Source organism: Agelaius phoeniceus, chromosome 8 (genome assembly GCF_051311805.1).
Source record: "Agelaius phoeniceus isolate bAgePho1 chromosome 8, bAgePho1.hap1, whole genome shotgun sequence".
Classification (NCBI taxonomy): domain Eukaryota; kingdom Metazoa; phylum Chordata; class Aves; order Passeriformes; family Icteridae; genus Agelaius; species Agelaius phoeniceus.
Window position 1 is genome coordinate 12,222,711 of NC_135272.1, and position 576,716 is coordinate 12,799,426.

General features: G+C 39.6%; 2 protein-coding genes across 19 annotated transcripts; one reads left to right on the forward strand and one right to left on the reverse strand.

Moving 5' to 3' along the window:
• Positions 1-14,424: 14,424 nt before the first annotated feature.
• LOC143694628 (uncharacterized) lies at positions 14,425-47,547 on the reverse strand. 16 transcript variants are annotated; one of them, XR_013183208.1, is made up of 7 exons: positions 45,119-45,825; positions 44,092-44,176; positions 43,828-43,967; positions 43,583-43,749; positions 38,593-38,639; positions 37,823-37,918; positions 30,163-37,536 (listed from the first exon to the last, which is right to left on the reverse strand). XR_013183208.1 is itself a non-coding variant. In XM_077182032.1 (5 exons), the coding sequence occupies exons 1-4, from the start codon at positions 45,759-45,761 to the stop codon at positions 43,619-43,621; spliced, it is 999 nt and encodes a 332-aa protein (XP_077038147.1). In that variant the 5' UTR covers positions 45,762-45,825; the 3' UTR covers positions 30,163-38,639; positions 43,583-43,618. The 16 variants fall into 16 exon arrangements, 7 of the variants coding, with proteins under 7 accessions (XP_077038151.1, XP_077038147.1, XP_077038149.1 ...); XR_013183207.1 differs by having other exon boundaries at positions 30,163-37,918; XR_013183206.1 differs by having other exon boundaries at positions 37,823-38,639.
• On the forward strand, positions 46,117-249,649 carry BRINP3 (BMP/retinoic acid inducible neural specific 3). 3 transcript variants are annotated; one of them, XM_054638251.2, is made up of 8 exons: positions 46,117-46,252; positions 64,409-64,694; positions 156,143-156,333; positions 165,373-165,563; positions 183,673-183,778; positions 186,198-186,434; positions 208,842-209,064; positions 248,269-249,649. In XM_054638251.2, the coding sequence occupies exons 2-8, from the start codon at positions 64,459-64,461 to the stop codon at positions 249,383-249,385; spliced, it is 2,301 nt and encodes a 766-aa protein (XP_054494226.2). In that variant the 5' UTR covers positions 46,117-46,252; positions 64,409-64,458; the 3' UTR covers positions 249,386-249,649. The 3 variants fall into 3 exon arrangements, with proteins under 3 accessions (XP_054494226.2, XP_077038145.1, XP_077038144.1); XM_077182029.1 differs by lacking the exon at positions 46,117-46,252 and adding an exon at positions 49,281-49,412; XM_077182030.1 differs by lacking the exon at positions 64,409-64,694 and having other exon boundaries at positions 46,120-46,252.
• Positions 249,650-576,716: the final 327,067 nt, after the last annotated feature.

A 576,716-nucleotide genomic window follows, 5' to 3' on the forward strand; every position in this document is an offset into this window, starting at 1 on the left:
CACTGGATTGACTGTTGCATCCTGAGCTCAGCCTGTTGATCTGGAGTACTGGCAGAGAAGGTGGATCATTTTCCTGCTGCCTGCTGCCCTGGTGTTTCTCCTCAAATCTTATTTCAAAACAAGCACTGACCTGCAGATTCACATGCAATCAGTAATTTCTATGACACCGGATGCTCAATCATATATAATTACTAAATTGCAAACTGTTAGGGAGGATTGTTCATTCTTACTTTTTTTTTCCTCCCTCCCCGTCTTCTTTGTCCTTCTTCCCCCTTGTTCCTGAGAGTGATATTGATAAAATAAAAAGCAAATAAGATTCAGAAAACAGTGAAATTGTTTCTTCTGTCAGGTATTTAGACCAGAAAACTCACACAAGTGGCTGTCTCCCAGGGAAAGGATGATTTGCAGATTAACACTACTCATGCAATATTTTTAATCTCTTTGCCTGCCACAGAGGAAGCAGAATTACAAGATTATGTTGCAGTAAATTTTCTTTCAATTAAGAAAGAGTGAAGCTTGAGTTCTGAAGTATTCAAATCTATCACTTGGATCCCTAAGAAAGAGAACTTTTACACTTACATGTCATTAGTCAATCAGCAGAAAGATACAGAATCAATGTATTAGGAGCTCAGTTCTCCGCTCATTTAAATCATCTGGAGTATCAGCTTCTTACACATCCCAGTGAATTCCTGCTGTAGAGCAGTGAAGTGTGCAAGAAAAAATCAAGAGGTTCTAAGCATACACATAGTGAAATTTCCATATAATTTCCCATGTTTTGCTTGCACATAGATTTGTTGCAAAAGAACACAACTGGAACAATGTTCTGTCCTTAGCAAGATGCTCTAGTGTGGCATTCACGTTCTCTGAAGAAATCCCTTCACCCAGGATTTTTCTCCTGGGAAGCTGAGAAGAGTCAGGGAAAAGGAAAACAATTCTTGTCTCATTTGCTTCTCCTGTGTTGTGCTTGTCTGGAATGTGTTTGGAGATTGTTTACCCACAGGTGATTGTTCCATTGGATTCTGCTGTGAGTTGTTTTGACAATCAGGGCCAAGCTGTGTCGAGACTCTGTAAAGAGTCACAAGTTTTCATTATTATCTTTTTAGCATTGAGTAATTTTTCTGTATTCTTTAGTATAGTATAGTTTAGCATTCTTTAATATAATATGGTATTATAAAGTAATAAATGAGCCTTCTGAGAACATGGAGTCAGATTCATCATTCCTGCCTTCGCTGGGGCATTCCCTGCAGTCAATACTCTAGATGGGCACGCTGAGTAGAGGGGGTGGGCAGCATCCTGAAAAGGTCCCTTCTCACCTCAAACTTTGCTTCATGGATGTATGCACACCAGTACATCACCTAGGGAATCAGAGCTAGTGGGACAGAAATGCTGAAGATACTGACAAACCAACTGCAAAAGCAAGGATTCTAGCAGATGGATGATTATTATCAATACACACAGCCAAGGACTGGCTCCTGCTTAGCAGTTACCTGCTTAAACAATGGGTGATAACAGGTTGCTCTGCAAAAGCAACGGGGATGATGTTATTGGCCAGTCAGCACACTTTGCATCTTCCTGGTTTTATTCCTTGCAGATGACTTCCTGAATCCCATTTGTGCAGTTTGATCTCCTGCAGGTACTTATTATTTACACGTTTGTGGTTGGATGTGTTACAAAGCACTTGATGACATAAATGTTAGCAAATCACGATGCACTGTTGTTGTTAAACTGCATTCTTGGGTTTTATTTTGTTGTCTTTGGGGTTTTTTTTCCCCTGTAGGAAAATGATAAGTTCCTTTGTACTCCCCATGATTTGAATAAACACCCTGTAAATCTTTGAGGTTGCAGATGCAAACAATGAAGGCCCAGACTTTGCTTCCATCACTATATCCAAAGGTGTATCGTTAACTGGGTATTAAATGTGTTAAATTTATAGCCTACAGTATTCAAGTACAAGTAGAAATCAATTATTGTTTCCTATTAAAGTAGGAGTTATGGGCTATTAAACAATGTCTCAAATGGACCAAGGTTATTACTGGGAAAAAAAAATTAATGGGAAACATTCTAACTCAATACACTCATGAGCTCTCACAGCAAGACCCTTAATTGTTAGTGCTTCAAAATGATGTAGCATTACTGATCAATACAGAGGTAAGAATGGCCATCAGGTTTTATCAGACCTCTGTGTCATGAAAACTAATGAAGTTTATGGAAAAGTGACACATGTGCTTGCAGACAAGTGAAAATAAATGAATTTGCTGCACAATTATGTGCAAGTAAGTGGCAAGTCCCTGATGATATGATACTTTCATGGCACAGCTCAGCACAATGCACTTCATATGGGATTCTAGTGCTCTCCAAAAACTGATGGAGGTTTCTGAGAAAAAGCAGAATTTAAAAATGAAGATAGTTATTTAGTACATTATCAAATCTCTAGCCAGTCATTCAAATGACAGCTAATTTAAATAAACTTTTCGGTGAGACTTGGTAATAAAAACATTGCTAATATTCAAATATAATAAATACACTACACTTACTTTATCCACTAAACAGAATTTTTGAAATAATTTCATGTTAATAAAAGTGTACCAATGCTGCAATTATTCTTTCAGTTTTGATCCAAATCCCACAAGAGGCAGTCAAAAATCTCCCAATGCCTTAGATGGAACAGGATCAGGCTCTTCTGTTTTTAAATTTACTTTTGCCTGGGAAAGAGCACTGATATCTATTAAGTGATGGAAAAATGAGTAACTACTGGCTAATTTTAATATATAAAACCTTTATCTATGTAAAATACTGCATAATACAGTTTATTAATGGGTAATTGCAAGGAAATAAGAAAAAGGCAAAATTTCCTTGCAAAATGACAAATTGAACCATATTCAAAGATGTCTTTATTTATTTATACATTAAATGCTGTCTGTATTAAATGTGTTGTTGAAAGATTTCACTCTACTGTGGAGTAAAACACTTCTTTTACATTCTTCCCATGAATCAGTGGAAGGTGGAATTCAGAAAACCACATAACCTTTGAGTTCAAAAGCAAACAAAAACATTGTGTTGTTTTAGTGTGCAAAGGAGAAGAAATTAGAAAAAAAAGTAATTAAATGAATAAGGATGAGATAGTCCTCTTTTAACCTGTAACCCCCAATATTCTAATACTGGTAAAAGGTAGCCTTGGAAAGATTTGCCTTAAGTTATCAGAAAATTCTTCATCCCAAAGTTCAATTTTTAACTTAAAGGAGGGACAAATGAGGATGCAGAAAGCCCATCCCCATCACTCTACCAAAACAGGGTGGGCTACACAGGCTCTCATTGCACTGACACTCCTCCTTTTTCACTCCTCCTGTCTCCTTTCCCCAAAATCTTCTATCCCAAATGATGTCATCTAAAGGACTCTTCCATTGCAGATGGGCACTGCAAAGCCACTGTGAAATTACTTCCTTAATTTTACCAGGTCTCTAATATTTTAAAATTAGATGCTCCTATAATTATATATGCTTACATAGTTATGCAATTTTATGAGTACATAATTATAGTGTAATTGTCCCCTCTTTTAAGATTTCTCCTTACTCAAGAGAAAAGGGATTTAGGAAACTAGATTTTCAGAGCAATTTAAAGAAATTAGATGTTAACTCTTTCAAATCAAATAAATGGTGCCTGACAGGAGACCTGGGGGATCCTTCAGTCACACACTCCACATATATACTTATATGGGACCATTCCAACAACACTGGTCAAATGCTTAAAATTTATTTTCCCTTTGTAGTTGCAAAGATTATGAGAGACAAGGAGGAAACACTGGTGCTTCATGATGTGGAAAAATTGTAAGCACATTGACTGTTTTTTCTACAGGGATGGCAACGATTCTGTCTCATATGTTCAGCAAAAAAAGAAAGTTAAATCCATTTGGTGGTGAAATAATTCTGAACAAAATAAAAATTCAGGCAACCCTATTAAATATTTCAGGCTGAACTAGTCCTTCCCTTATTATTTTGAGGTCTCTGTAGGCTGAGCAGTTCAATGCCAAACGTGCAGGGCAGCCCAGTCTTCCTTCCTCACCAATTTCCACTTCTGAAGAAAGAAATGAGCTCTCATGCAGATCTCTTTTACTTGATTTTTCCCACTTAGGAAGCTCCATCCTGCTGGCACTAATTACTCCTGTCACTGGGTTCTCTAAGCCACTGACAGATTTTAACACCAAGTGCAATCCTACTTAGGACAGACTGGGAAAGGAACTTTCTTTAGAGAGAGGGAGCTGTCTCTTTCCAAAAAAACACAAGACTGATCAAGCAAAACATTCAAAAAAAAATTCTGAAGATGCCTTCTCCTTTATTCTTCATTTTTTGAAATGTTTCTATAATATACCATGTGCAGATAAAACATCAATCCCCCTGCAGAAACCTAGGGAGATAACCTGCAAACATCCTCCCAAAGCTTTTTTATTGGAAATATAAAATGTCAAGAGACATTAGAAATCACTGTGGAAAACCCATGTTTTTAGATATTGATTATTCAACAGAACAAGGATCTGGGAGCTAATGACTCAGACTTGCTTCTAGCAGGGGATTGACCAGTAGAGCTACCAGACTAAACTGGCCTATGATTTTATGATTCTGCATTTAAAGAGTGTAATTTAGTGACAGACAACTTGATTTGCTTATTGTAGCCCTTCAGGCCTAGGGAAAGAGCTTAAAAAGTTTAGGAGCATCTTGATTTTCTGGAGGGGCCCATGTGTGGGAGGAATGTGCCCCACCTCTGGCTGTGGCTGATGGGAGCCAGGTCACAAGGGGACAGCAGACTTTGAGAGTTCCTGAGGAAGACAAGGAGAGTCAGAGCTGATTTCTGAGGCAAATTTAATCTGACTTAGGCAATCAAGGGAAATGTTTAAAAAAAAAAAAAGGAGCGACACTTCGTTGCTTTCTCTACCTTCCCACTGCCTTGGTTTTTAATTTCAATAAAAATATCTTAGTATTTGACTCTTTGTGTCATGCTAGGAAGTTACATGACATGGAGGTGTCTGAACAAAAGGAAATACACTCAGAAGAGACTTGACTTTATTATTTCATAGTGTATTTGGTCTTTGTGACTGGAGTGGTTTTGTTGATTCAGGGTTTGTGACAGTCACACACAGAACAGTTGTGATTCCATTTGTTCTATGAAGAGAACTATTGCTTCATCAGGAACCACAGGAATATATCAGGAATACAGGAACCAAACAGAATGGTTTGGGTTGGAAGAGACCTCAAAGCCCATCCAGTGCCACCCCCTGCCATGGGCAGGGACACCTTTGTGGTGGTTTGACAGGAAATGTGTTTTTTGGGATGCTGTGTTTTTGGCCAATGGATATTCAGACTTTAATATTGGCATCTAACCTGGCCACTGGGACATGGACACGCCTCTGAGAACACGGGGCCAAAAGCAGAGCTCTCCCCTGGGAGGGTCTCTCTTGGGTTTCCGGCGGGAAAGAGTTCGGGTCTCTCCCCCGGCCCAGCTGCTGGCTGGGCAGGGGGAGGGGAAAAGCCATGTGGCCGAGAGAGGTAGGCCTGAGCCCCGGGGTGGAAGGGTGGAAGAGAGAAAGAGAGAGAGAGACACCGGGAGCCATCGGGCAGCCCCCCCTGAGAGACACAGAGAGAGAGAGAGAAAGAGAGAGAGAGAGAGCCGCTGCCTGAGACTGTGACCTTGAAGCTTGATAAACATGGGCCTGTGCCGGCAGCACGGCTGGGACGGAGAAGAGGGGGGGGTGTTCAGCCGGCTGCTTGTAGGAGCTTTTAACCCCTTTTTGGAAAATGAGAACTTCACAGAACATTGACCTTTTCTAGAAGATAGAGTGGAAGATGAAAAAGGAAATGGGCCAGTGTGAGAGAGGTCTGGGCAAGTGAGAGATAGTAGAAGAATAGAGAAGAATCCTAGTGGGAAGAGATGACGGAGTAGCTTTTGCTGGACTCTTTTTGTATAGCCATGGACAGAACCAAGAGGGTTCAGTGTTGTGTTGATGCCCCTCGGCCCCAGGGGGTGAAAAATATGGGGGGGACAGGTGTCCCAAAGGAGAGATTGTGGGGACAGGTGTCCCAAAGGAGAGACTGTGCCTTTTTTGGATCGGGACAGAGCATCCTTAAAAGAAAGTAGGAGCCTGCTTTGCTTATTCCTGGTCACATCTCACAGCAGAAACCAGGGAGAAGGTATCTTCATGGGGGCACTGGCATTGTGCCAGTGTTAAACCATGACAACCTTCCACCAGCCCAGGTTGCTCCAAGCCCCATCCAGCCTGGCCTTGGACACTGCCAGGGGTGGTGCATCCACAGCCTCCAGGGCACCAGTGGATGACCCTGCAGTAATTCTCCTGTTATTTAAAAAGTGACAATCAGTTAAATTCTGTTGAGAGCAGCAATTAAAGCAGGGGAGTCAAATTTGTCCAATTTGGGGAAAGACTCATTTACAAGCCCCTAAACACCCACTACACATAAGCTGGCCCTGGATGCATGCCAGGCTGAGTCCCTGCTGAAACCACCTGGGATCAAATACCCCAAACCCTATTCCATTTTATATCCTACATAGACCAGACCATCAGATGTCACAGAGCTGTCATAATGCAGGGAAATCATGCTCCTTTCTACCAGCTGAGTTTATTTCTTAGTAAAAATGCAAGATGCAAAGTGCACGAATATTGTTGTGCATAAAGAGATCAGACAGGGATTACAGAAAAAAGATAGGAATTGCATACTGGTATACAAGAATCTCCTCATGTCCTGTCCTCATCTGACCTCATTTAATCTCAAGTTAAGTAAATAATCCAATGCTGTATTATATTTTGAAATCACCCTGCATAATACTTCAAGTTTTCTTACCTAAAAGTGCTGCTGTGCTGGCAGAATAGTTCCAAAGCAATAGTCCAAAGTTTCCAAAGCAATAGTCCAAAATTTCCAAAGCAATAGTTTTAGTCAAGTGTAATCCATCTTTTAAGATGTGCAAGGCCTTCACTGTCTCTGTGCCTTGAGAATGTCCAACAGCATGCTCTAATCTTGATAACCTGCTAATTGGATGCCACCAGCATCTGGTGTCTGTGTATATCTTGTCCTTGCTGGAAGGAACTGGTGTTTTCACACACATAAACTCTCATTCAATGTGTCTTCGTGCCAGTTTTAATATTTGTAACTCAAATCTTAACTGTGCAGGCACGTGCAGAATTGTTTTGTGCCAGTCTGGTACAGAGCTACCACACCAACAAGTTGATTTATGGTGCAAAGCACATAGAGGAAAAGAAGTGTGAACAACACAGATAGAACATTTTACAGCTATTAACAGGGTGCATTTACACAGATGAGTGAAGACTGTTGCATGTTCCCCCTGACTTAAGATTCCTATCATATGATAGAAGGCTTCCAATCTTTAAGAGGCAGTAATCTGAATTTCATCAGAAATGTTCTATTTTAATGCTGAATATTTAGCTTGATTTTAGACTCTTGAAATGAATGCATTTGCTGAGGGTTTTTAACAATCACTAAAATTCATTGAGGGTAACACACAGCACTGACTCCTTATAAGAAAAAGGCCACATTTCATGTTTTTATGAGACATGAAATTCAAGATGATCTGATCAGAAACTGTTTTGGTTTTTGCCTGCTGAGGATCTGAATTGTGATTGATAGAATAATTCTTTGGTTAGAAATGTGCAGATTTATCAGTCCATATATCCTGACTTACACAGCAATTGCAAAAGCAGAATTTCAATTCTTGCAGCCACATTTCCTAGGTCTCTGCACCTCCAGCAGTGCTGTGAGTGGGTATAGAATGTCTGGGTCCTGACCATGCCCCTCCCAGCTACTGCAGAAATTAACCTTGTCCTGGCCAGAACCAGGACACAAAGAATTTTTTAAAATTATCCATTACTATAAAATAAACTAGAAAATGCAATTTTATGAAAATAGCACAATACTGCTGTAATGTGATGGTGAAATGTGATGATTTTCTGGTTAGGGTTGGGTTTTTTTCAATGAAAAATGAAATTTTCACAATGTTTTCTCAGAACAAAATCTGGAGCTCAGATTGCTTGTTTTCCAGAACTCATTATAGTAGGATATCCACGTATTCTTTAATATATATTCTTTAGTATATATATTCTTTATATATTTATATATTCTTTTTTTATTCTTTTATGATTTATATATTTTTAAATATATGTAATATATATTGTTTAATTTCAGAATGCATTTCACTAGTTCTTGGACCTATTTAAATGAGGATGATATTGCCTCATATTGCCTCAAAACAAACATAGAGAACAAGGGGAAAACTACATCAAACAACACACTCAGATTAAAATGGGTACATGTGCATGGAGCTTTTCTAGGTTTTCAATTTCTGTTTAGCCTGCTTCAGGAGCACAAAGATGGAAAGCAAGTTATTCTTGCATGTTTAAAGCCAGATTTTAGATTTAACTCGAGTCTTTTGATATCTGGAACGAGAAAGGAGCAAGGCAAGTGGTGAAATATTAGTTAGTGACACAGCATTTTAAAACAAACAATGTGAACTTCATTAAAAAAAGAAAAGCTTCCCCACAGCTAATATTAATATCATTTTCATGACTGGAAAGAAAAGATCCTGTTTTGCATCTTTTCAGAAAATTATTTTAGCTCTTCAAGACATCCATCCATCCATCCATCCATCCATCCATCCATCCATCCATCCATCCATCCATCCCAGGCAGTTTCTGCCTAGTCCTGCGTGACTGTCAGCTAATTTTTGCACCATGGACCAAAGTAAAAACCATTACTATTATCTTAAAGTAAGTGTAGAATATTTATTAGATTTGAATATTACCAATGCTTTTATTACTGAGTCAAACTTTTAACAGAAAATTATATTTAAATCTGAACAGAAAATTTAATTTAAATCTGAATCAGCTTTCATCTGAACAGTCTTGGATTAGAAAACATTGTAAATATTCACCCTAAAATAAATATTTTTCTGTCTAGAAAGAGTTCACATAACGGTCGCTTATTTTTCTTTAAAACAAAGCAAACCACACACCAAAGTACTTCTTCAGGCTGGGAATTAATCCACCTGACCTACACACAAAAAATAATGTTGAGTACCTGACAATTCCCAATGGCTGATGAAGGAGGCAAATTTTTAAGGGACTTTTTAAGAAGGCATAGGGTGACAGGATAAAGGGGAATGGCTTTGGATTGGGGGATTGTAGGGTTAGATGGGATATTGGGAAGGAATTGTTCCCTGTGGCTGCCCCTGGATCCCTGGCAATGTCCAAGGATCACTGGAAAGGGCTTGGAGCAAGCTGGGCCAGTGGAAGGTGTCCCTGCCATGGCAGGGGTGGCATGGATGGGCTTTGAGGTCCCTTCCAACCCAAAAGGGTCTGGCACTCCATGATTCCATGATTAATAAGTGTAAAAATGACACTGGGACTCCATGATTCCATGATTGATAAGTGTAAAAATGACACTTGGGACTATATTGTGTATATGCTTCATTTGTTTAAATAAGAAATATTTCCCTAGGTGTGTGACCTGCTGTTGGCTGATCTGGGTATCGTGAGGAGGAAGGAAGGAGGAGCAAGGAGAGAGTTATGGACAAGAATGGGAAATAAACACCAAAATCATGTGCATAGGAAAAGGGCAACTGCCTAAATCCTACTTGTGTCATGCAAGGATCCAAGATCTCTGAAAAACACCTCAGAGATAAGCATTTCTCCAGCCTAAGGCACTCAATTTAAGTGAAAGCACTTCCAAAAATATATTATTTACAGCATAAAATCTCTTGAAATCGACTTTCATGAAGTTGGTAATCTCCACTGAATTTTAAATTATTCTTAAAAATTGCCTGCCTAATTTATCCTTTTCATCTCTGGATTCCCAGGCTGGAGAGAAACTCCGCATTTCTCAATAACTTTGAATAAAAAATGTTTAAAAAATGAGATTTTTTTTTAGATATCTTTGGAATCTTTTTCATCCTAATTAGTTATGAAAATCAGTGCACATAATTTCTTAGTCTGCAGGAAAAATATTTTTGGCAAGAAATGCTGTGGTGTGTCTGTGAGAAGGAGGATTTCCTTTTTATATTTTTCAATGGTTAAACCAGAATAAATCACTGAAATGGACACCTGCAGCTAAATATGAAATATTAATTCAATGCAGTAATAAATACAATCTTGTTCTCAGTGGCCCTAATTAGAAATAAACCTCAACAATCTTCTATCACCATTTCTTATGCTTCACTAATATGATTCATTTGAAAAAAACAGTCTATTTTCATAAAAAAAAAAAAAACAACTGAAGCAATTCTGGTCTCTATTTACCTACTTCTGAAGCAAAAAAAAAGTAGACCCAGCACAGAATATATAACCTCTGTTATTTATCCATTTTAAATTAACATAGAGGATCTGCTCCTGGTGGTAATCAAAGAATTCATGGGAAAACAAGGAAACAAAAGGCAAATCTGCTGATTGCTCAGTGTGCTAAAGTGAGCTTGGTTTAGTTTTTTGTCTCCTTCCCTTTTCCCTTCATTCTGCAGGTAAATTACAGCAACCCCCACCCTGAAGAAGTTTAGAAGAGGCAGACCTGTTCCCAGAAGAACAAGTGGGCTCCTTCTTAATGGCCCTAAAATCTCTCTTTTTGCTCTTGAACTCATCCTCCCGTGCTCCCTGCTCTGAAAAGGCAGGAAATTGTTAATCCTGCTTTTACCCAGGTCTCCCAGGGGCTCAGATGATGGAAAACATCATCTGATCATGTTTTCCATCATCTGAGGAATGATTGTGGAACACGTGGAGCTGAATCCAGGCAAACAGAAAATCATCCTACAATGTGTGTTTTTAATGGGAGTTCTGAATGTGTGTTTGGTGGGTGTTTTAATGGTAATATGTTTCTTAATGATGAACAAAAATGCAAAAAATTATTTAGACAGAGCTGACTTGAATTAAAGAGCCCATGGCTTTACATTTAAGTGGTTTATTCTTCTCTAGATGTAGATACATGGAACAAAATCCAGGGAGCATCCTTGCAGCCCATTGTTTATGCAAAAAAATTCTGCAAGCTTCCAGAGGTAAAAGTATCTGGGGATAGTTTAGTTTCTGTCTTCAGGGCCATGATGGTTCAGCAGAATCCCCTGGTCCAGATAATTAATTTTTTCTGACATACTTTCTCATCCTGTCCTTGAACCACAGGGCTCTGAGAGAGGATATGTTTAGATGGGATATTAGGAAAGAAATTCTTCCCTGTGAGGGTGGTGAGGCCCTGGCACAGGGTGCCCAGAGAAGGTTCCCTGGATCCCTGGGAGTGTCCAAGGCCAGGCTGGATGGGGCTTGGAGCAACCTGAGATAATGGAAGGTGTCCTTGCCCATGATGAGGAATGGGACTGGTTGATCATTAAGGTCCCTTCCAAGTCTAACAGTCTGGAATTCCATGATTCTCTGATCTGTCATGACCACAAGCTCAGTCAGTCTTGTGAAGGAGCCAGAGACACAGACATAGCCAACATCTGGGCAGGAATTGATTGCCAAGTCCTAAGGAATTCATTTTGTAAGTCCAATGGTGAAATTCACATTTGTGTCATAGTTGCCAGCATGGTGTAGCTTGATATGTTGTGTCTGTGTCTACACTCAAGTGTGAAGTAATAAAAAACATCACAAGTCATAGTTAGTAAATAAATAAGTTGAATTGTATATCCTGACAGAAAGAATGGGGCCATTTCTGGCCTGTAGAAGAGTCCAATCAAACTCACTTTCTGCACTGGAAGAAAAAGAAAATGTGGATTTTTGAAATGTTTTTCTCTAAAAGTAGTTCAGTGGTAAATCCTTCAAACCGATTTTGGGGAATTTGGGTGTATTGTCATCAGTCCTTCAGAATGAGGAAATGAAATCAGAGACAGGAATAATGTACGTATAAAATCAGAAGTAATAAGATATAAAGAAAATGATCCCTCACTGAGCTTTCTGGGATGCTACCAGGATGGAATTGGTGACCATGCCAGCCACATAGGCAGACATGATATGAGCCTTAGGGAATGACACAAGAAAAGATTGCTCTGGTTATGTATTTTAACTCAAGTCAGGATCAAAATTGTTTATGGATTTTTATTTGAACAACAGGTAATGAAATGGCAATCCCAGAGCTATACATTCATAATCAACAGCAGCAATATGACACCTAAATGGCATTACTACACACTCAACAGCTGTTAATAAAACCTTATAAATTTCTAGAACCCTTTAATACCTTTTTGCAAAATGTTCTGAGCACGCACTCCCACAGGGAGTCGTTCACACACTCCCGCAGATCCACCCCCACACCGTGTGTGCTGCCATCACACATCCCCTCTCCTGGCTCTGGGCTCTCCTGCCTGCACACCCTCCCTGGCAGGGAGGTGGTCCAGCTCTGATGGCAGAACCCAGGAAATTCCTCTGGCTGCCCTGGAGGGCTTGAGCCCCTGCCTGGGGGGGCTCAGAGACCTTGGCACAGAGCCCAAGACCCCTGTGCCTTTGATCTTGACCCATAGAAAAATAATTACCAACCTTTATACAAAGAATTACAGGTCAAAAGAGTTTAAGTAGAATGATAGTTTGTCATGGGGTGAAAAATAGATTTTTGAGGTTTTTAGAATGGGGGCTTGAGGTCCCAAATGGAGGAATTTGGGCGTGCCCTGTCCTTCTTCCTTCTTCTTCCTAGCCTCCATCTTCTGGGTGATGTTGGCGTTTTTGGATTGGTTTAGAGTAGAAGCTACTGTCTAACATAGATGATAGATATTGGGAAGTTATTGTAAATAGTGTACACGTAGCTTTTAGTATAAAAGATAACGCTGCCCCAAGGTTGGGCAGTGTGCCTCAACCCGACCTGCCAGACAGACCTTGGTGGGTTGGAGAAAGAATTTTATAGATAAGAAACAATAAACAAGTTTGAGAACAAGAACAGGAGAGTTCTGACTCCTTCTTTGACTGCTGGGATGGGAAAAGAGACTTGTACATATCTCAGAGTCACTCTGTCCAGCAGAGATTCCAAGATTCAGTGTCCTCCTGCTGCTCCTCACACCCATGCAGACACCAACACCCTGGAGAGCCAGGGGTGCCCAGCCAGGCTGGGGCCCTGTGCCCTTCCCAGTCTGCTTTGTGAGGCATAAACACTGAACTGGGAGTGTGGTGGGGTTTGAGGGTCCCCAGGACGAGGTGAGAAATGAGAATCTTGACTCCATGTTTCAGAAGGCTGATTTATTATTTTATGATATTATATTAAAAATGCTATACTAAAACTATACTAAAGAAAGGAGACATCAGAAATCCAGAAAGGAATGATAATAAAAAACACCTGTGACTGAGCACAGTCCTGACACAGCTGGACCATGACTGGTCACCAAGTAAAAACAACCACATGGAACCAATCTAAGATGCACCTGTTGGTGAGCAACCTCCAAACCACATTCCAAGCATCAGATAATTATTGATTACATTTCTTTTCTGAGGCTTCTCAGGTGAAAAATCCTGGCAAAGGTATTTTGCAGAAAATATGTCAGTGACATGGAAGGGTCTTAGAAAGGTGACTCCTGGTGTGTCAAACCCAGGCTTTCTGCTGTCTGTCTTCTTCTCAATCCCTGCATCATATCTTTCCCATCCTTAATTTTATGCCTTTTCAAGCTGACTCCTTCTTTCATCCAAAGTCTCTTGATCATGCTCTGCATAGATCCTAATTTGGCTGATCATCACCATAAGGAAACCTTGTTATTTTTAATTTGCTCTTGACCATAACCATCAGTGTTCGGGCTCAGAGGAGAGAGTTTTGGGTATTCTGGCCACAGCCTGTTGTATTCACACCCCTTGAGTTCCTCAGAGGTGGGCTGGGTGTTTGTGGCAAGGCCTTGATGCAGAGGGGCTCTTAGGGGTGGCTTCTGGGAGAAAATGCCAGAAGCTCCCTCAAGCTCAACACAGTTCCAGGCAGCTCTGGGATCACTCTACAGCCATGCCTGAGTGGAAGAAGTTGTTGATCCCCACCTACCCTTGGCAGAACCTCCACAGCTGTCATCTGGAGAGGAGGATGAAGAGGAACAAGACTTCTGGCAGGATTGTGAGCAAGGCTGGAGCAGCTTCTCCTGCAGGATTAACCCTGTGGAAGGCCCCCATGCTGGAGCAGTTTGTGAAGAGCTGCAGCCCATGGGAAGAACTCAGTCTGGAGAAATTAATGAAGGGTGGTCTCCCATGGGTACAATGCCACACTGGAGCAGGGGAAGCACCTGCTGAGGAAGGAGCAGCAGAAAAACCATGGATGCACAGGCCACTATTCCTGTCCAACCCCTTTTCCTGCCCCTGTTCTGCTCAGCTTTAGGAGCTATACAAACTGTGAGTGAAGCTGAGCTCAGGAAGAAAGAAAGATAGGAAAAAGTTTGGTTTAAGTTTGTTATTTCTCATTATCCTACTCCCTTGTTATTTGGTAATAAATGAATTCTCCAGAGCTGTCTATCTTGTCCAGGCTGGTGATGTGTGAGGGATATTTTTGTCCTTACCTCGCCCACCAGCCTTTAATCATTGTTTCTCTCCACTGTCACACTGAGAAAGGGGGAATGATAAAGCATCTTGGTGGGCACCAGATATCCAGCCAAGGTCAGTCCAGCTCATGCAGATGACTAAAAACTGGAAAACAGAGACATAAAGAAAAAGTAGAGATTTTATTAAAGACCTTTTTAACTTCACAAAAATGAATGGGAACATCTTTTCAAAATGTTATTCACCTGAATGAAGAGAGCTCAGAGTTCTTGGTCTGGCAGAGCTCGATCAACTTCCCTTTATTTCTGTGGTTTATCTTGTTATTTCTGGCACCCTCCTACAGCCATTAAGTCAAATCTGATGTTGCAGGTGGGTTGTGCTACCATGGTGCTACCTGGTGTTATTTCTGCATGTAGATATCGTGATATGACTTTAACAAATGCGGCACAGATACCCTACTCACAATTTTTCTTTCACCTGGCATTCTGCCTTACTGATGGAGGATTCATTTGTGGCCTTTTATGAGTTCTACTTTTCTCTCATATCTCCCACATCACCAGTGAATCTCCAAAGTTTTGAAATAATTCTTCCTTAGGTGTATTAACTCAACATATTCCAAGATAATTTTTGTTGTGTTACCCTTTCCTGGCTCCCAATATTGCTACATTCCTCTGCATTCTGTTTCCTTGTCCTTAGTTTTGTTTGCATGTGAGTGACCAAGGACCACAGGGTTCACTTAGCAGAGTTCACAGGTGCAGGTGGCATCTTCATCTTCATCAAGGTGTGTGCCTTCCCAAAATCTCTTCTGAACTTAGGCCTAGATTAATACTGCTGTGTCTTTAACCCATCTAACTCAATCTAGTTCTTTATCAGCTGTTTTGCTTTCTCTTGTGGTATGTAGTTGATATATGAAATTTTCATGTGTTCAAGAAAACATATATTCTGCTTTTCAGTTACAAATCAACTAATTTGCTAGAGAAAAACAACTTCTTACATGTGAACCACTTTCCTTACACCAAACTCTTAAATCAATGCTATTGTCTGACCAAGGCTAAGTAAAACTGACATAATTTTTCACTATTCCTGGTACTGGAAAGCTTTTTATTCAGTGGGGAAATTCTAACTAAGGAAAAGGCAATACAACACTTCTCTGTGAGTTCATCCAACAACTCTGAACAGTCTGTCTCTAGAAAATGAAAAGGCACCAGAAGACAGGAGCTCTCCTAACTGGGTGATTACAGTAGAGTGTGTAGGCAAACACTTTCTGTGCCAGCAAAGGCTGGGATTTTGTGGCTGTGCTCTGAGAAGAAACTCCAGTGAGATAACAGATGAGATGGCAGCAGGTGTAGGAGTTCCCATGAATAAAACAGAAGCAGCAGCAATAGAGGAAGGAGCTGAGCAGCTGGGCTTAGGTACTCCATGTTGTCATTCTCTCACTGCAAGATTGATTCCATGGATGTCTCACTGAAATTATTTTAGCTGGCTAGTTGGATTTTCCCCTAGTTTTGGCTGATAAGTGATTTTCCTTCCTCGAGATGTGTTTTGAGTTTATCATGGTAAATTTAGGAAAATGGTTAAGTAAAGTCTTTACAAAAATCAGCAAGTTACTCAAGAGAAAATATAAAGTTATATTCCTCTTCCTTTGGAGCTGCTCGAAGTACTGTGGTACAAATCTTCTGTGTGTACTGTGCATTTTTCTTTTCTTCTGTACTTCCCATTCATTCCTTTTTGTTCCTGGATGCCTTCACAGAAGGCTACAAAGGACCTTTATTGGGTTAATTCTCTTTATCATCTAAACATGTTATATAAAAACAACTTCTCTGCAGGAGAGCCTGGTTGGTAACATGGTAGAGTTTGCCATTTATGTTTTGTGCATTGTAAACTCTTGTCAGCAAATTGGATGCTAATAGAAGCACAGGAGAATCCTGTGTGTGGCTGAATTTCTAACAAAGGCAAACCCAACCAGTGGGCTACACTTAACTGGTTTAGTAACTGAAAACCAAATTTACTGTTTTGCTACAAACACAGATGCTGGTGCTTCATCATGAGTACCTTTTACCCAGGGGTGAGAGAGAGGGGGATTCTTGTGAGTAGCAGCAGATGGCACTTCTGCCTGTTTTAAAGCAGTCTCATTAAGAGATGCCACTGAGAAAAACTGCACGGACTTCATTATTTTTTGGATAATGTGTAAATTTGGAGAGCATTATCAGCAGATTTAGTCATGCTGTGAGAAAAAAATAAGTATGTTCCGTGGTTATTTCCAAAATAAGGTGTCTCCTTTGCTCAATTCTCATGCCATAAAAAAGCTACAAAAGAAAGACAAGCCACTCTGGACTTCTTTATGGAATTACATAAAGTTATATTGCAAATTTCATGCATAACTTTTCTTAACTGCAAAGAGGCCTGTAAAAGTTTGAAAATATAAACTGTTATGAAATATCATGTTTTTCTCCTCTGAGAAAGAAAAAAAAAAGACAAAATTTTAATTCCAAATTAAATGAAGAATTTTCAATCCAAATTTCAGCTCAGAACAGTATTACTGTTTTTATTGTTCTTATCAGCCACCTGCCATGTAGTCAGTCCATAAAAACATGCAAAGACTAGTCCAGGGAATGTGCTGAGGCTGTAAGAATTTGTTGTTCCTGTTTCCTGTCTTGCATAAGTAGCTAAGCAAAGAACTGAGCGCTTACTAATACCTGACTAAAAGCTCCTTATTTCCTCATGGAGCAGCAAATGGCTGCCCCAGCTAGAGCAGGTCAGGTGGGTAATGTATATCTGCATGTACTTCAGACATGGAGAGCAGCACAGGCAGCTCTGTCAGGGATATAAACAAGCATTTTATGTTCCATTAGTACCCTGGATTTTATTCTCACTTTCTCCAAGAGAAGCAGGCTTTGATACCATACCTGCGCTGAGTTATAGCCCATTACACTGAGAAACCCGAGAAATAAATTTGCAGGCATTCACACATCCCTCAAAGCACTCAGCTCTGAGGTGCTTCACTCAGCATCACCTTCCCTGCAGAATGCACTCAGTGACAAGTCTGCTGGAGCCCAGGAGAGATCCAAGGTGCACACAGAGAGGAAAAGGGAGAGCTGAGGTCTTTGTGTCACTGTTAAGGGCATGGACCAGGCTCTGCTCTGTGGGGCCCAGCAATAGCACAATGAGGGGAACAGGCAGGAATTGATGTGTAGGGGGATAGAACATAGAGTGTAATCTTATCCCCTGAAGAGTTGCAGCTGAGCCAATTACTAAGGGCTAGGAGCAGGCCTGATGTTAACAGGCCACACCTGTAGCCAATAAGAAGCGTGTTATAAAAGAGAGAACATAGAATGTAATCTTACCCCCTAAAGAGTTGCAGCTGAACCAATTACTAAAGATTAGGAGCAGGCCTGACTTTAACAGGCCACAGCTGTAGCCAATAAGAAGAGTGTTACAAAAGAGTGGATTGGTTGGTTGAGGGGAACTGGAGTCAGTTGGTTACTGTGAGGATGAGTCAGTGCCTAGAGGAGCTGCATACAAGAAACATCAAGGAGGTATGGAACTCTAGCAATATGGAACCCTTGCACTCTAATGATAACATTTATGCTCAGGAAGTTTCCCCTGGACATGAGGAAGAACTTTCCAGTGCTGGGAGAGAGCACTGAAAGAGACCAGGCAGGGGGTGGAGTGTTCCTCACTGGGGATATTCCAGAACTATCTGGATAATCCTGTGCTCTGGGGTGGCCTTGCTGGAGCAGAAAGCTGGGATCAGATGAGCACTGTGGGCCTTTCCAGCCTTGTTTGTTGTGTGATTATACAGACAATGAGACCTTCCAGCCTCGTGCTTGAGGGCCCTTTCATGGGCTGTTCTTTCAGCCCCCAGCAGCAGAGCACCTGCACATGAGCTGGAGCTGGGAATCCCTGAGCATGTATTTTCACTTACTGCTGACCACCTCATCTTTGACATGTCTATGTTTTCATCCCTTCAAGTGGGGCAGATTTTTTTTTTTTTTTAACAGTAGTAAGAAAAGTAGTTAGCTCTGTAGCAGCAGGAATTTGTAGGAGTATTATAGAACACCAGAATCACAGAATTACAGAACAGTCTGAGCTGGAAGGGGGTCAAAAGCATCATTCAGTTGAACCCCTGTCCCTGCCCAGACACCCCAACAATCCCAGCCTGTACATCCCTGGGAGCTTTGTCCAAACCCTCCTGGAGCTCTGGCAGCCTTGGGGCTGTGCCCATGCCCTGGGGAGCCTGGGCAGTGCCAGCACCCTCTGGGGAAGAACCTTTTCTTGAACCTTTTCTAGGGGAAGAACCTTTTCTTGATATCAGCCCAAACCCAGCAGAGAGGAGATCAGTGTTTCCTCCTCCTCTTCCTCTCATGAGGATAATTTATTATTATTGAAGAGAATTGATTCTTGAATTATTGGATTGTTGAAGAACTCAGTGAGGTCTGACCTCAATCTCTTCTCCAGGCTGAACAGGTCAAGTGCCCTCAGCCCCTCCCTAGCAGTCTCCCCCTCCAGCCCCTTCCCCATCCTCTTAGCTACCTTAAATCTTCAGAAAAAAGAAACTCAGGAAATTAGGTGCCACAGAAAAGCAAAAAGTTTTCATTTGAAACATTCACATGAAAAAAAAAAGGCTTTTAGTCCACACAGAAATCTGAGAATTCTAACAAACCTAAACAGAGGAGGTGCAAGAAACGAGGACCTAATGGATAAGGTAATAAATGAAAAAAGAGAACCAAAGTTCTCACAAATGGAAAGGATAATAGCCTTTAAAAGAACTTAAGAAGACATAATATCCATTTCCTCACAGCCACTTTTATCTGTAAGAGAAACAAATCATAAGTTACATAATTTGGCAAAGAAATTTCAATCCTAAGTATTTTTCTTCTAGACAGGAAAACTATGAAGAATCTTTATGGCTCTCTTTTATTTGCTTACTAATGTCAGTGACTTTTAAAGTCTTCTTGGAGGAAGTAAAAAAAAAAAAGTATATTGTTCTTTTACTGCTACATGTGTCCTTTTATATCCCTTTTTGGGCAAAGAAAACTAATAAAGTTTAACAGCTTGCAGATCAAATATGAGATATTGGAATCCAGCCTTAAAGATGATATTTATTTCCAGCATTCCCAGGCCTATCAGTATACAAGGAGGAAAATGCAATTTGACATTTCTGCATTTGAATAGCCTTCATGGTTAATTAGGTTACCAGTATCACTGGCAGGGCTTAATATTGTCCCTCAGGAGTAGATCTTTTACCACACTGTGTACAAATGATAACCTTGAGTATCTATTTTATCTTCTTCATCAGTACTCTGCCATGTTCTGCTGCTCTACAAAAATAAAATGTGCTTAAAAGAACAAAGAGAGCAGTAGCTGCAGTTTTATCCAGATGTAATTTATGCTAGCTGTCTGACATACTGAGAGCAACTGGAAATTTAGAGATTTCTGAGTTAATCTCAGCTAATTCTGGACTTCTAGAGATGCCGGATCTTCTACTGAAATTTTACACAGATGCTTTTTCTGTTCTGTCTCTGACTCTCTCATAGTATCAGTATCCAGAGAAAGAATCAATCCTGAAAGTTATATCAGAATTCCATTTTGTCTGTCCAACCTGCAGCATGTACATTAATAAAGTCATGTTTTTCTTCCTCCATAACTTTGCTAAGACAGTAGACTTCAAGCCACAACAAGAGCATTTTCTCATTTCTAAATCTACAAATTTATTTTAGTGTTGTCTAAAACCTGCACCCTGACGAGACTGCACTTGGAATTTCTTTAGAAATTAGAAAGTGTAAGTATTTTACCACAAGTCCTCTCCTACACAGAAACCCACCAGAAATCAGAAGCTTCATATCAAAATAAGATGAAAAGTCTCTCAATATGGGGCAGCAAAAGACACAAAAGGCTAATGCTGTTTCCCTTTCTCCTGTAACTGCAGAATTCACGCGGCTGTGGTGATGTCCACGAGTGAAAATGGACATCCCTTCTCCAAGATTCTCCAAACCACTCACCTGCCACCTGGAGAGGACAGCTGGAGGCAAGAGAGTGGAGAGGGTGGGCTGGGAGCAGTGATGAGGTAAGAAAAGGAATGCTAGCAGCACCAATAGTAATTCAAGAGAGCAAAAGAAATGAGTCACCCAGAAAATGTCCCTGAGAACAGACAGTGCCAGATGGCTCCCTCAGCCTTGGTTTCTCCACCAGGAGGAATCCCCACTCCCCAGCAGAGACTCCCCCTTTCCCCCACACCTGGAAATGATGGGGGCCAGTACAGAATAACCTCAGGGTCTTTTCCCTGCCCCTCCTGGCAAAAAATTAACCCTGTCCAGACCAGAACCAGGCTAGGACTTTTCAAATATGATGGAGAGGACTGTTAGAAATTACAGCTTATGTTTGTAATTGAGTTGAAGAGTCATAGATTGTCTTAGTGTCCATGAATGAATTTAATTGGGCATAGAAATAGATCTCTAGCTGCAGCTGAATTTCTCTGCAGACAACTAGTAAAATAAATCATTGTTTTCTACTACATAGAATCCTCATATACTCTTTACCTATTTTTTTTTAAAAATTCAGAAAGAGCTTTAAATATAGTTTGGTCATCAGAGAATCTAATTATTTTTCTTGTCATGTTCTCGAATTATTTTCTGTTACTGATGGAAGGATTGTGTTTTTTCCTTCTAGCTTTAAAAGTATAAGTCCTACAAAAGATTTTCAGTAAAGATTATAACTGTATTCCTTTTTCCATTTTAATTGTGTTTAACTGTGCTGTTCAACTCAGGAAAGTAAGCAGGACAAGACACAGGATGTCAAAATGTTATATTTTCTAAATACAATTTTTAGGTTTTCATTAAAATTCCAGAAAAGTGGTATATTGCAAAGCACAGCAACATACAACAGCTTTTGGGTGTCAGAGTACCTTATTTCAGATTTAATAGTACTGAGGAAAGTTAGCATAAAATTCATATGAGCAAATTCGGTCCCAAGCTTTGTGTCTTCACTTAAGTTATGCTTGTGAGGACCTAATTACTTTTTCTGCTGAGCCATCCCAAACACTTTCCTGGACTTTTTGTTCTTGAAGAAGTTGCTAAGCACTTTTTTTCCTTCACCAACCTCTTCATCCCCTTCAGGAAGGGCCAAGGCCATTAAAATTTGATCCATTAATTTTTTACAGTAAGTTAATTGATGGGATATTAAGACTACAAAAGTGGGCAATTGCTCTCTACTTCCTCTTCTTATCCTCCAGTTGTCATTGCTTGAGAAATGAGATGCCTGAAAGTGGAACTGCCTGTTTCAAACCAAGCCCAGAGAATGGCAGGGGATCCCCTTTGCTTTAATCCAGCCTGACACTAATCAGACCTAACCCTCCTTCTGAATGCTGCATGGGAACACAGATGGAAGATTTTTCCAAGCTTGGATGTTTATCTGGAGCTGGTCACCACAGCTTTGGCAAAGAAACATTATTTTCTATTGATTTAGGTAGAAACATAATTCCACTTTTAAAGTGAAGAGAAAGTTTATATGCATAGTGCAATAACTGAGGGTTCAATTTTGATCAATGAGTAGAGCAAATCATGACAATTCCTAGTCTGTGTTTCTCCCCTACCCTATTAGCATGCATTGACATCTACTGATGCATAAATAGATTCACTTATTAGAAGGTTATTTTATGGTCTTATGGCATACATTTCATTTTTGTAGCAGATGGTGCTTTTTGTTGCTGATCACATTTGTTTTCTGGTAGGAAGTGCAACACTATTGACATAAACCCAAATTTAATATGTGAAAATAAAATCAATTCCTGCATTCTGCATAGAGATGTTAAAGTTCCCAGGAGACCTGGCTTTGTCTGACAAGGTACAAACTCAAATAGTCTTTTTTTATTTTACAGTTATATTGCCTAAAATGTTTAATTATGGCTTTCATTTTAAAATCTGTACTTTCCATTTCCCCACAATGCCTTTGTACAGGTGAGCTGTCAGACAGAACAACTTTGGTGTTGCAAAACACCAAAACCACTTTGGGTGTTCCACATTTTCCTTCAAATCTTCCCCCCACCCAATTAAAAGGTGTTTTTATTCTATAAACCCAATAAGGAGTCAAACTTTCATGGACAGCATCCCGTTCCAAAGGCTTCCCTGTGTTCCAGCCAGTGTTTTTCTGTGGACTGTGCCTGCATTTAGGCATTTAAGCTCACACACTAGAAGAAGGGATAAATCAAAACTTTACAAAAACCAGAAGAGAACAATTTACATTCCAGGACAAGTCCAGAGAGTACCAATTTACCTATGAAAAATGAAATCAGGTGACAAAACTCCCTGGTGCCTCCCAGCTGTAGTGGGTTAAACTCCCTGCTGCTGAGGTTGAGTTTTGCAGGGGGGTCCTGCCCTGTGACCCCCGAGGGGATGAGCAGGTGGAACAGCCCTAGGGAAGGGACCTGGGGATGCTGTGGATAAAGCATTGCTGACATGAGTCAGCAATGCAAGCTCTCACAATCCAGAAAGCCAAAAGTGTTTCCTGGGCTGATGCCCCAGTGTGGTTAGAGGGAAAAGAGGGAATTCTGCCCTGTGCTCAGGTGAGACCCCACCTGCAGAGCTGCTCCAGCCCTGGGCCCAGCCTGGTGAGGATGTGGAGATACTGAAGGGACCAGGATGGGCAGAGGGATGGAGCAGCTCTGCTGGGAGGAAAGGCTGGGATTGTTCACATGGAGAAGAGAGGACTCTGGGGAGACCTTATTGAAGGAGGTTTTTGGGAAGATGGGGACAGATCTTTGAAGCCCTTCTGGCTTTAAACCAAAGATGGGTAGATTCAGGAGAGATATCAGGAAGAAATTTGTACAGTGAAGAGCTGGAAGAGATTGCCCAGAGCAGCTGTGGCTGCTCCATCCTTGGACATGCCCAAGGCCAGGCTGGACAGGGCTTGGAGCACCCTGGGCCAGTGGAAGGTGTCCCTGCCCATGGTACTGGATGGACTTTAACCATTCTATGAGTCAGAGGGGCAGCTGTTATGTAAAGAAAAGGGAAAGTTCTCCCTTCTGCTTCCCTCATCCAGAACCTTCTTTTGTCCCCACAAAACCCTCAAACAGCCCCACAAAGCTGTATTCCAGCTCTGCCAGAGGAATGCACTGGGCCATTGCTTCTCCTCAAAGTGTTTATTATGACTAAAAGCAGAAAGCTTTTATCTCATCCTTTTTCCTTAGCCTCTGCTCTGCTAGTTGCTGATCTTGGATTAGAAATTTTAACACCTGAGGAGAAAGCTAACAAAGTAGTCCATTTGGGAATCAATTCTTCTTAAAAGGGAGGCCAGGTGTCCACCTGTTTGCCTCTCAGAATCTCTAATACCTCTGGGCTCTCCTTAAAACAAAAGAAAAAGTATTCTTTCTTCACCACTTTTACACTGTCCTGTACACAGATGCTTTTTCCCCTCCTCTTCAGTCAGCTGTTCAGAGCCTCACCACTGTTTTAAAGTTCTGCCTGAAGAGTATTCTTATCCTTCAATTTTCCACTTTTTTCTTACCCTTGGGATATTTGTCCTTTCATAGGCCTCTGCCTGGTAGAGAAAAGTGGTCTCTGTATAATGAAAATGCTTTGCTTTGGGACTATCTCAGTGCCATAAATCTGTGCACAGACATTTCAGGTGAACTCTCCTTTTATATCCTATTGCACAAAGTCCAGCTATTCTTCTCCATCTCCACCATCTCCTCCAATAAGTTTTACTGTAAGGGTATCTCCTAAAGCAGGTCCTAAATTTTTTGTTAGGGATGGGGTTTGCTGTTGAACTCCAGATTTTATCATGTGTATTTTCCGCTAAAAGCTAAATCAATTCCATTGCAGAAAACACTTTTTGAACTTATTAGCATAGATAGGTTATCTGCAAGATGGGATGATAAAATTATTTATTTCCTAAAGTTCTTTATGGCACAACCTGCCTATGGTCAGTAGCTAAGTGCTCCTTGGAGTTGATGCACAACCTTTTTTGCTCTGCAACATTCATCTATCTACTAATTCTATCCAAATTACTGCAAGTTGCTGACTTCCACCATCATTTAAGCTCTTATATCTTTGTTTTTCAATTAGCTGTTATTGTATAAAATACCTTATCTTACACTGGCATCTGTCTTTCCTTTTTAGGGCAGTTTTGAAGCTGTATTTTTATCCAAGGTCTCAGTTTCCTTTGTGGGTACTAGCAGAGCCTGGTTTCTCATTCCTTATGAGGCATTTCCTTATTTCCAATGCAAGTCTAAGAACATTTTTTTTAATATTTTCCTTTATGTAATGTACTGAAAAGAAAATGAGGCTTTGCTCTAGTTCTATATGGATCTACCTTTCAATTGATATATCTCACTTCTAGAGCCATAATAGATGCCAAAATGTCATTTACCTTCTTGCTGCTACCAGACATTGTGCACATAGCTGATGTATCATCCTTAATCAATCCCAGCTCTTGTTACTGCTCACTTTTGTAGGTTTATATTTTTATTTGTGCTGTAAAATTTGCATCCTGTAGTTCTGGTCTCCATCTCCATTTTTCCTGTCAGGGGGAAGAGCCACACCCCATTGGATCACTCTGGAATTCAGGACCATGGCCTAGGGATGCTTTGCAGGATAATTATTTCCTTGCAGCTGTTTCTGCACTTCTGTCATATTCCCATTCTTTCCTCCCCTCTTTTTTTTTCATTCAGGGAAATCCAGTGAGTCTCTCCAGCTGATGCCTTGGAATTCAAATGGCTAGAGATGTTTTGGAATCTATTCTCCATCCAGTGATGTAAAATACAGAATTTATAGCTCAAATAAGGCCTCATTTGGCCAAGTAGTGCCAGGGGCCAGAAGTCCATGATATATTTACCAGCCCAAAAAGTAGTCAGCAGGATTTGCTGGGACAAGCAGCCCCTCTGGAGTGCCTGTGTGGAGCACTCTGTGTCCTGGGTGGTTTGATGTTAAATTTCTGCACCCAGGAGCTGTCACAATATCTGTGTTCCCCTCCTCACAACATATTTCTTAATAGAAGGATGTAAATTATTCATTTAAATAACTCTGAACTTTAGCTCCCTGAATCATGTTTAGGACCTTTGAGCAGCCACCATGGCAGAATTTTCCTTTTTGTTCCTAAAAATTTCCAAAATTCCAGGTCCCAAACCCTCTTGCTTATTCCTCTGATTAAAGGGGTAGGCAGGAAGCAGCTCAAGCACAAAAAAAAGGGGAAGCAAGTGAATCTTCCTGTTTAAATCGCAGCTGATTAATTTAATTTGTATGTCCCTTGCCAAAGCACCACAACCAGCAATCTTCACTTCCTCTTGAGTCCCCGAGCACCAGCACCAGCAGAAATCTTCATTTCCACTTGAGTTCCGACAGAACAAAACAAACCATTTAGGAACAGCATGTGGATTGGTGAGCTGTCAGGTCACAATGAGTGTTTTGTTTGCAAAACATCCATTTAGAACCTCATTACCCCAAATGAGCTCCACCTGCACTCCATTATAGCAGCTTCATTCTTTTGTTTTTTAAAGCGGAGCAAAATTTCATCTTGTCTAGAATCAAGTCTGGGAAACTGAAAGCAATGGTGTTGGATGAGCCAGTTTAAATTAAGGTTTAGCTGGGTGGATGAAGCATGTAACAGGAGTAAAAATGTAAAAATGATGCTGTACATGAAATACTGCATCATTATATGTAATAGGGTCAGAGGCACTTCTGCTGTCAAGCTTCTTCTGACCTTGCTCAGCTCTTATGCTGCAGAGATTTTTGTAAGCTCAATGTATTATTCAATGTTTTGCCAGGAAACAGAAATACTTTGTCTCTTTTGTTTCATGAGAAACTGATTAATTTCCTTTGATTTGTTAAAAAAACCCCTGAGGACAGTGAAAGGGGTCACTGAAAATAAAGACAGGAACCCCAAGGGGTGAGCATAGCTCCCTCTTTGAGCAAGTCATATTTATCCTAGAAGTTTCAAAAGACAGAAAGTTGATATTTTCAATTTGAACCAACAGTTGTTTAGCAAGTGCTGTAAACTTTCCTCTTACTCCACCTCATTTTCCAAACACTTGCAGAGCTGTTTAAGAGGCTGAAGCATTTTCACTTGTGCCTTGTCCTCCCTCTAGATGCTTTCCAACCAGATTTTCTTCCAGTCAGCTCTTCAGACCCTCACCACTGTTCTAATGTTCTGCCTGGAGAGTGTTCTTGTCTTTCCATTTTCCACTTTTTTCTTACCCTTGGGATGTTTTTCCTTTCCCTAGGCCTACTGCAGTGTTTTAGTCCTTTGTTGAAAGGTTCAGGGCAGTACCTACACCCTGCTAGGCTGAAGTGTTATTTTTCTGGAGGGTTTTTCAGTGCCTTATCATGTTTTCTTCCAAATCTTAAAAAAAAAAAAAATTGATATAGTTTCATATATTTGAGAGTCACCAGGCCCTGGTGACTCTCCAGCTGCCAAATTATTAATTATTCTCTGATCATAAAGTCATACAGAAACATCTCCCAGATCATTCTCTCTGCTAGTTTAGTCAGAGACAGTACATTCCCAGTTAAGCATTTCAGTCTTGGATAAATAAACATTATATAGGAGCCAGCATCACCATCAGGACACAGGATTCCTGTGCATCTCTACTTGACTGTAATCAAATCTGAAGGGCTTGTGTAAGCCAAGGGAAGTGACTGCTCCCAGAGACCCTGCACAGGCTCTGGCTAGTCAGCTTAATAACTACTTTTGATTATTAGTAAGAATATTTGAATTGCTTTCTTTAAATGTGCAGTCATACCCAATTTTTAGAGTCTTCCAGCACAGAAGAAATGAAAATTTTTTCATCCAAATGCAGCTTTCCCTTTCCTAATAAGATTTTTTGCCCTGAACTGTCTGTATCACATATATTACATATGCAAAAATTCATTAGTACAGGTTAGCTTTAAACCTGCCAGTCAATGCAAATTATATTAAATGATATGTGGTGGTTTATATATTTGAATTATTGCCACCACCAAATGAAAAAATATGCTACTTCAAAGCAGAGAGAGGACCCATGGCATAGAATAATAGAAAAAGAGCCAAAGGGTTTATTAAATTTGACACCTAATCTTTCCATCAAGCTTATAAAAATGCTGCTGTTCTGCAGTAGTGACCTAGAGCATTACAGCAGCACTGCTGCAAGATGTAGAGTTCTCAGCCACTGCTGTAAAAATGCTGTTTTAATAAAAATGGTGGGCAGGTGGCTCTTATTTATTTTGCCATCCAGCCACATCTCTGCTGTGGACCATCCTGAAAAGCTGCTGCACTTCAGGAGGTGAAGCACTGTCAAAAATCTGGGGTGGCTACAATTGAAATTAGAGGGAACTTCACCTGAAAGCAAGAGGTTAATTCTGTGGTGTTAAAAATTTTGGTACTTCTTTAGCATCTTAACAGTAAAAGGTACAATCCCACAATATGCCACTGCTGTAAAAATGCTGTTTTAATAAAAATGGTGAGCAGGTGGAGCTCTTATTTATCATCTCTGCCTCCTGGACCATCCTGAAAGGCTGCTGCAATCCAGGATGTGAAGCACTGCCATAAATTTTGGGGGATGGCTACAATTGTAATTAGAGGCCACACTTCACCTGAAAGCAAGAGGTTAATCCTGTGGTGTTAAGAATTTTGATACTTATTTAGCATTTTAACAGTAAAAGGTACAATCCCACATGTGATGGTATTTGCAGGGGTCCCAGGACGAGGGAAGAGATGAGAATCTTGACTCCATGTTTCAGAAGGCTGATTTATTATTTTATGATATAGATTATATTAAAAGAAAATGATAGATTAAAACTATACTAAGAGAATAGAAGAAAGGATTTCATCAGAAGGCCAGCAAAGGAAAGAATGGAATGATAATAAAATCTTGTGACTGAGCACAGCCTTGACAACACAGGTGGCTGTCATTGGTCATCAAGTAAAAACAACTCACATGGACCAATCCCAGATGCACCTGTTGCATTCCACAGCAGCAGATAATCATTGCTTGCATTTCATTTCTGAGGCCTCTCAGCTGCTCAGGAGAAAAACCCTAGCAAAAGGATTTTTCATAAAATGTGTCTGTGACACCCACAATATGCCACTGCTGTAAAAATGTGTTTGAATAAAAATGGTGAGCAGGTGGCTCTTATTTATTTTGCCATCCAGCCACATCTCTGTCTTGGACCATCCTGAAAGGCTGCTGCACTTCAGGATGTGAAGCACTGCCATAGATCTGGGGGGGTGGCTACAATTGTAATTAGAGGGCACACTTCACCTGAAAGCAAGAGGTTAATCCTGTGGTGAATTTTGGTACTTCTTTAGCATCTTAACAGTAAAAGGTAGAATCCCACATGTGGTGGTATTTGCAGAGGTCCTGGGACGAGGGAAGAGATGAGAATCTTGACTCCATGTTTCAGAAGGCTGATTTATTATTTTATGATATATATTATATTTTTAAAATGATATATTAAAAGTATACTAAAAGAATAGAAGAAAGGATTTAATCAGAAGGCCAGCAAAGAATGGAATGATAATAGAATCTTGTGACTGAGCACAGCCTTGACACAGGTGGCTGTCATTGGTCATCAAGTAAAAACAACTCACATGGACCAATCCCAGATGCACCTGTTGCATTCCACAGCAGCAGATAACCATTGCTTGCATTTCATTTCTGAGGCCTCTCAGCTGCTCAGGAGAAAAACCCTAGCAAAAGGATTTTTCGTAAAATGTGTCTGTGACACCCACAATATGCCACTGCTGTAAAAATGTGTTTGAATAAAAATGGTGAGCAGGTGGCTCTTATTTATTTTGCCATCCAGCCACACCTCTGTCTTGGACCATCCTGAAAGGCTGCTGCACTTCAGGAGGTGAAGCACTGCCATAGATCTGGGAGGATGGCTACAATTGTAATTAGAGGCCACACTTCACCTGAAAGGAAGAGGTTAATCCTGTGGTGTTAAGAATTTTGGTGCTTCTTTAGCATCTTAACAGTAAAAGGTAGAATCCCACAATATGCCAAGGTCATGGAGCCTTGTCAGAAAGCTGTTGCACAAAGACCCCAGCAATGACTTCTGGGTTTAGTCACAATAATCTTGGAACTGTGCAATAGTTCGAGCTTTGTGCTCGTTACACTCATTAGTAATACAATGGAAATTGTTGTTTAAAAAGAACATTGTAGTGCTTCCTGTTGTCTTTAGCACTAGGCCTGCCCTCCTAATGCTCCTCTGTAGCCCAAGGGTGGCAGCTTTGGCCCTCTTCAAGGTTTTGGGAAGGGGGGATTAACCATGTGCAATTAGCACCTTAGGCATTTCCTGGGAATGTTGTGAGGTGAGGAAGGATTTGTTCTCAGTCTTGGAGTCTGCCTGAGACTTTTACTAATAATAGTTTTTGGGTTTTTTTACTAGGAATTGTAAAACTCATCCACCTTGGGTGACCAGCTGGTAAATAGGGTTGTCAGGTCTCAGTGTTCTTCCCTACAAGAAGTTGATTTTTCCCTATGGTGCTCAGCACAATGGTCATGTGCTAATCTAAACATTTTGGTGAATGTCAATTAGGGTGTCTTTCAAGATTTTAATTTCAGTACCTAAAGTGGGCCAGGTGCTTAGTTGCTTTAATCCATCTACTTCTGACAAAATCAATTATTCTGATACAATACCAATGTGGGATTTTATCCACTACAATTTTATCAACCTGTGGTCAGCAAAAAAAAACCCAACTGTTTTTGCTGAGGATGGAGATAAGACATTTATTTCAAAGGCTTTCTATTTTTAACTGTGGCTCTCTTGTTTTCTTCCCTCTTCATGGATGAATTTTGCGAGATGCTGGATCTGGCAGCTGAAATGACAAATTTCTGCAACAATGTCTGTTAATTTTTTTAGATAGCTGAATGTATAAAATAGTGTATGTAAGTACACAGATAAGAGATATAGTGAGTTTGATTGCTACGCTTTTCCAATTTCTTTTTGTTTTCTTTTTCTACAGTTCCTTTAGTATGTATGTGCTATATATTAATTTTCAAACTCTTTAACAATTACTGCATGACCTTAAAGTTAACATCTAATAGAGGATCTTTTTACCTATGTTCCTTACCAAACTCTTCATTAGAATTGACAATTTGGACTCTGCATAATTTCTTTTCATAAATTTGGGGTTTAAAATAAATAAACAGCTGTTTTTCCCATGGAATGGTTGATGACAGAGACATGAGTTTATGTGACCTTGTACTGATTTAAAAGGTCTCCCTGGTAGTAGCTGTGTTCTTTTTCTCTGCTATAAGGTCATGACACAAATATATTGGAGGTTTTTACCCTATTAATGCTCAAGCAACTACCACGAAAGGAGAACTGTGTTAATACATAGTGGTGTGTGACAAATTTTTAATTGTAGTGCCAAGGAGAATTTGTATCTCTTGTGTTTCTAAATTTTCCTCTGAAGAACTAGATGACAAATTGATTTGTAGTGTTCTTATTCTGTTTAAATAGGTGTTAACAGGCATATATTAATGCATAAATACATCAGATCAGAAGGGAAATCTGAGTAGTTACACCTTTGCTGAAGATGGGACAAGACACCCATTGAGATGAAACTATTATTGTTTGTGGCTCTTTTATTTCTCTTATTTTATAAGTATTTCCTAGGAGATATCAAGAAACAATAGATTTGGGAGAAAATAGTGAAGGATATATGTGGTTTTCAAGATCAGGTTTCTCTGAACAGCCTGTGCTGATTGTGCCTCCCAGGACTGGAATTTCTGATGGTCAGGTGCTCTCAGTTTGTGCCATTTTCACTGACACTTAGATACAATAAATAGGAGCCCTAAGTGTTGGGTTTTTTTTCTCCAGCTAAATAAAATAAGGGAATTGAATTTGAATCCAAACCAGGAGTGGGCTTTTAAAGTGCATCTGGTCATCAACATCAATTATTGCACTTTGCTTCTCACCATTGAGCAATCCTGGAGCTCCCAAACTGGAATCTTTACTAATAAAATCCAACTAAGAGACTGACTGTAAGTGTTAGCAGGAAGGCAGGCCACAGTTTTCATCTCTCTAATGTAACTTCATCTCTTTACCTGAAAAAATCATGATGAGATTTCCACATCCTTAACACTTTTGCTGTACAGATCCCCTCTGGCTATGCTCCACCTTTTGGGAATATAGGACTTTCCAATGCTTAGTGGGCATATTGTAATATCCCAAAAATCCTGTTTACGTGAAATGTGAAAAATGTAAATTATTACTAAGACAGTTCTAAAAGCCTCAAAGACAGGATTCTTACTGGGGAGGAAATATGCTGAAATAAAGGCACAATTTCCCATTTTGTGTAGCCAGGGTATACCAAAGAAGACAGTCAACTGCATGGTTCTCTGTTGGTCTCCTCTCTTTTGAAGCCTTTATTTTTTGGCAGCATTGAGGGGTTTTACAAAAAGGGAATGGAAGTTACTCTTCAGCCTGAAATTAAAACAATATTAATTACTACCTTCAAGAACTGCCCAACTCTCCAAACTTCTGTGATTTGCATAGAAAGGGAAAATATTAGATTTTTGTGGACCTTCTTGTCTCAAAAAATCCCACTTGGAGAGAAGCTTGGAGTGCTTTTTCAGCCTGTCACTGTGCAGGTGGTGTCACTAGGATTGCAGAATAGAGGCAAATGATCAAAGCCAATAAACTCCTAGGCAATATTCTGCTGTAGCTCTCTCATCAGGGAGAGCTGATGAAGCTGCCACACAAAGAAGTGGGGGGACCTCTTCTCCCTTGGCTTTGGATTTAGTTCATTGCCTGCATTGAAAACTTATGAGAGGTGCTTGCCAGAGTTTGGGTTTTTTTACCCTAGTGATGTTTTTAAAATATTCTAGAGCAGACTCTCTTCACATACTACAGGCTCTCTGTTTACATAGAGATTTTGGCTACACCTCAGAAAAAAGCACTCAGGTGCATTTTTTTATCAGTTTCTCTTCAAGAAAGCATATGAGCACCTGAGCAAAGGCAAAGCCATCAATTTTATAAGAAGAATTAGGTAAATGTGAAATCTGAACTGAGCAAAGGTATCTCTTCATGGAGAGATGAGTTTATCAGGAAAGTCAATCCCCTTCTGCTTTACTCTTCCTTTTCCTCCAAAGAAAAGGTGTAGACAAAGCTGCCCATCAGCAATGTTGGTGATGCCCCTGTGAATATGTGTTTAAGAAAGGGGGAAAAAAATTCTGGACAGGCAGAGGAGTGAGGGAAAAGATGATGAGAAACAGCCCAGCAGACATGGAGGTCAGTGGAGAAAAAGGGAGAGGAGGTGTTCCAGGGGGCTGAGATGACATCCCTTGTGGAGAAAACAACAGTGGAGCAGGGGAAAAGTGTGAGGAGGAAGGAGCAGCAGAAAGGAGCTGTTAGGGACTGACCACAATCCTCAGAGAGGTCACAGCATCCCCCTGGGCTGCTCAGCAATGGCGGGGAGGTAGAGGGGCTGAGAATGGTGGAGTGAGGTAAAATGGGAAAAAGCAGGAGGAGAAGGTGCTGTTTTCATTTTCTGTCTTTCTTTCTGATTTATCAACTCTGTTTTTAACTGGTAATAAATTAATTTTTCCCAAGCTTAGTATGATTGGTCCATGAGAGTAACTCATAGGTGGGCTCCCTGTCCTTACCTCAACCCATCCAGCTTTTTAATCTGATTTTATTTTCTTCTCCTGTTGAGGGGATGTCCCTTCTGAGGGGCAGTACTGATCTCTATGACAGGGACAGGACTCAGGGAATGGCTGGAGCTGTGCCAGGGCAGAGTCAAGCTGGATCTCAGGGAAAGGTTCTTCCCCAGAGGGTGCTGGCACTGCCCAGGCTCCCCAGGGCATGGGCACAGCCCCAAGGCTGCCAGAGCTCCAGGAGGGTTTGGACAAAGCTCCCAGGGATGCACAGGGTGGGACTGTTGGGCAGGGCCAGGAACTGGCCTGGGTCATCCTGGTGGGTCCCTTCCCACTCAGGAGATTCTGTGAGTGGAAGTGGCAGGGTGAACATCTGGAACTTGGCCAAAGTCAACCCAGCCCTGGTATAAATTATTTCAGTGACAGGAGGCACATGGAGCAATTTCTGTGTGGTTTGTGTGTAATTACTGCCAGCTGCAGTACTGAAGGGTTAGGTCATTGTGAATGTAGGTAGAGATCTTACCTTTATGATGATGGATTACCAAAAGATATTTCAGAGATTTTTTTTCTCAAGCTAGTTACAAATTAAGTTTAATATTTGTTGGGACCAGGGAGAGCTGGTCTCCAGGAAAAGTTTTTTGTGACCAAAAAAGATTGTGTTTAATGCTGGCCAGAGACATCAATCATCATAGTGAAGTGTGTTCTGGGAGAAGAGTCTTTGAAGTGGACCATATTTGAGTAGGATGAGAAGAATTTTGGGTGCAGAAGTAGATTTTCATGGGGAAGCTGGCAGAATCAATCTGCATGTCCTTTAGCTAACTTGAATGAAAAATCCTGTAGAAAACTTGTTAGGATAATGATTTTCATTTTCCAGCACTGCAAGATGTTGCAGGTGATGATGCAGTAATCACTGAGCAATAAACACATTCAGAAACAGCATCACTTAAAATTACTTCATTGTTCCAACTGCTGATTTGCAAATGGAAAATACTCCCAGTACTGTTATAAACAAACTCACTGGCAGGCTTGTGCAGAAGAGTTCTTTGCCACTTGCCAACTTTACAGCCCTACAGGAAGAGAGATTGACTAATCCACTGTAGTGCACCACAATTACCTGTGACAAGCATAAAACGTTACTTTATTTATGAGTGTTGTGGTTTAACCTCAGCCAGCAACTAAGAACCACTCAGCTGCTCCCTCATCCCCAACCCCTCCAGTGGGACACGGAGAAGAGTTGGAGAAAAGTAAAACCCATGGGTTAAGAACAGTTTAATAACGGAAAGAAATTAAATAATAATATAAGGAAAATCCTTTACTTAGGGTAAGGGTTGCTGAGCAACAACCAAACCCTCAGTGTGTGATTCACATTGTTCTCATTCTAAAGACAAAACACAGCACTCTACCAGCTACTAAGAAGAAAATTAACTCTATCACAGCTGAAACCAGGATAATTAAATACTTATTAATTAAAAAGTTGCATGTGATACCTTGCTGACCATCTACATGCAAACACGACCTCAATGAAATCCAAAAAAAAAAAAAAAAAAGTCAGGAAGACATTTATCTTGTATTTCTATAGAAAGAGTTAACATTAAAAAACCACCAACGTCTGGTGGCCATCAGCCCATATTGCTAAGTTATTTTTTTCACAGACTTCTAGAAGTGAAGGGGACTTTTTATTTTAAGAATTCTGCAGTTTGGGAGAAGTAGAAGATTTGAGTTCGTTGTGCTTTTTTTTTTTAATTATTATTATTATTTTTCAATTTAATGGCAGGTTTATCTTAAGTACAGTTAAACAGAAATCCTTGAATGTATTTACAATTGAAGTTGATTTCAAGTTGGCAGTGAAATGCCTGGTAAAATCTGTCAGAAATTGGCCAATAGAACATGAACATAAGGAATTTTTTTCTAACCTAGAGTTATATTTTTGGTTATCAGGCTTAATTCAGCAATCTGCAAGGCTCAGTTCAGAGAATCTGATTCAGCAACAAGTGTCTGTCTACCCTAGGTAGTTCTATAAAAGAAATCTTAAGAAACCCAAATATTCATTGACAACTGAGACTATTGGCTAATATTCTGAATAAAAATGTGTGTATTTCGAATTGCTTCTAACTTGCAATCAAATCAGGAAAAGTTTTACAGTCTTATTTTGCTGATATTGTGAAAAATACATATTTCCATATTACCTTGGATTTTCAAGTGTTTTAAAGAGCGTTTTTTAAAAATAGAAAACATAAAGTAATGTCTTAGTTACAGACAGGTGTGGGTAGAAGTAATCCCTGTCTGGTGGCATTCCATGGAGCAGCAGGATCTCCTCTCCTCTCACTGTGCTCTCGTGATGCTACAAGGCAGCATTGGAACCCTGCAGGGGCCGTGTGAGCAAACTCATAATGAGCCAAAAGTCCTTAACCAAAAAATCCCTGCCTCAGCAGGGCCAGAGCATAAAAGGCAAGCATAAGGCAGTGTGGTGGAGGGTTAAGGCAGTGATAGGATCCTCCAGTGATGCTTATTGTCCTGGGTTATAAGATATGTGTGTGTTCTATTCCCATCTGTCACAGGTGGGGCAGCTCTCCTCTGTTCATTGGGCAGTTTTCTTTATCTCTCACACAGCCAATCCTCCCTCCAGGAGATCTCTGCTGTTCCTGGGCCATTAATTATTAATTATCTTCTGTCCATGGCCAGTGAGTGTCCCTGCATGGCTGATCCAATCCCATCATCCCATGGGGAGATGCTCCGCCCAGGGGAGGAGCCAAGCATTCCTACCTGGATCCAATCTGAGCTTTGGCACAGCCCAGCAGCCTTTGCCCAGTGCATTCCCAGAGGAGCAGCTTCTGCTGCCCTGCATTGCCAGAGGGAGCCCAGGCCCATCTCCAGCAGCCCTGGAGCTGCAGAGGAAAACTCCCCCCTTGTGCAGGATCCCTGCTCCAGCAGAGCCACAGCTGGCACTGCAGGAGGGCTGAGCCCCCATGGGATGGGGCTGTGCCACCCCCTGACACACAGGGGACAGGGACTGCTCTTACTCTGGCAGTGCTGGTTTGTACTACTGCATTTTTTATTTTATTTCTTTATTTATCTTCTTTCTACTCCCATATCTTTGCCTAAGAGCCCCTAAATTTCAAAATTATAATAATTTGGAGGAAAGGGGTTTACATTTTCCTTTTCAGGGGAGGCTCCTGCCTTTCTTAAGCAAACACCTATCTTTTCAAACCAAGACACTTATAGACAGACTTCTTAGCAAAACTGCAGCAAATGGGGACAGCTGGGCCTCCCTGCTTCTGTGAAAGGCCAATTTTTGTGTGTGTTCAGCCATGGGCAGAGTAGCAGAAGATGTACAAACTGTGCTCAGTTATCAAGGAAATAAATGACCAAAGAAAAGGGCAAACACAAAAAAAATCAGAACTCACCAAGTAGAGGAACATGGTGGTGGTTGACAGCTACTCAGAGAATGCAACACTGCAGCAAACCTCAGCTTAATAATATTAGTACTTTTTGTACTCCCACCTTCTCAAGGGTTTGTTCTTATTTTCTATGTGTTACTACATATGTTAGGAACATGGGAAACTATTTATTTAACAGACATTGAGATTAGTGAACAAGGAAAGCTGCATGGAGATGCAGTATTTTAAGGACAAGAAAATTCTGCACCAAAACCTCCACAAATGCTAGGGCAGAACAACTTCTCAATCTCCCAAGCTGGTTCTGGAGCCTGTGCAGAGTGAACTACCTTGGCTAACAACTCACCCAGCTGCTTCTTCACTCCTCCTCCCACCCCAAAGCAGGATGGGAGAGGAGAACAGGAAAGGCTAAAGCGAGAAAAACTCATGGATTGAGACAAAAAGGGTTCAATGACTGTAAAAAACCACCCCTAGACAATAACAACAAGGCTAAACCAGAACCCCCAGCTGATGCCAAGGCAACCCCTGACCACCTCCCACTGTCAGACTGGTGCCAAGCCAGGCTGTGAGCAGCGGCTGCTTTGGAAAATTGGTGATGTCTGCTTTTGTTAGGAGTCACTTGTTTTGAAGATGTGGCACTAGAGCAGTTTTTTTGTACTTCACTGATCTTTTTTTCCTCCTACTGTGAAAGGAAAATTAATTTCTGAAAATTCTTTTTTTTTTTTGTTGTTGTTGTAGAACAAGATAAATAGCCTTACCCTTGGTTTTCTTATTTTAATGATACAGAAAAATTGGGGTTTTTTACTAATTCACAAATCAGAGAAACTGCAAATATTTTCTTCATTTATTTGTAGCAGCAATTTTTTTTTTTTTGTTTGTTTGCTATTTATGCAAGTCTTTGCATTAAAAACACAAGAGTGCTGACTCTTGAATTTGGGAAAAGAATCAGGCTAGGGTTATTTCTAAAGAGTAGAAAATGATTGGAGCACTAACTGTAAGGTAGAGTTGTAGGGTACAAGCTGTTAAACCATAGCAGCTACAACTGGATTAATACACATACCATCTTCTAGCTCCAAGCTCAGCTCAATTGCCTAAAAAGAGCAAATGCCAACATATATGCTCACCATATAATATTTACATAATGTCAATTATATGCTGACAATTATGTAATTATATATATAATTATACATATATATTATATTATATATATTACATATCTATTTTATATATTATATGTTATATATAATTTTATATATAATATATATTATGTAGAACATATCTATTATATATAATACATTATATTTTATATATATATATATTAGATATTTTATATGTATATATAATATACCAATTATAGAATTATATGCAATTAATTACCCAATAACTTCCAATTTGAGAAGACCTTCCATTTCCTTCAGGCAGCCCAAGTAGTGCTCAGTGAGAATGTTCCCCTAGCGTTGCTTTGTTGTTGTCCTGTAGGGTTTTTTTACTGTTATTTAAAGTCTACAACTAATAGGGACATTGAGATTATCCCATGTTAATACACTTTGGCAGTGTTACTTTTCTTGTCTTTATCTAATAAAAAAACCAAGCAAGAGAATGGATGTCTGGTTTCTTAATGTCCTCTAGGAACAAGACAGTGTTCTGCCGTGTCAGAGTTATGCCAAAAAGTGAATGTTATTTCTAGGGTTGAGCAAAATCAACACAGCTAACTTGAAATCGAGCTTCTGTCTTTTTTGAACCAGGTTCTGAGATTTCATTTACTTTCTCTCCAACCTCATTTGAAGAAATGCAACTGAAACACGGCTCTGGTAAAGGCATTTTGCAACACTTCAAAAGAATAAATTCCTGCTGCCATGTGGTTCAGCAAAACACATGCTAAAGACATGAAGCCATCCTCATGTGCTGAAGTTTTCAATGTATGCTCACAAGCATGAGTGCTTCACAAAGTCCATGTGGGCTTTTGCTCTACTCCTCTGACAAATGGAGAACGTAATCAAATAAATGATGGAAGAGGAAGTTTTGGTTTTTTTACTGCTTCCTTTCCATTGTGACTGAGAAGAGAAGCTGATATCTCTCTACTCTCACCCCCCAGCAGTTGGGGGAAATGTCAGAAGGGTGATGGCTGCTGCTGACAAGACACATACCTGTTGTGTGCCACAAGGACTCAACCCAGACTGCTGCCAGACAAGAACTGTGAAAAGCAAAAAAAATAATAATACACAATTTTACACACATATCACTTATTTTTCATATTGTTATGTTTGGGTTGGAAATTAGGTAAATGGAGTTCATCCATACAAATTCTTCATGCTTTCTCTATCTCATTAACTCCATAGCCTAGGCAAATGAGAAATGCTTGTAAAATTGCTGTATTTTAAGTGCAGGCTAGAGACTGGAAAGGCATGGAACAGAATGTTCAAGAAACTGTATTGTTCTTGTTCAGTGTCATTAGTGGCCATGTAGTTTGATTCTTATGAGTTAATGACACATAATAACAAAGGTTATTTTCAAAACTTACTACAAATCTTTTGCTCAGCTCATTTCTGTGGAAGATAACCAGATTTATTGAGATAATGCAGCAGATGTTATTCAGGGAATGACTATCAAATGGAACCAATATCTGTAAAATAATCTATTTTCTAAATGCAAGTTGCATTCTCTACAAGTTTTTCTTCACAGCACAGCCACTTTGCAAAACTCTGCCCTTCTATTGTGCAATTTCTTGACTCTGCAAAGCATCATCTGAACTTCACTTGACTCCACCACCCTTCCAAACACTCATTTTTTTCTGAATGTGGGTCTTGTTCTGCTACACGTGTTACAGAAAATTCATTGAGGGGACTTCTATTAATTTCAGCTATTTTTCTGTCCCACACCATTAATTAAAATGCATTTCAGGTCCAAACTGAATAGGAAGAGGCTTTTTGTGTTAATAGCTTGCCAGGCCTGGAAGGGACTCCTTTCTGACTACACAGAGGTAACACAGCACCAATGGTAAGATTTTTTTCTAGCTCTGTGTGTCAACACGGAGGTCACACGGGGCTAAAACCCAACAGGAGGTGCATGACTCCTTTATTTAAACACAAGCACACTAAAATTACACCTCAATTCCTCTACAAATCTGCAGAGGTCAGTGCTTCTCACACTGCTTGTAAAATCAGTGCTTTTGGCAGAGTAGCCTCCATTCTCTCTCCATCATATCAACCAAAGAAATACAGATTATACTACTTTCATAGACCTTCTCAGTAACTGAATATATTTTTCTAAAGAAAAACAGGCATTTGATGCACAGGAATCTCCTCCACAACACTTCAGCATGATTCCAAATGCATCTCCCTCTTTACCTTTTTCTCTGCAAACACTTCTTGAAATTAACAGAGACTTTTGTGTGATTTTGTAAAAGTCCAGTTAGGTGGAAGAAATACCTGAATACATCAGAGGATATTTTAAAAATGGCAAACCCATATTTTTCCCTGCATGGCTATTGGTCATTGAAACATTGGCAAGATATGCCTGAACTCAAAAAAAATAGTAACAGAGTCAGGAATGTATTGCAGCACATTGCTGTTGTCATTGTCCCATGGATTTGAAGACAACTCATTTCCTGCTGACCTTTTCAGCTTTAATATCAAGGTTGGGAGCACTTTAAAGTGCTGATTTTCCCTCTCACACTGTGTGACAGCAGACATCCTTTGCCTTCCATCCCTTAAGAATTAACAAGTGTAAACCAAGCCTGTCCCAGGACAGCCATAAAGAGAACCTCACATCTCCCTGCCTGGCACAGATGACAGCAGCTGGGAAGGTTCAACAGAATAAATCTTAAAGCTTAATCTTTCAAGAGCAGGGCTCAGGAAGCTGGCAGGCCCTGCAGAAGTTTGTGCCTCCACATCTCAGGTGCTTTTCTGTCTCTCCTAGACAAATGTGTCTGGCCATATCTGCTGAGTTCAGCTTACAGGTCTTGCAATTAACACCTTCTAGGAGAGAAATACCACCTCTTCAAAGAGGTTATTCTCTCTAGAAAAACTGGTGCTTCAATGACAGCAAGAGCCTGAAAAAAACGCAGCCTTTAAGTTTGTCCCCAGCTGCCAAAAGGATGGGGCAAGTGAATAAGCAAACATGTTTTATATCTTTGATATTTTGGGGAAAAAATGAAAAAAATATATACAGTATTGGTTCATTTTTCTGTAGGTGAAATGTTGGGAGATCCCAAAAAAAAAAAATCTCCTCTCTATTGTGTTTGTGTCCTCCCCAGATAATGGCAGGAAGGAATGAATGATGAATCTGACTCCATGTTCTCAAAGGCTAATTTATTATTTATATTAAAGAATGCTAGACTAAACTATACTAAAGAATACAGAAAGGATACTTACTGAATGCTAAAAAGATAATAATGAAAACTCCTGACTCTTTCCAGAGTCTTGACACAGCTTGGCCCTGATTGGCCAAAGAGTGAAAACAACTCACACCAAAAACCAATGGAACAATCACCTGTGGATAAACAATGTACAAACACATTCCAAAGGAGCAAAACACAGGAGAAGTAAATCAAATAATTATTGTTTTCCTTTTTCTTTGAGGCTTTTCAGCTTTCCAGGAGAAAAATCCTGGGTGAAAGGATTTTTCAGAAAATATGAATGTGACACCTCTGCACAAAAGGGAATTTCGTGTGCTCTCAAGCAAAGAGAAAACCTTAAGATTTTATTCTCTACTTCCCATCAGCTAGCAAGGTCTGGTCTCTTCCTGGGAAGCAGGAGACTTCAGCACATGGAGCTGCTGCTCTGGAAGGTAAATGTTGAAAATAACACATCCTCCTCCCCAGTCCTCTACCCACACTTATCTTCTGTGTCTGAATGCTCTGGAATGTCCATTTGGTCAGTCTGGGGCAGCTGGCCTGGCTGTGCCCTCTCCCTGCCCCTCCATGGCAGGGAATGTTGAGAGCCAGGAGCTGTGCCAGCCCTGCCCAGCAGCAGCCAAAGCTGCTGTGCTATCTGCTCCTTCCAGCTGCCAGGGCAGAGCACAGCACTGAGGGATGCTCTGGGAGCAAGAACCCAGCCTGTTAGGAGTAGAGAAGCTGCCCATTGTTTTTAAAAGGTTGCAGAGTTCACAGGTTGGGCTAGTTGCTGCCAGGGTGGAGTTCTAACTGTTTGTTGTTGTAATCACCTGTCGTTGATGTTAAGAATTCCCCCTTTTGTCGAGTGACACCCTGCTGCTTCCTGGAGGGTGGCACCCAGACCATGAAGAGGAGGGGACATCGGAGTTGGCATGCAAATGACCTCAGAACCAGCATGCAACAGGAGAAGCCCCTCACCAAATGTAGCCAAAAACCCCTAAAAAAAACGAGCCAACACAAAATTGACAAATCAAAGTGATGTCTAGATGTGAGGAACAGAATCCAGTATCTGCCAAGACCCTTTTTACTCCTCACCCTAACCAAGAGATGTCGGCTAGAGGAGCGCAAATGTTAAACAAACAGGTTGGGGAATGTCCTGGTGCCCTTGTGAGGATGGAACCCCAAGCTCTGCCCACAGAGCAGTGGACCAAGCTGCACTTTTCCTCCTCCTCTGGGTCACTCTTGGGAGTCACTCCTGGGAACAGCAGGACCCAATCGCTTTTAATAAAGGCATTAAAAAGGAGAAAGGTCTCCTGCCCGTGTTTATTTCACAGCCCAGCCAGACCCACTGCACCAGAGGAGCAGAAGCATCTCCTCTGTGACCAGGTGTCTCTGAGATATTGGAAATATGGCCCATTTGTTTGTGTAATGAGCAGCTACAGGGCTTGTTTAGGTATGCAGGGCAATTAATGGGTGCAAACAGGAGCTAGAAATGAAACTCATGAATATGTGAAGCATTGCTTCCCAAGCAAAATATGAATGCTGGACACAGGCAATTAAGCACTCCCTCTGTTTTCTGGATAAATATGCAAATTTGACATTCAAATCAGACTTCTAAAAAAAATTTTCACCCAAGTTAAAGCACTAAGAACATAAGCAGTCCAAAGCTTAAATCTTTTTGCTCCAACTTTAATTGCTTGCCATAATTTCTGTTAAGGGCAAGGCACTTTAGTAGGTTATCATTCTGCTCCTCCCAACTGTTTCAAAAGTCAAGTGAGGTTTCCCCTGACACATCACATAGTGGATGGAATTTTTAGATGGAGAATTTACAGCAGAGTAGCATGCAGGGAATTCATTAAAGCTGGGAGAAGGAAGTCACTGCAAGAAGGTGACAGTATTGTTTGCATAATAGGTTTGCCTGTTGCAAACTAAGACTAGCTACTGAGCTGCCTTAATAAATTACATTTTTCAGTAGTTAAAGAGAAGCACTTAGCAGGTTCTGAAAGGAAGAGGACCAAAAGGTTGATCATATGAAGTAGGAAAAAGAAATGTTATGGGGTAAGCTGTTAAAATGTGTTTACCAACGCTGCTGTCAAATGCAGATTTACAGGACAAAAGACTCTAATGACCTCTAATTCAGGGCCACAAGGCCTTTGGGAAGAGAGAATTTGATGGGCCACTCCTCCCTCACAAGATTCTGCTGCAGACAGGGTCCCAGTCTGGATTTAGCATTTTTGGTGGGGATCTAAGTTTTTGTCTCATTTAAGTACAGTTTCTTCCATTGTTTGTGACTTCAGTACTCTGCCCTAAGATGAGATTTTATAATATTATATTTTAAGGCCATAGATTATTAACACCACTGAACAAAAGGCATCATAATCCTCTACAACCCTTTAACCCTGCTTCAGAATGATTATAAGGGCTCAAGTCAAACTGTGGTGGCAATTTAGTCTTGGAGTTGACCACAGGGAAAGATCTGTGTTGGAATTCCAAAGTAACTTTTTTAACCTTTTGGTAATGGACGTAATCTTTTCTGAGCAGCCTGTTCTAGTGGAATGGGTAAAGGGGCTGGAATTAGATAATCTTTAAGGTCCTTTCCCATAATTCTATGATTCTAAGAAGTGAATAATATCGGAATATTCTTATTAAAGTGGAAAAGACACAGAAGAGTTGATGCTACCTGAGGAAACCAAGCTGTCCTGCTCTGCAGGTGAAAGAAGGTGGCAGGGAGGGCAAAAGAGCACAGTGAAGTAAAGACCAGCCTGTCCACTGCACCTCTGGATGCCGTGGAATAGAAACTCCACCTTAGTGAGAGGTGTCTGAGCCAGGCACTAATGAAGTCAATCTCCTTCATTGGGAGGCTGAGCTTGGTCAGACTCAAAATCCTCCTTGGCCGATTTTAAGCTCCCTTTGGTGAGAAGGAGCTGCAAAGCAAGTTCAGCCTGGGACATCACTCGAGAGAAGGAAGAACCTGAAGGAAAGAGCAGAAAGGCATTAGCAGGGCAGCAAATCTCTTTTTGCACATCGTGGGGGTCCCTGTGTCACGCACAAGCGATGGGAAGGTCCGATGGACACTGCAGTACCGAACTCTGCCGTGCCGGTGCTGCTGCCCACGGGCTCCCTGGCGCTGTTGATCCATCCCAGGCACACACTGCGTCTGTCCTTTGTTTTCTGCCAGATTTTATCGGTCTTAGAAAACGGACAGTGCCCTCACTGAATGCCTCGAATCCCAAATCCATTTGACAGTCACCGCAAGCTTGATGTGCAGCGGTCTTTGTTAAGGAAAGCACAATATTTACATAAACAGGCTGACCTTTTAAACCTCATTTTGTCAGGAGGAGCTGAAGGAGAGCAGATAAGGGCAGAGAAGGGGGCAGAGGAGCCTTTGCTACCTGTTGCTGTAAGAGAAATCATATCCTGAGGCAAATGCACCTTTTGTTTTTATAACTGCATAAAGTATCCTATCTGTATCTACATATTTAACAGCCGCTACACTTGAAATGTACACCGAGTGCTTTTCTCTACAAATCGTATCATCCTTCCTTCACTCCTTTTCTTACATCCTCGCTAAAGAAAAAAAAAAAAAAATCAGCAAAGCCCCAAGCAGCGTAAATCACTGCTAAGATCAGCTCACTCCACGATTCTTTAGCATAAGAATGATGAGCTATGCTGACAGGAACAAACCAATGCGATGCCAGAGGAATCTTGGGTTCCTGCGGCTTCCGACTTTTCCCCAGCAGATTCTGCAAACATAAACCTGCCAGGCTGGCAAACAGAACACGAATACTCCACACTGGTGCTTACAGAGACAATGGAAAGAAGACAAAAAGCTTCTTAATAAAAACCTAGAAATTGCCATCTCATTTCAAGACCGCACACAGCACAGCAGATGAGTGCTGGTGTAACTCTCCATATTGCCTGGCACATACATCACATAATCTCATGGTTACTGCGCTCATTGATCCTGCCGAGCGTGAGCTGCACCCGTCCTCTGCAGGGATGCCAGAGCTCCGTGCGCGCTGCTCCTGACACGGGCTGCCTTTCACCTGAGCCGTGCTCAGCTCTCAGCCCGACTATACCCAGGGAAAAGCATTTTTATTAGCCACGAACGCGTGTCTGTTCACAGCACGCGTGTAGAAGAGGGACCACGAGGGGGGGGGAGGACATACATCAAGCTCCATAAATGCTGGACCCCACACACCTCAAAATCCCGCACGCATTCCGGAGCCGCTATGCGAGGAAAAACGGTGATTTTTCCACCGAGCCAGGTCATTGTTTCCATGCCGAGAGCCTGGAAGCATCGAGAAGCGGGGGAAATGGAGGGGAGATGCTCCGCTTACCCGGGGCAGGAGAGGGACTCGTGTGATGAGCAGGGGAATTTCCGCCCATCCCCTCTCCCCGCAGCAGGGTCGCTCCCAAAATCCGCTCGGGCATCTCCGCATCCCTTCCGTGCCGCGGGGTCCGAGCGAGAGCGGCGCCGGCCGGGGAGCAGGGCTGCGGAAAATATGAAATAAAAAGATGAGAAACAAAGGGTTGGCCGAGGGTGGCGGCCAGGTATGTTCTTACCCGGCCGGGATCGCCGCCGTGGCTCGCTGGGCTGCGGGCGCAGGAGGAGGAGGAGGCGGAGGAGGAAGAGGAGGAGGAGGAGAGGCTGGTGCTGCGCCACCCGCAGCCTGCAGGAGCTGCCCCCGAGCCGAGCCCTGCTCCCAGGAGCTGCCCCCGAGCCGAGCCCGGGTCCCAGGAGCTGCCCCCGAGCCGAGCCCTGCTCCCAGCAGCTGCCCCCGAGCTGAGCCCTGTCCCCGCCGTGCCCCGGCCCCGGGAGCTGTCCCCGAGCCGAGCGCTGTCCCCGCCGTGCCCCGGGAGCTGCCCCAGTCCCCAGCTCGGTCCCGAGGGGAGAGGGGAGCGTCCCCCCCCGGCCGCGGCTGCCGGGATGAGCCCCCGGCGCTCTCCGACACTCCCGGCTGGTTCCAGCCTCTCCATCATCGGTGCGGTCTCGTCTGGGCTCCACCTGCGTGGGCAAAGCCCCTCTCCTCCTCCTACCTGCGGCTGAGATCCCACAATTTGTTATTCTTTCCTCGAGAATCGCTTCCATCACCACCAAAAAAAAAAAAAAAAAACCAAAAAAAAAACCAACCAAAAAAAAAAAAAACCAACCCCACATCTACCCCAGCGAATCCCATCCCTCTTCGCAACTCCTCTTGCTATTCGGGTTTGCTTCCCTCTCTCCTCCTCCTTCTCCCCTCCCTCTTTCCCCCCGTTTCGGGTTTGGAGCCTCTCTCTGCCCTGCACACACACACACAGACAGGCACGCACGGTGTAAATGGGTTGTCACACACGCAGAACCGCTGCTGGTTCCCAAAGTCCCCCCAGCCTGCTCAGCCTTCCTCTAGCTTGAAGCCGCAGATCATGGACTATATGCTCGGAGCCGGGATGCGTTTTATTCACAGCCGCTTCGCCTCCTGCAATTTCACCCGGTGAGTAGGTTTGATTTCGCGTTCAGGTGGCGTGCTTCCAACAGGAAGGACGCTAAAAACAGCAGGGAGAAATAAAAAGAAAAGATACATTAAAAAAAAAAAAAAAAAGTTTTGCTTCCCCTTGTTCCCCGACGGGCTGGCTCCACTTTCTAAACTCGGAGGAATTAGGAAGCACCAGTTTTTTGCTCACGTTCATTCCCAGCCACCGCGCTCGGCGCTGATTGCAGCGCGCACCGCAGCACCGCTTCCAGAGCCACCGTTCCGCTGCTTATTCATCACATTTTATTCATGTTTCCATCAGGCACGGTACCTGCTCCATCCCCCGGTTAACCCCTGCAGACGTGGGCGCTGGAAGGGCTCAGTGTGCCGAGGGAAGGACAGGACGGGATTGCTGCTGGCTGAGACAGCCGGGAGCATCCTGGGGAATGTCTGCGAACCTGCGGGGGGAGAGCAGCTGGAAAAGTTCGCTGCTCTCCCCCATCCCCTGAAGAACTCGCACAGGATTGGGGGTGGGGAAGGATTCTCCAGAAGGGATGGGAGAGGATTTCCAGACCTCCAGCCCTGTCGCATGTGCTGGGAGGGGGCAGTGGCCAGGCGGGGAGGGGGCCGGGGCAGCAGCGGGGTCGGCGGCCAGGGCTTCTGTCCTGCTGCTGCCAGGGCTTCTGTCCAGCCTCTGCAGCCGCTCGCTCCTCGCTCTTTCCTCACTTCTCAATCCCATCGCACCTGATTTCATCTATCACTATTTTTGGGCATACCTGTATTTTTTGCTGGCCAAAAATTGGTTCCCGAGGAGCGCAGGGAAACGTACGCCCATCTATACATGTACCTGAGGCAGAGGTAGATGACAGAGCTCCTGAATCAAGTAGGGGCTTCTTTGAAAGAACAAGAGAGGAGAAGCAAGGGAAATAAACACATTACATTAAAAAAAAAAAAAAAAAGGACAAGTGCCCTCAGAGTGCTATTTGTGTTTGATACTTCCAGGATTTCAGTGTCTCTAATTAGCGGCAGAGATCCTCCCACGGTCAATAGCAGAAGGCAGGGGAAACATGCTGTGTCTGACTGGGCTCCGTGTAACTCTGGCATTTGGGTGCAGGATAAGTGTGTGTGTCTGTGTGTGTGTCTGTGTGTGAGCGGTCATGTCTCCAAAGCAGAACCTGCAGAGATCACCAGGAAGGTGCTCAAGGCTTGCAGGCAGGTAGAGAGATGCCAGGGAGAAATAACAAGATCCGAATTTATTGCCTGGTGGCATGCAGAAGACGGGCACGACCAATTCAATGCCACAGTGTGCTCCCCCCTTGTTCTTCCCTCCACCCTTTCCCTCCCCGCCCTGCTGCCTCCCCCTTCGGCCGCCAGATTGCTGGCTGCTGTCTGGAAAGGAGTAGTGAGAAAGCCCTTCAAGCATGGGATCCAAAACCCACCCTTCCACCAGCTCGAAGCCCCCATGCCTACTTAGCTCCTTCCAGCTCAGCATCCTTCTCCCGGAGGCTCCAGCAGGTTTTTCCCATTCCTGCTGACTTGCCCCTCTGCCCCCACCTCCTCCCCTTGCCTAGGACCTTTCCATGACTGAGGTGATGAACCAAATCCCAGACATTTCCCCTGAATTACCCGCCTCTGGCGCTGCTGCTGCCGGGATCCTCCAGCTCCAGGCTGCTCAGGAAAGTTTCCGTGCAGTCATACCCCCCTTCCGTCCCTAGGTAGGGAGTGCGTTTCAAAACCTCCACCTGATTTTCAATCTTCCCCCACTCCCCAGCCCCCCCAAACCTTTAATAAAGAAAAAATCCCCAAAACAAACCAGCAAGTCCTGAGGGATTTCTGCTCTAGTGGGAATAGCTCAGCCAGTGAGCATCACCTTGGCGTGCTGCTTAAATGTTACCGCTCTGCAGAAGAGATTTATGTGCCCATCAGCAGAATATTTCCCGGGTTTAAGAGCACTCGATTTTCCCTCTGCTGACGGGGATGGGAGACGGTCAGGCACAGGACGAGGGCAGTGGAGTTGTTTAGCTCACAGGCACTATGACGGGTGGCAGTAAAACGGTGTCTGGCCACCAGAAGTGACACGGGTTGGACCGGCTGGCATTTCTATACTCAGCGGAAGGCGAGGGGACGCACATCAACCCCTTTGCATACAGCACCAAATAAATCAATGCAAGTAACATGGGCTTAATGGGCGATTGCAACAAGCGACAGTCAGGCGTGGTAAATAGAGAATATTCCCACTACCCTTGATCTCCAGCATTCCGCACCCCCAGCCCAGGGATCTCTCCTCACACGGGGCTGCATGACTCAGAAAAACCACAGGAATAATGGGCAGCAGCCGGGCGGGTTTTGCTTTGCCGTAGTTGGTTCCTTTGCTTTTTGTACAATACATTGGCGGTGTGGAAATCCCTCCCGAGCCCCGCGGCCCATTCCTGACAGAACGCTCCCAAGCATCTCTCTTCCCTGCATTTAGATGCCCAGACTCCCTGCCTGCCCGTGTCTGGCTTCACTGCCAAGGATTACCTCCATCTCCCCTGAAGCTGCGTGGGTCTGGGACTCCCTTTTGGCCGGGAGTTCGTGTCCCCGTTTCCCATACCGGCGGTGGCAGACGGACACCCAGGGAGGTGGCCCTGGCACAGGGAACACCTCTAAGCGTCCAGCCTGCCTCCTCATCCTCCCGGGCTTCATCTGCCCCGCTCCCCCGCGTGTCCTGGGGCAGGTCCCGGGGGAAGGAAGGGCTGGGGGGGTGACACGGCGGAGGTCGGGCAGCAGGAGGGGATGCTCCGGCTCCGGAGCCGGGGGTGGCAGCGCCTGTCCCGGCTGCGGGACCCCCGGCTCGCCCCTCCTCATCCTCAGCAGCCGAAGGCAGCTCGTTTTGTGGGGAAAAGAGAAAAACACCCCCCTGTGCAGGGAGCGGTGCCGCCAGCCCGTGCGGCAGAGGGAGCAGAGGCTTCACCGCAAAGGGTTAACGCGGGGCTGCGGGGTGCTCCAGGCTGGAGTCCTGTGTGCGCCTCTGAGATGCACCAGCCAATCCTGGAGACAGCAGCGTGAACTAGATGTAGCATGCTGTAAGGAGGGAGGTGAAGAAAATAGGGTGTAAACTGTCAGCGCACACCGCGAGGCGGACCCGCTTCTTGGGCTGCGATTTCTTAGAGACTTAGAGAGCACCATGCATTTAAAAAAGGTAAGGGCTTTGTTACCCACAGCCTGTATCGTGATTCACTGCCGGATTCAAGTGCGTTTTCCGTGTGGCTTTCATGTAGTGATAAATTGTGTAGCGCAGAGTGAGGAGAAAGTGGAATGTGGCATGATTTACTGCTCGGGAGCCGTTTGGAAAGGCTACGTCAGCTTCGAGTTGTAATGGTTTCATGTAGGGATTGAGCAAGTGAATGCATGTGAAGTGAAGTGAATTCATGACTGGCAGAAAAATGGAATGCATGTGATAAGAGAAGGATGTTATGCTGTAGCAGCAAAATCAGTTATGGATCCATATGAAATGAAGGCTAGTGGGAGATAGACCTGATTTTGAGAAAATGTAGAGTAATTCAGATTCATGTATCTGACAAGCATGTCTGTCAGATAAAACCAAAAATAACTTCATTCCTAGAGAAAAAAAACCCCATGTTTATTAAATACAAGATCACAAAAGAATGCTATAAAAAAAGAGTGAAGTCAGAAGCTTACAGAGTCTGTATGTGCAGAGATGAGTGACTCTGACACATTAAGTGTACAGAGATAAAGCTCGAGTGGCCCTGCTAACATTTACAGGATATAAGAAATAACTTCAGAGGAGCAATCCTTTTAGATATCAGACTTCACAGACTGCTGTCATTGCTCAACCCCATCCCTACAAGGAGTTACTCATTTTAAATAGGTGCTCTATCAGCTTTACCACAGGACCAGCTTTGGGAACAGAAACATTTGACTGCATCTCTTCCTCTCTGTATCTAAGCATAGCAACAGACCCTCAGTCTCAGATGCTCTTGCAGTGCTAATCAGCAGAGTTCCATCCAGAAACTACCTACAAATTCTTGCCTCCGAGCATTTTTCTCTCTAAGACGTGTATAATTTAAGCAGGGGAGGAATAAAAAAAAAGATCTGTGATATTTTCTGTAAGCTGATCCACCTCCAGCGAGAGCAAACCTCCCCAACAGATGCTGAGTTCACAGGAGTTGTGTTTGGGGTGCCTGTTCATGAAATGCTGAAACCCTGTGAGTGAAAACGAGAACTAAGAAACATGAAAACAAGCAGCTGAATGTTTTTACAGAGCTCAGTGCAGGAGGCAGCATTTGTACAACAAGCCAACAAAACAACTTGAGAATATTCAAGTGATGCAATCCTGCTGTCTTATCCTTTCCTATTTTTTCTACTCCTCTCTGAATGCCTTTGTGAAGAATTAATTACAGAAGTCAATTCATTGTTTACACCAACGTGTCCAAAAATTTACTTTTTATTCACATAGATTGCAGTGACTTGTCACTCCTCTCAGTCCCAGACAATGATTTATGGGACTCAAATATTTTTACTTCATTTGTATTAATTCAAAATCATATCTGATTGGGATCAGTCTAAGTAATGTCTTGCTTGAGATGCAACACCCGCTGAAAACAATAGGAAGATCTTTCTACCAGCAAGCTTGCTTCTTCAGCAGTTTTTGAAAATCTAAATGGAAAATTGGATGATCAAACTACCTAGGTTTTCCTTAGAAGGAAAGAGTGGTGGCAGCTATTAGGTGATGGTTTCTGGAAACATTGTTTTCTAGCTCTCAGGCATACCTAGTGCAGCTCTTTCTTAATCATCCCAAAGCTTCACCTCTCCTCAAAACCAGAAGTAGGCATTGTTTTACTCTCCTGAAACACTAGTAACCTCATATGGGAGCAAAATCAGCAGAAATGCACTCTGACAAACAAAGTGTTTTGAGAAAGGTGTTCTTTGAGAAAGGTTGGACTGAAGCCACTGTCCTGTTAGAGCTGCAGGTAGTGCTACAGCCAGTCATTTCATGGGGAAGTAATCTAACTTCTTCCTAATCTCATCCTATATCAGCATAACAGAACATTAGAAAAAAAATTTGCAACTGCGTTCTCTTCATATCATTGTTTTTCTTTTGCTCAGTATATGTGTGTTCAGTGAGGGCCTGATCTTGGACAATTCAAGGAGATCAGAACCATCCCTATTAACTTGAATAGAAGCAAGATCAATTTCCAAAACAATATTTTGGAACCCAAAAGAACTACAGATTTAGAAGGGGAAAAATGTGAGCATCATGAAGTTACGTGCTGCGTACTGAGCAGTGGGAGGTTTTGCATATCTTGAGTCAAATATTATTAAAATAATAAAGAACTAAGAATTTGTGACCTGATCTTACATTGATCTAGGCCTCAGTACTTTTTCATCATTGATAAATCAACATTTTCTGTATGAAGCTGAGGAAGCCCCACTGAGCTGCAGGTAATCAGCACCTTGTGACTGGAGTCATCACCCTGCTGAAAACTGTAGTGTGAATAAATTTGGTCTTCCAGCTTTGAAGTTACTAATTTATATGTACCACAGTTTGTGTGCATACACAAATATGGTTTATACCTAGACATAAATATGCATGATATGCACTACACAACCCTCCACACCCATGGGCTGTATAATCACTTTTTTGCCCTTGCTCATACCATGGCAATGATGATTTAGCTCAGTCTCTTTCCTGTCTCCCACTGAAAGTCTTCACCTGCTCCGTGTGCCACAAAATAATGTGCTGAGGAGAGGCTAGAAGGACACTCTGCCACACCAGATCTTTTCAACTTTAACTAATGAGCCTCTCACAAAGGCCACAGATTTTGTTCCACCTTCAGAAGAAGATTGACCAAGCAATATATATTGCTAGCTAAATTAACACCATTAAACTGTAGTGGTTTCTCTTATAATGAGGTGAGATCGTAAGGCTTGTGTGTCAGATACCTTTACTGTAACAGTTACATTAATGGGGAGAAATTCTGCTGATTTGCAGTAACACCTTCATTGCCACATCCACCAGCACTGATTAATGAGAAAAGTGGTTTCTAAGGCACTTATTATACATTGGCAAGTAAAGGATGTAAATCTGGGGAGTCAGAGCACTGCTCTATACCCTTAATCCCATATTGTTCATGACTCCTGAGAATTCTGTAGGGCTAATTTAGCTCTTTCAGTACTTGTAAATCTACTAGAAATAACAAAAGCACCTGGTTAATTGAACATGGACAACCACACTGGAGTCAAGTGGGATTGTTAAAATCCATTATAAATGCTACTTCTTAGTATTACCTTTTTGTTTCTTTATTTGAAATCTGTTTCTGAGGAGGCTTACCATCACTGGTGAATAACACTGCTAAATGTGGCAGCCCAAGTGTATATTTTTATTTCATCTAAAACATTATTGGTCCCTGTTTATTAACAATTTGTTGGGCAGAGAGAGCACGTATATGTTCCAACAATTTTAATATTGAATAATTCTGTATGGTTTGTACTTAATGAGCCACCCTAAAGGTTAAAACTGCTGTAGTTGAGGGCAGAGATGACACCCACCTCTTTTCCTCCAGAACATGTAGCTGCTCAGCATTCCTTGGATGAATCCCCTTATTCCTTTAGGTCTGTACCAACATTTCTAAGGAAGGTGCTTGTTTAGGTAAAGCAGCACTGTTTATGCAGGTCAAGACTCATCCTGCTGCCAGTCTCTGGAGACTGTGGATTTATTTCACAGAGAGCCATTAGCTGGTGATGTTCTCTTTTTAAGTCACTGCTCCTGTGGGATGTGAATCTGACTCATTGGCTTAAAAAGTAAAAGCTTTAGTAACTACCTAAGTAGCCTTTAAGCTCTCTGTTAGCTTGAGTTTATTAGATTGATTCGCATTAGTTGAAGACATGGTAGTGGCTTTTTTTTTTTATTAAAGTACTCTTATTTATAAACCAGCTTAACTTCTTCATGCTTGCTTGTCTTGGCCAGGCAAAGTCTAGAGCATTTTCTCTGTCTTTCTGGAAAAAAATAGGCTATAATGAAGAAAACTGATGATCCTCATACTCAGAGAGACTGCAGTGATCTTTAATTCCTCATAAACAGATGAGGTATTCAGCACTGTGCTGGTACTACTGAAAGTTTAAAGCTCCTCAACATTAGCTTAACAAATTTCTACTAAACAAGAATGTGTTTTTCTATGAGCTACAACAAGAAATAGTGACAATTTCATACTTAGGCAGTTTCAGCCTGGGTCATATCTAAATTAAAACAATGGAGAGATTGCAATTCCTGATGCAAACTCAGACTTTCACTCCTTGCAGCATGATGTTCAGAAGAAACACATCTTTTAGCAGACAGACTTTTTTCCCTCTCTCTAATTTTGCAATTCCTTCTAATCTTGTCAAAAATCAAGTCTTTGGGCTAGATCTATTTAAGCTTTATTTATTTATTTAAGCTTTTAGTCTTGTCAAAAATCTAGCTTTGGTGCTAGATTTATGTGAGATAGCAGGCTGCCCAGTACACATAACATAATTATTACTTGTACAATCAAGCTTTATCCATCCTGAGCTGCAATTAGCCCCAGACTGGTTTGCTGGAGCTTGAATCTTTGCTCAGTCAGCCATAAAGTCCCTACTCTTGCTATAAAAAATTAATAGCTATAACATGAACATTTAAGAGGATCTGGCTACTGCCCATGCAGTGGCTACAGGCTTGGAATGCTGCAGCAAAGGGACTGTGGAAAAATCCTGCAACAGTTTTCAGTAGCATCAGCTCTGGAAAATGGTCTCTTGAAGCTTCTGTGAGTCCTGCCTTGGGAGCTGGCACAACAAGTGGTGTAAATTTGTTGGTTTTTTCCTGTTAGAATAAACAGGTTGAAGATGAGGAACCTGAAAGGAGCTTTAACCATCCATTTATATCAGCTTAACACCATGTATGCCATCTGTGAAATCAGCTGTAAAATATGGAGCACTTTTGTCTGAAAGACATAATAAAAGGGCAAAATAAAAACATTACCACTCTATTAGATATCATTTTTAAAGGAATAAAATATATAAAATAATCCATTCTTCTTGCAAGGCATCCAGAGAAGTGCATTGAAAGAAAAATGTCATGCCATTAGATCTTTATGGATGTTATTCTTAACTACTCATCTAAGTTGTAACTACTAATTTTCACATGGAGAATAGAATCAGGAACAGTGTAAATCCTTGACCAGATACAGCCTTAGCTAAAATTAGAGGGCTCTGTCCAAGCCTGAGCCAGAGCCTCTAAACTGACAAAGCCATGCTTAGAAATAAAAGAACCCCCAACCACATTAGTTGTGGATTAGGTCAGATAATATCTGAGGGAATGGAAGTACATGAATTAGGTTGGATTTTGTGAATATGTCCCCATTGTAACCAGTACAGTACCTTGCTATTTTGGCTCTCTTCTTAAGTCCAGGGAACAGCTATACGCCATTATTTTTTCCCTTCATTATTGTACAAACAATATTAGCACTCCAATAACTTCAAAGAAACTTCTATTTTTGCCTGAGACTGACAAATCCTTTCCTCTCCATCCTTTTTCTGAGCATTTCTTGCAAAATTTCCAGGAACAGAAATTTTAAGCAGCAACAAAAATAGTCAGCCACTCTGTTCATGGAAAAATCATGACTTTTATTTTATAACATTTTTGCCATCCAATAATTTGAAAGCATTCTCTAAGCATTTCTTGTTTAGGCTTCTTAATAGAAACAGTCATTAAGAAAGGTTATATTGGCAAGGTTTGTACAGCACAATCAAAGTTGTACTTTGAGGTAGCTCAGCTCCAAGTGCTCTCCTTCCTCTCTGTAACCTGAATCTTCTTCAGCTCCACAATCTGTTGGCGAGCAAAGTTTCCTCCCACTCCATCCCATTTTAGCCCTTCTGTACTACTAATCAGTTATATTTGGATTTTTCCTCAGGCTTGAAAGCCTCTGGAAGCAAAGCTTTAGTGTACAGTGTGTAAATAGCTGCTTGCTCCTGCTCTAGATGGTGGCAGCTGTAAGAGCCCTGGGTATTGGATTTGCTGGGAATGCCCTGATGAAGGCAGGAATGATGAATCTGACTCCATGTTTTCAGAAGGCTAATTTATTATTTTATTATACTATATTATATTAAAGAATACCATATTATACTATACTAAAGAATATAGAATAGATACTTGCTAAAATGCTAAAAAGATAATAATGAAAACTCATGACTCTCTCCAGAGTCCTGACACAGCTTGGCCCTGATTGGCCAAAGAGTGAAAACAACTCACAGCAGAATCCAATGGAACAATCACCTGTGGGTAAACAATCTCCAAACACATTCCACAGGTGAGCACAACACAGGAGAAGCAAATGAGATAAGAATTGTTTTCCTTTTCTCTGAGGCTTCTCAGCTCCTCAGGAGAAAAATCCTGGGCAAAGGGATTTTTTCAGAGAATGTGAATGCCACACCCGAGTTTAAAAACCGGTACCAGGATGGATTAAAAGAGGAAAGGGCTGTTTGTTACTCCAGAATGGTTTACTGGATACACCTAATTTACATGTGTCTCAGTCTCTTTGTATCCTACTGACACTTAGCTGTCAAATTGGATCAGAAAACTTGTCTGGGGACTGAGAGTTTTGAGTGAAAAGGAGATATGCTGCTGGAACTAGTATGTCATGACTTTTCAATAGTCATTTGTTACTTAATTTCAGGGGGTAGTTTTTACAAATCCTGAGAACCAGCTCAACTGCCATTAAAACACACTCAATGAGATTATCAGAGTGGAGAATGCTGGATGATCAGAAATTAGGCATTCATTAAAAAAAAAAAAAAATCCAAGATGCAATCAAGACTTCTAATATATGTCCCCTGTGGGGATTTTCTTCAAACTTGAAAGCTCCAGTACGCAAAACTGTATGTCACACCAATACATGTCAGTCTGTGCCTGAGGAAATGCTGGACCAGAACCTCTCCCAAAGCTGGTTTTTTTTTTTTTTTTTTCTGTAGAGCCACTCCCAAACTTATTCCAAGAGAGCTTGCTCTGTTTCCCTTCTAACAGTTTTCCTACCATCAGATGCTTTAGCTGAAAATCTTTGGACAATTTGGGAGAATGTTTGGCACAACTTGTGCAATAAAGAGTGGCTTAAGACTGAAATGCCATGCAGAGTTTTCATGTAGAGGGATTTTGCACATAGGATAGTCCATGTGCACTTGGGGACTTGCAAAGGTTAAGGTTTCATTCCTACAAACTTCAACCCCTATGGATTTTTATGATTGCAGAAGTGCAGTCATCCAGCCTGGAGCATATTTCGAGCTCGAAGCAGAAGGTTTTCTGTGTCTCCTTGGCATCCTGGGTGTTAGCCAGAAACCCAGGGCTTCCAGAAATCAGCTTCATTTCAGCTCCTTGTGTGACTGGTACCTGTTGTCTATCAAGAATTTAGGTGCTAGCCCCCATTTAAAGATGAGGAACTGGGACACAACGAGGACTTGAGAAGATTTTACAAGATCATGTAGTGAAAGGAAAATGGAGAGTGCCTTTAAAGTGAAAGAGAGTAGATTTAGGATTTAGATTGGACATTGAGAAGAAATTCTTCCCTGTGAGGGTGGGGAGACCCTGGCTCAGGGTGTCCAGGGAAGCTGTGGCTGCTCCTGGATCCCTGGAATCCTAAGGCCAGGTTGGATGGGGCTTGGAGCAACCTGGGACAGTGGAAGGTGTCCCTGCCATGGCAGGGGTGGCACTGGGTGATCTTTAAGGCCCCTTCCAACCCAAATCATTCTGTGTCTCTATGATTTCTCCCTTTCAGTTATTCACCTACACAGTCTCACGAGCACCACACAAGCTGGGACTGGAGGTCCTGGAGCCCCTGGTCAGCCTGAGGTGGGTGGAGGACCCAGATAAGGCTGTTCAAGGCTATTGAGGCCTTTCTGTGTTCTCAGAGCCTTGACAGGTAATATCTTCCCCTGAACGAGCTCCTTGTAGAAACAGATCCACTCATTAAGGCAGAAAGACTGCAATGGCATTTTGGGGATGCTGCTTGACATCATCAGCTAAAACACATAAGGATCCATTTGCACAGGAGGATGAACTTAGATTAACAGATTTAAACAGCGCCTGAGGGATTTTATACATCATGATTTGGGCAGCAAAGGAAAAAATCAGGTCTTTTACAAATATCAGACATTGAAGCAATTACCTTGGCACGCCTGGCAGCCAGCAGATACTCATGGGCTGAGGAGGCTGGCACTTGCTGCACTGGGAAGGGACAAAAAGCACATGGGGACATCAGCTGAAGGCTCTCAGGCACTAGCAGGAGTGAAATTCTGCAGGGACAGAGCAAATACCAAGGCAGGCTCTGTGGGAAAGGGCTGTAACACTCAGCAACCAGCAACACTCCAGACAGAGCTGAGCGCAGCTGCAGAGGTTGGGCTGACAATAAATTCTCTCTTTCCGTGGATGCATTTGATGTTTTCTCCCCTTCATTTGTTTAAAAAAACTTAAAAATCAGACACCTTATTTGTTCTTTATTTTGGCTGTTGAGGACATAGTTACAGGTCTCCCTTTTGAGAGGGGAGAAGAAAGCTGAAATCTGGCAGTGGGTGAAGCTCTGTTTAAATAAAGGAAAGGTGCTGATTTTGGGGTGCATGTAGTCAAAACTGCTACCAGGAACTGATATGAACACTTATTCTTAAGCCTGGAATGTAAAACTCTTCTAAGCTTGTTAGACATAGAATTAATTTCTCCTTTCAGATTTTTTTCCAGCTCAGAATGAGGGCCAGAGAACAATCTGTGATTCAATCCCCCTCTGGAAAACCATGTTGACAATATGACTTGTCTACATGGGTGCCTTCTAATTGTTCTGTAGTGTCACACACTGTCCCCTGCAGCTGATGAGGTCTGATCTGAAGGCAGGGAGGCCTCACCATTCTCCACCCTGGTCCTTCTGAGCAACCTGGGCCACTGGGCATTGGGAGGAGCTGAGCTTTGAGATCCCTTCCAACCCAAAGCTCTGTGACCCTGTGATTCAGTGATCCCAATGTCCCCAAAGCCTGTTCTTTGTCTCTGTTCTGGGTCTCTTGCTCCTGCCCCAGACATCTGGGGGGACTTCAAGCAGAGCTCACCTCTGTCCAACAGCTGGCTGTGACCACAGGACCGAGCAGCCCACCTCAGTTCACAAGTCCTTTTTCTGCCCTTCAGGAAATTCAGCTTGGGAGATGTTTTTTCTGTGGATATGAGTATCTTCCTATGGAGAACAGAATCTGTGTGGTGGCTAAGCTCAGAGCAGAGCACAACTGAGATACTTTTTGCTCCCTTCTCTAGCTGATACTGATAGTACACCAGCATTAATCCCACAATTAGAAAGCTCCCAAAAATGTTTTGATAATTTTCAGCTAACAAACTAACATAAAGTCAGACACCAAATTTGCAAAGAAGAAAGTCTAAATCATTTAGCTATGCCTGTGCTAATCAGCCAAGAAACCAGTAGTCCTAAAACATAAGTAGCTATCCCACCTCATGAGATAAAAGAATTGTGAAAAGCAATAAAAGACAGTAGTATCTGCTCCCCATATTTTAAGCACCTGCTGAAAAATACCCTAAAAAGGCATACACTCACACCAAATAACTGTAAAAATCTTGCTTATAGTCTCTATATTTCAAAATCAAAAATCTTTTGCCAAGCAATTGTATCAGTAAAGCTTTCCTGTTTCATCTTCCCCAACAGATTTGAGTATCTTCCTTTGGAGAACAGAACCTGTGTGGTGGCTAAACCCAGAGCAGAGCACAGCTGAGATACTTTTTGCCCTCCTCTCTAGCCCTTTCTGCCCTTTTCTCCCATAGCACACCTTCAGCTTCACAGCTGGGCTGTGTGAGAATGCCATGGGCAGGTGCCTCCTCAGGTCTCATTCACTTAAAACTGTTAGCATGAGAAAAAATGGCTTCTTGAAGGAAGAATAAGAATCCCTGATGATAACACAGGAGGTCCTGTGGTGCTTTGCAAAGGTGGGCAATGTGAGCATCACACTTCAGACAGGGAAGTGAAAGCAGAGACACATGAAGTGATAAACCCAAGGACTTACAGCAGATAAGAGCAATCTCTGAGACACAGACTATTGCTTTATTCTTTATGTAAAATGTCTTTCCATTTTTCAGTGTCAAAACACCTTTGAAAAAAAAGGTTTGGACTTATCTTGCCTTCTCTGAATTTCACTGTTTCCCATCCACCTGCAGTAAATAAAATGTTGCTTCTTGCTGTCGATTCAAAGTTGTAGCATTCCTGAGAATTTTGTGTAATACCTAGAAAACAAAAGGTTTGCTCCATTCCTGTTTTCCATGATGTGCAATCTAAAAGAAATATGAAGGGTACTCTGCTACACCATGTATTGCACTTGATCAAAAGCAGTAACTTTGAAATCCCTAAGGCTTGTAAGTAATGGTGGGATGGAGTACCAAAACCCTCATAAATGGTAAAATTATGACCTTTCTGAAATCCAACTGCCTACAAACAGAATTGGATGTATTCCCCACCATCTGTTATCATATTTTTTCTTTGTATGTTTATTTTTAAAGGATATCCAAGTAGTATTTAATATTTTGATTAGTTCAAGGAAAGCCAAGCTTTGTGTTTTGCATAAAAAAAGCACCATCTTAGATGTGTTAATTTTCTAAATGTTATAGGAAGTTATTTTTTACTCTCCTTTGAAAGGACATATCTGAGAAAAACAGTCTTAAATTTTTATTGCATCATTATGGGAAGTTATAGCCAGGAGAATCCCACTTTGGCACAGAGGATTCTCAATTTTCCATGGAGAGCTGCGTTGTATCAGCATTTTCTTGTAAATTGAGTGAACATAAAACCCAAAGGATTTCAGAGAGACCCTGGTCTTCTGCATTTCCACTGACAGAAGGGGATCTCAGACCAAGGTCTCAGATACATCTTGCAGATTCCAGGGTAGAGAGAAATATTGAAAAAAACCCCAAACCTGATCCTATAAAAAAATGTCCATACATTTGTACAGTTGTTTTATTTTGATCCTTGAGAACTGCAGGTAGATGTGGCCCAAAAAAGTTACTGGTGATGCTTAACATCAACTTTATTGACTCTTACATAAAAGGCTGCTCCACTAGTGAACCAGTAATGACCAATTTAGTAGCTATATCTTTAGTGTAAGTTAACAAATCTGTATTAAACTTGACTCTCACCTCTTGGGAAGTAAAAGGTTACATGCACTGAGGTAACCATAGATTAGTTGGTTTTTTTCCCCTCATAAAATTTTCCACAATTTCCATTTTAGAAAGGATTTGAATTTACTGATTTTTTTCTTTTCTTGAGCATTGCTGTGCACACATCTGGGCTGGCTCTATATTATTCTGTGTATCTTCGTATACGTGGTTCATTAATTAATGCTCTGTAAGCAAGAAAGCTCAACCCACAAATCAAGCAGACACTTCAATCTGCACTATCTTAGCTCAGTGTCTTAGAGAGTTCATAAAATACCATATGTAATTATATACAACTTGAATATTTCTTTAAAATTACCTAAAAAAGACTGAGTTTGGTGGGGCTTGCCCTACAATATGATGGCAACAAAATGACCACAGACGTCCTGTTCTCTTGTTCACAGCTGAAGCTTGATGAAATTTGTCCCAGTGGCCAAAATGTTTGCATTGCACTTGCCAGCTCTACACCTGCACATGATGTAAATACATGGATTTTGCCAGTCTCCAGAACTTTCATATGTTCAAGAGAATTAGGTCTTAGCTATGGTATTCCCAAATTCCTGCTGCACTAATGCCAGGGAGGAGACAATAGATTTCTAACAAAGAAGAACTCAGCCTATCTTGAACTCACCTTAACCTCAGAATTTAGAAGGACCAAAAGCTTAGCAGCATTTACAACTGGTAGCTGGGTGAAACCATGGGGATAACAGAAAATAAATGTGCAGAGCATCCATACCTATGAATTGTCCTTTAAGCCAGCGCTTCAAAGAGACCATTGTTGACATGGCAGTTTTTATCACAGAATAAATATTGCATTATTTGCTCTCTGTATAATGTCTTCTCTACTTGAAAATCTCCCAGCTCTGTTACTTAACAGGTGCTTTTATTTGCCATGTCCCCCACCCTTTATCTACCACAAATTTAATACAGATTGTTCTTCCCTGGAGTTCCATTGTGGCTTTGTAACTGCAAACTTTGTGTGTTCCATATGCCTGCAACAGTCTTTATAAAATGTTTTCAGGGTATTTGCATTAATTAGAGAATTTGAATATTCAAAATTTTTAGATATTTCTCATACTGTAAGCCTTGCAAAAATCCTTTGGCTAGAATTTTCTAAATTATCTTTTAATAGAAAACACGCATTTAGATCCCTCAAACAGCTTAACCCCTCCCTTAGCAGTCATTTTTTCAGGCTTCTGGTCCTTGTTTGTTAAATTCTCCTTCTCAGGGGTGTTATGAGGATTAATGCAATGCAGAATGATTTTGCAATGGCTGGACAACAGACACAAGTGCATAAATACCAGTTACAGATGCACACATGATTTTTCTCTCCTTATTTCTCTCCTGTATATTTATGCTCCTTTGGAATATACCTCCATAGGTATTTAAAACAAGGAGATCTTTAAACCAAGATTATTTTCTTCTGTACCTGCACAGGTTCTCTGCAGGTGTTTTGCCAGTGGTTAATTTATGACACACCATGAGGTGCAGCATTAAGCCAAAAATAAACTCCTGGCTCTTCCACTGTTCCTTTCCAAGTGTTGTTTTAGTCTAGTGTTAGGAGGATGCTACATATACACAGTAATTAATTTTCCAATCCTAATATTATAATTTTGAATTCAAAAGGGACTCAATTAGTCATCATTACAGTTTAACAGCCTGAAACACTTTAGTGTTAATAAGTAACTGAAAAAGTAAACTCCTATCTCTTCTCATTTAATCAAGTATGGGAATTTTTCAATAGAAAAGTTAGAAATTTTAATACAGCAGTAGGTATAAAATTGAAATTCTCATGACACTCACTTTTTGTAGCTTCATATAATGTCAAAAAATTATGCCCAGCATCTTCCCTGTCTATGCTAAGGATGATGGAAGGAAATGAATATGCTGTGCAATATATTTTTTTCCCTGACTAATGATAAGAGACAAAAGCATTTGTGGATTTTCACTCTGTTGTGATGCAAAGGCTGGTCTGGGTGTCTGAAAGTGACTGGAATGTTTTCTTTATTTATACTGATCTACTTTTAACAGGAAATGGCAACCAAATGATCCTCATGGCTTTTATGGGCCAGTAGAGCAATCTATTACATTTTAGTTTTGCTTCAAATCTGTGCAGACTTTCTCATACAGTGGGAGCAAGGTTATGCAGTGTTGTAACCTCAAATACATTAATTTGAAGGGGGAAAAAGCCACCACCAGTCTAGGAGTATGACACTCCAATATGCAGACTCTTTTTGCATGGAAGTGATGGCTTGGGAGCATAAATAAAAGTTTGAGAGGTCTCTGTTGTAGACTCCTGGAATTTAATTTCAAAAGGATTTATAAAATTAATGCAATCTGTGTTTTATGGTCAGAAACAACTGCATGGCTGTAACTGTTTATGGTTATAATTCAGTGTCTCCGTACATGCTCAGCATGAAATATGAGCAGGGTCTTTCTTTATACATTTATTGTTTGCAGAATCATGTCCAAATCATGTTACAAACAATTACACCACATAAAGCCTGAGTATTTATCTGGTTGTATAGACAGATTATTATATTCTTAGGCTGTAAATTCCTGTTGGCTCACAAGAACCTCTGTGCTCTCCTGGAGGCAGTCAGCTTCCTGCAGGCTCTTGAGAATATTAATATCTCACATATATGCACAGAGCATATTTATTCAGTGACACAATTCTCATTATAATGGATGGGGGTGCTGAGTGTTCAATTGCAGGACTGTTCTGTTGGAAATATCCATCTTTTAGGGTTCACTTACAGACCAAATTACTGATAGGAAGGAAAAAATTCCTACCAAGTTTCAAAAGCATAGCAAAGGTGAAAATGTCATGATGAGTGCTGATTTGAGTGAATGTGAATCCAGCATTTTATTTAAACTCATCAGCTAGCAAAATTAAAGCTCTCACATTCATGTATTTTAATTCATTCTGTGCTGTTTCAACTTAGACTGAAAACTGGAACTGATTGCTTCAATATATTTAGGAATCTGCATGCCCTTTGTCATCTCTGAAAACCTCATGGTCTTGCATAGATGTTTTAATGAAATCTCTGCAGGATATTAGAAACACTAGCCCATTCCACAGGCATGGGTCTGAGGTACAGAGGGAAGCTGTGGCTTGTCTTCACTGAGTTCCTACATGATGCAATCAATACTTGATCTGTGACAGGGCACACAAAAAAAAATTGTTCAGGCACCATTTAAAAAGTGTTTTTAGGCTGATCCACTGAGCTGGAGCAATTTGGACTGAAAGTAAAATGCTGCTGTTAGGGAAAGCCAAAATTTCAGCATCTGGAGTTGGTGTAAGTCACTTGAGCTCATCACTGTGGGCAGCTCCAGAGCTCTTGGTCAGGGCAGTGACTCTGTCCAGTGATGCTGCTTTGGACAGAGGAACTGGCTCTGTTAACCACACTTTGCAGTGAAGACAAACCACAATGCAATTTCCCCAAGGACATTAAAAGAGAAAGCAGCCTGGGTCTTCTGAATCTCACCTGTTTTCTGTCCAATGTGTGAACTGTGAGCTTATGTACAGACATTGCTGAATGATTTTTGTCCTACTGTACATCATGATTATGTACAGACATTGCTGAATGATTTTTGTACTACTGTACATCATGATTATGTACAGACATTGCTGAATGATTTTTGTACTGCTGCTAACAGACTAAGAATCTGATGTTGCGTATTTTTCATTAATGACTAGCATGAATGGGAAAAAAACCCCAACAATCCCTCCCCTGATGATTTGTGAAGGTTTCCCTTCAACAGTAAATATTATCACTGATGATGTTAATGAAGACATTAGTTTCACAGCATTTGAAGTACTGAAACACTCCACTGTTAACTAGCCTAGTGGGGTTTATGCTAATGTAAAATATAATAAAGTAGAGGCCACTATCTCTTTAAGCTGAAAGAAAGGAAACTTGTTTCTACTTCCAAGGGATGCCTAGTGTGTGCTTATCTAATTGACTGTGTATTTTGTCTAGGTGTTGAGGGAAAGCTAAGAGAATGAAGGCTCTAAGTCCCCAGTGGAAGCATGATATGGCGATGCAGTGCTGGTGCTGAATTGTTCTCTCTGATGGCTCTATGGGAGTGGATAGCACTGAGTCTTCATTGCTGGGTTTTAGCAGTTGCTGCTGTCTCGGATCAGCATGCCACAAGCCCCTTCGACTGGCTCCTCTCTGATAAGGGACCCTTCCATCGCTCACAGGAATACACTGATTTTGTGGACAGAAGCCGACAGGGATTTAGCACAAGATACAAGATTTACAGGTATGAAGCAAAGGGAAAGCAATGACACAGATGCCGTCCTTAGAAGTTGTAAATTATCAATAAGGGTTTCGTTTAAGGGAAAGGTTCAGTTGTGGGAACGAATCCATGGACACCAAATTCATTGCTGAAATATATGCAAGGCCGCTGTGTATTATGGGAATGCTGCTTGTGTTGTTTCTGTTTTGTTTAAAGACCTTTTGATAATTGATTATGTTGCTCTGAAAAACTTTGTTGTTTACTACCTACCTCTACTGTGTCCTAGTGATATGGTCAAAAATGTGCTAGGGATTCAAACACCACCTTTGGTTGCAGAGGGATCACCTTTGATCATGCATCAATTGCTTTCTGTGTGGCTCATCAAGACTTAAGCTGAGGTTTTAAGAATGAAATTGTGGCTCTCCATATACTGCTGACAGGACAGACCTCATGGTACAAAGGAGGGCATTTCAAAAGTGACTCAGAAATGTTTAATGTTAGTTTATGCTATTTAACGTTTATCTATGCCATTGCTTTGAAAAGGGGTGTTTGCTTCTCTGAGGAATCGAGTGATAAGAGCCACTGTGAATTTTAACAAAGGTTGCAGGTAGTTTGGTCCATCAAAAATCTCAGCATTTGGCTGGCCCAAAGCAAAGAAAAATAAAAGGGAAGACTTCAAAAGTATAGGTCTGCTTGAGGATTTGGGCTTTGCTGTGGAATTGCTTCAATGAAATGTTTGTAACCTGTAAGTCTCTGTTTCGAAACAGCACTGGTGAAATATCTCCTCAATCATGTGCAATGGGTGTGTAACTCAGTAGCATCCAATATTATCAAGGACATGGGCAGGAAAAGGGGAGATCAGTCTTATATGAGTGACCTAATGGCAAATAGATTAAAGGACAAATGAGAGACCAGGAGAGATTAAAGACTGAGAAAATAGATCTATAAGCAGGGAGACTTTTTACTTCAAAATGTGATGGATTCCTCCCAACAGCCAAAAGCACAAAAGCAAGTGGGGCAGCAGGGCAATACAGGGCAGATTTTCAGCTCCCCTAATAACTGTCCATCCTACAAGCACAACCCATACTGGTCTGGGAAGACACACACTGATTTCCCTGAAAAGGACAGAGGAGATTGTGCAAATTTCACACCTATTTTGGGCTCTTCTTCCCTAGTCCTTTAGAAGAAGGTAAGAGTGCTAAATGCCTATATGTATATTATATTTAGTTCAGAGTTCAGTAGCCTGTGACAGAAGTGCTGGCTTCAGCGTGTAAAGATTTTATTTTTAAGGAGTTGGCTTTATTTTCCTTTCCCAAATACATGCAGTAGAGGGCAGTCTGTCGCAGGTCAATTTTGCAGTGGGCTCCTTTGCGATCTACAGAGAAATTAAACCCATTTTGAAAATAAAGTGTGATTTGGAAATATGCTTGATGAAGTGGCTTGTCTTAACAGAACAGCATTGCCCAATATTTACTGCATTTTAAAAGCCAGCTGTCAGGACCAATAATGTAAAGCCAATAATGCAGAGACTGAGGCAGCATATTTTATTCCCATTATTCTGTATTAGTCAAAACTGAACCAAAATTATCTTGCTAAAACATGAAAGATGGAATTGTATTTCATTTGAGCTCTTACAATCAGGTCCTTGAGAATTTTCCTCCTCTCAGCCATCATTACAGCAACATTGTTAAGTTTCACAGATCTGTAATCACCCTGCTAATATTTATTTGGGTTTGTGTAGAGGTTTCAATTGACTTTAATTTACACAATCCCACAGAAAATGTTTCTCAGCTTTAGTTCCATTCTCTGCCTATTCCAGGAAGTCAAAAGAGCCACAAGCTGTACTTTTTTTGATTCAACCCTCCAAAAACAAATCTTATTGTAAAGTTTCCTTGTAAAATATGGTCCCATTAGAGAGTAGTGCAGAACACCGTGACCTTGTTAGAAGCCACACACTGTAAATTTAATCCCTGTTGCTTTTCTATGAGCTTTCCCAGGCTGTAGGACTTGGAGCCTAATTGTGTGTTCATTCCCTCACCTGTCTTTTACCTAATGGAAAGGATCCCTCAGGGACAGGTCCTTATTTGAAGGGAGAGGTAAGGAGGAGGAGAGCCCCTGCCTGCAGGGACTCAGCTGAATTAACCAGGGAGAAAGGTGCTGAGAGAGCCCCTCCACTCCCTGAGCTCTTCAGCCCTTGAACCACACACCTGACACCTGAAATTTAAAGGTTAAAGATGAAGGAAAGTCTTCTTCCTTCATTTTAAATCCATGCCAGCTCAAAATCTGTGTGGTGAAGGATGAGTGAGATGTGTAGGGCGAGGGACTCCAGGGGATTGTGTCCCATCTGAACCCTTCCTGGCAGGATGCTGCTAGCACAGTGGGGTCAGAGAGAAAATGACTGAGGACCCCTTTTCTTTTTGAATGGCACAAAATGTGGCCAGAGGCTGCAGGCTACCTAAAGGAATGCCTCTCTTCTGAAAGGAGCTGGCTCCAGAAGAACCAACAGGGCTCTGAGCAGTAGCAGCTCACCTCCTGTGTCTCCAGGCTGACACAAGAGATGACCAACTGCATCTCTCTGCCAAAAGCCATCGAGTCCTGCTGCCCATGGGAGCCAGCTTGGGAAGAGCAACCTCACACTGGGATTGTTTGTCCACAACCAGCAGAAATGAAACGGCCTTAATAAAAATAACAGAAAGCCAGCAGTGAGTTGCACATATTCCATGTCATAGTTCAAGGTGTGTAGCAGGAGATTTCAGCATGAGACTGCTGTCTGATTTTTGCTTTCCAACAGTGGAACAATTATTCAGTGACTTGAATGATATTTTCATTTCCCCTCCATTTGCAGTCTCAGGAGAGGCAGTAATGATGTGGAAAAAAATTAAATCTTGATGGAATCTGTAATATCACAAGATTTTATTTCATTGCCTCATTAAAAACATTCTCTATTTTAATCAAAAACATATTAAAAAAAGCAGAGAATACATGTTATTCTTCTCTTGATTATATCAAGTAATTCATTTTTCTGTAAATATCAAAGTTACAGGTGCAAAGGCCTTTGTCATGTACCATTGTTTGACACTGGTTTAAATGGGGTCAAGGTCATGCACTGCAGGCCTATGAAAGATACAGAATGATTAAAATCAGATAATAGGACAGAGAAATTGCAAAAGCACCCAGTAGAGAGAATAACACAGAATATTAAAATGGAATTTACTTGAAGGATACATCGTCATTATTTTTCAGCTATTGAGTAAAACAATGTTGTGCTAATTCTTTTATTTCTGTCACTTGCATGGCAGGAGACAGACTGATTTTAAAGTTTAATTTCACATATGGCAATTGTTTTTAATGATTCTCAGTAGGCTTACTTTTTTTCAGTTCTTGTTTTACATAACCTGTTTGCATTTAAAATTCATGCAGTCAAACTTTTAGGCTAAAATAAGAAAATTGATCACTCAATTTTCTGTTTTCATGGAATCACAGACTGGTTTGTGTTGGAGGGGACCTTAAAGATCATTCAGGGACACCTTCACAAACCCAGGGTGCTCCAAGTCCTGTTCAACCTGGCCTTGGACATTTCCAGGGATCCAGGGGCAGCCTCAGCTTGCACCCTCACAGGGAAAAATATCCAATCTAAATTTACCCTTTTTCAGCTTAAAGCCAAGCTCCCTGTTTGCATGCCAATAAGGCAAAAAGCAACTGCTTTGTATCCACACCCTGTGGTCACTGTAAACAAGTGTTCATCTGACCATGAATCTGTTATAAATAATTGTTGGGATGAAGCCAAAGATTTGCACCAAGGAACACACTGATTAACTGAGCCCAATTTCTAATAGGAGGTCTTAACTTCAGCATATTTTTTTTTAAACAGAAAAGTTATAATTTTTCTTATCTCCATGTCTGGCTTTTGTAGCATCAAACAATCATGTGATAAAACCAACTAGTGCATCAATTGTGAGAATGTACCAGCAGAAAAATCATCTGCTACCCATGTTTTATTCTATACATTAAGGTTCAGTTATGTTCATGGGCAAACAAGGTGGCTCTCTCCAAGGCCAGGAGTATTCAGTGTTACAGGACAAGGTTGAAAGAGACAAATAAATACGAAATAAGTTTTAATCTGGTATTGCAGAACCCTAAATAATATACAACTGGTGTTATCAACATTGTTACAAGTTGGAAATTGTGGGCTGGTTGTGTTGGTGATGTGATTATTATGGCAGTGCTCTATTCCCTCTAATGCTTCAAAGAAAATACCCTCCTGCAGGAAATTTAACAATTGCCACAGTTTTTGGTGCTATTCTTCATCACTGATCTATGAAGAAAACCACCAAGAAAGCACCTGGATGGCTGCTGAAAACCTCTAAAGTCATGGGAATGCTGTGTCAATATTTCATGGAAGGTGGCTCCTGCAGTTAGCATCCAAAAGTATTTTGGCAAGGAAAACCAAGTTTATAGTTTGTTATTTAATACACAAAAGGAGTGTTGTGCCTCTTATGTAAATCAGCTACCCAGACAAAGGAATTTAAATCCAAACAGAATGAGACAGAGAGGTTACCAGGATGGAAAGAGTGATTGTGAAATTATGCAAAGAACTTACATTGTATCAGAAGAGGTAATTTCTACAGAGATAGGGAAGTATTCAACCTATCAAATAAGGTCTTGAGGAAATCTCCTCAGGGATACTATGGAGTTTTGTTGAAGCAAAATTATTTAAAACCTGAAACAGATGTGAAAAATCAGGGGAAGAAAGAGCCTCACTCTTTGTTTTAAGGTGGAATTACTTGACAATATTTAGTGGGGGAGAAAAAGAGAGTTGAAAGAGGATACAATTCCTGCCAACAGAATACATATTATAAAGTAAGATGAGCTATCTAAACCAAAAGCCATCTCTGCCCCAAAACCAAATTGGTATAAACCGGCTATGAATAAATTTAGGTTGGTTCTTTAGAAAAGGTTCCTAATCATTGAAGAAATTCTGGGACATACAAAGTTACAGAACCTTCCCAATCATACAAATAGGAGGAAAGGGGTTTATGATGTGGTGCAGGTAAAAGTGGATGAAGTTTTAGTGACCATTGACATCCTTTGGGGAAACTACACCTAACATGTGCCCAGTACTACTCTGCAAAAGGTAAAAAAGGAATCTCTTGAAGCAGTGAGCTGCCCTTGGCAGCCTGGTATTCATGTAGCTTGAGAAGATTCCCTTAGAGGTTGTTTTAAAAGTGATTGTGTTCATGAACAGCTACAAAAATAGAAGCATTTGAAAATAATGCTATCAAGTTAAAGATAAGAACACACTGGGTTCCTCTCCTTTGTTCTGAATCCTCTGAACCCATAGGGCAAAGTGAGCAAGACTCAAGACTGTAACAGGACACTCACTAATATGTTTCAACTCCTGTGTGTGAACCTAAGTAGGGGCAAGATTAGTTGGTTTTGTCATTTTTTTACTCCCTATCAAAATATTTTAGCCCACAGTTCTCACTAGACTTGACACATGTGACAGACAGTGTTGATAAAATCCATGGGGCTTCAGTTGTGCAGGTGCACAATATGCCCTGAATCACAATTTTCACTCCAGTTACAGTCTGGAATAACATTTCCTTGTGCTCTTCCTGAGGGTGATTTGAACTGATTAATCTGGAATTTTAAAGTGTGGAGAAGAACTAACAAAGGTCTTTCAAAAGTGGGTTTCAATACATGCGTTTTAATTGGAATAACAGAAATCTCTGCCTTTTCCAGCAATTGGCTCTATCAGTAAATAGCTTCTGGTCTGTGTTGTAATTGGCTCCTTTAGGGAATATTCCATTCAACTTGGTGTATAAAATGTACAGAAATCAGATGAATCATCATTCCCAGAATGTTTGCAGAAGGCTAGGTTGGGGAATGCACTAAATCCTCTTTATAATTTTCAGGAGCTCACAGGCTGGTAAGAGGGAAGAGCTTGATGAGAGGTTTTGGATTGTGAGTTGATACATTCCCACTAGAGAAATAATATTTGTAGCCCAGCATATTTTTAAGAATGGATGTGAAAAACATCAATGAGTTTAATTTTGGATTGTGATGCAACAGCCTCTCTTATTCTAGTTAGCTAGAAAAACATGGCACCAGTTAGATAACTAGGTGTGGTGAAACTGCTTGAATAAGCACATACCTGAGCAAAATTAAAACTTTGGTTGACCATATTTCCAGGTCTAGAAATACCTGGATAATGTCCTCCAAAATAATTGAGTTTCCATCCCTTTGTTCCAAATGCAAATCCCTTTCATAGCAAAGCATTTTTGGTTTAATTTTAGAGCCTAAAAACATACCAGGTCATGATACTTTACAATTGGCAATTCCTGTTATCAATATTATATAATATCAATATTATATTAGTTTCTTGATTCAGGGGGATTCTCTGGAGGATATGTGCTTGTGAAAAGGTGGAAATAAAAGAAGAGAAAATTTAAACTGAGAAGCCACGCATACATGACAGAAAAGTTAAGAACACGTTTTCAGATTAATTATAACCAGAGTCTAGTTTAGTTTAGCCAGAATATTAAAGGATTGACAAGTCTCTAGACTGAAGGTTCACAAAGGTGAAGGAGGGTTTGGCTATCTCCAGTATCACTGGGACAATCAGGGGACTCCTAAGATGGATATCAGAGACATGAAAGGTGCAGAAAATAAAGACTGGACACTTGTTTAGGTCTGTGCTCACAATCCTAGTTGTGTAAGGGGTCTGCCATGCATGGATCAATGATATTTCCATGGGCAATAATGAAAGAGCCTGGGATCTTGTGGGTTCTTGTGTTCCAGGAAAAGAGCAGACAGAAGTAAGGGCTCAGAGATGGACAGGAATGTAGGGGGATAGAATATAAGAAAATAAAGGTAGTATAGAAAGTAATCTTACCCCTAAGGAGTTTCAGCTGGGTCAATTAGCAAAGATTAGGAGCAGGCCTGACTTTCACAGGCCACAGCTGTACCCAATGAGAAGAAGAGAGCTATAAAAGAGTGGGGTGGGTGGGTGAGAGGGGAACTGGAGTCAGTGGCTGCTTTGGGAAGAAGAAAGAGTCAGAGCTCTGAGGAGATGCCCATGAGAAACACCAAGGAGGTATGGAACTTTTGTGATAAGGAGATAATAATATGGAACCTTTGCAATATAATGACAATACAGGAAGGCAGGCAGTTCTGATTCCCAAAATGATCCTGTTTTTCCAGCTCTCTGATATCTATGAGCCAGCATGGCAGAGAAGTCATGTGCCCTTAGTAAGGGAAAGTACTTTTTACTCAGGAACAAAGGAGAAATCAAGTTCATTTTTGAGACTCCTCCACAATACCAGCCCACATTTGAAGGTCTTGGAAAAAAGGCCCCATCCCTGGAAGTGTCCTAGGTCAGGTTGGACAGGGTTTGGAGCAGCCTGGGATTGTGGAAGGTGTCCCTGCCCATGGCAGGGGGTGGAATAAGATGGGCTTTAAGATGCCCTCCAACCCAAACCATTTTGTGAGTCTGAAAAGCATGACAGCCCCTGGAGGCACAGTGTATTTTTAAGTGATTCTGGCTTCCTACAGCATCTGGAGAACATTCAGTTATTTATCAAGAGAGTTATTGAGAGTCATTCAGTTATTTATCAGGAGTGTTATTGAGAGTCATTCAGTTATTGAACACGTTATTGATCAGAGAGTCCAATTCTACAGAACCCAAAGACCTCAAGGGTGTTTTGCCAGGGACCAGACTCAGACCTACCCCATAACCCCTCACTCCACTCATTATCAGCCTCCTGGGTTTCAGAAAAAGGGTGGAGTTCCTCTTGGTGAGCTGGAGCAGCACTGGGCAGGGTGCTGGGGAGCAGTGCTGGCTGTGCCAGCAGGATTAGCAGTGTTCTCAGGAGTCAGCTTGACAAGAACATGAGCGTGTTTCAGCTTGGCAACAAAGGAGACTATTGATGCCAAGATTGCCTTCTGTATATCTTTTTTTTCATAATGCACTGCAGGAGTCTGTGTTTTGACAATCTCTCTTTGTATTTCTCCCCATTTGTTCTGTGTATTTAAGCAAAGATCCTAAAGAAACTCAAATGGCAAGGAGAAGAGCAAATCTTACTTTTTGTAAACATTATTATAATCTATTTCTAGAATATACTCTCTTTCAAAATCTAATATTTAAGGATAATTATTAGATCAAACCTCCTACTGATCTGTTTCCCAAGAACAAAGAACATTTATTTAGAGAATATGATGTGTCATCATTTGAGTTAGTGAGTTCATGAATCATTTAAGTTGCCCTAAAAAAATTAGTATAATAGAGGCTGTAACTTAATGGTTTCATGCAATCACTGAAGTAGTGTAAAAGCTGTTTAACACTAATAACAGATAGATACATTCTTCAGTCAGCAGGGTAGTCTGACAGGATTTTGCACATGAGATCAGGTCATTTTCATTAATTCTTTGAAGACATTTTGTTAGTTTGGTCTTTGTTCTTTCGTTGCCCTTCCTTTTCATTTTTGTTTCAGTATCCCTGCTGGTACTATCAGTGATGTTCAAGATGTAGAGGATATCAAACCCTGATTACTTTCATAAAGGAGAAAACAATTACCAAGATTTCTTTTAATTACTGAAGAAAAAAGGATTTTTAAATTTTTTTTATTACTTGAATCAAATTCTCTTTGCTTTTGTTTGAACCCCCATGTTGCTGTTTTTTCTTAATGCTAGGGCAGTAGCTGTCTACAAACTGAATGGCTTTTAGGTTTTTCTTTTTGACTATATATTAAGTCGATATGGGTGGCACTTTGTACCTTATGCAGAGAAAAATGACTGAGTAGCACAGAAACCTTCTCTGTATAAAAAGCCAGTGATATTGATTGGGGTGTGTGATTCTTTGTATAGAAGGGCATTTGTGCCTTTTCCATGCAGGAAAAAGAACAACTGACACCAACTGACACCACACTGAATGTGCTCACTCAAGAATCTTTGTCATTTTCTTCTACTATCATTAAGTTAAGGTTGTGGCCAATATCTCTGAATCCAAATCTTACTTGTCTTCTAGCTCGGATTGATTGATTCTACAGGTTTTCACAGTCATTATGCTGGTTGTGAATTTTATTTTATTTTTTGTAGCTACAGGTTCATTCCAGCAGAGACCCTTGTGAAGAAAAGCAATACTTCAAAATAATGTCTTGTTGCTCGATTCTGCCTAGAATCCCAATATGATTGTTATGGATAACAGTGTTCTTAAGGTCATTAATGGCTCTGTATCTCAATTCATCTTCTGATACTCTCAATTTCTACTTTATTTATGTAGCTTGAGAAGAGAAGATATTGTTACTGACCAGACAATTTGATATATACAGAGCTCTGAAAAATACACATGCGGAGCCCACCAGCAATTTAGAAGTTGTGTATGCAGGTCTCACATGCATCCATTCTATCCAAGAGATAGAAACTGGCTTTGAGGAGTGAATGCTAATTTCTTGAGGGAAAAGCACATATAGAGGTTTTGACTTATATGAGTAACATAATTTAAAATCAAAACAGAAGAGACACTGCCAAATATTCAGAATAAAAGCAGAATATGGGTACTGGGGAAATGTAATTGATTGATCTAAACTAAATATTTGTGTTTCAGCTAATTCTGAACTAGATCCTTACAGTTCTTGAACTACAGCTAATATAGATTGGATTGGATGCTTTACTAGGAGCTCAAATACAATATCATCTTTTCTTCCTGATATATATATATATATATGCTCTAATAATAGAAATTAAACAAAGACATTGGTTTAAGTCACATCAAATTTTATTTTACTTAGCTACATCTTTAGCTATTTACAAAAAATACTGGCTACTACTACTACTGATGATGATGATGAAGGCTAAACCTTAGCATAAGCAATCTGATAACCTGCAATAACAAACAGAATGTGGCCTTTTGTCTGCATTTCATGTATTTCCCCATGCAAAATAAGTGTTAAAAATAATTAATAAGTAAGTTCAAGTCATTCAAACAGAATACATAGGATTCAAGCAAACGAGCAAGAGACTGATTATTTTCATAGATGCTTCAGTTTCAAGGCTCTCAGGAATCTCAGGCCTCCCTTGAAGTGGAGAAGCAGGTGGGCTCACAGCCCTGCAGGGTAATTAGTCAAGAGCCTGCTAGCCAAGAGTGTATTGAAGATGAAGGCTGGAAGCACGTGCCTGCACATAACAGGAAGAAAGCTCCTCTTCCTCCTCCTCACCTCCTCAGAATTTGGCAAGCAGGGCTGGCACCTCCTGCACCAGGCATGAGGCTCTGGAACTAGAAGGCCAGACAACTGATGAGGTGGGCAAAAGTCCTTCTGTCATTGTGGGGCCTCCTAAAACACCACCACCTGTACCCTAAAAACACCTGGATGAACTTTTGGAGCTTTTTGGAACTGGTGCTGTGGGAGCCAGCTTGGAAAGATGCCCTCCTGGATCTGCTGCTTGTTTGCAGCTGGGATTTTGTGAGCAGAGTAGAGGATGGGGCTGTCTTGGCCACAGCAAGCATGGAGTTGTTGAGTTTAAAAATCTCTGGTGGCAGGAGGAAAAATGCCAGCAAAACTTCAGCTCTGGCCATGAGGAGAGCAACCTCAGGCTGATCAGGGGACTAGTGAGCAAGGTCCCCTGGCAAAATGTTTTAAAGGTGCTGGAGCCCATTAGCACTGGTCAGTTTTGCTGGTCAGCAATTCCCAAATACTGGAAATCAGATGAGGCAGAAGACCTGCTTGGCTGAACAGGGATCTTCTCTTGGAAATAAGGCTAAAAAGGAAGGTGTGGAAGCAGTCAGATGATGTGGGGAGAATACAGAGATGCTGCTTCCCATTGTGGGGAGAAAATTTGTGCAGCCAAAGCTCAGCTGAAGTTGAGGCTGCTGGAACTGTGGAGGAAAATTAAAAGAGTTTTTTCAAATACAGTAATGGCAAATGGCAGAGTAAAAATACCTTTGGCACATGCCAGGATGAGGATGGTCACCTCACAAACTGAGACAGAGATATGGTGGAGATGTTTAATGCCTTCTTTCCCTCTGTCTTCATCATGGGTGATGGATCCACAGAGTTTCACTGCTGTGAGTTGGAGAACCCTGTCCATGAGAATGATCAACTCCCTGTCTGTCCTGAACTTGTAAGGGACCTCTTGCTCCAGTTGGATCCCTACAAATCTATGGGGCCTGGTGGGCTTCATCCAAGAATCCTCAAAGAGCTGCTGATGTCATTGCAACATCTCTCATGATGATTTTTGAGCAGTCTTGGGAATCCAGAGAGGTCCCAGCTGCCTGAAATCTGGTAAGTGTTCTGCTGATATTCAAGAAGGACAAGAAGGAGGACCCTGGAAACTACAGGTCTGCCAGCCTCCCTTCAGGGCCTGGTAAAATTATGGAGAAGGTTATTCTGGGAGGTATTGAAAAACCAGTTAATGGGGGACAACAGAGTCATTGGTCACAGCCAGCATGGCTTCATGAGGGGAAAGTCCTGCTTATCAAACCTGTTTTCCTTTAATAACACAGTGACCCACCTAGCTGATCAAGGGAAGCCTGTTGATGTAACCTTTTTGGATTTCAGTAAAGCTCTCCAGACTGTCTCTTTAAGGATTCTTCTGGACAAAATGTCCATCCCACAGCTGGATAAACTTACCATGAAATGGGTGAGCATCTGGCTCACAGATTGGGCACAAAAGATTATAGTGACTGGGATGACATCAGACTGACAACCTGCCACTAGTGGGGTTCCACAGGCCTCCATCCTCAGCCCTGTGCTCTCCATTAATCACCTGGACATAGGACTGGAAAGGATACTCAACAGATGATACAACACTTGGAGGAGCTGTTTGAGTCCCTCAGAAAGGCACTGCAGAAAGTCCTCAACAAATTAGAGAGAGGGGCAATCACTAAACATATGGAAAAGGAAGGTGCTGCCCCTGGGACAGGGCAACCTTGGTTCTGTGTATGGAGTGGGGAATCAGAGGCTGGAGAGCAGGTTGGGAAGAGCCCTGGGGATCCTGGTCCATGGCCAGGTGGATCTGAGTCAGCAGAGGAGGGGCATCCCTGTCCTGGGGCACCAGGCCCAGCAAAGGGCATTGTCCCACTCTGCTCTTGGGTGGCCTCACCTCGAGTGCTGGGGGCAGTTTTGGGTGCCACAAAGTAAGAAAGACACTGAATTGTTAGAGAGCATCCAAAGGAGGGCTTTCCTTGAGGGGAAGCCTTATGAGGATCACTGAGGGCAGTTGGTCTGTTCACCTGGAGGAGACTGAGGGAGGCCTCCTGCAGCTACAACTTCCTTGTGAGGGGAAGAGGAGAGATGGACACTGATCCTTGTCTCTCATGGCTAGGGACAAGACTCATGGGAGTGGCCTGAAGGTGTGTCAGGGGAGGTTTAGGTTGGATATTAGGGAATAGTTCTTCCCTCTAGAGAGTGATGGGCACTGAACAGTCTCCTCAGCAAATGGGTGCAGCCCCAAAGCTGCCAGGGCACCAGGAACATTTGGACAACTTTCTCAGGGACAGGATGGAATTGTTGGAATGTCCTGTGCAGGGCCCAGAGCTGGACTCAAAGATCCTTGTGGGTCCCTTCCAAACTGGCAGATTCTGTGTTTCTGTAATGATGTTTTTGATAGCAAATCACCAGGCCTGATAAATTAGAATAAGTGTGGGAAAGTGTGTAGACTGTGGTGTTTGTTAATCTACTGATGTCTAGAGCCCAAATATTGGTGATTATTGTGAGAATGAAGCAGTGTGAATATGAATTCATGTGTTTTTTATATATTCATGAGTATATATTTCTGTACACAAATATGTATGCATGTGCATCTATGTGAATGTAGAGATATGTGGATATATATATGCATAAACATAAAGATAGATATAGATGAGTAAATAAATTAGTTTAATGATTCACCATTTTGCAGGGAGAAGAATAGTGTTGTTTAGAAAGAAAAGCTTATATTCTCTGCAGTCTGGTGTCTGAATAGGAGCCTTTGGCCAATTAATGAAGTTTGCTATGGACATTTGCTCATGAATCAGACATCCAGAAAATCTTTGTAACCCTGGTAATGCCAAAGATCTTTCCTGATTAGCTCCTTGTATTAAAATGCCTATGGCAGAAACATTCTGTCACATCTTGCTGCATTTCCTCATGCTTTTGGTCAACTCTAGATTATGCCTTAAACTTATCCATTACATTTTAGCTGTGGCTGTAATACAAGACTTCTGAGAATCTGTAACTGAAACACATGACCATGAAACTTCTTTTTCCTTTTCATTACCATGAAACCTATATTTCAAACAGGGGATACCATGACTTTGCTCCATATTTTTTATCTGTCTTTGTATATGATTCTGGATATAGGTAATGAAATTAGCCTTGAAAAAGTACAGAAAAAATTAGGTATGTATGTGACTACAAAAGCTCTTCATTTAAATCTCAGCTTTCCATAGATTCCTTCTGTGGTAATGTCATGGGAAATTCATACACTACAGATTTTCCACCTGTACCTTCATTTCTAGGTCTACCATGTGCTCATGTGTTGATGGTGCTAAGAGCCTTCAATATATGTTTGATAAATATTAGAGGTGGTGCACAACTCCAAACTTTCAAAGAATCTGAAAGGAGGACTAGGACTGCTTTGTTCCTTAGATACCTTTGCCTTTACACTTTTTGTTTTAAAAAAAAAGCATGTTGTTTTTGTTGTTTTGTTTCAGGCCTTGTGTGGTGTCTGGAAGATATTTTTATTGTATTTGCCTTTAAAATTTGATATTCCTTTAAGTAGAACTATTTCTAGTGTGGTTGACTTCAAAGGCACGTTTGTTTATTTAAGATTCTGCCTGATGAAGTAATGGTTATATCTATTTTTACTGCTGACTCCTTGGCCTGGGTGAGCACAAATGTGTGCTTGTTTACACGTTCTGAAGTAGCAGCTCTGTGTGACTTGGGTATGTGTTTCCTTGGCACCCAAAACATGAAGGAGTCTTAGAAATCAATGTAATACGTCAAACTCCCTGACACTTTTTCTTTCAGAGACAAAAACAATCAAAACCACTAAATAAACAAGCAAACTGTTCAATTTTTTTTAAAGTGATGGCCATATTTTCCCATTCTATGAGATTGGTAAAATGTGAATCACTTAAAAAGGAATTTTAACCATAGTAATTCATTGGAATATAGAGATAATTAACAAGAACTTTTAAACTTAAAAAGTTGCAAAGTAGGACATTAAATTGAAAGAAAAGTTCAGTCTTAGCAAAATGATCTGGAAGGTGCCCTTCAACATATAACTCAGAATCAAAACAATCCCTATGTTTTCTGCTTGCTGATTTAAATTATCCTGCCACAAGGTTTGGTAATCCCTCTTAGTCAATGCTGAAAAGCAAGAAAGGAGTGAAATGAATGAGTTCACATTACAAATGCCCCAGGCAAAGACACTTGTGTTATTTGCCCTTTGGCTGTAACCAGGTCTTGAAAATCAGGAATCATTCTATCTCTGTAATAACATTATGCAAAAACGACATGACCTGTGAATTAGTCTTGTGGGGTATTAAACTCTCTGTCTCAGATGAAGTAATCCACTTCTAGTTAAAGCAGGGGGGCTGAACTGACAAACTACAGAAATTTCTGGGTCTAGACTAGCATGAAATGGTATGTTGATCTTCATTGTAAGTTGACAGGCATACAGAGGGAAATATATAAAAGTATAAATGTGTCCACTGTGGGCTTGATGCTGAGACTAATCCAGCAAAAGGATTAGGATTTGGGATTTATTTAACTCCTTTCTAATATAAAGAGTGATGATGTTTTTCTCACTGATAGCAAATGGTGGAGTTTGGAACAGTACTATGGAGATTTAATTCCCGTGCTGTGAAATGAGGAACAGTCATGCTCCTCACAGGCAGAAGGCAGAAGCCTTCACAACCAGGGTGTTCAAGGACTGTACATTTACTTTCTATAAACTCAGCTATTACTAAATGCAGTAGAAAAATGTTGGGTCTCAGGTTTCTGTGGTTGAAATGGTTCCCAAGGTATTAGAGAGTCTTTTTTCCAAGCTCCACAACCAAAACAGAAGTCAAGATTTGTTGGTTCGGCTTTTCAAGGTTGTTGATTTTTTCTTATCTATGACATTTTTTCTCTGACCTGCTGAGACCTGTCCAGCAGGTCAGGTTGGGGCACACTGACTGCCCTTGGGGTGGTGTTAGCTTTTCATACTAAGAACAGCATGTACTTTATTTACAATAATTTTCCAGTACCTATCACCTATGTTAGACAGTCTGTCTCTACTCTAAACCAATCCAGAAGTGTCACCATCACAGCACAGGATGGAGGAGAAGGAGAAGAAGGACAGGACATGCCCAGATTCCTCCATCCTGCCTCTTGAACCCTCGTTCTAAATCCCCAAAATTCTCCTTTTTCACCCTGTGACAAATTAACCATCTATCTACTCAAACTCTTGTGGCTTGTAAATCTTCACACAAAGTTGGTAATCTTTTCCATGGGCTAAAATCAAAGGCCTAGGTGTTTTTGACTCCATGCCAAAGTCTCTGAGCCCCCTGCCAGGGTCTCGAGCCATCCAGGACAGTCAGAGGAATGTCTACGGTCCTGACAGTGCTGGAGAGTAGGAAGGCCCTGCAGAGAGACCCAAGCAGGCTGGATTGATGGCCCAACACCAGTGGTGTGAGGGTCAACAAAGCCAAGTGCCAGATGCCAGCACTTTGTGCACCATAACCCCCTGCAGCTCCAGGCTGGGGCAGAGTGACTGAAAGTCCCCATTGGGAAAGGCCCTGGGGGTGTTGGGGACAGAACTTAAAAATGAGCCCAGGTGTGCCCAGGTGGAGCAGAGGCCCAATGACCCCTGGGCTGTGCCAGGCCTGGTGTGGGCACAGGCCCAGGGCAGTGGCTGTGCCCTGTGCTGGCACTGCTGAGGGACCTCGAGTGCTGTGTCCAGTTCTGGCCCTCAGGGCCAGAGAGACCTTGAGGGGCTGCAGCGTGTCCAGGGAAGGGAACGGGGCTGGGGAAGGGGCTGGAGCACCAGGAGGGGCTGAGGGAGCTGGGAAAGGGGCTCAGCCTGGAGCAAAGGAGGCTCAGGGGGCCCTTGTGGCTCTGCACAGCTCCTGACAGGAGGGGACAGCCGGGGGGGTCGGGCTCTGCTCCCAGGAACAGGGACAGGAGGAGAGGGAACGGCCTCAGGCTGGGCCAGGGCAGGCTCAGGGTGGATATTAGGGACAATGTCTCTCCTGAAATGGCAGTCAGGCCCTGGCAAGGGCTGATCAAGGCAATAGTGGAGTCCCCATACCTGGAGGTGCTCACAGGGTGTAGATGTGGCACTTGAGGACATGGTTTAGAGGTGAACATGGTGCTGAGTTGATGATTGGACTGGACAGCCTGAGAAGTCTTTTCCACCATTAGCATGGTGGTTTCTCTTGGGCATTTCCAGGTCAGTTGAACACCTTTTTCATACCAAATAAAATTTTAAAGCATCATTTTCATAGAAGTAATTTAGATAATTGTTTACTAAAAAGAAATACAACTTTGAGAATATGTGTGAATATGTGTGTGCAGATTTTGGAACCAACCTTGAGCTAGAGAGGATATTAGACACACACAGTGTGCTCCCTCTGAAGCAGTTTGTAGTAATTTCTGTTTTCAGCCATTTTAAAAATACTGATAAGCTTAAATGAAGAAATTAAATTTCTGGAAGAAAACAATTGTCCATTATAAACACCTCCTTTTTGTCATTTTTCCCTAATGCTCATTTTTTCCTAGTGCTCATGTCATGCTGTGTAAGTTTTGTGAGGGTGGTGGTATTTGTGAAAGGATTAGGTTTATTCTGTATCTCTTTCCACTCTGGTGCCAGGTATATTTGGTGGTACAAGATGACTTTTTAAATTTCAAATCTGGCAAAGCACAGAGTAACGTATTGCTTGCTATCTGTAAAGCAAATGGAGTTTACCTTTACCATTTTACTGCAGTGCTTGTTCCTACTTTTCTTTTTTAATTATGTTTTATTTTAGTTTTTCCCTGTGTTATGGCGATCCCACAGCTGCAGTTTGCAATGGGAAAAGTGGTTGAATATTACAGGATGTTCTGCTTTTGCTGAACTGGAGAAGTTAGTCAGATGTGTCAGATGAATAGCATAAATCCTGATTTTCCAGTTATGTATTTAACTGGTCTTGTAGGATGGGTGCTACTCAAGTGTGAAATATTCTTGTATATCACTGCTAAAGCACATGGCATTTTACATTTGCACATGCTTTGGTTTCATGGTAAAGTACTAATAAAGGTAGGGGAACAAAGCTGGCTCTGGTTTTTGTATTAGTCACTAATAGAAAGTGGCCCATGTAATTTCTCCTATATGCAAAGACACCTCTTGCTGTCAATATAGACACAATTCACCAATCAGCAGCAATAAAAGCTCTTTAATTGCATATTTTTGTCGCAAATATTTCGAAGTAAGCATGTCCAAAGTATAAAAAGCATAATTAAAATCTATAATTCAGCTATCTGGGTCCATTGATAGAAATACAGCCACATTTTAAATGAGCTTTAACAGTTTAATAGCTCTGTGCTTCAAAGAAAAGTAGATTAATACAAATAGCCTGTAAGGAAAGATAAAGGTTCAGATCTCAGCAATCTGTAAAACTTTGCATTTCTATGGAATCCAATTTCAGGCTGCACAAATAAAGTTAAGAGGATGAGTAAACTTACTGCATAGCATATTTTGTTATCCTAACCATTGTTGCTCATTGAATTAAATTTCATCATTCTGCTGAAGTTCCATTTTCGCTTCATATTCCTCATGATACAGATATGTTCTGTCTTTGATGTTCTCTAAATGTCATTGAGGCTAATGCCATATCAATTAAATATGCTGTTTGAGTACTATTTTTTTTCCCCACTAGTCAATCACTGACATTTTCTATACAGCTTAGCATTAGCATTCAGAAACAGATTTTCAAAAGAACCTCAGATTTTCAAAAGACTTCAGACCCCGGTGTGACATTTGTTTATTTAGGTACCTAAGGAGGGTAATTACTGTGCTGAAGAAGATGGTTTACCAGTTTCACATTAACTAGGATGGTTCCACTGTCATTAGTGGAAAATTGTGTGAATAGTTGACTTGTTTAACAAGATTTTACCTCCTGGTTTGGTTTAGTAGGTTCAGATCCTGATTGCAAAAACTTTGGGACAGAGACTGAGAGGAACAAAATGAATAATGATGTGAGGTTGTAACAATAAAAGAAAAAAATCTCAGTCTGACAGGAGGAATCCTTGAGGATTTTGTGAATTAGAGGAGTTTAATACATGGGACTGAATTACTTACAAGAGGTGGCAAAGTACTGTGGATTTGATGATTAGGGAGTAGGAAAGGAGTTTGCAGAGCAACAGCATTGATACAGGGCAGTGAAATTCTGAGGCTCTTAAAAAGAAGTCAGGGAAAATTTACAGGTGATTAGTTCAGATAATAGATCAAATTGAATTCAAAAGGTTTCTTGCTGTATTGTTTTGCATAATATGCAGTGTATTTGTTCAAGTTAATTTTATATAGTTTATGTCCTCCTGCCTAAAGTAAATTTTGCCACCTGGTTGTGGCACTGGATGACACCGTATCTCTCACCTAAACCCAAATGATTTTCTTGTATAATTTACTAAAGTGTTACTTTCTCTGTTGCCATTAACCAACCTTTGCTATAGAATTGGGAGATCCCATTCCCCTCCCACCCTTCCTAGGCCTCTGAACCCTTGGTGCTGGCTTCTGACAGTGGCACTGGCAGTGATGCACTTGGCTTACTTGCAAAGAGATTTCTTCACCCCATGTCAGATGTGGAGGAAAGCAGAATTCCTATTCATTCTGGCTTCTAATGGCAAGCCCTACCTTTGAGCAGCTGGAATTGCAACTTACCTGTTCTTCAAATATATAAACTTATAATAAGTTTATATCTCTAGGTTTTGTTATTATATTACGTACTACCTATTATAGGTATTACAGTTTGTACTTATTTGATTTAAAAAACCCCAATCCAACAACAAAAGCACTTCAGTTGTGTGGTGATGTGTTTATTTCCTTTCTTTTGGGAGATGCTCTTTTTCTCAAAAATTCTGGACCGGTCAAGAAATATTTTGGAGAGGAGATAAACATTTTGGCTGAAATTTTACTGTTATCTACTTACCCAACCTGTGTTTCCTTTACTTCCATTTTATAGGTGGATCTCATTAAAAATTTCTTCACTGGAAGGGTTGTAAAGCATTGGAACAGGCTGCCCAGGGAAGTGGTGGAGTCACCATCCATGGAAGTGTTCAAAAAACATTAGACGTGGCACTTAGAGACTTGGTTTAGTGTTGGGCCTGTCAGTGTTATCCTAATGGTTGGACTCGATTTTAGAGGACTTTTCCAACCTTAATTCTCCCATGATTCTACAATTCTATATTTTAGAAGCTGTGCTCTGTAATGCATCCCATTCCAAGGGAGCAGGGAGCATTCTGCATTAACAGTGCAGCAGAACAAAGGCAGGAAAAAATAATTCACCTCTTTCTACTTTTATTTTACTTTCTATTTTTTAGATGAAATCACCATGTGGAAAACAGGGATTAAACCCAAGAAAAATGATAGCTAAAAGACAGTGTAACAATCTTTCCTATGTTAGTGAATGTGTGCTCAGATGGGGATTGTTTAGGCTTTGAGTTTTACCAGATGGGTTCTGGAGCTGGACTCAGCTGTGTTAGCTGTAGAGGGGACTGTGGGTAGCCTGATTGGAGGTCTCACAGTAAAATTCCCTCATATGGTGTATTTTTCTTCTTCTGATTGGCTGTAATTGTCACTAAAAAGTCAATGTCTGTTCTTATGCTGAGTGAAAATGAGCTGGGCTCTTTCTTACTTGGATACTCATTTGTAAATTAGATTAGAGATGAATTTGCAGCACAGCTAAATAACTGGGTGCAAAGATGGCAAATTTGTGGGTTCCTGACATTGGGGCATGAGCAGATCCAAGGAAAACTGTCCTCCTCTGCACAGGATGTGTCTCATAAGGCCAATGTGGGCCATAAAGAACGTGCTCTGCCAACAAGCCATGCCTCATTAGCTGAGACCAATCTTAAAAGATCGATCTTGAGCTTTCTTAAACTGAATTTGGCAGGTCTGATCTTTTGGGAAGAGCAGAGGTGTCCCAGACTTCTGCTAAGAAAGTGTGAGGACAAACAATAGGTTTGTTTGATTTGTGTGAGATTGGTGCTGTGCTGGGGACTAACCAAGTCAAACAGAAATGCTGGTCAATTCAATCAAGCCTTAGAGGTGCAAATTTAGTTTTTCAAGATAAATTTTATCTTGAAAAGATATTTTTTCAGTGTCTTTTAGTGCTTTTTCACTGTTTATTTGACACACTTATATGGTTTTCTCTGTGAGAAGCATACTGACAGCTTCCTAATCACAATGTCCTATAATGTTATGAAATTAGTTTGGTAGTTTGAATGTGTACATGTGTGTGTATCTGCATATACATACATACAATTTTCCATCATTCTCCCTTCACAGGATGCTTTAGGTGGGCTTTGAGAGCATCCTGCCTTCATATTTACTGTTACTGTCTCCTTGGGAGAATGTAAGCAAGTTCTGGACTTCTCTGAAATTGGCTGAATACCTGAAATATTCCTGAATACCCTTTGCAGTAATCATCTATGCAAGTATTAACATCATGTTTGTGTGTGCAGAGGGATTTGAAGAGAACCAATTTTGAGGGATGTTTTACATGAATTTGGACTAATGGCTTCATGCAATCACTATGATAACATAACAGCCAGGTGAAATGTGGGAACCCTGGTTGCTCAGAATTTTAGACTTTCTGTGCTGACAGACACTGATCCCCAAGAGAACGCTGCATTTGACCTGAGGCTGTGGAGAAGGCTTCCAAAATGGAATGATAATTTGGGATTATAATTGAATGATAATTGGGATTATGGGTGTGTAGTTTGAATAGAAGTGTGTAATATCACATGGTGGAAGACTTAAGAGTTTAAGGTTTTAGAATATAGTAATATATAAAAAGCAAGATGGAGGTTTTAGGGCTGTGGCTGGTCCTTCCTCTTCACCACCTTCTTCATCTTCTTCTTCAAGGGTTTGGGTGGTTTTGTGTAATTGGATAAAAAAGTCCACTGCAGGGCACAGGTGGCTGGTTATTGGGTTAAAAGTAAAAAATAATTTAGGTATCATTTCTTAATTGGGCAGTTTATCCTTAAAAGGCCTTGTACAGGGAGAGACATGACTCCATTTTTAGTGTGTTAGAGTGAAGTGCTGTAGAACTCATGGTTTGTGAGACTGTAACATAGATAAGAACTCATAAATATCTGAGTCCAAACAATGAAATGTGAGTTTACTCATCTGTTTCATCTGTTTGCTTCAATAGAGACATGTAGAATGGAAATATATGGAGTCATATTAGAAGCTGGAGCTCAGATGTTCCCCTTATCTAGAGAGTGCACGATCAACCTGTGGATATTTGCATGTTCATCTGTTCTCAACCTCCAAAACTGATTTGAAAATTGTAGTGGGTCATTAGCCAGAGTAAAGAACTCTTCAGCATTAATTCATAAATACTCTCAGGTACTCTAAAGTATTTCCTCCAAAAAACTGAAGTCAAAAATTGGGCTGATGTCAGAGCTTTGTTGAACTGCTTTGGGTACTGTCAGGACTGACATTTTCTTTGGAAATCTGGAAAACAGAATCAGCTCCCTGACTGCCATCTCTCCCTTTATGGAATAGGCTAAAATGCTGGGGATGATCTAATTCAGAATGTCAAATATTCAGTGCTGGTAATTCCAACGGTTATAGAGCTTTCCTCCATGTCTTTCTGTCATTTAAAAAGAAAGTAATACTGACAAAATGCTGAAATAAATGTATTAATATTTCTATTTACTTTGTAAGGTTAACTTCAAGTAAAGTTGAGCCTGATAACACACAGTGAGAAATAGTTGCAGAAAATCCCAGAGAAACCAAGTTTATTGAAATTTCTTTCTTTCTTCAAACAGTCAAGCTGATGAATGCCAAACACTGCATTATGCAATGGTTTTAGTGCTACCTGAAAGGAAAGGGAATATCACTATATAGCCACAACTTCAGAAGTGATACTGCTGTAACCTGCTATCCTCCCCCAAATCCCTAGATATAGATTCTTCCCTGTCACCATCTGGATGCAGCTTCCTGGAGGTTTTTCTAAAACACACTTTCACCTAACAGTTGAATTTAAATATAGCCTCTCTGTTGCAGGCTGGAGGGTTAAGTGTCATTTCAGTGTAACAGTCAGCATATGGTGCCTGGCGCAGGAAGAAAGAAAATTGAAGTCGAAGCCAAGCTGTCAGGAAGCTGCTGCATGTCTCTAAGATAAACTGCAGAGTTTCTGCAGTGCTTCGGGGCTCCTTTCTGATATTTATATCTGTATTTGACACTTTTGGAGTGGTCACAAGGTGTCCTTGGAGGGCAAAGAAAAAATTAATCAAAATTTCTGGTGTGCTGGCATATGTAATTAAAAAGCGGTAGAGACGATTGCTGCAATTAGTGAGCAGCTCTTTTCAACTGCAAACCTGGATGAAGAGAGAGTGTTTTGAGCAGAGGGACTCCTCTGAGCAAGGCTCATAGGTGTGCTTGCCCATCTGGCCTCCAGATTTCACAAACCTCTTAGGAACAACAGGTGAAAGGCCAGGTTAGACCCAAGGCAGCCTTTGGGTTTTCCAGCTATTTTCCCTTCTAAGGCAATCTTTTTCCCTATTTGCTTCTTATCACTTTGGTTGACTTAAGAAAACTGGCTTTTAGTGGAGAGAGTAAATCCAACAGAGGGAATGCTGCTCTTGTAAGGGAAAGAGAATTGCCAGGCTTTACTGAATCATTACAGCTTCCCTACAATTTATCTCTTGTGTAGACTGGATGGAAGAGGTTGCCCAGAAATTCTGGGGCAGCTGCCTCATCCCTGGAAGTGTCCAAGGCCAGGTTGGATGGGGCTTGAAGAAATATGGTCTAGTGGGAGGGGCAGGGGGTGGAACTGGATGAGCTTTGAGGCGCCTTCCAATTGAAACCATTCTCTTCATGAGATTTAATTCTGGAACCACATGAAAATTTTCTCAAAGAATGGTCTAAGAAACTGATCACCTTGGTTGGCATCAATGGGAAAATCACGGAGTGAGACCTCTAGGAGCACATTTTGGGAATGAGATGGCCACATCCAGAGGCTGACAACAATGTGGGGTGACCAAGGTTAAATCAAGTGTGACCCACCTGATCACCCTGAGGGCACTGACTGCCCTATACCTCCACTGTAGTGAGGCTTTGGACAGGCTCACAATGTGCTTGAGTTCAGCTTTTGATGTTGCAGCCCAGATTGGGAGGACAATCACATAGACAGCAAACACAGCTGGACTGCTTTCAGATGGTCTGGGGTGAGGGGCCTCATCCTGTCCTCCCATAAACTGAAACAACAGTGGTTCAGATCACATGTGGGGAGGAACTTTTTCTCCATGAAGACAGTTAAAAACTGGAGAGGTTGCCCAAAGTGACAGTGCAGTCTCCATTTTTGTCTGATTTCATCAGGAGGTTGGACCAGTGACCTTCTGAGGTCCCTTAAGCCTGTGGTTCTGTGACCCTTATAACATTGCTGAGCTAGTGAGATGGCACTGATTGCCACTACCAGTGTTCAGAGAATATTCTTCTCTCAAATATCAGCTTTTCAGTAGACTGAAAACCTCAGCTGTTCCTTGTGTGGGCTCCCCTCCAGACTCTTCACCATCTCCATGTCCCTCCATGCACTCTCTAACAGCTCAAGATCTCTCTTGCAGTGTTTGATGATTGCAGTGCAGTGCTGTGATGGCAGCTGCATTCAGGGAGGACACTGAGGGTGAGGTGAGCACACTGAATCCTTCAGAAAGATCCATGCCACTGTTTTCAACAGAAAACACTTTCCATTTTGGGTAAACATAGAGGAACTTCTCCCCTAACCTCTCCCAAACCACAGTGAACACCACTTCTGTCTTTACAAAAACACAGCTTTTCATGAAAGAGGGAAAAATGAAACTGTGAGGAAGACACACAATCTGTCTATACTTCTAACTGATGAAAAGCATTTTCCTGTTGAAAAGAGTTTAAAAGTCCTTGTCCAGCTGCATTGTTCATTTCTTGCAGAGAAAGGATTCTCCACTGTATTATCTTCAGGATATTCCATTGTGTTTTCTTTATGTATGGCTCAAACATATCTGCTTTATAAGATGAAAAAATAGTCAGTGGTATATGTATGTATTCTGGGAGATTTACTCTGTGGGTTTAAAAGAGTAGGCTCAGGTCTTTCTGCATTAAGTTCTAGAAAAATGCTGATTTATACAGCTCATTAAGGGTCTCAGAGCTAACTTCTAACTGAGAAAATATGGGTGACTAAGCTTATATACCTTTGTTTGAAATAGATTCAGAGTCCAGGGCTTAGAGTGCTTTTTGCAACTGAGAAAACTTCTGCCCAAATCCCTTTTTCCTTATAGATTCATTGTGTGACCATGCACAAATCCTTTAGCCTGCTTTGCCACAGATAAAACCAATTTCCTGCCTCACAGGAATCTGTCAGAAGGAATAAATGTAAATGTGCCCAGGTACTGTGGCAAGGGTAGGGGGTGTGGAAATTAACTGAGCACCACTTTTGCTCAATCTGAACTTGTTTGACCTTTCTCATTTAAAATTTAACTTTGTGTATAGGTTTAAGGGGATTGTTTCCTGCATGTGTGTATGTGTCTTCTCATCTGAATCATCTAGAAATGAAAAACATAGTAGGAGGCAGTAATTGTGATTATAAATTGAGCTTATGATGAACAAGTTGCACTTTTGTTAGCACAGAGGGATGAATTTCTCTTTTTCAAAACCATAATCTTGCATGATTTAATCCTTGGTTTTACAGCACTGTTGGGATTTTCAGTGTACTTGCAGTGTGTGGTAGGTGTGATTTCTACTCAAGGTGTTCTTTGCTCTTTGTAGAAGGAAAATCAAAGTGATGGATGAAAGATTTAAGGACAAATTGTCCAATCTTTTCACCCACCAAAAAGCAGGACATGGTTTCCATGTGATGGCTTTGTGAGATGTGAGCTGCAGATGTGTTTCTAAAACAGCTCCACACAGATCTCTTGATCAAGCCCTTGGAGCAGACCGTGGTGAAGTACAGGGTCAGAAGGCAAGAAAAGCCTGATTCAAGTTTTCTCTGGACTAAAAGGGAGAAGAAGGAAGGTTTATCTCAAAAACTGGAAGCTTAAAGGAACAAAGGATACTATGGATTGTCCAATAAATACTAGTTTTCAATGTCACCTGGCCACAGAAGAATTTGTAGGCATTTTTTGGACTCCATCACTATATTCAATGCCTTTTAGCTGCAAATAAGATTTAGATTCAGAGTGCTTAATTTATGGTTGGATGTACTTCAAGAGAGAGCCAGCTGTTCAGCCATGGTTCCTGGGATACCATCATTCACTCAAGGGAGAAGGAGGAATCTTTAATCCACAAATTGTGGGGCACCACTCATTGCCCTGCACTGTGCTGGGTCAGATCAGATGCATTCCACAGTCCTCTTGACCTTAAACCACTTGGATATAAGAATCTCTGGAACAGTGGTGCTCCTTGCCCACAGATCATCATCACCCTGTCACTAGAAATGAGGGGACAGTCTGTGCAATGAGAGCAGCTGCTGCACCTTCCACATCCTACCACAGAGCATCTTAATGCTGCATTTACTTTCCCTCCACTATTTACACTGCATTCCTCATTGAAAGCACCACACAGGGATTATTTGTTTCTCACTTTCCCCCATGAATCATTTAAGACAACTGGGGGTTGTCATCATGGGTTTTTTTGTTTTTTTTTGGTGTGGGAGTCAACAAATATGTATAAAGCACTACAAGCAAGACAAATTTTAACAAAGCAAGACAAATTTTAACAATTCACATCCAGTTCTTTCACTGTGGTCCCTTTTGAAAATCTGCTTGTTTGACCCAGAGAAGGTGATGACAACTGTAATAAAGTCACTCCAGGAAAGTTTCTCTCATTGATCTGCTTGGACAAACACCAAGGATCAAGATTTTGCAGCGTGAGCTCTTAACAATCTTGGGGACAGTGAAAGGGAAAAAATGTGAATAAGAGGTAAGACACAAATATCTTCAGGAAGGTGGAGACGATTGGCAAGTGGCTTTTGTAATCACCGTCAAAATTTGACATTTCTTCAGCAAACCTAGTAAATGTGAAGAAATGGATCTGGGGAAGAAATATTCTCCCATGTTAAAAATAGACTTCAAATACTAGAGTGAGCAGATTAAATATAAAACTGTTTGTGAATGAAAAATCCATTGAGGGATTATTCAGTTCAGCTGAAGGTCTTTATTGCATTTTTAAAGTGTTGAATTTTGACATTTTCACCTCATTACTCACCCCATTTTCCGGATGATTTAGGAATATGCTGAACAAGAGAGATCCATGTGGGACACAATAATCTTCTCCCTTGTGCACAACCCATCATTTTTTCTCCTTATATTTGTTTCCTGTCTTTTAGCAATCCACTAGAGGATCTTCTCTCTTGTCCCATTGCACCACAGCTTCTTTAGGAGATTTTGGCTAGGAAACTTCTTTAATGCCTTTAGAAAGCTGAGTGCTCTAAGATGAAAGTGAAGCTGTTTCTGTTTGGATAGAGGCAGGAACACCCTCCCCCTGGTAATCCCCTCCAGAAGAGCTGTAATGGGACCAAGCACAGCCAGTGTCACTACAGCAAAATCATCAAAGCCTGCCCATTTTTCCCTCCGTACTGCAGTGGTATCCTGGGACAAATCCTGCCACAGGCAGAGCAACTATTTGTGCCTCACCAGAGATATTTTGCCTAGCACTCCCTTGTGCTGTTGATCAGACCCTGTTCCTATTTTCCCAGTGCCTTCCATCGCAGCTCACACCCTAAGCAGCAATAAACCTTCATCCCCTGAACCCACACAACCCAAATTCCTGGGTTTAAATCCTGACCCACACCGAGGAGCCAGAGCTAGGTGAACACGTGTCCTCACAGCCCCCTCTGATCACATCTGTCTCATTTAATTTGTAGCTGTATAAGATTTAACCTGTAAATGAAAAGTGCAAATTGAATTTCTACTGTTACTCAGTAGGCAGGCCAGGTTGCCTGTGGGCTTGGTAGCAGATGTGCAGTAAAAGAGGCCTCAGTACCTTTCCAGTGCCATTTATGGCGCACAGAAATCCACATGACCCTTGGAATACTGACTGTGGTACCAACTGTGAACAGAGAAAGAAATCAAAAATGCTTATGTGCAAGGTGGGGTGTTTTCCCCAGGAAATTTCCTGCTAGTAGTCTTGGATAATACAAAGAAACTACACTGAACAACTACAGTGAACAACCTAAATATTTTCATGTGCCCCTTGATCCTGGTTAAAAGCTGGTATATGGGTTTTCCGCAACACGGTGAAAAAATTGCATTATGACAGTTTATACAGGCTGAGTTATTCTCATGTTTTTATGTGATAGATTTAGAAATCTGTTTTTAAAATGAGTCAACTAAAGCCCAATTTTGATGCGAAATTTATCCTGGAGTGGTCATGCATTTTTTCCAAAGCAAAGCCTTTGCTTGTGTTATATCAAAATGTCAGTTAGTTTTTATTTTGCATGTTATTCTCAGTCAGAATATCATTCATGTGGTACACAATGATCTCACTGGATAGAAATGTGTTCCATCTCCTGGATTTGTAAATGAAAGCTGTAGTTTGGCACAAGCTGTGCCAAAACTTGTTTTGTTGCTGTCTTGTGCCTTTTTCTGCCTCCAAGGGGGTAATTGTGGCATTTAGTTTTGTATTTCAGATATTTTAGAGGCAGGAGAGGAGAGAAGGGTAAAGAAGAGTTAAGTAAGTGTGACCCAGCAATTTGTTGGGAAATTAATATTTAATCTGAAAAGCAGCAGTGCTCTCCCAAGTTGAAGAATGTGATATGTCCACTGGGAGGGGCCTTTTGATATTTTCTGTTATCTGTTAGCTTGCCAAAACTGATTAAATTATTATCTTGAAGCGTTCAAGGTCACATTGGATGGGACCCCAACAAGCTGGGCTGGTGGAAGATGTCCCTGCCCATGGCAGGGGTGGAACTGGATGGTCTTTAAGGTCTCTTCCACCCCAAACCATGCTGCTGAGAATCTGCATTGTGATTCTGTATAATAATATGTTTTCTTAGCTCTGGAGCACAGAATCAATGACCAAAAACATAAGGAAGACAGGAAAATGAACAGGGAAAATGCTGCATGATCTTCCCACGCACATCAAGGCGCAGCTCCACCTGTCCATCAGCTTTCTGTCCTTCTTGCTTCAGTGGGGAAGCAGTGCCAAATTCATGGGGTCATTCCACATGCTTCTAGTGTGAGTCACAGAATCCTCTTGCAGAATCATAGAATCCTCTTGCAGAATCATAGAATGGTTTGGGTTGGAAGGGACCTTGAGCCCATCCTGTTCTAACCCCCTTATACCTTCCACTAGACCAACCCATCACACTTTATCTTTTATTTTAGGGACTGCTTAGGCAATGTTCACGTTTTATTTCATTGCTGTCTCAGAAGTGTTTTCCAACTATGCTTGGCAATACATTTCTTTAATAAAATCCAATTTAAAAGTTGTTACAAACAGGTTATAAATCATTCTTTTTCTTTGATCTGCAAGAACTTGCTTACTTCTTGCTCTAAGCCTCATCCTTGAACACTTCCAGGATTCCAAGTCCTTCACTAAAAACAGAAGGCAGGATATCTAAAAGTACAAGAGACAATGCACAACTAGATCCATGGAATATGCTGTGACAAGCTAGTAGAAGGAGAAATACGTATGTGAATATTTCTATGAGAAACCATGACAGCTGTTTTCTTGGCAAGTCTGTGAATGTTCACATTCTGATTTTTGAGCTGATAACCAACGGGGCAATGAAGAAATTTGCTTCCATGGTAAAGCACTGCACAATTAAACCTTCTCAGCTGAGTGCTGAGTGCCTTCAGCTTCCAGGGAAGCTGAGTACCTCACAGGCTTGCATTCCCTGCCAGATGCTTTGTAGATGTTAATCCACCCATCTGTGAACCATCCACTCTACCCCAGCTGGAGGTGGGATACAGAAAACACAGGGAAAATAGCCTGTTAAACCACGGCCATTTCCTATACTTGCACTGAAATGTGTGGCAGGACAGATCAAGGAAATGCATTTGAGGGAGAAACATGTAATTAATTTCTTTTTTTTTTTTTCTCCTCATATTAATATTATAAATTTACTGTCTATTTATTGATTTTATTTAGCTCGTTTAGAACTTTTGAAAGTGCCAGACTACTTAAAAAATCATTCTAAATCATCAAACGAGCAAGCTTGGCAACACATGCAGACTCTGCCCTCTAGATCCAGTTGCTGTGTTTCAAGGGCATTGCTGAGAGAGGTGCTGTGGGGAATGGGAGAAGAGAGCACAAGAGAAGAGTATAAAGTCAACTTCAATTCCTAAAAGGCTTTTTGCCCTGCTAAGAATCCCAGCCAGATGTAATCCAGGGCTCTTACTGAAAAACAGAAACCAAAGAGTCAGAAACAAAAAAGGATTTTATTTCTTAGCCAGCTTGTGTTGGGTTTCAAGTTGCAGCCTGGGTTTAAAGTTTAGCTCCAGCAGGAGAAAAGCAAATCAAGGGTCTGATCAGCTGCCAGTATTCAGTGGAATATTTCACAGATAAAATATTTTGATTTTGAATCATCATCAGCTTCCAACCTTTGATAAGTATTGAACTTCACTCAGACTACCTTAGGACACATCAGCAGGTATGTTAAAGGAGCCCATGACCTGGGAGGAATTAATATATCACTAAAGCATGTGACTGTCACTGTTCAACTGGTAATATATATATTTTCTGCAGAAACCAGCTTTTAAGATATTTTTCATCTTTCCTTTTACTCTCTCTTTTCCTCTAAAGCTTTAGAATTTGATATCTGTCCTCCTCTAGCTAAACTTAATATTTTATCTGAGTGTTGAGATGAAAATATGCAGATTTGAAATAGAAGAAAAGCTGTTTACAGGCGTTAGATTTCCCTTGCTTTCCAATCTGTGCTGCAAAAAGCAATGAAGCTTACTCAAAGTATAAAACACCATTTGCCTTGGACATCTCACCTCCATTTAAAATAGTTTTGCACCTGTCAATGAGGTCATGATTTAAAGCATATTCAAATTGCCTTTTACAGAGGACTGTCACAGCTCACTAATAATTGTCCCTAGTCAAGCAAGGAAATTCATAGGATGTTTTCCTTTTTTTTTTTTCCAGTGGAAATTGAGAAATGGTGTAATAGGTTATATACCTTAATGTCTCTAAGTCTTGCAGCTCATCACCACTGTAAATAAATTCATTGTTTTCCCATTACTTTTCCATTCCGTTTATTGCCCCTTCCGAGAATTATATTATATTATATTATATTATATTATATTATATTATATTATATTATATTATATTATATTATATTATATTATATTATATTATATTATATTATATTATATTATATTATATTATATTATATTATATTATATTATATTATATTCACACATATGCCTCTAGGAGTTTGTTGAATTCTTATCAGATACCAGGTGAAGTTGCTGCTCTACCCTTTCTATCTGAGAGCTCTTAGCCAGGCCCTTTGGAAGACTGCAGGAGGGAAACGTTCCTAGAATGTTCACATGTGGGACACAGTGAAGAGAAAGAGGAGCCTTAGCCCTGAGCAGAGCCATACCTTAAGAATCTCATTGCTTTGGTTTCCTTTCAAACAATGTTGGGCTAAAGGAAAGATCTCTCATCTTGCAGAACTGACCCCAGTGGGAAGGGAAGAAAAGTGGCGTACAACCTTGTTGCATAAAAAATCGGTCTCAAAAGTGAAAACAAGTTCTGTGTGTTTTTGATAGGCTGGAGAGCCTTTGGGTAATTATCAGTATCTTTCCATGAAAAATGGAAATAAACAAACTGATGAATAAGGGCATTTGCAGTAGAGGAATTGGAATGGCTTTAAATTTCTTATCTTCATAGCAGATGATTCCTTTTCTTTACTCTAAACATGCATACTTTTTTTTAAATTTAATCTGACCAGGTCTTTTTCCTTTTTCTAGCCCCTGGTAAACACAACTGTGAGCCTATAAAATCCCTCTCTCTTTATCTGTTATGGGGATGCAGCCGCAGTTTGCAGCAGCTCCACACATTTTCAAGTCAGTAAAAGTGACACTAGTTCTAATGTAATAAGCTTAGAAACTGCATTTATTTAAGCAGCTAATGACTCTTGCTACAGTAAGTTTTCATTAGCTTGTTTTTTATTTTCTTTCTGTTTTCAAGTCCCCTCTATTGTGTAAAGAATGATGAAGCTTGGTACCATGGCAGAGGCTTTTGATTTGCTTGCAAGCAGCAGCAGCTCTTTGAATGGCCTTGAGCTGCACTAGGAAAGGTTTAGATTAGCTGTTAGGGGGAAAAAAATATCACAGAAAGGGTTGTAAGGCATGAAAGGTTTTTTCCAACTTTAGTGAGTCCTTCTGGAGGGGGCTGACAGCTGGGCTGTGAGTTAAGAGTTTGGGCTAGCAGGGGAAGAAATTGAAAAGGGGAGAAATTGAAACAGGAAGGAAGGAAGGGGCGGAGGGAAGGAAGAAGGAAGGAAGGGGCGGAGGGAAGGAAGGAAGGAAGGAAGTGGAGGAAGGAAGGGGCGGAGGGAAGGGGTGGAAGGAAGGAGGGAGGGAAGGAAGGAAGGAAGATAGGAAGATTTGCAGTTAGAGAAACAAAACTAATACGTGCCTTCAGGATTTTTGTGAATGCTTTCCAAACCTGTTCGTGCAGATTCCTCTGTACCAATAAATAGGATCAACTGTTTATTGTGACCAATGATTTAATTGCAGGCCTTGTCAAAAAACATGCTTGGTTAAGGAAGGTATAAAAGAGGAGAAGAAGCAGCAATAAAAAAAGGCTTTTGATACATTGCTAGGTGTGTAATTTCTGTCCATCTCCTCTATGACAATTCCTTGCCTCTATGATTGCATGAATGGCCAATTCTCTGAATCTTCTGCACCATATTCCCTTTTCCAAAATCCCATGAGTATGTCTGAGGTTAGCCAGGCACATCCAACATTAAGAACCTCTCACATCCATGTAAAGGCACTTGTTTTGCTGTTCCTTGGGAGATGATGTCAGCCTGCAATATTCAAGGACTTTACCCACTGAAGCATAACCCTTCTCCTCATGTAAATATTATTACACTGCAAATAATATTTTGTTTTATTCTTTGTTACTTAAATTGCTTTAGCTGGGGTAATTACACGTGCTTCAGGTGTCTTATGCAGAGGCTGTTTTTGTGACTCTCCTTTTCAGTCATCTCCTTAGACCTGACATGGCCTAACACCTTCCCTACTATCTGGGTAGCTCTGGTTTGAGGGCTTGTTCATCACCAGTAATTGAAGCAAGGAAATTAAATCCAATAAATATATAAATAGAAAGATGTGTAACCACAGTAATAATCTGTATGAGATGTAGAATTTAGCTGACTGTAGCTCAGCTGCCTCTAAATCAGCCTTAGCAGAACATTTAACCAGCTTTTCCTATGTACACTGCAACAAGTCTCAACAATTATATAATGATTTTATTTTCTAGGCAGGTAGAACTTTAGTTGCTGCTCTTCTATATAAAATCTTGTGTGTTTCAGGGCATCCTGACAGTTCAAAGCAGGGCATTCTTCATTAAATGCTCTCTACTTTGGAAGTGTCCTCCAAGCCACTTGGATTTTGTGCATTTCTCTGTGCCTTTGTGGGATTAGATTGCAGGATAGAAATATGTCAGATTGGACTTTTAAAAGTATTTCTTTAGCTTTCAGGTGTCAAAGCAGATATTTGTTTAGGAAATAGGTAATGAACAGTGGACATAATAAAAAGTCAAAGCCTGTTTTCAGCAAGTATGGCCAGGGACCATATAAATACTGCTAGAAAATGCAATGTGAGCTGCACTGCAAGGTCTCACTTCCAGTTTTAGCCATACTGTGTTTTCTCATTAAAACAAGGAGCAAGAAGTAGGTTGTGAATCAGCGGCAGCGTTTCCTAAATTGACCTCGCCTTTGGTGCCAGTAATAGAACTGGGTCTTTATGAGTGTTCATGCCTCTTAACATGCCCAGCTGGGCCATGTCTTTATAGGCACTTATGCTATTTGCATCACAGTGGCAGGACAGATGAAAAAAGTCCTGGGGCCATGCAGCTGCCATTTCTTTAAAGTACCACCACTCCAGCACGTTTAAGGCTTTAAACAAAATGTGTTTTAATGGGTTCCCTCTGTGTTCAGACTAAAAAAAAATATATATATATATAAGCTGACATGCTGGACTTGAGTGCAAAAGACTCCAGTGTACCTGCTGGGATGGAAGAATCTGGAATATAAGAGATGAAGGAAACATTTGAGCACCTGGGCTGTCCCAGCTGTCCAGTGTGGACAACCCACTCCTTCCACTATCAGCAGGGAGGATTCTCCTAGGAATGCAGAGGAAGAACTTACTGCTTTTCTTGGTGAGAAAATGCTGTTCTAGGGGCTCTGAAGAGAACTGATATATGAGACACCAGGAATTGAAAATAATTCAGCAAGTCATTCAATGTGGGTCTATGAATAAAGCTACCAATAAGCCACATTGCAGAAGATGGGGTAAAAATCAGTAGCACTAATAGTAATGCTGTAATAGTTGTCAACTCTACAGATATTTCTTATAATTGAGAGAGAAAAAAGTGTTTCAATAGTTGGAAAAGATCTATCTATAGAAATAATCACACATGACTGGAAGAGATACAACCCATAATCTGTCTGTCTTGGCCAAAGGGTTCCTTTAACACTGCTTGACCCAAAAGGCACAGAAATGTTAAAGGAAAGGGATGGGAGCCCCAAAGCCTGACTCCCTTTCCATTCATGAAGTTTATTTTCCCTTCAGCTCTACACTGAGAAGCTGCTTTTTGGTTCTTTGCCTGTGACTGACTGGGCTGCCATGAACTGAAACATTTTCATATTTCATTTCAGCAGTAGTTTCACTCCAGTGGTGGATGAAGTGATTCAGCTTCAGGGCCTATATACACCTCAAAGTTATTCTGAGACCTTAATGCTATTTTGTATTTTAAAAGCCACTACACAAATGAATTTTTTTTTCCATATTAATCAAAGTCAAAATATTTGCTTATTTTAGTTACTTTATTCTCAGTTGAGAAAACACAAATAGTGCAAATTTTAAATAGTATCCTTCCTGAACCAAAAACATGGTGTCTTTATCAAGATGTTCTGTTTTTCTTGTTGGCTCTTTTCCTCACATTTCAATGTACCATCCCATAATAACAGCATCACTGTCTGTGTTAGTTATTAAATTAGCTTGAGCCAAGACCAGGCAATAAGTAAAGGATGGTTCCTTCTGCCTCTAGTAACTAGATAATTAAAAAAAATGCTGCTTATGTTAAGAAATAATAAAAATTATTTTACCTTATAGTATAGATTAATTGAAAAAATAATACATAAGAAGGTTATAAGTTTAAATTGTACCTTGTACAGAATGGGAAAAGAAGTCTTTTGATATTTCATATTAACAGAGCAGAAGAAGTTTTGGTTTTTCTTTTCCTTTTATTACCAACACAGATATCAAAGTCCGTAGATCCAAGAAGTATCTTGGGTGTCACTATAGCATTTCCAGTGTGTGCAGCACATCTCACAATTCAGGTTAAAGAGGAGCACAGGAAGCAAGAAGTGCATGCATGGCACCCAATAATCTGTTCTGAAACCTGGGCTGTGCTTGTGACAGTATTTTGGACTAGTCACCTTCCTGAGGGGATTCTCAGAATTAATTTTTGGGATCCTAAAATATTTCAGTTAACATGGGATTTGTCTTTAGGCAAATGAGTAACTTTGGCTTATTGGCTAAAATTATTTTGATGAGACTGAATTGAAATATTGAAGAAATATGCAGAGCAATGTCCTTTATTAAAATAAAGTTGTGTATAGGTTTTGTAAGTTCAGTCTTGCAATCTTGTTTTATTTTAAGAAGATAATGCCTATATATCTGTGCATGTGGATTTTAATTTAAAACTGATTTTTATTTACTTGCATTGAAAAAAAGATAGGAAACACATCTTTTTTCCTCTCCCCAATTCCAGTAAAATCACCAGATATTATATTGGACAGTGTAAATGACATTGTATTCTGCTGTAGGACGAGTTGTAGCTGTGACAGAACCATATGATTGCAGGGACAGCTGTTTATAATGGAAATTTCTGTAGGTATGAGGAGGTTACAGAAAAGATTCAATATACAGCTAAAATATACAATCCAAAATGTGTTGCAGGTAGTATAAAACAAAGAGATTGCTGAAGACTGGAGGATAGGGATGTGAAATGCAAAGCCTGGGAGGGCTGTTTCATGTTTTTTTTTAATTTAGTTGCATTATGTATTTAATTTCTTCATCCTCTGTTAGAACTTTGTTATTTTTATGGTTTAGTCTCTCTCCCTTTAGTAACTAATGGGTGATATTAGAGAAATGGAGTATTTAAAAAGAAAAAGCATAGGTTTAATATTATTTTAAATGTGCAGATAAAACAATTTGTTTAGTGACAATAGAAGTTCAAAGGATGCTTGTTTTGGTGTTTGTTGTTATACTGATTTTCTCACTTGGAAAGAGAATTACCATTTAGAAAAAACCATGAAAAAAGTCAGCAAAAGTCGATGTTATTGAAAATTATATTTTAATTATACTCTCTTTAATGAAGCAATTTTCATTTTCAGAAAAGTAATGACCTTCTTTGAAAAATAATCTTTGCTATCCAATATCAACAATATTGCAAAGCAAGTTTTGCATGTGTGATAACTTTTGGAGCTACATCTTTGGATACAAATGTCTTTCCACAGTTTGCATGACCTTAATAACAAACTTCTGAAATATAAAGATATTCTGAAACCATAGCAGATACCTTCCTATACCTTCCTATACATACATATAATGTATATATAGGAATTATACATTATACAGCATGAAATGAAGCCTGAAATTTATCCATAGTGGAGACACCTCCTTGTTTTGGTGCTGAAAAGCTTTGACAATTATCTGGGTTACACCTTTGGAAGTGAAGAGCCTGTGCTGGTATTGTTTGGACTAATTACTGTAATATATTTAGATTTAGGTTAGATATCTTAGAAATCTTTGCTTATGAGGGTGGGCAGGCCCTGGCACAGGGTGCCCTGAGCAGCTGTGGCTGCCCCTGGATCCCTGGAAGTGTCCAAGGCCAGGCTGGATGGGGTTTGGAGCAACCTGGGGTTGTGGAAATGCCCATGGTTGACCTTAGAATGACTCTAAAATGACCTTAAGATCCCTTCCAACCCAAACCAGTCTGGGGTTCTGCAGCCAGCTGGGACAGTGGGAGGTGTCCCTGCCATGGCAGGGGTGGCACTGGATGGGCTTTGAGGTCCTCCCAACCCAAACCATTTTGTGGCTCTGTGGTTCTGTATTTCTGTTCATGGCCCTTCAGGTGCAGTAGAACACACCAAAAATGGAAATATGTTTGGGAATGCAGTGTGGTTTTGGGGGAAGAAGGGTGTGAGGTGGTGCCACACCAGTTCCTCTGGTGCCAGAAGTCTGAATCCTGCTCAGTCTTTGCTGCCCCATCACAGAGCCAGGCCTATGTGGTGGAAAGCTGTGAAAAGAGGTGCTCTGTGGCAGGAACCCTCCTGTCCCAAGCTGTTAGCTCATCTCTGCATTCAGGTGACTTTGGTGGACTCACTAGGGCTGGGCTCAGCCTCTGGAACCTGCATTGCAGCAGCACCTGAAAGCCTCTTGTGTGTGCAGGGTTTTGCAGGGAACAGAATAAATTCAGAAATGCTTCTACCAGTAAAACCTTCAGTGATTAATATTCTTTCCTTCTAGAATGTTTATTCTTCTAAAATGCTGTGCCTTGGACAGGGAGAGCCAACTGATTAATTCTGGAAGGTTTTCTTCCCTCTTGTTTCTGGATTGCTGTCTGAAGGTGGAAACACAAACTGTACAGGGGTGCTCATTAATGCAGAAATCCTTCTTAAATGCATTTAAATTGTCCATGACACACACAGAGTACTTACCATCCCATATACAGTGACAAGGCTTTATTTCTGTACTTTGTGATTGGCTCTATTAAACCCCAACATTTCTTGACTAATTTTTTATATTTGGAAACAGAGAACTTTCTTATAAACTTCTCTGCATAGTGGTTGGTTACAAATTTGTTTGGTCTTCCTTTAGATTTACACTGATATGTCAAGCACGGTTTGGATATTTTCTTTAAAGATTGTAAATTCTAAATATTAATTATGAGTTAATTCTAAATTTTTTATCATTATTTTTGAGATAGATTCAAATGTTTGTTTTTACTAGAGTCTGCCATGTTTTATTTTGAAGGTCCAGAGTCCTTACAGCTATATCATGATTCTAGTCAAGGAAAATTAAAACTGATGTTGTTTTTTGAAAGATTATTATTAAATAAATTTCTTAACATGAGCTAGGAGTCAGTGAATTGATAACTGTTAACTGTACTGGTAAAATTCAAGTCAGAAAGTGACAGATAGAAAACAATGCATAAATTAATTTTTAATTTCTCTCTTACCTTTTCCAGTTGCTTTGACTTTTGTATATTTTAAAAGTTGGAGGGCTTGATATTATTTATTAATTTCTTAAATCTTTAGCTGGTCATTAGGAGCAGGAGTTTGGTCCCTTGGGGTTGTTCAGAGGAAGAAGAGATCAACAGAGCTCAGTCTCAGGCAGGCTTGGGCTCAGGCTCCTGCTGAAAGATATCATTAATTTTCAGGATGAATTGGAACATTGCAGGGATTCTGGCTTTTTTTGGCAAGTGCAACTAACATCCCTTTCTAAATCTGAACAATATCACAGTGTGTGCTTGCACAGGCTGGGCTGACAGGGTATTCTTAATGGTGAAATAATGAACAATGAAAAGTCATCCTGTAGCAGACTGTCAGGACAGGAGGAAATGGCCTTAAGTTGTGTCAAAGGAGGTTTAGATCAGATATGAGATACAATTTCCTCACAGAGAGGATAGTCAGGCTTTGTCATGGGCTGCCCAGGGCAGGGCTGCCTTGAAGGGTTCAAAAATTGTGAGTTTGTGACACTTGAGGCCATGGTTTAGTGGTGAACGTGGTGGTGGTGCTGGCTTGATTTTCCAACTTTAACAATTCTGCAATTCTGTGAAAGAGAAGAATTTAGCTACTTTTCAGGGTTTCAAGCAGCACCCAATCTACTTGTATCATAAAGTGATGAAAGGGGTGATTTTCAGCAAGCTGACATTAGTCTCATGTAATTTATATCCATTTTCTGTTTCTGCAAATGCTTTGCCTGTGCTCCAGAAAACAAAGGAGCAGGCAGCACTGATGGCAGGGTCTTATTTCAAGAGCAGGTCCTGTGCTAGCTCCTTATCACTTTTTAAGATAATCTCTGTTTTGATAAATGAATAAACACTAAAGTGTTTATCCTCAGTAGGTAACTTCCATCTGTTTGAGGGAGGCATTGCAGGTTTACCATGTCTCTCTTTTCTGTACTATTTCCAGCACTTACCACGAGCAGTTTTAATTATTTGTAGCAATATATGTTCTCTGGACATTTACTGCTGTTAAACAATTTTTAGAGGACATTCCTATAGTTTTTCTTCCAGCCTGCATGAACAGTAAATATCCTTAGCAGAGCTGAAGTTCTCTCAACCCCTTTTTCCCCTAAATATCTTTTTTTTCCTAGAGCAGCTGATCTGCTCTCACAACATCATTATTTTTATAAATTCAGCTCATAGGTGTCTAGTTCCAAACACTGCAAGGGTTGTGTTGATCACTCTCTGTTGCAAATAATTATTCTGTTTTATGGACTCATTTAGAAAGGATTTCTTGCTCTATATACACTTTTCATCTGATATAATTTAAATTATTGTGATGATGTCTCTGGTCTCCTCGAGAGCCAGATTTGATACATCTGAAATACAGTGAGTTGCTTAGGCATGGCCCACTGAATGATTTTACACACTCATATGTAAAGTGTATAATATAATATAATAAATATAATATAATAAATATAATAAAATAAAAATAAATATAATATAATAATATATAATAATATATAATAATATATAATATAATTATATAATCCCCAGCCTTGGTGGTTTTCACCACCCAGCTGAATGAAGTTTTGTGCAATCTGCTCTGGCCTCAGAGTTGCTCCTGCTTTGGGCAGGAGTTGGACAGCAGATGTCCTGAGATTCCTGTGTTCCTACTGACACAACCAGCACCTGTTCAGAACAAAATGTTGTGGATTTGGTTTTGGTTTTGTTTTTGTTTTTTTCAGGAAAAAAAAAAAATGAAGCCACTAATGCTCTGCAAGAGTTACACACTCGAGTAATTTAATTATTTTCTCTCTCTCTTTGTTTTTTTTTTGGTAGGAATATTTTTTCCCCCAGTTTTTGTAGAGTGCATATCAGGGGCTTCATTCATGGATAGCCCATCAGTGCCAGTCATACCTGTAAAGGAAGGTGTGATGAATTTAGCATTAAGCTTTCTTTACAAATGTGGTGGCAAATGTGTAATGTCTTGATGACCTCCCCTTAGGTTTTCATACACATAATTGTTCCCAAGTCTTGCAAAATCCTCCCATTCAAAAAATTTTATATTGCACAGAGAAATGTAAATTTACCTTATGGCAAAAATAAAAAAAATGATTGTGAAAATCAGTGTAAAGCCAGTGTAGCCATGTGCTGGACCTGTGTTTGCTCAGAGGTTGTGTCCTCAGCAGGGGTCTCAGAGAATTCTCTGAACAGGGAGTTCAGGATCTCTTCTTCTGTAACTTCTCCACCCACCACTGGTCATTTGGAAGTAGGATTCAGAATTAATGTGTAAAATACTTTCTGCTTTACAAGATCCGTGAGTTTTGTGTTGTGGTAATCAATTTTTCCCCCCCTTTAATAGAATTTATCTTTCAGATTTATGTCTTTTACTTTATGCTCATTATTTTGGCCGTATCCTTTTTTCATCTGAGATTCTGAGTGTCTGTTTGTTCATTCTCTCTCCATTCCCATCTCAGGAGTGGTGTGAAGGGTCTGAGCACATGGCACCAGTGTGGTGCCCCACTCTCAGAATCCCTGCTTTGGAATGGTGCCATTACATGATATTTATCTGCATGAAATTTAAAGGAATCTATCTTTAGTAAAACACCTTTGCAGCTGTGACACTGCCATTACAAGGTTTTCATCAAAAGGAAACACATCTCTGGGGAAAATTGCTGGTTCTCAAGTGTCTCTCCCATCCTCAGGGCTCAAAGCAAGCCCAGTGTGGAGTTTTGGGTCACAAAGCAAGCTCCACAGGTGATGATTTGCTTCCCAGTACGTGGTTTGATTAGACTGCTTCAGTTTTGTGTTTGATTGATTCTTTTCACAACTGCAGTAGGGAGGGAAACTTCAATTTATTTACACCTAGCTGAAAGAAAAGTGGAACTCAGATTTAAGGTATGAAAGGTCTGAACTTGAAAAAAGTCACGGTTCCAGTGCCTGGCCACCCTTTGGGGGAAGGACTTTTCCCAAAATCCACCTAAACCTCCCCTGACACAGCTCCAAGCTGTTGTGCAGAGTTTTAAAGTTTTCCATTTGGGTATTTTTTCCAGCATACGTTCCCCATTTCAATGGTTTCAGAGTTGTGATGTTATAAAAATTAGATTATGACAAAATCCAACCATTCAGTGTCACATGAGACATGAATCACAGGATCATTAAGGTTGGAAAAGAGCTCTAAGATCATCAAGTCCAACCTTTGGCTGATCACCAGAGTCATGCTATGAGATAGATTAAATAAAACCCAATAAGAGACAGATAAAAGATTGTAAAGATCTTGGATAGCAAAGCTGATTAGGTTTTCACATAACAAAAATACACCAAATGAAGTAATGTATTTAATTTAATGAAAGTGAGGCTACAACCATTAGGAGACTGGGCTCATAGTTTTGAGCTGATCTTTGCTTCTTAATATGCTTCTATAGTTGTCATGACAGAGGCTTTACCCACCATCCCCTGCTCAGCTGCAGCAGGTAAATACTGTTTTATTTGTTTTATTACCCCTTAAATTAAAAAATTGTAAATTTGGATCTGTATTTTACCAAAGCTGATTTCATATTCAGGACTTTTTTTACTAGCGGTCAAATTTATGCACTTTCTACTTTCCAAGGATTTAAATATAATGAGTTTTAGAATCTCTTATTATAAACACAGCAAATTATTCACAGGATAATGGATGGAGAGTGATGAATTACCAGAACATAAATCTGTAGCATTCACTCATGGTGGGAAATAACAGAGGAATGGCAAGGCTGATTTATTACTTGCTGGTGTATCTATTCCTGTTTGTGAGTGCTAAAATTAGAGTACGTAGAAAAATTTAATTAAAGTTATTAAAATGAGAAAACTATTTTCTGTTTTCTATTCCATAGCTGTAGAAGTTTTTCATTTGCTCATAAATTTAGGGGTAAGTGTAACATTCATCAAAGTGTAAAGAACAATGTTAGACATAGAGCTTATTGTAAATCTCATATTTCATCAACAGAAAGGATAATATGTGTCAGAGAGTGCAAGAACTCTGGGCTTTAGAAAGCCTAGCATAGAAAGAAACCATATTTCATAGCTATCTGAAATCCTCATACAGACAAAACACATTAAATCCATTTGAATGTTAAAGTAGTACATATAGTATTGGCATGATGATTTTATTTCATTTGAGCCATGACTCTTCAGTACATCGGAGAAGTCTCCTTGTGATAAATTTCAGAACCTCTCTCTCTACTGTGTTCTAAATTCTCCCAAAAAGCAAGAAAAACCAGCAGTATTTACTGGGAAGGAAAAATATGTCCTTTATTTGATGCTCCAGCATGATCCACATCTAGAGGAGGAAAGATACTTACAACAAAATCTTTCCAATTCTACCAAAACCACTTTTCTATCAAAGAGATCATGGGGGAAAAAATGAGTTAAGAAATGGCTTTCTCCTTTCTTGATGGGCTTTTATTCTCTGACACTGTATTTTATTGATTTCTAACCTTCAAGCAATTTGAATGAGTTTTGCAGGGAACTGATACAGAATCTCTCTGGAAACAGCAACGAGTTTTACCCAGGGAAGAGAAATATAGTTGGCAATTAGATCAGTTTCCCAAGTCTGAAGTAAAAGCCAGCCCAGGTAAGGTTTAGCTTCTCAGACAGTGCCCAGCTCTGATTGGTTATCCAGAGTCAAACTTCAGCCCAGACTTAGGGAATATTTTGCCACTTCAAGAATTTTCAGCTCTACTTAAGAGCCAGAGCTTTTGTTCTCAGAGAGGGAATTTTTCTGCTGAGCCAAGAACATAAAGCAGAGTTTAAATTCAGAGCATTCTTAGGGCTGCCTGTACTCCTGGAAGGATTTATTAGCTTGTAGTACCAGCAGATATTTAGCCAGACTGCACTGGCACAGTTCCATGGGGAAATGCAGCCCATGGACAGTCTGCAGAGGGGGAAAAGTCACAAAAAGCTTGACAAATCCAGGCAAGATCAGTGAGCTGAACAGATGAAACAAGATCCTAACCAGTGATCAAATGGCTGTGTGAGCTCCTAGCTAAAGGAAGGCACTTGAACAATTTCCTGGGAATGTGTGTTCCCGTGGTGTCTGCTCCTTTACAGCTCATGAGAGATCAAGGTGGTTTCCTTAAAGATGTCATTTGAGCAGAGCAGAAGGGGAGCATTTCAATCCATCTGATAACGTCCCTTGAATCAATATACTCTGTTTTTTTCCTTCTTCTCTCCTTTCAGATATTTCCTATAGTTTAACCTTCTAAAAAGTCTTTTGCTCTACACCAGAGGCTCTCCTTGTGCTCAGGGAAGAGAAAATTCTTCAGGGTGGGGTAAGGAGGAATAGCTCACATTGGCAGCCAAAAGGAAAAGGGTGAGAAAATCATGTGGGTCAACAATAGTAGAAAAAATACATGGAAAGCATTTTGATTGACCCACAGCATTTCTCATCTGATGAAGTGAGGGTTTTGCACAGACAGCAGAACTGTGAGAGCTGCCAAAAAACTTTCACATATGTTGAGAAGGAACATTGACCTGTGCAGAGAAAGCATATGGATACTTTTATATATAAAAATATGTATATTTAAGTAATAAAACAGGAAGTTGGAAAAAGACACATTCATCATCCCTGTTTCTTAGATGGCTGCAATGAAGCACAAAGGTCACATAAAAACTCTCAGGGGATTAAAATACTAAGCTATCATAGGCCATATATTGAACTTTTACTACCCTGCTACCTTTTCTTCAATTCCATGAGGATATTTAGAGCCTTTAAAGCAGTGGCAGGAACACACACTGGACAGGGAATTCCATGAACCTCTCCAAGTAAGATGCACATCCCTGTTTTAAATGGTGCACTCTGCCTTGCAGGCAATCACCTGACTTCAATATGTTCATTTGAGGAGTATGCAAACAGCCTATTTAAATTCACAAAATGCTCTCTAGTTTTTGCAGGCCATAAAAGCAGTTTTATTTAAGGATAGTTTTGCATCATTGCTTGCTTGGAATAATTCTTACCTGAATATTTGGGCGCTTCTACATCATTATTTGCTTGAGGAAAATGGTTAGTTTAGAGCAGTAGGATAACAGAAATGGAAATAAACTTGTGTATGTAGGAATGCTGACCAAGCTTTAGCTCAGTAAGAATACCTAAATTAAATTCAGGCAGTGCAAGTTGCACACAAATGGTTCATTACCAATACAGAGATTAAGAATTCTTTTTTCTTCTTTCCACAAGAAGAATTAAAAAAGTCTGAGCTAAAATAACAACAAAATCAGCAATCCAAGCCCTTAGATAAGTTAGAGTTGAGTGAGTCCACACAAATCTGCAATTGAAGATGAAGGACAGAAATATTTTTTTTTTTTTGTGTCATTTCTGTTTCATCAGATTTGCCATTTTCCAAGGATAGTGAGGGATGGGCATGCTCTCATAATAGTTCTGAATTAAACACCTGAAAAGGCAAGCAGAAAATGAGTCACACTGCTTTGTAAGATAACTGGAGCTTAAATGGTGAATTCACACAGTCATAAAATAATCTGGGATAAAATATTCATACACAGCCCTTTGGGACAAAAGTTACCATAAAAACAAAATTATTGATGCATCCAAATTTCCAAACCACTAATGATACCTTCAAGAACAACACAGAAAAGCTGTAATTTTCACAGAAATCTTCCTAAAATTAATAATAATTTTCATTTCAGAACAGCTTGTATTTTAGTATTGGCCTATTAAAAAATTTGCAAAATAAACCAGTTTTAGACAAGCCACTGTTTGGTTTAACTTCCTGTTAGAGGTCATGATCAGGGCTGTAGTAATTCAGAAGTAAATCATGAGTTTCCAGAGGGTATGGTGACTTGGAAGTGTTCTTTGCTCTAGCATTAATATGCAAATAAAAATATTTGTGAAAATGTGGTAGTAGAGAACTCCAAGGGCATTGCCAGGGTGTACAGACCAGCAGTTAGAAAAGCAAAAATCTCAGCTCAACCTGGCATTGGATGTTAAAAAACTACAAGAAAAAGTCCATCAAGTATTGAAACAATAGGAAGAAACAGAGGAAAAATACAAGCCCACAGTTCAACAGCAGAAATGTGACCAGCAAAGCTGAAAACATGGAGGATCTCAGCACATCCCTCACCTGTCCTCACCAGCACTGTTGGACCCCAGTTTTTGGGAACACCAATGCAGGTCCATGCAAGCAGACCCAGCACCAGTGAAGGAAGAGTTGTGTGTGAGCCATTGAGGGACTTGACCCTTGCAAATCCTGAGGATGTCAAAAGAGTTGGCTGGTGTAATTGTGAGGCTGCACCCCACGGTCTTTGAGGAGTTGTGGAGGTCAGGGGACATCCCAGAACGAAGTTAATGTCACCCCATCTACAAGAAGGGCTTAAAGGAGGATTGAGGAAATTACACATCCATCAGTCTTGCTTTGTGCCCTGGGGAAGTTAAGGAAAACCCTCACAGGTCAAGACAAGTCAGTTTACTCACAAAAAAGCCAAAGGTTGTGCATGCAAGCAATGAAATAATAAGATTTTATTCTCTATCAGCAACACACATCCATAATTCTTCTTTTTTTCTGTGTACCGCCCCAGAAATTTCTGCTAAGAGCTAGATTCTGATACCCAAGCTCATCAAGATTAATTAATATATATTTCATAGGTATCTCACCTACAAATACATGTGTTATTGAAATCAAAACTTTACTGAGACAAGTAGTGTAAGTGTTATATATTTGATGGCAGTGAAAAAAAAAGCATCAGGAAGTGTCTACCAGCTTTCTAGACTAACTTAAGCCTGTGATATCAACACTGTTTTTATCACATATCCTAACACAACCCCATAAAAGCTATAACAAAGAAAATTAACTCCATGCCAGCCAAACTCAGTACTGAGAGAGACATGTGTCTCTTAAAATCATGAAAGAGCTATGGCAAACTTGTATTTTCTCTTTGAAATGGATGGTTTATGAAGACCATCTGATTCAAAATATGTGTATATGAACCAGCATCTGTTTTTGCATTAAACAGACACACATTGAGTGTGCTCATGGTTGCATAAGGCTTCAGGAGAAGTGAGGAAGATCAATACATGGATTTGTGTGGGAAAACTGGCCTGGTTTGAAATACAAGCAAGCTGAAGGTATTGACAACGTATAAAAAGTAAATATGATATAGACTGGACACCATTTGCTTTCCAAGAGTGAACTTCCTAGAATCTATATGGATTCCAGACTTGCTCAAATTACATTCATTTGGAGTTGTTTTCTCTCTGGAAAGGAAACATTTGATTTTAGGTGCATTCTTCAGCATTTTAGGATTGGCTTTAGAAGACCACTGTCCTCTTGCAGGGTTTAACTCAGCCCCTGATGGGGGCCAGGGTGTAGCAGTGGGACCTTGGGGATGCTCAGCTGTAGCTGCTGGGGTCAGCTGATGAAGTAGGTTTAGTTTTGATTGCCATTGTCATCCTCTGGACAGGGAAAGAAACAGTGCTGGAATATTCTGCTGAATTATCTGGAGTCTGCTTGTTCTCAGAAGTGATTCACACCGGGGTTTTTATAATCCCTTCACAGATTTTACTTGTGGGAGAAAAAGCTCTTCAGTGAGACAATGATGATAAACGTTCTCCTAGATAGTTTTGTCTTATTCTCCAAATTTGCTTTTAGCAATGCACCTGATTCCAGCAGAGCCAGGCTTCTAACTGAGGCTGGGGCCATGAAAACTTGATTATGTTGCACTTTTTGGTACAACCAACTCTTCTCTCTTGCCCTGGGGGCTGATGGGTGCTGCTCGTGTGTCTGAAATAACTAATCATGCTTTGGAAAATCATTGGCAATGAGTTCCTAATTAATGACTGACCCAGCTATAACTTAGGAAACATGTAAAATTGGACATATCTTGAAAGCTGCTGGTGATGTCACAAGGCTGGGTACATCAATATGTTGGTGCCACCAGGATTTATATTGTTTGTGCCAGAGGGACATTTCCAGATTGAAAATAGTCCAAATGGTAATGAATTGAAGGCAGCAGGTTTCATTCATTCCAAGAAGAAAAAAAAAAAAAAAAAACAAACCTGTTGTTTTTCTATTTCTCTAGAGTCTCATATTGTTGTTATCAGATTTGTAAAGTCCATACCTCTTTGGTGTATTCTCATGGCTGCAACTCTTCACTGACTCCTTCTGCTGCATGCTGTTCTCTCTCAGGTCAGGGCTCCTCCAAGGCTCTCCCTGACTGGCCAACCCACCCCCTTTTATCCCAGTCATCTTCATTGGTCACAGCTGCAGCCCAATTAAGGACATGGCCGCTGCAGCCCATCAAGGGCAACCAGGACCTCTGGGGCAAAGCCTCTATACAGATATTCAAATACAATACATTTCCTCTACTATAGTAACCGATGGGATGGACAAGGATTACTTTCATGAAATAATCCTTTCTTGGTTTCTTTGCTAGAGAAAACTTGCCTGAAAGCTTGAGAAACAGATAAAGTTCAAGGCTCTTGCCGGTTTTTGATTGTACTTATTAGTGAATAACTTTTTAGTAGGTTTTGTGACTGTGCTCAGACACAGAGCTGGTGTGTGCTTTACCGGTGACAATCTAGTAAAGATTTACACTGCTGCAAGCTCAGAACACAATTATTGCAATCATTTTTTGCTGGATTACTGGTGAGGTTGGTCCACTGAGGCAGAGTAAGTTCCAAAGACAGTGATATAATTCCGTGCATTTTTACAGGTAATTCAGCCCAGTTTGTGTGCTTCAGGGCTGGCAACCATCAGTTTAAACTGCTGGTTTTGATTGTGAGAACTATGGGAGGTTTTGTTCAGGAAATTCCATGTCTTTACCTCGTGTTCCTGTATCAACAACTGACCACACATGATACAAAGTGTGTGCTTTGTGAGCTCACCATTTTGGAAATAGATGTACGTTGAAATCCAAAAGAATTAATCTTGCTCTGCTTCTAAAAAGTACCCACCATGATTTTCCAACTTACCACCTTATTAATTTTATAGTCTCTTTGGGTTTTTTTTCTGATTTCCTTACAGTTTTGATGATTTTAGAGAGTGACGCTTAAAAATAATATTGTGTTTGTTGTTATTCAGCATCTCAAGTACAAGTTCCTTATTAAGAGGGAGAAATATTAGTTCAGGTATGCATAGAGATGTGGCTGTTTTGTATTCTTGTTCAAGCTTTGAAGGTGAGGCTTTAACAACAAGTTCTTCTGAAAAGCAAAGTAAAATCCTGTAAAAGCAACAGGGTTTTCAAGAATAGCATATCTTTCTCCATTAAAGCATGTCAAGTCTTATCTCAAGTGTATTTCTGAGTTTGCCACTTTCCATTCTTGTTCTAGTGTCACTGAATTAACCTTCTGTACACAGTATGATCTCAGAATCAAAAAGTTGTTAAGACCTTGAAGGTAAAACTCTAAAGATGTCATATGTCTTCAGAGAATTACTTGTCTGAATGAAGCTGTCTTCCTTTCTTTCTTTCAAAGAGAGGGATAAGTACATTGTAAAAATACTGAGCTTCCTAGTTGTGAATCCTGTCATTGTTCCATGCAGAAACCAGCTGATCAGCTGTCCTGGAAAATAGGTTGTTCTCACATCAGCAGAAGCCTCCTGTTTCAGGCTGAGTCTAGATTCTCTGACACTTAGAGTTACCTTCACTACTACTAGTCTTGTTCTTATGTTTTTTGCCTTGTGAAGAGGTAAAAAAATGAAGAATTAGCCCCCAAAATTGTCTTTGTGCCCTCTTGCATTGTCTCTGCAGCTGCTGCTACTACCCCAACTTAAGTAGTCTTAAGGAATGCCTGGCTAAACCTCTGAACACTTTAAATCTAAGTGTTCTGTTGATGATAGAAATGCAAAGTGTGCCCATTACTGCAGCTTCTCTCAGTCTTTAATGCAGGCAGCCTTGTATTACTCTGGCAAATAGGGTACTGCTAGGAAGGACTTACAAAGGGACTATCATACCTGATATATAGGAAATTGTTTATTGCTAAAACTAGCTAAAACCCCCCAAAATAAAAAGACAAAATAACTCCATCTCATCAGGCAACAAAGAATGTAGAGGGCCTGGTTCTTGAGATGGTTGAGGAAACACAGATAAATCACTTTTTTTTTTTCTTTTAAATTAACATTTGAAGTTTGCTTTGGCAGGAACTCTTTGACAGAATTGACAACTTCGGAATTTCATCACTTTGATTTCTATCACTTTTTCATTCCAATTTCCCTTCCACTGTGAAACAGGAATTCCAACACCAAGTGCCACTAATGTGATGGGTCACTAAGTCCCAAAAACTGGGCTGAACAAAAGTTATTCTAAAGCTTTGGTTTTTCAAGTCTGGGGCTAAATATTTCCATTCACTTGCTCAGAAGAGAGGGAAAAGAGGAGAGGAACTCTGGCAGAAAAGAGAAGATCCCTGACAGGAACCAACTCTATGGAAGGCTGCACAGAGGCAAATAATTTGAAAATTTTCCCCCTTGCATTAATATTTTCTTCACAGTTTTTCCTGGAGATCATAGATTTCGAAATCTGATGCAAGGCTATTGAAATAAAGAAAAATGTATGTAATAATTCTCTGTAAATTGTCAGCTAGGAAGAAAATTTCTGCCTACATGAAAAAGGGACAAACAGTAACTAATTCCTTAAGTCCCATTATTCACAAGGACTGGAGGGTAGTGAAAACACGAATTTAGAACAAGTTTCCTTTGAAAGGACATTTCAATACCCAAGTTTGATGTTGCTGCTACACTATGATTAAGTATCAGCTGTGTAGAATTAAAAGCCTATCAAAAGGTGTCAGAAGTGCTGTCATGTCTCCTGGGGAATGGATGTCTTACAGTTTTGGGCCTTTTCTGAGCAGATGTCTAACAAAGTGATCCCAATATTGACTGCTCCAGCTAATGAAATATTTGCAGAGCTCTGAATCAGAAAGGAAGGATTACAGGTTTTCATGCCCTGTGATGTGCTCAGGTGATGACACATGCAGCAGCAACCTCTCTTTCTCTGTATTTTGTCATCCTTGAATTCCTACAGTGAGTCAATAGCATTTATCACATCTTTTTCTTGACCTGGGCACCTCTATTCCAGTATTTGGTCTGTCTCCAAAACACACAACTCACTTCTTGCAGCTGAAGGTTACTTTTGTAAAAAATCAATTTATATGTTGAGATATTGTGTCCATAATAAAGGTTGGTCACAGGAATGGGAAAAATTCAACTGAGGATTAAAGCTGGCTAAAGCACGATCCATATTCCTGAGAAATGATATTGTTGAGCATTCCCTTGCAGTCCAAAGAAAAATCTGTAATGCTGGGCATTCCCACACCTGTGGGCACAGCACGGAAATTTGGCAGGAAGGTGAAAGGTGCAGCTGAGCCTTAGGGGTGGGTTCAGAGCAGGGTCAGGCCACAGTGTCTCCCACAGCTCCTTTTCCAACACACACAAGCCCAGGGCTGCACTCAGCTGAGGGGCTTTGAGCAGTGGCTCCTTGCCAGTTTATTCTGCTTAACTAAATTCTTTCACAGCTGACTTTCTTCTCCTGCCAGAAATGGTAGAAGGGAATTGAAACAGAATAGAAAAGAAGCTGATCCCGAATATTGTGGTTTATTTTATTATTGTGGTTGATTGAGATAGACAGAAAGCTTCAGTTTGGTTTCATTCTCCCTACAGCACACACCCGCCCCACACCCCCAGTCCAAAACACTTTTTTATTATTTCCAAGTGATGCACATCATAATTATCAGTTTGTTTGTTAGAGACTTGACCCAGTTGAGTTGAAAAGCTGTTTTCACTTACACAGACAAGCAGCACCACCCTGGAATGCTTATGGAAAAATCTGGTGTATAGAAATGTTCCCACTGTAAACATTTTTCTACAAGAAACAACTAGATCCAAACTGTAGGCTTCCAAAAGATAAAACAGGACCTCAGCTCTTTCAATGTAGTTGTTGTAAATATGTGTGGCTACTTTTTGATGCAGGACTACAACCACATTTACAGGAATCTTCATTATATAGTTTAATGTGCATGGTGGGGCTCAGATGAAGGTAGCACTTGAGCACCTTGGAGGTCTTTTCTGGCCTTAATGATTCTATGAAGTATGGCAATGAAGCAGGTATTTCTTGGGGTCAAAAATTAAAATATGGTGGCAGTACTTTTACTGCTATTTCATGGAATATTTCTTCCCTCCTGCGAGGTGCAGCATTACTGAGTGTGCATTTTCAAAATGCAGAAGTCATGAACATGGACTGAGCTGCTGCTTTTGACAGGATAAAAGCATTTCACCTTTAAATTCATTTAAAATTGATCACCATGTGCCTAAGAGCACGTAGATACAAATCCATAGTTTAAGATACAAGCAGACAGCGTTCCTCCAAAGGGAGAATTCCATAAGTTCAAAGCTTTGTCCAGCTGGCTGAACCAAGAACAGCTTTCTTTTCCTCATTGCTGTGTGCCATGTTTTATTCCAGTCACACTTGCACAGAACTTTCACAGTATTCCCTTGTTGTCTGAGATAATTTACTTTCAGCTTGATCTTGAGTAACTGGCCTGAGCTGGTTCTGTTCATCTGTGAAACAGGAGGTGTTACACCAGTGCTGAAAGTGCTCATGGAATGCAAGCACTGTGGAAATACCACCAGAAATATGCATGCATGAGAGTATCAGCACTCTAATTTTCAGCTGCTGAAGAATCCCACGTGAGCTTTTCAGGTTTTTGGAGCAAGAGGAAGTTCTGCTTGCTTCCTAGCAAATTCCCAGGTGGGTACAAATGAGACAGGGTTATATTATATTGCAGAATACATCAATTGTCACTATTTTACAGTGAAGGAAAATTAAAATTGTAGCTGTTCAGCATAGCCTATGTGGAATTGGCTGGTGACATAGCTTTGTGGTCTCCTTGCTTAAGGCAGTAGGACTCTGCCCAGTGTGTTGTTTGTTAAATCAAGTGTTTAGTTTTGATTTTCTTTTTGCTAATCTTTAAGCACAAACATGTACTTTATTTATCTCAAGGGGTACCATGAAAATTCCCCAACAGTCCTTTTAATTTAATGTGATAAGAGAGGAGTGAAAAGACAGGCTTTTATGATGCCAAATTTCTGCTATGGATTTTGTCCTTTTTCTTTTCTTTTCCCCTAGTAACTGAGAGAGAGAAGGTTTAGTTTAAATATTAGGAAAAAATCCTTCCCTGTGAGGGTGGGCAGGCCCTGGCACAGGGTGCCCAGAGCAGCTGTGGCTGCCCCTGGATCCCTGGAAGTGTCCAAGGCCAGTTTGGACAGGGTTTGGAGCAGCATGGGACAGTGAAAGGTGTCCCTGCCATGGCAGGGGTGGAACTGGATGGGCTTTGAGGTCCTTCCCATCCCAAACCCTTCTGTGATTCTATGAAACCACTCCTATTAATTAAATTCCATTCCTTCCTTCCTGACTGCCCACATCTCAGCTTATTATATTTCTCATTACAAAAATTTGTTACCTCTTCTTCTCTTGTCCTTCTTTCTCATTTTAATCTGCTTTGGGTCTTATCATCAGAGCCTTCATCTCCAGTGGCTCGTCTTAGATTGGGGCTTTCTTTGAACTTTGCTTCTGCCTTTGTTTCTCATAACAGAAGATTTGGGGTCACATTCATGAAAATGTTCCTGGCAGTGGGGGGGCAAAAAGCCGATCTTCATTAGGAAGAGAAACTGGAACTTATTTTTTTAATTCATGGAGAGAGGTTTGATACAGTTCTATGTAATCTGTGTTGGAAAAGAGGGAAATGAGCCCCTGCTGTTTTGATAGAGTTATATCCAAACTGAAGTTCAAAAGGAAGAAAAAACTTCCTGCAACTAAAGTAAGAGAGTTTCATGTGTAAAACAACTTTCAGTGACGCAATTGGAAATAAATTCTACCTATTAAAAATAAACCAAAGAAACAGCCCTTATTTGTTTTCCCAGAACTTTCAAATCCTGAACCAGATATTTCATTGTGGAATCCTAGTGGAAGCTCTTGAATGGGAGAGGGAGGGATAAGAGGTTGAGAGGCCCTGCAGTCAGGTTTCCAATTAATCCTAATAAAATTTGTTTTGGAACTGGTTGCATTCCTTGGATGATCCTTGTGCACTACCAGGTGGTTTTCAGAGAACATTTAGCAGAGTGGAGTCTGGTCCTGCTGGTGCAGTTTGCAAATATTGTTCTGATGATGGAACCACAAACTTGAGTAGCAGTGTGCTGATAGCAAACCCCGACCCACACATCAGGGAGCAGAAACCTCACCTGCATCCCTGCCCAATCTCTGTATTTTTGGGAATGTGCAGTTTGCAAAGAGAGAGCCCAACTTTACTCCTCAGACAACACAGAGCTTAAAAAAAAAAAAACCCTTCCCCTTCTGCCCACTTAGATGTAAATCTCAGCCATAACCTGGCCTTGCTTGGTGTAAGAATGGGGCTGTTCCACAGCTGATTTTCTTCTAAACCTTTCCACTGAGTGGATCCCTACAGGTACATTTTAGAAGGTGCTGCCAAGGGAAATGGCCTCAGCAATCATCCCAGATGATTGATGGGATGTTCAAATCCAACACATCTCATTCACATTATGCCTTGATGCAGATCTGTCTAAGCAGAGTGTGTGCAAGCAAATTCATTCACATGCACTGTAATAAGGCTTCATATCCCTCCAGGAGCTTTGAAAATATGAGGGATATTTATCCCATTTTTATTCATTGATCCATCCATTCTGGAAGCAAAAGATATTATATTTCATGGCTTCAGCCACAAGGACCTCCAGCCTTGATGAGGAATTTTCTGAACCACTGACTCTAATTTCCATATTCTGGGGAGAACAGTAGAATGCATTAGATTAATATCTGAACTTAGTAAAGAATTTGATATCATAGTTCACGAGAATTATTCATGAAAATAATCTATCTTGGCTTGACTATGATCCTTTGGAGGAATTAATACTTTAAAATGCTTAAACGTGATTGTCTACGAGGATGTAGCTGACCTAGGGAGCAATCATATCAACCTCAGCCCACAGAATAAAAATAAAAATAATGTCATTTATGTAGTCCCTTATCCTACTCAAGGGAGGAAGTTTAGAGTCAGTAAAGTGTTTGAAAAGTGCTTTGCTATAAGTGACTGGGATATTTTGGCTGACATTCTGCTTTTCCATGGTATCCATTTTAGGCTTCCTTGCATATAAATACACCCTGGCTTATTTTCCCTAAGAGGCCTCTGGGTGCATTTCACCAATTAAAAGAATATTTTATAAACCATTAACGATACTCTACCAACAACTGGCAGCACTTACTCAAAGCCCAGCTAAATTAAAGCTGCAGTGGTGCCACCAGGGAGGAGCAAACCCCACCCACACCTTTTAATAAGATTTTGTTCCTTCACTACCATTTAGAGAAAGAGACACCAGCAGATGCCATTCTGATGGGCACTGAGAAGTGCTGGGGTGAAATACAAATGCCATGGAAGTGTCAGATGGTTCATTTCTGTAGAGCAGAAAGAAGCAGGAATAGACTTAGATACTCAATTTACTCTGACCTTGAAGTACAAAGGTTATAACCATTGAGGATGATTTATTTTAACCTAGTTGCTAGCTTTTAGGTTCTCTAGCTTTTGTCCATAGTGATGGAGAGAAAGGCATTCACAGCCACAAATTTAATAATTTTCAGGACCTTTTGTTTGCCAAGAATTTCCTATTCCCAGAGTCACCTTTTCCCAAAATTCCCTATAGCCCATGTACAAGCTGGAGAATTCTGAACTTGAAACTTAAAATTTAGGCTGAGTGTGAATTTGCCTTTTCCTGGGGCAGTGGAGTTTGATGCTTTCCAGGCTGCTTTAGTGATTGAGATAAATTTTGTGCAGCTTGTGCCTTGAAAATGATAGGAACTATCAATTTAATGAGTAGTTGCACTTGCCAAAGTGCTTTGCTCAATCTTTTTTGTGCGTGTGCCATGATCAAGTACAGCATCAGGGCCACTAAACTGTATCTTTATACTTTAATTGCATGCGCACGTATGTGATTGACTAAAAAATTGATAAATTGGACCTCACAGAAAACAAATAGCTTTAAAAAAAATGCTCTAGATCAGATTTTCTGTTTGTTGCCTTATTTCCCCTGCAGCAAAACTCTGTGCAACCCTGACAGCAAGGATACAAGGTCAGTGGAGATGCTGACATTTAATGCCTGTAGTAAACATTTCAGCATACAGAAAGCAATTATTTACAGCTTAAGCAGTGAGAAATTACAAAGCTTCTCTTTAGACCTTGTGGCTTCTTGGCTGGTATTTGCAGAGGTGATGTATACACACAAGGATTTCTTTACTGCTGTATTTTCTTTACTGTATTGTCTCTAGATGTTATTGTGCTGAGCTTTCTGAAGGCTAATAGCTCACAGAACACAATAAAAAGTGGTTATTTAGCAACACTTCCATGGGTATAATACTTTTCTTCTTTACCCTCTAATGCACCTTTTTAATAACTTCCAGCTGAAAATACTGCCCTTATTTCCTAAGAGCTCTTCGCCTTCAGTAAATCACCAGCAGGTATTGTTGTTTTTACAAACCTCCTCACAAAAACAGCCTGTAAAATATTATTATTTCAAGTAGCAATTCACAGCAACAGAGCAGTTCCTTGTACAGAGCAGGAGAAGTCATGTATTAGAATGCAAACTTCCTATTCTTTTAAATAGTAAGGGTTTTTTAAAAGCTTATAGAGTTTTTGTGGTTTTTTTTTTTCTGTCAGTGGTGTGTATGTATATATAATATATATAATATTTTATAATACCTGCTGTGTTATTTGTCTTTCACAATTAGAAATTATAATGCACTTCAGAAATAAATTCTTTATAAAATCTGAGTGTAAAAATAATTTTCTATACAAAACCAAATTATTATTGTTTATTATGCATTGCTATTATTGTGTATTTAAACTTGTGGTATCAAGGCAGGTAATAGAGATGAGTAAAATGTGAATTTAAAACTGTAGCAGACTGTACAAGGAAAAAGACACAAATAAATGACAACAGAAACAAAAAGTTGAGCACAGCAGGGATATTTTGTGGTTACATTGTCTGAGAACCAGGCAGCTTGATACAGGTTGTTAAAATACAAGAAAACAGGAATTAGGGGAACTAAAATTTTTTCTAGGTAAGAATCTATAAAAAACAGGAAGGATTAAGAAAGCCAGGAAATTTGTGGGTCTCTTCAACACTCCATGTTAAATTCTCATTCTAAATTTGGGGATTTTTTAGTGTTGTGGCTGTTGGACCTTTGCTGGCCACTCTCTCCTCCACAGGACGTGAGAATGAGATGAAAAAGCTGATGGGTAAACATACAGACACCATATACCAACTACCAGGCTAAATAAGGAAAATTAATTTAGTTAATTGCCAATGAAAATAGAGTAGAAAAGTGAAAACCAGAGAGAAGAACTCTGAGACAGTTTTCTGAGAATATTTTACTTTCTAAAAAAAAAAGAGTTAATAATTCTTGTGTGTGGTCTGCTCCATTCCTTTTTACTTTTCTCTCTGTCAAACTACTCCACCATCCAAAAATAAAAACAACCCTCCAACAGTTTCTTTCTTTACAGCTCTTGAAAATTCTTGAGTAACCACAGTTGTTGGCCTTTCCCTTTGGGGAAACATAAGAGTTATCACCCTTCAGCTTAAAGCAAGAACATCTGGAAGTCCAGAAAAAGCTGAACTGCCCTTGGTGGCCGTACTTGGAATCAGCCTTGGCTTCCCTAGGGTGGGTGCCCCAAATGGCCAACTTGGGCCTTCAGTTAGCACAAGAGGTGCACAAGACAGGCAATTTAGACAAGGAGATAAAATATGGGAGCTCATGTAAGGATTTTGTGAGCAACTTTTAGTCCAGGTGCCTGGCTCAGTGATGCTCGTGTAGCTTGCAATGCACCCTGCTCATCCAGGAGTTATGAGCTTCTTCTTCATATTTATTTGTATGTAGAGCTATCAATTTCTGATCTTATTTCTTGCTTGTGGGGTGCATTTTCTCCCTGTGCATTCTTATTCATGCAGGCTTTCATTTGATCCTGCTAGAAGATTCTTTCCTCTTTTTCATGCGCTCAAAAATTGTCGCCACGGCAGTTTCCGTGGTCGCGGAATTATGCAGCTGCTTAACACTGCTGTCTTTCCTGTTGTGCTTGTTCTCCTTCTGTAATCCCAGGGACAGGAATTATGGCACTGGAGCCTCTTAAATCAGCAGGGTTAACACAAGCACCCTTTGTACTCCCTGCAGTCAGAGACCCAAAGGCAAAGGGTGCCCTGGAGCTGGGCGTGCTCCTGCCTTGTGGGGCTGCACCTCTGCATCTGATGGACAGAACCCACCCTTCATCCTGCATTTGGAGCTTCTTGGAAGTGCAGCATTTTCAACTGCCACCTAAAAAACCCAACCAACAAACTGAGCAAATTATTTCCACTGCATTTAATTATGCATAAGCCTTCCTAGAAAGTTGTCTTAAAACGCATGCAGCGTGACCTAAGGATTGCTTTTCATTTTCTTGCTGTTGTGGACACTTTACTGTGCCATCCTCCATTCAGCTGGCTGAAAAAAATGGAAATAATGCTTTCAGATAAATAAAGGTGCAATTTCACCCTCCACCCCTTTCCTCCTGCCCTTGCTTTTCTCCTTTTGGGAAGCTGATTTCATCTGTCAAGGTCATGCACTGGGAAGTGCAAAATGCAGGTGCTGGGTGCTGTCCAGGAGTCTGGAAACATTTATTTGTAGCACAAACAAATTGTTCATTTAGTCCTCAGACTGTTGAGCTCTCTGGCTCCTGACATTTTCAAATGACAATAGTAAAAATGAGTGTGGAGAGTGGAGTTGTAGCTGCTGGTTTATGTACTGCTTGACCAGGGGTTAATGAACCTTTTCTACATCGTGAGGTTACAAAGCAAAGCAAGGAAAGGGCTTGTGGGGGTGGAAAAACCCTGAATAACATCAACATCCCAAATAAATACCTGAAGTAGGATTGGTTCTATCTTCTGAGCTGAATTTGATAGCACACTTCCTCCAGTGTTAGGAGAAGGGTGAGGCACACCCAAAACAGGATTAAAGGACACTGAGAAAAGGCAAATTTGAGCAGTACTTGCTTCAACTTTCCTGTAGTAAACCTAAAAGAAAACCTTTGAGAAAAATCCATGCCCAGTCCCAGTCTTATATAAAAATCTACAGCATTAAGAATTAAAAAAAAAATTACTAGGATGAGGAAAGGAAGAAAAGACCCTGGGAGAAAGATTCTCCACTAGTTGCCATACTGATTTCCTTTTTACCCCATGTAACCAACACCATGAGCTTCAGAGCTCGTAGTGCACCAGTGACACAGATACCTCCTGTAGACCAAAAGTGGTTTCAGGAGATTGAAATCAATTTGGAACTGAAAAAAGTGTGTTAATGCTAAACAGTTGACTGTCAGGATACATTCAGGGTCAATATTAGCAATGCAATGGATAAACAGCAGTAATAAATAAATAAGTAGTAAAAGTACATCCCTAATTTCCTGGTACTCTTCTACAACTGATCCAAGGAGCTTTAATCTGGCACAAACAGACAGAAATATGCTCCTGTCCCTCAGCAAAAAGTGAAATAGCACCTAGAGAAAGGAATGAGTTCTTGGGAGGAAAGTACAGCCAAAGTGATAAATAATAACATTGTGATTGCTGCATCTTGAGAATAAAAATAAGCCCCTGTAATAAAAAACATATTCAAGAGAGAAAATCAGAAGCCAGGTTTTAGGAGTTTATCCTGAATTTTTATATTAAAAAAAATCTTAAAATAAAAAATATCTAAAACTTCAAGGAAAAATTGAGCAAATGAAAGGGGAACTCTGCAGGGTTATTTGTGTGAAGAGGCAGAGAAATAGCATTATTTAAATCATCCTTTAAATTATTTAAATCATCCTTTAATATCAGATTTACAAGGGTGTGGGGGTGGTTCCACTTTAAAAACAATGGTAAAATAATGCATTTATAGACAAATTTTGTATTGTGGCTGTGGTAAGCACAGATCAATCAAAGCTTACATGTCCTTTTGGTGGACATATAGAAAAAAATAGTCCCTACTACTCAAACAGCAAAAAAAACCCAAAATAAAAACCTTTTCTTAACCTATATCTGTTTGATCCTTGCTTTTAATCTCCTCAGATTTTTTTTCAGTTTATAAAACGTGTTGCACCTTGCACACAGGTGACTGAGCAATTATTTGTATGTCTAAGCTCCCATAAAGCTTGTAAAAGGACTGAAAAATAAATATTTATGCACCTAGGGAAATGCAGTGGTAATCAGAGAAAAGTGACTTTATAGGCAGTCTTCATGGGTTGTAAAGGGATTTCAGTGTTTTACTCTAAAAAGCAGAGATAAATGATGATCTTTTCTAAGTATCACAAAACATATGTTTTTAGTTTCTTTATGAACAATCCCCTGAAAAATATCAGGTGGTGCCATTTTCCTACATTGTCATTAACACTGTAAATGATGGAAGTGGTTTCTTAAGGGAGACACTGAGCCTTTTTGCCAAGGAAATCCCAATCTGTTGAAATTCTGTAGGAATATTGGGCTTTGGGATGCCGGGGAGGTCCCCTTCCTCCTTGGTGACCACCCTGCTGGCTCAGCACCTATTCCAGGGCTGCAGGAGCACTTGCACAGCTGGGCACAAAACCTCCCAGAATTCTATTTAAGCCCCTTCCCACCCATTCCCCATGCTGGTTTTACCCCAGTTACATATTCTCTCCTTCTCTGTCTTGGCCTCCCCCTAAATAAATCACTTGTCCCTGGTTTCTTTCTCCCCACAGAAGTCATTTTTCCTGTATCAGCACACAAATTTAGAATGTTTGACAGCATTTCCAGGGTAATCCCAGCATTGCTGACACAGTTCCCTGGGTGCTGCTGGCCTTTCAGACTGTCACCACAAAAAGTCCCCAGTGCTCCCTTCCAAATATTTCTAAAAAGTGCCTTTCTCTCCCCTAAATCCCATTAAACTCCTGGAAATCTGGCTATTCCTGACAGTGGTGTCTGTAATTTTATTTTCTTATCACTGTGCTCTTTGTTACATCCATCAATTTCTCATGTCTTTCCTGTTGGTTTCCCAAGGTCTGTTCTCCTCTCAGGTCAGGGATTAGTCCTTTACCTGTGTGCCCAATTCTCTAGACTCTCTGAAAACCTCAAGTTAAAAGAGCCATAAAATCAAAAGAAAAATTGAAACTTGAAATTATTATTAAAATTTAGTCTTCTTTTTCCTTTATTGTGTAGTATTACACTTACCAAAATATTTAGTAAGTCTAATTTGATAATAAAGTTACCTGAAAATGCTTTGGTTAGTCCAGTTTGATTTTCATCCTTGTTATTTCCTCATGCTTTACAAAACCTCAGAACAAAGTGCTACACCAGGAGGCTGGGAAAAACATGTCTCCTCAGGATATAACCCAAAAGTTACCAAAAACATTAATTAATCCAGTAAAATATTTGCCATATTATGTATGGAGCATATATGTAATTGCCATCATATGCAATCCATACATGACAAACTGATTTAAAAATGGAAAAAGCCCTCCACGTGTGCTCTATATCCCAGCTGACACAGCAGTAATATCAAAGTACATTGTGAGACCCTGCAGCTAAATGTAATATTCCAGTGGTTCTACAAAAGCCACACACTTTGGCACAGCAGAGAAAACTGGACACAAGGCTCTCCAAACTTTGTTCTATCACATCAATGCCAAAGAGCCAATGACCTCAACATGACCAAAAACCTGATCAAAAAGTCTCAAATGTGCCAGCTGCAGCTTCACAGGCACTGCACAATCAATAATTTGAAACCCACACATCTAACCTTCAAGATGAACCCAGTCTTTGAGCTTCTTGACACTGAATTCCCACAAGGACAGTGCTGGATTAATGAGCACTCCATGCCTCGTGCCTTGTCACCTCCCAGCAGCAGTGGCTGTGCCATTAGCTTGCAAAACGTTCCCTGCCATGGCAGCAATCTATAGATGCTGTCCTTTGACCTCACAGAAACCTGTGTGTGCTGATCATCCCATCAGCAGCGGGTGCTGAGCCAGGAGTTTGATGCAGTCACGTCCATCCTGCAGGGAGAGGCATCCCCTCACCTTGGTGCGCACTGCCAGGATGCACATCAGTCTCCCTTGGGCTTCCTTGATGGGGAGTAATTATTTATTAATTTTTTATGTAGCAATTATTTATTATTTTTTATTAATAAATAATACTCGACATCAAGGAGTATTATAAATAATACTCCTTGATGTGGGGTATTATTTATTAATAAAAATTAATGCAGTGCAGCTATACTGCTCCTCATAACCAGGATGGTGCTTTTAAAAGGTGCCCAATACTGCAAAATCTCTGTTTGCACAGCCCCAGGAGCCAATAAAGGCTGCTCACAGTCATTTACAGCTTTTTTTTTTTTTTGTATTATTGAGTTGAAATATAGAGTCACAGAATCATATAATCACAGGTGTTAAAGTGTCTCTGAGACACCCCACAGACCCAGCATGGGAGGGTTTGCAGTGAGCTCCGTTGTATTTGCTGGGCAGGAATGATGACTCTGACTCCATGTTCTCAGAAGGCTAATTTATTACTTATATTATATTATATTATATTATATTATATTATATTATATTATATTATATTATATTATATTATATTATATTATATTATATCATATCATGCTAAATAATACAGAAAGAATACTTACACAATGCTAAAAAGATAATAATGAAAACTCGTGATTCTCTCCAGAGTCCCGACACAGCTTGGCCCTGATTGGCCAAAGAGCTAAAAAACTAAAAAACCCACACCATAATCCAATGGAACAATCATCCATGGGTAAACAATCTCCAAGCACATTCCACATGTGAGCACAACACAAGAGAAGCAAATGAGATCAGAATTGGTTTCCTTTTCTCTGAAGCTTCTCAGCTTCCCAGGAGAAAAACTCCTGGGCAAAGGGATTTTTTTCAGAGAATGTGAATGTGACAGAGCCCCTAACCAGGAACTTCACAAATCCCTGCTATGTGGGTGAACACTGGAAATATTCAACCTCCACAGAAGGTTTTGCCTTGAATTTTCCCCAGCATGCTAGGGGAATATTGGTCTCCTGTTTGGAATATTGGAATATTGGTCTCTTGTTTTCTTAGGCTATCAGATCAACAGGCAGGAGCTGCCCTGAAAAAACCTTGGGATTTGGCTGGTGTCCCTCTGGGGCCCTGCACCTTGATGCACAAACAGCAAGAAAAGTCTCACAAGAGCTGCTTTTAACACTATTTCAACAAATAAAAGCTGTTGGACTCAACACCATAGAAAGGAGGTCTGGATTTTTGAAAAGCTCCAAATGTGGGTTCTGCTCAGGTGCCTTGAGCCTGGCAGCAAGCTCAGCAGGAATGAAATGCCAAATCCCTAATGTGAGAAATATGTGGTTACCATGTGAATGCTGTCCAGATGGTGCCCATCCCTCTACCTGTGCTTTAGCCAATTTGTGTCTGTGTATACAGCTTTGACAGCTATTAAGGTCTCTTAGTTTTAACACAGGTTTTGGAATGTATTTAATTCTCATACTAAGAGCCCCAAATTGCTGATGTGGGATGGAGTCCAAAATGCACTGAACTAAGCAGGGAAAAAAAAAAAATTCACAGCCTGACTACATCTTGGAGCTAGTAATTAGTGACTGAAACTTTTCTACAGCTGGCATCACACTCTTTAATAAACATAGCAGAGTGTTGAAAGGGAAGACATGGACAGAACTGCATTGCCATGTGTGTGATTCCTCTCCATTTATTGTCTTTGCTTGTTGGGACTAAACATGATTGAATGTGAGGTGGAAGGGATTCTGGTAGGAAAGCCTGGTTCAGACAGCTCATCACAGCAGGCAGTTGAACATCAATATACTGTGTAAATAAACACCTTTTTAAATGGAAAACAACCACATTTCCAGTCTTTCTGTACTCCAGGGCCTCAGCTGACAGGCAGCACTTTTGCTTCCTTGATGTGGAATAATTAATGCAGTGCAGCTATACTGCTCCTCATAACCAGGATGGTGCTTTTAAAAGGTGCCCAATACTGCAAAATCTCTGTTTGCACAGCCCCAGGAGCCAATAAAGGCTGCTCACAGTCATTTAAAACTTTTTTTTTTTTGTATTATTGAGTTGAAATATAGAGTCACAGAATCATATAATCACAGACTGGTTTGGATGGGAAGGGACTTTAAAGCCCAGCCAGTGCCACCTCCTGCCATGGGCAGGGTCACCTTCTACTACTTCACAGGGAAGAATTTCTTCCTTGGAGCCTTCCCTTGTCCAAGCTGAACAGCCCAAACTCATCCTGTCTCCATAGCAGAAGTGCTCCAACCTCTCCTATATTTTTTTAAATAAAATAACATGAATTGTTTTATTTTTAAATGCTTGTGCACAGCACATCCTGATTCAAAGTATTACAGTGTATTGCAGGCTAACAGGCAAAGCTCCCCAGATTTCTTGGCCAAGTGGTGTAAATCAGTTCTCTGAGTCACTGGGTGAGCTGGCACTTGGAGGACTTTGGGTCTCTCAGGCCAGGCCAGGCTTGGTGTAGTTTTCTGTATAAAATCCATTTCAATTAAAAGCCTTGCTGACAGTAGCAGCATTATTCAATCTGGGAAGAGTCATTCCACGCTGATAAAATTGGATTTCTTTGTCGCAGTCTTTCAGACTCTATCCCCACAATGTGTAGCAATTTTGCACAGAGAAAAAAAAAAAAAAAAAAGAAAAAAAAAAGTGATTTAATCCACAGCAGTTATTGCAATTACAAACAGTGTTCACAAAACTGAAGAGAATTCATAATTCTCCAAAGCATCACAGAGCCATTCAGCCACAGCACAGCTGGGGAAGGGAGTGCTTAAGAAGCTGAACAAAATAACTGATTGGGGTGATCACAGTGGCAGTGGTTCAATGCTGCCACCCAGCAGAAATCACCCACTCCACCCCTTGGGGCTGGCTGGGAAATCACAGCACAAATCACTCAGCTCTCCCTGGGGAGGCCCAGGAGCTGGCAGGGGAGAGTCTGAGAGGAGATGCTGAGATATTGCAGCCCATGTGTCCTCTGGAGCATGGGACTGTGAAAATGGCACCCAAGTCTGTGCCAGAGCTAAAGGAATGCAGCTGGGAGAGTGGCAGATTTGGGCATTTGACTAAATCTTGTAGCTGTTTGTGGCCATTCCTGGAACACTGACCTCATCACTGTATGTACTCTGCAATAGCACAGAATCATGGAATGGTTTGGGTTGGGAGGGACCCCAAAACCCATCCAGTGCCACCCCTGCCATGGCAGGGACACCTTCCACTGTCCCAGGGTGCTCCAAGCCCCATCCAGCCTGGCCTGGGGCACTGCCAGGGATCCAGGGGCAGCCACAGCTTCTCTGGGCACCCTGTGCCAGGGCCTGCCCACCCTCACAGGGAAGATTTTTTTCCTAATATCCAGCCTAAAACCCCCTCTCCCAGCTCAAAGCCATTCCCTCTTGTCCTGTCACTCCAAGCCCTTGCCCAAAGCTCTCCTTGGAAGGATTCAAGAGCTTTACCCCAAAATCCAAGCTGCACAATGACAACTCTCCCAGCCTTTTCTCTTGGGAGAGGTGTTCCATCATTTCACAACCATTTCACACCCTTGCTAGCAGGGTTAGTTTTACCCCTGTGCATGAAGAACCTCCTTTGCTTCAAGGAAATCAGAATCAAAACACTCTTCTAAGCACAAAATAAGCATTCACTGGGGCTTCTCTTACCTAACTGGTCCTTAGGAGGGCAAGGTGAGAGCAAGCAGGTCCTGCTGATGCAGGACAACAAACTCTGTGGGATGAGTTACCTTATAAATTCCATTTTTGATGAATTTTTCAGTCCTTCCATACGTGAAACAGTAAGCAGGAGATGTGAGGAAATGTATACCTCTGAGATATACATTTAAATATATATAATAAATATATATTTATATATATAATTATAAATATATAAATATAAATATAAATATATTATATAAATATATTATATATTATATATTATATATTATATATAATATATTATATATTATATTATATATATTATATATTATATTATATATATTATATATTATATATTATATAATATATATATAAATGAATGAATATATATTAAAATATAACCTCTGAGAATACCAATTGTATGCTGCTTTCTAAAGCAAGCCATTGAAACACCATGAGGATTAGTATGCAACGTGCAGAAGATGTTGAAGAGGAAGAGATCTGCTTATTAATTATTAGAATTATATTAATAAATATTCTAGGAAGTTATGTGTATAAATATAAATCTGTGTTTTTATTTCATAGGATTATTTCTCTTTCACTCATAACCTTATCTGGAAAGGAAAACTGACAGAATAGAAAAGGAAAAGACTAATTAGATGGGGAAAAAATGAATTGTAAAAAAAAAATGCAATGCATCCAAACAGTGAGCTCCTGTAATTTCTAAGCCTTCATTAGCAAGCTCCTCAGCTCACCTCTTCTCCTTGCTACTCCCACAAGTTCAGTTTAAGCTTTTTCAGAGTAGCAGAAGTTATTCAAGCTCTGATTGATCGGCAACAAACATAAAAACAGGTCAGAACCTTGAGTACCTCTGAACCATACACTTCACATAAGCACAACAGTGCTACCAAAAATAAAATTTTTTGGGATCATAGCAGACATCTAAAGGATTTCTGTTTCTCTGAAGAGTTACAGAGACTCGAGCTCTTATTCCAAATGTTTTAAACATCTGAAGGACTCTGACAGCAGCCATTCTTCTATAAAATAAAAACCTGCACAGGAACGATGCTGGGATGATTTTCCCCTTTGTTATGGCTGTGCCACAGCCCTGGCTGAACATGAGCTGTGCATGCATGTGCACACACAGCATCTGTGTCACACAGCAGGCTTTCATCTCTCAACACAAGTACTTGAAAGTGCTTTTCTGAACACTTTTGCTACTTTGAGTCTTTTTTGGCTTATTTTGTTAGCAATTTTTTTAGCTTAAATTTGTTAGCATTGGTATTGAGTGTAGTGAGGCTAGAAACCTCCCTTCTCTTGGATATAGGAGGGATTAGGATCTGATGGATTCAGCTGTCTGGTTTGATCAGGGTTTCCACACTGAAGTTGAGCTGTTTGGGTTCAATGTCACAAAAGCACCAGTTCTGTTTTTCCCCAGAGACATTGTGGAAACCTCAGAGTTACAAGTAAAATACCCCCCCAACAGCTCACCAAACATGCTCTCCAAACATGCAGGGCATATTTGTGGTCTCTAACCTTAGAACACACTTTCGCTGTTTTCATTTTTAGTTTTCAAATCAACATTAGCAATGGTGGAATTATCAGATGCTCTTCCCAGCCATAGTGGTGTGGAGAAGAAGGAAAGAAAGGAGAATGAGAGAAAAAAAGCCTTTTAGTAAGAGTGATTTAATTAACTCTGTCCTCCATCACTATCTATGACTATAATATGTGTATGTACACTCCATGTGCATAATTCTAGGAGTGAAAGTCAAATTGAAGTCTGTTGACATTGGCACTTTAGCCATCCTAACTTTTATGATCTATGCAGGGCATATTTGTGTTCTCTAACCTTAGACCACACTTTTCCTCTTTCATTTTTAGTTTTCAAATCAACATTAGCAAGGGTGGATTTATCAGATTCTCTTCCCAGCCAACGTGGTGTTAAGAAGAAGGAAAGAAAGGAGAATGAGAGAAAAAAACCCTTTTTGGAAAGATTTATTTAATTAACTCTGTCCTCCATCACTCTCTATGACTATAATATGTGTATGTACACTCCATGTGCATAATTCTAGGAGTGAAAAATTGAAGTCTGTTGACAGTGGCACTTTCACCATCCTAAAGGTGACATAAAGGAAAAAATAAGCCCCTGCTAGGAGGGGTTTTCAGACAGGTACAGGACACCTGGGTCCACATCTGTGTCTGCCAGTGGTTCCCTGAATAGTCATGGTCACTTCCCTTATTAGCATCTCACCTTTAATAAAAAGTGAGGTGCTGGTGTCACAAATCCTAAATTGATTTGCTAAATAAAAATAGAAGCAGTTAAGGATGTGGGAGGAAGGTCAGGATTGATGCTCACATTTGTGCTGAGCGTTTGTCTCATTCAATCCTCACTGATTTCTTAGGAACTGGTATCTGGTATAACATTCCCAAAAAACACAGGTTGAACTTGTTAGCACCTCAACACTGCAGAAGGAGAGTGATGTAATTATAAGAACATAATTTTTATGAAAGAATATATCCCACCTGATGTATCCTGCATCATTTCAAAAGCACCAGCTTTTCTGCTTCAGTGTGTCAGCATTTCCATTGAAACCCTCATTTTAATGGGAATGCTGCTCATCTGCAAAAAGTGTATTCTAAGCAGAAAAAGGGAACTTCCAGGATCAAATATGAGCACACCACCACTTAAAGAAGTGTTAATGATTTTAAAGTGAGTCACTTGTCTCTTTTTGAAACACAACCATCCACAATTTTAATTTTTGAAGATTTGTTAAATCTTGGCTGGAATTCCAGACGGTCCATAAACCTCTTTTTGGAGAAATATCTGCTAGCAGGGGAAGGAATGGGCTTGGGGAAAAAGATTTATTTGACCTGTTCGATGTTGTTAAAACAAATCAGGAAATAGTGACAGTCTGAAAATGCAGGATTTCTGGGGGGGGTGCGAAAAATCCCCAAAATACAACCTAGTAAAAAGAATGAAGATAATTGGCTCTGATCCTAAGAGGCTACTGGGAATTTCCAAGCAGGTCCCAGGGGATATAAGAACACTGATCTTCAAAGGAAGTGCACACAGGGCTGTTACAAATTATGTAAGGTCTGATAAGGAAGTTACACGGTCTGATAAGGCAATTATCTGGAAAAATACCGTCCTTAAATCCAAAGCAATCCAGAAAGGCACTCACAGGCAGAGTTGGCAGTGTGCTTTGGCCCATCTCCATGTGCTCCTAAGCAGGATGGGAGGAGGAGAGGGGGCTTGGGTCTGATTCTGGCATGCAGGACTGTATAGACAGCACAGATTAATTCATTGCACCATCACCTCATGATTTCCAGTGTGTGGCTGCCCTAGAAAATGTGAATATTACAGTTGTACATGATGGCCTTAGCTCTGAACTCTCACATATTTGAGTGCTGGAGAGTCATGGTGGCACGGAAGGCCAGAGGAGTTCAGAGCTGAGGCAGCATCTCCAGCTGCACCTTGGTGTCCCTGGGTCTGTGTGATCCTGACCTCTGAGGCCTCCATCCCTGGCCATGAAGCCAAGAATCACCTCCTGCACTGAATGCAAATGCTTCAGACCCATCCCAGCTTGCTTCTCAGCACCAGCTTGCTCATTCCTTAGGTATGCACTTCCAAAATATATTTTCCCTTTGCTACAGCCACCCAAGAACAAGGGCTATGATTGCAAATTTAGTGGTTTCTTTAGCAGGAACTTTTCTCTAAAATGTACCCGTTAAGCATCTTTCCTGTGATTTGTAGCAGCTGTTGTGTCTCCATGCCAGCTGATGGGGAAACGGGGGAAGGACAATCTCAAAGTCATCTCTGAGCTCTGCAATATCTTATGAAGAAAAGCTCGTGATTATAATGAGAAAAGTAATTCCTCACCATGAAAGCTGACTGAGAGCAAATGGAGAAAAGTAGGACTTTCAAGTAAAGAAAACCTGAGTAGAATTATCACCCTACATGAAAAAGGTGGAATTGCTTTGGAGATGAGACCTTCCTCTTGCCTCCTGAGATCAGCTCCTGGGAAGGGCTGAGAATTGGCTATTGTGAGTAATCTTTGTGCCAGTGCTTGTGGGGTGATAAAAGGCACGAGGATTTAAAGCAAATTTCCTTGCTTGATAAATCCAAGCCTTTTACCTGAGGAGAACAGATAATTTTTGTCAGAAGCATGTGTGTAATTGCCTCAGTGCTGAGCCAGGTGGGAACTGAGGCAATAACACTCGAGCAAGAAACTCTTCAATGCCTCCATGAATGCACAAGTTATTTCAGAAATGCAATAAATAAAACTCAAGTTCTCTGCCAAACCAGAAGTAGGGTGACAAGACAGACAAAGAGAGCAAAACAAACCTGGGGGAGGACGAGCTCACATTGAAGCAATGACACAGTTGCTGCACATGCAGCAATCTCAGCACATTCTCAGCTGTGTCGCCGTTGTTATCCCAGACAATGCATTTAAGTATTTGCTGCAATGCTATTTGGGAGATGATAATGAAATAGCAGGCAAATGTACATGAAAGAAGATGGAAATATCTTGTGCCTCCTCACAGGGAAGCTGTCAAGCATAGAAACAGGGGAATGGCACTGGGAGCACTTGGAGGAAGGCGAATGCTCTCTGCTGCTTTCTGCTGTAAATTGGGCACTGGGGAGAGAGGACAGAAGTTCCACTGAAGTGTAACAGAGGGTAACGTTTGCCACCATGTGTCACCCCTGCACTCAGGGAATGCAGGGGGATGAACTGCAAGAGGCACCAGTTTCAGAAATTTATCTGCAGCCACTTTCTCCCGCAGAGCAAAATAATAATAAATAAGAAAAGGTTGAAGGCAAACAATGATGTCTCTCTCATTTCAGCTTCAAACAAACCTAGTTGTGTATATTCCTCTTCGCTGCTCTCTGTAACCTCTGCACAAGGTCTGGAAGACTGAGTAAATTTAAAATATTTTTGTGGACAGATCTACTGACAAAGGACAGGGTTTGAATTTCTAATTTCAATAACAGACAGGAAGATAATTGGTCATATCAGATACCTACTGAAAGAATTGCCTACACCAATGGATTTTTGCTACATGAAAGTCATCCTGAATTTTTTATTCACTCCCTAAGTTGAATTTACAGAACAATGAAATGGATGTGCACACAGAACATGCAGGCAATGTAATTGTGATTTGAGGTGGCCACAATCGAGTGAACATCACCATGGCCTGCAAGTTACCTCAGCTTTGCAATTTGGGGTTAATGTGATTGATGCATTTAGACTAATGGCAGTTTGAAGGGTTTTCTTTTTCTCCTTCTCAATGTCAAAATATGTCCAGTATAATTTTACCCATTTTACATGAAATTGGATGTGCCTCTCCTTTACCATTTGGAAGTTGTTGGGCATCTTTACCTCAGAAATTTCGAGTCAACAACTTAGTAAGTCCTTCCCTCAAAACAAAACTCTTGTGATGCTCTGTGTATATAAAAATTGGTTGCTCCATACAAAATGGAAATAAGCAAAGGCAACTTTTTCTGGCTGGTAAATTTTCTCATTCTCGGGGAGTTCCAGAGGACGGTTTGACCAAACCCTTTTTACTTTTATCTACTTACGGTACTGCTTAAGAAGAGGTGTGAGTAGCACTGAGAAATCCTTCCAACCACCCACAGTTCAGATTACAATGAAGGAACATCCAGATTAACTGGCAGTGACCTTTCTGAGTCAACATCCCTGCACTTTGAAATCCGAGCATTTCTAGTTCTGCCTTTTTGCCTTTGATTCTGACCTGCTACAGCTGGAACTAAATATAGATGTGAAAGGTAAAACCCATGATCACTGCACTTCAAATGTGCCTTTCAACTTGCTTGCTAGGGGCCTTACAAATTGTGTCATACACCAGTAGTCAGTGGGCAATAATCACCTCTCCTGGGATTAATTTGTGATAAGGACACTTTCATTTGGGAATGTCTTTTATTTAACACCATCACCCTTCTTTTTGAGAGACAATTTCCTATCATTCACATATCTTGTAGATGCATATTTTATCACTTTATGGTACAATGTTTGTAAAATACTATATTATTAGAATTATATAGACAGAAAAATATTGTACTTTCACCTATCAGTACTTATTTTACTTATTAATAGCATAAATTTCATCTGCAACTCACTGTGGTGTATAATTTTATATAATAAACCTGGCTAATAAAAAGTACTGGGACACTGCTAAAATATAAATAACAAAGAAGAACAAACTGTATCTGAAACCAACAAGGCTGACGTATCCAGAGGGTAATTAAAAAGTCATTAGTTAAAGTCATCTGAGGTTTTGGTTGATAAAGTAAAAATTTAACATTTGTGTACTGAAAATTGATTAACAAACGGATACACAATTTTCATCACAGAAAATCAAGCTGTTGGTTAAAATAGAATTTCTTGTGTACTTCAGATTATAAAAAAGATCATCTACTATACTCTAACAGGGAAAACTGGAGGCACATCCAGTAATGAATGGGGTATGGCTTTGGCTCTTGTCCAGTTATCCATAAATTCTCATGGATCAACAGCAATAGACAAGTGAGCCAAACCCAATGAAGCTAATTTTAGCTGGCTGAAACCAGCACCATCTGGACTTCTGGCCTTGGTAACTTTCTATTGATCCAATCCTTCCGGAATGATTGGATGCCAAATGCATAAGGAAGCTTTCCAGGTTCATGGAATGCAATGGGAAGATTCTGGTATCTCCTTTGAGGGTTTCAGATGCTGTAACTTTATTTTTTGGGTTTTTTTTTTTTGATTGAACCTTATTTTTCATGTATAGCAAGCAAACATTGCACAATTCCAGAAAATAAGTATGTCAATTCAAATTGTTTTCTGTCTGAAGCCACAGAAACAGTTTGAAGTGGACAGATGAGCACGTTTCCCATGTGGTTCAGCTCATCTATACATCTGCTTGCTTATCCCACTTATGTTAATCCAATCAGAGGAGATTCATGCAGTGATCCCAATTAACTGGCACTCTGGGTGTGGTGTCAAGTAGATACAATGAATTATCCCCAGTATAAAATACAAGGGAAGTAGTCTCTCTGCATTCAAACACCGAATAAACTACACAAATAATCTGCTCCCGGACATGCTGTGAACAAAAAGAATTCAAATTGATCAGACATTGATTGTGAATAATTTACTCAAACACATAGTTTTAAATCAGTTTCAAGAGCAGAGGGCTAAAATAACCAGTTTAAATTTTTGTGACTTGTGGATTTATTTTCTGTCTCTTCATTTACTTCAGTGGGCTTTGTATTGAGCTCTCACAGAGCAGGCTTACGTTAGCTGCCACAAAGCTTAGTGTCCACTTTACCATTTTTAATAATGGTAATTATAGTGCTAGCATTTGATATGAAAAATAATTTGCATCCACTAACTTATTTTCTCTGTTAAAATCTCTAAATATAGTAAACATGATGCTCTAACCCCTCGAAACTTTTAGCTTTTCTGACAGGCCTTGGTTTTAATTTACTTACAGGGCAGTAGGATTGTCAGCAGAGCTCACTAATGGCATTATTTTTCCTGAGTGAAGGTATTTTAGGGTTTCATTAAATTACATCTCTTACACATGCTACATAACCTCCAAATATAGATATACACTTATTTAGACCTACTACAAATTAATAAATAGGTCCTTTTAGATATTTTTTTTTTTAGTGACTGTCCATTCAGGATGAGAACATTTCAGCTGCTGGTTTTTCATCAGTATCAGAGGGGCTGGAATCCTAAGGCTCAAAATCTTCTTGCACAAGATCAGTGTCCTGAGTATGTTTATTAGACACTTGATAAACCCAGAAAGTTGCTTTTCTTTGATGTTGGCATAAACACCAACTTCTGCCTTATTATTGAGGACATCTCCCAGGGCGAGGCCTCCAGTGGCTCATGGAAATTTGCATAACTCCACCAGGTGCAGAACAAACGTTCCTCACTCCTCATTCCCCTGCCACTTCTGAACTATTCATTGTTTACCTCATTAGTTGTGCCTCCAAACTTGTATTTAGAAGAATACTGCTTTATTGGAGCTGTTGAGAGGATTTTGAAGGCTCATCCCTGTAAAGATGCCTTGGGGACAAATTAGATATTCAAATGTCTGGGTATAGATTAAAACAAAGGTGAGCATTTACAATTTTTTAAACCTATTTTTGATTGTCTTTAATCAATTAAGTCAGAAGCCAGGTGGGAGATGGAAAGGTGAAAGAGAATTACTGACACTTTGCATATTTACTCCTTACTGAAGCAGATGCTGAATTTAGAAGACCAGATTCTACCTAAAATTAAAACTACTCTATCTTTAATTTTAATAGTTCTCTTTGGCACATTTTCAATGCTTAGAATTTCCAGAGGGGTGACTTTCTATAGAATGCTTCTACTCTTTGATTTATCTTGATTAAGGTAAGATATGGCCAAACCAGTCCCCCTCAGGTAATAGCAAGTTTATTGTTGTATGATCCTTTGCATAGGTCTGCCATGCTTCCAATTCTTCCATTACTTCTGTTTGTGTTATATAGAAAGAGAAATTAAAAGCTAACTCTTCCATCCATCCATCCATCCATCCATCCATCCATCCATCCATCCATCCATCCATCCATCCATCCATCCCCACCTGCACCTTCCCAGAAATATCCAAGGCATGTGTAAGTGCTGTGTCCTACTTTCCTGTGAAACTAAATATACTTGAACCTTGTCAATTTTGGTCATTAGCACATTTTGGAGTAGTCATTAAAACGTGGCTTAGATCATCCTCTGGTGCCATGGTTATTACTTTGCTAAGAAATTGTGCTGGCAGGGCCATATTCCTGTCTTGATTTCAGAGTGCAGTTCAGAGGCTCAAGAACATCTGCACAGAGATACAGATAATTACCACTGGAACACACCAAGGGGAAGAGAAAAAATGCCTTTTAGGGGCTGCAGTGATTGCTTGGAGCTAGGGGGGCTCCATTGCTGCATGGAAGTGAAATAAGGTCCATTAAAACCACAAGGGACAAGGAACCTCTACGCTACACAGATCAAAGGGTGTCTCCATTAAAATTGTTTTTGCAGAAAGAATGTAATGCTGGAAAACCTGTGGTGGTGCTCCAGCAGGGGTCCCAGGATGAGGGAAGAGATGAGAATCTTGACTCCATGTTTCAGAAGGCTGATTTATTATTTTATGATATATACTATATTAAAAGAAAATGATATGTTAAAACTATGCTAAAGAATAGAAGAAAGGATTTCATCAGAAGGCTAGCAAGGAAAGGAATGGAATGATAATAAAATCTTGTGACTGACCAGAGTCCCAACACAGCTGGAGCTGTGATTGGCCATCAAGTAGAAACAACTCACAGGGACCAATCCCAGATGCAGCTGTTGCATTCCACAGCAGCAGATAATCATTGTTTTTCTTTTCCTGTGAGGCCTCTCAGCTTCTCAGGAGAAAAAATCCTGGCAAAAGGATTTTCAGAAAGTATGTCTGTGACAGAAAACCCATTTAACATCCCCTCCCATCATGCTTTCAATAATGTTTTACAGATACAGGTATTATGACTCCCATAAATATCTCAATACTTATCTTTTTCCAGCTGGGAAAACTGAGGCTGGAAGGGGCTGTTCTCTGTGTTTAAACAAGTGCAATTGTCAATGGACATATGAGACTCTTAAAACACATTTTGTTCTTAAAATCCCTAAAGCTGCTTCCCAAACAACATAAGGTCAGGTACATACTTATTACTCACCTAGTTTGTATCTTGGAACATCTGCTAGAAAAAAGAAAATATTTATTCTGAGGTAGGTTTAGCTCCCCATAAAAATGAGATCAGAGCTCAAACAGAGATGCTAGCTCTTGTCCACTACACAAAACCATTTGCATTCCAGTTGTTGGCTAAACAAATACAGTAGAAAAAATTATTTTGATTAAAAAAGCCTGAAGATTATTTAAGGTGAATAGAATCTTAAAATAGCATTTTAAGATTCTATCCACTTTCCCAAGATGTTATCATCAAAGGCAGGGTGTTGCTGGAATCTTCTGGAGGTTTCAGATTTCCTCTTGTAATCCTTGTAAATGTTTAATGGGAGATGTGTGGTGGGAATCCTGCTAGGGATCACAGCACTCCCAAAATGACAGCAGAGCTCCAGGAAGGCTCTTCCCCTCACCTGGGGGCTGCTGCTGCCTATCCATTCCCCACTTGTGCTCTCTCCTGGCAGCACATTCCAGCTGTGCCAGTGTCCCCCCTGGAAGAGCTGCTTGTGACCATCCCTCAGCTCAGGCACAGCTGAGAACGTCACAAAATGCAGTTTAAAACAGAGCCATGGAAAGCCTGCAAATGCTGTTTCCTGATAAACAGCTCTCCAGTTTGAAAGAGACATTTTTTCCTTCTCTTTTGCTTCCCTCTGAGGACATCAGCTTCTAAAGAGTCACCTGTTCTCAGCTCGTTCACCCGAAATAATCCTCTATAAGGATTAATCCTTATGGGTTTTATAATAAGGCTTTATTTTCAGGAGTTGCATGATTGCTATGAGCTGCCAGGGAGCACTTTAGTCTGCAGCAGTGATGTAAACAAAATTAGCACTTTGCATGGTCCAGCAGTCACTGAACAATGCAGTAGAAGATGCAACAACCTAATGCAAGTAAGAGCTGAAGGAGAAAAACACTCACTGTTTCCATTACAAAATTAACTTTTGTTTTGTGAGGTTTCCTTCAAATCCCACAGAAATACCTGTTGGCTGTCATGGGCAGGATTGACTGCTCCTCTTCCAGCAGCCTCAAACACAAGGAATCCCATGGTTTCAGGGATGAGTAGCAATTTCTCTACAGGCACTGCAGTTTGTATGGATATCCGTAATTTCTTCCCCTCCTCTTCTTGGGTGTGAGATGCAATGATAAATCAGGACCTTAATAAACTGAAATGGTTCAAATAAGCCTAGAACTTAATAGTAATAAGAAGTTATACATATCTGTGCTTTTTCTTATTTTTAATCCCATGAAGATAAAATTTTACATTATAAAACTTTCAATTGCCCAACTTCTCTGTAATTAAGGTGACATCTCCTTGGTGTCTCTGAGTCAAAATGTGTCAGCTTTAGAAAGATACCAGCCTAAATAAAATTAGAATTGATTACAAGATAATCTTGAAACAATTTTAAAATCACTGAAACAAAACATTTTATCTAAGCACGGTAAATCCACTGAAATGCTGAAACAGGCAGCTTCTACTGCATATTTGACATTTTCAGGGAAAATAACATTCTTGACTACAGCTCCTCTCTGGCATTTCAGAATAATTCCCCTTGCATCCTGTGCCATCCACGACATGACTGATCCTTTATGAAACATAGCAATTATAATCAGCACTTAATAATTTCTTTTATTTCATATTCTTGTATCAACTTGTAGCAAACCCGCCTTGCATAAAATATAATTAAACCCAATTCTTTTGCTGACAGTCCCTTATTTTGCTATGTTCCTCTACTTTTCAGGAGCTATTGAGTTGAGAGAGCACAATAACTGTGAATATTATTAATTTGTGGATTGAGACTCACAGACCAAGAGTTTCCTATGCTAAAGCATGTACAGGCACTGGGACACAGCTCTTGTTCAGCCTTCTTTGCCCCAAATAAAGTTTGTTTTTCCTACATGAGCAATTGTTCACCTCCTGTTTCTGAATAACATTCCCTGTGTTATTGGGAGTCTTGTGTTCTCCAAGAAGATCCAACTGTGCAACCTTTCCTACTAAGGAATTTCTTATACCTTTTTTATCTGCTTGTTATTTTGAAAATGATTTAAACCGTTATTTTATTTTATCATTTATTTTATATTTTATTTTATTTTTTCTTTCATTATATTTTAATTTTATTTCTTTGGGGGCTATGATTGGGATCTTAGCAGCCCTCTGGAAAGTGATGTAGCTAATTTTTTTATTGTCACACATAAAACCTTCTTGTTTTATGTTAGAACTTTTAGAGATTGCAGATTTGGATTTCCAAAAATAATTAGGTGGACTTTTTGGAAATGTGCAACTTGTGTATGTAGAATGCTGCAAAAATTCCCCTAGAAAACCAAAATTTGCATGGTGAATATTTTATATTTTTATGTTATTTTTGCATAAGAGAAGTTTTACTTAACTATTAACCAGAAAATAGATTAAAAATTACAGTGCAAGTGGAAAGTATTTGATTTATAACAACTTTTAACTTTTCTTTCATTCAGTAAATTAATTTTAATGTGACACGGATATAAGATGTGGAGGATATTTTTCTCCTGCAATTTCCTTCAATTTCAAAAATTTCATTAGTTAACACAAGATGCAGCAATACCACATAGAACAGCTTACAACAAAATCAACCATTTTAATAACAAAAAAGGCTCGGGTTGCTGCAACTCTTTTTATTTCGTTTCAAGGAAAAATCAGAGAGGAAATGAAATCACCTGCTGTCCCAATTAGCATTTAAATAGTCCCTATTTGGCAGCGAATTTCGTGTGCTTATTTAAGTTAAAGAGGTGAAGAAAGAGTTTGTTCTTATCTGTGCAGCTGTTGCTGGGTCAAGTTTTCTCTTGAAAGGGTGCAGGGATTCATGGCTGTGTCAGAATTGTTGGATCCAAGACCGCTTCCTAATTCTTCATATCAAGGGCATTTTTGCTGTTAGCCAGATTCAGGGCAGAATATCCCTGTGTTTTCCTTTTGCTTTAATTTCCGTAAGGAAAAAATTAAAAAAAAAAAAGAAAAAAAGAAAAAAAGGGTCAGGATTGCTCCCAGAGAAGCAGCAGTGTGTGTATATATATATATATATATATATTTATATGTATATATATATATATGCATATATATATATACATATAAATATATATGCATATATATACATATAAATATATATGCATATATATATACATATAAATATATATGCATATATATATATATAAATATATATAAAACAGGGCTCTATGTAACCTGCCTCACTTCCAAGAGTAGATGTCACTTGTGGGAGAGGAAGAATTATAGAATTATCACTATTCTGAGGTTGATGCCTAAAGAGGCTGACCTGGAAGAGAGGCTAGACAGAGTTAAAGAATAAAGTAGGGATTTATTAACCTTGGGCAGCACAAGAGCCTGGCTGTGGCTACACCCAAGATGGATGACTGGTCACAAGTTTATAAGTTTGGTTTTTTTTTTTAATAAAATTTTTAAATTTTATAAGCTTATATATTTTTAAATCTTTTGTAAGTTTTGGTCCATTTCCATATTGGGGTTGGTTGTCCAATTACAGCTCCAGGTTATGAAGTTCCATCCCCCAGTTTGCTCTCCTCAATTTGCTGCTGTTTGTACTTTTTGGGCCTGAAGCTGCAGTGGTGTCCTTGGTTCTGGGGCTGGAAAAGGATGGTTTTGTCTGACTAAACAGTGAAGAGAACTTGCTGACACTTTATATGAAGTCCAGAGTTACACACTAATGTAAAATCTGGAAAATATGAAAGCTCAAACTTAAGACATCAAGGTGACCCCATGGCAAGGGGAGTCCAGCCTCAACCCCACACCAGTGTCAGGTTTAGGATGAGCAGAAAGCAGAGTGATGAAGAGGATGAAGTTCCATTCTGTGTGTCTGAGCAGTTTGAAGCTTATGACAAAGTGTTTGAGCTCCTGCCAGAAAATCAGAAGGAGAGATATTCCTCAAATTTGAGATAATTGAGATATCAAAATCAAGATATTCCTCAAATCATAGGAATATTTACCTCTGCCTGACAGAGATGGTGTGGGGGCATGAGGAGGTTGTGGCTTTGTGGCTTTGTGTGTGTGTGTGAACTACTTCTTCCAAGAAAAGTATAGCAAGGAGTCTGATGTCAGGGAGATTTCTGTTCCTGTGCTGTTTGGATAGTCACTAAATTTCTGCTCTTTGACCTGATGTCACCTGGTCCTAGGTTCAGCACATGTGGCACAGCAGCTCTCTGACCTGAAGCACATCCAGAGTCAGCACGGGCTGTGCCACCCTTGGTCCAGCTCAGAGCATGTCAATGTCCCCACACACAGTGGTGGCTGTGGGCTTCTCACTCATACAGGTTAGGAAAATTAACCCACAAACAGCAGAGGTTTATGTCCAAAAAGGAGACAGAGGAGTCCTTTCTGGCTTTTTTGGAATAAAGGGAGAGGCCGTGGGACATTCTCCTGGGATCTCTCAAATCAATGTCTAATTTCATTTATCAGCAAACCTGAAGTTTATTTGTAAAAGCAAATCTCTTTTTCCATTCATCAATCAGTGGAATCCTCCCCATTGTTTCTTTTATCTCCCAGTGCTGGTTTTATCTCCCAGCAGCCCCACAGCTTGTTTGTAAAGACAAATCCACTAGTCCTCTCATGCAGGGCAACTCAAGGCACCAGCAGCACAAAGTGAGCATTTCTCTCTGTAAAAGGAAATTTTCAACCATCCTGCCTCTTTTTCCCATTGCTTACATGCAGTGAGACAGGAAGAGCAGACCCTGGTGTTAGGCAGTTTCTGCCTTGTTTTCAGTGAGACTGTTTATGAATATGCTGATTAGCTTGCTCCTGCAATATTTTGATATATTTCCCCCAGAAAGTGAAGTTTGGGGTCCTTTCTCTCTGGTCACTCCCAAGTATCAGATGGCAAAAATGCCTGTTTTGTTGCACCTTAAACTGTGTTCAAGCTGGCAGTTCAAAGAGCAAGATCTCATAACTGTTCAAATCAGCAGATTTGTCTTGTGCACTGCCATTGCCCATAAGTAAAAATGACCTCATTTATTCTCACACCTTTCATTTAATGGAACATATTCTTATTACTCTTAAAGTACTGGACTATATTTAACACTTAATCTCCATTCAGGGAGAGCAAGACACACTGCAGAGGTACACTGGGTGTTTTTTCCTGGCAGCATTGCAGAGCTGGTGAGTGCTACAACCAAACAAAAATCGTCTTGGCTGAGACATTAAGAGCAAATGTCAAATTTATTCTGGCCAAAACTGCATCCCTGGTAATTGCTCAGCATTGTTCCTTACCCCAAAAAATTGGAGAATAAACATCATCACGTCTGTTGGGCATATGGATTGGGAAATCAGTTAGTCTTGGGCTCATTTCTAGATCTGTAGAACCATGTTGCATTCTGTTTCTTCCTAAGCAAGCTTCCTAGGAAAAACCTGCAATGCTCATGTAGGCCTTCATAATCCTGAGCCTGAGGCACAACAGCAGCCAGGACAATGTGGTCCAAAGCACAGTTGCTATACTGTGACAAATAATCTGAAATTATTGTCTAATCAACCTCAAACTGAAACATACCTAGGAGATAAGCAATAGTCTTTATGCTAATTTTAGTTAAATTATTATGCCTCTTCTTAATTTCAACCAGCCTGCATATCTTATACTGCTCACAAATATGTTAACACTCATTTTCCATAAAAAAAAATGAAGAGAAAGGCAGAGTAGCCCTGCCCATAGCTAAAAGTTTGGGAGGATATGTCATGTACTGCTCCTCTTGGCTGGAAAAGATGTCCCTGGTCTGCAGTTCTTGTCCCAGCCTCTGCTGGGTGCCCAAAGTCTCAGTCCTCCCCCTCTGTGTCAGGACTTGTGGTTTTATAACTAAAATCTACAGTGTAAATGATAATTACATGCCATTATTAATACTATTTCATCTCCCTCTAGTGTTTATATCCCATTTGAAATTTTCCAAAATCACCTTTATTTTTCTCTCTAAGACCTCTCCTACAAAGGTGCCGGGAGTGATAATGAAAAGAATTCAGAGGCAGAGAAATTTTATAGTAATGCATTTTCAATACATATATTTTACAATGGTAAATATGTACAGCTTCATTCCATTTACAGCTTCTTTAAAAAGCTCATACTTGGACTCTGTAGAGGGGTTAAGTAATTTTCTCAGAATTTTTAATGTAGGTTAAGCTTCAGAATATGTCTAGTTGCATACAGAATGGTAACTCTCTAATGGATGTATTGCAGTTTACATCAGCAGCTGATGTACACAGTTTTGTATGATTCCCAGAGACCTGAAGGGGTTTTTTTCCTGTTTGTTTCACCACCTTGTGTAATATCCACATCCCTACCACTCAGGAAGGACTGCAAGATGGGCCAGAGGGCCTACCCAGGCCGGGGCTCTGTGAACCTCATGGATTCCACAAGTGCAGTGCAAGGTCCTGCACCTGGCTTAGGGCAATCCCAAATTCCCAACAGAGAGGGACTGAGAGCAGCCCTGGAGAAGGACTTGGAGGTGCTGGCTGAGGAAAAACTCCCTGTGAGCTGGCCCTGAGTGCTCCCAGCCCAGAACCAACAGAGCCAGGGCTCATCCAGAGCACTGTGAGCACCAGGGCAAGGAAGGGGATTCTCTGCTCTTGTGAAACCCCCTCTGGAGCCCTGTGGCCAGTCCTGAAGTCCTCAGCATAGAAAAGGACATGGAAATGTTGGAATGAGTCCAGAGGAGCCCTGAAGGGCTCTGGAGCTCCTCCCCCTTGGAGCCAGGCTGGCAGAGCTGGGAATGTTCAGCCTGGAGCAGAGGAGGTTGTGTGGAGACCTCACAGAACCTTCCAGGGTCTGCAGGGGCTGCAGGGAACTGGGGAGGGACAACTCATCAGGAACTGGAGGGACAGGGCAAGGGGGAATGGATTCAAACTGACAGAGGGCAAGTTTAGATTTGATATTAAGAAGAAATCCTTTCCTGAGGATGGGTGAGGGTGGGCAGGCCCTGGCACAGGGTGCCCAGAGCAGCTGTGGCTGCCCCTGGATCCCTGGCAGTGCCCAAGGCCAGGCTGGATGGGGCTGGAGCAGCCTGGGACAGTGGAAGGTGTCCCTGCCATGGCAGGGGTGGCACTGGATGGGCTGTGAGGCCCCTTCCAGCCCAAACCATTCCATGATTCTGTGATTCTATAAAGTAAGATAAATACAGGCTTTGTTCTTTCACAGAACACATTTAACACTTCACTGTTCCAGTTGCAGAAATTAATAACTGAACTCCCATCCGATGCTTTGATTCAGTTAAGAGCATTAGGAAGCTCTGTGGTTATAATCTGGAATTATATTGACAATTTTCTTGCCCTGATTCTCTGTTTAGCTCACCAGTGCAATTCCATTGCTTCTTTAGAGATAGCTGCAATTTAGTCCACTGGAAAAAAGAAGAACACCAAGACCATTTTTAATAAACTAACGTGTCAAATTTAGTTTGGAATTAATACAAATAGTTTTTCCTTAAAGAGAAGCATCCTTTGCTGTGGTAGAAACATTTTCATATGCTGAATAAGAATTCTTGACTTAATTTTTTTGTGTGCACGTAGAGATCTGAGCATTTCCTGCTACCAGTGAAACAACACTTGCATAGGAAGAGAACATTTAGATGCAAAGAAGATCATCTGCACATTCCCCCAAGAGCTAAGCCAAAACAAACAAATAAAACACCAAAGTATTTCCAGGAAATATTTGGGTTTACCTCCTACTCCTTTCAACAATTTGAATTGCTACAGACAACAATAGTGCAGATGTTATATTTCACAATATCAAGACAGCATTTATGCATGTGTTTGTGAGATTTACACTTGTGTGAAGCCAGAATCATCCCAGAGGGTTGGTAGAAACAACTGCCTTTATAAATTCAAGTGCAGGTTAAGTAACTGTCATCCATCAGTGCTGTAAATAGCACTGCTGGCATCAAACTGGAGACAAAAAGCCTCCACTTTGAAGGATAAACTTATAAATTAAATAGAAAATGAGCCAAATAATGCACACTGCATAAGGTTAAGTTTATACAACATTCTTTCTGGAAAAGGAACAATTCTGGATTTTATATACAGCTTCATAAATAAGGCTTTGGATCAGTATTTCTTTGAGAAAATATTAGAGACTATATATCTTTGTTTGAAGCCAACAATTGAGGTACCTTTTCCCTCTTGCAGGCAGTCAGGAGTAACATCAGCTTTTGTTTTGGATAGAAGGCAATTTGGTCTCTGTGGCACCAGGCACAAGCCCATCCTGAGCATCAGTAACATCTCAAAAACAAGCAGGCAAACATCTTCCAAAGGCTTTAAGGACCCATATTCCCTGCCACACTGTCCAGGTCATAAAGCTTTTTTTTATTTGGCTCTGGGTACGGGGTAGAAGGAGGTCATGGCTGCTCACAGCACTGCCAGAATTCTGAGCCTGGCTGGGCCTCATTTTTCAAATGAGAGCTAAGGTGAGCAAGAGCACTCCCTTGGAACTTTAAATCATTTATCACGGTGTGGGTTTGTCTGTAGGCCTCTCCATTGCCCAGTACCGCAGATCAATTTGAAGTTCTGAAACAGAAGTTGTAAAAATGGTAATAAAAGGCATTTCAAAGACTTTGAGACTATGAGTTGTATCACATAATGATGAAGAATTTTAGCAGTTTGTGTTTCCCCTGTGATTCATCTACGAGTATCCATCAACACTGAATCTATGAATCCTCTGCTCTGTTTTATTTTCTCCAGCAGATCTTTATGCTGATTCATTCTTCATAAACTGTATTTTCATGTGTTGATTTATGCACTAAAACACTTCCACAGATTCAAATTCCTTCCTTATCTCTACAAGAAACATGGTTCAATTCTTTTTGTTTTCAGTCAGGACAAAAAAAGACTGAAGAAGAACATGATTTTCATGCTGATTTTGAAGCAGGATAAGGTGTAGCCAAATCCCCAAAGTCCAGCCCCAATGAGAGTTCCAGAGACTTTTGACTTTCATTTTCTTAGGATCCATAATTATTTTTTTCCCTGTACAATTAACTACAGGGACAGGACCATAATATCAATTGGCTCTTAAGCTTAGGCAAAACCAGATTTTTGCTTCTCTTTCTAATAACTCTTCTCCTTATTGTGTCAAAAAACTCTTTCCCAGGGCAGTCTTCTCCATTTCAAAGGTTAACTGCTGTTTTAGCTATAGATACCTTCTTCTCTGAAAGTGAAACTCTCTTTTACCCCATTTAAAAAGTATAAATCCATGTCTTTTCCTCACATTGAATTTCAGGCAATATTGGCTTGCATAACAGCCACAAATAAAATGAAAAATAAAAAAAGCAAGAATTTTCCAGTCAGAGGAATTTTTTGGATTTCATTTGTCTTCTGCCAGTCTAAACAAGTGCACCATTTTATCAAATCTGTTACCTGTTTAGATAATAAATGATTCCTATGAGCAGATGTGAACTGGGAAAGAAGGATGCTTTGAGCTTGCCAGTACAAGGTGTTGGAAACTCTCTTGATATTGCCAAGGGGAGAAGGAACAGTGTTCCAATCCCTCTAGGACACATGACAAACCATGAAATCAATACTTTTTGCAGGAAAAAAAAGAAATATATAAGTGAGAAGAGATTATTGTAATTCTTTGGATGGACAACTACTTTTGTCTCCAAATATGTCACCACCTTACCTGCAGGCTGTAAACCCGAGTTGTCATTTTAATTTTGACAGGATCCCAGGCTGGCTGGGGCTGGAAGGGGGCTCTGGAGGTCACCCAGGCCAAGCCCTGCAGGGTCACACCCAGGCAGCTTTGGGGTGTCTGCAGACAAGGAGAATCCACAGCCCCTCTGGGCAGCCTGAAAAGAAGATTTTCCTCGTATTTGTGGAACTTTCTTTGTTTCAGTTCATGCTCATTTCCCCTTGTCCTGTCTCTGGGCACCACTGAAGGGTCTGGCCCCATCCTCTTGGCATTGACCTCTGAGTAGAGGGCACTTCCATGCTTAAAAAGCACCAGTGTAAAATGTACTGGTTTTGCTCAACAGATCTCCCCTTTGGACTAAATCCAGATTTCTAATTATTGGGAGAGACTTTCACTTCTGGATCTGGCCCCTTGTGTATATCCACACATTGCATGCACTTACAAGCACCTACAGGGCACAGCACATCTAAGAAAATGAACCCAGAGATAGCAAAGAGGTGCAAAATCTGTTTCCTGCTTACTCAGCCTGTAGGAAACACCTCCCAAGCATCCCACTTATTTTCCATTTCTGATGTAGCAGGTGGGTTTTGCTGGGAATTCTCCCTTTCCCCTCTGCTCCCTGACATGCAGAGCTCATGAATGATTTACTTGTAATTTGACCCTTGTCTTACAAGCCTGTGCAAAGTGGTGACATCTTACGGGATAATTCACCAGTTCCTCACTCTTAGATGGTTCATACAAACACATTTCAGTTCTGAAGTGTTTTCACTCCTCCTGTACTTGCTGTTTATCCTTTGTGTCATTTGCAACATGTTCTTGGAAAGTGCATTTCTGCTTTATTCTGTGCTGCTTGGTGATTGAGCTGCCTCTGAGGCAGGAGGTAAATTAGATTTAGTCATTAGGAGATACAAAATATCTTTGAAAGAATATAGGTCCAGCTAAATACGTGGATGGTGAGCTCCAGAATGAATGTTCACAAAGGTGTTGGGAAGTTAATCACAAACTCTGGGTACGAGGCAAACAACACCACAGGACGTGGCAAAGAAATAATTCCCCCTTGGATTTCATCAGAGGAGGAAATTTTTCAGTACAGATGTCACAGAGGCTAAATATCAATGAGACATGCACAAAGGGAAAGCCACATCCCTCCCTCTTGTGCCCCTTCTGATGCTCGTGACAGGTGAGAAGTTGGGAATCATTGATGTCCCAGAAGCTGACTCAGTAATCTGACAATTAGGAGTCATAAAAAAGAAATATATCTGAGTACATTCTAGGTGTAATGTATGTACTTTTTTATTAAAATTCATTAATACATGTGCACGTATTTCATATGCATAATGCAAGAAGATAGTGAAGCTGATACTGATGGATTCTTGTTCTGGAAGTAGAATTTTAAATGCTAGGAAGCTGATAAGGCAAAAAAAGCATAGAAAGGAAAAAAATTATTAGGATAAAAAGATATTAGGATGAAAAGAAATCCTACTGATAGGGCTTATTCACTGCAAGGTAAAAGCAATAATATGGAAAAAAAACGCATATGATCAGTAAACCTTTCTGTTCTGACCTTGGCAAAATGTCAGACAATTACAAGCATAAAGTTGATGTAGAAATACTTTCCATTTCATCGAGGGCAAATATGTTTAAAAGGAGCTTATTATTTCCTGAATGGGTTTTTTTTCTGATCACCACATGTAGATAATTGAAAATGTTAAGGGACAGAGATGAGCTGTGTTCTGTACTATCTGCTTCTTTTCCTCTAGGGAGGTTGTTCTGTTTACTTTGCTCATATTGCAGTGTTTTTCTTCTACTGTCATGTCTCTATACAAAGGTGGAGATTTTCAGGAGGCTGCTCAGCCACAATGGAACTAATTCCCTTCTTTTTCACCTTGGGTTGAAAAATCAACCATAAAAAGCATTTAGTAAAGATTTTGGCAGATTGTCCATTGTTTAACTGATTGTAATAAGCATTAAAAGTTCTATGACCTGTGCTGGTAAGGAGAATTTTTTCACTTGCCAATCTGTGAATAACACAGTCTTGGATATTACCTGATTCTAGATCTGTCCACATCTGGGTAAATCCTCTCTTTAAAAGCTATTTTTTTTTTTTTTCATAGCAAATATTTTATCTACTTCCTGTTTTGGAACTGCTAGCAGGTAGAAGCTTAATATAAAATGAAACTGCCTTCATCTCATCTTAGCCTTATTCAAACCATGGCCTCAAGCATTAGAAATCCTGAGGCTTTTAAAGAAGGTGGGAGGAGAAAAACACCATCTATTCCCTCCATGATCTGTTCTGCCACCAGCAGAACTTGCAGCTGCATGGGAAAACATTGGATTCAGGCTGCCACTGTCATTGCAGCCCCTTCAAAGCTGTCAGGTTCTCACCATCCAAGAGTGAAGGTGCCTCATTTAGAAGACATTAAGAGAAAGGAACATAGAAGAGTTCTTTTGTATTAGAAATACGTTCATTTTCCAAGAGTGTTCTCCACATTATGCCACAATATTATTCAATAGCATTTATGCTTACCAGTAGTAATATTGATTTATAAAACACAACAAATTGCTTCAAATGAGGCCTAACATTGTTAATTTTGCCTGGGCTCTGTTTTGTGAGTGGTTGACCTTAGGTAGTTGGGAAGGATCCATCACACTCACAGTAAATCTCTTGACAGGCTGATTCAGTCACTGCAGTGGAAGAGATTATATTCCCATTTCAAATCTCCTCACACTACCATTTAGAGTTCAATGGCAATTTAAAAAATTTCCTTTATCTAGTTGTTTTATAGAGAGCTGTCCATAGCTCCCCATGCCATAAGATTTAAAATGTATTGAAATGAATACAGTGATAGAAGCAAGTCTATAATTAATGTACACATTTGGAAAAAAAGCTATGGCCTGAAACTCAAAAGAGACATTGACAGCCCTAGGATTCCTTTCAAATCCACTTGCAATTTAAGCTTTTTTGAAGAGAAAAACTTGTCCAAAACTTGTATGATGTTTAGCTAACAGGTCTTTCCTGTCAGAACACTAATGGTTTCCTGAGATTAAACAGCTCTCTCAATGTCATTAATAAAAGAAATCGTGTTGAAATGGCAACTGCATTTTAAAGTATGCTTCTTCTCATCCCATGTTGACTCTGGCCATTCTTCGTGGCAGCTCCCTGGAGCAGCCAGGGATCAGATTTGGGGCAGCACATGCAAATCCATGGCTCTGATATCTGGGAAGATGGAGAGAATGCTGCCCATGGCCTGGGGCACTGCTTATGATAATAACATGATTCCATTATAGGCTTCATCCCAGGAGCCAGCCTGACTGATTTCCCCTCTCTTGTGCAAGCCTGGGAACTCTGAGCCATCATCCCTCTCCTCAACAGGGTTTGCCTGGAGCACTGGAGAGCTCCATGCACTGAATCACTCTGGGCATAGATGGGCAGCACATCCACCTGCCATTCTCTCCTTGAGAACACCACGGAAGCTGCTGGGCTGGGCTCTTACAGAGCAGAAAAAGAGGATGAGTGGGAAAGGACAAGCTTCTCATAGCCCCAGTGCTGGTTCTCAGTGGAAAATCAGTTTTCTTGAGCTGCAGCCAGCACTGAGGCCGTGCTGTTCCATGGGAGGTGTTCTCCTGATGGATGGAACTCAGTGGCTCTGGAAAGCAGCATTTTCTCTGCTCAGAGCAAGATCATTAACTCTGAAATCCTCAGGCTTTTAAAGGAGGTGGGAGGAGAAAAACACCATATATTCTCTCAATGAGCTGTTCTGCCAGCAGCAGGATTTGCAGCTGCATGGGAAAACATTGGATTCAGGCTGCCACTGTCATTGCAGACTCAAAGCAGTCATGTTCTCACCATCCAAGAGTAAAGGTGCCCTGCTATTCCATGGGAGGTGTTCTCCAGATGGATGGAACTCAGTGGCTCTGGAAAGCAGCATTTTCTCTGCTCAGAGCAAGATTACGAACTCCATCAGACCTGCTGGTGTGCCTTTGGCAATGGGCAGGAGCTGGATTTTTGAAGGGGAATAATGCACACTGGGCAAAAACCAAAATGTTTGGGGCTGGAGAGTTTGCGTTAGAGAGACTGTGAGACAAACAGGTAAAGAAAGGGGTGACAAGAGAGGGTTGCAAAGTGAAATTAAGATTAAAATCAGAAATTCTATATGGACATATATAGATAGACATATTTATATGTCATATGAAAAGGAAGATAGGGATATGATTTTACTCAGAGTGACATTGCTAAAATGGAAATCAGCTCTAATTTTAGGAGCTACTAGTGACCCAGAAAACATTTGTGAAAACCTCCTCACTCAATGTGCTAGAAATAGTGCACCATAACCCCTCACCCTGAACTTCATCCCAGCTTTTACCCTGCTCCTACACTTTACTCCCATAAACCCAGCTCCTTCTGAAGTCTGAAATATTTCCTCAGCTCTGGAAGCTGCTCATCACTTCTCTCTAGTCCAAATCCAAGTATCCCTGCTCCTGCAGACGGGCAGACACTTTTAGTGTCCTGCATCCCTATTTTATCTTCTTCTTGTCCCTCCCAGAGAGTTTAGGTCTTCATCTCTCCATATTCCAAAATACTTCATTTAAGAAAGACCTCAGCAAAATGCTGTTTTCTGAAATCTCTAAAAGCTTCAGCTCTGTCTGGGGCACAATTATAAAACTGTCATCTTTTTAAAAGGGCTCCATCTTCCATATTCTACTCCCCCAGATTCCTCAGCAGTGAATTGCAAAGGATGATTACTTGCTGCACTAATAAATGTTCCCATTGATACATTCTGAACCAAAAAAGAACTTAAGACAAAACTTTTACAAAAGCATTTGCCTACTTCCTCTCTAAACCTACAGCTAAAAAAAAAATAAAATATCCTTCTGCAGCAAAAACTGTGGAAGGAACTCAAAATTGTTTAAGCCGAGCAAGTTTCTCTCAGTGCCAGAATAACCCAGTCCCTGGATTCAGTAAATAAAGGATATGCAGTAGGTCAGGGCAACCTCAACTTGGAAATTCATCTGAATTTGTCCTGGATGTGGCCATTGATTCCAGTTTAGCTCTTCCAAGAAAGGATTTGCTGCTTGTGGAGAGGGACTGTGAGATGTAATTTCTGAGCCCACTGTTGACAGAGAGACACCAAGGATGGCAGTGGGCTCAGCCCAAGGTTAAGAGGGGATTCAGAAAAGAGCTGTAATTACTTGCACAGAATGTATGTAATATTTAGAAAATTTTTCAGTTGCCCAGCATGCATTAAGAGCTCTAAAAATTGGACACTGGAATTGGCAATGTTCAAACAGAAAACAGAATGTACCCTCTGTAGCTGAATGCCACAACAGATTGCAGAGGATTTCTGAGAAATCTTCAGAATTTAAGGCAAGATGAGATGTTTTTCTGGGGGACAGTTTCTTCCCAGCCCCAAAGGTGTGACAGCAAGAGGCATTTGGTGAGGTTCACTAAAAAGGGGGCAGGTTGAGGGGATTAGGGTGGTCTTTTCTGTCCTTAAATACTCACACTGAAAATCAGATCAAGGACTGTCTTTTATAAGAATTGCATCTTTTCTGTTTATATTGTGTTTGAACCTCAGCTCATATAGAGAGCTTAGAACAAAAGGTTTCCTCAAGGCATAAAATAAATATTTTACAACATAAAACTTGTAATATTCCCTTGGTGTCAAAGCAAGTCTGTCTTGCTGGTCTGTTCAGGAGCTACAGTTAACCAATATTTTCTGATGTATTCAAATGAAAAATATGACCAGAAAGCTGAGGATTTAAACAACAAAAATATGGAATATTTTTTTGGAAATTGTTTTATTTTTTGGTGGTTTGGTTTGTTTTTCACTTGAAAATTACATTTACAGTGCAGGGTAATTCACTGTTTTTAGTGTCTGCATTAATGTGATCAATATACACAATGAGGATTTTTTCACTTTACAGGCAAAAAATATTTGTGTGTTTTCATTTTTTCATTTCTCTCTACTCATATACAGTAACTGCAAATAAAAATTATAGGTTTCCTAGTTTCCTAAAAGGAAAGGAAAGTTGTGGGAGAAAACTTCAAAACCTGACAACTAAGATGGAAAATCCCCTATCAGAAAGCAATTCTCAAATACCAATTTAGCACACTGCTGATGTGTAGAGTCTTTAAGAACTATGGGGTCTCGTTTAACCTCATGCCCTTGACTGGTAAATCACATTAAATTTCAGTTATGTTACAGAACTCTCTTCCTACCATCACTCTTCACATTTGCTTTTGATTAAAAGATGGCATCTGCCAGAATGTGTCTGAGAGGAAAAGCAGTTTGGATCTGGGAGAGAAAGAGGAGGATGCTGGAGAGCAGAAGGGCTACACAAAAATGTATTTATCTGGGTTCTACTAATAACTGTGGACTTAAAAGTACTAAAAAAATCCCACTGTTGAGTATGTGTTACACAGCCCTGGTCATTCAGCTGCTGGCTGCCCTTGGTTTCTGGCATCCCTCAAATATTCTTTTTTTTTTTTTTTCTTTTGCTGCATCTTTGATTCCTGCTGCTGTGTTAATTTTGTACCTGGGTGTTTCTCTCTCTCTTTACTTGGGACCTTCAGCAGGATCCTGCAAGGTTGCTAAGCTCTCTGCTTTTCCACAATCTTGTCTTAAGAGGAATCCCAATTGATGTGGCTGTGCAAAAGACTCAACAAAGTGGTGGCTGAGTCCTCAGGTGCCTTGCACTTAATTCCCAGAGTCTGTAACCAAAACTGCTATTTCTGTATCTGGGAGAAGCCAAGTTGCTGCCAAGGCTGCCTGTCCTGTCTAGATTTGAGGACAATGAGTCCTTCTCACTAATAGCTCTATCTGGTATCTTAATTGGCAAGTAAATTAATAAAAGATGTGTTTATTGCTGTGCAATGAGCTTGTTTGTTTTCTCTGCTGTCATTGATTTACTTTGGACGGGGGAAGGAGGCAAGTCTTTGAATTCACTTGTATCCCTCTTACAATTGAAACATCATCACTTTTTAGGAATCAGTCTTTCTGTCTATTTTCTCAAAATGGAGGCCAGAAGTATAGGAAACTGGAATTATCACAGTAAGGTCAAATGTGGTGTGACAGTGTTTCTTTAGGTTATCCAATTTATGTACCTAAGTGACTTAGCATCAAAAGGCAAAGAAGATGGGGTCTTTCTTGTTATGATTTTAAAATTTACCTTCTTCTAACAAAAATACTTGTTGCATCAGCTCCGTAATTGGGGAAATCATTGCTTTAATTTCAGTTTCTAACAAACTGGGTTGTTTTAGAGCTATATTCACATCGGAGGCTGCAGAAAACCAACGGGAGCAGCAGCAACCTAAGTGGCTTCGTTCTTATTTATTTCTTTCTTGTTATGATTTTAAAATTTACCTTGTTCTAACAAAAATGCCTTTTTCATCTGGTCCATAATTGGGTAAATCATTGCTTTAATTTCAGTTTCTACCAAACTGGGTTGTTTTAGAGCTATATTCACATCAGAGGCCACACAAAACCAATGGGAGCAGCAGCAACCGAAGTGGCTTCGTTCTTATTTATTTCTTCCCCAACAATTATTTTATTATGGAGTACTTTCCCTACTTCTAATAAATAACCCTCGTTGCTTGTCCTGTCTATAACACATGACAGAGTATCACTGTCAAGGCCCATTGTAATTCCCAGCGAGTCGCCCCCAGCTACCCAGCAGAGCAGAGTCGTTTGCAAATGAAGGACATTTGTCTGAATGACACATTTCTGAATGAGAACTGCTTTGTTTTTGCAGAGAGTTTGGCCGCTGGAAAGTAAACAATCTTGCTGTGGAAAGAAGAAATTTCCTTGGCTCCCCACTGCCACTGGCCCCCGAGTTCTTCCGTAACATAAGGCTGCTGGGACGGCGCCCGACCCTTCAGCAGATCACAGAAAACCTGATCAAGAAATATGGGACACATTTCCTGCTCTCAGCTACCCTGGGAGGTAGGGTTAATTTCTTGGGAATGTTGGGGGTGAGCTTGGTGGGAGTAGACAAAAAGTGCTGGTCACATCTGTTCCTCCTCCGAGCGGCCAGGATGGGCAATGTTCTCTGTGGAAGCGGATTTTGTCCACTCTTGGGACTCCTCTTTATTGGTGCTGGGTGTAGAATTTTGTGCACAAAAAGAGAAGAAATCCAGTTGCTAAGATGGATACTTGAGCTCCATTTAGCCCCATGTCTTTTGGGGGTCTTTCTCTGCACTGAGGTAATTAGGAAGAGTGATTTTTTTTTCTGTAAGTGGTCCTTGTAACAATTAACATAATAACAGCTTACAGAAATATCTGGGTCCATTGCAGTCCTGCAGAAATGGAGCCAGAAAACCAGTGGCAAGTATTTCCAACAAATCTTTTAATTTATGAGACTTTTAAACTACTTTGTCCATTGGAAAATCCCTATATTGTCACGTTGCCCTTTTTAGAATTAGTCTTCACTTAACCAGTGGGACTGCATTTTCAAAATGGGATGATGAGGCTTTGCCATGTCATTCCCATTAACTTAATGGAATCTGCATCTTTCAGTCCCCCCAGACTAATCTGGAAAGGGTAGCCCCATGGATAATTGGGATCCAGTCACCAGATGGATTGAAGAAATCCAGTGAAGAGGCCTAATGTTCAAAGGAGAGCATAAATTGTTCCGAATGAAAGATAATTACTACCTGTGATTACCCATCCAGGCATTACACAATGAACTGACATTTTAGAAATGCAGCTCTATCCCATCGTGGGTGATAATATTAAAGATAATTCTGGTGATTGAGTGTCCTTCCAGCAGGACAGGCTTGTTGAAATCCTTTATTCACCTGAGGAATGGTTCTTTTTAATACATTTCATAAATGAATCCTAGCCATTTGTAAAGGAAATGAGAGCCCTCCTAGTCTCTCTTGGCTGATAGCTGAGATCTGTAACAACCCAAATGGCTCACAGAGGCTTCCTTTTAGAGGAGACCATCCTAGAAACAAGAGGAATTTCTGTCTTGCTCCAGTTATTTTTAAAAATAAAGAGCTAATTTCTATCACTATTTTGGGAACTAGTACCTCTGCAGCATTACCATTAGAATTTGGAGAACAATTTTTGTGTGTTGACCACCAACTTGTAACAAAAATCCCTGAATTTATTTTAATTACTTTGAATATTTTTCCATGCAAATATACACATTTTATAAATGACTGATTTCTTGAGTATAGAACACATGGCACATTTGAACAGGAAAACTAAATGCTGAAGAGAAAGAAAATGTTCCTGAAAATATAAAGCATAAGGACTAAAGGTTTGGCTGCAGCATGCATCCCACTTCAAGGATTATCCAATGGTAAAAATTATTTTTCAGTATTGCTACCTATCTGCTAATTATTACCTAATGTAAATAGCAGTAGCTCCTCAGCCACGTGATGAAATTCATTGCCAAGGTGAAACTGGATCTTGCAGCTCTAGGAAAGCATTCTGACATCCCCACAGCTGATCTTTACATTCAAAGCAGTGGCATCACACTGATCACCACAGAGCCACGGAGCTGACAACCTTCAGGAGGTCTGGATCTAAGGAAAACTAAACCTTAATGGTCTTTCCTTTGAGGACATTTGAAAATTCTAGCTTAGACCTTCAATATTCTCCCCACAGCCTCAGGATTTGCTGCAGGGGAGCTGAGCTAGGGCACCACTTTGTCACCTCAGAAAGGCTCTAAAATGCAGTAGCTGCCCCAGCCTTGCCCAGATTTTCACTCAGAGGGAGACAGTGTTGACTTCTGGGCTCTGTCACTGCTTAATGAAGTCAAAGGGAGTTTTCATATTAACTTGGGGTTTGATTTAGGTCCCTAGTCTCAATTTTTAGGCATGATTTGAGGCACACCTGCTGCCTTCCATTATCACTGGATGGGTGCTGAATACTTTGAAAAATTGGTTCAATTACAATAATTACAGGGAATTAGTAATTTCTAAGAAAGCTTTCATGAGGTAGCTAATAAACCCATACTTTCCTGGATGTGTTAGTTCTCATTTTCAGCCTGGATTGAATGGGGATTCCCACAGATGCTGGTCCACATTTGATTAACACATAATTAGATTTTTTTATTATTTTAATAATGTATTAGTATTTTCCCTTTAATTACAAGTTGGTTTTTATTGTGAAAGCTTGTCACTTATGTAGCTTGTTAAAAGCAGAAGACCAAACGGAGTGTGCACAGTACTTTTATTTAATGAATCCCCAATCATCTGTATTCATGGACAGAAAGGAAAGCTTGGCAAATGAACGATGCTGTGATAAGATTTGTGTGCCTCTGTGACCATTTGGTTTCGATAAAGATCCCTTTTTGAGCATAAAGGGAACTCTTGCACATGGTTGTTTGTGAAACATTCCCTAGTCTTTATTCACAAACACAGAAATACACTCCTCAAGGGCATCCAGAAATGAGAACCAAGGGAAAAAAGTTCTATATTTCTTGCTGCCACAAGATAATGTGGAAAGTGACATTTCTCACTGCTTTTATTTCTTATGGAAATTTTATCTCCTTGTGCCATAAGCCCAAAGTCCATAACGAGTGTCATGATCGAAGGACCTTGTGTGACCCAGTGGTCTGAGCACTCACTATGACTTTCCCTCCTTTTTCCATTTATACTTTTTTGTTTTGCCTTTATACTTTCCTCTTCTGCCTGTCCACAGCATCGTGCAATGATGGTGCAGTTTGCTGGAACTACACTTTAAAGGATTGCAAAAAAGCAGATGTGGGCTTTGGAGCTGGAGGATGTTGGGAAGCCTGGGGTACCGCTGTGGGATGGATTTAAGAGGACAAAACTGAATCACTCCCGCTTTAAAGACATTCCTTAAATGCTGTTCCTGCAGAAAAGGCCATTTAGCAAAGCAATAGAGTTGGTGATGAGGATAATTAGCACACCTCAATGATAGGCTCTTGTTCCAGGCATTTGGGTGAAGTGAGGCTGATTTGGGTGCTTTGCAAGATGAAGACAGCAGGTTTTGCAAGGAAGTGCTCCTTGCACCTGGAAATTGCTCTGAACAAACCAATTTTTTAGGACAATCCCAAAGCTTCTTGTGAAACCAGAACCTCGTTAGGCAACTGCCTAAGTGGTCACCTGAAACGTTCCAGGGCGATTTATTTTTACTGCTATTGTCAGTCATCTTTGCTCAAGGTGTTCATTACCAGACCATCAATCCATTCAGCTCTCCGGGTCAGGAAATAGCCCTTGATGTTGTTGAAGGCTCGGTGAATCGGCAGGAAAAGAGGTAATTTTGTCTTTAAAACAGACAGTCTTAACAGGAGTGGGCAGATCAGCTCGACCCCAGCCTCTCTGCACTGATTACAGCCCTGCGAGAGCGATGGTTGCACCTTTACTTTTCTTTACTTTTCTCTGCCCCTCATTAATATTCCCCTGGAGCTGCGAATTATTCTGCCTGCAGAGACGGGGGAAATTGTCAGGTGGTGTAAAACAGTGAATCTCAATGGGTTCTGAAGGATTTATTAGCACTTGCACTAACTGCTGATACGACCTTTGCTTTCCATAGCACTCTCTCAAGGTAAGGTGCAAACTATTGGCAAATAAGGGAAGGAGGGCACAGCCTCAAATGACTGATGTGAGAAAGAAACTTGAAAATTTTGCATCTGATTTGCATACACCAGTCACACCCCCCATCTGGGTATGTAAATTCCCCAGAATTTAAGATTATGGAAGCTAAGGGGAGGGAAAAAAAAAACCAAACCACAAAACACATTAACTTTCTTTCCTCTCCCGTTTACTTAATGAAGAAAAAATTTAAATCCTTAAACAGATGGTCTGTATAGAATTAACGTGCACTGTTATTCACTTGAACCATTGGAAATGATGCCACATCTGGCCTGACATTAATTTATATAGTTTCTGAGCCTGTGCATTTCCATCAGCATCTGCTTTAGTTTGGGAAAATGACCTGATAAAACCCTAATGGTACCTTTGGTGATCCAGACAGGAATAGATTTTCCACTAGCTGGTAGTAGCTGGTGTATTTATTTAGGTGTGGTTATTTAGGTAGTAGCTGAGGTGTTTTATTTCATCAGAAACCTTTGAGGAGTTCATAGGCCAAAGACCTTTAGTCCTGTGTAAGGTACATTTGTGTGTATGAACAGAGGGCTCTGAGTAGGCATCTGTGGGTTATGCTAGGCTATGGCTACCTTGGAGTGCTGTCCTTTATTTCCTGTTTCCTCTCTTTCTGACATCAAGTCAAGGGAACTGCTTGGATCACTGCCTTTTCCTACCACTTCCCAGTCTGCAGATGAAAATATGAAACACCAAGGCCTATAATCCCTTTATTATTCCAAAGATGTGGGTATAGGCAAAGCCTCCCAATGACTGAGGCAGAAAATAGCACTAACTATTTAAATCATATGAATATGTACTGTTATGTATAACAAAATATATTTACTCCTTCAATAGATGGTTATATTTAGTTACAGTTGTTACAGCATTATTCTAATTCCACCATGTTGATGGAGATTTACATTTTTAATTTAAATAATTAATAATTTAAATAATTAATAATTTAAATAATTCCTGAATATAATCATTTAAATAATTCCTGAATATGTATTTAAGATGAAGGCATAATTAATTTCTAATTTCTGAATGCCATTGTTATTTAGGACTCTTACACCTAAATGGTCATGGACAGGTTGTATATCTGGGTAAATTTCTATATAGTTATTTTATTTTATTTTATTTTGTTTTGTTTTGTTTTGTTTTGTTTTATTTTATTTTGTTTTATTTTATTTTACTTTATTTTGTTTTATTTTATTTTATTTTATTTTATTTTATTTTATTTTATTTTATTTTATTTTATTTTATTTTAACAGCTTGTGGTTTTGGGACCTAGTAGAATTTATAAATATATGTCATGGACAATATGTTCCTATAAACTTAACAAGAATTAAAAATTAAAGTTAAGTTACAAGCTTGCATATTCCAGGGCAGGTGAGGAGAGGACTGGCCACTGTGGCAGGGTCAGTGAAGAGCATAAAGAGCATCAGTCCCCAGCCCCTGCAGTGACAATCTGTCAGGGACAGCCCCCACATGGCAGTAAAACACCCCTGTAGTGACTGAGAGCTTCTTGAACCACCCAGCTGGGACATGTGGAATTGTTTTGTGAGCACGACTGAGTGTTTCCATGCTACTTCCTTTAAACGTGAGAAAGTGAAGTTTAGTGTCTCTCGGATTTTGGGATGGAGAGCAAATGCAGCTTTCAGAGCTTGTGAAAAGCACAGCTGGGAGGATTTGATGCTGAATAATCATGTTTTATAAATGTTCACTGTCATTACTCCTTTTCAATCCTTAAAATTCATAACCTTGTTTTCTAAATCACGCTTGTTTTTAGCTGATGCTTGGATGTCTTCTTAGCCTGTTTTTATGGTGGCAGACAGTAACAAGTGAAAAACAAGATTCCTCCATGTTTTCAATGTGACACAAGAGTCTCTTTTGGCATGGGTCTAATTGTCTCCAAATGAACTTAAAACTCAAATTGTCATCCCTAAATCTATGTTAGCTCAGTGTTACTTCCCAAACCCTGGAGCTCTGGGTGCTGAAGGGAGCCCTTTCACAGCTCTGCAGGGACAGGGGTGCCTAAACACCAGTCTAGGGAGGAATCCAGTTTTTCTAGAAAAGCTCAATCAGCTCTGACAGATGGAAAACTCTGTGAAAAGTCATTTGGGCAGTAAATATTCTTGAATATAGTAATTTAAATAATTCCTGAATATGTTTTTAAGACGATGGCACCTGCTGGTAGCGCAGTGCCTGGAAATGCCAGTGATGAGCCAGGATGTGTGATACAGACATCTCTTGTGTGAGATGCCATGAAAGCATTCAAAGTCATTTCAGTCTGGTTACAAAGAATGAAAACCCAAATATATCTGTCAGGGTGTGGGGATGATGCCTTGAGAAGGCTGGCCTAGAGCAGAGGCTGGACAGAGCTAAAGAATAAAACAGGGATTTATCAAAAGGCCTCAATGGATGCACCTTGGGCAGCACAAGAGCCCAGCCAGGGCTGCACCCAAGATGAACCAAAATGGCCCCAAAATGCACAACTGGTCACAGGGTCTCTCACTTTTATAAGTTCTGCTCCATTTGCATATTGGAGTTCATTGTCCAGTTACAGCTTTAGGTTATGAAGTCCCATCCTTGTTTTCCTCTCTTCAGCCCACGTTGTTTGTGCTCTTGGGGCTGAGATTTGGATCATTTGTCCTTGGTCCCCAGCTAGGGAAGGAATTGTTTTGTTTCCCTGCTCTGTGAAGCTACTATCCCTTGATATGAAGCTCAGAACTACACACTTAAGCAGGTCAGACTCTGAAAAATAGAAAAGCTGAAACATGAGGCCTCAGGGACAGAGCCTGCAGGGCTGGGGGTGCCAGGGGATCCTGCCAGAACACACCCAGCAGCCACTGCCATAGAAAGTGCAGGGTCAAGCAGGACAAGGCAAATAGGATGATGTGGTAACTCTGACATGGTCCAAACATTCCTTTCCTGAGATGTTCTAATCAAAGTAAAGCATCACAACACACAGCCCTGTCCTTTTCCAAGGCTTGTTTGTTTTTGAAATGGGAGATTTTGTTGCAGTTCTGCTGTCTGCTCCTAGAGAGCAGGGAACAGGAAAATGCCTGAGATTTTTTTAATGTGAACAAAACAAGCTCTGATTAAGCAATAATATAATTTGGAATAATGAAACACAAGGATCTAAAAAATATATTTTTTAATCTTTCCCAGAGATTTTCTGCAGCTTTAAGTCCTTATTTCTTTGCCTTTACAATTCATTATATTTTCAATGGAAAGGTGGTTGACCTTGCAAAAGCCACTTCAATCTAAATAAACTACCTCAGATCTCTGGAAAAGGGGAAAACGTGGAGAGAAAGCTCCCAGGAAAATTTTGCACACAATCTGTGCATCCTGAACTGGTTGCTGGCACAATATTCACCCTGTGAGTTCTGCTGTTGTCTTCTCTGATACCACAGAACCATGGCATGGTCTGGGCTGGGAACATCCTTGGACTGAGTTGCTCCAAGCCTCATCCAACCTGGCCTTGGACACTGCCAGGGATCCAGGGGCAGCCACAGCTTCTCTGGGCACCCTGTGCCAGGGCCTGCCCACCCTCACAGGGAGAAATTCCTTCCTAAAATCAGTTCTAAACCATGTCTTTGCAGCTCCACAAACAGTTGCACAAAGCCCATGACCCCTGGCTCAAACCTCAGCCCACTCCATTGCTTCTGATCCCAGAAACATCTTTCCTCCTGGCTGGAGTCACATGGCAGGTTGTGACAAATCAGGTTTTATTGCATGGGCATAGTTGAATGCCAGCAAAGCTGGAACCCAGAGCAGGTCCTGATGGCAGATTTCTCTCAGGGGATTAGAGGTCATTAGAGTTTGCTGTGCTTTCCCAGTTCCCTCCTCGCTGCAGTTGTGAACCTTTGTCCACATATTACAGCAGAAAGATTAAATAATTGGGTGGGGAAATCCTGGTACTTGAGGAGGCTGTGCTAATTTCTGGTTCTTTGGAGCTTCAGGCAATTAATCCCTGCATTGATGACTTCATGCACAAAATAATGACCCATTAGGAAACTGTAGGAGGAGAAGCATAAATGTAGTGGTGGAAACTGAGGTAAGCTCCAGCTGGAACAGCCACCTGTCCCTCCCAGGACAAAAGGAATATTCCAGACAAGCCCTGCAAGCCTAATTAGATAAAAAGCTCCTGTATAATGCAAGTTTTGCCTATATAAGGTCTGAAGGGCTTGTCTGTCCTCTGAATTTCTGAGAGACTGGGAAACACATAGTGTGCATTGGGGAGCAAGGAGTGTGCTCCTGGTAACTAAAGACAAATGTTGTGAGGCAGAATTTGCCAGCAGAGGTGATCTCCTGCACAGAGGCACACATTCCTCACTTAGCATTGCTCACCGCCAAGATTAGCTCCCTTTGAAGATGATGTCATGTTTTCAGCCTAGATTTTTATCCTACGGCTATTACTTTTTGGCACATAATCCCATCTGAAGTTGGCATCCTCTGCACGGGCACGGTGCCACAGCAGCAGATGGGTGAGCAGTGAAAGTAGCACAAGTGGCAAGTCAGACCTTAGCAGGGTAACTTCCTTTCCAGGAACTAGGAAAAGGCACTCAGTGGAGTTGTTCAGCACCTAAAATCCAGGTATAATGACATTATTAATCAATTGTTGAGCGAAATGCTGAAGGATGCAGGTAACCAAACACACGCTCAGAGAGTGAGGAAATTTACTTCTGTCCAATTTATTTTGGACATAAATTGCACAGAAGAAAATACTGGGTCCAGAAATTACTTTTCCAATTTGTTTTGTGATGTAAAGAGTTTTGCCTAAACACTTTACTAAATGAATGAATTCTTGCTTAACCTGAAACACAAAAGAATATATCCATGAACTAGATGGTAAACATGGAAAATTTGACAGTATCAGTAGGTGTGTTCTGAAAATGTTCCTAAGAACTCACTCAATTAAGCAAGTCAGATTTTTGGGTTTCAATAATCTTACAGAAATTAAAATTTCTGAATTCAACAGTATTTATCCACGTCTCTGCAAAGAGATAGAAAGTGATCATCCTACACAAGATGCCAGAGCTTCTATTTTCTTTTGGAAAAACACCAACTTTCTGGAACCCTCACATTTTTCAGTTACAAAAATTTGCTTCAAAGCAACTGTTCTATCAGATTTCAAGCACTGCTGAATTGATTAGAAAGCACATGGCTGCTCATAACAAGGTGTAACAAGGTGCCTTTCTTCTAAAATCAGCTCTGAGAGAAGGAAACAAGCAAACATCTCAAGTATTACAGTGTTTACATTTTCTTTTATGCCAACACAGAACGCTACAGAAAGACTGCATTAAGTGACCTTGGAAATAAACATATTTTGTATGTTCTTCAAGTTGAATGTTTACAGAATCTCTCTGTTCTGTTGCACGTTGCTGATGCCTGCTGGGGCTTCTCTCTCCCTGCCCAGGAGAGGAGTCGCTCACAATTTTTGTGGACAAACGGAAGCTGAGCAAGAGGTCAGAAGGGAGCGACCCCAGTGCCAACAGCTCTGTGGTGACCCTGGAGACCCTGCACCAGCTGGCAGCCTCCTACTTCATCGACAGGGACAGCACCCTGCGCCGGCTGCACCACATCCAGATCGCCTCCACCGCCATCAAGGTAGGGACAGCGGCGCCCTGAGGGTTTCTGAAAAATCCTCTCTGCACGGGGTTTTCTCCTGGGAAGCTGAGAGGCCTCAGGAAAGAATGAAAATAAGAATTATCTGACTGTTGGGAATGTGGTTTGGAGGTTGTATACCAACAGGTGCATCTTTGACTGGTTCCATGGGAGTTGTTTTTAATTAATGACCAATCACAGCCAGCTGCGTTGGACTCTGAGGAATCAGTCAGCAGCTTTCATTATCATTCTTTTCTAGTCTTCCTGATGTATCCTTTCTTTTTCTTTAGTATAATTTTAGTATATCATTTCTTTTAATTTAATATCATAAAATAATAAATCAGCCTTCTGAGAACATGGGGACAAATTCTCATCTCTCACCTCGTCCTGGGACCCTCACAAACACCACCACAGGACAGCTCCAGGGCAAACCTCCAGGGGACATCCCAGCTTCACCAGCTCCTCAGGAAGTGTGGCTTGATTGGTAGCTGTTAGCAGAATAATCAGTTTTATTCTCTTTTTTTGCCCACATCAAAGGGTTCGATTTATTAGGAAGGTGCTAGCATGGAAGAGGTTCTAAAGATGTGCTAGAGATATTAGTGATGAATAATTGGTACAGAAGTGTTTATAGAAGGGTTTAGTCATTGGGACAACCTCATGAACATATGTGATCAGTAACTCCATTTACAGACAGATTTATATTTCTCATACATCTTTCTTTTTCTTGTTTTATTTATGTATTTATTTATTTATTTTAGATATAGTTATTTTACTACTGTGCTTGAATTCCTTTTCTTTTAAAATGACCTTTGGAAGAGTTTGGAGCTCTTGGCTCTAGAGTTTTATGGAGATGTATAATTTTCTGTTAGGAATGAGTTTTAGCACAGTTTGTCAGTGAAAGCACCCTCTGTGCTGACTGCTGCAGCTCTCTCCTAGCACTGGAGGATGTTTGGCCAAGATCAGTGTCCCAGGCAGGACACAAAGCAACAACATCCTCCTGAGGAGATCTCTAGTCTTATGTGACTCATTTGAAATATCCTCTTCCAGTTTATTTCCAGCTTTGAAGGGCAAACAAAATTGTAACTTGCAGTTGAATGTGCAGTAATTATGAAGCTCTTGATGCAAGATGTGATTTAGGATCCTTTCTGCTCGTTGGAGCTTTCCACTGGAGACCAAGATCTTCATTAAAGACACCTGAAACCAGATCCAATTCCCAACTGCCTTAGCTGTTACTCAAACAAATATAAATTTACTTCCTTGGAAGTGCCTTTACTGGGAGAAGGATACAACCAGAATTTGTGGCTCCAGGGCACATGTTCAGTTTGGCTGCTGGTTCCTGGAGGATATTCCCAAAGTCCCATCCCTCCTGGAATGGTGCCATGGCAGCTCAGCCCAGCCCAGCTCAGGGCTGGTCATGTCCTGGTGCCAGAGTTGAGCTGAGAGTGCAGCAGAACCATCCCAGGTTTGGTTGAGGCTGCCCATCTCATCACCTGGTCCTGGAGGAAGGACTGGATTGGGAGCTTGGGGCAAGGTGGGATTGGAGTCTTCTCCCAGGTAGCTACTGATGGACAAATGGAAATGGCCTCAGCTTGTTCCAGGGTAGGTTCAGAATGGATTTTAGGAACATTTCCTTCCCTTAAAACGTGGTGAGGCATTGGAAGGGGCTCTCTAGGGCACTGGTGGAGTCCCCATCCTTGGAGGTGCTCAAGAAGTGAGTGGTTGAGATGTGGATTAATTGACAGATTGGTTTGAAGGTTGATGTTCTTGGAGGTCTTTTCAACCTTAATGGTTGAATTTTCTGATCCTTGCTGCAGACCATGGTATCACCCATCCCTCAGATGTGACTTACCTTTATAACCTGATTTTATTATGTACATGTGCAGCAACCCTTAAAAGCAGGCCCCCTCCACATGCAAAAATTCCTTCTGTGTGAAGATAATTGGTGGCTGCAACCAGTGGTAGCTCAAGTGACAAAACACAGAAATGTAGAGACAAAACACTGCATGAAAGAAATCTGCCCTTTCTGGCCACTGAAATATTTTTAGGAAAATTTGTGTCACAATGCAAAATTCAACCCTGCCCACCTACAATTTACAGAGTAACCTTCTGCGTGTCCCAGGATTTCTACAACCACTACAAATGAAAGATTTCTCTCCAGCCTGCTGCTGAGGTGGATGCAAACCAAGTGTTAGTCCACCAGCAAATCTGATTTGGTTAATTGGCAGCAGGAGCCTCCAGGAAATGGTTCTATCATCAGATACAACAGTGCTGATAAATGAAACCCTGGCTTCTCCCACCGCTTTCATTGAGAGGCTGGGAACATTTGCATGACAAATTTCTACTGTCAGAACACTTAATTGAACAAAAAACCTGTTCCTGTTGAAATGCAGGAGCACAAAAACAGCCAAGGAAGGTTTTTTTTTTTTTTGTTTTTGTTTTTGTTCTATATGCTCAGGTTTTTGAAAGACTGCTGTTTTTAAATTGGAAAACCATCAAGTAAAGTTTTAGATCCAGGCTGTAAGTAGCACATTTGAAGATTATTCATTAATCTTCAATCAGATATATGCTGACATCTGAGTTAGAGTACTTCATTGAGTTCTCTGTACTACATACAGATCTCTGTCCCAGCCTAAGGGCTGGTTTGGGAGAAGTGACACCCTGAAGGACCTGGGGACCAGGGTGACCATCAGAGCCTGCCCTGCTGTGCTGCTGCAGGGAGGAGTGACCCCAGTTCTTGTTACACCACAGGCTCCTGAGCAGCTTTTAGAGTCCCAGTGTCACCAAAACTGCAGGAAAAACAAAAACTCTCCAGCATGACTTTTAGTGTTGGAGAATTAAGGCATTGCTTTATTTTGGAGAATTAAGGCATTACTTTATTCTGGACAGGATGTTGTCCTGGCCAGGATGTGGAACAGAAATAATTTCATCCATGTGTTGCAGAGTAAACCATTCCATCACACATGGCTCTTTACTAGACTTTTCACATACTTATACAGGCAAAACCCAGAGAAATTCATTGGTTTGATGTTCATTGGTCCCAAATTACACAATTCTCAATATTTGGGTTCCTGTGGGTGTTGATCCTTTCGCCTTCAATGCTAATTAGATGCTCATGTGCTGCTCCCAGGCTGCAGATGTTAAACCATCAGGACTTGCCCAGGCTAATGAGTTTTTTGAAAAGAAACTTAAATTCCTTTCCCCTGGGCAACCCCTGGACCAAAGTTAGTTAAAAATTTTAAAAGTTGTATCATTTCCAACACCAGCACTTCCCCTGTCTGGTGTACTCACCACAGCTCTCCTCAAAACCTTCCTCTTTTGGATGGATTTGCCAAAGGAGTCCAAGGAAAGGTCTCACAGCTTGGCATAACTCCATTTTACCAGCATCAAAGAAATCCAAGATAAAGGTATTGCAACAGGTTGACAAATCCCTAAAGTTCTGAAGTAATATTAGAGGTTTTCCCAGCAATCATTTTTGATTGCTGACTAGTTAGCAACAACATCAACAACAACAAATCATGTTCAGGACCTAGATAGTATTTGATACTGTCATTTTTATTCATTTTGGGTGGCTTTTTCATATGCGGTATTCTGGACTCTACCAAACTAACAAGAGTTGTTTATATTTTAGGAAGAGAGAGCTGAGAGTATCAAAAATGTTCCATATAACTCATGGTCTTACTAGGAAGAACATAACCACCCTGTTGGGAATGCATATCTGAATAAACCAGCCAAACAAAAATATGATATGGAACAGAAAAGACTGAAACCACAAATCAGAAGCCCTGACATTTGCAGTCAAATCAGAGCACTCTGGTGCACAAATGAAATCTGCCACTCAAGTTCCTGGAATTTGGGCCTTCTAAATGAACAGGAATAATTTTCTTTGCTATTTGACTTATTGTTTGTCACATTTCCTGTGATGATGGGCAGACTGAAAGTGCAGCGGGAGTTAGGAAAAAATAGCACAACCCCTTGCACACCTACATGTTTTCTGATTCTAGTGCTCAGAGACTGCTCTCTTGATGGCTGGGACACCTCTAAAATATTATTTGAGAAGGGAGATTACAAATACAAATACAATTTCTTTCCTCCAAAACCACACAACCCCCCCCACAAACAAAGCCAATATGTGATCCTTCTTTTTTCCCCAGATTGGTATAAGCATCCCTTTTCAGATTAGATCACATCACTCTCACACCTCTTTTTTTTTCTATTTCTATGAAAAAAAATTGCATATTTTCTCCTAAAAAAAAGAGATGATTTTTATCCACATGTGATGTATCTTCTAAACAAATGACTACATTAATTCTGTGTCCTTTCTTGTAATTTTTTGTTTCTCCTGCTACCCGTGACATAATTATCCTTAAAAGTAGGATTGAGGCTGCTGCTGATGTAGGCTTTGCATTAATCATGTGGACAATCCCCTGAATATTCCACATTAAAAGAGTTAACATTATCCCATGGCAACATTTTCTGAGTGGAAATCAAAATGTCCATGGGAAGAGCCCATAGCTCGTATCAATATTTAATATATTTCAAAGTCCCTGACACATACATTCTTTCAATATGATTTTAGCACATGCATTTCAGTGCAAGTGCTAAGGCTCATGTGCTAAATCAACAGTTTGGAGCCTCCAGGGCCTCTCTGGAAGCTCACCAGGTGCCTGAGGGCTGTGTCTCATTTGCATAACATTTACATGAACATACAGCCTGTTGTGTTTGAAATATGACACGTCCAACATCACTTCCTTGGCACGCTCATTTTGGAGGCATTTTCCTACCAAAACCTCTCTTCAGCTGCATGGATGGCTGCTGGTTCTCCTTATTAACAACCTGTTAGGGTGATGGGGCTCTTGTCTAATAAAACCCTGCCCAGCTGTGGGAGTAGAATGCAAATAAAGGCAGCAGAATGCAGATGATAAAGGCAGCAAAATACAGATGAAGGGGTTGTTTTACAGATGATAAAGGCAGCATTTTTCCCCATGTCCTGTCAGTGCCTGCTGGCAGAATGGCCCTGCTGAGCTGGCTGGGGTGCTGTGGCCACGTTCCTACCAGCACATTAGAGATGTTTGTGGTTGTGGGTGGGTGGCAGAGGGCTGTGCCACCAACATCTGGATTTCTGTACATCTGGGTTTCACCCTGCTTCCTGGGCCCCAGCTCTCAGATGACCCCAATTCCAGTTTGCTGCAAGCTGTAATTCCAGCACTGTCCCTAACAAACTTCTGCAATGAGTCTAAACAGTTGTGCAGAACTTAAACATAAAAGCATAAAAACATGAAGACATAAAAACCTAAAAACCACCTTGGCTGCACGGTAAATTAAATATTACTGAATAGTCTCAGTGCATTCTGCAAAATTATAAACACAGTTATGTTATAGCATTGCCATTAATGAAGTGAGGCTGTCCCATAGGTGTCTCTTGGAGGATACTGTCTTCCATCCCAGAACACAACTCCTCCTGTGGGAGCTGGGCCAGGTGAGTACAGCAGAGGTGTTATTGTAGAGTCCAAACAGTTCTGGAACAGCCACAGTGCAACAAAGGAACAGGAGGCAACAGAAGAACAGATGCATAAATTGAATTTTCCACCAGCTATTTACAGCTATTTACAGCCCATTTATTCCATCTGAGTGAGAAAGAATAAACATCCTTGAGAACGTGCCCTGTAATTCCAATTAAATTTTATTGTGCAATTTGCTTTTTACTTTCCCCAAACCACTTTTTTTTTTCTTTGCTATGAGAGATTTAAGCATTTGGTTTTATCTGAGAAGTTTAGATTACAAAGAACAGGGCTCTGTTGTGGTGGTAACTATCTCTGATTGTCTATAATTAACCCGTGAATGACTCATGGTGGGCTGTTAGAGAGGAAACTTAAGTGTAATGAAATTAATTTCTCCCCCAAAACTCAGACTGAAATACAGACTTTTTTTCAGTTTTCTTTTTTTTTTTTGGTCTGAAAAAGCTTGCTTGGTTCAATTTTTTTTTTCCTTTATATCTCCTATTTGCATCTGTTTTTCTGTGAACTCAAGTAATTGCCGTAATCGAAAGTAGAAATGGTGGAGTACTATAAAGCCTTTAGCTTTTGTCAGATTTCTGGCAAATTCTAAATCTCAACAGGTTGCACAGTTTTGTATAAACAGCCAATTTTTGGGAAGCATTTGAAATCCAGTTCTCGAACCCTTCTTGCCCTCACTTTATCCATTCAGTTTGTGGGTAGAATTTAACACTGTACAGCTGTCAAACCTTGTAAAGGACCAAACACTGGAAAAAAAAATTGCCCAGCAACAGCTCTAAAGTATAAAATCACAGTTGGAAACATTGTTTTGGAAAGTCCTGTGATAGCAGGTTTTTATTGATTTCATTAAAGAAATGAAATATAAGTTTCACCAGACACTCATTAGAGATGTGTCTTAGTGTCTGTTTGAAAAGCCAGGTGTCTGCTAAGGAAGGCAGGAGCCTCCCCTGAAATGGAAAATGTAAACCCCCTCCCTCCAAATTGTTATGATTTTGAAATTAAAGGGCTCTCAGGCAAAGATATGGGAGTAGGAATAACAGCTCTTTATTAGGGAAAAAATAAAAATAAGATAAAAATGCAGGAATACAAAGAAACACTGCCAGAGTGAGAGCAGTCCCTGTCCCCTGTGTGTCAGGGGGTGGCACAGCCCCATCCCATGGGGGCTCAGCCCTCCTGCAGTGCCAGCTGTGGCTCTGCTGGAGCAGGGATCCTGCACAAGGGGGGAGTTTTCCTCTGCAGCTCCAGGGCTGCTGGAGATGGGCCTGGGCTCCCTCTGGCCATGCAGGGCAGCAGAAGCTGCTCCTCTGGCAATGCACTGGGCAAAGGCTGCTGTGCTGTCCCAAACCCCAGATTGGATCCAGGTAGGAATGCTTGGCTCCTCCCCTGGGCGGAGCATCTCCCCATGGGATGCTGGGATTGGATCAGCCATGCAGGGACACTCAGTGGCCATGGACAGAAGATAATTAATAATTAATGGCCCATCAACAGAAGATAATTAATAAATAATGGCCCATGAACAGAAGAGATCTCCTGGAGGGAGGATTGGCTGTGGAAGAGATAAAGAAAACTGCCCAATGAACAGAGGAGAACTGCCCCAGCTCTGACAGATGGGGATAGAACACACCCCCAATCCATCCTAAAACCCCGAGCAGCCTCCAGTAGCAGCTGCACTCTGTCACCTTTGCAGCAGAGTGTGCAGAGGAGTCACAAGTGCAGGGAGCTAGAACATCTCCAGCTCGTTGGCAATGCAGCATGAGATGTTTCAGAACAATAAAACAGCACATTATAGAGATGCTTGGATAAGCATTTTGGAAAGATTTTGGGTAACTATTCTCCACTTAGTAAAAAAACCCCAAACAACAGAATAGGATAGAATAGATTACATGATAGAACAAAACAAATTGAAAGGCTCTTCTATTAGTTATGAGTTTAGTCAAGCGAGAAGAGTAAAAAAAACCCAAGGAGATGAAGACTGCCAAACCCTGAGCAGGCTATAAATATACAAATGGAAAGGAGAAACCTTAACAGCACTCACACAACACTTGCCATCACAGTTGTCAAAAACCTATAAACGATTCACACTACAGTTCCTTAAATGTTCCATACTCTCCCTCTTTTTTTTCCCCCTCCTTAAAAAAGTGAAACTAAAGTAAATAAACCCAGAAGATGGAGAAGGGTTTTAGTATTGAGAGCTCCACAGTGAACGTATTGAACAGTGCAGTTGGACAGAGCATTCCAGCAGGAATTTGGAGCTTTGTACAGATCTCAATTTGATCTTTATTCTGTCTGGCTTGTGTATGGGTTGGGAAACTTCAGCACTCTGCCTGTCCTCCACCCTCTAATTGGCAGCTACTGCTTGCCAGCAGGTCAGAGAATGTCAAGCAAGGACTGTAAAATTCACAGAACATTTCCCTGCCTCTGAGCTCTCAGAAACAGGAGAGAGCATGTATCAACAGCTTGTATGAGCACAGAGGTCAGATTAGGAAGAATATCTCAGACCAATAGAGACTCTGCATCAGAGCAAATCAGCTTAGAGAATAATAAAAGGCTGTGGTAAGTTTTCAGTATTCATATTATTTTTCTGAGAGAATTTTTTGGCTATAATACATTTTTGCATGTTTTGTTATTATGGTTTATGATTCAATCTGCAATCATCCCCTTTGATCTATTCATTTAGTGTGAAAAATTACCCCTTGTGTGGGAATCCTTCACAGCTAACTGGCACTGAGAGTTATATCATTGCTGTCTTCTGCACTTCACTGTTATTTTTACCTTGTAAACCTTCTCACAGAGCTCCAGCAGAATTTGCATGTCTGACAGCAAAACTATAATTTAATCTCTTACAAGATAATGCACATAACGCCTCTACATGCTGAAGCAGAGCTGGGTTTAAGAAAGGTTCCATTATTCATCCAGGAGATTTTCTACACTATGGAGTGATCATTATTTTCAGGTCTTTAATGCCTGAAAGGTTGAAAGCTGCTCTGCAGGCTTTGTAGCAGAATCCAGTGAGCAAAATAAAAAAAATGGTTTTAATTTTTCATGGCGAGGTTCTGACCTTGTGCAAGGAATAAACAGCAGTGAGTCAAGGAAGTTTCTGCTCATTCATGTAGGTATCACTGAGATCAGGGTTTCCACAAGCCAGCCTCAACTACCATCTTCCCAATTTATCAAACTGTCTTCATCATCTCTCCCTGATAGCCCAATTTAACCCTTTAATTCCCAGGGAATAGCTACTGCATTTCATGGGCTTTGTGTATTCTTCCTTTGATTTTTATTGAAAGTAATATAAAAACAGATAATAAAAAGGTCCTTTTGTGTCATGCTTATAGTAGTTCATAGTTTTCCAACGTTTATAATAATTCCACCAAATGGAGGTTATGGGTGTCTCCCAAATAATACGTAAATTTACAAGGAAATTTAATTTTATCTTCTCCAAGTGTATCTAGAGTCTGGCAAATGAAAAATCATTCCATTGCAAACAGCTAAATAACTATTTAGTGCAATACAACACCATGTTTTTTCTTCATCTTTTCATGAAATTCTTATTGTGCAAAATTTTAGGTGATGATAAAACCTTGATGATAATAGAGAAAATGGTTTGAAGATGACCATTAAAATATTTTTCCTGTCATGTTTTAGTCTACTTAAGTAGAGTTTGTTCTCACTCCAATTCCCTGTTTGAAACACAGCATTCACAAGAATACTGAGCTCATAATGAAATAAATAGCTCGTGTTCCTTCAGGCGTAAAAAATAAAATGTGTTGGTCTGCTTTTCTTACTGTGGTATTGGTTTACACTGGGGAGGATCTGTCCTTCCTTGATATCCCAGACTGACAAGGCTGTAGTGTGTGACCTGAGACTTCTACCCTGATACCACTGAGCAATGGCTTAGAAATAACTGTGCAGACATACAAGATAAACATTCTGCTAGCAAAAGCCCATAAAGGAAATATACAGAGGCATATATGACTTTAATCCAGATATTTACATGTGCAGGACCTTTAACTGAGAAAGCAGCTCTTGTCAAAAGGCTTTTAACCTACAGTACTGGGAAAGGAGCTGGATATCCAGGAATGTCCTACCTCACATGGCCATCTGCATAGAAACACAGCAAAACCTGCAGGTGGTGGAGCTGCTTTCAGTTCTGAGCAGAATAAAATCCTTTCACTTCCCCAGGGCTCCAGAGTCCTGATAATAACTGCTGCTTTCTTTTCATAGGGTTCCTCTTTTCCCTTCTGAACTTCCCTCCTTCCCTAGATTCTTGTGCTCATAGGAACTCTGGCTCTCTCTTTTTCTGTTTTTTTTTTTGATGGAAGAAATGCATCTGCCCTTATGATACATCATTCTTTGCCCTTGCCATTGGCTCATCTGCGTGAGGACAAGAAAAGAATGAATAAAACCCTTTGGATAAGATCCTATATTCTATATTCTAAATATTTTTCCCTACCCATAGTATGACACATTCATGTATGTTTTAATGAACAGGTCTTGGTATTTGATAGGTCTTTCTGTTCCCATGGATCAGGATGATGTGAAGGATTTTCCAGCTGGGCTCAGCAGTCAGTCTGGGTAACATTACCCTCAGAGCCTAATTCTAAGAGCAGCCTTCTGTACATTAAAACATCTCTTCTAGTTCTGTTCATGAAATAACAATATTGAGAGTCACTAGGTTCTCTGACAGAACTTTCCATATGAATGAAGCAGCCATATGAAATGAAGTTTAAAGCTTCGGTATTAAGTTGCTTTTCTTCTCTAACACAAATTTAGCAAAGCTAAATTCTATTTAGCTTGAACAACTGATAGGGATTTAATGATTAATTTATAGATCAGTTGTAGCTGCCTGGCCTGTAGTAGGTCTGCAAAGATGCAGGAAAACACTCTAAAAACCAAGTTGCATTAAAACAAGAGTTCAGCAAAACTCTAAATTGAGAGTTGGCCACACCAATGAGACAGAAAGGGCAAATGTGTTGCAATCATTTACCAGAGGGAATAAATGGGTGGGAAGTAATGAGGATATAACCTAAAAATAAATCCCTGCACACATCTCTGTGAGCCAGGCAGACACCCCTGTTATGGACACTAATGTGATTCCTTGTGAGAGCTTGGGATGACAACCCCAGGAGGGGGAGTTTGATGGCAAAATCAAATGGACATGAGAAATGTCCTGCTGCATTTGTGACTGCCAGGGAGGGCCAGGGTGTGCTGGGGTGCCACGGGCAGCGCAAATAACTCAGGAGTTTCTGGGCAGCAAATCTAACACCTGCAAACACACTAAATTAGTTAGAGATATTGCTGAGAAGAATATTGCAGCCAAGTTTTAGAATTGCATGGAAATGTATAATCAAATGTAAATTTTCTTAAATTTTCTCTATGGAAAATTAAATTCTTAATTAACCTGCCCTTATCATTTTGATTTTAAAGCTTCGAGACTTTAAATGCCTTTCATGCTCTTTTCAGGACCTAATGTTAACCCATCACATTTTTTCTTTGGCACAAGTTTGGGGTTTTTTAAAATTTTATTTTTCTCTTAAAAATAGTATATACATGATTTTAAAAACTGATCACATTAAAGGTATAATGTTGCCAAATGATACAAAGAGAATTTTTATATTTACTAAGAGGATCTTTATATTTCCAAGAAGATCTTTTTCCTGACACCTCAAAAAGAAAAGAAACATTTTAACTTTTAATCCTGATTTAGGAAGGACTATATTTTTTTATTCATACTTTCCCAACATAAAAAAAAAAAAAATCAATTCACCTGCAGTGTTATTATGACTAATAATATCTGTGAGTCTCATAAATAGGCAAATCATTCATCACACAGAAAAATCTCTGTGGCCTCAGCACTGCCTGTTGGAACTGGTCCATGAAGATACAAATCCTGTACCCAAAACTCTTGGGAAATCCTTGCATGGGATTTTGCAGTTGGGTTAAATGTAAGAACACATTTAACCTGTACAGTATGAGCCCTCAGAATTCTTTGGAGCTTTTTGTCCTCTCTATAGTAATGCAATTATGTTTGGAAAAGGATGTTAAGTTGGGAAATGTGTTTTTCTTAAGTAGACATCTTGGCTTTTGCTTTCTGCAGATACCTTGAGATTTTTATGAACTTGAAATATTATTTTAATTTGTATCTGCGCTGTTCTCTCTGTTTCTAATTTTAGCTTTTAAAGCAAATATATAGATTTCATTTGCTGTTTGTTGCTCAGCTGTCTCTTTAGGCAATAAAAGCTGAGAAAAAAAATAATATTAGTGTTAATTTAAGTAAGATATGGGCAAGCAGAAGTAGCTAAATGGAGACTGAAACAAAATCCTCTGTTTTTATTAAATTTTTGCTAACTCTATTATTTCTCTGTAAGAGAACTTCACTGTCATCTCTTCAAGATTAATTAAAAGAGATAACCTGTTCTTTTGGAGATAAAGGCTGTCCTTATTCTCTGTATGAAGCTGATGCACCTTTGATTTCTGAAAGTGCAGGAAATAAAGGCTCTGGCAGGGCTGCCCTGACTGGTTTTCCAGCAGCCTCATTTCCTGCAAACTTCCCTGTTGCAATCCAGGATGCTGCATGGGAATGTGGCACCTGACAGGCAGTGGATTGAAAATGCCCTTGAAAAGGGAAAATCGTGGCTGTGATGCCAGAGCTGTCAGTGCTGCCAGACTTGTTCCAGTACTGTGGATTCTCCTGGAATTTACTGGCTGTAAATTGCTCCCTGAGATAGTGGGGAATAGACTTGAGCAGAAAGGGGATTGGTCCCTATCAGACAGACCTGAACAGCCTTAAAAAATCATAGCATTTTCAGCAGTTGCAACTGAGCAGAATTCAAATAGTGTGAGCTCGTTTCCAGTTCCTGAAATATTCTGGTTTCTGAGGTATTAAATGCTTTATGTAAGGAGAATGCATTTCAATTTCCTTGTTATTTTAAGGTAAAAATCTGGTTCACAGTAAATTCCTGGGAGTGTAGAAACAAAGCGGTGCAGAATGGAAGGATTAGACTGATCTCTTGGGAAGCTTTAGTGCTGCATTCAGTAAAATTCAAAGTCATCTCCTTGCCCAGAAACTTGAAAGAAGTCCCTTTTTCCCTTCTAATGAAGTTAATGGAAATTTTGCAATTATCTCTTTTGCAGAAAGATCAAGTTTACTGTTCCTCTTCCATTTTACAGATGACAGAAAAATAGGATGAGAGTGTTTCCAGGTCTCCCAAGTTAGGACGCTCTTCAAATTAAAGTGTCAGCCCTATGCTGCTAGAAAATCTGTTCAAAATATGTCATGCCTTTGAGGTATTGTTTTAGATTCCTGGCAATTAAAAAAATCATATTGAAAACATGAATCCAACCTCTGACATTGTGAGTGCTTCTGGTTTGTCTGTACCTCCTTCAGAAATGTTCATCTAGCCCCTAGCTGAGAAGTATCAGTGCTTGGAACACTCAGAAAATTTGATTTATTTTAATTGCACACTCATTAGCAGGAGTTTTTTAATATGTTCAATGACAAAAATAGGGCAGTGGAGCAGCAACTATTGTGTGGCAAAGGGAAGTGCTGGGATAAAGGTGCTTTTGTGAAAAACTGTCAAGCCTGGGGGAAAGAAAGAAAAGAGTTGGCAGGAGATGCACATCTAAATAGAAAGTACATTTAGTCCCTGTTTGTTTGATCAACTCTTTTTTTAAGGTGAAATGAGCATTGACTGCAGCATGGGCAGGGGCTACAGGGGTGGGAGCATGGGCTGAAGGTGAAGTTGGTAGGAGGGTGATGGAATGTCCTACCTCACATGGTCATCTGCATAGAAACAAAGCAAAACCTTTGTTCCAACCATGGTTGGAAAAGGCCTTGAAGATCACCAGGTACAGCCATCAGCCCAGCACCACCATCGTGTCATTCAGGAGAACCCCAATTTCTCCCCATTCCAGACTTTTGCCCCATCCTCTGTCAGCACAGCCACTCAGAACAGACCTCACTCCCCCACGCAGATATGAGGAGTTTGCTCTAAATCCTTATTTGAATGTTTGAAGCATTAAAGAGGTTTATGTGAATGTGAGCACAGCTGTCTATTTCTGCAGTGACCAGCATTGCCTCATCCTCCTTTGTGCTGGCTTAGTTCTCATCCTTAGAAGCCAAGCCCATTTTTAAGGAGTCCTGCTGAAGAGGACAGTCCTTTATGCAAGGCACACGCCACCTCTGCATGGGCACTTCATTAGGAATATTAGCTGCATGTGCTTAAAAGGACTCACCAGGAGCAAAATCTCTGCAGAAATGTATTTCCCTTTTATTAGGAAAGTCTTCTGTTGGCTTGATTATCATGGACAAAAAAAAAAAAGCAGGCTGTTTCCCAGGGAAATACTACCCACTGATATCACAAGAATTCAGCCCTGCTTAAGTGCTAGGAGGTATGTTCTCAGTGAACTCATAATCGGGTCATTATCACCATGGTTATGAGATTTAACTGACTGAAAACTGTAGGCATTTGTCTCATTAATGCCAAATGTTAGAGTTTATTTCTGGGAACTGAAAACTCTGCTGCCCAGGGACACCTGTTCTGTGATAATCTCTGAAAACAAGGCACTGGAGCACGTCCTGCCTGCTTCGTGTCAGGTGTTTTTTACTGGTTCTTAGGGGGTTTTGATTATTGAATAACTTTGTTCTGTGGTGCTTTGCTTTGTGAGTTAATGTTCTTTGTGGGTTGCAGGTCATGCAAAACAAACATTGGTTCTGCTGCTCTTTGCACAGTGTCAGTCACTTCTGGACCATGCTACCTCCCAGCATAATCTGAATTTCCTGTTTTATTACCTGTCCCTCTCCTCTTTTTGGTTCATCTTTTTTTTTCATACACGTTCTGACAGAACAGTTTTCAGCTGTGATCTTGGGACTGAGCATAGTCACACTTCTCTGCTTGGAAGATAATTAAAGACGTGCCATTGCCTTTCCAATTTCATTCCTATTGTTGCTGAAACAAAAAAATGTGAAATCATCAGTAACACTTGGCTCAAACCAGAATGAATGTATTTTTATCCTTTCAAAATTTTTTTTCTTCTTCTCTAGTCTGCCTTTTTATCACCAAAGTTAGCCCAAAAGGTCCAAGACTAGGTTGGATGGAGCTTGGATTAACTCAGTCTAGTGGAAATGTCCCTGTGGCAGGGGTTGGAACTTGAAATTCTTTAAAGCCCCTTCCAACCCAAACCAGTCTGTACCTGTATAATTTGGGAAAATCAAATCCTTTCATCTGATCTGAAAATTTGATAGAAATTTGAGGCTTTCATTTATTAATCACTCACTTTTTTTCTGATTTACAATCTTTGTGGAGTAGGATTTGTGTAGAGTATACAAAACCATATATAACTGCATAGCTCTGACCTCTCTGACCTCTGACTAGAATTGTCATCCATCAAAAGTTGAATATGGGATGATTTTTATGTTCTTCATTTATTTTTTACATACTGGGACCATTCATTTTGAATTTCTTGTTGCAATGTATTTTCTATGCAGAAGATAAGAGCACCAGAGCAAGGCAGCTGACAGAGGGTGTGAAGGTACCTGGAAAAGTAAAAGAATGAATAATAGAAATGTATAGATTGGAATGAAAAATGAACATTTAGAAAAGGCCCTTATTTATTGATGTATGTGTACAGCATTGTCTATTATTATTACTATTATTATTATTTTTATAATTTTTAATTACTTCACTGCAATAATTGTCTGTAATTCATATCAAAACTGCTCTATGTAATTTTCTTCTGAATCAATGTATTTATAAATGTTATCTCTCAGAACAGTGGCAGTCTCTACCCATGTCTGGCATAATTCAGATAAGAGTGAGGAAATATGAACAAAAAGGGGCACAATAACTACAAAGCTACTTACCACCCTTCCTTATTTTGTGATTTCAGGTGGCATAAAAGAGTAATAGGAATGGATAGGAACTGAAATATTTGCTTTATAGTTTATACATTCCATATAACTTTATGAAGCTGCATTGCCTTATAGAGAAAAGCTTGAAAACCATAATAATATTGTGCAAACGAAAACAACATTAAAATAAATGGATCTTTAAATAAAGAATTGCACAGGTGAATGATGAGCATAATATGTCAGAGTAAGGATAAAATTCATTGCAACATTTACCTGTCTTTTTTTTTGTCTTCTGGCTATTTCTCTTATTTAATCTAGGTAACACTATTTTTTCTTGTATAAAGAGATTAGAATTCTATTTATGGACTGGAGGTACTTCCAAAAAAAAAAAAATCATATTTTAGAATGGAATTTTAGACTACTTGTTGGCAGAGGACTGAAGGATCAAATCCCAATTGTCATTCCAGCCACGTCCAATCCAAATCTTATCCCCCTGCAAGTGTCTTTGTGCTGATTCAGGATGATTAAGCAAAAAAAACCATGGCAAATCTGCTGCTGTCATAAATATTAAAGGTTGCCAAACATGTGCAGAGCCTGGCTTGGTCCCTTTTCCTCGTGCATCTCGAGCTCTGCTCACAGGTTTGGTGTGGGCCAGTTCTGTGTCCTCTCCATGGGCTGTCCACCCTCAAAGTGATGGAAAGGTGCCAGGAGCTTGGAACGACGGGAAATCTCATATATTCTTTGCAAAAGGGCAAGAAGAATGTGAAATCTCAGCAGAACATCAACTCAGAAGGTTTCAAGGACATCACAGCCCACCCACAGCCTGTGGGTGAGCCAGAGAAACATGAAAAATCCTCAGCAACATGAAAAATCAGGGTTCATATCAGCAAACCTTCCTATTCCCATCAAATCAGACTGTTCAAATTTCCACCTCCCTTCTGTTCTGTGCAATTCACTTTGGTTCTCTGGTTGCATGGTTGGCACTTGCTCGGTGCACGTCTGCATTTTGGAAATCTGCTCCCTCATCCTGTAAATTAGGCTGATTCTCCAGGAGATCCAGAGCTGAGTGTGATACCTAAAGTAACAGAAAATAGAAGTGGTTGTATTCAAAACTGGGGCAGGTAGAAAAAAAGGGTAAATCTGGCCACAATTTCTGAAACAAGCAAAGGAAGAGAAGTAGGAAATTCCAGGAGAGTGTCTGAGAGCAGTTTGGGAGCTGTATACAGAGGGATTGGTTGTACTTCTCATTTTAGAAAGAAATTGTTGACACTTAAGAATGATATATAATATTCCAGGAAGCATATAAATTAATAACATTTTTAAATTTGTTTATTTAAATGTGTTTACTCACCAAGTTGCATGAGTGACAGACACTGAGGTTGGATATTATGAAAACTTTATTCCCTGAAAGGATGGCCAGTCACTGGTACAGGATGCCCCCAGGAGAGTGGTGGAAGCACCGCTCCTGGAAGTGCTCAAAAACCACAATGTGGTGCTTAGGACGTGGGTTAATGTGTGGACTTGAAGGTCTGAAAAGGCTTTTCCAACCCTACTGATTCTATGATATAAATAACTGCTCTCTCTCCCAAATAAAAACCTTCACTGTTAAGCCAGAGCTCTGCTGGTGGAGGTCCTGTTTTGATAAATTAGCTGTATTTTGGTTCTGTGGCCATGGATTTGGTGATTTCAACAGAGAGAATACCCAGAATTTTGTGCCTAAACTTATCTTAGGCCCTTCCCTTATGAAAAAAACCCATCCCACCACTACCACCATTATAAATACAGCTCATAAGGGGTTTTTAATTCCAAATCCTGATCTTCTTCATTGGAAAAGTCAGAGCTTTTTCTATGACTTCAGGAAGAATTTGTCCCGTGCACAACTTTCAAGAGGGAAAAATCAGAGTCCCAATTTTTATAAACTTAGTATTTATATTTCATTCTATTATTTTATTTTTATTATTTTTATATTTTTATATGTATTATATATACTATGTTATAGAAATAACTATATAATCTATCATATGATCTATTATATAATTATTAATAGAATCTATTATATATAATAACATATATTAGTAATTTTAATTATAACTAATAATATATAATATTATTAGTTAATATATTCTTAATATAATTAAGAATATATTCTTTATATAATTATATTATATAATTATAATATAATATAATATTCATATATAATATATTCTTAATATAATTAAGAATATATAAAAATATATAATATATTGCATTAATAATTGTATAAAATTGTGTTTTAATATATTTATATAGAATATATTTTATATTTTTATATATTTATTATATTTATTTTTATTTTATTTATTGTTATTTTATTAATTATTATTTTATAAACTTAGTATTTAGCAAACTCATCGTAATTGCCACAGCTATGGAAAATAAATTAAATAAATTGTCTTTAGACTGTTGGTGTGGCATTACACTACTCTAGCATTATACTACTGTAGTATTTCTGTAGTATTGTAATAGTGAGGTGTTTGTAAGGATTCTCTGTGGTACAAACAGCACTCCCTGCTGCTAAAACATTTGCACTCACCCTTTTGGCAATTAAATTTCTATGTATCAATTATGAATATTCATATATTCTTAATTATGTCGCCATAATTAAGTCTGACATGTATTTCTGGCTGAAATAGGGGGAAACTTTATGAAAAAATCTTCTGAACTCATTGCTGTGCTTTGGGTATTTCAGTGAGTGCTTCTCCCTTCCCACCAGGTGACAGAGACACGGACGGGTCCCCTCGGCTGCAGTAACTATGACAACCTAGATTCTGTCAGCTCTGTTCTGGTTCAGAGTCCTGAAAATAAGATTCAGTTGCAAGGTATGTAGGTGCAATTTCATTAATTTGTTTTTGGAACGGGGTGACATTTATCACGCCATTTGGTTGTTTTTTTTTTTTCTTTCTTCCACCTCATAAAAGGTCATTTTTCTAATTTTTTTTCGTGTGTGTGTGTGTGTGTGCAATGAGTGCATTTCAGCCAAAGTGAAGGAAATGTCAGTACCTCGTGGTGCCTTTCAAATGGAAACAATTTCTGCACCCATCAGAAAATAATTTGAATAGCCCTGTTAACATTTTGCATCCCTGTTTAGCATCCACTGGCACATCTCTTTAAAGAGCCTGAATTCCCAGAGATTCCAGCAAGCTGGGGGTGACATTTGGTGTTCTCAGCCTGCTTTGCACATGCTGAGCAGTAGCTGACACCCCCTGCACTTGTTGCACCAAAAGTGATGGAGTCACCAGAAAAACAGGATATACATTTTCAAAGACTCTAAATCAGGAGGAGTCAAAGGGCTCCTCCTCTTGGGAATTAAAAAAAAAAAAAAAAAAAAAAAAAAGACAGCCAAACTTGGAAGGCTGGCTCACTCATTAAAATCTCACTCATTAGGAAAATAGTAGAAATTGTGTATAAATAAAAATGAAAAATAGAAAGAAGCAGAAAGAGGAAGCAAAAGGAAGAAGAGAGTCATCATTTCTAAATAATATTTGCTTTCAAAATTCCAGAGAAGCATTTCCTGACCTGCATATTTGGGCATAAAAAGTTTTGAAAAGTCACCCTTTATGGTTTTAGGCCATTAATAATTGTTATTTTCAGTTATAAAAAGAAAGCATGAGCAAATTATGACTATGAAAACACCCACTAAATTCTCTTTAATGTGTGCATTTGTGCACACCTCTGACTCTATGCCATGAGAGAGCAATACAATTCATAATTTGCAGTTGAAGGTAGATATACAATTATTTTCAAGATTTCATATTTTCTGTATGAGTTTGTAAATCACTCAAACAGTGTGAGGTGGTTGGTGATATTAGGAACAGCTCTCAGGGGTGATGATCCCTGTGATCCCTTCAGTCTCAGGATATTCTTCCTTAAAATATCCCTATGTGTTTTCTCTCTTTCCTTTCTTTCCAGAATCAGTTAAATCCATAAAAAAATAAAATTATTTCCCAGAGAGAATTTTTTTGTTTCAAAAAAACTTGTCATTTCCACTGGGATGCCATGAATATTTCCAGAAAACATAATTTTTGATGGTTTCCAGCATATTCATGACATTTTTCAGTTAAAATTTGGAAAATAATCTTAGCATCTCTCAGACTGTGGAGAAATGTATTATCAGAACTGTGTAAACTCTTTAAGGGAAGAATTGAACTGGGCTTTTTATTCCTTTCACATCTTCTATGGCTGAAAAAAGAATGGTTTTTCACAAGAGAGTAGCAGAGTTTTCCAAATTTTGACAGGAGACAGAAGGAAGCACAGCCAGACCAGGTTTCAGCGACTGAAAGGGTTCTGAAATTCCTGTTACAGCTAGAGCTTTGTATATACCTAAAAATAAGGAATAAATCTCTGTGAAATCATCCAAGTGCTTGTGGAGAAAAAACTTATATCACCAAATACCCAATTCATGTGATGAGAAATTACTTGGAACACGTGTAGCAGGAGTTTTTTGAAGCCTCACAGGAGCTGGGCTTTGCACCCTTTCCATGCTAAAACTGAAGTAGATTTAAGAGTGAATTTTTTTTTACTCAAGGTTTTGTAGCCCTACCCTTCACATCCAATTGAATGTCCCACAGCAATTTGCTCCCAATGCTAGAAAAATAATCAGCCAAATTTTCTTTTTCAAAGGTTTAATCCAACCCAATTTTGCCCTTCCTTCTTAGCTTGCCTCTACAGAATCACAGGAGATAATGAGTTGTTTAGACAAGCTACATCTTGTTGTGCCAAAAGAAGCATGGAAAGCAAGCCCAATTTTGGATGGAAATGTTTACACCTCTTTTCCTGATTATGCTGTCTCTTCACTCTGTCTCTCAGGGCTGCTTTCCCTTCATCAGCATTTTCAGAATCTACATCATTGCTGGCACCAGGATTATAATTCAGCTGTGTGATTTCCTGCTGCAAGGCTCTGGCTGCTGTTCACTCAGCAAGGAGAAGTTGATGTTACCCAATCCCCCTAGGAAAATTAAAACAATAAACTCTCTGCCTGAGGAATACAGGTTACTCATTAGTGGATGGATGTTCCATGCTGACAGGGAAATGTGAGGAATATGTCTGAAAAGAATTATTAAGAAAGGAAATACATGACATGGTATAAATGCTGGACAGAAGCGCAAATTGTCCTGAAAATTCCATTTATTTTTTGTTTTTCATAACTGTATGTTTGTTTGCTGTGTGAGCTGGTGAAGCTGCTCAGCTCCAGAACTTCCTTTGCGTTTCACACCAAAATATTTCCTCCATTTCCTCCAGGTCTTCAGGTCATCCTTCCTGAGTACCTGCAGGAGCACTTTGTGCAGGCAGCTCTGAGCTACATTGCCTGCAATTCAGAGGGGGAGTTCATCTGCAAGGACAATGACTGCTGGTGCCAGTGTGGCCCCAAATTCCCCGAGTGCAACTGTCCCTACATGGACATTCAAGCCATGGAAGAGAACCTGCTCCGCATAAGTGAGACCTGGAATGCATACAACAGTGAATTTGAAGAATCTGGTGAGGATTTTGTTTTTAAATATCATTTTTTCCCCCCTGTTTGGCTGTATCTCATAGAATGGTTTAGGTTACAGCTGGTCCCATCCACGTTTTTACAACTTGCTCGTGCCACATTGTCGCTGTCATATTTTCTGAAAAATCCTCTTTGCCCAGGATTCTTCTCCTGGGAAGCTGAGAAGCCTCAGAGGTCAAGGAAAACAATTCTTATCTCATTTGCTTCTCCTGTGTTTTGCTGCTTTGAAATGTGGTTTGGAGATTGTTTATTCAACAAGTGATTGTTTCATTGGTCACTAAGTAAAAACAATTCACCGGTTGGTAAACAATCTCCAAACCACATTCCAAAGCAGCAAAACACAGGAGAAGCAAATGAGATAATTATTGCTTTTCTTTTTCTCTGAGGCTTCTCAGCTTCCCAGGAGAAGAATCCTGGGCAAAGAGGATTTTTCAGAAAATATGATGGTGACACCATATTAGTTTTTCCTTAATGCATCAAGGTTTGTTTCATGTCAGAACCCTAATTACTAAGAATTTTAAACTTTCTATGCTGACAGAAAATAACCCCCAAGAAAACACTACATTTAACCTGAGACCGCAAAGAAAACTTCCAGAATTAAACAATACAACTAAAATTTTAAGTGTATATTTTAAATAGAAGTATATAACGTCACATGGTAAAAAACCTTAGAGTTTAAAGTTTTAGAATATGGTAATATATATATAACGAGATAGAAGGTTTAAATCAGTAACTAGTGTATATTTTAAATAGAAGTATATAATGTTACATAGTAAAAAACCTTAGAGTTTAAAGTTTTAGAATATACAAATATGTTTAATAATTTTTTAAATTTTTAGAATTTTTAAAACAGTAACTAGTACTTTTTCTTCACCTTCTTCATGAATTTAAGTAGTGCTGTGTAATTAAATAAAAAAATCCTCATTACAAACCATGAGTAATTAGTTACTGAGTTAAAAGTAAAAATAATTTAAGTATTATTTCTTAAAAAGAGTTTATCCTTAAATTTTTTTCTCCTTTTTTAAAAAGAAAAATACAACTCAATTTTTAGTTTATTAAAATAAAACACCATAGAACTCACAGCTTGTGAGTTCTATATAAATAACTATAATAATAACTATAACTATAATATAAATAAAAACAAGCATCTAAATCCAAACCAAAAATACTATCTCATGAATTTAATCCCAACCTTAACAAAAAAACCCCAAAAAATCTACAGTTTTGTACATTCTTTCACCTGTCCTGATCATCAGAACTTCCTGTCCCACAGAGAATGGGAGCTCCAGGTAAAATCAGCTTCTGAACAATTGTTTTCACAACTCACTTGTTCAGTGCTATCACAAACAGCTGTCTGGCCAGATGGTGGGAAAAGTAAGGAGAGTTCAGCAGAGCTGGGAAAAATTGTTGAGGGAAAAAAAAAGAATTGAAGGAGATAAGGAAAAGTCAGAAAAAATACAAAAATCCCGAAGTGTGTTGGAGAAAAAGAACAAATCAGTAGAAGAGAAAAGGAGGAAGGCCATACAGTGGTCAAGGGAAGGGTAGAATAAATATCAGTAAAGAGTGTGAATGAACAGTACTTTAGATACATCCATTTTCATATTTCTTGTTTTATTGTTAAAGACTGATTCCTCAGCTCAAGAGAGTTGGTAATTTCAAGAGACCCTGTATCAGTTAAAATGTCATTTCTTGCAATTTTTAACCTGATGCTGTTTTTTGTCTGAGTCTGTTTAGAAGGACATCAGAATTTACAATATTTCTCCTTAGAAGATCACAGACATCTCTGACTGTAAAAGCATGAATTGATATGTTGGTTTTGTGTACATTTGGGTGCATTTCCCCAATGACTATTTGCACACTTTTAATTATTTCTGGAGCCATGCTGTCATCTACTACTTTGCAAACTAGGGCAAATATATTGACTCTTTAAAGTGGCACATATTCTGCCATATTTTGTCCTATCTGAATGGGCTGTGACATTGTTCAGTGCCTGAAAAAATGTCCTTTGCAGGCTCCTACTTAACAGCAATTTTAGTCAAGCTGGAGAACACACACATCTGGGCCTGTGGAGGGTTCTTACAGAGAGCTGTATAATGGACATCAAGTTAATTATGAGTTTGAATCATTGTCAGCTACATTTCTAGTCCTATGCTCAGGTCTGTGACACGAATGTCAGGGGAAAATTGGTAAGAGTTAAATTCTGGGCTTTTAAAAGACTCTTTAGCTCTGCTGGGTGAATCACTAAAATGCCAACTTCACATATATCTGTCAATTTGATAATTGCTAGTAGGTGTGGTTACTAAGAAGTGTGAAATTTAGGTTATTAACATCATTAAGACGTATGCCACGCTCCCCTCTTTAGCCCTTGAAATATTTAAATCATTTTTAATCTAATAAATATACCAAGCATGACTTCCACAACTCAGAGGTAGCTTCTAATATTTCTGCTTTTATCTCCTAAAGTGTTTTGCATAAAGATGGTCGTGGGAAGATGAGATAGGTAACCTTGTATGGGTCTGCACTTGGAAAAAAGTTGGCATGGGAATTTTTGATTGATAACTTAGTCATTGAGCAGCCAACCTCATATAAATCATATATTACCACTGAGCAGCTCTTCCAGGGCTGTCACACGTGATCTGTAAGCATTTCCAGCCACACTGATATATATATATATATATATATATATATATATATATATATATATATATATTTATAACCATTGAGACATATTCTGAAACATTTGGAGCATGGGCAATATTTCCATAATGAAAAATTATTAACAAATATCAGTGTGATCTGATCCGTGTTAGCAGCACGTTCTGGCAACAAAAGTGACCTTTATTAAGGAACACTAGAAAACTGCTAAGTCTTTGTCTTAATCAGTGGAAATCAGCTTCTTAGATACCAGTATGTTGCTTTATTCTAATCTATTTATAACAAGTAATAAATTCACTAGAAAGGAGGCCAGATTATGTAGTAATTTCAGTCTGAGCAGCAAGGGGAAAAATAATCCAGACCAGTCACTACTGGTCCCATTTAGTCTGCTATTAATGGCAGAGGAATTAATGAACTCATGAATTCCCTTCTATGACGCTGTGAACTCCAGGGTCAACTAAAGGGAAATACAAGAGAATTAATTTTTTACCTTTTCTGCTTCCAAACCCTTTCTTAGTTTAGATGTTACAAAATAGCCTCCAGAAACAAATCTTGTCCCTAATACTGACATGTAAAACTTACTGGGGTCACCTGAGGCCATTCACTGTGGGCAGGATTTAGTTTAAAGAGGAAGAAGTAAATACTCTGTTTAAGATGGTTTGTTTATTCTCTGTGTTATCTCTCCTCCTGTCTGTTCAAGATAAAACAACTGAGGAATGATTTTTTTTTTTGAAGAAAGGATGAGAGGGCTGGGGTTGTTCAGCCTGGAGAAGAGAAGGCTCAGGGACAAGGTATAAATACCTGAAGGGAGGGTGCCAAGAGGACAGAGCAAAGCTCTTTTCAGTGGTGCCCAGCGACAGGAGAAGGGGAAATGGGCAGAAACTGGAAGACAGGAGGTTCCCTCTGATCACCAGGAAAGAGTTTTTCACTGAGGGTGACTTAGTGCTGGCACAGGGAGGTTGTGGAGCCTCCATTCTTGGAATTCTCCAAGGGTTGACTGGCCATGGTCCTGGGCAGCTGGGTTTAGGTGGCCCTGCCTCAGCAGGGGTTTGGACCAGGGGTTCTTCCCCATCTCAGCCATTCTTGGATCAAAGAATTGTCCTGATTTCCACACAGGAAGACTCTGGTCTGCACTCTGGGCCTGCTGCTAGTGACAACTCTCTTGAGCCCCTCTGGCTGTTGCAGGTTACATGACCAAACACATCCCAGCTCAGAAAGTGCTCTTTATCCTCATGTGCATTTCACTCAGGCTCTTCTGGCACTTTTTAACTACTCAAATCCCATTTTGGAAGATGTGCAGCAATATCTTATTTATCTCTCAGTAAATTTGGCTGCCTTTTTAATTTCTCTAGCTGCCCTCCAGCAATAAATATTTGATCACTATTAGCTCAATGAGCTTTGTATAACCTCTTAGTGTCAGGTTATGTACCAAGATCTTAAAAAAATTACAAGAGCTTCCTTCAAATTGTTTACTCTGAACCATCTGCTTATCCTTTATCAGATCTTGTGGCCTCCAGACTCTACTACTACCCAAGAAAATGAGCAGCTGTTTCCTTATCAAAAATCCATATGAAAGCTGTTCAACCTTTATTAACAAATTTCATTAGCTTCTTGAGGAGTTTGGCTGAATTACTGTGTAAGCCAAGTGCTCCCTGAGACCATCATTCCGAGAAGCTGTGTTCTTACCACTAAAAATATCTAATGGAATCAAGCAGGGCTCCATTTTCCTTTGCTGATGTGCATGGAAGTAGCCTTTGTAGCCTGAAAGGACAACTAGAACCAACAAACAAACTGGTGATGCAGTTTGACCTGCTGCTTTCACAGGTCACTCAGTTTCCCTGAGATTCCAGGGAGTCCACCCATGTTAGATTAAAGCTGTGCAATCTTCTCGAGTGTCCCTGCAGCCCTCCTCACCTTTTCAGTGTTCAGTTGCTATTTAACATTGCCAATTTTCTTGCTCCCCTTCTGCCCCAATACAGGAGCACCTTCTTGTCCAGGTGTTTCTCCTACCTCACCTCAGTGAACTCCACCTTTCTATTTCAGGGAAAAGGTTTGACCTAAGCACTTGGATGTAATTGGTTTCCCCCAATAAAGAGTGTCAAATATTCCTTGAAAATATTCTCACATTTTGGAAGTAGGTGGGACTTCCACAGCTTATGGCTGGAGCGGTGTTGAAGATGATGCAGATTAAAAATTTGCTGTGTTACACATTTGGGAAGATTTTGAGAGTGTTAAAGAGTTAATATACAAAGAAACCAATTCTGACATACGACACTGAATGGCAATTTAGCATGTTCCAGAGATCATGATCTGCTCCAAAACATAGGAAAGTCAAGAAAACCCCCAAAACCATCCACAGGCTCTGGATTCTGACAACAAGGATAAGAACATGATCACACATTGCCTGTGCCATAATTTTGCTGTGGTTGGCTGCTGAGTATCTTTGGAAATCTGAACACTCCATTTAAACAATTTAAATGATAGCAATTTTCTTTTAAGGTGATCTGGTCATTGACATTGAGAAAAAAAATTTGTAGCAGTGCCTGTAGTATAATTTCATCTTTCAGAATTAAAAAGGCTATCAAAATAAATAAGGACATGGATGATAACGTTGCTCAAAAAATAGAAAACGGCAAAACGGTGTTTTCATAATTTCTTTTTTTATCACCATCATTTATGAGACCTCCTGGAAATATGAAAGTAAAATCTTCCATCAAGCATTTCTTTTCACATATCTGACATGCAATGGCAGCTTGTTGCCTTCTCTCTGCATATTTCACAATATGCTGAGCAGTGGATTTTTTCCCTCCTTGAAGGCAACAAAATCCCTTTTGGAATATTTCCTTGGAAAGTGTGGGATCAGGAGATGTATAATAAATATTATGATACATAATTTCAAAGTAGCTTTGAAACAACAAACTCATTCTGTTAAACATTTAATTTAAATACCAGCTAAGATGGAAGGAAAGAGCACACACACCACAAACTGGACAGAAATTTGCCTGTCACAGCTGGGCTCAAGGGTGATTGAGTGAAGCACTGAAATATGTGCCTGTGTGAATCATTTGAAGTGTTTGAGGAAGTGAAGATAACATTTTTTAAACAATTTGTAGTCCATTAACTTCAGGGATTTGACTTGAATGTCCAGCAGAAGCTTTAGAGAAGCAGAGTCAGAGCCATGGAGGCCCCTGAAGGGTTTGACCACAGAACACAAACACTGCTCACTCCAACAGACACGTTGGACACAGGCAGAACTAATCAAAAGTCACCTTGCAAATATTTTGAAGTGCATCCATCCACAGCTTTAAATGACAAACAACTTCTCAAAATGTCGAGTTTGATTTTTCTTAGTCACTTCTGTATCTGCTTTACAGAGATAATTCAAAAGGTAAATTTCAGTATCACAGAAAGTGCAAGTGATGAAAGTGCAGCCAAAGTAAATTGATATTAACTTTCACATGAATATTTGCTGAAACTATTTTTCATTGTCCATCCATCCACCCTCACTGCTTTGATTGCAAAGTACTAACAGAAATGAATTGCTGGTGCAAGCTATTCTTAAATCCCTGGCTTCATTGGATTTGGATTTCATGTCTAATGCATTCCATAATTCCCTAATAACTCTGGGATGTCTTGCTATTGAGCATTGGTTACCCTTTACATGTACAGACTTAAAATCATCTGAAAAAATGCACAGTTTGGAAAGGTTCACCTGAAAATGAGGTCTGAACCTCAGTTAATACATAGCACTGCATGGATGTTAACAAAGTTTTTTTTGTTTGCTCAGCAGAGATTGCTTTGGAGACTTTGGAGTCCTGTTCCTCAGTTCAATTATATTTTTTCCCTTTCTTTACAGTGATTGAATTAATGATGTTCCCAAAATCCCTTGTATAAAAGAATTGGATTTAAAGGGTTGGAGAAAGTGGATTCTAATAGAGGAGATGATAAGCTTATTACTGAATTAAAAATCAGTAATACTGAAGATGGGGAAGTCCAACCATTTCATTATTTTTTGGGGGGTAGCATTTGCATCCTATATAATTACTTTTATGCAAAACCTACAGAAAGTAATAGGAAAGATCATCTCCAGCATTCCATAATCTGCAGTGAGATTTAGAGAATTATCCATTTAATAGTGCCAGGTATTTATATCTCCATTTTCAAAACTGCAGAATGTGGAGAATCACCACATTTTGCTGATACACTTTCCTAACTCTCACTTCTCCTTCAGCTCATATTTTCCCAAATGAAGTAAGCCCATGCTGAAAAATACCAATTTGGGAACAAGAAAGGCTCAGAGAATTATCTGATTGCTTCTCTTGTGTTTTGTTGCTTTGGAATGTGATTGGAGATTGTTTATTCAACAAGTAGTTGTTTAATTAGTTTCATGTGAATGGTTTTTACTTAATAACCAATTACTGTCTAGTTGTGTCAAGACTGGAAGCAGTCAGGAGTTTTTAGTGAGCATCTTGTTAAACCTTCTGTAAGTGTCTTTTCTCTGTTCTTTAGTATAGTTTTAGTATAGCATAATATAATATAATATAATATAATATAATATAATATAATATAATATAATATAATATAATATATAATGCTATACTAAAATGATACTATCTGACTCTATATTATATTATATTATATTATATTATATTATATTATATTATATTATATTATATTATATTATATTATATTATGCTATACTAAAATGATACTGTGTTTTTAGAAGGTTTATTTATTATTTTATTTATATAAAATAATAAATTAACCTTCTAAAAACATATATTCTCAATTCCTCCTTTGTCCTGAGGACCCCAAAAATACCACACAGGGGAGAATCCCTTACACTCCCTGCCAGCCTCATGTGTTTGTTACAGATGGACAGCGCTGCCTTTGTGATTGCTGAGGCTGTAAAGAAGCTGCAAAATAGAATTCAGAGATTGTCCCAACATCAGAGACAGTCCAATAGTCAATCAATACACCCAGCTATAGCAAGTGGTCATATTTGGTCTCAAAATCTACACAAATCTCTTGGTACTTCTTAGAAAAGAGAATGATACTCATAATTGTTGCATGTAGATGCTCCTAGATGCTGAGCACATAGCAATAAAGAGTGATACATCTGTTGAGTTACTTTTTCATCCAATTTTTTGTAGCAATCAAAAAATAACAGATACAGCTGGACCTACTTAATTTGCTAAAAATATATTGATGCTTTGAGAAAGCAGGTGCAAAGCCAGGCAGTTAACAAAATATAAAGTTATATCTTTAACTTAGATTTGAATTGACTAAATTTCAAGCTAGAAAAAAAGGTGATGTAAATAAATTTGAATAGATTGTCCAGTGCTGAAGACAGAAACTTTTTGTGATGCACAGAATGCATGATGAGGAGAGCCAAAGACAAATTCAAATCTTCAAGATCAAATGTGAATCCCAACATAAAGGTACAGGGGGCAAGAAGTCTGCACCATCAGATATGTACTAGGTTTTTCACCATTTCATACACCATTGCTCTGGAATCATCTTAATAATGGAAATATTAGATCATCTTAATTATGGATATATTTAATAATCTTAATTATGGAAATATTAATTATTAATATTTTCTGGCAGTGCATTAAGGAATGCAACCAGTGGAACAGTCTTTCTCCTCCTCTCCATCAGGCAAGCATTTTAAACTCTTGCTGTCATGTTCTTCCTGATGGACAACTCCAGCAAAGCTGCAGCAAATCTGCATTCAGCCTGTGAAATTTAATCTTTAAAATCCCTCTATCTAGTCAGAAGAATCAAGTGTAATTTTGTTTGCCACCTCAATAAGGTGCAGATTTTTGCTATTCCTGTGGCACAAATCCTTTCTTAAAACTGCTTTAGCAGAAGAGGACACTGTGGGATTCCTTTTTATTGCCTCTCTCTGCATCCAAATCAAAGTCACCTGGCTGACAAGTAAAAAAGGTAATTCTTCCCAGCAGCCAAGCTTGTGGATTGACATCATGGAGACACAGACCTGGATCCCAGCCTTCTTCTTTCTTACCAGCAGTGATAGTGACAACCCTAAGAGCTAAAAAATGCCCTCAATAACTCCTGTGTAAGATACAGTGATGGTGTCTTAAAAAATTTCAGGCTGTCATTTAATCTCTAGCTAAAAATTATCTTGGCATTTATAGTGTTTGCTATGGTTCTTCTGCTACAGGAGGAGAGAAAACAACCACACCCTGCCCCCCCCCCCCCCCCAAAAAAAAAGCCCAGAAAACTCCCCCCCAAAAAGGCCAACAAAAATCCCTCAAAGAGAAACTGCATTCTGAGACAGACATTTTAAAACATGTACCAAATGTCTCATTTATACCTGTTTCAAATTACTAGAAGGAAGTAAAAGGGCAGAAGGTAACTGCAGGCATAATTTGGAAATGTCAGTTCAAACAGAGATGTTGTGTTGTACACTCTGATCAGAAGAAACTCATTGTATTTATAATGGAAAAAAGATGCCCAGACTGATTTTCAGACTGAGTGTTGAGATTTCAAATCCTAAATAATGTCACAAGATGACAAGGTTTCACTGACAGACTCCATCATTGGCAGGGAAGGCAGTTTGCACTGCAAGTCCCCTCTCAGTCCAGTGACATATTCTTGCTTTTCCAGCTGCAGTCATTCAATTAAAATGCAGGTAAAATGAGATTAAAAATGAAACCTGGGATTCAAACAGAATGCTGAAGGATTTCTTCAGTTTATGGACACCACAAATGTAACCTTGCTGTCTGAACAGCTTTGTTTTTGTGGGTTTGGGGCAAGGGTCCTTGCACAGATGTGCCTGGGTCACTGTGCACAGTCCGTCTCTGCTGCCCAGGACAGAGCCATTGCCATGCAAAGTGAGTCCCATTTGAAATCTTAATTGAAAGACTCCTTGTGAACAGTCTGAACTGACTCACTGGCAGCTGAAGGTGCTTTTTAATCACTGAGAATAAAGACTTCAATCAATATGGTTCAAACTATTTGCCCCTGAGCAGTGGAGCCGTGGTTTGCTTTCAAGCACTGCTTACAGCCTCAGGCTCAGGGCCAGGAAAACTTAGCCCCCTGAGTTCTTAATACAATTATTGTTTTCTCCATTATCTTGCAGGGGTGTTAATTTGCCTCCCAGTAATTAACTTCCCTCTGTGGTTGTCAGGAAGTTTAATCAATAACATGAGCAGATACACCAAGCTGCCATTCCTTCTGTGACCAGTGCTCCCCTTCCAGCTCTTCCACCCCTGTGGAGGTGTCTCTGTTTTAATAAAATGAACAGGTGGGATGTGCATAATGTCTTTGGAGGGTCAGTGTCTAAATTGTTCCTGTCCTACTTCAGAAATGATGGTACAGCTGATATAATTGCCCCTGCTCCAAAACTAAAAGCATTAAACAACTCCTGCTGCACCTGGCAAATCAACTTATTAAAGTTTCACGTGGCACTGCACTCTGAGATGCTTCAAACACTGTGATGACATTGTAATAAGAGGAGGAGCAGAAGGCTTGATCTAATAGAATTCTACTTATGTCCACCATGTACAGGACATAATGTAATTCCCTTCAAAGTTAGTGACAAAATCCCCTCGTTCTTGGTGGAATTCCAATCTGCCTTGGCAGCTTTGGGCTTGCTTTATTAAGAGTGATGTCACTCTGTGGCCTCTCTTTTCTTCTAGGGCAGTGTTGTCTGTTCTGATTCATAGCTTCTTAAATCTTCTCCTGGAACAGCTTAACACTGCTTATTTACTTCAATGTGTTTTCCAAGAACATTTTTCAGTTTCACTCATTCTCTTCCCTCCTTTATCCTCCTGTGAATCATTACATGTTTATTTACCCTATCCAGTTTTCAAACTGTAGGAGTTGCCAGCATGTTCAGCTGAGGTAAATTTTGGACTGACAGAGGTTATGTCTACATCTGCCCATAAGGAATATGTCTTATGCATTAAGTGAATTTATAGTTCTGTAGAAAGATAATAAAGGACTTTGGGACATCCATGTTGCAGGACTACTTCTAAACCACACTGAGGTCATAAAAATGTTCACCAAAAAAATCCAAAATAACCAGTAGATAAATTTTTGAGACATTTTCCTTGAAAGCTTATTTTGACTTCCAAGGAGCATCCCTTTGAAGGGCAGGGATAGAAACATTTTAAGGAGTAATGAACCAAAATCAAACCTGACAGGATGAAGGGAATGCCCTTCAAATGCTGGGACTTTCAGAGGCAGCTGTGGAGTCTGGATTTTTGGTTTCTGGAAAGGGAACTTGCTGTCAAGGTCATATTTAGATTGCAATAAGAAACATGTTGCTTCATTGTAAGAAATGTGAGCCCTTCCAGGCAAGGTTATCTCCTGCCCAGCAGAACTTCTGAATTAATCTACAATTTATAGGATGATATTCTGGTTCCACTACCAATTTGGACTGAAATTATTTCACCTTTATGTGGCACCAGGAGACTTTCCAGGCTTGTGAGAGGAGGATTTTTGTTTTTGTGTTTCTATAACAGGCTGACATTAGTAGCACTAACTCCATAACATACATATATGTTTTATGTTATGTGGTTCTGATGTATTCTGTGATTCTGTGGTAGGTGTTAGATATGTGTATAAATATACAAACACATGAGTATATACATATAGATATGTATTATCTAACACCTATCATAGAACCACAGAATCATGAAGGTTGGAAAAGACCTTTAATATGACCAAGCCCAACCATCAACCAGCACCACCACCCTTGTTGTCCAAACATTTAACACTTCCAGGACTGGTGAGTCCCACCACTGCCCTAGGCAGCCTGTTCCATACTTGACAACCCTTTCCATGAAGAAATTTCCCTTCATATCCAATCTAAATCTTCCCTGGTGCAGCCTGAGGCTATTTCCTCTCATCACTTTTAACATTTACATGAGGTTCCTCAGAATTATGTATATTAAGGATTGACCAGAGGATCTCTGTTCCCCACCAATTTCACCTCCACACTGACACTTATCCCTGTTCTTTCCTTCTTGCAAAGTTCAGGGATGAGGGGAGCTGTCCTTGCAGCATCCCTCACTTCAGAAAGAAATCAACCAAAACACTCCCCCCATCCTGCTCCAAATCTACCCCACTGCCAGAATTATCCAAATTTGCTTGCCTGAGGTTTCTGTAGCAGCTGGATTGTTTCACTTCAAATAGTCTGTCCAAAAGGAAGTGAGGACTTCCTTTCCTCCTTGAAAAACAGACACCATGTATTGCAGAAAACACACATTTCCTCCCTTCCCTTTGTCCTTCAGAAAGTTTAAAGGAGAAATCTTTTGCTTTGGAGAAGGAAATATTTTAATTATCAGGAGAGCTGGCTGATTTAGCCTAAATTGGAGGGAGAAGGGGAAGGAAAATTCAGATTTACTGTCTCTTCTCTAAAGAAATAAGGTTGTTTCCAGCTGCAGTCTTCTGCTTCTTTGAATTGGATTATTTTCAAACATATATTTCTTGGAACACAGCTGCTACTTCTTTGACAAATTGAGTAATGCATCATGAAGAACTAAAATTCATGGCAACATAAAAACAAATATATGTTCATTTTTAGCACTTTGTTTTCTCCAGGCTTCTGCATCATGGTGGGATATTTTAAAAAACATCTATCTTTTATAAATCTCTTTAATAACATCTACACAATATTGAGGCAGCACTTTATTGAACAGCAATCACATCCCACCATTTGAAATGTGGGTCCCATGGTTTATATCCTCTCAGACTTCCAGCTTTGTGCTTTCAGGTCCTGATTTACAGCTGACAATGGTATTTGACTTGCCATCATATTTATTGCCCTGATTAAAATTAAAAAAAATATTTTATTGAATAGGATTGATAACATGGTGGTCACATTGGAGCAGCAACAGGTTTGCACAAACACTACAGTAAAATATGTGATAAAATGGGAATTAGGAGATCTTTCCTTCCAGAACTCTCACCCCTTACATGAATTGCAGCTCCCACTGAGGACTCCAAAGAAGATGCATTTTCCTGGAGCAATAGGCAAAATTATTTTTATTATTTGTAACAAATGGCAACAATTAAATCTGGGGTCTGTTGTGCTGACTGCCCTATAAAGATATAATAAGAACCAGGCCTCTCTGAAGAGCTTGCAGTCTAAACAGAAAGGTCTGTTGAAGTGTAGCAGAGATTTATAGACAGGATGCTACAAAATCTAGAGACAGCTACTTTGTATAAACCAACCAGAAATGATCTTTCAGTAACTGCAAAATTATGGGGCTTTTTGTTATTTGGTTTTGGGATTTTTGTTTCATTTAGTTTTTTTGTTGGGTTGGTTTTTGTTTATTTGTTTGGGTTTTGTTTGTTTTTGTTGGGGTATTTTGTTTGTTTTCGGTGTATATTTTTAGGAATGCAGTAAAGCACTTAACCTTCATTTTGAAATGTTTATTCATTTTTAAAATTTTTTACCTCATAACTTTGATGTTATAATATGAAACTTGACATAACGACAAACACTTGAAATAACAACAACAACATGAAGTAGGCATAACAACAAAAAAATTTCTTCCATCAAGGTCAAGGTGATTCAAAGCAAAGCAAAAGAGGAAAACTTTGCAATATTCCTTTTACAGGATTTCAGAGGAATTAGAGGCATTTGGAAAATTTTAGAAAATCTATAAAAATTTAAGAAAACTTTGGAATTCTAAAAATCCTTTTACCTTTTCTTTTTTTTGCACAGTTCTACTTAAGAGCCTTCTTGGTGGTGACATGAGTAGCTTTAGCAGCTTTCCTTGGCTGTTGTGTGTGATGAACTGGCAGTCTCCTTTCCAACTCCTAACCTGGGAGAAAAACCAGCCAGTATTTATATTAAATAATAGTCTTGTTTACAGCACCAGCAGACAATCAGCCCTGCAATGGGCACACAGCAGGGCTGGCTGACTTTGCTGCTCTGTGTCACCTTTTCTGTAGGGAAATCAACTTCTGGAGCTACTAGAGATATTTCCTAAGAGTTTTGTTTTTTTTTTTTTCAAGGAGAGTTTCTGGTCTGAATATTCTTGTTGGTTCTGATTGCCACTGCTTTCCCTTATGCAATATTATCTGTTTATTTTGGCTTGCTGTGAGAAGGAATTGTGCCAAAGGAAGGCTGCAGTGCCATTAAAACCAGGTGTAGGCAAATGATTAGCAGAGACAAGGAGACAGGTTACTTTGAAGGAAAAACACCACAGGAATGAACTAAAACTGCAGCTGATTTTTTTTTTAATTTAATGTAAAGTTGTGAGTTCCTTAAGTAGATTTTTGTCCGTTGAGTAGTAATCTGGAAAGCCATTATTACAGGCACATATTTCTGGAATATCATCTCATGGATGGGATGATGCTCAGAGGGGGAATGGCACAGCTGGCATCCATCAGGAGTCACACAGGGCTCAGGCCTGTGAGGAAAAGGAACAAATCCTATCTGAAAAGTGGTGGCAAGTTCAATACAGCCAGGGTCTGTCCCAGGACTTGTTCTCTTTACTTTCTTCAGCAATGACTTGGAGAAAGTGCCCTCTCATCAGGTTTGCAGATGTTGCCAGTTTGAAGGAGTGAGGCAGAAATCTTCAAGGTCAGGGCTGGACAAGCTGGGGATCAGGACAACAGGGACCTGGTGAAGTTGAACATGAAAAAGAAAAATCCTGTTCTGGAAGGCAGAGCGTCCATCAGCTGGGGCAGGGAGATGCAGGAAGGTTCCTGGGGCAGAGGATGAAGAGGCCTACAAAACCAAGGCCACATTGTGGGTGCCACAAAGGAGGGACCAGGAGATCAAGGAGGGGATTAGCCTCAGTGCTTTTTGGACTATGTTCAGGTGCTGCACCCAGTTTGGGGCTCCATAGTAGAGAAAAGATATCCTTGGAGAGGTGGGGGCTGGAGAAGCTGCCCACAGAGGAGAGGCCCTCTCATCAGGTTTGCAGATATTGCCAGTTTGAAGGAGTGAGGCAGAAATCTTGAGGGTCAGGGCTGGACAAGCTGGGGATCAGGACAGCAGGGACCTGCTGAAGTTCAACAAGAAAAAGAAAAATCCTGTTCTGGAAGGCAGAGCATCCATCAGCTGGGGATGGATCTGCCTGGCCAGGAGCAGCCCTGCAGGAAGGTTCCTGGGGCAGAGGATGAAGAGGCCTGACAAATCCAAGGCCACATTGTGGGTGCTACAAAAGAGGGACCAAGAGATCAAGGAGGGGATTAGCCTCAGTGCTTTTTGGACCACATTCAGGTGCTGCACCCAGTTTGGAACTCCACAGTACAGGAAAGACATCAGGAAGGTGGAGTGTGGTCAGGGATGTCCTCAGAGAGGTGGGGGATGGAGAAGCTGCCCACAGAGGAGAAGCCCTCTCATCAGGTTTGCAGATGTTGCCAGTTTGAAGGAGTGAGACAGAAATTTTGAGGATCAGGGCTGTCATACAGGGGGACCTGGACAACTGGTGGATCAGGACAACAGGGACCTGGTGAAGTTCAACAAGGCAAAAAGAAAAATCCTGCTCTGGAGGGCAGAGCATCCATCAGCTGGGGCAGGGAGATGCAGGAAGGATCCTGGGGCAGAGGATGAAGAGGCCTACAAAACCAAGGCCACATTGTGGGTGCCACAAAGAAGGGACCAGGAGATCAAGGAGGGGATTAACCTCAGTGCTTTTTGGACTATGTTCAGGTGCTGCATCCGGTTTGGGGCTCCACAGTACAGGAAAGACATCAGGAAGCTGGAGTGTGGTCAGGGATGTGCTCAGAGAGGTGGGAGCTGGAGAAGCTGCCCACAGAGGAGAGATTGGTCAGCCTTGGGCATGGAGACCTCAGAGAACTCAGAGCAGCCACCTTGTGTGCTGGGAGGGGAACAAGACCCAGGCTCTGAGGGCAGAGACAACAGGCATCAAGTGAAATGATAGAGATTCACACTGGGGATGTGGAGAAATTTGTTCTCCATGAAGGCACTTGAGCCTTGACTGCAGCAGATTCCAAATCCTGACAGGACCAAGGTCTGAGCAAGTTAATCTGATGTCAGAGTTGACATGCTTGAAGCACAGGATCATCTCTCCTTGGACTGCCCAAGGAAATAACAAGTCTGACTGAAACATCTGATCCCAGAATTCTGGTTTAAGAAGGGAGCTGGCTTCCAAAAGAAGCAGTGCTTTGTGCAGAGGAGTGAGCATTTGCAATTATCATCACGGGAGTGAGAAAAGATGAAATGCAGGGGAGAACATAAAGCTAATTTTGAAGCTGTCTGGAGCACTCTGGCTTGGAGCAGCACATCAGTCCATATCATTGCTTGTTCAGACTCATCACACCCTCAATATGTTAAAAACAACTTGGTTTTTGTTAGTTTGCCTTAATCCCACTGTAACATTTTGTCAGAGCCAAAGCAGAACAGTTTTTGCATGAGGTATTACTCACTTCTAGACTGTGATGGCAGAATTTTGATACCTCTAGAGCAAGTTAAAGAACTTGGCTAAAAAAGAGGATGTGTGTACAAATGACTGATGTAAAGATTTTTAAGGGAGAAAAATGTTTCCTTAAAGCCTCATTTAGAGAAATGACAAAACAGCCCATTACAATTGCTCTCTAATGGTAGATTTTGACAAGATAATGTCAAAAAAGGGGTTTTCTCCTTTATGCATATTTTTACTGAACTTTGTTAAATGAAAAAACCCCTAAAACCCAAATCCTTATTAATATTAGAAAATACATAGAGACTATATAAAATTGTGAATAGTATGTTTCAGTTAACAAAAGATTCTTACATTTTTTCAGTTATTGTCAGGCTGCTTTTGCCCAGAAAACATAATTGCTTTTTTAGGGTCTGAATAGTGTTAAAAAAATTAAAATTGATTTTGGGTAGATGATGTAATCCACAATTAGATAGGATTATATATTTACTGAAGCACCATCAAGTTGACATAACAACAAAAAAATTTCCAATGCCAAAAGTTTTGTTTCCATAAGATTATACTATTTCACTTGGGATAAAACAACAGAATAATGCTTGATGGAATGACATCTCCCCAGAAATTTCAGGAGACTGAGAGAAGGTGGCTGAAATTTCTTGTGGCTATGAAACAATTTTTTCCTTAGCATATCACCAAATGCAGATTCTTTTCAAACTGTGCTTTTTGTTGTCCAACATTTTAAGTAGGTTTCCACCTCAATTATTGTCACATGTATGTTGTCATCGATTTCAGCCATAATAAGAACCAGCAGAAAAAAAAAACAAACAAACAAAAAAAAAAAAAACCCAAAAAACCAAACAGTATTCTCTTTCCTTTGATAGAAATCCATGTCAAATTTGAATTTTTCTACTTATTTAGGAGTTCTGGTGTTCTATAAACACATCTCTGAGACCTCCCTAAACACAAGCCATGGCTTAAAGGAGTTGCTGTTTGATCCCCTGCTCCTGCTGCCCTGACTGCAGAGGCTCAGGCTCTTCCCTGCCTTTGAGCAGAGCAAATCTGGGCTGTGAGGAGGAAATTGCTCCAAAGTCCTTGGTCCTGAGCTAATCCCTGTTACACCAACTGGGGAAACAGTGCCTGTATGATTTAAAAGGAAATTTCAGGAATGACAGTTTCAAAGCTCAGTCCTGGACTTTGTTTGCTCTGAAGGAAATAGGAGACAAAAGTGCAGTGGTAAAATTTGGTATTTTTGTATTTCCAGCGTGACATTGCTGTCAGATGTCAGCCTGCAGCACCTTTAATAATCTGGTGTTCTAAATCCATTGACTTCCAAGGGTCTCTCCACAAGGGATTTTAGGAAACAAGCCAACCCAGGACATTTTGGCAGCCTGGAGAAGTTCCACAAACCACTGAAACAAACAAAATCAGAAGTGTGCTGTGTAGGTGGGACAGTCTTGTAGCAAAATACCAGGAAAAATCAAAATATTCACAGTATATCACGGCTCCTGCTCTCTTCCAACAGAGAGCAGGTGCTGGAATCTGAAATGCAAGGAACTCTCAGAACTTTGGGCCTCTAAGCCAAAGCTTAGAATTAAACACAGGATTTGATCTGAGACCTTGGGAAAGGCTTCCAAACTCAGGTGCTAGAAGCAAGAATGTGGGTTTATAGTTTAAAGCAGAGACATGTTAAGCTAAATAAAAGAAAGTTTAGAGTTTTAGATATAGAAATAAAAGTAGTAGATATAGATATAGATATATATAGATATATATATATATAATATATTATGTATATATTATATATATTATCTATATAGATATAGATATATAGATATATAATATAGGTAGATATAGAAATAAAAGTAGCTACAGAGGTAAACAAGGAGTTCAGAATGCAGTACTGTAGGTTTGTGTGTCATAATATAATTATCTATGAAAGCTTACACTGTAACATAAATCCATAAGAGGAAATATTTAAAGATTAGGTCAAAAACATGAATGTCTTTGCTAGCAGTGTTTTATTAGTCAACAAATCCTTAAAAAGTCTTGTAGCTAGGAGTTTTGTGACCTTCTGAACCATGTTATAATGATGTGAGCCAAACTCATCCTTCCTAATAATGTAAAAAATAAGAAAATAAACTGCATCATCAAAAACAACTCAGAAGCCCCATCTCTAACTCATTCAAAACTCCTTCAAAAATAAAGCAGGCATAAAGCATGGCACCTTTTTCCCTTGTAGCAGAGCACTGCCAGGTCCTTGGGTGAGGTTTCCTGGATTTTTCTGGCCTTTGCCAGCTTTGCCTGCAGAGTGGAAACCACTGCACCCAGCCCTGAGCCCTGCTCTGACACCAAACCACACTGAGGATCCCATTTACATCTCTGCAGCTCTAGGTATTTCTCACAGCCTAAATATGTCTGATATTCACCTGATTTCAGCAGGAATGTTTGCTCCCATTATGATATTTCTCATTTATTCTTTCCCACTGAAATATGGGATGCCATTTCCATCTCCAGGCACTGTTGACACAAGGAAGATTTACTGGCAGAAAGGAGAAGTGAAAAGAGACACAACCAGCCAGAAAATGAACTTGCTTGACCCATCACTGCATATAATGTTTTACCTTTTTTACCTTATTTGCAATTAGTTAAGAATACATAAAATCATATTGCATGTGCTACCCACGTAAAAATAAAAAAGAAAATGCTGCAATCAGATTTTATGTGGTATCAAGAATCATAGTCTGGTTTTTTGGGTTGTCCTGTGCAGGGCCAGGGGTTGGACTCAATGATCCATGTGGGTCCTTCCCAGCTCAGGATATTCCCTGATTTTATGAATTAAAGTATCAATTTCTATGGCCCCTGGGACTGTAATACTGGCTGTTAATCCTCAGGAATGGCTGGCACCGTGTGTTGATTAGAGTGTAATAGTTTAATCATCTCTCAGTGTTAGGAGTTCATGTTGTAGTTTCACAGATCATGAAATGTGTCTGTTTAAGATATGGGCACATTATCTTCTCTTCTTTTTTTTTTAAATTTTTTTATTTTTTTTATGCAGCAGGCACTGTGTAACCATGCTCATTTTATCTCTGTCTCTCCTTCACCTGCATTATGGAGCTCATTAGCAGGATCAGACAGGGCACAAGGGTAGTCAAAGATGATGTTTATTACAGGGAGAAAAAACCATTTTCTGATTAGAAATGCTGTTGCATTGCAAGTTGAGGAGTGTAAACCTTCCTTATCACTTCTAAACACTGCATGGAGCAGTTGTTAGCTGGAGAGATTAGTGCCATTGAGCAGAGGACAGCAAAGTGACAACATTCCTTAAATACATGGTTAGAGCAATGTGAGGGCTGAAAAACATCTTCTGAGCCTGTTGTTTCCTCAGGGAGTTGCCTTTGTTTTGGCTTCATCAAGCCCATTTTAAAGAGCTTTGCCAGTGCCTCAGAGGAACAGAAGGGAAAAGAGACATTAGGCATTAAGTAGGTAGTCAATAATGTGGCTTTGGGATCTCATCCCCCCCAAATGTGCCAGAGTATGTGTTTATATACATATATATCCTCAGTTCTCTAAATCTGGCAGAATTTATCTGGTTTTTACAAGCTGCAAAAGGATTTACTTTGTATCAGCTCAGTTAACCTTACTTCCTATTACTTTTTTTTGTTGAAATGACCATTTTTAATATTTTTAAGTGTTTAGACTTGGAAGGCTTTACCAAGCCAATGGGACAAGGCAGACACAACCTTCTGGCACACCTTCTGTGCAGACCTGGGAGGGACTGAGGGCTGGGAAGGGCAGTGTGAGGATGTCACTGAGCTCAGGAAGGAACAAAACTCCCTGGCACTGTCTTTGAGCTGCCAGTGAGTCAGTCATTCCTTTATTCTGGCCAGGAGGATGTGCACTGGAAATCATTCCAACTACACACGTCCATTAGGAGACTTTGCACATTCTGTACACTTGTAGAAAACGAAGAATTATTTGGTTCTACATTGCACAATTCTTTTCATCAGTTAGTGTGTGATCTTCTACTGGATATTGATCCCTTTGCCTTTCATGCTCATTTGGTCCAGCTCTGGGGTTCCCTTAGCATTCTTCTCTCAGAGAGGGGGTCTCCAACTGTCTGCCCGTCCCCAGGGAGATCGTCATCAGATTAATGTCTAATTAATATCTGATTACCTCTTCCATACCTTCTAGATTCCCAGCATGTAAACTTTAAAATCCCACACCTCCAAAAGTCCCTTTCTGTTTGTTGAAGCTTATCAGGCCCTGCCCAGCCTGACCCAAAGCCTTGGTGGTTTAAAGATTAAAACAACAACAGAGCCCAGGTCCCCTCCCCCTTGGCAAAACCCATGACTAAAGTTGCTTAAAACTAAAAAAGAAAGTTATGGCATTTCCAACAAGGAATCAGAGGTTGGTAAAGTTGAACTGGGCTCTGAGCAACCTAATCTAGAGAAGGTGTCTGTCATTGCAGTGGGGGTTGGACTAAATGTCCCTTCTGACCCAAATTATTCTCTAATTCTAAGGTAGGAATAATTATCACTTGGGAAGGAGAAAACATGACCATCTATCCCAAAACTACACTAAGATTCACAGAGATACTCATGTAGTAATGTAGAATTTATTAAATATTCCCATTAATTCAAATTGTTAGCTGTACACCCAGGAATGGACATTCCTGCCAGACAGAGGATAAAAACCAACTTAGACAAAATTAAGGAAGGGAAAAAGCAAAAGATAAAAGGCTCCAAATAGTTGATAAGATAAAGAAACAGTTCCTTTCCCTCATGCCCTAAGGACAGCACAGGGGCTGTGCAAAGACAAAAGCATGAGGGCAAAATGAACAACACATTCCCACAGGAATGATTAAAAACATTTTGTTAAACATAAAATCCTCATATGTGCCCCTTGATTTTAATTTTCTACCTTCAAGAAGACCTTTCAATGTGTTTTGTTTTGTTATGAGTCATCACCCATCACAGAAAATACTCTGCTGAAGTGGGACTGTTGTATTCCATCACTGCCCTGTGTCCTTCAGGATGTGCTCAAGGGTCACTACAGCTTATTTACAAAAGATCTTTTTTTTCTCCATCCATGAAAAAGAAAATATTTTTCCTGCTTTGCGTAGAAATGTTAAAAAACCTAAATTAAATGTAACCAAAAGACTTGATAACAAGGATGTTAATGGTGTATTCTTTAATGTGAGTGGACATTTTCCCCAGTCTCCCACGAGCAACCTAAAATGACACCCATGTTAAATATTATGATTATTTTTGCTTGAGGAGGGAGGGTACTTCAGGCAGCAGGATCTTTGCTTTCACATAGTCTGCTGAAATATAAACCATCCAAAAGGAGCATCTGGCAGGGTGAAAGCCAAACTGTGGGATGAGTAACTTCATTGCAGGAACAAGCTGAAAGAAAAAAAGGATTGTGAAGGGTGGGAGGATGGCAGCAGGCAGAAGGGCAGGCAGGAAAACATACTGATATACAAAAACAAGAAAGAAAAAGGATAAACATGTGCATTCAAGTGTGCCACTCACTCTCACATATTTACCCAGTATTTGGAGCCCTTTTAATGGTAGTTTATTTAGGTTCAGAAGTTATACATCATTCCACTTATGGAAACAGACTCCTTAATTCATAAAACTCTGTTAATAAGATTCTGTCTACATATCTTTTGTGGACTGAGCTACCAGAACAAGTCACAAAGCATGGCATGTTCACAGTAACAATGTGACCTTGTGATTGAAGAACTCCTTTCCACCACTTTAGAGACAAAAAAGAAGTTATGGGAACATTTTTGAAGTGTCATAAAATTTTGAAGTACCATAAAATGCTTTGAAAGGCTCCATTTTAATTGTAAATAGTTATGAAAGTCTAATTTAATGGCTTGTGTCGGGTGAAATAACATATATATAAGAGCAATGGCCTGTAAAATGACATTTACTTGCATGTCCTAAGTATTGGAATATACTTCTTTTAAGACAGTTTCTGATGTTCTTCAAATGAGTCAATAAACATTGATCATTAAATGCACATTTGCTTTCAGATCCCAGATTTGAAGGTAAGAAACTCTGATTCTTATTTAATCTTCATATTACCCAGGTTGAGAAATAAGGACAAAGCTTGTATTTGCTTTAATATTAATTTTAAAATTATATAAATATTGGATTTTGCTGGCTTTATTCTAATATTACCAATAAAAATGTAGTCACCTTTCTAGTTTGAAATAGCTAAAATGCTCAATTTTAAAATGTCAAAAGATTGAGTTTATGAAAATTGGTTTGAGAAAAAAACAAATTAAAAGTTAATTTCTGCTGCAAGAATAACATAGCCACATAATTAAAGACTATTAATTTCTTTTTTTTTCAGACGAATTCAAATTATTTATGAAGAGGCTGCCCATGAATTATTTCCTGAACACATCTGCTGTGATGCATTTGTGGACAATGGATTCTAATTTCCAACGCCGCTACGAGCAGCTGGAGAGCAGCATGAAGCAACTCTTCCTCAAGGCCCAGAGAACGGTGCACAAACTCTTCAGCCTCAGCAAGAGGTGCCACAAGCAGCCCCTCATCCGCATGCCAAGGCAGAGGTAAGGGCCTTGTTTGAAAAGAGAGGTGACTGCTAAGGAGGGCAGGAACCTCCCCTGAAAGGGAAAATATAAACCCACTCCCTCTGAATTATTATAATTTTGAAATTAAAAAGCTCTCAGGCAAAAATAGGGGAATAACAGTTCTGTACTAGGAAAATTAAAAATACAAATGCAATAGTACAAACAAAGAAAAAAAAACAACCACTGGTAGAGTCAGAATAGGGCCTGACAGCCTGTGGGTCAGGGTGGTGGCAGCAGTCTGTGAGAAATAGCTACTCACTTTTCATAGTTGAGGAAGGTTTATTAAGCCTTATAAAAATAAAACAGAAGACTGAATAAAGAAAAAAGGTTATGGCGCTGGGAGGAAGAAGATTCTCCCTGCCATGTGCTCAGCCCCCTCACAATGGAGGTTTTACCCTTTTTAACCCTTTAACCCCTCCCAAAGTTCTGCCCATCAACCTCTTTGCTGTCCAGTGGTGGAGATCTCCTCCTCAAATCCTCCTTGGCAGTCAGATGTCACCACAGTGACAAGCCAGCGCTCCCAGATGTCCCAACTCCCCTCGTCCCTTGATAACCAACATAACTATAAATCTACAAACTTTTCTTAATCTATATACATGATATTTGTCCATTAATTGTGAGAGTCAATCATCCCATTGCTCATCTATTGCAAGTCCCATCCCATGGGGGCTCAGCCCTCCTGCAGTGCCAGCTGTGGCTCTGCTGGAGCAGGGATCCTGCACAAGGGGGGAGTTTTCCTTTGCAGCTCCAGGGCTGCTGCAGATGGGCCTGGGCTCCCTCTGGCCATGCAGGGCAGCAGAAGCTGCTCCTCTGGGAATGCACTGGGCAAAGGCTGCTGGGCTGTCCCAAAGCTCAGATTGGATCCAGGTAGGAATGCTTGGCTCCTCCCCTGGGCGGAGCATCTCCCCATGGGATGCTGGGATTGGATCAGCCCTGCAGGGACACTCAGTGGCCATGGACAGAAGATAATTAATAATTAATGGCCCCTGAACAGCAGAGATCTCCTGGAGGGAGGATTGGCTGTGGAAGAGATAAAGAAAACTGCCCAATGAACAGAGGAGAACTGCCCCACCTCTGACAGATGGGGATAGAGCACACACCCTCAGATAAACCTGAGATAGTAAGGAACATTCTATGAAATCCTGAGAAATCCAAATGTGGCACTAAAATCTCCTCAAGGTTGTGGATGTGGGAATGGTACAGCCACAGGGTACAGTCCTTGTGTTTGTAGGAGTTGAACAGTCCCAGTTTGCAATATCACTCTGTTCCTGTTTTCCTAAATACAATGGGAAAGGTCAAAATAAATCCTGATTTGTTTGTGACTATGTAGGATAGGAGGCAATTTAGATGTGACATGAGCACAGATTCATCATCCCATTTGGTTTGCCTGTTTTACAGAGCCATGTTTTCCATGGCACTTGGCCAGGTGTAACAGTGCCAAAGAGTTGTGTACAGAATCCTGAATAACTGCTCTGGAGCAGGCAAAACTGTTTTAGGAACTTTGTGGGTCATTATACAATGTATACTACACACAATTGATTTCTCGTCTCGTTTGTCAAATATGAATTAGATTGCAAAGGATGCCTGAGGAAAGAAAATAGAAGAGTTTCAGTCCTTCCTAGAAACAGAGAGAGATCCTGAAAGCCAGCTAATCAAATCTACATTAGCATAAAGTGGGTATACTTGATTCCTGGTCGAAAATTGCTTTGTTGAAATTAGTTCAGTGACACTACAGTAAATCTGAAATGAATGAGCTTTTAAGGACATTGTTCTTCTGAGCACAAGCATTGTGGGACAGTCCAGTGACTCCTGCATTTAGCACGTTTCTCCATTGATTTTAAAGAAATCTAGTTTAGGTTCAGTGTTCCAGAACTGCCAGGGATACTTTACACTCCTCTGCTTTCCACTCTGCTGTTGCAAGCTCAAGCACCATCAATTCCTCTTTGCCTGTCAGTGGCCCTCCTGCTTCTTTCAGGAGGCTGTGCTTGTAGCTTTCACGCTCCCTTTCTTCTACATATTGTGCTTTGTGCTGTGATCTGTTAGTTGAAACCAAAAATTCACTCGTGGGGTCATTTCATGATTAGAAAACATTCTGCCAAGAGAGGTTATGCAATCACTGCAGAGCCTCGCATCCTCTCGGGTTTGTCTTGGCCATGACCTGAATGAGCAACCTGCAAAGAGATAATTCACCATGAACGACTTCTGCAGGAGCCCAGAGCTTCTTAAAACACAAGAAACAGTCCAGACTCACTTCTCCCCCCACCAAAACTGAATATAATAGATTTCAAATAATTTAAAATAATTGGCTCTTCTAAAATATCCTCTGTAGGGCTTTGGAGCAACGTTTGGTTGCCATAGATAATGGCAGTGATAAAGATGAAGTGAGATATGTAAAATTGCAAGGATTGATCAAAACACAGCTTTCTTGTCATATAAAGGATTTTTTTATTTCAATGCAGAACTTGCAACATCATGATTTCTTTTTCAATATAAAGATGTGACACTGTGCCAAAAAGATGTTGACAGGCAGGGAAAGGTCCAGACAAGGGCCACAAAGATGATCCTAGAAGAAGAAGCTGCCCCATTAGGAAAGGATAAGAGACTGTGAGAAAATAATTATTTCCACGTTCCATATTTAAAGAGGGACACAAAGATGGAGGCTCCCTTTTTGCAAGGAGTCACATGGAAAAGATGAGAGGAAATGGGTGCAAGGTACTGCTGGGGAGATTCTGAGTGGACACAAGAGGAAAATATTTCACACTGAGAGCAGTCAGTCACTGGAATGACCTCTCCAGGGAAGCAAGGAGCTCCCCAGTGCTGGACAATTTTAAGATGCAGCAGGACAGGGTGCTGGACCATCTTTTCAAGGCCATGCTTTTACCAAAAATGTTGGACCAAATGATGCTTGAAATCCCCTCCAACCTGAAGGTATTCCATGATTCTGGGACAGTAAATGTTACCAGCAATCTGCCTGCCTGCTCTACAGGGAGTTGCACCAAACTTTCACAGCAGTTTGATTTTGCACTGCATCTCAAACTCAGAAATAACATCACTTACTTTTGAGTTAATTATGTCTCATTTTAGTGACTACTCTGAAATTTTTTCTTGTCACTACAGAGGGAGATAGGGCGTATGATGTAGTGATGAGCAACAGATGACTCAAATATCAGTGTTAAAGCAGGCTTGGGAATACTTTGCCAGTGGGATACATTTGCTAAAAGAGACAATTTTTAAAGGTTGGATTCCATCTGACTATCTGGGAAAATTGCCTTCTGACATCCGGGCTTTTAAGGCTGATAAGTAGAGCTTTAAAATAAGAAGTAAGGGGAAAAAGGTCAAAAGAAACTGGTTTAATGTCCAAGCTGATTTAAAAAAATCTGATAGATCAAGATAAAGTATTGGATAAAAGAATATCAGTGGTGAAAAGACCAATAGTGAGAAAGAAAACAGGACCTTGACAGAATAGTTTTCAGATATTCCTTGTGATGAGAATATACCTAATCCAGATGAAATACTGAATTTTTGATACTTGCCAACAGGAAAGTGAATGTCAGTGTAGAAAGAATACCTGAGTAATGCCATGGAGAAACAGGAACCCATTGCTCAGGCTGCAACATCAAACATTTCAGCAGACAGTGAGGGGAATAAGAGAACCAAACCCCAGTACAATTTTTTTTTGTGTTCAAGAGAAGATAGAAATAAAAGCCAGAAAAACATCTTTGTGATCTTTAAGGTCCCTTTCAGCCTAAGCCAGTCTATGGCTCTGTGTGCCATGCACTGTCTAGGCTTCAAACAAACAAGAAGGGGAATTGGAACAAAATGCCATTTTTTCCATGACTTTCCAAACAACTCCTTCAGGTTAGTGTTTGGGCTCTGCTATTGGGTGAATTTTATTTTGGAAAGAGAAATTAGTTTGAGTTAAGGGAGATATAAATACTATTTTTAAGAGTTTTGGGCAGGTATTCTCTCAGATAGAGATTAAAGAGGCAATGCTTCAACTTTTAATAAAGGTCATGGTGTTGGCAGTGAGTAAAACCAGCTCTGCTAATGTTTAATTTTACACTGAATTTCACTAATCAATAGAATATATGTATAAAGGATTTTTCAAGGGATATCTCGAGAATGAGGGTTGGTTTTTCATGAAGCTGGGAGGTATGTCCTCAAAGTTTAATGTAATTCATGAAAACTTTCTCTGAGACTGGAGTTTTATAGGGATTTATCTATGCAGTCTGCCAGAAATCATTTGGTCACGCCTGAAGGAGCTCCTGCATACGGTCAAGGTTATCATTAATTACTGAAAAAAATCATCTCTTTTCTCTGGCTACAAGATTTCTTTCCTGAACATGAAACAAATCATTGCCTGATTGTTTTAAATGGGACTTAATTAATGAGTTACACAGAATTGCTTGCAATTTCTTTCATATTTCCTGAAGACCAAGCCACTTAGTAATCATAATACTAAATTACATTAATATTTTAATTTTCTAATCCTGAAACCAAAATACCATTGAATCCTCTTCTAACATCATTGTTCACAGCAAAAAAAAGACTCAATTAACTTGCAGGTTAAAGAAACTAAATCTCCATGTCTCCTTTTTGGACATAGTTTATATTCTTCAGCTAGAATAAAGTACAAATAGTTTTTTTTTCAGTTTGCACTCAGGGTCAGAACAATTTACTGTACGACTTTTGTGTACAGTGGGGGTGGGCCCAGGATTACAACTTTTATTTTATTCTGTTCACTGCAAATCTTTTCATGTTCCAGATGTTCTGCCCAGCTTTTAAGCTTGCTTTCATTAGCATGAAAAAGATGTTTGGTCCTTTTCCTGGAAGTCAGATCATGCTAAGATACATCAAACATCCTTAGATTTCCATTGTGGCACTGCTGAATGTAACTTTTAAAATTCACCTCAATTAATCAATCAGTCTGTAATCAGTGGAGTATTTCCTGATTGTCTGAGTTCAGCAAAAAAATACCAACTAAAATACAAAACCAAAGAAGTTTCTGTGTAGGCAATCTGCACCCATGTTGTGTGTAAAGGATGGGCTAATAAAACATTCAATTTCAAGAGATAAAGAGAAAAGGTTACAAACAATGCACTCTGAAAAAGAAATGTGTTCCTCAGAGTGGTACTACCAGGTGAGCTTCTCCCTCCATGAATTTCAGGCTCTGCTGCCTCAAGAGGCTGAAATGATTATTTCCAGTATGTTCTCATTGCACTGATACCTCAGCCTTAAAAACAGGGACTATTCTTGTGTTCCCTTGGGCAGAGTCCCCTGCATGCAGCAATTGCTATCCTACCTGAGGGCCAGCTCCTGCTGCAGCCTCTGTGCAGGAAAATGTGGTTGGGAGATGGCACAGTGCACTTTGCTTTGCAGAAATGGGGTTGAGTGTTGTAATGTTATTGCAGGAGTTCCATGCTGTTGTCTCCTTATCACAAAAGTTCCATACTCCTTGGTGTTTCTCATGGGCAGCTCCTTAGAGCACTGACTCTTTTTTCTTCACAAAGCAGCCACTGACTCCAGTTCCCTTCTCACCCACCCACCCCACTCTTCTATAGCATCTTCTTCTCATTGGTCATAGCTGTGGCCTGTTCAACTCAGGCCTGCTCCTAATCTTTGATAATTGGCCCAGCTGAAACTCCTTAGGGGTAAGATTACTTTCTACACTATCTTTACTTTCTTATATTCTATCCCCCTACAGTTGAGAGATAGCACAGAATATTTTGATTTGCAGGGATGTGGTTGAGAGATGGCACAGAACATTTTGCTTTGTATGAATGTGGTTGGGAGATGGCACAGAACATTTTGCTTTGTATGAATGTGGTTGGGAGATGGCACAGAACATTTTGCTTTGTAGGGATGTGGTTAGGAGATGTCACAGAACATTTTGCTTTGTAGGGATGTGGTTGGGAGATGGCACAGAACATTTTGCTTTGTAGGGATGTGGTTAGGAGATGTCACAGAACATTTTGCTTTGTAGGGATGTAGTTGGGAGATGGCACAGAACATTTTGCTTTGCAGGAATGTGGTTGGGAGATAGCACGGAACATTTTGCTTTGCAGGAATCAGCAGGAGGTGTAAAATACAGATGGGAGGATGGTTGGACAGCACAAGGAGCACAGCACATTTGGTTTGCAGGAATCAAGCTGAGGTGTAAAACGTGTGTGTGCCCTGAGCTCATCTGGTGCATTTCTGGGTTAGGAGTATGAGCTGTGAGGAGCAATGGTTAATCTTTGGAGAGGATTTGTTGTGGAGTGCATCCACCCTGAGAAAAGGACTAAACTTGGTATTTAGTCCAAGCTCTGGATTCCAGCAGCATCTTCCTCAAATGAAGTCAGAAAGTGATGTCCTACTCACTGGGTGAGGGCAAGTCTCCTCATAGGCTTAGGCTGAGCCTGCTGGCTCACAACCCCACTGGAGGGTGACATCTGTGAGCCATCTCTCACTCCAACATCACCTTCAGGCTGAACTTTTTCATTTGAGCCTTTTCATTTGTCAAAGAAAAAAATTAGTGGAGGGAATTAGTAAATGGGAATTAGTAAATATCAACTGTACTGCATGTGGCCACTGCAGCTCACATGTAAGAGGTGAAACAGCAAGCAAAGGTGTGGTCATACAGTTGTGTTCTGGGGAGGGAAAATGGATTTTCTTTCTGTTTTGGTGGACACAGCAGTAAGGTTTAATTCCAAAGGCAATGGCTGTGCTGAGAAACTGAAAATCCCAGGAACAGAAGACCTGATTCTACCTTTGAATTGCTGCCAGTGAAACCCCAGGTGTGAACCAGAGCTAGGGGGGTGCTGGCACTCACATCCACCCAAACCATGGAACCAAAGGGAGAGGACTGGAACCTCTGTGCTTGGGAGCATTGAAAGAAATATTAACTGTCTGGGTGGAGAAGAAGAATCTTCCCTTTCCCAAACACTTTTAAAGAAGGACAGCAATTATTTCCTCTGATTTGCTTTAATATCCAACCACTTGTGAAAGAGATGGAAGAGAGGGGAAGCTTTCATTTCTTCCTTCAGAAGTGCCAGTTTATAACTTGGTTTCATTCCTTTTGTGTCATTCAAATGGGATCCTTCACTAATCATCCTTTTAAGTGAGTACACTCAGTACAGGACATTATTGTAGGTATGAACCTTATCTGTATGCACTTTAAATAATTTCATAATGAAAAAGCATCACTTAAAGGTCTAATTTAATCAGCACCATCTGTGATTTAATAAAGATATAAACAGAAATATGAAAAGGAGAGAGGTAATGTAAATACAGTAATAAGTCAGTGGGAAAAAAATTGCATCTTCCTTGCATAATAACTAAATGGAAACCTGGTGCAATAAGCTGCAAATGAAGATTATCAGCATCTCAAGTAAATAGGAATTTCAGTTTTAGAACACCAAGGTATGGCATGTGCACATAAAAGCGTGGCGTTTTGAATAGAATGTTAGTATTTGAATTTTTGAAAAGACTGGATGCTTAATATTACCATATAATTTAAAATGAAGGTGATAATTATATCAATAGTTCAGCCACTTTTTAAAAGGATCTTATTCTGGTAAGAGAAACTGAAGACGAATACAGATGAAACTTCTTAATAACTTTAAAATATATTTTAACGTATAAAACCCCCTATTTCTGGAAGGAAAGCAACCTCGTGTTTGAAGCATGTTCTTATCTCCATGAAAGTTATTTTTTTTAAAGAAACATACTCTGAAGCTAATGTAGGCTTAGAAGGAGTTCATCACTAGAGAGGCAGTGCATGGCTACATCAAACAGAAGAGTTTCAGAAAGAATTTTTAAAATCAGATTTTTTTCCTGGAATTTCCCACAAAATGCACCACATGCAGCTATGAATGAAGGAAGAGCCATGAATTTGCATTTTCTTGTTTCTCTCTTATTTTTGAATTTCACTTAGCAAAATATTCACATGCCCTAGAAGCACAACAAGGTCTGAATACTCTAAAAACACTTGGGTGAAGGGGATTTTTGTTTTGGTCTTCTCTTCAGTCCATAGGCAGAAAAACAGACTTAAAATAGATGATTTTTTTGACAGCATCTGTAAACACAGTCCATCAGAACACTGAGGCCTGGAAACCTGTTTCCTTCAGAACTTTCCAGAATGAAATACATAAGAAATAAAGGGGATAGTGCAGGTTAATCCAATTCCCTCAGGATGTAATGCAGGATTAGCTCCTTACATCCCAAAGTTGTTTATCAGCTACTTGAGATTGCTTTGCTATAAGTGTAATTGATTCATGGGCACAACATTGCTAAGGAATAAAATATTCCACCAAGGAGTATTGGAACCACAGAGTTCAAGATATGAAAGTTTCTCTGTGCATCACACAGAGACTTTTCTTCTTAAAGAGCATTTGTGGCACTGGATGTTAGGGGAAAAAAATCTAATTATCCATCACTTAGCAGGCTGCTGGAGTGCAGGTGAGCAGTGAGTAGAGAAAAAATGATGTTTTAGAAAGGCAGTGTAACACAGCAAAAGCTCCTCTAGATGGGCTGGGTCTAACATAAATGATTCTTCTGAACATGAAGTGCTAAATAAACAGTATTTTGTCTGCTTTCAGAACATCTTTAATAGAGGACAAGGATCACAGAGATGTTTCTAAACAAAAGTGGTTCCAAGAAAAATGTGTTGTCATTATTAGCATATTTATAAAAAAAAAAAAAGAAGAAAAGATTTTTATTTTATCTGCTTCAATTAAGATATTGCACTTTAGTCAAATGGATGTCAAAAATGGATTTACAAATTTTAATGTTTTTAAAACAATTAAAAAATATCAATGTTTCAATTTTACGAATTTTAATGGGAGTCAAAAATGGATTTACAAATTTTAATGTTTTTAAAACAATTAAAAAATATCAATGTTTTAATTTTACGAATTTTAATGGGAGTCAAAAATGGATTTACAAATTTTAATGTAAAGGAATGCCTGTCCAGTGGAAATTTAGATTGGATGTGACACACCAAGTGCACATCTGAAAGTCACATGCCACAGACAAGGAAGGTGATGAGATGAAGTGTGAGAGATAAAAGGAAGGTCAGTTTGGTAGTGGCTGCTTTACTAACCCGAATACTAAGTCTGCATCTGTTCTCAGAGGAAATAAAATGATCTGCTTGGAGGTGATACCTTTAATTGGATTGGGGATTAGAGTTATTTAAAACTAACGTGACAGACATGAAAATATGATCTGGAGCCCTGCAAATAAGAGGTGTGATAACAAGGAGAAGCAGAGATAACTGTTGTGTACAGATGTGTTTTCACACATGGTTCAGGAGCTGTATACACACAGGGCACCTGTCCTTGGAATACCTTTCCTCTCAAGGAGATCTGGGGTTCTGATGGAGCAGCTCTTTATTGCACATTCAGAGAGGCTGCTCTTGACCACCTGCTACCCATGAAAACTTTTCCAGCTGCCCCTCAGCTCCACTTTTGGTATTTTTGATAAATAGCAACATTAGAATGAAGTCATTTCACCATGGCAGACAGTGAAATGAGTAGAGGGTTTCTATTGATGTCACAGGGCAGGAATATTCCTGCTTTGGAAACACCATATGTGCAAGATGTGCAATGAAATCACATTTCCACACCAATGTTTTGTCCTTTTCAACTACAAACAACTTACCAGTGCTACTGTCCCCTAAAAGCAGTGTTTTGGCAATCATAGTTTACATTTTGCCACAGAATGTAAAGTAAGATTCATCTGACATGAAACATGTTACACCAATGCAGGAAGATATATGATTTAATGACATTGAATATATGATAAATGATATGATACTGATTGAATACTGCAGGGTGCTGAGTTACACCTTGTTCTGAGACTTGCAACACTAAAATATGATTACTGAATCACTGACCACATGGCAAACAGCCCATACTTTAAAAGGACATAACAGATGTGACTTGTTATCACAAGTCCACACATTAGCTGTGACTGCTGGATTTTCAGGCAACATTTCAAAGGAGCCACTATTCAGAGGTGCAACAGCAGAACATGACTGAAGGAAATCATCTGTTCAAGGAGAGTGACTTCCTTGTGGGCTCAGTTCTGTGAGTGACAGAAATCACACACTCTGAACATGAATTTCCTCTATACAGTCCAGTTCTGAGAAAGTGGAAAGCTCAGTTTCCTCTTCTCCCTCATGAACCAGTTTCTAGAATGTTCATTTATTTCAGATCTGCTGACACTAATTTGCTACCACTTCAAATTGCCTCCGTCCCTTCCATCTAACAAAACATCTCTTTGTTTCTAAGCCAAAGGTCCAAACTTCTCTTTTTTTATTCCCCAGGCAAATTTTGTAATTCAATTGATCCAACCAACCTGAAAACTTGAAAAAAATAATTAAACATAAGGTGCTTAAAATAAAATTTTATTTTTATAGACATGTGGTGTTAAAAAAAAAATCAAGAAAAACACGGGTTAAGAAAAAGCTGCTAAAGAATTTCAGCTATAAAATATGCAGCACATTTAATACCCAGTGTAGGTGCACAGTACTGAAGATCTTGCTTTTGGCCTTTTGGCTTTTACTGTGACCAAACTGCTGTAAAGGACTTTTCCTCAGGCCAGATTTAAAGACATCTTCATCACCTATCCACATGAATCACTTGCACAGACAACATCAGAGCCAGCACTGCGGTGACTCACAAGGCTTGGAAGTCTACACTTTAAAATAATTACTTGACATGTGGATAGATGCTGGCACACATTCCTGGGCTTGGCAGCTCCTGTTTGCCCCTGGCCTGGTGACCATCTGTGTTTGCAGCCATGGCATGTGACAGGGTGGCTATGAGCCTCTCTGGACAGCACCCCAGCCCCTTCTGCACGCCAATGTACTCCCCAAATGCAGCTGGAGGTCAGGGAAGGACACCAGAGGGAGATATTGGATCTTGGAGCACCCTGGGCTTCAGGCTGTCCCAAGTCCAGAAAGTTTTAGTGTTGTCCAGATTTGCTGTATAATAACAGCATACTTGAACAGGGAGGTTATAAAATCTACCATAAGGGCATATCTTTTATCATCTAGGAGTTATTAAGTGAGACATGTACAAACTAAGTAAAAATGAGCTTTTTCTTCAGCATCACCACAATATAAGGAATATCTAAAGCTGCTGCAGAGCATCCAAAGGAAGGCACGAGGATGGTGAAGAGCCTCGAGGTGAAGCCGTGTGAGGAGCAGCTGAGAGAACTTGGTCTGCTCAGCCTGGGGAGGAGGAGACTGAGGGGAGAGCTCAGTGCAGTTACAGCTTCCTTGGGAATGGGACAGGAAGGACAGACACTGATCTCTGCTCCCTGGGACAGGGACAGGGCCCAGGGAAGGGCTGGAGCTGTGCCAGGGCAGGGCCAGGCTGGATCTCAGGGAAAGGTTCTTCCCCAGAGGGTGCTGGCACTGCCCAGGCTCCCCAGGGCATGGGCACAGCCCCAAGGCTGCCAGAGCTCCAGGAGGGTTTGGACAAAGCTCCCAGGGATGCACAGGCTGGGATTGTTGGGGTGTCTGTGCTGGGACAGGGGTCTGGATCCATGATCCCTTTGGATCCCTTCCAACTCAACGTCTTCTGTGATGTTGTAGTCAGGAATCCTCTGTGGATCCACCCAAGTCCCTCAGTCTACAGCCAGCACAGTCACCCAGCCTGGCCCAGGTCTGATCTCCCTCATTCTCTGTTTCCCTTGTGTCCCTTCCTGGGGACAGCCAGGGTGTTTGTCACAGAGGGGTCCCAGCCCAGGCTGCCACCAGCTGCTGGAATATAAACTCTTCTCTGGGCTGTGCTGTTTGAAGGAACAATCCCTCTCCTCTGTGGGGAGATGGTGCTAATGCAAAGCACTGGAAAGCTTTGACACAAGTGCAGAGGAAAAGGGGAGGATGAAGGCTGGACTTGTGGGGTGGGGGATATTTTCAGGCATATCCATATTTCAGACAAAGCCTTTCATTGCTCCGATGCCTCAATTTGACAACGAGCTCTCTGCTTGTCAGGTCAGGTCTGTCAACATTGAAAATGAGCTTTTCATGATCAGAATCAGAAAAAAATCTTAGTTAAGCAAGTGGAAGAACTGTGAGACATGCACTGACATGGAAATGCACAGAGACTAGTGAGTGTCTGATATTCCTCACCTGGGATAAGTCATACTGAATTTACTTTCTCAGATTGCTCACAAGGTGAGGTGCCATCTCCTCAAGGGGCATCAAACACCATTCTTTAACCTTCAGGGTTGTGCCCCAGATCATCTTATAGGAGGACATAGAGTTGCTTTGAATAGATAAATTTGAAGATTGCATAGTTTCAGTCCTGAAGATGATGGGAATTTCAAGCCTTTGACTTTTAAAAATACTTTGTAAAGTACTGTAAATGTGTATCTGACTTGTTTATAATGTGCAATGTCTACTCTTTCATTCCTTATACATTTATAAATCAATCCTTGGCTTCTAACACGCAGAATGCACAAACCCCATTGTTATGGACTTTCAAAAGCCATTTTCCTGGGAGCAAGATCTATATCTGGCTAGTATGTAAGAAGATTAGATAAAAGAAATAAATTCTCCCCTGTGAGGGTGGGCAGGCCCTGGCACAGGGTGCCCAGAGAAGCTGTGGCTGCCCCTGGATCCCTGGCAGTGCCCAAGGCCAGGTTGGATGGGGCTTGGAGCAACCTGGGACAGTGGAAGGTGTCCCTGCCCATGGCAGGGGTGGCACTGGGTAAAGTTTAAAGGTCCTTCCAGTCCAAACCATTCCATGAGTTTATGAGAAGATTTGTACAAAGTTTCATCTGACTGATTCCTGCTAGGCTGTTTTTCCATTTGCAACACAAAGAAAGAAATAACTCATATATGTCAGCTTCATAATTATTAAAACTTAATTACTCTTTCTTATTTACAGTCTATTACCTCTTCTATAAACTGAAATTTTGTTAATTTTTGGTGTAATGTATTCTCTTTATTCTCTCATATGACCTTGATAAGAGGAAAATAAATGGATAGAAAGAAGTTGAAGGGTAAAGTGTCAGGAAACATTCGATTTTTCTGATTGAGGTGTTAGATAAGAATTCAGTTTGTGCATAATTACTGTGGATACTTTCAAGTGCAATTTATGAATAAAAACATTAGGGAAAATACATACAAGAGTAGTTATTGTTTTTAGACACATAAGGAAGCCTCTGAAAAATGAAAATTAAAATTAAGAATTCATTACTGGTGTCTCATGTAGTAGCTATATCCTGATTGGTAAAGACTTGTGTTTTGGAAGGAGTTTATCCCCCCAGAGAGGAGCCAGGCAGACAGCCCAGGAGCATCCAGCCCTCTGTGCTCCTGGAGGGACAGGAATCAGCAGCAGGCCCAGGCTTGCACTGCCTTGCCAACAAATGTCACCTTTCCCTGGGAAGGACCCCAGCTGGGATGGTGAGAGCAGCTCCATGCTAAACAATAAACCCAGAGTGGTTTTATTCTCTGCTGGCTGTGGTGTGACATGTCCTGTGTGCACACAAGCTTTGCTCTTAATGCATTCACCTCATGTTCTGTGTTGCCAGAACATTTATGTCCCTGACAGGTTTCTTACAAACTCAGTGGAGCCCCTCAGTGCAGCCAGAAATTCTGACAAACAGGAATCCTTCAGTGCTGGGTTGTTTGGGTGAGAAAGGACCCTAAAGCTCACCCAGTTCCATGAATAGAGGATGCCTTCCACCAGACCAGGTTGCTCCAAGCACCTTACAGCTCCATCCTCCCTGTCCTTTGTCACTGTTCAAAAGGCACAGACCTACACTGATGCAAATTTCCCATGTTTTTAGCCTTTTGGAGAAGTGCCATGAATATACTTCAGAAAATGAACATAAAGCACTGTTTTATCAGTAATATTCTTTTTAAAAAACCCTGAATTTTAGAATAATTTTTAGGCAGGAAACAAAAAAGCTTCAGGCTGAGAGGATGCAGATGAATTTTATTGCACCAGCAAGTGAAGGAGATCAGGGCCTTAAAACAACCTTTGAAATTAAGATGGAATTGTCTTGCTATCAAGTTCCTGCCTCCACATTACATCCTGACCAGTGTTTTGGAATTAAACAGTTGTCTCCTTATCCTAAATCTGCATAATTACCAATGACAAAGAGAAAATCAAATGCCCCAGACATCTGAGTGTCCCATGGCTTCAACCCACACTTCTGCAGGAAATGAAAGGAAGGGTTTCTTTTCCACAGGGCACCAGAATTCATGTGAGGAACTCATGGAAATCTCATCCTGAGATCCCATGTGATCTATCCCAGGCAGGCAATGCTGACTCAGAGCACAGAGTCTGTTTATCCCTTATTTTGGACTCTGGGACACATGAACAAGATACAATCAGTGCAGCAGTTTAAAATGGGTAAGCACAGACCACTACAAAATTCTCCTCAAGCAGCAGATGACACAGCACAGCTGCAAAAGGCAAAAATTCCAATTAATTTGTAAGGAATTTATCCCAGTCAGGATTAGATCAGATTTCCAGAAACTGATCTTTGAAATGATAGGTGATGGTGAGTATAAAATAAAGGACTTACCTATTGCAAGGAGCAGAACTAATGGCACTCCAGACAAAAGGGGACACTTGCTAATTTTCTAACATAGTTATATTGTATTATCTTTAATAACTGACTTATCTCAACAGTTGAGATATTAAAATGAGAAGATGACCCAAACCAATCTAAAGCCTTCTCTGAATTCCACCCAGAATCACCTTCTCTTTGCAATGAATCTATTTGCTTAAAACTCAAGAAATTATTAATGTAATTACAACTTTTACAGAAAGGCAAGCTTTTTTTCCCTCATTGGGAAACTGCCACTATATTTACCACAAAATTTACTTTCTCCAGGTTTTTGTTATAAAAATCATGAAGTTTTAAATTTTTTTTATTATTTTCCTGTGTGGCTTTTTAGTCATTCAGATTCTTAGATTATTAGTTCCTGCCCTACCCGTATGACAGGAAAAACTTCAACATGCCTCAAACCTCTCCTGTTACATAAAAGTACAGCATACATCAGCATTTGTTGCATTAATTAAAATTAATGTATGTCTTTGTGTTAAAAAAGAAATCTGGAATGAATTTACCTTTTTGAAAGACACTGCCTTTTAAAAAGCAATTAGAAATCTCTATCAACATGGGTTAGACTTTGTTAAATTTCTTTGTTAAATTTAATTATATTTCCATTCCTTATTTTAAACAGTGATATTTCCAACAGGATCTGATATTAGGATCATTTCCTTAAACTTTTAGTAATTTGTTGTGGGTTTTTTTTAAGTCTTCCAAATTTTGGTTGATGGTAGTGAAGATGAAATCCTAAACAATTCTTTAATTGGCCTTAGAAGAGCCCAAAGGCATCGTGTCCTTGAAACTGTGCATATATTTTTCCACAGATTTTTGAACAAAGCTGCCTTAATTTTGGAAAAAATTAGGAACAATAACTGATGATTTTTTTAATGTAAGTTGATAGCTTACCATCTGTGTAGATTGCTTCATCAGTGCATTATCTGCAGCAAGCACTACTGGGTTGGATCATTCCTGGAGTGATGGCTGAGATGGAGTATAAATATAAACCAGACAGTTGGCAAATGTGGCCAAGATGGGAGCAAGGCACTGGGAAATGCAAAGCTGAGCTGCTGACGGGGCTGGCCCAGCCTGCCTTGACAAAACTTCAGTTAAATAAGCTCTGAGCAGAGACCAATGTAGCAAATCCCAGGCCAGCATGCAGAGTTTCTGTTTCATCAATTTAGCCCTTGATACCTCACAAAACCCTTGAGCAGCAGTTTCTGTCTTGCTGAGTCCAGCCCATGGTTTAATGAGTCTTGCCACTTGGTTGTTGGACATTAAGTGATTTTTTATTTCTTCTGCTGACCATCTGCTGCATATTCCCACTTACTCCTCCATGTACATCCACATTTGGATATAACATCAACTGTGGGGAGAGAAAACATTTTACTTGTGGATTAAGAGATGAGCAAAAAATGATGTCCATAAAAGCCAGAATCCTCAGCTTGAAATGACAGAAGTAGAGAAACAGGTTTCCAGCCATGAATATTTAAAAGGAAGTCTATACAGAATTTCTGCATCTGGGTTTCCAAGTGTTACTGCAACTTAGGGTTGGATTAACTTCAAAGACCAAAATAGACCCTCTGTCTGTGAAAAGCAGAATTTCTCTGCACTGAATAGAGATTAGTGTCCTGCCACAGAGCAGTGAAGCTTTATAAAGAGGGTTTCTACATGAGGCACCTGTGAATCTTGGCTAATAATGACTCCAGAGCCTGTTTCTTCTTTTTTAGCTGAATAGCAGACAGACATCTGGTTATAGAGCTCTATAGAGAAATTCAGATGAATGGTGCCATGCATTTGTGAAATCCATGACATTGAGAGGCTCACAATCTAGAGGATCACACATCTCACCCGAACTTTCAAATTTGTGTCACAAAAAACTTATTTAATCTATTTCACCTTTGAAGTTTGCAGGAGCATTCACTATGTTCTTGTTACCCATTTCACTTTTCGTGATAAGGAAATGGAGCTGACATCCTGTGTCTATGAAATTCACAAAATTTGTATGCCATTCCTGGTTTAAATACCTAACCCTAATAGTAAACACCACCAGAAATTCCTTTGCAGACTGTAATCCTTAAAAACTGATCTAAAATATACAACACTGCACACACAAAATCATATTCATGTTTACCTGCGGTAAAAAGAACATTTGAAGAACTCTTTCTTTAACAAAAGTATGCAATTTTCCTTCAAAATTGTAATTGTCAAGTAAAAACTTCTTGAGCATACAAGTTATGTTGCACAGAAGTTTGCCTCTTAAAAAAAGAAAAAAAAAAGGGTTTCTCAAGTCCATTCTCAGGAGTTTTATAACTCCTGACTTGTGATAACTCCTGTTTATAACTCCTGTTCTGACTTTTGATTTCTGCTGTTACTCTCTGAGAAACTTCATTTTAGGGGTGTACATCACAGACTGATCCCTCTGAGTTGCAGAGCTTGCCCCACTTTGGAAGAAGAGGGTGGTTCCCATCATTTCCAAGGGTCTGATCTGAGGTGTTGCCTTGATGATTTAGTAGAAAACTGGTTTGAAACTATCAGATAAAAAAGTAGTAACCAGATAAAAAACCAGAAACCAGTTGTTTCCTTTCTTCCTGACCTTGTCATATAGATCCTGGAATCATGGGGTGGTTTAGGATGGAAGGGACCTCAAAGCCCATCCAGTGCCACCCCCTACCATGGGCAGGGACACCTTCCACTGGCCCAGGGTGCTCCAAGCCCTGTCCAGTGTAGCCTTGGACATTTCCAGGGATCCAGGGGCAGCCACAGCTTCTCTGGGCACCCTGTGCCAGGGCCTGCCCACCCTGGCAGGGAAGGATTTTTTCCTAATGCCTAATCTAATTAATAGCCTTTTTTTAAAAATCTAAGCTCAGTTGCTTGGTCACCATTCAAATCCAACCATCCCATCAATGCTTTCAGCTCCAGGAAAGAAGTGAGCAGTTCTAAGTATCACTTGTTTTCACTCTTAAGTCTGCAAGCTCCCACAGGCCCCAAGAAGAATTTAATGTCTTTATTGGCAATATCAGTCTAGCATGAATTCATACTTGTGAACCCCAAATGTTCTCATCTCTTGTACCCATAATGATGTGGGTTTGCCATTTGTGCTCAGTAGCCTCATGAAAAGTGCAGACCTGAAATCACTTCAGATAACCCATAAAGAAACAGAATTATTGAACTACTTCTGGGTTTTTCTTAAGTGTTTAACGTGTTATATTCAGGTCTGGAGGCTGTCACAGTGCTGAGGTTTCATTTGCTCACCTAGAGCTTTTGGCTGCTCTGCATATGTTGTTGACATCAGAAGGTGCTGAATTACCATTTCCACGGGAGGAGAGGAAAAGATTGAGTGCTTAATTTCTTGAGAAGATAGCTTTTAAAATGCAGTTAGGGTGTGCAACTGCCAGCACTGAGGCACCTGAATGGCAGCACCACTTTGCATACCTTTAAGCTGTAAAGTAAAACTGAGTGTGATTAATGGGATGGCTTTGCACATAACAGCACAGCTGGGGATTATGTTATTTTATATTCATCTTCCAAACTCCCATAAAAGTGGATTATTGTAGCATAGCACTTGTGAATAGCTACATGATGACTGGAGCCTTAACAGCTCCCGTGTTCTTACAAAAGGAAATGTACTCCTAGAAGCTCAGTCCTCCTCTGTGGAATTCACCCTTCAAGGAGGATGGGGAACATAAAAAAACCTGGAAAGCTGTTTGGGGGACATTGGGGCCATCATAAAAATATTGGAAGAGGTGTAAATACTTGACTGAACATGAAGGGATATTTGCTGAGCTCCTGTGGCCCGGGTGGGCTGTGGAGGTGTGATGGGCATGGCTGGGGCTGGGCACAGGTAACCTGAGCACCAGAGTTACAGCTGCCACTGTTCCCTGAGCCCCAAAGACATGATGAGAGAGGGAAAAAGGTTTCAAGGAGAACATCTGAGCCTAAAGATGTGCCCCAGAGTGTCCTGGTAGTGCATCCATGTTGGGAGCTGTGCACCAGCACCTGGATGACCTGAGCAGCAAGAGAGACGTGAGAGGTATAGAAGTTATGTAGATATAGAGGAGAAATATATCATTATATATATATATATATAGATATATATATAATAATAATATATATTATATATCTTATTATTATAATATGATATGATATGATATGATATAATATAATATAATATAATATACACACATAATATATATAGAGGAGAAATATATTATTATATATAGATAGATATAGATATATATTATCTATATATAGATAATAGAGCTGTGAACAGCTCTGCAAAAAAGGGTACTAGGTTTTTGAGCCTAAAGATTTGCCCCAGGGTGTCCTGGCATTGCATCCATGTTGGAAACACAAGCACCTGGATGACCTGAGCAGCAAGAGAGAGGTGAGAGGTACAGAAGTTATATAGATATGGAGGAGAAATAGAGATAATTAATAGAGATGTGAACAGCTCTGCATAAAAGGGTATTAGGTTTTTGAGCCTAAAGATTTGCCCCAGGGTGTCCTGGTAGTGCATCCATGTTGGGAATTGTACACAAGATGACCTGAGCAGCAAGAGAGAGGTAGAGGTACAGAAGTTATGTAGATACAGAGGAGAAATATATATATATATATATATATATATATATATATATATATATATATATATATATATAAATAAAAATATAATATATATTATATATATATATATAATGTAATATATATTATATATATTATATATATATATATACACACACACACATAATATATATGGAGGAGAAATATATTATTATATATAGATAATAGAGCTGTGAACAGCTCTGCAAAAAAGGGTATTAGGTTTTTGAGCCTAAAGATGTGCCCCAGGGTGTCCTGGCATTGCATCCATGTTGGAAACACAAGCACCTGGATGACCTGAGCAGCAAGAGAGACGTGAGAGGTACAGAAGTGATATAGATATGGAGGAGAAATATATTAATAGAGATGTGAACAGCTCTGCATAAAAGGGTATTAGGTTTTTGAGCCTAAAGATTTGCCCCAGGGTGTCCTGGTAGTGCATCCATGGTGGGAATTTTACACAAGATGACCTGAGCAGCAAGAGAGAGGTGAGAGGTACAGAAGTTATGTAGATACAGAGGAGAAATATATATATATATATATATTATATAATATATATTATATATATTTTATATATATATACACACACACACATCATATATATAGAGGAGAAATATATTATCTATATATAGATAATAGAGCTGTGAACAGGTCTGCAAAAAAGGGTATTAGGTTTTTGAGCCTAAAGATTTGCCCCAGGGTGTCCTGGCATTGCATCCATGTTGGAAACACAAGCACCTGGACGACCTGAGCAGCAAGAGAGAGGTGAGAGGTACAGAAGTGATATAGATATGGAGGAGAAATATATTAATAGAGATGTGAACAGCTCTGCATAAAAGGGTATTAGGTTTTTGAGCCTAAAGATTTGCCCCAGGGTGTCCTGGTAGTGCATCCATGGTGGGAATTTTACACAAGATGACCTGAGCAGCAAGAGAGAGGTGAGAGGTACAGAAGTTATGTAGATACAGAGGAGAAATATATATATATATATATATTATATAATATATATTATATATATTTTATATATATATACACACACACACATCATATATATAGAGGAGAAATATATTATCTATATATAGATAATAGAGCTGTGAACAGGTCTGCAAAAAAGGGTATTAGGTTTTTGAGCCTAAAGATTTGCCCCAGGGTGTCCTGGCATTGCATCCATGTTGGAAACACAAGCACCTGGACGACCTGAGCAGCAAGAGAGAGGTGAGAGGTACAGAAGTTATATAGATATGGAGGAGAAAGATATTAATAGAGCTGTGAACAGCTCTGCATAAAAGGGTATTTGACTTATGGTTCTCATTGCCCACTAATTGCAAGATAAAAATTTGCAGCCATCTAAACTCTGCTGAAACCCAGCTGGAATTGGAATTGCTGCCATGTGTCATGTGAAAACCCTATCATAAAAGAAGATTTTTTAATGGACAGTTGGCATCAGCTGGAAGATGCCCACTGATCTCATGGCAAAAGAATCATGGTTCTCCCTTATGGTGACTCTCTAAATTAAGCTGCTTTTTCATAAAGAATAAATGTTTCCTTGATTCACTGTCTTTGATTCTATTACTTGTGAGGAATTGAGTCACAAAAAGAGAAATTTCTTATCACTTAAGTTTTTCTCCCCATTCCTTTTTGCTGTTATTTGTGAGACAATATAAATGTATCAGTAATTAAATATTAATACTCTAATTTCATTAATTTTAACTGTACAGGTATCTAAAAGGATTCAGGTTGATTCTGCAGCAGGAATTCGATTGATCTGCAGAAAATCCTGCTCTCAGTCTGGCAGATATCAAAGAGATACAGTACAAAGAATATTAGTCATAAATAATTAAAATTTTTCTAAAGTTTCTTTTCACAAATAAAATTTAATGAGTAGGATTTTGGCTATTAAAAATTACTTTCAATAGAAGAATAATACTCATTATTTCCACTTTTCTGTAGCCTGTGTTCTTCAGGATGTATGTTGAGGACCAGATCAGTTGCTGACATGGCCTCAGTACCAAATTTACTGTAATAATATTTATTTTGTCATGGATGTGTTACACTTTTAGTGAATGAATAAGAGAAAATATTAACTGTATTTTAATCACTCCCCCCTCCTAATTTTCTGTGGAAAATCTCCATTTTTTCATCTGTTTATTTGTAAGCATATGGTATTGCACACATTTACGAGGCAATGATGGTGCACTTAACTAAAGCTAAACACTGAACTATTTTCCATGCATTACTGCAGTGCCACTTCTGTGCTCCTTAGGTTTTTATAAGGACAGATCCCACTAGGAGAAGCATAAATTTAATAGGGAATACTAAGCAGGTCAGCAAGAAATGAATAATAACAGGTGATATTGCTTTGCCTCAAAACAAGTAGGAATAATGCAAATATACCAACCTTAGCAAAACCCTTTGAGTGATAAATAATGTAAATGCCTATTAACATATTGTGGTCTATGGTTAGAACATATTCTGATTCTTTATGCTTTTAAAAATATGTTGAAATAATAGTTTGAGGTTTTTTTGAGGAATCTTTTTTTTTTAATTTAAAATGGGGAAAAAATTATTCAAGGAGAAAATAGTTCTGTAAGTGCTGAAATTATCAAGTCCTGCTTCTCTATAAATTAGCCTCTCATTGCTGAATTCCCATCTGAATCTATGGATTATTTGGGCTCACATTGCAAATTAACAGCTTCTCCATTCTATGGACTGTCTTACTATTTTCATAAAACATGGAGAAACTCAATGCTCTTGATAATTCTGACCCTTTCCAAATTTTTTAGATATTACCTGAACACTTCCAGACCATGTTGGCAGAAATAGCAGAGGAATGGTAGGCAGCACTGACAGACAGTGCTACTAAATAAACCTTTTTCCCCTCAGAATCCAAGTGGGAGCACATGCAACATTAAACCAAAACAAGCCAAACAAGGCTCCTTTGGGGTCCCAAACGAGAACACTTAAATGGCAGTGAGATTATTGGAAGCCTCAGAACCAGAAACCAGGAGATACTCACACTTGAAAACTCTAAGTTCATATATGACCACATTTTTTCCTAAAATTCCCTCCGTTTCAAATAATTTATGCACACCTATTTGCTGCTTTTTCCATTTGCTTTAAGATATTTCTTTATTATCAGCACAATCCTCATGGATGGATTCTCTTTTCCAGCTTTTGAAGAACACCAAGGAGGTGTGAGTTTGACAAGAAATTATGTGTAGATTTAAGGGTAAACAGAAAGAGCAAATTTATCTCCACATGAGAGTAACTGGAACAGTGCTACAGCAAAACTACTAATCTCTACAAATTCCTGGATATTGAAAGGAGGGATCCATCAAAATCAGAGGGATAACATGAGCAGTTAGTAGGAAATGCAAACGACCACTTGAATAAACTTAAAAAAACAAGCTTAAAAAACCATCACATCCAAGAAAATAAACTGTAAGTTTGAAGAAACAGATGAAACTGTGCCTCATAATATTGAGGATGTAGGAGCAGAATCTTAAACATCTTTTTCTTTAGTATTTGTATTAAATACCCATCAGGGTAGGGTTTGGCAAGTCAAAAATGTGAGAATCATTTTGCCTATCTATAGTAAGTTCTCCAAAGTAACAAACAGAAGTTCCCCCCACTACATACCTAGTGATCATGTGGAAAATAGCAAATTTAGCAACAGATGGCAGGAAATGGAATTTGCTGTCTGATCAGGACAATAAAGCTGAAAACAGTTGGGTTAAACTTGTTACAAAGGGAAAAAAATCTAGCAAAAGAAAATAGGACAGACACTCTAGTTCACATTTATAGATTCTATTAAGGACAATCTGTTTTTAATTGGAGAGGGCTCCCTGAGCCTGAAAATGTAGTGCCTAAGAAAGTATTTGCAAGTTATTGTCATGCAGAACATGACTGCTGCTCATGCACTAAATTAAATTCACTGCTCAGTGACTCCACTCCTGTAGCAGCAAACCAGGAGAATCATGAGTGGTGTCTGGAACAGCACCTCCACCAATCCTTTACCTTGTAGTGGAGCCTGAGGAGAGAAGCTGATTTTTTTTTTTTTTTTGTACAGCTCAGCTCAGTCTCTGCTGCTCAAAGGCTCTGAAAATGTCACACACAGGTGACTGGTGCCTTCAACACACTGGAATGGGCTGAAGGTCTCTGGCAACTGAACTGAGACATGAGAAATTCATGAGCCATTTTCTGTGTGAGAGAATGAAAAGACAAATAAATAAGAGACTGGGGGTAACTGCATAGAATACAGGGATAGCCTGGTTTTAGGGATCAGCCCAAATATTTGCACTTGGATTTACAGAAATCCTGTAAATTTGCAGGATTTCTTTTCTCTTTGGTTTTGTTGCTGTTTTAGGGTTGGTATTTGATAGGGAAAGGGAAGGGGAAAGGGAAAGGGAAAGGGAAAAGGGAAAAGGGAAAGGGGAAAGGGAAAGGGAAAAGGGAAAAGGGAAAGGGAAAGGGAAGGGGAAAGGGAAAAGGGAAAGGGAAAAGGAAAAGGGAAAAGGGAAAGGGAAAGGGAAAAGGGAAAAGGGAAAAGGGAAAAGGGAAAGGGAAAGGGAAAGGGAAAGGGAAAAGGGAAAAGGGAAAAGGGAAAAGGGAAAGGGAAGGGGAAAAGGGAAAGGGAAAGGGAAAGGGAAAGGGAAAGGGAAAGGGAAAGGGAAAGGATAAGGGAAAGGATAAGGAAAAGGGAAAAGGTAAAGGGAAAGGGAAAGGGAAAGGGAAAGGATAAGGGAAAGGATAAGGAAAAGGGAAAGGGAAAGGGAAAGGGAAAGGGAAAAGGGAAAAGGGAAAAGGGAAAAGGGAAAAGGGAAAAGGGAAAGGGAAAGGGAAGGGGAAAAGGGAAAAGGGAAAAGGGAAAAGGGAAAAGGAAAAGGGAAAAGGGAAAAGGGAAAGGGAAAGGGAAAAAGGAAAAGGGAAAACGAAAGGATAAGGGAAAGGGAAAGGGAAAGAAAAAAAAAGGAAAAGGAGAAGGAAAAGGAAAAGGAAAAGGAAAAGGAAAAGGAAAATGTGTGCTAGTTGTGAGTTCACTGTGATGTGACCTCCTATGACCCTTTTGGGTCTCTTTGTCCTTGGCATGGTGTCCTTTGTGGGCAGAAAGTCTCATCCATCAATCACTTCTGAGAAAGATCTCTGCTCAAGGAGGAAAAGCATGGTAGCCATGTGCACTGTGAATCATCACTGGCAAAAGGAGGAAAAGTCATGTTTTATCCATTGCCATCTCTCTGATGTGGGGACAACCTGCTGCTTCCACTCTCCTCCCAAATAAGAGAGCTGTTCCCTGACTGCTCTGGGTCTGGAACCAGAATAAGGCAATTCCCAGCACAATGGTTATTATGTATTTTCCTCAATATTTGCTGAGTTTGCCTAGAAAAAAGTTTGCATACCATCTTTCATGTATTAGTAATGAATCTCCCTGTAATACTTAGAGGAAAACCTGGTCAGTGTTATGTACAAGGTGTTCATAATTAGCAGTCTGTTTATGGAAGATACTGCCCCTCTGTGCTCCAAAGAGAACATATATAAAGAAAAATAAATAAATGAATATTTTTCAAAAACAAAACAAACAACCCCCTTAAGCAGAAATTAAAATTAGTCAAGGAAAAAAAATTAAAAAATGCTTTCCAACATTAAAATAAATGTAATTTTACTGCAGAATAGTATGAGAGTTGAGAAAGGTTATTTTTCTTTTGCTGCCACAATGCTAAGCCAAGTTTCTGCAGCAGCCTTTTGCACTTTTGGTCATCTCTTCACTTTGTGTCTATTTTATCTGAAGTCCAGTTCTGTCTCTAAGCTGAGTCCTGACTCCAAGTCATGGTTCATGCTTTAGGAAAGGCCACAGGAATTATCTCTGGCAGAATTCAGCCAACCTTACAGCTCCCCTCCTTCTGTTTCTGTACCTGAGGACTGGGCTTCACTTCAGGATTACCTGGAGGATCAACACCAAGATTTGGGGGTGGGGGATTATGCCTTGGCACTACAGATGTTGTTCTGCACTCCATCTAATGGGTTTGTGTTTTACATGCTAAACAGCATTACCTGCAAACCATAAAAGAGGAAAATATAAACTATACTAAAGAGGCCAAAGTTTAAAAGGTCTGTGAAACAACCTCAACAACCATGCTGAACTCAACTTCAGCAGAATATTTTAAGTAGAAGAATCAATCAAATTGCAGATCAATAGGAAAACGACTCCCTTGGCAAGACAATGAGGCTTTCTCCCACAGCAACCCTATCTTCCTCTTCATAATGGTTATTTTTACCTTAATATCATCCTCAACTAGGAGATGGGAAATCATTGAGATCCTCAAGCTGCAGGATTTAGTAGGATGCATTAAAGATTAGGCCAGGACAATTCAAATGTTCTCCCCATCACAATCATTTCATGCTGGGAAGCTAAATGGTCTTTGAGTACCCAACAAGCCTTTATTTCTGGAGCTGAGGGTAGAGATATTCAAGAGTTCAAGTGCCCATTTGTGGTGGGGAGTCTATGCAGCAATTCAGTCCTGTGTGACAAAATAATAATTGAATGTGTTTCCATAGAAACTAAAGACAGCCAGTGAAAACTGCTGTAGAGTTTTAAAAGAATTCAGTCAAGTTTTATTTGAGTAAATAAGGATCACTGGCAATATACTGCTGGTTACAAGAACAGGTGCTACTCTTAAAATTACTTTTAAAATTACATCACTGAGCAGGGGCTCCTGTGGTTTCTCACAGAGCTACAGGCTGGTGTTAAAAATATTAGGACTATGTAAGTGATTGATCAGGAATGCTCTCAAGGTAAAGGGGTCCTTTTTACTACTGCCATAATTTTTTTTGGAGCAAGCCCATAGTGAGGTGAATTAGATAGATTAAGGGAGTAATAGGCATTCAGATAATAGTAATGCTTGACTAGTAATTGCTTTATTGCAATAAACAGCACTGATTGTAAAACTCCTGCCAGATGTAAAGCCAATGTTCATTTGCTCTCCTTGTATCATGGACAATTTGGGGTTTGGAGAAGGAGTGTTTGGCTCTTAAGATTAAGCTTCAAAATCCAAGAAAGGATTTGAGCAGAGCCAATTTTTCTCTGACTTTCTGGGGATGTTGATCCTGGCTGTAAACAGCCTTGTGAGGAACACTGGGCTGTGTGTGGATTTGGGCTCCTCAGTCCTTTTGCCTCTGGAGATGGATGATGTGGCAGAGGCAGTGGAATTGCTCACCAAGGTGGGAGTGTTTGTGCTGCAGCCCTGTTTACCTGCCTGTGACAAACCCTCTTACCTTTGCTGTCCATCAGGAGCACGAGAGCTTGGGAAGAAGGAAAAGTCATCAATGACCCGACAAAGTGCAGCCTGAAAGAGATCCCACCAAAATCTGCAAACTCCCCTGTAATACAAATGCTAAGCCACCTTATCCACTAGAATCCCTGTCAAAGATATTTCCAAACCCCACGTGTTGGACAAACAGGAGCAATCCTGGCTGATGTGTTTGCCTGAGGACATCAGTGCTATTTTTGTGGCTATTCCTTGTTATTCAGTGGTACTCACTGCACAGCAGGAAATCTTCTGCATCACAGAGGGGCTGATAAAGATCCAGACTTGTATTTCAGCTCGTGGCTCTGCAGTTATCCCCCTCCAGTCCTCCCCATCCCTCACTGAAGCTCTAAACCCCCTGTGAGCACACCCTACAGCCCATTTCTATTTATTTGGTCTGGTTTGCACTTGGATTGGGATCTCCTCAAGGCAAAGGCTCTTGAGGCAGGTTGGATTTTTTCACTATGGATCATGTCTTCAGGCTTTTGTTGTCACTTCGACTATAAATACAATAGAAGGTGCAATATTAAGAATGTATGGAACCCTTCTGGGTACATTTTGGCAGTGCTTTTACCCTGTAATTAAACATTTAAAAGCTAACACTGTGATATCCTTCGTGTTTCATGACCTCATTCATAATCTTAAAATTTAACCAACCTTCATGAGCTCCAAGAGTTTAAAGTGCAAAGATACTGAGCTACAGGTGGTGTAGAATTCTGTTAAAGAAAATGAGCTCTTTGCCATTTCTCTGTCCTCAGTAAAAAATTCAATTTTATCTCTTCATCATTCATTTCCATTAATTAGTATCATCACCATTCCCCTCATGCCATCATGACCCTTGTTCCCTTGGTTCATTTAGAGCCCCTGAGTGTGTGTTTGGGAGGAGTTGTTTGTTTTTTTTTTTTCAGGGGATTTTTGTAGCTTTGCTTTTTGATTTTTCCCCTGATTTTCATCTGGTTTTTCTGGAAGGGACAGATAAACCTTTCTGAGAGTGCCTGGGGTATTGAGGAAAGTTCTGTATCTATCTATATATATATATGTATGTGTATATACATATACATGTATTTTTATACATTACATATATATATATATATATGTGTAATGTATAAAAATTATACTATATATTATATTATATATCATATATTATATATTATATATATTTCTGAGAGTGTCTGGGGTATTGAGGAAAGTTCTGTGTATATATATATGTATGTGTGTATACATGTGTATATTTATATACATATAAATACATATGTATAAATACATATACAATATATATGTATTTTTATATATTACATATATACATATGTAATATAGTAATGGATTATATATTATATTAATATATATTAAATATATATAATATACATAAAATATATAATATATATTATATTATATATTATAATATATAATATATAATATATAATATATAATATATAATATATAATATTATATAATGTATAATTTATAATATATACAATATATAATATATAATATATATTATATATATATATAAATACATATATATGTATTTATATAAATTATACTAGAGCCGTTGTTAATGATAGAATTCCTCCAGAGCCTTTAGTGTCCCACTGTGATTAAAACTCAAGATTCTTGGAATGACTCTGTTAAGAATGCTAAATATGCCTTAAAACCCATGCCTTTGGAGGCTCTGAAATGTTATACATCACACGTCAGAAAAACAGATTCTCCAACAGATCTTTTTTTTTTTTTCTTTTCCTGCAAGGAAATCTTGTCTGCTCCAATCCACTTTTGGTTATTGATGTGAACACTTAGGAATTCTTTGTGAAAGACAAGGTCCTTAAATTAATTCCTTCTCTAGCAGCCTGCTAATTTTAAAAAGGAGGAATTTAAAGAGGACCAACATGTTGGGTATTTTGTCAGCTTTTTGTTGTTGTTTGGGATGGGTTTGTGTGTGTTTTTAATTATATTCCCTTAAATACAAATGTCAAGGTACCAAGGAAGCTGTTCTGCATGGGGAAATTTTCTTTCTGCCATTGAATATGAGGGCATTTAAAGGCATACAATGCCAGTAGGGGATGAACTCATCAGAAGGTGATTAGCTGTGTAGAAAAATAGCATTTTAGGAGTAACAGGATCTTTCTTTGCAATAAGAGCTGTCACTGCTTCAGGGTGTGATTCAGAGCTCCTCTAGTGGTGCAGATCACAATTCCATATCTTCCAAGGGGGGACTTTGGCCCCTCACTCTGTTATGTACACTAATTTTTCTATTAACATGTAGAAAACTGCTCTTGTTTTACCCTTTCGATCACCTTCTATATTGGATTTCAGGCTGTTGGTTTGATTGTTTGAGGAATGCTAAAATGTTCTAGGAGATACAATCACTTGGTATTTGTCATAAGCATTATTGCAAGTCTGTCTGCTAATTGATATTATAGACATGCAATATTTGGCCATTTATGTTAATACTTTCTCTGTTTATGACTGTTACACAAGTGACATATTATTACAAGTATTATACAAATTTAAGTGAAGTGAAATACATGTTGTTTTTGAAACAGCAGGATCCAACTTTTCTGGACAGCCTTTAATTTTCCTTCAGAAATTTAAGGGTGTCTTTGCAATTTATTCAAACATACCATGGCAGAAAACCAAACCTCTCTTCTTCAATGTGTTTTGTGCCTGTATTAAAATTGTAAGGGTTTGCTCAAAATTATAGTTATTTCAGCTATTACAAAATTAGAGAAAAAAGCACACTGATCTCACAATTTTATTTTGGTTTATTTTGTTTAATAACATGACAAGTGAGGTATGAACACAGAGCTGAGTTTTGTATTCTTTAATTAAGACCATTACTCTTGTCTGGGAGATTCTTGCTTTGCTGTAATCCTTCTGGTTCTGCACAATGGAAGAAAATGACAGATTGTTGCTGTTTATATTCCAGTAGCTTTTAGGGATAACTACATTTATAATCCAAATAGGAAACAGCAGGGAAAAAATAAGGATCATTATCAAAGGAAAGAGCAAGTGGCTGGTCCACAGCCATCATCACACAGAAATAAAAGCAGATTTTCCCCAGCTCCACATTTATAACTGCCACAAAGTTTGCAGAAACAGATTTTCATTTATTTATTTGTTGGTTTGTTTTATTTCATTTCAGTTATTTGTATCTGGGAATAAAGGTGCCTAAAATAGGACTACAGGTCCTGTCTCAAAATCAGTAGGAAAATGAGGAGATGGAATGGTCTTGTATCAGCTTCACAGGTGTAATCATGGACTTTCTGCTACTGGCTGTTAATGAGGCTCTGCTTTTACCTGGAATAATGAGGTTTAATTCCGTAAAGTCTGGAATTGATGGCTGCTTTTTCCGGTGCTAAATCTCTTTTCATATCCAGATTTACCCCTTACCATGATTAAAACTTTGGATGCTTTTGTCAGCAGTGGGGTTTTTGTGGGTCTGTTAAGGTTCAGTAACCCTACCAATTGCCTTTTTGCTTGATTTGTGATTATTCTACAGTATATTGAAAGGCTTTAGCTCAGAATTTATCTCCAGTCTCTGAATTTTCTATTTTACTCCTGTTTTGAAGAAAATACTCCAAAAAAGTGGATGCTGCTTCATCCTACCTGAAGTTAAAACACATAGCACTCAGTTCTCATCTTCAATAGATTTTTGTGATCTGCTGCATTGTATACAAAGAGCTTTCAGTCAAGGCTACTTTTTTATTAATTCCAGAATTTCTACTGCCTACTAGAGCTGCTGGTGCCTCTTGTTATTGTTGCCAGTGGAGCTCACACAAACAATTTGAACTATTATTGTGCATTTGGCCTCAAGATCTTGACAAGGGAATCCAGTTGGTCTTGGTAGCTGCTACTGGCTCCCTTCCTCCCAGAGATTAAATACTGAAATTAGGTTTATATATACATATTAAAATTCAAAGAAACCCCTGAATTAGCTACATTTACACATCCATCCTAAATTATTCAGTGAAATTTCAGTGAGTTTTCATTTCAAAATCCTATTTAATTTTTCTCCCTTTTCCAAGTTGGGGTGTTCCTTCACGTCTTTTTTTTTTTACCTCTACATTATGGTCTGCTGAAAACAGAGCAAAGAGCTGCCCTTGCTCTACATTAATGTGAGCATCTTTTGGGGCTAACAAATCCAGCTGAGAGGGAAAGTTTGGCAGAAAAGCAGGGAAAATACGCTGGGCAACATCAATACAGAGTGAGATTTGTATGGAGTGAGGTTTTATGGATTTATATGAAACATGCAGGGACACTTTTAAAGAAGGGCTGTAGTGAGGGGATAAAGGACAATGGTTCTAAAATAAGAGAAGGTAGATTTAGACTGGGCATAAAGAGAAAATTCCTTTTAGGATGAGGGTGGGCAGTGCCCAGAGCAGCTGTGGCTGCCCCTGGATCCCTGGCAGTGCCCAAGGCCAGGCTGGATGGGACCTGGAGCAACCTGGGATCATGGAAGGTGATGGGGAGGATTGGGGAGGATTGGATTGGATTATCTGAAAGGTCTTTTCCAACCTAAACTGTTCCAGGATTGTGTACAGAAACACACACAGCATCATCACACCCTCATTTCACCTCTCCCTGGGAAAGTCAAGGCATTTCAGTGTTTGCTTTCAGTTTGTTCAATATTGTGATGTTTCCCCAGTTTTTCCTTCACACACAAAAATGATTATTACATTGCAGTAAATTTGGCTGTTACTTTTCCAGTCCCCTAAAGGGGTTTATTAACCTGAGTGTCACAGAGCATCTAGTTAAACCTTATAATAACTCCATAATTATTTTTTTTTACATGAATACTTTAAGATACATCTGGAAAATTCCACCTAAAATTCCACAAAATGAGTGGCTGGTCTGGGAGGCAAGGCCAGTTTTTCACAGATCTAGCACTACAAACACACAGACATTGACACCCAACAGGTGAGGGGCTCCAAGAAGCACACATTGGTTGGCTGGTTTGGAGGTATTTGGTTGGAGTATTTTGTGCATGTGTGTGGCAAGTTTCTTTCTCCTTTACATGGGAACTCTTAATTTTCCTAACAGCTCTGATTCCTTTTGTTCTATAATTGACTCAATTAATTTTCTGTGTATTTCCTTTGTCCCTGCTGCACTTTGGATCATTATTTAGTAAAAGCTTTCAAAGTTTGTCTCTGATTTGTCTCCCTTTACATAAATATTTGGTGCTACAAAGCATTTTGATTTCCAATTAAAAATACCACAACGGTCATTATGATTAGGGCTGTGTCAAAAGAATTGTGGATTTACTATCTTAATTTTTTTCTTCTTAATAATTATTCTTTGGGGGGTGTGTGTGGCAGAAATGTTTCATATTAGAAAAATTTTACTATGAGAATTATAAGGGTGTAACATCAGCATAGTTAAAAGTACAAAGCTTTGTAAATCAGTTCATAACAGACCAAATAGAAAAATCCTCTGAAATATTACATGCTTTAGTGCCAAAATATTGTTTAGCTTGAAATATCATGAAACCCATGGCAGTTTTCTCTATGAGATGCAAAAGGTTTCAACCACTTAATGTAGGGACTTAATTCCTCTACTTCTCTTGATATAAAGACTATGTGGAATTTAAAAGGAAGAACATGTATTATTGATTTTGTACCAGCCCTGAGGGGCACAGGCAACAGCTGCAGAATGGTGGCACAAGGGCTAGAGGATCTGGAAAGACTCTCCTTAAATGTGATTAACAGGGAAAACAATGTATTTTGGCTCCATAATTCAAAGTAGATTCAGTTTAGATTGTGTACAGCCCCAGCAACATAATCCAGCAGCATGCTCCAGGTTCATCCAGCCACCACAGAGTATCCTCACACTGAGACAGATTTCTTTAGTTCCTGCATCCACTTCAATGCTGGAAGCAATTTCAGCATATGGAGACAACATTTCCATTAAAATTCTGTAGCTAATTAATATTCTTTCTGTGTATGCTAGCAGGCATCCCTTAGGTAGAGGTTTCTCTTTCCTTTCCATTTCATTTAGAAAAACATCACAGTCCTTCCCTGCTTTACTCTACTCTGTGTTAACCATGGCCCACATCACCCAGACCTCTGGGTCAGCCTGAGAGTTCCTGGATCAGGCAGAGAGAGCAGCAGTGAAATTGTGAGCTGGGAATCCAGAGCAGCTGCACTGCTCCTCTGGGCCACCCTTGGCAGTGGGATTTGCAGTGTCACCAAGAGTCTCACTGCCACACCTGTAACGTCAGCCACAGGAAAATGATTGCAGGCACGTTTATTTCAGTGGTGGGTGATTTTGTGAGGCTGAATTAACTAAAAACATTTTAATCTTCTAATGACGGAGGGATCAAGGCCATCCTCAGCAGGTTTGCAAGCTGAGGGTGCAGTGAGAGCCCTGAAGGACAGGGGGACATCCAGAGGGCCCTGGACAGGCTCCAGGAGTGGCCCTGGGAACCCCAGGAGGTTCAGCCAGGGCTGCTCAGGGCAGCCCCTGGGGTCAGTGCAGGCTGGGAGGAGCAGCTGGAGCAGCCCTGGGAGAAGGATTGGGGGTGCTGGGGGTGAGAGCTGGAGCTGCCCCAGCCCTGAACCCCCTGCCCTGGGCTGAGCCCCAGCCTGGGCAGCAGGGGAGGGATTGGGATGGTGCCCCTGAGCTCAGGTGAGACCCCACCTGCAGAGCTGCCCCAGCACAGGCAGGAGCTGGAGCTGCTGCAGAGAGCCCAGGGCAGGCACCAGCATGGGCAGAGGGATGGAGCAGCTCTGCTGGGAGGAAAGGCTGGCACAGCTGGGATTGTGCAGCCTGGAGCAGCTTTGGGGTGAGCTGAGTGTGCCTGAAGGGAAAGAAAGAGAGAGACTGTTTACAAGGGATGGAGTGACAGGAAAAGGGAGAATGGCTTCCCACTACCAGAGGAGAGGCTAGATTAAATATTGGGAAGGAATTGTTCCCTGTGAGGGTGGGCAGGCCCTGGCACAGGGTGCCCAGAGAAGCTGTGGCTGCCCCTGGATCCCTGGCAGTGTCCAAGGCCAGGCTGGATGGGGCTTGGAGCAACCTGGGACAGTGGAAGGTGTCTCTGCCCATGGCAGGGGTGGCACTGGATGGGCTTTAAGGTGCCTTCCCACCCAAACCATTCTGTGGTTCTGTGATTCTACAATCACTCACTGCTCTCCTGGCTACTGTGCAGTTGGCAGTTTAACCCTGATTCCTAAAAGCAAACAACATTCTCATAAAGACCATTATCAAATTAAGCAGCCATCACTGTTGTTTTGAATCAGAGCACAGAAACCAAGCACTTGGAGTCTGATTTGTCCTTCCCAGAATGTAAATCCACCTGGTCCAGAGTAGGATGTTGTAGGGATGGCTGTAAGTGCATTTGGTGCTGATGTTGCTGTCTCCCAGATTTATACTGGACTTGGCCTCCAAAGAAGGGGAAAGTAGGTAATGGGTATTTTACTGCCTCTCCTCTTCTTGTTAAATTGTCTTCATTTTTTTACTTAGCATCTGCCTCACTGAGTACTCATCATCTGCTACTGAGCCATCTGATGTACAACAGATGTTAAGCACTTAGTGAGGCAGAGAAGGAGGTAAAAGTGTCATATCATGATTAAACACTTGCTCCAGCTATTCTATAGGGTGACCATAGTGCTTTGTTCTTACATTTAATGTTACAGTGTGCTGAGCAGCAATAGGCACGTGGTTTGGATTAAGCTTGCAACTGCTCTAGTAAAAACAATCCTGTTTTTAAGTAAAGTTTTTTTTTTTTCATAGTAAGAAAAAGAATTGCAAAATATTTTAAATGCACTTCAGAATTATGATTTATGTCTATCATTAAGATTCTCATCAGAAACTTGGCTGGTGTTAATTGCTGCATTAACTTCCCTAGGATTATCATATTTTTTACCATGCTTGTGTAAAAGTGAGATTATCTGGCAGGCTTTCTTTTCCCCTGCAAGCATTCCAGCTGAAAGCTGGTGCAGTTTATGGGGCAGCAGATTTAACCACAGGAGTCTCTTCATCCTGCAACAGTAGCCTGAGCTTGCAGCAGAGTAGGAAATGAGTAGAAGTTGGAGCTGAAGTTGTCATTGAAGCAGAATTAGTTAACAATCTGCTTCCAAGTACTGAGAAAATTTGTGGAATATTGTCATTCACCTCCAGGTATTTTCACACTGACATATTTGATCAGACAAGGAGGAATAAGGAGGGAGGAATTACTATTATTTTTATTATTAATGAGGAGGGAGGAATTGTTCTTCCCTGAGAGGTGTGATTTGTGTGAGCAGGAGCTCTTTGCAGTCACTGGTGAGATTCAAACCCCAGACTAATGGAGACCCAGTTTTGGGGTCTTAACTAAAAGGCAGGAATTTGGGATTTGGAAGGGTTACTTGGCTCAGTGTTCATAAGTCAGAGCAGTGGTCTCTTCTTATAGAGACAACAGGTTTTTTACTAACAGGACAATCAATATTCATGTTTTCATAGAAATTAAGCCCAAATTTTGCACTTATTTGGTACTTTTGTGCTGGTTTTAAAATGTTGGTTTCAATTATTTGATATTAATGAACAAAGGAAGTTTAAAAATTTCCAAACAATTTATAGGAAGATGTAATTCTTTATATAATTTGACAAGTATCCTGTACTCACAAAGTATCATATTTAATTAAACTAAAAATTTACTTCTTTACTTTAATGTACTACAACTTTACAGTAAAGTTGTGATTTCAAGTGTGTGAATGACCAGAAATAGCTTTTGATTATAAATTATCACATAACTTTGCAGGATGAGGAAGACACAGGTATTTCAAGCATTCCATTTTTATTTAAAGCTCCGTGGAGTGACCAGGACTATTCTTGCTGGTTTCATTAGCTTTGGAAGCTGGTTCTACACCCCAGGGTTTGGAAAACTAACTCATCAGGCCAGCATGTGTGATTTTCCAAATCAAATATTAATTTTTTTTTTTTTATTAAAAGAGTAATTGAAGAACTCTTTCAAGCCTTGCTCAGGGCACCTTTGGTCATGCTGCTTTCTCTGGTTCTGAGTGATAAAGCTCCGGAATGGCCTGCCTGAGGAAGTGGTGGATTCACCATCTCTGGATGGGTTTAAGAAAGGATTGGATGTGGCACTTGGTGCCATGGTTTAGTTGAGGTGTTATGGCTGGGTTGGACTGGATGATCTTCAAGGTCCCTTCCAATCTGGTCATTCTGTGAATTCTGTGAATTCAGGGAGGCTTCACGCATTTCCTTTTCTCTTATGGTGTGTAAAGGTTCTGACAGTGCTCCTCTCACTGTCCTCTGCTCTCACCCCTGCCCTGGAGATCCCAACCACTCCATTGCTTGTTCAGTGGTGAGGTTTTAGTTCTGTAGGCTTCTTTTTTTGGGGAGTGCAACTGTTCCCCTCCTACCTGGTTTCTCCAAGGACTCTCAGTCCATCCACCACATCTCTGTAATGTCAGGGAGGTCACAGTACTGGAAGTGTGCCCAAATCTGCCTGTTTCCCACACACATCCATGTCAGGCACAGAGCAGATCCCCATGGTGCACCGCTTCCTGCACAGAACGTATCACAGAACATTTTGGGTTGGAAAGGACCTTGAAGATCACCCAGTTCCAGCTGGATTATGCAGTTCCAAACCACACTGGAAAGCCTCTCTCTCCCTGGATGCTTTATTTTCCAGCCCCAAGCTAGCAATGCTTGGAGCCCTTGTCACAGGGTTAGCAAGTCTGGAAGCTGAGCTGTCACCCCTCACCTTCTCTGGAGCCCTCTCTGTCCCCAGGTGCCACCAACCCCAGAGGGACTGTGGCAGCCTCAGCTGCACCGGCTGTTCAGCCAGATGTGACCTGCAGGACACATCTGCTTCCAATCAAACCTGTCCCTTACCTGCAGGATCCAGAATTTATCTCAGCTGGAATTTCTAGGAGAAAAAGACTAATTTTGTAGTGATGTGCCAGTGTGAGTTTACCCAAATGAGTTGCTTAAATAAAGTAGGTATCACCCACATTTTATGTACTTTTGCATAATTTACTTAATTTGCTCCACTGAAAGCAATAAATTTACAAAGAGCAACAGTATTCCTTAATGACTAATTTTAAAACAAGCAGTTAAGTAAGGAAGTAGTTTTTATTTTTTTTTTAATAGACTGTATTTTTTAAATAATCAAAGACAAGTATAAGCAGATTCTTCTTGAAATCTCTCTGTTTAAAATCAGGTAAAGAGAAATCAAAGGAAGGCAATAATATTAGAATGTTATTGTTTTGAACTTCACTGGAATAAGGAGATAACCTCCTTCCCTCTAAAGCTGTTGACCTCTTTGCAACTGCTAATCATCAAAGGCATAGCAGTTTAAATAAGCTAGATAATACTAAGTTACAAACAACTTGACTAAGTTATAGAAAGAAACTTAATTTTGCAGCTTGCAATTTCACACAGATTTTTAAATTGCTGCTTGTATTCCCTAACAAAATAAAAGGAGGAAGGTAGGCTCATTCAAAATAAAGAGAACAAAAAAGAAGTGACTTTGGAGATTTTGCTTCTCATAATCATTGAAATAGTAGATTGCATAATTAATAAAGAAAAAACCAGTGTTTTATACATCCTGTGGTTGGAACACCCAGAATGTGGTTGGCTCACCCAGAATATTTGTGCTTAATGCTGACTTTCAAATAATCACCAAGAAGAATAATGATAAGGTGTGTTCATGTTGTGCATGTTATTATATTTACTTATGCTTCTAGAAAATACCTAGAGCTATAGTCATATCAACCCCCAGCCCTGAACAACCAAGATTCCTGCCCTAAAAAAGGGAAAAAATAAAAAGATTTAAAAAGTCACCAGAATTTTTTTTTTACTGAACTTTATTTTCATGCTTCTTAAATATCATAATTTGAGATGCCATGGATTTCTCCTTGAGGCAAATTCAGATGTGACTTAGAAGTCAGTCAGGAGCAAATGAGGGTCTTGTATTTTCTCTCCAAAACAATGTAATGAAAGGGGAAGGAACTGCACAACCATCATCATTCATGTGGCAACAACAGATCTGATTGCAGCAGACAAAACAAGTTCTTTAATCTGTGCATTGCTGGGAATAATAGGACTTGAAAAATGCAAAGAAAATAATTTTTCTGACTATTTCCATGTAGCACTGCTCTTCCCATTGTCATTCTTCGAGTGGCTGTGCCTCATCAGCCTAAACTGTTGCTTTCAGTATGTTTTCCCAGTGTGATGTAGGACATTAACTGTTCCTCCTAGTGAAACCAAAATGAGATGACAAGAAGAACATTAAAGTGATCTTCTAATTTTGTCCCCAAAGATGAAAAGTAAACACAACATGCTCATGCTTGGCTTCCTGTGGAGATTCTGCAGTGCTGGAAGTTGTCTAAAGGATCTCTTCAGTAGGTGGGGACTGGGGATCTGTTGCTATTCTAGGAAAGAATTTTGGCTCACTGTCTGTAAATCAATGCAGCTCCAGCTAGTAAAAAAAAAAAACAACTTCATAATAGCATAGAGGGACAGTAGAGTTGTAGATGTTTAGATACACACTAAAATCTTCTTTGGTCAAATAGAGCACACAGAAATAATCTCAACTGCGTAGGATTTGAAGATGTTAATCTGAAGACAGTTACAGAAAATGGTTCTTTGTCAGGCTTCCTTGTCAGAGACACAGAGAAAGCAAATACCTGAACTAAATGTTCCTGTCATGCCTGTGGGTTCAGAAGGAAACTTTTCTTTTGTGATTTTGCAATGTTAAGAGGAAATTTATACCTGTATCTGTCTGACAGCAGATGCTATCGTGCCTTAACCTGACACTAAAACCAACTTTATTTTCCTCTTCCTATAAAATTGATAAATTATAAATAATAAAAAATATTTTTATATATTATTAATGTATTATATAATATATATTATATGAAATGATATGATATGATATGATATGATATATATAATATGTATCTTATTATATCTAAAATTCATAAAATGTAACAAAAGCTATAAAAAGTCTAGAAAATATGACAAAGTATATATTATATTATTTATATATGTGTTGCAGTCTGATTTGAAGGTTTGACTCAGGAAACCAAGTCCTTCCCTGTATTATATTATATTATATTACATTATATTATATATATTTTATCTAAAATTAATAAAATATAACAGTCTGTAAAAAGCCTATTAAATGTAACGAAGTTTATATAATATATATTTATATATATTATATTTTATATGCATATTGTATGATATGATACATATTACATATATTATATTATATTATATGTATTAATATAATACATTAATATAATACATTAATATAATATAATATAATATAATATAATATAATATAATATAATATTTATAAAAAGTCTATAAAAAGTCCATAAAGTGTAACAAAGTTTATGTGTATTTATATACATTATAACATAATATTATAGTATATATATTATATATTTTATAATGTAGAAAAAGTCTATACAAAGTCTATAAAATATAACAAAGTTTATATAATATATATAAATATATATCTACATATATTATATTTATATAGAATATATATACATATATATATTTAATATATATCTTAAAAGTCTATGAAAGTCTATAAAATATAACAAAGTTTATATTATTTTATTTATATATATATATATATTATTATATTACATTATACATATATCTTACAAATATATTCTTTTTAAAATTGATAAAATATGTCCAAGTCATATTTGCTAAAACCCAAATTTGCTCCAATCCTCACTAAAACCAACCTATTTCCATGCTGCAGGTCTTCCAACTACTGGCTGACCCGCATCCAGTCTCTGCTGTACTGCAACGAGAACGGGCTGCTGGGCAGCTTCTCGGAGGAGACGCACACGTGCGCGTGCCCCAACGACCAGGTGGCGTGCCAGGCGCCGCTGCCCTGCACGCTGGGCGACGGCCCCGCCTGCCTCAGCTGCGCGCCCGACAACCGCACGCGCTGCGGCGCCTGCAACGCCGGCTACATGCTCAGCCAGGGCCTCTGCAAGCCCGAGGTGGCCGACTCCACCGAGCACTACATCGGCTTCGAGACGGACCTGCAGGACCTGGAGATGAGGTATCTGCTGCAGAAGACGGACAGGAGGATCGAGGTGCACGCCATCTTCATCAGCAACGACATGCGCCTCAACAGCTGGTTCGACCCCTCCTGGAGGAAGCGCATGCTCCTCACCCTCAAGAGCAACAAGTACAAGTCCAGCCTGGTGCATATGATACTGGGCCTCTCTCTGCAGATTTGCCTGACTAAGAACAGCACCTTGGAGCCCGTCCTTGCTGTTTATATCAACCCTTTTGGGGGCAGCCACTCTGAGAGCTGGTTTATGCCTGTGAATGAAAATAATTTCCCAGACTGGGAGCGGACTAAGCTGGACTTACCCCTTCAGTGCTATAACTGGACGCTGACTCTGGGCAACAAGTGGAAGACATTTTTTGAAACTGTGCACATCTATTTGAGGAGTCGAATAAAGTCGAACGGCCCAAACGGCAACGAGAGCATCTACTACGAACCCCTGGAATTTATCGATCCCTCCAGAAATCTGGGCTACATGAAAATCAACAACATCCAAGTGTTTGGCTACAGCATGCACTTCGACCCAGAAGCAATTCGAGACTTGATTTTGCAGCTGGACTACCCCTACACTCAGGGCTCACAGGACTCAGCACTTTTGCAGCTGTTGGAGATTCGGGATCGTGTAAATAAACTCTCTCCACCCGGCCAACGTCGCCTGGACCTCTTCTCTTGCTTGCTCCGTCATAGACTCAAACTGTCTACCAGTGAAGTGGTGAGGATCCAATCTGCTTTGCAGGCCTTTAATGCCAAATTGCCAAACACAGTGGATTATGACACAACCAAATTATGTAGTTAACCATAAATGTGAAGCACAACACAAAACTTTGAAGGAGTTTTTACAGTGCTTTTGTGGAACAGTTTATGTTTGGAAGAGTAAATTTAAATTGTCTTTTCAATATCTGTCTTATATCAGTCAATACTGTTGGATGGCAATTTACACACATGAACTTGCTGACAATGAATATATTATACCTGCAGTTTTGGTTTATGAATGAAATAAATACTGACACCAGTCTAGAAGACATTCTACTTTTTACAATAAATTTCATTTGTAATTTTATATGTTCCGTGGCAATGCTTTTGTGCATTACATCCTCTAGAGGGAACATAGAAGGAGACCAATAAAATTTTGTAGCTGAACAGTTATTACAAAGAAACGCTGTGGGATTCTTTTTTCTTACACAAAAGTAGTAACTTTGATACACTTTTGTGTGTGTTGAACTCAGGAGGGGTAGGCAGAGAGAAGAGATTGACTCCAGATTTTAAGAGAAACTGTCAAAATAGTATATTTTAATTTTAGGATGTGGATCTAGGAGTTCATGCCAGGCTGAAGTGACAACTGCAGTGATGCTCCACCTGAGGCTGGTCCTTTCCAAGGGGCTCAGTGTGACACCAGGGTGATCCCAGGGAGTGTTTTAGGATGGGTAGAAGGCTGGAACTGTGGGGTGCACAGCAGTGGAAGCCTGCATTAGCTCCAGAGGAGACAGGTGAGAGGCTGGCTGCAAATGACCAAAATGCTTTTCAATGCCCCTGATCCTTTGCTTTGCATATTTACCAAAAGAATCAAGCATATGCACACATTGCCTCCTCCCAAATGCACACACTGTAACATTCAGAATTCTCTGTTTTGGACTGCTCACCCAAATGCAGCCATGCTGCTTAGATTTAAGTTAATTAAAAATTAATTAAAGTTAACATTTCTTATTAGTAAAAAATAGTTAAAGTTAAAAAGTTAATTAAAGTTTAAAATTTCCCTGCCAATGCAGCTGTTTAGTGGATGGGTGTTTTTTCCATTCTTTTCAGTGCAAGAATTTTCAGTTTTTAAAATAATATCCCCTTTGACAGATACAAGAAATCCAGTTTATAAAGCTGACAGAGCAAGTCATTAATTAAACATTGTCAATTACTGAAATTAATTAAATGTGAATGTCTGTGGATCAGAATTAGGTTCTTTGCTGTTTGACACAACCTAGCAGATAAAAAGCACATCTAGACAGCAGAACCTGGGATTCACAAAAAGCTTTTCCTGCCTCTTGCAAGAGAACAGAACAAATGGCTGGATTGTCAGAAGTGCCCATATGTAAATGCAGGGGAAAATGAAGGAAATTGATACAAAATGGTTTAGTAGAACCTCCCTGCATTCATTCTGAATCTGTGTCACAGATTTAAAAGTCAATTTGTATTTTTTAAACGGAAAATAATTGCATAAAGAACGGGCAAGCACAGAAAGCAAAAACCCCCATTTCATTCATACACAATTTAACTCAGCTGGACTCCAACAAAATTCACTTTATTCATATCAATTTGTTGTATTACAGTGTCATTTGAATTTAGCCTATTCTAAGACACACTCCTCACTTCCAGCAGGACCCCAGCAGCACAGAGGAGAAAACACCTTGTGAGTGAATGTAGACAAGCTAAAATACAAGGGCAGACACTCTTCAGAAAGCCCACAGTCAAGGGAAATGTTTTCCTTAGTGATTCCTGTCTCTCCTGACTTCTATAAATATTTATCTGCTTTACTGTTTCACTGCCACCCATTTTGATAATTCCTCAGACCTTCAGTACTAAGAAGTCACTCAGAACTAAAATTAGCAGTTATTTTTTCTCCCTGTTTATTTTGTGTGTGTGTGTGTTTTGTTTTGTTTTGTTTTTTTGTTGTTGCTGGAGGAATTAACCTCTGGATGAATTCCTGTTTGTCTTCAACTTACAGCTTTCTTTTGCTGATAAATAATGTATCTCAGCCCCTCTTCTACATGTCCAGATTTTGGCTTGCTCTTGCATTAGTAAGATCTCTCCAGTTAGAATTCTCAGTATTCTTGTTTCCATCCTCAAGTCTTTCTTTTGCTCTTTTGTTATGTCTTTGGCAACTATTATAACTTGAAAAATTAGATAGTTGGATTTTACTACTCAGTACCTTGTGTAGTCTTTTCAAACAAGTGAATCCTTCTTAAGATTTTCCCCCATCCATTAATTTTTCTAATTTTTCTTTCTTGGCTGAATTGGGTTTTTTGTTTTTACATATCTTTCTCTGCCAAAATTTAAAGTTCTTCACTGTGCAGAACGATATCTGTAACAGAAGATACAGGTCAGAAGCAGCCCCAAAAGTGTGACATAATTTAATTATTACACATTATATTCATTATGTTGGACTGGAGTAGTGGAAAGCTCCTGTCATTACTCACCAGCTTTGTGCCAGATTTCCTAGCCCACTACTCATGGGCTAGTTTTGGATTTTGGAATTTGTAGGCTCATGGAATAGGGAGAGTTTCTATTTTACCAGAACTGGATTCTATAAAGATAAATATGATAGGGGAAAAAAACCCTGCAAGTGTATATATATATATATATATATATATATATATATTTAAATACTTGTGTGTGTATATATATATATATATATATATATACTTGCAGTGAGAAAAAAAAAGGCACAGGTTTATCTGGTTCTCAAACGAGACAATAATATTTCCCTTTTGACATTTTTTCCAATTGGAAACTTTCAGTGTTCTCAAAAAAGAAATTCAGGATGTTTTTTTAGAAAAAGATGAGTCCAATCAGCAAACAGTTTGATCCATAAGAAAGTTTTGTAATAAGATATGAACCCAAGGGTGGAGAAGAAAGAGCTGTGGCTGCATCCATGTGCACTCATTTCCATCTGGGCATTGCAGATATTTGGAGTGATGGGATCCTGGTGTTTTCTACTGAATCTCATTGCCTTTCACCAATGCTGTTATTTCCTGCCATCATAAAAACCCACTGGAAAAAAACCCAAAAAACAAAGCAAGGAAAAGATGGAAATAGAGAATCACAGAACCATGGAAATCCACACTTGTTTGGGAATACAGAGGCTGAATTGAATCATATTTAAACATAGAGAACATGAATGAACTCTCATTTCTCTCATTGCTTGCTGAAAAAATTTAGGAACAAAATGTGTTCACATTCTAGTGCCTGAAGATAGAGAGAGGTGTAGTCACATTTCTTCCCAAAATTTGAGGGAGAGCCTTTGTTTCCAAAGGTATGCATATGCTGACTGCATTTCTTGTGAAAGTGCTTATTTGGCAGACACCTCAAGTCAGCAAAGAGACAAAAGCCAAAAAAGTCAGTGTTCCCAGGCTGAGCAAGCAGTTTGTGCAGGAAGGAGGATGGAGAATGCAGGAGGGGGCTACCACTGCCTGAAGCTCTTTTCTCTGAAAACGCAGCACGTTTTCCAGGGACAAAAATATGGCATGGGGAAGAGAAGGGATCCACACCTTCCCATCTGCTGGAAAAGGGGACATGGGGAAGGATCAGTGTTCTACAGTGCATCAGCCATGGTTTCTTTGGCAGGGAGGGGACAGAATCTGAGCTGCTGTGCCACCCTTGGGAACGGGAGCATCCTCTGGGCGCTGCAGCCAGGGCTCCTGCCAAGGTGGTTGGAGTGCAAGGGGGAACCCAGGGAAAAGAGGAGAGAGCAAAGGAACCAAGATCTCCTTTGAGTAGGCCCTTAAACAAGCTGTAATGCCTCATTTCAGATAAAAGAAGAGGCCAAGATCTCCCTGGGTGTGGATGAGGTTTGGAAACACGGAATGTTGTGGCTATTTTTTAATGAGAGTCACACTGGGAGATCTCAACACCAGAGCAAGGGCAGGGCTAATGCTGATGTGCAGGATTGATGGGGGCCCAGCAGGGCAGTCTGTGGGACTGCAGGGCTGACTTTGGGGTCTATTCACTCACTTTGGGGTCTATTCACTCAGCTTCATTCTCTAAGCACCAAATCTACTCCAGAAGTAGCAGATACCCAACACTTTCTGCATACACAGATCACCAATGAAGCAACCCACAGCCCTGGGTCACAGGGGATAAAATGTTGGCTTACCCACAGGGCAGAGAAGTGTATGGATTTCTGACATTAATTTTCACAAATTTGGCACCATGGCCACACCAGAGGTACCACTGCTCTGGGAGTGAGTGCACGTGGGAGTGCAGGGCCATAAATTCCTTTTTTCCCTGCCAAGCCAACAACAGTAAGGTGTGAATTACGACCAAAGAAACAGTTTTACCTCCCAGAAATGGTGCAATTTTCCTTCCCTGCAGATTTCTCCTTGGATGGTAACGTGCATCTAAAAATACCAGTGTATCTTGTCAACACTCTCACACATTCCTCTGGTTGAGGGAACATTCAGTGCCACATGCAGGTATGGAAGGGAAACACAAGAAATGCCAATGTTAGCAGCAATAGGTGCTGCAGGATTGCCCACCCTCTGGTCACACCTGCACCAGGCATTGTTTGCCTGCCTATGATCTGCTCTCAGCACACAGCAGACAGAAAAGAGCTTAAAACCACCTGGGAGGCAGAGATAGCTTTGCTCTGAAAACAATGCTCCCCTAAGAGGGACTAAGCCAGAGCGTGACCACCTTTCAACACATTCCAAGAGCTTTCTCTTTTCAGAAAAAAAGGGCTTTTTGCCAATTCTCAGCTGACAGGGAAGAGAGAAGAGGAGTAAACCAAAGTGAGGTGTGTTCATATCAAACCACAATTCTTCAGTGGGGAGAGAAGGGAGAACAAAGAGCCTTTGAAGGGCTTTGGGATCCCATCACAGCTGTGTAAGTCACTCCAAAAACACTGAGGTACCACAGGGATAACAGAAAACCAAAAATGCAAAGACCATGTACAGTCACTGAGCCTGAGCCTGACAGAAGAAAATCAACCATCACTGGTTTTGAACACACACATTTTCATCTTACACATTTCCCTCACTCTCAGAAGTGAGTGAGAGAAAGATAAAGAAGAAACTTTAAGCATTAAAACAGGAATAGAGGAATGAGAAAAGATAATTCACGGTATAAATGTGTAGAGCTTCTTTAATGTGCCCTTTTCACTGGGGCCTCTCATGTTCCCCTCAGTTATTCAGTTCACCAGGTGTGTATTAAGGTGCAAATCCTTTGCCTACAAAATTAAGGCATCACAACATGAGAGAACTTTATGGTTGTGTAAGATCTCCAAATACTTTTAAATAATTCTATGTATTGCATATCATTATAAATTTTCCAGCTAAGTCCTTCCTCAGCATCAAACAAACCAAACCAAACCAAATCCCACCTCTACAAAATAATATAGACAATTTCTACAAGATTAGACACTAATTCTACCATAAATCAGCTCTATGAATCTTTTAATTTTATTTTTTTAAACTGGTTTTGTACCCCTGTCTCTTTCTATGAAGTTAATTCCTCTCTTGCTGTCCAGTGTTTAAGATTTCCCCCCCAGAATCTGTATTTCTGAAGGGACTGGTTTGACAGCTTGAGATGTGAAAGTTCTTGTTTAACAGCAGGACATCAGAGAGCATCACAGCTGCCTTTTTAATATTTAGATGCATAAAGTTAAGATGAGGACTGTGCTGCTAAGCATTTTAAAAATGCTGACTTGTCATCACAAAATAGAAAATGGAAATTCTTAGCTATGAATTTTATCTGGACTCCAAACATTAAAGCCTCGAGTCAATCAGAATTTAGTCATGTAAAAGTACTAAGCATTTATTTTCATACATTATTTCCCAGCTTTAACAGACTCAGAGAGCAAAATGAACACATGAAGTGACTGAGATTGAAAACATTGGTGCTATTTCTAATATGCCTTTGGTAGAATGGAATACATTGATGACAATTTTTTTCCCCCTTCATTGGAAAGGCAATATTCTGTCATATTCTCTTAAAATAAATTGGAGTGCCTATATTCCTCCACTTCAACCCAGATATATGTGAATTTTTTGGTGTGAATATTTACTAAAGCAGCTGGATTCTATGCATGCACAGCCATTGAACTTTCTGGTTACTTTTTTTCCTTAAGAAACAACTTTTAATGTCATTGCTAGAGCTGGGAAAAGCTATTCTCTAAAGAACTGGGACACTCTGGGCAGTAATCCCCCTGCAAGTGCAGATATCTGACCTTCAGGTTAATAGATGTCATTTCCACCTGAGCACTGGTGGAGCAGGCAATTCTTGAGCAAGTGAAGTTGCTCTGTAAGCAAGGCCTTTGTCACACTGCTGAAGGTGACAGACATTTCTGGTGGCTGAATCCATCCCTGCCCACGTGGATGCATCTAGCTGGTCAAACCTGCAGCATCTGTGGTGAAGGCTTTCAGACAGGAGCCCCTTGTATTTGCAAAAAAGCTCTGAAGAGCAATTTGGACATCTCATTAGTCCATTAGCCCCTCAGCAATCCAAAGGTCCAAGGTTCCTAGCCTAGATTAAATGTGTAATGATGGGCAATGTGAAAAATCAGCCCAGAGCTACTAAGGCCTTTATTGAGAATTGAGCCTAGGCCCATTTTCTGTAGAAGAAACTGCAATTTATGTGAGAGACGAAGAGCAAGAAAGAACAAAAAATGAAAGAGAAATACCAACAGTCATAGATATTAAAAAAAACCCCAGTTATTAAAAAATAATAATAAAAAAAGTAAGAAGTGATTAGGGCCCACATTTAGCCACTGCATGGAATAGTGGAATCCCAAAATGGTTTGGAATCCCACAATGGTTTGAGTTGGAAGGACCTTCCAGATCATCCAGTGCCACCCCTGCCATGGCAGGGACACCTTCCACTGTCCCAGGCTGCTCCAAGCCCCATCCAGCCTGGCCTTGGGCACTGCCAGGGATCCAGGGGCAGCCACAGCTGCTCTGGGCACCCTGTGCCAGGGCCTGCCCACCCTCACAGGGAACAATTCCTTCCCAATATCCCATCCATCCCTGCCCTCTGTCAGTTTGAATCCATTCCCCCTTGCCCTGTCCCTCCAGTTCCTGATGAGTTGTCCCTCCCCAGTTCCCTGGAGCCCCTGCAGACCCTGGAAGGTTCTGTGAGGTCTCCACACAACCTCCTCTGCTCCAGGCTGAACATTCCCAGCTCTCCCAGCCTGGCTCCATGGGGGAGGAGCTCCAGAGCCCTTCAGGGCTCCTCTGGACTCATTCCAACATTTCCATGTCCTTTTGTTGGAGACACCAGGGCTGGCCACAGAGCTCCAGGTGCTCCCAGCAGAGCAGAGCAGAGGGAATGTGCTGAGGGTGCCTTGGTGCCACTGCCTGTGGGACAGGGCTGTGCAGAAAGGTTCCTGAATGCACTGAAATTCAGCAGCTGCATGTGGAGGCTGCAGCACAGTCACACCTCCAGGAAATATTTTTTAACACATTAGGAGAAAAATGTAAAATCTCCTTATGAAATATGATGTTTGGATTTATAACTGAGTTTCCCCTGGTAAGTTCTGGGAAATTTCCCTAAATCAAATTAAACTCAGGGAGCTCAGCTGGCCTCATAAATCACCTGTCTAAACTAGGAATGCTTCAAGTGATGCACGTCCAAGTCAGGAAGCGTGACAATAAATTTGATGACATAAAATGAGCCTGTTAGGCCTGGATAAAACTGTGAATAGGCAGTTTTTATGCCTTTCTTAGACAACTACAAATGAGACTTGTTTTTGTAAAATGCTGGATGAAGTGTCCACATGTATAGCTCCAGCCCCGTTGGATCTTATTCACAGCAATGAAAAGCTTTCTGCTCAAAGAGTTTTGGAGAATTTTAATCTGAAAATGTTTAAATGAATATCAAGTCTTGCATATCTCCTTCTCCAATGTTTGTGCTCTCAGGGAGGAGGAGGGAACTATACAGGAATGCAGTGGGATTATCACAAAGGTTAGAAGGGGTTTGGAGCATCTCTCTGATCAGGAGAGACTGTGGGAGATGGGTCAGATTAGTTTGGAGCAGGTTTAGAGGGGATTTAATCAATCTAAAATCAATATGAAAATATCTCAAGGGCAGGTGCCAAGGAGATGGTGCCAAACTCTGTCCAGAGATGGCCAGAGACAGGACAAGAAGGGATGGCCATGAACTAGCCAAGCCCAACAAGTTCCACCTCACCATGAGGAGCTTTCCATGGAGGGTGGCAGAGCACTGGAACAGCTGCCCAGGGAAGGGTTGGAGTCTCCCACTCTGGAAACATCCCAAACCCACCTGGGTGTGCCTCTGTATGGCCCTGCCTTGGCAAAGGGTGGGACAGAAGATGATCTCCAGAGCTCCCTCTCTGTCAGAGCCCAGGACATTGCTCTGGCTGCCCTGGGTGATTCCAGACCCTGGCAGGGGGCTCAGAGACCTTGGCATGGAGTCAAAGACACCTGTGCCTTTGATTTTAGCCCATGGAAACAATTACCAACTTTGTGTGAAGATTTATAAGCCACAAGGGTTTGAATAGAATGATAGTGAATTTATCATAGGGTGGAAAAGTAGAATTTTGGGGTTTTTTGAATGGAGGTTCAAGAGGCAAGATGGAGGAATGTGGGCATGTCCTGTCTTTCTCCTTCTTCTTCTTCTTGTCCTCCATCTTCTGCTGTGATGGTGACACTTTTGGATTGGTTTAGAGTAGAGACAGACTGTCTAACATAGGTGATAGGTATTGGAAAATTATTGTTAATAAAGTACATGGAGGTTTTAGTATAAAAACTAACACCACCCCAAGGGCAGGGACTGTCCCCCAACCTGACCTGCTGGACAGATCTTAACAGGTCAGAGAAAGAATGGAACAGATAAGAGAAAATAAACAACCTTGAAAAGCAGAACTGAGGAATCTCAGCTTCTTCCTTGGTTGTGGGGCTGAGAAAAAACTTTTTAATACCTCGGGAGCCATTTCAGCAACAACAAACCTGAGACCTCCCAACCCTAAGGACTCTGTTCTTCTGTGGGTGAGGCCCCTTCAGCTTCCCAATAAACTGGGAAATTTATTGCTGGGATAAGGACAAGACTTTCTTGCTCCTTACAAATTGTCACTAATTCATAATTCTAAGGCTGTGCAAGAGTTAAAGGATGAGAGACAGGCTGGGGGAGCTGGGGCTGTGAGAGGGACCCCAGGACCCCTCCCAGAGCCCAAAGGGGAGCTCCCCCAAAGGACTTAATTGCTCACACCTCTCCTCAGGAAAGGGTCAGGAAAAAACAGCCCATTATCATTCAAAAATCTTGTTATAGACAATGATGAAACACACATCAAAGCAAAGAATTAGTTACCAGCATGTTCAAAATGTTACCAGAATAATCAGAGAAGTAATATTGGTTCAGATCAAATTATTAGAACAAAAATAAAAAGTAGAATACTATTACACAAAAGATAACAACAACAACAACTGTTGGAACCCTAGCTGCTGAAAATTTTAGACTTTCTGTGCTGACAAACACTGACCCCCAAGAAAACACTGACTTTAATCTGAAACCATAGAGAAAGCTTCCAAAATTAAGTAATAAAACTAAGATTATGAGCATATAGTTTAAATAAAAATGTGTAATGTCACATGGTAGAAAACTTAAAGTTTTAGAATATAATAATATGTATATAAAAAATAAAACTTTTAGAACAAAAACTAATCCTTCTTCTTCATAAGTTTAAATAAGTATTATATAATTAAATAAAAATTTTAGAACAAAATCTAATCCTTCTTCTTCACTTTCTTCTTCATAAGTTTAAATAGTATTATATAATTAAATAAAAAATCCACAAACTACAAGTAGTTAATTATTAAGCTAAAAATAAAATAATTTAAGTAAAATTTCTTAATTAAACAGTTTTTCCTTAAAAAACTTCAGCATCCCATTTCCTTTGCTGGAGAAACAGGATGTGATTTTCCACACATTCCCCACCAGCCCCCAGGGACAGGCTTGGTATTTTCACATGTTTTCCAACAATTTTATCCACTTTTATCTTCCTTCATTGGTGTGAAAGTCCCCACCATAAAAGAATTCACTGCATGTGATGTGTTTTGCATAAATTAAATATTTGATATTTGTTCTCCTTGTTACCTCTAAATTGATTTTGTCCAGCTCCAATTAGAATACACAGCACAACATAAAACATCTATATCTGTCTGACATGCTAATAAAAAGAAATAAATAATATACTGTAACAGGATTTCAATGCCACCCTGATCTACCCTGTTAACCCCACATTAAAAGCTCAGCACAGAATTTCAGGCTGTTTTTTTTTTTTTTCTGATGGCCAAGTTTCCATTTAGAAGGATGTTGGCTTGCCTTTGTTTTCATTTCGAGAGTGCTTCATTAGGCTTACAAATGTTTAATTAAGTTTTATTAAATGCATTAAGCTGAGAGTAAGGAGCTGCACTTTGCACACTGGGTGAAATGGACTCAGTGGAAAAAACCCATTATCAAGAGTGATCAAGATTGATCTGTGCATGCTTTGGCCAATTTGTAGCTAGAGGGAGGCTGATTTTTACTTGCTGTTTATTTAAGGGAATGAATCATACCAGTAAAAATAAATCATTGTTTTGATTAGCCATTTTTTCTCTTTTTTTTTCCCCTTTCTTTTATTTTTTTTTAAATTTCCTTGTAGCAAATGCCTATTCTCCCTGTTAGTGACAGGCTGCACTGACTCCTTTAGAAAGTTCTCTTGTTTTGCCAGCTCAGGGATTTTACTGTAAGGCTGATGATGCCAGATTTGTTTTAAAGTCCAGGTCCTGGAAAGCTGTCATGGTGTGAGTCTTCATTATGCACACACAAAAAACTTGATATCCTCAAGGCTAGAAATAATTGGTGATATAATGGGAATATTGTGGGGAAGAGCTTTCCAGGTGGCATGTCCCATACCAGGCTTGAGCTGAAAGAAAAATCCAAAGATTTTTAAGCTGCCAAAGCCATCTGATATATAAAAGTTTGCTGATAAATATAACCTCCAGTTTCTGATAAATAAAACCTCCAGTTTCTGTTAAATAAAACCTCCAGTTTTTGTCTTCTCCAGAAGACAAAAATATTCTCACTGTCCTTTCCCTGGGTAAAACTGACATCTGTGGGTGAAAGTCCTTGCCTGGAAAAATTAAAAACAATACACTAAAACAAACAATGCAATCTCATGCTTTTTAAGATTCCAAGATTGTTGTTTCAAGCCAGATTGTTGTTTTTCTTATCATTCTTATTAAGTGTAATTTATGCTAATATATATTCCTGATTACTGGTGGTTTTTTTCTTTTTTTTTACTTGGAAGCTTAAAACTAATCAAAGAGCTACCGCTATCCTTGGCTGAACTTTAATTTTTGAACTCAAAAAGCTGTATCTGCTACAACATCTTGGCTCCTTGAGAAGATACTTGTTTTGGAAAAGAGTAAACTCTTCACTCAACAGATCCACCATTTTTGTCTTAGTTCATATGTGCTTTGTGCTAATTGGAACGGAACCTTAATTTGAATTAATGATTGTATCAATTGAGCACCGAATCTGCACCCAACAGAACAACTCCCCAACAATGGGGAGGATTCCACTGGTTCAGGAATGAAAAAAAAAGATATTTGCCTTTACAAACAAACTGTAGGTTGGCTGATGAATGAAATTGGATATTGAAAGATAAAAGAAACAATGGGGAAAACCCCTAAATTCCATAAGAATTAAAAATGAAAAGGGAGGGTTATACATGAGAGGGAAATCTTTGGTATCAGGCATTCCAGGAAGTCTGTACCTCTCAAGTACCTCAGCCAATGGGGAAAGAGAGAGGAAAATAAGGGAAATTAGGATAAAAAGGAGGCTGAGTCCTCCAAAAATTTGAGAGGCCTCAGGGGAATGCCCCATGGCCTCTCCCTTTGTTCTGATGAAGTTATAGGACTCCTCTGTCTCCTTTCTGGACATAAACCTCTGGTGTTTGTGGATTAATTTTCCTGACACATTCCAGAACCTCAGGGCAGAGCTCTCATGAGCACTTGGCATTCTGTTGAACCCTGTGCTGAAGCAGTTGCTCACATGGCTTTTAACCATCGCTGGTAAGAAGTTGTACTCAGAGTAGGGGTGGCTTGACAGAAGCTGAACAAGAACCTGGGCAGAGCTCAGCTCTTACCTCCTCCCCTGACATCAGTGGGACTAAATTTAACCCCTTATGTGATACATGCAATTGTGCATCAAGACTGAAAAGCCCATTTGCCATGTAAAATGTGTTTATCTTTAGTTTCTAGCCACAGTTGATCAACCCTACAATCAGTAATACAGACTTTGGGGGTCTTTTGTATTCTACTTCCAGGCTTATAAGCATTTCTGCAGCATGACATTGTTTGGAAACACAAAAACCAGTTTACACAGTGCACCTCCACCTGAAAATTCAAGAATGACATAATTTGAAAGTTACATAAGGTGGGAGATATATGGGTTTTATACATAAAATATGCATATGTCTCCTATCCTGTACGTCCTACAGTTATGAAGATGTTTCCAGGTAGCTGACACCAGAGCTAAACAGCAGGTATTAAATTATTATTTCTTTATCCTTGTTGGCTTTTTCTCAGACATTCTTAGATGACCACTTTTAGCTCCCAAACCAGTTGGGATTTTTACCTTAGGATTATGAGCACCCAGGAATGAACTGGAAGTTTCCATTAGGTTCCAAATTGTGCTGAAGGTGTGTGAGAGGGTCAGAATGGATGTTACAGCTCTGCTTGTGAATGCTGCTGTTTTTGAGGCTGCTGCACTTGGAACAAGCACACAGAACTCCTCTGCTGCAGCTGAAGAATGGGGGACCTGCACACCAGCCCTATCAGGCTTTCACAGGCAGTGAATTCAAATTCCAAGGAAGAGCCTCTCACTTTCCTCTTCCTCTGTGAATCACTGAGCACCATTTGAGCCTGCAAGTCTTGCTTGAAAGAATCTGCATTCATTACTATGCATCAGCCTTAAATATGGTGACAGCTCCCGTTGGCAGCCCTGTTTATTTTGTGACCACCTTTTCAGCTCTGCTGTCAAATAGAGGTTTTTTTTCCTCCATCCCAAGAAAACAACCTTTCTCTGTGACCAGCTGCTGAGAACAAACCTCCTCTCCCTCCCCTCCTCAATCCTGAACATGCCATCCTTATTTCCTTGCCAAGGAAATTCTGTCCTTATGAATAGGAGCCAGGCTGGAGTTATAGATATCAAATTTTAGGCTGCTCAAAGGAGAGAAGGTCTATACTGCTTCTCTGGTTTTCATCTTGATAGATATTGTGATCCACCTGTCAAAATGTTCTTAATTTCCTGTGACTGTCTGTGGTTTCCCTCTCTACAGAAATATTGCAAAGGTTTGTTTGGAACTACCAACCTACTTCCTCTGAAAATTATTTCTGATAGAGACATTATTTAGTTATTTTTTCATTATTTCTTTAGTAATCCAAGTCTGTGAAAAGAGAGCTTGGAAAGCTATAAAACAAATAATCTTTTACCATCCCTTTCTCATCGAAACAAAAAATTTAAACTCTCCCAGTTTTCAAATAATAACACCCAAAACTCTATCAATATAGGTGAAGAAGAGTAATCATTGCCTGAGGGGGGCAAAAAAAAGACCCAATCCCTGAATAAACACCTCTGAAAAAGAAGAAACAAAGATTATTAGAGACTTAAAAGGTTTCAGAGCCTAAACAGTAGAACCCACAACCATAAACACAATTTAGTGTAAATTGCTTCAGTGACACAATAAAACCTGAGTCATTAAGTGAGAGAAAATTTAGGGGATAATTATGAGGAAGGAAGGAAGGAAGGAAGGAAGGAAGGAAGGAAGGAAGGAAGGAAGGAAGGAAGGAAGGAAGGAAGGAAGGAATCAGAGAAAGCTCTTTTAAAGCTTTTATATGCATATTAATTAATATGCAAACAGGGCATATTAATTTTCTCTTCCTCTACTCATCCGCATGTGTACAGTCACAGATGTGGCAAAACAATGGGATCATTTTTGACATTTTGAAACCTTAAGCCTCTGTCCTAAACATCCTTTGCAAGTAGGGATAACCCAGTAGAACTTCCATAGACTCAGACAGCTTTGATGGCTACATTTAGTTTCCTAAATAATGGAGAGATCAGAGTTACAGACCAATCCCACTGTCAAAAGCAACTGGGACAAGGCAGGATACTTATATGAGACCAATTACCCCTCTTTTTCCTTTTGCTGGCAGTAATGTCCAGCACTCAGAGTACATCATTTGACACATTTAAGTTTCTATTGGTTTCTGTACTTGCTTCATATGTTCAGCTACTCTATCCCTTGTTTTTGTCCTAAAAACGCTTCACATAGAAATATGAGCTGGAAACCTCCCATATGTCATTGCTTTGCAGCAAAACCAGAAAAGAAAACCCATTCACAGGGAGCAACAATAAAGCAGCATAAGACACCTTTATTCTGAAGTACTTTTGTTTTAATGTGCTTCTATTGAGAAAACTGAGAATTTAATTTGGGCTTTACTACAACGCTGCATCATTAACTTCCAAACACCTCTAGAGCTTTTCCATTTCCCTGATTCTATTCTTGAACCTGGAATTAGACTGCCTTAGCCTTGAGTTCAGGTGCAGTGAGTACTTCAGTCTCACACAAATATTCTACTTCTCTTCCTTTAGATAAATGTCCTATTTTTCATTCTCTCTTCTTCTTCTTCTTCTTTTTAATTTTTTTCTTTATTTCTCAACTATCTGAGATTAAATCATCTGTACTAATTCTTATCTTCATACCTGAACAATTAGCAGAGGACTGAAGAAAGATGCCATTTGACAGCTATGTGAATAACAGAGATGGTTTACTGAGAACAGAAATAAATTTTAGGGATGTCTTCAATTCTTTTTCATTCTAATTTGGAGAAGAATTTAAACCTTAAAAGTCTTAACCCCCTACATATTTTTGTGAAACCTAGCTTTTGCTGGGAGAGGTTTGGTTTTCATTTCATCTTCTCCCCCACCAGTGGTTTTTACCAGTACTATTACAAGGACCTCATAAAACTTTCAGTGAGAAAGGCTGTCAAAACAGACAGAACTCCATGAGATATTTAGCTTTCAATGAAATGGATTTTCCTACTGCAAACCACTTTTTTTTTCTGACTAGCCTTGGTGAATGATAACAACTGTGATGGGTCTCTTATGTGGGAACATTTAGGAGAGTGTATCTGTCACATGTATATTCACCTCAGTAACTCCTTGTTCTTGTAGCAACAAGAATTTCTTATTCTCTCACCGGGCTCTACATCATCACCTGAAATGGAAGCTGGGTGTCAATGCCAAACTTGAATCAATAAAGAGCTGAAGTACCTGCAGTGGTGCCAAATAATGTTGCAATTAATCTTTCAGAATTAATGTCTGCTTCATTTCCAGGAAGTCCAGAGGGGTACGTAATGGACCCATTTTGTGCTGTTTAAATAGGGTGAGAAAAACTGTGCTTCTCTAATTTGAATTACACAACTGCAGGAGGATTTGGGTAGGACAAACACCACCCTAAGCCAGTTTGATGATGGGAAAGAGCAGTGAAAAGAGCAGGCTTTCTTTATTCTCTTTTGCAACCAGGCAGAAAAGCAAAGGAAAAGATTGTGCCTTCACTGTGGTACCACCAGCAGCACAAAAATTTGCTGCAAATTCAGCCTAAAAGTAGTCACTGCCCCTGGTGAATGGTGGATTTGTTGGAACTCTCCAGCTGATCTGCTCTCAAGGTTGGGAATATTTGGAGTGGCATCAAGCATCCAAATCAGTTGGAGAGAGGGAGAATTGTTGAGCACTTCTGGATATGTCCAAGTCCATGATGGTGTCTGCAAAAGCCTGGGCCCTGTGAGCTCTATAATCGCATAATGGAATTCTGGAATGGTTTGGGTTGGAAGGGACCTTACAGCCCATCCAGTGCCACCCCTGCCTTGGGCAGGGACACCTTCCACTGTCCCAAGCCCCTTCCAGCTGTGGCCTCCCTGTCCTGCAGTTGCTTTTGTGTGAGTCAGGAGATTATAAAGGGCTGCAGAGGATGGAGAGGGAGCTTTTCTTCCAGCATTGTTGGAAGCACTGCTATTACTTGGTGATTTCTCCCATTGTGATCACAGGAATGCAATGATTGTTTGCCTGATGCCTGATTGTGGTTTTGTCAATACACACTTCTCACTTGCTAACAACTAAGTATCTCATTAACTCTTTTATTTTTTTCTCCTGTGCTATTAAACATATTTGATTCTCTCTGCTGTCCTGTTATGCCAAATAGCAGGAGGGCTCCTCATTACCTCATTCATTGTTTTGTAACAAAGCCTTGCAGGAGTCCAAATGAGTGGCTGAGTGTCACAAGCGTCCCCGTGGCTCCAGCTCAGCCCCTTGTCACAGCAAAGCCACTCCACGTGCTGCCTGCAAGCAGCACACTGGGACTGCCACTGTGCAATTCAGCCCTGGCAGCTGCTGGGGCTCAGAAATTCAATACAGCCCATTGTAAAGCCACCACAAAGGGGTCAAATGGAGCTGGAGTTGAAGAATGTCTCTGCAATTTCATATTGATTCATAACGAAGGCTGTTCATTAACAGCAGAACATTGTGCATTTCTTTAAGTATTTAGGGTTCATTTTTTTGGTGATCTTATGTATTTCTGGAGAAGTCACAAGTGATTTCAGTGCTATAGCATCCCTCAGAGTTTCTCAGCCTCTCATTGCTCTGGGCCTAAAACCATTACAAAAAAAAAATGGTTGTTTTCTCAGATATTTATATTCAAAAAAAAAGAAAAAAATAAAAACTCAGGGAAATTATTTAATATAATCTGAAAAAAACCCCAACAAAACATTCAAAAGGTACTAGAATCCACCACTGTAAGAATAGCACATAGGCAGAATATTCTTGTGGAAGTTAATTCCCCTTCTGGAGCTTTTTGGAATAGATACCAAAGCCTTGCATTCCAATGGTTGATGGGGGATCATGCAGAAGACACACAGACATTTGTTAAGGGAATTATTTTGCATGAAGCATTTCCCTGGGCACAGGAAGTTTTATTGAGGACCAAACCTAAACCAAGGTTTCTTTTCAGGACCATGGACTTCTAGAGCAGCTCTGGGCCAGCACATTTTCCAGCTGACAACCTCAGGGTCTCTCTCAGAAGTAAGTAAATAATCAACTGTAATTTTGAAGTGGTGACATAGAGAGACATTTATACAAACAACAGTTCATGAAAGATGGTTTGGGATGAGGGAGTGATTTTGCTTTTTATTTTTTAAAGATCTGTTGAACTACTGTGGATGCTTTTCTAAAGCTCTGTGCAGTTACTGCCAACTTCTGTTCAAGGCACTGATGTTTATGAACATTCTGAATTCATTTATGAATTCTGTACATGAAGTGCCTGAGCTCAGACTCATCCTAACAGGAATCTGAGTAGAGTTAGGAGCAAGCTCAAATATTTAATTAACAATAAGGAATAGTATTTGAAATATAGAAAAAATGTCTATCATTGCTTATGGCCCAGATTGAGCATTTTATGCATTTCTGAGGTAGTCTTATATATTTTTCTAACTTAACCTTAGCAAAATTTTGCAATTGGTTAAGAAAAAAATGTTGGGAATGGCAACATTGCTATGTCTAGGAGACACTTTTGTTGCTCCCATTAATCAGGGTAAGACACAGCCCTAAACCTACCCTAATGATCAATAGAAAACCCTGAAACAATTAAAGGAAGCCATCAGTTTTATTACAGAGTCTTAAAAATACATCTAGGACTTCTTAGGGTGTTAAATAATCACTCAGCACCTGCCCCTCTCTGTCTTCCCAGGACACAGAGTTTTTATCTCTTTTTGTACCCAGCTGATGAAAGTATCTCATGAATAATGAACAGAAAGCACTTGCTGGACATGGAAGAATTGAGATTAAATCAATCAATTGGAGCCTGCAATCCATGTTATTAACTTTCAGAATCCAGTGAGGGGAGGAGGAATGATCTGCATGTCCCTCACCCAATGCCAATATTTGTACAGCCTAGACTGGATTCAGCTCAGTCCCACAGCAGCTTCACACTCACAATCCACATCAGGCCAGCAGAGTTCCTTCACTTTTCTGCTGCTGCCATTGACACCAGAATATGGCCACAAGCACTTGTAGAAAACTCAGTTATGAGGTGGCTCTGCTGTAGTTTGCAGCCTACAAGGCAATAAATGTTTCCTCCAGAACACCTTATAAATTCTAACTCTCACGAATAACAACATTATCACTGCTCGATGAGGGAAGGCTAATAAATTTTAACAATAACCAAAGCAAAAATGGTGCCCTAAAACACAAGGAAATGAACTGTTCCAACAGAGCTGGATGAAAAACAAGAAAACATTAAGAAAGATAAAACCAGGACAGTGTACTACTTAAAAATTTGGGTTACTTCAATCAACCAAGGAAAAAATCTTCAAGAACCAAGAAGCTTTCAAGTTGTCTCTATTTTGTGACAATAGAAACCCACCAGATTCCATCATAGACATGCAAATGCAGTATTAAATAAAAATATTGACAGTTAAATACCAAGAACATTTAATCACATGTAAAAGGGAAATATTTGGTGATTTGAAAGCTTAAGAATGATTTGGTGATTCAAAATCTCTAAATATACACAGTATCACATGCTGCATTAAACCAAACCTACTGCAATGCACCCCCACTGCCAAAAAAATGAACTATTGAGACCTCCTGGGAGAGATAAGGCTCATCCAAAATCTGCCAACAAACATGCATTAACCGTCCCACAGAGCCTGCTATTGCCAACAGGGCATGGCACTATTCTAATGAAATGCATGGAGGGGTAAACAATACTTTTTTGGCTGGTTTTATGTTGTCCCTAAAGATTTCTCTCCATGCTTGTCCATTTCTGTGCATTGTAGAAGGTCATAAAGCCCAGCACATCCAGAGTGACAGAAAATGGGGCTGCTGGAACACCAATTATGCCATTTTCTTCCAGCAAGGCAGCACTAAGTATCCAAATGCAGCTGCTGCCAGAGGTTGGTCAGTCTGCTTTGTTCTCACAGAACTTCAGGGCCTGAAGCCTCCTCTATAATTTATTCCAGTGCTTCCCAACTCTTACATTAACTAAGCATGGTTTTAATATCAAGCTGTGTCACAAAAATATTATGGTTGAAGCCACAGGTTTCTACTTTCTTCACAATGGACAGTAAAGTGGATAATTTCCTTTCCCTTTGAAGTTTGTTACAGAGACCACGGTTTTCCTTCCAGAGTAAATATGCAGGAGAAATTACAGAGAATTAATGATCTTGTAGTCCCTCTAAGGACTTTGAAATAATCCAGGTAGCTCTCACTAAATTAATTATTGGATTTTCTCTAATTAAAAATTGTTCATAAGAAATGGCTCCCAACAACAGAAGGGAACCTTGACATGCCTGGAGAAAAACTGTGTCTGCACCTTCAGTGTTTGATCACCAAAGTATAGTATAGTTAGAGGAACATTTAAAAGGCCTCACAAAAGCCAAAACAAAGGTGCTCTGCAGGTGTAATAAATTCATTGATCGCAGTTAGTCGAGGCAGATTTCTTTAAATTGTGGCTAAAAATGTGCTTTTTTCTCACACTGCAAGATCTGAAATGATTTGCACCCAAAGCAGGCTACCACTCCTTTTTTGTCTTAGCCCCATTGCCTGTTCCAGTGTTCCTAGGACAATTTCTTCAGGAATTCTTGATTTTGTGTGTGGTCAGCTTTAGCTGAGTCCCTTGGCAAGGAAAAGGGGGGGCAGAGTGGGAAGGAGGAGGCTGAAGTGATGCCAAGGCTGCCAGGGCTCCAGGAGGGTTTGGAAAACACTCCCAGGGATGCCCAGGGTGGGATTGTTGGTGTGTCTGGGCAGGGAGTGGGGTTGGTCTCCATCATCCTGGTGGGTCCCTTCCAGCTTGGAATATTCTGTGATTCTGTCCTATGATTCTAAAACTTTTCTTTAGCTCAGGCTGTGGAGGGAGTGCTTGTGGGGCAACTCTCTGGAGTTGTAACTACTCAAATTATGGGAAGAATGAGTGCTCTGCTCCCACCAAAAAATGGGAATCTGCTCTCAACTATGCTGTTCAACCTGAAATAAGGCTAGAGCATCATCAAATGATGTCTGCATTTGACTCTCCTAACTTGGAGAAAAGATTAAATATACAGATAAAGATGTAACCAATGCAGGCTGCTAGTTTCCTTGTAGTAGCCAGAATAGATATATTCATTTTATATTATTTGAATTGAGAGGGTGCATTGCCTTTTTATGTAAATGTACATACTTCTGACATAGAAAAAAAAATATTTAGGAGAAATTTACACTAATAACACTTTTAATTATTCTGTGTTCACTCTTGATTGAAGTACTTGTACTAAGTGCTGTATAATTGACAGAAGCTCATTTTTTTGCTTTAGCTATGCAACTTTTCCTCTAATAGATGAAAAAAAGATGACTAAAAAGAGACCAAAAAAGTAATGAAGTTAAAGAATTACATTTCTTCTTCAGTTTCAGGAGAGTTAAATTTTCTTCTGGATGTTTAAAACAGACAACTTTCAGGCTAAGAGTAGTGATAGAATATCTATCATTGGGTGTGAAAAGGAAGGAAAAGAGCCAAAAATACTGAAAAAATTGAGTTTGCCAAGCCTCCTGAAGATGTGAGGCACAGCTACAATTTAGATTAGTCAAGAGCATTGTTCTGGCTGAATAAATCCCAATTTAAGTTTATTACCCAGCTCAACTAGAGCCGACCTTTGTGAATGTGCACGAGTTTGCAGAAACATTACCAGCACAAAAGTAAACCCTCACTGATCCTCCATTCCTCTCTGTAAGGAAAATGGTGGTGATTTTTCTAAAAAAATAACAGAAGTAATCATAAGGTATTTTTTCCTGCCAATTCTCTGCATAAATGTGCATATTAAATGTGTTTATTAACAGTTCAGATGAAAAAATAAAGTTCTCAGTCCCCAGTACTACCCTACTAAAAGCCATTCATTTATTGGAGTAGGGTTAGTAACACTTCTGCAAGTGTGTAAATCTCTGCTTGATGGTTCAAATTCTTCCTGAATTATTTCTGTCTAAAAACACTGTAAGACTTGGTCAAAGTAAACATCAAACCAACACAAGTTGTGACTTCCCTAAAAGTTGGTGGCTACCAGTTCTAATCAAGAGCTTCCATAGTTCCTTGTGAACAGAAGTTCTCTGTTTACCAAAGAAATAACAAATTAATGTTAAAAATCCCCATTGAAATCCCTTTGAAAGCAAATCTATATTTGCTAGAAATCTCTCTCCTCTTCTAAAAAGAGTCTGATGAAAAAATATCTGAGTGCTGTGAGAAGATGCAGAACTGAAAGATGTAATTTTTCCTGCACCGTCAAATTGCCAAAAGCTGTCATTGGAGGAAAATATTATTTTAACAAGTGGCATTTCATTTTCAACTGATTTAAGCAATGGCTTTAGAAAAATGTTTAGAAAAGTATTGTGAACTTGCATATACATTTTATATTCCATCATGATTGTTCAGCAAGTAGCAAGATAGTAAAAATGATATATCAGAATAATGTAGTAACAGTGCTGGAATGAATGGCTCAGACTGTGACATCTTGAATATATTGTGTATTTCAGATGAACACAGATACAAAAAGATGCTCTTGTCAGTGCAGGAGCAATTTTTTGCTATTTAAAAGATATATATATTGACTCTCTATATCATACTTTGCCATTAAGTCTCAGTATGCACAGATACTATATTATCACATACTGTAAAAAAAAAATTAAAAAAGAGTTAAATTACAGAATACTACAAAAAATACCCTATTTTCAACCAGAACTTATTCAGAGCTGCCTAGCCATGGGAGTTTCATTTTGCAAAAGACTATTTTAGCAAGATCTTTCATCCTATCTGAAGTAATTTATTTTCCAGTGAGAATTTGGAGAAAATTACATTCTGAGCAGTGTCTGTAATTCCTATGCACAAGTGATCTACAGGAGCTGCTGAGTTTTGTGTGCTGGAATTCAGTCTGCCTCAGGGCATTGTTTTGCAGAGCTGCTGCTCTATGCTTTGGGTTGGACACAGCCCCAAGTATATGAAAATGCATTCAGAACTTTTAGGTTTCTTGGTTAAAAGAGAACCTTTCAACTTTATTAAGTGGTGCACATCTAGATTAACAAGTGGTACAGGTATTATGCTTTAGGCCTGATTCAAAACACTTCCAAGTCAATAGGAGTAATTTCATTCACTGTAAGTGGGGTTGTAACACCCACCAGGCACAAGTAATGGACCTTGAATTGAATATGCCCATTGTTTCTTTTTTTTCTTTTATCACTAGATAACTTTCACTCACTGTATTTTCCTGTTCATTTCCCTGTGTCCCATCATTGCATCCTGACTCTTCTGTTTGCCTTCCATTCCTCAAGGTTTCATTGGGAGTTTTGCTGATGCATGACTGGTATATTTTTTTTCCCATTATTTTTATTTTTCTTCCCTTTATAAAATTTATATATATATATATAAATTATATATATATATATATATGTATATTTATAAATAATGTCCTATGATTTAGGAGTAACTCAAAGAAAGAAAACTTCACACTCTTGCTTTCCTGGTTTAGAAGCCTGATAAGGGTAAAGAAAGAATAATGGAGGCTGCATAATAGGTAACAGAAACTTGTTGTGAACTGAAAAATGTTTAAAATTAAGAGCACAGAAACACAGAATATCCTGAGTTTTAAGGAACCCAGCAGGATCATCAGGTCTAACACCTGCCCCTGCACAGACACCTCAACAATCCCACCCTGTGCCTGAGAGCGTTGTCCTTTCCAACCTGGGAATGCCAGTCTCTATTTATAATATTGAATATCATAATATCTATTAATTATCTATTATCTATTATCTATTAATATATGCAATATATTCCTGTGATATGCAATTATTTATTAACTGTGCAAAGTTATCTCGTTAAGAAAGGAAACCAATGGCAGAATAATTAACTGCAGAATAAAATTTAAAATTATTCTAGTAAGGTATATGAAGATTTTTTTTTTTTTACATGCTTTTTCTTTTCTTTGGGCCTTTATGATGAAGGGGACATCCAACCAGCAGCAGCAGCAGTAATTTGTGACCAAGGAATTGATCTGGGATGGGCTGGGATGCCCCACACTCCCAGTATTGGTGTTGGCTCATGGTTCCTCTTTGCAGCCTCCTTGTTGTGGGAATGAGTGAGTGGCTGTCATGTTTAGCTGCCTGCCAGGTAAACCACAACACCCAATATGGGCCATGAAGTGTTGAGATAATGATAAATCTGACCAAAAAACCACATTTTTATAATAATTCATGATATCATTTTAATAGTTGCCGTTCACAATCTTTATTTATTTGACCTCAGACTTGCTGTGCTCATTCCCAGAGTTATGGTGTGTAGCCCCTCACCTCCTGTGAATGTTCCCTGTTGTGCTGTTTGGCATCTCTGGGGGCTGGATTAAGGTTATTATTTTTGTGTGCTGTGTAACACTGGCTCATGATATGATAAAATTACTGGCTGTGACACTAATCTGGTATTTGTACTCAGCATTACCATCAGCTCTGCAGTTCAGGAAATATCTCTGGGAAGCTATTAATAGTTTCTCTCTTTACCTTTTCTCCTCAGAGCCAGTCCATGGGGGAGTCAGGGGAGGACACTTCCACTCTTTCACCCTTCCCATCTCCTCCAAGCCAGCTACAATGGCTCTTGAGAATTTTGGATATACTTGGGATGTTGAACCAGCATATTCTTATTGGTGTGATTCCTGATTCTTTCAGGAATTTACAGTGAATTGACAGTGAACTGTGGACAGGCAAAAAGATTTCACCTATAATCCTGCAGCCTGCAGTGACAATGTAGGGAACCAAGCAGCTGGGATCACTTTCTAAGAAATGGGGCAGTGACCAGGGGATTGGCAAAGAGGCACAAGCCACAGCCACTGTAGGTGACTTCTGTCAGCTGGGAAGGAAGTCCTTTTCCTGTCACCCTGGTTTTTTAAGACTTTCTAAGCCTTCTGATGTTGACATTCTTGTAGTGAACTTTCTCACACACTTTCTGTAAATAACTCATTGTTTTGTATTCCTTTATGGAGGAGGAGAGAGTTGATAGACTGTTAGTTCGACCAGTAGCATTGGAGAGGTGCCACTGTCATCCTCCAATCCACTGTCACTTTTAGAAAACTATAAATGTTAAAGTCAGAAAATAAACTGCCCTTTTTTCCTTCACCTTGAGAACGGTGGTAACCTTGTGTTCTTTTGTATCCTATAACAGCATTTTCCTTTTCCTTTTCCTTTTCCTTTTCCTTTTCCTTTTCCTTTTCCTTTTCCTTTTCCTTTTCCTTTCCCTTTCCCTTTTCCTTTTCCTTTTTCCTTCCCCTCTTTCCCTTCCCCTCTTCCCCTTCCCCCCTTCCCCTTCCCCTCTTCCCCTTCCTCTTCCTCTTCCTCTAAACCTCCTTTATCTCAGCCCAGGAGTTTTACCTTTTTTCTGATTCTCTCCTTGGCCCCACTGGGGGAACGAATAAACAGATGAATGAACAGCTCTGTGGGGTTTAGCTGCCTGCAGGTTAAACCACCACATGAAATGTTGCTTCTTTTTGTAGGAGCAATGCCTTTGGCTTGTTACAATATTTAATATTTATATAACAAGAGTGTACAGCCCTTCTTCAAAATGATCAGCAAATAAATGTTTAAAATGCCAGGAAGTTTTTGAGGTTAAACATTTGAGTTCCTGATTTCATACTTCTTCTGCCAAGAGGAACTTGAAGCTGTTTTGCAGAACTGTAACTTTACTTTCTCAGTTTCTCTCATTGTAGTACCAGTTTGCTTTTTTTTTCCTTCAAAATCAGGATCTTCATGAAAACCATACCAAACAAACTCTGAATCAAATTTTCTTACAGGAGAAAAAATAATAATAATAAAAAAATTCTTGCCTGGATCACTGTTTAACAGTGATATCACTTTCCTTGATATATATGTGCAATTGCATTTTCTAATGCAGGACCAGGCAAATATTGATCTCTTACCCTAAATAAAATTCAATTATACTTTCATCAAATGGAACACCTATAAACCAAGAAGCTGCATTAAATTGGTTAACCATTAACAATTCACCCTTTCCCAGCTACATTCATTATTCCTACTGTTATTTTCTTGCAAAGATGCACTTGACAAGGAAATGATTTTTCACTCTCTTGTTTGACACACTTTTGCTGGGAAAACCTTCAAACACAGCTCAAGCCAGAAAGGCACTGGGGAATATTCTCTGAGCAAAGCACAACTGGATAGAAAATTAATAACCTTTCTTTAGAGGAATGCAAGAGAGGACAAGAATTAAATATTTTTCACTGAAACAGCTATAAAGGGGTGATACAATGCTTTTCTACTATTCAAGGACCTTTAAATAGCCAATTTATTTATTGTTCAGCAAGGGCTGATGCCAGTAGCTCACTGCCTTGAAAACAAAACTTCACATGCACTGGCTCAAACTGAAATGCCCTCACAACCTCAGCCTATGCTTCCAGTTGAGACAAAGTGCCAATTGACTTAAAAAGCAAATAAAAAATGCTCTTACCCCTATGTTCAGTATAAGAAGGAGCAATATTTTACAAGGTCTGTTAAAGTAGCTCCTGGTTCCTGGTGCAATATTTCTGACATCTGTTATTTCAACGTGATGTTTCCATTGGCACTCTAGCCCTTCAGCCAGCCATGAAAACCTGAAAAATGACTTTGTGCAATCGAAATGACAAATACAGATCTACAGGATCAGCCTTCAGCAAGAGTCAATGATCATAAATCCCATGTTTCCATTGTTTTCTTGAAAAATTTATGATGTAGTTTGGCTTGCTTTTCAAATGAATGCTGAACACATCATCAGCAGAAGGATTCCAGAGCTCTGTAAGCAATAACCCCTGGGTTTTTTTGGATCCTGAAGATTTGTCCCAGTGGAAAGGTTTGGAGCTTTACAGAAGCATGTTGGACAGCAATTTATTACTTTATTTAGGCTTTCTATTATTTTTTTTTTTGGTGGGGTTTAGTTATTTATGATTTATTCTATGCATCTAGAAATAAACATCTAGAAGAGGCTGCTGAACCAGAGTCGTGCCATTCAACCCAACGTGGAGGTTTTAAATCACCAATATTCTAGGATTTTTACACAACAAGAAGCAGGAAGGAAATGGGAATATGAAAGTAAGATAGGATTTTCCTTTGACAGGAAAAGGGGAAAAATACACCACAAATAAAACTGGGAATACTTCTAGATTAATTTCTCATCTCTTCCATAATCATATTCATAATCTATGTAAACCAAATTTTTAATTGCTCTATGGATGAAATAGAAACAATGACATTTCCTCTGTCCCTACTCCGGATGGATGGATGGATGGATGGATGGATGGATGGAAGGAAGGAAGGAAGGAAGGAAGGAAGGAAGGAAGGAAGGAAGGAAGGAAGGAAGGAAGGAAGGAAGGAAGGAAGGAAGGAAGGAAGGAAGGAAGGAAGGAAGGAAGGAAGTGGCGGAAGGAAGGAAGTGGCGGAAGGAAGGAAGTGGCGGAAGGAAGTGGCGGAAGTGGCGGAAGTGGCGGAAGTGGCGGAAGTGGCGGAAGTGGCGGAAGGGGCGGAAGGGGCGGAAGGAAGGAAGGAAGGAAGGAAGGAAGGAAGGAAGGAAGGAAGGAAGGAAGGAAGGAAGGAAGGAAGGAAGGAAGGAAGGAAGGAAGGAAGGAAGGAAGGAAGGAAGGAAGTGGCGGAAGAAAGGAAGGAAGTGGCGGAAGGAAGTGGCGGAAGGAAGGAAGTGGTGGAAGGAAGTGGCAGAAGGAAGTGGCGGAAGGAAGGAAGTGGCGGAAGGAAGTGGCGGAAGGAAGTGGCGGAAGGAAGTGGCGGAAGGAAGGAAGTGGCGGAAGGAAGGAAGGAAGGAAGTGGCGGAAGGAAGGAAGGAAGGAAGTGGCGGAAGGAAGGAAGTGGCGGAAGGAAGTGGCGGAAGGAAGTGGCGGAAGGAAGTGGCGGAAGGAAGGAAGTGGCGGAAGGAAGGAAGTGGCGGAAGGAAGTGGCGGAAGGAAGTGGCGGAAGGAAGTGGCGGAAGGAAGGAAGGAAGGAAGGAAGGAAGGAAGGAAGGAAGGAAGGAAGGAAGGAAGGAAGGAAGGAAGGAAGGAAGGAAGGAAGGAAGGAAGGAAGGAAGGAAGGAAGGAAGGAAGGAAGGAAGGAAGGAAGGAAGGAAGGAAGGATGGATTTTGGGTGTCTTCTCTAACCCTCCACTTCTCCTCCTTTGACACAGAGAACTCCTTTATCCCATCTGCCTCCTCTAATATCACACATGAGACAAAGGAAGCTTGGAGGAATTTGCAAGCTACTCAATAGATTTTATTTAAGACAAAGCTGGTCATGACCTTCTCTTTTTGTGTTTTTAGATTAAAAGCAACATGACATTGAAGAGCAATTTTACCAAATTAAAGAAACACATTTAAACAAGGTGTTTTCTGTGGTAGTTATTCACACAGAACCCATCATTCAGGATGGAACTAATGAATAAAGGAAAATGTTCAGATCCATATTAAGAAAGGTTCAGCAATCTTGACCATGGCAGATGAGGACACTTTTTTAACCTCATCAATGTCAGTCTTTTGCTGTGAAAGGCCTTTCCTGCTTAACTTGACATCTTGTATTGTCTGATGAGCCATTTGACACATTTCTGATGATCTATTCCCTCTTACACAGCTTTTAAGATTGGAAAAGGAATAGGAAAATTATTTCCATTTCTTAATGAGGAAATTATAACTGTAAACAAAATTGATCAGCTTAGAATAAAATTGTGGAATAAAACCCATGCCTTTTTCCCAGTATCCTAGGGGGTTAGAGAGGCACTAATTCTACTTTTCCCATCTCCTTAAATACTGTAATTTTTAAAAATGCTAAAAAATTTTAAAATACATTACAAAGATGTAATATGTATATATAATGTATACATGGTGGTTTTACTTCTATGCATGAAAAACACTCAAAATAATAAGATCAAAAATGTTATAGAAATGACAACAGTAATAAAACAACTTATTTCCCACTGTGAACTGGTAGAGCCCTTTAAAAACTTTTTTAAATCTTGGTAGATTCAATTCTATCCCTTTCTCAAAAGCAGTGGGAAAAAAATACACTGCTTAAAACTTTCTGGTGATTTGTATGAGCAAGGAAAATGCAGAAATATTGTTGTTCAGAAATGTGTAGGCAGAAAAGTCATCATCCTGGTAGCTGGAGAGTTGGATTTGCTGAGGGCTCTGAAATCCTGCTAAGCTTATTTCTTCTCAAGAAAGAATATTAAAACCAAAAGAAGGATCAGTAACTGTGCTGGAGAAAATATTGGTCCTCAGCAGCAGCAGAAAGCCAAGAACACATCAGTGAAGCACTGAAATAAAATTTACAAGTAGGGAAAAAAACTTTATCTAAGAAAGTCACACAAAAATTGAACAGAAACTACAGTAATTAGAAAACATTTTCAACCATGCTTGCTCTGCAAATGTATTTTGTCAAGATATATCCTGGAAATGAGTTGTCTGATCAAGGTTAGAACCTCCAAATTCCTAGGAATTCTCTATTTGAAGAGGCAGGGTGAAGCAGTAGGTACAGATCTCATAAAATCAGGAATTATTTTTTTGAGTGACTTGGCACCATTTTTAAGCATATTATAAATTAAATCCACTTATGTCTATATAAATCACTTGTTTTAATGAATGTGATGTGTAATGGGGCTTTTGGGTTTGGTGCAACTTGTTTTATATTAACAAAGTGACAACATGCTTGTTTTATATTAAAAAAAGTGCCAACAAGCAACAAACAGACTAAATTTGGAAGGAATGGGTTTTCTTCTAGGGCAACAAATATTGTGTGATGCTTGAACATGGAAATGTGAAAAAATAACACATTCAGATTATTGAAACTTTCACGCTCGCACATCTCTCTGTGGCCTGTGAATTCTAAATCCAGAATGCAATTTTTCAGCTGATTATCTCTTTAGGCACCTAAAATGAAGTTTAATCCTTTTTACTTCATTTTGCATTGCATCAGTTTCATGGGAATGTGTGGAAGAATGAAACCTAGAAGGGGTTCTACAGGGAGTCCTTCAGAAGTTTTCCCATTATGGGACAGGATGGTTAAATGCAGTTTTTCTTTTAGTTTGGTTTTTTTTTTTCCTTTTCTAACTCTTAATAATATGTAATAAGTATAGAATGTATTATATTACATGGGAATGCAATATATTACATATATTACATAATTTTTTACCTGTCTATTCTTGCAGATGTAATTCAGAAATACCATTATAAGTTTTCTTCATTTAATTCAATGTAAATTAGAAATGCAAACAATTATGCTAAGGCTTACAGTTAACATAAATATTTAATTTAACCCTTTTTTTTCACTAGCTGGTGCATACCACCAGATAGGATTTTACATAACAGCTGATGGGACCTTTCATTCCCCCACTGATCTGTAAACCTAAAAATAATCAATTTTCATGCCATAAGCAGATGTTCCCTGGGTCTGTGTGTGCAGACCACTTGTCCCAGTGACCAATTAGAGGTGTGCACATTTTGGGGGGGGTCTTCACTGCCTCATGGCAGTAGATTTGCTGATATATTCCTGAATTAAACATGACTGAGCTGCATATCTGGGCTGGTGGGCAATAACCAGAGAAAGCTGATTCTGGTGGTGTCATTAGAACTCACACAGGAACTTGCAAGGTCATAGCTCCATTAAAAAAAATTAAAAAGCTAACAACTAAAGCAATTGGAAAGAGGGGGATCAGAGCAGCACAGAGGAAAAGCTGCCTGCATCAAATAGTGCTGGTCTTTGATATCAAACCCTCTGAACAGACTTTAATTAGGTGCTGAGATTGAAATCTGTGCCCTTGGAAGGGCTGGTGGTGACACGTTCCCAGCTGTTTGTGTGGAGCACACATGGACACACAGACTGGTGGCCAGAGAGGCCATGGGAATAGCTGCCAATTAAACCTTGGGTTACCAGTTCCAAGTATGGAACATGGCTGTCAGCTTTCTAAATAAATGGGACTTTATGTCCCAGTCCCCCCGGTGCTTCTGAACTGGGATGATTCAAATTAAGTGGGACAGGCAGCAGGTGAAGGAGCAGACAGGGAAGGTGGGGAGAGACTCTTTACAAGGGCCTGGAGTGACAGGGCAAGGGGAATGGCTTTCAGTTGAAAGAGGCCAGGGTTAGATGGGATATTGGGAAGGAATTGTTCCCTGTGAGGGTGGGCGGGCCCTGGCACAGGGTGCCCAGAGCAGCTGTGGCTGCCCCTGGATCCCTGGCAGTGCCCAAGGCCAGGTTGGATGGGGCTTGGAGCAGCCTGGGACAGTGGAAGGTGTCCCTGCTATGGCGGGGGGTGGGACTGGATGAGATTTAAGGTCCCTTCAACCTAAAGCAGTCTGAGATTCTGTGATTTATGTCCTGATCCCACTGGTGCTCTGAGAGCGGCTTTGCCAAAGGCAGGCTGGGATGCTGCCTGTGGATCCAGCTGAGCAGAGCTGTGCAGCCTCAGGTCCCTGAAAGTGGCCTTTGGCTACAGCAGCCTATTGCTTCCAGTAATCTGGGGGAAAAAATAAAAATCCCTGTGAATAGGGCAGGCTTCACAAGAAAACATCCTTCCCTGACAGGGGCAGCCCTTTGCTCTCGGCCTCATGGCCTGTTTGGTCAGCAGGGCTCTGCCACTCTCAAGGCCTTACAAGTGAAATTGAACTTTCCCTTCATTTCTGCTAATTTTACTACAGCTGAGCAGCTTATGAAATTTCATTTCTCTTTTCCCTGGTGATGCTAACCAGAAGACTGCTCTCCTGTTGGAGGGATCCTATCAGATGTAGCAATATATTGCCTACAACAATTGCTGTGAAACTTATTATCAGTAAACATTTCAACCCTGTAAGATCCAAAGGCCTCACAGTAAGGTGGGAATAATTTGTAGTGGATGCTGTGAAAATCTAAAATAGGATTTCAGAGTCACAGGATCATTAAGGCTGGCAAAGGCTTCCCAGACCATGAGGTCCAAGCTGTGACCAATTCCACCTTGTCACCCAGCCCAGAGCCCTGAGTGCCACGTCCAGGCCTTCCTTGGACAGCTGCAGGGGTGGGGATGTCCCCAAATACACTGACTTTAAGGAATTTTCCTTTAGATTTTCCTCTGTGCTTCCTTTCTAGACTATTTATCCAGTCAAAAATAATATTTCTATTTGAAAATGGAAGTAATTTTGATTACTTATATTCTACCTGATATTTTACCTGATAAACCTCCAGAGGGATTCTCTGACAATGGATGTGCTTCCTGATTCCAGGCACAATTTTCAAATTCTCTTCTCTAACAAACACAACTCTTAGGAGCACTTGAACATCATGGCTTAAGAGAAAAAATAGCCAAAGAAGGGAAAATGTGCCTTGCAGCCTGCAGTATATAGAAAATATTTGAAAGATTTAAATAGAATAGAAATTTAGACTAGAAGATTTAAATAGAATATTTAAATAGAAGATATTTGAAATATTTTTATTTGCTTCTGGATGGTATTATACCCAAATCAGGTATATATGATTATTATTATTTTTAACAATACTGAGAATAAAGATTAATTTAAATTTGCAGGTGATTTCTGCAGTCTGACAAAGGGATTGCCAGTGCTCTGTGCAGCAGAGAGCTGTCTGATCTGACAGATTAGATTTAACCTGGCAGATTTATTTGTCAGGAGAAGGCTCCATGCTTGGCACATTTAGAATCACACAAGTTCTTACCCTCTGCCACAGCCCCCAAAAGCACTTCACAATTACTCCAGGTTAAAATAATCAGTTTTCTGTTCCCAGTACTGTAAAATGGGCCAGTCCTTGAACAAATACTGTGCTGGAATTAACTTATAACAATCACTGTAGTCTTGCCCTCATGGCAAATAAAAGCTACAGCTTAAATACATCACACAAAAGGCAAAGTCTAAGGTTCCAGAGATTTAAAACCATTAATGGGAGAAACAGAAAATTATTCCCAATTTTAAATATCCAGGAACTGCATTCTTGTTGCAGGAACAGGAGAAAGACAGGTTTCCCCACAGAGTAAACCAGAGCAGGTTTAACTTGTGTATTTTAACACGCTGGCTTTCCTAACTGAGCTTTCTAAAGCAGTCTAAAACTTGGCAACATGAAAGTCTTCTCCAAACCATCCTGGTATAGAGCACTAGAGAAAGGGTGTAAAGAGCACACAAAAAACCTTCTCCCTGAGGCTGAGGATGTACATCAGTAACTCTCAGCTTTAGCCTTCTATTCTCAAGCCAAAGCTGGTGCTAGAGAATTAAAATACTGCAGTATTGCAAATAACACTCCCAGGACTACGTATCATTTTTATTTGCATTTCTTGCAGCCTTCTGGCATCTTATTATCCCCCTGGACACAAGGCCAGTAACCTTAATGAAATACCAGGAGATATACACAATTCTAGCACTCCTAGTTTAATAAAAAATGCTTTAAACTTCTTAGTACAGAACATATTATTGGCTGTTTGTAACAAATTCCACTTGGGAGAGCAGCTGGTGCATCAGTGAACCCAGTGCCCTTGACTTTATGTGCTGCCTATTATTTTGGGAAGCAACTCTGAGACACAAATAAATAGCAGACACTTTTTTGGAAATACTACCAGGATGAGTAATCATTTATTGAGTCTCAACAGTTATACAAACATCTCACATGTATTGCTCAAAGTATTCCCCCCCACCTTCTGTAAACACAGACGTTGAAATCACAAATCATATTTGCTGGGTCATGCCAACTTTGGTGTGTGCAGCTTGCCTGGGGGAGCAGAGCCTGTTCCAGGTACTCTGCCTGGGATTCTGAGATGCCAAAGGGAGTGGGATGGGCATGGAGTGAAGGGAGATGCTGCAAGAAGTATTCAGATGCAGGAATGCTGATTCCCTCAGTCTCTCAGGATGTCTTCAGTCCAGCTCTGGGCTCTTCCTCACACCCTCAAAGTGCTCAGAATGGTTAGAATTCATTCCAGCAGTGACCACAAACACACCAGTATCAGGTGTGGGAAGAGTGAGAGGCTCAGACCTTAAAAAAATTGGGAGGTAACAGACAGAGGAATGACAAGGGAAAAATAGGAGACCATGGAAATATTTCCCTGTTAATTATGCCACAGTCCACTGGAGCTACTGTGCGTGCTGCACAGAGAGGGGTCATTGATGCTGCTCTTCATTTCTTTGTTTAGCAGTTTGTCTTGGAGGCTGTTGGAACCCAGGAAATTCCTTTGGCTGTCCTGGATTGCCAGAACCCCTGCCAAGGGGCTCAGAGACCTTGGCACAGAGCCCAAGACCCCTGTGCCTTTGATCTAGACCCATGGAAAAACAATTACCAACCTTTATATTAAGAATTACAAGTCAAGAGAGTTTAAGTGGAATGATGGTGAATTTGTCACGGGGTGAAAAATAGATTTTTGGGGTTTTAGAATGGGGGCTTGGGGTCCCAAGATGGAGGAATTTGGGCGTGCTCTGTCCTTCTTCTTTCTTCTTCCTAGCCTCCATCTTCTGGGTGATGGTGGCATTTTTAGATTGGTTTAGAGAAGAAACTCACTATATAACATAGGTGATGGGTATTGGGAAGTTATTGTAAATAGTGTACAAGTAGTTTTAGTTTAAAAGATAACATTGCCCCAAGAACGGGCAGTGTGCCTCAGCCTCACCTGCCAGACAGACCTCAGCGGGTCGGAGAAAGAATTTTATAGATAAGAAACAATAAACAACCTTGAGAACTAGAATAGAAGAATTCTGAGTCCTTTGACTGCTGGGCTGGGACAACAGGCTCGTCCATATCTCAGAGTCACTGTGACCAGCAGAGGTTCTGAGAGGAGCCTGTGAGCAGCTGCAGCAGCCCCATGGCCTGAGCCAACACACCACAAACCCTTAGTGGCTGATGGAGCAGGAGAAGTTCCCTTGAGCTGCTTGTGAGTTATTACAGTTTTGTAGCTGAACGTTTCCAATAAGTGATTCTCTAACTTCATGGAAAAAAGATCTCATCTTTCTTAAATGAGCTCTTCCTTCATCATGAGCCATTCCCCAAGCTCTGTTCCTGATGCCCTGCAAGTCACAGCCAGCATGCCAGTGACACAGTCTCATTCTTTTGATGAAGTCTTTCAATAATCACCTCTGCCAGTAGGCACTTTTTCCCCCCCTCACAGATACTCCATGCTTTCATTATTTTCTGGATTAGGACCAGATTCTTTGTCAGCCAGGGTTTTCCAGGATCTCATCAATAAAACTCTGAATTAGCAGACATGATTTCAAAGGAGGTGTTTGATACTATCATTCTTCCAAGAGCATTCCCATACCCTTCCCTAACATATTTCAAGAGTCATTTTATGATACACCATCCTTTGTTAGCACAACAAAGTGAAGCCCTACAGATTTTAACCACACAGAAAAATTTAAATTCTGTTTTTCATTTTATAGCCTTTTGCATGGAAATTATTTTCTTTTACAAGGGTAATGCACATTTGAAGCACTTGGCACCGAATTTAGCAAGGCCTTGGAAAAGAAAAGCATGCTTTTATAAAACTTACAACAATCTTTAGAAAAAAATGAAAATAAAAAATGGATTTTTTGAATAATGAATTCTTTCTGGGGTAAGAAGCTGATTTGTTATTCAGAATGAGTGACCTACTGCACTTCTTCCCAGTCAGCATGGAAAAAAATATAATTGGGCTTCCTAACAATGGCATTTAGCATCAATATACAGTTAGAGGCTTCATTACTGAAACTCTGCATAGAAGTGACTTGGTAGCAGTCTATCAGCATAGTCCCCTTCTGCACAGCATTTTGAAGTTAACTGCTAAAGAACAGAACAATTCAGTGCATAAAAAAAATCTATTAAGGCTGTACAATACTTGAATGAAGATGTGTTTACAGAGGCACTCCTCAGAACAAGGAATATTTCCCTTTGTTCACAGTTCAGAACACAGAGTGGGTGCATTCCTGCCCCATCTCCCAGCCCTTAACTTTACAGCAGTCAAATGAGATTTTCCTCTCATGTCCTTGACTCTGCAGTCTGCTTAGAACTCAGCCTTCAAAGTGCACCTGTGTATCTCAGTGTTTAGAGGAATATGTAACTGCTGGCTTTAGCACTTAGCCTCCTTCATAAAATACACAGTCTATAACCTATCCTGCAATTTAAATGCAAATAATATTTAAACAAGGCTAATCTGGTGAGCTTTTGTGTGTGGAGTGATATATGGGAAGGAGATGTTTGAGGTGCAATAGTTTACTGCTCTGAATTCCTTTTCACATCAATCATCTCTCCACATGCATCAACAATTAAAATGGTTCATGGCTGCAGGGACTATGACAAAATAACATCATCATTTAAATGCCCATGATAGCACCTTTGAGCATAAGAAGCTGATAGGAAATGATAAAATGTTAATTATAAGTTGTAAGCAAAACCGAGTACCTCCATTCATCAGTGACCTGCTGATTATAAATAGGGCTTGTTTGTACAGCCACCAAACATACAGAAAAATCTGCTGGGGTGGGGGCTGCTCTCATTTAATCTTTTCTGTATAAATCAGCCCTGGCCAGCTCTGCCTGTTGCCAGGGGAAACACATTTTTACTTCACTTTCCCATCTTATCACAAGGATGTAATGCAGTAACTGTCCCTCCACGCAGAGAAGTTATCAAGAATTTAATCACAAAAGTTGGATTTGTCATCCTTGCCTAAAATGGGTGTGTCAGGATCAGCCATTCCTCTCCAGGCACTCCCTGCTCCTGTCCAGGCCAAAGGCACTGCTGACACTCATTTTTCCATCTTCCAGATGGCTCCTCAGCTTTGCAGTGTCAATTTAAATTGACGCTGACACAACCCAAAGAGGGTATTTTTTTTTTTTCTCCCCTGTCCTGCAATCAGGCTAGTGATTCTGAATTGTGTTTAAAATGATTCTCCACTTTCCTCTTCCTTGGCTGCAAACCAGTTCTCACTGAGACCATGCTCTAAAAAATATCATGAGTCACTTAGATGGTCTGTTTTATTTGAGCTGTAGAAATGAGCTGCACAACTGTAGCAGGAATTAGAGAGCTAGAAACACATTTTTCTCAGAATGTAGACCTAGAATGGACTTTTTTTTTTAAAGTAAAAAAGTAGGCTTGACTGTAAACATGTTTATACCTTTTTTTCTATAAATAAACTCATTTGCCACAGGACTATTTTTCTAGTGCATAATTCCCTGTGCAGTTATATAAACTGATACTAAATCTATATTACAAGGTGACCTTTTTTTTAATCCCAAGAAACACCTGAATATAGTAATATTCTGTAACTTTGCATTATTAATTCCTATTTTTAAACCTATCTGCCATTTTTTAAAAAATTAAACTGGCTCTTTCCTCACCATAGTTTCTTGTTAAAAAGGCACATTTCTGCCTATAATCACTTCCATTTTCCTTTTTTCTGCTTTTTTTTTCTTTTTGTTCTACAACCACTTTCCGAGAAGCTAATCAATACCTGGAATATTTGCACTTCCAGGCTGCCAGCTCCAAGAACTGTGAAACTTGGAGCAAAACCATGACCCAATAGAGAGCAGCAGGAGTTTTCAGGCTTATCCTTATGTTTGTAACCAAGACAAAGGCAGTGGGAGTTTGTAGAAGAGCGGTGAATAAGCAAGAAAAGTCACTCCACAACAAAGAACTGTGTCAGGCCAATATGAAAAGGAAAAGGGAGCTCAAAATGAAATGGAGACAAAGCATTCCTTTGCTTCAGTCTCAAATATGTTTGAAAGAAAGGGCAAAAAACATAGCAAATCTGAAAATGAAATGTATTTGATGGTTATAGAGAATTTTTAAAAATAATCTCTCCAAAGTTCAGTGATTTTATTCAGGAATATATTAAAAATAAATGTTCATTTTTAATTCTGCCGAGATTTTCAGCTGAAGTGTTTTGAGGTCACTTTTTCAAGGCCTCTGAGTTGTTCAACTCTTGAATTCTTTAAAGAAGAAAGCCAAATTGAGATGGTGGATTCTTGTTCCTTCATTGCTGCTTCTTCCTTGTTAGCCTGACTTACAAACCTGATAACAGCAACTTGTTCAAAATATCTGCACAATCCACCATCATCTCAGAGATGCACAGACCTGTTATAAAATATAAAGGGAAATAATATAAAATATAAAGGGAAAAGTAACTTCCACAAGTCCTAATTCCTAATTTTTGTAGCGACTGAGAGAACTTGAGTTTCCTGATGTGGATTGAAATGCAGGAAGGTTGTATAAAAACGTAAAAGCTTTGCAAACAGAATAAATCTGATCACAGAAAGATGCTGGGGTACATCCAGTGCCATGCAATTGTTCAGTGTCCAGCCACTGCTGTTGGATAACGATGCATTGGGCTTGGACATGGGATTTGCTATTGTTGAGGCTGGTGAGACAAATCAGCCATTGAATGAAAACTGCCCAGAGCGAGTCCATAGCAAGAACTCACTGGTCCTCTTGGGGCAGAAGGGAAAGCAGAAAAGGTGAGAGAACCTGGATCTCTTTGGAATCATGAATCTGACCCTGTGCCATTGGCCATTTTTCTTGGAACATTCGGTTTGGAGAATATTTCTGAGCACATTACATCAACCACTCTGTCTTTTGTTAATATAAAATTAGATTTGTTGCTGTTACAGGTGAGTTGCAAATGTAGAAATGGATAGTTTAAAATGCAATTAAAGCCCAGCAGGTGTTTGGCTTGTTTGTTTGTTGTGCTGTTTTTAAGCATTCTGAAGTCAAAGAGGATCATGTGGATTCTGTTTGGATAAGATTCCCATGCAGAGCAGCAGCTCTTTCTTTCTTTGTTTTGGTTTAGTTTTTGATTTTGTTTGTTTGTATTTGTGTATGTGATGGTTTCATTTGTTTGTTTTATTGTTTATTGATGGTTGGGTTTTTGTTTGTTTGCATTTTCATTTGTTTTGCCTTTTTTTTTAACACTTAAAGAATAAAAGATGTGATTATGTTCCCATGCAACTACTGCAACAGAGATAAGCACACATGCAATGAGACTTCTGAAAAGACTTGGAAGAATTGTGTTTTCCCCTGAGTAATCTTTCAAGACAGTCACAATATGTTGTTCCCACTGTTACATTAAGTTAATGATAAAGAAAACAAATTCAGAAAAAAAACATTAAACAAAATCAATAGACATATCAATTATTTACATTCTAATGGGGGAAAATTCTCTTTGAACTGAGCAGGATCTATGGCATAAACATAAAAATCAATAGGCTGAAGTCATAAGGGAGAGTTGCTGTTTGCAGCCTGCTGAATACTTAGAAGCTCTCTAGAAAATGAATGAATCCTAAAAACTGAAATCCAGAGGTGGTGGCCATGATCCAGGAGCAATCCTGGGATTTGTTCTTGTGATCACAAGGTTTGGACATGAAAGGATGTGTCTGTTGTAACTCAATACCTCCTCCTCTGGGGGAAGGTGTCCCTGCTCATGGTAGGAGATGGGAACTGGGTAACCTTTAGGATACCTTCCAGCCCATTCAATGATTCTATGAATTCTGGCAAAAAAAAGCAGTAATTGAGTAAATTCTTTCCCCCTAAATGTGTTCTTTTTGATCTATCCCAAACAGCCCCTCTATTAATTATAAGCCAGCTTGAAGTTTTCTTCAAAAGGATAACAAAAGTTTTTTCACTTGGGGCTAACGTCTCTTGATTCAGGCACCTGCAGATATTGTTAGTCCACGATTTCATCTTCCTTCAAAGCTGCTAAATAAATTTACTTGGGATTTTGCCACTTGCTCGCTTCCTCCATCATTTTTCTTCCCAAGCCATCGATGTCTTAAGAACATCTGCTTTGGCACAATTCAGTGATCTGGAGCTGCAGAGGTGTTGATAATGAAGAGATGTCCCCTGACATTATTCCAGCAAGCCAGGGATGCCAAACTGATGGAAGGGCTTTGGATTAGCACAGTATCAGCAAGGTGGAACTGCTGAAACATAAAATTGTACCCCACTGTCTCAAGGGCTGATCTGGAAGGGCAGATGTAGCCCCACAGTGATGTTTCTGAGCTAAGGAATTCTTCTGCCATGACAGCAGGCCACCAGAAGGAAGGAGAGATGCACAAAAGCTTTAAATAAGTCTTATGGGACTCTCTGTTTTTTAAAGCCTAAATCTACAACAGGACATCACTGATTCATAACCTTGGGTTTCCTGCACTAGGGAAATTATTTCTATAAATGCTCTTTAAAAAAGTCTTTTTTTTTTTTTCATCCATGCCATCTTTGACATTGTCTCTGTGGTTGGGAGGGGTGAAAAAAAGACTTCCTTTTTCACCTGTCCCTCCCAGGAATTTTCAGTAACACTGAGCATTTATCCACAATTTACTGAGCAGTAAACATAACAAATGTTTCTCATATTCATCTACATCTACCTGTTAAAATTAGCAAGAAAGAAGCAAACAAATCAGCAATTTCATTTTTAGCTCTGTAATTTTACAAAATAACCCTTAAAAACGGTAGAGTTCTAATGAAAGCTGTCTGCTTAGCTCTAATCCTGGATCCTTCTCTGTGTTCTACTGCCATTCTGTTGTCCCACCATTTAATTTATATGGCACAATGCTCTATCAGTGACATCCCTCAAGACTTTCAGTGAAAAACTGAGTGTAAAAATGGGAAGGCTGCGTGTTTTGGAAACAAAATGCAATTGTCAGGGATGAGATTGAAGGCTAATCACCAAAACCATAAATCCAGGAAGGATCAGTGGTGCAATGGCAGGCAGAGGAACCCTAAAAACTTCATCAGTGCAAATAGATACCTGCTTTTCTCCTCTCCTCAGGGGCTACCCGAGGACAGGGACTGCTCTTGGCACTGCTGGGAAGCACACCAGGATGAGCCAGGCAAAGAAATCCCCAGGATGTGCAGCAGACACAAAGGGTTCAATATGGGAAAAGGTCCTTTTGATAGATCAAAAAGAGGGAGTCTGGGTTTGCCTGGATCCAGTACCAGCCCCAGACTTGAGCAGGGGCTGTACAGGTGTAATTGAGCCTTTATGTGACTTTGTCCCCCAGGATTAAGGATGGCAAATCAAATATGTTTATATAAATAAAATAAATGGTTTGTTTAGATTAATGATGATAATTATAATGATTAAACTACAGATCTTAATCAGAATTATTTACTGCACAGTACAGGTAGCTCTGACTACTTCTATAGTGCAGAAGCAATGATATTAAATCTGGCAGAATAATTTCTCAGTAGAGATTGATGCCACTCACCCATCCCAATGACTGTGGGCAAATCTCTTCAGCCCAGCCTCAAGGAGTAACCTTGAGGGGTCTCCCTACTCCAGGGAAGAATCTCCACACACATGCCAAGAAAGAGCTGAAAATCCCTCCTCTAAACACCGGGACTGGGTTTTTGCAGTTTGAAGTGTTGGACTGTCAGTCAGGTGCCCCTAGGCTGTGCCAGCTCAGCAGCTTTGGATCAGGTCTCAGCTCTATAATTTGTTGGTTCCTCTGTCAGAAACTCAGGAAACATTGCTCCTCCACAGTGTTTAACTTCAGGATGGATGAGCCACGCTGCTCTCAGCATCCTTCAACCCCAAAAGTGAGCCCCATCTCTCTTGTCATCTTACTGCAAAAGTCCCATACTTTCTTGATGATTTCTCATGGGCATCTCTTCACAGCACAGTCAACAAACTCCAACTCTCTCCTCAAGCAGCTCACCCACTCTTTTGTAGCACTCTTCTTCTCATTGGACACAGCTGTGGGCTGTTAAGGGCAGGCCTGTTCCTGATCTTTGGTGATTAGTGCTGCTGCAGCTCCTCAGGGGTGAGATTTCCTTCTGCACTATCTCCATTTTCTTACATTCTATCCCCTCACATCTCCAAACAGGGATTTCTCTGAGCTGTGCTGGCCCCACTCAGGCAGAGCATCCTGCTCCATCCTGCACCTCCATCCTACAGGTGCCAGTGAGGTACAGGTGAATTCCAGGACCAAGCCACCCATGCTGTTTCCAGCAGGATGTGTGGGTTTACAGCTCCAGTCTTTGCTCCATCTTTACCAGGACATGAAAAGCAGCAGTAACTCAGCACAGAGCAGGGATCTGCTGGTGTCTCACTCCACTGTCCCATTGGCACACTCAGAATTTCCTTCTTGCAACTGTGAATCCTGATTTTAACTTAACTGAAAGAACACCCACAGAAGTGTGAAAAAGCCTCAGAAAGCTGACACACGTCCACTCCTCAAACCAGACTCTCCAAATCCCCACAACTCCTGCCTCATCAAGGACTGCCACAGGTTCCCAGGGATTGCTATGGAAGTTCTCCTACATTGAACCATTTCCAGGTGTTGTAGCCCTGCTGGATGTCCTCCCCTGCCACAAGAAGAGCTGAACATTTAAAAAGTAATCAGGCATCTTCCAGGCATATTTGCCAGGCCAGTTTACAACTTCCACTACACTCAGTTTTATGAAGGGAGTCTTTGAAATGACTCTCAGATCCTTTTACAGTGGTAATCACAAGACTATTAAGTGATTAATGTGATCATTTGGACAGAAAGTCAAAGTTTGCCAGGCAAAGTGACATAGAATGCTTGTTGTGACAGAGACTGCAATTTTACAAAGGTGAACATTTATGTGCTGGCAGTGTTTAGAAACACACAGCTTTAAACTTGGACAAAAATAAGGTCAAAATGTCATTTGTGAAATGGTTAATTCCAGCCTGGATGAGTAAAGAATTTTCAGTTAATAGATGTGAAGATAATCTTATCTAGTGCCATGATTCCTTCCTGAAAAGATTAGAACTATTTTACTAATTGCATTATTTGTTAGGCAGTGGATAAAGTTAAAAAATGAGCTTCCTTCAAGTTGAAGCACGCTTCCACCCAGTTCTCAGTACCATGGTTTTGTTGGACAAAACTTTGTAGGCTGGACTTACCAAGGAAGAAAACCAGGGAAAATCATGGTACAAAAAGATCAATGATTTATTAGAACTGGTTGGTTGGGTTCTTGTGAGGTTTTTGGGGCGATTTTTTTTTCCAGTTTTCTGCATCAATCCTTAAATATGGCAGTTCAGGGCAATTTAAAAATCAGACATATTTTCACCTTTTCTGTTAAACCCTCAGATCCTGGTCTTGAAAAACACAGCCTTTGAGCTGCAATGCTGGAGAATAATGACAAACTATCTTCTCAAATGGTTTTGAAATGGTATGAAACCTCTGGTACTTCATTAATGATTTTACCTGAGGGTTCTAAAATCCCATCTCTCAAGGTTCCTTCTGGAAAGCCTCTTTGAAGTTTTTAGCATAAAATGGACAATTTGAAAGAATCCCTAGGAAGGTCTTGACAGTTAACTTCTCAAGCATATGTGACATGTACTTTGAAAAATAAATTAACCTTTTGTCACTCTTGGAGAGGACAGTTTTTAAAAACAAGGGTTAGCTTTGGTAGTCTGTAAGCATAAAACTGTCCTTTTATGATTAAATTTAATTGCTGATAAATACAAATAGAGAGAAAAACATATTCTCCCTTTGGCAAACACTTAATAAACATGTAGACTGGGAGAGAAATCTACAGTGCTAGGATATGTTTACCAGTAAAACCAAGTATTTTGCCCCTAGACACCTTTTGTTCTGTCTATTCAGAAAACATTTTAACCAGAAAAGCAAGCTCTTATTTTTTTCCTCAAGTTTTTTATTTTTTCCTTCCCACACTGAAATTCTTCAGATAGCTGGAAAATATTTCTCAGTCAAATATTCACCTGAGCTTTTTTCCTGTGTATTTATTGAGAAATGCCTGGAGCTGAGCTGCACAGCTCTACTTTTTAGGAGAAAAAAATCCATTGGCAAATTAAACTTACTCTGACAAAGACTTCAAAAAAAATCAGTTGGTGGCAACTACCAAGTACAGCTGAGAAGGATGGTTTGTTTGTTTGTTTGTTTGAGTTTTTTTTTTTTACAAACTGTAGTACTTTTGTATGTTTTTTGTAGTGTCTGCCATACATTTCTCTGTAAATCTTCTAAGTTTCAGATATGCACAATCCTCCTTGGGTGTTTTGTAGGAGTTATCACATTACTTGGAAATGTAACAGAAATAGAGAGCACTTAGGCTGGCAGAGAAAGGGAATTATAAGTAAATCTATTAGCTGGTTCCTTTTTCTTCTCTATTTCAGTCCTGCCCTTTTTTTTGCTCTGTTAAAGGCTTGCTCCAAAGCCTGTCCCAGTCAATAATAGTCTTTCCCCTGGTTTCAGTGGACAACATTTCAGCAGTTCAGAGTGTTGCTGATGCATTTACATTTTCTGAACTAAATTAGTTGCTCACAGCTAATTTATTGCAGCCATGAAAACCCAGCCACTTTCCAATTCTTGGCTTTTATAGATCAGCTAGCATTTGGGATTGAGAAGATTAAAGCTGCTAAAGAATCAATTGGCTGAACAAGTAGAATGTATAGAAAAAAACATTAGGAAAGCTCAATGATGTACTACATTATCATTAAACATCAATAAGAACGGGGAAGCAAAGCACAGGCAATTTTTTTTTTATACACAAGGAAGAGGGTATATAGAACCCAAAGGCATGAGACATCTGGGTTAGGTCCCTTAGCTCTGAAGATGAATAAAGGAACTCTAACACAATTTGGTTAACCCTTCTTTTTTCCCCCTGCTTGCATAAGAAAACAAAATCCATAAATTAAAAAGCTTCAAGGTTTCTTTTATATTTTCCACATATTTTGATTGTATTCTACATCACTACATGAATCATTACATGATACATATCCACCATCTTACTCATGCTCATTACTTTCAATTTGTGGCAAGACAAGCTCTCCTCCATCCCTTAATTAGCAGTAATGAGGTAATGGCAATGGCCATCTGCTCTGATTAGGGGAATCAGTGACAAGAGCTGCTTGTGCTCACCTCGTGTTTGCTCAGTGCTCTGAGGTGTTGCATTGTAAGAGCCCTTCTCAGGCAGAGAGCTCCATCTCTCCTGCTTGGAAACACCCAGTACTGAAGTTTTCCCAGGATTTGCTACGTGCTCCTGCATTTCCAGGGTGGGATTAGAGGAACAGAGGAGCTGCTCAGCATCAAAACCATTGTGCTTTGGCTTGCCTTTCCATAGCTACTTAAGGAGCACAACTCCAAACAAAGCTTTCTTCAAAAATCTTTGAAAATCCGGACATAAATCTCTCTGTATATAGATCTCGGTCTAAGAGTGTTTCTTTTTGATACCAGTGAGAAAAGATAAGACAGGGGAGTTTACAAAGTCTTTCTCCAATTTTGCACCTTCCTTTTTGCTATAGGCAGGTGTTAACAGCCCAAATCTGTTCAAATTTTCTTACTTGGCTTTTGAGTGGTCAAATGAAGTTCAGCAAGGCCAAGTGCTGGTGCTACACCTGTGTGGGGCAATCCCAGGCACGAATCCAGGCTGGGCAGGGAATGGATAGAGTTAAATATAGAATGTGGCAACATGTACTGTTAATGTTATTAGCAAACCAAAGTTCCCAGGAGCTGCTAGACTTAATACCATCTTCTTGTCTGAGAAATATTTGTTATTGAGAAACTTCCAATGTAAATCAGTGGAACACCAGGTAAAGCAGATGCCAGGCTGAACTTTTAACAATCTGTAGAGAAACCTTGATATATGGCAAACTCGATAATGAAACAAATGTTAGATGTTAATTCAGGTCACAAATAAAAGCTGCTTGAAGAAGTTTAATGCCAAAGTTGAATTTTAAGGTGCTCTTAGGATGATTAATTGCTGGAAGAATGTATGAGACTGTTCAGTGTTTTAGATGGCCCTTAAAAATAACATCAGTATATGAAAACTACTTCAATTTCTCCATCTCCTTGAAAGCAACCAGTTCATCTTTCTGCTTCCAACCTGAAGCTTTATCTCGGTTGAGGTCTCCAACATGTTCATTGCTGAAGAGTTTGCACTTGTCCTAGATGAGATTTTTCTCTAGGAAGGCAGCTATAAAAAGCAGAGTGTCATGTTATAAATAAATCAAAACAGAAGGGTGCACTGAAATCTTCTCTGTTTTCATAACTGTGTTAGCCAGCTTCTGTCCTATTGCTCTAAAAACATGTACAAGGACAGAGAGTTTCCATTTGCCTTATTAAACTGGATGTGTTTTGGGCAGAATTCATAATTAGGAACCCATTTGAAAATTATTATCCTTTGCTTTACTAAAAACGGACGTCAAGCCACTGACACTTTGTCTTGTTGATAAATATTTATTTTTTAACTAGTAGACATTGAACCCATTAAATGTACCAGAAGATGAAGATTGAATTATAGTTCTCTGGCAGCAATTAAGCTGGTGACTATTTTTGTGTCCCTGTTGGACATCAGGCCAGGGTGCACGTTTGTGAGCAAGATTTGTGCAGGTGGGGTCAGGGTTTGACCCTGGAATATTTACTATGCTAGGACAGGGAGGAATATGTTTATCAGGTGATATTTCATCAGACCCAGCAGCAATTCTGTCTCTACAGAACATTTAAATTACAGAGGATCACGTGTTCCAGAGGTTACACATTTCACACTACAAAACAATTTACTTCAGAGTGACCTAAGATCTTCAGCAGGTTACACAATTGTAAAATCTTTTAGAAAGAATAATAATTGAAAATACTAAACAGAAAGATTTCCTAATGAACATAGTAATGGAAACAGGTCAGTATTCCAAGGTAGCCTTCATTTAAGGAAACCCCAGTCCTCCAGTATGACACAAAAACACAGATTCATTAAAATTGGAAAAGACCTCCAAGATCAACAAGTCCAACCTTATCAACATCAAGAACCCCAGTCTTCAGCTTGCTGAAGAAGCTAGCAAAGCAAGAGAGTGGTAACAGATTTACTTTTCCCCAACACATAATATCTTCAAAGGAGGAAAAGTGATTAAGTAATTTAAGCAATTCTTAAAACGCCCTCTGAAATTCAGGCAGAAATAACACTCCCTTGTTGAAATGGTGAAAGCCAATCTGAAATCAAATAAACCCCAGTGAGTAAGTAAGAGAAATATGTTTCTGATTCTGCATGGCTACAAGGCAAATGGTGACCTCACAAAAGACTTTGGATAAATTAATTAAAATAAACATCTTTAATATCCACCAGATCATTATCTGCTGACTTTGCTTTAGTATTCTCTTGGCAAAAACTTGAGTAATTGAGAGCAAACATAAGTATTGCTTTCTCCTTTATTTGATGTGTCAGTCTGGGCACTATGTTGTTCACACGAGATGGAAATTAGAAACTAGATATTCAGTAAAAAACAGAAGCAGCAAACAGGTCATGGGGTGGAATTGCTGCAAATTGAAGATGGGCTTAGACAGAATGTCAGAATCTGTCTCTAAAACTGAGATCCAAGTCTTCCCCCTCCAACTGTAACTAAATGTGATGCACACCTAAGTATCACCTGTATTTTGTACCACAGCTTTCTCTGGGTGCTTGATCTAAATTCCTGTGCAAACTGGGCATTGGGAAGAGCTGTGCCAAGCATCCACAGAACCAGAGAACACTTTGGGCTGGAAGGGACCTTAAAGATAATTTCATTACAGCCCTGCCATGGGCAGGGACACCTTCCATCATCCCAGGCTGCTCCAAGCCCCATCCAGCCTGGCCTTGGACACTGCCAGGGATTCTGTGGCTTAAGTATGTGCAGAAAAGGAGCATTTCAGGGCTACAGGAATGGCAAAAGTGATTCACATTTTTGGAGAGTTTAAATTTCCCAAGTGTGTATGAGAAAAACTCACGTGCTGATGTGACAGTGTTATTTTCTGTAGTGTGGTGTCCCACCATAGAAATAATTCTGTGACTACAAACAAGATGCCGCAAGCCCTTGAAACAAAAATCTTGATTCTTTAGAGTGAAATGTAAATTTAAGCAGAAGATTATGCCTTTTTTAAAAAGAATTTGACAAAAACTATTTTCTTCCATGCATATAAAATCTGCTTAAATTGGTAAGAGGAGTTAATAAGAACATAGAGACTGAGTTTTCCTTTTGATTTTTTTGTTTTCTAGAAGGGCATTTATTATTCTAAGAAAGGCACTGACTCTACAGTATTCCTGAATTTACTGCACCATTAAAACACAGTAATCAGCTGCAGTAAAATGCTATCAGGATACCAAACACAGTGAGTGTAATGAAGCAGCTGCTACAGTGATCACCAGGATTTAGATTTTTGTCCCTACACAAAATGAGAAATAAGATAAACATAGAGAAATTAAGAAAAACTGATATAGATCATACTGGCATGATAAGGAAAGTGACATTTAGGGAAGAAAATCAGCATATTTGTGATGTTACCTAACATCACAAGAAAATGAAAATATTGCATAATGGATTAGCAATATCTGACTTCACCAGTGGTCTGATGGTGCAGCTCACATGATGTTTTAGACATGGGGTGTTCTCTGTGACATTTTTATACTCAGATAAATTGTTTATTTGAGCTAAAATTGTTTATTTGACAACTCACTTTCTTCAGGATTCTGTAAAGAAACAAATGCTTGTTTGTGTTCATAACAAACGACAGTTATTACGAGTTTATTCATAGACTGTCAATGTTCCTTCAAGATAGTCATATGTGACTTTTAAAACTAGGAAAAAGCTTCAAAAATTCGTTGATCCAAGATTAAAGCATTATTTGGAGTTCAGGAGAACAAAGCATTACAGGAGCTGACTCTCCCAGAGTTTTTCTCACAGAGATTTTTGATTTGTACAGCAAGGATCCTCATTAGGAGTCTAGACTGTCTTACCTCTCTGATAGACACAGTGCCAGAGAATCAGGGAATGCTCAGAGAGTTTTTCTGTCAGAATCATAAATATATAAATACCTTTATGGCTTTGCTGGGTAAGGTGCAGAAACTAAAGATACAGAATGTTATTAATATATATATTCTGAAAGGTGAAACAATCCTGGTAGCAAAGTCTTCTGAAACTTCACTTACAAGCCAGGAAAGACTTGTTTTTGCAGATTAGATATCTAAATGTGCAAAATTGAAGTCTTGATCTAGGGAAGGGCAGATCTAAACTAAATACACCTAGGAAGAACTGCTTGCAAAGATCTGCACAGTTGTATAGTCCACACTGCCTGGGTAGATATTAACATAATAAGAGAAATTTCCTTTAACTATTTACCATGGAGCTGAGCAGTATTTGCTCAGGGTTAAACTATTTTAAATTGATGTTTCAGAGCACAAGTCTGATTGAGAATGGTTGAGGGAGCTGGGAAAGGGGCTCAGCCTGGAGCAAAGGAGGCTCAGGGGGCCCTTGTGGCTCTGCACAGCTCCTGACAGGAGGGGACAGCCGGGGGGGTCGGGCTCTGCTCCCAGGGAACAGGGACAGGAGCAGAGGTAACAGCCTCAGGCTGGGCCAGGGCAGGCTCAGGGTGGATATTGGGACAATTTCTTCACAGAAAGCACGTTCAGGAATTGGAACATACTGCCCAGGGCAGTGCTAGAGTGTCTGTCCTTGGAAATATTCAAAAAGTGTGTGGCTGTGGCACTGGTTTAGCTGTGAACGTGTTGGTGGCACTGGATTGATGTAGGGACTTGATGACTTTGGGGGGCTTTTCCACCTGTCAGTCTCTGATTCTTTGCCTGAGCTCTGTTCTCATGCCAGATGAACATCCTGACTTTCACAAAAACCCAGAATCATAAAACTCAAACAATGTCTGCACAGTCTTTCTGGGTGTTTATTGAAACCTTGAGGGATGAGCACCAGGAAATGTCCTGACCTCATGATTTAGATGTGGCATGCATGACCCTGGCAGCATGTACAGGCCAGGTCTGGAATATCTCTGGAGTTTTGGTTCTGAATGGAGAATTCATCAGTGAAATGGGAGGTGGAACACTGAGAGCAACTGTCCTGTCCCCCTGTGAAAGGGGGAGTTGGGGGGAATTATTTTTGATAACTTTTCAGATGAAAATAAAGTGTGAAGATGGCAAATACTGATCCGAGAACCATTTATTGATCAAGAAGGGTGAGTGTTCCTACCTAAGGAGGATAGAAAAGAGAGCGGAGAGGGAAAAAGAGAGACAGAGACAGAGAGAGAAAAAAAAAAGGGTAGGGCATCTAAAGACTTGGATTTCTTAACATTTCTTAACATATTTTGTGTTGGTGAAACAGCAGGCCAAAGGCCTACAAACTGAATCCTGATCCGAGCCGACAGCAGCCATGAGAAAACTGACAGCTCTTAGTGAGAAGAGAGTCTGCAGCAGTGCAAAACAACTTGTTTTCCCTGAGAAAAAGCTCTAAGACTATGGAAAACAAGCTGCTTTTCCTGAGAAAAAGCTCTAAGACTATGGAAAACAAGCTGCTTTCCCTGAGAAAAAGCTCTAGGACTATGGAAAACAACCTGCTTTTCCTGAAAAAGAACTCTAGGACTGTGACAAACACCAGCCACCTGTATAAACTGTTTTTACATTGCTAGATAAAGAGATGAAAACAATATGTCACAAATAACTCTCTGTGCATTACACACAGGGGGATGGAGTGACTGATCAATACAGGGTGACAACTTGTTACTGATCAATTGGGGACAGACAAGGGGTGTTCTTTAAAAACTCTATGAAAAGAGACTCATGAAATAAACAGGGGTGGATCCTTTTCATTTTGCACCATAAAATGTGTCCTACATCTTTTATCAAACACCACAGCGACATCTTTAACATTGTGTAGCAACAGAAATGTACAATTTGTGTACAAATTCAATATTCTGCATGGTCGTTTTGGAAGGCTCCCAGACTTGTGTGCTAAGTCTAAATGCATGTTGTGTTTATTTAACTTTAAACCCACTTGAAAGGAAGGGATTCTGACCTCACACTTTAGTTCAGCAAGCTGTTCAACCTCCAGAACTTAACAACAATAATAATCTTATTAACACTGCATCCAGTTACCCTGTAACACAAATAAACAGGTTCTGGGCCTCCCAGATCCAGGAACATAACAGCATCAGAATGAGGGAATAATCCAGGTGTTTACACCCAACATTTGTCAGATTTTTCACAGAATTACAAAGTCATGATTGTGGTCTTCACAGTCCTTTCTCTAAAAACCAGGTACTGGGTTGGATTTCATCTAAAAAATGCAGCAACTCATGTCAGTGTTGAAGCCTGAGAAAACGTATTTCTTGCTGTTTTCTAGAAATTAATCTTCACTATCAAGCCCAATGTTAGTAACCTTGTATGTATTTATATAAATATTTGTTGAGTCAGGCTCACTTAAGCTATTTCCTCATGTATTTCTCTCATAAATCCTCACTTGCCCTTGTGTACTGTAGGAGAATAAAGATGAAGTGAAAATGTACTTTGTCCTCAGAGCGTTCAGACAGTTTTCTGTAAGGGTTATGAATAATTCTCTGATATTCACATTACATTGAATTTAACTAAATTTATTCCAGGCATGGAAAGTTTATGTTGCTGTTTCTCAAACTTCACATGAAAATACTTCATAATTATTAGAAATGTGGTAACACTTTCACAGCAAACTGCTTATTTTATTGGATGTAGGGAAATGTTTATTCTCTAAATGGAGATTTGTGTTCTTTTCGGAAGGAAGTATTTAGTAAAGTCATTTTGTGTAAAAAATGCTGCCCAAACTGGACTTTGTCAGCAGTTATGGGCACTGTTGACATATTCATTTTTACTTTTATTTCCCTGTATAGAGGGGACAGAAATTCCACTCTTGACCCTGGATTTTTAAAGGTTGAGAATTACAATACTTCCATAGACTAAGATTAATGAACTTAGTTATTAATTCTCCTTGGAAAAAAATCTTAGATTCTCACAAAGATTATTTTTAAGGGGAAAAAAAAATTGCAAAATCTATTTGCAATTCTGTTTGGGTGCTGTGAGTCCACAAAACCACAGTAAGGACTGGATCCTTTGCTGTGTAATATCAAAGGGTTTGGATTGATTTAATTTTCCTCCTGAGATATTCCAAGGCAGTGATTCTGGTGGGGTTTCCAATTGCAATAGGCTCAAGGGAGAAAAATATCCAAAGAAACTCAAGGGAAAGGAGAAAGAGAAAGAGAAAGAGAAAGAGAAAGAGAAAGAGAAAGAGAAAGAGAAAGAGAAAGAGAAAGAGAAAAAGAAAAAAGAAAAAAGATTTTTCTTACTATTATCTGAGAAAAAAGAAGAGGCTCCAAAGTATTAAATAATGATATTCCCATAGTTTTAGGATAGTTGAAGGTGCCATCCTGCTTCCATCTCACTTTTTAAAAAATTTTGACCCAGCACCATTACATTCTCTTGTTTTTCTTCTTCTTTTTTGTTTTTTCTTTCCTTCTGAGCTATTTTGCGTGTATATATAACACAATTTTAAAGAACTGCCGGGTTTCTCAAATAAACAGGCACAGCAGCAGTGAAAAATAATAAAAAACCTGTGAAAAATCTGATGAATTTTGTATTCTGTGCAAAACAAGCTCCTATTTTATCCTTTTTTTTTTATCAGATTCATATCTAGACACCACTAAGAAGGATAGAGTATTCAGGAAGAGCATTTCTGCTCAGCTGCAGAGAAAATTTAAAAATACATTTCTTTATTTATATAAAACTAAAAAAGCTGTCAGACTAAATACATTTTTATTCATGTGAATATATGAAGGTTAAAGTGAGTGATGAATACATTAAATACACATTATATTGCTCACAGAAAAGGAAACAGAACTCAGAAGTTTAATGCAGTATTTCAAGCAGAGGCTTTTGCTTTACTTGCTTGTTTATGAGCTTTTCCCCAAATCCCCTCTCCTCTGCACCAGCTCCCAGTGCAATTAATTAAAAGAATGCAAATTCTAGCAAACCAAAAACTCACCAGTAACCTAAAAAGGGGGTAGAATAAATTAATCTATTCCTCTCAATTCCTTTTAAACTTTTTTCTTCACATTTTAAGGGTTGGGGACATGTGGACCAGTGCTGAATAGTTCATACCTGTGACATAGAATGCAACCATTTGTAGGAAAGCCTGAAACAAATTTCAACAATGAAAGTTAAATTCCAAGTTCTAAACAGACTTTTTTACTCCTGAGAGGAGAAATATCTCTTTAATCTCCCCTTTTATATAGTGGATAACTAATTAGATGGTAATAATTAAGTAGAGCTGCAAAACAAGCAGTTTATAAATCCTAATACTGCGTGTTCCTTTTCTAAATTTTCCCTCACTCCATGCAGTTATTAGTAGTTTTGATTAATTCAACAGGAATAGGGAGCAGGATTTCAGTATTTCTTGTGCATCTAACCATTTGGCAGATAGTAAAATAAATGTAAAAAACATCACCAAAAAATATTGAACACCTAACATCATAAACCACAGGTTTTCTTAGACCCATAGTAAGATTGAACAATAATCATCTGTTCCACATTACTTATTTTTATAGGATACAAAAAAAAATTGAATTTATGGTTAATTTCATCCAGTTATTTTTTCTTTATTTCTTAAAATTCTGGGTTATAATTGTCAGGGTAGTGACAAAGGCTGGAAATGCCAGTCCAGTGCTGTTTAACATGCACAGCGTGTGCTCCAGGCAGGGTCGTTGGTTCTATAAGCACAATCTTAATTACTGTCTTTATGCTGATGACATCCAAATATAATAGGTGTATCAAACAGCTCCTGATGACTTAGATAAATCTGTCTCCACTCTGGAAAGATACTTGCTAGACATTAAGTGTGGAGTGGCTGCTAACATTTGGTGCTTAAACCAGAATTGATTTCATTTGGCCCACTGCCTGCTAAGTAGCAGCACCTCATTTATGGTACCACTGGTTGGAAATAGAAAATTGCCTCCTTGCTGAATAATTTTGGTGTTTGACCCTGAAATTTGTTCTGAGGCCACATTGTTAAGTCTTCATATTTACACATCAGGAATTTAGCAAGGTTAAGGACATTGCTGGTTCAGCAGGATGCACGGCTCTTGATTTATGTCCCACCACAGCGAGGTTGGAATGCCATAATTCATTGTTTGCAGGTTTCCCTGAGCTGTTTGTTGTACACACTTGAGCTGTACAGAGTCCAACACCTCCAGCACTTGCTAGAAATCAGCTACAGGAGAATGTCAGAGGAGTATGTGCCTGGCTGTCAAAAGGATTCCGAAGTGCTGGTCCATGTTTAGGAATTCTTCCACTCAGAAATCAGCTGGTTTAGAAAGCAGAGGTAGCTGATGACATCTAAATATCTAATTAATCTAAATATCTAGATCCTTGGAGAATTTTTCTGGGAAATAAATTTGTATAATTTTCCCATTTTCCCTGTGAATTCTCCAAAAATCTCTAGAATATCATTTTACTTAGTTTGAGGAGCTGCTCACTTAATAGCAGTTTATTTAATTCCTTCTAATATCTTTCACTTGTGCTGATAGGAACTGTTAAACCACTTGAACTACTACCTGGAAAAGCATTTATTTATCTGATTTGACCTCAGTATTTGACCTGAGCCTCCTTTAGTTTTGTGAGCCCCCATCATTTTAGGGAAAGAGCAATGCATTTGAAGAAGGACCAGCTGATATTTGGCCTTGAAATTTGGGAGAGGTGAAGTTGGACTGTGGCAGTAAGTGTCTTTATTGATCCCATAATGACAGTGGAGATCAAATTATATGGTGTTAAAGTTACCAACAGGCAAACTTTAGGAGGCAAGAAGTCAGTGTTACTTCAGTAACAGTGTAATGAAATAAAAATAGATGCTCAGTACAAGACCAAAACCACACACAACCTTTATTTCAAGTTTGTTTAATGCTGTTTTAGCAGTGCTCTGTGTTCTGTTGCCTTTCTCAGTGCCATGGGCTTCTCTCAAAGCACAACCTTTTAGGCTCAGGTCTGTCAGGCTTGGTGTTTGCTCCATGTGGAGAATTATCAATGCCTTCCTTGGCTCTTTCCTTTCCAGTTGTCATTCTGGAGTGTCTCAGGTTGCCTCACTCAGTTTTCCATAGGAAAAAAAAAAGCTTTCCTGAGGGCAGTCCTTTCTACATTGTAGATATTTTGGTCCCAAAATGAGTGTTACTGGTTTATACATAAATATAGATATATGAAGAAATAGGTTTGTCTGTATATATATATATATGTATATATATATGTGTGTATATATATGTATATATATATATGTGTATATTTATATGTGTATATATATGTATATATATATGTGTATATATATATGTGTGTGTATATATATATATATATACACAGAGAGATATAAAAAAATTGAACACCTAACATCATAAACCACAGGTTTTCTTAGACCCAGGGTAAGACTGAATAATAATAATAATAATTTGTTCCACATTACTTATTTCTATAGGATACAAAAAAATTGAACTTATGGTTATTTTCATACAGTTATTTTTTCTTTATTTCTTAAAATTCTGGGTATATATATATATATTTATATATATAATTTTATATAAATATATAATATATATAAATACATGTATGTAGGTATAAAAATTTTTTTAGTCTGAATTTCTCCACCCAAAGCAGCTTTAAAAATGAGCCCTATTGATCTATAGCTTTTATTACTGTTTAGGATGATTTCCAGTTTAGGATGATTTCCAGACTGGTAAATTGCCCCAACCCCTGACTCCTAATGTGCTCTCACCCCTTTAAGGACACTTGTCTCCTGTTACATTGTTGGTGCCATGTGTGGAAAGGCCTCCAAGAGATTCCTGAGTTTGCAAAGTGGGTCATGCAGTCAAGTGGAATAACATAGCCTTTGGATACTCTGGAGATGTTGTATTGGGATGATTGCTCTGGAAGTGCTTCCAATTATAAAGATTGCTTCCCCCAAAGGAAAAGAGACTTTGATGTTAGTGAGTTATCTCAAAACAGTTGGAGACACAATAAAATCCTATCAGAAACCAGGATCAACGCGTGCCATTGACACATCAGGTCTCAAGACAACATTTACCAAGAACCAGATAAGCCCGAGGCTTCCTCTTCCTTAATTAAACTTAATTAGGTTGTCTTTCTGAAGTTTTTTCACTCAGGAATGATTGAAGCCATTGGATTAGTGAGTGGAATTTTCACTGAGTGGCTTTTGGAAGAACTGCTCTTACAGCAGGTGGGTAAAGCTCTTTCCAAATCCACACGTTCCCACCAGGATTTTATGGAGACAGAGGGGCTTTGGGGATGTCTTGCACTTCCACATTTCTTTGTGAACATGGACAAAGAAAAACAAATTGTCTCACTAAAAAATCAGCTCTCATAGAATGTTTTACCATCCCATCATGTCTGTGGTTGACAGAATGACTGTTCTGGTAATTAAACTTTTACAGTGGAAGTGATAATTTCTGATACTCGAGCCACGTTCATGCATATTCAAAAGGGGTTTGTTTTTGCACACCTCCTGATTGCCATCTCTCAACAAACATCAGATTGTTTCCATTATCAGTTCACAATACCTTTCCTTGATGGTAAAAGTCTTTCATTTGCCTAAATGGAAATGAGAATGCAATTATGGATATTTATAACTATGCATGATACAATTTTTTTCAGACAATCATGGGACTAAAGTGATGAATTTTGTGTTCTGTGAGTTCACATTATGGCTTGATAAACTTGCCTTCTACCTATGTATATTTGTCAAGTAAAATGATAATTCCATCACCGGACATTTTAGGAAACAATTGCTGTGATTATTGAAAGATAAATTATTTACACAATATCCATCAGTACTGACTACATAGCATTTATATGATTAAACAATTTTAAAGTAACTTATTTATTTATTTTTTCTCTTTCTGATTTTACTCATTTAAACAAAGTGCAACATTAGAAAAGAACTTTCTGTGGGTTTTATCTGATTATCTGAATAATTCCATTTTGTAACACAATGTGGATGCCAGCTTGTTTGTTTTTAGCTTTTAGGACAGGGATCTAAGTGCCAAGAACCAAAATAATACACACAGTGGAAACAGGAAAAATGCATACATTTGAGAAAATGCTTTTCTCAGTGTTTCCTAATTAACTGCAGGGTTATTAATGATATAACCTTTATGTTTAAAAAATAAACTGCATGATATTGTATGATAAGTAAGATATTGTATGATAATGACAAGTAATTTGTATTGTCTTTTTTGGCAATATATTTAAGAAAGGAAACAGGAAAAAAATAAGATTTGGTCATTTTCCAGCATAAAAATGATGAGTTTATTTTCTATCCTCCAGAATACATTTAGAATTGCTCTAATATTTTTTAACTGAAGCTTTTGGCACATGTCTAGACTGAATAAAGCATTAAAAGAAGGAGTTGATCACAGATCACCTCTAGGATTTTGTTATCAATTTTTCCTTTTGACTCAATGACTTTCCACTGCTTTTTTTTGTTTCCTTTCACTTTAATTCTGAAGGATTTGACAACTTCCCCCTTTGATGACTGAGTACAAACTCTATGCAGTTTTTTCTTTACTACTACATAGAAAGATACTTTTCCCCTTCTTTTTCTGCCTATTCTGAGCACCTTGCTTAGTCAGAAGTACAAATAAAATCATGTGTCAGAGAAGATCTAGGTGAGAAAATAGTCTCACAATTTAAAACAAAAAGAAAAATCTGCTCAAGGTACCAACTGTTTCTAGAAGGTACTTTTGTCCATGAAATGTTATAGGTAAAATAATTAAAGGGAGAATGGTCTATATTTTATTATCTTCTAGCAAAAATCAGTATATGGGAACTAATATGTGAATAATTCTTTTGATTGTAGGGAGAGAAAACAACTTTGCTTTCTCATTTCCCTCAGTGGGAGGGGCTCATTGTCAGGACCTCTGTAGGAAAGGTCATAACCTCACTGAATTTGTCTATATAGCAAATAATAACCCAAGACTATATAGCAATTAATAAATAAAGCTTTGCTCTGTTTTCAAGCTCTAGGGTCACATTTTATTCAAACTCAGTTGTTTTCTTCATACACTTAAGGCAGTTGTCTGTGTCCACAGCTGCCACCTATTCCCAAATTCAGATTAATGTCTGTCATGGTTCTGTAATACATGGTCTCCTCAAGCAGGGCAATAATACAACAATGCAGCTTCAATACTGAAAAATAAAAACAAAATAACTACAACTACAGCTGTTGCTCATTCCCACAACTCTTCTCTCCTCCCTTAGCATTCAACTCTCCCTCTTGCTTGGAGCCTCATCATTTCAGTTTATACATTTGAATGATGAAATAGCAGAAGCAATTTCACACACTGTTTCCTTGCATTTGTTCTCATTATTGTTTTTTACTAGAAAACACTTGTGTCGTTTTCAAGGAGGGAGGGCAGTAGCCAAACTCTTTCTTCTAGGTGGTTCCAAGAGTCATGAGAAGAGGCAAATCAGCACAAGCCGAAACACAGAAAATTCCATTTACAAATAAGGAAAATTTCAGGTTGGGTTGGTTTCTTTCTTTTACTTTGTGTGAGTGTTTGGATATGGAAACAGGTTATCCAGAAAGGTTGTGGAATCAGCGGCAGGGTTGGTCCAGATGGTGTCCAGAGGTTCTTTCAAACTCAGATCTTCTAAGGTTCTGGAACACAGATGATGTTTCTCAGCATTAAGTAAACTCACAGTTTAAAAGACTTCAAAATGTCTACAAAACAGTGTATGAAATGTATGAAAGTATGCTAAGATATTAAAATAAACCCCAAACAAGCAAACCAAAGGTTCTGAAATTCTTATAGCTTGCACTTTGCTAGGAAGTCTTTTATGCTGTTCCCTTCTGATATAAAGCCAATCCAATTATTGCAACTCCCCACCACAACTTGCACCCTTAAAAAGTACTTTTGGAGCTAGTATTTCAATTTGGCATCTACCAAATGTCATGGGGTTTTAATTTCAATATAAGGAATCATAAAGACTGTTGCACCAAGCTGTAGGTGAGTGTAGTTTTCCACAGTTATATGTCTTCATGGAAAATTCCTTGCCCATGGCTGGGGGTGAAAAAAGCTGAAAATTGAGGTCTCTTTCAACCCAAACCACTCTGTGATTCTCTGATTCTTACAAAGTTAAGGCTAATCTGTGTTTTCAGGGAACCCATTGCTTATTCTTTTTCAGAAGCAGTGTTTCACTTCCTGCTGCATTGTCATTCAACTTCCATCTCCTAATATAACCCAACCTTTCAGAGGTCTCTGACTGAACTCATCCTTGCTGAAGTTCAAAGCACTTTATTGTCATGGATTGCTGTGTCACATTGATTTGCATCAGGAAATGTCTACAAGAGCTATGACAGCCCTTCAAGTTCTTATTACGTCAAGAGTGACTAAAATTGTGTTGTTCAGTGGCAGATGAGATATACATTTATATGCTATTCTTTTATTAATATATATATGTTAACATTATTTATTCATGATAGATACACTCTTAGCTCAAGCCTTTAATTTCAATTCCACATAGATTTTGGCAGGATACCAGAGTTATTTGAATTCAACAGCAAACTTACATTGACTATGATAGATAATCATTGAAAATGCAAAAGATTCAAAGATTCATCCCAAACAGCCCAATAATCCATAATCCTGAGTCCTTTAATAGCATTTAACAGTATTATTTTTTTTGTTTTCTTTTTATGTCTTCCAGAATGCAAGAGTTTGGTAGAAAACAGAAGATACTGAACACATTTTCCTCAAGTTCACAGGTAGGCAATGTAAGAATTGATTCAGAGCTTGAACTGGCACTACAAGTTCTCTTCCTCAAATCTGGTGTGTAAGCTGGAATTGGTTCCAACACATCTGGGAAACAACGACGACGATGACGATGACGATGATGATGATGATGATGATGATGATGATGACAACTGTGATTTCAGATCATCTTCAAAATGATAAAACCACACAGATTGGTTCCCTTTAGACCAGTGCAATAGAACAGGAAATGCCAGATACTCATCTGGTTGAGCTCCAAGCTTCCATTATTTGAGCAATATTTTTTCCCCATTTTCCTTGGATTAGTGATTTTTCCTCTTTCCACCTGGTTTCTGTTTATCTTTTTGGTTCACAAGGTAGATAACCTAGGAATATTCAATCTCAGAAATACACGGAAATGAATTTTCTCTGTATTTTCTTTAATCTTAATTTTTAGACCAGACTTTATCAGTGCACTTAATGCATCTGTTCAGTTCTAGGGAAATAGGGGATAAGGAAAAGTGAACATGGATTTGGAATGGAGATCTGGACTTTGTTTGTGTTAGAACCAGGGGAATGATGAGTGGTTTTTGTGACATGTCCTAAGGAGAACGACTTATCTTGCTATATATTGCTCTGTAATTTGCTTGCAACAGAATCTGCAGATTTGCCTTTCTGGATACAGAAATATACTAATTAGGTGGAAAAGACATAGGAAACAAAATGGGAAAATGATATATCTACTGATAAACAGATGCTGTGTTGGGTGGCTTTTACCCTGTCTTTTAAAATCAGCTTGCAGTTAGACTTAGTAAACAGCATATGCTTGTTGATATAATAGTAGAAGTAGTCCAGATTTCTAAGATTTCTCTGTGGCATAGTTATTGATTAACTTGCAGAAAGCTGAAAGCTCTTTGGCTCTAAAGATCTGATGCAATGTTATTTGTATATATATATATATATATATATATATATATATATATAATAAGAAAGCTGGAGATAAAATAGAATTTTACTATCTTATGGAAAAAGAAAGAAAAAGAAAAAGAAAAAGAAAAAGAAAAAGAAAAAGAAAAAGAAAAAGAAAAAGAAAAAGAAAAAGAAAAAGAAAAGTGAATGCTGGTCCTTAATATTGTCAATGTGTCAAGATCCCACTTTTATTAAAAGCTCGACCAAGGGGAAATTTCTATCAGTCATGTATATTACTATGATGCCTTAGAGGAATCTGGAGGGATAGGAAGCAAATGTCACACTTTTGCAAAAGTGAAAGAAAAGGGAAAGAAACAATTTTTCTGTCTGTCTTACATCAGTGACTTCAATGCTGATCACAGGAAAAAGGAATGAAATAATGGAATGCATTGTATTAAAAAAAAAATTAATTAGTAGTTTCTTCATGAATGTCAATCTTGTGGTTTTGTGTGACACAGCTCTCACCCAGAGTAACACATAATCATACTTGAGGTGTGTTAGTGTGAGTACACCTCAGCTTTATGCTTCAGATTGTAAATTGGTTTGTTTAATTTGCTTAAATGGCAGAATTGTCCTGCTACCCACAGGAATGTGTAAAGTTAGGAGGCACAGCTTCAAAACCTGTTGAAGATGTTGCTGGGGTTTCAGTGGAGAGGATGGGATCCTTTCTTGCTGTCACTTCATCAAAGGTCACCTGGATCAGTGCTGAGCAGAAGCTGCAGGGAGTGGATGGACACACAACTCATCAGGAAGCTGTTTGGAAGTGCCAGTGCTGAGCTCAAAGCCATAAAGTGACTTTGTAGAAATTGCCACATGAGGGGAAAAAACCCAGAGCTCTGAGCTGTGGGATCACATATTCCAGAATCATGGAATCATTAATGTTGAAAAAAGCCTTCCAGATCATCAGGTGCAACCTTTGACCACATACACCCATGCCTTAACACAAAGTGCCATGTCTACGTGTTTTTTGGACACCTGCAGGGATGGGGACTCCAACACCTCCCTGGGCAGCCCCTGCCAAGGCCTGGCCACCCTTTCCATGCAGAAATTCCTCCTGGTGTCCACCCTGAGCCTGCCCTGGCCCAGCCTGAGGCCGTTCCCTCTCCTCCTGTCCCTGTTCCTGGGAGCAGAGCCCGACCCCCCCAGCTGTCCCCTCCTGTCAGGAGCTGTGCAGAGCCACAAGGGCCCCCTGAGCCTCCTTTGCTCCAGGCTGAGCCCCTTTCCCAGCTCCCTCAGCTGCCCCTGGTGCTCCAGACCCTTCCCCAGCTCCATTCCTTTCCCTGGACACCCCCAGCCCCTCAGTGCAGAATTCCTGAAATTTGGGCCATAATTGTTCAGCAACCAAAGCTTTGTCATTTGCTTTACAGGTGACCATACAGTGATTACTTCATGTTCTATAAACAGGAACCATAAAATCGGAGTACACAAACCATTTCTGAACTTCAGATTATTTGAAATGAAGAAGAAAATGACAGAAAAATGACAGAAAATGACAGAAAAAAATTCATTGGAGGAATATTGAAACAAGCTCTGTCAAGTGTCTGCCAAAGATTACCTGCTACAAGAAGGTAATAAGGAACCAATCCATGGAAGTGAAAGTTTTCTATCTCTCCAGGCTAACAAACCACTTTCCTTAATCAAGTGTATTTTCTGCAGGCTTTTCTTAGTCTCACTCTTGACTGAATGTCACAAATGACATTAAATCTGATGACTATAATGTTAAAAGCTCAACAAAATGTGAAATATCATTTCTATGGGAAATGTCAGGTACAGATGTGATCCTGATCCACACCAGAAAAAACCCTTCGATATGAGAGCTTTGAGGCTCTTACTTTATTGAGCAATCAAAATGATATTTTTACACATAGGTGAAAACCCCACAACAATTAAAACAGGTCTATAAATTTAAAGAATAAACTTTTTTTTTTTTAATTAATGAAATGGTTGAGGTTTTTTTCTCTTTTATAAAACCAAACTGTCAAAATAGCTATTTTTTTCCCAGATAAATGTGATGCTTTTACAATGTGGATTTTCAGCTGTTTTTTAGCCTTTTCCAGAATACCAGTAATAACATTTATGCTTTAGGCTTGACTATGTGCTTAAATATTATTTAATTATTAATAAATTAAGTTATGGCAATATATTAAGTATTCAGAGTATAGGAATTTTGGGTGGAAATTTTCGTTATATAGAATTCAAATTTTCCATAATTTTCAGAGAAATGGAAGCATGTTTGTAGAAATTAAATGTAGAGTCACTGTAAATAAGTGGGGCAGGAGATGTGCTGGGCAGGTCAGAGTCTGCCTCCTCCTCCTCCAGTGAGCCGGGCTCCACCATGAGGGCTGGGCAGAGAGGGCTGACCCAGATGGTGTGGATGGTGACGTCCTTGTTCTTCTTCTGCCACAGCTCTTGGGCCTTGCTGTCTTCCCCATGGGACACTGATGGATCTGTGTCTTGGTGAAACAGCTTTTGGAGTTTTCCTGTCTGGGTGCCCGTGGAAGCTGCTGGGTCAGGAGATGTGCTGGGCAGGTCAGAGTCTGCCTCCTCTGCCTCCAGCGAGCTGGACTCCTGCATGAGGGCCGGGTAGAGGGGGTTGACCCAGATGGTGTGGACGGTGACGTCCTTGTTCTTCCTCTGCCAGAAGTCTTGGGCCTTGCTGTCCTCCCCATGGGACACTGATGGATCTGTGTCTGGGAGGAAGAGCTTTTGGAGTTGTCCTGGGCCGCTGTCAGACTCTGGTTTGTCTTCCCCACTAATGCTGGCCTGGCAAAGCATGGACCAGTCCTGCCTCTGGTTGCCCAGCTCTTCAAGGAGTGCCATCAGTCCTGACCTTGCTCCACACAGCTCCAGCTCTTGCAGCTGGTCGAGCGAGGGCCTGGGAGTGCGGCAGCGCTCTAAGGGGTACGGGCCTGCGGGCGTTGTCCGCTCGGACTGGGATCTGGGGGGTTCATCCGGGCCCTGCTCTGGGCACGGGTGAAGCTCCCAGGGCTCTTCCCATGCTCCGTGTGTGAGGGGCCCGGGGGGCCTCTCTCCCTCACTGCTCTGACTTTGCTGGCTGCTGCTTTCCTTTGGCAGTGTCTGGAGAAGGCAGTGCCTGTCCAGCTTGGGGAAGGGCTGCTCCGCACTGTGTGCTGCTGGCAGGAGAGCCCCCAGCTCTGCCCCTGCCCCCTGGGCACCGACAGCTTCCAGCTGGCCGGGCGAGGGGCCGGGGGCGCAGCAGGGGCAGTGCGGGGCAGCTGCCGGGCTCTGTGCCCCCGCTGCTGGAGCTGCTGCTGCCGTGGCTGAGCCCGTGGCCCGGTGCAGGGGCCGCTGTGTCCCCGGCTGCCGGATGGCAGCCGCCACCCTGCTGAGGATGGCCCGGCAGCCGCGGCGCAGCGAGCGCAGCAGAGCCCGGCCGCGGGCCCTGGGGCTGTGCGGGGCCGCTGCCCGGCTCTCTGCTGCTGCCGGAGCTGCTGCTGCCGTGGCTGAGGCCGTGGTGGCAGGGGCCTGGATATCCTGACAGCAGAATATATTTGGTTAGCTTATCTTTAATAAAGCCAGTATTTCCTGTCAGGATATTATTAGTTGACAAACAGTTTTACGCATCTCAGAGTTCACTAGGCTGTAGTCTAGACAGGTGTGCTTCTTTTTTTTTTAGTTCCTTTTTGCAGTGATTCATCCTCTTACAGTATCAAAAATTATTTATTACAAGAATTATGTTTAAAGCATTTTATAGACCTGATTATTTGATAGTTTTATGTTGACTGATGTATGATAAGATTGCAAAGCAGAAGTGCCTCACGGTGGTTAAGGAAATGCAATTCTTGTGATTAACACGTGAGCACAAATCCAGCTTGGCTTTGAGAATGCAGGATGGATTTGAAATAAATGCAAATATCTTGGTATTTGTGAATGACCACTGTAAATAAGAGGAGGCCATGTCTACCCCAGCTTTTGGAGTGAGACTGCATTAAAGCCATACTCAGTTGTTGGTGTGTGGGGTATCAAACATCCCAGGGCAGTCACAGCTGAGCCAGACTGTGCATTTTGTAACCTGTGCTCACCCACTCCTGAAAGGGAAAGGGCACAGGGAACACAGAAACAAACAAACAAACAAACAAAGTCAAAGGCTTTTTAAGAGGACAAAGCAAAATAATAATAAAAAAGATTGACACTAGACACTGCAGGAAGAGGGCAAAAGGGTTGTGAAGCCTTTGCGTGTCTGTACATGCTAAGATGATTTTCAGCCCTCTCAGGCTAGTACACTTAATTCTTTTTCTATTTGTTATTCTATTGGCAACCAAGCTCCTACACCATGCATTTGTCAGCATTGAATTGCATTTGCTTCATGTCAAAAAACCATCTATAAAGGTTTGCTGCTGCTTTTTTGATGTCATTTTGTTTGCCACAGCTCTGAACATTGGAGCATTGATTATGCAGGGAATATGGGAACAAGTCTGGGGATATTTTAAAGCTTCACCAAAGGGAGGAATGCTGCTTTTGAACTTATTAAGGAAGGATTTATGTGGGGAATTTCTGAGAAGTTGGGTCATTGCATCTTTTTTGCCCTCCTGGAAAATTTTTCCCTTTCCAATATTTCTCCAGAAGAGGCAGGACTACTTACAAAGTGGGTCTCCTTAACTTTCTAAAAGCTCCTCAGAGGGTTCTGTCTCTGTAGAGTATCACTTCCTATTATTACCATGTTACTGAGATTTAGTAGAACATGCTTTTAGTTATGGATTTGAAAAAGAACAGGAATTTGTATGACTCCAAATACTGTCAGGCCCCCAGACATCTTCTGTGAGGGTGGTAACAGGTCTAAGAATGAGCTGGCCCATTATAGAGAAGAATCAAGACAGTGGATAAAATCTTGCCCTCACTGCTACAAGAAGAGTTTGGTTTCTGTGTTCAACAGGCTCCAATCTTATCCTCATATTTTTTTCACAGGAAGAAAACCTGCATTTTTTCATTGCTGAATGACAAGAGTTTTGTTTATTGTGTGTGGAGCTAAGCTCCTCTTCCAGTCCAGGCTTAGCAATGATCGAAACTCTCAGAGAAAATAAAATAGCAATAAAAGGCCATTACTCAGAACCACTAAAATTACCCAAAATCCAGGAATCAACAGTGAACTAACTTCCATCAAACTGCTCCCATCAACTTACTGCCCATAACAAAGCTGATTCCAGGATCTCCATGTGCCAGTGTCAATGTCAAAAATCTTGACTGCCTTTAATACCAAGTAACTTGGTGCTGGATATTCCCTCTATCTTCAGGTGAAACTTGGTGTTCAGGAGGTGCAGAGAACCAAACAAATCCCTGTTTTCTCTTTCAGAGCTATGAGAAACATGTCAGTGTCTGTCTTACACATTATGCACTGCAAATTCCATCTGCCAATTTAGCAAGCTCATAGTGATTAGTTCAGAAGTTGATTCTCCTTGAGCAAAACCAGGTAAAAATCAATCAATTATGTAATTGGGATGCTGGAGTTGATGCAGCCATCAAATGGAAATACCACACTCCTCAAAGGATTGCATCGCAGTAGAGGAAAAAAATGTTTTAGAATTAAATGGAGTCTTTTAATCTTCACAAAACAGCCCCAGCTTTTCAGGTGCTCTGAGAATATCTAAGCAGACAGTTTAATAAATTAGACTTAACAAATCTTTTTTATGAAAATGAGTTGGAGACATTCTATCAGAAAGTTTCCAGATTTTTTTTTCCTCTGTATTTCCTATACTTTGTGTTGTCCTTAAGAATTCAGAGAGTTTTTTGCCTATCTGAATGTATGGGGAAAAGAAATATTGATTTTAATAACTATATTACTTGAAAGCATGCCCACATTCAATTTACTAAAATCAGATTCCCCACCTATTCTGAGCAGACAGTAACAACATGATCCTGTCCTAAGGAGCAACATAATACCTAATGAAACCTAGATTTAGTTTTTTTTTTTTTTAATTATTGCAAATATTTGGTGACATATTCACTAGATGAATTTATATAAGTACATACATCCACAAAATGTACGTAGGAATCATAGCACCTAAGAGTGGTTTGGGTTGGAAAGGAACTTTCATGATAATCTCATTCCAAAACCAGGAGCTGCCCATGGGCAGGGACACCTTCCACTGTCCCAGGTTGCTCCAAGCTCCATCCAGCCTGGCCTTGGACTCTTCCAGGGATCCAGGGGCAGCCACAGCTTCTCTGGGCACCCTGTGCCAGGGCCTCACCATTGTCATCATAAAAAATGTGGTCTCTACACAAATCCAAATTTACATTCTTTTGGTCAAAAGAGTTGCCCCAGTCTTGGCACTACAGGCCCAGAGGTGGATATGGATATGCAGAATATATAAATTTACATGGAAACAAATGGATGCCAGAGAAAGAATTGTGGTCTATATAAATATCTATGTATTTTATATGTAATAAAAATAGACAAAACATGTTTTCTTTGTGATTTTGGCAGTTAAGGAAAACCTTCTGTGCTCTTGTCTGGGAGAAAATGTGTTAAGTAAAATATGAAGTTTTAAAAGGCATGCAGCGAAAATGTAGGAAATAAACACCTGTCTCTCCTCTTAAAAACATTACCAACATTTCTAATGTTCCTTAGGTTGAAAGCGGTTTTAAAATGTCTTTTTTCTCACTAGGTTATTAATTCATGAGATGTAAGCCTTTCTCAGACTGCCTAAGTAGTGTTTTCTTCATTCCTGCATATCACACATCTGAGAAAATCTATGCAATACTTTCATGAAGAATATTTCCATTGGTAACTGTGTTTGTACAGTGTGGGGTCCTGAAATCCACACCTTCAGAGGTGATTATGTACCTAATGTCCACAAAAATTCCAGTGAAATCAGTCATGGTCTCTCACAGTAGATATTTCAAATGTATGGGAGCGTATGAAAGAGTCTATTGCACTCATGAATTAATCTCCACAAAACAATCATTTAGATTTAAACTGGATGAAACAGAGGGTTTCTTTATTTTCCCCTAAAATAAAGCAAATATATGTAAGAAGGTGGTGATTCACGCTGCCAAGTGGCATTTCTAGAAGCTCCCATTATTAGTACTAAAAATGCTTTACCATCTGTCTCCTTCTCTCTTCACTCATTTATTTTGCTGCCTGCAGTCACGTTATTTTCTTTTTGAAGAAAGAGCAAAGTTGGCGTAAGGAATGCAGAGATCCTGGTTCTGCAAGCACTCTCCACCTTCTGCCTCCTGTGCCCTGAGTGAGCTGCTTGTGCATGGGATCACATATTCTGATGATGCAGACCATCAGTCCTGACACAGGCTAAATATAACTCAAACACCAGATTGCATCGCCTGTCAAACAGTTCAATAACTCATAAGTGAGAACTCTTCATTTTCATTTTGCCCAATTCCAGCTTAATATTAAAAGGAAAAAAAAAAAAAAAAGAAGAAAAAGCCAGGCAAAACCCCCAAAATAAATCCTAAGAAATAAAAACCAAAAATCAGCAAGAAAAAAATCACTGATGGTTTTTATGCTTTTTCCATTTCTTTGTTTGTCCTACTCTCATGGACACATTTCTTCAGAACTCCCTAGGGCATCTTTCTCTGAGCAGGTCCTTTAATAACACCCACATAAAAACTGCTGCAGAGTAAAAAACATGTTGCAAACACATACTAACAATCCGAATTTACTACTGCCTAAGCAAGAAGCAGTATAATTAAATAGAAGATATGTCATGATGGCATAAGCAGCTTCAGAAATTAAGTGAATCAAAACAGAAATGTATGGATTTGTGGGTTCAAACCAAAAAGAAACATTCCATCGTTAGCAAGGTATCTTGCCTAATGTGAATGTCAGAATTGGTTGCAAGTTTTGGCTTCATCAGAGTCTATAAACTCAGGCATGCACAGCGACAAGAACTCTGTGAGTTTAATAAATACTCTTTATTTGGCTTCTTCAATGGCAATGGGTGAAAAAGACCCATTATGGAAGTTACAATACTGAAAATGAAAGATGTGTGCATGTGTAACACGCAGAGAGACATGCACAGGAATGGTAAATTGGCAGGAAATAGGGTCATTTTTCACAATGTAACAGATTACTTTTGGCATATATATTCATTAACTAGAATATTCACAAATGTCTTTAATTGCCTGTTTGGTATCTTGCTAAAACTGAAAGCCATAGAATCCTGTTCAAACAGGAATTCAGCCTTCCTGATTCATCTGCCTAAAGCATAAAAAGATTCTTTTCCCCTCCTCAGCTATCCCACTGTTGCCACATCCAGGTTTTGGTTATTTCATCTGTCCACAGTGAGTCAGCAATGATCTTGGTATTTTAAACACAGTTGCATCCATGTTGAGGTGGAATTCAGCAGCCATCTGGTCCTTGGAAAAGGAAGATGTTCGCAGTGCAGAGATAAATCAAGAAAAAATACAAATAAATATTTTAAAATAGACTTTTTTTTTTTTTTGTTTAAATTTCTTTCTTAAAATGGTGAATCAGAATGCTTGGTTTTAGAATAAACAGTTGTAAACAAACTGCAACTTGTCTTAATGTTCAAATGGGAAGACTTTATCAAGATGAAGACAAAACTTGATATCAGTTTCAAACCTGCAGGCAATTTGCCAGACACACAAGTAAAACAAACAAAACCCTCCCGCTCTAAGGCCCTGGTCTGACAGGAAACCTGATCAGCCTTTAAGCACAGAAACATGACCATGGCATAAAGGATGAGGTTTTCCTCTGGTATAGCAATCCATTTGGGAATCAGCAGAGCAGCCATGCTGAATATGCAGTGATTGATGAGGATTTGTGCTTGGAGTGTGCTAATGAACAGCAATCCACTAGTGCAAACATGCAATTTCTCACTCATTACCTGTACATTAACGTCTGATTTCATATCTTGTCAACATCGACTGCAAACTAACCCAGAGCTGGAGAAAATCTCCTTTGGAGATTCCTCAGTATAAAAAATACCCTAAATCTTTGTCTTAGGTTAGCTGAGGGTGTGTGTTCAATTTCCATCTGTCAGAGGTGGGGCAGCTCTCCTCTGTTCATTGGGCAGTTTTCTTTATCTCTACCACAGCCAATCCTCCCTCCAGGAGATCTCTTCTGTCCATGGGCCATTAATTATTAATTATCTTCTGTCCATGGCCACTGAGTGTCCCTGCATGGCTGATCCAATTCCATCATCCCATGGGGAGATGCTCCGCCCAGGGGAGGAGCCAAGCATTCCTACCTGGATCCAATCTGAGCTTTGGGACAGCCCAGCAGCCTCTGCCCAGTGCATTCCCAGAGGAGCAGCTTCTGCTGCCCTGCATTGCCAGAGGGAGCCCAGGCCCATCTGCAGCAGCCCTGGAGCTGCAGAGGAAAACTCCCCCCTTGTGCAGGATCCCTGCTCCAGCAGAGCCACAGCTGGCACTGCAGGAGGGCTGAGCCCCCATGGGATGGGGCTGTGCCACCCCCCTGACACACAGGGGACAGGGCCTGCTCTCACTCTGGCAGGGTTGGTTTGTACTACTGCATTTTTTATTTTTTTTTTCCCTAATAAAGAACTGTAATTCCTATTCCCATATTTTTGCCTGAGATCCCCTTAATTTCAAAATTATAATAATTTGGAGGGAGGGGGTTTACATTTTTCATTTCAGGGAAGGCTCCTGCCTTCCTTAGCAGCCACCTGTCTTTTCAATCCAATAGAATGTTAAAGGAATGTAAAAAAGCACATGAATTTACTGCCCAAGAGCTGTTCTGCTGAAGGCTCTGGTACTGAACTCCTTTCTTGGCAGGACAGCCTGACCTGTGTCTGCCTTCTGCGTGATGCCTGAACTGTATTTCTGTGCTTGGACCTCTTTTAACCTCTGCAAATGCCAATTTCTTTAGTCTCTGTAAAGCAAAAGTGACAGAGATAAAAAATGCTGTCTAAAGCCAGCAGATATTGAAACTCTGAAGACAGATATTTACTCTAAGACTCCTTATTCCTGGGAAATAATCCTAGCAGCAAGGGAAGCGAGTAACAGATGGGATTACAAACACAAAAATTCATCTGCTGACAATAGATGTGCATAACAAATTCTGTAAAGATTTTCTGAACAGTGAAGATCTTAGGGTCTATAGCACAGGATAAAAATAGCATTAATGTCCCCAAGAATCCTAAATTCATTCTTTCTTTCTTTCTTTTCTTTCTTTCTTTCTTTCTTTCTTTCTTTCTTTCTTTCTTTCTTTCTTTCTTTCTTTCTTTCTTTCTTTCTTTCTTTCTTTCTTTCTTTCTTTCTTTCTTTCTTTCTTTCTTTCTTTCTTTCTTTCTTTCTTTCTTTCTTTCTTTCTCTCTCTCTTTCTTTCTTTCTTTCTTTCTTTCTTTCTTTCTTTCTTTCTTTCTTTCTTTCTTTCTTTCTTTCTTTCTTTCTTTCTTTCTTTCTTTCTTTCTTTCTTTCTTTCTTTCTTTCTTTCTTTCTTTCTTTCTTTCTTTCTTTCTTTCTTTCTTTCTTTCTTTCTTTCTTTCTTTCTTTCTTTCTTTCTTTCTTTCTTTCTTTCTTTCTTTCTTTCTTTCTTTCTTTCTTTCTTTCTTTCTTTCTTTCTTTCTTTCTTTCTTTCTTTCTTTCTTTCTTTCTTTCTTCCTTTTTTTCTTTCTTTCTTTCTTTTTCTTTTCCTTCCTTCCTTCCTTCCTTCCTTCCTTCCTTCCTTCCTTCCTTCCTTCCTTCCTTCCTTCCCTCCCTCCTTCCTTTTTTTCTTTTTTTCTTTTTCTTGTGCCATCAGGCAACTACAGAATCCCAGAGTGGTTTGAGTAGGAAGGGACCTCACAGAGAATTATTTCCTCCCAGTTGCCCATCTAAACCAATTCTTCTAAACTGGAATATTCACCATTCTTTCCTCTTATAATTTCCCAGTTTAAATTGGAACTACAGGAAAGTTGCAGCCACTTATGAAATTGTATTCCAACAGCTCATCTCTGGAGTTTTTTTTCCTCGGTGTCAGGGTTGTGATCTTTACTAATTCAATAACAGTAATTTACTAATACAAGTGATTTTTTATTGCAAGTCATTATCAGAAATATGAACGAGGTTAGATAGCCTGGGGATGAGTGACTGAAACACTTTATGTCTTCAAATAATGAAATTTTAGGTGTCAAAACACAAGTTTTGAGGAGATGAGTGCTGAGAGAAGCAGCATTATTATTATTATTATATATACCACAAGCAAAGGAACTATAAAAGGAAATAACTATTGTTTTGGTTTTGTCTGGTTTTATCTGGTTTTAAGATCCCAGTTGATCCAAGAACAACTAAAACTGGGACTGTTATGGAATGATTAGCATTCTGAAAAATAATTTCTTTTTAAAGTACAGATTTATGAACAACACCACCACAGGGATATTTCAATTGTCAGAGAAATTTACTGATTTGGGTCTTTCCTTCACTTATTTCCTGATGCCCTCTTGGATTTTCAGTTAACACATTTCAAAATCAACCCTGATTTGCTGGTGTCTGTCAGTAATAATTAAACCCCTATAGAAGTGATATCTAGAATTATTTATATTTCCCCAAAAAGTCAAGAAGAAAGGTTGTTGTGTTTTTCAGCTTTCTTTTATGATCCTTTTTATACTATTTTCCATTCTTTAGGCTAATTTTTTTGTGATGCAAAACCTGCCTTTTAGGCTGTAATTGTCATTAGTGAATGTCTGTAGTCTTCTTGATTTGCAAACTGAAAATTCAAATTTAAAGAGCATGATTAAGCATATTCTTTCCAAACACACCATCATTAATTGCTGATCAGAGGTTTTACAAATGGAATTAAATGTGCTATTCAGCTGTCTGTACTTCGAGAAAACATCTCAGCTTTGAATTATATTGGGACAGTTATTAAGTACATTATTGCAACAATATTATGTGAAGAATCTGTAATAGAGAGTTAAAATTGTAATTATTGTTGTCATGTAACAACAGTTTTTCAAATGGGTCATTGCAGCCATGGAACAAAGTTCTTTATTTGAGGCAAAAGACATGGGAAAAAGAGTGGGTCATCTCCTCAAAACTCGTGTTTTGCACTTAAAATTTCATTATTTAAAGACACAAAATGTTTCACTCACTCATCCCCAGCCTATCTAACCTTGTTTATATTTGTAATAATGACCTGCAATAAAAAATCACTTGTATTAGTACATTACTGTAATTGAATTAGTAAAGATCACAAATCTGACACCAAAGAATCAGAGAATATTAAAAGTGATGAGGAAATACACATTTATGAGAGACAGGTGGGGAATGTCTTCATCCAGGTATACATGGGCAGTTGGGAGGAAAAATTTCCCTGTGAGGGTGGGCAGGCCCTGGCACAGGGTGCCCAGAGCAGCTGTGGCTGCCCCTGGATCCCTGGCAGTGTCCAAGGCCAGGCTGGATGGGACTTGGAGCAACCTGGGACAGTGGAAGGTGTCCCTGCCCATGGCTGGGGTGGGACTGGATGGGCTTTTAGGTCCCTTCCAACCCAAACCACTCTGGGATTCTGTGATTCCATGACTCAGCTCCTGAGCATCAGATTGGTGCTGGAGGTGTTCAGCACCAACCTCAGTGGGCTGCAGGGCCCTTTGGCTGAGTTCAGGAGGATTTTCCCTTTTCCTTTGTAACACCCTGGCAAACAGGGAGCCTTTCAGCCCACAGCATTCCCCTCTGTGCCAGCACCAAGCCATTCCCAGCCTGGCAGGGCTGGGCTGCCACCCCATGTGCTGCAGCTGCTGCCAGGCCTGCTCAGGGAGCCTGGGCAGCTCTGCACACAGTGTTGGATTTGCAGGGTGCCCCGACGAAGGCAGGAATGATGAATCTGACTCCATGTTCTCAGAAGGCTCATTTATTACTTTATAATACTATATTATATCAAAGAATACTATACTATACTAAAGAATACAGAATAAGAATACTTACACAATGCTAAAAAGATAATAATGAAAACTTGTGACTCTTTCCAGAGTCCCGACACAGCTTGGCCCCGATTGGCCAAAGAGTGAAAACAACTCACAGCAGAATCCAATGAAACAATCACCTGTGGGTAAACAATCTCCAAACACATTCCAGACAAGCTAAACACAGGAGAAGCAAATGAGACAAGAATTGTTTTCCTTTTTCTTGGAGGCTTCTCAGCTTCCCAGGAGAAAAATCCTGGGCGAAGGGATTTTTCAGAAGATGTGAATGCCACGCACACATCTCCTGGCAATTGCTCCTTTGGGAGCGAGCAGGAGCCTGAGGCTGCAAAGACAAAGCCAGCAGCTGCTTTGCTAGGAGCCCCAAGGGCAGGCAGTGTCCAGGCTGTGGGATCTGCAGTTTCAGCTGCTGCTGCCAAGCACGTGTTCTCTTTCAGGACCTCCAAAGATAATGACAGTTCTCAAGACTTTTGGGCTACGTTAAAATGTCATTTAAGGTTCTGCTTCAGAAAAAGGATTATGAAACTGGAATTAGAGAAGACATTTAAATATCACTTGAACAGAAATACCCATGTGGAAAATGGTACAGCAAGTCTTTCCAAGAGACTTTAGTCCCACCTCATAGCCTACAGCAAAGTGAAATACGTCAGGAGTGACAAAAACATAATGCAAAGTAGAGATCTGCAAGTTAAAGGATACGGTGTAAAGAAAAGATAATACATCATACACATGGGAGAAAAAACACCACTGGAAATTACAAAGTAAAAGTCAAGTCAGAAATCAAAATTATCATGAAGTACTGAAACAAAAGGAAAATATTTAATTTTCTCATTGCAAAGAGACATCTGAGAACTTTACTTGCAAATAGCTCCCTATCCAGACTCAAAATCCAGTTAAAGTTTCCTGCAGGTTTTTAGTGGCACTTTGTCACAAGGAGTAAGAGCCATGTGAGATTCCTAATGTCTGTCTGGAACAAGAAAGGAAAGGTCCCAGACAAAGCAGATAGAAAGGACACTGAATTAAAAGTGACATACTTATAGTATGTATAAATACATAGCAATGGATGGTCAGAAAAAGACCTACTTAACAAATTTTATAAATTCCTTAGTAATGTGACTTTAAAAACCTGAGAAGCTTTGCATTTTATGGATTGGTTGGTTGGTATCTTCATTCAAAAGCAACTATTTTAAAAAGGTAAAGTACAAATTATATAACATCTGGAATTAGCATTTGGCAATTAATAGTTCAAGAGGGTCAACAATTTTTTTAATTACTTTCAGTCCTCAGAATATTTCTGTTGTGGTTGAACAAAATCCATCCTTTTTTGGTGTGATGTCTGAATAAAAAAATCTATTAGATATTCTTCCATGCCAGAGATGAGGGTTTTTTACTCCTTAGAAGTTAAGACTTCTCAGGAAAAATTTCCTATTGGTCCTTCTTTTAAAAGAACTGTTTTCCCATCATGTGAAATGATGCATGAGACAGCAGGCTTGACACTCCCTCTGTTTCACTCATTTTCCAATTTCATGATGTTTGAACACTAAAAGAGTTCCATGTAATAAATAGTTCAGATATCAATTATTATTATTATTTTCATGGAATCACAGAATATCCTGAATTGAAAGGGGGCCACAGAGTTCAACTTTTGGCCCTGCACAGAGCCCTACCAATCCCTCCCTCTACCATTTTAATCTCTATCTTAGAAATAAAATAAGATCCTGTGTGAGTGTTAATCTGAAATTAATACATGTCTGTAGCAAAACATTAGAAAGAGCTCAACTGGATGTCCACAAGGGAAAACATTCTTTGGCTTAACAGGTTTAATGAATTATTGTTGCTCTTTTTAACAAGATACACAGAAGGAAAAAAGTATGTTTGTTTTTAAATGCATGATTTATAGAAAACATTTCTTTTGTTCACTTCTTCTCACTACTGCTTAGAGATATTTATCGTATTTGGAGCAGTAAATTTGTCAAGCATGTAGGTACAAGCTGTGACAAATTGCACAAGTTTTACATCCAGATCTTGCACTTAGTGAACAAGCCTTAGGACTTTCTTGTTAAAGAAAAACCATTAGTGAAAAATCACTTTTTTTCTAGATTTCTGGTGGTGTTTGTCAAAGTGATAAGAATTCACAGTAGAAGCATGGCAGGTGTAGTCTTAACATTTCCTGAATTAATACAAAGTTTTCCAGTAGCCTGTTAATAGTGAATACAGAAGAGGACTTTTTATGCTGCAAAAAGCTACTAAGAAATTTTTAAAAAAATTATATCCTGGAATATATTCAGTTACATAAATCAATTTATTGCCTTTCCTTATTTTGGACAATAATGTCACTTCAGAGCCTGGAATCGTCAAATCCTGTAAAACCTCAATTAAACCCAAAATTTTTAAATAATAATTAAGAAAACAAAGAAAAAAAAATTAAAAAATTTAAAAAACGCCCAAAACTACCAGGTGAGAACTGAAGATGCAAAAAGAACCCACTTGTAATATGTTAAGGAGGGCCAGGAGTTGGACTTTGATGACACTTGTGGGTTTCTTCCAAGTCAGAATATTCTGTGATTCTATGATTCTGTGTAGGAATGATCTCTATGCACTAGAATATGAAACAGAGACTGAAACATCTCTTTAGGCACATAGCCATTATACCCATTTAGGATGATTTTCCACCACTTTCCCTAAAGCCCAGCTCTCTGAGGCCTAAGAGCATCAAACTGTGAAACCAAAGGACAGTGACTAACAAGCTGCCCTTTTTCTTCCTTATTTAAACCTGGTCCCTTCACTTTGTGGGTCTGCAGGAAATTATTGGGGATGAAGTACCTTGTGACGTCTGAGACTTTGTCTTTCATGTCATTACCTCTATTCTTGGGACATTTTTATGTATTTCTTTAAGCTCATTGATACCTGGCTCTCTTCCCCTAAAAAGCTGAACCTGCCCCTTCCCTGGAGCTGTTTATCCAGCCCTAAGGACAGTGCCTGACTCTGCAGGGAGCTGAGCATGTCTGGGGCTTACATGGGATCTCAGAGGAGCTCATTGCAAATGTACAAACTATTATTGCACACTACTGTGCAAATATTAATAACAGGAGCTGTGTGACATTCAAATGTCGCCCAGACAGTTGGTGGTAAGGGAATGTTCAAGCAAATGAGTAATCTGAGATTGAGATCCCTCACAGTTCTAATTAGAAAACAGCCTTATTATTTTCTGTAACATTTTATGATATAATAGTATTTGAAAAGTGACTGTATTAAGAGCATGACATTTACTGAAGTGAATAAGCTTTTCACATGTGAAGTAATTTCACTGCCACTTATTGTGCAAAGCAGAAACTTCAGAGGTAGAGACCAGTTAATTTGATGCAATGCCAGTTTAGAGTTATTTCCTTTATTTATGGTCTTTTCAGAGGATTCCCCTGTCTTGGGACAAGGATTAAACACTGCACATTGCTTCTCTCAGCAGTTAATACTTAGAGCAGTCAGGCAAGTTGATTTTAGTGTTTTTAAGTAAAATGTTTATTTAAATCTTTCTTTAGTGATTAAAAAAAAAAGCTGCCCTCTACAGAAACTCCCTTTTTCTAACTCCAGATATTACTCTCAACCCAATTGTTTTTCTTCCATTTGCTTGGTCCTTTCTCTGGGATGTTTTAATCTGGGCTCCAGCTGCTGGCCATTGGTAGATCTCTTATCCATCTCATCCATGGCTGCTTTGTGCCACAGAATGACCCTTCCTACACTCTTCTGCTTTGAAAAACAAAATAAAACTCAAACTATTTAACAAAGCGCACACACACACACACACACAAGCCTGACTGAATATTAAAATTCTAACAACATGTTCCTAAGTGGTATGAGGTTGTTCCTAGTGCATTAATTAAATCATAACAAAGGGTTGATAACACTGCCTTGTCTGCTCCAGAAATATCCACAGCAGGAGACACTGGAAGGGAAGAATAGACAAAGGAATTGTGCAACTGTAAACCAGATAAAATTCCATGGTAGTCCTGGGTTGTTCTCACAGAGTGATTCCATCAAAACTTGGCTCACATCAAACAAATCCAATTAATGAAATTTTACCAGTAATAAATCTGAAAGAATTATACAACATGTTTCATTTGAATCAGTCGATCAGGAAATAACAAATTATCGTAACTGGAATATTTGTGCTTTCCAATGACATCAAATCAGTCATTCCTCAGACAATTCTAGAGATTTGTAGATTCACTTGAGAGGAGAAATATCCTTGTTGTTCTGTGGGTTAAGACAGTTGTAAGAGGAACTGATTCCTGAGTGTTCTCATGGATGCAAAATATATTTTTTTCTTATTTTAATTTTTTATCCCCAGGTGCCAGGTCTGTTCTGAATCCCTACACATATTTCCTTGGACTTTGGGGACTTTGAAATTATATTTACTAAAAATGCACTATATTTACTAGTTTTATGTTAAAATTATATTTAACTTCTGTGGAGTTCTTCAGAAACCAGTTATCAGGTGAACTGTTTAGTCATGGTGCTTAGATTCATTTTAGGCTGGATTTAGAAGGAAAATATCAGGGAGTCATGCAGTAAACTACCCAGCTAATTGATCACTGAATTCCTTTAAAAATTAACTTTTTTTCACATGAAATCCTAAGGAAAAACGCATTGGGTTGTGTTCATTGGAGATTTAATTGGCTTTTTCATCCACTGCATACAGAGCAATGTTCTTACCTCTAGAGAACAGTTGCAAACTGCATCATAGTTGGAACAGGATATTTAAAAATACTTCCAATGGAGTAAAACAAGGAGAAGATGGTTCAGGTGGTAGACTGGGCAGTATTAGGTCAACAGTTGGACTCATGGATTTTGAAAGTCTTTTCCAACATAAATGATTCCATGATACTTTGATATGATACTTTCAAAAAGTCTTAAATATTTCATATTTAAGAAGTTGTAGAAAATATTGTAGAAAATTACACATGATATGTGGCAATAGCTGGAGTGAGAACGTGCTGGAATTATAAAAGGGAGCAGTCAATTTTCCTGTCAAAGAATGATTAACCAATTTACCGGAATCATTAAAATTGATCCAAGATTTATGATTGCAGAAAGGTGAGTTTGGATGTAAGCTAAAAATCAGCACTAGTTCCACACCTTGAAAAATAGCCCACGTGGTCCTCACTGTCACTGTAGTAGTTCCATAGGAGACCTTATCCAGCCAAAAATGGCAATCAGGGGCTGTTTGTTCAAAAAAACCCAACAACCCAAAAAAAAGGCCTAAAACCACAAACCAAAACCAAAACCAAACCAAACAAAAGATTAAAAAAAAAAAAACAACAACCCAGAAAACCCTCCAAAATCCCAAAATTAGCATCTATTGTTGCTCTTTTCCTTGAGACAATGTCTCCAGATCTGGAGCCTGTGTTTTCTCCCCAGTTTAACAAACACTATGAGGCATGGAAACCTGCCTGAGGTGGGAGAAGAGTTGGACCTGAAGGGCTCCAAGAGAGCTGGAGAGGGACTTTGGAAATAGAACTGATGGAATGGAATGACAGGACAAGGGGAAATGGCCCTAAACTGGAAGAGATTTATCCCAGGGATAAATGGGATATTGGGAAGGAATTGTTCCCTGTGAGGGTGGGCAGGCCCTGGCACAGGGTGCCCAGAGAAAGCTGTGGCTGCCCCTGGATCCCTGGCAGTGCCCAAGGCCAGGCTGGATGGGGCTTGGAGCACCCTGGGATAGTGGAAGGTTCTCCAAGCTGCCCATGGCAAAGAGTGACACTGGGTGGGCTTTTAGGTCCCTTCCAACCCAGTTGTGGCACTCTATGACAATACCACAAGTATTTCTAACACTAGCACAAATATTCCAACATCAAAGCAGAGTTTCCAGTACTATCACACAGGAATGTGTCGTAGGGCTGAAAATGAACTGTACCAAAAGCTTCCTTTTCACAACAATGCCGTCTGTTTTGATGACACTTTATAGCAAAGGCAGTACCCAGTTTCTCAGGATCAGCTTAAGTTTCCTCCCACAAAATCACTCCCAGCAGGGACCCCTTGTTAACCTGTACGTTGCTCTTAGTGGCTAAGGCAGAATTGGGAGAAATAAGAACTGAATACAAAGTAATTTTGCCATGCCCTGCTGGGTAACATGTTTATCCAAAGGCATAGCACCTTTTATGCTGTGCCTATTTCTTCTGTGAAACACAAAATGCATGAGGCAGAGTCACACACAGCAGTGCCAAGTGTGCAGGCACTGCTGCTGATCTTTGGAGTTCCTCCCAACCTTGATAATTCCATGATTCTGTGATTTCCCAGCAGCCCTGAGCAGCACAATTCAGAGTGAAGGTGTCACTGACATGTTTTATGGAAAATCCTTTCCTTAGGATTTTTTTCTCCTGAGAAGCTGAGAGGCCTCAGGAAAAAAATGTAACCAACGGTTATCTGCTGCTGTGGAATGCAACAGGTGCATCTGGGATTGGGCTCATGTGGTTGTTTCTAATTAATGGCCAATCACAGTCCAGCTGGCTCAGACTCTCTGTCCGAGCCACAAGCCTTTGTTTTTCATTCCTTCTTTTTCTATTCTTAGCCAGTCTTCTGATGAAATCCTTTCTTCTATTCTTTTAGTATAGTTTTAATATAATATATATCATAAAATAACGAATCAAGCCTTCTGAAACATGGAGTCAGATCCTCATCTCTTCCCTCATCCTGGGACCCCTGTGAACACGGTCACATGAAGGAGCTCAGCTGAACACAAAGATGAGCCAGAGGCACCTTGAGTGAGCAAGAAGAGGCTGCACTGGTGGAGAACTTGGGCCAGACACAAGGCAGAGCAGCCCAAGCATCTGCCTCTTGCCCTCAGCTGATGAGCCATGATCAGATCCGTGCTCCTGGTGAGGGGATGCAGTAAGAGCAGCTACACAGAGGTTTGGTGCTGCACGGTCAGGCTGGAGCTCGTGCTGTCAACCCTCAGTGTTAGTGCTCAAAGGAACAGCTCAGGTTTGACAGCGCTTCTCCTGACAGCAACTGCAGCACAAGTGACCTTTCCACTCTGCCTCTGCAATGAGCTTCTGCTCTGTCCTGTTGGGAAAACAGAAGCAAGGAAAGAACCATTTGTTTTCCACGTCCATTAGGTCTGTCAGGTGTTGGCCAAGTAGCCACCACTTGTGGCAACAGCTCTGGAAAATTGAAGCCATCCTTCAGCCACTGCACTGCCAATATCTTTCCCTGACCTTCATTCTGTCATGGATGGAAACTCATTTGTGTGTAACTCCAAAAAGTGAAGTCCTTGAGTTTCTGCAGAAAATTACCACTGATGACAGTGGCATTAATGAATATAAAGCAGGAAATCTTTCCACTCAGAGCTCCCTCCTGTGTTACACACAAGATAAATGGAACAAAAAATAAGCATGAGGCAGAAAGACTAACTACAGGAATTATTTTTTGTCTCCTTCTGAAATTTAGTAGAGATATTGAGAATAAAATGTGAAATAAGATTTAAAAAATGGCAAGGAATGGACAGGTTAAGGATCAGGACCAACTGCCAGTAAAACATTTCCAACTTGTACCTCTAGGAAAAAAACTGCATAAATTTTAGAGCAGCAAACAAATACTACAAGGCAGGAAAAAGAGCAAATGCTCCAATACTGGCTGCAAGCAAAACAGAATTGGAATAACTTGTGCAAAGGAGGAATAAGTAAGAAAAACACAGTTGTGGTGTTATTACAGCTGATTACTGCCTCCTTATCTTCCTCCCCAGTAATCCTTCTGTGCATTTACCATTCTCTGTATAGTTATAAAGCTTTAACAAAGACATGTTTCCCTGTCACATTCCAAAAAGAGCTATAGAAATTTTTCTTCAAAGAAATAGAACTAGAATTTAAAGTGGTTTTTGGTGATCTAGGTTAGTCTCTGGCAATGAAAATGGTGCAACTTCTAATAGATAGTCTCTGTTTTGGAGGTGAAAAAAATGGTCGTCCAGAGCCAGTTATCATTAATTTGGCAGGCCAGAACCAAGCCCCAAAATTTATTTTTTTTAAATTTTATTTAATTTAATTTAATTTTATTTTATTTTATTTTATTTTTAAATTTTATTTATGATACTTTAGGTAATAGAAATTATTTACTTATTAATGTAAATGCAAGCTAAACACTTGTTTATCTTAGAAAGAAGCAAGTGAAGTGTTTATGAATTTTGTCAGTTAGGGGTATTTTGATAAATTCACCCAAAATCCAAATGGTGTGTGGGTAAAATGATGACATTTCTTCCCTGCTACACAATGCATCAGGAAGATGCTTTCAGAAATTAAGTCTTATGTCAGCTCTGAGGTAGAAGATGTTTTTATTAAAACTTTTCTTGCACATAGAAATTGTGTCTGTGTGTGGATGTAGAGGTGTAAGTAAATAAAAATATACACACACAAATGCTACAAAAGCACATAGAGTGTATAAAAACCATATCTCCCATTCTGTGTTTTCCTTATTTCTGCTTCAGCTGCTTCAAACTGGCAAGGGCAAGGAATGTGGGCCAGTGCTTTTATGGAGCTGGTAATTGCAAGCAGCAGCTTTTCACTTGGCACCTTCTCTGTAGCTGTGTTGCCTTAATGACTTTCCTTCTACAACAATGGCAACATAAAATATATTTCTGCAGTCATAAATAGCTTCATGAGAGCAAAAATATTGTATTTTTCTGTGTTTGACATGCTGTTATCCCCTAGAGGTCATTAAAGGCAGTTGCTGATGATTCCCTTTCCAGCCATTTCTTCAATATAATATTTTCCCTTTCCAAAATGTAGAAATATTTTTCTGTGTTATATCCAGATAAAGGAAAATTCCAGACATTTCTCAATGCCCCAAATGGTTATTTCTATGTGTTCCATACCACTATTTCTTTTTATAATTATATAATTTATAATTGGTAGTTTTATGTATTAATATTAATATTATTATTAGCATTATGCTGAAGCAAATTATCAAGCATTGTTCCCAATATGACAATTTTTCACTCAAACCCTAAAAGGATCCCTATTTTTTATGGGATTAGATTATAATTTGGCACATGGAGACCTTTTCTGCTACCAAATATTCCATCCATTTTTTCAGCAAGGTACTACTGGAGTGCAGGTGGACTACAGAAATTCCATTAATTCAGATAGATTTTGTTCCTCTGACAGTATCTAACGTGATCATGGTTGTATTGAATTTCATTGTCTGTATAACACTTGCACAAAACTCCAGATAAAATGCTGAAAATATAATAAGCTGGCTTCAATCTTCCAACCTGTTCAATGTTCACTGTTTTAAACTTTGTTAGAAATAGGGGAAAAGAAAATAACAAAATCTGTATGGTTGGCACGGCTGACAGTTCCCTTTAGGCACATTAAACTCTTTGAATAAAGACTGATGAAGGTAGCAGGCTTCTAAATGAACAAATATCTTGTATATATATTATTATCTAGAGTTGCAAAGAATCCAGGGAGCCTAATGAGATCGTGAGAAAGCTGAGATGAACTGGTGCTGATGATTGTAATTAATCAGATATAATTGTGCTTTCCATTTAATGAGCGCTTGAAAAGGATAAAGAAAACCTGTCCAAATAAGTGCTGGACTTATTTAAGAAAAGCTAACAGAAAACAGCACATTTTAAAGCAAGTCTTTGCAGGTTTCCCTTCTGCAACCTGTTTGCTGGAGGGTTTTGGGTGTATAAAGGGACATAGCTAAGAGATAAAGCATCAAAATAACAAAATTCATTGCTTTAAAGAGGCAGAGCCCATGTGTCCATGTTGTAACAATCAACAGAGAAACTAAACTTGTGATCTGTTTAGCTCATCTCAGAAATCTCAAAGGAATAAAGCTCCCCACTCCTCATATATGATGCATTCAAGAGATCCCACACTTTCAGACACCAAAATCACTAAAGATGGAGAAAATATCTTCATGAATGCAAGACCAGTGGTTTCCTTGCAATTTTATGACACCCTAAAAATTAATCCTAGTGTGACTGGCTGTATTAGTTTGGGCTCCCTGTCTGAGAAGAGATATTCCTATTACTGGTGCCTATAGGGATATAAATTATTTTAACATTATAAAACTAGGAAAAAAAAAAACCCCAGTCCAATATTTCCAATAACAAATACATACTGTCTCATAACAAAGGAATCATCCTAAATGTTCTGCATTACTTGTTTCAGAGTGTGACATTTCAAAAGGTTGGCAGGGCAGGTGTGCTCAGGAAGGTAGAGAAGATAATTGCAAGTGTGATCACACCTTTTAGCAGAGACATTTAAATGTAAAATGCACAGTGCAAATACTGTACAGTGCAGACATTTTACAGAACACCCTGACAAGTGCAAAATCTTCCCAAACAGGTAAAAAGTCTCTTGTGGCTTCAGCCAGCTGCTTACTTTTGGAGGCCCAGGAATGAGAGGAGAATTTAGGCTGCATGGAAAACAAAGCTTTTGTTGCTAATATGACACTCACACCCACACTTTCAATTTAAAAAGAAAGCACATTTGAACATGGTATTATTTATTCAGGAGACATTCATCTAGAAGAATAGCAGCTTAATTAGACATTACCTGCTGGAAAATTTTAATAGTCTAAAGTTCTTTGGAATGGGGAGAAATCCTTTAATAGGAACTATACATGGGAATTTTAGGCGGAAATCTGAAAAAAGGAGTAAATTTTAATCCTACTTAAATCCTTTGGTATAGAGCATAGGTATGTGCATCCACTTCCACCTGGGATGGAAAAGATCTCTGTTTAGATGGTTAGTAGAGAGCATATGCCATTAAATAATCAATATATTTAGTATTTGCTAAGCCAAATTGCATAACTAAACCAAAAATATTAAACCTTCACATCCTTCAAATACCCACTTTGGGTTTCAGAAACCAAGGCTTTCAAAAGAAGCAACATTTACTGTTTCCAAATGATATATCAAAGAAAACTTGACTCACAGGAATCTCACAATCTCCTCACTTAACCAATTTACATTTTGCTCCACTGCCCATAAGGTTAGTCTAGCATTGGTCAGATGTGTTTGTTGTAGTTTTGCCTGAGTAACTGGAATTTTCCATATAAAAGGGGTGGCTACATGAAATAATGGCATTAACTTTTCTGAGCAGATATTACTTGTAAAAATATGAATTATAGTGTCCCATGAAGAAAAATTCATGAGCAGAAGACCCAAGAAGCGTTAATATATGTGATTTAGAATTTCCATGGAGAGAATTCCTTAAGTATTTGTAGGCAAGGACTTGAATTTTGAATGATTGGAGCAGTTAATGATTAAGGACACTAAAAATAACCATTCACATTTTCATTTTCATTTTTTCCTCCAGTTTTTCACCACCTTTCCCGTTAATGAGCATTTTGAAAAGAAGGTGCAATTTGGAAAAGTGGATGACTACGTTGTTTACCCCTTCATCCATCCATCCATCCCAAATTCAGTCTGTCCATCCCTATTCATCATTAGTTGCTGCTGTATGACTGTGTGCCCTACAGCCTGAGCTGTTAGTCCAGCAGAAGCTGCTTTGAAAATACATTTGTGAACAGTTGGAAGATTATCATATGCCACGACCACTTCAGTGTTTCATCCCAATTTGTACTGCCAAAGAGTGTTCTGGTACTTAGACAGGGAACACATTGAAAGCTCTTGGCAAAGCAAAATGTGTTATGAAGCTGAAGATGAGATGTCATGTCCTATGAACTAGTAAATAACAGATTTTAGGGAATTCTATGTTTTATAAACATATATATATATATGTATGTAGCTATGTAAATGTATATATGCACACACACACACACACACATGTATTCATATTTATATATGTATCCACCCACATGGGAATATACAATTTTAAAAAACATTCAAAATAAAGCCCATAAGAAGTTTTTTAATTATTCTCTCCATACTTTCAGAAAAGTGAAATGCAAATGGCCATGAGCCAGAGTATCAGTGAATGCCAAGTGTAGCAAACCATGTACATTTACATTTCAGTCAAACCAATGGTCTGATAAAAGAACAAACATGAACTTTGCTCATAAATTAATCTTCTGTTTATATCCTTATTTTTTCCCCAATATATTAATTCAGTTCTAATAGTTAGAAAATAAATATCTGGAATGCAAAGCAAAGAGTTTTACTGCTTTATGTGTCAGAGACTGGATAGTTGAATATTTTCCCCTCTTTCTTCATGTCATTCATTGTATCTTTAATCAGATTATTGAGTTTAACAGACAAAGAGAAGTAAACTTTCACATTATTTTAATCTTTATTTTCTCAACTGGAAGTTCCATTACACCTGGAAATAAGCTGATCCATTTTTTTGTGATCAAATAGGTGAAGATGGGCAATAGGTACAATATAGATCACCAAGTAATAGCAAACTGGGAACCAAATAAACTATTCTAATTGCATGGAGAGATAAATCCTCCACCTCTCTTTCAAAAACTGAAAAAAATATAAGAAGACAATTCCCAATGGTAAAGAACCATTAATTAATGAAACTCACTGCTTAGTTGCACACTTCTGCAGAGTGCAAATCATGTCTGCTCTATATGGGTGTATGAACAGCTAATCAATACTCACTATAATGAAGGTTTATAGGTGACTTCAAAGGCAGGTATATCAAACCTCTAGAGCACATGAGCATATTTGTGTTCAGTCATTTACAAAAACCCATGAAAATTTTGAAATTTAAGATATTCCTCAGGAACTGCTTAGGGGTGAAGAGATAAATAAACTAATATTGATGTCACAGTTGTGATTTCTTGGTCACACGGTTCTTAATTTGTGTTGCCGCCATGTTCAATATTGAATTGATCATCCCTGTTGAGGTGACAATCCTCAGAGCTTTCACACAGAAGTCCAGACAATCTTCTGCAGGCAGAGCTTTGGGTCACAGGGCACTGCTGTCTCAGGCTGGAAGGTTTAGCTGGGTGTGTATTCAATTCCCATCTGTCAGAGGTGGGGCAGTTCTCCTCTGTTCATTGGGCAGTTTTCTTTATCTCTCCCACAGCCAATCCTCCCTCCAGGAGATCTCTTCTGTCCATGGGCCATTAATTATTAATTATCTTCTGTTCATGGGACATTAATTATTAATTATCTTCTGTCCATGGCCAGTGAGTGTCCCTGCATGGCTGATCCAATCCCATCATCCCATGGGGAGATGCTCCGCCCAGGGGAGGAGCCAAGCATTCCTACCTGGATCCAATCTGAGCTTTGGGACAGCCCAGCAGCCTTTGCCCAGTGCATTGCCAGAGGAGCAGCTTCTGCTGCCCTGCATTGCCAGAGGGAGCCCAGGCCCATCTCCAGCAGCCCTGGAGCTGCAGAGGAAAACTCCCCCCTTGTGCAGGATCCCTGCTCCAGCAGAGCCACAGCTGGCACTGCAGGAGGGCTGAGCCCCCATGGGATGGGGCTGTGCCACCCCCTGACACACAGGGGACAGGGACTGCTCTCACTCTGGCAGGGTTGGTTTTGTACTATTGCATTTGTATTTTTAATTTTTCTAATAAAGAACTGTAATTCCTATTCCCATATTTTTGCCTGAGAGCTCCTTAATTTCAAAATTATAATAATTCAGAGAGGGGGGGCTTTACATTTTCCATTTCAGGGGAGGCTCCTGCCTTCCTTAGCAGACAGCTGTCTTTTCAAACAACAGGGTAGAGAAAATGATCCTGGACAATGTCCTTTCTAGTCAGGGAGAAGAAAGTCAGGCACAACTCATCAGTTACTTGGTAGCAATATGGAAAGAGATCAAAGAGCCCAGACATTTGTCTCCTCTCTCTCATTCAGGCAGGGACTCTGAGCATTTTTAATTCTCAGACTCACTTCTCCAGAGCCAAACCTAATGTTCTTTCTTCTGTGCAAAAGGAACTGAGGAGCTCTGAATGACCTCAACCAGCAAGGCCTGCTGCCTCTCATCTCCCTCGCCAGCCTCAGTCCATGAAAGTTAAAAATTAAACAACTCACAGACCTTCACTTGAAAAACTGGCACCATTTTCTGGTTTGTTCTATGGATTTCTTACCCTCCCCTGTATAAATGCTATGACATCACATCAAATAGGAGACTTTATCTTTTGGGCTGTGAGGAAATTTATTTCCTAGCATAAGTCTATTTTCTGGGAGTCAATAAAATATATTAGCAAACTCGGAATGAGATTTGCAGTTATTTGGTACATTTTTGCAGTTCAAGTCACAGGGCAATATCAGTTTATGTTCCCTGTGAATATCACACTATGTGAAACTCTGAAACTGTATTAAAAAACTACCAGCCAAAAAGACAATACAGCAAAGAACTGGGAAATGAGGAAAGCCTTTGGTTTATTATTGTGGAAGTTTAAGAAAGATGTGCATATTGAACTCAGCAACATTATTCTCAGAGAGGGAATGACTATACTAACTCAGAATGTTTTCGTTTCCTGTGAAATTCAATAATGCAGAGACTAATATGCTTTATAAATCAGAAAATGTGTGAATCCAAAGTCAGTTTACTCTCCATCTAATATAATTTCTAAATATGAAATTCTCATTCTTTTTTTCTTACCCCATAAAAACTGCAGATGAAGGTTTTGCATCAATTAGAGAAAGATTTAAAAGTCTGGATTGGCAGAAGGATAAAATAGAAAACTGCCCCTGGAAGGATATGAATTTCACTTTTATTAATTTTGCCCCAAAGGCCCAAATTTAACTTGTCCCCATGTTCTCCATCATTTCATACTAAAACTCCAATGAAGGGTCAGGATTTAATTTCATCAAATTAAGTTTAGAATAGTTATCCCAGATATTGGACTGTATTAACCATTGGAAATTCCACTCTGAACTCTTCAGCAAGAATAAACCACATACTTTAGGTACTTTTTTTTTTTGTTAGGGAAGGAATTTTTTATATCAGATAGAACCATAGGACCATTATGGTTGGAAAAGGCCCCCAAGATCATTGAATCCAACCTTTGGCCCATCACCAGTGCCTCAACTAAGCCACAGCATCAATGCCACACCCAGTCATTTCTTGAACACCTCCAGGGAGTTTAAAGTGCTCTGTTGAAATGGAAATTCTAGGTTTAGTCTGATTAATTAAATTAATTTGGTCAATTTGTTATCAAAATGTGCTGGCAGTGTTGTGAGATTGATGTTATAAAAATAACAGTACCTATCACGTGACTATCTATGATATCATATTATTTGTAACATTTTATATTATTTGGATATGAAGAGAGAATAACAAGTTGTGTGGTATTAAAATATTTTAATTAATATCTTTCTGATAGTTCTCATTTTATCATCATGGTAATGGTCAGGTTTTAATCTTTTTTATGCCACTACAGAACTCAGAAATTCTTTATCTCCGGTTCTTTTAATGCTGGAGGTACTAAAATCCAAGTGAAAGACAGAAAGTGGGTTATCAGTTTGCCAGAGGCCACATTTCATGGTAAGTTTTGAAGATATTTGTTGGTTCTTTTAGGTGTCAAATGTGATGTTCCACTTAAAACACAAAGTTACTTTCTGTCCATTACTGTTGAAAATGAAAATGAAAAAGTGGTTTTCTATTCCTGTCATGAGCCAGGACAAACCAAACAGGTCAAGAAATGATGAGGTAGAAGAAAAGTGTGGAAAAGCTCAAACTGGTGATTTAGTGATGCAGTGCAATGGGCTGCCTGGGAAAATTCCAGGGCTCTGCTGGGATATGGGCATGACCAGGATGGAGCATCTGTTGTTTCCCAAAGGGAACTTTCCTACATGCACAAGGCTTTATCAGCAATGACACAGATGATGGCACATCTCAACCCTCATAATGAGAGTTTCTTCTTTGGGAAGGGCAAAAAAAAGTGAATTTTTAATGAGTTAATGGATAAGGGAAGCAGGAGAAAATATGGGGTGATTTTCAGGCAACTCATGGAAACACACCATAACAACAGTATCAGGATTGGCAGATGCTGCATCATGAGCAGCACAGAAACCACAGCATGAGGACAAAAAAGAGAAAAATATTTCCATAGAGACTTTGAAATGACTTTGCCATAAAAATAATTGACAGAAGTTACCAGAACTGGAAGCCAAAGGCAGATTGCAGAACAGCAAATGACAGACCCTCAGCATAAGGGAGGCTGAACCTCGTGGTGAAGCAGATGAAGCCTCAGGGTCTCTTCTACGTTCATATTCCAGGATAGAAAAACTCACATTGTTTAAATTTTCCCAGTTAAAACACAATTGTGGGTTTTAAAGGGTGTTTAACATTTTACACCTTGAATTCCAGTAAATTTAAAGAACTGTTACAATCTGTACGACTGGGCTCAACCTTTCTCAGGACCACAATAATTTTAGCAGCTTAGAAGTTTCCCCAAGGCTGTGGAGCTGTTGTCAACTGGATCACAGGGTCCTGGGACAAGAGAAAACAAGGAAGAACTGGGATGTGAAAGCTCCTGGTTGAGATCAAGACATGAAGATCACTTACCAATTACTATAGTAGGAAAAACAGGTCCAACTTGGGCAAATAATCAATTAAATTTTCTATTCCTTAATAATAATTATTGAATTGTACATTAATTAATGACGTTAATTAATTTATGTCATGTATTTAATTATTAATTATGTAATCATGAATTAAAATTTGTTTGGGCAGTAATGAGGACAAAATTAAAAGAGTACCCTCCCCACACTCCTTCAGCAAAGCTCAACTTCAGCTGACCCCCTCCTTCTTTTCTTATTTTCTTATCTGGGTACCCACAGAGCTGTTTCCCACACTCCCTCCTCCTTCCCACTTTTTCCTCTTCCTGGATGGGATTTTTGTGGGAATGTGTACCTGTTAACCAAAAAATTATAAACAGGAGGTGCAGGCTGGCAGTGTAATAGGAAGTTGTGAGAGAATTCATCTCATTTTCCATTTAACTTTTAAATATTCAGGTCAGACATGCAGCTAATTTATAGTTGATGGTCGTATACAACTGATATATACAAGAAGACATATGCAATTGCTCATTTATTACTGAGAACCTTTGGTGGAAGAAGTAATGAATAAATTAAACTCAAGCTTTGCTGATGATGTAATTTGGATTTCCTGCTCACATATGCACTGTGTTGGTGAAAAATGGGCACATACTTTGATGACCTTAAAATTAATGATTTGTTTAATCTGCCCTCCAGTGCCAGCTGGTTATTTTTTCTTTTTAATTTGACTGAAGGGGTATTCCTCACCTAGACTACTGCATGTAGTAAGCAGAAATGTTGGGATTAAACAAAGACCTGGGAGTCTGGAATAGCACAGTTCTCCCTGGTATGTGGTGCTTACATCTCCAGGATTGCTTTCAAAAAAGAAAAAGTTATATAATGCTGCATATTTTCTTGGATTAGGGATTGGTCTTTGTTTATGAAAGCTGTGATTGATGATTGGAAATACTTTGTGTGAGGACAATCAACAGAAGTATGGTGGAAAACAATTTTAAGCCAGTTGTACTGAGGGTAGAAAATTATGATGACAAGCTGTCCAATTTCCAAAATTGTACATTTCACAAAGACATCATTCTGCTATCAGATGAATAAACAATTGAGGCACACTTTCTGCCAAGTACTGAGCCTAAATTTTATATTTCAGAAAATTTCTACAGCAATGAGGAGAAAATGTTCCTCCCTGTTGGCAGGGGAAGTGACCAAGGGGGCCTGCAGGGTTATCACTGACAATTTTGTCTTCCCTTGGTTTAAAATGAAAGAGGGTAGATTTAAATTGGACAGAAGGGAATACTGGTGAGTGTGTGAGACACTGGAACTGGTTGTCAAGGGAAAACTTGGATACCCCATCCTTAGGAATATTCAGAGTCAATCTGGATGTGACTTGGAGAAACTTGGTCTAGTGGAGGGCACCCCTGCCAAAAGGGATTTGTGTGCCTGGGCAGCTCCATTCAGTCCCTGTCTCATCCCACACCTGTCATTCTTTAAAATACAGGGCTTGTTTTTAGGGCTGGGTGGGTTCTCTCCTTACTGCAGGTTTGTGATTATTGTAGAGTTGGGATCTCTGCAGTGCCAGGATCTCTGTGACTTGAAAATGTTTATTTCAGCCAGAGAAATGCAGCTGGACTCAGTTTAACCCTCTGATAAATCATTCACTGGTAACATCAAGTTAATGGAATCACAATTTTACCTTTTGAGAGCTTTGAGACAGAGGGTGATCTGTGGTTTAAAAACCAAGTTATAGTTTCACACAAGCATCACTATATTGTGATATTATGTATCTAGAGGAACAGAAATAAAATTGTTTAGCAAAATAATTCTGCCTTTCTGTTTTCACTGTTTTTGTCTTTTTCCTTCTAACAAAACCCCTGGAAGTTTTTCACTTCAAGCTGGATTTGAAGGGGGGCACCCAAGGGATCATTTTTCAGGGAAGATCACAGTGACTCAGATGTGGAGCCTGGAATTTGGAGAGGTAAATGGCCAAGGTAAAGCTCAGAACTACTACAGGGAGAAAATAATAACCTTTCTCTAAATATGGAGTTGTACCTCTGGAATTGTGAGGAAGACCTGGCCAAGAGAGTAAAACCAAACCAGGGCAGGGGCATCAGCTTCTCTTCAGTCTCTCACCAGCTTCACACCTGTTAGTTCAGCAGCAATGGGAGGGCAAAGCCAACCCCAGGGATTTCACTGCAGACACCTTGGCCAAAGCCAATCCCAGGGATTTCACTGCAGACACCTTGGCCAAAGCCAATCCCAGGGATTTCACTGCAGACATTCTGGCCAAAGCCAACCCCAGGGATTTCACTGCAGACACCTTGGCCAAAGCCAACCCCAGGGATTTCACTGCACACATTCTGGCCAAAGCCAATCCCAGGGATTTCACTGCAGACACCTTGGCCAAAGCCAATCCCAGGGATTTCACTGCAGACATTCTGGCCAAAGCCAATCCCAGGGATTTCACTGCAGACACCTTGGCCAAAGCCAATCCCAGGGATTTCACTGCAGACATTCTGGCCAAAGCCAATCCCAGGGATTTCACTGCAGACACCTTGGCCAAAGCCAATCCCAGGGATTTCACTGCAGACATTCTGGCCAAAGCCAACCCCAGGGATTTCACTGCAGACACCTTGGCCAAAGCCAATCCCAGGGATTTCACTGCAGACACCTTGGCCAAAGCCAACCCCAGGGATTTCACTGCAGACACCTTGGGCAAAGCCAACCCCAGGGATTTCACTCCAGACACCTTGGGCAAAGCCAATCCCAGGGATTTCACTCCAGACACCTTGGGCAAAGCCAATCCCAGGGATTTCACTGCAGACACCTTGGCCAAAGCCAACCCCAGGGATTTCACTGCAGACACCTTGGCCAAAGCCAACCCCAGGGATTTCACTGCAGACACCTTGGCCAAAGCCAACCCCAGGGATTTCACTGCAGACATTCTGGCCAAAGCCAACCCCAGGGATTTCACTGCAGACATTCTGGCCAAAGCCAACCCCAGGGATTTCACTGCAGACACCTTGGCCAAAGCCAACCCCAGGGATTTCACTGCAGACACCTTGGCCAAAGCCAACCCCAGGGATTTCACTGCAGACATTCTGGCCAAAGCCAACCCCAGGGATTTCACTGCAGACACCTTGGCCAAAGCCAATCCCAGGGATTTCACTCCAGACACCTTGGGCAAAGCCAACCCCAGGGATTTCACTGCAGACACCTTGGCCAAAGCCAACCCCAGGGATTTCACTGCAGACATTCTGGCCAAAGCCAACCCCAGGGATTTCACTCCAGACACCTTGGCCAAAGCCAATCCCAGGGATTTCACTGCACACATTCTGGCAAAGCCAATCCCAGGGATTTCACTGCAGACACTTTGGCCAAAGCCAACCCCAGGGATTTCACTGCAGACATTCTGGCCAAAGCCAATCCCAGGGATTTCATTGCACACATTCTGGCCAAAGCCAATCCCAGGGATTTCACTGCAGACACCTTGGCCAAAGCCAACCCCAGGGATTTCACTGCACACATTCTGACCAAAGCCAATCCCAGGGATTTCACTGCACACATTCTGGCCAAAGCCAATCCCAGGGATTTCACTGCACACATTCTGGCCAAAGCCAATCCCAGGGATTTCACTGCACACATTCTGGCCAAAGCCAATCCCAGGGATTTCACTCCAGACATCTCCTCCGGGGGACTTTGCCACTGCATGCAGCAATCATTCATGGCAAGGGATGACCTGGGAAGAAAATCAGTGCAGCCTTTAAAGCATTTTTGCTTTCTTTGGGAAGAGGACAGGAGACACTAAGGACACCTCCATATAGTCATGGAATATCCTGAGTGGGAAGAGACCCACCAGGATCCTGGAGCTCTGGCTTTTGGAGTTTTCTCTTCTCCCTGCAGATATCTGGATACAGAAGATGAAAGTTTTAGCTGGAATGTTGTACCAATAGGGAAAATATCAGGGGAAAGAGAAGCTGTTTTTGTCTCCCAGTCTCCATGGACACCCCCACGTTGTGTAGGGGGACACGTCCCCAGCTCACCAGGGAGGGGAGGAACAAATTCCTTCCCATTATCTCTGTTTATTAAGCACTGTCCTATTTATCTTGCCTGACTTGTACAGGGACAATCCTCATCTGAGACAGCAATATTAATAACTTGCCACGTTTTCTTCATGTTGGTTTGCAATAGAAGGCAGGAACATCATCTTAATTAGTCCTAGAAAGAGAAGAAATGCAAATACAACAAGACTGAACTTTAGACCACTGGAAACTCTCATGTGTGATCTCTCACTGGCTTTCCAAACAGAAGCCAACAGCATAAACTGCTTTTGTAAAAACTATTTCCCTGCTTTATGATGTCTGGAAAAGCAGGGATACACATATCTTTCATAAAATCTTTTCCTTCACAATTTTGAGAGTCTATTTCTTAATTCAGAAATACAAAATGACAGGTACTTATCAGCATTATACAGCAGAAAAAATCCTATTCTATGCATTCTCTTATGGAGCAGTGTGAGTTTTCCAACTACATCTCCTTCAAATTTGAAGTAATTTTGAAAATACATATCTTCCTGGGGAAAAAAGCCCAAATGCTCAAAAATTTTCATTTGGAAAGAATATTTCCTTCACGTACCAGTAGTTTCTTGTAACTCTATAACTTGTTTTTGAGGAACAGATCCCATTTTCTGAAAATTGTGAAAAGAAAAAAGAAAGGTAAAATAATAATTTTGGTGAAAAATTTCATAGGAATCATTTTCAGATTTTAAAATTTTGACTCTGGAGTGGTATCAATGACTATTTTTTTCAAAAGAAATATTGTTCTGCTAGTCTAGGTAGTTTAAAAAGAAACCTGAGTTTTCAACTTTAAAATTACATCAATTTTTCAATGCCTTCAATTTCTGTGCCCTCATGCACCTTTAATTTGGCTGAGATTTCTGAAGTCAGTGGCAATGCTTCAGTGTAAGACATTTATAGGATTTAGCTATATGGGAACACTCATGAAGTTCCCATTCTTTGCTCTTTTGTGAAATGGCTGCATTGAGTTGATGCTCAGCCCAAAAGAGCAAGTTTGAGTCCACTCTCAAAGAGCCTGGACTGTGACAAATGAAAAGAGCTTCTCATAATAGCGTCAGGTATGAAATAGAAAAGGTGAGGATTAAACAAAAAAGAAAAAAAAAAAAAGAGTTTATGCACCTCCCAGTGCCACAGAAAGTTTTCAAAATTAAAAAAACTGTTTGAGGCAAAACAGGGAAAAGCCTCCCAGTGATGTACTTGCCCTAAGAGCTGTGGAATTCTCCCCTGACCTGTGGGCACATTCCAGGATTGGCACAGGCACAGCAGGAAGGGAAGGAGTTGGGAATTGGTTGCTCTGAGGAAGGAGCTTTCACTCTGCTCTGTCCTCCTCCTACCCCACTACAGCTGACACTCTACCCCTGGGAGGCAATTAATATTGCTATTAGAAGTATTTCCAGGCTAATTATTTTCCTAGACAAATGTCAAGATTATTGCCATACTCAACACAAAGCTTTTTTTTTTTTTATCCTGAATTACATCTAGCAGTTTGCTAAAATGGCACTTTGGGGTTTGGGGGAAAGATTTTCAAAGGCACAAATGAGTTGTGACTGTTACTCTAAATGCCTCTTTTTTATTCCTTTTCTTTTTTTAAAATGCTTTTGAAAAATAACATTGTCTCTGCATACAATCAATTAGTTTTCACTCTGAGTTCAGTTAAATTAATCTGAACATCCACAGATGTATTATTAGACATGTTGTTCAAAATATCAATTTTTCATTAAGCAAGCAACCGACATATGAAATATTAAAAAAAAATGAGATGCTTTTAATTATAAGAAAGTTAATCCTTCATTAAGGTTCTACTGATTTCTATTTCTTAATGAATAACAATTTTATGCTTTGTCAAGGAAAGGAAAGTTGACCTTACTACTTCCATAATGGCAAGCTCCTGAAGACATTCCTATTTCCATTTTCTGCCTTCTGTGCTTCAGAAAATCATGTGGGTGATCTTTAAAGCTGAGAGCAGCCCCAAGGCAGTGCACAGCAATCTAACCAGCCTGGTGTGGATCCAGCAGAAACGTGGCCTTGTTGTTCAGGACAGTGCCCTGATCCCCACACACAGCACCTTGAATGTCATCTTAAGGGAAGAGACTGATAATGAAGTAATAAAAAAATTAATAGATGGAGCTGATCCATCCATTTTCCCAGAATCTAGTCACTAGTTGCATGAAAGAACCAAAATTATGCTTCAGTTGTTTTTTCTTTCAGTCCACAGTTAATGGCTGGGTCTCTTGCTTTGTGTCCTCTTTGGGCTTTCCTCTGTCCCAGGTAAAAGCCACGGTAAAGTAAAACTAACTCAAGCAAACAATCCTCACAGGTCTAGGGTGACCTAAGACATGCCTGTAATTGCTGGATTTTTATGATGCCATGGTTTAAAAGTCACAGTAACTCACTGCTCCCTTTTGGACCCAGCTGCTCCTACAGGAAATCCAGGGATGTGTTTGGTGTTACAAACCATCACAGCCAGCCTGATCTCTCATGACTCACTGGCATGGCAGATGGTTTGTTTTCCTTCAGGAATCCATGGGAATTCTTGGGGAGGGATAGAAGTGTATGTATGGCTTCATGGGAAACCATTCCAGTGTGGCCAGCAGGGCACGGAACACAGGGATCTTTCACTGGAAAACTCAGCATAGAATGGGAAATGGCCTAAATTCACATGGGCCTTTCCTCTTGGTATCCTACAGTGAATGTGGGGTGATCCAGTCCCTGCTGTGTGAGCCTGACCCAGCTGTAAAGAAGGAATAACCACGTTTCTCCAGCTGCCATCACAGCTGTGAAGCAAATGAACATCTTCTCCATGTCCTGCATCTCCTGCAGAGCTGAGCTTCTCCTGCTGTTGGTAATGTGATTTGAAAGTTACTGACAACCTTGCTTCTCACAACCCTTATGTTTGGATTAGTTAAACCCCTTTGGCTTGGCCACAAGAAGGTTGTAGCTCTGACCCAAGCCTACTAAAATATTTCTGAGATGTAGTCTAGAGAGTGGACTAAAATCACTGTTGAGTTTTTAAGAGTACTAAAGCTTAGGTTAACAGAATTTTCTTATCCCTATCTCCAGAATCCAGACCTACATCAGTACCAATTACAGCCAGTATTTTCTTGAAACTCTTCTGGAACTGCAATTTGTCATCCTTCAGCAATTTTATCTTCTGGCTCACGTGCAGAAGCAGCTTCTACAAGTTGGGAAAGTAAAGCTGTTGGCTTGGGAAGGTGCAACATGAGACACATCTGAATAGAACATGAGAAAAACAGCTCAGTCTGTGCACTTGGAAATGATTGATAATTGTTTGGTTTAGCTGTAGTGGGATCCTGAAAAACAGACTTTTCAGAAGTCTACTCTTAATCTAATGATACTGCTATGATGAATGTACCCTCAGTACATTTCTGTGGAGAAAGAATAATCCTCAGTTGTGGGTAGAACTGCCCTGTTTTCCTCTAATTGAGTAAGACAAACAATCCCATGAGCTATGATGTCAACAGAGCTCTTTGTAATAAAAAAAAGGTTTGGAGTGCTTAGAATCAAAAAAGTAGGACACTGTTAATTTAATTGCTGGGAGATAAGTTTGATCAAAGCTGAGGAATGTAGACTGCATCCTCAAATATAAGTAGCTTCATTTAGAAAATGGACTTAATAACAAGCACATTCATTCATTTGTGGAGACTTGTGATTATTAATATTTGATCTAAAGAATGCCTTATATTTAAGGCTCTTCCATTATTTACATTTATTATCCAGTTCTCTCCTGCCATTTCTTTCTGGCTTCATTATTGCTAAGAAATATGTAACCAAGATAATCACATTATCTCCCATCAGTGCTGCAATCTGCTTAACTGGAAAAGCCAAACACAATATTGCAGTGCTGCTGCTGACAGGAGATTTAGCTAGAGCTGATTGTCCTCAGAGCAACTCACTCTCCTGACTTCCAAAGAAAGTCTGCTAAAACCTGAGAGGTTTGCTCTGCTCCAGAGGGCTGGAATGGAACTTGTGTTCCCAGCCCCAAAGAGTCAGGGTAGCATGAGGAAGCTAAAGTGCATTTCTGATGGATGAATCCGTGTCTGGTGGTGATGGAATCATGGAATTATGTTTGGAGGAGACCTCTGAGATCATCAAGACCAGCTGGCCATGTGGCACCACCACCAGGATCACCACCAGACCATGTCCCCAAGTATCACATCCACATCCTCTGGACATTTCCAGGGACAGGGACTCCACCGCTGCTGCCCTCAGCAGCCTGTGCCATGAAAGATTTTGTCCTGATGGGCAACCTAAACCTCCTCTGGAGCAACCAGAGGTCATTTTCTCCTGTCCCTTGTTCCCTGGGAGCAGAGCCTGGCCTGGCTCCAATATCCTGTCAGGGACTTGTGGAATGCACCCCAGAACCATCTGCACACAAGGTCACACAAGGGGATGACCCTGAAAATGGCCAGTCCCTCTTACCATGCATCGTATTGTGCTCATGGTTTATTCTGGTTTGTGGCTTTGGGATTTTTTAATGTTCATTTTTATTTTGAATTATTTTTATTGTGCAAAGAAGCATCACAACTTAGGAGCCCCATCCGGTGGGGTTTAAAAGTTCAGCATTTTTAAAGCAGTAAGTATATTTGGAAATGTTTGATGTCCTGCTTGGATATTTCAGCCTCATTCAAATCCTACCTAACATAATTATTGGAGAAAATATTTCTATAAGGGTGGCATTTCACAGCAACTTTATTGCCTTATGACTTGGGGTCGAAAGGTAATTATTTTCCTTTCTTTTTAATTATTTTAATTATTTTAATTATTTTAATTATTTTAAATTTATTATTTTCCTTTTCTTTTTTAAAGGTACTTATGTTTTGGATACTGCCTGGAGCAATCAGAAAAATCTCACACTACAGGCAGAAAAATTCAGTCTAATATGAAACAGCTCCTTTTCTTTTCCCCTAAGAATGTGCACACTGAGTAGGATACTCGAGTTGTGCTGAACAAACTTCCTGACCTTAAAGAGAAGACTGCCTGTACCTCAGGGCCACCACAGCAATGAGAGGTGACATTTGGTTTGATGGGCTCCAGAAATTCCTCTGCTCAATTTGTGCTGCAGAGCCCTGGAGCCATTTTTCCCCTCAGCTCTGCAATATTTCATCTTTGTGGCAGCTTCTGAAGAACACCAAGTGGGGAAGGTGGGTTCAGAAGAGGTTTGGCAAAGACAAATCCATCTGTTGTAGATTTTGGAACACTCTTGGCTTTTGCAGTAATGCCCTTTTTAATGTATTTTGCAGGAGGAAGAGGAGGCCCCAAAATTCCAGTCATCTAATGAGAGAACAAAGCAATCCATTACACCTTCAAAAAACATTTTTTGAGGAATGTTATCTATATAGCCAAATCCATTCAACTCAAGTTTTAGTGGTGTTTATGAGTGTTTTAAATAACTGTAGCCAAATGAGCAGGTTTAAATTGGGATTTAGTTTATAACCAAAAGTTTCAGTCAACATCAAGCCCCGAGGAGGGTTCTCTCATGTCTCCACTTATGTTACTCAGGAGATGAATTCCACAAGCCAGAGAAAGAAACAGTCTCCTCTGAGAAACAAACATCCACCCAGGAGGAAATAAAACTGCAGAAATCCTGCCTGTTTCTTACTCATGAGATTTAAATATCATTTTTGTGTTGTCACAGATTAATGACAGAAAAGTTTAAGTATTGCTGTTAACCTGCCCTAGATCAATGCTGCCGATTGTCTCCAAGGAGGCACCCAGAGCTTTGTAAGAAATTAAAAAGACAAAAGAACAAATTTGACTTTTCCCTCATGTGTACCTGAAAAGATAGAATCATTTTTTAAAAAACCCTAATGACAAGAAAAGCTAAAACCAAAAACCAAACAACAACAACAAAAAAACCCAACAAAAAACCCCAAAAACAACAACAACAACAAAAAAAAACCAACCAAAAAAACCCCCAAAAAAACCAAACCACCAAAAAACCCTGAATTTTTTGTAGTTGTCTTTATTCTTAGAACTAAGAAGTTCTGAAGACTTTCTGAAGCTTATCCTGCTGTTGGAATGTTTATGGAGAGCACAGGATTCCTTCTACCAGTCATCCCATTTTCATGTGGCATTAGTAAAAGCTGCATGACTATGAAACATTCATAAATGAAAACATTTGGGGTTTTTTGTGGGATGCATAGTCACCTACACAATATGATGACTTTCACTTTGGTTTCATCAGATGTTCAAGAAAAAAAACCTCACAAAATTCTTTGAACTCTTATTTTTGTGGTGCTGTCATACTTTTTTTCCCACACAGAGTGCTATTGCTCAATGGAGAGGAAAAAAAGGACATAAAAAGTCTGTCTTGGCTGTTGTCAGGGAGTCATCCCACCCTAACTGCAAAAATCTGACACTAAAATAGCTTTAATAATTTGTGAAAATCCTATGTGTAAGGATTTGGCCTCGTTTCTGACTCATGGAAGCATTTCCCTTATTGCAGGAAATTATTCCCTCATTATAGGAAATTCCCTTATTACAGGAAATTATTGCTGTGCAATAGTCATGCATTATGTTCCTGTTTTAGTCACAGTCCTTAAATCACCCTGGGCTTCTTCAACTCTCCTCTTGTGTCCTTTTCCTTGTCCACCCATAATCTCAGCACTGTTTTCATTGACAGTTTTGAATAAATGATTTGTCTCTGATAAAACTGCAAAGGATAAGAATGAGACAAGTGGAAATTTTGGGGAGCAACACAGCCCCCAGGTATTTTCTTCCCTCCAATTAAAGGTCTGTACTGGGCTTACATTAAAAGGTTGAATATTACATTTTTTGGTTGTTTCTCTCTATGCTATTCTGTTATTAATTAGAAATAAATTAAATTATTATTCTCCAGTTTGAACTGTTTTGCCTGTATGGTAATTGATGAATGATCTCCCTGCCTTTATCTAGACTGCCAAGTTTTTTTGTTTTATTTTCTCCCTCATCTTGCTGAGAAGGAAGAGTAGACAGAGGCGTGGAGAACACCTGGTAAATCCACCTCAGGTTATATTAACAAGTCAACTTTTATTGCTTAAAAAATTGCAAACCAAAAACCTTCAGCAGCTAAAATAAGAGTTCATTTAGTTGAAAAGGTACAAGGCTCTTTGTGTTTAGTATCCTACCATGCAGAATATAACTCCTAAATTCCAAAATCAAAATATTGGCATATTTAAAACCATAATCAAGGTTACTAAACCTGAGCAAATAAACAAACTAAACTACTGGAATTGTAATATCTGTGAGGGAATTGATACCTTTGGCCATAAAGGTAGCACAGGCTTTATACACCCATTATTTTAATTATTGATGAAATAATTTCTGGAGATAAATCAAAATTACAATCCATTTCTAAGTAATATCTTTTATTCCCAAAAATCTATAAAATGCTAGGGGTGTTATATGAAAAGAAAGGTAAACTTCAAGAGAAATGTCCAGTGGAAATTGAATATATTTTGGTGTAAAATAATTCCTTTAGATTGGTGCTTGCAAAGTGAATGTGATGTTATGAGTGGCACGACTGAAAATGAAAGATTTTTGAGGTGTGTAATTCATGTAATTTTGCACATTTCTCCCCTGAAATGTGAATTCCAAGTCTGGGGCAACATGGAATATCTCAGGGGGAGTTGTCCAGGAGTTCCTCAGTTCCTTACAACAAGCACAACTTTGGTTTCCTACTTGAAACAGATTCCTGGGCTAAACTGTCTCTTTTGTTTTTTAATTTTTGTTTTTTAAATTTAAATTATTTTAAACTAGATGCACCTCATTGGCTTTATTGCTGTCCATCCTCTCAGGGAAATAGGGAGTGAAATAGGGAGTTTTTCAAAGCAGAAGGAACACAACATTTTAAAAAGATGGGTGAGAATGCCAGCCCGTTTCTTTTCTTGATAAGCCAAGCTTTTCCATCTGGCCCAGGTTATTTCCAAGCTGGGGGAGCTATTTGTCACAAATTAAGGATGTTGATCTCTGGGATTGCTCTGAAGACCTCTGATCCTAAAATTTTGTGCAGGGGCAGAACTTGGGACTCAATGATTCTCATGAATATCAACTCTGGATATCCTGTGACCTCCAACACAACGTCAAAAATCATCTGCAAGCCCCTGAACTGGAGAAATAATTTATTTTCACTGGAGTTATTTTTTCTCAAAGGGTTTTAAGTTCCTTGAGCCCTCCTGGCTGTCAATAAGGAGATAAATAATGAGTCAGAGCAGAACCACAGCTCACACCCAGCTCTGCCCTCCTGTCAAACCCTGACTGCTGCTGGGTAAATTGCAGGAAAATAGAGCCCAGTGCCTGCTTTTAGGAGTTCCTAAACAGAGTCATTTGGGTATTTTTATATATATTTATATACACACTTTAAGGAAAACCAATATCTTCACATTATCCTTTCAACCTTACTTAATTTCTCACAATATCTTGGAAGAACGTGTTATCTGCTTTGTTACTTAGGACTCAGCTTAAAAATAGTCCCATTTACATAGATTTTTTTCCAGACTCTTTTTCACATATTTAAAACTTTTTTTTTTTTTCTATACAGACCATATATTTTAAAAGCAAAAAAAATCCCCAACAAAGGCAAACTCCACTGCAGGGAGATTTTGTGTCAGGAAGTGAAATAACCTCAGTGTGAGCAGAGTTCCCTAAATTTCAATGTGTAAGTGTAACATTATGCTGCATAAGTAGACTGGAATAGATAAACATAAATTCTAAAGCTGGCTGCACCAGCCTTGAAAAGCTGTAATTAAGGTAAAGAAAGTCCAGGGAATGATCTCTAAGGAAATAAAAATAATGAATGAAAGAAGAAACCATTTCTCTGCAGTACATTATTCCACAATAATTAACATTTTTTATCGCTGCATATATATATCTCCAATTAGCTATCTGAAAACTGAGGTCTGAGTTAATTGATTCTGTTATACTTGTGTAAATCTCAGATAATTCCATGTGCTTCAGCAAAGCTGCTCTGGTGAAGCTGATGGCAGGATCTGGTCAGCCATATGGGCTGCTTTGATCATCCTAAACTGCTCATTTAGGAATGTACAGGAACTAATACAGATTAATACCAGTATTTAGCTGCAAAATGAGAAAAATCAAATATTTCCTGCCTTTCTGCATGTAAAAATATCATCTAAGTACTATTATATATTATAATATAATAAATATAATAAATATAATAAATATAATAAATATAATAAATATAATAAATATAATATAATATATAATATAAATAAAATAAAATAATATAATATATATAATATATATAATATAATATAATATAATATAATATAATATAATATAATATAATATAATATAATATATAGTATATATATTATATATACTATATATAATATAATATAACATAATATAACATAATGTTATATTATATTGGAACATAATAATGAAGTGAAAGGATAAATTTGATTTGGAAGTTTTTCCTTAAACCAGCACAGTTTTCTACCAAATCTGAACTTTTCTTTTGTTTTACATAAGGTTTTGCAATTCCAATGTATGTTCTAGCTAGCAAAGACTGAGAGGAATACAGAAGATGATGGCATAACATAGGAATTCTACATCTGTAAAATATTTTTATTTTAAAATATTTATATTTTTTAATATATTTTAATATATTTTAGAAATTTTATATATTTTACATATTTATGTATATTTATGCATATTGTATATGTATTTTTTATATTTTATTTGTATATATATATACACACACATACATATTGGCAGTGGTATTACCAGCAAAATATTATTATTACCAGGAAATATTACTGAATATGCATTCTTAACTTCCTTGTCTTCAGCTGAGTCCAAATATTAAATTCATTGAAAATCAGTATTTTGCTCTATTTCTCCTGAGAATGTACATTTTTTTATGATTTGGAAGGGAATGCTGCTTTGATATGACTTTTCTCACCTTTCAGAATCTTTACACACATTTTTGTACAAAGCACAGAACTGTTAATTTGGAAAAATCTGCTGCTGTTTGTGTTTTTCTTCTTAGGTTCTGGACTACTTTGGGAGAGCTTGACAATGTGTAGTTTTCAAAGTAGCTAAGCCATGTTTCTCTGTGATAAAATACCTTTTGAAGAATATGTTGAAGGCTTTACCCCTTCAAATATTCTTCTATCTAATTAGCTTGAAAAAGAAAACCAATGTGAAAACACTAAAAAAAATGACATAAAAATCCATAAAATTTCAGTGCACCCCAATTCCTCTGCTGCCTTTCCCTTTGGCAGAAATATATCTCAGGTTCCCACAATGAGCCAGAGTGTTTGAAGCTGTTGGGCTCAAAAGGGGCTTAAACTCGAGCCTAACAATTCTAGAGGCAGCTTGAGCTTCTTAAAGAGCTCAGATAAAATTAAAGAGCAGAAGAATTTCAACATTCTGGTGACAACAAGTGGGCTGGAAGGGTGAGGGGTTCAGCTTCCCTTGATTATGGATTTGGGACTGAGATGAGAGCTGAGGGACAGGAGAGGAGCAAACTCTGGAAATAGAAACTGGAATCTTGTTTTTCATGTTTTCCTTCCCACTTTTCTTTCTTGTGTTACTTCTGTGGGGCTTTCCTGTGAAAACCCCACCTTTTGGAACCTAACCAGCTACAGAATTGATTTAGGATTAATTTAAAACACTGGGAGTTTACCATAAATGTAATTTTGAAGCCAGATTTAGTAATAATCATGTGTAATTATAAAGCTGTTCTTCAACATCTTGTTAGACACGTGCTTCTTCATGAAATGAATTCTTGCTAAGGCTGAGCCAGTTGCCACAAGGCCTTTCTAATTGAGTATTATTTCCATTTTAAAGTGAAAAACACAGTTGCTCGTGTTTATTTCGGGCAAAGATATTACAGATGTCAAAAAATACAGAGCTGTCAGGCTAAAAATCTGAATGAGATTTTTGTTTCTAATGACAGCTTGCATATGGTATTAAAACAGATTAAAAAAAAAATCTGCTGAAGGTTGTTTGGTAAAGAAACTGAACAACAACAAATAAAAAATAGAAGCTAATGGTGTTTCTTTCCTATGGATAGCTGGCATGCTACAGAGTATTCCAGCTGGCAGGAAGCCACACATTTATGGACTCTTGATGTAATTTGGTTCTGCCCATAAATAAGAGGGGTTGATTTGTTACTTTAAAACTGCTCAAGCAACAGAAAGCTCCAAAAATCAAACCCTGCCTCGCTTGTGCTCCTGACATTCATTCCTGCAGTAAGCAGGAGAGGCCATTTGATGGGCTGATTTCTTTGGAGCCAATACCTGCCTTGGATATTGATTTTCTTACCCAGGAGTGGGCTTGCAGAAGGTGGGAACTCTGTAGTGTGGAGCTCCTGAAGGTGGAGGCACACAATGCACACAGCATCATTTGAATTCCTAATGGAAAACAGCCTCAAAAACTGGTTCTGGTTCTGGTAAGAGCTCTAAAAATGGCTCTAAAGCCATTAAAGCCATTAAATATGTGAAAAAGAGTCTGGAAAAAATCTATGTAAATGGGACTATTTTTAAGCTGAGTCCTAAGTAACAAAGCAGATAACATGTTCTTCCAAGATATTGTGAGAAATTAAGTAAGGTTGAAAGGATAATATGAAGATATTGGTTTTCCTTAAAATGTGTATATAAATATATATAAAAATACCCAAGATTAAGCTGTCAGAGGTCAGAGCTGTCAGGGAGCTCTCACCTGGGAGCCCAGCAGACACCAAACCTTTCCACAATTACTTGCAGCTGGAAGTGAATGGGTGTTAAAGAGCACAGAGGTCGCTTCTCCAAGAGGTCAAAGGAAAGGTCCAGCATTAACCAAGGGGGTCAACATGTTTTTCTCCTATTTTCTAACTGTTCAAAAATGGTTTTATTTAGCAGTTTTAACTTGTGATATCCAAACCTTTCCAGTTCTTCAACTCAGGCATTTAGGGGCAAGCCCAGGTACAAAGATGCCTCAGACCAGAACTCTCATGTGGCTTAGATAAAATGCCCAATACATTCATGCCACACCAAAACATAATATTTTTGTATTCTGTATTAGAAGAAGGTAAAAAAAAGGAGTTATCTGGCTTCCTCTGAAGGAGCCAGCAGATTTTCACTGTTTTCCTCCATGAAGAAATGATATTTTGACTGCCACAGTGCATTAAGGATTTCCAGTCCTGTTAATTTGTGACCAGGTGCTTCAGGTAAATCTGGGATTCCCAACATGCTCCTCAATTAATTACATGTTTGCTGAACATACAGCTGGTATCTTTGTTCCCTTTGTAACACTTTGTTGTACCTGGTCTTTCAATGAGAAAACTCCATGAATTATCTACAATTTTGATTTAGCCTGTAGAAAAAAAAAAATAAAGGCCTACAAAACACCAAGGGAAAAACTCAAACAAAAACCACCCTCAGAACTCCCAAGCAAACAAATGAAAAAAGAACCCCACCAAACTGCACCTCTCCTTATTCCACAGTAATTCAAATATTGATCTGTCAAAGTACAGAATGTATTTGCTGAATGACAAATACATTCATAAAATGCAGAGATGCACAATTTCTAGGCCAACACTATATATATATATATTTTTTTTTAATATGTACTAAATCAGCATTTTTTCCAGCAACAATCAGAAATGAACTGAGCATCCTACCTAAGTCAGGTGCTGTTTGTGATCTTTAGTGAAGAAGAAATCTTTAGTGGATATGAGATCCTCCCTAATCCAAGGTGATATCTGAGATCTCAGCCCTTGGAGGTTTTGTTAACTCCTGAGGCCCAGGACTGAGCAGGTTGGACCCTCCTGGGGTCACTGCAAACCCTATTTATTCTAGAACTATGTAATTATATTTTAGAAATTAGAGCACTACTTGTGAGGAATTCTAGGGTTTTTTCCAAGTTGTTACAACTGGTATTAATGGCCTTTGATAAAGTCAGCCAACTCTACTGATATCAGTGATAGAAAGCATGAACTGATTTTCACCAGCTTTGTTTATAATACAAAAATCTCTTTTCACATTAGAGAGTTTTATTTATGCATTTTATTTATGCACTTTATGTGACAATAGTCACCATGGCAGTCAGAAGGATGCAACATGCCAACCTCCCTCCATAGGTTTACAGAAATGCCTAAAAACCTCTTTCCTGTAGGTTTTTTTCCAGCTCACAAAAAATGCCTGATTCCTTTACAGTGCAAAGAACAATTTACTACCAATGAGAGAAATACCAGATCACCATTTTTCCCTCCTGTCATTAGAGGAGCTGTGTTATGTCATGTTCAGCTATAAACCCTAAATGTACCTTTTTCCTCCAGCTCCCAGTTTACTTGGAGCCACAGCACTGCTGCTGTGAAGGCAAGAACAAGAGACCATTTCATACCAGCTTATTTCATTTATTTTGTTATTCCCCTCATTGGGTTATGCAAAAACGAAGAGCAAACATTACTGAATGTGTGAACCGTAAAGAAGAAATTGCACCCACCCTACCCACTTGAAATAACACCTTGATCTTTCTCATAACTGCAATTTTTATGATTTCTAGAAAGCAGCATGTCAGGAATAGCTCCTGCAATATTCCAGAGCTATCCCGAGTGTGAGGAAGCTCACTTCACACATATTGTGCATGTCACCCAAATTTTTGAATAATACATGTTTCTCTCTGGTTATAGATGTGTCCAAACACTGTCCCTTGAAAGCTTCTCTTAGTTCTTAATTCATTTTTTCTTGCTGCATTTATTCATCTTTCTAGTCTGCTTGGTGAGTGTGGTGGTGTTTGAGAGTCCCCAGGATGAGGGAAGAGATGAGAATCCTGACTCCATGTTTCAGAAGGCTGATTTATTATTTTATGATATAGATTATGTTAAAAGAAAATGATACATTAAAACTGTACTAAAGAAAGAGAAAGGAGACGTCAGAAGGCAAGCAAAGAAAGGAATGAATAATAAAATCTTGTGACTGACCAGAGAGTCCTGACTGGACTGGAGCTGTTAATTAAAAACAACCACATGAGACCAATCAAAGATGCACCTCTTGGTAGAGCATCTCCAGACCACATTCCACAGCCATCAGATAATCATTGCTTCCATTTCATTGCTGAGGCCTCTCAGCTTTTCAGGAGAAGAAATCCTGGCAAAAGGATTTTTCATAAAACATGTCTGTGACAGGTGAGCATCCAACCCCATGTTCACCCACAGCTTTGTCCTCATTTCCACATCCCCCAAACCTTTCCTCTCAATGGGAATGTAGCATCCTGTTTGAGTTGCACAGGGCCATTCCTGCAGGAATTGTTTGTCACTGATAATAAAAAATGGGATGGAAAAATGGCCTCCTAAACACACACCTTGCTAAATTCATGGTCATGACATCAAGATGCCCTTTTTCTCTTGTGATTTTCAAAGACATTGTTGCTTAAAGCATCCACAGCTGCTCTAAAATGAAGGTCTGAAACCATTGCCAGTCACCTGTAGTCGCACTTCATGAACATTGAAAACATCAGAAAAGACTCAATTCTATTTAATTTTTTTCCCATAACTCTTTTCTCACATTCTATATTTTGAGACAAGTAAATTAAAATAATATAAAAGAGAAAAGCCAGACTTTTGATTTTCTCTGGTTTGATGGAGAAGAACTTATGAGACAGTGAAAACAGACAGTGGCAGGAAGTCTTTTCCACCTTCATTGATTAGGCACTTTATTTTTTTCTTAATTTGAGATGAGAGGAAGGGAAGGAGCTCAGCTGACCTGTGAAATGAGGGTAAATTTCCTATTGCTCTGTGAAAACTGATTATTAAAAACCAGCATGCAAATTGGTTAATGACAGAGCACCCTCAAAGCTGCCATTTCCACCTGAAAAACTCAATCGTCAGAAATAATTCATTTAAACTGTTCTGTCAAAACATTTCAACTATTCCACCCATGTCTTCAATCTAGCAATGTTTTCATTTTACAGATGTGATTGTTTAGTGGTCAGTTAGTCTGAGTGGAAGCTTAAAGGAAGAGTTTTCTCTGTATTTCCAGCACAGGAAGGATGTGGAGCTGTTGGAGAGTCCAGAGGAGGCACCAGGATAATCAGGGGGATGGAGCAGCTCTGCTGTGAGATTTGGGATTGTTCAGCCTTGAGAGGAGAAGCTTTGGGGTGACCCAATAGTGGTCTTCAAGTGCCTGAAGGAACCTACAGAAAACATGGAGAGAGATTGTTTACAAGGGATGGAGGGACAGGATAAGGGGGAATTACTTCAAACTGCCAGAGGGCAGGGTTAGATGGGATAATGGGAAGGAATTGTTCCCTGTGAGGGTGGGCAGGCCCTGGCACAGGGTGCCCAGAGCAGCTGTGGCTGCCCCTGGGTCCCTGGCAGTGCCCAAGGCCAGGCTGGACAGGGCTTGGAAGAATCTGGGATAGTGGAAGGTGTCCCTGCCCATGGCTGGAGGTGAAACAAGAAGAGCTTTGAGGTCCCTTCCAACCCAAGCCATTCCATGGTTCCATGGCTGGTGCCCTCTTCCTTCACCCCACCAATGGAGAATCAAACTGTTTTCTAGAAGAGAGCTTATTTCAGTTTCATTGCTTGCAAAGCAGCTTTAAAAGTGGCTTCTTGCAGGACCTCCCTGTGTGTGAATGGTTGTACTGAGTGACCTTAATTTAGACACAGAGGTAGGGGAAAAAATATTTTAACAATTGATAATTCTCTCAGAGAAACTGTGACAAGAGCACATCCTTTGGTCTCTTGCAATTTAATATGATCATCCTACATGAAGTTTTATGTACAGAAAATAAGGAGAGAGGTCCAGATGCCTTTTCTCAGATACAGGAACCCTTGGCTGAGTTTTTCTGTTTGCTGTCCTCCAAGAGAAAATCTCTGTGGGTTTGCATTCAATGGTTATATTTGAGAACTGCCCAAATCTGTGTGAATTACCCTTGCAAAAGGGTGCATTCCTCATTCCTAAGTGATTTTCAAGAAAGTACATAACTGACAGTGAATTTCACTGAATTCATAATTTCACTCAAACTTCTGTAGTAACTACACAAGGTTAAATCAAACTGAAATACAACACACAAGGCATTAATATTGAGGAAACGTCCTGTATTTCTTTTATTCCATAATATAACCTTCCAAAAACCAGTTTATGTGATAGTAATCTTTCTGATATATCTCAAAGAAAATAAGAAATAAAAGCTTGAAAGCTGACAGGGAATTTTTACTGTTTTTAAAACTCTGTTCTGTTTTAAGCCTGTAGTCCTCTTAAAATTGATGGCTCAATATTCTTTCATCTTAAAACATCCTTAATTACAGTCAGAAAAAATGGAGATTGAGTGTGTTCTGCATAAGCAGTGCAAATAGAGGACAAATTTGGGAGTATGTTTACACCACAATTACATTTATGTTATTCTGAGTGAATCATTCCAATTTATCTTTAATTGTTCTGCAGTGAAATATGAGGGTATGTAGAAGTTTTGTGCTCTCGGTTTGGATAGTTTACTTTTTATCATATCAGCTATCAATTCATCCTGAAGCTGCTGAGGGGAAACAGGAAGGATGACTAAACCAAAGGGAAAATTTAATTTAGAAAGTGTTTCACCATTAATTCAACTAATAGTAGTAGTAGTAGTAGTAGTAGTAGTAATATTAATAAAGGATGAAAAAGGTACAGTAACTTCTAGACTGTGGTTTGAGTTAAGTTTTTTGATATGGTTTTGGAAAGCAAAACCTATAATGTATTGGAATTTTTCAGTAACCACTGAAAAAAATTGAGATTCTGGAAGAGAAAAGGGCTCTGGATAAACCTGTGTATTTTGTGGCAGCAGCTTTGTTATTGTCCGTGGCAGAGGTTCAGTCTTCCATATCCTTGGTCTGATTCTCCATTAGATGCAGTATTATGAGGCAAAAAATGAAGAGAATATAGTGATAGTCGAGCATTTTCAGAGCTAAGAAACTGCTTCTCTTGCTCCATGGAAAGGAATATAATTTCTAAAATTGAGGCAATGTTCAAAGAAAATCTAATAAATCCCAATGACTTTGTGAGTGTGAAGGTTTTTGCCATGGTAGAACACATAGAGAGCTGATGAGATCTTTTTTGGACAGACACATAATTAAGTTTTCAGCTCCTCTTTAGCCATGCCAAGTAAATTCATAAACCAGAACTACACATTCTGCTCTCTGCATATGCTGCATATGCTGCAGGATGACTGCTGGGGCAATGGATTGGGGATGAGAAGGTCTGAAAAGCAAAATTACAGCTGAAGAGCTCTCATAGCTCAGTGTTCTCCAGGATAAAAGATGGAATTTTGTATATCACTGATAAACTAACCCTCTCACCATTTTGGAGGTCTGAGGCTCCATATGGTCTTACAGACTCGCAAATCTTGTTATAATGACAAAACTGAATGTTCTCTGTCCTGTTCCTCAGACCACCATCACATATGGGCTGGTTCAGAGGAGAAGCCATGAATTATTTATCTGGCAGATTTTTTAAACTGCCATGTGTTTTTGAAGCTGTTGGAAAGTCTGAAATGGCATAAGTGGCTTCACAGGAGATGGATTGGGAGGAAGAATGTAAGCAAAGCTGCCCAAATTGTGTGATGAATGTAATTTGTTGCTAGATACTGATTTATTGTATAATTTTCACCAGAAATGGCAGGAAATCAAGAGGGAAACTGGTAAGTGTGAATCATCATCTTGTCAAGAAAAGCAAATTCAAAGCCTCTCCTGCAATCCCAGTGTATTGATAAAAGTGTGTAATGCAGAACTGAAATCCTATTAGAGTATCTGGGTGGACTTACTGCAAAAAATCCCTAAAACAAACAAAACCAAAACATAACAATAAACCCAAGAACAGATTTAGCAAAATCTTCTGTCTTGCTCTCCAGAGGAGTAACCCCATAAGGAGCAGCACAATTAAGACTCACAGTGAAACCTGAAATTCAGGAAGTGTTCACTGGCTCCCAGATTTGATACAGGGCGATGACATCTTGCAGGATCAGATTTCAGTAGCTCCAGGCAGTGCAGTCAAGGCCAGAAATTAATATTTCATTGCTGGTGAAGACAATAAAAGACACTGAGATACAAAGGGCCCTGAGTCCAAAACATTCATTAGTGTGTTTTAAATTTCACTTGACATCTGGTTGAGGTAGCTGAAATAGTGAAAAGCCACTTGTTCTTCCAGGTTTGGCTTCTGAGCAACCACAGAATCACAGGATTATTAAACACTTCCAGCAAGCCATTGCAAAGGCTCAACCCCTTGTGCTGTGAGTGCAGCTTTCCTGTGGAAGTTTAGAGAACACACAGAGGAGAGAGGTTTCTCTGCAGGTAATTATTGGAGGACTTAGGATTCAGTTTTTCTGTTTGCCAACGTGCAAGATTTACTGCAGGATCTTTTTTTTGTTTCACCCAACTGGGGGAACATCAGTAGTTTCCTTCCAACACTTTTCACTGGAAATCCTGCATGAACTTCTTTAATTTGAAAATTTAGAAGAGCAAATTGTCTCTATTCATTACACAAATCTGGTGATGGGGGTAGCAAGATACCAAAGCATTTTAAACTTTCCAAGACACCAAAGCATTTTAAACTCAGACTTGAAGGGGACTTTTACCTTTTAGATTCCAAGCTTTCATACGACCTTTCCATGAACATGAACCACTCCTGCTCTTTCTGAATTATTAAGCATGCAAAACAGGCCCTGTTCCATGAACAAGTAAATGCCAATTTGGGTTTAAGGCCTGTTTAAAAAAAAAACAACAACAAAAAAAGTCTTCTCTCAATGAGTGGGTAGAATATATAAATTGGAAAAACAAATATATGGGGGTTTTTGGTATTTTTTACTGCTGTCAGATGCTTTTAGATCAACCCACACTTTCTTGTTACCAGTCTTGCTAAAACATTGTATGAGTAAGGAGTGCTTTAAAATACATTACTAAATATGTTAACTTTCTACTTAATTTTTTTAAAATTTTATTATTTAAGATTAGGCTATAATCTCTAACAGAATGAAAAAGTTGAGTCTTCTCACCTAAACCTGATCTTTCTTTTACCTCTTCCCTTTGAATAAACCTACACATTTCACACTCCAACTGGCAATGTATTTTAAAATCCTGCAACGGCCACAGCAACACAAAGCAACAGCTGAAAACTTTCATGAAAGTCTGTACTGTCAGTGGGTTCTTTATTCATAAACACTTCACCAATATTATACAGACAATTTAATTAATGTGGGTGGCTGGGGTTATAAAAAATCAGCCAGCTGGGGCGATGGTTTGTAATCTGTATTGCTCTAAAGTGTGTGAGAGTCCAGGTTTCCTGTAAGCAGCTCCACTTTCATACAGTGAACCATATCCAAGCAGAGCTACTTAAATACAACATGAAGAAGAAGGGAAGGGAGGGGAGTGGATGACACTCCTGCTTGAAAAGCACAGCCATAGTTCAGTGCTTTTCTGCTGATATCTAATTATTTTCTACTGGTGAAGCATGAGCAGATCAAGTTTCATCTGTGCACTGGAAATGCTGTGAACTGTCTGAAACGCTCTGAAAAATTAATTTTCCCATTTATATGAAAGGCCAAAGTTCTTTTAACTGCTTGTGGCACTGTGATGTCTCTGTAAACAATCTTTTCACACACACATTAAAATGAGGATTTCCATAGCGTCCTGATGAGTTAGAAGCCAGAAATTTTCACCTACAAGTATTCAGAAATTGTCTGGAGAATGAATTAAAAAAAAACCAAACAAACAAACCAACAAAAAACCCAAACAAACAAAACCAAAAAAACCACCCCACCTTTCCTTTGGCACTAAAGGTTTAAACAAGAATATTCTTTCCAGTGTATGTGAGGTTGGAGCCAGGTGGGGGGCAGCCTCTTCTACCAAATAATGAGTGACAGGACAAAAGGAATCAGCCTCAAGCTGTGGCAGGGGAGCTTTAGTCTGGATATTAGGAAAAATTTCTTCAAGGAAAGGGATGCAAGGCCTTGGAACAGGTTGCCCAGGGCAGAGGTGGAATCCCACACCCTGAGAGTCTTTGAAACACTTTGAAACACAAGGTTTTGGCACTTGGAGACGTGGTTAGCAGTAAACATGGTGATGGTGGTGTTGGACTGGTGATCCTGAAGGTCTTTTCCAGCCTGGATGATTCCATGGTTCCCTGTCCAGGGGGTGGCACAGCCCCTGAGCTCTGCTCTGTGATCCTGGGCACTGCTGGGGAATTCCATGGGGAGTATTCTCATTATTCCCAGCAATATCACTGATTTATTTCCAATTTCAGGCTGGAAAGCTGTGAGCTGATACAGGTTCTGCTAACATATTATTTGCTCACAATTACCTGGCTTTATTAATAGAAGGGCATTATGCTCCAAGCTTTTCTTACCAACTAAATCAGTCATTTAAATCTTGTTTCCTACATTGCTGCCTCTATTGACTTTATCATTACAGACCCTGGGTGCCTCTGCTTTATGTCTCTTTTGAAAAACATTGACAGAATATAATCTGCATAATTTTAGGGGTGTTAATAAACAAACACAGCAAACTAAAAATCTGAAAAAAAAAAGCTAACATAAAACCAGAGATAACCAAAAGAAGGAGCAGAGGAAAATAATATGTGTAGGGATTGAGTGCTACTAAGCAAAAAATCTTTTTTATTTTTTTCCAATTTTCCAATTTATTTTTGCCACCTTTTCTTTTTAACCTGTGGGTTTTATATAGCTGAGGATACAGAGATTTTCACCCCTTAGTTGGGGAATTAGGGATGTAGTAGATTACCAAAATATGAAAATAACTGAGGAAATCTGTAGAGGGAGAAAATAGGACTCTTAATATTGAGGACAGAGAATTAATTTTGCTTGCAAGAACATAAATTCAAGACTTTGATCTACTCTGTATGAGTGCAGTGACAAAACAAACAGAAACTTCAGCATTTCTATGCCACCTTCTAAAATTCATTGGCTGGCTAACAGCCAAAATCTTTAAATAAACTAATAAACATGGCATGTTGTAAAAATAGAAATAATTGAATATAAAAGAGGGAAGAAGACAACATGGTGTACACAAGAAAAAACCCCACGTTTTCAAGATGATTCCTGTTCCTCTGAATGAGAGATGAACAGACATAAAAAAGGGAAATAAGCAGTAGGAAGCAGCAAATATGTTCCATGAAATGTTACCATGAAACCCATGATGGAAGCAGCCACAAATTGTGGGAGGCTGGGAAATGGTATTTGCAATTCTAAATGAAGAAAATGCATATGAAGCAATATCCAGGCCTTTTCTTTTCAACATGTTAGGAATTGTGAGATGAAATGAGGGCAAAATAACCATAATTTTATAAAGATTGGAATAAAAACCTGAAGAAATAAGAGGGGAGGAAAAGAGTTGCAGGAAGAAAGATGGCAATGGATCACAAAAAGCACTTAACAGTAAGGAAGGAAGGTAAAATTCTTATGAAATGCACAGAGTAAAAAGAGAACAAAATCTTAAAGTTGTTTTTGTTGTTTGATAGATATCATCTCCAAATTTTAAGAATTTGTGCCTTGGATAATTGAGTGAGAGGAAATGCAATTTTTTTTACTGAGTTTTCAGTGTGGGAAAGGTGCTTGGTTCACTTCATGATTGTGGGCAGACCATTTACAGCTGTTTCAACATCTGCACAACATGGAGAGAAGGAACCACAGGTCTAATGCCGCTAGATTTTGGCTAATTATTCAACACCTGATAATTTTGTCAGCTTTCAATCCAAGGGGTCCTTTATCTGTTGGTGGGTTTATTTGTAATGATGTGCTGGGAGACCCTGTCAGAGGCTCTCCTAAAGCTGAGGTAACCCAAGGCCGCTGCCCTTCCTCATCCCTCCCTTGGGGCAGGCACCGAGTCTGGGAAAACTCACCCTGGCCACCCCCATCACCAGATTTGTGTCATTTGCCATTCTGACATTAGAATTTCAGTGGGAACATTCACAAACCTCTAATGGCCCAGTCCCATGAAAGTTACGTGAAGAGTTGAAAGCCAGAAGACATATTTGCTAAAATAAATCAAGATAAAACCATCTAGGTATAAAATATCTATAAAATATCTATAATTCTTACATTATGGAACACGTTTGAGGTCATGTTTCAACAGGTGATAAATTGAGATTCAAAATTTCAGATTTTCTCATTTCATGGTCTCTAAAGTGAGTCCTGCCCTGTCTTTAGGGTGAGCCCCTCATGTGAGCAAAGGAAAACAAAGTCTTGTAGAAACAACTGATTTCAAGCCATTAAACTGAACTTCTGGCATTAACTTTTATCAAAATATTTAAATTGTTCTCTTTTCTTTTTCTGTTCATGCAGGCCCAGAGTGCAACATGATTTTGCCTGGTTTGACACGGTGATGGAGAACAAAGAGAAGAGAGGATGTGCCAGGCACCAGCAGAATTTACGGGGCAGAGCTGAGATAAGGCTGTCTCCTCAAAATGAAATGTACAGATTACATTGCAATGCTTCACTGCATCTGCAGATAACAGAGTTCATTTTGTTTTCTCCTCTCCCATGGTAATGGCTATTTTTCACTTGCACCAAAGGCCAGTCTAGCCATAATACAACATTTTGGAAACAGACTGGCTGGAGGATTTTGAGTTACTACTTTATGACGTGGTGTAAATCCAAAAACCTGAAGCATTAATGCCCATGCTTGAAGAAAGTCTTCTACAGCTCCTGGAAAGAACTGAGAGGTGTTTAATAACTCTGGGATCAACATTTCTTCCATTCCAGGCTACTTTCATTTAGTTGCCATTTTCATTCAATGTTTTACCTTCCGGGTTAAAACAGAGCTTTATCTCATAGCACAATTACAGCTCAGGAGCAGCTTTTGTACAGTTTGCTTTATATCTTTTTTGGGGGGGGAACGAGAAAAGGAAATGAGACAGAAGTCATGTTGTCATAATATTGATTTTCCAAGCCTGACAAGTACAGTTCATGTTTTGAAATACAAAGGAAAATTCAGAGGTCAGTCAGTATATTTATTGTTCAACAAATACACCTTCTTTCACCTACATGATTTTATTCAATCTGCTACAAATAATGAATGTCCAAGGACTAAAATGAACTGGGGTTCACAATAATGATATTGCTCTTCCTTTAATTTCTGTCCTAGTATCAAAATCGATATACAAAACACTTTAAAAGTTTTCAGGTAAGTTAACCATCAAGGAGATGCAAAGGAGATGCAAACATCACATCTTTATACAGCAGGATTTATATTAAAATTACTTTTATCTTGAAAAAGCTACCAGAGGTCTAGATATTTCAAAATAGAGAATTAGAAGGGAGAAATTTCAAAATAAAAGTAATAATAATAATAATAATAATAATAATAATAATAATAATAATAATAATAATAACCAGCACTCAAGGGACAGACTAAGAAAAAAATACAACAGGCAATATTTCTTTATGCATGAAATTCAGGCATGTCTCTGTCAAGCTTAGTGGCTTTTCTAGTCAAATACAAAATACAGTGCTTCCTAGAAATAAAAAAAACCAATCCTTTCAAAGGTTGTTTCATAAATTGATGTTAAGCTGAGACATGACCTTGAATTCGAGTCTGCATTGGAAGAAAGGTTACTTGGAGAGCTGCTTTAGCACTCAGAGGCTTTTGTGGCTACAGTGAGTCCCTACTTGGCTTGGCTGATCCCAAGGTGTCACACACTGTCTGAGCCACAACAGAAAAGAAATGGTTAGTGCTGCAGGAAAGGGATCTCAATTTAAAAAAATCAAGAGGAGCCACGAGATAATTTGGAAGCTCTGTGTTTCTGTTCCTTTGTTTCACAACCTAGCCAGGAAAGCAAGAAGGCAGCAGCAGAACAACATGTGCTGTTGAACTCAATAACAGAAACATCCATACCTTCACTGAGTTAATAACACTAATTCCTAAAACTTTACTTGATTAAATTCATGTTTCAACAGCCATGCCTGTTTCAGGTCCACTGATACAATATTTGTTCCCGAGCTGTTCTTTTGCTAACTTGACCTTTTCAAATCTGGAGCATTTTGGCTCTGTTTTCATTTATAGTGGTGGCTACACCACCGTGTGATATTTCAATTGAATATGACAGTTTTACTATGTCTCCTTCTGTCTAGGAGTAGAGTTTATGGACACAGTACTAATAAAAATTGTATAATAAAACAAAAACAAAACTGGGCAGCTTTGGCAGTGAGATGTAGCAAATTGCTTAAGAAAGATACTCTAAAAGACAAAACTGAACATATTAAGAAATTCTGCATTATATATTTCTAGTGCTGTTATATTATTATTTTTTATTAACCCATACATATTCATAGCTGAAGTATCTTGACGCCTTTGCTATTGCCACAAGTTGCAGCCTATGGTAAAAATAGTGTGGAATCAACTAAAGTCATAACTGTGGGGTTCAGCAAGTTGCAGTCTATTGTAAAAATAGTGTGGAATCCAACTAAAGTCATATCTGTGGGGTTCAGCAACCGAGTCAAAGGACACATCATTAAATGGAGCATCCAGAGAGCCAACTTCTTGTCTCTTATTCCAGGAATAGAATCATGGAATTATAAAATGGTCTGGCTTGACAAGGAACAAGCTAGCTAATTTAATTTTGAACCCTGCCATGGACAGGGGCACCTTCCACTGTCCCAGGTTGCTCCAAGCCCCATCCAGCCTGGCCTTGGGCACTGCCAGGGATCCAGGGGCAGCCACAGCTTCTCTGGGCACCCTGTGCCAGGGCCTGCCCACCCTCACAGGGAACAATTCCTTCCCAATATCCCATCCAAACCCTGCCCTCTGGCAGTGGGAAGCCATTCCCTGTGTCCTGTCCCTCCATCCCTTGGAAATTTTTTGTCTCCACGTTTCAAGCTGGCTCCTCTGTCGCAACACAACGTGAAATGAACGACTCGCACACACTGAGATATTTGAGCTAAAAAAAGGCCAGTTTATTTCTGGACTTTGATATTTATAGAATTCTAAAAGCGACCATGGATTGGAGGATGAAATTGCTACCTCTCCAACTACACTGGCCAACCTAACCTAGTCTATTAATTCTCTCTTCCTCCAGAAAGGAATGCAATGTGGTGGTGTTCACAGGAGTCCCAGGATGAGGGAAGAGATGAGAATCTTGACTCCATGTTTCAGAAGGCTGATTTATTATTTTATGATATAGATTATATTAAAAGAAAATGATTTATTAAAACTATGCTAAAGAAGAAAGAAAATGTTTTAGTCAGAAGGCTAGCAAAGAAAGGAAATGGAATGATAATAAAATCTTGTGACTGCTCACAGCCTCAACACAGGTGGCTGTCATTGGTCCTCAAATAAAAACAATTTCACATGCTGGGTAACCAATTCTCCAAATCACATTCCAAAGCAGCAAAATATGGAGAAGCTGAAGCTTCTCAGCTTCTCCGGAGAAAAAATCCTGGCAAAAGGTTTTTTCATAAAATATGTCTGTAACAATGCAAAACAGTCATTATTTACATGAAAAGTGTGTGAGAAACTCCATTACAAAAATGTAAACAGCAGAAGGCTTAGAAGAACTTTAGAAGAACAGGACGACGCTTCTTCAAGGCCACAATTTGGTCACCCCAAAGCTGCTCCAGGCTGCACAATCCCAGCTGTGCCAGCCTTTCCTCCCAGCAGAGCTGCTCCATCCCTCTGCCCATCCTGGTGCCTGCCCTGGGCATCCTGGAGCAGCTGGGCAGGAGTTGCAGGACAAAAAGAGAATTCTTCACTGTCAGGTCAGATGTCCAGCAAGAGGGACTGACCTGGCCCAAGGGCTTCTGTAGGGGTTTATTGGGATGGAATGGATCCATGGCGCTGCAGGATGGTGACCTGAGAGCTGAAATATCTCTGTTCTCTTGTTCTTTATAGCTCCGGAAAACTCTTTGCTCTGCTTTTGTCTATTAAACAGAAAGGATGACTGAAGAAAGAGAATTTGTGTTAGCAAACACAATTGCTAACAGGAAAGCAAGAAGGATTGCTTTTATTATTATTATTATTATTATTATTATTATTATTATTATTATCATCATCATCATCATCATCATCATCATCATCATCATCATCATTATGTTATTATATTATATTGTTTATTATTATGTTTAATATATATATATATATATATATATATATATATATATATATATATATATATATATAATTTATTATTATTATTATTAAACTGGATTCCCAGTTTTATAACGGATCATTCTTATACTCCAGGCACATCATTTTTTTCCTTGGAAGTCTCCCTAATTCTGAACCAGGCAGAGGGAGTTTTCTTCTTCACAGCCACTGAGAAAATACCTTCAAATTATTAAATTATCCATGGAAACTTCACTTTGGTTACAGGAACAATCACAAATAATTTATCAGTGGTTTGTGCAGATTAATATCTGGATGACATTTACAGGAAGAAATTTCAGGTCTCAGAAAAGTTAATAAAGATGATGATTATTCCTAAGACATTTATACAATTTTCCAAGAGAAGCACTCTGAATCAGAGGAAAAAATGGACTTAAAAGTTTATAATGCTCATTTGAATAATATATAAAGTGGTGAAAACTACATTGCAGATCTCTATATATTTATAGAAAAAAATTTATAGCATTAATCTTATTTGTACTTATAAGATAATTTGCAGTAAAATGATTTCAGAATTAGCTGGCAGTAACCTGGAGCTGTTAGTTGTTAGTGAGTGACTTTATTAGAGAATAAGGGAGACTTTCTTATATAATGGCTAAGAACAAAGAAGAGAAGTTCTTCAGTCTATTCTGTTTCCATTTTATGCTTTATGTATTCTCTACAAAAAAGTTCAATAGTAAGAGACAATACAAAATTAAATAAAATTTTTAAGTGAGCCACATTTGATGAAACTTTGTAATTTTAGAAATGGGAAGGGTTTCAGCTCAGCCCTTGCTACACCAATTCCACAATTACACATTACAGTAAATATTTAGTGTTTTCCCCAATCTAAACATATGTCCTTTAGATTTTTCCTTTGAATCAACTTATTTTTATCCTATGGGCTGCCCATTATCTTCCACCAAATATATGAAACAGAAGTAAATTATTTGAAGAAAAATGTGTTTTCACTGAATTTTAATTAATCAAGAATAGCTGAGTCATTTTTGTTCTTGTTGCTAAGGAGATCATCAATTTTTTGTTGTCAGTGTGTTATTTTATATATTTTTTTATATTTTAATGCTTTAAACTACCAAAAACTTTGATCAGCCATATTCTCCAGGGCAAGTATTGCTTTGGAAATGGAATAAGGGAATGCCTGAGAAACATTTGGGATCCCAGGATATGACATTCTGTGCCAAATATGTTTGCATTGTCAAGAAAAGAAATATACTAAAAGGAGATGCAGAATGAAAATTAAAAAATAATAATTAAAAAAAAAATTCTTTATATGATTCTTTCCTTAAACAGTACTTCAGTACTTCCACACCCCTCACTTCCCTTTTAACAGTAAGGATCTTTAAAAACATAAGAATATAAGGATGGGTTAAAATCAGCAAGCTGGGGATGCCATGAGGGAAATCAGGCACTGAATTAAACTAAAACTGAAGTAAGAAACTGAAAATCAAAAATACAATTGATATAATTATGAGATGACATGAATTGATCCAGGACTGAATGTAATGGAAAAAGCAGAATCATAGAAATTATCAGAATATCATTTTTTTGATGTTTGCAGTTACCAAGCTGCATCAGTTTCAGATGCACTTTTTAAGAATGAAAGCTTTTTCCTGGCATCACAATGGTCAGACTCCGGTTGTATCAAATCAGAATTGCAGTTTTGAATTCAGAGTGGCACCTAGCTGCTCTGGGAAAGGCACAGTGACATTTCCCTGTGGACAAAGGGCTCATGGAGGTGTTCCTTTGTTCCTTGTCCCCAGGAACGCTGCAGTGAAGTGAAACGTGGCTGCAAAGCCGTGGTGACAAATCCTCACCCCTGGCTACGTGGACACCCCATTATTCATCCCCACTTCCAGCAGCTGCTACAGGTTGTCATTACCCAGCTCTCTTCGAGGCCCATGCTGGAATTATTTATGTCAAGACATTTCAATTGAGGGAGCAGAACCAGGTGAATCTCTCTCTGAGCCATGGATTGTGCGTAACGGTGGCACAGCTTGGCTTTCAACCCGGAGAGTCTTCCCTGTGCAGTTTAGGTTGGAATCTAAACTGAGCATCTGTTGGCATCCACAGACTTGGTTCATCAGTGATAAAGAATCACAGACATGGGAGATTCAGAGAGGACCCCTTGGCTTTCAGAATTGCTGCTCAGAATTTCAGAATTCCTGGGTGTGGCTGGATCCAACCCCAGTCTCAGGCAGCAGCTTATGTCCAAAGGGCTGTACAGGTCCTTTAAACTGTCCCACAGGTTTGAGGGTGGCAAATAAAATATATTAATAGAAATAAAATAAAGTATTTATTAAAACTGATGAAGATAATAACTATTAGATCAAAAGATCTTAATAAAATTATTTGCTATACATTACAGGCAGCTCTAACTACTAGTACAGTTTGCTATTTATTGAAGAAATAGTATTAAAGCAAGAAAAACAGTTATTAAGTAGGGATTGGTGTCACTCACCCATCCCAGTGACCAAATCTCTTTCCTCAGCCTCAAGGAGTGGCCTTGAGAGGAGCAATGATATTAAAGCAAGAAAAACTGTCATTAAGTAAAGTTTGATGTCACTCACCCATCCCAGTGGCCAAATCTCTTTCAAGGAGTGACCTTGAGGGGGTCCCCACTCCAGGGAGGAATCTCCACACACTCCCAGGAGGGGGGAGGTGTTAGAAGATCCTCCCATTAAAAAGTGGGGTGGGCTTTTATTGGCACAAAGTGACTGATGCCAGATGTCCCCAGGCTGGGTTAGACCAGGTGTCAGCACTGTCACCTGTTGGTTCTTCTGTCAGGATCTCAGGAAACAAGGAGATTTCCCCAGAAATGTTGAATTTTGGGATGCATGAGTCAGGCAGCTCTCAGCATCCTTCAGGCCCTAACTCAGCACGACCCCCTTCTCACCCATCCATGATAACTTTTGCAAACAGGGATTATTCAATCTGTTTCTATCCCCACTTAGGCAGAGCACCCTGCTAAAGCAGCTGTTAAATATGCAAATGTTTGACCATTCAAATTTTCCTTCAATCTGCAGTAGGGAGCATTAACAGGGTCTTGTGCAGGGTGGTGGATGAAATGAGGACACGATTCCAATTTTGAGGCAAAAAAAAGGCAAGGATTTCATATGAGATACAATATCAATGGCAGGGCAGGGAATGGCCTCACTGTTCTTACTCCTCCATTTCCTGAATTTCCCTGGAAGTATTTCTTTTCATGGCATAATAATGGAGTAGTATCCCTTCCCAAGGAGAAAGGGATTTTGGTTGCCAAGTGTTGGAAGCCAGAGCAGAATTTAAAGGCTTTAACAACAGCAGCATAGAACACAACACCTCCTGTACTGAGTTTTTATACTTTTATCCTTTTTAGGAAGATTTTGGAACAGTTCCAGGGTGGTGTTCACTCCCAGGGCAGTGGTGAACTCAGCATCCCTGGAATTGTTTAAAAAAGGTGCAGATGTGGCACTTGGGGACTCGGTTTAGTGGTGACCATGGTGGTGATGCTGATTGAAACTTGGACTAGATGATCCCAAAGGTCTTTTCCAACCTTAATCTTTCCATGATTCTGTAATCTGTGACCTGAGAAATTTTTCACAGATTTTTCAATCAACTTGATCTAAATCACAAACCACAGCTCTGACATCGTAATTGGCCGATTGGTTTAGACCACAGAAATAAAAATAATCCTAAGAGTAAATTTCATACATCTGTTGTCATACTTTGCATGCAGCTTGCAGAGCCTGTGGAGGAGGCTGTGCAGTTGTTCTGTAAAAGTCTTGTGAAATACAAGATTGCAGTGCAGGAGAACACAAATCCTGGTGAAAATTCAAGTACCTGCAGAGTGAAAAGCATTGCTCTGTGGCTGATGAAAACGTCAACAGGTGTGTAATCTGAAAAAAATAAAGCCATTTCCACATCCCTAGTCCTGGTCTTTCCAAGTTTTTTGCAAGGGTAATGTCTAGAATGTGTATTCTTTTGGTCTGCTGCTTGCAATCATAATTCCTGGCCAAAAGCAAGGAAAAAAACCCTTTCCTGAAATGATGAATATTTTAGCAACTATAACAAGAAGAGGAATAAGTTATTCACCTAAGAATAAATACAGAGCAGCCCAAAAGCCCAGATCAGTGTGAGCAATTTAATTTGAGAAGTAATTTGCCATTTGACAGGACAAATGTGAAAGCAACATGTTGGTAAATGCTCACACTTGCACAGCTTCCATGTCCATCCCATATTCTGTTTTCCCAGGCCTGGTGGTGAATAATCAGGAGTAAGGATTTTACTCAAGCCTAAAATATTTTACCTTGCAAAATGCCACGATGGAGGCTGCCCTTCCTGACCTTGCAGGAATGAGATTTTTCATTCCACTCCTGAAGTGTAATGTCGTTGAAGCCAAATTAATACATTCATTTTAATTCCATGATATTTTTATACATGATACAGTGCAGTTACTTTGTGGAGGAATTGTATTTTTGCTTTTTTATTAATCACACAAAACTGGAATTCTATTAATATGACACCTACCTTTTCTATTTTTGATATTTTAATTTTTGAAATAACTCTGAGAATCCAGGTTACATTTCCAAGATTGCTATTATATTATATTATATTATATATTATATTATGTTTTCTCTCAGTAAAATAATTCCTTCCTGGTCAAAAATTGCTTTTGCAGTGTAATTATTGTGAAATTTCTACTTGCATGTTACAGAGCTGAGGGCAAAGTTTTCACTGCTTACATAATTTTGTGTGGTGACAAAAGAGGCAAAAGAAGAAAAGTAATTTCAAACTTAGTAAATAAGAGATTATCTCCACCCTGCCTGTGCTCTACTCGTTCTTAAATTATGGGAACAGAACATTTATTTGATCAGAATTGTGAATGGAATTATTGGAATTAATGCAATATAAAAACCTAAAGATCTAAAAGGCAAAATGGAAGGGAAGCAAGGAAGTAAAGGGCAGTGAGTGCCTTTACTTTACCTGGAACTGAATTGAAAATATTCATCAGAATTAAATATATTGTGGGTTTTGGTGACATAATTCTGCTAGTTGCCTCTTCTGATAAAATTTTTTGTCCAAAGTCAGATGAACTTTTAATTAAGTTGTTGTGCATTCATTGATTCTGTTTCTTGACACAGAAAAAATAGGTTGATGCTAAATTTAAACCAAATCAAGAAATTATTAACTCAATGGAGCTTCCTTTGATATTACAAAAGTTTATTGGACAAAAACTTTTATCAGAAATGGCAGAATTATGTCACCAAAACCAGAGCTGGAGTATTTTGATAAAAAGCCCAAATGAAGCTCATGTAGCTCTAACTGGGCCAAACAAAAGTGTCTGAAGTGGGAATCTGGAGCAGAGTTTGATCTTCTTTCTCTGGATCTGTACCTAGATGTCCCTGGAATTGCAGTGTTCTGTCCTAAAATCAGTTACATCCTGTGGCTTCCCCAAAAAGCATCAAGATTTAGTACATTTCTCTTTGCAATGAGCACAGAACAGATATAACTCCCATTTTCTATGGAAGAAAAGAGAACGGAGAAAGGGCCTTATTTTTTATAAAATGCCTCTTTTCTTTGCACAAATACCATCAAAGGGGAAGCTCTCACTGGACCCTTCATCCCTGTGTGCTCCTGTGCCATGCTGAGTGGTATCACATTTATTAGGAGTGTTATTAGGAAGTCTTCCTCCAGTGTGTCACATCTGTCCGTCAATCTGTCCGTCACTGCCTAGCTGGCTGTCATCTGCTCTTTTAAGCACCAGCTCATGAGGCAGCTCTTTCCACAGGCTGATTTTCACAGTGGAGTGAGCAGTGTGTAACCTGATTTTATTTTTTTTTTATTTTTTAAGAAAATGGATTTCAATAGATTTGTTGTTTTTCATTTCTCGCATTGATTTGAATGGTGTATCAGGCAACCACGGGGTTACATGTGTGTCTAGAGAAATGCACCACCTAAACAGATGTGATGTGGTGATGTGTGAAGGGACCTGAATCAGCAGGTGAGAACACATTGCAGAATTCAGTGCAAGAAAAAAAGCTGTAGCAGGAAGAGGAGGAGGATTAAGGACTGCAGTAAGGGTTGCCTGAAGTTATTTTTACATTATTTTCTAGCATTTTTTTCTCTCACAGACAAGGTAAAACAATAAGGTATTTAAACAATACTGTTGTCTTTCCTGAGAGCCCCTTGTTTGCAGTTGTTCATTACTGCTGCTCTATTCTCCTGACATGTCATAAATCTTGTTTGGTACCTACTGCCCAACAATGCCATGTGCAGCTGTGGAGAGTTAATCTGAGCTCAGTGGACATTTCCAGGTGTATTTATCTCTATTTACTGGTTTGGTTAACAGCACTCATTTCAACTGGAAACTAAATCACAGAATCACAGAATATCCTGAGAGGGAAAGGACCCCCAAGGATCTTCCAGTCCAGCCCCTGTCCCTGCCCAGACACCCCAACAATCCCACCCTGAGCATCCCTGGGAGCTTTGTCCAACCTCTCCTGGAGCTCTGGCAGCCTTTGATGCCTTGTGGAGGCTGAACAGAGGCTGGACAGAGCTAAAGAATAAAGCAGGGATTTATTCAAAGGCCTCAATGGATGCACCTTGGGCAGCACAAGAGCCCAGCCAGGGCTGCACCCAAGATGAACCAAAATGGTCCCAAAATGGAGGAGCGCTCACAGGGTCTCTCACTTTTATCAGTTCTGCTCCATTTGCATCTTGCAGTTCATTGTCCCATTCCAGCTTTAGCCCCTGCAGTCCCACCCTGCTTGTTTTTCTCTCTCCAGCCCACGTTGTTTGTGCTCTTGGGCTGAGATTTGGATCATTTGTCCTTGGTGCCCAGCTGGAGCAGGAATTGCTTTGTCTCCCTGCTCTGTGCACAGAGCTCAGCATCCCCTCATATGAAGCTCAGAATTACACACCAAAGCAGCACAGAATCTGAAAAATAGAAAAGCTCAAACCTGAGGGATCACCTTGGGGCTGTGCCCATTCCCTGGGGAGCCTGGGCAGTGCCAGCACCCTCTAGGGAAGAACCTTGCCCTGATCTCAGCCTGACCCTGCCCTGGCCCAGCTCCAGCCATTCCCTGGGCCCTGTCCCTGTCCCAGAGGACAGAGATTGGAGCTGTCCCTGTGCTGCTGCCCATCAGCCCCCACTGAGGCCTGACCTCAGTGTCCACTTCAGCTGAACAAACCAAATGCCCTCAGCCTCTCCTGAGATGGGGAAAATGGACAAAACCTTTTTAATTCCATGCTGTTTCTACACTGCATCGCTCTCGAGGGTTTTAATTCACAGATACTCGGTGCTTGCTAAAAACAAGGGGGGACCAAGTTGCCTGCGCCCTTCAGAACTATAGCAGAGAATTATTTGTACTCACAGGTACCTAAACATCTTTGAAAATCTGTCATCTGTGAATCCTGATGATAACATTTCCCTTTAAAGGTTTAGTGGAAAATGTCTCCCCTTAACAACGTGTGTGGCTCCGCTTGTCCTGTTGCTGCTCTCCTGTAGCGGACCATAAATCACTGCAGCATTACTGACAGGCTGCACCACCAACACTCTGTACCTTACTCTGGGACCTAATTATATCACCATCTGATGGCAGCACCTCTGAAAGGGGCTTGTCAGCATTTTCAGCACACACACAGCTTTCTGAGTTTGTTTTTTTTTTTTTTCCAAAGTGGATGAAAACTTAATATATCAGTAATTCCAAAATTGTATCTGCTCGAACAGACACAAAGGTTGTCAGTCAGGATTTGATTTCACTTGTCTATGATATGTTCTAGCTCTCTCAGTTTATTTTTTCCAGCTGGGGTTGAGAATCACACAGCAGCTTGTGTGTGTGTTTGAAAAGTTCCTATTAAAAAAACTGCTCAGTATTTCTCACTTATTTCTAATTATAGGTGAGGTAAACGTTTGCTGAATAATGAAGCGTTAAATGTATTCAGTGTACATACAAAAGTGCTTGAGGGTAGGAAGGAAAAAGTTATCAAAATAATTACCTGCTAGCTCTGCCTCTTGGGATCATCCTAAGTGAAATGGCACTGTAATTTTTGAGAGAAATTTGAGAGAGTTGTGAGAAATCCAGAAGTTTTTACAGCAATATGCACTGATACATCTCATATTCTTCAATGGTTGCACATCAAGCTGTTATTCATTTTGGATTTCTCCCCTGATAATTTTTTTCTGTCATATTGAAGAGTTTATATTAATATAATACACACTGTAGGTGGCTTTAGTTCTAGAAATTAGTATTTTAATTTTAACTGTGATTTAAAACTTCAACTATTTCCACGCTGGTTCATTTTTTTCCTAAGTGGGGCAGTAACTACAGAAGATAGGATGGATTAAATCAGGTGGCACAGGCTACTTTATTGCTAAAATATCAAACTAATCAACAAGACTCACAATTTGACAGGTGGAAACAGTACTGATGGTGGTGAATAATAATTGCCACGTGGTGATAGTCCAGGGAAAGTGTCACTTATGGCATCAGAAGTAATAAAAGGAATCATATGTTGGACATTTTGCTGCCATTTCATTCTGCAGCCCCAAAGTCAATGAAGAGCCTTGATACAGTTAGCTGTTGGCTCAGGATGATCTCCATCTGGAGCACTCTGGCTAAAACTGTTTTGTACCTGGGACACACTCCAAATTCAATTTAGCCAGAAAGACTTCTCAGCACATTTGGAAGAGCTGCCTCTCCCACCTTCCTCGATGAATTTGCCTCATGTGCAGCTTTGCACAGTTTTCCTTCCTGTATATTTTGGGCTATCAACATATTTTCTTTCCTCAAAATTGTCACATCATAGTAATGAAAATATTTCTGATTTTTTTTTTTTTTAATTGTACCAATTCCTTTGAGAGCTCTGCTTCTGCTGCTCTTTGTCTCAGTAAAATCTTCCCAAGCTTTAATGCTGTAGTTGCTTTCCTGGTCCTGTGCTCATAAACTGGCAGAAATTAAAGGCTTGAGTGCCTGGTATTTTGAAAACTAGAATTGCAGCAGCTCAGTGCCTGTCCCTTGATGTGCAGGGCAATGTGCAGGATGCCAAAATTCCCCAGATTTTCCCCAAATGCTGTGTGAGACAGCTCATCTGCCCAGGCCCAGGCACTGTGGTGTTGGCAGCTCTCAGGTCCCTCCTTCCTGGCCCCTGTTTCCCTTGCTGTGCCCTCTGAGGAGGCTGGGAGATAATTTTCCAGAGGCACTGCAAGCAAACCATGGGCACAAGAGCCATAATCACTGCAGGGATGGAGAGAGGCAGGAGGAGCTGGGGCTCTCTGCCTGCTGTGTGACACCCAGCCCAGCCCAGCACTCACACAGCCCCTTCTACTCCAAGAGAAAGCAGAGAGCAGTTGATGGTAAGCTTTTTAAAATACAATTTATCATTCCTAAACTCTTATCTATAACTAAACTCCTCCCCACACCCACAAAGAACACTTTTTAACACTTCATAACACTTTTTTCCTACCCCTTGCATCACTGAGATGCTGCTTCTGGGGTGAGCGCTCAGCCTCTCTTTCCTGGTGATGTTTCTAATCCACCCAAAGGGACACCCAAGTTCAATTTCCCACTTCAGTTTTACCCCCAAAGCCAGTGAAATCCACCCACAAGGCCTGCAGGTACCATTTTCCCTCTCTCCAGCAGACAGCAAAGCTGATCTGCAGCCATCACAACGAGGGGGTCAAGGACCAAAAGTAAACCCAAGCCCCATAACATTTTAAATTTTTTATGATAAAGGACACAGGGCTTGCCTGCACAGTTATGTGAGCAGCTCTTGTTGGTGCCCATGGAATCATTTCCTTGCTCAAATATTACAGCACAAATGCAAAATATCTCAGAATCATAAAATCCCAGGGTCATTCAATGGCTTGGTTTGGAAGGAACCTCAAAGATCAAGAGTTTTTAGAGCGAAACTGTGAGCCAGGATCTCCCTTGATTTTCCTTTTGCACTCTGAAGACTTTCTATACTTCTCTTCCTGTTTTTGGTTTTTTTATTGGCCTGGCTTTTTTCTCAGGGTAGTCTGGTAGGCAAAAGAAAAAAGGAAAATATCCCCCATGCAATGGATTTTTTCCATGAAGATGTGGCACCAAAGATCCCAGTTCTGCTCCAAGTCATACAGCTGTAAATTGGCAGCACTCTGATTAATCAACATCTTGATTCTGACTTCTTGCTGCAGCTTTCCAAAGCAGAATTCAGGAAGAGGACTCACTTTTGAAAATAATATTTTGTTTGATATTTCATTTCAAATGAGTGGTTGTCTCACTTTGTGATCTGTGAGCACAGTGGGACTTGGTCAAAGGTTGGACTTGATGATCCCTGAGGTCTTTCCAACCTTTATCATTCTATGCTTCAATGATTTTAACTTATATTGGTTTTAGAGCTATTATTTTCCCTTTCTTTTGCACATACATTCCCACAGAGGCAAAGTATTAATTGGTCAATACTGCTGTCTTAGGGAAATTGATTTTTTGAAAGGCCAAATAAAATTAGCCAGGATTTTTCATATGCTAATGTGAGGAAAGGTAAAACAGCTTTTCAAACAGAATGAAACCTTGACAAAGATTTCAACTACACAGATCTGGCCAGGCTTCCCTCAGTTTTCCTCTGTGGCAGTAATCAGCCTCATGGGGAGGTCTGTAAAACTTTGGCAACACATTGAGAGCCCAGATGAATCCAAATCATGATAAATCACGAGGGATCTCATTGCAAGGCTTATTACAGCTGGACCAAACCTGGCCCAGCAAGTGAAAAATCAAATTGTGCTTGTGCATCTCGGGGGAGAAAACATCCAACAAAACTCTTAAAGAGCAACTGCACAGAGCAGCATCATATTCTGCTTTCAGAATACCTTTTGGGCTTCATAAAAAATCGTGATTTTTCTTTTCCTCAGGAAATTTCCATCGCGCAAAGGGGTGAAATTATATCACGCAAACGAGCTGTTAATGATTGGACTTCATGCTACAGAAATCAGGTATAGGATGCTAAAGAAAAATATTCCTAAACTGAGTTTAGCTCATGGGAAGAAGTAGAGCTGGGTGGTGATGTTTGCAGGGGTCTCAGGATGGGGGAAGAGATGAGAATCCTGACTCCATGTTTCAGAAGGCTGATTTATTATTTTATGATCTAGATTATATTAAAAGAAAATTATATATTAAAACTATTCTAAAGAAGAAAGAAAAGGATTTCATCAGAAGGCTAGGAAGGAAAGGAATGGAATGATACTAAAATCTTGTGACTGACCAGAGTCCCAACACAGCTGGAGCTGTGATTGGCCATCAAGTAGAAACAACTCACAGGGACCAATCCCAGATGCACCAGCTGCATTCCACAGCAGCAGATAATCATTGTTTTTCTTTTCCTCTGAGGCTTCTCAGCTTTTCAGGAGAAAAAATCCTGGCAAAAGGATTTTTCAGAAACGATGTCTGTGACAGAATTGTAGATATTGGAAAGTTTAGTTCCTAAATCTTATTCTGTTTCAGAGCTGTAATTCAGTTTTACCAGTTTGCTAAAGCAAGGACCACAAACACAAGTCCTTATTCTGACCCTCAGCTGCTCCTCCAGGACCCTTCCCCATCCTCACGTCCCTCCTTCAGACACCCTCTAACACCTGCAGAATGCTCTGGAACTGTGGCACCCAGAATGACAGACAAAATTCCAGTGAGGCAGAGCAGGACGAGCCACCCCTGGCATGGTCAGCAATGCTCTGCCTGGTGCCACCCAGGATGTGTGTGTGAAAACCAGCAAAAAGCCAAATCAAATTTCATCATCTGTGCTCTCTGTATGTTGGAACCCTGGTTGCTGAGAATTTTAGGTTTTCTGTACTGACAAGCACTGACCCTCAAGAGAACACTGCATCTGACTTCAGGCTGAAGAAAAGACTCCCAAAATTAAGTGGCAGAACTAAGATTATAAGTGTGTAGTTTAAATAGAAGTGTGTAATATCACATAGCAGAAAACTTAGTGTTTAAAGTTTTAGAATATAGTAATATATATAAAACAAAATAGAGATTTTAGGACAAAAGCTAATCCTTCTTTTTCACCTTCTTCCTCATAAGTTTAGGTGGTATTGTGAAATTAGATAAAAAAGTCCACACTGCGGGCCATGAGTAGTTAATTATTCGGTGAAAAATAAAATAATTTTGGTGTCATTTTTTAATTAGACAGTTTCTCCTTAAAAAGCCTTAGAGAGAGAGACACAACTCCATTTTAATTTGTTACAGTAAAATACTGTAAAACTCACAGTTTGTGAAACTGTAATATAAATAAAAACTAATAAACATCTCAGTCCAAACACAAAATACCATCTCATGCATTTATTCCCAACCCTAACAAAAAACCCCCAACAAACTAAGACTCCACATCTACACATCTCAAAAACACCACCTTCACTGATGCTTTGTGGATAGGAGCAGCCCAATATCATCCCTGTGGTGCTCACACAAAATAAATATTTAAGATGAGCCTGGACTTTCAGGGGCAGTAGAAGTATTATTCACCTTCCACTGCCCAACTTTTCCAGAGAAATCAGATTTTCCTTTAGGCACTGGGAAAGGGCCCAGCCTTGCAGCAGTGCTCAGCTCTCAGCAGCAGCCACTGCAGTCCCATTAGGCAAATGTTCAAAGAGCTCCATAACCCAAACATGAGCTCACTGGGACATGCAGGATGAGAGCACAGGCCCTTGAAATCAGTGGGGATTTTGCCACTCACTGCAAAGGAATCAGTGCCACAGAGTGATTGCATCCCTTTATCCCTTTACCTGATTGTGGATGCTGAGCTTGTTGAATAATTCTGGCTTTGATGCTTTTATCTGAAGATCCCTCAATAGCTTTATGAGTTATTTTCATTATGATTCTTCATAGTAGGAAAAAAAGATAAAAATCTGTAATAGTCCTTAAGTATATGAGCTGTAAAATCAACACAGTTCTGTGCAATTGTGACACAGCTTTGTAAAATGGATTGAAAATCTGCACTATAGGAGAGGTAGGATTCCTACAAGAATCATCTTGAGGGAGGTGATTCTTCCCCTCTCCTCCGCTCTTGTGAGGCCCCACTCTGAGAATTGTCTCCAGGTCTGGGGCACAAAACACAAGTTTTTGATCTGCTGGTAAAAGTTGTGTGAAAGCCACATTGGTGCTCCCAGGGCTGGAGCCCCTGTGCTCTGGAGCCAGGCTGGGAGAGCTGGGGGTGCTCACCTGGAGAAGGGAAGGCTCCAGGGAAACCTCTGAGCCCCTTCCAGTGCCTAAAGGGCTCCAGGAGAGCTGGAGAGGGACATGGGACAAGGGATGGAGGGACAGGACACGGGGAATGGCTTCCACTGACAGAGGGCAGGGTTAGACCGGATAATGGGAAGGAATTGTTCCCTGTGAGGGTGGGCAGGCCCTGGCACAGGGTGCCCAGAGAAGCTGTGGCTGCCCCTGGATCCCTGGCAGTGTCCAAGGCCAGGCTGGACGGGGTTTGGAGCAACCTGGGACAGTGGAAGGTGTCCCTGCTCATGGCAGGGGTGGCACTGGATGGGCTGTGAGGTCCCTTCCAACCCAAACCTCCTTGTGATTCTGTAATTCCTCAACACGTCCGATTTTCCTCTCTTGCGACACGCCTTAAAGGAGTTCCCCTGAGCCCTGAACGTGATTAACAATTCAGCCTCCCCACCCTTTGCCAATGTATTCAGTGAATAAATAATCATTTAATGTGCTAGACAGCTCAGATCCTTACGGAAGGCTGTTCTGTACAGGGCACATAGCAGGGATGGATCCCAGCCAGCAGCCACGGCTCGTTCTGACTGAGACTCAGCCACTGCCAGCACAGGCTCCTCCAGCCCCATTCCTACAATTCCATTGAAATCTTCCACTTGGGTATTTTAAATAAGGACCAAATTTCAAGCAAAGGTGACCCTACTGCCCAATTACAGCCGAGATCAGCCAGCTGTTGTGGTGGTGTTCACAGAGGTCCCAGGATGAGGGAAGAGATGAGGATCTGACTCCATGTTTCAGAAGGCTTGATTCATTATTTTATGATATATATTATATTAAAACTATACTAAAAGAATAGAAGAAAGGACTTCATCAGAAGACTAGCTAAGAATAGAAAAAGAATGAATGATAACAAAGGCTTGTGACTGACTGAGACAGTCTGAGCCAGCTGACTGTGATTGGCCATTTATTAGAAACAACCACATGAGCCCAATCCCAGATGCACCTGTTGCATTCCACAGCAGCAGATAACCATTGGTTACATTTTGTTCCTGAGGCCTCTCAGCTTCTCAGCAGGAAAAATCCCAAGGAAAGGATTTTTCAGAAAATATCATGGCTACAAGCTGTTACAACTGGAAGGACGCACAAAGCCAGCGCATCCCAAGCCCACGGAACTGCTTACAGCAGGACACAGCTCCAGCTTCCTCAGTAAATCACTGAATTCTCCTCTTCCTGCCAAACCCCATTTGTGAATGAAAAGCATTCCTACAGTTCTTTAAGTGTAGCAGAACTTTAGGGCCTGAGTTGCATTATTTTATTAAGCAGTGTGTCATTAATTACCCCGGGCAGGTTTCTCCCGGGTACGGGAGCTGCGGAAGGCGGGCGGAAGGCAATAAATTCAGAATAAGGCAATAAATTCAGAATCTGGGATTAATGAATGCAAATGAGAGCCTGGGTTATGGTTTTTTTTTTTTTTTGGAGTGTTGGAATGTACACAAGGCCACTACACTGCCTGGTGCTGAGAAGCACCGAGTTAACAATTTACATTTATTTGCATCTCACCACAAACCCTCTGTTAACAAGCAAGGTCAAAAGAGTTCCCTGGGGAATGAGTCCAGGACAAGAATGCTTCTCCCCATGCTGATGGCAAGCCATGGATGTCTCACACTTCATCACCACTGAATGTAAAGTGAGTTTAAAGCACAGGCAGTGTAGTTAAGACATCGTTTTCCAGCCCTGTAAATTACAAATATTGTGTAGCGTGTTCAAATCAGTATTTATATTTAAAATGCCCACAAATATGTGAGGAAAAGGTGTCAGGAATTACACAGCAGTAAGAAATTACTTTCACCTGAAGGAACAGATGGTTGGGAAAATCCTGTCAGATGGAAATCATTATTCAACTATATAAGTACAACTTCTCCTGGTTATTGCCTGTTTTTGGCCTGCTCTATCAGAATTTGACAAGTGCAGGTGTGAGTGACAGCTTTTATGTTTCCTTAATCCTATTTTTAGCTGTAACAGTGGCACAATCTCTGACTTATTTTGTATTCAGTGTGCTCCACCCTGGTCTTATGATTTCAACATAACCTTTTAGTTTATTTGCAGGACAGAAAGCAACCAAATAGAGAAACCCAGGTTCCTCCTGGAAATTTTGGGATTGAAGTTATTGAGCAGAATCAAAGTCACTACCAGAAACTTTATACCAAAAGGGAGAGTCAGGTCTTCCAATTCATCTTAGGGCAGAAATTTTTGAGACTGGAGATTTTTGTTGGTATTTTTTTCTTCTTCTTTTCTTCTGAATTATTTGGAAGTTCCCAGGGTTCATAATTTTAAGAGCAGGGCAGGTTACATGCTTCAATTACTTGACCAGTGCCATAGCAAACTGGAGGGAAGGTAGATCAAAATGTGTGCTATGCACCCTCTCAAGTAACTCATTTATGTGTCACTACACCAACATGTTAATAAAATTTTCTATTATGTGCTTTAATCTGGATTTTAGAGAAGGAAAATTTTAGAGAAGAAAGAGGCAAGCTGAAATCAGATAGGTTGGTTCCAATATGCCTCATGTTATATGGAGAGATGAAACAATGAGAAATGTTATGAAGTTTTATAAACAAGTTTTGACCTCTAAGGGGAAGGGATTCAGCTGTGATGTGATGAGCAGTGATACTGCACCTTCTCCTGAGCAGCAGCACAGGGACAGCTCCAATCTCTGCTCCTGTGACAGGGACAGGACCCAGGGAAGGGCTGGAGCTGTGCCAGGGCAGGGCCAGGCTGGAGCTCAGGGAAAGGCTCTTCCCCAGAGGGTGCTGGCACTGCCCAGGCTCCCCAGGGCATGGGCACAGCCCCAAGGCTGCCAGAGCCCCAGGAGGGGTTGGACAAAGCTCCCAGGGATGCACAGGGTGGGATTGTTGGGGTTGGACTCCATGATCCCTGTGTGTCCCTTCCCATTCTGGATATTCTGTGACTCCACAATTCATTATTCCATCAGGTAAAACAATCCTTTCAGATCTGACAACAGAATATATGCAGCATCTTGTAGCAACTGGCTATAAAGCGACTTTTAATCTCCATCAAACTTGATGAAAGCAGTGGCAATGACCTAAAACCTTGCTAAGTTTGGTATGAATTTTCCTGCTTGGGATGTGTTCCTGTGCTTGACTCCAAAATGAGTGGTGGTCCTGCCCCTGGTGCTGCCTGGGCTGTAGGAAGGTGAGGGACATGCAGGGCCATGAGTGAGAAGCACCTGACCTGAGAACTGCCACCAACCTTCTGTTTTTAAGTTCCCTCCAGACTGGTAAGTGATTGACTGCTTTACTTTCTCATGTCTTATTAATATGATTTATTAATCTGGTAATTCAGGTCAAGCCGGCACTGCACGTTGCCGAAAGGAATAAAATAAAAAGAACATCAAGATAAAATATTATCACCATGGCATCACTGCAAATCTGAGTGACAGCACGAGTGAAACCCACACTGATGAACTGTTGATATCCCACAGGGACACAGTTACTGCATCCTCAGGCCAAGGACTCAGCTCTGTGAGGTAAAGAGTGCTCTCAGTTTTAGAAATCCTGAACTCTGCTGGGTGGCTGGAGTGCCTTGGCAGCACAGCCTGCCTGGGATAAACACACAGCAGCAGTGACAGCACCAGGGCAGGGAAATGAGCTGGGACAGAGAAAAAGATTGAGGAATTTCATGGAATCATGAAATCATTCGTGGTTTGAGAAGGGAAGGAACTTGGGGACCATCTCATTCCAGGAACACCTGACAAAGGCAGGAACACCTGACACTAGACCAGGCTGCTCAATCCCTTTCAATTTTTTCCTTCCTCTTCAGCCAGACAGTGTTGTTGAAAATAGGAAATTAATTTGGAGGCCATAGGAATGATGCTGTTTCTCTCTTGATTTTTTTCATGGATCAGGCCTCATAGAGGTACATTTTTCCTTCTAGGCAAATAACCAGAGGCTTCAATCCCCAAATTTCCATGATCTTCTCAGATAACACAATTTCCCAGAAATTCTGGAATTCAGGATTTTTTCTGCTGCTGATTTGGAACAGAGGATGTGAAGCAAGCACAGGTTCCAAATACTACAAGGCAGCCACAGCTTTCTGATGGTTTGTGACTCCAGGGAGAGAAGATCCCAAAGCTTTGGAGCTGCCTTGATTTGGAGCATCCCACACCAATGATTCTTGTACAAAAATTGGTCTTTATTGTGAATATTTCTAGGCACTGCTGCAGAGCCAGAAGGATTGACAGAACTAATACAAAGTCCAGTTTCCCCTTTGTTTAGGCACAAGGATCATGTTTTATTTCTGAAATAAATAAACACCTCAAGTATTTACTTCAGCAAGTCCTCTTTGGAATTCTTGAGGTGTGAGAGCATTATGTATTAAAAAAAATAAAAATGAATGTGACTAAAAATGATGATCAAAAAAAGAGAGATTATTTCCACAATGTGATTCTCCTCCATTCAAGCTATTCAACCCTTTCTTTATTGTACTTAAGCCATGTCCATGTGTACAAAATGAGATTGTGATCCACTGCTCCTGCTTTCCTAGAGATTTACAAGAAATTATTGCTGGTAATGGGCTAAAATTGCTCCATGCCATGGCAGTACATCAGTAGTTCACATTATTTGTCATCTAAGGTAGGCTTAATAGAAGAAAAATATGGATTTATTTTGTTTTTAAATAATATATATATTTCTTTCCTCTAACATAGCAAAAATCTACTAATTAGTCAATGGGATCTTTAACAGTGACACAGAGAGTTATAAAATTCTGATATGACTATGGCAATGATAAAGGTCTTATTGACAATAAATGATAATTTTCCTAAAAAAAAGGAACTCAAAGAAAAAAAGAAAAGGAACATAGAAATATTTTTCTTTCTGTGGAAGACCAAATGAATCCAAAGACAGGTAGCCAATTGCTACTGGAATTTTTATTATAGGTTAATGACATGTATAAATAGCATAGTGTCTCTCAAAGGCTGCACAGCAAAGTGGAAAAAAAAGGTGAATAATATTATTCTTCATTTGATACACAGAAACATATTTTGTATTTTATATACTTGCATTTTCTATGTTTAATTTGATTTATTACATATATATATCATTGTTGATACTTAGTTAAATTATTTCCTAATGTCAACAATTGTCATATGTTTTCATTTTTATTTTATTGTTCTAGGAATACAAAAGACGAAATTAAAAACTATTGCCCTGACAAATGCCAATAAAACATTGGATCCTCTGCCAGAGACTGGGGAGATACAATTAATTGCCTGACCAGATTTTACATTAATTTTTATAAAATCTATGCACTTTAGGTAACGACAGTTAAGCAATTTTAAAGAAACCTGTATATTTTAATAGGAGCCCTAACAGTAAAATTAGTGGGCTCCCAATGGTGACTTGAGAACTTAGAAAAAAAGAATTAATATTAGTGCTATTAGATTGAACAGGCTGCCCAGGCAATGGGGGGGTCACCAGCTCTGAAGATGTCCAAAAAATACCTTGTGGATGTGGCACTTGAGGATCTGGATTGGTGGGAATGGTTGGGCCTGATGGCCTGGAAGGTCTTTTCCAGCCTTGGCAATTCCACGTTGCAAAATACCATTCAACACACTTGCATTGGCTTTGTTTCCCACCCTGAAACCCTTCACAGCAAAAAAAAAAAAAGGCTGGAATCAGTAAATTAATTCCATAGGAGTCATTTATGGACCTTATTCACTCTGCCCAACTTCCTGAGCCTCCCACTCTGCCAACAGGAGCAGCAGAGATTTCCTAGCAGAGATCTGAGGGATAATCCTCTTACAGCTGCTGCTCCTGCTACCCAATTAAGGCTGTTACCAAAGTACAAGGATTGGTATAATTGCAATTAAATGTGTGAACAAAGCTAAGATCACAGAGTGGCTCCAGGAAACACCTCCTCAGGAGTTAAAGCCTAAAAGGCAGGATGATCTTTTTCCTGTAGCTGAGTTAGAGGGAACATCGCACGTTCGTGCCCAGAAGCCACAGAAAATGTCACCATGGACAGATACCAAGGGGCTTTTACCTAAAAATGATGAGAGAGAAATTACAGCCTCACCTTCCCTTTGAATGGGCTGCTGGTATTCATTTCTATTGTGTTGGATGCAGAAATGAGAGATGATATGAGCAAGGGGAGTCCATGCTTCAGAGTCTCTGTGGAAGTCAGATCGTGCTTTGTTTGGGTAAGATTTTAGCAGGTAACTTTTTCAAGCTTTATTTCCTCCTCATACTGCCTTCAGCACTTCTTCAGAAGTTCCCTCTGAAGGGCAGGATGGAGGGCAGGGGGGAGAGCTGGCAGCAGTGCCCTCCTCAGAGCATCACATCCCTTCCAAACCTCTGAGGTGGGAATGAGCCTGAGAAATCCCTCTGCAGAGGGAGGTGTTCAAGTGACAATAAACGAGATGGAGAGTGCCCAAATTATTCCTTGTGTTTCCACATCACTCTTGGTGGAAACTCCAGCACTAATTCAGATTGGAGAGATGAAAATGCTGGGGGTGCTCAGAGTTTTTGTGTTGCTGGTTTCTTGTCCCTTCAGGAGCAGAGTTCCATAATCAATGTAACAACTCTTGTGTGTGTCACTGACAGAACCCACAGCTAAGTACAGATTTCAGTTCACAAATTTAGCAAATAAATTTTAAAAGTAGCAGACAACTAAATAAATAAATAAATAAGGTACCCTGTTGATAGCCCTTTTGATCGGTTTCCTTCTTCTAAAATATGTTTTTCTGCTGTCAAAACAAATCATCTAAGAAAATAACCCCATTCGTTTCAGCAGAAATGCAGGCCTGTAGTAGCATAAATGACAGATCTCTGGATTGCTGCTTCCTTCAGAAAACATCTGCAATAAAGCAGGGCTAATCCTCAAGAATTTATTCGTAGAAAATCCATCAGGTGTAATACTGAAAACCCTCTATCAACAACAAACATAAAGCAAGGCCTGTCTGAAGCATATGCAATCAAAGTCATGTCTTTTTTAATAAAAAATTACTTTGTCTGAGAAGCCAGAAAGCAAAACCTCCAGCAGATTTCTGCTTCTGGGGGGTGCCAAAATGTTTTTCTTTAATTGAAACAGGTGAAGATTTTTGTTAAGCTTTTACCTTCTTCAGAAAGCCTCCGTGGCTGTCACCAATGTTATCTTTTGATCTAAGGCTTTGCAGTCAGCATCTACAAGAATTTTTTCAAGCAGCACACTTATTTAAAGATTTGACTTTCTCTGATTTTGAAATTATGCACTTTCAGAAGAAAAGCAAGGAACAATGCTTGTCTGACACCATTTCTTATGTCTCTGTTTGCCACATGTTACCCCATGACCTGATCTGAAATACTTTAGGAAGGTTTGTGGAGGGAAAAGGTGTCTTCTATTATTAGGTTTGTATGAATATTTCTCTAGTATTAGTCCAAATGATGAAATTGAGAAAAAAACAAACGGCAGGAGATTTTTTTTTGTTCATAGATGGAAGAACTGATTTTATTTTATTGCCTGTCTACTTATGGGATGTTTATATGTCAAAAAGGTTTCTGTGTTTCTGTTAATGTTTATGTAGATGACCAGCACATGATATTCCACAAATTCAATTAAACAATTATGTGCACTAGAGAGAGAAGCTTTTATGAAACTATTTGGTACTGTCAAGCAGTTTTAATTCCAGAATGGAGAGGTGACAGGGGGAAGTGGATGCATTTGCAAAGTGTTGGGATAAGGTCACAGGAGGTGGAATGTGTTATCAAATCAGCCATTTTATTGATCTTACAAAACAGGGCCTGCTGAAGGGTAACACATGGACAAGGCAACTAATACTGAATTTGTAGAAGAAAAATAATTGTTCAAATATTCAAACATTGCAGAGCCAGGAGGTCCCTCCTGAGCCTCCTTTTTCCAGGCTGAACCCCCTCAACTCCTTCATCTTAACCCCAAACTCAACCCTCAACTCAACCCTAAGGTCTTTCGTCTTAAACTTAGGAAATAAGGATTGCATAGGTTACTTCACCTATGTAAAACCCTATAACATTATGAAGAAAAAGGGAATAATTTGGGTCTCAGTGTTCCCAGCAATAAGTTGAGTTTATTTATTTGTTTTTTTTTTTTCTTTTGGTTCTTATTTGGTTTTCTTTTGTTTTGCTGAGCTTTTAAGTCTTTAAGCAGTGTTATCCCACTTGCATTTTTATCCACCTAGGATCACCAAATGGTTCATAAAACAGTCCTGCTAGTTTTAGGCAAGTATTTTTTTCAGAATGGAGATTGCTTAGCTTGGATGTTCATATCCTGAAATGATTTAAGTGGCCCTTGAGATCTGTTAATAGCAGTGCATTTGATTAAATTGGCCAACAACAATTAATTGCTTCTAACATCCTAAAGTGCCCAAGATCCCAGAACAAAGGAAATTCTTGTGGTCAGTTCCCGCTCTTCTCTGCTGAAAGGACCTTTTTCTTTATGTGTCATTATGAAAATTATTAATTTAATTAAATGAAATCTACTGAATATCAGGAAAGACTTTGTTCAGAAGGAGAAGCTTGGATTGTCTGCAGAGGATGATCAGTTTCTTTATCTTCACATTTTTCAGAATAAAAGTTATTCTCTTGTTCATGCAGTTCAATGAGACTGGATATCAGGAACTCAGATATGCATTAAAGAAGCATAGAGCCACTATAATATTTAAAATTATTTTATTGCAAAGGACTATTTTAACTTACTTACTTTTTTCATTATATTTTAGGAAAATATTATTTAGGGCTTTTTTCAATGTGTTATAAAGGCACATGAAAGATGAAGAAAACTGTAGAAAGTCCAAATGAAAAGTGTTGGGTAGGAGGAAATCCTACTCTCTTAGATAATTACAGGGACATTGAGAATTCCCTGATCAAAATCCTGCAATTGGAATAACAGATCTGTGTAAGACCAGAGATTCAGAGCCTACAGGAAATTCTTGGGAAATAAATTTCTCCATGCAACATAATTTGCATGAATTTGTTTGCACAGTAGAGTTTACTATACTGCAATAGTGGAGGATTTTTTTAATTTAAGGCAACTTTCAACTGCTTTAGAAAGTCCCAGGCAATTTAGGTGAAAAAAATCCCTAATTGTGAGTAAAGTACTGAGAAAATATCATCACCACCCTATCAAGGGAGGGTCTTGTCCTGCTCTGCTCAAGCCAGGACTTGGATTTGATGATCTCTGTGGGTTCCTTACAGCTCAGGACATTCTGTGAGTCTACAATTCTCTGATTCTAATAATAAACCTGTTTACTGGTGCTTTTAAAACATGCCATAGAAAAATGCAATTAATAGAGTTGGACTGTGTAATTCCAAACACCGAGATTCTAGAAAATAAAAATATCCTGCCCATCACCTGTTCTTTAAAACTGTGTGATATTATCAAAACATGTCTAATGTGAATATTTAACATATATATATATATAAATATGTATATATACATATATATATTCATATATTTAATATAGGATCACACAATCATTAAGGTTGAAAAAGACCTCCAAGACCATCAAGTCCAACCTTTGACCAAATCACCCCATGTCCACCAAATCCCATCACAAGGTGCCATGTCCACTCCTTTCTTGAAGACTGCATGGAAGGTTGCTCCCTCTCTGTCCTGGGCAGCCCCTTCCAATGCCTGACCTGCATTTCAGTGGAGAAATTTTTCCTCATATCCAGCCTGGACCTCTCCTGGCACAATTTGAGGCAGTTTTTGAAACTGAATGATAGTGAGGAACAAAATACACTCTTTGAAATGTAAACTAAGAAAGGCTTTTCAATTGCACTTAAAGTTGCAAGGTAGTGATAATCAACGTGTTGGGTTACGATGTTTGATGTAATCAGAAGTGTGTATTCTATCACCAATTGTTAAAACCAGGTGGGGCAGTGCTCTTCATCTCTTCCATGACTCATCCCTGATAACTCTCTTTGTAGGGATATCACCATCGAGCCTCACTGCCTGACTCCTAAATTCCATCATCCCATGGGGAGATGCTCCGCCCATGGGGAGGAGCCAAGCATTCCTGCCTGGACAGAATCTGAGGTTTGGAATGCCACAGCAGCCCTTACCTACTGGATTCCCAGAGGAAAAGAGCTATGTAACCACCACTGGACCTTCAGAGGAAGACCAGACCCTTCTACAGGATCATCACTTCAACAGAACCCCATCTGTCACTTCAGCAGGATTGCAGGCACCATTTAATGAGACTGCTACCAGCACCTGACCCACAGGGTGTCAGGGTGGATCCTGACTCTGTCAGTGTTTTTGCACTATTGCATTTACTTTAATTTTCTGATTAAATTGTAGTTCTGACTTGGAATCCCCCACTGCTTTGTCTTCAAACTAATACAGTCTTGAAACCTGAAAGAGAATGTGAGAACTTGAGACTGCTTGTAGAAACCTGAGCATGAGAGTTCTTTTCTCTGCTAACCAGAGGTTCTGATTTGGTTCAGTCCAATTCCAATTATTAGAGCTGTTCTCACTAAAGGCTGTTTACTCCAAGTAAGGTGTAAGTTGCAGGAGGTTCTGCTGGTGCCTGCCATAGCTCCAAAGGACGAGCAAAGACTCCTAAATGGAAATCTGCTGCTATTTTACATACCCAGGCTTGTCCCAGGAGCACAATGTCAGCAGAAGCACAAGTCCATGTATTGATTAGCAGTGGAATCAAAGAGATCACAGGCACAGTGCTTTGAAAATCACCACTGAGTGCTAAATATATTCTGAACTTCAGTCGAGACGAAAGTCGGAAGTAAATCCTCATTGCCAGATATCTTGACAGGGTCAGGAATGTTCCATATGGAATTCTAGATACACAGAGAAATGAATACATGATTTTTTCCCCTCACACTGGTATCTAAGTTCTGTTTCATACTCCTGTTGTTTCCATAACAACATGAAATGAAACACAAAACTGAACAGTTTGTGTGAGGGTATGTGGAAGGGGAGTGTATGCTCCTTTAAGGGTTTTGGTCAAGGGCCTTTTTCAAGGCAAAAAAAAAGGGAAATACGTAAATCAGGAAACCATAAACACAAGGACACAAACCTGACTGACAAGTAAGGGAGTTGGTGGTGAGAACCAGCTGATGAGGGCATGTGAAAATGTTCATTCCAGCCAGGTTATCTGGTCAGGGACCCGGGAAATTGAGAAATTAAGGGCAAAACGTAGAAACCAGAAACAAAAGAGGCACAGAAAAAAAACCAAAACCACAAGAGAAAAGATGCTCACTCTCCCTTAGTGCTGGGCTATGTGGAAACAACAGGAAGGTCAACCTGGATATTAGGAAGAACTCCTTTTCTGTAAGGGAAGGCACAGCGTGAGCAAAGAGGCTGTGGCTGGCCCTGGACTCCTGGAATTGTCAAGCTTGACCAGCTGGCATGTGGGGCCCTCTGGAATGTAGATTTGCCACACTGGCTCACTTTCACAGTATGTATTTAAACATTTGTATATATATATTTGTGAATGATAAAATTACACCTTTTTTTCCAGACATCAATCAGTCTCTAAATTTTAACTCTGTATTTATGCCTGTGGCAGTGCATATGACACAAATCTTTTATTTGTGATACTGAACACTGAAGACATGCAGAGGAAAAGGCAGGAGAAAAATAAATGCACTTATTCTACTTTCCTCGAGCCTGTGCTTTGATTAACTGTGGCCTCGTGAAATGTTGTCTCTCAAAAATATTCTAAAGGTATTAGATGTAGGGGAAAGTGTACAAAAGGAACAGGAATATTAATCCTGTTAACAGGATGTTAATCCCTCCATATGCCGAGAAAACACAATTACCAGATTACAATAGAAATAATTACTGAAGGTTCCAGCATTACTAAGGCAGTATTTGATGATTTTTTTTTTCCATAACAAGCTAGAAGGATCCCAGTTGAAGCTCAAGTGTTATTCATCTTAAGGCAAGCACTGTAAGAACATTACATGCAGGTACCCACTGAAGCAATAAGATTTCCAAATGTCCTTCAGACATCCTCAGTGGAGAAAAGTTGATTTCTCTACAAGACTGTTAAATCTCAGAAGCATCAGTTCAGCACTTAAAGAATGGGAAGGCACAATTACTCACTACAGCCAAAACATCTGAGTCTTTTAACATCATATATAGCTACAGTCATGGAGAGAATACAATTGTCATGTCACTTCCTGCTGGATTTGAAAATCTCCTTTCTCTCCATTCATTTCCCTGCTCATTTATTTAGTTTTCTCAATAATAAGAAAGATAGAGGCAATAGCATTCCCTAGAACTTAACAACCTCAACCCCCAGCCCTGCCCTGTGTGCAATTGAAAACTGGAACATTGACATAAAATCTCTTTCCAAAAGAAGAAAGGCTCACGTTTTCCTCTCCAATGTGCCACTGGTTGCACAGATAGTCCAGGAAATTGCTGTGCACTCAGTTCAGGCATCAGAGCCCACAGCCTGAACAATTTTGTGCAAGCTTAGACTCAGCTAAAACCCTGTTCAGAGGAAAGAATTTCTGGTATTTCAAGCCCACTACTCCTGATTTTTTCAGAGGGCCAATATTTGGATAACTTCATATTGATTGGAAGAGAAACTATGTCCTTAACACAAAGGATGAAAGTCACCTTCAATTTATAACCAGAGTAGATAAGGTCTTAAAAATAACAGCTCTTGTCATTATTTCATCATGGATTAAACACCCTGTTTATTGATCATAACTTATTTATTTCATGACTATTTTCTTTCAGACATTTTGGGGCAGAGGTCTGGAACAGTGATTCCTTATTATTTCCAATTGTTGCACCACAGTAGTCATGACAACTGGACAACTTACAGCAGTGCCTTCCATCCAATAGTTGCAAAATTACAGTAAATTTGTTCATTGGACTGTTTAATAAACAGGTCCTTTTCCTGCTCAAAGGAGGAGAAAGCAATGCTATTACAAAGAAATTCAAAGGAAAGTAAAGATAATGACCAGGATGTGGCTTCTCCCCTCTGGACACATCAGCAGAGCAAGCACTAAGGAAAAGTCAGGCTGACACAACAAGAAATGGGCAAGAGAATGTGAGAAAGAATGAATTTCAGATAGAAATCAGGGAAGAACCACGGATATATAAAGAATATCCTAAGGCTCTGGACTTTAAATTTTGTATGCATTAATTGATATAACACCACCATTAACATTAAATCTTTTCCTGTCTTCCCAAGCAAAGTTGCATCAAATATTGCTTTATAGTTTGTTGAGTATTTAAGAAACAGCAACAACTGGGAGAGTAGGTGAGTGTTGCACTTCTGAATAGTTTATGTTCCCATTAATCCACCTGACTGCTGAACATAATAAATCCAGGTTCCCTTTCTTGCAGGACATAAAGCAGCTCTCTCTCCTCTGCCTGTTCTGTAAATTCACCAATGAACACTGAAGAGCTGCAAATTGTTATTCCTTATCTAAAATGAAGCTAATTTCACCCCCTGTTACTTCCCTGTTGCTGCAGCAACAGAGGGAATGAGGAGTGCTCAATATACTGTCCTTGTCTAGAGCTTGATTCTAGAGGCTAACACATGGCTTATTTGTCTTTCCTCCCCCATAACTAGTAATTCATTTTATTTCAGATATTTTTCTTTGGGAAATCAGTCTTAAGAGGTCGTGCCTCTAAATTTACTTTGTGTGCTGATCTTTTCCATATGTATATTTCCAAAACCTATATCAGCCTTTAATTTATTTACAGTTTGTGTAAATAAATTGTCTACACTTGCACGACTGAATTTTCTTCTGGTGATTTATGCTTCCTGTACTCATTGCAATGATTTCTTTGAGACAATTACCTTTTAAATTCTGAGCTACAAGGGAAACTAAGCCAGCACAGATTGACAACCCAATGCTACAAAACATGCTCAGGAACATTTATTTGAAGAAAAGTAATTTCAATTATATCTGACACTCTTCCTTGAGTTTTTAAATGCACTTGATGATGGAAATATTAGGTTTTAAGGAGGTTTATGGAAAATTGTTGAAAATATTCATGTTAATATTTTTTTAAGAGGACTGAGCAACCTGGTCTGGTGGAGGGGGGGTTGGAAAAAGGTGATCTTCAAGGTCCTTTCCAAACCAAATCATTCTAGGGTTCTGAAATCATTTAATTGCAGTTTTGCAGTGTCATTCAGCAATAACTTTGAGTGCCATAAGTAGAAAAGAGTCTTACAGCAGAGTTAGAGACTTAACTTCCCTTTCCAGCAGCATTGCACCAGCAGCTGGATAAAGCAAGAACAAAAACCATTGGATAGCTGGGGGATATTTTCCACACAACAAACATCCTCTATGAAAACAAACTGCTCTAGTTCTTGCAAAATAAATGAAGCCTTTGGAGGCCACTGGGGTTCATGCAGTTTGTGCCAGCTGAACAAAGCCTGTCAAAACTCAACCGCGCCACTCAGAAATGGTGGAGCAGAGTTGTGCTGTGGTGATGAAAAGCCTTCAGAACCTTGACTTCTTTGCTTTGGACAGTTGTGCTGTTGTCAGGGCAGAATCTTGACACCAAGCTCAGCTATTCTCATCCCCCTCAGCTCTGCCAGACATTGCACTGGAATACATTCCCTAGATTGTTTATCAGCAACTTGAAATAGGTTTAAAGCAGCCCAGACATTGCAGTTCACAGCTTTTAACCAAGGCAAAACTTTCTGTGGTGGTTTCATAAAGGAAATCAAAACTGGTGCTCCCAAATGCCATGAAAGACTTTTAGGAATAATGTAAATTTGAAAAAACAATGACATTTCTTTTGTGTTTTTAATGAACCTCAAGCAGATGAATTGAGTAAATAAAAGTATTATGGAATTAGAATGACAAGATTTTTCACTCATTTGCATCTGTATTGTTTCCAGCTGCATGTTTGCAAGTCACATTTGGGGAACAATGCCAATACTGCAATAGCCTGAAGAACATTTTTGGCTCGAGCTCAGTGTGTAAAAATCCATGTAGCATTTCTATGTACTAAATTGTCTCTTACAAAACCCAGTAATACAGCCACTGAAAAAATGAAAACATATTTGAAAACCCATCAGCAAGGCTTCTTACATGGGTATCTTATGGCACATCATCCCATAACCCTTTGCATTGAAAATAAAATATTCAAACATAAAAGCAGAACTGTTGGATGCCCGTTGTTCACTGTTAATTTGCATAATGCATCATGATTGCACAAACACCTGTGCTAAATATCTTTGTGCTGGCAATACCTGAGAGCATGTACAGTGTTCAATTCCACTCAAAACCTCGAATTCCCCACCATACACTCCATTGTTTTTCACCTGTGCTTTTCAAGGCTGACATAATTTCTTTCTGCCTATATGCAAGGGTAAACACAGAGATTTTTTGATACTATTTACATATATCAGCTATTGAATAGTTTTAATCAGCACATCTATAAATAACTCACCTGCAAAAATGGCCAGAGGGAAAAAAAAATCTTGATTAACTTAATCCATTACTACTTTTGAGCTGAGTTTTGAGAAGTCTGCTGCTGTGACTCTCACGAGCAGCTTTATTGGCTGCAACTGCTTGAATTCTAAGATGATTTTGTCAGAGCTGGGTGATGTTTCTCCAGTGCTGTCACTTCAGCAAACCCTCAGCAGCTTGCTGGGAGCTTCCCTGCAGCACAGCCACACATCCTGTGCTGCCTGGGCTGCTCAGTGCTGCCTTTCCAACACCCATCTACAAGCTAACCCTGGGGGTAAAACTCATCCTGCATGTTTTTGGGGCAGCAGGATTAAACTTTAGTGTTCTCCACTCTATACCTCTAGAGTATTCTGCTCCCTTTTTGAAAAAAAACAAAAACAAAACCAAAACCACAGCACCTGCTTTTGCCTGCTGAATTTTGACATAAATTTGTACTCTAAACTTTATCTGTAATAAGGATCCCACAGGGTGCACATAGACTCTGCCAATGCTTGCTGTTTGATCAAGCTGGGATAGTGGGAGGTGTCCCTGCCCAAGGCAGAGGGACCAGATGAGTTTTAAAGTCCCTTCCAACCCAAACCACCCAGGAATTCTGTGATTCAGTGATTCTGTCATGACTCTATTTCTTATGGCTTGTGCATGATTTAGTTTATAAACCACAAGTTCTTATTTTCAAAGTCTTTTCACGATTCAACCAAGTTTGGATGGAAGCAGGATGTGCTGTCTGCACTGAATTATATTTTGTCCTTACAAGAGGGTTTAATACTTGTAACTATTTTAAATTAGCTTGGAATCTTTAGTATCTGCCTGAAATCCTGTAACAAGTGATTCACCAGGAATTCTGTGATTCAGTGATTCTGTCATGACTCTATTTCTTATGGCTTGTGCATGATTTAGTTTATAAACCACAAGTTCTTATTTTCAAAGTCTTTTCACGATTCAACCAAGTTTGGATGGAAGCAGGATGTGCTGTCTGCACTGAATTATATTTTGTCCTTACAAGAGGGTTTAATACTTGTAACTATTTTAAATTAGCTTGGAATCTTTAGTATCTGCCTGAAATCCTGTAACAAGTGATTCCTGAGTAAGATTTCATTGATTATAGGGGATTAAATGCTGAAACACACACTAGTTAGGAGAAATAATTCAATTAACTTCTATTCATGTGATAAAAACATTTATAGTGAAACTTCTGTCAGGAGTTGGATTTTTGTTATCCTTGTGGGTCCCTTGCAACTTGGGACAGTCTTTGATTCTGTGATTCTGTGTTTCTGTGTCTTTCAGCAAAAGGGGTCTGCAAAGGACAGAGTTTACACCCTCTTTCCAGTGTAAATTATATCACTGGATGAAAAGGATCAGATCTCTTTTTTTTTCTACTTTTTTTCCTTGTAGGGTTCATTTCACTTGATTAAGGAGTTTTTTCTAAGGTATTTTAAAAGACCTAGATGACCAAAAGGAAGTTATATTGGCTGGTCACTGAAATATTGATGCTTCTGAATATCTTTCTTATTTTATTATAAATGACACTTTTTTTTTTATTATAACTGACACATCAAGAAAAAATACCCAGTAAGAAACTATAAACATAATGAGATTTAATCTTAACCATTAATCCCAGAGCAAGTAGTTAGGTAGTATTAAAACATCTCATCATAAGGCATTTGATTATGTTACCATGAGCAGCAGCACTACAGGGAAATCAGCAAAAAAACCTTCTAGAACGGATGAAAAAAATTCAAAGATAAAAGTATGCTCACTAATGAGATGAATGAATTAATTCCAACTGTATGATCAATGAGGTGATGCCTCTCTCCTCTCTGGTGTGTGATATGACAAACTCAGCACTTGGGGGAATTTGGCTTGAAGTGTAGGAGGAAAACAGATTTAGAGTGTAAGAAGTGCACTGGTGCCACATCCACAAACCCTGATTTCATACTGAAGGCACTTCCAAAATGATGGAAAAGAATCTTTTGCATTTCCAAACCTTTGCTTGCTCTTTTAGCCTCAGCAGTTCTCCTGGATGGAAAATAGTCCCAGGTCAACAAGAGAAGTTTTGGAAGGATTTTCACTATGAAGCTCTGCCTGACAGAGGCTCCTCCCTCAGTCCAAGTCAAACTCAGTGGTCTTGGAGGCCTTTTCCTGTTGGTTTTCTTAGCTTGTACAGAGAATGGGGCAACTCAGAGGCATTTTAAAAGATTTTATTCCATTATCAGCCTCGATGAATACTGACACACAAGAGATGTAAAACTCAACACCGTTCTATCAGAAGCTAACTTATTTCTTGGTTACAATAAAGGTATTGTAAAGTTTACAAAACTGTGTAAAATTTCTATCAAATTTTAAAAAAATTCTTTACAAATCCATTTCCCACATTTTCCCATCATGATTCTGTGATTCCATGGCTGCAACTTCACACAAAAGGTTCAGACTCCACAACAGAGCTTGTTCAAAAGAGATAAGCTCTGGCTTTAATCTCCTTTTGTTTCCTAATTGTGCAATAGTTTTGGTTGATTTTGTGTCACACTTTGGGTTTAATGGCCTGATTTTTATCAAAACCTGGATACAATTTATGTTACTTTTACAGTCTTTTGTTTTCATCAGAATGGTGTAATGTTATGTTAATACAGAGACACATCCTGTAATCAAGCCCCACAAATCCTGTAATATCTCTGATCTAATGAAAAGTGCAGAAGGAAAGCAGACTGGCAGGTGGAAATTGAGCAATATTCCCTTTTTTCTCAGGGAAACCACAGCAAAATGAGGTCAAGACAGCAGAATCCTCTTTGTCCTGAGGAGTCAGAGGTCCTTCACAACAATGTATGAAATGATGAGGCACAAATATAAAATGCAGCAGTGTTGGGTGAAACAGCCAAACCTACTCTCACAAAATGAGAACTGGAGATCTGGAAAATTCTCTCATCTCTTCAGCAGAGTTTTCACTGCTTGGGTCTCCTCACATATGACTCAAAACCACTGAGTTGCATTTAAATTCCCATCTTGACTTCAACCATCAACTTAGCTGGAAAACACAAATCATTTTAAGGATATGCAAAGCTTTGTAGACAAAATTATACATCTAAGTTTTTGTGATGTGTTCACTGCAATTGTCTGGAGAGGAAAAACAAATTGTAGATAAGAACAGTCACAGCCATGTTAATTTCCTTTCATTTAGCTGTCCAGTGTTTGGCTTTATATGGCAAAGAATTCAGATTAAAGATATAAACACAGGCTTTTATACAGCTCTATTTACTGATGAAAGAAAACATGCTAAGAGGTAGTAAAAGAAAATACTAAATGCCTATTGTGAAACTCTGATTTTGCAGTTGCTTTGTGTCAGCCTTGTGAAAATCCCTCATAAATTGGCACCAAGAGTCCCTGTTAAGGTTTGTCTCATAAACCAAAGAGGAAACCTGCTGATTACACTGAAACTCTTAAAGAGGCTGAGTAAGAACTCTAAAAACTACATTTTAACATGTGGTGACCTACACAAGAGAAACTTCTTTTTACTATGCCCAGGCATAAAAACCAAACAAACCAAAGAACAAAAAAACCCCAACAGAACAAACCCCTCCCCAAAACAAACAACACAACTAAAAATAAAATTAAGTTCACAAAAGGTTTCCAAAGTGATCTTTTTATCCATCTCCCCTCAGAAATATAAACCTCTATTAATCTTCAGTGACCTGTTGCCCCTTACATGAAGGTTTCAGTTAATTGCCAGCATTAGTTAAAGAGAAGAAACTTTCCAGAAGATGAATGCATGTGTTGTTTCAGCATATTTTGAAAATCTAGGGTTCTGTGAGAAAAAAAAAAAAAAACCCTCTCAAAAGTTCCATTCCTTTGAGACTGTGCTGGCTTATTCATCAAGGAGACAGAAAGGCAATATCATAAAATACCATGCAGGAGTGAAGATTGGGGTTTGGCACTGAGATTTATTATTACAGTAACAGAATTGGAGGGTTTTGCTTATCTGTACCCAGCCTATCAACTGTCAGTGGATGAATAAGGAAGCTCCAGTTCAGGAGCTGGATGAGCAGTGAGCAGAGATGCCTTTGCTTTTGGTGCAGAGTGATGAAAACAGAATTTGGGATCCTCAGAGGTCAGGAGAACAATGTGTGACTCTCATCTGATCATGGCAGAGTGCCCTTGGAGTGGACACCCCATCCTTACCACCAGGAATCACAACTATATACACATGGAAAAAAAAAAAACAAAACAAAAAACCCCCCCAAAACCCTCAAAACCCAAAAAACCCATATAAATATATATATATATTTTATTTATATATATATATATATAAAAAAATATATTTTTATATATATTATATATATTTTTATATATTTTATATATATTTTTATATATTTTATATATAAAATATATATTTTATATATATTATATATTTATATATATTTATATATATTATATATAATATAAATAGAGGTATAAATATAAATATAAATATATTATTTGATAACTTATTAAATACAATTAATTATCAAATCATTACATTATTAATTACATGATATAATTATGTAATTAATAATGTAATAATTACAATTAAAATTATTGATTTTAATTGTAAAATTATTGATTTTATTTGTAAAATTATCGATTTTATTGATAATAATGACAATTAAAATTATTAATTTTAATTAATAATTTAATTGAAATTAAATTTTAATTACAATTAAAATTATTACATTAATAATGTAATAATTACAATTAAATAAAATTACAATTAAAACATAAATACATCCATTATATAGGTGATATAATATGTTTTAAATATTAAAATATAAATATATAAATTAAAATATGTACATATACTCATGGGCTTACAACTAGACCCTGGCTATTACAGAGCAAATTCCTTGCTTTGCTATGGTTTTAGATGAGATGTGAAAAGCCTATATGGAAAAGAATTGCAGTTTTAAAAGACTGGTAAGAATGGCTGAGCTATCACAGATTTATCACCCAAAGCAGCACCACTGTTTGTAGCCTGTGATCAAAAATCAAATGGCAGAGTAAGTTTCTATTTTCTTTCATATTAAGTGTTTTCTGGTAGTGTATTTCTGTCTTGGGCTTAGTATTGGAAACACGATGGAGTGAAAAGAAGTGGTAGGAAAAAAACCTTAAGGGTAATTCTTTATGGTTTTAAGGAGAACTCTTACATCCTTAGCTTTATTTCGTTATTTATCAGCACAGTTTGAGGCTGCACATTGGCTGTCCCAAACACCAAGGATACGGTGGAAGCATTTTGTCAGACAGTTTCTGAAGGAATAAACAAACAGCAGCTAATCCCCCTTGGTGGTAATTCCTGGGTTGACATCTCACAGATTCTAATTTTTTAAACAAATGAATTCATTAAACTCAACAGTCCTCCCCAAACTTACAGGATCTCAGAATCAACTTAGGATTGATAGGGAAAGAGTTCAGTTGATTGGGAATCAGTCCAACCTCTGCCTTGTTCCCAGCCCAGAGCTCTGAGTGCCACATCCAGCCCTTCCTGGGACACCTGCAGGGATGGGGACTCCAACACCTCCCTGGGCAGCCCCTGCCAAGGCCTGGCCACCCTTTCCATGCAGAAATTCCTCCTGGTGTCCACCCTGAGCCTGCCCTGGCCCAGCCTGAGGCCGTTCCCTCTGCTCCTGTCCCTGTTCCTGGGAGCAGAGCCCGACCCCCCCGGCTGTCCCCTCCTGTCAGGAGCTGTGCAGAGCCACAAGGGCCCCCTGAGCCTCCTTTGCTCCAGGCTGAGCCCCTTTCCCAGCTCCCTCAGCCCCTCCTGGTGCTCCAGACCCTTCCCCAATTCCATTCCCTTCCCTGGACACGCTCCAGCCCCTCAAGGTCTCTCTGGTCCTCAGGACCACGACTGACCCATGTCCCCAAACTGCCACCTTGACATAGATTTAAATCCCTCCAGGATGGGGACTCCAACACCTCCCTGGGCAGCCCCTGCCAAGGCCTGGCCACCCTTTCCATGCAGAAATTCCTCCTGGTGTCCACCCTGAGCCTGCCCTGGCCCAGCCTGAGGCCGTTCCCTCTCCTCCTGTCCCTGTTCCTGGGAGCACAGCCTGACCCCCACCCATTTCAGCATTCCCACATTTGGGAAGCTGGAAGGGCTTTCATTGCAAAGAGGCCACACTGCCCATTCCAGATGTCCCTCATGGTGAAGAACATGTAAACATAATTTTGAAGAATTTCAGGCCTCTAATAGAATTTCAAAGCACAATTATGGGGGCTCTCCCCTCCCTGTTTCTGGACAGACTTTTGATTTCCTTGTGCAACTTCTCTGCTGGAATCTGCTGGGCCATTTCCCACTCTGGGACAAAGCCCTTTGGGCACCTTGTGTATCCCAATGGGTCTCTGGAGTGATAACCCTAACTCTAACCCCAACTTCTGCCTCCTGGGATTTCCCAGAGTTTGTTTTTTGCCACGTTGTCAATTTAAGGCAACGCTCACATAAATATTTACAGTAGAGCCAAAGGGTCTGCAAGGGTTGGGGTATTGTGTGTTCTCAAAATCATGGAAAATCACAATGATTTGGGTTGGAAGTGACCTCAAAGCCCATCCAGTGCCACCCCTGCCATGGCAGGGGCACCTTCCACAGTCCCAGGTTGCTCCAAGCCCCATCCAGCCTGGCCTTGGGCACTGCCAGGGATCCAGGGGCAGCCACAGCTTCTCTGGACACCCTGTGCCAGGGCCTGCCCACCCTCACAGGGAACAATTCCTTCCCAATATCCTATTTAACCCTGCCCTCAAAAATATCCACAGCTTCTCATCACAGTCAATTTTGGCTGGGACCAGTATAGGGCCAGTATAGGACCACAAAGGCCATTTTTGACAAAGAATATTGTTCCACATGTGAGACTCAAGAAAGAGGGATTGGACTGGGAAGCCATCCTGACCCACATCTCTGAGCATTTGCCCAGTGTCTCCTTGAAGAACTGTAGTGTGGTGTGAATTTTGACATTTATTCAAGATTATGAAGGAAGAGAGGACTGGCAAGCTTTGCATTTGTAGCTCTGCTGCATGCTGGGATATAATGCCACATTCTAAGTCCAATTTTTAATATTCTTTATATCCTGTGGTAATTACAGCACATGTGCAGAGAGGCAATTACAGGTATCTTTCTCTTTTTATGCCTGTTTCAAAAACATAATTAATAATCAGATATACTCAGCCATTTTATAGCAGGATTAGCTCTATTACTTCCCATCAAAAAAAAAAAAAAGGCTGCAAGAGTAGCAGAGGTGACCTGTTAAACTCTGAGCCATGTGGAAATGCTCTGCTAAAGCAAATACCACATTTTTAAGGTCTCTGCTCCCAATTTGATGCAAAGCTTCACAAGGCCAGGACAAGCTGACAGCCTTCTGCAGCCCAGGGGTGTGAGGGATCCCTAATGATGTGTCAGCCCAGTGCCACAGCTCAGCTTCCAGAAGCTTCCTCTCCACTGAGGAAATGCAGCTCCCACAGTTCTGGGACCATTGTGAATTTGTGATGCTGCTGGTGCTGTGATGAGACTCACCACAGAGCAGAAGCTGTGCAACTCCATATCAGGATTTGTCAGATTATTCCCTTTTCTGACCCAGAGATAGGGCATTTAAAAACCTTTTATTCCATTTTCAGTCTCATGAGGAGGGTGAGATGATACAGATTGTTATAATTCATGCCATCACAATCAGAAGCCAACAAATTTTTAATTACAACACATTATAGGTGTTTCTTGGCCTATCAGCTTTAGCCACACCATGCTGTAAAGGCCTTAAAGCCTAAAATCACCTCTTGTGGATTTTACTACAATGCATCTTGCATAGCTCTATTTCTCCAAAGTTTCTGCTCTTTTTTTGCAAGGCCACCCTTTGAAACTTGTTCCTAGCTCCATTTCTCTCTCAGCAATGTCTGTCTGTCCTGTTCCATGGCATTTTTAAATCAGCATTTCTTATCTCAAGGTTTGCATGCAGATGCACACTGTGTGAGCCTTCTGCCAGGCTTTGAGAAATTCCTATAAATCCATTTCCCACGTTGATTAAATAAGATGTGCACATCTTAAATGTGACCATGCTGGAGAGAGGGGTAGAGACAGAAAGAAACAGCAAAGGGGAATGCTGAGAAAATAGATTATCATTATTTCTGTTTCAGGGACAGTACCACCTTTGTGTATCCCACACTTCATACTATCCACCACCACTGTCCCTCAATATGAACTATTCCAGGAAAGTGAAATAAAATTTCAAAAAATATCACCAATTTCCAGCAGTTTTGTGGGATTTTTCCATCCAGAAGATCTTCCAAGCATAGCTCAACCCAGAATTGTGCTGGCATCCTGCAGTGCAGGGCTGGGCCATCCTGCAGGATATTGCTGCCAAACTGGGTGTGCTGTGAAATCAAGGATTTCATTTGATTGATAGGATGCAATCTGGACCTGCAACAGCTTAACTGCCTTTGAATTTTTGCAACTTCATGCCAAAATGTTATTTTCTTTTATTTTTTTTTTTTAAAGAGGGATTAAGAGAAAGGAATATGAGAAAGCTTTGAAATTGTTCATTCTTAGTTCATCACCAGCAGGAAGGACAAGCTAAGAAATTCAATTTGTGGCCTAAAATTGATATAGAAGAAGGAAGTGCAGAGTCACAGAGAATGGCTGAGGTTGGAAGGGACCTTCAGAGTTCAGCTGGTCCTGCCCCCCACTCAAGCAGGGTCATTTAGAGAAAGTTGCTCAGGAAACTTTTATGAATGCATTAAAAAGAAATAAAAATGTGAGAAAAGGATTTTCTACCTTTTACATTGAAGTGCTTTTTGGCAAATCAAGTCAAAGTTTGCTCAAATAACAATATGACAACAGGGATTAAGTGATTAAGGTGACATCTCCTTTCATCCTTGTTTTCCCACTCAGCCCTGTGATCTTGGGGTATATGTAAAGCTTTGGTGATTAAAAGCCACATTTTAATCTGGAAAATCTAAAGAGGAGACCAGATCTGAATTCCTGTTTGCTTAAATAGAATCCTGAAGAAAACCCTGGAATGTAAACTTTGATATTACTGCTTCCAGCATCCCTTTTCCTCTGTTGCCTTGCTCTTAATTTGTTTAAATATCTGTTGATAGACCACAAAAACCCTCAAGAAATGTGCCAAAAGCTCAGGTAAGTTGGATAAAGTGAGCAAGGCATTTCTTATTGCAAAATTGCCTATGAAACCAAGACCAGAAATGCAATTAAATTCAATGTCTTGCCTAGCAGGTGATAAAGTCCTTGGACACGTGTTTGTCTCCAGAGGCAAGACTGCAAGGAATGAGAATGCCAGAAAATAGAGCTAAAGAGCTGCATGTTATGTCTTCAGCTCTGTTTTCTCTATTTTCATTTTGCTTTGTCTTCAAAATACCAACATCTGACCTGAAATTCTGAGATCTGTAGGAAAATCTCAATTTCTTCTCTTTGCAGGGGCAGCATTTACCATGTTTATAATCCCAGCAAAGACATCCCTACTTTTCTGTTTGCTCTACATTATACCAGAACTTACAACCTAGAAGTAAGAAAAAAATAAATATGTTAATAAAAAGTTCCTGTACTTTCTTTTTAAAATACCTCAGCCACCCAAATTTTTTAGGTAGTAAACAGATTTTTCCACTTTTTTATCTATGACCAAAAAAAAGTATTGATGTTATCAATTTTTTTTAATTAAATATATTTTCCTTATGGATATAATGCATTAACCTGCCTAGAACTTCCCTTTCTCCACTATTTTAGACATGACAGACCAGAGAGATTTTAAGTCACTCAACAATTCTATCCATTGTTTTGTGCCACACCACAAACTTTCCTTATACTCCACAGGTCATCATCAAACAGAACTGCAACACAGACAATTTCTGGTAGAAAGAAAACATTCAGAAGCTGAATTAGAGACATTTAAATGGCACAGTTTAAAAAAAAATCACAGTTAACATATCCTGAAAAGTTTGATAGTTGGAATCATGGTGAGATGCTAGCTGAAAGAGGATGATATAAAAGATTTAAAGTGGTCCTTTTATTAAATAATAATATATTTTTATATTAATAATATATAATAATATAATATAATATCAACATATATTTTTAAATATATTATTAAATTATTATTATATTATTAAATATATATAATAATATATATATTATTTATTAAATAATATATTTTTATTATCTTTATAAAAGATTTAAAGTGGTCCTACTATTATTCCAATTAAAGCAATTGGAAAATGCAGACTCTTACAAAGAGACTGAAGATTTTGCTTATTAAGATATTTGTTCCCCAAGAGTAAAGTTGAAATAAAATCCACAAAGGAGCAGAAAAGGACATTTTTGTTCTACTGATGTTTTGTTTCTTTTAGTCTTGCGAAACAGAAAATTCTACAGATCCTGTGTAATCCTCATTGTCTTTAAATACCTTGTATTTGCTCAGAGTTCCTAAACACTCAGAAGGGAGGGCAGGGAGCACAGAAATCTAAAAAATCCCAAAGTCCTGGGTCCTAATTTCATCCCCAGGGCTCTTCCCAAGGACCCAATCCATTTCAATGTCCATCCTTTTGAAATGTTGAACCCCATGCTCAAGCAAGAAAATTATTGCTGTTTTAAGAAAATAGCAGTGGGAATTTGCTTGGGAGAAATCTGCTTTCCCAGCCTGTCATTTTTAAGAAACATGATAAATTAGTGTCCTTAATTTTCACAGAATATTTTGGTTGAAATGATGATAATACAAAATAACTTAGTTTTTTCTAACTGATGTTATTTTCTAACATATATTATATGATATAATATATATAACTGATATATTTTCTAACATATATTATTTATGATATGTTCTGCTGTCATTATTATCAAGTTTTAATTTGATTAATACAAAGTAGCTGTTAATCCCTACCTATTTCCTCCTCTTTGCCAGTACAATTCTTGTGGAATTGACTTGGTGAACTTTTTCAAGCCATTATTAATACATCCAAAGGAGGCTATAAATTATTGTCAGTATGAATTTGATTTTCTCATGGTAAATGTTAAATTTCATTTGAAGAGAAGTGGAATTCATGATGAAAGGACTGAATTCCCCATCACCAAGACTCCTGTTGTTTTTATCTACTTCATTTATTATTCAAAGTGTTTGACCTTAAAGAAAGGACTGAGAATGCATTAGGTTCATCTTAGTATTGAGAAGATTTCAGACTTATAATGGCATAAATTTCCTCCTGGGAAGGGAGAAATGGATGAAGGAAAGATTTGATGGTGGGGACTGGAATGCTGATTTCAGCTGAGAGCCAGCTGTGGGTAACTCATTCCAGGATCAACCCAGAAATAAAAATTGGGATATTTAGCAGAGTGAGAATAGACCCAACAGTGACAGGAGCAATGATTCAGTGCTGCACACTTCCATTGTAATCAGGGATTCTTACGTGGCTGGAAAAATAGCAACCAGGAGGGAATGAAGAACATTCACAATTAATTGAAGACAGGCCAGAAAAGAATGCAAAACCTCAAGGTGCTGAGAGCAGAAAATATGAATAGCATGAATGGAGAGAGAGGATCATATAAAAAACTGGGTTGAAAAGGAAAAAAGTATAAAACAGATTGCAATTAAAAAAATGTAATGCACGGAGAAATAAAAAAAAGAATGCTGGAATTTACACTCTGTTGCTGATTTTCTGCTTCTGTGGCATTTTTTTTTAATGATAAGATCAATAATTTAATGAAGGCAACGACTGACAGTCCACAAAGATAGGAAATAAGGCAGAACAACAGAGATGGCAACAGGATTTTGCATCCTGAGTTCCTCTAAGTGGCTGAAATAAGTGCCTTCATCTACAGGTGGAAAATTGAAGTTCTCCCAGATAAAAGATAATCTGATGGGTTCTTTGACTTTACTGATTCCCCAGCTGAGCAGCCTAGAAAAAAATTGGTTTTTTTCCAAAAGAAAAAGGGGGGAAATGAAAAATAAAGTTGATTGATAGATGAGTTTTTAACAATCTTCCTTGCTTGCTTAAAGAAAATCTGGTGGAGATTCATCAGTGTAATTCTAGGAATAATATAATTGGTTGTTACCACTCTGTTTTGTTTATATTTATAGGTGTGTGTGCAGAGATAGGTGCAATAATTATGAAAAGGAGTGTTCCAGGTGGTGCTTTGAAGAGGTTCTGGGCTCAGCAATTCAGGATTTTTCTGATATCACTTTTATGGGTTGCTGCCAGTCATCATTTTCACCCTGAACTGAAGACACAACCCTTATTATTCATCAGTTAAATAAGTAAAAAAGAAGAAAAAAAAAAACTAAAATAACACCATCACCAAGAAAAACACAAACCAAAGAAAGAGAAAAGAAATAATCTAGATTAAAAATAACACTTGGGATAAGCAGAGGGTTTCAACCTGAATCAATCTGGTACCTTGGTTTCGAGTGGTTTCTCCAACCTGCAATAACACCTTGAGGCAGCAGCAAACAGTGACCTGGGAAGATCAGGCTGAAGTTTGCTTTACTGCTGCAGATTTCATCAAATTGCTTTTTCAGAAGAAAGGTTTGAATTGCTTTTTCAGAAGAAAGGTTTGCATTCACATCCTTCAGAACAGCTGCTGTGGTGGGCAGAGTGAATGATTTCTCTGTAAATCAGCTGATGTATTTGTGCACCGAGCTAACCCTTGATCCTGCACATTCTCCATTTTTGGTCAACCTAGAATTGCTCAGAACTGGACAAGGCACCATCTGTAAGAAAACTGATTAATATTTTTTATATAGAGAAGTGGATCCATGGTAAAGGTTTGCTGGTAATTGCCATCCCCATGAACAACCATCCCTACCATTTCAGCCTCAAAATGTGCTTGCAGAAGTTCATCTCACATTGTTCCCTCAATTCTATGCAACACAGTGCCCCACTTCTTTCAGTCACTGTGGTATTTGTGATTTCACACCATCTTGAGCAGCTTTTTCCACCACCTCTTCCAAGAAACAGTCCTGAGATGTCAAACCTTGACAGTAATTTCATGGCTTTGACAGTAATTTCAAGGAGTTTCTGGCATCCAGTCATCTGTAATTGCCATGTCACAAGTCACACAGAATAAGTAACAATCTTCAGATATCTTTAAAAAAAACAGTCCTAAAAAAATTTAAAAAAAAATTAAAATTGAATTTTCTCCATTTTTTTCCTAAGGTAACAAAACCTCTCCATTTTATTATTTACAAGACAGCATATTGAAATGAATGGTTGGAAAATTCCAGCCTTTCCAAAAGAGCATGGTCATTTTTTTAACCTGTCAAAGCCAGAAATGAGCCAAAAAGGCATCTTCCCACCATTTTGTACCTATTTCCCCTGAGAGCTGCAAACACACTGTGCAGCAATGGGGGACACTGAGATTCCCAATTTGAATTTCAAAGACAAGTAGCTACTTACATTAAATAGCTTTCCCTTCTATTAGGCCAGATCTTCTACCAAGCAACATCACAGGGAAAGCTCCCACAAACCTTCTGCTTGAAAGGATTTTTTAAAAGCCGGATTTTTGTAAGTCAATGGGTATCTTTGATTTATTTGAAAGGAAAACCAGGGTATTAATGTTTTAATCTTTAGCCTCATTATAGCTAACATGTACTTGAAAAGACACACTAATTCCCAAAAGCAGAAATATGACATCTATTTTATTACTCATTCAGCAATATCTGCATTTTAGGAGCTGTGCTGGGGAAGCATCAGTATCAAAACCAGGTGGAATAACAGACACCATCTCCCTGAAAAAACACATCTCTTCCCACCTTCCTCTTCCTCTTTCCCTTACCATTGTGAGTGTTCAACCAGATCAAATGAGCCCAGTTAAATTAGACATTATCACAATAATCTCTAATAATCTCCTGGATTGATTGTATCATCTGTAGTTCAGCAATGGAGATAAGGGATTTTAATGAATGATAGTGCAATTCATAAAAAAACCCCTCAATGTACATACAAGTAACCCAAAAATTCCTGTCCCAAAGCAGCTTGGATCCAGGTGAAAACACAAATGAAAGTAACTGAAACCTTTGTGGAAATTAACTGTAAAATTGAAATATTTTAAAATACAAGAATGACTGTATAAAAACACAGAGGTGATTTTTAGGTAGACATTCTCTATATATATTTATATGTATATTATATATATATATTTATATATATATATAATATATATTTATATATATTAAAATATATTCTATATATATGACATATAATATATAATATAATATATAATATATATAATATAAAATACATAATATATATTTTTGTATATTATATATTATATATATATATATGTAATCTATATATTTTATGTCATTTGTTTTAGACATTACCAAAGTGTCAGACCAGTCTGGAATTATCTGATTTCAATGACACCTTCACTGCAATTCTGGCTGGGATTCCTGGGAAGAACAGTTTTCAGGGGAACCCTGATGGGACTATGGAGGGTTCCTCTGGATATGGAGTTCCTGAATGGGTGAATTTGCTTTAAAGCAAATGGGACAGGGACTTGAATCCTGATTGAGGCAAATGCTCTAATTATTGGGCTATTGTCTGTCCTGGGAGCTTGTGTAAGTTTAGGATTTTTTTTTCTTCACCAAATGAACCAAATTAATGCAGACTGAGGATTCTCTCCACCTTCACTCTGCTTTCCCAGCCAGCTCTGCTAATAAATTCTAAAATTCTAGCAAATCCTCCTCTAGTTCAGCTCCAGTTCTCTTTGTTCTCACCAGAGGGAAGAACCTTCTGCAGAGACCAGGACAGCAGCCACGGAGCTTTGGAGCTTCTTGCTTGTTCTCATCAGAGAAGCTGCAGATTTTCTCTCACTAACACCTCCTAAAGGTCTGCAGGTTTGGGGTTTTTTATTCAGGTACACATATTTACACAGGTATCCTTTCATACTTCCAGCCAAATACCAGGGGGAAAACAGAACAAAGTAAGAATTTATGGTATTAACCACAAGAAGGTTGAAATCAAATGCTTTTCTCTCGACAGCCCTGAGTAGTTTTGTGTGGGATTAGAAAGAATCCTCAAACATTCTGTCACTAGGATCATCTGTATAAAACCATCAGTCATTAGAATCTGCCACATTTTAGGCTTTTATTTTGATTTTGATGAGGCTTTGGGGATCAGAGTTAAGGTCATGGAAGCATGAAGGAAATTTGGTGCATGGGTAGGGCTGGGGAAGGGTCAGGCACTGCCTCAGCAAGAGGAACAGAACCTCCTGAAAAGGAAAATAAAAAACAACATCCCCCATACTCTGTAACCACCTCACTGTGCTCGTTAGTCCTGCCTTTGTCACCACTGACCCAGCAGAAATGCAGCAAGAGCACCCAGGGATTCCCATGAAAACAGAGGGGGGAAAACACCCCAGATATCAATTTTTACCTCACCTTTAAAGTGATCTAATTTATCACCCTTTCATTAGAACCTGGTTATTCTTTCATTAGCACCTGATTTCCTTATTTTTTTCTTTTTCTTTTTTTTTTCTTTTGAAATGCAATCTTGAAAAAGGGATACAAAGTTACAGCTTTTCTATTTCTACCTTGAACAATACTTAGGCTTTCTCCATAACTAATCTTTTCATCTGCATCTTCACAGAAATTAAAGAATTTATTTACACCAAAAATTACCACCAAAAAAAAGGTGTCACCAAACTCCCAGGCAGTTTTTCCCAGACCCAACATTTGTCCATTTATTCCTTTCAATGTTCCAAGGAAACAGTTTATTCCCTTTCCTCAAAAACTTCAATTTGGACTTCAGTGACCATCAAGATTAACAATTCGAAATACTTAAACCCAAAATTTTTGAAGGCCTTTTAATGATTTTACTATAGATAGCTAATACTTCAAAATTTTCTCCAGAAATTCTTTTTAAAGAATAAGAAAGATAAGATTTGTCCATATTTGAGCAGCCAACCAATGAAGTTACTTATTCCAGAAGGGTAATATTTAGTTGAGCTTCATAATTCTGACATCAATTTTGACTCCCATTATCTGAAAGATAAATTTAATTTATTAAGATAATCTCAGATAATAAAAGCACTCTTTTAACATGACCCTATATTATCCTATATTTGTTAGCTCTTCAACAATGCTATGCATTGTTCATATAATTACAAAATTAATATTTTTTTAAAAATAAGTTTAAAAAAAATCTCAGCTTTGTTCCTACTGCTTGAATATGCTGTAGGATTTTTTTTACCTTCTGCACAAATTTTTATTCTATTCTTTTTAAATAGAAAACTTCTATTTATACATTTTTATGTAACATAGGTAAGAAGTAGAGCTTTAAACTTATGTTCTGAAGCTGCCAAAATACTGATTTTCTATAGAATGTCAAAAGAGCTGTTAAATATCATTCACTTTGCTTTGACAGCTATATAGAAGGGTGTTTCATACTTTTTTGATTTGTGACTCTTGAAATACACTCAAAAGCCACAAATTACTGTAAACTGCACTATAAATAATCTAACTCACAGTCCATGTGTTCCACACCTCAGTCATGCTCCCATTGCCCAGTTACAAACCATCCCCTGCACTTCCTCTCCAGTTTGCTGCACTAATTCCTCCTGATACACAAAATTATATCCCAAACACATGGAATCTTCATTTGGGAAAAATTCAAATATGAGGGAAAAATGAAAGAAGCCTTGAGATACTTCTAAAAATGCTTCTTTAGAAACCTCTAAAAATGTTTGTAGTCGTTCAGCCTTTGTTTAGCCAAAACTAATGCCCAAATATCCACATTAAGTTATTGTATCAAATTATTCTTACCTGTCTCAGACCCATCTTATTGTCATTGTAATTTTATGTGATGGAAAATAGGCGGCATGGGTGTTATCCCAAAAAAAGATCTGATTTTTGCTTCTGGCAAATTCAGTTGTGCTCTTGGTACAAAAAAGTCATCATTAATAACATTGTTTATTGCATTGCTGCCAAGAAATAAATGTAAAGAGTCAACCTTATCCTCCAGAAACAGCCTGTACCAAATTCCCAACCAAGCTGGGTGATGAAGCTTGAATCATAGAATGATTTGGGTTGGAAGGGACCTTAAAGAGCAGCTAATTCAACCCCCCTGCCATGGGCAGGGACACCTTCCACTGTCCCAGGCTGCTCCAAGCCCATCCAGCCTGGCCTTGGGCACTGCCAGGGATCCAGGGCCTCCCCACACTCACAATTCCTTCCCAATATCCCAGCCAAGCCTCCTCTGGCTTATTCCAAAGTGAAGTGAAGTGGCTGCTTCACTTTCCCTCAGATCCTTAAAGTTAAATACTTGTTTGAATGATATATTGATTAAATTGGTTATTTTAAACTTTTTCTTTCCCTGTGCTCCAGCTGCTACTCATTATTTATACTTTATATAAAGTATATATAAACTATACTTAATATTATTATATATAATTCATATATAATAGAGCAATAGATATTATTATGTATAATTAAGTTATTTTCATGGACTTTATCCACTTGTAGAGAGGTTTTCTCCTGAAGTCTGCAGAACTGAAGTTTAATCATGTAGTAATGATACTGAAACATTGCATTCCTGTGGGAATCCTTGAAGTCAAAGTATCCATGGACAGTCTGTGCAGTTCATATTTCAAACCCTTTTTTCATGTTTTTACAGTGGTAAAACCAAAGATAGACACAGATGTAAAGTGAACATTACCTGCCCATGTATGATTGATCCTGACCCTTTTTTTTTTGTTTATTCTTCTTGTGATATTGATTCTTTTTTATTCCATATTGAAGGGACATTATAATAACAGATGGACCAAAAAAAATTTGTTGATTATGTATAGCAGAAAGGAAATTAGAGCTCCAACAAAGGGGCTGGGAGGATATTAAATTCTATAGAAAGTTGTAGCTGCTCTCCCATCATTGTTAAATGTGCTGTTAATTATCACAGATATTAAATCTTGGTGTCCATCAGTTTTTCAAACGAATCGCCCCCACTTTTAAATAGTGATGAGTCTCATCACAGTAATTAAAAAAATACTGTACCATACTTTTTGTGGGAATTCACCAGCAACTTTGCTTTCAAACAGGATTTAAAATACCCCAGCCTGGGTGGATTATAGATTTTCTTTCTCTGATTTCATGTTTGCCTAAGAAAGGAGAGCAAACAAAAGTGCTGAAAAGTAGTAAATTAGACTCTTCCTTAACCATTGATTTTTTCCCCACAGTAACTGATTTTGGACTTGCTTGGAGGAGCCTGTTTAGGCCTTTCAATTCCCATTAAAACCCCTGCAGAATATGTTTAATATCTCTTACAGAATGCCCAGAACACATGAGCAGTTTTTCTGATGTGGCTTCAGCATTTCCTCACCAAAAACCACCAAAAGTGCAGTTAGAGAACAAAGAAACATACAGAGGGATTTTTTAGGGCTATAGAGCGATGGCATGAGAAAGATGCCCAATGTGGCTCTAAATGGGGATTTTTCTGCTTTGTTTTTCCCTTCTGTGAGGAACTGCTCAAGTCACAGGTGCTGCTTCAGACAAAATTAACCATACAAATCCAATGAATAATTCTCCTGAGAGAAAGGTATCTCCTATTCTTTGGATGAACACAGCCTACTTACTTTCTGTCTGTGGAGATGAGTGAGCAGAGCCTGTTCCTTGACCTGGACCCTTTAAATTTATTTTATCATTTGTGTTATTTAGATGTTTGCCCTCGGGATTATTTTTTTTCTGTCAAAAAAGAAAAGGGACTGACAGAGGATGAAAGACAAATGAAGTTGGAAAACAACACCAGAGTACACAGAAATGGTCTCTCCACCAAACAATGTGGGCATTAATTTTGTTTTTAACCTTTCAGGCTCACAGATTTTTGTCCAACTTCTGCTGTTGTCCAGATATTTTAGTGCCCATCAGTAAAAATGATGAGAGGCATAATCTGCATGTTGGAGCAGAGCTGTCCAGATTCATAACACTCTCTTACTAACTTAGTTCAATCACACTAATAAACAGTGAAAACCTTAAAGGAAATCAACCTTTTTTTTTGTTTTTTTCCAATAGGAAACGAATTCCTAATCAAGAGAGCAGGGCAGAAGCCCTCCATTGATCGGTGCTCTACTGAGAAAACAATTACTCCTCTGCCAAGCAAGGGGTCATTTCACATAAAGAAGTGATGGGGAACAAATGCAGGGGAAGTAAAAGATGTAATTGGCAAATGGCTCCACTCTGTGAAATTGTTGAGCGCCGTAAATGACTTTGGTAAAATAATTCACTGAGGTGGAACCAGAGAATGACAATGATAAAGGGTGACAGCGTCTCACACGCACTTTGTCAAGTCCCTGCCACACTTGAACTCCTGGGTGAGGAGGATGCAGTGGCAAAAGCTCAGAGGCAGGAACTGGGGGAGAAAATCCAATGTTATAAAGTACAGGAGTGAAATTCCCTCTGAGCTTTGGGGCCACGAGGTGGGAGTTGCACTATCAAAGTTCAGGTAAGGTCACTGTCTTCCAGTCAGTGAGCAAAACACATGTTCACTCCTTCCTGCCCTGTAGGACTTGCTTTTAAACTTTTAAAATATTGGCTTAAAAAGAAAAAAGTTTAATAAAATAATTGATTTTTTCCCCATGAGAAAGTACAGAGTACAGCTCTGCAAGATTCCTTCCAACAGTGTCTGGTCTCTAAAATCATCTTCCAAAGAGGCAAAAATTTCTTAAAGAAGAGCAGCAGCCGAGTTAAAACCTCACTCTCTGCAGAGCTGCTTAGTTTATTTCTATAATTTCTGGAAAATATTGACAGGTAATTTGTAGGTGAATGAATTTAAAACTTAAAGCACATGGTGATATTCAGTGTCTAAGGATTTTCCTGTATGGGTTCCATGGAATATAAGCTGTGCTTAAGATTTTGGAGCTCAGCTGCCTTGTCTAAGCTGAGCGTTGCAGGGACAGCCATATCCCAGGGGGCTGACTGGAAAATGGGACTAAAGTCCCTGTGAGCTTGATTTACTGCAATGATCTAAACACATTTTTAAATTACAATGAGTGAAACACAATATAAAACCATACACAGAGAGTTATTTCTCATAATTTTCAAGATTCAGCTGACCTTTATTAGAAAACAAATACAATTTGCTGTATTTTCTGTAGCTCCTCTCCCTAACTGGATTTACTGTGAAGTTCAGCAGTGAGGTAGATGCAAAAGACACAAATGTTATAAAATGATCTTTCTGGTAACTGCATCTTCCCTGAACTTTGGCTCCTAAATGATATGGAGAAATAACAAGCTGAAAAGAAGCAAACACCACAATTACATTTTCATTTGAGCATTTAGCCAGCTATTACAGATGGTCAGATGACTCCACTTCAGGCACAAATCTGATTTCCAGAAGAAGACTGATTATGATTCAATTAACCCTGACATAGCCATAAGGCTTTTTCCCCCCCATAAATCAAAGCAGATATAGCAGATAATTATGTTATTATCAACATACAATGGGAAAAAGCAGAAAGGTTTGATAACCAGAGGGGTGATTCATCCTGGGAACACCTTTAAACTATATATTTTATAAAATATTGCATATTATAATATATTGCATATTATAAGATGCAATATCTTATAATATCATGTATATTTAATATATAATTTCCTTGATTAGTTTTGAGGAACACAGTTATTGTTATTATCAACATACAATGGGAAAAAGCAGAGAGGTTTGGTGACCAGAGTGGTGATTCATCCTGTGAACACCTTTAAACTATATATTATTTTGTATAATAGGCAATGCAATATCTTATAATATCATGTATATTTAATATATAATTCCCATTATTAGTTTTGAGGAACACAGTAATTATGTTGTTATCAGAAAAGTTTGATGACCAGAGAGGTGATTCATCCTATGAACACCTTTAAACTACACTTTATATTATTTATATAATTACTATATAAAGGCAATGCAATATCTTATAATTTCATGTATATTTAATATATAATTTCCATTATTAGTTTTGAGTAACACAGTTTCTTCTTTCTGTGTCCAGGAAACTGAAATGCTGTAAAAAGCCAGAAAACGAATGTTCCATTTGTGGTTTGACTAACAAAGAAATCCACCCCAAATGCAAATTTGCAAGAGCCTGACAAATAAGCCACTTCTGAAAAATATACTCTGGCTTAGAAGGCTTGTGCCTTTTCATTTGGCTCCAATTGAACTTCCCCCTCATTAAACAATAATCTTTATGGTGAATTGAATAAAGATGAAAAAAGAAAGATTCTGAAAAGAATGCATAAGTAATTTTGGTTGCCTAGCTGTGGCAATGAATTCCTGTTTGTTTAGCCACTGAAGGGTGAATGCAACCCTTTGAGCAAATGGGAATTCATTATTTCAGTGACTGAGAAATGATCCACCTAAAGAACCTAATTGGTTCTACAACAGTGATTTCTTTCAAAGCGCCGTTTCCGGAACAAACAACAAAAAGAAGACAGCTCTTTGACTAGTCCAGGGTCTGCAGGGGACATTTGCCTTCCCATGTTTCAGCTTTAAAAAGAAAATGTCACACGTAGTCAGGACAAAGGAACAAAGAGCCAGTGTTTTAAAAGGTACAGAAATGGAGCAGGTCCTGCACGTCTTTTTTCAGCACTAAAGATGAGTCTCAATAAATATTAGTGCTTGCTAGTGACACTTGAACTGTCAGTAAGGGGAAAAAAAAAATGCTTTACTGATCATTTTCAACTGCTTCCCAGAGTGTTCATTGGTAGCCAGAAGCTGCTTGAATATTTTCCTATGCAAATGAGAAGTAAATCATCATTATTTACCAGTGTTACAGAATAAGTGAATTAATATGCCCCGTTCTGCCTAAGCAAATGGAACACTGTCATTTATTTTCAACCTAATCAATTAGAATATGCAAAAAAGAAACTCAGATAACACAGGTAGATAGAGACAGTTCTCATTTACATCCCAAGAGTTATGCTGCAAGAATAACAACCATGAACTGATTGTCTGAAAGCAGAATCTCAAACTAGAGCTCTTCTGAAGGCATGGGGGGTCAGAAAGGGTTAATTAGTTGAGTTTATGGGTGGATATCTCTCAGCTTTGGAATGAGCTTCACAAGTGGCTCCACAGAGCAACAAATTTGCATTGAGACCAAAATCTGGGGGAAAACTTCCAGTCCTGTGCAGGCCTGAGAAGTGAATTAATGTGCAGAACTGGAATGAACAATACAAGAAGAGTTAAATGTGTTTTTCCCAAGAATCCCAGAACCACTGAGGTTGGAAAAGCCTTCCAGGACCATTGAGTCCAAGCTGTGCCTGATCCCACCTTGTCTCAGGCTCTGAGTGCCACATCCAGGCCCTCCAGGGACACGTGCAGGGATGGGGACTCCAACACCTCCCTGGGCAGCCCCTGCCAAGGCCTGGCCACCCTTTCCATGCAGAAATTCCTCCTGGTGTCCACCCTGAGCCTGCCCTGGCCCAGCCTGAGGCCGTTCCCTCTTGTGCTGTCGATTTACACCCGGCTTTCAATGTGTGCCCAGTCCCCTGCCAATCAAACTGATATTAAATACTCAGATTGGAGCAGAAATCCCTCCATCCCTGTTACCAGTGGACACCTCAGCACAGCTGTGATACCCCTGAGCAACAGGAATCATTTCTGTTCTCACAGAATCCCTGCAGAGCTTCCATCAGGAAGTCCTTGGGATGGGTGGCAGCAAGAACAGACCGTGTCAGTCAGTGACAAAAATATCTAAAAATTATATAGCAAGGTAGCAGGTTATATTCCCTGCTGCACACAAACACATGCACAACACTCCAAGCAAGGCCCTGCATATCTGGCAAGTTTAGGCCAGCACAACAGAGCCACAGAACTCTGGTCTGGGCCATCCACATCCCTCCTGTAAAGGTGTCAGGCCCTGCCTGGTGGCTCCATAATTGCTCAAAGTGCTTTTAGCCCAAGTACAAACACCTAAACAGCTCCACTGGCCCCCAGCTGTGCTGATTCCACCCCTCCAAGGAGCTGTTTTGTTCAATAATTCTGACTTTATACATCAACTTGCCAACATAACCAAGCAATGGCTTTGCTCATGGCATAGCCGACCAAATCTCTTGGATTGTCCCATATTTAAATCCAATTATTGGCTGCTTCAGAGGTGACTCCTGCACTGTGGTCTCCTCCCAAAGATGTTCCAGAAACTGCAAAATTTGTCCACTGTTGGGATGAGCTCTGAACCAGAATAATTCAGTCAGCTGGAGATGGGCAGCTCTTATCAAGGTCTTGTCTAATGATGTCCTGACAGCAGCAGTTCTGCCTTATGCTTCATCAGCACTGAAACTTTTCCGTTTCCATCTGTTGCCTCAAAGCTGTACCAGGTCAAATGAGCAGCTGAATGCACAGTGATTATCATTTCCTTTAACTTTTGTGGGCTGCATTTTCAGGTAGCTCCGTACAAATCCAGTGTTTCTGAGCAATTAGAATCAACCATAGAATCCCAGAATGGTTTGGGCTGGAAAGGGAGCATTAAAGATCATTTAGGTCCAGCCCCAATTATTTCTCTAGTAGAAGTTTTAGAAACACAGCCTGATATATATATTTTTTTTTAAATATATATATATATTATAGCAGAGACTGATGCTTATCAGCCTTGTTTTACACTTGCATTTCTTTCTGCTCTTTTGCATGGCTCTGAATTGTTGCTCACCCTTATTTGATGATTGAGTTACACCTCTGGGAGAAGCTGTGCTTCAGCAGGCAGGTGGATCTGGTTCCTTGAGAAAAGAGGTTGAACCAATGCTCAAACCAAGAGTTTGAGCCTGTCTGCATATGTCTGTATCCTACTGTATGTCCAGAGCTAACCTGACATGCAAGATCTGTCCCTTTGAGGGCATTGGGCTAGGCAAGAATTCCTCATCCTTTATAAATCACATAATAGTTAAGAAAAATTAACTACTGATTTATTTTCACTGTATTTCCACATGACACAGGGTATCTTCAGACTAATTCTGGTGACTCAGTTTAAAAAGAAGCTTAGTCCTTGGCACAAAGTCTGGAGTTTTCCAGGCTTTGGGAATTCATGCTTCCAACACCAAAAGTGTCTGATCTTAGGATATCTACACCTAGTCTTAGATTCTGTTGCATAAATTTAAATAGTATTTCCAATGCCTCTCAGTTTCCCTTCAGTCTCCTGATGTTCAGGAATACCTCACAATTTCCAAGCATGTTTGAGTTCCCTACGCAAGAGAAGCCCCACAAATATGAAATACAATAAATAACACATCCTTCTTTACCCTGTATAATAACAACAAATGTTTCACAAACCTGATGCTGGCTCAGGCTCATCTGGCACTTAATTGGCACCCAAAGCAAAACCCCAGCAGCAATTCATCAGGTGTTACAGCAACTGCTGATGGCACAGTCCCTTTTGTGGGAGCTGAATTGGAGTAAACAATCCAGCCCAAGTCCCTCCTGGACCCTGCATTAGCAGGGAGATGCTGAGTATCAGCTGATGCTCATCATGTCCATCACACAAACCCAGGCAGCTGGGCACAATTAGGCTTTCAAACAAGCTGCAGTGAAATCACATTGCAGTGCAAACACATTATGCAGTCATTAGCACACTTACTCCACCAAAATGTAATAAAGCAGCTCTGATTAGCAGGCTCTGACGCATTAAAAATCTTCTTTTTATTTAATACTCTTTCACGGGGTGATGAGCAATTGTACAAAGGAAATCGCAGAGCCACACATCCAGCTTAGCATGGGATTGGGAGCAAGGGTTGAGCATCAAGTGAGTCTCCAAAAAGTGTATCCAACTGTTATCGACCACTTCAGACACTTAAAAGCATTTTTCCAAAGGACTGGGCTCCTGAGGAGATTAGTTGAAACTCTCAAATTGGTTTTGCTCAAAAAAACATAAGAGATGATTTCTGTTTACATTTGCAAGAAGATTTTGATTTACAAATGATGTTTTGTGTCTTCCTCCTCAAGGAACCAGTACATTTTCAGTCTCCATGGAAATAATCTTTCGAAAGTAAATGGGATGTGCCAAATATTTCCTGAATTAGATACAAAATATCCAGCTTTTGTTCAACTGTTCCTGAAGGAAAATTCCACTTCCTTAAGAAAAATATCTAAACCCCTGTGATTAAATTGTGATTAAAATTGTGATTAAAACAATAGTTGCAGCATTAAGAAAGCATAGGATTCAAGCTCTTCAAATGGTACAACACAGTGGCACATGCAGTAAATAGGAAAATTAAAAATACCAGCTCTTGGAATAGTATCTTGAAGAACCTGTCAGAAAAAAAAAGGAAAAAGAGATATTATGCAACTCTGCTGCATTTTAGGGAGGACACAATGGATCTTTTTTCTTTGTAAGAGTTGAAAACAAAATGTCCTAAAATGAGGCTCATCCCTTTTCGCCCAGCTACAAGAGCTGAGAAATTTAAACATCATACTCAGAAGCACTATTAAAAACCACAGAATTATAGAATGGTCTGAGTTGGAAGGGACCTTAAATTTCCCCTCATTCCACCCCTGCCATGAGCAGGGACACCTTCCACCATCCCAGGTGGCTCCAAGCCCTGTCCAACCTGGCCTTGGGCACTGCCAAGGATGGGGATGGATAAATAAATAAACACATAAATGCAATCAATGATTTATAAAGCACATTACCTGGAGGAATGGGTAACATTCAGTGTTAATAAAGGCAGATAAACGAGTTTGTTGTTACTTGGGTGAGGGCTGGAAAGTGTTGGCATTCCCACAAGTGTCCCAGAAGTCCTCTGATCTCCACAGGCTGACCAATTTCACTGTCTAAAACTAGGCCCAGCTGTCATTTTAATCAGCAAATCAGTGCAAAACATACTAAAGGAACACATCAATTTATTTTTAAGGTTGTGTTCAATTATCTACTGTGACAAACAAATGGTTCCCACTGAACTGTATTGGCTTATAAGTATTTAAGCTCCAAAGTGATTAATTTCCAATGTTAATTAAGTACAGTTGGAAAAAGCAGTTAGAGAAATAAACAATAGAAGCACACTTTAGAGAATTGAACTAGAAAAGAGTTTCTCTCCATCAGTGCTGGCTACAGTTTGTAGGTGCTGATATGGTCCATGAGCAGGGCTGAGAGTCCTTCTGACAAAAAAGTTGTTTATAAATATAAACTCTGTTCTTTCACTAAGCTGCTCATGCTTATTAGGAGCATTAATTATCAACTGCTCCCCTAGAAATTGAAATTCACCCAGATGTGATTATCTCTGAAGTTTACAGCCTGTTGATCCCTGTTCTGCAAAGACATTAATTATCAGGAACTGTCACAACAAGTCCAACTGGTGATAGAGCTTATGCAGATTTCCTTCTCTCTCTCTCCCAAGGACAGAAAATTCCCCTCCTTGTACCTGCTTTTCCTCTTTAGTTAACAGCACTGCAGGGAGAGAGAGGTTAAGCCTGGAGCTTTTCCTAGAGGGGTTTATTTGGCAAATCCAAAAATAGAACCAAGTCCACTTTCAGGCTTAAAAGTGCACCTAAAGATTGTGAGATCATGCAAACAGCAAGCTGTAAGACCATTTTAAAAGAGGAAGTCCAGTTTCCTGTAAGTGAGGAACAATGTTTACCTCCAGTGTTTACACAATATATTGCCTGAGGTAATTGACTGCATATAAATGGGGGGTTAGGGCTTCTTCCTTTCAAGGACATTAATTACTTTGTTAGAAAACATGTTCAGCCTTTGAAGAAAAATTCACTGCAGTGCTTCTCTCAGAGTGTCATCCCTATGAGCTGTTCCAATAAGAGACCTCAAGGAATTTATGGCATTTGCTACTTTGCAGATCTGCAGATATAAAATCTGTTGCCATTTAAGACACCTACAATGTTTTGTTGATATCTGTGCAATCAGCTCAGGTCCCACAAGTCTGGGGTTTTTTCTGTGGCTGTGTTCAGAAGACACATGAAGACAGGCTGGGTTGAAACACAGCATTCCACTTTTGGAAATGTTATTTAGGACTCAACTTATCGAATGAAATTAGTTCAAGGTGAAAGAAAAACCTGGACATTTTTACTGGTTTAACCTTAAATCCTTTCTCCTCAAGTCATTCCTGCTGATGGAGATCACCCCTAATTTCAGAGCAGCTCTCCAGTGAGCACTGCAAAAACTTGATATTTCCAGAGTTTTGAAACACCAGGTTTTCCATAAGACTCAAAACACTGGGACCTATGCTCTGATGTTGGTCACTTCCTCTCATGGATCTGGATTCTTCCATATCTAAGTGCAAGTCAAACTCAGGAATCTCACCAAGGACTTCCAAACATCAGAACTTTGTCCATGACTGCTCCTGAGTCCAAAGCCAGAAGATATCAGTCCAACAGTAATGTACATCAGTTTGCTCCTGGATTTATGAAATTCTTGTGCTCGATTCAGGAAAATCTTGGTATGTTTGCTATTTATTTCCATTCAGAAATAATAGTTAAATATTTTAAAAGTGAATTTGCTTTGCTGCAATTTTTCCTTTGGCAATAGTTTGCCATCCAATTGTGTTTGAAGCTGAGTTTCTCTCTCTTTTAAAATTTTACAGGTCAAGAATGGAAATTGTAAAATTGTACTTAATGGACAGGTCAGAAGGGAAATTAGAAGGAAGGTAAGGGATCTGTTTTAGATGAGGGAAGAGTGTAAGGTTACAAAAAAAGTCAGTGTCAAATCAAATGGAAAATTTCATTTTATACTGTTCTCTTAAATAGAGTTTTTATGACAGTGCCAAGATAACCTTGTTAAAAGGATATCAGAGAATCCCTAAATAATTTGGGTTGGGAGGGACCTTTAAAGGTCTCATTCCAACCCTCTTTCAGTGAACAGGAAGACCTTCACCAGACTGGGCTGCTCAGAGCCCTGTCCAAGCTGACATTGAATGGTTCCAGGGATGGGGCAGCCATAGCTTCTCTGGAAAAACCTCTTCCAAAGTTTTAACCACCTCATTGTAAGGAGCCTTTTCCTTATATCCAATCTTACCTGACTCTTTTAGTCTCAGACCATTACCCCTTTTGCTATTGCAGCATTCTGCTGGATTCATTTGCACCCTTCAGGCACAGCCTGGTGTCCCCTGCTAACGTGCTGAGCAATTCATTCGGTATTGCAAAAATACCTTCACTGCTAGTTTGAGTGTAATTCCAGTAAAAACTGCCTTACAAACAAAATTACATTTAGAAGAATCAATGTGTTTCATGACATTGATACATCAGTAATTTTTGTCCACTCTTACCATCTTTTGAACCAGGTCTGGGCAGAAGAGATTTTCTTCCTCTGCAGAGCCTCCTCACTGGGATTTCTGATGTGCCCTTCCATTCTTAGGGTTGGGGACAATGAGCAGAGCCATGACAGACACTCTCAGAAGGCCCTGCCTGTTTTGAATGCTCATGTATTAATGTCAGAGCTCTCCTTCTCTTTTCTTCCTTTTTTTTTTTATTTTTCTTCCCTTAAAAAACAAACAAACAAACAAAAAACCAAAAAAACCCAAAACAAAACAAGAAAAAAAAAAACAAACCCTGACAAAACAACATCTGTAGACTTGGTAAATATTTAGAAAGTGTTCATGGAACAATCATGCCATGACCAGCAGTATGTAATGGCAAAGTTCACAGAACTATTGCAAGTTAACAGACTGGAATACACACTCAGACTTTAATATCACACTTGTAAAAAGAGATTTGTGAAGAAAATATCATATTTAAGCTCATTCTCCAAAGAATGAGGATTTATCTCTGAAAGTCTTGTCTTCATAATTTCAGTTTAAACGAGTTTTTCAAATGCATTTCAGTTTTCTTTGTTGAATCAATGTCACAAGTCATTTTTCTCCAGAGAAAAAATTCCTTCAAAATGTCAGCTTCTACCCTTTGCAATCTCAAATTGAATAATTTCTTTTTTACCCTGTAGTAGCCAATTTTTGCTAAAGATTATAGTTTGGCTTAATATGCTGTACACTGTACTTTAGTTTTTTTTTTTTAAACACGAATATTTATTAAATGCTCAAGAATAAGAAAGCATCAGAGCTCCAATTCAGATTGTCAGATAACATTGGATGAAAAATTTCCAAGGAAATTCAAGTGTGATATAAGAACTTGGAAAGAAAGAACTTGTTTTGAATAGATAAAAAACCACTATAACACTTGAATACCAGAAATTTGTTTGAACAAACAGTGGAGTCCCCATCCCTGGGGGGACTTAAGAGCCCTGTGAATGTGACACTTGGGGACATGGGTTAGGAGTGGCCTGGGCAGTGCTTGGGGGGAAGATTGGAGATGATGACCTCAGAAGGCTTCCCCAACATAAATGCATCTGTGAGTCTGTGAAATTTACAGTAAATAAATGAAAAAGAGCTCAACACACAGTTAATAAACCAAAGCTGCTGCCTCTCTGCTTCAGGACAGCAAAACTCCCGGTTCTTTGCCTGAAATATTTCTACTAACAGATTCAAAGATGTTTCCCTTAGATATTTATGCAGCACAGTAGCCATGATGCAGCCTCTGGAAGAGAAATATTCCCTAAATAAATATGGTTTGATTTGAAAAGAAATGATGTGTGGGGTGATGGATGTGAAATGAGAAATGGTTGTTGGTTCTATCAATGCCTACAGACAGCCAGAGTGAGTTTTGGGCTGCTCTGATTTCAATTATTCCTCAGACAAAATTAACTTGCATTTTATTTCCTGCTGAATTCCTGTTTCCCAGCAGCTAATTTAAGAAACTGCCTTGCCTTTCCTGTTTCCATTAAGCACATGCACACGTTTGGAGCAGCAGGAATTCCACCAATGCCGAGTAAAGGACTCCAAAACTCAGCCCTGATTCTGTTCTCTTCCCTTGTGTCAGGTCGTTTCAGAAAGTCCTGATTTGTGCAGCCATTGGAAGGACAGAGTCTGTGTGTAGCATTCCTGAGGGTGAATATCAAGTGTGTCTGAGACCCCAGGGTGGAAACACATGATTGATGTTTTTGCTACTGTGCCAGCACGACCTGGAGTACAAATGTGACGCCGAGTCACACACGGGCATCAAGCAGGAGGCAGTTCTCTGCCAGAGCTAAAGCAGACCTGCAGGAAAATTGAATAATCTCCTTTAACCAGACCAAAAGGAGTGATTTTTTATATTTATTTGGGGTTTTTTTGTGTTTGGTTTTAGTTTTGCTTTAGTTACTTTTCTGTTTTAATAAAAATAATAATTAGAAAATGCCCCATTGGCCGTAAATGCTTTAGTGGACTTAGAAAGATGTGCCATCAAATTTAACACATACCTTCACTCAATGACTGCAAAAATGTAGCTTTAAAATACTTTCAGAGGCTTTTACCATTCCTATTTCAAGCAGCTGGTTTCAAAGTTTCCTTGTGAAGTCAAGGACAATGTTGAAATTTCCCTTTGTAAATTAGCCACCATTATATGTTTACATCAAACACATAAGTACAAAATTAATGGGACTGGAAGATTTTACAAATCTTCTGAAGTGTTCTAAAGGTCTTTTATAAAAGTAAATAAAAGAAGTCCATCATCAAAGGCAGAATCCAAGTCAGTGTAGTGTTTTATGTGAACACAGCTCATATCTGACTGATCTCATTCAGGAAAGACTCATCAGCTGAAAAAATGGGATTATTTGGAGCTGTGATATCCATTGCTGTGTTCAGACTGACACAGAAGGAGATTAATTTTTTTAACTCCCATTGGCAACTGTGCCACTGTGTCACTGCAGATCAGCCATGCTGGGATTTATTTTTGTGCCCCTGAGATACATTTCATCTCTTGCATAACAAAAGAGTGAAAAGGAGAAATCAGCTGGTGGAATATCTGACCTACAGGGCAAACAGGCAAACTAAACTCCAGTCAAGTCTTTACTGGGACTGGAAGCCAAGACCTACATTAGCTCCGCTCACCCTTGAGGGATTTCTGGTAGTCTCCAGCTGGAATTATGGGATCATACAATTCCTACCTTAGCCTGCTGATACTTCCCCAAAGTTCTAATAATTTGTGTGTTTTTACAAATTCTAGAAAAATCCTGTTTTGCCTGATTTTGTCTCTGTTTACCTTGCATGGAAGGCAGTCCTTTGGTATTTAGAGGGAGAGCAATATTTCATACTTGGACTACTTGGTGGGCTCCCTCCCTGATGATCTGCAGGGTTTTTGTTCAACCATTTATACAGATAATTCTGGAATGCTTTCTGAAGTGATAAATGCTTAATGGAGGAAAGAATCTTCTTTTGTGAAGAAGTACAAGACCATAAATAGGATCTCTTCCAAAATGGAAGGGCAGATTTTCTCTGCGTTAACCTGCAGCTGACCACAGGTCCAAGTGGTCTTCTGTTATTTTCATTTCTTTGGCTAATTCAGTACTTGGAGGGATGTATTTTATTTCAGGGTGGTGAGCCCTGGCATGAATGAAAAGCAGCACAGGGACAGCTGGGAAGGGATTTAATCCACCCCAGGGAGCTCAGGGCCCTGCATTAGCATCTACAGGTGTCAAAGGCTTTAAAACCATCAGCAGAGAGGTTGCAAAGACTGTTTTTCCTATGATTATTTCATATTATTCTATTTTTAAAAGCTCCTTTAAAAAGCTCCTACTATATATAAATATAGATATATAAACATGAGAAATATTAGATATTGAGAGCAAAGCTGAAAGTGCAGAATTCTGGTGGCAGCCTATGTTATAATCCAAAATATAAAAACCACCAAAACAATGAATGCAAACCCAACATACAGTAATGAAACAAACTCTCTCTTCCAGAAGAATTATCAAAGTGCCATAATTTTTCAATGAGGTTAGAATATCAGCTCTGAGGTGGCAATCCAAGCAGTTTTCGATAGATTTTTATTAAAATTAAGGAATACACAAGATACTATTACCATAAGTTGCCTAGAGGAGTTGGAATGGGTGAGTTGTTTGGTTTATGGATTTTTTTTTCCTTTTTGGCAATTGGGAATAAGATATTTTTTATGTCTGCATAAAATATAAATGAACTGTAACATTCTTATAAATAACAAAATTCTCAAAGGCCTCTCAACAAATTGCCTACAAAATGCAATTTTTAGAAACCAGTAGATTAGTAATTTATGCTTAGCTCCTATGGGCTTTTCTGTTTGGTGGTTAATTTAAAACTTTTTACCCCCCAAGAAAAATAAATTAAAACCAAAAATTAATAAAAAAGTTCTTCTGTTTTGCCTGGAAAACAGAACTGCAAAGTTTGCACTGAACCTGCTAGAGAAAAACATTTGGCTTGGAAAGGAGCATCACGTAATCAACATTACACTAATGCAAGTGAGAAATGTAATAATTCTTTTACAAGTTTTTTAAAAAAAACCCAAACAGGGAGAAATACTGATATGGTAGCAAAGCTTTGGTTGAGAAAAGAAGGAGGAAAAAAAAGAAGGAAGGATGGGGAAATGGTGCTTGAAAGTTCCTTCCAGCTGCTCTGCAGCAGGTGGATGAGGAGGAGGAGAGGAAGGAAAGAATTCCTGGCTATAAAAATAACAATTATGCACTCCTCCCCTCTGGATCCTCCCCAGAAGAAGAGGGAGAAGGGCACTAAGGAGAAATAGCTGCTAAGTGGGAGTATCACTTTACACACTTTTGTACCTAAATATGTGAAGAGCCAGGGACCAAAGAAGACAATCCTAATTAATTTCACTCCAAAGCATATAATTTCCAAAGAGCCCCAATATTAGTCATGCTCTGGTCTGTGTTGCTCTGAAGTTATTTCAGCAGCTGTGCTCTCACACTGGAAGGCAACTGATTTTTGAAAATTTTAATGTGCACTGAATTCCAGAATGATGATATATGAATATCATATATTATTATTTTACATCAGTGGTTTTTTTCTTCTGCTGTTAAACAGAAGTTGTGCACTTGGAAATGAAGCCACTGAAAGAAAGTTCTCTCTGGTAATTAAGACTCCATGTTTTTCATGCTTATTAATCCTCCTGTTTCTTCTGTTTTACCACCAAATTAATTCCATGTTGATGCAGTGCATCCTAAAAGGGGCACGTCCCAAGACAACCAATTTCAGAGCCATTATAATACAAAATAGAACAGGCTTGGTAGACAACACATCTTCAAAGAGAAGTGAAAAATTGGGATTCTCATCCTTGTCATCCATAGCAATTTGTACAGACCACCATAAATAGAACCTGAGTCCTTAAAAAAAATAACAGCCACAACCTTATAACCTCCACTTGCTGTAGAGGTACATATTAGAGAGAGGCAACATTTACTCAAACTCTCTCAGTTCATTCAAGAGATGCTTTTCTACAGATTTTAAAACTGTTAACTAGTTCTTCAGAATTTCCTTATTAAGGCAGAGATGAAAAACTTGCTGCAGTTGGCAAAAATGATTAGGCCTGGGTGTTCTCCCTGAAGATTTGGGCAAGATTTCTCTACCAAAATTAAGCCCAAGGGAAGAAGTGGTGCATTAGAAATTGAAAACATCAGGTCCAAATTATTATTTTGTTTTTTTTGTTTTGGTTTTTTTTTTTTTTAATGCATTATGTGAGCAAGGTGTTTTTGTAAAGGGGCAAATGCAGAACTGATAAATTAAAGTGCTGTTTTAGGAAAAAAGGATGGCTGGGATGTGACTGCGGTGTCCCAGAGCAGAGGGACGTGGAAAAGCAGGGTGGGACCAGGCTTTGCAGCCATAGCTTTAAAAATATAAATAAATATAAACTTTTCACCTCTATAAGAATTTACTCTGCTGCCTCATGAGCGACTTTCTGCCCTTCTTCACTTCACCCCTCCTCATCCTCCTTGGCTGAGCAGCCTTTGTGCTTAAAGCAGTTGCCACACAGACCTAATGATGAAGGAAACTCAGCTTGATCCTCAACACTGACAGATTGTTTGCCAAAGGAGCATAAACATCTCTAGATTATTCTCATTTCCAGGGAATTGCAGGGCTCTTCTGGAGTATTTGGAATTGCTGTTCAAAGCATCTCAAGCCTCTGCCTGCATTATTAGAGGGTAATTAATTCTTGCTCCTTCCTGTGCAGGCACTCAGGAGTTCTGTGGAAGTTGAGATGCAAGAATCCAAATTTTCCTTTGGAAGGTCTGGTCCTGCTTTTTATTTTTTACAGAGCTGATTTAGTGCAATACTGTAAAATTAAGGTGTCCCTTTGATTCATAACTCAATGAGTTCAGAAATATGATAAGGCTCACACTCACCTGGATTTTCATTTCCAGTAAAATAAAAAGAAAGGAACACAAGGCATCACCTCTATCTGCACTAAATAATAAGGTTTTTACTTTTACAGTGTTGCAAATTCAGCAGTGCTTGAGAAAACAAAGGTAAGATTTGTTATTGAACTTGTTTCTGGATTAAAAGTTTTCTCAGAAGAACAACAAAGTAATTTACAAAAAGTACAACGGAATAAAGAAAAATAGAGAAGCTAATATATTTCTTCTTCAGTAGAATTACAAGAAAACACACCAGTGAAAAGGTGATATTGTATTTTAATAATACTGTGGAATTGTCTGGGGGAGACAACAATAGAGATATTCATTAATTTCCAATAATAAACCACATACAAAGAGCAAATGCTGCTGGTCTTATCTTTGCAAGAAGTCATGTTAATTTTATTGGAAATTACTTAAAGAAATCAGATGGAATTCATAGCCTGAAGTTAAGTTTGAACATTCAAGGGGTCACACAGTTTTAGATGACACTGTAATTGCAGCACTGGACTCCAAAAAATACTCAAATTTCAAAACATGAAATCACACACTGTCAAAAATAGTGCAGAATGCAGCTACAAAATATAGAGATGGAAAGCTGTAACTAGGAAATCTGGGAGGTGGGTTTTTTGTTTCTGGTTTTTTCCAAGAATAGCTGTAAAGATAGAAGAACCTCTGATTTTATTTGACATGTGTCAGCAGCATAAAAATGCCCAAATAAACCAGACAATCATCACTCATGAAATGTCAGTCTGCTCTAGGCATGCTCTTTGGAAAACTTTCACATGAGCTGGAAGTGAATGTTTACTTATGGTAACCTCTAGATTCAAATATTTTCAAATTGCTTGAAAACAAACAAACAAACAAACAAAAAGAGCATTTAAATACTCTCAAAAATCTATCTCGAAAAATGTCTTGTTTCAGGAAGAAAGGAGTTCAACATCAGAAAAGGGAAGTTACAAAATGTAAATTTACATACCTGAATAAATGGTCTCTAGCACAAGAAACAGGCTGGGGGAAATCACAAAGCTGATAATATTATTAAAAATGTTACCATAGCTATCACAATGGCTAGAAATGTCTAGAACCCAAAAAATCCTCCAATTTTCAATGTACACTCAGTGAGACATGACCTGGTTGAACTTCAGCACTGCATTACATCAGTTATGGACTTCACAGCACCAGAAAAATCTACAAAATCTGAATTCCTTCTAATAAAAAACAACCTTTCTTATCACTGTAGTGGTGGGTAGAGTTCTTACACATCCTGCTCTCATAGGCTTGCAACTCAATTGTAAAAATTGGAACTAACTACTTAAAAATTAGGATTAACTGCTTGAAGTTGGAATTAACCTCAAAATTGGATCAACTACTGAAAACTGCCCTGTCCAACCTGGCCCCAGACACTTCTTGAATATCATGGCTTTGATGGTTTGTGTTTCAGTGTAGAACTCAATCTACCTATTTTTGTCATCAAATGTGGCCAATGAATGTCATAAATTGGCAAATGCCTAATTTAGTTATTGATATTTTTGCTAGAAGATGTAATTAATTGCAATTGATTGATGCATTACAAATCAATGCATGGGGAGATATTGTTAAACAAAGAAAAAAACAGTGATGATCTAAAGACTGTTAATTAATTGGAGGAAAAAAGGCAGAAATCCTTGAAGCCATAAACTAGATTTGTTTATAATATCTATTATCTCTTCAGTGTGTTTCTTATTCAAGAAGAGAAAATTCATTTGCCAGTCCTTGACCTGATTTTGTTCCCTGTCCATTCCTGTACCTGTGTGTGTAAATAGACTTAACAGGGTCCTGGTCTGAAGCCTGGATGGCTGCAGGGTTAGGGCTACAGACCAAAATGAAATCTGGATTTCTAATTTCTGTACCAGTCTCGATCCAGCAATCAGGCAGCAATCCTTTGTCTATCAAAGAATCAAAACCAAAAGAAAATGATATCATTTATTTCATGCCAGCAATTAAAAATTCATTATGAGCAGAGCTAACAACTGAAATTCTTTCTTCTGGGTGTTAATTTCCAGTGGAATATACAGGAAACCATAAATAAACAAATAAATATATATACATATGTAAATATATAAATTAATATATTATTTAGCAGTGCAGACATCACATTTTGAAAAAGAAGCTTCCAGAGTATATAGTCATTTTTACTATTTGATTTACTATTTACTATTTGATTTTCCAATAAATGGCCATGGCGTGCTGCTTCTTCTGCACTGGAATGAAGAGGGTGAAATAAAATTCTGCTTATTTTTCTCATCATTAAAACATAAAAGTTTGGGTTTTTTTTCTTCTAGTGAGGCAGTTTGTGCCGCTGCCAATTATAATTAACATTTAATTAATTTTAGAAGTGACATTTTGGTACGTTTGCCCAATATTAAGAACTGACATGGCACAGAACTTCTGTAACAGCCCTTTCATCACGCTTCAAAAAAATGTAATTTAGAGTCAGAAAATGCTGCACTTCAAAAGGACATTGGCAAAAAGGGAAAACAATCCTGGGGAGAAATGTAAGAATTTGGTGTATGTTGTGAAGAGCTCTCAGCATCCTGAGGTATCTCCTGTGTGGACATGGTTGGGTTCCTGTCCTTTTCAGTCTTTAATTAATTAATTAATTGATTAATTAAAATAGGCCTAAATTTATTTTGGTGCAAGTCTTTATCCCAATATCCCAGTCCTTCCCCCAGTCTCCCTGCTTTCCTGTCAACCCCTGACCTTTTCCATCTTATTTTCTACCCTGTCCTGTTGAGGAAGAGGGAGTGCAAATATTTGTCAAAAAAAACAAACCAACAACCGATTAGAGATGACAATGTAAATATGTTATTTGGAGCACAAAAAGGCTCTCTAAAAATATGTAACAAATAATATGAGTTTTTATTGGGTTTGGAGAGCTCTTCATTAAAAAAAAGAAGTATTTAGAGTGTCCTGCACAGGAGCCTAAAGGACTCTGTGATCAGAAAGGTTGCTTTATTTATTGCAGATCTATACATTTATAGAGAAAACTGATACCAGAATACTGGATTATAATGGGCAGAGCAACATTCCAAACTAAGTAAATAAAAATAAAAATAATAAAAATAATAAAATCATAAAATATTAAAAATAATAAAAATATTAAAAATAATAACAATAACAATAACAATAACAATAACAATAATTCAACATAACATAATAACATAATCATTAATCAATATTATAATTAATATATAGATAATATCAATAAAATTATCAATATTATTAGTATTATTATTAGATTATTAATCATAATAGTTCAATTCTATCTTATATCATTGTAATTCTATTAGTATAATTAATATAAATAATATAGTGTTATCTTATAATATAAAACAATAATAATAAAATTCATCATCTATATTATATAATATTATTATAATACTCTATATTATATAATAATTAGTAAATATTATAATTAATAATAGAAGCAATTATTACTAGTAATATTATTATTAAATTATTCATTAGAATAGCTCAATTATATACTGTCATTGTAATATAATAATAATAATAATAATAATAATAATACCAGCTAAATAAGTAGCCATTGTGTTAAATAATCTTCAGTGAACCCTCCTCATATAAATTTCTCTAATTGCCATAATTCCCTCAGTACACTGTTGGTATTCAAGGCATCTATGACAAGGAAATCCAAAATATATTCACAGGTTATTTCCTTTTTATTGGTTCTAGAACTTGTATGCTGTGGTTTCACTGCAAGATTTCTATTTCTTATATTCTAAAAAACACTGAGAAATAGATCCCTGCTCACTTTCTGTTGAAGATTTTGCTAATGTCATTTCCATAGTTTCCTTTATAGCTTTCCCAAGCAGAAGAATCTCAGTTTATTTAATGTATGCATTTGCAGAATGAAATAGATTAAATTTTATTCTTGAAGCCATATTTGTTCCTGTTCTACATTCATTATTTTTACCTCTTTTATTCCCCTGTGGTTTTACACAGTGGCACAATGATAACTTCTCCCTTGTTCTCTTATTCTATCCCTAATTTTTCTCATAATACCTGCTTGCTGAGCTCCCCCTAAAGCTGATATTTCTGTATAATTATTCATTATATGATTTCAAGAGCACTTTTGTGAGCACTTATACTGGTTCAGAGCCTACCTCATGTGCTGGCAGAGCTGTTTTTTATCAGCTGAGCCCCTCTTGCCACATTTTTGTCCTCACAGCCCTGTGGAAGCTCTCTGAAGGGCTTCACTGATGGATTCACTCTCTGCATTAGGAAAATTTGGATCACTCAGCCTTTGCCACCTCTGGGAGCTTTTATTTTGCATGGGGACTAGTTAGAAAACAGATTTATATGGGTGAATTCCTGTTGCAGACCTCCCAGGACCCTCTATGGACACTCCAATATTGGGGATTTTCTCAGAGACACTTCAGCAAAAACTAAAAGCTCAGTTTTAACCACATCTTCTGGCCAGTGCCCTGCTAAGAGTGTAAAAGACAAAACTTGCACATTTTGAATCCTGTTTGTACTAATACACTGTGATTTTCCTATACCAAGTTTATTCACATGTATCCACTTATGCTTTATGTTTTATATTTTGTATATTTACAATTTTATGCTTTATTGCTGGTAAATGAAGCATTACTGCGTTTTTCTTTATCATCACAAGCACTGAAAGGAAATTTACCCTGAAGTCCCAAGGTAGACTTGGGGGTTTTGGACTAAATTATGCTCCCAGTCCTTTCTTCTGCAGAAAAGAAAATCTGATACAGGAGGCCATGGAATGGTGCATTAGATAGCAGTAGGATCAGCAGAGGTATCCCTTGAAATTGAATAAAAAAGTTTTTTCCTTCCCTGTAATCTTTAATAAACCATCAGAGCAGCAGGACCTATGAGAACCATTCCAGGCAATTCTAACTTGCTGCATATTTTCAAAACAAAACCAGAGATGCACTTAGAAATAGCATTTTTGAATGGAAGATCAATTGTTTTTCTTTTATTTCACAGAATTGTCAAACCCCAGAATGGTTTGGATTGGAAGAGACCTCAAAGCCCTTCCTGATCCACCCTCTGCCATGGGCAGGGACGACTTCCACTAGACCAAGTTTCTCCAAGCCTGTTCCAACCTCATTGCCATTATTTAAAACCAAATGAGATTTTCCTCTTTTCTTCTCTCCCTGTCTTCATCCTGCATGATTTCTCTTCTCACACCTGCTGTTTATTCTGTATTTATGTTTCTCATTTTCACCTTACACTGATCATAGCAGCATGGATTTTTTTTCTTCCCTTAGTAGCAGTTCACTGGTCTAGGATTTGAAGGATGTGACTCAATTCACTTTCCAGAAACACCATGAGCTGTCACCTGTATCATGTTTTCCCTTGGGTTTACCTTGATATTGCTCAGTAATTTCTCAGGTACTTCAGATTTCCATTGCTGGCAGCTTTCATACTGTTGCTTGCCACTCACTAAGGTGAAAGTCATTAATAATGATAATGATTTGGTGCTGTTCTTGCTGTGAGCATGGCTGGGGTGAGTGCCAGTGAAAAAGTGATTTTCTCCATGAAGACAGTGTCCCAGTGGAAAAGTGATTTTCCCCATGAAGACAGTGTCCCAGTGGAAGGAGAAGTGATTTTCCCCATGAAGACAGTGTCCCAGTGGAAGGAGAAGTGATTTTCTCCATGAAGACAGTGTCCCAGTGGAAGGAGATGTGATTTTCTCCATGAAGACAGTGTCCCAGTGGAAGCAGATGTGATTTTCTCCATGAAGACAGTGTCCCAGTGGAAGGAGTAGTGATTTTCTCCATGAAGACAGTGTCCCAGTGGAAGGGACATGGTGCCACCTCCATCCTCACAGGGTCCCAGTCCTGAGCAGCCTGGGGTGACCCCAGTGCTGTGAGCACAAGGTTGGGCAGGACATCCTGAGGCCCTTTCCAGTCTGAATTATCCATGAGCCCATGAAATCTTCCTTTACAGCACCCTGCAGCTCTTAGACAAATATTAGACCACATCCCTATGCACAAGGAAGAGCAAAGAAAGAGGGAATTTAGAAATTATTAACATTATGGGTTTCAGTTTTGAGCAGAGAACTTCTTTTGCAGCTGATAAGAGATGAGGAAGGATCAGGATATGCACAAAAAATTATTCTTTCTGAATGGAAACAAGAAATTACAGATGTGGAAAATCAATCTCCAGAAAGCCTGACACACCAAGTTTTGCTGTTGTAAAACTAATTTGTAAATTCAGTCATCAAATTAAACTCCACAACTAGCTTAATGTTTTGGCTTTGATAAATGTGGAATGTGATGCTGAATACTGTTTTTATTTTCTTAAGATTTCTGTTTCTGTTATAAATGGAAACAATGAAGGAAAAGGACTCCAGGAGATGAAAGATGAATCCTACCTCACCTACTCTGACCAGGAGCATTTTTTGATAAATTAATTTCCTTGAGCTGTTAAAGCCTTGCTCCTTCCCATAAATTGTATTGGAACTTATCTCTAATTATGGGTTATTTGTCCAACCAGCTCTGATCCTCTTTCAAATACCAAATCCTTCAATAAAATTTATCCACATCAAACTTCTTCTGTTTAATGATGACAGCAATGATGAAATCATTCATCAGAACCACTTTTCAAATTGTGATAAAATCAGTATTAAAGCACTGGTGACCTGTACTTTAGCAGCTTCCAGGTGGAAGGAAGAAGGATTTTGAAAGTCATACTGAACATGTGCATACAAAATAATACAGAATACTCATTAAATTCCTCCAAACTCTTACTGTATTGATTAGCAGTCAAACTGCCAGGGATCTGACCTATTTGCTCTTCCACACAGCACCCTTCTGACATTTACTGTAAGGAGGAGAAATGTGGCTCCTCTTCCAGTAGGATCTGCTAGCAAATGAGGAAAGTCAGAGCAGGAACAAAGTGAAAAACTGGGAGTGGTGACAAACATATCCTGGTTTGCTCTTGGGTCATTAAAAAAATAAATTAATTATTAATAAATTATCAAACATGCATATAAGTTATTCTTTTATGCATTCTTTGGATCATGGAAATTGGAGATGAGATAGTTGCACGTGCAGCTTTTGCTGGGTGGTTACACAGCAGGAAATGCTTCAGAAATGCATTCTGAGCCTTCTCCTCAAATCACAGCCCCTGAATCTCCATGGGTGAGGCATCATCACAGGGAGCTGGCTGCATGTGGAACAGGACATTCCTGCTTTTCCAGAGGAAGAGGGTGTGACAGGACCCACATCCACTGTGAAGGGCAGTTTGGGAGCCATGAAACCATCCAAAGCAGCTGCTCAGATCAAACATTTCCCCTCCTGTGTCAGCGTGGGCACCAGGGCACAGCCTCTGTGCCCACCCTCAGCACTCGAACTGCACATTCCCTCCTCTGGCAGCTCAGATATTCTTGCCCTGGCATTGAAGGAAGAGCAGTGGGATTCCAGTTAGCAGAGCACCCTCTCAATTGCACTGATCCCATGAAACAAGCCCAGGACCTGATGCAAAGGAGCTGCTCAGACCAATGAGTCAGGCACTCCTGGTAAGGCATGAAACTGTTCTGTCTAGCACAGGCTGGAGTCTTCTCTCTGTGTTGCACTTGTAAAAGTACTTTAAATTGGGACTATTGCACTGTGACATTTCTATTCTAGACAATTGCCAGTTCAATCAATGCACATTTTATCATGTCTTGAATGTCTAGAAATAGTTTGGTCCACAGTGCCTTGTCAAACACTTTGGCATGAGCATTTTCTCAGGAGGGCTCTGTAATTCTGCACAGCTCATCCAGACTGTGGCAACGAATTCCTGACCCTTCTGGGTCAGAAATATTGTTATTCACCCACTGCTGCTGCTCTGGTGTGGGAGGAATTCAGGAGCACTCTGTAATTCCTACCAGAATTGGAGTAAAATAAAAAAAATAATAAAATAATAAAAAATAATAAATATGGAGTAAAGCTCTTTCCAGTCCTGTACCAGCCCTGGACTACACATGGGCTGGCAAGTGGGCTGCAGAATTCAACATCAACTTCTGACAGCAGAACTGGAGAAAAATCTGAGTGGGATGAACCAGAATTTGGGATTTCACCATTCCTTCATCTGAGTAAAAAAGCAGAAGCGGGGCAGACAGGAATTCTTGATCCTCATCTCTATTTGGGCCTGAATCAGAATAAAAAACAGAACTAAGAATATTAAATCACATTTCTCAAGTAAAGCCAAAACACTGAAATTATACACAATGCCAAGCCCAAAATATCTGCAAAATGTGCAATTCAGGTGGGTCTCACCCTAATATATTTTCTGTCACTTAATTTCAGAATCTAAAACCACCATGCAAGCACAGATCTAAAGACCAAGCTGTAAGAGCTGAAGGACACTGACAGGGGTGGAAGCAGGCTTTTAAAATGAGAAATTGCCATCTAACTTACAGGAACCATGTGAGCAACCCAGGATTAAATAGAACTGGCTCTTGTTCCCCAGTTCGACACTTCTCTGCCTGTTTGATATCCTAGGAGTAAATACAGCCTTTAAAAATCAAACAGAACTAATTTATTAATGTATTCTTAGCACTTTAAGAATGATTAATGGCAATTTTCTAGTTTTACACTGCCAATGTTTAGCAGAAAGCTATTAGAAAATCAGTGCATAATGACACTGCTGAGGTATTTACTGCTCTAACAAAAACACTGGAGAGAAAGATTCTGGACTCAGAATTTATACACATGTGGCAATTAGCTGTGAAGGTTGGGAGAGAAATAGCTGGGTTTTTTTCCTTTTGAAGAAATGTTTTTGAAGAAATGGAAACAATATTTTCTGGGAGGAATGCAGCTGCTTTTTGAAGCTACAGAAATTCTCACATAACCCAGGAGTGGTGAGAAATTCATATAAATGTGAATATAACATTTACTATTAGAGATCACAACAAGGCATCCAAAGTTCTTAGAAGTTTTCTTCAATGTCCACAGCTTTTAATAAGCTTGGAATTGGCAATCTTGGAGGTTTTTTCCAGCTTTGATGATTCTGTGGGAATGAAAAGACACCAGATCTCAGTGCCAGTCACTCATGTTGCCCGCCAACCAATTAGGTGGATAAAAACTGAGACATTTCCTCTCTTCTCCACAGTCTAACAGTCCCCAAATGCTTCTTTGGAAGATTAAAGAAGCCAACTGTCTTGAAGGTGTTTCTTGGCCTTGGCACAATATTAAGAATATCACAAAATTACCCCAACACAGTTGGATTCCAAGTACTCCTGCTCATCCCCTTTGCAAAAAAAAGAAACAACTAACAACCCAGGAGCGAATAATGGAGCATAAGCACATCCAAGTGACACAAGTCAGTGAAAAAAGACAATGAACATGAGAAAATAATCCTTGATTTGTGTTTAAAGATGCTTAAAAAAAAATTGATGAGAGCAGAATGGGAGCAGCTGACTGAGGCCAGTTTTTAAGGAAGGGATCTTTGGGTAATGGGAGTAGTATTTATATGACTCCATTAAAATTTGCCCTTGCTCAAAAATTGGATAAAAGTAAAAATTAGGACATGGAACAGATTTATACAGGTTTCCCTGGGCATCTTCTCCTGATTTGTTCTTGATGGCTCTGTGGGTTCATTGTCAATCCAAGCTGGAATGAGTCATTCCCAATCCAAACAAGAGACAACAGTGTCATGGTCATGGAAAGGCAGACACACAGACACCATACTGGAAATATAAAGATGAATTCTGAGTGCCCATGAAGCAGCTCTTCTCCACTCAGCAGCACAAATCCACAGCTGAACAACTGTGGAATATCTTGAGAAAATACAGCCAAGGACAGTAATAATGGTCACAGGTCTGGAAACCACAACTCAAAAGCAATGACTGCAGAAAATGTGAAATTTAGGGAATGGCTGAAATTATTTTAACACTCAGCTACATTTGCTGGAGGAAGAAGAATTCATTTTTCTACATGCACATAACCAGAACAAAAGGAAATCTGGAATGAGAAAGGTACAAATGAGGTACAAATAAGAAAAACAAACAAAAAGGAGTCCACAGTTCTCTCTCAGAGAGGGCCACTAGCAAGGAATAAGTCACCTGGTGATTGTGGACTCTGTTTTCCCTGATCTGATGAATTACACTTATTTAGACTTGACCACTCTAAATGTAGTGAAAAAATATTTAGGCCAACTGGACAGAAATAAATTCTGTGATTTCAAAAGCACAAATTCTTTGTTCATCTTTAACCAGGAATGGAAAGAATCTGCAGGGGGCAGGCAGAAAATGCAAAAATCAGGGAGCAAAGAGGAGAGAGGGAGTGAAACTCCTCCTCTGGTCAATACAATGTGATTCTTAAGAGAATAGGACACCTTTCTTTTGTGTCCTTCTGCAGTGCCCAGCACAATGAATTCCATTCCTAATTGAAGGAAACAATCACTAAATAAATGCAAACCTGACTGCAAAAAGCTCATGTGGTCCTGCTGGGTATATTCATCCTACAGACTGAGAAATGGCAGGATGAAGAATGTGTTTTGTAATTTCCTTTTGGCCAAAAGGATGAAATTGGCTTTACTGTTTTTTTTTCCCTCTGTTGAATGACAGAAAAATCCTGGTAATATGCTGTCAAAGTATTTCAAGTCTCATTTAGCCCTTGTCTACTGCAAGTAGGGTCTTTATGTATTGTCACAAAAGAGTGACAATTCTGGACACTGGATTTCCTAAATCAAGAATGAAATTACAGGATTACTTCAGCTGGAATGGAGTTTTATACCCTTTACTTTTGAATAATGGCAGTAACTTTGAATTGTGAATACTAGGATGGCAATATTCAGGCTCCTTTACCTTTGCTTTCTATCCATATATATAGACAAAATCTATTTTGTCTCTTCACTATTCAAGCATTCCAACAATTTTTTTTCCAGAGGAACAAATCCATCATTTGCACTGAAGAAATTATAGTAATCAGTGGAGAGTATCAATAGCTGAAAAAAAAAAATAAAATTACTGTCTGTTAGCATCCACGTCTCCTATCCTTGTAAAACTTGAAAAAGCTCAGGGAAGTTGCCAGAAATCTTTCCTTACACCTCAAAGGCATATGAACAAAATATATATATAATAATTGGCTGGCAAAACTAGGAATGTAGACACATTTATAACTTGCAGCAGCAGAACAGAATACCTAATAAAAACCTGTTCTGAAAGACATTTTTAATGAAGCTGATCATCAGTACTGGAAGCTGGTCTCCAATAACAATTAAGAAAAAATTGCACTAGAAGGAGGAACTTGCAGTGTAACAACAAAAGAACATGATATAATCTTTCTCTCACTCTGTGTTCCCAAAAGAAAAAAAAATAAAATAGAACAATGAGTTTCAGAGAATTTTTTACAGATTTTCTGTTCTTTGTGCAAAATATGTGTCACTTTGTAAGTGACAATGACAGCCTGAAAGTTTCTCTTTCTGCTACACATGATCTTTCTAATTTGTGATCCATAGCTCAGGCACCTGTAATTTTACATTCTTCCCAGTTCAGATCCAACTGAAACACTTGCACATTTTTTTGGCTGTAAGTGTTGATAGCAGCTTTTTTTGCAAGGATGGAAAATTCTGACATGCACTTTTATAATCCCTACACACAGAAACATTTGCAGAAAACCAACCAGTAAATAGAGGAACAACAACTCAGTGAGGCTGGAGCTGGATTATCTTTAAGGTCCCTTCCAAGCCAAACCATTCTGTGATTCTGTGAAATGAATAAAACACTCCTGCTTTCTTCCACATCCTTCTTAGCCTGGTACAATATTCCTGCCTCTCTGGAAACCTTCCCTGAAGTCACTGATGTTGGATGCCTTCAGACTGCTGGGTTGAGCCTTCATTGCACTTTTGGTTTTTAAAGTATTCCTAATTTTTTAATTTCCTTCTACCAGATCCTCACAGAGCCTTTCTCCATTGTTTGAAATGTTAATTTTATTAATAAATGTTGGATGATGGGCACATGCAGTGCATGATATAAGGGGAAGATTAGTGATTGTTAAAAATAATTTTAAGACATGTTGGTTGAAAACAAATAGCTTCACTTTCATTCTAATTGATGTAATCCATTACCAGGGTGCAACTTCTACCCATGACTGCTTCTAATTAGCAGTCTGCCTAATTAAAAGTGCACTGATAACTTCTCCCTGGGATCTCCCTTGCAGGAGCTCAAGTCCATCCATGCTGAGTGACACAAATGAAACGTAGACAGTGGGAATGGAACATTTCAAATGTTTAGAGGACAATTTGTGTTGGGGGAAATAATGGTGGGGGGATTTTCCACTGTTTGGAAGGAAAGAAAAACAGAATAGTAAAGACTCTTTTATACCTCTGGCTAGCAGGTTGTCAGAGAATGATTAAGGCTGAAAACAGATCATTGAGTCCAAATTAATGCAACACTGAACCATGAAAGGTCTGAAGGCTTGAGGTTAAATTCAGCCTCCATAAATGAACAGGGTGTTGTTGAATTACCAACATTGTACTGCAAGCAGAGCCAAACCCACATGAACTCACACAGGCCTTTAAATACACCAGGACTTGGTGCCTTATGAAGACATCCTGCCTTTAATCCAAGATAAACCAACACAGGACCCTCCCAATGCAGGAATTCTGGGATGGATGATCTCACTGCACTTCTGCCATTTTGTGTTTGACTCCTCTTCTCTTGTATTCCTTGGTAGGAATGATTCTCAAGGTGTTCTCTTGTATTCCATCCCATTGATGGTGCCCTGCTGAGCTTTCTGAGTCTCTCCAAAGTGCTGAGCAGTGGCCACCTAAATGGCTGGAACAGGGAACAGACACAGGAAATTCCATCAATCTTCATTTAAGCATGGGTTTGTCATTTTTTTCACTCTGAACATTAATGAGGTCAGCACCAAAGTGAGCACAGCCCCCATCTGTGTCCCTCTGTGGATCCAGGAGGTTGGGAAGCTCAGAAATGCCCTGAACCAAATTTGTTCCCAGAGACACACAGATTTCCTCCAGGGCTTTGCAGAAGCATTCCTACAGTGACTGCTAAAATAATTTCATTATTATATTTCGATCCATTAGCTGGGGCAAGCATTGAGCATCCCTGAAAGTCAGCAGAAATTAATCACAGCTCAGCTGACAATAATGAATTATCTCTGCTTCCCTGAAAGGACCAAGCTACAAACTGGCTCCCCACAAAGTCCCAGCCAGGTGACCCTCAAAAATTTTATGAACAGTGAAGGCACCAGAACAAAATCATCTCGACTTGATTCAACACTTGGATAAGAATGAATATAAAAATCCCTTGGAGAGCTTATCAACATCTGGCCACTCATACTCCCTATTTTACTTTTTAAAAATAATTAATCATGATTAATGAATAAGCAAGAAAAGTGTCTGGATTTTGCACCTGAATAACATCAGTAGCAAATATGTAACTCATAAAGTTTCTTGCTTTCTTCTACTTTCAGTCTTATCCTATTAGAACCTTATTCAATTGTAATTGAAAAAGCTTCAAATCCAAGTTCAGCCAGTAGTTTTTAGCCTATGGATTAGTAAATGCATTACTTACTGTACTATTTTCTTTTTCATTATTCCTTTGAAATAGTAAAATAAGAGTTTCACAGGAAAAAAACAAGCATGGCTGAGGTGGATTCAGTGGCAGGCAGACTCAGTGACCAGCCAGGTTTTCAAACACAGCAATGGGGTGATAGCACCTTTGAAAAGGTAATAAATAGTGCACATTTATTTAAAATAAATTAATATTTAAGTGCTATATCAGAGTATATTGCTTTAATGTCATCAAATGTTACTACAGGCACTTATCCAAATTAAGGCAAATCCTCAATGATTTAATGATATTTAGAAATAAATTCAGACTCAATTTCCAATTTTTTTCTAAATAAAAACTTCACAGTAATCCACTCTTTACAGCAGTCTCACACACTCACACACAGAAAATCCTATCAAAGACATGCCAGTACTGATATGCTGTAAGAAAACTGCTGCTATTGAAGGCAAAATAGGAATTGGGAAGCAACAGTTTGTTCTAAAAGGAATTGAAACCAAAAGGGTTTCTAAAGAGGACCTCAAAATCTGGGTGGGTTTTTCTTTCTTAAAAAAATCAACCTAAACAACAAAAAACCCAAATATTTTCCATAGGAGAAATGGATTTCACACAGAGTGATTCTAAGTTTACTGCTTTATTTAATTTTTCTTAGTCACCATTTGAAGACCGAAAAATACAACAAAAATCTCTGGGTTTAGGCTCATCTTTCCTTGTTTGATCCTGTCAGAAATTCTTGCCCTGAGACAGAAATTATTCCATATTGCAGGGAATATGGAAGGGTGAGGAATAAACAAAAAAAATGAAGGAAGGGAGGGAAGGAGGGAGGGAGGGAGGGAGGAAGGAAGGAAGGAAGGAAGGAAGGAAGTGGCGGAAGGAAGGAAGGAAGTGGCGGAAGGAAGGAAGGAAGTGGCGGAAGGAAGGAAGTGGCGGAAGGAAGGAAGGAAGGAAGGAAGGAAGGAAGGAAGGAAGGAAGGAAGGAAGGAAGGAAGGAAGGAAGGAAGGAAGGAAGGAAGGAAGGAAGGAAGGAAGGAAGTGGCGGAAGGAAGTGGCGGAAGTGGCGGAAGTGGCGGAAGTGGCGGAAGGAAGGAAGTGGCGGAAGGAAGGAAGTGGCGGAAGGAAGGAAGGAAGGGGCGGAAGGAAGTGGCGGAAGTGGCGGAAGTGGCGGAAGTGGCGGAAGGAAGTGGCGGAAGTGGCGGAAGTGGCGGAAGTGGCGGAAGTGGCGGAAGTGGCGGAAGGAAGGAAGGAAGGAAGGAAGGAAGGAAGGAAGGAAGGAAGGAAGGAAGGAAGGAAGGAAGGAAGGAAGGAAGGAAAAAATCAGGCAGTGATACCTTGTAAAACCAATTATTATTATTAATCAAGAGCAAGTAGAACCAATTTGGTCCCAGAACTTCCTGACCCCCAATTTGCTCTAGATTAATTTAAACCCTGCTAATTCAAGGGAAATGCAGCCAGAGCAAACAGAGATAACAAAGTCCCAGTGTGGATTTTGAGTCCATCTGGGTTCTAATCCAGGCTCCAAAAGGAATGGTCTGAATGAGGTCTCTGCAAGCAGGAAGGAGGCTGTAGAACAGGGAAAAGCACAAACAGCCTTTCCTCAGCACCTGCATTTTGCTTTTCTTCCTGGTGCTCTGCTCTGTCCCTCTTCCCTCCCATTCCCAAACCATTCCAGGCTCCCCTGGGAGCACCATTCCAGTAGGATGCTGCCTTTAGTACTTTTTCTGACCCCTTAGTGGGGTTTCTGGTGCTGTTTGATCTGGGATGGACAAAAATTGTCACCAGGCTGAACTCAGGGCTTGACAAAGTGGTTTCCTGGGCTCTGATTTTTTCTGCAGTGAGACATCAAAAGCAGGGAGCTCTAATAAAAATTGATTTTTATTCTTAAAAGGCTTAAGGTTTTGCAACACATAAACGCTCTAAATGCCCTCTGTGAATGTTTATATTTTTTCCTTTTGTATTAAACGTGTGTTTTAATTAAATAGAATTATTGTTGGTTTGTTTGATTGATTGATGGATTAATGAAAAGCAAAGTTGTATCACAGCAGAATTTAATACCTAGGAGACTTTTCCTACTCAATCTGCATTCGTTTCTACTGCCATCAGAACTTTGAAAAGCGCTCTGCTTAATGCTCAGCTATCATCTCCCACAGAATGAGAAAAGTACAATAATGGTTTTAAAGCTCAGAGCTATTGTCAATATTGAATATTATGGTATTAAAAGCAAATTAAATTTGAAATGACATTTTTTTGCCATCCCCAAAAGGGCAAAAAGAGAGCTAAGTTTTAAATAAAAACATAAGGGCCATGAAACTTGAGTTAGCTCAATTAAATAGTGGACATTATTTATTTTATCAGAATGCTGTAATAATTGAGATAGAGAAATATTAGTGTAGCAGTCATTGTTTTGTATTGACCTAAGGTGATTCCAGAGCATGTGTGATTCCCTGATATACTTCAGCTAATATAAAGCAAAATTTCAAATTACATTACAGCACTGATGTGACAATACACTGAATTGTTTGCAAAAAGTACTGTTAGCTGTGTTTCCACCATAATCTGTATTAGTAAGATGCTGAAATATGAAATGGTTGTTATTTGACTCTTAAGCACAAAATTGGCACAGCTGCTCCTACTGATATTGCCAATGCATTCCACATGTTTTGACTTTTGATATAATTCTGTTGTTCTGTGTTTCTGGCATGTTTTCATCTGCCCAGCAGTAACCTCTCTCCTTGACTTGTGTGGGATTTACTTAAGAGAACAGAATTTCCCTGGAATTACATGATCAATTATTGGTAAAACACTATCCTTGAGAATTTAAATGGACTGCAGTAATAGGGAAAGTTTCTGAGGTCAACATGCAGAAAAATCCAATAAAATTGGATTTGCTCTTCTCCGCTGTGAAAATTTACTTTAAGGTCTTGTTACAATTTAGATCTCTTTGGCAACATTGGTATAACAGCAGCTTTTTCTCTCACTTCAGACTTCAAAAAGGAAAGTAAACACTATGAAAAATAGCATTACCAATCTGGATATAAAAGAGGAATGCACAAGTGTAGTCTCCAGCATAAAATTCAGAATGACATCAGCACGCTGGTGTGCCCTGCTCAGACTCCTCAGGGAGTCCCAGACCTATTGCAGACTCCTGTGTAGCTGAAAGAAATTAAATAATAAGTAATTTTGTTATGTCACAAGGAATAAAACCCCAGTGAGGCTGGATCTCACAAGACTTTCTTCAGGATCTTCAAATCTGATAATTGTGGGCTCATGTCTCATCTCTGATTTCTTTCATGAAACTTGTACTGTCTTGTTATGTCTTTAATCTCAAAGCTTCAGTATCCCTGTCTCTTAGGCTTAAATTTATTCCTTGACTTGAATTTAAGTCCCAGTTCAGTGAACCTAAAAGTTCTGCTTACATAATTTGCCAGACAGTTATTCAGAATGTACTAAAAGGAAATGGTGACAATGAACTTAAATAAATGTGTTTAAAAGCACCCGAGTATTTATTTCAAAAAGGACTCATGGAGGTACAAATGCCTGCCTTGAATATGATGCTTGTAACTCAGGGCTAAACTATCAATATCAGCCTTTCCTTCTTGGCAGGCTATTTAATGTTTCTGTAATTAAATAGGTATTTAGATTGAATTAGATATATGCAGCAAAAATAATCGGGGTTACCTAAAGAAAAGGAAAAGTCTCTTACTCCCAGAATCACAGAATATTCTGAGTTGGAAGGGCCCAGTAAGAATGAAACCCAGCTCTGCAGTGAATGGCCCATATGTGGATCAAACTCCCAACCCGCCCTGACCCATGGTTATTGTTGCAGTAATGCACAGATTCATCCAGAGGCTAAAATACACTTCCTGAACTGTGTTCCAGTCCTTGTCAGCCAGAAATAAAAGAGCACTAAATGCACCTTAAGCAGCACTGCAGTTTGCATAGGCAGATATTGGCATAGCTCCAGTCACTTGCTGCAGGTATTTGTAATAAAGATGGATTATCAGCTCCTCACACTCCTTCTGTCTTCCAGGGCACAGCTAATCCAAACAGATGCATCTGGACATTGCAATGAATTAAGGAGTAGTTTTCATTGCAATGCCCTTAAATTAGATCCTAAGAACAGGCCATTGGAAAAAAAAAATAAAAACACAGTCAAAAAAGAGATTGAAACTATGTGATACAGACACTGGAGACACTGGATTTAAGATGTTAATTTTACCCAAGACAATAATGAGATCTGATCTAAACCCACTGTTGTTTGTGAGTCAGCTGGCATTTTATGTGTTTCTTACTTTAATTCACCTTCATTGTAATAACTAAACTATTTTAAAAAGGGGCGAACTCAGTCATCATATGTTTAAAAATGGTAGAGAATATTCCAACTTCGTATGTTTAAAACTGGTAGAGAATATTCCAACTCGCTTTTCCTTATATTTTTTTTTTAAATTCTGGATGAAATCTTTGAATTAACAACAGTTTGACATGTTATAGGCTTTGAGTCCCCCAGGGAGTCCCTTAAACCCTGACCAGGACTTGGCCTCAGCTGGGAGTTTTATTCATGTCCTTTCATCTTCGAGGACCAAAGCCTTTGACTTTAACTTTTTAAGCTGAATATTTGCTCTGCTGTCCTGCAACAGCTCATCTGCTTGGTTTCATGACTGTTCTGGTTGCCTGTATTTTTATTTTAATTGTTTTTAATTTCTTTTGGGTATTTTGCAGCAGCTTTCTGGCTCTCATGCCACATTTCCTTCTCTGAAGTTGATGGTGAGTGTAGGGATGGTGTCTCCTGCCATTCAAATGAAATGTGATATGAAAAGGAAGATTCTACATTTTCCATATCCTAAAATGCTTTTCTTCCATATTTTTCCATATCCTCCAATTTTATTTCCATATCCTAACAAATTTTCTCACCTAATAAAGGACTAAAAGGCAAATTGACCCAAAGTCAATATGAAATCTAAAAAATAATATAGATCTCCCCAAATACAGGTACCAGAGCCCTGCCTCCCACCTTGCTATAATAATATTGCACACACATGGTTGTGATCTATCAAAACCTTCCCTTTAAGTGGTGCTATGACTTCCTAAATAAATAGTACCTAGATAAATAAATAAAAGCCCATAGTTTTTATACATTCCTTGAATGGCCTTCACCCATTTCATGGATATTTGCACTACAGAAAGAAAAAGCATCACACAAGCTCAATAATAGAGGCATAAAATTCAGAAATTACTAAAATTCCATTTTTTTTTATATCTTAGATTATATCTTATATCTGAATACTTAGAGTGTGATTCCATTTTAGCAAAAAACAGTATAGAGCTGGATGAAATTAGAGAAACTGCTGCCTCTCAAAACAGTGGGTATTTCTGTGAAGGTTTTTTTGGTTGAGTTGGCAATTTCAGATAACAGTCCTGGTAATGAAAATGTTGAAATAACTTTAACAGCCCAAATGGCACCACTGCAATAAACTGCAGCATAAAAATTCAAACTCTGTTAGAGCATATAAGCTTGGCTTAAATAGAGCAAAGCCTTACTTAAGTATCATCTTTTTTTTTATTTGTTTGGATTCAGCATATTTTGCAAACAGAAATGTGAGCTAATATAAAAAGAAGTAATGATTGTTGGGAGCTGAGTCCTTCCCTTTCTTTACATTAAAAATAGACTGTGAAATGGAGCATTGCCTCAAAAACACCTCCAAGCAATAGAGGAATAATACAGCCACCCATAAAGCAACACATTATCAGAATCAGCTCCTTTAATGGCTTCATTTTCTTCTTCCCAAAGTCTCCCCCCATAATGAGATCTAACAGAGTCAATTCATTCACCAAGAACCAAAATATTGGCTATCTGCTTTAACTCTTTTTAGGTACTTTTGCCTACTTTATTTTCTTAAAGTAAAATAGAAGAAAACCCTCAAGCAAACAAACAAAGGAAAAAACCCACTCCAAAAACTAACAACTCCAAAACAGACATAAAGAATTTCTTTTTCTCAAAGGCACAGCTCTGCTTTACATCCTGGCTGTGATGAACAAAGCCATCAGCTCAGGAAAATGGGCTCATTCAGATGGCAAAGGGCACTTCAGGGACTTCTGCATCCAAGATGAGTCTGTAATAACAGAGTTCCTAAAATATTTCTGCTGGCAAATCTTTAATCTGAGCTATGATATTTCAGACTCATCTGCATCATAATCCAGCTTTCCTCCTGGTTTGTGTTGTGATACTTCATGTTGTCAGAGGACCTTTTTGGTAACCAAAAAATGATTCTTCAGTAAATCCCACACACTGTGGCTTGGTGTGACAGAAATCAGTCATCATTAACACATCACACTGGCTGTGCTGGACTTCATACAAACCTCACATCACAGCTTTAATATCATGTCTGTTAATTACAAAGAGACAGAGACACAGAGAGAGAGAGAGAGAGAGGGATAAAGCAAGAGATGGGGAGAAAATGAGAGAGGGAAGAGTTGCCACTGGATTTTTCTGTCAGATAAGGAGCCATTTGTGGTGTAACATCACAAAAATCTGGAACCACATGAGGCTTGTGAAACAGGAAAGGAAAGGGAGGTTCAAGGACCATTTTTAAGCTTTCTGCTGTTTTCCCTGATGTGATGAAATCGCTGGGGTGTGTGTGTGCACTGCAATGTCCTGTTTGAGCTTAACCAATATTCCTGCACCTGAGTGGCAACATTTCCCTTCCCTTTTCAGTCCCTGAAGGCAGCACAGGTTCTGTCCAACACAGCAAGTGCTGACCAAGCTTACAGAACATTGTGTATAGCCACACACTTCACCAGAGCAGCACTGAATGTTGGCCTGGATGGTCTTGCAGGTCTTTTCCAGCCTCAGTAATTCCACAATTCTGTGTCTTCAATTTCTGTGATTCCATGATTCTGTGTATTCAGGGATACATCTGTCACAGACACATCCTTTCTGAAAAATCTTTTCCTTAGGATTTTTCCTCCTGAGAAGCTGAGAGGCCTCAGGAACAAAATGTAACCAATGGTTATCTGCTGCTGTGGAATGCAACAGGTGCATCTGGGATTGGTCTCATGTGGTTGTTTCTAATTCATGGCCAATCACAGTCAGCTGGCTCAGACTCTCTGTCCAAGTCACAAGCCTTTGTTATCATTCTTTTTCTATTCTTAGCCAGACTTCTGATGAAATCCTTTCTTCTATTCTTTTAATATAGTTTTAATACAATATATATAATAATAAATCAGCCTTCTGAAACATGGAGTCAGATCCTCATCTCTTCCCTCATCCTGGGACCCCTGTGAACACCATCACGTACATCCATCTTGTCAGCCATCCCTGAGGGTTTACTGAAGAGGGGACACAGCTCCAAATGTTGCCCTTCTTTAAGGATAAATTCATCCAGCAGCCAAATTATTCATGGAATTGAAAAAGTAACAGCTCTACTGACAGATCTTGAAGTATCTGTGCCCAGAGCAGCTGTGGCTGCCCCTGGATCCCTGAAGTGTCCAAGGCCAGGTTGGATGAGGCTTGGAGCAGCCTGGGATGGTGGAAGGTGTCCCTGCCCATGGCAGGAGGTGGAATGAGGATGATCCTTCAAATCCCTTCCAACCCAAACCATTCTGAGTTTTTGATTCCATGCAGGAAGAGAGAAAAGCCTAAAAGGAGACAAGAACAGCTCACATTGTTGGATGGAGACAAGAATAGCTGACATGTGCATGCAGATCTCTGTGTGCAGAATGCTCCTGCCTTTTCAAGGATTCTGAAGATAAAGCTGAGGGAGAGGAAAACTGAGGGAGGAGGAACTCACACAGAGGATAAAGGAGCAGTGAATAAAAGCAACATAGGGAAAAAACCTTTTAATGGAAAAAGCAGGAAACTCAAAAGTTTCTCAGTAGTTTTAAGGGCTATGAGAAAATGTATTCTGTCCTGCTTTTTAATCTGTCTTTGATAAAACAATAGATTACTCCCCTCAGGCATTTACTTCACCCCAGCATATCCTGATAGCCATTAGCAGGTCATGTATCTTGTTTGACTGTCAGCATTCTGGAAGAAACATTTGTGAAGGCTTTGCAGGCATTAATGTAATAGCAGAATATATCTGCACAAAGCCTGGTAAACAGACACAAGAAGTTTCTTTGCAATGCAAACCAAGAAGCAGAATTTAAAGCAAAAAAAATATCCAGTATTTCCAATCTCTGAGGCTGTAGATATAAAGGGTAACATCAGGCTGAGGAAATGCAGCACAGAATCCCACATGGTTTGGGTTGGGAGGGGACCCTAAAACCCACAGAGTGACACCTTCCACTAGCCCAGGTTGCTCCAAGCCCCTCCAAAGCAAAGGCTGAACTGCCAGAGGAGCTCCTTCAACCTCTGTGTGAAAGGCAGGAAATGGCAGGTTATTTATTTGCTTCATTCCCATCATTAATAGCAAGTGGGGAGTACCTGTGTTTGACTTTATGATCACATTCAGTTGGAATTTCTGCAGCTGAGATATAGGATTGAATATCTGCTCATAGTTCTGTCAAGCTTTGCTTTATGCACCTCAATTTTTTTTTTCTCTTCCAGAGTCATAATGAAAAAATCAGAATATTGTGAACTATATGCTATGTGCAGGGGAAAAAGGAATAATGGGATTAACTCAATCATTTGTGCAAGTACACAGACTTCTAACTTTTCATTGTTTATTCATTGTAAGAAACAGTGAATTTCATGGAGCCACAAACTGATTTGAATTGGAAGGGACCATAAAGATATCTATTTCCCATGGGCAAGAAAAAGATCTGCTTCTATGAATTAAACATTTCCCCAAATCTAACAGATGATCTCAGCTCAGTGATACCTGGACACTTTTACCTCCAGCTTTGCATATTCCAAGTGCTGCAAGAGCATTAACCACATCCTGTTAGCACAGCCAGCCTGGGAAAGAGCCCTGGGCTCTTTATCTAGATTGCAGCTCTCACTCCAGTTTTTACCAGTTTCTTGAGTGATAACATTTTGCCAGTTTGTACCCTAAAAAAACAGGAAAGGATGGATGTACAGAGCGCTTCCAAAGGGGAATTCTGAAGCAAAACAGCCAAGGGAGCAGATAAACTTCAAGCTCATCTCTGCAAGGCCTGGGCAGCTCCAAACCTCTGCTCACTCTCGCCAGGTTTATGTTTATTGCTATTATTTTAAAGGTATTGAGGGAGTGCAGGAGCACAGGAGAAATGTCATATTATACACATAGACTGGGGGTAATTTTTTTTGCCAATGGCTCTTAAATAACACAGTATAAACCCATTAATCCCATTCTCATTTTAGCTTAAGTGCTAACTGCTTAACTCAGATTGATCCCTCTCAGGTAAAGATAATGGCCAGGGGATTTCAAGTAGAAAAAACCCCTATTACAGTAAATTAAATTTGTATAGCTGGACATTAATGGGTTATTTTATTAGACTAAGCACAGCAGATATTTAGTCCACTTTCTGAAATGTATTATTACGTAGTCCCTGGTTATATCCATGGCAGGAATATTCCCACAGGAGGAGAATTACCAGTGGAATTCAGACCAGGATCTCTCCTCCTTTTCATGCCATGGCTGAAGGAAGCAGAAGCTGCCCCCTGAACACTCCTTCAGATGAAGAGAGCTCTGAGTTATTACCCAAATTTCAATTAATTATGTTATGAATTAAGTACTGATCCTACATGCAGGCAAGCATAGCTGTTCTCTGAAAGCTCCACTTTGTTGTTTCATGTGTCACAACTTTTATTTTTCTTGTTTCACTGACTAATTCCAGTCCATCTCTTTCTTCTCTCCTGTGAAGGGGCAACAGAAATTGTGTGTCTTGCTGTATTGTCCCTTTGTCTGTCCCTTGTCCCTGTGTTTTAAACTACCAGGTGATTTTAAAGTACAGTAGAAACCAGATGTGTACCATGCCTAGAAATTCACCTTTCTGTGCTCTGTGTGTTTATCTTGAGAGCATGGCTTATATTTGTATCTGGTTCTGCAAACTGTCACAAAAAAAAAAAAATCCTGAAAAATGTTGACTTATTATAATATGTTTTCATGCTCACCCATCTCCCTGTTTTTCACACAGGCTGACCAGCCTTTCAGCAAGGATTTAAGGATTTGAGGTTATTTTACATAAAACTATCATTATAAATCCACCAGAAAGTCTGGATTTTCAGACAAAGGAAATAGAGAAGCTGGGATGCAATGCAGGCAAAACCAGAGATAAGTCTGTGCAGAGCTGGCAAAAGGATGGAGCTTGTTGCAGTTCCTTCTGTCAGGGAAAGTGGGACCCTAGCAAACACCAGGAGTGCAATTCCTGACAGAAACAGAAACAATCTGATCTTCTGTACAAGGCAGAAATTAGTGATCTTTAGCATGAATCCTATTCTGGTTACTATTTTTCAGGGTGAAAATTACTGATTTTTAAAATTATATTTTTGTTTAAATTATCTAATTATTATTTAATTAATATTTTTATTTTAAAATTTATTATTATTATTATTATTATTATTATTATTATTATTATTATTATTATTTTAATTATTATTTAAATTACAACTTACTGATTTAGATGGCTTAATCTGTAGGCTTTTCCAAGTAGAAATGTGTGATTGGAAGCAAAGATTACCCTATAAATCCCTCTAAGGAAAAATATCATAGATGAAGAATGTATATAAATGCAAAATGCTGCCACAATTAAACAGGTATATTAATAAGTTTTTAATATATTTAGACTGGAGCTTAATAAAGGGTTTTTACCACCTTGAGAAGGCTTTTAAAGAAGCTTTCAGCATTTTGGAAGTATATACAGTGTTCTGTTAATTGGGGGTGGTCTGTAGGATCTGATGTGGTAACCCAGTCAGTTACTGAGAAGGAATCTTCTTTTCCTATTCTTTTAAAAAATGAGAAAAAAGCTTGATTGTGTTCAATTTGGTTACAGCAGCTTTCTCTGCGCAAAAGGCATTAACTAGATGCAGCAAAGCCCTAAGATTATTTTTTCAATACCATTTTTTTCAAGTTCTACACTGTATATGTTGAATTATTTCTGACTTGTTTTTCTAATTTTGAGTTTTACTTAGGCCATGCCTTCAAGACTTCTTGTTCATTGATTTTTCTCCCATCTCAGAGGACTGAAAATCCTGTGGTGAGCGTTACTTACATGAAGAACAAAAAGAGGCTTTCCCAAAATCTTGTGATAAATCACATTGACAAGACCATGCAACTCCAGGGATGATTTTCATCATGAGCAATGATATTTTGTAAATGTGTGAGCAGGATTACCATTGGTGGCATTAAAAACAGTATAAGCAACTCAGTGGTCCTTCACATTTTTTCTGGGTGACAGTTTTTGAAATATTTATTTTTATTATCAGTATACAGAAGCTTTTAAAAAAATTCCATTATTAAAAGTTTCATTTCCTTGAGCTAATTTTTTCCTCACTTCCTCAAGCATTCCTATGTTAGTCATTCATTACATGTACAAGTTGCTTGCCTATGTTGTGTGAGCTCATTAAAAATACAAAGAAAAACGAATGGCCACGCTCCTCTATAATTACATTTCCCTAGAAGTGCAGAATAATTGTAACTGCTCCCTGAACAGCGGCCTTTTCTCATTCTGCTGATCCTTTTTATCCTCCCTCCTTTCTAGTTCCTCTTCTACACCACATTTGATCCCTTCTTTCACTGCCTTTTGCTGTTCCACTAAATATCTCAAATTTTCTGCATTCCCACCATCTCTTAACACATCCCATAATTTTTTTTTCACCCAATCCCATCCAAAATCCAATGGCAAGCTCACTCTTTTCCATGATAATTTTGGTTTTCCCCTTCTTAGCAGCCACAGAGGTCTGTCTGACCCCCTTCAAGATGGGCTCTGGAGGAGCCACCTGGTCTGGTGGAAGGTGTCCCTGCCCATGGCAGGGGTGGGATTGGATGGGCTTTAAGGTCCTTGCATCCCACATAATTCTGGGACTCTGGGATTTTATGAAGATGCTGAGAGGTCCTTTCCACTACCCATCCATCAGGGATCTGAGGGAGGGCTCAGATATCCAATATTTTCTCCATCATTCCCCTGTTAGAGTTTTGTCCATGTAAATGTCATTTATTCCCTGCTTTGTCTCATGTCTCTGTTTTTACACTGGAATGCTGTTCACCAGATATCTTCATAACTCAGAGATCTTTGCATTCCCAATATCCACATGTCCTTTTGCCTTCCACATTCTTTTACCTTCCTCATGTTTCATGCAGCCTTAAAAAGATAGATTGGAAAAATGGGGAATGTTGTGGACCCCTTGTGAGGGTGGGCAGGCCCTGGCACAGGGTGCCCAGAGCAGCTGTGGCTGCCCCTGGATCCCTGGCAGTGTCCAAGGCCAGGCTGGATGGGGCTTGGAGCAGCCTGGGACAGTGGAAGGTGTCCCTGCCCATGGCAGGGGTGGGACTGGGTGGGCTTTAAGGTCCTTGCATCCCACTTAATTCTGGGATTCTGGGATTTTATGAAGATGCTGAGAGGTCCTTTCCACTACCCATCGAATAGGGATGTGACGGAGGGCTCAGATATCCAAGATTTTCTCCATCATTCTCCTGTTAGAGTTTTGTCCATGTAAATGTCATTTATTCCCTGCTTTGTCTCTGGTCTCTGTTTTTTACACTGGAAAGCTGCTCATAAGCCAGAGACCTTTGCATTCCAAATATCCATATGTCCTTTTGCCTTCCACATCTCTTTTACCTTTCTCATATCTCGTACGGACGTAAAAAGATAGATTTGGAAAATGGGAAATGTTGTGGACTCCCTGTGAGGGTTGGGAGGCACAGGGCACCCAGAGAAGCAGTGGCTGTCCCTGGATCCCTGGCAGTGTCCAAGGCCAGGCTGGATGGGGCTTGGAGCAGCCTGGGACAGTGGAAGGTGTCCCTGCTCATGGCAGGGGTGGCACTGGATGGGCTTTAATGTCCCTTCCAACCCAAACCACTCTGGGATTCTGGGACTCCATGAAAGAGAAGTCCTGGATACTTTCAGGGAATAGAAGTTTTTCAGCTAGGTCCTGCAAATCTGACCTCCTGAGGAACTCTGCATTTTGTCACCAACCAACCCTCCATCTCCTCCTGCCACGAGGCTGCCCAGTGACGCTTTCAGAACGTACTTGTTTTCCTAAAGTGTCACTTCTCCGAGACAGGAAATGAATCCAGAATTAGGCTGGCCTAATTCCACAAATCTCTTTTTGCCAACAAACCACTCATTTAAGAAGAGTTGCAATTAGGAGCACTTAAGAGCTTTCATGATTAGGGATTCTGTTTGAAAATTCAGTGTAAGCTCATTATGCTGCTGCATATCATTACATTTCTAGGCAGAAGAGGGGACATTGTGTGTGAGTTGTTGTACAATTGGCTAATCCAGCCTCATTCACCATGAGAAGCATCATTTGCTCAAGAGAATAATCACTTTTACAGCTGGCATGTCCATGAGTCAAAAGTACCCTTTGGTTCCACCCAGTGAATGTGCAGGAGCAGCAGAAGGCAATCTTTCTTCTGGAGAGGGCTGACTACAGAAGTGACCAGCCCAGCTGGTGAATCAGTGGAGGAAAAAAATTATTAAAGTGGATAAAAAGTGGTTAAAAAGTGGATAAAAGTCATGCATGGTGGACAGCTCCTTTCAAAATGCAGCAGCACTGAAAAAAAACGTGGAAGTTCCCAATTTAAGAATGAGTTAAATAGTTTTTAACATGTGTTGTAAGGTCACCAAGTGACCAAGCCAACCCAGAAATGAGGTTGATAACAGTTACATGGCAGCACCAAGGCTGCTGACTGCAGATTTAGCTCTGAGGTAAAAGAATTATTACTCACATTCTTCTGAAGATAAAAGAATTATAACTCATATTCTTCTGAATATTCACTTGCTACTTGGTATCCTTGGCGCTCTTTTCCCCACTTTCCATTCCACAGCTTCCATTTTCCATTTTCTCCTGAAGATTCTGCTTTATTTTTTTTTAAGCAAGATATTTTTCCTAAATGTCTTCCACTTTTTATCTACACAAACAATTCCCTCCCTGTGTTTGGAATCTTCTCTGCGCACAGCTAAACATAATTCTCAGATATAAATGCAATTCTCAGATGAACTTGCACAAAAAACAGCAGAAAACCTTTGAAAAGTATTAACTTGGTACCATCATTACTGACCAGTTTTGTGAGGTACTTTAAGACTCTTCATTTATGTAAACAGCTCTATTTTTTATTTTTCTTTTCTTCTTTTAAAGCAAGTGAAATTAAGTAGGACACGGGGAGGATTGTTTGATATTTGCCTTTCTACAAGCTGACACAAAAGTACAAAATATTGACAGATAATATCAGGAGAGTCTGGTGTTTGACTGAACTGAGTCTCTGGGTACAGATTTTGCTAAGAGAAAAGCAGCTAATGGTTGACTACAGTGTTTCATCTATTTTAAGACCACTGGGATGTCTACAGCTATTCTATGAAATGTTGAGTTTGCTCCCCAGCAGCCCATGATTGCTACAGTGGGGTAGTAGGAACATGTATGAAGCTGAATGTAAATTGCTCAGCAGCATTTGCAAATTATCTCTGCTTGTGATCTTTCATCTTTTGCATATTGAATATTTTCTCAGTAGGAAAATCAATTTTTCTTTGTCTTCTCTCGTCTCTCTTCAAAAACAAAGGGTTAATGCTTGGAGTTGATGATCTTAAAGGTCGTTTCCAACATAAAAGTTTCTGTGAGCCCTTCAGAAAGAGCAGCAGAATTTTGCAATGCATTAAAAGAGCTATATTCTACTCAGTACTACTCCCTCATCATTTCTACATATATTTTTCTCCTTTCAAACCATCATAAACTTGAGCAGCTACCCTGAAGAATCCTATCTGAAGGCATCACCAACCTTTGGGACACATTCCTTGGCACCCAGCTTGCAGCTAAAAGAGCACAATGCCAAAGAACATTAAGCAGATCATTTCCAGTGAACCCTCCTTGTGAAACCATTTTTTTTCCTCTTTTTTTCCCCTAAAAAGGGTGAAGCATTTACTTTCAACATAAAAGATCTTTTTTTCTTATAGATAATAATCATGATTGAGGAGTTGAGAGAGGGATACAGGTTAGGTATTATACATGCAAAATGCCATCAGTGCTTGTTGTTCTGCTGGGTGAATACTTTGTTCAGGATTTCTGAGAGCTGAGTCCTTCAAAATGAAATGAAAGAAACAAAAATGGCTTCAAGTTCAAGGCTGTTTATCACCAATTCAAAACCTGGGGTTATTGTTCTCTCTCAATTTTATAATTATGCACTGAAACAGAAATATTCTTTCTTCTATTTGAAAATCCAGCCCAGAAGAATAAAACTGATGACAAGAGATAATTAATTCAGGGGAGCACAGCGAGAAACTCATTAAAAGGCAACAGATTGATGGCATCTGTTAAAGCATTAAATATATATCTCCAAAGCAATCATGTTGGTCTTTGATCCTTTTCTTTCCAGCCAAATGCAACAGATTTTTCTGGATCCTTAAACCCATTTTTTTCCATTCAGATTGGTAGGAAGTAGGCTCAAATGTCTCACTATTTGTTCCTACAAAGGAGATTCTTGTCTCCCTCATCAACATGAGGAAGATAAAGTGAGAAGATAACAAACTGAGGTTTAAAACAGCTGTTTAGTGTCACAAATTAGGCTGCATGGAAAGCAGGCCCTCAAATGACCTAGGCTGAAATTAATAAATTAATATTAATGATGGTGTTTTCTCATAGACATTTAAGGATGACCTGTAAGTACAAGCCCTACCAATATCTCTCTGAACCATTAAAAAAAAATCTCAATATATCCCTACTCCAATCCTTGAAGAATTTATTACTTTTAACTAATTTTGCTCCCTTTACATATTGTTCATTCAAGCAATACAGTATATTAGAGTTATTTTAAGAATAAAAAACTAAGGAAACTCGGTATTTTGGGGACTTATATTCACTAAGATTTAGGAGACTGCAAGAGAGAAATTTTGATGGAGAGTAAAGAAGTGGGTTATGGGAATGGCCATAAAAGCCTATGGAAAATGGCAGGGAACAATGGGAACAATCCATTTCCCATGGTCACAGTGTGATGTGTTCAAACCAGAAAAAACAGATATTCCAGTCCCAGGGAACACTTTCTATCAGGATGGATTTGGAAAACCAGAACAGATTTAAATTGAGTAAAATTCATGGAAACTTCCCAGTGATTTGCACATTGTAGCAAGAACATAGAAATCCTATAGTAGACTGTCCCTGGGTTATTTTTTAATAGATGGGAAAAATTAGAATCCTAGAAAATTTTTGGTGGAAGTTGGAAATATACCTTATAGGAGAATGTATAAACATCTCTCTATTTAAAGATTTCTCTCTATTTGTATTATGAAAACCTAGACTGAGAAATTTCCATGCTGAAAACAAATAAGAACTGGTAGTTAAAGCCAACAAAATATAGTTACAAATTAAATATTTATAAAATTGAGCAACATTTCAACCCATTTCAGTGTAGACACTTCAAAAGCTGGTGGAATGTGTGTGTGCATGGCTATATAAAAAGAAATCTGTAATGACAGCAGATATACAGTCCTTTCTGCTACATCCAGACAGAATTAAAATTAGATTTTTTTTTTCCCCAGTGGAAAAGCTGTCCCACTCTTAATCTTTATAAGCATTATTTGTGTTTTTATCTTCCACGAACATACAGATTTCTTGGAGAGAGAGTGGAAATACATTAGGGGATATTCCTAAAGAGAGAGAAAGAAAAGGCAATGAGAAATAAAAAAAAAAGGAACATATTAAGACACTCTTTGGTACAGGGAGACCAGAAGGCAGCATTGAATCCTGACTCATGGAACTGCAGAAACCTCAATGTGTTTAACAACCAGCAACAAGGGAAAGTGAGATAGCAAATGTCTGGAGTCACAGATTGGCATTAGTTTGAAGTTTATAAATGTTAACTGACACCCAAGTCCTTAGTTTGAAGTTTATAAATGTTAATTGACACCCAAATCCTTGATTTCAAATTATGCTGAACCACAGTTGGCACCCACACAGCTCCACTGCCAGAAAGAGGGAAATGAAACCACCACCATGTGTGCATAAAAGACATGATTTAACTCAACAGTGGCCAGATCATGCTTTAAATAATCCTAATAAAAAATACTTTCTACTGACACTTTGCAAGGAATTCAATTTATCTGGTTTTAATCAAGCAAATATTCAATGTTAATTTTTTTTTTTTTTTGGACAGAACCCTGCCTAACAGTTAAATTGTGAAGGTCTGGATTCTATCCAGCCCTGTAGCTCAGTAAATTCAGCATGGCCATTGTTATAATAAGCCTGTGCACTGACTCTGCAAGGAGTCCAGACCCTTCTTGGTCAATGTTTGGTCTCAGTTTATTCACTGCCTTAGGTTTATGTACTTGTACCAACAGCATTTCCAAAGGCCAGGCGATGATGGCAATTTTGGGGGCAATTTGAACGTCACAACCACAATTCCTAAGCAGACAGGAGTGACCAAGAGTCATTGGATGCTGAGCACCTTGTTTGTTGTCTCAGTCAACACATGAGATTTGGAAAGAGAATGAAGATGAGTCAGACCAGGATGGAGGAATTTTAGGGATATTCAGGGATAAGAAGTATTGTATTTGCTGGGAATGTCCCGACAAGGGCAGGAATGCTGCACCTGACTCCATGTTCTCAGAAGGCTCATTTATTACTTTATAATACTATATTATATTAAAGAATACTATACTATACTAAAGAATACAGAAAGGATACTTACTCAAGACTAAAAAGATAATAATGAAAACTCGTGACTCTTTCCAGATTCTCAACAAAGCTTGGCCCCAGTTGACCAAAGAGTCAAAACAACTCACAGCAGAATCCAATGAAACAATCACCTGTGGGTAAAAAATTCCACATGTGAGCACAACACAGGAGAAGCAAATGAGATAAGTATTGTTTTCCTTTTCTCTGAGGCGTCTCAGCTTCCCAGGAGAAAAATCCTGGGCAAAGGGATTTTTTCAGAGAATGTGAATGCCACAAAGAAGATAAACACAAATTGTGATAAACACAAATTGTAGCAGTTTTATAATCAGTTTTAACATGCATCTCTGATAAAGAACATCTTCAAATACAAATGGAAGATAAAGAACATCTTCAAATACAAACATTAATGGAAAATACAGAACATTATGGAAAATTAGGAATGGAAGTTGGTTTTGTATTTATTTGATTTCTACACTAGCCTGACTTCTATCTCAGTATGAGGGTTTAGTCACCCTGTAAGGACGTTGACTCTACTGAATTTGGAGAAAACTTCCTCATTCACAGCAGCACTAAAAGACTTCTCTGTTTGCTGTTGCCTTTACCCATCATTCAACGTTATCCCATTTTTTAAATTTTAAGATACAGTAAAAAACTGGGGTTTCTTTAGAACTTGATATTTCAAATTTCTCATCACAACTTCTTTCTTTCTTGACCTCTCTGAAAACTAAACAAGCTCATTGTTTTTTCCTGCCATAAATGCAAAGTTTTCCATGCTTTTCAGGATAACTTTTCACTTCCTTAAAATCATAAACCCCAGGGTGATATGATTCTCTTTGTTTTCTACACCAACTACAGCATTGCTGAATAACGAGTTTGTAAAAAATCCACTGGGTTTATTTTTCTGCATTTTAAATCTAAGGAATATTCCCATTGAAGACTTATATTCAGGCTCTGACCTATGGGCATTTCATGTGTAAAATTACGTTTGTTAAGAGAAGGAGGGTTGGTTTAAACCAAGATATCCAGGAATATTGCAGCAGCATAGCCTATTGTGGGATGTCTGTTATACATTCGCCATATTGTTCTGTAAATAATTTCATGCTAAATGATAGCTTAGGGTGACAGGATGAAGTAGAATGGTTTCCAGTTGACAGAGGGTAGGGCTAGATGGGATTTGGGATGAAATCTTTCCCTGTGAGGGTGGGCAGGCCCTGGCACAGGGTGTGGCCAGAGCAGCTGTGGCTGCCCCTGGATCCCTGGCAGTGCCCAAGGCCAGGCTGGATGGGGCTTGGAGCAACCTGGGACAGTGGGAGGTGTCCCTGCCCATGGCAGGGGTGGGACTGGATGGGCTTTGAGGTCTCTCCCAGATCAAACCAGTCTGTGATTTTACCTTCAATAAACTAAGGAGAGTTTCTACCCCATATTATACAACCTCAGTCTAAACCCTGACACAGATTTTAATGTTACTTGAAAAATTCACACAGCAGAAAAGGAAAATCTCAGCAGACATTGCATCATCTGGTGTCAAAATTGGCAATATTTGAGGCGGAACAGGGAGAAATAATCCATAAATTTCCATCCTTGTTGGTTATCATGTGCTGTCAGCCACTGTCACATTGTGATTTACACAGTGTTAAGGTAATGCCATCATTGATACCAAAGGATCCAACAGCACTGCAGCACTGTGCTAGGAGGAAATTGCAAAATCTTGCCATTAAACCTCAAAGTGACATTTTTAATAGTAACATCAGAATTTTAATGCCACAAAATTAGTCTTTTTTCCAGGAGTTTTCAGCATGCTGTCTTATCACAGAAATCACACTGCAATTAGCTTTCCCTACGCCCTGCACAATGTCAGGGAACAAATATTATTTTCCCCTTGCAACGTGCAATGCATTGATACTTCCTTTGAGCCTTAATTCACTTTTTTTTTTCCTCTTCCCATCAATGAAGGCACTGCTCCACTTACTGAGGAAGCAAATTACTTTTCCATTATAATGTAATGATGCAGGAAAGTGGTATTTTCTAACAATAGAAAATAAAATCTCCCTGTCTTTCTGAGCAAGAAAAACACTTCACAACTATTAAAAATGCTATAAAGCAAAATAAAATTAGCTTCCAGTGGATATTGTGATAAATACCAAATTAATGCCAGAAATAAATTTGTTGCTAAGGTTCCTGTTTCCGCTGTCTTTCTCAAATCAGGTTCATTGTTTGTAGTTATGCCCAGCTTTAGAAAGCAGCAGAGAAGAAATACATTAGTTCAGGGTACAAATTTGGTGTCTATAATTCATCCCTGAGAGCCACCAACTCAACTGTCCTTTCCCAACTTTTGATTAAATAGATGATTTCAGAACTATTTGGACATATACCTTGAGCTAAAAACTGCTAAAAATCATGCTTAATGACAGACAGAATTGTAAGTGAAAGTGTCAGGAAATAAATTTTCCTCAAGCAAACCTACTTGTTATTGTCAAGATTAAAAACACCACTTGTCCATAAATATGCATAGGAAACGTTTCTTTGTCCTTCTAAAAATGTACAAGTTGTCAGAAAGTTCTTATTCATTAATAAAAATCTTAGCCAGAAGAGATGAGAACCACTTTCTGTATTTCCAGGTGCCTGACACTTCCACCTTCACACTAAGATCCAAGTCTCTGTGTCATTTCTTCTGTCTGTAATTAATTATTTACACAGTTTGGAACAAAGACTGAAGGCAGCTCAGCTGAGAACACTAATGTGGCACTAGGGCAAAATCAGGGTTCAAAACTGGATATCCCACAACACAGCTAAATGTTCTTTATTGCCACTGACTGGGCTCTGGCCTGAAACTGAACCTAGACATTTGAATGCCTAAATTTTGAAACCCCACTTCATTATGGGGTAAAACATAATTTCTGTTTAAAAAACGAGCAATTTCCCATTTGAGACAAATGTCTTCATAATTTTCTTTTCTGCCCACACATCTTTATTTTAGTCTAAATGTCCCACATTGACAGCTTCCCCCTTGGTGTGCTCTGCATGACTGAGGGGTAGGAACAAAATCTAATGATGAAAACTGATTTTAAAGATATGCTGTTTTTAACATCTTTTTGTTTTGTGGCATTGACCTTAAACTGAAGGAGTATCAGTCATGCTGCAAGTGGCAAAGGCCTCTGTCCCTCTGAGAGTTTCTGATCAGCAAGATCCAGTTCAGAAATGCTGAGCTGGGATCTCTCGTACTGGGCAGAGCCTTTTCAGCCACAGCTGGAAACCCAACACAGGATCTTCTATCCTGGCAAGGATTGGTCTTATCAGGGGGCACAGCAAGAAATTATTTTGGTTTAATCCCCCATTTTGGTAACTGCTGAGAAAATTATAGGGGAACTTGAGAAAAAAACTAAAACAAAACAAAACAAAACCCAAACAACACCCCTAAACCCAAAATACATCTCTCCTCATGAATAGATTTTGTTTTACAATGAGATGACTTTCTGAGGTAAGCAAGAGCATCCCTGAGGAGGTTAATTTTAAAAGGGGTTCTCCCATCTGTATTTGATTAGTGGGCATTTTGTGGAGTTCACCCAGAGCCTGGCTGCACAGAGATCATGGAGGTATTTCTACATCAGGTGTCAGAAAAATATCTACTTGTTCTCTGCCATCATCTGTTTACAGCTATCAAACCATTTTCCTTTTGCAGAGAATTATTAGTAGCAACACCAAACTCTTCACAATAGCAGGGGCAATAAAATATACTCTTTTATCCTTAGAAAAAGTGTGAAATTTTCTGTACCACTTTAGCCTGATAAGCACAGGAAGCACATTTCATTGCCACAGAAACTTAAATATTAATGGAATAATGGAGCTGGAAATGGAATGTTAATGGAAAGCCATTGTTAGTGCTAGTTTGAGGTAATTTAACTCTGTTGTGGCACCATTTAACAACTTTGTGACTGATTAATGCAAAACAGTGACATGGATCTAAACCTGGATTGACTGACAACTCTCATTTGCACAGGAGAATGAAATAAAAACTATTACCTTGTGCATAATGCTGAACCTGCAATTTAGAAACACACACATGGTTGGAAAATTACAACACATCTACATATAAAAGCCTGATTTAGTGAATCTATAGCATTGAGTTTAGCTGCAATAAACTCACTATTACACAACAATTTATGACATTTAGTTAAGTACAGTCAAGGGCATAAATATAAAATTGAAAGCACAAGGATAGGATGAAGTTTTACAGAAAAATAAGGACACAAGGAATCCCAAAAGATCATAAAAGACATAAGATGTATTGGTTTGCCATCTACTTCTAATAGGTTTTTGACAGGAAAAATAAATTTACTGAAGTCAAAATAGTTCTCATCTACCTGTTCTTCCTCTCCTTACTGAATACTACTGAATGCTTGAGGTTACACACAAAAAAAGAACATGGGGTTTTTCTGGGGGGAGAAGATTAAAAAAAGCACTCAAAACCCCGTATTTGCTGGCTAATAAAATAAAAATTGTTATTCCACCTGCATGAGCCCAGCCATGTGCTGTTTGGAGATCATACATGGCATGTGTGATACTTTAACATCTTCTTTTCCTGGCACCTCTCACCCACATGATCTATAAAATAATTAAAATATTGCAAATTAAAGAATTTCAAAATTTAATTAGATTGCAATTTCATTAAATGTTCGTTGATTCTTGCCCTGTCCCTGAACAGACAGATTTAAGTTAAATTGGTGGGAATGAATTCTCACCTTGTAAAAAGTATTATTAGAATTCAAGAAGAAACAACGTCTAACCCACATAAAACAATCTGAGGAATACACATTACACACTTGCTGTCACTTCTGGTCCAGAAAAAGGGAATCCACTTTGTGCTCCTGAGCTAATGAAAGTGGGGAGGACTTTGGAGCCATTGCATTTCTCCCCTTATTACTTAATAGACTTCCCACAGATCCATTGCAGGTAAGAACATTTCAGGTCTTATCTCCTCTCTGGGATTATGTATTTCCTCATTACATCTCTAAAGCCCTTCTGTGCTATTATTCTGTTAATGTTAATGCACAATGAACATTCAACTCTGTGTCTTTTTGCCAAATGCCCTCTCCCTCCTCTTTCCAATAATTCATTAAACCCACCTCTTCCAGGAATCATTCCTACTTTGGTTTTTTCTAATCATTAATCTCTTCATGCTTTTCACTACTTTAAATCTTGTTCAAATCCCCATTCCCTTCCTATCATTAGGTGAAGCTGACTGCTTCTTGTAGCTTTGATTAAGGATAAAATGCAAATCTCTCACCACGTGGAACTCTTATTTAAACAACCAAGAGACAAAATAAGAGGTTAGTGAAAATATTTGGTTAGAGGAGTTCAGGTACCCAGATGGACCCAAACATGGCTTCAAGGGTGAAATATTTCTGATATAAGATTCATTATCTATCAAACTATGAATAACTGGGCATTGCAACCTCTTCAAGAATCCCTTAGAAGAGCCTTGAGTGGAGCAATAAATTGGTTTATTTCCTTGTTACAATCCCAGCATTTTCCATCTGTGTGCCTGTAATTGCAATCAAAATCTCATTGCAACTCAAAATTTAGGTACAAGCCAAATGGTACAATTTTAATGTATAGAACTTAAAACTTCATTTTCGTCCCATTAATATTTAGACTGCCTAAACAAAATTTCATCACCTTTCATTTGTGGTTCAACTGCAATCTTCTGTATTAGCTTTTTGTGGAGTTAAATCTGACAGAATTCCATTGAAGACTGAAATTTTGATTTATTTTTCACAAATAGGTGAACCTCTGATATCTAGGACACATAGTCCCAAGCATACATGAAAGCTACAGAAACCAGAGTGAACTGGAAGAAAAAACTATTTAAATAAAAGGTTGAATACACTGGGCACTTATGGAGAAGAGGCAGGGAAAATGGGAAAGATAACACTAATATATCTCAAATTCCATGACTGTAAAATGACAAATACCACTGATTTTTAACCCAGACTAGGAATTCATGTCCCCCCTTCTCACTGAAAACCAGAGTTATTTCTTCCACAGTGTTGCTTCTTCCTTCCTGCTGCTTTCATTTGAATAATCTTGTTCACCTGCAGCCCTCTCCTCTTCCTGTTTTAATCTCCTCCAACCAGGGAATTATCCCTCTCTCCACCTCTGGTGATTTAATCACCCTGAAGTTCAACAACAAGATTAGTGTTTGCATATTTGATGGCGTTTATGCTGTACTAGTGAGAAATTTTGGTCCAAATGCTGGGGTTTTTTATCACACTTCAGTCTGTTTCATAGGAAAATCTTCAGTTTTAATGGCAATGCATTGTAAACTCTTCTCATACCTCAATATATCCAACAATAATTACTAAATTGCCATCAGTGGTGAGTTAGGAAGATAGAACATTGTTGCAAACAGCTTCATCATTTACAAGTTTCCATTTTAGAAACTCTTCAAGCTTCTCTTAACATTTTATACCATGTAGAAAACATCTACCCTAATGAATTTCTTGGATTTTTCCTTCTAGAAGCTCCTACTTTATATTTTCCCACAGACAATCAGGAACCTATGGATTTAGTGATGTCCCCAAGCTGTCAGAACCAAACTGATATCACAGCTGAGCTTCTTACAGTGCCTTGGGTTCCCTTTTCTCCTTTGTCTGGTTTTGTGCCACTTAAATTTTATGAAGTCCTTTTCACCAGCCTGTTAAGAAAGAGAAAACTGCCATGTTTATGACCCCAGAGCCTGGATTGGTGAACCCCTCTTCAAATGCTGGGTAATGCAAAGCTGAAGTATGAACATGGTAAAGTTTGGAAGCCTCTTTTGCCCACTGGAGCAGCTTTAGTGGCTCTGCAGAGGAATCATGGTGGGATTCCTTGGAGCACCAGCTCTGCCCTGACTGATCCCTCAGGCTGCTCCACAGCAGGGCTGGGAGCTGCTCCTGAGCTCAATGGAGGGGCCCAGGAACCTCCCAAGTGTGGTTTGGTTTGTGTTAAATGGCTCTGAACAAGGAAAAATTTGGTGTGTAACAATAAAGCTCCATGTGAGAAATGTTTAAAATGTTTAAACCTTCAGAGGGTGTTGGACTCTGATGTCCAGAGAGGTTGGGGCTGCCCCATCCCTGGAAGGCTTCACAGACAGGCTGGATGAGGCTTGGAGCAACCTGGAATAGTGGAAGGTGTTCTTGCCCATGGCAGGGCATGGTGTGAGGTTTTTCAAAGTTTAAAGATGTGCTGGAGAGAAACATACAGAGCTATCAATAATTTTAGGCTCTTGTGACATGTTTTGGAAAGGACACTGGCCAATGCCAGTGATCCAGGTAGAAAACTGGTGAAATACTGCAAACAGCCCCCCATTCCCATTCCACTGTCTTGGGGTATATCCATACAGGGTTTTCTGAGACCTTTTCAGTGTCTGGGCCTCATCAAATTCAGGGCCAGGACACCAGCAAGGGTTGGACAACAGAATCACATAATCACTAGGGGTGGAAAAGGCTTGTAAGATCACCAAGCCCAACCATCCACCCAGAACCAGCAGCGTGTTCACCACTAATCCATGTCCTCAAGTGCCATATCCACAGGTTTGTGAACACTTCCAGGAATGGTGACTCCACTACTTCCCTAAACAGGCTGTTCCAGTACATTACAACCCTTCCCATAAATATATTTTTCCTGATAACCAATCCAAACTTCCTCTTGTGCACCTTGAGGCCATTTCTTCTTGTCTTGTTATTTAATACCAAAGCAGCTGGGTATGCCCTGGGTCCACAATGCTGGTCCTAACTGGGCTGGGGGAGCAGAGCCTGTGCTGGTGCATGAGCTGTGTGAACATTGGTGAATGGAAACCCTTGAATAGAAATTGTTGTGCACCTGCAGTAACCCCATCCTGCCTCACAAACTTTACATGGGCTGTTCTTGCAGCTCTTAGCACCACGACAAAACTATGAGCCTTTGTTTGAGCAGTGGTGAGCCTGATAGTTAAGGAGAAGGGGAATTAAAACCATGTGTGAAAGTTAAAAGGACTAAATAGGTGTGTACAGAAGCTGAAAGTTCTGATCAGTATGTAAATCTCTTCTAGCAGGCTCCAGGAGGCACTGCTGGGAAGTAGAATCAGAGTCAATGTGTTTATGGTAAACTTTATCTTGACCATCTGCCACTACTAATCAGATACAAATGGCACTTTTAGTTTGGAGGGAAACATATCCAGGACCTGCAATCCCTCCTGGATAGCAAGGATCTAAAAGTTTATCTGCACAAAACACTTCATTTGAATTTGTTTACCTTGAAGGAAAACAAGATTAAGGATGAAGCATATGCTCCAACAAACCAGTGAATTGGTTTGAGGTGGTAACTGTGGAAACAAACTCCAAGGGTAAAAATAAACCAGTGAAATAAATTCAGTTTATGTTCAATAAGCAGGTTCTTTCCTAACTGAAATATTGTGACAACTGCTGGAGAGAGTCCAGAGGAGGCACCAAGATGTTCAAGGGATGGAGCGGCTCTGCTGGGAGGAAAGACTGGTGGAACTGGGATTGTTCAGCCTGGAGGAGCTTTGGGTTGACCTCACTGTGGTCTTCCAGTGCCTGAAGGAGACAACAGGAAACATGGAGAGAGACTCTTTGTAAGGGATGGAATAACAGGGTTAGGGGGAATGGCTTCCCACTGCCAGAGGGCAGGGTTGGATGGGATTTTGGGAAGGAATTGTTCCCTGTGAGGGTGGGCAGGCCCTGGCACAGGGTGCCCAGAGAAGCTGTGGCTGCCCCTGGATCCCTGGCAGTGCCCAAGGCCAGGCTGGACAGGGCTTGGAGCAACCTGGGGCAGTGGAAGGTGTCCCTGCCCAAGACAGGAGGTGAAACAAGATGGGATTTAGGATTGTTGCTTTTAAAATTCAGATCTGCATATTGATGACCAAAAAATTATTTATGAAAGAAAAGGAATAGGAGGCAGTAAACAACAAGGATTGACAGGTTTTGATTGTATTTAATTTTGTTTTGACATAGCTGGAATGCACAAAAGATTTTAAATGTCTAGAGTGTGCAAGAACAAATTCCAATAATAGAACACCAAGAAGAGAGAAAAATAACAGGCAAGACTTTAATCGAAATGAAGACATTTCTTTTATTTTGTTTATTTTATTTATATTGTTTTTAGCACAGTCCATGAAAGATTATATTCCAGCCTGCACCTACTTTACACATAAGAGAATTCCCTTGTCTGAACTCAATACTTTGCCAGGCAAACATGAACAAACAGATCTTTTTGAATGTTATGGGAGTGTGGGCAAACAATTCCTAAAGAATTATTGCCAAGTCACTTTGCTGCCAAATGTTAATCTCAGCCAAAGAGATGTGATTAAGAAAAGGCAATTAAAAAATCGAGCAATGTGTGTTAATAGGAAATATTAGGAATATAATAGGAAATATACAGCTGTGAAAAACTGGTGAAGCTTTTTATGTGTTATATTTTTGGAGGGGAAAAGAAAAATCCCAGGAAAATGTGCCATCTTTTCCTTAACAACTGTGGCTGGCAGGACTTTGAAGATCAATAATATAATTGTATATCCAGAGCAAGATTCTTGTGCAATGGCTGTTAAGGAGAGAGAGGTGAAACAACAAGTTTCATTCATCTATCAGGGGCAGCATTTCCTTAAAAAATACAGGGAGGGAGCCAAAACCACCAGGACCAACCTGGTCCTCCCTCAGCAGGATCAAGGAGCTGTCACCAGAGCCTGGACCCTCAGCCCTGGAGCTCTGCGGTCCCTCCACTGGTAGCATCCTCTAGAGAACCTGGGCTAGGGAAGGAGATTTGCAGATGGCACCAAAAGTAGGGAATCTCCAGCCTCTCTCTTCACAGAGAGCAGTAGGCACAAGCTACCCAAGGATTTCTCCTAGGGAAAGGCAGTGAGAAGCTCAGAGAAGAAGAGAAAACAATTCTTATCTCCACTTGCTGCTCCTGCTGTTTGGCACGTGTGGAATGTGTTATGGAGATTGTTCACCCAGAGTGATTTGTTAATTGGATTCTGCTGAGGGTTTTTTGGTTTGATTGATCAATTGGGCCAAAGCTGTGTCCTGACTGTCTCCAGACAGTCACAGTTTTTTTTTAGTATTCTTTAGTATAATATCTCTTTAGTATGTTATTTAGTGTAGCATTAGTGCAATATAGTATAGCTTAATAAAGCATTTGTTCAGCCTCTTGAATCATAGAGTCAGAGCACGTGATTCCCTGGCTGGGGGATCACTTGTTTCTACTATATCCCACACCTCAGGAGTTTCCATTTTTTCCACTGTCTCCTTTCTTTGCTCTCTGCAGGAACACCTGTTGAGGTTCTTGGCCCTGTTGTGGTTCTGCAAAGACCCTGTTGATCATCCCCCCACAGTCAGCATTTCCTACAAAAGTCCCTGTAAAAGAAGCCTGGAAACTCTGCACCAAACCCTTCAGCTCTATGTGCTGCTACCAGACTTAATAATCAGACTTAATGATCTTCCTAAAATATTGCATGGGAGATGCCTGTGACATTAATCAATGTTTAACAAAGGCAGGAGTGCTGCTTGCTGAATATAAATACTTGCACAGAAAGATTTAGCATTTGTTTAGTGAGCTTAATTAAAAAGCTCTACTTGATGTGAGCAGTGCCCTTTGGAGGATCTAAACTCCTTGATGAAGAAATAAACTGTTTTCCCTCACTTAGAGCTTTCTTTTCTTCCTAAATGATGAGTGGTTTCAAAGATCAGAAGATAAATTCTCATCTGCTATCTTAATTTAAAAGCTATTTTAACATTCTGATAAGCCCAGAACTTTTGGAAGGCCTCATTTTGTTTGCCTCAGTTGCCGATGAACAAACCTGAGGTAATTAACTGAAGTTAGATATCTCAGGATCATCCATAGTCTTGGCATTTAGCACAGGAATGGGAAAATCTAGGTGGGAAACCCCACATCCACTAATGATTAAACTGATTTATCACCTGTTTAATGCAACTGCCTAATTCCAGTGAAGGTCAAGGCTGAGACATTGTGCTGCATTTATTCTCCTAGAAATACACAAATGGAAAGCAAGATCAATAATCAAAAGATGTGAAATTAAACTCCTCAGATAAAGGAGAATTCAATAATGTTTTTTCCACCACTGCAGCTAAGGCAGATCCTGAACTCCTCTGAACAAAACTCCATTGATTACACTGAGACAGAGTTTCTGAGTCTTTCTGACATTGCAGTTTCTAGTGTTATATAATGTATAGGCATAAATACATAACCTACACAGTTCTATACCAAGCCTGGGAAAGGCATAAAAAGAAAAAAATAAGAAAGAAAAATTCATTTCATGTCATGTGGCTGAATGTTCCCAAGTTTCACTTGTCTGCCTATTTTATTCTGTGAATAAAATTACAGGTTATTGATGATGAGGATTAAAGGGAATAATGTACTTAGCATTAAAAAAAAAAATCCAAAAGTTATCAGTAGTGAAAAAAAATCCCAAAGTCATATGATAAACAAGAAACTAAAACTCAGAAAGACTTATATAAGCCAAAGGTTTTCCCTTGACTTCACACAAACAGACACAGCTGTAAGTCCTACATCCTAAAAATATTTCAAAAATCCTCTTTGGAGACATTGATGCTTCTCTAAGGTGAAAGGAAGTAAAAAAATCTGGCAGTGTAAATAGTACAGACTTAAAATTGCAGAAGAATTTAGGCCTTTAAAATGTTCTAAATATTGACCTGGATATTACTAGACTATCATAATCCAATAAAAATATATTACTGCAGTAAAATCAATCCATCAATATCTATATAAATACCTTATATTTCAAAATTATTGACAGAACATTGGATTTATCAGAGCTTGCCTTTTCTCCCTCTGTTGGGTAATTGCATATATATTTTTAAATTATGGAGTCTTTCTATGAGAAAAAAAACCCCAACAAATAAAGCTTTGAATTCTCAGATTTTCCTGGAATGGAAAATTATTTTAATCTGAGCTTAATTGGTTTTCTTTTAGCTGGTGGTGCCAGCAGCATTTGGGGCTTACTTCTTTTCATTAGAAAAAGGGATTTCTGACAGCCAGGTTTTTGGCATGAGTCCATTCAATTAAAAATGATTCAGAAAATTCCTATTTACCTTAGCAGAATTATAAAATAATACTGGATAGTTCTTCTGTGGAAATGCAAAGACCTTGTCAAAGTCCTTGTTATTCCATCATTTACCTCTATGGAGCTGACTACCAACCCAAAAGGATTTCATGACCCAGTGGTCCCATTCAAGTTTTGCTCAATGTGAACTCGTGAAAGTCAAGCTCAGGGACTAAAACCTTGAGCCAAAGCCAGCTGAAGACACAACAATTCCCACCTCCACTGTGAACCTGGGAAAAGCTTCTTATAAATCCCTAGTGCTGGGTGAGATTATTAAGATTTCACGTTTAAACCAGTTTTTATCAAAGAAAACAGTAAAAAACTGTGAGCAAGTCTGAGGCTTCCTTTTCTGAACAGAGGAGTCCTGGCAGCTGCAAAACTCCTGAGATTCCCTTTTCCAAAGAATTTCCATGGGATGTTCACGTTGAACAAAGAGAGAGCCATCATTACTAAAATTTTTGCCGCTGTAAAAATGGGGCCTGGTTAAATTTCTTCAGGAATGAATTTCATCCAAGTTTATACAGGAATTTGAAGCAAGAACTATAATTTTCTGTCAATATTTTTGTCCCATGAGCAGAGTCCTTCCCTAAGAATTATTTCAGATGGCAGAGATTATTGTGGAAACATTGAAATTACTGAAAATCAGGAATGACTCCCACTTTTACTGATAACAGCATAAGCAAATTTCATTTTTCCTTTTTTTCCCTGCTCTTGGTAAGATAAGTTACCTCTCACAGAATGCTCAGACTAATTTCTGTATTTTATTGTCAGGGTTCATCTTGCTGATGAATGGTTTTTTTCCTTCTAAGATTCCTGAGCCAAAAGCTGGATAAAAAGGGTTGGATATATTCCCTTGGTGCTATCTTTATCCCAATGTTGTACTGAAGAATGAGAAATTTCAAACATAGACAAATTAACTCTTCCTGTCACCTTAAAGACAGCCATAAAGAGACTGGTCGAGCTTGGATTGATATCGGATTAACAATGATGAAGGAAACTGCAGGCAGCTCTAACCCTCTACAGCCCCAGCTGCAGTCAGAAAAGCCTTTCCTGATTAAAGCAGAACATTTCAGTCCATTGTTGTTGGGGGGAAAAAAAAAATAATTATTAACCATCTTGCAGGTTTTGGCTGCAGATTTTGGGATGGGAGGGAGCTCATGGAGGAGTCCTGGGAGTCAACACCTCAGGCCCTCAGGTCAAATACAGCATGTGGCACTTGGAGTTTGTTTTTATGTGCTTGGTCTCACAGCTAACAAATACCAATTTATCCTTATCTTATTCCAGTGGATCTCAAATGTCACCCAGCATGACAATATCTTCCTTCTCACATCATAGCAGGAGATCTGTAAAAATCCATGGACTCCAGCCCACCCACAGAACACAGATGTTCACTCCTTCTTGTGGCCAGATCCCAGGCAGCCTCTGCAGTACAAATCCTAACACAGCCCTAGTTCCCAAAATAGCACCAACAATTTTTTTTTGTGTTACAAGTTACATTTTTATGCCTTCTTCCCCATCTGCTCTCTAATAATTTGCTTGCTGCTCTCCACTCCTGAATCAAAAGAAATAAATTTTTATCTTTTTTTTTCATCTGCTGGTTTGTTAGTTTGGTTTGGGGGGGGTTTACGTGTGGCTTTTTATTTTTATCTTGTAATATTCTAATATTCTACCTTTTTTTTCCCATTTCCTTGCTAAAGAAGCAAATATTATTGATTCCTCTCTGTGGACATCAATCAATATATTGGAATAATGTGGAAGGAGGGACTGGAATGAGATTATTTTTCAGGTCCCTTCCAACCCAAACCATTCAATAATTCTATAGATACAGAAGGAATTGTTCCCTGTGAGGGTGGGCAGGCCCTGGCCAGGGTGCCCAGAGCAGCTGTGGCTGCCCCTGGATCCCTGGCAGTGCCCAAGGCCAGGTTGGATGGGGCTTGGAGCAACCTGGGACAGTGGAAGGTGTCCCTGCCCATGGCAGGGGTGGCACTGGATGGGCTTTGAGGCCCCTTCCAACCCAACTTGTTCATGCTTGGTCCTGGACAGCCCTGCAAAGGACAAAGGCAAATCCTTGCTCACTGGGATGAGCCAGGATATTTTACTGCTCTACGTTAATTCCACACCATTAGCAAAAGATTTGCCTGCTTTTTCAGATCATGGAATCACAAAATCCCAGACTGCTTTGAGTTGGAGGTACCTTAAAGCCCATCCAGTGCCACCCCCTGCCATGGGCAGGGACACCTTCCACTGTCCCAGGTTGCTCCAAGCCCCATCCAGCCTGGCCTTGGGCACTGCCAGGGATCCAGGGGCAGCCACAGCTGCTCTGGGCACCCTGTGCCAGGGCCTGCCCACCCTCACAGGGAACAATTCCTTCCCAATATCCCATCTAACCCTGCCTTCCTCCACTGGAATATTCACCATTATTTCCTCTTGCAGTTTCCCAGTTTTAACTGGAGCTATGGGCACATAAAAGCCATTTTTGAAATTGTCATCTAACAGCTCATATCTGGAGCTTTTTTATTTGCCTCCTCAACCATGTGAGTTCTTCTGTGGTTTACTCTGCATCCTAAAGGGCAAAATCATGGAATTGTTAAATTTGCTGGAAGGAAAACTTTTCCCCAATGAGCCCAGTATTTTCACCTCATAACTCTTGATTATAAACTTGGTGTTGCATACATCATGTATGCAATAGCCTCTGTACTTTTCAGTGGGCCTTCTATCTTGATTTTCTAGGGGAATTCTCTGGTGAGTGTGTATATAATTGTAAATGAATCCTCTTTGCCTTCTCTGGCTCAGGAAAAGGTCTTTACACTTGGGTTCTTTGTTTCCCAGCAGCTGTGGGAACAGATCTTTTATCATATTTTATTTATCTGATGCATCCAGATGGAGTTCTGTGATCATGAAGGCATTTGAGAATGATTTGTAATCCAATCAAATATTAAAGAAATTAAACCTCTTTTTTTTTTTTTTCCTGGGAATTTGCAGAAGGTGCTTCCTTTCTGATGCTGCTTTTGCTGCTCTGCAGCCCAGCTGGAGCTGGAAAATGGTACAAGGCATAGCAGGAAATGTCATCTCTATGGAAACTTCCAAACCCAATGGAGGATGATGGGATCAAGTTTACAGAATGATCAATATTTTATCCTGAGCTCATTTCTAAGTGAGGCAGGATGACCTAACTCCTGATTGGACAAGGGATGCTAAATTCCAGATAGAGGTGGAAACTCCTGAAGTGGGCTGAACTGAGGGGTGGAGTGGAGTGTCTGGGGCTGAATCCTCCTGTGAAAGTGGGACTGGAACAAAGACAAACTGCACTGGGATATCTGGCAGGAGGAAAAAGGAGCAGCAACGCCTCTGGACAGGTTTTAGAAGTTCACTGGGTACAAGAACAGTTTATTTTCTCCATTGGCTTGAGTGCCTAAGCAACACAGGATTGTGTTTTTCCCCTCTCTCCAGCTAACAAACACAAAGCTCTGTCATTTTTAGAAGTTTATAATATATCTGCTAGATTCATAGCCCAAGATTTGTTTAAGGGAATAACATAAATTTTTTTTTCCATTTAAGATTTTAATCCCTATGTACTTCAGAGCCCTTTTTCTCTTTTCAGCCCTTTGGCAGAGGGCATGATCTCTCTTAAGTGAAACCTATTATCTCTAAAACCATGGCAATAGACTTTAATTGGGTTACTGCATATCACAAAGAGGTTAAGGAAAATAGATTGAAGCTCTTCAGTGGAGTGACTGCCAGAGCCTGGGCCAGCTCTTGGAACTCTGGTGCCACACCAGGACTGGGGAACTGCCCCGGGATGGGGATTTACCAGAGGCAGAATCTTTAGAGCTGCTTGCTTTAAGGTGCCAGACACAAGCCATGACAAGAACCAGGAAGAGAAGAAAGGAGGAGGCTCTCCACCTTGAGATTCCACAAGGAAAAGTATATTCCAGCAGAAGGCAGCAGGACAAAAAAACCCCTGGCTGTGTTGTCCAAGGGGGTTTGTGCAGCTACAAGTCAGATACAAACAGCAAACTAACAGGGAATCCTCAGGGGATGAGTGAGGGGATTCCGGGGCCTTTTGGGGTAGGAGGATGGAGATGATGGGTCACATGAGCCAATGGGGCCTCCAGGAATAGGAGAATTCCAAAGGGGTGTTGCAAACAGGGATTGGCCCGAGGCTGAAGCGGCAGGGAAAGTTTGGGAATCAAGGGCTAGGTTGCCTTGACAGGCAGGGAAAGAGCTGGAACAATGGGTGGGGAATGGCATGAGGGACAGCTTTGAGGGAGGGTAACACCCAGGGGTAAACCAACCTGGAGAGAACATGGGGGTACATGTTCTCCCCAACATGTACAGAATGAATGACAGAATGTCTGACAAAGGAATGACTTACCAAGGAATCAATAAAATAAATTTGAACTGAATTTATATTAATATTGCTATAGTAATATACATTATAAATATATATATAAAATATAAAAAATATGAAATATAAAATATAAAATAGAATATATAGTTAAATTATATATTATATTAGCATATTATATTAGTATATAATATAATATAATACATATTATATTATATAACATATATTATAAAATATATATTATGATATTACAATATTATATTACTATATTAATATATTAAGATATTGCTGAATGTCTTTTTAAAATATATTTTTAAAAATACATTTTTACTTCAGTAAAAATATACTTTAAAAAAATACATAAGGAGGTTGAACATCCTGAGAATGGATTGTATTTTAAGGAAACTTGGAGAGCACTTAATGTGAATCATATTTTAAAATGCTCTCTCTTGGAAAGTTTGACTGTTGCTGAACATTAAATTAATTAACAAATAATGATAACTCTTACAAAAGGTCCTTCATTGAGCAATGGATCTTGATTTAATTAACTTGTCAATGGGAATGGCTGGAGCTGTGTCAGGGCAGGGTCAGGCTGGAGATCAGGGAAAGGTTCTTCCCCAGAGGGTGCTGGCACTGCCCAGGCTCCCCAGGGCATGGGCACAGCCCCAAGGCTGCCAGAGCCCCAGGAGGGTTTGGACAAAGCTCCCAGGGATGCACAGGCTGGGATTGTTGGGGTGTCTGGGCAGGGAGTTGGACTGGAAGATCCTTGGGAGTCATTTCCCACTCAGGAAACACACAAGACATAACATTTTCCAATCTTCTTTTAAATTCTTCTGTGTCCAGAGCATAATGGACACATCAACCTTAACTCAATACAGAGCCAAAACTTTGAGTCCTAAAAACCTCAGAAACTATTCTTATAAACACATCAACTTCTTAAATTATCACTGTCAATGCAGTTCTGTCAAGACAGATTTGAAAAAAAAAACAAACTCAAATGATAAGGATTTAAATTTTGTTGCTATGTAACCACTTTGCTCTCCTTATTAGAAAATTTGGGATATTGCCAAGCTATTCTTGCACTGATGAAAAAAGTGTAGCTGCTAATCTGAGTGGTATTTTTTCTGCTTTCTAAAGAAAGCAATAATTAAATAAAAGTGAAAACTATAAGAAAATCAAGGAAATGGGACCTTTAGACTTTCAAAAAACAAGAATAAACTTGAGGAGATGAACTGAAGTTCTGTACACTCGTTGGAAGTCAGAACTGTTTGCAAACAGCTCCAGGTTTACACGTCTTGTACTACATGCAAACATACAATATGCTTCTCTGTACAAGAGAAGAGCACAAAAGGAAAAGCAGGAGGAATTTTTTTTATGCCCTTTGTTCTAAAAAAATATATTTTGCATAATTCTCTAAAAAATTGTAGTGTTTAGACAAGGAAAAAAATGTTAATAATAACTAAATATGTAGACATGATTTCATGATTTTAGGTAGTCAGCTCCAAAGTTTACAGCAAAAATCAAGTTTTCTCTTCTTACCTGAGGTACAAGTTTCTTAGTCTAGCTTTTTTTTTTGTTGTTGTTGTAGGGGTCTAAAAAAGATACATTTAATTTTTTTTATTGAAGAAATCACAAACCAATTCCAAGAGGAGGACGTTCAAGCTTTAGTTATAGCTGCCAAATAAAAAAAAAGGTGAAGGTTTCCATTTATCCTGTTGCCTTCAGCACTCAGCACTTCTCCTGAATCCTGACTTCTCAGACCCCTCACCCTCTCCAGAAGCATATAAAAATACTGTGGTGCTACTCTTTAATGCTGTTCACCACTCAACCCAAAGAAGTTTTGTTTTGCTATTTATTTCCAGCAGAAGGGAAAGTGATGTTATAGATTTATTCTTTTTATGTGCTCTTTGCAGCACTACAGCTGCACCACTAAAGCACTGCCTTCTCCCTCTCCCCACAACGCCAGGCCCCAGGAGGATTGGTTATTAACTCTAAATGAGCACTGCAGGACTGCCTTAAAAAGATTTCTGCTCTTGAATGTTGAGATGGAATGAAAATGGAGTGCTCCTGGGTGCCAAGAATTCCCACACAGCTGTGCTGCGACCAGAGCAATGAGCAAATTAGCCAGGAAGGTTTATGGGGGGTGCTATGGCTCCATTTTGGCTTCAGTTCCCACAGTGACTATTCCCTGAGTCAGTAACATTACCTGCAACAACCACATTTGCTTTTCATTTGAGGACTGAGATGATGAAAAAACATCCCGTTGTAATTTTCACTCCAAATCACATATTTGTCCCTAGTAAAGTCGAAGGGAAGTGAGCAAAAGCCCATAAACTTTGAAACTCATTTCATGCCTGCTGAAAAATTGATAGATAATCTTGTAGCTTTGAAATCAGTATAGAGCACACTTGGTGTTTATTGCATAACCTGAAATTAAATTCATTTTTGAAAGTTTTATGACAAAAAAATTATGCACTGCTATTTACAACACAATTGCTAAAAATTCCTGGGAATAACAGATTGCCATTCCCCAAGATTTTTTGCAAAGGCAGTGGCAGCAGCAGAGCTCAGCTTGGGGCACAGCATCCCTGCAGCCTGTGTGCAGGAACAGGGGTGGAAATCAGAGCTCCAGCTCCCACAGAATGCAAATGCCTCATGCTCTCCTGGCAGGATCTGCAAATCCACATGGCCCTGGGCGTGCACTTCAGCCTTGCTCACAAACCACCTGTTCCTCAGTCTTTGTTAATGATGCTTTTCCCTTTTTGTCCCAAAAAGGACAGATATGTCACTTGGATTATAAGCAATTTACCTCCGAGCTGTACTCTCAATAATATTTTTGCAAACACTAGTGGTAGCTAATGGAAGAACCCAATAAAACATGGACATCCACTTGGAAGGACATTGGAGGGATCATGAAGCATTTCACTGCATTCAGCTATTTTTGCTAGTCTTTATCAGATGATAAAAACAAGACATAGAGTTATTATATCCATACACAATGGAAAGGGACCCAAACAACACAGAAGGAGAACCTGGAGTGTTCTTCAGAAGGAGGGCTTTGACCTTTTCCCAGTACAATGGGAAAGGGTCATTGAAACCAGCACACTCAATTCTTTAACCAAAATTTAATCAGTGGGATTAAACCTTGTGGTTTAAACCTTGTGGATCACAAGTACTGTGAGCAGCTCTCAGCCCAGTGCCATTAGGTCTCACAGTCATGGACAGATGCAGGAAAACATTGGATATGACTCAAACTGAAAAGAAGTTTTGTGGCTGCATTTTCTTCTCTTTGCTTCCATGATTTTTTCTTTATTAGCTATTCCTTTTTGTGAGTTTTATATAATTTTATGGTGCAAACATGCTCTTGTCTCATGTGTGTAATCCCTCCTTAGTGCTGGCTGCCAATTAAAATCACAGAATTATGGGGAAATCCAGGTGATTCTTTCCTCTTCTTGGATAGCAAAGCTGACATCGCCTTGTCCCAATCCACATATTTTCCATTTAACTCTTAAATTTTATAATTCACTTTTATGCTTTATCAAAAATGCCAAGTGAGCAGACAAGTGGAATCAGAGAATCACTGGGAATGGCAAAGGCCTCCAAGGCCGTCGAGCCCAGCTTGTGCCCAACTCCCACCTTGTCCCCAGCCTGCAGCACTGAGTGCCACATCCAGTCATTCCATGGACACCTCCAGGGATGGGGACTCCACTTTGTTGAGCAGCCCCCCTTCAATTGCCTGTCCATCCTTTACAGGAAGAAATCCCCCCTGATGCTCCATCCAAAGCTCCCCTGGTGTCATGAGAGCTGGTAACCCTGTAAAAACCACAACCAGTTTCTGTTAATGGTTGCAAGACCCCGTGGAAACATTCAAGTTGAAGTTTTTAGAAAACTCCATTTTGGCATCTCAGTTTCTCTGTGCTCTCAGCAGAACAGTGGCAATTTCAAGCAGGAAAAGGTGATAAAATATTCAATGAAACATGCAGAGTTACTTTCACACGTAAAAACCCCAACCCAACCAACCAAAGCAATGAGTATGTACAATTTAATACTGCAACTCTGTCCCTGCAGGTGAGGCCATCCACCTCAGCCAGTTCCACGTTCCAGGTGGAACAAATGGAGTGAAAAATAGAAAATGTAGCAGAGAAGTCTTGACTTACTAACTGAAAGAGTTTCTTTATGTCTTATTAGGAAAAAAAAGGGGAGTTTTTTTCTGAGTGGCTGATTAAATGTCTTTGTCAGGGAGAGTGACAGGACTGAAGGAATCTGAGCACTTCCAATTATTGGAAACTGAGAGAATGTCTTATTAACTGAAAATGGCATCGTTGCTAATTCAAACCTTTCTACCAAATGCTCCAGGTTTATTTCAGCAGGAAGAGACAAATCCTACAATCAGAGCCTTCAAAATTTAGTGTCAGAGATATTTTAAGTCAAAAATTCCTTCCAGTTTGAACATACTTATGATTAATTACTTCTATTTATATTTTTTCTTGCATTTGATTTGGAGAGGTTTTTTTCTTATCTGCTTTTGTAGTTTGTCTACTGAGTACGCAAACAGAAAACATTGATTTTCAAGCTACATTTTTTATGTTCCTTAAAGAAAACAAGTAATAGGAGCAGAAAAAGAGTTGAAGTGTGAATATGCACGTTGGCAATGTCTAAAAAACATCCCAACACTGCTCTGATTTTTAGTGACTTCATACTGTCAAGATAAAGCTGGTTAATTGAGATTTCCAGGATCTGAGGGTCAGGTAGTGGATTTGATCAGGAAAAAATACATTTTAGCCTCTCCTGCTTATTTTTTTTTTTTTGGCTGGTGAATTAAAAAATATATCTTCTATCTATTTAGTCTCATTATAGAGAAAAGGCATCTGGTGAATGCTTCCTAAAGTAGAAAGATTAAGGAGAATTTGCTTTCTTATCTGGGGAAGACATGAGCAAAGACAGAGAAAAAATGAAAAGGGAGAAAAGAGAATTTAAAAAAGGAAAATACTAAAAGGACAAAATTCAAAGTTTTATTAGATCTTGAAGAGTCATAGAAGAAAAATTCTAAGTCAGCAACATGTCTGAGGGAAATTAAGACAGGATCAAATACTTTCCCTGTCATGTTTCATGTAGGGGAGAGGTGAGCTGCAAGGTACACCAGGAAGGGGGATCATCTCTTTGGAGCAGCTGACTGGCTTGGGGATGGTTATTTATCCTATACCTTTTTTGGGTTTCTTTTGCTCTGTGTCTGGGGGATCACTGGCTCCCCCCTTCCTTCCTTCCTTCCTTCCTTCCTTCCTTCCTTCCTTCCTTCCTTCCTTCCTTCCTTCCTTCCTTCCTTCCTTCCTTCCTTCCTTCCTTCCTTCCTTCCTTCCTTCCTTCCTTCCTTCCTTCCTTCCTTCCTTCCTTCCTTCCTTCCTTCCTTCCTTCCTTCCGCCACTTCCTTCCGCCACTTCCTTCCGCCACTTCCTTCCGCCACTTCCTTCCGCCACTTCCTTCCGCCACTTCCTTCCGCCACTTCCTTCCGCCACTTCCTTCCTTCCTTCCGCCATTTCCTTCCCTCCCTCCCTCTCTCTCCTGGCCAAGAGAGGCAGGGACTGGGTTCATGTGCTGCTTGTTTGCTGTGTTATGTATATATATAATTTTTTAAAATATATATATAATCCAGTAAAGAACTGTCATTACTTTCCCCATATCTTTTCCTGAAAGCCCCATCATTTCAAAGTTACAATAATTCAGAGGAAAGGGGGTCATACTTTTTCCATTCCAAAGGAGGTTCCTGCCCTCCTTGGAAGACACCTGTCTTTCAAACCAAGACACTGATCCACAAAAAGAAACCACAAGTCATACCTTAAAGACAGCATTTAAGTATCTCTTGTGCAAAAGAGCTTTCTCCTCAGCTTTTCCTGAGTTTTATTGCTGAAGAGGAGCAGCAGCTTTCCCCTGTCAGTTGGTACAGACACAGCAGGTAAAACACATTAATGAGCATGTGACAGGCACACACAACACTGTGTGGTGTTGACAAGCATCAGCATTTAGTGCCAGCCTGTCCTCAGATGGAGCAGTTCTGATCTCCACCTCAGATTTATCAATGCAGAAGTGATCTGATCCCTTCCAGGCACAATCATGCAAATGGCATATGGAAATGGAGTGAGAAAATCCCTGTCTGTCTCTGTGTGCTCCTCCTTCCCGTTCAGCTCTCTAGGAACATGTTGCTTGCAAGAGACAACAGAATTGCTGGGAGCCACAGAAAATGAAAAATTAAAGCTGAAGGTAACAAGGAGAGCAAAACTGGATGTTGCCCACAGGGTTTTTCTTGTGTAACATTGCCCACAGGCCAGTGAGGGCCGGGGACAGCTACTGGAGGATACACAGATGCTCAATGTCATCGGCACCAGTGAAAGACCTCTCTGAGCAGAGTTCACTTGGAATAATTTATTAGCACCCCAATCAGCATTTTCACCCCAGGCACTCCTAAGCAGCTGCTTGGTGTGTAATGAGCACTTAACTGCACAAACACATCTTTCCATCTGCACTCATAAATAAATCTGTGCTGCAGAATGCCCAGCACTGGTGCTGTTGCCATAAATCAGAACCTCCTCTTTTGTTTAAGGTAACAAAAGATATTTTCATTGCCAGAAGTTTTTGCCTTTATATAGCTCAAGAGTAACTCAGTTTGTAGCACTCAAAACAGTGTGTGAAAAAGCAGGTGTCAGAATTCTTGCCTGTTACATGTAGCTTTGTTTTATAACCTCAGAAAAGAAAGTAAAATAAGTAGAAGAGGTATGGGGATGTGCTGTGAGGGTGATGGAGATCAAATTAATTCTTTAACATAGTAATGGAAGGCTCCTCATCTAGGAAAGAAGTGCTGGGGGTGAAACATTCAGTGGTAGGAGGAGAAAAAAAGGGTCAAAACACAAAATCTGGGAGCAATAATTTAGCAATATCATTGCAGCACGTTTAAATACAGTAAGGGGAAACATTTTCTCAGGCTGCACAATGAAAATGAAGAAATACCCATGGCAACACCCCATGGAATCTAAAGCTCTAGAGAGTTTGGAAAAGCTCAGAGCTGGTAAGAGTGCCCTTGCTGTTCAGTCAGATGATGCCTCTCAGCCTGGAGAGCCCAAAGGGCAGACTGGTCCCTTCCCTTCCTCTGTGCTCCTGTCCAAAACACAGCAAGCACTGCATTACAGAGATATTTGTTCTCTTGTAACAAAGCTTCTCATGTAGTCTTACTTCACCCACTGAATTCACCTGGCAAATAAATCCTTTAGTCCCCTCTACTACATAGAGAGCTCTGGATAAATGGAAATTGAGTTTTAGCTGAGTTGTCAGTAAATGTGAGATAGATTTATCTTTGTGTGTTTTCAAGAGGTCTTATGACTTCAGACGGTATTTTGGAGGTATTTTATTTAAAAACTGCACATTATGTTTTGTTGTAGTTTTTTCTTTAATCCTCTATTACTGTTGTGTATTTTCATCTTTGTTTTTCCCCTCCCCCCTCCTAAAAACTAGCTATAATATGCAATAAAATCTAGTGGAATTATATGGATTGGATAATATGAATCAATGCAGAGAATAAACAAAAACAGAAGGAACACTTGGCATAGCACAGAAAATCTGAGAATAAACAGACCAAGTGCAAAGACCAAAGGGATGGATACGACTGGATCATTCAGGGCTTTTTGAAACCATTAATTTGGTCATGAGGAAGATACTTCTGCCAGTAAAAGGAATGCTTTTTGGATTGGAAGATAAGAGAGCAAGCAGTCATAAACAGCTATGAGCTGCTCAGGAAGGCAGTGACAATATAATATTTAGAGTGGCAAAAAAAAATACAAATGTTAAAAGATAAGATTGTCCAGCTCAGAAATCCCCCAGAGTGCCATGAGAAACTGGAAACCTAACTCCTACTGGATTCCAGTAGAATCTGTGGCCTGTGTTAAGAAAAAAATACATGGTATGGACTGGAGATATAAGAACAAATAATACTTGAAAAAAAGGTAATTATGGTGAAAGAAGAACACAAAGACTGTGGTATATCAATATAATAGAGAAAAGAAAGAGAGGGAAACTAACAGTGCACATGAGAGTCCAAGGAATGCTATTACTTTGTTTTGGCTAAACATGATGAAGCAGATTTATTCATTTTTTGTATTTGAAAAATGCATTCTTCCAGTGATACAAGGTGAAGTTGAATTTTCTTACTGAGATAAGGGAACAGCTTTTAAGGATAGATGAAGGTGCTATGTTCTGAAGGTGCTATGTTCTGAAAATATTGGGGAGAAGCCTTTTTGGGATTATGGAATGCACTTTTAAATTTTTGTAGAGGAGTAACCTGAGCTGGCAAACAGAACTTCAAAAGTCCTGATGTGCATAACTGAGGTAGGTCCCGTATCTGTTTTGTGCCAGGAGGAAGGCAGGGATATCAGGGATAGGGAAGAGTGGAAATGGACACTTTCCACTATCCCAGGTTGCTCCAAGCCCCTCCAGCCTGGCCTTGGACACTGCCAGGGATCCAGGGGCAGCCACAGCTTCTCTGGGCACCCTGTGCCAGGGCCTGCCCACCCTCACAGGGAACAATTCCTTCCCAATATCCCATCTAACCCTCCCCTCTGGCAGTGGGAAGCCATTCCCCTTCTCCTGTCACTCCAGGCCCTTGTAAATTGTCTCTCTCCCTCTTTTTTTTCATCTCCTTTAGGCACTAGAAGGCCACAATGAGGGCATCCAAAAGCTTCTCTTCTCCAGGAGGCTGAGCTGAACAAGCCCAATTCTTCAGTTTACAAGAAGGCCGTGAGAGAAGACCCCAGGGTGCTACAGACCTGGGAGCTCAAACTCAGCACCTGGAAAAATATGGAGAATGGCAATGGCTGCTACTGAGAGTCCATCCATTGTACAATCAACATGGGCTCCCAAAGGTGGGTCCCACCAAACTGCTCTGGTCTCCTCTTGTGATAAGGTCACAGCTCCATGCCTGAAGGAAAGAGACACTGGATGCAGTTTTCCTGCAGTTCTTAGTAAGGATTTTGATACTGTCCCTCACTGCATCCCTCTGGCCAAGCTGTCCAGTTGTGGGATGGGTCGTGATGCAAGGAGTGAAGAACTGGGTGAAGGAAAGCTCTCAAAGGATTGAGGAGATTTGGGCACATCTGACTGAAGAATCCTGGAGGCAGGGGTGGAAGGCACAACCTGTGAGAAGTGGTTGAGAGCTCATATTTTGTCTGCTTTGGAGAAACAAAGGCTGAGGGGTCACATCATGGATCTGTGGAGCTTCCTTGGGGGACGTGGAGAGGGACATGGCACTCTGTTCTCCTGGACCCAGTGCCAGGAGCTGTGGGAAAGCTGAAAGCTGTGTCAGGGGAGATCCAGACTGGATATTAGGAAGTACCAAAAGGGTTCTGTCAAGCAATGAACAGATTTCCTCAGGGGCTGGGGGATGCCCCAAGCCTGGTGGTGATTGAGGCATTAACACATATTTTTGGTCAACCCTGAAGTGCTCAGGCAGTTGGACAGATGATCTTTTTTGGCCCCTTCCATTTGGAATGATTCTCTTCTATTCAATTTGATTTGATTCCCAAACCTGTATCTGGCAGGTTGTTTATGATTGGCAAGGTACTCCAGGTGACCAGCTTTGCTCAGCTGAGCTATAGGGGTCTAATCCCATTGGAGATATCTTGTCTAGTCTTGAAAACTCTAAGTGAAAGGCTTCAAGAAAAACAAAAGGGAAAACCAGTTTATGAATAGTCTCAGGAAACGCATGTTTAATCTGAGTAAATGCTGTCTCCTTTGCTGGAAGTGGATAAATAAATTCTGTGGATTACCCAAACACTCTTCAGTTTTCTGTGACACATATTGCTCTGTATTTCAAAGGGTTCAAGTTAAAAATAAGTCAACTGCAACATAATATAGACCCCATACACAATGATATTGTTATTGCAAAAATCCTTTTAAAAATATATTTTGTTGCATAGTTAAAACTACAGCAAAACACAGCTGATGACTTTTGCAAAGGTAAACAAAGCAAAGCACTTGGCTTTAAATGACTGCAAGAATCCACCATTCACTAATCTTTAACAATATGAAATGGAATTTAAAACTGACATAAATGCAGAGGCTTTTATAGTGGTATGGGCTTGGCTGCCAATAAGAATACGGCATTCAAATATTGGTTTTTTTTCAAAACAAATGTTCATAGAAAAATATATTATGTGAGGTGAGGTTATTTTGATTTATTCTCTTTTGGGTTCCTCCAGATCATTGAAGTGTGTAGCTGACTCTTAACCCAAGAAGGCTGGGTAATAAAGTGTGTGGTACCTGATTAAACACAGGCACTAAAAGAAGATAATGAGGGTAATTATGTGTTTCAGTGGCCATGGCCTAAATTGGGATCACATAACTTATCAGGCAATCTTTACTTACAAACTCACACAGGTACTAGGGGTGTGTAGAAGGCCAAGGAGAAAATGCTTAGAGAGCTACAACCAATTAAATAATTGGCATTTTCCTAATAAACAGAGACAACTATGGATCATCCCTTATTATGATTTAGGATTATATAGTAAAAATAATAAAAAAAAATTTCAATACATTTTAACCCCTCCTTCAGCTTTCACCACCTTTTGAGATTGGCACTGGAAGTTTTGCATATTCTTCTGAAAAGAAAGAAGGGCATGAGCTCCTCAGGTACTTTATTTTGGTTTTTAAAAACAAAGAATGAAGGAGTACACAGGAATTCCAAATGTGCACACAAACAAGGCTCTTTCATGTTCACACAGGCAGAACAAAAACAACAAAAAAAGAATCCCTGCAGCAACTAATTCTCTGTCCTCTCATGTTGAAACTTAGAAAAAGCAGAGTCAATATCAGAGAAGTCAATTCACAAAGAAATCTCCAACTGTCCAGTGCTGTTCTTTGTTCATGGAGCTGATCAAAGCCCTTGGATGGAAGAGGGAGCAGGAGCTGTCAGGAAGCAAAGCCCTGTTTCTCTGCTTTAACAGCAAAATAAATGAGCATATTCCACTTGTTCTGTCCAACAGCCATCCAGGTTCTCTTGTGTGACCCGGGGAGGCTCCTAAAACCCACAATGGAAAGTTTTGTGCAGTGATTCCATTTAGGTTTGGGCTCCCACTGTTACAACCTGCTGGAATTGTGCTGCACGGCACAATATGAATAAGTTCTGGTTCCCTTGCTGGAGTGTGCTTCAACATGAAGGAGATCCATTCACACCTGGCTCTGAAGAATTTTGCTTAATCAAAATTTCATGAAAATAGATATTTCTTGTTTATTTATGCATTATATTTACAAACAAATAAAGAAATACTTAAATTTTCCTCTAACTGAAATTCCTTCATTGGGGGAGACTGCTCAGACATCACAGATTTCTTTAAGGAGTGGGGCACTCATGTTTGGGATCTTCTGTTTAAAAGTCATCTTTTTCTCTGTACATCTTTTGCTCGACTTGCATGGAATCTTCTTTTTGTTGTTGCTCTGATTTCCCCTCCCAAATCAGAATGAGCAAGCCTTTAGTAGCTTATCACTGAGTAAGAAAACCACCTGTAAAATTTATACTCATGCTTTACATCTATGAATGGGTACATAAATGTAAAATAGAAACTTATATTTTACATATTTTATATGTATGCATATATATGTATATATTTACATATTTATACATGTATGCATATATATGTATATATTTATATAGGTGTATATATATATAATACACACATATTCATAAGGGTCTTGCCTAATAAATTTTTAATAAATATTTTCTCTTTATAAAGAAAAAAACAAAAGGTAAATATAAGAATGTCCTCAAATTATTCTAGCAAGCAAAATGGTCACAAAATCATTAATATCCACCACAGAAACTACAAAAGCTGCTGCAATATCTCTCTCCACCAGACTGCCCTTAATTCCTGGGTGAAATTTAGGAAAGAGGGAAAAAAGGAAAAAAAAATCATATGGGACTGTATTGTTCATGAAGAGAGTGCTGGAGATGAAAACAAAAAAACCATTTACACTGAGCTTTTCTTAGATGATGTTAAGCCTAGGCTTAGAATTAATTCTAGACCAGGTTCATAATTTTTTCTACAGTGTTTCATGATTACAGAAACCTTTAAACATTAACAGATGATAGAGCCCCAGTGAGACATAAGAAATAGGCTTTTAGCTGTGCTGCTTGACACAGGCTCACTAAAGCAAGAAGCTGGGACAAAATCCCAACCTCACAGGGACATATGCATAGAACAGCAACACAAAAGAGAACACAAAGTTCTTCCTAAGAAGAAGATATAAAATAAAATGAAATAAAATAAAATATAAAATTAAATTAAATTAAATTAAATTAAATTAAGTTAAAAAATTAAATTAAATTAAATAAATAGGTATTCTGACTTTTTTTTTATTTTATCATTTATTACTTTGCATGTCCGTAACCCAGCGTAAACTCTAAGGGCTCAGGGTGAAGGAAAATGTGTTGTACAATCTCCTTGACTTTCCTCTCAAAGCTGAGATCTGAACACCTGATTTAGGTGTGTGCATAAACCAGGGACAGAAAAAAAAGAAAAGAACTTTGCAGTTTGGAATAATTTTTTGTGCTCTTATGGATCTGTTTTAAAAAACTTTCACGAACATCTGCCTAAGACATATGAAATGTATTTAATTGTACCAGCTGGGTTCTTTTCAATAAGAAATTGGAGCTAATCAAGTCTGCCATTATCTGCTGAAGATGCCAGAGGCTTCCTTGTTCTTTTATTCTTCCTTCTAAATTGGGAGAGGGTGACTGAATCTCCTTTGTATAATTTTCTGTTGCTGCCAGAATGTTTACAATTTATCCTTAATTAACCACAAAATGATTCTGTAATCAGTGGCAAAGTTCAAAACTGTAATAAGTAGGCTTTTTGTGAGTATATTTTTAAATTAATTCATTGTGGTTTGTTCTCAAGCCTTCTATGGTTTGCAGAAGTGGAAAAAGCTGATAAATTTCAGCATAATCTGGAAGGGATGATGTACCAAACTGCAGGGTCAGGGGATCTCAGGATGGTCTGGGTTTCCCTGGAATTGTTCCAGGCCAGGTTGGATGGGGCTTGGAGCAACCTGGGGCAGTGGAAGGTGTCCCTGCCCATGGCAAGGGTGGGACTGGATGGGTTTTAAGGTCCCTTCCAACCCCAAACTGTTCTGGGGTTCTGTGATATTTCAAAGCATCAAGGATGTGTTCTTAAATCCATCAGAAATGCCCTAAATCTGTACACAGATATTTAAAATAGGGAACATTTTGGTCAGTGTTGCGAGCTCTGGCCGACAGCTGAGCACTGGGAAACACAGAACAAATGCACTGTAGTGAAAACAGGACCTTTTTGACACTTGCCAAGAATTAAACCTCCTGAGCAGCTTTTATTCATTCTCTGTATGAAGGCCAGTGGATTGGTCAGGCTAGGACACAGCACCTGCAATTGGATGAAAATGATCCAGGTTGCATTCAAACTAAAGCAAGCAGACAATTTTCAGATGTCTGTGTCAGTGTGAATTAATACGAAAAATATTCAGCATTTATTTCCTGAGATATACTAATACATTTTGGCTGAACTAAACCATGATTGGTGCATTTTTTTATTGTTTTCTGTACTGTCAGAATGTTGAGTTTTATCTTCTTTTTGCCAGGGTCAGGATTAAATGCTCAAGACAGAATTTCTTGTTTGGACTTGGATGTTTATTAGTTCTTATCCATGTTACAGTCTCACAAACCAAGAGTTCTGCAGCACTTAAACAAACTAAAAATGGAGCCCTCTTTCTCTCTGTACAAGGCCTTTTAAGGATAAACTGTCCAATTAAGAAATGACACCTAAATTATTTTTACTTTTAACCCAATAACCAACCACCCGTGTCCTGCATTGAGGACTTTTTTATCCAATTGCACAAAACCACCCAAACCCATGGAGAAGAAGATGAAGAAGCAGGAGAAGAAGAAGGACCAGCCTCTACCCTAAAACCTCCATGTTGCTTTTAATATATTACTATATTCTAAAACCTTAAACTCTTAAGTTTTTATGGGACCTTACACACTTGTATTCAAGCTCCACACCCATAATTCCAGTTCTATCCAATTTTGGAAGCCTTCTCCACAGCCTCAGGTCAGATGCAGTGTTCTCTTGGGGGTCAGTGCCTGTGAGCACAGGAAGTCTAAAATTCTCAGTAAGCAGGGTTCCAACATCAGAACACTACAAACCAGTGATTATTCATAAGAGTCTGGGCAAATGCAGAGGATACCAAGCTGAGAGGTGCAGTTTATACAGGAGATGGAAGGGACAACATCCAGAGGGACTCTGCCAGAATCCTGGAAAATGCAAACTTAATGAAATTCAAAAGGTGTGGAGCCAGGTCCTGCAGCTGAGCAATGGCAGAGAAGGCCAGGGGATGCCAGGGTTGGGAGCAGCTGTGCTGAGAGGGACTGGGGGTGCTGAGGGGTGAAAAAGTGGCCATGCCCCAGCAATATCCTCAGAACCCCCCTGCCCTGGGCTGAGCCCCCACTGTGGGCAGCAGGAAAGGGGGGATTCTGCCTCTGTGCCCTGCTCAGGTGAGACCCCACCTGCTGCAGCCCTCAAGCCCAGCACAGGAAGGATGTGGAGCTACTAAAGCATGTCCAGAGCAGGCCCACTAAAATGATCAGAGGGCTGGAATAGCTCTCCACAGGCTTTGAGCATCCTGATCCTCTGATAGATGTCCCTGCCCACGACAGGAGGGATGGATTAGATGAACTTTGAAGCTCCCTCTCAACCCAAACCATTCTGGGATTCTGTGATCCTAAACTCCTTCATTACTTGTGGTACTTTGTGCCATCACTTTTCTACCAAACTGCTGTGATGCTGCCCTTACTGAGCACGATTTTCTCTCCCAGAACCCCAGAGTTCTTTCTTCCCTCACTTACACCAAATTTCACAGTGTCACGAACACCAGCAAGGAATGTGGAGCCACATGCAAGAAGTTTCAGATCTAAGTGTCTTTTTTTCTGTCTTGTTTCTATCTTTTTTTAATATTTTTTCTCAGCAAGTTCTCCACAGCACCCAGCTGGTGTTGCCAGTGGCTTATAAAACTAGAACTGTCTGTGTATTCAAATGGGAATTGACAGGGGTAAATACTGAAGCAATCCAAATATATTCTTGAGACATATGGCATTATCAGCAAGCTTAATAAAAATAAAAGCATATTTTGAAAAAAAACACCCAAACTAAAAGGACTGGCACATTAATAAAAAGGATAGCCCTTGGCAAGGGCAAGGTGTCTGATGCAACTCAGTAATGATATTCATGGGGTGTTTAATGAACCCTATGTTATTGTGATATAAGGAAAGAAGTACAGAAGTGTTAAATGGAGCTTGGGGCTGTTTTTCAGATTTCTCCAAGCTTCAATTATTGGGAGGCTGGGAGGCTGAGGGGAGGAACAGCTAAAGGAAAAAGAGTTTAAACACTAAATGTAACAGAGTCAGCTGCAAAACACCCATAGTCTTGCACTGCCAAGATCTGGTTAGTGAGCAGCTTGTTTTCTGTGGTTCCATTTCTAAAACTTCTCATAAATGACAAGGAATGGAACCCTTGGAAAAAAGGGACATGCTGGATGACACTTCCTGGATTACTCAGTACCATGACCAGTGCTGGGGTGTGGGGAGCATCACCATGAGCAGTGCAGTGACACTCAGAGGACCGTTTTCCATGCCAGGGACAAGCACCTTCTCTTTAGAGAATATCCCAAGTTGGGAGGGGCCCCCAGGGATCGTGGAAGTGCAGCTGCCCTTCCCAGCACACACAGGAACACAGCTGGCTGGGGCTCTGCTGCTCCTGGTGCTCCCTCACTGCCTGAATTCATAGCCCTGCTCACACCCACAGGTTCCTCCGCCCCTGGAGTTGACTTTGATCCTGTCCAACATCAAATATCTATAAACTGGGCTCCTTTCCATCCAGTCTTCAACTCCAGATTTGAATATTTCCATATTCTGGTTTCCTCCTCCGCTAGTCCAGCCAGCTGGTGCAGTTGGGAGTTTGCGGGTGAATCACACACTGAGATGAACAGAGTGTGAACTTTCAAGAAATATTTAAAACTTGGAGTCGTTTTTCATGTGTTGGAGGAGGTTTTCCTGGATATCAGGGAAAGGTTCTTCCCCAGAGGGTGCTGGCACTGCCCAGGCTCCCCAGGGCATGGGCACAGCCCCAAGGCTGCCAGAGCCCCAGGAGGGTTTGGACAAAGCTCCCAGGGATGCACAGGGTGGGATTGTTGGGGTGTCTGGGCAGGGACAGGAGCTGGACTGGATGATCCTGTGGGTCCTTTCCCACTCAGGAGATTCTGTTATTCCATGTCATTAACCAGAAATTCTCCCAAAGCAGCTGTCCCTCCACATATCCTTGCATCCAGATCTCCTTAGACAAGCACATCTCTGTGCTGACAACTTCCAATTCCTTCAGCAGGAGCATCCTCCCACTGCAGGCTCATCGTATTTAATGTATTACACCTGCTATTCATGAATATTTTACTCTGTAGTAAACATTGGGAAGAAGAAAGCCCAGAGGAAACCTCTCCCAACCTGCAACTGCAAAAACAGCCTTGCTGCTGTGCCCTTATAGCTGGAACTCCATCCTGGAGTTAATAAGGGGGTTAAAATGTGCAATTATTTTGAAACCTTTCTGTCCAGGTTACCAGCATATGCATTGTGTGTGCTGGTGAGGTTCTTTCCAGAAAAAAAAATATACATGTAATTTGTATTCTCTACAAATAAAATGCCACATTGTTGGGTAATAAAAAAGGATGCAGGGCCATTGAATTGAGCAGAGAGGTGTTGACTGAGAATATGAGAACTCTGCTTAGAGGTTTTCCATTTTTAAAATTGAAATAATGTTCAGAGGGCTGTTATAACATATTATTTTCCATGATATTCCTCTGTGCTGTGCCTTGAGGGGAGCTATCCAAACATGACTGTCTACTGTGGTTAATCTCCAGCCACTCTATGTCTTAATCCCATTATTTTTCTACATGTTTTTCCCATTCATCCCATAATTTTGCATAAAGCACATTTGTCAGTTTACATGTCCATATGGAGTGCAGGGTTCAGTTTATGAAGAGGTTTCATTTTGAGATTTGCACATTACCCAACTTAGCATGAAAGTATTTTTTCTTCCTGACAAATGTTAGATTGGAAAGATACATTATGCAGTAAAGTCCAGGGAAAAATGCCAAATCTGCGGGAATTTAGCATCATGAACATATAAAAGTGACTAAAAAATAACTGTAACATTTATACTCCCAACTTGGAAGTATGGAAATATACTTTAACTTAGAACCAAACAGCTTCTGCCTTCAAGGAGCCTGACATTTGCATCCCTAACAGTCCCAAGATTTCTAACAGCAAATCCAAACAGCCCTATCTGCACCTTGAAAAGTGAAGATATAAATACAGATACATACAGAAATATGTTTATACATTCATTACTCAGAAACAAGTTTAACTGCTCGGAGCCCATGGCAAGATGAATTTTTTCCATGAGTATTTTAAAAGAGCTGCAAAATGTGTCATCACCGATGTAATGCTGACCTGTTTCATGCCTAATAATCATATTTAAATAACTAGGTATTTCCTAAACAGTATTTTCCTTGGATCCTTTTAAATGCAGTAATGTGTCCAGCAACACTAGAGATTATTACCCAGAAGAACTTGTGAAGTGTAGAAGGAAAATAAACCCCCAAATATTAAACTTTGGCAACAGCACCATAACTATCCAATTGATTTCACTAAGTATTTTTTAAAGTCTTGTTGCAATGATTTTTTTCAAAGATTTTTCTCCTGCTATTTTACTATGGAGACCCATTTTGTAAAATGAAGTGATGAAATTCTATGTTCATTTCCAATAAATTTTTAGGGTAAATGATCTCGAATAAAATGAAGATTTGCTGTTTGTTTCAGGGTTCATTCTTGATGCAGTCCCTAGATGAGCTGAGGTTATATAATGTACATTTTACAGACAAATCCCAGAATCACTGAGGTTGGAAAAGCTCTCCAAGGCAATCGAGGCCAAGCTGTGCCTGATCCCCACTTTGTCCCCAGCCCAGAGCTCTGAGTGCCACATCCAGGCCTTCCTGGGACACCTGCAGGGATGGGGACTCCAACACCTCCCTGGGCAGCCCCTGCCAAGGCCTGGCCACCCTTTCCATGCTGAAATTCCTCCTGGTGTCCACCCTGAGCCTGCCCTGGCCCAGCCTGAGGCCATTCCCTCTGCTCCTGTCCCTGTTCCTGGGAGCAGAGCCCGACCCCCCCGGCTGTCCCCTCCTGTCAGGAGCTGTGCAGAGCCACAAGGGCCCCCTGAGCCTCCTTTGCTCCAGGCTGAGCCCCTTTCCCAGCTCCCTCAGCCCCTCCTGGTGCTCCAGACCCTTCCCCAGCCCCGTTCCCTTCCCTGGACACGCTCCAGCCCCTCAAGGTCTCTCTGGCCACGAGGGCCAGAACTGGACACAGCACTCGAGGTCCCTCAGCAGTGCCAGCACAGGGCACAGCCACTGCCCTGGGCCTGTGCCCACACCAGGCCTGGCACAGCCCAGGGGCCATTGGGCCTCTGCTCCACCTGGGCACACCTGGGCTCCTCTGTCCCCAGCACCCCAGGCATTTCCAGCCATTTGAAACATGCCCTCATTAGAAACACTCCAATTAGCCTTCAGTGGGGTTAATAGTGACTTTGGAGAAACACACAACCTGTGTCAGAGGAACTGCATGGGGAAAAAACCCAGTGTGACTGTAAGATATACAAATTTCCTGGCTGTTGGGAGTAAAATGGGGAGACACCACCAGAGTCTGGCAAGAGGCAGACAGACATCTGCATAAAAACAATGTTTAAACCAATCCTGAAGGTCCAAGGGAAGCCCATGGGGCATCCCATGAAGTGCAAGCTCAGAGGGAACCAGTATCCACAGACTTGTGAATAAATTGGAATGTTGAAGAGAAGACTGCAGCAAAAGGGAGAGGAGAAATTCCCCCCTGTGAGAGGCTGGATATTTATGTTTAACACCCCAGATACTGAGTTCACATGGATGGTTACACTTCAGGGGTTTTGAAGTTCTGTCGTGCCCTCCACTGGAAAAGTAAATGAAAACCTGTGTGCATTAAAATCCTAAAGGTGTATCCAGACCTTGCACTCCTCACCATGGAAGTTTATCCTCCAAAATGCCTACAGAGCTTTTCAAAAGTAGAACAAGAACACTCAGATCAACATTAGATGACAAGGAGAAAATTAGTTTTAGAAATTAGATCCTTGGAAGAGTTCTGGACCAAGGAAATTTTTAATCAACTAAATATTTTCAATTTGACATATAATTAAATGCTTTATTTCATTTTAGACCTAATTAACTTTTTAAAAAATCAATTAAAAATGAAAACACTACTTTAAAATGAAAGGGGATGTTTCATTCAGAAATGCTGAAACATTTCACATAAACTCCTTCTTTTCCCATATGAAATTAATGACTCAGTTTTATCTGTGCTTATTGATATCTTTTTTATGCAAAATATACATTTCAATGAATTTATTGATCTTCAAAACGTTGTGCCCACCTCTGTTGAGGGTCACTCTAAGTCTTCTCAAGAAGTTAGTATGGTCTTTGGCCAAATTATGTCACCATTACCTGGGATTGCATATAAAAAATAGTGTTTTTAAAGTTATTCAGATGTGACGAAATATTTGGGAAATAAACCCAAACCAACAGAAGTAGATTGTATATATATTTTTTAAATTTATATTAAATTATTTAAAGAATCATTAATCTTACTAAATCATCAAGAATCCTACTCTTGTGCTGGCCCACACTCTCAAGTGAGGAAACACCTGTGAACCTGGAAAGTCTTGGATTCCATGTACCCATTTCTTGTCAAAATGGAAATTGTAAAAAGAAATTGAAATTAAGGATAATGAACTTGTGCTTATTTGGCACTGTAGGGAATCAGTCATTTATACTACCAGCCCCTCTGGCACAGAGTAGGAGAAAGGCAGCTAATTAACAGTGGTTGGTTATTAATCACACTTATTCACTCCATGAAGTGCTTGCACTACAAGTGCTTTCCTTGCTTGGAGAAGAGCAGCTGTATCTACTCCTGTGTATTCAAACAGACAGATGTTAGAAGGACCTTAATTTTCATACATTTGTCTGAAAAAAGGTCTTATTGTTACAGTCTCAATATTTTACAGTCTCAATCTTAATGCTTCTTAAAAATAATGCTCCTGAAACACTTCTGAAAATAGAGCACACTTGAGCATTCCCAAGGATAGCACTTTATAAATTCATTACAGGTACATTTAGAGGATAATACATGGAAAAACAAAGATAAAACTGTGACTGGCTCTACAGTGATCACTCGAGAGCATGACCTCACTCTTGGGATAGGCAGCCCATGAGAGGTTATCTCAACAGAGAGAGAAGTCAGACAAAATGGTAGAAATTAGTAGGAAAAGGCAAAAGTACAAAACAACCTGTGTTAATGCTGCTGCTGAGATCCAAGTATATGTAAATGTTCCACTTTCCCACAAAATCCCAGCACTGCTGACATGGGAAGGCATCCCTGGAAGAGATCCAGACCAAATGCCTGGTCAGAAAGGACCAGAGCAGACTGCCCAGATTGTGTTCACTAGGTCTCTGAACAGCACCAATCACATATCCAGAGTGCCACAGGGAAGTGATGGATTCACCATCCTTGGAAGTGTTCTGGAAATGAGTGAGTGTGGCACTTCTTGATACAACCTAGTGCCTGGCCAAAGGTTGGACTTGATCTTGGAGGTCTTTTTAAACCTAAATTATCCCATGATTTTATCATTCTATGATCTGTGGATGGTGAATCCACAGCCTCTCTGGGCAGCCTATGTCAGTGTTTGATCCCTCTCAAGATAACAAATATATAAATAATAATAATGAATTAAATTACTTAAATCCTATTTCTGTTATTTCACTTTGGACCCACTGCTGCCTCACATCCTGTCACTGGAGACAGCTGAAAGAGCCTGGTCTATCTTTTCTATACCTTTTTATTGGGTATTTATACACAAAAAGAGATGAGTAAGACTCCCCAGTCTTTCCTTTCCCTCGGTGGAGCGGTCCCAGCTCTATGAGCATCTTCCTGTCCTCAGCCCAAGACACAGCATTCCCGATGGGATCTCACCAGTGCCAAATGTGGAATCACAGACTGGTGCAGACTGGAAGGGCCCTCAGTGGCTCCTGTGGTGCCACCTTCCTGCTCCAGCAGGGCCATCTCAGAGCACAAGGGCACAGGAGAGTGCTCCTGAACTCTATGGTCACTGTGGTATTAGACAGACAGACTTGCTTTCACCTCTCAAGGCCATTTCCATGTTCAGGAACACTTTGCAGCATTAGGAATTGTATTTGAGCCTAATTTAACCCATTTTTGAATTGCATCAGGTGATGGTCATTCCATGGACACAGAGATCACAGTCCAGGGCAAGAACTGAGTCAAATTCCTACTTTGCTAATGATCAGAAGAAAATAGCACCTCCAAGACTGGGAGGTTATTATCTATTTTATGTTGTGTTATTGACCTCATTAGACTCAAACCCAGGAAATTATAACTACCCATGGAAATTGCAATTTTCTAATGGGCTATCTCCTTTCTTCTTCAGATTAAGTATTGTCTCCTTTAATATAATATAAATTCTGCAGGTGTACCCAGTACTTACCTGATATCATTCCAGAATTTTACTTTAAAGTTTCATTGATTTAATGGTTTGTGGATCTGCAGCTCTCACCCTTGAAAGAACATTTGTTGTCAAAAATACTCTTATTTTAACATTATTATTATGTTATTACAATATTATAATAAAAACATAATTGTGTGGAACAATTTATTCCTGATTTCACTTGATAGATGTGTTACTGCTGTGTGCCAGTGTAAAGCCTAAGTCTAGAACTAAGCATTAGATCAACTATTAAAATTGATAGCAGATGTGGGCAAACTTCATATAAGCAGAAAAACAGCTGGAAGTTGGTGGGAATGTGGCACACACATCCACAAGTCTGCCCTGGTTCATTGTGCTGAGTTCCAGTGGGGAAAAGTGCTTCTAATAGCTTTAGAAAATTATGGAGTAAAAATTGAAGCTACAGTGGTTGAAATTTATCATGTTCTTAATATATCTATCCCTTTTTTTTCTTTTTTCCTGAAGGCACACATACCCATAAATATTCACCCTTTGTTTTCAAAAAGAACTCAAATTCATTTAGCTTGACAGATCCTTCCAAAGTATTCTGAAGTTTGTTAATACAGCCCTGACATTCCTTAAGGAAATCTATTTAATCTTTCCACACACACATATATTTTCTCCTGATTCATATCCATCTGCTCATCCAGTGAAACATGAGAACATTTCTTAGTTAAAAGTTTAGTACTTTCAAGGTTTTGGCTGGCACAGCTTTATCCCTCAGCTGGGTGATGCCAGTTGAACCATGCCCAGAAGAATTCTGTGACCTTTAACATAATGGAACTTCATAACCTCCACCGTCTGCTACACAGAAGCCTAAATCACAGTGTAGGTGGGGAAAACCAAAAAGAAGTGGGTAAAGAGGTCTCAGAAATGTTAAACAAAAGGTTTCATTTGCAACTGGACTGAAATTGTCTTGATTTGGATATCCAGTGTTGGTCAGGAGCAGATGGTCTCCTGATACTGAGAGGGTCGTGTTGAGGGTGAGTGGACAACTCTGGAGGCCAAGTCATTGATGCTGAAAGCAGCATTTTGGTTTCTATGGTCACACAGGAATCTTTGAAGACTGACAAGTGCATGAGAGACAAGAACCACCTGACCAAATGGGACAAAGATACCTTTGCCAGGTTGGCCCATCCAGAAAGGAGATCTTGAAACCAGGAACTGGGAAATGAACCAGCTCAGAGCCAGGAGAGGACAGACCAACATGGGCAATATGAAGTGTTCCAGGCCAGGCTGGATGGGGCTTGGGGCAGCCTGATCTAGTGGAACCCCCCCATGGCAGGAGGTAGAACAGGATGAGCTTTAAAGGTCTTTCCAACCCAAGCTGTGGTGAATCTGTGATCCCATGATTGTGGTGACTATGCTACAGACTTCTTGATTAGGAAGAAGTTGATGAGCCCCTCATTTTCACAGGATTTCCAATGGGAATCTCAGGAAATTCAACAGTGGGAAGTGCTAGGTCATTCCAGGGGGGAGAAACAAATCCATGCTCTGCTGTGGACCGCATGGGTGGAAGGCAGCTTGGCTGCAGAGAAGGACCTGGGGGTCCTGGTGAACACCAAAGCTGAACATGTGCCCAAAGGCAGCCTTTGGGCAGAGCACAGCCAAGGGAAGTGTTCCTTCCACATCACACACCTCTGGGATACACAGCTGCAGTGTTGTGTCCAGTGCTGGATAAGACTGACAAGGACTAAGCAGGGTTAGTCCAGCAAAGGACTTGATTTGATATTGCTTTGAGGAAACAGCACAGCAAAATCTCCAGATATCTTTTCCAACCTCAACTCTCCTAGGATCCATTATATTCTGCCATGGCACTCTCTTTGCAGAGTCCTGTCCCTGACCATGCCCCTGAGCATGCAGGGGGGTTAGAAATAATTGGTTGTTAAGGTCACTTCCAACCCAAACCACCTTGGGATTCTGAGATCAAAGTAGTTTCCAAAGTAGCACCTGATGTGGGAAAAAAACCTGAATATGCAAAATTTTGCAGGTGGAGCACCAAGCATTTTCTGATAAAAAGCTATAAAGTGTTTGGTAACAACACTTGCAGGATAAAAGCATGTGAATGCTTTAAATATTTTGTTGAAACCATCTGTGAACCTCCAATGCTTCCATTATATCAATTCTCTCAAACATAATAACTGTGAAGAATTACAATGAAATAAGCATCAAAGTGAGTCTTAAAATAAGAGCATTTTTGACAACAAAATATTCTTTCAAGGGTGAGAGCTGCAGGTCCACAAACCATTAAATTAATGAAACTTTAAAGTAAAATTTTGGAATGATATCAGTTAAGTAGTGGGTACACCTGCAAAATATATTTTGCATTCAGCTCAGTAATTACAGGACATCCATCACTTCTGAATCTTCTCACCAACAAATTGCATAAAGTTCTCTATATTCTCCAGCCTGTATTACTGAATTGTATCTTATTTCTCTCAGAGACAATTTATGTTGCTTCTCTCAAGGATGTGTTGCCAAGCCATTATTCACACATTTTGCTATTGTAAAAACAAGGATGTGCAGACAAGTCCTGCACTTCTTTCTGGAGGCAGTGAGATTGGGGCTGGATCTGAATTTATGGCGGTGCAAAGTTTATGTTCTCGTGCCAAAGACTTTAAAAGCCTTGCACTTGGTCATCTCTGGAGCTGTTGGAAATTTCAGTGTTTTTTTGAAAAACAAGCTTTTAGTCATCACAATTAACAAGGTGAATGTCTGCTCCAAGACTATAAGGAACCAGTAAATCATAAAGATGAGTAAAGTCTTCTCCTCCAGAGGTTAAAGTGTCAGTAAAAAACTCAAAAGTGAAAAATGTATAAAGAGTCATATAAACATCTGGCTCCAACATAAAATTAATTTTCAATTACAGTAATATAAACATTTTCTGAGTTATTGTACCACTACCCTTTCCAGCTGCATTTCTCCTACGAGGCAGAGACATTATCTACCTGAACAAACAAAGGTGGGTGAAGCATTTGGAGTGCAGTTCTTGTGCTGCAGAATTTTAGAAACAAGACTATTGCACGCTCTTGTCACACCTGGGTAAACAGTACAGTAAACAACAGTCACCAGTGAGAATCCATTGTTCAAATGATAAGGTTTCAAAACTATGGAAAGCAGGAATATTTATGTGTCCAGGCTGTGGACTCCCCATCCCTAGAAATGTCCAAGGTCAGGTTGGATGGGGCTTGCAGCAGCCTGGGATAGTGGAAGGTGTCCCTTCCCATGGCAGGGGATGGGATTGGATGGGTTTTAATGTTCCTTCCAACCAAAGCATCCAGGATTTTACAATCCTATTATTTATCCAATTTCTTTCTTTTTTTTTTTTTTTTTTTCAAGTCAGTGGAGTTAAAAACAGTGAGTAAAGCAAAAGAAAGAGAGTAAATTCATGGAACTGCCTAAACCCATCACAAAAAGTATAAAACCCATTCATGGCTGCAAAGCACTTGCTGTGGAAGCAAGACAGATCACTTCTTAACCCCTATAAACTTTTCAGGAACAATCAGGGACTGTCAAAGGACTTGCAATTATTTACAAAACTGGGTGTTTTTCTCCTGCCAGCAATAAAATTTATGTAAGAGCTCCAAGTGCTATTTCACTTTGATTGTCTTTGCCACTTTTACATTTTATCCTCAAGTAAAATATTGTTAATTTGATGTGAAAATGATGCAATGTCAGAGCAAGGTCTTTTACACGTGTTTCTTATTTTTTTTTTTTTTTAAACAGCCAGCAAACCAAAATACCTGCTACAGGTTCCCTACTTTGGTATATTGATTTTTGCTTTGCACTGGTTGTGGTGGTGGGGTGACCTTGACTGGCTCTGGGATGCCCAGGTGTCCTCTGCTCTCAGCCACAGAAATATTTGCCCATATTTGCCCGTATTTCCCCATACTTCCCCAAATATGCAGAGAACATTTGCTAGAATGCTTCAATGATCATTAAGCTTTGCCTGCAAGACAAATTATAAAGTTTATGGGGGGTTTTTTGCCATTGTTTGTTCATAAAATTTCTATTTAAAAAATAACAAAGACATCAGGCAAAACTGCACTTTTCAGATTCAGGAAAATTAAAGATTACACTATACTTTTTAATCCAGTTTTATAATTTTATTGTTACTAGCTAGAAAGGTAATGTATCCCCAAAGTTTTACTAAAAGACTTGACTTTCCTCTTTTTATGGAAAATATATCCATGTCTACTGTTTTACCTTTTTCCTCTCTGCTGAAATAGGTACATTTTCTATTTAATTTGTATTAGCAATAAGCTCCCCATTAAAATCTAAGTTAAGCAAAGAATGAAAAGGTTCCCATGCATTCTGCTTTACTGACAGGTTTTACCTTAGCCCAATTTGTGTCACATCAGTTTTACGTAAGCAAGTTTTAATTACCTGAAATGCAAAATTAATAGTTTCCCCCAGTTGTAGAATAACTTAAACAAACATTTATTTATTTAGATCACAGAAAGCAATTAAAGATATTTGGGAAAATTTTAATTATACAAAACATATTTGTATTTCTAACCCAAAGCCAATTGAATTGAATGCTGTTTAAAAATGCATTATTCTTGTTCAGGGAGTATATTAATCCTATAAGTTCCTGAAAAGCTTAAAAAAAATTACTTTTCACTTTGTTTTCTAACTCACAAAGCAGGAAACCACAATGAAGTGACCTCGTGGCTCGTGACCAGATGACTTTTAAGGTCCCTTCCAACCCCAACCCTTCTGTGATTCTGTGACTTTTCATCTGTTGCTTGGCTTAGTTGCATCTTGTAGAATTGTGTCACCTGTGACATCCTTTGGTGTGAATTTCAAAGGATCATCCTTTGGCATGAATTCCAAATTCCAGCACTTCCTTGTCATGGTGTGTTTGGCACTGGAATCATCGCCTCACGGCCACCAGTCTGGGTAAGAAGGGAGTTCAGAGGCAATGCTGGAGTGGAGTTGTCACCAGGACTTTTGCAGGAGCAAAATTTCCCTCTGAATCCCACCTTGACTCCCTCCTGCCTCCTGGAGCCCTTTTTAGAGTGGATTTCCCTTCTTTGGGATGCACTTTCTTATCACCAGTGCAGCCCTCTTCCCACCCAGCATTGATAAAGCCATCACCCAACATTCCTTTCTTTTTCAAGAGTTCTCTTCCCTTTCCTGTGAGGAGTAGGAAGGGGAAGGTGGGTCTGTGGCTGTCCCAAGGAGGGTGGGGAAGCAAAAGAAGGTCTGCAGAAAATAGCACAGAGGAAAAGGCATTCTTCTGCACATGGTGGGACTCAAAGGTTGGACCTGATGATCCTGAAGGTCTTTTCCAACTTTACTCATCCTGTGATTCTGTATTTCTGCACAGGACAAGGCCCTGATTCCAGCAAGGAGCACCCAGCAATGCAAGCTCACAACATTTTCAGAGAGCCAGTTTCAGGGCAGGGGTAAACCATGAATTTCTCTGTGCTTGGGGCAGTTCAGTGGTTCAGGCTTTGCTCAGTTCAATCCCAGCAAGTAATCCTTTATGCAGGGTCAAATTCTCATTTCCCCAGGCATGGTGAATTGTGCCTTTCCCTGTGATCTGTTAGCTGATAGATTAACATTAGGAATGAAATGCTACTTGATATGAGGAAAGGTTCAGGAATCAACCAGGAGGTTGATCTTTAAGGTGCCTTGGAATAAAGCATTCTGTGATTCCATGATTATATCTATGTGCACAATATTAAGGTAAATTCAATGAAAAATGACTCTGAAGAATGCTCTAGGATAAAGAAACAAATTAATTAAAAAAAAAAAAAAACACAAAAACAAAAAACAAGCCAACCAAACAACTGCAATCTGCTTCATGAACAGCAGGAATTGTCTCTTCAGATTTTGCTGTTTTGGGTACTTGCACACAACTTGGTTTGGCTGCATTTTCCTTCACTTCTGTAGATTTTAATCTGTATTAGTGTGAAACTAATGGATGAACCTGAAAGGCTCTGTTACAGAGAGACAAATGGATGCAACACCTTCCTATTTACCCAGAGCAGGCAGCTTGTGACTGAGGAGAGAATTGACTATTATGCTGTTCTGGCAAACATAAAGAGACATTTAAAAGGTATAACACCAGCTGCCCATAGAAATCCAGCACAAGGCAGCACTTTTTCATCTGGTGTTGTACATCTGTTTTCAGTGGCTCATCCAGTGCAATCTCCTGCAGAGACAACCACACAAAGAGACAGAAATGGAGCATTAGTGGCAGGCAGAGTTCATCCTACTGCTTCTGGATAAGACACTGACAATGAACATTAACAGACCAAACCATTTCAGCCTGAGCTGAAAACACCATTAATATAATTGGTTTCTACACACTGTGAGAAATGAAGTTGCTGTATTAAAATTTAAAATAAAAAACGTCTTCTCCATGCAGAGGAAAAAGCTGTTTGGTACAGGGAATTTTTATACTATTGCTTTCCTTTCTTTTTAGTATCTTTTCTAACATAAAAAATAAAGGACACCTTCAGGGATAGGAATTCCACCATCCCCCTGGGCAGCCCCTTCCAATCCCTGACCACCATTTCTGTGAGGAAATTCCTCCTGGAAATTTCAACCTGAGCCTCCCCTGGGACACCTTGAGGCCGTTTCCTCTTGTCCCATCCTTTGTTCCTTGGAAGTAGAGCCTGACCCCCACCTGGCTGCACCCTCATTCACCACTAGTAAAGCACAAATTCAGTACAGAGAGGAGCCCAGGTGGGCACTGTAATTAAATTCTTTATTTGTAACACACTGTACTTGTTATGTCGAGTGACATAACAGCTCCACAGTGCTCACTTTTAACTTCTGACATCCCAAGCTCCTCAAAGGTTTCCCTTACAACACTTTTCCCTAAATCAGGCCTATGAGAGCTCCTTAAAAAGGTTAAACATTAGAGACGAGGACTACTTGACTGAGGAACCAAACCAAACCTAATGCAAAGCAGAAATATGATAAATACTGAAATATTAGTTAATTTTCTTTGTTGTACTTCTGCCACCAAAGGTAAAAAAGGAGAAGGTTTGGTGACAATCAAGAATGATTTAGCTCACCTTCTAAAAAGGAATAGAAAAGTTCTTTAAGTATATCATACACTGGGCTAAAATGTATTTAATTTTCAGTTACTAAAACAAAGCTGTTTTTCCCATAAATATGGTCTCTGTTTTGTATCTGTATAATTTGTTCTGTCATGTTCTGCAGGAGCAGAGACACATGTCAACAGTGTATGACAAAACAATGCTAACAAACATTAAGAGTTTATGGAAAAGGAAATATATCATCATGGTTCTGCAACTTTTACCTTTTCCAGTAAAAACACAGTCCAATTTTCACAGTGGGAACTCAGCACATCCACAGAATGCTGGAGCACTTTGTCCTTTAGAGCATCAATCAATGTACTTAAATGTTTTTCAGAGCAGAAATGGATTAGAATGCAAATTAAATTGAGTGAATTGGAGACACAATCCAAGTTAGTGGTCACATTACATCGGAGCAACAATTTAATATCATTTCTGCTCCTTCCTGAGTGCTTTTTATTAAGCTGTGTGACAGCTGGCACAGCTGGCCAGAACTGCTCCTTGGCTGTTCATCCTCTCTGCCAACCACTAAGGCAGCAAGGAAAAAAAAGCCTTTTCAGTGAATCTAAAAATTCTATAATACATACTATAATACACCATCTGAGCATTTTAGAGTTATTAATCTATTTCTTCACCTCAGAATCAATATTGCTCCCTATTTGAAAAGAAGGATAATGATAAAAAAGGCTTAGAGAGAAATTTTATCAATTATGACACTCATTTTCAAGGGTGATACTGGGACTTGAACAAATTAGCCCTAATGATCCTGTAGCCATACATGACAATAGGATTTACTTGGCTGTCTTGTTCAGGAGGCTTCAAAAGCTTTAGGAATCTTCATGATCTTGAGGATGCTCAGGAAAAGGGAGGGAGGAGAGGGAGCTGAATTGTTGTTTACAAGGCTGGAGGATTTTCTGGTGTAGCACAGAATGAATAATATTCTGAAGCAAAAAACAGTCTTTTTTCTTCTGGGGTTTTTTCTTCAATTCTTTTTCTTTTTCTTTTTTTTTTTCCCCAGATAAATGTTCTAACTGCTGCAACATCTTTTTCCATTGTATTTGTGGCCCTTTTCCAAACTGAAGCAATGAAAATCTTTTAGTATTTTTTCCCAAATACAGGTGAAAGAGTGGGGAAGTCTGAGTTCAGCCACAATCACCTAAACCTGGCAAAACAAAACAGCCTGACATGGGCAGAGATGAGGAAAGGTCATTGGAACACTTTGTATTCAGAGCTGTTTTCCTCAGCTTCAAAGGAACAAAAGCAAGCAAAATGAGGCAAGGGAAGTTTTGAAGTGTAAAATCTGATGATTTTTTATGTAAGACCCATTTTAATATCAAAATCTAACCTGTTTCAACACATAATTATTTCATGTTGTACTCTCATCAGTATTTAATTCATTGGAAGTGCTGACCCTTTCAGTGAGAGTACTAACAACTTTCTTTGCCATCTTCCAATATTTAAATGAAAAGATTGATCTATTCAATCATCTGGACATCTTTTCCTGGAGTTTTCCAGCTTGCAGCATAGCACCATTAGAGTATATATTCCATTAGAGTATTTTATTTTATTTTATTTTATTTTATTTTATTTTATTTTATTTTATTTTATTTTCAAGATAGGAAGAACCTGGATATTTATGGGGGTTAGAATAGAGTTTAACCACTTACCTGGTGTCAACACCAATGAAGTAACCACAGAATCCCAGAATCCCAGCATGGTTTGGGTTGGAAGGGACCTTAAACCCATTCCTTTCACATGGGCAGGGACTTCTCCCACTGTTCCATGTTCCTCCAAGTCCCATCCAACTTGGCCATCAAACCTTTCCTTTGTTCCCTCACACCATGACAAAGTTGTTACTGTTCTCCAAACTCCCCAGGGTTGGATCCAGTTTGGTTTCCAAGCCTCAGGAAATGATTTCTGAGTGCTTTGGACCTGCACCACAAGTAAGACCATGGTTTCTGCTGTCCCAGACGTGCATTTGGCCTGGGAAAATAGATTTAAGTCCTCCATTTGGCCACATTGTGGTCCTCACTTTGGCCAAAAACCTCTTCACCTCTGTTCTTTTCTGATTACAGATCTATGACTCACAAGATTCAGAATTCCAAACCTGTGCTGACTCACACTGATGAATGAGAAACTAAACATTATTTTTGAAAGGAAATAATGAAAAAAGTTTGATTGCTGTGGTTTTGGTTTTATTGCCTCAATGAAAACATTTCTATTTTAGAAGGATTAAGTGAAAAGTAAGAGATTAGCATTAATTTCCTTTACCTCAATAAGCACATAATGAGATTACTTTTATTTCCATGAGCTAAGGAATTACGTTGGTCTTTTGTGTATGTTCCTTGAGTTTCTGTTTGCAAAGCAAGCAGGAAGTAAAATCTAGATATTTTCCAACTTCATAAATTTATCTTTTTTTACTACAGGGTAAAGAGAACCTTCTTTTAATATCTAAATGTCAAGAGCTATTCAATTAATACAGGCTTACCCTGAGGAAGGTGAGTTTCTACCAAACTGACAGTGAAAGCTCATCCATGTATTTGTATTTAAAAAGAACTTGAAGAAGGGTTTAGAATGAATTTATGTGAGATGACAGAGGAGTTTTGTGAACTTATAAAAAACTTTAAAAATGTGGGGTTTGTGTATGTTTAGAAATGGAGATGGATTACACAGGCATGTAAAACAGTTTTAGTTTTGTATCAGCTGAAGTATAACATAATTAATTGCCTTTAAAACCTTTCCTGTAAGTCTCCTGCACTGAGGAGAATGTATTTTCTAATGCACTTGGAATCTTACACTTTTCACATTTTTCCCTGTGTATTTGGTACAAAGTATCTCAAAAACCTGCACAAATTATATTCTGTAAATGCAGCCACTGACAAGAACGTAGCATGATAATTAATACTCATTAATTAGCTTTTTATTTGCTCTCTAACCCCTCACCAAGGAAGGAGAAATCCTTCTAATCCTCCTCCAACAGCCATGTCCTACTAATCCATCTTCTATGAAGTATGGCAGCGCTGCATTTTATTTCAGTATTCAAAGCAAAATTAACTTAAAAATCATCCAGAAGAGATTTTTCTACCTGGAAACTCTGCCCAATATCCCTGCCTTCTATGACTCTGACCGTGCATAACTCTCAAAGCTCAGGAGATGAATGACCTCTACATTGCTCAAGTCTTCAAGTAACAAAATTTAATATGTCCCCATCTTCTCCCACGTGCTTTCAAAAAATAACACACCAAATAATTGACAAATTGAGATGTGCCAATTCTTTCCCTCATCAGCAGGTTTTGCCACGTTAACAGGGTCCTCTCACCTCTGTTCTCCCACTGAAGTGGGACAAGAGTTCTGTGAAACCATCACAGCTTGTGCAAAAGGTTTTTCCTTGATCTTCATAGACTCATAGATTAGTTTGAGTTGAAAGTGGCCTTTTAGAGGTCTTGAGAGCATGGTGTTGGATCACAATGATATCCCTAAAGCACAGGAAAAATCTGTTGTTTCATAGCCTTTTTGTTTTCTTTAAAAACAGTGTTTATTAAAATCTTGCATCATAGGACATTAATATTTAAAACTATAGTTTCCAAAAACTATGTTGATTATATTCAACATACTATTATATTCAGGATATTGTTATTTTCAGTATGGAGTTATTCAATAACTTTTTATTCGGTATTACCTTATACAGTTTCATTATATTTAGAATTATTATATTCAGTATGGAATAAAGAAAAGAAAAAGTTCCTGGTATAGCTGATGTCAGCTCAATATAAAACACATTTGAATATTGCTTGGAGTTTTATTCCAAACTGGCCATTATTTGTGTAAAGTTACAGGGAAAATGGGACAGTTCAACATGTTTTACCTTAATTCCTGTGATAATCTCATTGCCAAAGGTGTGGCTTCTACATCACCATAATCCTTTTTTTTTTTCCCTACACAACCTTGTAAATCAATATGGAACATAAAACTCAGAAATAGCAGCAAGTTAAAATATTTGCCTGACTACTAGAGAAAATTAGAGTAATTAATACAAAATTAAGACCTGTCGTACTGCTAGAGTTGAGAAGTATTTTTTTTTTCCTTGTGGAAAGGATGTATTGCCCAAAAATCTTGAAGCATTCCCAGAAAAAGTTGTGTTTTGCACTAAGAGGTGCCAGAAGAGGCAGGATTAAGCACATAATTCTTTGCCACTGCATCTGTTCAACTCCCTTTGCTTGCAGAGCTCTCTCCAGGTGCGGCGTGCAACAGAAAATTCAGGGCTCCTGAAATCTCCAGCGAAGAGCTCAAACCTGTGAGGCTCTGGGTTAATGTGATCACTGAGGGGTTTAGGAGATGTAAACCCCCAAGGGCTGAGGGGTGAAATGGGCTTTGGGTGCTCCTTGGTCAGGGCTGTAGGGCTGAGCCCCAGCAGGAAGAGATTTTGGGGTGCAGTGAGACTTTCCCACACTGCACAATGCCAGGAGAGATTGGTGAGAGAACAGGGAGTCAGGGTTCAGTTCAAAAAGTAGAAAACCCTTATTTTTTACATTCCTAAACTGACCTTTACAAGGGTGTTTGGGAACTGAAGCCTCTCTTCCCAAGTCCAAGCTGGTTATTCTCTCTGTGAAAACCTGTAATTGGGGAATTATCCAAGGCTCTCCTCAAACTCACAGTAGGTAATGCCTCAGCTTCCTAAAGAAAGGAAAGGTAGAAGTTCCTTTAAAGTCAGAAACTCTGTTATTATTTTCCTTAAACTCAATAAAGAACTATGCTGAAAGGTTTTCTTGAAGCAAATTGAAAGAAGGCTCCTCCCAGGCCCTCAGCAGTTCAATAGCCTAATCTTTGACCTTTTACATCAAGAAGAGCCTCAGTGTAGATTTTTCAGGAATAAATGAATCTCAAATTCACTGTGGTTATTTTTTTTTTTTTGGTCAGAAAACTACTCCTGTGCTTTAACATAGGTGGCAATTTGCTTCTTGAGGAAAAAGCAAAGCATATTACAAAACAACCACATATTTGAAATTATTTGTTTGGGGAATAACACATCATCTGTGCACAGCAGCACATTTCTGCACTCTTGATAAGTACGTGTGAAGTCCTTTAATCAGTGCACTTCACACATACTTTTGTTCAGCTCTACTTTAGATGGTTAAATAGGTAGTTTGGATTTTGGGTTGGTTGCTTTTTCTGTTTATTGCACATTCTGTCATAATCACTACTGCTGGAATCCACTAGAAAAGGAAAATAAAATAAATTGCAGTATACTGAAAGCTTTTGCTATTGTAAATCTCCATTCTTTTGCATAATAATTCTGCCTTTTATTCTGAGCTCTATACATCTCTAGGTGGTAAAAAAGAATGAATAACAGAAGGAGGGAGGTTTTGTGGGTTTTTTGAGGCTGCTGCTTCTGGCTAACTCCAGGACATACACAGTTAAGTGAATTGGTAGATGTTGCCCTTTTCAGTTGCAACTTTAAAGAAAATAATTGAGAATCACAGCAGGGGAAGCCACAGTGGTTGGGCAGATAAGGGCACCCCTCAGAGCTGAAGGAGGAGCTGATGCCTGGAACTGTCTGTGATCCACCAAAGCAGGGAACCGGTGCCCTCATAAACATAAAAGCATATAAAAGATGAGCTCATAGTAATGATTACTAAAGTAACATCAGGACACAAGTACAGCATGACTAGGGGATGAAATCTAGGGTTTATTTTTACTTAATGGTTCAGTAAATGTACTATTGCCCTGTCCAGAAAATGGCCTTGGGGCTTACCTCAATTACCTGTGCACAGCACTGCAGTCCTGACCTCTTGGGTTTGTTATTGTCTTTTTGTGTGAGATCTTCTTGTCATATCTCTTGGTACAACCTGCACTTCACTGGGGACAACAGCAGACACCTTAAAAACACAGGCATGGAGTCAAAACAGAAGCCCAGAATGACAATCAGGTCAGTTATGGGATTGCATTGAAAAAAATGATGTAGAACAAGAGGAAGTGCCCTCAAGCTGCACCAGGGAAGGTTTAGATTTAATAGCAGGAAAAAAGTTCTTCACAAGAAGGGTTGCCAAGCATTGACACAGGCTGTCCAGGGTGGTTGTGGAGTCACCATCCCTGGAAGTGTTAAAGAACATATGGATGTGACACCTGAGGCCATGGGTTGGTGATGAATATGGTGTTGGTGCTGTTTGATGGCTGGACTTGATGATTAAAGTTCCTTTCCAACCTTAATGATTTTGTGGTTCCACCCTCTCATTGTAAAAGCAACCCTGAGAACTGCCAAAATGCTGCTTTTTAAGCATGCCAAGAAGGAGAGAGAAGCAGCAGCCCAAGAGCCAAGCAGCCCCTTAGTGCAGCTGCCCTGGACTGGGAAACTCATTCCCAGCAGGGTTGGGCACTACAGATCTGGGAAAGAGCAGCCAAACCTTGAGAACCATCTCAAATTGAATTGTCTTTTAAAGGAGACAATCTCAAATTGGGAAAGGAGGGAGAGGCAAGATGTTCCCTTCAGTTTTGGATTCCTTCCTCAGCAAGGCCTTGAGCCTCGTGTCTGACCTCAGCACCCAAAGCCATTGGGAAGGCAGCGGCGCTGCCAGGGCCGGCTGGCTCTGGGAATTCTTTGAGAGGCTTTGTTCCTCCTTGCCCCTTCCCAGAAACCCTGTGAGGAGAAATACTTGGTCTGTCCCATGAAGATTTCCCTGCCTTCTTCCCCTGCTCGTTGAGGACAGCCTTTAGCTGCCCATCCCCTCCCACCCCACAGCTCTCAAACTCCTGGGAATACCTGTGATATCCTTTGCCCTGCCTGATATCATGAACTCCTCCTTCCAACCCAAAAAATGTTCGTATTTGTAGAAAGAAAAGGCTTGGAATCCCTAATCTGAATTTATATCAATGAAAAAGTCAGGATTTAATGACTAAATAATTTCAAGGAGCTTTGGATTGGACCATTCACTCAATGAAAAATGTTATACAGGGAAAGGTTTTTGTGAATTTAGGGCTTCTTGCCATGAGCCTCAAAAGTCTCCTTCTAAAAACTCCTGAGATTAAATCTCCTGTCTTTACTTTCATATTAGAAAACAGGATTCAAGCACATGTTTTAAAAAACAAAGTGCTGTAAAATAAGCAAAATGGTTTGGCTGGAATAGAAACCTTTTCTCCAAAATCTATCACTCAAGACAAAGACTCGAACACGCAAGACAAAAAGTGGCAGACAGATCTCTCAGAATAAGGGTTCATTTAAGTTTCCAAAAGATGCTGCTCTAATGTAGGAGAAAAAAAGGAAATGAGGAGCTAAAATGCAAAACCTAAGCTTTTGATCAGACATTTTTAATGATAAATTTATCTGAAAAAAGGTCTTGTGAGAAACAGTGAAATTTTTCAGTGACTGGCTTTGAAGTGTGGTGAATCATTGAAAAGAGGAAAAAAAATTATGGAAATATATGTACAAAATAATTAATTAGTGCTGGGTATTTTGTAGAGATTAGTTCAGATGGAAGCAAGTGAATGCATATGAAAATCTTTATATTTATTATAAAGGAAGGGAGATGGGGGTGACAATGTTATCCAATGCTTAAACAAATTAAAATAAGGCTCAAAACCATGTAAAGATGGAAAAGAAAGAATGCAAGTATGAAATAGCAGTCACGTTCTGCAGCTGATTAGGAAAACCAAGTTCACACATTAAGCATTATGACTTACAGGACCAAGAAGTTGAAAACTTGACTGTGATTGATGCAGTCCTTAATTAAGACAAATATTGTTCCATGTTAGAAAAAGCTTCAATTTCCTAAATAAAAGTCTTGCAGCCCCAGTGGAATGGAAGTTTTTAAGAACCTGGAAATAACATTGGCTTGGAGCCACCTGGGACAGTGGAAGGTGTCCCTGCCCATGGCAGGGGTGGCACTGGATGGGCTTTGAGGTCCCTCCCAACCCAAACCATTCTGGGATCCTCAGATCATTTGTTTTCTTTCCCTTCTCTTCCAAATAATACAGCCCAGCTTCTGCTGTATCAGCACAACTTCCTGGACCCACATGGATTTAGCTCAAGCTTAACTTTAAGCCTCTGGCCTGGTTTTAACACTGTTTTGGCAGACAGGACAGTGGCAGGTTGCTTTTTTTTCCCAAGAGACACAAAATGATGGCATTTAAGTTCTACCTCCTGTAACCAGAATGAAAAACTTCTGTTTCTGTTTGTGCCTGTTGTCCCTTGTCGCTGGGCAATTTCAACTTCACGGAAAGAAATTGGTTTGGGCTCAGAATTAGGAACCTCTTTATAAAAAACGAGTCAAACTTCTCACAAAAATACCTGATGAGATTTTATTATCAAAGCAGATTAAACACAACTTGGCTTAGATGTGAATCCATGGAACCATGTTTTGAGGGGGCAGAGAGGAATAGTTAAAACAATAATGAGGAACATTATGAGTTTATTCAGCTGTTTCAATTTCTTAATTAGATGTCATAGTTGATTGCAGTAGGTTCAGGATGTTCTGTGTTCTCCACACTAAAACTTCTGATGAAACAATCATTTTAATTATCTTTTTCTGCATTGCTGCTCTGATTTCTGTGCAAAGTTATTGGACATAAAGCCAATTTTAAAGATAGAGATAACTCAATTTACGGATATGTGTGTGTGTAGAATTGATTTGATTTCCAAAATAACTACAGTTACAGAGAGATGTCCTGACAAACACCTCAAAGTCTCACTGTGTGTCTAGAATGCAGACAAAACTTCTCCCACCTTCTCCCCATGAAACTGGAATTGCACAGACTTTTCCTCCACATCTAAATCATTTCACCTTGTGGGAAGAAACAAAGCTTTGTTTGTCATGATCAACAGCATCTATGAACTTCTTGATTTCTCCCACTATAACTAGTTAATAAAATAAACTAATTTAAATAAATGAAATAAAAAATATTTTAAATAAAATAATTTAAAGTAAAATAAATATTTTAAATGAAATAAATGAAAATGAATTAAACATTTAAAATAAAATTATTTAAAATGAGGGGGGGTGAATTCTTTGCCCTCCTCCTGAAAGCTGTAAAGGAGTTCTTTTCTTTTCAGCCTCTTTCCCATGAGCTATCATCTTTTCCTGATGTGTAACAGTCAGGAACGTGGTACCCAAGCAGAAGGTTTGAAATTCACCCTACATTTATGCTGAGTGGCAGTTTCAGCCCAGGGAAAACAAAGCAGCTTCACACTGTCTGATTCTGCCCAACGTGTCAGTCCTGCCTTTAAAGGGAATTCACAGGAAGTTCCTCATATCCTGGAAACCCAAACTGGAGAAAAGGCAGTGGGGATTTGCTGATTTGCTCCCAGGCTTTCCAGAGAAGGATATTTCATTTCCCTTTTACATGGAAGGGATGCTCCAGTGAGCTGAACCCAGAATTCAAAGCAGAGCCAGGAGCTGCAAATCTGGTGCAATGGAGGTGCCCAAAATTCACATTAAAAACCTGATGTCGTTGGAAACCACAGGAAATGTGTCAGAGCCAATATATTCAGCGTTGACTTTCTTCCATGATTAAAATAATTGCAGTTTTAGAAGAGATAAATATGTGGAATAGGCCTTTTTATTTCAATAGTAGCATTTTATCTTGGAAAAATGAGTGTTTGTTCAGGGAGCACGACAGCAAATTGCAAGGATGATCTTGATCTTACTCTGCTGAAACAAAGGAAATCAAAGATACAAATTTAATCAATCCTGAGGAATCGAGTTAACAAAACTTGTAAAGCAACAAAATCTGATGAAAGTTGAAGAGATGTTCGGGACTCCAAAAATAATACATAAAAAGCTATTTAGGAAACAAATTTCATTCCATGTGAAACAATGCAATTTGAGATTTCTGAAAAGCAAAATCTGAATTTTTCAAAATTCAATGGATAGTCTGAATTGATCCAGTAGCATTGAAAATCTCATTACATAAAGTAACAAATAGGGCTTTATAAATATTTCAGATTTTTCATGTACACATTTACATGTCAAATTTTTTTGTACATATAAAGTTTTTTAGACATATAAAGTCTTTTTTTAGAAATTAATCTTCTGCATATAAAATGTCAAAAATTTAATAGTGCCATACATCACCTGCCATCATTCTAATAAAATATAGCTTTTTATACTGATGAACAATCTAAATGAAAGATGAGCCAAACAGACCTTTTTTATTGCCAAATTTGTGAAAAGAAACAAAAGAAACCACATTTTTGAATATTCCTTTTATATTTATGAAAGCAGTCCTAGTTCTTAAAAACTTTTGGTTTTCATGAAATTCCATTTTCAAACTAAATATTTTGGGGTTTTTTCAGCTATGTTTGTGTTATCAGACTATACATTTACCACCATGGACAAGTTATTCTAAATGAATCCTGTTGATGCCTGTATATTCATTTAAGTAGCAAATATCACTGTCAGATTGTTCCAGTCAACAAGTTGGGTGGGTCACACTTATTTTTCTACACAATAAATAAATGAACAAACAAATAAATAAATGAAGTTGTCATCTGGTTTAGCCTTGAGTGATAAAGAAGTGAAGTAAATAAGTAGGTGTTGAGTCAGAGTTCTTTTCAGTGATTCAGATTTATCCAATTACCCTCCTGTAGTGCAGTTCATGATTGAAGTGTTTTATTTTGATTATTTTAAAACAAAAATAGGGAAACTCATTAAACTCCAGGAACCCCAAACTGAGCCTGTGGAGCTGAGCATGTGCAACTTCAGGAACAGAGCATGTGTGGCATTGAACAGAGAATATTTTGGATAGTTGATATTGTAAGGCTTTGCAAGTCTTAAAACTCCTAATCAATTTGCTAAATCTTCTGAACAAGATGTTTTTGGGGGAGATTCTCAAAGTCAAACTCTTCTCAGCACCCACTGGGTGTCACTTCCTTCTTCTACTTGTTCCTTGTGAGGGTTGCTGTCCTATTTTTCTTTTCTCCAAAGACCTGTATTCTTTTAATGTAGATATTTCATCTTCCTCAATTACTGTGTGATCTCTCAGGCTGAGATCAATTGGAAATGTAACATAGAAAAAATGGGAAAATTGAAAATGAAAATTTTGAAATTGCATATTCAAAATTGCATTGAAAATTTTCATAGAACCAAAGAAGGGAAGCAAAACTTGGGTGCTGAGGCTTCAATCCATGGGATACCTCAAGAAAATTGCTCTGCACATTGGCCCCACTGGTCTGCACATCCACAGCTTTCAATATTAATATAATCATGATGCCCTTCTCACACTGAGAAAAATTGAACTGCAGCTTCTTCTGCAACAATAATCTTCTCAAAGAAATCTGCTTGCCATTTATTTGGTTACTTATTCAATGATCATGATGATGGTTTGGTGATTTGTTTTCCCAATTAGCAATCATTCCTCTTTAGAGAGAGAGATGAAACCCATTCTGGTAGGCAATTAGGACTTCAGTCTGCTCTGTGGAGAAAGAGTTCCTCTTCCTCAACTTTTAATTTAACTGATGACTTTTTAAGAGGGTCCTTTTATTATATTAACCATTGCACATTTTCATTTTACATATATATATATATTTATATAGTCACATTGTTGAATTCTTGTATTCTGTGAGATCTTGTGATGAGGACTATTGTCTCTTCCTCCTACACTTCACAATTGCTTTTTTTAAAAAAAGAAATTACGTTTCTTTCTCTTTTTTACTTTTCATCTCCTTGAAAATCTCCTTTGACCAACTTGCAGTCAATTATTTTTTGTTTGTCCTGATCTTCTTAATTGCTAAACACCCCATGAAAAGAGCATGGCACAGAGATCCTTCAAAATGCCAGATAGGAAGCTTGTGAAAATTAATAAATTTCCTACTGTTGGAACCCTAGATGCAAAGAATTTTAAACTTTCTGTGTTAAAAAACACAAACCCTCAAAAAACCACTGCATTTAACCTGAAGCCCTAGAGAAAGCTTCCAAAATTAAATGATAACACTAAAATTACAAGTGCATAATTTAAGTAAAAATGTGCAATATCACATAACAAAAAAAATCATAATTTAGAGTTTTAGAATATAATAATATATATGCAACAAAATAGAAGTTTTAAGACAGAGACTAATCCTTCTTCACCTTTTTCTTCATGAGTTTAAGCAGTATTTTATAATTAAACAGAAAAGTCCACATTACGAAACACAATTAATTAGTTATTAAGTTAAAAATAAAAATAATTTAATTATCATTTATTAATGAAATAGTTTTTCCTTTAAAGACCTTTTAGAAATAAATAAGAAACCATTTTATAACTTATTAGTGAAATACTACACCCTACATTTGTGATATTTTCCTGTCATGCAAACCCTGTCCAAAAGGAATATACCTTGAGGAGTAAAGGAATAAATTGTTAACCAATGTATATTAATTAGGGTTTATTACTAAGCTAAACCAAACCAAAAGCAGTGTCTCAAATCTTGTGTGCCTCTACATATGGAACACATGATATACAAGACTCATGGAAGAGTTTTTGTAGAATTTCTGTCAGAAATATTCAAATTAATGGATGTACAGGGATGTTTTTCAACCTATTATTGCCACTATATGTGACTCTAGTCAGTGTCACAGGGCTTTACCTACATCCATATTTATCTGGAAAGCTAATCTGCTTTGATTTATCATTTTAAGCAGTTTAAAATATTGCCTCCTAAAGCTTTTAACATTTCTGTGAACAAAAGCATTAACTTTTCCTCTAAAGCTGTAATGATTTATCATGTAAGTCTGCTTGTGACTCTATTATCCCCTTGATATATGAAGGAGGTGCTCCTTAAAATCCCATTAATACCTTGTGCCATTGATAAAATAGAGTCTTTGAGCTTACAAATCACTGCAAGTAAAAACAATTGTGCTCCCCAGTCTCACTCTGGGAAATCTCATTGTGTTGAGCTCCACCAGAAGTGCTGAGCAAACAAGAAGCAACCCAAGGTTTTGCACTGAAACCCCTGGAAATGTAAGAAAGGGCAGAAATCCCCCCAGGACTGGGCACACTTGATACCAGGGTTTTCCTCTTGGAATTGAATCCTGCAGCACTAACCCTGCTATGTGATACCAACTGAGATGAATTTATTGTTCTATTCAATAACAATTGCTTTGATCCAGTTCTGCCACAGATAAAATAAAAGCAGGGGTATTTCTGGAGATGTGCAGACAGCTCTGACTCATCAATAATCTTCTGCTCTTGGGTATCAGTGAAGTCCTGTGAAAGGACTTTTGAAAATCGCTGAAACAGTGATAAACTTTCCTGAATAAATGAGCCAACACAAGTATGAAGTGTTTAAGTAAAGAAAAACAAACAAACACATAAAGGGGCAGGGTTGAAGCAACCTGGGCTAATACCAAGTGTTTTGGGTTTTTTTTTTTAAATCATTGCTATCAATTTATGATTGGTTGTGGTGTCTTATCTTCTTTTTTGCCAGGATCAGGATTAAATGCTCAAGATGGTATTTCTTGTTTGGACTCAGTTGTTTATTAGTTCTTATCTGTATTACAGTCTCACAAACCATGAATTCTACAGCACTTCACTCTAATAAACTAAAAATAGAGACCTATCTCTGTACAAGGCCTTTTAAAGATAAACTGTCCAATTAAGAAATGACACCTAAATTATTTTTACTTTTAACCCAATAACCAACCACCCATGGCCCACAATGTGGACTTTTTTATCCAATTACACAAAACCACCCAAACTATGGAGAAGAAGGTGAAGAAGAAGGACCAGCCTCTACCCTAAGACCTCCATCTTGCTTTATATTTATTACCATATTCTAAAACCTTAAACTCTTAAGTTTTCCACTATGGGATATTACACACTTCTATTCAAACTCCACACCCACAATCCCAGTTCTGTCATTCCATTTTGGAAGCCTTCTCCATGGCCTCAGGGGTCTCCTCCTTGGGGGTCAGTGCCTGTCAGCACAGAAAGTATAAAGTTTTAGTAACCAGGGTTCCAACAATTGATTATCAATCATTCAGCCAAAAAAGGATTTGCCTCTCTTTCCTCATTAGCATCCCACAGGTACAGTTTCAGCATCCCCCATCTCCAGAGCTTTCCCTGCTCCTGCTGGAATATCCCAGGCCCTCCTGAGGCACACAGCCCACCCCAGGAGCTGCTCCATGGCTGTGCTGGCTTTGACCCTTGCTGGACACCAACTGATGCCTTGTCACTTCCTTCCTCACCAGGACTGGGGGAGTGGGAATAAGACTTGGAAAAAGCTCTCCTGGGTCAAGATAAAGACAGTTGAATAAAGCAAGGCCTGTGAGGGATGACAAAGAGTGGTGGCAGTTGCCATGACAGCAGCCATCCTTCTCTTGGTGTTTCAGTGCAACCCATCTTGAGCTGCTGAAAAGATCCCTGCTCGAGTATCTCCTCTCTCACTGCTGGAAGCTCCTCTCCTCCTGAACTCTTGTCTCCAGGCACAAAAGGCTGGGAGGCCCTGGAAGCAAGCCCCAGGGCTTAGAAGGCATTTATTATCTCTGGCTTCTGGCACTAAGTCACTCTCCCTGCTCCCTGCAAGCCAATACTTCCCTTGTTCATTCTTCAAATGATGATGGAGCAGCACCAGCTCTTCTTGCCCTTGAAACCCTTACAAATTCCAGCTCCAGCTGATCTCTGGCTTTTCTAACATTTTCTCTTTATATCCATGGATTTCTTGCCCTCCTCTGCTGTCTGTCCTCACATCCATCTCCTGTACACCTGCCTTCCATCAGAGCTCAACCTGTACTCCCTGCTCCCCCAAGCCAGACACAGACACTTGATTGGAATGCAGCAAAAATCCCAGGTTTTGAGTCCATTTGCTAAAAATCATCAAAAGTGTTTAAAATCGCAAGCTGTTTTTAATTGGAAGAAAGTATTCCCCTAAGCCAGACCTGGGACACAGACCTGTGATGCAGCAAAAATCCTGGGTTTTGAGTCCATTTGCTAAACAATTGTCTGAAGTGTCTAAAACCAAAGCCATTTTTCATTGGAGGAAAATATTCTTCAACCTCTTTCTTGCCATGCAAAAATAATTCACTTCCAAACTTCATTAAGGGCCAAAACCCACAAATTAAATTTCAGTCCACAGTGGAACTCTTTTACACTAATGAATACTTTTGAATCCTGCTAATTTTGCCATGGCTATTTCCAAAGGTCACTGTGGTTAACAGCTGAAACCTTGGCAATCCATGAGTTGGAAGGAACAACTCTAACAAAGAGATGCAGAGAAGGGGTCGAGTTCTTACAATCCCCTTATTCCTCAAACATCACTCAAATGACCCAAACCAAGAAGGTGCCTTGTTTTGGTTCACAATTAGATGGTTTATGTTTATAACAGCACTGCACTTCAGCATTTTTCATTAAATTTGGAACATTGACTTCATCTGGAGACCTTTCAAGCCTTTCACTCAGTTATCCATCAAGCTGTACTACATCGAGCTGTCAGGCAAAGCATGTAATGACTAAACTTTTCAAAAAAACAGATGTTAATGGCTCTTGACAGGGAAATATTTTCTTACCACAAAATTATGAGATGCCTTTAGGGCTGTTAGTGAGACATAAACAGCATTCATCAAACTTAATTCCTTTCTCATCTGATGCAGGAGCTGTGCAGGTTGCTCCCTTTCTCTCCTTAGAACAGCTCGATGTAAATGCAGGCTGCTGGTAATTATATGAAATGGGAGGGAAAAAATAACTTTAATAATTAAAATTAAGGCTAAACCAGATTTTGGTTGGAAGGAGAGTGTGGTTTCTTTTGATTGGATTTTGGTTTTGTGGCAAGTGTTGTTTTTTTTTACCACTGGAATATCTCACCTAATGAAATTTAAGTGTAGTGGAGCTTTTAAATGAAGAATGGAATTTTTTCCTTACAGGTTTGCTCTTGCTTCACCACAGTTTATCATTCTTAGTATTGCTCCCTTGCATAGCTGGAAAATATACAAATCCCTTTACTCTAAAAGTCATTGGGTAGAGTTCTTAGAGCTGCTTATTATGCAGGAAGTCAGATGAGAAAGTCAGAGGTTGAGTCAGTTTAAAAGTGAGAAAATAGAATTTTGTACCTACACAGGAATTTCCCTAAATAAACACTGATTCTCTCCTTAAAGGGGAAAAAAAATAAAGAGGTTTTATAAGCAAAGAACAAAGGATAAATTATATTTTACCTCTATTTATATTTTACATTCCTGGGGACAGCTTAGTGAAATTTATTAGTTTGTGATTTAGAGGAAATCAAGTTAGATTTTTTTTTTCAATGATTGCTACCAATTTATGATTGATCATGACTGAGCAAGTTCAGTGTCTCAGTTTTGCCAGCTGAACAGACTAAATGTGGCAATCCATTCTAGCACACTCCTGCTGAAATATTAAAGCTTCCTGGGATGATTTGAGAATTATTTTGTTTATTCTGTGCAAGGCAGGAGTGATGTATAAACTTAAATGTTGCAATCACCTTTTTCTGATGCAGCATGATTTCAGTTCTGAACGGAATAAATGTATTTCAACAAAAGCTTTCATTTCTTCCAATCAAGATAGGTTGTGCTAATTAGCTGCCATAATGAACAGAGGCAAGCACAGAGTCACAGCATCCCTGAGGAAAATGAGAGAACCCCAGTCCATTCCCATCTATCTTTCCCTAAGATAAATGAGTGACATATTTTCAAGGTGGCCATTGTAATCCTAATAATAACTTAATGTATTTTGTCTTCTTTATAATGCCTATAGGTATTTTTGAACAGAAATGCAGTATCAAATGTGCTTTTTCAGTTTTTAATCCTCTCACAAGAAGTGCCCTTTGTTACAAGCCTACTTTTGGAATTTCAATTCTGACTGTAAAGAATTTCAATAGATTCCACCTCTGCTCCTTTTTGCAGGCACAATTCCCTTTCAAGCAGGTGTGGAAGGAAAGTATTTTCAAGATCTAAGCTGACAGAGAAAGTGGATTCTTCTTCACTGCCTCTTCATTGTGCTTTAAGGTCTCTCTGCTAAGGTGAGGAAAACATTTAATTACTGAAAGGTTTTCCCCTGGTGGGAAAAGGAGTTCTGAATCCCAGAGCAACAGTATCCAGGTGTAATTTAGAGTGATGTGGATTCTACCATTAACATCCAAATTCTTGCCCCAGCTTCTCTTCCAGGATGCTTTACATCATCAGTGGGCAGTCCACAACGTTTCTATCAGTTTTATCCTCTGAGCACTGGACAGTTCTTGGTTTTAGACCTCAGCTTAACATTACTCAGTCCTTTGCAGTAACTTAACCAAGGCAAAGCTGGCAGCAGAGTCTCCATTTTATTTAGGCATCCATACCTCATTATTTGAGAATTTAAAAAAAAAAAAAAAAAAAAACCACCAAAATTTACTATAACAACCCTCTACCATCACCAGAGGGTTTTTAATTTTCTTTGAAATAATTTTTATTATTTGCCATACAACAGCACAAGCTGATAAAAGAGCACAAGAGTACTTCCCAAAGAGAACCAGGCTTTAGAGAACTTGCTATGGCAACTTCCTGGACAACTTCCTATGAATAATAAATGGAATGTGTTCACACAAGGCTTAAAAAGTGGTGACACAGAGCTGAAAATGAGGCAGGGTTTGAGTAATGACAGGCCCACGTCAGCAGTAGTAAGCAACTATAATCTGGAACAGCATATGCAGAATTAATTGAAATTCAATTATCTGCATTAAAATGCCTCCTAGGAACAATGGAGAAAGATATGATATTTAAAAAGAAGAAAATTATCCATATGTGGCTTTTAGAAAACAAGGAGGCTGCATAAATAATGAGAAATGAGCAGCTAGATCATTATACAACTGTGCTTCACTGAGAGGCTTTTCCTGGCAGGATTTTGTCTTTGCTAACCAGCCTTTCTCTTAGAGGGAAAGTTTTTGTCTCTTCTCATTTGATAGACACTGGCATCTTCAGTAAAAGAAAAGAAGATATCAGAGCTCTGTTGAATATTACACAGTGTGAAGAATTTCATGGGTTTTCCTACATATTCATGGACAAAATTGTTCATCAGTACTTATATAGTTAAATAATTTTAATTGGACATAACAGATCAGGAAGAGAATTTTTATTTTAATTGAAAAAGAAGACTGATTAATGATCTTTCATTGCTACTTTCCTGTTTTTTTTTCCTTTTCCACTGTGACAATACAGAAGTCCTTTATTTAATGACATCAGTACCGATGAACAGATTTCCCAAATGCCAATGACCAGTGAGACAAAGGCAAATGGGAGATGCAGATGACAGAAGGAGCAGCCAAGAGTATTTTGGGGAGTCTCTCTGGCAACATATTCATAAGTGTTGGAGATACTTAGGACCATTGTCTTCAGTAGTTTCACACACTGGATTAAATGCAACATCCAAAACTGCACTGCATGAGTAAATGCATATTGCACACATCTAATATGGAGTCTGGGGTCCTTGCACTGCACAACCAGGACACATAATCTACATTCCATTGATTTCTAGATAAGAAGAATCAGTTTGGTCCAAAGAGAAAAGGGTTACTGACACAAGTGTGGATATCTGATATTTCTTGGAAAATGAGTCATCAGATCTGTTTCCTAAATGACACTTGGGTGACTCGGCTGTAACGTAGATATCTTCTTCATTCGCAAGCTAAGAAAAGGAGAAACAAAATGCTGTTCATAAAGTGATCCAAAATTAATTTAATATTTCAATTTTGAACCCCTTCTCTGGGCAGATGGACAATATATTTTACACACACATATATATTTTTATATATATATGCCTGTGTGTACACACTTGTGTCTGTATATACCAGGGATTTTCTATTATCCAAAGCAGATGCACAAGTTAAATGTTCCATGTTTACAAGAATTCTACAAAATAAAATTCTCCTGCAGCAGCAGGAGGTCTGTTAAATACACATTCTAAAAGCCATTCATGGTTAATTTTAGGCAGAAACATTAAACCTTCTTATGGAAACAGAATTAGTAATTAGTAGGAAACAGTGAAGACTGAGATTCTTTATATCTTTCTATTCAAAGTCCATTAACAGCTTAAGCTTATTTTCTAAATTCAAAGTAATGCAAATATTTCAATAAGCAATGAAGTCTGAATGCATTAAAGTAGAATCACATCTGTTTTCTACAAATCTTAGTGAATAGACTTTGCCCAAAGGGGAAAAAAAAATAGAAATAAAGAAAAAAGGGAAGAAAACTTGCTGCCTTCTGCCTTTTCCAATTAATGCAAATGCAGAAGGTAATGATTTGTGGTTTTGTACAGGAACTTAGGTGAGCAATCATTGTGAAGGACTGAGCACCTCCCTGACTGCCAATGTGAGCAGTTAAAACTGCTTTTAAACAGAAAGCAAACTCAACTTTTATGCCACTGATTTGTAGAACACAGGTACTGATTTGAAAAATAAGCCTCAACCTCCAGTCTGTTATTCCTGAAGAGCAGGAGGACAGGAATTTTTTAGGAAATAAGCATCAACCAGGTTGTACAATAAATATTCCAGAAGCTCTACTGGTCATGTTAAGGCTCTGTCTTATAATCATTTAAAATCTTCCTCTGGCTTCCCTGTTTGCAGCTCACAACAGGACTAAAAATCAGTTGTATAGTTGTAAGTTTAACAAGGAAACTTAAAAAACTCCAAGAATTGAAGTCCTTTTTCTCAGCATTCATTCAATGCAAGTCCTGTTTGTTTTGTTTGAGAAATTTTTTAAATATACAGCATGGGAAATATACAGACACCTGAAACTGGAAATTTTTGCAATTTTACTTAGAGACACAGAAAAGAATGCTTTCCACACCAGGTGTGTGAACTTTTTAAATTGCAGTGATTTAGGAAACACACAAATGCAGTTATTGTAGAAAATATTTTATATTTTAACTTTATAAAATAACGTATAGTTTATCAAGCAAACAGTGCCTGAAGATGCTGGAAAAAACACTTCTTCCTGAGAAGTGCCTCTTGAATTGATACTTACCAGAAAGCTGTTTGGGAGTTCATAATTAAATCACAATTATTGGAATTACAGACAGCTAGTGGAAAAAGATTTTCCTCAAAATGTCCACAAGAACTGTTCCTTTGTGAAGCCTCAGACTGTAAGGGCTGCCACACAGAAAGTGAAACCTCAGGAAATGACCCACACCAAAGCCTTTTCCTGTGAAACACAGATATTTCACTTATAGTCTAATAAGATGAGGGACCTGGAAGGGTTCTGAAGCTGGAATGAGTTGTGAAGGAAGAGCAAAATGCAGAATGTCATCAGACACAGAAATGGTGTCTGGCTTTGGATGTGGCAACAAGCACAGTGTATAAAAGTGAATTTGGATGAAGTGATCAATGTGTGAGGCCCTGAAGTGCAAAGTTGTTTGGTTGGGTTTTTTCCTGGATACAGTTAATATTTAATAAAAGTCATCAGACAAACCAAACAATAAGAGGCTTCTCAGCAAGTTCTGCTTGCTGCCAGGAAGATGTGGAGAATTTCCATTCCTTCTGTCTGGCACATTTGTTTAAATGCAAATATAATTGGTTCCATGGCCAGATGGAATCCTGCTGTCCAAATCTATGGAATTGCTTTCCTAATCGCCCTTGCCTCTTTCAATCAGTGTTACAGAACATATTGATACTATTTTTTTTTCCTTTTTTTTTTTTTTTTGAGTCTGTTTTCTTTATTGATGAAAGATTAATTCGGAAAGGCACAGGAGAGAAGGGAGCCAGCCTTTTCTGCACCACCATTGCCTTAAACCCTGCTTTGAAATGGAAGGAGTGTTCCTTGGGAGTTTTTTGTCCTGGTTCAAAAGGTATTTGTAGAAGCATGAGTCACTTCTGTGGCCCCTGGCTGTCACTAATCCCTTTCATGAGGATGACCAGGAAGGCTGACAGCTAATCGATTATTTACTTAGTCCTTAACTTGTTGTGCTCTGAGGAATTTAGCACGTCAATCAGTGAAAGATGATGCACTCCCAGCCTCCATTTACCCACCTCGACAGACTCGGAGCCCTCAGTGCACGCAGGGCTGCTCAGATGGTTGGACTGGGTGATCTCAGAGGTCTTTCCCACTCTTAATCACAGACCTTGATGTGTTTTTAGGGAGAAAGGAGTGGATTATGAGACTGAACACATTTTAAGTGCAAATCCAGAAAGTTTCTAACTTGTAACGTGCTTTTATTACTCGTTTTCTGTTACATCTTGTCTTTCCTTCCTCGTGAAAATGGATGAAAGCAATTAGCACAGACCTGTAATCACTAAACAGCAAATTAACATGAGATATCCAGGCTGACCCTCTTCTCCTTTCAGGGTTTCTATTATTCATGCAATTTAGACTGAAGTAATGCTCTAAACAGTATTGTTAAAAAGCACAGAGAGCTTTTCTTAAAACATCTGTATTTACTCTAAATAAAATCCATTTTCTGTAAGTTTGCAAGCAGCCCTGGGACAGCTGGGGGCCCACAAGATTCACCATGCCTGCAGTGCTTCAGAGGCACCTGGCACTGGGTGATGTGCTCAGTGATTCAGGGGTCACCGTGGCAGTGCTGGATTGTTGGCTGGAGTGGGTAAAGTGAAAAGTCTCTTCTTGATGGTTGGAGGATTCTAACTTCAGTTTTGTCTTAGAACATTTTGAGTGCATACCTAAAAAAAATTAAATTAACTGTGTTTTTTTTTCAACAAAAGGTCCAGCAAAAAGCTAATAACAAAAATTTAGAAAGATATAGTTATCTCAGTGCAATTTAAGAACTCCCAGGAAGTTTCTAAAGCTTTAGAAATTTTAGAGTTCCTTCTTGTTTAAAAGCACTGTGCTACTTCAGGCCTGTTTTTTCAATATTTTAAATTAACTCACTCCATGTGTGCTTGTAAAGCTCTGCACACAGGGTTGCACAGGTCTCTAGGGACTGTAATTGTCAATAATTCAGTATTATCAATCCATGGAGCCTGCAGCCAGCCTGAGCTCCAGCCAGTGCTGGGGGAGTTCACACTCCTGGGGGTCAGGGAAGGACTAAAGTCAGGCCCCTGAACTTTGGGAAAACAAACTCCAGCTCTTCAAGGAGATGGTAAAGGTAATGCCTGCCCCAGTGGGCAGGAATGATGCACCTGACTCCATGTTCTCAGAAGGCTAATTTATTACTTTATTATGCTATATTATATTAAAGAATACTATAATCTACTAAAGAATATAGAAAAAATACTTACTCAAGGCTAAAAAGATAATAATGAAAATTCCTGACTCTTTCCAGAGTCCTGATTGGCCCTGATTGGCCAAAGAGTGAAAACAACTCACAGCAGAATGCAATGGAACAATCACCTGTGGGTAAACAATCTCCAAACACATTCCACAAGAGCAAAACACAGGAGAAGCAAATGAGATAAGAATTGTTTTCCTTTTTCTCTGAGGCTTCTCAGCTTCCCAGGAGAAAAATCCTGGGTGAAGGGATTTTTCAGAGAACGTGAATGCCACAACAGGGCAGCAGAAGAGAGCTGGCAGATCTTTAGGGAAATTTTCCATGGAAGGCCAGAGCCAGTGATCCCTGGGAGCAAAAAAAAAGGAGCAGGGTGGGCAGGAGCACAGGATGGCTGAGAAGGGACCTGCTGGGGACACCAAAGGGACAAGAACAAATGCTCAGGCAGTGAGAACATGGACAGGGGACCTGGGAAGAGTCCAGGGATGAAATTGGAATGTGTGGGGAAGGGCTGAGGAAGGCAAAGCTGGAATTGATCCTGGCAAGGGACACAAAGAAGTAACAGGAAGATCTTCTTCAGGTCTGGTAACCAGGAAAGGAAGGTCAAAGTAGGCGTCACCCCTTGAGAAACAAGGCTGGGAAACTGGTAAAAAATGGGTGAGGAGAAGGCTGAGGAGGTCAACAAATTTTGAGTTTTGGTCTTCAACAAATTTTTGAGTTTTGGTCAACAATGGCAACAAGTTTCCACAGCTCTGGAATGGCTGGGCAGCAGGATGGGGGCTTGGGGAGCAAAGTCCCTCCCACTGCAAGTAAAGATCAGGTTCATGAGCACCCGAGGAACCTGAACCCCCATAAATCTCTGGGACCTGATGAGATGCATCTCAAAGTGCTGAGGCAATTGCTCTTTACTATCTCTCCTCATTGGTACAAATCCAAACCATCTCCCACCCAGAGAACAGGACAGGATTATGACCAATTCAATCTTTGGCACATTGGAAGAAGAAAATACCAACATTTTACACTCATTCAGGTTTGAGAATCAGGCTTTGATAACATTAATGTCTTTCTGCCTGTCAGGCTATGAAAAGTTAATCCTTTGGCAATGCAGTGAGGTTCAAGCCCTCATCAATTAAATTTCATCGCCTCACTGACTGTCTGAGGTGTGTTTTGTTTGCTTATATCACAGCAAAATAAACAGCCAAACAACCAAATAAATGCTAGCCCACTGTGTGAGAGGATTCATGAAAGGAAAAATTCAGTTAAATCTTCAAATCAATGTCATTTTATTCCTCTACACAGTAATATCAGTGGCTTTTCTTCTTGGAGTTTTCAGTGAATTGATTATTACTATTTTTAGGAAACAGCAGATAGGACAGCTTGGCACTGACCTCATGTCACTATCAGTGCTGCTGTACTAATGACACTAAATAATGTTCATAATTAAGAGGAAAATATAATATTCAGTTAAATTTTGAAACCTAACAGGAAAAAAAAAAAAAAAGCAAACAATGACACCAGTGACACCAGCAGCCATGAGAAGTGGGGATGAGAAAAATATGACCTAAACTGAATAAGTTACTCACTGATGTACATCACATTTATTTATATGGTTTCTGAGCAACCTGGGCTAGTGGAAGGGGTCCCTGCCCATGGTGGGATGGTGGAAAAGGAGGATCCTTAAGGTTCCTTCCAACCCAACCCATTCTGTGTTTCCTTGCATTTCACAGTCACTGTGGTTATCAGAGCTGCTGTAGACAAGCCTTTCTAACCAAACCTTAATGGAGCATCTGTCTCAAACACAGACATTGTCACTGTCCCCATACCCAGCCCACAGCCTCTGCTACACAAAGAGGATGAAGAATGGGAAGATGGAGTGGGGTGAAGGAATTCCAGACAAATCATTCAAGAGCTGGGTAGTTACATGTATATAGAAGCTTGATCCACAGGAGGGAGACAAATCTTCCCTTCTGACCCTGAGGTCAGTGACTCCAACGGTCCTTCCAACCCCAAGGTCTTTAGAATTGATTGCTTGACCAGCTAGAACTCAGAAAACATTTTGATCCAACTCATACCACCCCTGGAGGTGTTCAACAAACGTGTGGATGTGGCACTTGAGGACATGGGATAGTGGTGGTGATGGCTGATGGTTGGACTGGGTGATCCCAGAGGTGTTTCCCACTCTTAATTGTTCTGTGATTCCACGATTCCCTAGCAGATGGAACATGAATGAATTTCAAACAACTTGCCCTGATCTGACAAGTTCCAGAGCACAGAGATTCTTCTCTTTTTGATCATCCCAGGAATTCTGGGGCGTTCTGTTGTTTTAGGCCATTTTTTACACCCCTCAAAGCTGTCTGGTGTGGAAAGCTGGAAGTGGGATAAAGGATGAGCCACAGGACTCTCAAGATGAATCCTGGTCCTGCCTGGTGTACCTGGAAATCACTGCAGATTTTCTCCTGATTTTAGGGCTCTGAAATGAGAAGCACTTGATCAGACATGAGAAATGCCCATTGTTTGTGCAGCAAGAGATTGAGACCCAGGCAAGGTGTGACAACCAGGAGCATTTTCTTCTCACATCATGGCAAACAACTCTTAAATGTGGATATTTTCTGTCTGTACATCTGTGGCTGTGTGTGCATGCATGTAGACTTATCTAGCATCAGATGGCATCCAGAATTATTCTAGATTTTGGTAATTGTGTAAACCTCAGCTCTTTTCAGTTCCCATAGCAACAGGACACCGCACTGAGATAGGAGTAGTCTTCCTTGATATGAGTTTGATCAGCTCTTTCTGTTGCAAATTAATATCAAATTGGAAGTCAATAATAAATGAAAATACCTCTGAAAGCAGCAGCCAGGATGTGAACAGTGTGAGGGGCAGGAAGAATTAATCCATTCAGCTCTCAGCTGCTTCTGCTAGGACACAGACCAATACAGAGAGAAAACTACTGGTTTTTAATAGAAACTCAGTGTAAAACAGCTTTTAGGAGCATTTCAGTGCAGAACCAGTCTTTTAAAGTGCAGGAAGGATAAACTATAGTCTCCTCTTAAGGTCTTCACTCCCAGCTTTTAATCAGACATTGCTTAACTCATCTTTACCTAAAGGACCTGATGATTAAAGGTGATTAAATCCCCTACACACATTGTAATCTCCTGGAGACAAAGCCACACTTACAGACTCTATTCACAAAAAAAGCCAACAACCTGCAAGAAAAAATGAAAGGGCAATTGCAATGGAAACCATGGGGACTTGCACAAAAATATATTGTTCTTGATCATGAATGACAAAATCCCAGAGTGGTTTGGGTTGGAAGGGACCTTGCAGATCATCTTGTTCCACCTCCTGCTCTGTGCAGGGACATTTTCCTTGATTGCTCCAAGCCCCCAAGATGATGGCACCTTCTGCCTATTTATAAAAGGTTCACAACATGTAAATTATGTCAAAACTGTAAAACTACATGGAAGAAATTAATTTCATTTAATCTGGGAGAAAAAAAGCTTCTATGACTTTGGAGCCAGCATATCTAAGTACTGAAAAAGAAACCAGGGAAATTCATATTTGGAAAAGTCATATTTGTCATGAAAGATTACATCCAAATAGGCAAGGAATAAACAACTCCACCAACCCCATTATTACAAGGCCTCCCTAAACAAATATTCTTTTCCTTTTGGAAATTCTGACTACCCAGTAGACAAAGCTTTTGCCCACATGCTGCTGTTCTGATTACAAAACTCCTGGTGCACCATGCACACACAGACATTAAATACAACTTATGCCTTCCCACAGCTCTTTTTCTTAGCATGAATCCCCAGTGACTTCAACAGAAAAGCTCCAATGGAAATAAAAGCAGTGATCTCAATTTAGCCTTAAATTTCAAGGATGTGTGTGGTTGTATGTGTTACTTCTATAAATATCAATGAGCTCTCTGTGAAAACAAGAGGCAGAGAATTCCAACTTAGACCAGCAGCCTTTCCTTTTGAATATATAATCATTCATTTTTCTACCAGAATGACTTTAACCTCTAATTTTTAAAGTTCAGTGGGAACAGATCTGTTAAAATATATTCTCCAAAAAGCCAGCACTCTACCCTGGTAATGGGAAAGAGACAGCACATACCTAAAGATCTGTATGCTGACTCAAGTCATACGATCAAAAAATAATAAAACTGAGGAAATTAAAAAAAATAAACAATTCTGAGCTTACTTTTTTTACATTGGAGGCAGCCTACTCCTGGAAAACTCCAGTGCAGGGCATTCAGTGTCTCTAGGCAGAGGTTTGGAAGATGTCTCACATCAGATGTAGCTTGTGGGCCACTTTTATTGGCTCTTTGCAACGTGCTTCCCCAAGAAATGTGAGACTCAAAGAGCTCTGTAAATTCATTAATCTCATAGAGCAATTAGTGTAAAATCTAGTGAGTGCTAAATGATTGCAAATGAATTAGTTGCAACATAAGATTTAATTTTCGGTAGCGTGCTCATTTATTTATGTGACACTGCAAACTTTACGAGGCAAATACAAATATTTAGACCCTGATCCTGCAACTGCCATGAAAGAAAGAGTTTTTTCCTTATATTCCTATCAAAACTGGAAGTTTGTGATTGACCAGTCAAGAGCAACATGGAAGAAGAATGGGTTACTACTCTAGAGTGGCTGGGTTGGATGATCAGAGAGATAGAGCAGAGGAAAGGCTGGGATAATTGGGAATGTTCAGCCTGGAGAAGCTTTGGGGTGACCTCCTTGTGACATTCCAGTGCCTGAAGGAGCTGACAGGAAATGTGGAGAGAGACAATTTACATGGGATGGAGGGACAGGAGAAGGGGGAATGGCTTCCCACTGCTAGAGGGCAGGGTCGGATGGGATATTGGGAAGGAATTGTTCCCTGTGAGGGTGGGCAGGCCCTGGCACGGGGTGCCCAGAGCAGCTGTGGCTGCTCCTGGATCCCTGGCAGTGCCCAAGGCCAGGCTGGATGGGGCTTGGAGCAACCTGGGACAGTGGAAGGTGTCCCTGCCATGGCAGGGGTGGCACTGGATGGGCTTTAAGGTCCATCTGGGAATAAAGTAAATAAACCTACCTTTCCATTCCCTATTTCCCTCCCTTCCTTCTGCAGGCCTTAATCCAGTAGAAATTATTGATTTTATGAAGTGCCTTGCTCTTGGATTCTCAGCAGAGAAGATTCCACAGTGTCAACCACAAACACACATTACTGGATCTGTTGTTATTGTCCCTCACATTTTCTCCTAATTTCCATCCAGAAGAATGAATATATAATTGTACTGTTCTTTTAACCCAGAATAACCTTGGTATTTAAAAAAATAAAGTTGATTGGAGAACATTCTTAGCTGTAAATTGATGTATTGTAAATGTAAATTGATTTATTAAAAATTAAGTTGAAGGAAATAGGTTCATCCTTACCAACGGGATTTTTCTCACTTTTTAAGGAGAAAACAAGTAGATGCCCCTTTCAATTGAGAAAGTACATTCAATTACTGGGTGAATGTGTTAGCTTTACCTCATAATTCATTCATCAGGGCCACTATGCCAAATTAATTGTAAAGAAAGAATGAAGCATTAACATTTAAACACCTATTATACTATTCTTAAAATAGCTTAAGTGGCTGTATTAAAATAACACAGCAATGTTTAAATCAACAATTCCTGTCTTTTAAGTTCAGCTGGCTCCATCCATCCTACCAGCAAGATAATTAAGCACTGGTGCTTTTGCCTGTTGGCTACTAATAGATTAGAATGAACAGCAAACACAACCAGAGAAATAGCTCAATATATTCTTTTAATAGGTATATTTAAAAACTGAAGAGATAATTAGAGGGATATAATTGAAAAAAAACCTTTAAAAAACCCTGAAATCTTCTTAAATATCTAGCTCAAAACGTGTAGGATTTGTTCCTACATGCTTTATTTATTTATTTTTCTTATTTTGCTCTTACCAAGCTTCCCCTGGGGTTGTTTCAAGTACTCGTATTATCTTAAGTCTATTAAAGTACAGCTGAAATGCCCTGTGATTTTTTTCCCCTTTACATTCTTTTGAAGAACCCATTTCTTGTCTTGCAGCTATTGAATTGAATGAAAAGACTACATTATGTACCAATCATGTTTTAACATCTAAAAGTGCAGTTTACATTTACTCCTAAGCCTGGGAAGGTAGAGAAGAACAATTCCTACGTGCTCAGATTTTAAGATCTGTGTGGTTCTGACTTATTGATTGTGAAATCATTTCTGGCACTGTTTAAATGAACACTTCACATTAACCGGCTACACTGATGTGATTCCCATTTAAAAACAAAAAGATTAACTAAGTAAAAAGAAACAAGAAAAGAAGAGCTAAAGGTTGCCAGGTTCATAAACAGGTTAAAATATTGCAGCCTCTGTAGTTTTCTGTAAGAAAACATGAGTAGTTCTCTGCCCTTGTACCACTCTAACAAGAAAATCCAGGGTGCAAAACACTTGAGTGGTTGTATGAAATTTTCATTTCCAATTTGTGCTCATACTCTTCAGTTTGAATAAGAAAAAGTGTTAGAAAGGAAGGGACAGTGACAGAATTGAATGGAGTGTCACCTACAGGCCACAGCACCATAAAACCTCTCAGTGACTGGAAGCAGTAAATGTTAAATCCAGAATTGCCACGTGATTTGGCAGAGCTCTGGGAGCCAGGGTCAGGCTGAGGGGTAACACACACAGCAATTCCTGCAGAAACCCTCGAAGGCACCAGGATATTGTGGGTCTATAAAGCTGATCAAAACAAAATAGCAGCAATAAAGTGAAGGCTTAATATTTCAGGCAACTGTTTCTTCAGCAGCTGTATCAGGCAAATAGTTTAGTTCCCTGAGGGCTGTGCCTTCCTTTCCTTCCTTTCCTTCCTTTCCTTCCTTCCCTTCCTTCCTTCCTTCCTTCCTTCCTTCCTTCCTTCCTTCCTTCCTTCCTTCCTTCCTTCCTTCCTTCCTTCCTTCCTTCCTTCCTTCCTTCCTTCCTTCCTTCCTTCCTTCCTTCCTTCCTTCCTTCCTTCCTTCCGCCACTTCCTTCCGCCACTTCCTTCCGCCACTTCCTTCCGCCACTTCCTTCCTTCCTTCCTTCCGCCACTTCCTTCCTTCCGCCACTTCCTTCCTTCCTTCCGCCACTTCCTTCCGCCACTTCCTTCCTTCCTTCCTTCCGCCACTTCCTTCCTTCCTTCCTTCCGCCACTTCCTTCCTTCCTTCCTTCCTTCCTTCCTTCCTTCCTTCCTTCCTTCCTTCCTTCCTTCCTTCCTTCCTTCCTTCCTTCCTTCCTTCCTTCCTTCCTTCCTTCCTTCCTTCCTTCCGCCACTTCCTTCCTTCCGCCACTTCCTTCCTTCCGCCACTTCCTTCCTTCCGCCACTTCCTTCCGCCACTTCCTTCCTTCCGCCACTTCCTTCCTTCCGCCACTTCCTTCCTTCCGCCACTTCCTTCCGCCACTTCCTTCCTTCCTTCCTTCCTTCCTTCCTTCCTTCCTTCCTTCCTTCCTTCCTTCCTTCCTTCCTTCCTTCCTTCCTTCCTTCCTTCCTTCCTTCCGCCACTTCCGCCACTTCCGCCACTTCCGCCACTTCCTTCCGCCACTTCCTTCTGCCACTTCCTTCCTTCCTTCCTTCCTTCCTTCCTTCCTTCCTTCCTTCCTTCCTTCCTTCCTTCCTTCCTTCCTTCCTTCCTTCCTTCCTTCCTTCCTTCCTTCCTTCCTTCCTTCCTTCCTTCCTTCCGCCACTTCCTTCCGCCACTTCCTTCCGCCACTTCCTTCCTTCCGCCACTTCCTTCCTTCCGCCACTTCCTTCCTTCCGCCACTTCCTTCCGCCACTTCCTTCCTTCCTTCCTTCCTTCCTTCCTTCCTTCCTTCCTTCCTTCCTTCCTTCCTTCCTTCCTTCCTTCCTTCCTTCCTTCCTTCCTTCCTTCCTTCCTTCCTTCCTTCCTTCCTTCCTTCCTTCCTTCCTTCCGCCACTTCCTTCCTTCCTTCCTTCCTTCCTTCCTTCCTTCCTTCCTTCCTTCCTTCCTTCCTTCCTTCCTTCCTTCCTTCCTTCCTTCCTTCCTTCCTTCCTTCCTTCCTTCCTTCCTTCCTTCCTTCCGCCACTTCCGCCACTTCCGCCACTTCCACCACTTCCGCCACTTCCTTCCGCCACTCCTTTCCTTTCCTTTCCTTTCCTTTCCTTTCCTTTCCTTTCCTTTCCTTTCCTTTCCTTTCCTTTCCTTTCCTTTCCTTTCCTTTCCTTTCCTTTCCTTTCCTTTCCTTTCCTTTCCTTTCCTTTCCTTTCCTTTCCTTTCCTTTCCTTCCCTTCCCTTCCCTTCCCTTCCCTTCCCTTCCCTTCCCTTCCCTTCCCTTCCCTTCCCTTCCCTTCCCTTCCCTTCCCTTCCCTTCCCTTCCCTTCCCTTCCCTTCCCTTCCCTTCCCTTCCCTTCCCTTCCCTTCCCTTCCTTCCCTTTTCTCCCTTTTGCAGGGACCAAGTTTTACCTTCTCCAGCTTCTCAAAATGGACCTTTTATTTTGGCTGGAGCACCTGTCCAGTTTTAGCTGTGCTGCCAGGCACCCACCCAGCTGTTCTTTCGCTCCATCTCTCAGCTCAGGGAAGAAAATAAGATGAAAAAAAGAAGATGAAAAACCTCTGGGTCAAGATAAAGGCGGGGAGATCACTTACCAATTACCTTCATGGGCAAAACTGACTCATCTAGGGGAAACAAATACAACTAATTGCCAATTAAAACAAAGTTGGGCACTGAGAAGTAAATTAAAAGCCCACCCTCACTCCCAGCTCTTCTGCATCCTCCCCAGACAGCACAGAAGGGATGGAGAAAGGGGAGCTCTGGGTGTCCATGAATATTTACCTCTGTCCCTCCTTCCTCCCTGCCCTGTCCCCTGTGAGTGCCCCTGAGCTGCAATCCTGCAGGATGCCCCTGCTCCAGGCTGGGACTCAGCTCTTGCCTGGTCCTCTCCAGGCTCTGGGGGCAGACCTGGAGTCTCTTCCACAACAGGCAGGGTAAACTCTGCTCCAGCACCTGGAAAATCCTCTCCCTCTCCTCCTTCTCTGATCTTCATGTCTGCATTTTGTATCTCACTTTTTCCCCTTCACTCCTCACTGCCTGTGCAAGTGTTTTCCCCTCTCTTGAATATATTTTCACAGCAGAGCAGCCCTGTACATGCCCCTGTCCTGCAGAAATCCTGGCCACTGACATCACTGACAGCAGCTCTTTATCCCATTACAATCCTGATAGGAGCTTCTTTATCTTCTTAAGAAAGGAATTAGCCAAACAATTAGCAATTTAGATGGTAAGAGTTAGAGGTTATAGCCATAATGAAGTTCTGGGGCCTGAGAGAGCAGCTAGAGGAATAAATTCAGATTATTTGTACCTGGCAAAGCAGGCATACCTGGCAGCATGGCAAAAAAACCAAAAAAATTCTTACAGATCAGTTTAAATAATTCTGGACAGGTTTCTCCACCTGCTTTTTTCTGGGTACTGAAGTGATTGTTTTAGAAAAAGATAAAGAATAAAAATAGAAACTTCTGGAACTTATGAACAGTGCAAATGCTGAATTAATTTTTTTTTTTTTCTGGATGATAAAGAAATATTCCATTAGAGTGGTAGCCTGTACTATTTTCATAGAAGGAGAATGGCAAACTTTGTATCTGTTAGGGTGTGTCTGAATTAACAAGACCAACTGATACCTCCCTCAAATAATTTGCAGTTTGCCCTGTGTCCACACACAAAAGTGTTTCAGGTAGAGAGAGGCCAAACCTGGCTCAGGTTCTTCTCACAACTTCCACAGGTAAAGCTCTGAGTGGCAGGAGCTCAGTTTTTAGGCTGGAAATCTGGAAATCTGCCTTGGGGGTGTTTCTGGCACAAATGTGGGTTTCAAACAGTTCATTTGATTATGAAAACTGAAACTGCTCTGGTGACTGTGGGGACATTTCAGGTTGGTCTCCACGACCAACAGCAGCAGCTGTAAATTCACTCTCTGTGCAGGCAAAGAAGAGACATGTGACACCAATAAATTGCTATTAGACAGAATTTAATCCATATATTTGGGCTCAGAACAAATTAATAAGTGCAGTAACACAGTGTAACCAGGGACTGTAAACAGGGCTGGCAAATCCAGACACAAAAAATCCAGACACTGGCAAATCCAGACACACTGGCACAAAATGAGCAATGTGACAGCAACAAATAGGAGCCAGGCACCTGATAAAAACTGCCAGGCTAAGGACAAAATAAGCATAAGGGACTGCAAAAAGGCAGAATTTCCCCCTAAAGAGACAACAAGGATGTTTGGTGAAACCAGAAAACCAAATTAATATGAGGAAGAGCTGAGGGGATTTGGGCAGAAACATGAAAATGTCACAAATGTAACAAAGAAAATAAAACATTGAAGAAAATAAAAAGGTTCACTTTGGTTTCAGCTTCTCTCCTCAAAGAGCTCTCCAGGCTTAAGTGACCAAGAACCTTGGAGGACTGTGTCCATCTCCACCATTTCTATGACAGTGCCTACAGGTAATTTAAAAGCAGTTTTTGAATACCAGCAGCTCTGTGTTTGTACAGCTGATATGATGTGTAAAAACAAACAACTGGTGAAGAAATTTATTGTCCATTAAGGAATTTAATGAAGTTTATTTTTTTTTTAAATTTTAAAACTAGTTTTATTATCACTTTTTTAAACACCTCCATCATGACTATTTCAAATTCCCTAATCAATAGGTGATGATCCACTATTTCTATGGCACCAGCTCCATGGTAGCAGAGCCCAGAGATAATTTAAAAGCAGTTTTTGAAGACCAGCAGCTCTGTATTTGTACAGCTGATATAATGTGTAAAAACAAACAACTGGTGAAGAAATTTATTGTCCATTAAGGAATTTAATGAAGTTTATTTTTTTTTATTTTAAAACTAGTTTTATTATCACTTTTTTAAACACCTCCATCATGACTATTTCAAATTCTCTAATCAATAGGTGATGATCCACTATTTCTATGGCACCAGCTCCATGGCAGCAGAGCCCAGAGATAATTTAAAAGCAGTTTTTGAAGACCAGCAGCTCTGTATTTGTAGAGCTGATGGCAAATAATGTGTAACAACAACTGGTTAGAAAATTTATTGTCCATGAAGGAATGTAATGACATTTTATTATTTTTTTAAATTAAAACTAGTTTGATTATCAGTTTTCTAAACACCTCCATCATGACTATTTCAAATTCCCCAATCAATGGGCAATGCATTCACACAAGCACATATAGATTGCAACATTAACATGGATTTTGCTGTAGGTAAGGGCTTTGAGCTCTGACAGGGCCACTTTTTACAAAATATGTGGATTTCTCTTGGCCAAGATGGATTGCTGAGCTTTCTTGGGTAAAGACTGGAATAATTACTCTAAGCTGAATGGTGATGGAGCCTTTGTGCAATAAATGCTGCTCTACAGAATAAATTGAAGAGTTCCACACTGAAGCTCCCTAGCAAACACCAGGGTAGCTGCAGTGCAGCAGCTCAGTGGTCATTTAGACAGAATCTGTTTTTTCAGCATTGGCAAAAACAGGTTCAGAGGGGAAAACACAAGAAAAAAGCAATCCCCTGAATATATTGTTGTCCCAGCCTCCTACCAAAGATGTTCAGGAGAGAAAACATGTCATTAAACACCTCTCCTAACTCCCCAGTGCTTTGCTCTGCAATATTCCTGCTCAGTTTTCCCTTCCATTTGACCCCACACTGTTCTGTGGTAACAAATCCCACAGTTCCCACAAATCCCCTGCAAAAGCTGGGGTTTGTTAGCCTTGAGCTGCCTGTGCCACCATCCCCAGGGATCCTCCTGGGGGGAACATGGGATGATTCCTTTCCCTCCTGCCACATCAGTGCCCAGCTCAGTCTCTTTTCTGCACATTCCTCATCCCTGGGAGCCATTCCTGAACTCTGCCATCCTCCTGATCTCTTACAGAAACATTACAAGCCCCGTCTCCTCTTTTAGATGAGGCAGTTTTGTAGAATAAATTCAGCAAATTGTCCCATGCTACAGATGGTGGATTAAAGTGATGGATGCTGACAGCCACCAAATGTGTCATGGTTTAGTGGGAATGGGGAATTTGGGCAAAGGGGGCACTTGCTGACATTTTCTAACCTTAACAACCCCATGATTGCTTGATTGCATGGATCTAAGGATGGTTTGCCATTTAGCAGGTTTATTAATTTGGGCTGAATTAATTGAAGTGCCCATAAAACTTGCCAGGAAGACAAAGGTACCATTGTCCAGCAGGAAAACTCTGTGTATTATTAGACTGCTTTGTTTGGATGATTACAGAAACAATTTCAAAAGATTAAGGACATGGATAGACTTGAAATGGATTGAAACATAAACGGTTGCACACCATAATTTCTTTGGATGAATTCTTATTCTTATACTTCTTATACTTATTCTGGTAGGATTTTCTCAGGTTGAACATGAGTATTTCAGATTCTGGGAATTATCTGTAGAGACTGAGCAGGAGCAGAATCCACTTCACAGTTGCTGAAACCAATCAAATTAGTACAAAGTAACCTGCACTCATTTCTGTGCAGACAAGCACAATACTTACTAGAAATGAGTGAGTTTGGGTTTGTTTCATGTATTTTCCACCTGTCTGAACATAAATAATGCAGATTTGTCCATAAACACTATTTAGAAATCAGTGCCAGAAATGCATTTCATAGAATGATGAAATCACAGAATATCCCCAGCTGGAATGGAACCACAAGGACCATGGGGTGCAACTCCTGGCTCTGCAAATGTTTGTTATTATTATTATTATTATTATTATTATTATTATTATTATTATTATTATTATTATTATTATTATTATTATATATCACTTTTTTATAAATAACTTCACCACCAAAGGATGCATAAAAATGTTCAGCTGCCCATGTGGCTCCCATGAATTAATTAATGAATAAATAGTTATCAACCTCACACTCAGTTTTACTCCAACTTTTAGAAGCAAGAAATAAATGCACTTTCCTGTAGGTGGACTTGGTACTGTGTTCAGAAACAGGCTAATTTTAGATAATTAATTTCTAGAGTAATTTTAATCTTGGAGAACAGATCTGGTAGCAGAGTTGTTTAGTTTTTGGTTTTTTTAGGGTAAAATTCAGAAGTGGTGAGTGCTATAAAGAAACTTTAAGTCATATACTTCCCAGGACTTGGCTCTGGCAGTTTGAAGACTGTTTGAACTTCATGCATCAGGCAAACATTTTAATTTTGAAGAGGGCTATATATTGGGAATTACATCATTTAATCTGTGAGAAAGACTTCTTGAAATTAATACAGCCAGATTGTTTCACCATATGTTTCTCCTAAATTCCCCCAAGTATTCCAGGAGCCAACCAAACTTTAGCATATTTTAACTTGTTTATCTTTAGCTGCAGAACTGATCTGGCCAGCAAGAGATGTGTGCTGTTTAATTTACCTGAGCACAAGGCAGTTCTTGCCTGAAGTGTGCAATATAGCAGCAGTTTGGTACTTTCTAGGAGGATGTTTGGATATCTCTTCCTTGGGAAGGCTTTTTTTTTTTTTTTTACTGGAATATATTGTTTATAGCTGATGCTGAAGAGCACATTGTTCATGACTGCTTCCCATATAAACTCCCTGCCAACCTGAGGTTTTATAAATTGTCCACTTTCAATGGAGACGGGCAATGGAAAAGCACTTAATGAGTTTAAATTTGCCACTGAGAGGGAAATCCATGAAGAGGAACTGGTAGAGAATTAATTTAACCAGTCCCTTAAACAACCAGCCCTGAAAATAACTGAGCTGCAAGGTGCCAATACCCAGCTTACACAACACTTTTAATTTAGCTGCATAGCAGCAATTATTCTCTTTTAACTCCCAGGACCTGGGGAATGGAGAGGTGCAGTAATAATTCATGTTTTGGTTTTATTTTTTCCCTGTTAAAGAGGCAGAATTCCTGCTGTGGGGTAATCCAACAGGGTTTTGCAGTTCAAGTGACTGAATATTGCTTTTCAGAACAGGGTTACACTTCAGCAAAGTCCAATCGCAGTCAAACTTCATGAAAATGGGTAAAAACAGATGTAATGCATGAGTATGCCTAATTTCAGTTCTTTTGGATACAGGCAGGAGAGGTAAAGGGGGAAATAACCAATTTCTGGATATTTAAAAAGTAGCTGACACTTGCAAAGTTATGTTCCACATTACCTCGAAATAATCATTAATTTGCCTGGAGCTCCTCAATCAAAACAGTACCTCTAAATCATATCAGCCCTCACAATTTCACCAATATTGCTTGAAATAAATAAATAAAATGGAAAACAAGCACAATCTAACTTATTTGACAGCCTAGCTGACTACACTGAATAGCAAGATCATGCAAAGCACTGCTTCTTTGCTCCAATTAAAGTGATTGATAGAGATTGAACAACTGAAAATGCACAAGACCTGGCAAAATCTAATTAGCTAAAACCAGAAAAAAGTATTACACTGTGAGCAGATCTGGGCAAATAATTGATTTAGAGGAAAAACTGTGTGTTGGGTGGAAGAATGAGGACAGGCTTTGATCAATCACTGAAATTTTAAATCATTTCTTTTGATAATTGTGGTGAAAGAAAAGATAAGAAGTTGATCCCTAGAAGGCTGAAAACCATCTGACATTCTCCAAGGTAATTTTTTTTAAAATTATTTTTACTTGCTTTAAATAGAAATTAAAAGGTGGGATTATAGATATAGTGATATATTGGGAGAGCTCTTACAGAGAGCTCGAACCATACAAAATATACCCTTTATTTTAGAAGGTTGTTTTATTTATTTTTTCTTTTTTACAAGAGAGCTAAAACTGAAAACTTCCAAGGTTTTCAGGCTTCAGCAAATAATTTTAGTAGTTGCATTCCTGGTAGCCCAAAGGGGACTCCAGTTTGAGGATGCAGGGATGGGGTTAGGAAAGCTAAAGCCCAGAGCTGGAATTGGAAAGGGATGTGTGAAGGGCAACAAAAAGGGCTTCTAAAGGGATGTGAGCAGCAGCAAAGGAAAATTAGGAAGAAAGTGGGTCCAGTGGTCAGTGGTGCAAGGAATCATTCAGTGATTCTCAAAAAAACAAAACCCCAAAGACATAAAATCCAGATAACTGTCCTAGGATCATTTCCTACTGTCTTCCAAACACTCAGGTTTTGTTTAAGCTGCTGTAAACTGAATAAGCATGGAATTTAACACTTTTTTGTTTCTTTAGGTGGTGGTGGTTTGTTTTTTTCCTTTCCCAAGTGTCAGCAGTTAAAAGAGATGGATGAGAGAAATGAGTGCCACAGTTGGGAGGAACAACAAAGATCAACATCACTTTGGCTGTTACAGAGTTTTCCTATCCTTTTTTTTTTTCCTTTTATGTAGATGAGTATTTCACAAGCCTTTAATAGATTTAGAAATTCGTCTGCAGCAGCAACCCATAAGTTACAATTTCAAGATTTCAGGCCTTTCAGGCCTGAGGAATTGAACTGGAAGTGTTGTGGGGATGCTGCCTCCCCTGGGATTCCTGTCTCATCAGCTCGTGAGCAGAGCAGAATCTCTGCACTGCATTGATGTGTCTATTTCTGTCTGTCTTGATCAAATATGTGTAAAAGTTTCCCACTGAAGTTATTTCAGGTTTAATCAATCATTAGGAATCATTTTGTTTCCCCCAGTGCTTGCTGGTGAGAGCGCCCTGTGTGTTTATTCCTCCCCTGCTTTGGGAGCACACAGGGATGAGCTGCAGCTTTCCAGGCTCCACATGTGTGGCAGTGCCACTCACCTGGGTGTGGGCAGTCCCAGTGGCCTGAGCCTGGCCTAACTGGTCATCTGGTCAGGCCTAAAGCAGTATCATGGATATATTTTATGAAAAAAAGCTGAGAAGCCTCAGAGGAAAAGAAAAACAATGATTATCTGCTGCTGTGGAATGCAGCTGGTGCATCTGTGATTGGTCCATGTGGGTTGTTTCTGCTTGATGATCAACCACAGCTCCAGCTGTGTTGGGACTCTGGTCAGTCACAAGATTTTATTATCATTCCATTCCTTTCCTTGCTGGCCTTCTGAGGTCTCCTTTCTTTTTCTATAGTGTAGTTTTAATATATCATTTTCTTTTAATATAATATATATCATAAAATAATAAATCAGCCTTCTGAAACATGGATTCTCATCTCTTCCCTCGTCCTGGGAGCCCTGTGAACAGCACCACAAAGCACCCAGCACACCCCACACCACGGGGCTCAGTGTGCACCCACCATCTCCCCAGATGTGTGTTCCATGCTCCCTGCAGGATCCTTCCCCTGCACCAAGCACGGCCAAACAGCAGCCAGGGGCTTCTTGCACTAATCTGGCCATTTTTATGAGCACAAGTTCTTTGTTTGCAAGAGCAAACCTTCACCAACTCCTCCTCTAAGTTCTTCACACCTTGGTGCCTCCTTCCTTCCATGTTTGGCCCTTTCCCAAAAGAGGTTTTACTATAGTAAAAGCAGGGCAACGCCAATGAAGGCAGGAAATGTTGAGGAAGATTTCATAGATATTAGAAGGTTAATTAATTATTATATTACACTATATTATATTGAATTTGTTCAGTATTTAATTTTATTGAACTCTGTTCAATGTATGTATGTTCAATGTTCAATGTTTAGTATTTTGTGACTGCTTGTTGACAGTCTCGATACACACATTTGGATTTAATTGGTTAATGAAATATAACATTCATTCTAGAATTTAATTATTAAATTTTTTTAGGTAAACAATTTTTTACAATGTATTCCACTTGTGAACGACAAGAGGAGCAGTAATTGCGATAAGAATGGTTTTTTCTTTCTTTGAGGTTCAGAAAATGTGAATCTCAGAAAACATCCTTGGGAAGTTGTGCTTTACTTTTCTCTGTGAAGAAAAACGTGGCTTTGGTTTTACCAGTTCCCACAGTGCCCTCAAAACAGCCCTCAAGTGTGCTTTTTCCCATGAACTTATGATCTTCTTTGCTTTCTTTTAGTCAAGGAGGGAAGCCTGAGTGAAGCCCTCCAAGATCCTGCAGGAGCAGCTCCTTCCCTGGCCCATCCACGTGTCCTGTCCTGGGTCTTCATTGCTGTAGGATCAGAAAACCCCAGACTGGTTTGGTTGGAAGGGATCTTAAGGTCATTTTAAGGTCATTCTAAGGTCAACCATGGACATTTCCACTATTCCAGGTTCCTCCAAGCCCTGTCCAGCCTGGCCTTGGACACTGCCAGGGATCCAGGGGCAGCCACAGCTTCTCTGGGCACCCTGTGCCAGGGCCTGCCCACCCTCACAGGGAACAATTCCTTCCCAAAATCCCATCCAACTCTGCCCTCTGGCAGCAGGAAGCCATTCCCTGTGTCCTGGCACTCCATCCTTTATAAGAATGCTCTCTCCATGTTTCCTGGCAGGCACTGGAAGGAGTCTCCCTGAAGTGCTCCTTGTCGGGGTATTTATGCATCTCTGGGTTTCATCTTCTGCTTTCCCACTGTTCTGCTTCTCCCTCCATGCTGGCAGTCATTAAAGGAATATCCCTGAAACCCAAACCTCTCCTGGCACAGTCAGTGCCTCAGCCTCCCCCAGGTCAGGCACTCCCAGGTGTGACAGCCTGGACAGAACTCCCAGGGCAGGAGGAGCTGTCAAACACCAAGGTGAGGTGTTCTGGGGCATTGAGTGGGGAGTAACTTCCCCAAATCCCCCAAAATACATGGGATGATATTGGAACCCTGTAGCAATCAATGGCAATACAACTCCCCCTCTTTTTTTTCTTTTCTTTCTCAGTCGAGAAATCTCTCAGGTGTGAATTTTCAGATGGGTTTATTTAGGTCTAATACAGATTTCCAGTTCTTTCCACTCTGTTGCTCTCTCTGAATATCTAATGAATAATGCAATGTAAATTAAATTGATGACTGGATGTTGCAGTGGGGCTTGACAAGTGTTTCTTGAAGTTTACAGGCATCCACATATCTTGGCTCCTCATCTGCAGCAGCTCTGAGTGGTGTTAGAGGAAGACAAGGAGAAAAATTAGCTGTATTAAAAAAAAAAACAAGTAAACTTTTCAAGTCTAGTTTAAAAAGTAATTTTGACACCCTCTCAGCTCAATAATAATTTCTCACCTTCTCTTCCCATCGTGTGCAGTTTGCTCCACTCCCTTCTGCACAAGGGAATCTGGGTTTCCTTTAAACTGATGCTGATTTATGTAAAAAAATATTTTATTAATTTAGTAATCTTTATGCCAGCCTTTCAAAATGCAAACAGAGCTGTCCTCTGGGAAATCCACTCAGCTGCCTTGGGGCTGAAATGCACTGCTTTATAATGTCAAACGGTGGCACGAGGGTGAATTTCTTCCTCAGCTGAGATGCACTGCTCCAGAGTATCATACCTACAGCCATAATTTTAATGATAATTTATTGCTCCTGAGAAGGGGAAAAGGAGGTCAGATGTGTATATTGGTTCAGCAAGCACGTGCTGTTACTCATTCCCTCGCTCAGCCTCTGCAGAGATGATGGAGAGGAAAAATGAAGCATAATGCATTCTCAAGGTTGCCAGGAGCAACTAATGCTTCCAAATTGGTATTCATGTTTTATTACATCTTAAATTTCAGCACCTTAAAAACAATAAAGGAAATTGCATTTTCACAAAGAGTCTTCCTTCAGGGAATGTACTTCAAGTTTACTGTCTTTTTTCTGATTTCTTTGTCCGTGTCTTATGAACTTCCATTTTCAGGGAGAATCTATATATCTATATATCTATATATCTATATATTTATCTATATATATCTACCTCCAACCTGCCCTTGGACACGTCCAGGCGTGGAGAAGCCCCAGAATTTACCTGAAATCTGCCTCTTTTTGGAGGCATAAATAACCAAATACTTTCCCCCAGAGCAAAAGCCCGAGGGAAGGAAGAAAAAAGCATTTGTTCACCATTGTTATTGTACAACTACAGAAGTGTTTTTAATGAAAAAAATGTCATTAGCAATGAATGGATCCAATACAGATCCTCTCAAATGAAAATATGACAGGGCAAACTCTTAAAGTCTAATTTGTTCCTACTGTACATGGAACTGTCACACTGGCATGAAGAATATTAGACTGAGTACAAAAGAAATGGAAATGAATGGCTGGGAAAAAAAAAAGAAGTAATATCTTTGAAGTTCAGAATTTCTTATCATTCCAGGGAGTTAATGCAATTTACATTGACTGTGGTAGGTTATTAATAAAAAATACATTGATCAGAAAACTTTTGTATATTATGAATATTTGAATAATTTTTCTTCACAGAGGCAACAATTTATTCAAAGGAAAGAGCTTGTCAGATGGAAGCTCAAGCAACCATTCCTGTTCTCTTATTACATGTTCTTACAGCTTTCTGTATGAAAAAAGAAATAATAATAATAGTGAAGGGTTGCTCAACTGGTGTTGGATTGGAAAAGGAAAAGAAGAGTTCTGGCATCAACCTGCACCACAGTGCCCTGCACAGAGATTTCACAGCATGATCACAGAAGTGAAGTGCAAAGAACCCAACATTAAACCCAAAAATCTGATTGAAAACCCAAAAATTATTTATCATTTCTGCCCATTTCATTACCATAAATCCAAACAAAGTCCATTACCTCCCTTTGAGTTACCACCACTCCCTATTCCCCTTCTCATAAAATTTGGCAAGAGAGCTGAATACCTGTTTGATGAATCCCAGTAATTATTTCTAATTATTTCTAACATTGACACTTCCATTTGTGACACTGGAAAGGTTGGTTTTATTTGGTGGTTCACAAGAATTAATCCCATTTCTCTACCTGAAAAACACTTCATTCTTTGTTTCCATTCACCGGGTAATGCAAATTTCTAGGATTATTTTAAATTTAATTGTATTTTACTTAGTATGTTATAAAAATAATTATTCTTAAAATTTGTAAAAAATCAAGAAAAAAGGCTAAAATGTCTTAAAATATAGAGAAAGAATATATAAGGATTATAGAAGCAAAGAATATATAAAGAAAGAATAAAATATTATTGTTCTGTTATCCATAACATGTTATTTGAGACCACTGAGATGCCATTAATCATTTTTCAGAAGGTTAAAAATGCATAAAACCCTACAGAACAGTGGCTTTAAAAGAAACCTTATCTAGTTTTTGTCACCTGTGCAGATTTTTGCATTACTTGCTGAAAGGTCTATAAAGCTAAACCAAAGGGTGAGGACTATAAATGTTGTATTAGAAAATGATATAAAGTGATGCCTGTGAATTCTCAACTTCTGTTATAGAAAAATTTAGTTCTAGGAGTTTTTTTATGTGAACTTTTGCTATCAATACCACTCAATTCACCTCAAAAACTTGAAAAGAGCAATCTCCTTTTCCTGTTGTTGTTCCCAGTGCCCATTTCCTCTGCACTCTAAGCTGTAAATGCCTTTCATCTTCCAAACACCACTTACATTTCAGGTGCCCTCTGAGGTGCAAATACCCCAAATTCAGCAGCACTTGGATTCCTTGGTGTGGTGTTGTGAGGTCCCCAGGATGAAGTGAGAGAGGGGTTATTACTATATTATATTATATTATATTATATTATATTATATTATATTATATTATATTATATTATATTATATTATATTATATTATATTATATTATATTATATTATATTATATTATATTATATTATATTATATTATATTATATTACATTAATTATATTATATTAATTATATTATATTACATTATAATATATTATTATATATTATTATACTATATTATATTATATTTATTATATATTATATTATATTATATTATATTATATTATATTATATTATATTATATTATATTATATTATATTATATTTATATTATATTATATTATATTATATTATTGAAATGCTCTACTAAAACTATACTAAACTATGGAGAAAGGATACACCAGAAGGCTTAACAGGAATGATAATGAAATTTCTCCTCCTGTCAGAGCAAATATTAGCCAGATTAGTCAATTATGAAGTGTTGGTGGCTGCTGCCATTCAGCTTCCTGTGCTGGCACTGGTTATTGGGAATTATGGACTGATTTTCACTGTCCCTTAACACTTTTATCTCCACAAGAAGTCTTAACTTGGACTTCCCACAGCACATGTGAGTCTCACACAGATGGAAAGGGAGGGAAATAATTCATTTATTGGCATTTTTTGGGGCACAGCCATAAGATCACACAAAAGAGAGTTGGGAGAACTTGTTTCTCTGTTGTTGTGCTTTAGATTATAGGCACAGTGCTTTTACTGTTTCTCACTATGAATAGGATCCTCTTCTATCCAGAAAGATATACGTAGATTTAAATTTTTTAATGTGTTTTTATGTTTTAGGATTTTTAGAAAAACTGCTAACACTGTAATGAAAAATACATGTAAACACATACTTAGGAAGAGTTTATTTTCATTACTATTATCTGAAGCAGAATTAATAAATATTTTTCCATGACTATTTAACATATTGTCTAGATACATTTTTTATCAAGACCCATATTTCATTTCACAATTTTCTATGTTTTCCAGTAGTCACTGACAAATTGGAAGAAGAAATGCAAAAATAGGATTTTGGAAAATCTGTATAATTTTATATGCCCCAGTAGAGAAAGAAAGAACCAAGTAATTATGATCTAGGTGGACACAAATCATTGACTTAAAAAAAAAAGTTCTATGACTGTGCTCAATTCCTTCAGTTAATCCAATCCCCAGATGTTTCCATAGTCCGAACTTGGAATAAAAGTAACATAAACTTCTTAATTGCCCTTTCCTAATGCTAACATTTGTCCTCACAACTTGGGCTAGATTAGTCCCCAAAACAAATCTGTAACTTTTCTAACTGCTAGGGCAGAAGATTTGAAGGAAGAAGGTATTTTAGCTTCTTAGATGGGGTGTCCACCAGCAGGCTGGAATGGTGTTCATGGGCAGACTCCAGAGCACAGGATACACAGGAGCCTTTGGACAGCAGGTGGAACCAGTCCAGTGAAGGAGATGAGGAAGAAGGTAGATTGTTCTTTGCCATTCCCACTGGCAGAATTGGGCATTCTGAGGAACAATTCAGTTACTGAATTGTTAATATCTGTCTCAAATTAACCTGAAGTCAAAGGAGCAGCTCAGTGATCACCTCCCAGTCTGCCATGAGATGGGAGCTGCTGCTGCTGCCTCATTTCAGTGAGTTTTACCCAAATCAGCGATTTGCAACTTTAGGTAAATCTCAGAAAGGAAGCATTGCACCATTTTACATGCTGGAATTCTTCCCAGCTTTGAATAAACCTGTTTACACTGCTGAAATATCCAGGACAGATGGATCCATGACTTTGTTCTGCACTGTTTTCCTTGAGGAAGCAGAGGAACTCAGGGAGCAGCTCTGCTGTCTGTAGCCTTGATGACTGAGCTGCCACAAGAAATTCTCTCAGGTTTTACAGCTCAGCCCTCCAAAACCTCACTCACTTTCCCCAGCAGAGTGGGGACAAGCTCCTGGGTTGAGACAAAGAAAGTTTCATAGGTAAATTAAAAACCAGCACATGCAAGCCAAGCAAAATAAGGAATTAATTTCCTGCTTCACATCAGTAGATGTACAGGCCAGTAATCTGTGAACATCCAGAACACTTTTTTTCCCTAAGGATTTGTAAAAACAAAGTGTTTTCTGACCACTTCCAGGGCTGGTGACTCCACCACCACCCTGGGGAATGGGAAGTGGTGGAGTCTCTCTGTGTCATTCTTCCACCTGCTTTGCAGTAAGATTGAATTCTCATCTGCATCCTTTGAAATTAGCAAAATAATGAAAGTGATGAAAGAAATTATTCAGGAAGTAGAAATCAGGAGAGGGTTTTAGGAGAACCCTACTATCATTATATAGAATTTTCTGCTGCAGAAGATAACCAGAAATAAAAGGGAAGGAGCAAAACCTCCCCAGTTGTGATTGCTGCAGCTTGGTTGCACAAACAAATGTGCAGTATCAGTGGAACAAAGAAAGCAGGTTGCAAAGGCTTGTCCTCTGATTTGAAATGACATTTCAAGCAATAAATAACGTACTGAGAAGCTCTGATAGTTGAGTGGTGTGTGTCCTACCTGCACATGTCACCAGGTCACCATGCAGGGGTGGGACAATGCCCTCTGCCAATGTCACTGCCGAGCCCTGCTGCAGGGCAGCTCCCACACAGGTGCCAGGCACTCAGGGATTCCTCTTTTTCCTGGGGGTCACCCTTCAGATGGAGTGAGTATTGATGGGGCACAGCAGTTAAACACCCCTTGGAGGAATTAGCTTATTAACCTTGTGTCCTGGCTAAGTCCCAATTCCAGCAATTAAAAATTCGCCCTCTGAAGTTCTCTCTGCAGATTTGATGCAGCTCGTGATTAATAAGTTCCTGCCATAAACTCTGTTTCTGGTTTAACTGAGAAATGTTTAAGGGCAGTTGTGTTTCACTCCAGGGATGAAGAAATGGGCTCAGAGTTTTTTTTTAGGAAGCACAGCATCTGCTGTTTAAATAGAAAACACTAACATGAACATCACCTTCACTCACAGCAAAATCAGAGAGGCTGGAAAATTTTTAAAAACACTTTTACCACATAAACTTAAAGGAAAAAAAACAACAGAGGCAATTTAGAAGCAACTGTTTAATTAAAAATACTGGAGTTTAAACTAAAAAAAAAATAATTTGCATTTCTAAAATCATCACTTTTTAAAATCTCAGAACCATAAAAATCAGCAGAATGAAAATAGCAGCTTAGGAATAAGGTGTCAGATTCACAGAATCTGGAATATCCTGAGCTGAAGGGACCCACAGGGATCTCCCATCCAACCCCTGGCCCTGGCCAGGACACCCCTACAATCCCACCCTGAGCTGAGCTGGTCCTTCACATGAAAGGATCCCTCTGATTAGGTTTTCTTTCTTTTCACCTACTGCTGTATTTTAACATAATGAGAGGAAAAGAGAGACAGGAGACCAGAGCAGCTATGTCCCAGGCTGATCATTATGAAGTTATTTGAAAATCATATTGGAACATTCTTATTTATGAAATTTCTATTTATATACCAGTTTTACTGCAGGAAAGGGTTTCAGGTTATGTGAATGTCATATTTTATTAAGTACTACACTCTGAATTTATTTCTAATTCCTCTCTCCATTAAATTAAACAGGGCACATGGTTATAACTTTAATTTCTTAATTTTATGAGAATTACCCAAGCAACATCTGGGCTCTGAAACAATTTAGTAATTCAGGGGTTTATTACAGAATAACAACAGATTCCTCAAATTTGGGGCAATTTTTATTAAAATTTGCTCCATCCTCACCTACAGTGTTTGGTAAAAAAATAGGAATTTTGAATTTATTCTTTCAAACTTTCTGAGCATACTTGCCTACTTCTTATTAAACATCCTCAGAATACTTAAAAACCTTAGGAGAAAAAACCCCATAAATCTGTATTCTGGGTTACAGAAACTGTGGTGGATTGGCTGATCTTTCAAGAAGAGCATGAAGGGACTGCTAATCAAATGTGCCTCAAGGCAGGAAACTCTAAAATATTAAAGCTGGTTTATTCAGGGTGTCTCAACTCTTTAATTTGACTTTGACTGGTACTATCTTTAAAAGTTTTATTTAACCAAAGCATTAACAAAACATCCATTATTATCTGAGTCTGTAGAATTGAAATATATTTGGGGAAAAAAAAAAGGAGTAATTTATTGAATCTAATCTGCCCAGTGCTGGAATAAAGATGTGAATGTTCTCAGTGTCTGCTGTGTGCTGCTGTTGGGTGTGCAGATCTGGGAAGCTCATCAGTATTAAACCAGGAAACACAATGGGTGCTTCACTCACCTTTATTTTCAAAATATCAAGGGAGGTTTTGGCTACATAAGTTCACATCAATAAATGCAGGCACCAAAGCAATCCTGGGGTGTGACCCTTGAATCGTTGCACATGCTGAGATTCTGCCATGCAACCTCTCCTGTGAGCTGCAAGCTCTTTCCAGAGCACATTTTCATTTCTCTGCTCCTTCCCACCCAACCCTCACTGCTCAGGGATGAATTTCTGAGCCCCACAGCTCTGCCTGCTTCATTTTGCCTGCCTTCATCCCCTAGACTTTGCTCATGACAAGAGATTTTTCTCTCTATCATCAGTTTCTCTTGGAGGGAACTGCAAACCTCCGAGTTTATCCATCACTATAAATCCATCATATCCATCATATAATAATATCCATCCTATAAATCAAACTATAAAAATAATTTTAAACCTTAAAATTTCAGAAAAAAATTTCCAGCATCTATGTTTTTACCCCAGCTTACCTCAACAATAACCCTAAGACAATTGAAGCTCTTTGTTTTCTCTTGAATTAGTCAGACTTCCCCAGGTGTTTTTACTGTGGCACATTTTCCAGAAATGCTGGTTTTGGGTGACTTTTCAGCTCTGTTTCTGAATTGTAAAGAGCTAAGGATGCAGTTTGCGTGCCCAAAATGATCATCTCAGTCCTGTGTGGACTCCAAGAACCAAACTGAGTGAAGTCTTGTGCTTAGAGCTTCTGCTCAGCCAGCTATCCATCACATTTTACATTTACATGTCATTCCCTCTGCATTCCAAGGCACTCTCCCTTTCTCCCTGTGCTCTATTCCCACACTTTCCCCCTCTCAGATGTGCAATATTCTGCTACCTCTGGCAGCCAGGAAGGTCCCTGGAGCTCCTGCTTTACAGAGAGATCCCCATCCCCGTTCTCCTGAGCACCAATAATTCTGCATTTTGCACACATTGCTGCCATCAGAATTTTGAATTATCCTGTTTGGAGCCGCCTAGTCCTTTAACAGCCTCTAATGTAAAGAGGTAATGGAGGTAGATGTGTTAAAAACATCTGAGAACTCCTCTTGTGATTGCCAATTCCAAACCCTCTGAGCACTCATGAGCATAATATTATCTCCTCATCCCAGTCAATTTTCTCCCTGAATATTTACTGAATACTAAATTCATACCCAAGTCAGTGATTGAGAAAGTAAAGGAAGAAGCAGGACATAATCCATATTTTCTTTTTCCTTGTCATTGGATTCCTGTGTTGCAGAGACAACTGGTAAACTTCACCCAAGGACTGGGTTGATAGAAATTCCATGTTACTTCTTCTAAGGGATATCCTCAGAGTGAATTTCCCATTGATTTTGGGGCACTTTGCACAGGAAACACAGGGTGATTAGGTATTTGAAACTCCAGCTATTTCTTAGCATTTTGGTTCACCAGTCAGCCAAATTTGCAATAAAGGTGGAGTCCTCATGACAAAATGATCATTTTTCCTAGGTTTCATAAAATAACCTGTAATGAGCCACCTATCAATTGTCCCAGGCTTTCCTTGGCAAAATATGTAGCTTGAATGAACCATAATTAATAAGAATAACACTTGATTATTGCAGGTAAAGAATGCAGATTTTCTGTTTACATAATTACACTGCTGGTGATTGCTTAGCAGTGATGTAGTTTAGGTAAAATATTCTAAATTTTCCTAGTAAAGCAACCTGACCTAAAACATTTGTAATTCTAGGGGTCATAAATATTGCTGCTGTCACATCTCCTAAATATCTGCCCATGCTTATGGCAGGGGATTGGAACTAGATGACCTTCAGGGCCTTTCCAACTCTGATTCTGTGAAATAAATTATCCTCTGCTGTTATTTTTGAGCTTAAATTGTGTTTGAGATGAGGAAACACATCTCAACCCAAAGAATCAGCATGAAAAAGAAACCAGAAGCTGAAAAGATGATAGAAGACAGATGGACAGACAGATAGTTTCTAAACCATTATCCTTCAACCTATATACTGAATATCAAATAATTTTTCCCAAAAAGTATCAGCAAAATATCTTGAGGGACATATGAGGTGTTGCTTCAGCTCTTTACCCCAAAATTTAATTTATCTTCTGCAGTATCCAGCTCGTCTCATTTTAGAGTGCTTTGTAGCCTATTTAAAATTTCTTTGATTACTCCCATCACCAAATGGATGAGGAATATTCCCCAGGACTTTTAACAGAGTAGCTCACAAAGTGGAGGCTATGGAATAAAAATAGGGGTGATATAATTAGCCATGCTATTTTAATGGAGTACCTGTCAGAGTCGTAATATAAAATTCTCATTTAGCAAAGCCATCCTTAAATTGTTTCCTTTCTGGGTAATTTTTATGATTCCAGTCCCACTCTCCTGATTAGTAGAAGTTTCTGTCTCTAGGAATTTTGCTGTGGCCCCTGAGTCTTGATGTCAGTGGCATCTCTCACTAATTTCTGACTGCAGTCACTGTTTTCTATTGAATAATAAGAAACACTTCAGTTTAATAATTTCTAAACTATTTTTTTTTTGGTCACAGCTATTTGACATTTTTCAGTGCACCTTAAATATACAGAAAAATGTACCTTCCTTACACCATACATCTGCATAGAAAAACACCTTGCACAGTACCTGACCAGGTTTATTTGTAAGTGTCCCCTGAAACCAAGCAGGGTTAATTAAACACCTTGGGATGCAGCTGGCTGAGACTGAGTGATTCTCTTCATTTGCTTCTGTAATATTAATTCATGCATCTAAATTATTCATTTATTTATACAGATATATATCTATAAGTTTGCACTTCTATATGCTTGTAGTATATGTTCACAGCAACAGTTGAGTAGGAATGTTTTATGCATAGCTTTATTTCCTTCTGCATTGCATATTAACAACTTTTCTCAGCTCTCCCCTCTCTCATTCCACCCTCACCGGTGCCATTTAATCTATAGGATGTCTGGAACATGGAAATTGTCTTCATTATACACCTGTGGGAAGAACATTTCAGTTGTGTTAGCAACAAATGATGAAAATTTCAGTACTTGCAGCACAAACTACTCCTTCACTGCTGCATTTTCCCTTTATACAAATTCTAAGTTGAAGAGTAAGACTTAGCTGCTGGGAAAGAATGCAAAAAAAGTCTCTGAAATGTAATAAAGAATATATAACTCTATATCATAAAGACAATATAGCCAAGCTGAGGAGGGATCTGCCTCTCTGGTACTGCTTGCTGCAGCTTTCTCACCATACTCCTCAAAGAGTAGAGGTCCTGCAATTTTTTTTTTTTTTTCTGTTTTTTTAATTTAAAAACTTTGCTATTATCGGAAAGCAAATAAACCTCCTACTGGTCAGGAATTTATTATTGGTGTATACCTGAAACCTTGCAGGATTTTGTATTTGGCCAATTTTATTAGAGGGAGAGGGAAGGGAGGGAAGGAAGGGAGGAAGGGAGGGAGGGAGGGAGGGTGGGAGGGAGGAAGGAAGGAAGGAAGTGGCGGAAGGAAGGAAGTGGCGGAAGGAAGGAAGGAAGTGGCGGAAGGAAGGAAGTGGCGGAAGGAAGGAAGTGGCGGAAGGAAGTGGCGGAAGGAAGGAAGGAAGTGGCGGAAGGAAGGAAGGAAGGAAGTGGCGGAAGGAAGGAAGGAAGGAAGGAAGGAAGGAAGGAAGGAAGGAAGGAAGGAAGGAAGGAAGGAAGGAAGGAAGGAAGGAAGGAAGGAAGTGGCGGAAGGAAGGAAGTGGCGGAAGGAAGGAAGGAAGTGGCGGAAGGAAGGAAGGAAGTGGCGGAAGGAAGGAAGTGGCGGAAGGAAGGAAGGAAGTGGCGGAAGGAAGGAAGTGGCGGAAGGAAGGAAGTGGCGGAAGGAAGGAAGGAAGGAAGGAAGGAAGGAAGGAAGGAAGGAAGGAAGGAAGGAAGGAAGGAAGGAAGGAAGGAAGGAAGGAAGGAAGGAAGGAAGGAAGGAAGGAAGGAAGGAAGGAAGGAAGTGGCGGAAGGAAGGAAGGAAGTGGCGGAAGGAAGGAAGGAAGTGGCGGAAGGAAGGAAGGAAGGAAGTGGCGGAAGGAAGGAAGGAAGGAAGGAAGTGGCGGAAGGAAGGAAGGAAGGAAGTGGCGGAAGGAAGTGGCGGAAGGAAGGAAGGAAGGAAGGAAGGAAGGAAGGAAGGAAGGAAGGAAGGAAGGAAGGAAGGAAGGAAGGAAGGAAGGAAGGAAGGAAGGAAGGAAGGAAGGAAGGAAGGAAGGAAGGAAGGAAGGAAGGAAGGAAGGAAGGAAGGAAGGAAGGAAGGAAGGAAGGAAGGAAGGAAGGAAGGAAGTCTATGTTGAACCAAATATTTCTGGCTAACAATGCTGTAGGCTAAGGAACATAAACAGGAAAAAAAAGAGGAATTCCTGGGAAGCAATTTCAACTGTAAAATGATTATTTGCACTTCTTTTGCATGGCTGTGCCCTTCCTTCCTTCCTTCCTTCCTTCCTTCCGCCACTTCCTTCCGCCACTTCCTTCCGCCACTTCCTTCCTTCCTTCCTTCCGCCACTTCCTTCCTTCCTTCCTTCCTTCCTTCCTTCCTTCCTTCCTTCCTTCCTTCCTTCCTTCCTTCCTTCCTTCCTTCCTTCCTTCCTTCCTTCCTTCCTTCCTTCCTTCCTTCCTTCCTTCCTTCCTTCCTTCCTTCCTTCCTTCCTTCCTTCCTTCCTTCCTTCCTTCCTTCCTTCCCACATTCACTCTTCCACTGCCCCTCTGCCTCCCCAGGTGCTGACCTCACACCAGGACAAGGACAAGTGCTGGAAGCTGCCAGCACCCCCAGGTCCTTCAGGAGGAGCAGCATGATGCTCTTCCTCACTCTAAGCACCTTCAGGGGTAATTTTGAAGCTAAAATGTCCAACTCCTTGACCTTTCTTCATTTGCCTGCAATCCTGCATTACAGCTGAATTTGGGATGTGCAGAGTGCCCTGAGCATGCTGATTGCAGGATCTCTGCCCACTTTTTTACCTCTAAAACTGGTTTTGCTCAGCTCTTGGGTCAGTATTTCTTCCTCTGACCTTTTGTAGACCTCCAGAGCCAGTCTGAGCCCCGTTTTTAATCACCCCATCCCTGTGCTTGTCTCCAGCCCATCCTGTGTTCCCATTTCCAACCCTCCCTCAGTCCCACTGTGATTATATTCCTAACCCTACAGCACACTCCTTGCCATAAACACTCTGTTCAATTAATTACTAATTTCTTTTCACTTCTATGTAAATTGAAAAATGTGGTTTAGCCAAAGAACCATGAGCAAAACAAGGAAGGTAGGAGCTACAGAGTCTCTTAAAATTGACTGCCAATGACAACACTAATGACTTTTCTATAGAGTACAAATATGGCCAGGAAACAAGCAGGGATGAGGGGGTTAAGGAGACATAATCCTGGGACAAGTGGGAATAGGCCAAATGTAGGAGCAGATGCACAAAGAGTTGATGTTACAGTTCCTCAGTGGGAATGGCAGATCATTTTTGGTGATTACACAGGAAATCCTACAGGAAATGGGCAGTTCCAGTCAACAGATATTCAAAAGCCCCCCCCAAAAAACCCCAAAAAAGGAATTAGAAAAAGTAAGTGAATGCATGCATGTAACATATAAATTTTTACTATTTTCAGGTTTCTATTTAGCTGGAAGGTATTTCTTTTAATACAAACTTTTCCTATTAGTGCTGCAAGAATGGGCTGATATTTGCAACACCTCTGGTTTCATGGGTGTAATGACCTGTTTTTAGAAGGTTGGATGATCACACTATTAAGCATTTAGGTCTCCATCCATTTCCAGTATTAAAAGAACATTTTTTTCACAGTCTAACTGAGGAATATTGGTTGATCTGCACTTGGTAACAGATGACAGCTTGCTAATTAGAATTGTTCCCAAAAAAATTCCATTTCACTGAACAGGTGACCTGCACTTATTAAACATTTCTCTGTTGATTTGAAAAATAACCACGATCATTTAAGAATGATTGTACAGAGCCATTTCCAACACTTTATTTTCCACAACTGATGCTTGTAAGTGCTAAGAAAAATTAGGAAAGACCATTAGCAAGACAAGCTGGAACAGAGAGAGCAAATAGCTCTGTACACCAACGAGCTGAAACACCCCTGCCTGAGTAATTCACAACGTGTTTGCCATCTCATACTTGAGGGCTGGGGGAGGAATTGACTTTTGAGGGGGACATCACACACACCCCTGTGCATTTTGAACACTCAGGAGGCAGCCACCACATGAGAGCAAAAGAAATTCCAATATCGGAGGAGAAACCTTAAAATGTCAAAGCATTCCTCTATTATTCTGTTTTAATTATTTATTTATTAATCAGCAGGTTGAGTATATTATTATTATTGTACTTGTATATTACAATATTAGAATTTCATTTAAAATGATATAATATTATATAATAGGATATTATATAATATGATACATATCCTATAATATACTATATTAATATACATAAATAATATTACACTAATATATAGTCTATAATATTATATATAAATAATAAATATTATAATAGTAATAATATACTATATCATATAATAATATTCTATAAATAATTATTAGCACTATATTAATAGTATTATGTATAATATTACTATTATTTATGTTATATTTGCATATTGTATTAGATAATGATAATATATTTTCTAGTATACAATATATTAATATTATATATTATTGTATAATAAAATATAGAAGTTATATATAATATTTATATTATATATTATAATATATAATAATATATATTATAAATAATAATATGTATATTATATATATTATATATTCTATACTATTGTATAGAATATATTACATTGTATAATAAAATGACACATTATTATATTGTTATACATATATCTGTATGTATATGTATACATACATATACATTATTTATGTATATTATATACATTATTTATGTATATGTATATAAATTATGTATATGTATATGTTTATGTATACATACACATTATTTATGTATCTTATATACATTATATATGTATATTTTTATATTCTTATTCTTCTCTACTTTTACAAATATATAGAAAGGCAACCTCTAAAAACAAATACAGTGTGAGAAATCTTAGAGTCCGCTTGCAAATCATGTAGAAAAATGTAGAAATCGTGTAGAAAAATTGACTGTTCAGCAATAACAAAAACATCTCTGTGTTTACAAACCCTAAAACAGCCCCTGGGAAGAAAATTAACCCCAGCCCAAACCCAGCACACTCCATGCCTTATTCCTCCCCTTTATGCCCCATTCAGGTCCCACTATATTATAGATATATTCAATACCCCATTTCTCCCCCTGCCCTTCCCTTCCTCACAATTTCTGCCCACCTATCCTTCCCCCAGTTTACAGCCCACTCCTGAAAGTGTCCATAAAGTGCCCACACTGCTGAATTAATTCACTCCCTGCCTCTGAGCTCCATCTGTTCTGGGGCTCAGGACAGGAATCCCGAGTCCAGCCAAACCCAGCACAGCACCTGGCCATTCAATAATGGGATTTTTTTTCCTCAGGTGCTGCACTTTACTCTCTGAAAATCTCAGCAGTGCCAGTGACAAACAGCTCCTGTGTGGACCAGAAAGTCTCATTCCAAGGCTCAGCAGCTGCAGGATGTTGTCATTGCCTCCTGTTATTTTCCCCATGCAAGTTGCCACTTCGTCACTCCTGGGACCCAGACAAGAGATATTTGTGTTGCTCCTCAGTACTCAGTTTCCAGAATAAGCATCTGAATAATCCCATTAGAGAATCTGCTGCAGCACCACTGCTGCTTGCAGTTTTAAACTCTTCACAATGAAAGCTTTCCAGGAGCAGTGTTAGCTCCTGGCAAACATGCAATAACAATATATGCACAGTCCTCCAGAAATTAGCATCCACTTCTAATTCTGAGGATGTTCTTTCACTTGCCTTTCAGCAAAAGACCCAGGTTAAAATGCTTGTTTTGTTTCAATACTCTTTTTTTTTTCTTATTTTTTTTCAGAGTGTCAGGCTAAATACAAATCTGATTTGGATTCTTTTTGAGGGTGCTTTATTATTTTGATAGATCTCCAGCAGTACCAAAGCACATTTTCATCACAGCCAACTGCTTCAGCTCAAGCTTGATAGATTAGAACCAGCTGCCCAACAGTGCCACTGTGCCAGAGGTGCACCCAAACCCCAGAATCCACAATCCCTGAGGCTAGAAAAGCCCTCCAGGACCATTGAGTCCAAGCTGTGCCTGATGCCCACCTTGTCCCCAGCCCAGAGCTCTGAGTGCCACATCCAGGCCCTCCAGGGACACCTGCAGGGATGGGGACTCCAACACCTCCCTGGGCAGCCCCTGCCAAGGCCTGGCCACCCTTTCCATGCAGAAATTCCTCCTGGTGTCCAGCATGAAATGATACAGTACACACAATAAGCTACAATTTTTTCTGGAAATCCATCTCACAGAAGTACTTTTAGGGTGATGTTTCCCCTGCAGCCATGCCCAGGTCTGTTCCTCTTTTGCTGTGAAAATGGACTCTGAGGCTGACCTGGGCTTCTTTCTGCAGAAAAGTTGCAAACTCACAAGATTTCAGTGTCCCTGTTCAATATGAAGCCTGCACAAGAATCTTCAAGGCCAGGTTGGACGGGGCTTGGAGCAACCTGGGCTGGTGCAAGGTGTCCCTGCCCATGGCAGGGGTGGGATGGGATGGACTTTTAAGATCCCTTCCAACCCAAACCTCCCTGGGATCCTCTGATTCCATGATAATTCCAGTCACCCCTACAAAGCCAGTATTGAGGTCAGTTTCAAAGACATCTTATCTCTCCATATGTTCCAAAAGCTGAGCTCTATTTGTCCTGAAATATCAGGAAGATAATCCAATTAGCAGGATTCTGCAAGAGCTGTGAGACATAATTTCCACAACTTCATTTTAGCAACCAATGCACTTAAGAAATGAAGTAGTCAAGGTTTGTCAAAATACTTTTTTATTATACTAATGATAAATTTGGATATTTAAAAATACTGCTGAAATAGAAGCACATTTTGCTACCGGTTTTATTTGACAATTTATAAAATGTGGATTTGGTGTCTCTGAAGATTCCATTTGAAAGAAAACATTGATCAAGCTTCCATTCTTAAGACGTGGGAGAACAAAGTAAGAAATATCTCTAAGGAGGAAATTCCTCCAACTTCTCATTGAACAAACAATTTTGGTGCTGGGATGGCTGATTTTTAAACCCAGAAACTGGTGGTGCAGTAAGGAGGGCTTTGAAGGGAGGAAATATTAAGATCAGAGTTGGAAAACAATTTCAGAGAAATTTTCAGGTTTCAGACAACATAGCCATGAGAAACAGCATGGACAAAAAAATGCTGTAAATGGAGAGTGAGTGATCATCCAAAAGCACCTGTCATCTAATGTCTTATTGGAACTCAACATGAGGGAAAAAATAACATGTTCCAGCCATATAGTTATGTTATTAGTATCACATTGGTACCTGTCTGTCAGCAGCTGTCCTAGAAAAGTGACATTTTAAAACAAAGAGCCAGACAGGTTAAAGATAAAGGTGCAGCAAAGAGATGTTGTTTGTTTTCCAGAGACTTATTATGGAGAGGAAAATAAATAAATAACGATCCTGCCAGCAGTTGCAGCAGATAAATGCTGGAGAGACACCAAATGAGTGCCAGATTGGAAAATTAATGCTGTGTACTGAGAGGAAAACTTGGGTTTTGATCATCAGAGTCAGCTGCTGCTCTGAGCCCACAAGGATGTCCTCAAACCTCAGCTGGAGGGTCGTGCAAAAGCTCCACGTAGCTTCTCGAGGCACTAGATGGCAGAATCTTCTAATTAGTTCAGTGTCATTTGTTATTTAATCACCTCTGGAAGCAAACCTAGTTCTCAGCTAGAGAGCAGTGCAGCAAAATATGCAGCAAGCCACAAATCTTTGCTACTCAATCCACTCCCGAGTTTTCAGCATTTTGTAGTTTTTTCCCAGGTATTCCTTCAAAATATTTGGTGTAAATGACTTTTAAGCAAGCACATGGAGCTACATTAGTAACTGGTTCCCATTTTCAAATGACTCAGAGGGGTTTCAGAAGCTGAATTTTAAGTTTTTATGAGAATTGTTCTCCAATACACACTAACATTTGGTGGTGTTTCTTCCAGTAGCTGCCAGTGCTCAAAAATTTCTGAGGTGGCCAGCAATGGAATTTACCAAAAACCCAAAATCCCTAAGGAAAACATGTTTGTTTGTAATGGATTTGCATTTCTGAGGTTATGTGACAGTGAAAACAAATCCATCTGTCCACGTGGGTAAGAAGTAGGCAGAGCTTTCCTCAGCTCTACATGTAGTGGTATCAGCTGAGTTTCACAAAATCCAGAATGGGTTGGGAGATGTTGTGTTTGGTTTTTAGCCCATCCAGTGCCACCCCTGCCATGGGCAGGGACACCTTCCACTGTCCCAGGGTGCTCCAAGCTCCGTCCAGCCTGGCCTTGGGCACTGCCAGGGATCCAGGGGCAGCCACAGCTGCTCTGGGCACCCTGTGCCAGGGCCTGCCCACCCTCACAGGGAACAATTCCTTCCCAAAATCCCATCTAACCCTGCTGCTGTCATTTTGAAGCCCTTCACTGGGTAAATAATGCTACTCTAGGCTGTAAAGTCTTCTGTGCCCTAAGGGATGTGCCAAAGTCACACAGTCCAACTCCAGAGGGGCAGAAATTAAACCCCAAATTTTCCCAGTGGCAGAGCAGACACTCAATTGGTCGAGTGGGTGTTTATCCTGCTCCTTCCAATGTGGCCATGGAAAAAAAAGTCAAGTTACAAATTGTGTAGGTTGTATTATACATTTGCAGTCAAAGGACCCTACTGTGGTAGGAATCCAGTTAAAAGCAAAACCAGAGGATGAGCCAGGGGGGAGAGTGGTGACACCAAGGAATAATAACTTTGAGAAGCACAGAGAGAGAGGAGGGCAGAAAAAGCAATGAGAGAAGAAGCCCAATGTGATTGCTGCAGGATCCTCAGTGGCACCGAGGGCTGCCTAATGCAGCAGAAAGTCTATTGACTACATTTATTCATTTTTAATAAATGATTCAGCAGTGTTTGCAACACAATGAGTGTTTTGGGCTGGCAGCTGCAATATTTATGAGGGTGCCATGAAACGTCACTGAGAAGCCTCACGTGGCTTTTGCATCTCATCTACTAGTGGCCTTTCAAGGCAGCTGATTGACAATTTATTGGAGAACATGGCTGAAATAATGGGATTTCCAACAATTATGGGTAATTAAAATTGTTGGTTTGTTTTTTAAGTATTTTTAAGCTTCTGATGTTTATATTTTTGTAATGGACTTTCTCACGCACTTTATGTAAATAACTTATTGTTTTGCATTCTATTATGGAGGAAGAGAAATTTGATAAACTGTTAGTTTGTTCAGTGTCATTAGGGAGGTGACATTGTCATCCTCCAATCCACTGTCACTTTTAGAAATCTAAAAATGTTAGAATCAGAAATTAAACTTTTCTCTTTTTCTACCTTAGAGAGTTGCATGCCCACGTTGTTTTATATCATTATTTATTTCGTTGTCCTGTAGCGACAAAAAATTCCTTGCAATTTTTTGCTAGGTGCTGGAGTTTCTCTGTTGAATGCAGAGATGAAATCTGGGACACTACAGACCAGCTTGGTCCATCCCACAGTTTATTGCTACCTAAGTGGGAGTTTCTTTCCTCATCCTTTCCCCTCTATGTCAGCAACAATCCGCACAATCAGTACGACTTGCTGGACTGGTTAAAAATAAAACCTGACCTGGCAAAAATTACATCATTGGGTTATCAAACTGAATCAGCTCCAAGAGAAAGGTCAGAGAGGGAAGTGGCAGCCAAGAGATGAAGGTGAAAGGAGTGTCCATTCTGGAGGGGGAATGTGCTAGGTTAGCACAAGGGCATTTTCACTGGAATGGCTTTTTTATGTAAGAGCAGGAGACTCCAGACTCTGATTATACATGAACTCCTGAAGTTCCTGCATTCCCCACTGTTTCTGCAAACTTTCTGGGAGACTCAAGTGACCAAAAAATCCCAGTATTTTGAGATTTGCATAAGTTTTGTAATAATCCTTGAAAGTTTGGATCATACAGTTATTTTTCTGCTTTAATTCTGTTCTTGAAACACAGCAGGAATTCCAGAGTGCAATGTTACCATTTCCAAGGAGAATGAAATGTGATGTGAGAGGATTTAATGACAGGGGACACAGACATGGTGCTTCAGCCTTCAGCCACGGCCAGAAAGGTCCCAGATCCCTAAATTTGGTGAAGGATTCAGGGGGAAGATCTAACAGCAATGGATGGAGGAGGATTTGGGATTTACTTGAGACATCTCAACCCTTGGAAGTCAGTGGGATCCCCTGGGCTGCATCTGGGGTCAGTGGGAGACCTGGAAATTCTCCTTTCAATACCCTTCCTTGTCACCTTTGATAGGCTGGGGATATCAGGGGAGGTCCTTCACCAGCAAAGAGAAAGAGGAGTCAGAGTCACCTTTAAAACAGGTCCAAAGGACGTTCCTGAGCTGTGAGAGGCTCAGTGCCACCTTGGTCCCTGGGAAATCCAGGAGCAAACCCTCATGGAAATGTTTCTGGACACAAGGCAGGGAAGAAGGGGATTGGGGGAAGCCAACATGGACCTAACAAGTGTGCCAAAGATAAATCAGGCCTGATCAACCTGATTGCTTGGTAGGATAAAAGGATTTGGTCTGAGGAGGAAGGAAGATCAGGGGGGAATTGGAGCGCTGTGGTGTGCTGAGAGAACCAAGAGCTCAGGCCAGCTTTAAACTTTAAACTTTAAACTTTAAACTTTAAACTTCTTTAAACTTTAAACTTTAAACTTTAAACTACTTTAAACTTGAAGTTTCAAACAACTTTAAACTTTAAGACTAAAGAATTTACAACTTGATGATTTACAGGACATTTAGTTTGACTGGTTATTCCTTATGCTTATTAATTACCAGTACTTAAGAGTTATTAATCAAAATCAGTGCAGACAAAGCTGTTACTCCTTCACCTTTTAACAACCCCAACACCACTGAGCTGAGCTGGGCTGGGCAGCATGGATCCCAACTGTTGGGAAGGATGAAAGTTTGACAAGAAACTCTCACAGATATGCATGCTTGGCAGAAAGATTTTTGAATGTAGAATCTGGAGAAGGAATAGAAATGAAAGCAAGTTTTGATATAGAAGAAAAGAATTGCTGAGCCAGTCTTACTGGATAACCAAGGAGGCAAAGGGTGTGTTAGTTAGAAGGGGTTTTTATGGCTTAGAGCAAAGGATAAACCCACCCCAAACAGAAGATGTTTTTACCAAGCAGGAAGATAGCACAGGCAAACAAGCCTGCCAATGCTGCAAGTAGAAAAAAGGTCTCAGAATTTTCCACTGCAAGAAAACTGAAAAACAACTTCCAGCTTAAACTGTAATGTACTGACTTTACAGTAACATGAATATGGTAATTACAGTAGTTATGATAGGCTAGAGATACAAGTTAAGGTATAGATTGGTTCTACTGTATTAAGATGCTCAGCAAAGAAAAGTCTATAATGCATTGTAACCAAAACCAAAGGGTCTCCAGGGCTGCCTGCAGCTGGAGCTGACAAACTGCATTTTGCAGAGCTGCCTGAGTCCCTCATTCAGGCTCTTACACCAACAGCCCTGGCTGGAGTCAGTGCTGGAGGTCAAGGTTTGACCTTGACTTTGATGAGGTTTGAGAGCTCTTGGATGGAGAAGTCAGAATTGCAACAGGCTGCTGGAGTCCTTCTCCCCCACTCCCTCATCTTTTTATGTCATTCATGCTTTTATCTCCCCTTGAAGTGATGCATTGACTGCTCCTTTCACTGCTGATTTTCTGTTTGCTTTTGGCAGCCGGGTCTCTTGGGTGGGATGTTCTGCCTCTTTGCTTATCTTGTTCTTTATCTCGTAGCTGCTTGTTTTCCTGCTGCCCCTTGGGTGCACCTGCACACACCTCTGCTCCTCTGCTTGTTCCACTACTCACACAAGTATTTGAAATATTCCCACATTTTGTCTGGCTTTGCCATAACATTTACAAAGTGCTGCTACGCCGTAATAAATTAGGATGCTAATATTTGGCTCCAAGGCAAAGTAGTATTAATTATGTCCTAATTGATGAACTTCTAATTTATATGTGGCTGCTGCTCTGGCTCTGTGCAATGCAGTGTTTGAAAATTATTGTGTAGAAGCCCATGGGTGCAGAACAACCTTATTCTAAAAATAGAGATGATTATTCCCAAAATATTCTGAGACAAATACCAAATAGGGTGTGTTCAGATCCCTATGTTTTGGGTAATCCCTTGAACTACAGATGATGGATCTGGAAACTTTGGCTCTGGACCACAGGAGCATACAGATACAGTCAGAATTCAGTTATAATTTCAGCTATAATTTTGATAATTTCATTATAATACCTGCCCATGATGTGGAGGGGTCTCTGCCCATGGTGGGGCTCTGGCACTAGAAAATCTTTCAGTTCCTTTCCAACCCAAACCAATCATTCCATGATTTTATTTGGAAACTCAAGTGGCATTGATATAGATAACTGGATAAAATAACATAATGTTACAGGCATTGAATGGTATTAGATTTTGGGTAATAGAATGCTACAGTCCTGCTTCTGCCTTTATTGGCTGAAATGTTGCCAAGTCTCATTATTTTATCACCAATATTCACATCTGTAGTTTTACCCTTAAGACCCCAAATAGTGTATTAGATGTCTATGTGGAAGCTTCCTCTCTTTTAAAATTAAAAATAAGAATGTCCAACCATTCACTGTTATAAAAACCAAACTAGAAGGAGATAAAAGGGCCTCCATACCTCCCTAAATCTTTTTTGGTTCCTGGAAGTGGCCATGAAGGTGTAGTGGGTACCCATGGGACATTCTTCATCCTGGCAGTTGGTCTTGGAATCCCAAAATGAGAATTTTACCTCTCACAGACTAGTCCATCATTAATCCTGTCACCCCAGGCCCTTGAAAAAAGTTTCTCTCAATCTTTCTCCCAGGCTGAATAAAAACAACCACAAATATTATTCTAAAACAGCATCATTTGAACAACACATAAATATTTCCCCTCTTCTTTCCTCATTAACTTCAGGTTATGAACAATTTCTCCCTCTGGAGGGGGCTTGGAGCAACCTGCTCTGGTAGAAGGTTTCCCTGCCCATGGCAGGGGTGGAATAAGAGGAGTTTTAAGGTCCCTTCCAACCCAAATCATTCTGGGATTCTCTGATTCTGTACTTTTATATCTATATATATATAGTTAAAAAATGGAGATTTCCAGGCTAGATCTGCAGACAGAGAAAGCTTTCATTTTCTCCTTATAATGCAGACAAAGGGATGAGATAAAAAATTTTTCCCATCTTCAGAGGAGAAGAAAATGTCTCTTCTTCCTTTCATGGCTTTTTGGTACTCATTTTAAAAGCATTCATGAGAAATAAGTGAAGAGGTGAAAGATTACTAAATGTATATCCATTTTATTATAACTTCTGGAACACATTATTGCCTTCTGAATTGTGGAATAACAGGCAATCAGAAGAATGAAAAAAGAAAAAAAAAAAAAAAGGAGGGGGGGGAACAAGAAAAAGAGAGTCTGTTTTAAAATACCAGGATAAGATAAACAGGAGAGCCTCCAGTTATAAAGAGGATGAAGATTTTGCAGAGCTGTTCCAGTCCTGTTTCCATAGTTGTAGAAAAATGTGTCTGTGCCCCCAAAGGTCAGAGAGGGCTCAGGGTGATGAAGGAGCCCTAAAGCAGCAGGAAATTGGAGATGCCCAGGCCCCAGGGGGATGCACACTCAGTCAAATTTGGCAATTCCTCCTGTGCCCAAGCACCCAGATTTTGGAGATGTAGAAAAGTGATTTTTCCACTAACAGGAAAGACATCAACAAACCCAGCACTGCTGGAACAGCACTTCCCTGCCCTGCTTCTCCTAAAAACAGGGGGAAGTGTGACTGGGAGAGCCTTAGGAGCCCTCTGTGCTTAGAAAGCAGCTTGGGAGGAGCTGTGCTCTGGATGGAAGCTGCACAAAGATCCCGTGTAAACACCTGGCCAGGTGAGCTGTGTTCTGCATCCCAGCGCAGCAGGGAGGGCAGAGGGAGCCTCTGCAGCACTGGGGAAGGGTTGCTCCAGCCACAGCATCCAGAAAAGCCCCATCCTGTGGGTGTTGGGAGAAAAAAACCCATTAAATATTCAGCAGTGGTGCTGGCAGTGATACTCTGGGAGGATTGGGAGCACGGACTTTGCCGCTGCGACAGATGATTGCCTTGCTCTTTCAGGCAAAATAACAAAATATTTTGTCAGATCAGGTTCACAGGAACATATTGGTGAGTGCACACAGAGCCATGGGGTCTCGTTTAATAAACTCTGAGGCTCTAATTGGCAGTTCTCAAGTACAGACTGCGCCAGTGGCCACTGGAGGGCTCAAACACAGCTCAGGAATTGTTATCCCAGGCCCTGGGCTGTGCTCAGCCACCAAGGAGGAGACTTAAATGTCGTCACACACCTGGGAGTGAAGTTTTTGGGGATCACAAATACACCTGGAGGTGAATTTTCCAGGATCTAATCTCAAGGATTATCATTAGACAAGTCTAGGCATGGGGTGGATATTAAGTTGCCCTAAAATGTAATGTGCATATTTCCCGTTCAAGCTGCCCTTTGCTGAAGAATGTAAATTTAGAGGACCTTCTGTTCCTAATCCCCATCCCTTGAGCATCACCTCCCCATCCCTGGCAGTGTCCCAGGCCAGGTTGGACAGGGCTTGGAGCAGCCTGGGACAGTGGAAGGTGTTCCTGCCTATGGCAGGGGGTGACACTGGATGGGCTTTGAGGACCCTTCCAAACCAAACCATTCTGGGATTCCATGATAATGCCACCATTGTTAATTTCTTTCTTGAAAGACTTTCAATAGGAATCTTTTCCTTTATCCTAGTGTAAACCTGTTAAAGGAAAAATTAGGGCAAATATTAACACGTGGCAGTTCTCCCATTTTCACAGGGCAGCAGAGCAAGATGCAATGATACCAAAGTCACTAAAGAAGTGTGGTTTCTGTTAAACCAGCTCATTACAAATTGGCATTTTATTCTTTTATTTCTGGACTGTCAGGAAGTCTGGACAAACTCTGGATTTAAGAGGAAGAGGTTAATTAAGTAGATATTTAATGGTCTTGTGGCATGAAGGAGATCTGTCTTACCTAGCTGTTATAAAATAATATCTCATGCATTTTTACACGAAAAAGAAGTGAAAGGTCCTAACAGATTTTTCTGGGAATTGCTGTCACCTCTGGGTTATTAATCACCCTTATAAAGCAGCACTCCAGGTAACTGTTTGGATGAAGTGAAACAAGTCCATTTGGGAAGCACATTGACAGTATCAGTTAAAAATGTCATCAGCTGCTGAGGCTGCTGATATCTGCAGTGCCAAACCAGCTTATATTCAACACTGGGAGCTGAAAGGGCCTAACCCAGATGGGAATCCACCATGCCCAAAAATACAGAAACTTTGAGTGTGAGAAGGATTAAATTCTCCATGCTGAGTTGAAATTTTAAATATTAAATTTTGAATATAAAAATACAATATTTGCTTTGGAGGAAAAGACAGATTTTCTTCTTTTTCTTCTTTTTCCTTTTTTTTCCTTTTTCTTTTTTTCTTTCTTTTTTTTCTTCTCTTTCTCCTTTTCCTTTTCCTTTTCCTTTTCCTTTTCCTTTTCCTTTTCCTTTTCCTTTTCCTTTTCCTTTTCCTCTTTCTCTTTTCTTTTTTTCTTTTTAAGTTTTCTATTTCCCCTTCCCCTTCCCCTTCCCATTCAAACCTTGATCATTAATTTCATCAACAATCACTAAGTCATTTTTATTTATTCACTTGTGTACATATGTGCTTATGTGTAAAACAGTAATAGACTCCCTCATCCATATGTATACGTTAAAAATATCTTATATTTGTGAGTATTTGTTACCTTTAAATATAAATGTATAGGGAAAGAGATGTTCTGGGAGGTCCTTGAAGTCCTTCTGAGCTCTGGAAGGGGTCAGTGCCAGGGAGTTTTGGGAGCACCTGGGGCACAGCCATGGCCAATATCAGGCCTGGGACGAGGCTCCCTTGGGGCCATTGTCTTCCTCTGTCTGTTAAATTTTCAAGTTATTAAACACTGTGGTTATTCTTCTCCTCAGCTCCTTACTTGTGCCTGCAGCCAGCAATGAAAGTCAGAAAAAATTAATCAAAAGAGATGTTGAACTGACTCCTTTAGTCCTTTCTCCAATGAGAAATTAATTGGGCAGGCACTTCTTTAAAGAGCAAGATCAAAGATGCTGAGTGCTGCAATCATGAAATCCTTCCAGTAACACAATTGATAAAGTGCCAAGATGTTTCTTGCCATGCCAATCACACACTCACACCTCCCAAACCTACCCAAAGAGACAAACAGGAAAAACAAAAACAAAAAAAACCAAAACACATACACCAAAACCAAAACAAGTCAAAATAAAAAGGAGAAAAAATCCCAAACCTAATCCAGAATGCAGAGATACAAAATATTGCAAAGGATTCATCTGGTAGGAATCTTCCTAAAAACAAATTAAACCATCTATGTCAAAGTGTGAACTGTTCAAAAATAATAATAAAATATCAGGGAAGGAAAAATAGAAAAGGTTTTCAGGAATGAATTTATTTGGATGCCCACAGTAATTGCATGGAAAAATATAAGCCTGCCCCATCCTAAATGGGAAGAGAATGTGCCCAAAAGTGCTGAAAATATGAGGATACAGTGGCATAGCTGATAGAATAATACAGGAAATGTAAAAAATTTAAAAGGGCTTAAGATGAATAGTTGGTTCGATCAGTGGCAGGCAGTTTCTTGTTCTCCAAAATACAAATTCATATTTTATGCCCATTTGCCTCCAAACAAATAATTTATTTATAAAGTTAGAGCCACCTTGCATTTGCTTGCAGATGGAGGCACACAACCTTTTAGTGCATCTGTCTCAAATGAAATAACAGGGGTTAAAGTCATGAAAATTAAAGTACATCAAATTTAATCATTAAATTTTAAAAGCAAAAAAAAGTCTAAAATATGCTAAGAGTTTCTGGGTAAAAATATATTTGAAACTGTTATTTGGTTAAAATTACAATAAGATTAATATAAACAGTGAAGTTCTTTACTATATGTTTTGCTGGTTATATATCATGAAGTTCCTGATTAATAGAGTTTTCCACAAATTATTTTTGTCCTAGGAGAAAAAAAAAAATCCCACTTTGGTAGTTTCTTGTTTCACTTCCAGCTGTGAATTGTATCATTTGCTCCACGATGTGGATTGGAAACTTTGTCTGGCAGTTTGGTATTACTAAATCAAAGTTGATTCATAATTAAAACAAGTATTAACAACTGCTGCCACGTAACTCAACCCATTACATTCCTTCCCTGAAAGAAAATAAAAGTCATGTCATGCATTGTTTATTCTTGAAAGGGAGAAATTTATTACACTCACAGTCTTCCCTTGTAATGGCTTTTAGAGCAAATAACTTTATTTTCATCTCAGTTTTGCAGTGGAAACTGAAGTTCCATATGCATTTTCAGTGCCAGCAATATGAAATCTCCTGAAGCATTTTTCCAGTCCTGCTTTGTGGTGCAGTTCTGTTGGAGTTTAAATGCATGGGTCGGGTTTTGCCCAGTTTAGAATCAACGTAAAGAGGATAAATAAAGTACCAAAATTCTATTGAAAAAATTGGTTTTGGTTTAAGCAATTATCCTTGCTTATAATTTGAGAGCTAAAATAGTCAGAAAATAATTTGAGGGTTAAAATAGTCAGAAAATAATGCTTTTAATTATCACAAGCTGAGCTTGGTACCATTAACTAGATAGTAGGGATTCTTTTTTGTATTACATCAATTATACAAATACATCACATTAAAAAATACTTGTCCTCTCCTCCAAAACATTTGGATACATTTCCTTTTTTTTGTAACCTATAATGTTTATTCAGAATATTTAATCTTGATGATTTTACCTATTCATTTTAAAATACAGTTTAAATGCTTACTCTATGAATAATTTTTCAGGTCTGTGCTTCCCAGTTTTTGATTATGCTTCTGGGAATATGAAGAAATCATGGAATCACAGAATATCCTGAGCTGGAAGGAACCCACAGGGATCATGGAGTGAAACTCCTGGTCCTGCACAGGACAGTCTGGGTCTCTCTGCGAGCCTCTCAGGAACCCTGGGCAGTCCCGAGTCGGCAGAGACCCGGGGCAGGCCCGACATGGCCGACAGCAGGGAGACACTGTCTGTGTGTGCCCTGAGGGTACTGAGGGCACCTGGGCTGGCAGGGAGACACTGTCTGTGCCCTGAGGGTACTGAGGGCACCTGGGCTGACAGCAGGGAGACACTCTCTGTGTGTGCCCCGAGGGTACTGAGGGCACCTGGGCTGGCAGGGAGACACTCCCTGTGTGTGCCCCGAGGGTGCTGAGGGCACCTGGGCTGGCAGGGAGACACTGTCTGTGTGTGCCCCGAGGGTGCTGAGGGCACCTGGGCTGGGGGGAGACACTCTCTGTGTGTGCCCCGAGGGTGCTGAGGGCACCTGGGCTGGGCGCCTGTGCAGCACAAGAGACACCAGAGACATCGGTAGAAGAGAAAGGGCCGACTCTTAGCAGGGGTTAATCCAAGGTTTTATTAGGATCCCAAAGGAGCTCCTGCACCTCAGGGGGCTCCTGCCGAGAGCCCCGGGAGATGTGCCAAGGTTACATTTAAAGGGAGGTGGAAACCAAAAGTAGAGAACATTTTACAACCAATGAGTGACTCTAAGGGATGGGTACTGGGGGATGGACATTTAGGACAGCGTGTGGGGCAAGGCTTGGGGGGCTGACCCCTGGCCTCTGGCTAATCACTCAACAACCTGGACCGAAACTTCTGCATGGAGGGGATGGGATCTGAGTGATTGACAGCCAGGGTGGGGGTTTGGGGATGATCTCATCCAGGGAGAGGAATTACACAGGTAAAGGGAGGGGGGTACAGTCTGGGATAAACCATTTGGGAAAAATACAGGGATACAAAACAAAACTACTTCAAAGTATTACAAAATATAAAAACGCATTACAACGGGACACTCCAACAATCCCACCCCGTGCAGAAGAATGATCTCAATTTTGCATAGAATAATTCATTTCCATATAAAGGAATCCATTTGAAATCCCAGGATGTGGAGTCTGCTGGCAGGGGATGAGGGAAAAAATGTCCATTTCTGAATGGAATAGCTACTGCACTGTGGATACATTAAACCTCACCAAAGCACAAGATTTTGTATCCCTGGTCATTTTGAACTTAAGTTCTCATTGGAATCAAGCTTTGCTTCTTATAATTTTATAGCTGAGTCATGGTTTTGAGAAGAATATTTAATATATATTCAATCATATTGAATATATATAATATTTCTCATCCTTCTCTTTGTTTAAAACATTAATATTTCCTGAAATATGTCTGTATAAGCTCCCAAAGGCAGTTCTGGTGTTGCTGTTCTGAAATATGGCTTTAAAATGCAGAGTGACCACTCAAGTACAGAATGAGAACTTAAAAACTGCCAGCCTAAATGATGGAAGATGGAATGTGCTTTTCCCTGAGTTAAATCCTCATCAGCTCCTACCTGGATAAACAGGAGCCAAGTTAAAGAGAGCTGCACTTACAAGAACATCTTGTGCTTAAGCACAGTGAAAACCATCCTGACCTTGACTAATGGGCTTTATCCTCTCATAAAATACTCTCCTCAAATTAAAAAGAGGGGGAAAAGTAGTCAGCACAGCAATTTCTCCAAGTCAGAAAATCTCTGACTGGGAATTCTTATACTGATGTTCTCCGCTCTCTGAACTCATAGGAAAATGTGTGCAGGAGGGGCTGGATTTGAAATGGGTTGGATGGAAGGCATGCCAGTCCTCTTGAATCCAGGAAAACTCAAAGAGCCAAACAAATCAGGATTAGGGGAGAAGCAGGGGTAAAATCCATGTGTGTGGCAGCATGTGGGTATGGCTGGAGGAGTAGGAGGCTATGAAGGCATGAAAAAAACAATAATTATGCCTCTTCTAGACAGCAGCTTTAGAGGATTTGGGTCTTTCCTTTATATTGGCATTGTAGCAGCTGCATGGAGATGGTACTAATGGAAAAGTGGGAGGGAAAGCACTGGTTAAATGGCAAAAATCCAAATTAAATTTGGGTACAAAGACTTTGGTGGAGATGTTCGTTCACAGTTTGGATGATTCTCCCCAGTCATTCACACACCATCACCTGAATCCCAGAACTGCATGGAGTTCCTGAAATGGGAGCT

Excerpts from the sequence above, each read along its gene's own strand:
- BRINP3 (XM_054638251.2), top strand. The coding sequence starts at position 64,459 with ATGATATGGCGATGCAGTGCTGGTGCTGAATTGTTCTCTCTGATGGCT. Across the intron at positions 64,695-156,142 it reads ACAAGATACAAGATTTACAG|AGAGTTTGGCCGCTGGAAAG; the intron begins GTATGAAGCAAA and ends TTGTTTTTGCAG. Across the intron at positions 186,435-208,841 it reads CAGTGAATTTGAAGAATCTG|ACGAATTCAAATTATTTATG; the intron begins GTGAGGATTTTG and ends TTTTTTTTTCAG.
- LOC143694628 (XM_077182032.1), bottom strand. The coding sequence starts at position 45,761 with ATGATGGAGAGGCTGGAACCAGCCGGGAGTGTCGGAGAGCGCCGGGGG. Across the intron at positions 43,968-44,091 it reads GACAAAATGAGGTTTAAAAG|ACCGATAAAATCTGGCAGAA; the intron begins GTCAGCCTGTTT and ends CCGTTTTCTAAG. Across the intron at positions 43,750-43,827 it reads ATCGGACCTTCCCATCGCTT|GTTCTTCCTTCTCTCGAGTG; the intron begins GTGCGTGACACA and ends TCTTTCCTTCAG.